Source organism: Pongo pygmaeus, chromosome 14, assembly GCF_028885625.2.
Source record: "Pongo pygmaeus isolate AG05252 chromosome 14, NHGRI_mPonPyg2-v2.0_pri, whole genome shotgun sequence".
Lineage (NCBI taxonomy): Eukaryota > Metazoa > Chordata > Mammalia > Primates > Hominidae > Pongo > Pongo pygmaeus.
The window spans coordinates 47673671-48206525 of record NC_072387.2 but is presented as its reverse complement, the minus strand read 5'-3'; the positions used below and the strand labels follow the sequence as shown (position 1 = coordinate 48206525).

The 532855-nt window shown below is 38.8% G+C and overlaps 1 protein-coding gene, 1 long non-coding RNA gene and 1 other non-coding gene across 3 annotated transcripts; all 3 read left to right on the top strand.

Moving 5' to 3' along the window:
• Positions 1 to 55230: 55230 nt before the first annotated feature.
• LHFPL6 (LHFPL tetraspan subfamily member 6) lies at positions 55231 to 312715 on the top strand. The gene is made up of 3 exons (XM_054445885.2): positions 55231 to 55790; positions 276452 to 276550; positions 311570 to 312715. The coding sequence occupies exons 1-3, from the start codon at positions 55406 to 55408 to the stop codon at positions 311686 to 311688; spliced, it is 603 nt and encodes a 200-aa protein (XP_054301860.1). The 5' UTR covers positions 55231 to 55405; the 3' UTR covers positions 311689 to 312715.
• Positions 208483 to 208584, top strand: LOC129012014 (small nucleolar RNA U13). Its single transcript, XR_008493522.1, has one exon. It is a non-coding gene; the product is annotated as a small nucleolar RNA U13 (small nucleolar RNA).
• A 58857-nt stretch (positions 312716 to 371572) lies between the features above and the next one.
• Positions 371573 to 374438, top strand: LOC134738054 (uncharacterized). The gene is made up of 2 exons (XR_010123547.1): positions 371573 to 371637; positions 373102 to 374438. It is a non-coding gene; the product is annotated as an uncharacterized LOC134738054 (long non-coding RNA).
• The last annotated feature ends 158417 nt before the right edge of the window (positions 374439 to 532855 follow it).

Below are 532855 nucleotides of genomic sequence, written 5' to 3'. Positions count from 1 at the left end.
GGAAAACAAACATCATTGGCTTTTTTTCTTTCTTTTCTCAGTTTTTAAAATTTGGATCAAAATAAAATCGCTGGGCTTCTGTGAGTTATTTGTCAGAAACACTATTTGGCTCTTGTCGTAAATTTTCCTTGTTTCATATATGTCTATGTACATAGTTATATTGTATATCAGACTTAAGGGAAAATTACCTATTACACAGGTCACATAAAGAAAACACTGACAAAAACCACTCATCTCTACTCTAATGAAGAAGAGAAGGCTCAACTATCCAAAAGAAAAAAATATACAAAAAGCAACAATATCTAGGTATGAATTCAACAAAAAATACAGAGAACCTAGATGAAGAAACTTTAAAGTGCTACTGGGAGAACATAAAACTTAAATAAATGAAAAAATATTGTTCTCTTCAACAGGAAGACTCAATATTGTAAGATGTCTTTTCTCTTTCACAGATAAATTTAAGTTCAGTGTAACCAAAATTAAAATATCAGAAGTTTACCTAAGGTGTACATATCCAAATGAATTTGTATATATACAAAGCAATAATATAATGTAGAGTTTGCAAATATGTACAATTAAAAGGAATGACAATGATAACATGCCAAGTCAGGAGCGGTCATGAAATACCACATATTGTATGACTTCTTTATGTGAAATCTCTCAAATAGGTAAATCAATAGAGATAGAAAGTAGATGAGTGGTTCTGGGAAGAGGAGTGTTGGGAAGAGGGAATGGGGAGTATCAGTTCATGGTACAGGTTAGTTTTTGGGGATGAAAATACTCTAAAGCTAAATTGTGGTGATGGTTGCACAACTCTGTAAATATACTAAAAACCGCCGAACTGTACACTTTAAATGAATGAATTGGATGGCATGCAAGTTTCATCTCAAAGCTGTTTTTTAGGCCAGGTGTGGTGGCTCACACCTGTATTCCCAGCACTTTGGGAGGCTTAGGCAGGGGGATCGCTTGAGTTCAGGAGTTAAAGACCAGCCTAGGCAACATAGCGAGACCCTGTCTCTACAAAAAAAAAAAAAAAAAAAAAAATACGAAAACTAGTCGAGTGTGGTGGCATGCCTGTGGTCCCAGCTACTTGGAAGGTTGAGGTGGGAGTATCACTTGAGCTCAAGCTTGCGGTGAGTCATAATCATGCCACTGCCCTCTACTCTAGCCTGGGTGACAGAGCAAGCCCTATCTTAAAATTGAAAGAAAAAAAATAAAGCTGTTTATTTTAAAAAGTAAATTGGAGGTAAATAGACAAAATGTTTAAGTAATAAAAAATACAAATTTATATTGGTTTTTAAAAACTTTATTGAGATATAATTTACAGGCCATAAACTTCACCTGTTGAAAGTATAAAATATGACAGCTTTTAGTTCATTTACAGAGTTGGCAAATATCACCATCATCTGATTTTAAGACATTTTCATTACTTTAAGAAGAAAACTGTACCCACTAGCACTCCCTATTTTCCCCTCTCTACCACCCTAGGAAACCACAAATCTGCTCTCTGTCTCTATAGATATGCCAGTTTGGACATTTCATATAAACAGAATTGTACAATATGTAACATTTCATGCCTGACTTCTTTCACTTAGCATAATTTTTCAAGGTTCATCTATTTTGTAGCTTGTATCAGTGTTTCATTCCCTATTATTGCCAAATAATAATCCATTATATGGATCTCCCATATTTTATTCATTCGTTTGTCAGATGGCCATTTAGGTAGTTTCAAATTTTTGGTTTTTATGAAAAATGCCTCTCTGAATTTTCATGTGAGAGTTTTTGTGTGGATATATGTTTTCACTTTCGTTAGGAAGATACCTAGGAGTAGATTGTTCTTATGGTTAACTCTATGTTTAATGTTTTGAGAAACTGTCAAATAGTTTTCCGAAGTGACTGCCCCATTTTTCATTCCCACCAGCACTGTATGAGGGGCTCCAGTATTCTTCACATCCTGACTAACACTTGTTATGGTCTGTCTTTTTTATCTTATCCATCCTACTCAGTGTGATATGATATCTCATTGAGATTTGGCTTTCCATTTCCTAGTGACTAGTGATATTGAGTTGTAAGAATTCTTTATATATTCTGGATACCAGTCCTAACAATTTATTGGAAAATATTTTTTCCTACTTTTGTTTGTCTTTTCACTTTCTCAGTGGCATCCTTTGAAGCACAATTGATCTTAATTTGATGAGATACAACTTATCAATTTCCTTTTTTATTATTTGTGCTTTTGGTGCTTTATTCAAGAAATTATTACCCAACCTAGATCACAAAAATTTATTCCTGTGTTTTCTTCTATTACATTGGCACAAAAGTAATTGCAGGTTTTGCCATTGAAAGTAGTGGCAAAAATCGCAATTACTTTTGCACAGGCCTAATACAATTTTATAGTTTCAGCACTTATATTAAAGCCTATCTTGTACCTTGAGCTAATTTTTGTGTATGGATGTTAGGTAGGGATCCAGTTTTATTGTCTTAAATGTGGATATTCTGTTGTCTCCCACACCATTTGCTGAAAAGACTATTCTTTCTCCCATGTGAGCTTTTCTATAGATTGAGAAAAAGCAGATGATAAAATCCAATATCCATTCATGATTAAAGAAACAAGCAAACTCTTAGCAATTTGAATAGAAGGTGATTTCCTTAATTGGATTGAGAGTATATACAAAAAAAAAAAAAAAACCCTATGACAAACATCACACCTAAGGAAATATTTAAAACTTTCTCTTTGACATCAAGAATAAGACAAAAACTATCTACTATCATTGCTATTCAATATTTCACTAGAAGCTCAAACCAGAATAATAAACTAAGAAAAAAGTCATAAAGATTAGAGAGAATTTTAAAAATTTACACTTTTTAATAGGTGATGCAGTGTGTTCCTAGATAATCCAGAAGGATCTATAGAAAAAGTGTTAGAATTAAAATAATAACCTATTTCACATATTGTTTTCCAAAACTCCAAAAAGGACAGGATCTTGGAATTCAACTAGCTTGCAAAAGAGGTTGTGTGACACTTTAGCACCTCATTGCAAAAATATGTTTTTACGTTGGTCAGGACTTACTTCATCAATTACCACTGCCTGTAAAGGTGATTAAAAATCTGAAATTAAAAAAGATATGGAGCCGGGTGCGGTGGCTTATGCCTGTAATCCCAGCTACTCAGGAGGCTGAGGTAGGAGAATCGCTTGAACCTGGGAGGCAGAGGCTGCAGTGAGCCAAGATTGCACCACTGCACTCCAGCCTGGATGGTAGAGCAAGACCCCTTCTTTAAAAAAAAAAAAAAAAAGAAGAAGAAGAAAAGAAAAAGATATAGAGGCTGGGCACAGTGGTTTATACCTGTAATCCCAGCACTTTGGGAGATAGAGGCAGGAGGATCGCTTGAGCCCAGGAATACGAGACTAGCCTGGGCAACATCAAGAGACCCCACTTCTACAGAAAATTTTAAAAATTAGCCAGTTGTGGTGGTGAATGTTTGTATCGCAGCTACTTGGGAGGCTGAAGTGGGAGGATCACTTGATCTCAGAAGGTTGAGGCTGCAGTGAGCTGTGATTGCACCACTGCACTCCAGCCTGGGTAACAGAGTGAGAATCTGTCACCAAAAAAAAGAAAAAAGAAAGGGAGGGCTGGAAGGGGGTGTGGAGACAAGAAAAGAAAGCAGGGGAGAAAAGAAGAAGGAAAGAAAGAAAATATTTGGGCTGGGCATGGTGGCTCACACCTCTTATCCTAGTACTTTTGGAGGCTGAGGCAGGCAGATAGCTTGAGCCAAGGAGTTTGAGACCAGCCTAGGCAAGAGGGAGAAACCCTGTCACTACGAAAATACAAAAATTTAGCCAAGCGTGGTATTGCACACACCTGTAGTCTCAGCTACTCAGGAGGTTGAGGTGGGAGAATTGCTTGAGCCTGGGAGGCGGAGGTTGCAGTGAGCCGAGATCATGCCACTGCACACCAGCCTGGTCGACAGAGTGAGACCTTACGTTTAAAAAAAAAAAAATGATTCCAATGTTATTTAAGTTATTCTAGGATTCAGGATTTCTTAACTTTGGCACCATTGACATTTGGGGCTGCATATTTTGTTGCTGTTGTTGAGAACTATTCTGTTCACTGTAGGATGTTTAGCAGCATTACTGGTCTCTATCTACTAAATGCCAGTAGCATCCTCCCCAGTTGGAACAATCAAAATGTCTTCAGACATTGCCAATGTCCCTGAGGGGCAAAATTGTCCAGGGTTGACAACCACTGTTCCAAGCCATAAGTATTTAGTTATCTGATATTGCTTAACATATTACCCCAAAACTAGTATATTAAAAAAAATCATAACTTCTGTGAGTCAGGAAATCAAGAGTGACTTGGCTAGGCGATCTAGGCTCAGGGTCTCTCATGAAGCTGCAATCAGATATTACCTAGGACTGCAGTCATCTGAAAGCTTAATTGGTGCTGGAGGATTCACTTCAAGGTGGCTCACTCACATGGCTGGCATATGCTACTCACTAAAATGAGGCTCAATTCGTCACTAAATGGTCCTTCCCACAGGGCTATCTGAGTGTCCTCATAACATGGCACTCTTCCTGCTAGACATTTACTATGGATATAATGCAAAAACTTGCCACAGTATATGAACAAAGATATTTATCATATGGTTTGTAATAGAGAGAAAAATAGAGACAGAGAGAGAAAGAAAGAGAAAGGAAGGAAGGAAGGGAGAAAGGCAGAAAGAGAGACAGAGGAAGAAATGAGGGAAGGAAGGAGAGACTAAGGGAGGGAGGAGGAAAGAGAGACAACCAGAGTGTCTATCAATAGAGGACTGAACAAATAAACTATGATGCACTCATTCATTCAGCAGAATACTATGCAAGTGTTATCTGCTATGAAGGAGATTTAAATGCTAACATGGAAAGAATCCCACAATATACTATGTGAAAAAGCAAGCTATATTATGTATGTATGTTGAGATCACTTACATGCATGAATTGGAGAGATACATATAAATTTAGATTTTTTTTCAGGATGGCATTCCAGTGGAAGGAAGGCTTCCATTTTCCATTTTGCACCTTTCTAAACTGATTGAAATTGTCTAGTCTTATTCATGTATTACTAAATATATTAACAGAGGTTATTAAGGTAGAGTAACCATGACCCACTTTTCATGTTTATTTCTAATTCTCTGAATTAACAATTGTAAAAAAGTAAATGATATATTCATGAATTAAAATAATATGTGGTAGCATGAAAACAGGGAAATTATTTTATGTTTTAAATGCTTACTTAAGTGTGTTTTTATGAGGCTAATTATAAATTGTTAAGAGCTTAAAATCAATATTTGTCAAGAGTTAAAATAAATTTTCAGGTGTGTCTCATCAGATACGTGTGTGTGTATGTATCCATATATTTTTGAAAATAACGTTTCTTAGTGAAAATGTGAAAGATAATTTTTTATAGTAAGCTCCATTAATTAGTAGAACATCAAAATAATTAAAAGATATGCTTTGACCTGAATATTTCAATTTAATGGGAGAACAAATACACACATGTAAAAGAGCAAAGGATTTAAAAGAAAATGACAGAAGAACCATACAATAGAGTGAAATGTGGAGATTCTTACCTTCTAAGAAATGGTTGAGGCCAGATGCGGTGGCTCACCCTTGTAACCCCAGCACTTTGGGAGGCCAAGGTGGGCAGATCACCTGAGGTCAAGAGTTCGAGACCAACATGATAAAACCCCGTCTCTAATAAAAATACAAAAATTAGCCAGATGTGGTGATGCGTGCCTGTAATCTCAGTCACTAGGGAGGCTGAGGCAGGAGAATTGCTTGAACCCGGGAGGCGGAGGTTGCAGTGAGCCGAGATTGCACCACTGCACTCCAGCCTGGGCAACAGAGCAAGACTCCATCTAAAAACAAACAAAAAAAAATAAAGAAAAAAAAGAAAAGGTTGAAAGGAGGGCCTCTCCAAGCTCCTATTCCTCTCCTTTAGATCAAGCTTGTCCAACCTGAGGCCCGCAGACTGCTTGGATATGGCCCAGCACAACTTTGAATTCTGCCCAACACAAATTTGTAAACTCGCTTAAAACATTATGGATTTTTTGCAATTTTTTTTTAGAGCTTCAGCTATCATTAGTGTTAGTGTATTTTATGTGTGGTCCAGGGAAGCCAAAAGATTGGACACCATTGCTTTAGACGGTTATTTAAGCTTTCTTGCCCTTTGGCTTCTGAAATAAGAGGAAGTCACTGTGTATTGGCTACTGTGGCTTCATCAAAATATAATATGGCATTTATTAAAGCTATGTCTAGTGAGTCATAGAATTTTCAGCCTTCTACATTTTTCATTGTGTTGATAATAGTAGCTCCCATTATTTAACAACTATGTTTATTGAAAATCAGGCTCTGTGCTAGAATTTATTATACATTATTTTTATCTTCACAGCTACCCTGCAACATAAGGATCATTACATTATCATGTAATTAGTACTCCTCTTGATGAGTAATCCAAGACTAAAGAAACCTTTCCAAGGATATATGGCTAACTCAGATAACACAGCCAGCTACCACCTAAGTTGGCATTTACCTAAAGGGTTCGGCCAGGCGTGGTGGCTAATGCTTGTTATCCCAGCATCTTGGGAGGCCAAGGTGGGCAGATCACTTGAGGTCAGGAGTTCGAGACCAGCCTGGCCAACTTAGCGAAACCCCATCTCTACTAAAAATACAAAAATTAGCTAGGCATCGTGGTGCACATCTGTATTCCCAGCTACTCCAGACGCTAAGGCAGGAGAATCTCTTCAACCCAAGAGGCAGAGGTCGCAGTGAGCCGAGATCATGCCACTGCACTCCAGCCTGAGCAACAGAGTGAGACTCTGTTTTTAAAAAATAATAGTAATAAATGAAAAATAAATAAAGGGTTGCATTACTGCTTTCTCAGTTTTGAGCTGTGTACACCTCTCCCTTGGAATGTAAGCAAAAATTTTTTGAATGTTTGAAGCTAAACATTCAAATGTGTTCTATGTTGGTGTTGCCTTGACCAGGTTCTTACTGCCTTCACAGTGACACCAGCATTATTTTTCTAAAACACAGATTTGATCCTATCACTTTTTTTGCTTTAAAAATCGTGATGGTTTGTGAAACAGGTATCCAGTGGGGATCTTTAAAAAAAAAAAAAAAAAGAAAGAAAGAAGAAAAGTAAAAAAGTAATAAAATGAAATAAAATAAAAACTGTGATGGTAGTTATCAAATAAATGAATGTTTTATTATGGTATACACAGGCATTCATAATCAGACCTCATCATCAGATTTCGTGTTATCACTCTGGCCTTATTTCTAGGCACTTGCTTCATGATTGCGACATTCTGGCCATACTCCACTTGCTAGGCTACAAATGCATCACAAACTTTCGTCTCCTTTTGTTGGCTCCTACAACCCACTTGTGTTAGTCCATTTGGGCTACTCTAACAAAATACGTAAACTGGAGAGCTTTTAAACATCAGAAATTTATTTTTCACAGTTGCAGAGGCTGGGAAGTCCAAGATCAAGGCACTGGCATATTAGGAGTCAGGTGAGGGCTTGCTTCCTTTTTCGTAAATGGCTCCTTCTCACTGTAATTTCACAGGTAGAAGGAAGTGGCTAGTGAGTTCTTTGAGGCCTCTTTTGCAAGGACATGAATTCCTGTCGTGAGAGCTCCACCCTCATGGCCTAATCACCTCTCAAAGGCCAAGCCTCCTAATTCTAACTTGGGAATTAGAATTTCAACTTATGAGTTTTGCAGGGACACAAACATTCAGATTTTAGCACCACTCTTTCAGGGAAACCTTCTCTTATGAAACTGGTGATATTCAATTTGTCCTTCAGGCCCCACTCAAACAATTCTTTGTACCTTCACGAAGCACCCTACCTCTCCTTGAGCAGAATTAATTGGTCCCTCATGCAAATTCCATATCATATCATTATTTTTAAAATTTATTTTTATATTTGTTGTTCCCCCACTAGACTCTAAGTACCTGTATGATGAGGACTATGTCACTCATCTTTGTCTATCCAGTTTCCAGCACAGCATCAGGCACAATATATGTCCCTTAGTAGGCTAAAGGCTTACTCAATGAAAAGGATTGAAATGAAGTTTTATGGCTTTGTAAGTTAGGGTTCTTAATTGCAATTGTTAGGAGCAGACTGAAGACGATTTAAATAGAAATGTATTTATTGAAAGAATAGTGGGTAGGTCTTAGAATCAACAAGAAGGAGGAAGAACTAAGCTTGTAAGAGAGGCAAAAACATAAGGAAACTAGGCACACATAACCATCATCAAAATCACTGCACGAAACAACTAAACATGGACCCATTGTGAGATGGACAGATTGCTCCACCCACACTGCAGTGTCTGAAAATGCTATAACAATGCCTGGGTTATGAAATAAGATGTATAGAAGCTGAATTATCTAATTTGGAAAATAACACACAACTGCCACATATATCTGAGCTATGTCACACCACCATCAGTGAAACTATACAATCAACCTTTTCATTCCAAGTCTCATACAACAATTCCTTGTTCTCAGGCAAAGTATATATATTTACACACATTTCCTATTCTCTTTCAGTCTCAACTTTCATCTGGCACACACATGTCCATGCATATACATAAATACATTGTCTAGTATTAAGGTATAAATATTCATGTACTTTCTAAAGCTGTGGTTGTGTCCTCTTTCCTTATATAGATTCATTCATTCTCTAAAAGCAAAATTCTAATTGTGTTCACTTGTCTGTTCTTGTAGTCCCAACCTGTTCGGTTGCCTTACTTATTCAGTACATACCACATTTAACCCCTCAATAGCAGGGTCTCCAATTTAAATATCACAGTTAGTAATTTCATTATTCAACTTCCATGCTGGCAGCTTTAACACACAAACTGTCTATTTTCCCTTCTTTCTAGTTGGCCTCCCCAGTCATTATTCTGCATAGGCCTGGCAGCCTTCTGCTTTTAATTGATTGCTATTGATTTTCTTTTCAGAATATACAAGCCCAGGGTCTCTTAGTGGAATTAAGCACCCACCTGTCAGAGAGAATCTGATTTCTGTTGAACTTTTTCTGCTTGCATTTCCCAGGTACACTATGCTGTGCCTTGCCTATCCTACGCCTCTGCCTGGAATGCCCTTCTTTTCTTCTTCCCTTGATTAGACTTATTCATTTAGGCTGCTCAGGAGATTCATCTCCTAAGTGCCTCCTATTCAGGCCAGGTGTCCCTTCCATGTGCTTTCAAATAATCCTAAAGATTGTTCTCTCACTGTACATTTCACAGTAAAAATAATTATCCATGTGTTTTTATTATTTTCACTAGTCTGTGAACTACTGAGGTCAGAAACCATGCCATTCATCTTTGAATACTGGGTCCTTTATGCAGTTCCTGAAATTCAGTAGGTGCTATAGTCTGAATGTTTGTGTTTTCTCAAAATGTGTACATTGAAATCCTGCCCCCAAGGTGATGGTATTGAAGTAGGACTTACCATTTGACCCAGCTATCTCATTACTGGGTATATACCCAAAAGATTATAAATCGTTCTACTATAAAGACACATGCACACATATGTTTATTGCAGCACTATTCACAATAGCAAAGTCTTGGAACCAATCCAAATGCCCATCAATGATAGACTAGATAAAGAAAATGTGGCACATATACACCATGGAATACTATGCAGCCATAAAAAAGAATGAGCTCATGTCCTTTGCAAGGACATGGATGAAGCTGGAAACCATCATCCTCAGCAAACTGACAGAGGAACAGAAAACCAAACACCATATGTTCTCACTCATAATTGGGAGTTGAACAATGAGAACACATGGACACAGGAAGGGGAACATCACACACCAAGGCCTGTCAGGGGATGGGGGGAAGGGGAGGGAGGGCATTAGGACAAATACCTAATGCATGTGGGGCTTAAAACCTAGATGATGGTTTGATAAGTGCAGCAAACCATCATGGCACATGTATACCTATGTAACAAACCTGCATGTTCAGCATATGTATCCCAGAACTTAAAGTAAAATTAAAGAAAAAAGAGGTAGGACTTCTGGGAGATGAGTAGATCATGAGGGTTTCACTCTTACAAAGGAGACCAAAGAGAGCTAGTACACCCTTTCTATCATGTGAGAACTCTCCAAGTAGTTACCACGTTTAGGAAAGAGGCCAGGCCCTCATCAGACACCAAATCTGCTGGCATCTTGGTTTTTGACTTCCCAGTCTCCAGAGCTATGAGAGATAAATATTTGTTGTTTACATGCCACTTAGTCTATGCTATTTTGTTATAGCAGCCAGACTTAATTAGCAAGGAAGAATTTAGTAAGTATTGTTGAATAAATTAAAAATTAATATAAATAAATGGATGGACCAACTTTATTTGAGTAAATCATGATCCAAATGGAAGCAAATATATTCTATTTTGTTGTTGTTATTATTTGAGCTGGAGTTTCACTCCAGTCTCCCAGGCTAGAGCATAGTGGTGCCATCATGGCTCACCACAGCCTCAGCTTACTGGACTCAGGTGATTCTCCCACGTCAGGCACCTGAGTAACTGAGACCACAGGTGCATGTCACTACGCCTGGCTAAATTTTGTGTTTTTGGTAGCGATAAGTTATCTGTGGTGTTGCCTTGCTTATTCAATATATATTTGATTAAAAATATAAGATTAAAAATATATGCCCAAGCTGGTCTCAAACTCCTAGGCTCAAGCTATTCGTCTGCCAAAATGCTGGGATTACAGGTGTGAGCCACTGCACCTGGTCTCTTCTATTTTAAACCAAGCTGAAAACATAGCATTTCAGGTACATTCTTAAACAGGCCTAAAAATTTTAATGGTTGAGATACAGTGAAAATAAAAATATTTTCAATGATTTTTTTTTGCTTATTAATGTTTCAAAAAACTTTTTGGCTCTCTAAATTTGTATCATTAATACTATAATGTGCACATAATATATGTATTATATATTTTATAGTCATATAATTTTTATATATCTATTCATATTTAAACTCTATGTATATGCTTTGTTGTTTTTAAAAGCCTTTGTTTAATACTTTGTGATACAGCAACTGAAAGTAGCTATTCTAGTTTCAAGTTGAACACTAACATGGCAAAAAACGGAGAAAGAAACCTCTCAACATTTCACAAAGGCACAATATATATTACTGTATACTACTTATGAGAAGGTTCACCATAAATAAAATTGCATCTATAGCCGTATTTCATTGTCACTTTTAGAATAGTATTTCTTGTCAGACCTCATCCGATTAGCACTGTTTTTGTCTTGTAATGTGGGTGTTGAATATCTTGTACTTGGAATCAAAGGAAGGTCAGCTGTACCATATTTTATTTGTAATTGTATCATGAGTATTCTTTTCTTTTTCTTTTTTTTTTTTTTTTTTGAGACAGAGTCTCACTCTGTCGCCCAGGCTGGAGTGCAATGGCGTGATCTCGGCCCACTGCAACCTCCGCCTCCCGGGCTCAAGCGATTCTTCTGCCTCAGCCTCCTGAGTAGCTAGGATTACAGGCGTGTGCCACTACACCCGGCTGATTTTTGTATTTTCAATAGAGACGGGGTTTCACCACGTTTGTCAGGCTGGTCTAGAAATCCCGACCTTGTGACCAGCCTGTCTCAGCCTCCCAAAGTGCTGGGATTACAGATGTGAGCCACCGCGCCTGACCATGAGTATTATTTTCAATCTGTGGCTTCTCTAAAGGAATCTCTTTAAATCTATCTGTAATTTTGTAAAGATGAATTTAGTTAAAATTAGATGACATAATCTATAATGCCAACTAACTGGGTCCCTCATAACCTGAAAACTCAATGAAAGGCAACAAATAGTGAAGCTTCCCCTCAACCTCTCAGCATTATGGAGCTTGCATGGGACCCTCAGGAAGCCTCCTCTACTGTACATGAAATGCGACATGTGACCTTGAAACATAGACAGTGAAGGCATTCAATCAATAGAGTACATTTCATACTGCTTTTTTTCACCTTTAAGATTAAAAATTAAAGCTCAACAGAAACTTTGACATCTTCTCACACCCCCATGCGTTCTCTTACCTACATCCTGGAGTTTATGCTCCACTTTGGAGGACATTAGTGCAGAGAATCAAATCCACACTGCTGTCTCTGGCTTCCAGATGCTCTATAACTTGACCTCAACCAACCCCAGCACGGCCTATATTTCACTCTCACTGCTGCCCTAATGTTTAGTTTCTACTATACTCCAAGAGTTTTAATCCTGTTTCTTAACATGCCCAGTGCTTGCCCTCCTCACCATGCTCATGCCTTCTTTTCTGCCTGCAATGTTCTGCCCCTGTTACCCCTGTATCACCACCTACCAGGTTTCTCCTTCATTAAACCTCCTTCCGTCTGGGGTATCATGTTTTTTAACCTCCTGAACAAAGATTCATAGAACTGAAATGTTCTCTTTGACATCTGAGGTAGAAATAATTATGCACATGTATTATGTCTTCTACGAGTAGATTATAAACACCTTAAGAAGGGGTACCAGGGGCTGGGCATGGTGGCTCATGCCTATAATCCCAGCACTTTGGGAGGCTGAGGTGGGCAGAATAGAATTCAAGAGATGGAGACCATCCTGACCAACATGGTGAAACCCCATCTCTACTAAAAATACAAAAATTAGCTGGGCATGGTGGCACACACCTATAGTCCCAGCTACTCAGGAGGCTGAGGCAGAAGAATCACTTGAACCCTGGAGGCAGAGGTTGCAGTGAGCTGAGATCGCATTACTGCACTCCAGCCTGGCGACAGAGCGAGACTCCATCTAAAAAAAATAATAATAAAATAAAATAAAAAAATAACGGGCACCAGGTCTCATTAATTTTTCTGTTCTCAACAATTACCCTGCAAACTTTTTGGCATATAGCAGATATCCATTTGGAAGCAGTATGATAAAATGAAAATATATGGTTTTCGAATGAGAGATACCTAATTCATGGACAAAAGATTAACATAATTGTGAAAACTTTGGAAAGGAAGAACTTTCTATCATTTAGAGCTGTCCAACAAGAGGGTGGTCATACATTTACTCTCACTAGATGAAGTGAAGCAAGGGCCAGCTGACAACCCCAGAGATGTTAAGGAAGAGACTTCTCCATTTGATGGCAGATCAAACTGAAGTTCCTTTCAACAGCAGGAATCTATGGTTTGGAGCAGAAAGAAATGCCACATTTCTAAAGGCTACTTCCAAGTAGAATGGTGTTATATTTTATAGTCACCTGTTATGTATGTCTCAATTATATTATATAATTGTAATATACCATCTCAGATGTTATTATTGACTAACATATGTACAAAATACCGTTTAAAAATGAAAAGTGATCTTAGATTTTCATAGGTTTTAGATTTTAATAGAGTTGGTCATCTTTTTGTATATGATCCAGCTCAGGAATGGATCATGGTTCAAGTTTATTTTAGAGGAGGTTGTCAAGCTGACAACAAGAAATATCAAACCAGACAGGTGTGGTGGCTCACCCACCTACTTGGGAGGCTTCCAGCTACTTGAGAGGCTGAGGTAGGAGGATCACTTGAGACCAGAGGTTGAGGCTGCAGTAAGCCTTGATCATGCCACTGCACTCCAGCCTGAGCGACAGAGTGAGACTCTGTCTTTAAAAAAAAAAAAAAAGATATTAAACCTATTAATTAAATGTAATATCATCCAGCTGTTACCAGAAGGAGGGCCTTGTGTATGAATTCTCCAGGAACTTGGTGTTTTGGACAAATAATTGGACAAAACACACAAACTAACAAAGGAATAAAACACAGGAACAGGAATGAAGCAGTGAAAGCAGGGATTTATTCAAACATGAAAGCATTCTACAGGGTGGGAAATCTTTATGGGAGGCAGAGGGACTGATGGTCTTTCCTTCTGTAACTGCTTCATGCTGATTGGGGCATAGTCCCTACCTATTGATGACCACAGAACTGTTGCCCTGCTCTGTCTAAAGGAGATGTTAGTGCCAGAGGTGTTTAAATCAGACCAATTCCATCTTGAGTAGGGGCTGGGTAAAATGAGGCTGAGACCTACTGGGCTGCATTCCCAGACATTAAGGCATTCTAAGTCACAGAATGAGATAGGAGGTTGGCACAAGATACAGGTCATAAAGTGTAGGGGATCGGTCAGGATGGTGGGAAAAATTGTAGAAAGATGCAAACCTTGGAAGGCCAGGAGGTTTTACAAAAGCTTCAGAAAAGGATTTGGCTGAAGGCAGCCAGATTCTCTTATCTGGGAGGCATAAATAATTCACAATGCAATAATATCTAATTATAGTGTTTAGCATACAATCAAGAAATAACCATAAAAATGGACAACCAGCAGCCCTTGGGGATGCTGTCCCTGTGGAGTAGCCATTTTTTATTCCTTTACTTTTTAAATACACTTGTTTTCACTTTATAGACTCGCTCTGAATTCTTTCTTGCATGAGATCCAAGAACCCTCCCTTGGGGTCTGCACTGGGACTCCTTCTCTGTAACAATAGGTGGCCTGAGCTTGTTTTGATTAGTTGTCCATCTTGGGCAGTTAGGGTGAGTATCATCTGAAATTTGACAGCTGATAAATGATTGGTTCCATATCAGACGAGGCAATTCAGAATACAAAGTCCTAAAAGTAGTGAAACAAAAATCATTACTAAAGGTCCTAATATAGGTAATATTATTGGTAATAGCCAATTTTAAAAAGGAGATAACAAATTCCTTAGCCAGCTGGGTCCAGCCCCAACTTGTTCTCTTAGCCTGTCAATGATTTGTAGGTTTTCTTTTAATTTATTTATATTTTCTTCTACCTGTACTACCTGTACTGATGTATTTACATAAAACAACAAGTTTCATTTAATAAAGCACAAGTTCCTCTGGCTTCTGGTGTAATTACATCTAAAGCTCGGCAGTTTTGCAAAGCTACCTCTACAAGCAAATGAAATGGTTTTTGCTGATTTTCAATGGCTGCTACTGTGGCTTTCCAAGACTCTTGTACCATTACAGTTAAGTTTAAAATACTTTGTTCTAGTGTGAGAATTCCAGCAAACCAAATCAGTCCTCTAAAAATAGAATTGCCTATGCCAGGCTTTTCTAGTATAAGGTCGTCAGTGCCACAGCCATGTTCTGTAGTGTTAACGAAAAGGATCAAACTCTGTAAAATTTTTTTTTTAACAGAGTTTTGCTCTTGTTGCCCAGGCTGGAGTGCAATGGTGTGATCTCGGCTCACTGCAACCTCCACCTCCCAGGTTCAAGCAATTCTCCTGCCTCAGCCTCCCAAGTAGCTGGGATTACAGGCATGCACCACCACGCCCGGATAATTTTTTTTGTATTTTTAGTAGAGATGGGTTTCTACATGTTGGTCAGGCTGGTCTCAAACTCCTGACCTCAGATGATCCACCTGCCTCAGCCTCCGAAAGTGCTGGGGTAACAGGTGTGAGCCACTGCGCCCAGCCCAAAATATTTTAAGAGATTTATTCTGAGCCAAAAATGAGTGACCATGGCCCATGACACAGCCCTCAGGAGGTCCTGAGACCATGTGCCCAAGGTGGTCAGGGTACAGTTTGGCTTTATATGTTTTAGGAGGCATGAGACGTTAATCAAACACATTTAAGAAATACATTGGTTTCATTCAGAAAGGTGGGACAACTCAAAGCAGGGGCTTCCAGTCTATAGGGAAATTTAAACATTTTCTGGTTGACAATTGGTTAAGTTTGTCTAAAGATCTGGGATCCATAGAAAGGAATGCTCAGGTTAAGATAAAGAATTGTGGAAACCGAGTTTTATTGTGCAGAGGAAGCTGTCAGATAGCAAACTTCAGAAAGAGCAGGTTGTAAAATGTTTCTTATGGGACTTAAAAGGGTGCCTGGCTCTTAGTTGATTATATCCTGGATCTGGAAAGGAAGGAAGGAAAACAAAGGGAAAAGGGATTCTCTATAGGTTGTGGATTTTTCCCACAAGAGACTTTGCAGGGCAATTTCAAGGAGTGTCAAGGAAATATATTTTGGGGTAAAACATTTTGATTTTCTTCCATGTTATGCCAGAGTCAGATTATGTCATGATATACGGGGTTAAATCAAACCCATCTGATGAAAATTTATGGTTTGTAGGGCATGAATCCCCAGAACCCTTAGACAGGAATTTGGGCAAGATAAAAATCAGAGCTTAGTCCTCAGTAGGTACAGATAACTGGTAAAATTGTGCAATAAAAGTTACATACTTTATTGAAGGGCTAGTTTTGCCATCTTCCACACCAAGTTTTTGTCCATTTAGTAATCATAAAAAATACTGGCAAACATTGTTTGTGACTGTGACTGTTAATATCCTGCCAGAACAAAAATACACACACACACACACACACACACACACACTTTTATGATGCATGAAATATTCAGCATTAGAGTCTCTTTTGAGAGATAATGTGGCAATTAACATTTTAATTAAAGCCAAAACTTCTGGAAGATGCTTCCGCCTACTTTTTTTAAATTTTTATTTTTTGAGACGAAGCCTTATTCTATAGCCCAGGCTGGAGTGCAGTGGTGCAATCTCGGCTCACTGCAACCTCTGCCTCCTGGGTTCAAGCAATTCTCCTGCCTCAGCCTCCCAAATAGCTGGGACTACAGGCACTACCACACCCGGCCCCTTATTTGTTATATCCTCTTATTCCAGTTTTGGAAACACAAAGGTATGTTACTGGATTAGGGATGGTGAGAGTGAAAAATAGCATAGAAACTAGAGGTTGCTTAAAAATATGCAAAGATACATGATGAAGAGGAGGTGGAACATAAGGCACAGAAATGCAAAGTCATCTCTCAGGCCAGCCTTTGTGCAGCACCACTCTTAGCTCCTGATGAGCCTCAGCCCTGGAAGCACATGGCCTGTCAGCAATCAGAACTGGCCTTTAGAGGATCGCTGGAGATAAAAATGCTCAGAAATAATTGCTCAGTGCCACAAAGTGAAACCAGCACTCAGGCAATAGTTTACTCAGCAAGGCAATTTACTTCTGCAGAAGGGTGCTGCTCATGTCAATCAGGATTGCAAGAGAACAGGGAACAAGGGAAAGCAGGGGGGTTTTATTCTTTAGGCAATCCCTACCTCTGTGTTACTCCCCCATGGGCTGGAGTGGGACCACACAATCTAAACTGACCCAATTGGCTACTTGTAAATATTTTTCTAAATATGGAAGGGAAAGGAGATGTGAGGTACAGTGGTGAAGCCTACGAGACCTGCAGTTTCAGGGAAATAATGGGTACCAGTGACTAAGGGAACAGATGTAAGTTATTTGACTAGAGCTGATGGGAAGTGGGTAGGCTGTTTACAGTAACTAGAGGCAAGGAGGTATGTAGAACAAGAAAGTTAGGTTTCAGAACAAAGAACAAGTAAGTTATCAGGCTAAACTTTTGAAGAGCAACTCAGAGAAATTCATTGTATCCTGCAGTATTCTAAACTCTGCCGCCTGTAGACACCTAAGGAACCTCACTTGGTATATGAAGGGGAGTTTACGTGCCTAACAACAAATCAAATTAAAAAAAAATTAGCTGGGCGTGGTGGTGGGCGCCTGTAGTCCCAGCTACTTGGGAGGCTGAGGCAGGAGAATGGTGTGAACCCGGGAGGCAGAGCTTGCAGTGAGCCGAGATGGTGCCACTGCACTCCAGCCTGGGTGACAGAATGAGACTCTGTCTCAAAAAAAAAAAAGAGTCTAAATTAATTCTCCACTTTAATCAATACCTCAATACCTTTATCTTATGCTTACCCACCATGTTTGCCCAACTCTCTTCACTGATTTAATTTTCCCCAGTATAGTGACAAGGAAAATTAACCCAGAAATCAGCAAAACACAGCATAAGCTCTTAAAAAGTGATTTTTTTTAAAGACAGTTTCTCTCTGTTGACCAGGCTGGAGTGCAGTGGCGTGATCTTGGCTCACTGCAAACTCTGCCTCCCAGGTGCTAGCAATTCTCCTGCCTCAGCCTCCCGAATAGCTGGGATTACAGGCTCAAGCCACCACGCCAGGCTAATTTTTGTATTTTTAGAGAGACGAGATTTTGCTATGTTGGCCAGTCTGGTCTTGAACTCCTGACCTCAAGTGATCTGCCCACCTCAGCCTCCCAAATTGCTGGGATTACAGGCCTGAGCCGCCACACCCAGCCTGATTTTTTAATCTCTGGCACAGATCCACTGAATCTCATTAGAGTGCAGAGGAGGAAGTTCAGGTTATAAAGGAGAAGGAGGAGGAGGGGGAAGAAAAAGGAAAAAAGAAAATAGTTTAAAAAGAAAAAAAAGTGTTCCTTATGTAATATTTTACTGCTGACCAATTTTGAAAGTCTCTAATCTAATGTTTTTAAAGTGTGATCTAGAAGGGATATTTTAATAAGTCCTCCAGATGATTTTGACACACACTAAAGTTTGCGTTCTGCTCTGGTATAGTGTATGTGGGTTTTTCGGTAAAGGAGTATCCAATTATGACAGACTCCTAAAAGAAGCTTTATCTCTACAATAACTTTGTTTACTCTGTCTCTCTTGGATTCTCACAAACCTACACAGATTACACATTTATAAAAATAAATGAAGAACAAAAAGTGGAATTTTGCATTCTGGTAATTGCATGCATACCTCATCTATTTTCCTAGTTAATAGTAAGATACCTTGAAGTTTAAGAATGCATGTTATTCATCTATACACTCCACAGCAACAATCTGTATAATGGTTTATGCATTTAATAAATACTTATTAATAGAAAAATTAAATTGTTCTCTTATAGGAAGCAGGTTTTGTGGTTGGAATGTGCAAAAGTATCCAGTTCAAGGTGGTGAATTTTAAATTACTTTTTAAAATTTGTGTAACATTTTCATCTAGTAATAAAAACATGACGTGTGTTAATATCTTAAACACGGAGGAAGTTAATGACTGCAATCAAGAGAAACAATTCAAATTAAATATCCTACCAATTTCCAATCAACAGCATAATTTTCCCATACTAAGGAAAATAATATTCTTAGGTCAGTCTCAGGTTCTTAAAACATATTGAGTAAATCATGGTTAATGATGATAATATTGATATTAGGGCTATAAGGCCTTTAGGTAAGAAATCACTGGAAAATTTTATGTCATTCCTGGCAACTTAAATTTATGCTGATCAGCAAATTAGAAAATATTTGCTAATTAACCAACTAGAAAAAGTACATGTTATTATCGAAATATGATAAATTTTGAAAATGCTAAGAAAGACCATAAAATCAAACATAAGACAGTTAAAAGTAATGTATTTCATGAGCACAGATTTATGGCTCAGTTAATCAATATTTGAATTAGATGTGGGTAGCTCAGTTGTTAAGCCATTTCTCTACAAACTGCAAATTAATATTAATGAGAAATTCAGTGGCATTCAGCAGCAGCATTCTGTCACTTGTTAGAGTAATCATTAATTTTAATTTTAAATATTAATGAAATATGATTTTTTTGTCAGCTTTAGGCAATAATTTCAAAGAAACAGCAAGACCTGAGTCAGGAGAGACCCTATCATAGGCAGTTTGAGAGCAAAGCTGTCAACAGTGACTGGTTAGCAAAATTTGAATCACTCTCTAGCAATTAGCAGATGATTGTGAATGATTACTTCCTTTATAATGAATAGCTGACCCCCAGGGTTATTTGGTTTGCAGTTTGTGACCAGTCTGTTTAAAGACCTGCCTGGTGGCAGAGATGGAGCGACTCATTCTGAACAAGTAATTCAATCTTAAGTCCAAGGAACAGAGCCATGAAAACAAGCCGGCACTTTGTACCAGGGGAGAGAAGAGCAGAACGAAAGGCTTGGGAAAGCAGTGACAATAGGTGAGCCCCCCCACCAACCTTTATGACATCCCAGGATCTTGATATGAGAGGCCTGATAAAAATTGGACAGCATGTAATTTAGCCTAGTCCTACTCTTTAGATCTGATAGAGTGAAAACAGGATATTCTAATCATCCTGAAGTAGAGAAAACTTTTCACCTTTCTCAAGGGGCAGGGGAGCAGCTCTTTAATCAAGATGAGAGGATTCCAAAGCCTAATTTACATGTCTCAGAACCTGGAGAACAAAAAGTAGCCAGATCTTGTCATCCTGGCAGTGCCCCTAAACCAGATCCTATCTCTTTCTGGGACCTCTGACCTAGAAAGCATATCAGCTGGATGGCAATATACAAGGAGAAAAGCTCTTTTTCTCTTGCATAAGTCCAGGATGGCTCCTCAGAATGCTGTGTCTAAAAACTATTCTTTATTTTTTAGAGTAAAGGATAAGCATCATTATTGCTGTTATTCATAATAAAAAGCTTATGAGTCACCTGCCTCTGACAGGAATTGACATCAAAATAAAAATTACTTAAATTACTTATAAAGTATATGTCTACATATTTGCCATGTCTGACATAAAGTTATGATAATGAAATTGAAATTTTCTTTCAAAGTCATTGAAATAATGTATCTCATTTCTATTCAACTTTAGGAAGTCTTTTTTTTTTTTTTTTTTTTTTTTAGAGACAGAGTCTCTCCCTGTCTGTCGCCCAGGCTAGAGTGCAGTGGTGCAATCTCGGCTCACTGGAACCTCTGCCTCTTGGGTTCTAGCAATTCTCCTGCCTCAGCCTCCCGAGTAGCTGGGATTACAGGTGCATGCTGCCATGCCCAGCTAATTTTTTGTATTTTAGTAGAGACAGGGTTTCACCATGTTGCCCGGGCTGGTCTCAAACTCCTGAGCTCAGGCAATCCACCCGCCTTGGCCTCCCAAAGTGCTGGGATTACAGGTGTGAGCCACCACACCCTACCTGGCAAAGTCTTTTTTGGTAATCTCTAATGATGCTAATATAATCTTTTTCTTAAATAAAAAAAATGAAATTGACATCTTTGATGTATTATAATTTTACATGTTCAGTGACCTTTATTTCTGAAGAAATAAATATCAATTTACAGGGTAACTTAAAAATAAAAAGCAAACTTAATTACTTGTTGAAATTATGATATCTTTCAAAAGGTAAGAAATAATTTAAATTAAGTATAATGAAAGAAAGTTAATTGCCAGTAACTTTTTATAAGCAATGACATTAGTTCTTCTCTCCTTCCTCTCCTTCCTCTCTCCTTCCTCTCTCCTTCCTTCCTTTCTTCCTTCCTTCCTTCCTTCCTTCCTGTCTTTCTTTCTATGGAGTCTTGCTTTGTTGCCCAGGCTGGAGTGCAGTGGTGCGATCTCGGCTCTCTGCAACCTCCGCCTCCCAGGTTCAAGCGATTCTCCTACCTCAGCTTCCCGAGTAGCTGGGACTACAGTTATGTGCCACCATGCTCAGCTAATTTTTTTGTATTTTTAGTAGAGATGGGGTTTCACCATGTTAGCCATGATGGTCTCGATCTCCTGTCCTCATGATCCACCCGCCTTGGCCTCCCAAAGTGTTGGGATTACAGGTGTGAGCCACCACGCCCTGCCAACATTCATAATTTCATAATGAGGTTTTCCCTGTCAGAAAGAGGAGCATAAAATATAGACATTGCACAGAAAAATAAATACATATTATTGAGCCTAATATTTCCATTTGTTCCCAGTAGGGTGCAAACAATATACCCTGACAATCAAAGCATTAGTTTTAATTCAAAGAAAGGACTATTTCCCAAAATGCCTCAGATAATATTTGATTTATCATTAGAAATGAACTACTCTCTACTATTTTAAAATGCTGTGCTTGTAATAGCTATGTACATGTTTATAACATTTTTGAATGTCCATACACTATATGGAACTTTGGTTATTCAATGAGTGTAAGAGCTACATTAAATGTATTTTTGGAATAGAACACTGTATAAATATTAAATTAACAAGTATGGGAATATTAATATAAGCATATTTTATACATTTATATGTAAATGCTAGTTTATATACGTAAATGATATAAATAAATGATTACATAAACATGAAGAAAAAAACCAGATTGTTCAAGGAATGGGAGAGATCATGTAGGGGAAGGTGAGATTCACAGAATAAAAGACTTCACTAAAACAAAAGCATGTGTTCTCATTTATGTAAAATTAAAAACGTGTGAGTAGAAAAATTAGACATAAAAAATAGTTCCAAGAAAGCATATTTTGGGAAGATAGAGGAATAGGAAGGATCAGGAATTAGTCTATACACCTAAACAATTGTACAGTGTTTGTCTGATGTAACTATTTTGAAACTCTGGAGTCTATTCAAGGCTTGCAAATTCCAGAGGAAGGCTTGGAAGGTAAATTGCAGTTAACTTTGGTAAATTTCAACTCTTCCTTCAGTAGTGATACCCATCCTTCAACCCAGCCCTGTGGCAGGCAGCTGTGAGGAGGAGTTTTGGAGCATCTTGTATGCACCCAGTGAGAGGCCAAGGTGGGCAATAAGGACTCTGTCCTCCAAATATCAGGGATTTGTGTTCTAATCGCTGATTGCTGTTTCTGATCATGGAAGTTCAGTATGGAGGGGGGATAGCCACTGTTGCATCCTCCCTTCATTGTTGCAAGCTTCACCCCCTCCAACTGAAGTGACTTCCAAGGGATTTAAGGGGCTGGTGCCCATTAACCTCCCTCCTCTATTTTTCTCTTCCCCCCCCCTCCACTTTTGGATGTGAGACCTTAAAAAACTGAAATTGCTTCAAAGAGAATAAAATACCTAGGAATCCAACTTACAAGGGATGTGAAGGACCTCTTCAAGGAGAACTACAAACCACTGCTCAATGAAATAAAAGAGGATACAAACAAATGGAAGAACATTCCATGCTCATGGGTAGGAAGAATCAATATCATGAAAATGGCCATACTGCCCAAAGTAATTTATAGATTCAATGCCATCCCCATCAAGCTACCAATGACTTTCTTCACAGAACTGGAAAAAACTACTTTAAAGTTCATATGGAACCAAAAAAGAGCCCGCATCGCCAAGTCAATCCTAAGCGAGAAATAGGAACACTTTTACACTGTTGGTGGGACTGTAAACTAGTTCAACCCTTGTGGAAGTCAGTGTGGCAATTCCTCAGGGATCTAGAACTAGAAATACCATTTGACCCAGCCATCCCATTACTGGGTATATACCCAAAGGACTATAAATCATGCTGCTATAAAGACACATGAACATGTATGTTTATTGTAGCACTATTCACAATAGCAAAGACTTGGAAGCAACCCAAATGTCCAACAATGATAGACTGGATTAAGAAAATGTGGCACATATACACCATGGAATACTATGCAGCCATTAAAAATGATGAGTTCATGTCCTTTGTAGGGACATGGATGAAACTGGAAATCATCATTCTCAGCAAATTATCGCAAGGACAAAAAACCAAACACCGCATATTCTCACTCATAGGTGGGAATTGAACAATAAGAACACATGGACACAGGAAGGGGAACATCACACTCTGGGGACTGTTGTGGGGTGGGGGGAGGGGGAGGGATAGCTTTAGGAGATATACCTAATGCTAAATGACAAGTTAATGGGTGCAGTACACCAACAGGGCACATGTATACATATGTAACTAACCTGCACATTGTGCACATGTACCCTAAAACTTAAAGTATAATAATAATAAAATAAAAAAAAAGAAAAAAAAACTGGAATATTCAAAGCAAAAAAGTTACGACACATGCCCAGGAAAAGACGCAGGCTCAAAAAAGACCTGAGTAGACTTTACATCTCAGGCTGATCCTTGGCATAGAGACAGCCTACAGCAATCAAAAACAAAACAAAGCAAAAACAAAAACAGCAAGCTCTGGGGAAGAAAGTAGAATATAATATTCAGGGTTGCCATGTTATTAGATTCAAATGTCCAGTTTTCAACTGAAAAACTCAAAAATATACAGAGAGACAGGTAAGTATGACTTATCCAAAGGGAAAAAAACCCAGCCAGAAACTGTCCCTGAAGAAGACAAGATGCCACATCTATCTTATCTTTAAAGCAACTATCTTAAAGATGGTCAGATAACTAAAAGATGGCATAAAGAAAGAAAATTGTGTATGAACAAAATGGAAATGTCAATAAAGAGATGGAAAGCTTAAAGGTAATTCAAAAAGAAATTTGAAAGCTGAAAAGTACAATGAATTAAATGAAAAGTTTGTTAGAAGTATTCAAAGCTTATTAGAAGTAGGCAGAAAAAAAAATCAGTGAACATGAAGATGGGACTATTGAAATGGTCAAATCTGAGGAACACAAAGAAAAAATACTGTTAAGGAAAGTGAAAAGAGACTAAGAAATCTCCATAGTACTATCAACAGTACCAGTGTGTGCATTATAGGAGTTTTAGAGAGAGTAAAAGAAAGATTATTTGAAAACAAATGGCAAAATACTTCCCAAATTTGATGAAAGATATGAATATAAGCATCCAAGAAGCTTAATGGATTCCAGGTAGGATGAACTCAAAGAGACCCACACCAAGGCACATAATAAGACTATTGAAAGACAAAGAACAGCAAGAGAAAAGCAAGTCATCACATAAATGGGATCCTCAATAAGATTAACAGCAGATTTCTTTATCAGAAACTTTGGAGTCCAGAAGGTAGTGAACTGATATATTCAAAATGCTAAAAGAAAAAAAAAAAATCTGTCAACCAAGAATTCTACATCCAGCAAAGCTATCCTTCAAAAGTGAGAAGGAAATTAAGACTTCCCTAGATAAACAAAAATTGAGGGAATTCACTACCACCTGACCAGCCCTGCAAGGGAGTCTTGCAGGTTAAAGTAATATGAAGAAATAAAAATCTCAGGAAAGAGAAATACATGGGCAATTATAAAAGGTAGTATTAGTGTAGCAACAGTTTGTACATCTACTTTTTGTTTTCTATGTGATCTAAGAGACTAATACATTTAAAAAAATTATTAGTCTAAAATTGTAACTTTGTACAATTTTACAACATTGTAACTTTGGTTTATAACTTCATATATTGTTTACTACACAATTCAAAAGACTAATGCATTAAGAAAACAATTATTTATTTATATTTTTGAGCACACCACATCCAAAGGTGTAATTTTGTGACATCAAAAAATAAAACAGATGGAGACAGAACTATAATTGAGCAGTTTTTATATATTATTGAAGTTAAATTGATATAAATTTAAATTATAGTGTTATAACCTCAGGATGTTAAATGTAATCCCCAGGGCAATCACAAAGAAAATAGTTATAGATATACTAAAAAGGAAATGAACAGGAAATTAAAATGCTTTACTACAAAAAATTAACTAAAAAGAGGCAGTGAAGCAGAGGACAAAAAGAGACAATGATGGGGGACAAAAAAAGCTATAAGGAATAAAGAAAACAAATAGTGGCCAGGTATGGGGCTCATGCCTGTAATCCTACCACTTTAGGAGGTAGAGGCAGGTGGATCGCTTGAGCCCAGGAGATTAAGACCAGCCTGGTCAACATGACAAAACTCTATTTCTATAAAAAATACAAAAATTAGCCAGGCATGGTGGTATGCACCTGTAGTTCCAGCTACTTTGGAGGCTGAGGTAGGAGTATCATTTAAGCTTAGAAGGTCAAGGCTGAAGTAAGCCATGACAACATCACTGAACTCCAGCCTCGGTGACAGAGTGAGACCCTGTCTCAAAAAAAAAGAAAAAAGAAAAAGGAAAAGAAAACAAATAGTAAAATTGTAGAGGTCATATTAGTAATTACTTTAAAAGTTAGTGAATTAAACTCACTGATCAAAAGACAGAGATTGGCAGAATGGATTTAAACACACACATACACACACACAAAATGATCTAACTTTATGCCATCTATAAGAGACTCCCTTTAGATCCAAAGGGGCAAATAAGTTAAAAGTGAAAGGGTGGAAAAAGATATTTCATGGATATAGAAACCCAAAGAGAGTAAAGATGGCTATTCTAATATCAGACAAAATAGATTAAAAAAAAGGATTGCAAGATACAAGGAAGGGCATTATATATTAATAAAAGTTTTAATACAATAAGAAGATATAACAATTATAAACCTTTACATACCTCATAACAGACCGTAAAAATATATAAAGCAAAAATTGATAGAATTGAAGGAAAAAATAGACATATCTTTTTTCCTGTTTTATTTTTTTAGATTTTTAAATTTTTTTTTATTTTTCATTATTATACTTTAAGTTCTATAACAATTATTGGAGACTTCAATATATCACTCTCAATAATAAATAGAAAGCTGGGCATGGTGGCTCACACCTGTAATCCCAGCACTTGGGGAGGCCAAGATGGGTGGATCACTTGAGGTCAGGAGTTGGCCTGACCAACATAGTGAAACCCCATCTCTACTAAAAGTACAAAATGAGTCAGACATGGTGGTGCACACCTGTAATCCCAGCTACTCAGGAGGCTGAGGCAGGAGAATTGCTTGAAACAGGGAGGCAAAGGTTGCAGTGAGCCAAGATCACCCCATTGCACTCCATCCTGGGCAACAAAAGTGAAACTTCATCTCAAAAATATAATAAATAATAATAATGATGAATAGAACGATGAGATAGAAGATAAGTAAGAAAATGAGGACTTAACACAATAAAACAAGCAGATCTAACAGACATATACAGGACAGTCTATTCAACAACAGAACACACATTCTTGTTAAGTGCACATGGGACATTTTAGACTACATGTTAAACTACAACTTAAGTCTCACTAGACTTTAAAACATGGATATCATACAAAGTATCTTCTTTGACCAAAACAGAATGAACTTAGAAATCAGAATAGACAACAGAAGAAACATTAGGAAATTCACAAATTCATGCAAGTTAAACAACACACTCTTAAAACACCAATGTATCAAAGAAGAAATCACAGGGAAATTAGAAAATTCTGAGAGATAAAAATGAAAGGACAGCGTACCAAAAAGTTATGGAATGTAGTGAAAGCAGTAGTAAGGAGGAAATTTATAGCCATAAACATTTACATTTTAAAAAACAGGAAAGATCTCAAATCAATACCTAATTTTACAATTTCAGAACTAGAAAAAGAACAAAGCTCAAAGATAACAGAAGGAAGGAAATAATGAAACTAAGAAACATGAGAGAATAGAAAAACAATAGAGAAAAATCAATGAAACCAAAAGTTGCTTCTTTGAAACGATCAACAAAATTGACAAACCATTTGCTGTATTGACTAAGGAAAAAGGAGAGAAGATTCAAATAACTAAAATCAGAAAGTTTAAGATATTACTACTGACTCTTCAGAAGTAAAAAGGACTATAAGAGAGCACTCTGAAAATTGTATGCCAAGGAATTAAATAACTTAAAAGAAGTAGACAATAAGCAATCCGGAAAGAAAATTAAAAAAAAAACTCCATTTACAATAGCATCAAAAAGAATAAAATACTTAGGAATTAACCAAGGAGGTGAAAGATTTGTATAACAAAAACTATAAAAATTGCTGAAATACATTAGATGCTAATAAAGGAAAACGCATTATTCAATTATTGAAAGGCTTAATATTAAGATGTCAATATTACCCAAAGTGATCTACAGATTCAATGCAAATCCCAATACATTTTTGCAGAAATAGAAAAATACTTCGTAAAATTCATATGAAATCTCAAGGGATCACAAATAGCCAAAACAATCTTAAAGAACAAAGTTGAAGGACTCATACATCTTGATTTCAAAACTTGTTACCAAGCTACATTCACGGCCAGGTATGGTGGCTCATGGCTGTAATCTCATCATTTTGGGAGGCTGAGGCAGGAGGATTGCTTGAAGTCAGGAGTTCAAGACCAACCTGAGAAACATAGCGAGAGCCCATCTCTATAATTAAAAAAAAAAAAGCTACAGTTATAAGAACAGTGTAGTCCTGCCATAAAGATAGACATTTAAATCAATAGAAACAAGTAACAAGCCTCCAAATAATTGCTTACATATATGGTCAAATGATTTTTGACAAGAGTGCTAAGATCTTTCAATGAGGAAAAGAAATCTTTTCAACAAATAGCGCTGGGAAAAGTAGGTATCCACATCAAAAGAATGAAGTTGTACCCTTGCCTAACACTATATACAAAAATTAACTCAAAATGGGTCAAAGTCCTAAACATAAGAACGAAAGTTATGAAACTCCTAAAAGAAAACATAAAGCAAAATCTTCATGATATTAGGTTTGGCAATAATTTCTTGGCTATGAAACCAAAGGCACTGGCAACCAAAGAAAAAAACGAGACCAATTGGGCTTCTGGAAAATGATAAACTTCCATTTATCAAAAGACAGTACCAACAAAATCAAAAGGTAACCTACTGAATGAGAGACTATATTTGCAAATCATGTATGTGTTAAGGGATTAACATATCCAGAATACATAAAGAACTTTTAAAACTCAACAACTAAAAAACTAATTATCCAATTTGTTAGGATTATGTGCCTTTTTGCCATTCATATAGGAATGGCAAAAAGGCACATAAAAGATGTTTAATATCACTAACCAGTAGGGAAACGCAAATCAAAACTACATTGAGATACCACCTCAGACACATTAGGATGACTATTATTAAAAAAAAGTATGCACACACAAAACCTAAAAAGAACAAATGTTGATGAGGAGGTACAGAAATTGAAACCCTTGTGCATTGTTGGTAAAATTATATAGCTGCAGTTGAAAACAGTATGATATAGTTCCTTAAAAAATTAAAAATAGAATTACCATATGATCCAGCAATTTCACTTCTGGGCATGTACCCAAAAGAATTGAAAGCAGAATCTTGAAGAAATATTTGTACACCCATGTTCATAGCACATTTATTTATTTATTTATTTATTTATTTATTTATTTATTTACTGAGACAGAGTCTAGCTCTATCGCCCAGGCTGGAGTGCAGCGGCACTGTGCCGGCTCACTGCAACCTCCGTTTCCTGGGTTCAAGCAATTCTCCTGCCTCAGCCTCCAGAGTAGCTGGGATTACAGGCGCCCACCACAATGCCCAGCTACTTTTTTTTTGTATTAATTTTTTTTTTGTATTTTTAGTAGAGCTGGGTGCGGTGGCTCACGCCTGTAATCCCAGCACTTTGGGAGGCCGAGGCAGGTGGATCACAAAGTCAGGAGTTCAAGACCAGCCTGGCCAACACAGTGAAACCCGTCTGTACTAAAAATACGTAGCACCTTTATTAACAATAGCTAAAACATGGAAGCAATCAAGTGTGCATGGACAGATGACTAGATATGCAAACTGTTGCAGATACATACAGTGAGATATTATTCAGCCTTAAAAATGAATGAAATTCTGACACATGCTACAACATAGGTGAATTTTGAGGACATTATGCTAAGTGAATTAAATCAAGCAGAAAAAGACAAATACTGTATGATTCTACTGATATGAGGTACCTAGAGTAGTAAAAATCATAGTAGGAAGTAGAATGGTGGCTTCCAGGGCTGGGGAAGATGGCAGAGTGGGAAGTTATTGTTTAACAGGTATAGAGTTTCTGTTTTGCAAGATGAAGGGTTCCAGAGACGGATACTGGAGGCAGATGTTGGTTTCCTCATAATCAGATTCAGTATGCAGTGTTGTTATGTATATCACTAAAGTTAATGCTATGTTCTTATTGCATCTTATCAGGTGGTGCAGAATTTCAATTTGTCCAATTACTAATGATATTCACTTTGATAATTTGATTAAGATAGTGTCTGCCAGGATTCTTCACTGTAAACTTATACTTTTCTCATTTTCTTTTCTTTCTTTCTTTCTTTCTTTCTTTCTTTCTTTCTTTCTTTCTTTCTTTCTTTCTTTCTTTCTTTCTTTCTTTCTTTCTTTCTTTCCTTCCTTCCTTCCTTCCTTCCTTCCTTCCTTCCTTTCTTTCTTTCTTTCTTTCTTTCTTTCTTTCTTTCTTTCAGACAAAGTCTTACTCTCACTCAGGCTGGAGTGCTGTGGCATGATCTTGGCTCACTGCAACCTCCGCCTCCTACATTCAAGCGATTCTCCTGCCTCAGCCTCCTGAGTAGCTGGGATTACAGGTGCACACCACCATGCCCAGCTAATTTTTATACTTTTAGTAGAGACAGTGTTTCACCATGTTTGCCAGGCTGGTCTCAAACTCCTAACCTGAGATGATCTACCTGCCCTGGCCTCCCAAAGTGCTGGGATTACAGGTGTGAGCCACCTTACCCAGCCTCATGTCTATTTAAGAAGTGTTTCGTGGGAAGGTAATTTGTAGCTTGGTGATATCCCATTTCACATCATGGTTTCTTATTGTATTCGATGAGTCATAACCCATTGCTATATTTATTTCTTTTAATGCTCAAATTGGACTGGACTTCATCAGTAGGAGGCCATCCAAATTGGCTTCTGTGCATTTTTGCTATGTTTCCATCTTTTTTTTGCTTATTGGCTTGCATTCTGTCATAATAAGATAGCCTGGCCTCATCTCATACTTTCCCTTTAAACAGGCCATAAACTTTCCAGTTTGCCTCAATTCACATCACTCTCTATTGCTCCCCCAAATTTCTCCCTGTCTCTATGACTTTGACTACTCTAGGTACCTCATATAATAAGTGGAATCAAATACTGAGGTCAAATGTCAGTTGCCATTTATCATCAAGCACCATTTCTCTCTCTCTCTCTTTCTCTCTCTCTCTCTGTGCGTGTGTGTGTGTGTGTGTGTGTTTGAGACAGGGTCTCACTCTCTCACCTAGGCTGGAGCACAGTGGTGCAGTCATGGCTCCCTGTAGCCTCAACCTCCTATGCCTCAGCAATTCCCCCTACATCAGCCTCCCAAGTAGCTGGGACCACAGGCATGCACCACCACACCTGGCAAATTTTTTGCTTTTTGTGGAGATGGGGTCTCACTATGTTGCCTAGGCTGGTCTTGATATCTGGAGCTCAAGCAACCCTCCTGCCTTGGCCCCGCCAAAGTGCTGGGATTACAGGCATGAGTCACCAAGCCTGGCTACCATTTCTCTTACAGTAGAAAAAAAGTCAGTTTTTATGAATCTTCCAAAAGTAGGAAAATAAATGATGGGGAAGGCCACTTGACTTTTCCTATACTTGGCCTCCTTTACCCATTCATGCTCCATATCTGGTCTCTGAAGGCATTGGAATTTGAGAGTTTTAACTTCAGTAATTTAATAATTACTGCCCAACCACCTTGAGTCATTTTGGCTAGAAGAAATATTTGAGTGTTCCATTTGAATAGAAAAACAGGTTCTAAGGAAAGGAGAGGTGGGACAGTCAGTCATTTTATATGTAGTAAAAATATAAATGTATAGTTCTAATATTTATGCCCCCTCCACCCCCAATATAAAAAAACAAAGGAAACAGTGAAAAGTGTTACTCAAATACAGAGGTTATAGGAGTATACTTTCAGTAGGCAGGGGAGAACCAAGGAAGAAGGACTCGTAAAGTAATTCTTCAACTGAGCCTTAAAGGATAAGGATTTTCCTCAGCAGAGAGAAGTTTATTACTTCATGATGAAGTCTGGGAATAAACATTAGAACTTTGATTTTATTCTTTCCCACTTCAATATTTTTCTAATAGCATTCATTACTGTTCTCTCAAAGTGAGAGGCCGGGATAATGTGGATCCAGTAAATCCAACAGTCTCATATTATAGAGTCAGTCATTCCTAGTAGAATCACTTCTATTAGAATTTTTTGAAAGCATCAAACCTTTATTTGTTATCTTGTTGGACATTTAGTTGTTTTCAATTTTGTTTGTACTAACAATTATGTATATTTTCTTTATATATGTTTATTTTTCTGAGGTCTATGGCTGGGAGTGGAATTGCTAGGGGAAATAATACACCCATCTTCAAGTTTACTAGCTATTGTAAAAACTATTATGCAAAGTACGGCACCAATTTATTCTAACTAAACAATTAAGAATCCTCATTGTACCACATTATCTCCAATGATTGATATTGTCAGGCTTTTTCATTTTTGAGAGTTTCATAGTTATAAAATGGTATTTCTTTGATATTATAACTAGTATTTCCTTAATTACTAATGAAATACCCATCTTGTCATGTCTACTGGCATTTGGTTTTCTACTTCTGGGAATTGCTTATTCTTTTGCCCATGAGGTTTTGTTTTGTTTTGTTTTCTTTATCTTTCTTTTAGTTTATTTGTACACATTATTTATGTATTCTGGATACAAATTCTTGTTGGTTCTATATCTTTTCTCAGCCTGTGGTCCGTATTTTTACCCTTTATGGTGAACAAAAAATGTTTATTTGAATTTAACATAGTTTCTCTCTAGAAATATAAGCTCTTGGACAGAAGGGCTTTTGGTCTCTTTTGTTCAATGATGTATCCTAAGTGCCTAGGGCAGTGTGTGATAAGTGTCAGATGTTCAAAAATATTTGTTGAATGAATGAATGGAAGGGTGATTACTCATCTCGTCTGTTACATGATGGCATTTTGATGGGAATTGTATTGAATTTGTAGATTGCTTTTAGCAGTATGGTCATTTTCACAATACTGATTCTACCCATCTGTGAGCATAGGATGTGTTTCCATTTGTTTGTGCCGTCTCTGATTTCTTTCAGCAGCGTTTTGCAGTTTTCATTGTAGAGATCTGTCACCTCCTTGGTTAGCTATATTCCTAAGTATTTCATTTTTCTGGCAGCTGTTGCAAAAGTGTTGAGTTCTTGATTTGATTCTCAGCTTGGTCATTGCTGGTGTGTAGCAGTGCTACTGATTTGTGTACATTGATTTTGCATCTTGAAACATTACTAAATTCATTTATCTGATCTAGGAACTTTTTGGAAGAGTCTTTAGGGTTTTCTAGGTATATGATGGTATCACCAGCCAACAGTGACAGTTTGACTTCCTCCTTACCAATTTGGATGTTCTGATTTATTTCTCTTGTCTGATTGCTCTGGCTAGGACTTCCAGTACAATGTTGAATAGCAGTGGTAAAAGTGAGCATCCTTGTCTTGTTCCAGTTCTCAGAGGGAATGCTTTCAACTTTTCCCCACTTAGTATAATGTTGGCTGTAGGTGTGTCATAGATCGCTTTTATTACCTTGAGGTATGTCTCTTCTATGCTGATTTTGCTGATCACAAAATGATGCTGGCTTTTGTCCAGTGCTTTTTCTGCATCTATTGAGATGATCATAAGATTTTTGTTTTCAATTCTGTTTATGTGGTGTATCACATTTGTGGTCTTCCATGTGTCAAACCATCCCTGCATCCCTGGAATGACACCCACCTGATGATGGTGTATTATCTTTTTATATGCTGTTGAATTCAGTTAACTAGTATTCTGTTGAGGATTTTTGCATCTGTGTTCATCTGGGATACTGGTCTGTAGTTTTCTTTTTGGTTATGTCCCTTCATGGTCTTGTTATTAGGGTGATATTGGCTTCATAGAATGATTTGCAGATGATTCCCTCTTTATCTTTTGGAATAGTTTCAGTAAGGTTGGTACCAATTTTTTGAATGCCTGATAGAACTCATCTGTGAATCCATCTGGTCCTGAAATTTTTTTTTTGTCCACAATTTTTAAATTACTGTTTTAGTCTTGCTACTTATTATTGGTCTGTTCAGACTTTCTATTTCTTCCTGATTTAATCAAGGAGGTTTGTGTATTTCCAGGAATTTATGCATCTCCTTTAGATTTTCTAGTTTGTGTAGATAAAGGTGTTTATAGTAACCTTGAATGATCTTTTGTTATTTCTGTGGTATCAGTTGTAATATCTCCCGTTTTATTCCTAATTGAGCTTACTTGTATCTTGTCTCTTCTTTTCTTGGTTAATATCACTAATAGTCTATCTTTTTTTAATCTTTTCAAAGAACCAGCTTTTTATTTCATTTATTTATTTATTTATTTATTTATTTATTTATTTGCTGTTTCAATTTCATTTAGTTCTGCTCTGATCTTTGTTATCTCTTTGCTTCTGCTGGGTTTGGGTTTGGTTTGTTCTTGTTTCTCTAGTTCCTTGAGGTGTGGCCTTAGAGTGTCTATGTGTGCACTTTCAGACTTTTTGAGGTGGGCATTTAATGCTATGAGCTTTCCTTTTAGCACCACTTTTGCTGTATCCCAGAGGTTTTAATAAGTTGTATCACTGTTATCATTCAATTCAAATAATTTTTTAATTTCAATCTTGAATTCATTGTTGACCCAAAGATCATTCAGGAGCAGATTATTTAATTTCCATGTATTTTATAGTTTTGAGGGTTCCTTTTGGAGTTAATTTCCAGTTTTTTTTCTACTGTGGTCTGAGAGGGTAGTTGGTATAATTTTGATTTTTAAAAAATTTATTGAAAGTTGTTTTGTGGCCTCTCATACAGTCTATCTTGGAGATTATTGCATGTGCTGATGAAAATAATGTATATTCTGCAGATGTTGGATAGAATGTTCTGTATATATCTGTTTAGTCCATTTGTTCTAGGGTACAGCTTAAGGCCATTGTTTTTTTGTTGACTTTCTGTCTTGATGACCTGTCTAGTGCTGTCAGTGGAGTACTGAAGTCCCCCACTATTATTATGTTGCTCTCTGTCTTGTTTCTTAGGTCTAGTAATAATAGTTTTATAAATTTGGAAACTCCAGTCTTAGGTGCATATATATTTAGGATTGTGATACTTTGCTTTCGGACTGATCTTTTTATCACTATATAATGTCCCTCTTTGTCTATTTTAACTGTTGTTGCTTTAAGGTGTGTTTTGTCTGATATAAGAGTAGCTACTCCTGATAATTTTTGGTTTCCATTGATATGAAATACCTTTTCTACCCCTTTACCTTATGTTTATGTGAGTCCTTATGCATTAGGTGAGTCTCTTGAAGACAACAGACACTTGGTTGGTGAAGTTTTATACATTCTGCCATTCTGTATCTCTAAGTGGGGGCATTTAAGCCATTTACATTCAATGTTAGTATTAAGATGTGAGGCACTCATTTATTCATTGTGTTAGTTTTTTTTTCATTGTGTTATTGTTTTATAGGCCTTGTGAGACTTATGCTTTAAAAAGGTTCTTCTATTTTGGTGTATTTTGAGGTTTTGTTTCAAGATTTAGAACTCCTTTTAGCATTTCTGGTAGTGCTGACTTGGTAGTGGTGAATTTTCTCAGCATTTGTTTGTCTGAAAAAGACTTTATCTCTCCTTCATTTATTAACCTTAGTTTTGCTGGATACAAAATTTGTGATTGGCAATTATTTTGTTTGAGGACCCCAATCCTTTCTGGCTTGTAGGGTTTCTGCTGAGAAATCTGCTGTTGACCTTACAGGTTTTCCTTTATAGGTTACCTGATGCTTTTGCCTCACAGTTCTTAAGATTCTTTGCTTAGTCTTGACTTTAGATAACCTGATGACTATGTACTTAGGTGATGATCTTTTTGCAATGAATTTCCCACGTGTTCTTTGTGCTTCTTGGATGTGGATGTCTAGATCTCTAGCAAGGCCAGGGAAGTTTTCTTCAATTATTAACTCAAATAAGTTTTTCCAAACTTTTGAATTTCTCTTCTTCAGGAATACCAATTATTCTTAGGTTTGGCTGCTTAAAATAATCCCAAATTTCTTGGAGGCTTTGTTCATTTCTTAAAATTCTTTTTTCTTTGTCTTTGTCTGATTTGGTTATTTTGAAAGTCTTGTCTTTGAGCACTGGAGTTTTTTCTTCTATTTGTTCTAGTCTATTGTTGACACTTTCCAGTGCAGTTTGTATTTCTCTAAGTGTGTCTTTCATTTCCAGAAGTTATGATTGTTCTTTCTTTATGATATCAATTTCTCTGAATAATTTTTCATCCATATCCTGTATTTTTAAAAAATTTCTTTAAGGCCGGGCATCATGGCTCACACTTGTAATCCTGGCACTTTGGGAGGCCGAGGCGGGTGGATCACAAGGTCAGGAGTTCAAGACCAGACTGGCCAACATGGTAAAACCCCGGCTCTACTAAAAATACAAAAAATTAGCCAGGCATGGTGGTGGGTGCCTGTAATACCAGCTACTCTGGAGGCTGAGGCAGGAGAATCACTTGAACCCAGAAGGCAGAGGTTGTGGTGAGCCAAGATCATGCCATTGCACTCCAGCCTGGGCAACAAGAGCAAAACTCTGTCAAAAAAAAAAATTATTTAAGTTAGTTTTCACCTTTCTCTGGTATCTCCTTAAGTAGCTTAATAATCAACCTGCTGAATTATTCATCTGGCAATTCAGAGATTTCTTCTTGGTTTGGATTCATTGCTGGGAAGCTAGTGTGGTGTTCTGGGGGTGTTCTAGAACCGTGTTTTCTCATATTACAAGAATTACTTTTCTGAGTCCTTCCCATTTGGGTAGACTATTTCAGTGAAAAAATCTGGAACTCAAGCGCTTCTGTTCAGATTCTTTTGTCCTGCAGGGTGATCCCTTGATATGGTACACTACCCCTTCCCCTAGGGATGGGGCTTCCTGAGAGCCAGACTGCAGTGATTGTTATTGCTCTTTTGGGTCTAGCCACCCAATGGGCTCCAGGCTGGTCCTGGAGAATTTCTGCAAAAAGTCCTGTGATGTGATCCATCTTCAGATCTCCCAGCTATAGATACTAGCACCAGCACCTGCTTTGGTGGAGGTGGCAGGGGAGTGAAGTAGACTGTGTGAGAGTCCTTGGTTGTAGATATGTTTAATGTGCTGGCTTTCTTGAATGCTGATTATGCTAGCAGAGAAGTTGTCATGTGGAGAGACTCAGGACCTCTGGTTAGCCAGGATGTTGCAGGCAATGGAATTAGCTTCTCCTTCCTTGGAGCAAGGTTATTCTGTCATGAGTTGCTGTGATATCCTGAGTTGGTTGGTCTCCAGCCAGGAGGTGGTGCTTTAAAGAGCACCAGCTGCCATAGTAGAAGGGGGACGTAAGCTTGCCCTAAGTTGGCCAGGATAAGTATTTGGGTTTCTCAGGCAATGGGCAGGGCCATAAAGCTCCCAAGGGTTTATGTCTCTTGTGATTGCCTACCAGGGTGGGTAGAGAAATGCCATCAGGTGGGGACAGGGTTAGGCGGGTCTGAGCTCAGACTATTTTTGGGTGGGTCTTGCTGCGGCCACTGTGGGGGTTGGGGGGTGATTCTCAGGCCAATGGAGTTATGTTCTAGAGGGAATTATGGCTGCCTCTGTCACCAGGGAAGTGGGGGAAAGCTGGTAGCAATAGGCCTCAACCAGCTCCCACACAGTTGGTGATGCTGGTCTCACTTTGGCTGTGCCCTGCTAACAGCTCTGAGTTTATCTCCAGGAAGCCTGAGTGCAGGACTCAGACCTTGCCCCAGGCTATAAGCTTCTCTGCTGAAAAAGCAAGCATGGCTTTCAGGCTTTGCCCCTCACCCCTCCCCATCTCCCCACACTGTCGGCTATGTCTTCTGCTCTTCTTTCCATTTACTACCCAGATTCTGCTCAAGACTTTGTGCACAGCCGAAATTATTACAAAGTTCAGTTGGAAGTTTATTTTACCGTGTGACCTCCTCCCAAATTCTGCTGGCTGCCTTCCCTGAGGGCCCCCGTGAGATACAGTCAAGGATGACTTCGCTGGGCTTGAGTTGGAGACTGGGAGTGCCTACAAGGCCCTTTTCACTACTGCTGCTGCTTTTATATTCATGTTAAATTTGTTTTGGCTCTAGGTAAGGTTAAATCCTTCTCCTACAATCTGGATTTTCAGGTTGCCCAGTGGGGATGTGTGTTTGGAGGCAGGTTTGCCCCTCCTCTCACATTTTGGGAACTCACAGTTTTTCACCTGTCTCATGGAATTTGCAGTGGCCTGCTACTTCTTTCAAAGGATCTGTGAATTGTTTTGGTTTCCCTGGTACTGTCCTGTGGTGGTTCTTGGAGCAAAAGTCCACAGTGTGAGTCTCCACATCTTCTGTCTGTCCAAATGGAAGCTGCATGTTAGCCCTGTCTCTGATCCTCCATCTTCCTCATCCCTCTTCTTTATTAGAATTTAAAGATAAGAAACTTGTTGTGAGGAGTAGAAAACATTTTGAAGATGGTGCCAAGTCCTGTGGGTGGGCTCTGGCTTTGCATTTAACTCCTTGTATGACTTTTAGCAGGATAAAACTTCTCTGAGTTTGTTTTTTCATCTCTAGATGGAAATAATCCCATCTGGACTGCCATTTGTGGAAGTTTACATGAGAAAAAAATACCTGAAAACACATTCTAATCTGTGTCATGTCCATCAATGTGAGGTGCAGGTGGGCATATTGGCTCATGCCTATAATCCAGCACTTTGGGAAGGCTGAGAAGGGAGAATCTCTTGAGGCCAGAAGTTTGAGACCTGGGCAACATAGTGAGGCCTAATCGCTATTAAAAAAAAAAAAGTGAAGTGTTATCCACAAGAATGTCCAGCACAGAGAGGGACATAGAGTAAGTTCTTAATATATTTTTTTTAAAAATTGTATCTTGGAATACTTGGAAATTTACGGAAAATTTGCAAAGATAATACGAAGAGTTCCCATATACCCCTCACTCAGTTTTAGTTTCCCCCAATGTTATCATTGTTATACAATGGTAAATTTGTCCAAAAAAAAAAAACCAACATTGATACAGAACTATTAACTAAATCCCATACTTTCACCAAACTGATATCCCAGTTTTTCTTCTAATGTCCTTTTTCAGCTCCAGGATCCCATGCAGAATACTATGCTGCATTTAATCCTCAGGTCTCTGTAGTCTCCTCTGCTCTGTAACAGTTTCTAAGTCATTCCTTGATTTTAATGATTTTGACAGTTTTGAGGAGTTCTGGTCAGGTATTTTGTAGGACAGCCCCCAATCTGGGTTGGTCTGTTGGAGTCATGGGATTTTGGAAGGAAAACCATGATGCTGAAGTGCCTTTTTTTCATATAATATCAGGTGTAGTTGGTGTCCATATGACATTATTGGCAATGCTCACCTGAGTCACTGGGTTAAGGTAGCATCTGCCAGCTTTCTCCACCGAAAAGTTACTATTTTTCCCTTTCCATACTCTAGTCTTTGCAAGTGAGTCATTCAGTCGAGTCTATCTTCAAGGGTTAGGGGGATAAATTCCACCTCTTTGGTGGAGTGGGAGATGGGGAAATATATACCTATATTATTTGGAATTCTTCTGTAAGGAAACAGTTTTTTTTTTTTTTTTGAGATAGAGTTTCACTTTTGTGGCCCAGGCTGGAGTGTAATGGCATGATCTTGGCTCACTGCAAACTCCGCCTCCCGGGTTCAAGTGATTCCCCTGCTTCAGCTTCCTGAGTAGCTGGGATTACAGGTGCCCACCACCACACCCAGCTAATTTTTGTATTTTTAGTAGAGACAGGGTTTCATCATGTTAGTCTGGTCTCGAACTCCTGACCTCAGGTGATCCACCCACCTCGGCCTCCCAAAGTGCTGGGATTATGGGCATGAGCCACCACGCCCGGCCAGGAAACAGTATATTTTAAACCATCGAATAACAGGAACAATACTGATTGATATGAGATTCAGTTTTTATTCTCTGCTTAGTTAACTTCTGGTAAGAAAGCTAAGATTAACCTTTCAGCCAACAGGCAGAGTGCAGGTGGGAGAATGAAGAGTCACTAAAGGCCTAGAAGACCCACAAATTGGAGAATAAGCCTCTTTATGCCTGAGAGTTGACTCTCATTCCAGCTACCCCATTGCCAAAGAGCAGAGCTTCCTAATATGGGAAACCATACTCCTGTAATAACAGCAGATGACGCTATTGAGTAACAGCCGTGTAGATTCTCCCTCACGGGGTCTTTGGCTAAATACTAAGCTCCTGCTGTAGACTGAAGAAGCAACATTCTATACCTATCATTTAAATTCTTCCCTGGAAGATATTTTAAAATTTAAATAACAAACATAATATTTATTCAGTTTCTGCAAACTGATCAAAGTAAACAGTGTGTGGGGGTTTCTATATCAATTCTAAAGTCTTATATAGACTATTTTAGTGGAAACATGCGTAAATATTCCATTTAATTTATTGTTTTGTCAGTAGGCTTTCTTAAACATCTGATACTTAGATGTATATCTATTCTTGCAATGATAAATATGGACAACAATATGAAGAATTAGAAGGTCACGGATATTTTTGAGACAGTATGTTTTGTATTCTAGCCACAAAACTCATTTTCAAAAATAATTGTTAATTAAAATTGATATAAATCAGTTAGGGCTATTGATTGCATGTATGAGTCAATGTTATTTAAGAAGGAGTTCCAGATTGTGCTAATGAACCCAAAGTACTCTATGGAACCCAAAGTGCTTTCACATCTTAAAGTTACTTAGTAGGATCATCTGGGCCTCACATTGTTGAGTCCAGTATTTTCTTTGTCTCTGCTAAGGTGGCTACTAAATTGGATTGTCAAGATAGGCTCAGAAATAGGGAGGCAGAAAGAAAACAAAGTTAGAGTTGGACTTGATTAGAGCAAGAAAAATCTCACTTTTGGAGGCTTTTCTCTCAGATTTCTTTCTTTTTTTTTTTTTTTTTTTTTTGAGACAGAGTCTTGCTCTTGTTGCCCAGGCTGGAGTGCAATCACGCGATCTCAGCTCACTGCAACCTCCACCTCCCAGGTTCAGGCGGTTCTCCTGCCTCAGCCTCCCAAGTAGCTGGGATTACAGGTGCCTGCCACCACGCCAAGCTAATTTTGTTTGTATTTCTAGTGGAGATGGGGTTTCACCATGTTGGCCAGGCTGGTCCTGAACTCCTGACCTCAGGTGATCCGTACACCTCGGCCTCCCAAAGTGCTGGGATTACAGGTGTGAGCCACCGTGACCAGCCCTCTCTCAGATTTCTTGAGCTCGGAGTAAACATATATTTCTATCACTTTTCCATTGTTTGATTTTCATTAAAATGTATCAAAGTATCAGACATCATGTCCATTGGGAAGTCTTTATTGGCCACCACTTTGTTCAAGATAGTAAGCTGATCAATACATCAAAATTAGGGTACTGTTTGATGTTTTTATTTCTACGAAAAACTTGGTCAGAATTTGTCTTTTCTTTGAAAAGAAACTGGAAAACATAATAGATTGCATGTTGAATAATCATGTTTTTAAAAGAAGGTTCATGTTAGTTTCATGTAACAATTCATCTTAAAAGGGTAAGTCAGACTTTTATTGTAAGTTTGAGTGTGTTGGATTATTTCTTGCTAACTGATCCTAGAATAATAAAAGAGAAAACTTATTATTGATACAATAATAGCCACCATTTATTGAGCAGTTGCTACATGTCAGGCATGGCTTTAAGTATTTGACATATATTATCTTATTCAGTCTTTACAATAACTCTATGGGCAGAGATTATTCTCTCTACCTTGCCATGAGCATATTGAGTTTTAGACACAGGCTAAGTGTATTAGTCCCTGTTCACACGGCTGATAAAGACATACCTGAGACTGGGCAATTTACAAAGAAAGAGGTTTAATTGGACTTATAGTTCCATGTGGCTGGGGAAGCCTCACAAACATGGCGGGAGACAAGGAGGAACAAGTCATGTCCTACATGGATGGCAGCAGGCAAAGAGAGAGCTTGTGCAGGTAAATTCTTGTTTTTAAAGCATCAGGTCTCATGAGACTCATTCACTATCACGAGAACAGCACAGGAAAGACCCACCCCCATAATTCAATCACCTCCCACCAGATTCTTCCTACAACACATGGGAATTGTGGGAGTTACAAATCAAGATGAGATTTGGATGGAGACACAGCCAAACCATATCACTAAGTAACTTACCTGAGATAAGAAAACCAGGGAGTGGCAATGCCCAAATCTGCCTCCTCTAAACTACACCTGGCCTTCCTCTCACAGGAGGTATTTCTATGGCTAAATCAAATTCAGATCAATCCTGTCTTGGTAGCAGCAAATCATTATGCTATTTCTGATGCCTCTACTTAAGTTTATTACATGTCAACACTTGAAGAAAATCTGAAAAAAGCACCTAGACAAAAAAAATCTTTTCTTTTTAATATTAAACAGAAAAAAGCAATTGGAATTATGTTCATTGTACTATGTTATGTTTAGGGTCTTGACCTTAGCATGCTCCTGGCAAACCAATTGTCCCCTATAATTCATCTTAAAAGATCTTGTCAGACATTTACTGTAGATTTGAATGTATTGAACTTGTTTTTAACTAAATAGCTTCTAAGATGGCAGAATAGAAATTATGAAGAACCTGGGTAGGGAAATAAATGATTTAAAACTGATGGTTTGGATTAATTTGGTACATTTGGATGCCTGACATCAGATTGTTCTATCCTTCTCCAGCACTGATTAGTATTGATTAGTACTGATTAGTGTAATGGAATTATTATTATGGCTTTAAAAAAATTAAAGAGTATTATTTTATCTAAGTAGTATATGAATAAGAAACGGGAGAAAAGTTAATCAGTGGCACAATGGTGCATTCATTCACCTACATCCCTGCTGTGGTTTGTTTAATCTTCAAAAAGTTTATCTCACATAGCTAACATACTACAGCAAGAAATTTTCTGATACCAGCCTGACTAGCTATTGGTAATTACTTTATCAGTCTCATTCCACAAACTATGTAGATCATTGCTATAGGCTGAATGTTTGTAACCCTCACAACATTCAAACATTGAGACCTAACTCCCAGTGTGATGGTATTCAGAGGCGGGGCCTTTGGGAGGTGGTCACGTCATGGACAGAGCCCTCATAATGGGATCAGTGCCCTTATAAAAGAGATCCCAGAGAGCTCCCTCGCCCCTTCTGCCATGTGAGGACACCACAAGAGAAGACAGCTGTCTATGAACCAGGAAGCTGGCCCTCACCAGACACTGAATCTGCCAGTGTCTTGATCTTGGACTTTCCAGCCTTTAGGACTGTAAGAAATATATTTCTGTGTTCAGAAGGCACCTGATTTGTGGTATTCTGTTATATTGTATTAAGTATTCTGTTACATATACATTCATGGTATTCTGTTATGGTATTCTGCCGTTAAAAGTAATGGCAAAAACTGCAATTACTTTTGCACCAACCTAACAGCAGCCCTAAGGAACTAAGACAACCATACAGCTTTGTTTGGAGCAGAGAACAGAAGGATGACCAGATTCCTCATTTTATATTGTTACTTGTCCAAAATCAAGCAACAATTTAACAGCTGCACCAAACTCAGAAGTGGGTGTTCCTGACTTCTACCTTAGTGTTTAGATGTGGCGTTGAGCTTCTTTTTGTCTCTCCCTCTTTTCTGTCTCTTTATATACAAAATTGCAAGTTAGGAGGCATCAATCAAACGCCGGATGTTTATTCTCGGTCTATTTAGCCAGACTCAAAGGCTTCTTTGAATCAAGGAAATCAGGCTTTTCCTCTCTTTGCTGCACCGTAATTCTTTGTTTGCTAAGTTATATCCAGGTTGAAATAAGACTTGCAATGTTTTCAGATCAAAAGCAGTGTAAGTACAAACTTGAAACTCTGAAGTAAATACCTTTACATAATTTCTGATTGAGAATCATGACCATGAAAGAAATAATAGCCACATATATGAAAACAAAGGCAAAGGAAGAAATACAATTAAGCGACAGGGAGCTTATAGCAAAGATAGAACGTGGGCTTCTCCTGACTTAATGCCACTTTCAATATACCTATACTAAGCCAAGCCTGTGCCCATGTTAATGTGTTAAGAGTAGAGACATTTGAGATACTAATCAATTAACAGAAAAGTCAGACAAAATTAAGCTGAAATCTAACATGTATCCCTACACCTAGAAGAGAAATTACTGGATTCAATCTCCTTTTTGCTGCATTTCTGCCACTAGGAGGCGCCTGGTATAAAGAAACAAGTACTTAACGGTCAGGAAAATTGCATTACAATCCAAGCACTATCAGTAATTCAGGCTCTACCAATTACTAATATGAATAAAGGAACTGATTCATGTCATCTAAGGCAAATGATCATATATGATGGTGAATAATTTTATTAGATAAAGACACTGTTGAGAGTAAATAGGTTATAATAGACGTGATATTTGAGCCATAATTAGCATGTTGAAGATCCAGTCTCAGAATTTGAACTCAGGTTTCTGACTCCCCATGTAGTGTTGCTTCCACTCCTGAAGGCAGTGCATTCTGATTATGATGGTCAGAAGCCCGTTCTGACTCTTCTTGGAAAGGGTAGATCTCTCTGAAGGCAGTTGAGCAGTATATTTTTATATGCTTTTTTTTAGACCAGTAGTTATGTGGGATTCTTATTTTAACATTTTGGCTCAACGTATCTCTTTAAGGCAATATAGAATTCATGCTAAATAGATGAAAATGTATTGTTCTTAAAGAGATTTCCTTTCTAATAATATACTTTAAATAAGATTATTTTTTGTTTTTAAAAAGCAGACTGACATTTGAGCTAGTTAATTTTTTAGAAAGGCACAAATCTAAATTTCCTTAGCAAGATAACTTTATTGTTTAACTGGAGCAAGGGGTGGGGCTCAGAAAAACTCTTATAGTGCCTTTGGTCATGATCACCCCCAGAGGGTGAACAGCAGGGAGACACAGGGTGAATGCTGCAATGCCAAACACCACAGAGAACAGAACAGAGACTTACCTTTCCAAGCGCAGCCTAAGAGAGAGGTGCTAAGGGGCTCAGAAAAAGTTAGGGGTGTAGGGGAAGTCATTGAAGGAGGGAGAGGGACTGGCCTGGCTGTACAAATTGGCAGTAGGCAGAATTCCCTGAGGAGATAGCAGCCTGTGTGAAATCCCCCATGGCAGGGGTTCTAGGATTAGGAAGCCCAGTATTCCATTTTGGGTGAATAGCTATGAAGAACCAAACTGCAATCCCCCTCCCCTGTCATCCTGTAAGCCTTTAGGAAAACCGCTACCTGGTATGGTCTTACTTGGGAGATAAAGAAGTCTGTTACCACTTGGGATTTACTAGGATAACTCTAGGATGAGACAGATGTGAGACCCACAGCTCAGAGAGAGGAGACCAGGGTTTCTCCAAGGAATATGCAGAAGTGCAGGGGCTTCACCGGATAGGGGTGTGAGCTACTACAGAGTGTTAAGTTGACCCAAAGTTAGGCCTTTGCGACATGTTAGGCTCAAAGTCAAGGTGGCATATGAAATTTTAGTCTTCTCTTTCCCTCTCCTATTCTTCCTTCCCTCTCTCCTTCTCTGTCTCCTTTCCCTCTCTCTCCCTCCTCTCCAACTCTGCTGTCTAACTGCTGATATGGTTGATGTTGTATGCTGCTCTTAACTCTACTCTTATTGTATCTTCTGCTTCTTGTCACCTCACCCTTGCTCTTTAGCTTTTTGTTACACAGACATAGATCTTTAAAAGGCAAAAGTAGCCAAATATAATAGCATCTCTTTTCATCCAGTCATTCACTCTAACTGGCAAATCAACCAAGTACAGTGTTTAAGATACAATCTTTGACAATTTAACTCAGTGCCAACTGCTAAAAATTAGTTCCCACTTTTCTTTTTTTTCTTTTTTTAAATTATTTTATTTTATTATCTTTTTTTAGGAGGAGGCTCACTCTATCACCCAGGTTGGAGTGCAGTGCAGTGGTGTGATCTTGGCTCACTGCAACCTCTGCCTTCTGGTTTCAAGCGATTCTCCTGCCTCAGCCTCCCGAGTAGCTGAGATTACAGGTGTGTACCACCACACCTGCCTAATTTTTTTTTTTTTTTTTTTTAGTAGAGATGGAGTTTCACCATGTTGGTCAGGCTGGTCTTGAACTCCTGACCTCAAGTGATCCACCTGCCTCGCAGTTCCCTCTTTTCCACATGACTCCATAGTACAGCCCTGGTGTAGCTGGCATATTGGTCAATAAACAGTAATATTTCACTGATATTTAAATGAATGGGCTAACATTCACTTTGTGTTAGTTCATCTTGGGGTCTCTGAAGGGGGCCAATAAATATTACTCCTCTTCCCCATCTGAAATCTGAGCTAACTGGGGGGAAAAGGTGGCAGATGGAGAACAAAATATCACGTTTCTTCCTGAAAACGGCTAACTTGGAGGCTATAGCTTAGTGAGGGGCAAACGGGTTTGCTAACTGAACCCCAGAGCTCAGCAGATTTGTCCACCTGCCCCAGTCTCAGCAGTGTGAGCAAGGAAGGCCTTCTGGGTAGCACACAGGCCCTCCTGCCCCACGTGGGAGATTTGCCCACAAGAGAAGAGCAGAGCAAACCAGGCACACATGCACGGGATGTTTCTTGCAGATTCTCTAATTGCCCCAGGGGCTCAGAGGAGGGGACAGAGCACAGGTGCATTGAGGGAAAATTCTCCCTGAGGAACACCAGAGACCTGGGGAAGAGGCATTTTCCCTCTACCATTTTACCAATGGCTACAATATGAAATTATTTACTTCAGGAAAATTAAATATAAGAGGGACTTATATTTAATTATATATATTTAATTAATTAAATATAAGAAGGACTTGCTAAGTCCCTCTTAGTATTATAATACCAATTAAGTGTTTTCAATTTTGATTTTCTACTGTATGGATCATTTTATTATGTTAAAATGTATAAAAGTATATTCATTTGGTCCTTGCAATGCATCTTATTTTAAGATTTTAAAATACTGTGGAAATAAATCTTTGTGAATTTTCTTAGAAGTTAAAACTGATTGGTGGCAAATATTACACATATTTTTTATCTATATACCCATAATATTCATCTTTCTACATATTATGGAAAAATAAAAACACAAACCAAAAAACATAGTCATAATGTTCAAAAAAACAGAGATGATTTTTGACCCTGGAAGAAAAAAGTAAATGCAGCAGAAGCATGACCCTGATTCAGTATTAAACATAATTATGTACTGCTTTAAAATGCAAACTGGGTCATGTAGCAAAAGTATATATATTACGTATTATGGACATTTTCAATTTTGATGGTTTAATGTGAAGTATTTGCTATGTTAAATCTGATTTAACACTTCACTTTTTTCTTATAAATAAGTTATTAATTTAATATTTGTATGCTACTTTAATTCATAAAAGAATAATACATAGAAACTCTATGGCACTTCATAGTCCAAAGTAATTTGCAAACTTTGAATAATGCAGACAGCAACACTGGGAGCAGGTCACAGACAGTATCTACCTCATTTCCACGAGAGCTGAATTCCGTGGGGAATTCAGTCATAAAAATCACTATGTTTAGAAATTGTATGTAACTAGACAAATACAGTTTCTATGGGGTGGGGGGTGTCTTGAGTCTATCAAACACATGAAAGAAAGTTCATCGAAAATGAAATGGGCAACTCCGATTTAATAGGATGTTGAGATAGCTATGGTAAATATATGCATACAAATATGAGAGTTAGCATTCTAAAAGCAATACACTATCTCACTCATAGACTACTGGAGATGGAGTCCAGGAAATCTGAGAGATCACTTGTCCCCTGAGATTTTTCCCCCATGTATATAGTGGACTCAATGCAGTAAAATATCACAGCAATCAATGCCCCTTTAAATTAGTCTTGAGAAGGGATTTGTGAAGGGAAAGGGCAATTTAGAAATGAAGGGAAGTGTAATCCCAGCACTTTGGGAGGCTGAGGCCGGCAGATCACGAGGTCAGGAGATTGAGACCATCCAGGCTAACACAGTGAAACTCCATCTCTACTAAAAATACAAAAAATTAGCCAGGCATGGTGGCGGGCGCCTGTAGTCCCACCTACTCGGGAGGCTGAGGCAGGAGAATGGTGTGAACCCTGGAGGCGGAGCTTGCAGTGAGCCGAGATTGCGCCACTGCACTCCAGCCTGGGCAACAGAGCAAGACTCCGTCTCAAAAAAAAAAAAAAAAAGAAAAGAAAAAAGGAATGAAGGGAGGAAGGAAATGGCAGAATGGAGGAACTTACCATGATCTCCAACTATGTTTTTTCAAACCTTGTTCACTGCATCTGTACTGAAAACTGTGTAGGTTTTCAGCTGGTGGAGCATTTCTTGGGATATCTCACAGCATGTGTGGAGGAACAAATCATGTATTTTTTCATCAACAAAGAAATGATGAGCTCCACATCCAGGAGAAGTTAAGGAAAAATCTCTCCTCCCTGCTCCTACTTAAAGCCTCTCTTTTGCTATCTACTGGTTCTCATTTGGACCTCCCACCTGTCTGCATCTCTCTCTTGCTGGTTTGTATTTAAGGGGAAACTTTTTGTATCAGGCTATTTTATAATGCTGAGAATTTCTATCTCTCTGAATTGCTCAAAGTTGAGACTTTAAGAAGAAACATTTTATAAGCCATTTTCATAGCTGTTCCTGTTTCTATTGCCACACTTTAAGGAGGGTCCATCTTCTGCAATACACACTGTGGACAATGAATGCCTCCATAGCCACTGTTTGCTTGAGAAATTCTCCCTCAACACTGTTACGTTCTTTCCTGGTTCTGTTTCATGTCCCCATACTCTGTGCCTTTGTTGTGGTGCTGGCCTCTTGAGTGTAACAGAAGAGTTGGTATGAGTAGTGTAGCAGGTAATAACAGTGACTTAACCAGGTAAGGATTCTTGATCTCACCCCAAGAGAAGTCCAAGCGGCCTAGTGCAGATAGGGAAGAAGTGGACTCTTTTCACCACTTCGCTCCATCATGGTTTGTGTGCTGGCTTTCCTCCTCATGCCTGTCGCTTCATGGCTGCACAATGAATGCTGGGCTGCAAAGTGCTATCACAACCGTTCTCTGGGCTGGAAGAAAGAAGAGGTGGAGGTGATGGTACCAGCACCCTTCAATGGCCAGAACTGTCACATGGTGTTTCTGGAATTCTAACCAGGTTTTTCCTCTGCTTTCACACCAACACAGTAACAGTCAACACAGAAGACTTCTGTGACCCCAAGGTACGGGATATTTCCTCACCAGCAAACAAGCAATCACCTCTGCAGCAGACACCAGCTGGGTGTCCTCCAGTTCAGTTCTGACAATATCTACCTGGAGATGGCATCAGATCCCATAGATTGAGGCCTTGGTCCCCAAGACTGCCCATCACCCCACAACAGTTACAAGTCTGGGCCTTCAGAACTTCTGACCAACTGGCTTCAAGTTGGGGTTTGCATGACCCCTTCTTTGGGTTCAATTAATTTCCTGGAGCAGCTCACAGAACCCAGGGAAACACTTATGTTTACCAGTTTATTATAAAAGGATATTACAAAGGAAACAGATGAAGAGATGCACAGGGCTAGGTATGGGGAAAAGGGTGTGGAGCTTCCATACCTTCTTGGGGCACACCATCCTCCAGGAACGTCCAGTCCTCTTGGTTTTGTTTTGTTTTGAGATGGAGTCTGGCTCTGTAGCCCAGACTGGAGTGCAGTGGTGCGATTTGGCTCACTGCAACCTCTGCCTCTTGGGTTCAAGTGATTCTCCGGCCTTAGCCTCCCGAGTAGCTGGGACTACAGGTACACACCACCACGCCCAGCTAAGTTTTGTATTTGTAGTGGAGACGGGGTTTCACCATGTTGGCCAGCCTGGTCTTGAACTCCTGACCTCAGGTGATCTGCCCACCTCGGCCTCCCAAAGTGTTGAGATGACAGGTGTGAGCCACCACGCCAGCCCTCTTGAGTTTTTTTTTTTCTTTTTTGAGACAGATTTTCGCTCTTGTTGCCCAGACTGGAGTGCAATGCTTGGTCTTGAACTCCCGACCTCAGGTGATCCACCCGCCTCGGCCTCCCAAAGTGCTGGGATTACAGGTGTGAGCCACCATGCCAAGCCTGCCCTCTTGGGTTTTTATGGAAGCTTCATGATGTCACCGTTCCTTTCCTCAGGATATGGGGTGGGTCCCTCTCAGGGGAGGGTCCTAAGACCCATAGTCAGAAAGGAGGGGGAAAGATTAGAGTCCTGCCTTGGGGCAGGTGAAAGGAGAGCAGAAGCAGGTTAGAGAGGTTCTGTTTCTTGAGGTCTGCTCCTGAGGCCTAACATATCCAACCCTGTTACAAAATACTGTAACAAGGGCTATGGGTATTGGGAGCTAGGAACTGTAGACAAAAATTAATATGTATCATAACACACACATCGCCCCTCAAATTGCAAGGGATGCTGGGACGTGGAGATTTTAGCTTTCACTGCTTTCGTAGGAGATAACAATGTAAAAGAAGTGAGTTGGAAATGATATCAGCCAAACTGTAGTGTTTGCCACAATTGTGGACAGACTAAATCCCTTTCCAATCTCTCTCCAGTAGTCAGAAGTGATTTATTTCATTATGTTCTCGATATTTCATTATCATGCTCCTTCCCTAATTTCACATAGCATACCATTTGTTTAAAAATTAAATACCCACTCTGTAGGCTGCATTAGAACAAGGATAGTAATCACAATGATATTGATTTGTTCATTAAATCCCACAATTACTGTTTGATTATTGAGTATCTGTCTACATTGCCAAGCACTGAGATACAATGTTCACTGATGTATATTTCCTCTCATTGAAAGTGTCTTATCTATACCATGCTTTATCAATTCGGAATGCTTTTAGCTACTAAAAGGAGAAAATTCAACTCATAGTGATTTAAACCATATTAAAAATCTATAATTTACTTTTTAAATAATTCAAATGGAGGTGAGAAGCTCTACAATGTTAGATCACTGGGATTATGTCACTCTGACCCCCCCACCTGGTTACAAGAAGGCTGCTAGAACTCTAAACACCTCATCCTTCAAGAATGTGCCCGAAGACAGTCATGATGGTGAGAGAGCTATTCTCTCACGTCTCCTCATTTTATCAGAGAATACAATCTTCCCCAGAGGCCTCCTTAGCAAACTCATTGGCTACAGCAGGATCAAGTGGCCATTACTTGCTTTAAGGGATGCCAGAAGAGTATCTGGTGAGAAGGGAGAGGGGATTGTGAATTAATACTGGGTAGCCAACCAAGAGTGTTGTCATAAACACTTTATAGCTTTCCATATACTGTCGCATTCATGATCTCATCTTGTGACTCAATGAGACTACTATCCAAACATACTGGAAACCCAAACCTGGAATAGGTGTTATAAGTGGCATCTGCTATGTGGGAACTTCTGGCTATGAACTAATTTAATGGTCCTTTAAAGGTACAAATTTAATTCAAAGGGGCTTAAATAAATTATAATGCATTTTGCTTACGAAGTGTGCATGGAAGAACGTAAGGAGTAATTCAGAAGATTTTATAGTTTAGTAAGATAATTAGAAAGAGAAATCAAGATATGTGGATTATAGCCTCAGCTTTGGGTAAGACACTGGAAGAATTTTGAGCCTCTGTTTTGTCAGCTGTAAAATTACATACTTGAACAAGATTAGATGATCTCTAAATTCCTTCTCAAAGATAAGAGGACCCATATAACCATGATGCTGGAAGTTGTGAGCTTAAAAAAAATTAAAATAATCTATTCCAATCTCTTTTTAACAATGAGATAACTTGGGCTTGGAAAGATCACCGTTTGTCTGAATTCACTTATTTAAGTTAGAAATTTGAGTCCCAGTATTATACTTTCACAAATAATCGATACTGCATCCAGACAGATTTTTAAAAATTTAGCCTCTTCTATCATTTTTTTTTCATTTTAGGCAGAATCTCTGTGATAGCATTTACTCTGCTTAATAGAGTGCAAATAATGAGATTTTTTTTAAAGTCATTTTTTAGCTGTAAATTCTTGGGCAAATTACTTCTTATCTTTGCGGTAAAATAATAATTGTTCCTTCTTCATAATTTTTCTTTTCTTTTTTGAGGACCGGATAAGTAATCTATTAAGAGACCTTAATGTACTAACACACAGCAAGAAGTCAATCTGTAGCAACCATGATTATCATTAATATCTCTCCAGCCAGCTCAAGTGCTTAAAACTTAAGAAAGTGTTTGAGAGCAATTTCCCCCGCAGGTGGTATGGAGGTGACTCTGATTCTCACTTTTATTATTTTGTCTTTTATGATCATATCTTCCACCATCATATTATGTAGGTATGAAGGCTCTGTGTAATAACTAAGGGTGTGGTACATAACTGGAAGTCAGACCAATCATTCTTATGCTGTCACTGACCTCAGTAACTGGTGATTTGTAAGAGAAGAGTTAAAACAACTTAAACTAAACAACAACACCAAAAACAAAAACACTTAAATTGGGGATTCTGAATATGGGATTCACGGATGGGCTTTAAGGGAATGGGAAACCACCTGATAGTTCATTCAAATGATTGACATTTTGGCCCAGGTAATTTTGGGGACTGTCCTGTGCACTGTATTTAGCAGAATCTCGGGTCTTTACCCACTAGATGCCAGTAATACTCCCCAGTCATGGGTTATGATAATCAAAATTATCTTCAGACCTTGCCAAATATCCCTTTCCTTCTTCAGAATCGCTGTGGTAAAGCTTTATATGTCTGTGCATTTTTTTTTTCTGGAAGGCTTATCAGTTTCATCATATTTTTTAAAAGACCTGTGACCTCAAAAGGCTTGGAACCAATCACTTAAGGTCTTTCAAAATAATAATAAAAGAACACATATCTCCAGCTGTCGTTGTGGGAAAAATGTACACCATCATGGCTAATTAAAATGGTGCAGTCTGAAAATCTGCTATGAAATATATACCTACCAATTTATTACTTTCCACTCCTCTAAAAAGACACCTCACAAAAACTATATCTGGGAAACTGTCTACTTCAAAAACTGCTGTTCCCAGATGGCATACTTCTTAAAATACTGTCTTCAGCAGAGACTCCCACAGTCATCTACTGAATCTAGCTCTAAACTTCTAAAGGGGTTAGTGCTAATGATAAGTGGAAAAAGTCCTCAAGTCCAGAGGGGAACTAAAAATCAGTTGTTTCTCAGAAAAGAAATCAAATGATGGAATAAATTGCAAAATTGATCAGGAGGCAGGATGGAGCAGAAGGGAGGGAGGAAGTGAAGGGAAAGGGAGGGAGGGAGGGAGAGAGAGACAGAGAAACAGCGAGAGAGAGAGAGAGAGAGAGAGAGAAAGAGAGAGGCCTTTGAAAGAGTGTATCTCTTGGGAGAGGCTCGCTAAAGGTCCGCCCCTGCCTTCTCCCTGGCTCGTCTGGAAAGGCAGCTGCCCCCATGCCATACATGAGCCTTGGGCTGTCTGCTGTGCTTTAATTCCCACGTCCACAACCGCCTCATTCACCGCCTTCCAAAGTGACCACTTCTCAAAAGCCTCCTCAAATCTCAGAGGGGCCACTTTACCCACTCTTTAAGGCCCTCCTTCCCGTCTACGGCTTCTTTTAACGGCGGCAGGAAAACTGGAGCATAAACCCGAACAGTAAACCCAGAAAAGCCCCAACAGGCAAAGTGTGTCATCTTCCGTGGCCCCTCGGGGTCACCCAGGAAGACAAGCAACTTTCTCCCATACTTCTCGGTCTGTCTGCCTTCCCCACTCTCAGCTTTGAATGAGACGCATGGAGACGGGGCGCGAGGGGGCTCGGGGCTAGGGGAGGAGCCGCGAAAGCTGCCCCCGGGGGTGGGCCTGGACCCGCGCGGACAGCGGGGCGTCCTCTACTCCCTTCCCGGCGCTCTAGGAACGTCCACGGTGCGTCCTGGGTCTGTCTGCGCGGAGTTCCCCAGGGCGCGAGGGGAGGGGACTGGAGAAAGAGGAGGGCCGGGCAGCGGGGGGAGGAGGCGGTGCGTGCCTCGCCTGCCAAAGGGAGATCCGCTCCTCTGCCTGCGATCCCTGGCGCCCGCGCGCGGCCACAGCGCTCCGCCAGAGCCGCCGCCGCGGACTCGCCGGGAGTGGGGGTCTCCGCTGGTGCCAGTCCGCTTCTGGAGACCCTCCGCCTCCTGCCAACGCCTGCTCTTCCAGGTCGGGCCCCGGGGCTCTGCGGCTGCTAGGGACAGAGGCAAAGAAGGGCAGGACGGTCTGGTTTCCCGTGGATGTTCCCGCTCGAGAAAGACAGCAAGTTGTGTGTGCGCCCGGGACGCGGGAGGGAAGGTAGCCGCCGCCCGCCAGCCATGTAAGTAAAGCACTCGGCTGCCCCGTGGGCGTGGGCTCCGCTGCTTTCTCCCGGGCTCCCTCTCTGCCCCGGAGCCGGAGTTGGGCTGCTCCCGGGCTCCGGACTTCCTGAGCTCGGCGGATCCGTCGGCTCTCCCTGCCAGCCGCGTCCGCTGTTGGCGTCCGCCTCCGGGGGGTGCTGCCTTCCCATCCTTATCCCCTCCCTTCGTCCAGAGCCGGCTGGAAAATGCCTCTTGCCCCCTTTTAGAATGGAGGGATCATTGTGTGTCTCCATGGGTGGAGTGGCTCGGTGAGGCAATGGCAGGGGGCTAAATATGGGCTTGTCTTGGCTAGGGCGCCTCACCGCAGTTGGAGATGGGGGCCCCCTGCCCCCAGGCCACCTCCTGCTGGTCTTCCCCAGCCTCGTGGCCCAGATAGATCAACTTCAGCCGATGACTGCAGTTGACAAGATTAGAAAAAAAGTAGTAGCCGGACCTCCCTTTTGAGTGATATCCAGAACTGAAAATGGGCGGTGGTTAGAGAAAAAACGGGTAGGGGCGAGGTGAAGAAAGGGGGAAATTTGCTATGGACCCTGAAAGCTGGAGTTAGGGGTCCTGGGGGTGGAACTCTAGGGTGGATGGGCTCTGTGCTTCTGTATTCATTTCTTTATAGAAAGTGTGAGAAATGGTTAAGGAACTCTTTTTGAAAGGCTGAGGTGGAAGTAAATGCCCCTGGAACCATTTGGATGACTGGGGTTTGATGTAGAATACTGGGAAGTATGGATTGCTGTTCAGATTAGACAATCATTCAGTGGGAGAAATGATTGCAATAAAACTGTTGGAATCAATGAATCAAAACTGCAGACCCAAAATAAGTCATACACAGGCATTCTTTTACACTAGAAGATGTTAAGACTAAAGAAATTCTGAAATGCTGCTGAATGAGTACAAAGAGTGTCTGGTAATAGTTCTATACTGTGTGTGCCTCCGCAGACCATAATGCTTGTTAAATTTATGGTACTCTGCAATTGTGAAAAATTATCCTAATTAGTTTGTTTGGCTCATGCAGAGAGTTAATGCACCCTTAAAGGGACACAGAAAAGTTGCAACAAACTATGAGCATGAACTTGCAAGCCAAAAAAGGAAATCATGGCATGGTTCATTTTATTTTAATTGTTTATTGCCAGTGAAAATGCTACATTACTTTTAACGTGAGTATATAATATATAGAATGAATTCATTGACCTGTCAAATAAAAATCAGGTGTTTCTTTAAGTAAATAGCTGTCAGAGTTAATTTGGAAACATTTATAGAAGGTAAAGACATGAAAAAGCTTTGAGCTGGTTTGACAAAAATCGAGTTATGGAGAAGCTTATAGAGAGAATTAGTTCTTCCCACTTTTAAAGTGTTGAGGCAAGTCTCAATGTTTATTAATTGAAAATTGTAGACTAGCTGAAACAGTGTTATCACTTCTTTTAATGCCTTTAATTTTTAATGTTTCCTGTTGTTTTACCAGGGACCATCATCTTTAGTACAGAGGATGGAAAGTTGATGCTCAGTAAGACTGAAGATCCATTCTGCATTACGGAACTGTGGATTGTCTGTGGGTCCCTGGTGATTTCACACCTTCATTCACTCCTGCGGTCCCTGAACACCTACTTGGGGTCCTCATTGCCCTATCTGGTGAAAGATGGCATCCAGCCTGACTTGTACTGGAGTAATCTGGGCTTTGCTGTCTTTTCTTTGTGCTGCCACCTCCTGCGTGGGGTTCTTCATGCCTTACTGGCTCTGGGGATCACAGCTGGGCAAGCCTGTGTCCTTCGGTACCTTCCGGAGGTGCTCATATCCTGTGCATGATGAGAGTCGGCAGATGATGGTGATGGTGGAGGAATGTGGGCGCTATGCCTCCTTCCAGGGCATCCCCAGTGCAGAATGGAGGATCTGCACCATAGTGACCGGCCTGGGTTGTGGCCTCCTCCTCCTGGTGGCGCTCACTGCCCTCATGGGTTGCTGTGTTTCCGACCTCATCTCCAGGACAGTGGGAAGAGTGGCTGGAGGAATTCAGTTTCTTGGGGGTAAGTGACTTGCTGAGCTTGAGTTGTTTACTGGAATCCCAAAGCAGTATTAAAAGTTGTTTCAGTTGTCTACTGAGATTATTATAAATGACACCTGGAATGCATAAGAGAAATAGATTTGGAATGGCTTTGATGATAGGTTGCCAAAGTCAAGATTATTGTCAGAATTGCTTTACAACTTCAAGAGTTCCTAATTTCTGTACGTATACATCACTGGCCTGCTAAGTGCCACCTATGTGAAACAGTAACATCTAGGTTGTTTGAGGTGTAGTAGGGGCGACAGTTTGGATTTTATAGCTTCTTGTTCTTTATGTTAAACAATAGACAATTAGATTATCTTTGTCTTCATGGAATCCTCGGGTCTTTAAAGGTAAAGATTTCACAGAAAAGTGGAAAAGGTTTTTGATTCAACATTGTTATCATGAACCTCTAATACACTTTGGTGGATGGAAAATTTACTCTTGCCCAATCTTAAACTCTATTTCTAAATAAATGTTAACTATTTTAAATGAGAGATCAGTTTTATATAACAACTATGAACTTAACTATTCTACAGAGATAGCTGTCCACTTAATTACCTTGTTAGGTCTTAACTTTCCTGGGTGCTCTTGCTGTGGAAAAAAAGAAAAGGGATATTTAGCAAATGATGTGTGCTTGTCCCAGATGGACTGGATAGTTTCACTAACGCCAGAAAAGGTTTGATTTTTACTTGGATTCCCTCCAGCAAGTATTGCTTCAATATCTTTGGTCATATGGTTTTAATTGTACTTTATGTATTTTCCACTGTGCTTTTCACCTCCATTCTTCAACCTAACTGGCTGAACTTGTCTGATTTATAGTCCACCCTGGTGAAATATGACAACCTCCATAGATAGTGCAGAGTGAAGGGAAATAGGAAGCCTGGAAAACTTATACAATGTATTTGGAACTTCATTACAAAGTAAAGGACCGTTACTCCCTCATTTGGTGTTTTCTTACATTCTTTTGTGAAGAATCCAGAAGAAGAAAAACGAATTAAAAATGAGTAGTTGTGAGATAGTCTCCCATATTAGAGAACCCCAATGGATTATTTCAGAGTATTTAATATAAAACTTTCAAGTAACATTTTAAGTAAAGTTTAATTCTTGTGCTGAAAATGCAAGTGGCAAAGTTTTGTGTTTTGAAATGAGATAGAAAGTTTTGTTTTGAAGTGAGATAGAATTGTCCATTCTTTCCTTACTGATGTAACTTTGTTCTCATTTGGTTTTTTTCCCATTGGTTTTGCACCTTAGTCCCTCCCGGGAGGCAGTGTGGGGGACCTACCTGTCATCTCTTTACAGCTTCAATGTTTAACACTGACAAAAGTCTTGCATGTGATATGTATATTTACACAGGTATGTACTTAAAAGTATTAGGAAACCTAAAGAAGTTGTCATTGAAAGTGGAAATGTAAATTCAGAGTTTGAAAACTTCCAAATTTTAAGAATAGATTTTAAAAATAGAATTAATGCCAAGAGTATTTAAAATTTTTTTCTGTAAGAATAAACTTGGTCTGCTGTTTGTGTTTCACTTGGCTCAGGAAAAATGCTTAGGCAGTTTCATTTTCTCCTCTTATGGTAAATATTACTTTCCATTTTTCCTTCATTTTAGGGCAGGGCCTGCTATTATTTCTGGCAGAACAGGAAAATGCTTACAAAGAGAAATCAGTTTTTATTGATTATCTTTAAACGTGTAATGAAGGAAGGCAACAGGAAGTGAATCTGAGACCCATGAGATTTATGGTTCCTTCCCTAAGCTATGTATAGATTTTTTTTGAATTATATAGAGCTAAATGTTCTACTTTACAGAATACCCAAGGGGAGAGACAATTGGGGAAATTATATATATTTTTGAAGAACCATGTTTTTTTCTTTGTGTGTACTTTTCATGAACTCTGGCTTGGTAAGAGTTACTGACATTAAGCTAAGAGTATAATTTGTTAGTAGCAGCTGGCCTGGTGCGGTGGCTCACGCCTGTAATCCCAGAACTTTGGGAGGCCGAGGCAGGCGGATCACGAGGTCAAGAGATCGAGACCATCCTGGCTAACACGGTGAAACCCGGTCTCCACTAAAAAATACAAAAAAATTAGCCGGGCATGGTGGCAGGCGCCTGTAGTCACCGCTACTTGGGAGGCTGAGGCAGGAGAATGGCGTGAACCCAGGAGGTAGAGCTTGTAGTGAGCCGAGATCGGGTCACTGCACCCCAGCCTGGGCGGCAGAGCGAGACTCCGTTTCAAAATAAATAAATAAATAAATAAAATAAATTAAAAAAGAAATAAAATTTGTTAGTAGCAGCTGATATTTTCTCATTTCTCAAAAATATTTCTTATACTGGCAAAAATAATTCTGTATGTAAAATCTAAGAGGGTTTTACAGAATCTCACCTCTTGAGGGCACAAGTAAAGATACCCATTACCAAAGATAACAGTAAATTTAGAATTAAAAAATAACTTGAAATATGGAAAAAGTTTTAAAGAATCTGCTGTTTATCACTGTTACTTAATGGAGACCAGATGACCAAAAAAAAAAAAAAAAGCTTCGAAAAGAATTCCCTAGGTAGCTTGTTCATTTCATAATTGTTTGGATTTTTATTCACAAAAACTTATGCAGTAAGTAATTTTATTTTAATAAATTTTTCCTATGATGAGTTGGGTTTCATAAAGACTCGGCAGAATGCCAAACCAGTGAGTTCTATCAATCTCATAGACTGCCATGCTTCAGAAATGTAATCAACATACAGGGAACTTTGCTATGAGGCAGATTCTCCTGCTAAAAATGATATGCCCAGGAGGGTTATGTTTAGCTAAAGTTAGGCTGCTCCAAAAACAACAGGAAGCAGGAGAATGGCAAAATACAGAGGCATCCTGCTTAACCCCGCCTGCTGTGTCTAGAGTTTGCACATATGGTATAACATCAGGCAGTAAAACCCCTGCAGTACTTTGGAACAAGTTAAAGGACAAAATGTCAAACTTAATTCTGAATCTTCTTGCTATGGTTGGTTAGAGGTTAAAATGTCAGCTGTCAACTGATAGAGCAATGTAAAATGGGGCTGCCATACATGGATATTTTCTACCTATAGTAGGAATACCTCAAGGAGTCAGTGACTATCACTTCCTGTGGTAATCTGTACAGAAACTTTAATTGCCACCATCTCCATTTCATATTATAAGGTATGTTTATGTCTAACTTTAAAGAACCAGTGTGGGTTGAGTTACCCTCAACTGAGTTTTTAAAAGGCATGTAGAAAGGCTGTGGGAAATACAATGTAAAATAAAAATGTTAACATGTATATAGTGTGGTAAGGATGCTAGGAGAAAATAGAGGCTTTAATGTTTTTGATTGGTGAATGTAAAATTGTGTGCTTTCAAATACCGTTTTAGTCATTAAGGACTTTAACAGAATTTAAAAAAATTAATATCAAACTTTTTGATGCACGTATTAGTAAGATTTACATGCCCTGCAAATGATACGCGTAAGAACTTTGTAAAGACATATTAAGTGTATTTGTAAGTTCTGTCAGGTGGTGCTTGCAAATGTCAGAATCTGAATGTGTACATTTCATCTTAAGAAACTGCTGGTGCAGTAATGAAGTACCAAAGAGAGTCTCATATTTATATTATTCCACGTTTAGTTTGATCGTTAGTCATATATACATATGAAATGCGTGTGGAATGCTAATCAGCAGTAAACCATTACCTTTCCTGCTTAGACACTGTTCTGTTCTAAGAAGCCGGAGATCATCTCAACTAATTGATAGTTAAGTGCTGCTGAAGACAGTAATGATGTCAGAATGTTTCTTTGAACATCCCTTGCTCTATGTTATGAAAGCATCATTGCCTTTTCAGAGTCTCCTTACTGTAGAGTTCCACCTGGGCCTGTCTTTCATGCCTTGAGGGAGACTGCTTGGGACTCTCCTTCCCTTGCTTTACTGTAAACCTGACCTGTCATATGATATGGCACGTTATGCTTTTCTTTATATCCAAGCTCTCTGCCAAGTGACAGATGAGTAATAAGCTAAATAATGAGTGTTGGCATATTAATGGGCATAGTGGCTTTCTGTGACAGTGTCTTAACTGAAAACAGTTGCTCTAATTTAAAGAAATGTAGAGACTTCTTAGGCCGCTTGGGGAAGCAGGCAGGGTTCTTTTTTTTTTTTTTTTTAAATTATGCCTTATAGATTACTATAGTAACTACTCTTGTTTTATTTGGCTCACTCTAACCTATGATAGAAGGTCCAGGTGAGTTGTCTTGAGTTTTAAGCCAGCAGTTTTTAAACTCTAGTATCATCAGAATCACCTGCGGGACCTTTTAAAACACGGATTGCAGAATTTCTGTCAGTAGATTTGGTGGAGTACCTGATAGTTTGCACGTCTAACACGTTTTCAGGTGATGCTGCTGCTGCTGCTGGTTCAGAGACGACACCTTGAAAACCATGTTCTAAGTTAACCATTTTCTATTTAAGAAGATGAGACTTCTGGTAGATGGCTTACTTTCAGAACTGAGTTAAAGTGTAGTTGTGTCATAATCTGCTATAAACCTCTCTAAACTTGAACTATAAAGGGGGTCTACTGCTGTAGTTTGGTATTGATTTAGCACATTCTTGTTCCATTTCTCTTAGTTCTTGTCACAACAAATTGTCTGGAATTCTCTCTCAATGCATATTATATATAGATACATACATATATATGTTATAATATATGCATTATATATAACATTTCCTTTTATTTATCATTTTTTTATACCAGACACAAGATTTTATATATGAAGTATTCAAAATAAGACCTTAATACAACTTCTGAAGTTTGCATGCAGTGGATTTTCAGTAAGAAATTGTTAATTGAAAGATACGAAGACCGTACTATAGATCACAGGGATGGTCCTGGACATCCCTTGGCCAACTCTCTACAGTCATGTACATCTTGGAAACACAGAACGACTAGGCCAGGAGGGCACCCTAGGAGCCAGTCGTTCTGAATTTCTCCCGCAAGGTAGAATGGCACTTGAATCAGCTTTAACTAATGAAAAGATCTCCTGGTCTTCAGCATCTTTGGGGAAGAAGATGATAAACTCTTGCTCAGTGGTCATACTTTCTAGGGCCACAGACCATGCCTTTCATTACAACCACGAACACTGATACTATACAGGAGCAAGCTTGAGATGGAGGCCTACATGGTGAAACAGTGGGAGTGGGGCTTTGCCAGCCAGGAAGGAGTGAAAGGGAGATGCATGCTGGGCGTGGTGGCTCACGCCTATAATCCCAGCACTTTGGGAGTCCAAGGCAGGCTGATCACCTGAGGCCAGGAACTGGAGACCAGCCTGCCCAACATGATGAAACCCTGGCTCCGCTAAAAATATGAAAATTAGTCAGATGTGGTGGCGTGTGCCTGTAGTTCCAGCTAATCTGGAGGCTGAGGCATGAGAATCGCTTGAACCCAGGAGGCTGAGGTTGCAGTGAGCCGAGATTGTGCCACTGCAGCCTGGGTGACAGAGCAAGACTCTGTCTCAAAAAAAAGGAAAGAAAGGAAGATACACTGCAGGCAGCTCACAGCACCAGTGACAGCATGCACTCTAAGCTCAGGATTTATTAAAAGCAAGGATGTTGAGGAATTAATAAATCTTTTATAATATAGAAAACACAAAATTTTATATGTTTGTATCTAATAATGTTTTTATTTTTATTTATTTATTTATTTTATTATACTTTAAGTTTTAGGGTACATGTGCACAACGTGCGGGTTTGTTACATATGTATACATGTGCCATGTTGCTGTGCTGCACCCATTAACTCGTCATTTACATTAGGTATATCTCCTAATACTATCCCTCCCCCCTCCCCCCACCACACAACAGGCCCCAGTGTGTGATGTTCCCCTTCCTGTATCCATGTGTTCTCATTGTTCAATTCCCACCTAAGAGTGAGAACATGCGGTGTTTGGTTTTTTGTCCTTGCGATAGTTTGCTGAGAATGATGGTTTCCAGCTTCATCCATGTCCCTACAAAGGACATGAACTCATCATTTTTTATGGCTGCATAGTATTCCATGGTGTATATGTGCCACATTTTCTTAATCCAGTCTATCATTGTTGGACATTTGGGTTGGTTCCAAGTCTTTGCTATTGTGAATAGTGCCACAATAAACACATGTGTGCATGTGTCTTTATAGCAGCATGTTTTATAATCCTTTGGGTATATACCCAGTAATGGGATGGCTGGGTCAAATGGTATTTCCAGTTCTAGATCCCTGAGAAATTGCCACACTGACTTCCACAATGGTTGAACTAGTTTACAGTCCCACCAACAGTGTAAAAGTGTTCCTATTTCTCCAAATCCTCTCCAGCACCTGTTGTTTCCTGACTTTTGAATGATTGCCATTCTAACTGGTGTGAGATGGTATCTCATTGTGGTTTTGATTTGCATTTCTCTGATGGCCAGTGATGATGAGCATTTTTTCATGTGTCTTTTGGCTGCATAAATGTCTTCTTTTGAGAAGTGTCTGTTCATATCCTTCGCCCACTTATTGATGGGGTTATTTGTTTTTTTCTTGTAAATTTGTTTGAGTTCATTGTAGATTCTGGATATTAGCCCTTTGTCAGATGAGTAGATTGCAAAAATTTTCTCCCATTCTGTAGGTTGCCTGTTCACTCTGATGGTAGTTTCTTTTGCTGTGCAGAAGCTCTTTAGTTTAATTAGATCCCATTTGTCAATTTTGGCTTTTGTTGCCCTTGCTTTTGGTGTTTTAGACATGAAGTCCTTGCCCATGCCTATGTCCTGAATGGTATTGGCTAGGTTTTCTTCCAGGGTTTTTATGGTTTTAGGTCTAATGTTTAAGTCTTTAATCCATCTTGAATTAATTTTTGAATAAGGTGTAAGGAAGGGATCCAGTTTCAGCTTTCTACATATGGCTAGCCAGTTTTCCCAGCACCATTTATTAAATAGGAAATCCTTTCCCCATTTCTTGTTTTTGTCAGGTTTGTCAAAGATCAGATGGTTGTAGATATGCGGCATTATTTCTGAGGGCTCTGTTCTGTTCCATTGATCTATATCTCTGTTTTGGTACCAGTACCATACTGTTTTGGTTACTGTAGCCTTGTAGTATAGTTTGAAGTCAGGTAGCATGATGCCTCCAGCTTTGTTCTTTTGGCTTAGGATTGACTTGGCAATGCGGGCTCTTTTTTGGTTCCATATGAACTTTAAAGTAGTTTTTTCCAATTCTGTGAAGAAAGTCATTTGGTAGCTTGATGGGGATGGCATTGAATCTATAAATTACCTTGGGCAGTATGGCCATTTTCATGATATTGATTCTTCCTACCCATGAGCATGGAATGTTCTTCCATTTGTTTGTATCTTCCTTTATTTCATTGAGCAGTGGTTTGTAGTTCTCCTTGAAGAGGTCCTTCATGTCCCTTGTAAGTTGGATTCCTAAGTATTTTATTCTCTTTGAAGCAATTGTGAATGGGAGTTCACTCATGATTTGGCTCTCTGTTTGTCTGTTATCGGTATATAAGAATGCTTGTGATTTTTGCACATTGATTTTGTATCCTGAGACTTTGTTGAAGTTGCCTATCAGCTTAAGGAGATTTTAGGGTGAGACGATGGGGTTTTCTAGATATACAATCATGTCATCTGCAAACAGGGACAATTTGACTTCCTCTTTTCCTAATTGAATACCCTTTATTTCCTTCTCCTGCCTAATTGCCCTGGCCAGAACTTCCAACACTATGTTGAATAGGAGTGGTAAGAGAGGGCATCCCTGTCTTGTGCCAGTTTTCAAAGGGAATGCTTCCAGTTTTTGCCCATTCAGTATGATATTGGCTGTGGGTTTGTCATAGATAGCTCTTATTATTTTGAGATACGTCCCATCAATACCTAATTTATTGAGAGTTTTTAGCATGAAAGTTTTTGAATTTTGTCAAAGGCCTTTTCTGCATCTATTGAGATAATCATATGGTTTTTGTCGTTGGTTCTGTTTATATGCTGGATTACATTTATTGATTTGTGTATGTTGAACCAGCCTTGCATCCCAGGGATGAAGCCCACTTGATCATGGTGGGTAAGCTTTTTGCTGTGCTGCTGGATTCAGTTTGCCAGTATTTTATTGAGGATTTTAGCATCGATGTTCATCAGGGATATTGGTCTAAAATTCTCTTTTTTTGTTGTGTCTCTGCCAGGCTTTGGTATCAGGATGATGCTGGCCTCATAAAATGAGTTAGGGAGGATTCCCTGTTTTTCTATTGATTGGAATAGTTTCAGAAGGTATGGTACTAGGTCTTCCTTGTACCTCTGGTAGAATTCGGCTGTGCATCCATCTGGTCCTGGGCTTTTTTTGGTTGGTAAGCTATTAATTATTGCCTCAATTTCAGAGCCTGTTATTTGTCTATTCAGGGATTCAACTTCTTCCTGGTTTAGTCTTGGGAGAGTGTATGTGTTGAGGAATTTATCCATTTCTTCTAGATTTTCTAGTTTATTTGCATAGAGGAGTTTATAGTATTCTCTGATGGTAGTTTGTATTTCTGTGGGATCGGTGGTGATATCTAACAATGTTTTTAAATGATGTTTCCAAATCCTCATGGTCACCAGTTTAGTTTTTTACATACATTTTTTTTTCTAAAAAACTTGTTTTCTAAACCTTAACGTGAGAAAGATTTTTATTGTTTTGATGCTTTCCTGTGAAGTTTCTAAGTTCTCCATATCAGAATTCAATGCAATATTCTTTTTTTTTTTTTGAGATGGAGTTTTGCTCTTGTCATCCAGGCTGGAGTGCATTGGTGTGATCTTGGCTCACTGCAACCTCTGCCTGCTGGGTTCAAGCGATTCTTCTGCCTTGGCCTCCCTAGTAGCTGGGATTACAGGCACCTGCCACCATGCCCGGCTAATTTTAGTATTTTCAGTAGAGATGGTGTTTCACCTTGTTGGCCAGCTGGTCTTGAACTCCTGACTTTAGGTGACCCGTCCGCCTCAGTCTCCGAAAGTGCTGGGATGACAGACGTCAGCCACTGCACCCAGCCTCAATACAATATTCTTTAGCTCTCTAGTAGGCTTAAAACTCACCAGAGAGCTTATCCCATGTAAAGAGTCCAAGGCCTAGCCCCAGAGAGACTGCTGGGAGGGTCTGGGTGGGGCCCAGGGAGCACTTTGAACAAACTCCCCATGTGTTCTAGACACAGATGGTCCACAGACCGTATTTGGAGAAACACAAACCAATTTTATTTGCCTAAAACCTCATATTGTACTAGTATTGGGATGCAGACTTACACCACTGTTAAGCTTAGAGTGAATCATCGTTACCTCTGTAGTGGTCATTTTGAGGGTGATGTGATTTGAGCTGCAGAACATCAGAATTGGTGTAGGAACAGATGCATTTATTGTTGGTTTTGCTTTTATATTGCTTGCTGACCTTAGGTGATGGTTAGCCTTGTATATACACTCATAAAAAAGAATGAAATATTTTCTATGCTATACTTAGATGAGGACCATATTTTGATGTATGACTCCAGCTACAAATTGCAAACCCCACCATCATTCCCAATGCTGTGTTTTTCCTCCTTCATCCTGCAACAATGTGATGTTGCTGCTACATGTTCTGTTAGAGTGGGCTCAGATCTAGTTTCTTTTTTGTCAAATTTATCAGTTTTTCCCTGTTTTGAGTTACTGTTTTTTACTTTTTAACTTTGTATTTTTGAAGTAAAAATAATAATCATAGTAAGTCTTAAAATAGTGGGATATAGAGTTTTCCATTATACTTGGACTTACTAGCAGCTGTGAAACACTTTTTCGCTAGAATTATTTATTTTTGATGTGGTTCAATTCTCCATTTACTTTAGGCAAAATCTTTCAAAAAGAGTTGTTTGATTTTTAACTTACTTCCCTTAGTTTCCACCAGCAAACACAGCCATAGCCAGATACCCCTGAGGCCATGGTCAGTATGGATTAGTTAGCCTCACTAACAGACTGAAATGCAAATTGTTGACCTGTCTTGTGAAAACAAATTGTTAGTCACAAAGGAAACCAACTGAGGAATGTAAATTCATAAACATTTCCGTAGAAAGAACTCAAAAACCACACTCAAGAGATCTTTACATCATTCTGTGTATCATATCATACTTACATATCAATGATACTTATATGATTCTATGTAAGTATCATGAGATGCATACAATTTGCACTCCACGCAAAGTCATCACTGTTATACACTCTGTATTTGAACTCTCCAGGTTGGCAAGGGTGTCTTATTGTGGGTGTTGGTTATAATCAGAAAGAATAAAAGTAGCAACTCAAAACTTTTATTCTTGGATGTCACAAGAGTTGATCTTGTTGCTCCCTTGAAGCATCAGCCTTAACTGAGTTCTGAGGAGCATTAATTCCTGGGTGTACCAATAGGTGCGACCAGGAAAAAGAAAAACAGTCTTAGGGACAAGTATGCTTGAGAAGCACTTGGTTTTGGAAAGTTAATAGATTCATTGCAGCAGAACTTCACAGAGCTTTTGGTGTGTTGATGCATATTGCCAATCTCCTAGATAAAATGGGGAGGAATATAGGATTCAATATTTTCCTAATTTATTTGGGTCCTGCACCCTGAAGGGAACCTTGATCTGTAGAACATATTCAGTTTTCATTTCACCTCAGTGAAGCAGGTGATTAATTTTTTTTTTTTAACAGATGAGAACACTGAATTTTAGAGCATGAAAACCAAAGTTATCCCATTAGTTACTGACTAGGCTATGAATACTATCACCATAATATTAAAAGTGTTGATTAAACTTCTACTTTATATTATATTTAGAAATCAGAATTTTTGTTCACCATGAATAAGTCTCAACAAAAGGGAATATTCTTATTGTCTCTTTGGCCCTCAGTTTATGATTCTGGTATGATAGAAATACTTGTAATATGATGTAGCAACTTTTTGTCAATATTCAAAAATTGTATTACATGTTAATATTAATAATGTAATGTGTAATAGAGAGGCCATTTGGGGAGAATGCCAAAATATCTGACCAAAGCAAGCATACTGTCTTTTAAAAATTATTTAACAGACGATCATGTGCTGGCTAAATTTTCTAGTGTAGACACCCATTGTTGGAAGCCTTTGTAATAATCCTTTATTAAGGTTAATGATAATGTTAATTCCAAAGGACATATTTCTTAAATAACAAAACCAAAGGCTTTGTGTCTTTCTTTAAAAATGAAGGATAATGTCCTACTTTATCAATCCGGATCAATAAAATGTAGAAACAAATGGAAGTTTTAGCTATATCATAATAAAAAAAAGTCCAGGAATTTCTCATAGATTTTTAAATGGTCATTTTTAGAGGCTCATGGGGTTGGATACAACATTGCTCAGTTCTGGTCATTAATATTGGTTAAGTTATTATTGGGGATCTAGTTTTTAAAAAATTTTCTTTATCTGGGCTGGGTGCGGTGACTCACATCTGTAATTAATCCCAGCACTTTGGGAGGCCGAGGTGGGCAGATCATGAGGTCAGGAGTTCGAGACCAGCCTGACCAACATGGTGAAACTCCATCTTTACTAAAAATACAAAAATTAGCCAGGTGTGGTGGCACGCGCCTGTAATCTCGGCTACTCAGGAGGCTGAGGCAGGAGAATCGCTTGAACCCGGGAGGCAGAGGTTGCAGTGAGCTGAGGTGGCGCCGCTGTACTCCAGCCTGGGCAACAGAGCAAGACTCTATCTCAAAAAAAAAAAAAAAAAATTATCTGGTAGATGTCATTCCAGTTAGTGATTTGCTGTTAGAATTCATGAAATTGAAATTGTAAGCTCCAGAGCTGACCTGCTTATCACTTCAGTAAATAATTACCCTCCATGGGTCTCAGATTTTTAATGATCAAATAGCACCAGGTATCTTGATGTACAAAGCATGTATAAAAATATTGTTGGATAAAAAAGAAAGTTTCATTTTATGGTTCTTTGTTTTTCTTATCTCTTCAAATAGGGTAGGAACTATGACTTATATTTTTATTCTAGCGCTGCAGTGACTAGAATAGTAAATGACACTTTATATATCCAATTAATACTTGATGTATTCTTTAGATTTAATTATTTATTAGCAACACTTGTATCTACAAGGTGTGACCTTATTCTTCTGTACCTCATGGGAATATTTCAAAGATAAAAGGAAGTAATGCTGCCAATGTGAAGAAATTTAAGCAATGTCCCCTTAGAACTGAGGTTCCTGCATAATGTTAGTTCTTTGGAAAAAGTATTTAGTCGTCATGTATGTTGAAATGATGGTGTGTCATACTACAGTTCCCTCTTCAAGCTCATTTTAAAAGCTCTGAATAATTCTGCAATAAACAAACCAGCTTAAGTTTATTTAACACTTTGTTTCACAAACTTATTTGCGAATGGCAGGGCCCTATTTACTTGTAATATGCATTAACATCTCTTTGAATTAATGGTCAACAGAACAAACTTTGGGAAATACCAAGTTAAAGTATGTTGTAAATCCAGGGGACTGGTGGTTAAGGGCATTTACTTATCGAGTGCCCACTGTATGTCAATTAATGTGCTACGTGTTGGGATAAAAATTGGGTTCCTGCTGTTGCTGAGCTCACGGTCTTATAGAGGAAACTAACATGCAAGGTATAATTACAGTCCAAGGACTCATGATATGTAACACACACACTTCTGTGTTTTACTCAGACGGTGATCAGCTGGTGAGGCTCACTCGGCAGCCACGTGAGGGGCTCAGCAGCCTCACACACTGTGTGCCACTCGCTTTCCATCCCGCCCTTTCCCTGCTTGGCTGTAAATCACAAGGACTACGTTTCCTGGAAGCCTTAGCATCTGGCACTTGGATATCCGGCCAGTGGGAGGCGCTTTTGGAAGACAGAAGGAGACTGGGAGAATCCAGGTTATTTCTCCTTCTCTTGTTTTTCCTTGTGCAGTTTCGTGGGCATGGTTCTCTCCTCCTAGAAAGCCCTGCCCTTCATGGTCCCAGCTCTCATCAGAAAATCACAACATGATCCTACCCTAGTTAGGAAGCCCAGAACTCTCATCACTAGTAATGCCATCTTCTGTCAATATCACTCCTATCTAATGGACAGCAATAGTTTTCTGTTGATGCTACTTTCTGGGTTGGCTCTTTAGCTCCTGTTTGGCCTTTTAGCTCTTCCGTCATCTGTAGAACCAATTTCTTGTACAAAATTCTCTGTGTTTGAAATATCTAGGATGGTTTTGGCTTCCCTGGATGGACCCTGGGTGAAACACAATACATAATTCAAATTCATCCTGCTGCCAAGGCAGTATGGAGGATTGTGTCTTGCTGTGAACTTATAGGATTTTTGATGACTAGACCAAAGTCACAGATGTTTAATCTAGGAATGTCCAGGGTCCACTGGAGTATGAACAAAATGCTGCAGGTGTGCAGGGCAGGAGTGACATTGAGTCTGGGAAGGCGTCATAGCAGAGGTGCTAGTTGACCTGGGTCTGGTGAGCAGACAGCCTCCTCAGCCTTCAGACAGGGGAACATCAAGTCCTCAAAGCCAACGAATCGTTAAGAGATCTGGTGGGAGTTCAGGGAATGGTAATGGATTTACTGCAAGGTATGAGGTGAGAGTGATGTGATAGGGACTAATGTGGAGAGGACAGATGGAGTCAGGTTATGAAGGCCCCAATTTATGTTCCAAGCTGAGGATTCTTTTTTTTTTTTCGAGATGGAGTTTCACTCTTGTTGCCCAGGCTGGAGTGAGGTGGTGCAATCTTGGCTCACTGCAACCTCTGCCACCTGGGTTCAAGCAATTCTTCTGCCACAGCCTCCTGAGTAGCTGGGATTACAGGCGCATGCCACCATGCCTGGCTAATTTTTATATTTTTAGGAGAGACAGGGTTTCGCTATGCTGGCCAGGCTGGTCTTGAACCCCTGACCTCAGGTGATCTACCCACCTTAGCCTCCCAAAGTGCTAGGATTACAGGCGTGAGCCACCGTGCCTGGCCCCAAGCTGAGGATTATGTACTTAACTAAATTGAAGCTTTTGAGTGGCTATGGGTGCAGCTGACTTAGGAACTATATAGTCTAGTAGCAGTGAGGAGCAGAGATTGGCTTGGGGAACACTAAAAGCAGGAAAGGCAGTTACAGGCCTGTTATAGCAATGTTGGCCAGCGATGGTGAGAATCTCAGTGAAGCTGTGGGAACAGAAAGAAAAGGATTTTGAAGAATTTTCTGGAGTCAAGCCCTGCTGTCACAATGAATATTTTTAGATGAATAGATGAATGAATGAATATCTCAGTAATTTTATATCTCTGTTTATATAAGTAGCCAGCATTTTCTTTTTTTCTTTCTAGTTCCTCAAAAGTTAATGAAAAGGGGGAAAGAAAATACATAAATTACAACTGTTTTGGCTTTCAGTGGGTTATTTTTTAAAGTAGTAAATATTGTCGTTACCATGGTATGTAGATGTGACTTATTATACAGCTTTACAATGTGCATATCTCTGATTTTAGAATCATTTGCACATTGGTGTGCATGTAAGCATGTGTTACTAACTGCCCAGCACACCTGGGGGCTTAAAAGGTGCATACTGATGACAATTAAAGCAGCTGACAGTGTCACTGAACTTCACTGCTTCACACAAAAAGACACTCTTTTTTTCTTCCTAAAAATGCAGGAAATGCTGTGTATGTGTATATATATACACACAATAATTAGATGTAAGAGTGATTTTATGCATCTCATTTTCATAAACAATTTGACGTTTTCTTTTTTTCCCCTCCACGTTTTAATGAATCTATTCTTATTTTATTAGTCTAGAGAGCTGATGGGAGTTCAGGGAATGGAAACAGATTTACTACAAGGTATGGGGTGAGGGTGCCCCATATATTTTTTGGAGAAAAATCTAGTAGATTTTAATCATAGCTAAAGTTAAAATATCCTAAATTTTATTAGGTTAAGCATCCTGCAATAGCCATTAATGGCTTCCTTTTTGCCCAAGAAGAATATCTCATAACACATGATACATAATACTATGAAAAGAAAAACTTTTGACAAATTGAATTTAATAGCTTATTTGAACAAAGAATGATTCTCTAATCAGGCAGCCCTCAGAACCAAAGGAGGCTCAGAGAGTCCCACTGGGCAAACAGGTGGGCAGGGAGCATTTATAGACAGAAATGGAAGTGAGGTACAGAAACAGCTTGATCAATAATTTGATATTTTAAATTATACCTATATTTTACTTATAAAGAAATAAATGAATGTTATTTATCAACCTGTTTACCATTGAAAATTGCTATCAGTCACCTGTAGTAAATTGATCTTTTAGTCTGGAGACCTAATAGATTGCCTTCACAGCTTATGTTAGTTGTGTTACAGCTATATATTAAAGTAAAGCAAATAAACTAGCTATCCCTTGATTGTTGTCTATGAGTTAATGCTCATGGTATGTCCCAAGAGCCAATTGCATTGAAGGCCATGACACACAAAACGTACTCTTGTCAATCTAGTATAATTTATAGTTCTCATATATTTGCCATATCACATTTTTGGGAAAAGCAATGTGCCTGTAAGCTGTAAAATGTTATGATTCTGTGATAAAATATAATCCTCATTGGATATTGTGCTCCTTAGCAAGACTCACTATGTATGAGGCATGGATTTCCTAGTTGTTTCTGTATATTCCCTCAAGCTCCAGAAGTTGTATTAAAGCACATACCTCTAATGCCATCTTATGATGAGATTATCCTGTTTGCCCTCTCAGTAATCTACTAATGCACCTTCCATATGGGTGTATTGGGGTGGTGTGGGGTGCAGTTGGGCACACACATAAAGCAGTGGACTCCTTACAGGACTATGTCATTTCAACATGTGTGTGGCTGGAAAGTGGAAACCTAGGTACATGGTCAGAGTCACCATAGACCTCTTGTTTTTGGCAAGATTTGGCTCCCCATAACAATCCAAGCTCCCTGTATTATTTCTTCTTCCTGTCTGTGTGTACACAGTTGCCTTGGGTAGAAGTATGAGGTTTTCGATGTTCTCTTCATGTCTAGAAGGGAACTACAATGGAGTCATTATTTTCTGCAGTTTGGTATATGTTGGAATGTTGTTTTTGTTGTTTTGCCCTTCTTACTTGGGTTTGCATTACCCAATCTAAAGGGAAAATTATAATCCTAGACATTAAGGCTGTTCCTTTCTAGACTCTATAGTCAGGTCTACGTAAGAATATTACTTACCATAACATTACTCTAAAGAAGAATATTAACTCTAGTCTTAAAGGAAGTTACCCTGGTACACACTAGATTTAAAAACATAAAGAAAAAAATTAATGTTTTTTTTTTTTTTTTTTGAGACAGTTTCACTGTTGTTGCCCAGGCTGGAGTACAATGGCGCTCTCAGCTCACCGCAACCTCTGCCTCCCGGGTTCAAGTGATTCTCCTGCCTCAGCCTCCCGAGTAGCTGGGATTACAGGCATGTGCCACCATGCCCGGCTAATTTTTGTATTTTTAGTAGAGACGGGGTTTCTCCATGTTCATCAGGCCACCTCAGGTGATCTGCCTGCCTTGGCCCTCCCAAAGTGCTGGGATTACAGGTGTGAGCCACCATGCCCGGCCATTGGTTCTCTGTTTTTATTCACTTATTCAACAAATGTATTTTAGGTGTCAGGCTCTGCTCTAGGCCCTGGAGATAGAGTGCTGCTCAGAAAAGTCTGGATCTTGCCTACTAAGAATCTAAATCTAGTAAGAGAGACAAACATTAATCAAATTCCCCCCAAAATGAAAGTAAAATTACAGACATGATAAACATTAGAAAGAGAAAATATATCACAGGCAGGCATGACCTAGATGGGTGCCAAGGAAGACCTTCCTAAGGAAGTCAGGCTGGAGTCGAGGCCTGACATGGAGGAGGAGGGGAGGGAGACTCTCAGAGAGGGAACAGCAGGGACAAGACGAGGCGCTTGGGTGTGAGGGAACAAGTTGCCTTCGAGGCATGCTAGACCGGAGGACATGAGGGAGGATGGGTCAGGTAAAGCTGGAGAGGGAGGCAGTGGTCAGAAGGACTTGCATTGAGGATTTGTTCAGGATATTTATGAGATTAAAAGCCAATGAAGAGGTGAAGAGGTATGAACCAGGAGGTGCTGTTTATCCCTGTACTTGCTTGCACGAGAAATTTGTTCATTTAGGCAAACCGTGGGAGAGTTAACTTGAGGGTTTGTTGGCTGGAAGGCACCTGGATTCACTTATGCTAGTCCTTGTGAGGTAGAGGTAACCATTATTGTAATTTGGAAAGAGAAAATGTCATTCTGGAATTTCTGTACGTATTGTTTGAACGTGTAAGTTAACACTGGTGTCTAGGTATTTGATTAGGAGGTACAACTGTTAGAATTTTGCACCTAGCCATATGTGGTAGCTCACACCTGTAATCCTAGCACTTTGGAAGGCTGAGGCCAGTGAATTGCTTGAGCCCGGGAGTTCAAGACCAGCCTGGGCAACATGGCAAAACCCTGTTTCTACAAAAAATACATAAAAATTATCCGGGCATGGTGGCATGCGTCTGTGGTCCCAGCTACTCAGGGGGCTGAGGTGGGAGGATCACTTGAGCCTGGGAGGCAGAGGTTGCAATGGGCTGAGATTGTGCACTGCACTCTAGCCTGGATGACAGAGCAGGACGCTGTCTTAAAAAAAAAAAGAATTTGGCATCCTGTACATTTTCTTCATAAAATATTGTATGCTTGTGATAACTTAATTTTTGCAATTAGGTGTATAATGTCTTTCTTCTCTGATTGTAACTCCCCAAGGTCAGAGGTCTGTTTTAATCACCACACTATTTCCAGAGCCTACCAAAGTGCCTGATAGAGATTGCAATAATAATTTGCTCTCTGCCTGAGACTTAATATAATATGGCCTCCTTGAAAAGCTGTTGTATATATACTTTTAACCCAGTTCAATTTTGCAGCTTTTGATCCAATTTCTACTTTGCAGAATGGCAGATGCTAGGCTTTGTGCTGAATAATGACTAAAATATGACGATGTCTGTCTTCAGGAGGCTCAAAATCTGGTGTGTGGAATTGTACAGGTGAATGATGCAGCTGCTAAGATGATTGCTATTTGGTTGATATCCTCAAGATCCTGTAAGATACACATATTGGGTAAGCTATGGAACAAGGTCATCGTCTGTCTGCCTTAGCCAAACTCAGCTGCAGACCCTGAATCCTTTCTCCTGAATTTTCAGTTTTGCCATTAAAATCACACCCCCACAAAAGGGCCAGGCAAGGGTACATTCAGATCTCTTGAATATTTTGCTACTGATCAAATTCCTACATTGTGAAATGCCTTCCCATTGGTTGGGGGTTAGCTGTGGTAGCCACATGATCATTAAATTTCCATCCTCTCCCCTGATTCTGCTTTATAGGATTGGCTCTGCATTGATTTCCTTAATGGCCTTACCCTCCAAATACCCCACTTTGATAAAAGTCTCACTGGACTACAATTCACATGGTTGGGTCTTGTTACCCTCTTCTTAGCGATTTGCAGAATGAGACCCTGGACTCTGGGACATGTAAGACAGAAAGAGAGTGAGATGAAAGATGGGATGAGAAATGCAGTCGATGTGACTTGGCAACTGATTGTCATGTGAGATTATGCATCAGTAGCAGCTCTCTCTTTTCAAGTCCATGTGCCTCGTAGAATGAGGCCGCTGCTTTTGGAGACTGATGTGTCTACAGGAGGCCTGATTTAGGAAGCAAGGGGATGAGTTGAGTTCTGGACAGCTTTTGGTTCAAGTTCTGCAGGGACTTTAAGGTGGACAGTTGGAAACACTGGGCATAGAGCTCATGAGAAACATCAGGGTAAAATACATAGATTTATGAAAACAGTGTTTTGAAAACCTTCACGTGAGTAGATACTACTTCATTTACTCTTAAAAACACATGGCTTTTGAATTTTGACATTTTCTTTTACATTTGACTGTACTGGTTGAAAGGCAAGCTCCTAGCTGTGTCTACTTTAATCATAATTTTAAGCCTCCCCTCAGATAGTGCCAGCTGCTTAACAGTTACTACGCCGGTGGACCAGGATGATGGAGAAGTTTGTATTTTATAGGAATAGCACTTTTTTTTGGTTTGTTTTTGGTCTGGAATAGATTGCAATAAAAATCAAAGTAGGAAAAAAATTATGATGTTCATTAACAAAAGATATCTTGGGGGAAAGCAGAATCTAGAAGTGACCATGTAGTTAAAAAAAAAAAAAGAGATAAGAAAGCTGAATATTTTAATTTCTTCTTCTTTTTTTTTTTTGTCTCATGCATAAAGATAGTATTCTATTTTGATCGCCTGGTGGAAGAAAGTCAGTTCATTTATCTCATCCACCCACTGGTGGCTATCCTGATTATAGCCTCCTGGTAGGAACCATTTAAAATTCAATTTGGCTGTCTGTGCCCTTGGTGCTCAGTAGGTTTCATTAAATTACACAGCAGTGAGCTCTTCTTCCCTGTGTGCCACCTTTTGATGTACATTTGACTTCAGTGTAATTTCAGACAATTGTACTTTGTGTGGAGTGGCTTTACCATAATAATCTTGCAGTCCAGATGGGGCAGATCTGGAAATCTGAATCTGATGGGATTCTAAGATGGTGGAAAATATTGGACCAGGAAAATATTTTCATTTCTCTATACTTTCCTTATTTAGCTTGTTAGGCTTGTAGGGTTTGGCAGATTGTTTCTGTAGCATTACTTACAGCATGAGATTAGAATAACATTTTCCCCCTATGTGGGATGCTTTAGGATTTTACATGCAGTCAGATTCCAGAAAAAACTGTTTCCTTGAGTCTGTAAGTAAAATGAAGTGTTAGTACTTTTTTCTTGTATTAGCAAGTCTTAAAGTACTGCCTTTATTTGTGTGTTCACATTACTCTATGACCATGTGTTGTCGTGCAAAGCAAATGAACAGAGGATCTGGACAGACAGGGTTAAATTCTGCCACTTATCAGTTTCCTGGTTCTGGACAAGTTACAGACTCTTGGCCTCAGGTCCTTTGTTTACAGGACGTAATAGTAATATTAGGTCTTAATAGTAATATTAACTCTTCGAATTTTTGTGAAGTTTAAAAACATGTAAGTTACGTAATATCAGCCGTGATAAAGTAGATTCCCAATAAATGGTTGCTATTACCAACAGCTGGTTACATAAATATTTATTGAATCCTGCTCTGTGCTAGGCAACATTCTAGATACTGGGGAAAATGTAATGAACAGAAGCAGACTAAGAAAGAACAGTAAAGAATTATAAAGAACTGTAAAGGAAGAACTACAAAGAAAGGACTTTGGTTCTATTTTCATCTACTTTTAGTTTTCTATTGCTTTCCCATTGCATTTCCTTAGCTAGCTGATTTTTGAACTTGTAATATTCTTATTGGTAGGTGACTTCTTATTCAGGACCTGGTAAATATACTGTGTTACTAGATATATTTGACCTCCACAGATCATAATTTGAGATGCCATGCAGATATCCTTATGCATGTTCTCAGTGTCTGGACAAGTTTTTTTTTTTTTTTTAACACCTGTCACCACATACTGGGTTTTCTTACTTCTGATTGCATTTTAAATATCATCTGTCCCTTCTGTGAGACCCCATCTTTAATTCCGCATCTCTCTTCCCATATGCTTTCATGTGTTTATAGTCTGATTACTACCTGTTCATAAATTTGTATTTTTATCTGTTTTGCATAACCACTGAGACCAATTAAAAGTACAATTAGTTCTTTAGAGTTCTAAGTCAACTAATGCCAGCTACTTTTAATATGGCACTTCATAATATACAAGAAATGTTTGTATACATTTTCTCATTTAATCTTAAGGTTCTGCTGCAGCTTTGTGCTTGAAACTGTAATAGGTACTATGGGAACAAAGAAGTAAATATACTACAGGGCTGTGACCCTGAGGAGTTTATAAATTCATTGCTTTGGTCACTAGACTCTTTTCCTCAGAAAGATGCCATTGTTATTCTACCAACAGCAAGCTTCAGTATCATGTTATATTGCTAGATCGTTATTCTATCTTCACAAAATGAAACTTGCCAGTGATATTTGCAGGTGTATGTTGAAGTGATATTTTCTAAGATTAGGGCTCAATTCAGGGGTTTCGAAGCTTTCATTTCTGATCCTCGGAGGAATTGAGCAAAATAAAAAGAAAATAATATCTTTGATGGTTGTATATAATTCTTTAAAAACTGTAACAAGTATATTATTAGAAAAAGATAAAAAAATTTTTGAAATTGATGTCAGAAATGGGACAGAAGAATGTGCTGTAAAACTGAATTATTTTGAAACTAGAAGCTGAATCTGGTAGAATGACAAGAAATTTCATTGTCTTGAATTTACTATAAGAGAGTTACTTAATGTAGTATGTACCTCTATGTCATGGAAGCATGCTGTTACAAGAGTCATGACCTGCTGGGTGACCATTTAAAAAGCCTTCTGGCATTAAATATTGTTCTCGTTTAGTGTCCTGGTGCACTATCACATTTGTTTCAAAATGGCTCAGAAGACTTGTTGTGGGTGGAGAGTATCTGTCCTTGGCCTGGGCTCCCTTCCTGCATGCCTGCCTCCCTCCTATGCACCCTCATGTTGCTGCCAGAGTAATCCTCTTGGGTGTGAGCATGGCCCTTTCATGCTCAAAATACCTTGGCTGCTCCCTGTAAGATAAAGACCTCCTACAGTGTTACCCCAGGCACTCCTGGACATATTACCATCCATTCACTCCCGTCTTGTTTATTCTACTTTAGCCACACTGAATCTTCTGATGTTTCTTCTGCACTCGCTACACAAGAGGTTACATAAGATTAGAACAACATGGTTGTGCCTTTGCTGAACACTGTTCCCTTCACCTTTCTCTCCTGTCTTCCCAGACCCCAAACCTATTTGCCTTTTAAGGCCTGGTTTGAATGTTGACTTATCCATGAAGTCTCCTCTGATTGCCCAGCTGGAGGGAATCCTCTCTTTCCTGAGCTCCTGGGAAACTTTATGAGCAATGTTTTTGATGGAGATTTGGGAGAGCACCATCTACCATAGATGATTGTCAGCTCCCCTGGCCCCCGACTGCGGCCTCTTAGCATAACCTGTACCTGTCACAATTTTTATATGCATTTGAATGATGACTTGTTGAAACGTATTCTGGAAACTTTTGAATTCAGGTGTTTACCTGAGCAAGATACTGATTTGGGGTTCATGACTTGCTTGCCCCGTGCCCTCTGTGTTGTGCTGTTAATTTCCTTCCTTCCTTTGGCTAAGTCACTTCTTGTGTCCATCACTCTCACACCTCATGGCACAATGCAGATTCTATGCAGTTTTCTGTCTTGGATGCCAATGACTGTACGCTTAAAATAAAATTCTGTTTAAATGTACATATCTCTGGTCAAGTTAGTTTCAAAAGACGATTTTCTTATATCTGTTCCTACTTTAGTTGCACTCATACAGACAGCACAGAAATGCCCAACAGTTGAACATGTTACTGTGAGGTAGTCCACGGCTGTTGCTTTATGCTGATTTAATCATTTCTGTCAGGGGTCTTTAGTAGGGTGCTTTTGTCCTATCACTCCATGATGATTGATTCACCCATTTACTTTAGACAACAACTAACTTGGTTGCTCTTTTCCTGAAAAGGAAAAGAGAAATTTCCAGTGATATGGGTTGAGACATGCTGCCCGTGTGTATTTTAAAGGTGGTGAATGAACTGAGAACACTTCTCTTCAATTCAGTCTTGGTTGATGGATAACGTGTCTTTTCTGGCAAGCTGCCAGGACATGCTTGTTTATGTGCTACCAGACATTTCTATTTTAAAATATTATCAAATGTCAGCATTAATATTGAGTTGTTGGGGCTGGGCTCATGGGATTACAGGCTTATGCTTGTAATCCCAGCACTTTGGGTGGCTGGGGTGGGCAGATTGCTAGAGGTCAGGAGTTTGAGACCAGCCTGGCCAACATGGTGAAACTCCGTCTCTACTAAAAAAAAATAGTACAAAAATTAGCTGGATATGGTGGCATGCACCTGTAGCTAGTCCCACCCTTGGGAGGCTGAAGCAGGAGAATCGCTTGAACCTGGGAGGCAGAGGTTGCAGCGAACCAAGATGGCGCCACTACATTCTAGCGTGGGCGACAGAGTGAGACTCTGTCTTAAAAAAAAAAAAAATTGAGTTGTTGGGAAGACACTCATAATCCACCAGTTAATGCAGATATTGTGTTTTTCATTAAGACCATCACACCAGACTGCCTCTCATAGATGATCCAAATACATCTAATGGGATAATAGCTCACTGGGGTGCTTAGAGCTTGATACTTAGAGACAAGTGGAGCTCTTGAGTGTGTGTGCACATTGAGTTTCATTCTTTTAACTTGTACTTGGAAGCACATATGCTCCTTTCTAAAATGCTAACCTTTCCAAATTTGAAAAACAGTTTCCTGAAATGCGTACAATTGGCTCTCAAGTACTTGCTACTTCAATTTTCCTTGGAGGAACACTGCTTTCTCACTCAGGGTGTAGCCTGGTGGAGAGAAGGGGCGGATGCTCTGGAAGACTAGGAGGAGCAGCAAAATCAGGCATATTTGTTCAATTTAGGAATACTGTAACCTTTTTAACTGCCCAGTGAAATTTTTGTTAAAGTTTTAAAGGTCACATTAGCACTTAAGTGTTTTTCTTAAGTGTTATCATTTTTCACTGTTTTGTTTTTTCTTTTCCTTTTTAACTCCATGAAGATAGTGAGTTTATCTGTCTTATTGGAGCGTTTTGCATCTTTAGCACACAGTGGATGTCAACAAATTAGGTCATTGGATGAATGAATGAATTAAACACATTCTATTGGTAAGAAGGTAAGGGTAATAGAATAATAATGTTCATGTAGCTAATGAACTGGTGATATAATTTGGGAGACTGAATGCAAAATGAAAATGCAGGGCTCCTTGTTCAAAAATTATTAAGAGCCCAAGCAACGTAATGAGACATTGTCTCTAGAAAAAAAATTTGTTTAAATTAGCTGGGCATGATGGTGCATGCCTGTAGTCCTAGCTACTCAGGAGGCCGAGTTGTGAGGATCACTTGAAACTAGGAAGTCGAGGCTGCAGTGAGCCATGATCACACCACTGCACTCTAGCCTGGGCAATGGAGTGAGACCCTGTCTCAAAAAAAATTATTAAGAATTTCAAGATGATGACAGCAGAGCAAGTGTGACCCTCTGGAGCTGCACGGGTCGGAAATCATGAAGCCACTCTTTTGTAATGCAGAAAAAAGCCAGAGATTTGAATTCCCATTTTTTATTTTTGCTTGTGAAGTAAGCATACTTTATTCTTTGTTTTCCAGTTAATAGTATGAAAGCTTTGCTTCTTTGCTTCCTAGTGAAATAGGGAGAACAGCTATTTAATACTAGTACCTGTCATACCACAAATTGGAACTAATGCTTAATTTACCATCTTTGATGTCAGCCTCCGCCAGTTTTCTTAGCACAAAATTTAAAGCAGTAAACTCTACCACCCTAAGCAATCTATTCTCATTCTTGGCCCCAGTATTTTTACTGACTTTAACTGTGCTGTACTAGTAAATCATTTTGGCCCAAATCTAGTCTGTATGAACTGTGTTAAAATGATTTTAAATTAGAGCAGTGAAAAGTGAGCTTATTTCCTCTACTTTTGGAGACATAGGAACAAGTCCCAAATAGAACTGCCAAAGAGCCACTTGGTCCCAGGAAGAGGTAAGCGAAACCTTCACATTTAAGAAATCCCCTGGGGTAGGTTTCATTTACAAGTGAAATTGAATTGCAATAAAGCAGAAGGAAGAGATGCCTCCTCTAGGGCTCCTTGCAAGGTACATAAACCTGAATAGAAAGTAAATGTTGGCCCCTCTGTGGTCTCCACACATTTGAAAGTAAACTGGTGATTTCTAATCAGACGTGTCAGCACAGATAATCCTTCAGCTGCTGAAAGTCAATCTGAAGATCAGGAGCAGGCTAGAGTCTGCATCCGGGCTGTCCTGTGGTTAGAAGTGAGACATAAGGAGAAACCGTGCACACCTGGGCAGAAGCGAACCGGACCCCACAGCGGAAGGAGCTCCCCACTCCACAGCTGTCCCCATGTCCTTCCCACTTCAGAATTTTGAACTTTTTTACTGGCAAATTGCTACCCCAGTTCTTTGCTGCTTCTTTTCCTTTAGTTGACTGCCTGATTCACAGCGTTATCACTTGTTACTAAAAGCTAGGGCTTTTAGAATTAAAAGGAAGCTAAAAATAAATCTGGCCACTTGGACTTCTTAATTTTGAAACACAGAGATGTCATAGTAAATTAGCAAGGCGTTGTGACTAAAATGATATCTTATGACTATTTGTGGATTTTCATGATACTAGTTTTTAATTTTAACACTAGTCTTTAATTTTAATATAGATGAAGAAATGCTAGTAGCCTGGAGGAAAATGCATTAAAAATCATTCCTTAACTGTGCGCTAAAGTCTGAAATACAAGTAAGGGTACAAATAGTTTCAGAAATGATTGTCCCGTGGGTATTAGCAGAATCACAAACCAGAATGTAACACATCATCTTTCAGTCTTTACGTCTGTGCTCTGCTATTCCCAGGAAAGGTAGTATAGCTCTGGTTACCCGTGTATGTGGTCATCATTGTGTTTTTCTTTGATGAGGTATCCTGTAACAAAGACAGAGAGGGACGGGCGGGGAACAGAATGGAAATTTCTTAGACCCACTTGTTTTTTTTGTTTGTTTGTTTTTGTTTTTTTCTTGAGATGGAGTTTACTCTGTCGCGAGGCCGAAGTGCAGTAGCGCTATCTTGGCTCACTGCAAACTCTGCCTCCCAGGTTCAAGTGATTCTCATGCCTCAGCCACCTGAGTAGCTGGGATTACAGGCGTGCATCACCACACCCAGCTAATTTTTGCATTTTTAGTAGAGACAAGGTTTCACCATGATGGCCAGACTGGTCTCTAACTCCTGACCTCAGGTAATCCACCCATCTCGGCCTCCCAAAGTGCTAAGATTATAGGTGTGAGCCACCACTCCTGGCCCCACCTGTTTTTTGTTGAAGGAACCACACTGCCTCATTCTTGCTTGTACACTTGTCTTGCACATCCAGCCTCTTGTACATCCATATCAATTTGCAGAAATCTCAGTATGTCATCATCCAGCTAACTATGGATGCAAGACCTCGCTCTGCAGTGCAGCTAGGAGAACAAGACTTTAACATGCAAAAATCATTGAATAATCAATTAATGAATAATCCAAATAATTATGAAATGTGACCTATTATTTACACACCATAGGTGGAACATGTTTATTTGTAATCTTTTTTTGTTTTGTTTTGAGACGGAGTCTTGCTCTGTCGCCCAGGCTGGAGTGCAGTGGCACGATCTTGGCTCACTGCAAGCTCTGCCTCTCGGGGTTCACGCCATTCTCCTGCCTCAGCCTCCCAAGTAGCTGGGACTACAGGCGCCTGCCACCACGTCTGGCTAATTTTTTGTATTTTTAGTAGAGATGGGGTTTCACCGTGTTAGCCAGGATGGTCTCGATCTCCTGACCTCGTGATCCGCTAGCCTCGGCCTCCCAAAGTGCTGGGATTACAGGAGTGAGCCACCACGCCCGGCCTTATTTGTAATCTTTACTGTATCTTTCTAAGATAGCGTGGGCCTTGTTTCACAGATGTGAAAGCCGAGGTTTAGAGAAGTCAGGAGTATGCAGCAGGCTACTGGCTGAGCTGGAATTCAAATATGGATCAGGTGCATCCAAAGCTATTCCTTCCCATTATAATATGCCCCTTCCCTATCTCACACACAGATGAATTATAGTGAAGCTATATCCTTTCTGTTGGGAGATACTTCATTTTTCTCTGGAATGATGAGAGAAGGTGCCTTGGACTCGTGTGTAAACCTGGTGACATATGGTTTGCAAAAATGATAAATAGAGGAAAAATATTTCAAAAATAATAAGCAGAGGAAAAATCTTTCAAGCTTCCTTTTTATATTTTATAATTATTTCCTATAAAGTTTCAAAATGATTAACTATTAGCCTACTCATAAATATTAATATTAGAAGGAATTTACTAGATGCAATATTATTTCTTTTTTTTTCTTTAGTAATTTTTCCTAGATGCAAGATTATTTCCAATCCCTTTTGTGTGGGGCAAAGTAGAGTAAAGATACACTGTAATTAAAAAACTTGTGACGTTAAACCAAAAGTATTTTGTAAAAAGTTATACCATGTAAAAGAAGGGCATTTAAAGTTCTAACCTTCAAGCTCAGAAAATTTTCTATTTACAACTGTGGCTGCTTTTCCTTAGATGCAGATATGCATTCATAAATTTTAATCTATTTTGATGATTATTGTTCTATTAAAATAGTTTTCTTTATTCTGTATTTTCATTAAGATCTTCCAAGTATTTTTCTGGTCCCAGAACAAACTCCATGTGAGCAGTTCTTTTTAAAAACATACATTAAAAAAAGATGCCTTCCTTTTGAAGGCTAAGACCTATTGATATATACTCAGTTAAATTGTACAATCTATTTCAGGAGTTAATTTGTTTCACCTAGTTTTTTTTTGCTTAGTAGAAATAGGAGTATTTAGGCAAGAGTGAATCTCTATTCCACATTTTCACCTATTTTGATAAGGGAAAATCTCTATCAAATGTGTTTTGTACCTAAAATACTGTTGTATCTGGAATCCTATACCATACATTTTTACAAATCTTCAAAACACAATAGAAGTTACGGCATTGGCTAGGTTAAAAAACAGTATGCGGTACATTTAGTTTCAATCCTGGTTGTTTCTTCTTTATGTGGAAATAAGCTAGGAAATTTGCCATCATCAGATATTAGATTGTGTATCTCACCTTTAACCTCAATAACATTATTCATTACTTTCCTATGAATTCTGATCCCCTTGCCCTCAGCCTGGTGACCCAAAGACTACTGACTGGCTGACTTGGAGGAGAAGCTAATGGTCATTGACTGGTATTTCACAAATCCGGAAATCCTTCCACTTAGGAGAAAGATGGCTTTTCCTACCAGTTTTTGATGGCTTGGGTATGCAAACTCAGAAGGTTAAGGTCTGGCTATTTGTGCAACAGCTGAGCCTTAAAGTGGAAGGTGATGATTAAAGGAAATAGAGGACCGGAGAGGCAGGCAGCAAGAGTGGAAGAGACACAGAACCGCCAACACATTTTAGTTATGAGCAGAAGGAAGATAGGTGGCTAAGCCTACTTTGTGTAGAAAATTGGACTGTGATGTGTTTTCCTTTTCAAAAGCCGCAACAATTAGGGATAAAGCTTTTACTTCTTAAAGAGAGGTTTTTGAGTAATAGGAGATGGATGTACTGTATAATACCCTTTATTGAGAATAGGACTGGAACCTCTGAATTATGGCTTTATACATATATTCATAGAAGGTCTATGTCTGGGCCCTGCATTTGTGTATGTGTATGTGTTTCTGGAAAGAAGTCTCAGACTGATTCTCACTGGGGACTGTCACACACACACACACACGCAGTTTAAAAAATATACTACTGCAGCTCTGAGCCATAGATGACTAACTCTTTAGATTGTTCTATCTTAAATGCTTTATTTTATATTAGATTGTATGCAATATTAGGTGTCTTTATTTTTATGAAAGCTTACTATGTTGCTATCTGATTGCTACTTATGTAGGACACAAATACAATTCTAGGAAATTCTTGTCCTGTGATACAGTATCCTTGGCCAGTTCATGTCCTTTGTCCCTGATTTAATTGTCACATTTACAACCTTGGACATATTGATGCAGGATTTTCCTCGGCCCCTTCACCAACTCACGGCAGGTGAGCCCCCTCTACTTGGCTTGTCACACTCAATCCCTTGCAGGAGGCAGCACATGGGCGAGCGAGTGTAGGATCTGGCCAGCCACTCTGGGTGCTGACACAGGAGCAAGCTCCATGCGGGGCCCGTGGCCAGACCAGGCATGTCACCTTGAGGGGAATGTGGTGGCGCCCCTGTGAGGGTGCCCATGACCCCAAAGCCCCAGAGAGAATGTTACAGTGCTCCTTAAATTCCACTGTCCATGGACAGTGGTGTGTTAGCAGCTCAGTTGGCCTCTTGCCTTGTTGTGTGGGGTGGCTGCCCTCCGCTGTCAAGGGCAAAGGGCTGGTGTGACAGCCTTTCTGGATACCCACAATCAGTGGGTCCCGAGCTCTTGTCTGGCATCCAGGAAGAATGAGGTCACACAGATAGTTGAAGGATGGTGAAGGTGGGTAGTTTTATTGAGTGATGAAAACAGTTCTCAGCTGGAGAGGGGATGAGAAGGGCAGGTCATCTTCCCTGATGTCAGGCTGTCACCTCCCTGAAGTCAGGCCATCTCCTCCTCAACTGACTGAGTCTGGGGTCTTTATAGGCAAAAGGTTAAGGCGAAGACACCACTCAAAGTTGGGTATGATGGTGTAGAAGACCAATTAGGAAAGGGTAGGGATATGCAAAATAGGTGAAGGGTGGGGATAATTCAGAGGAAAGCGCATCAAACAGGAAGACAAGTTCTCAATCTGGTCCGAGGATTTAACTTGTAGCTTGGCTTTCAGGCTTTAAACTGTCTTTGGCTTGGAGGTGGGGTTTCACCAGGGACCTGCCCTATCTGTCTAGGTGTTTGGCTGCCTCCTATTGTTATCAATATGTGGTTGCAAACATTTATTGAAATACAGCCTGATTTGTGGTTTGAGGCATCTTTCAACATTTCCTAAAAAGAATAAGCTTGCCTAAAATCTGAACTACATGAAGTGGTTAGTTTATTGCTGTTTTTTACACTTTCAATCTAGTAGTGGTTAGATTAATGGAAATTAAGGATTCTTGCTTACTGAATCTGACTGGATGGGGAGATAAAGAATGTTAACCATGGGTAAAAGAAATTACAGGGTTCTTCTTTGAACATACATCTTCAAGAAATACCCTCATTTGCTTTAGGCTTTTGCCTTAAATATTTAGGAGAAAAATACACACATGGCACGCCCATGCACACACACACATTCACTCACACACACTCACATGCACACACTGTTGCCCCATACTGACCGTTGATAGTGTTAATACTTAAAGTACAACTATTTTATATCTACCAGAGCTATAATCATGATTAAATCATTGTTGCTGCAAATGCTAATTGCATGGCAATCTTCTTACTTAGTTCTTTGATTATCATTCTATATATCATTCTAATACATACATTATATATATTGTATTATATAAGATCATTTTATTTTATATTATTATTCTATTCTATATTACTCTATTATTTTACTCCCACATCCTCTTTTCTTGCCATGTTTTTAATGAATCCTTCTGGATATTTAAAAATTACATAAATTAGCCAGGTGTGGTGGCTTATGCCTGTAATCTCAGCACTTTGGGACAGCAAGGCTGGAAGATGCTTGAGCCCAGGAGTTCGAGACCAGCCTGGCCAACATAGTGAGACCCTGTCTCTACAAAAGATGTGAAGATTTTAAAATTTAAAGTGATGGCTCACTTCTATAGTCCCGGCTATTCAGGAGGCTGAGACGAGAGATTGCCTGAATCCAGGAGTTCCAGGTTACAGTGACTATGATTGTGCCGCTGAACTCCAGCCTGGGTGACAGAGCAAGACTGTGTTTCTAAAAATAAATAAATTAATACAAGAAAATAAATTTAAAAAGAGTAAAGAAAGATTAAGCTTGAAAAGCTAACTTGGAGTCAGAACCTGCCCATATGATTTTTCCTTAGGCCATTGTTTCCCTTGTATATAGATATTTCATAGACTCTTAGAATTTTGAAGTGAAAAGTATGTAAGAATTCCCTTTTCTTCCACCATTCTAAATCATTCCTTCTGGACAGTCAGAGTCACCATGTGCTTGAACAGGTGCTTAAAGACTCCAGAAGTTGTTTCATCCATTTTACAACGTTTCAAATTGTTAGCACTTTCATAATTTTCCAAATGAGCTTGTGCCTCCCACTCATTTCTGCTAGTTCTAGTTGGGCACTCTGTATATGTAAGAAAGTGAAGATATTAATTTATTGATAGCACCCTTTAGTGATAATTTTTCAATAGTTTGAATACAGCTTGCTATCCTGTCATCCAAACTTGACTTTTCCATTTTAAGAATATTAATTCATCAAATGTCTTACAAAAATCAAGACACTTTATACCTGTAGCATTTTCTTGTCAAAACCAAAGTTGGTGTAAATTTAACACAGTTTATTCTTGGTGATATAGTGTTGCTTGCTGGTAATCTACTTTTTCTTGAGTAAGTTTTTTAGGACATCTGGTTAATAATGCCATTTGCAGTTTTTTCAGGTTCTCAACATAAAATTAGTGACCTGTATTTCCAAAAACTAACATTTTCTCCTTTTGAAAATGAGACCAATAGATTGATGGGTTCCAAGACCTGGCTATCCAGCCTATTTATGCTTGCTGAAGTCCTTGCCATCATTAATTGCTAATAGATCTCTTACATTTATGAACTCCAAAACCACTATGTTTTAACTATTCAAATAGGTTTGCAAAGACATTTGTGGATAAGCTCTGTATGGTTTAGAAACCAATCACAATTCTGATTTTGCAGTTTATATCCGTCCATCAATCCATCCATCCATCCATCCATCCATCCATCCATCCATCCATCCATCTGTCCATCCATCCATCCATCCATGTTCACTAAGCCTCTATTGTGTGCCAGAAACTGAGCTAAGGCCAAAGATACATTGATGAGCAGGGCTGACATGATCTCTGCCCTCATGGGTCTTATTCTGCTAGGATTTTCAATTTCCAAGCAGTAATGAAAACCAATATGGGAAATGGTTTTAAGCACCAATGAAAAGGGTTAACTGCTCAGGTTGGAGGATGGATGATTGAGAAGTGTGGGTGAAAGTTCAGTAGAAATCCCTCTGTGTTTGTCGAATCCTGAACTCTAGGGTTGAGGTCACTGGATATGATCAACTCAAATTCTGGTCTGCTGCTGGAAAGCAAAGCAAGAGTCCATCTCTGGAGGTAGCACTGGCCTCCACCTAAACTGGACAGTGTGAACATTAGAGGATGTAGGGGTGAAAGGAGCCAGAGCCTGGAGCTTCTGAGATGGGCAGGAAGGAGTTTTTGAGTTATGCATCATGCAGAGAAAAAGTGAAATATAAATACATATAAAAACAATTTCACAGTGCTTTCCAAGTTTAATTTCTAGAATGAAATATTCTGCTTACAGAATTGAGAGAAAGCTAATTGAGAAATATGACTTTTGGAAATGATTTTATTTGGGTTAGGTTTTTTCATTTATATAGGCAGATATATATGGTGTTTTGCTCTGTTTACATAGCTTTATACCTTTTTATATACTAAATTGAAATGGATAAATAGAAGCAATATTTTCAGAATTGAATAGGTCATTGTCCTGAATAAAATGAGCCACTGTGTTCCCTCAGGCACCATGCAAGCTCACCCAATATTCATATACCACATAAAAAAAGGGTGTTTTTCCTGCTTAAGTTTATATTCTTTATCATATTCTGTTTTTTTTCTGGATATTTCCACTTCATATTGTTCTCCTTCAACATTTTGTAAGAAGTAGTATTTCCTATTCTCTGCTGTTACAAAGACTATGAAAATACATGCAACTCATTTAAAGAAACAGGTAGATGTCTGGAAGTTTTCTCTACCTAACACTTTCACATGTACAATTTATGATGTTTGGTTTCTATGGTATTTAACATTGGCAAGAAAAAGTAACTCCCAATGAAGTAACTAAGACCACTTGTTCTAGTTCTTCCTGTAGTGGAAAGGGATAGAGAAGAGTGATACTAACAAAGTATTCTCATTACTCTAGAACAGAGATTGGCAAACATTTTTCTGTAAAGGGCCAGATGGTATATGCTTTTGGCTTCGTGGGCCATAGGGTCTCTGTTAAAACTGCTCAACTCCGTCTTTGGGGTGGGAAAGCAGCAACAGACACTTTGCAAATGAATGGGAATGGCTGTGTTCCAATAAAACTTTATTTACACAAATAGGCTGTGGGCAGGATTTAGCCTGTGTCCTGTAGTTTGCCCATCCCTGCTCTATAAAAAGAGTAGGAAACTATGCCCCAGGGCAAAATCCAGCCTGAAGCCTGTTTTTGTTTGGCCACAGAGCTAGGAATGGTTTATGTGTTTTCAAAGAGTTGTTAAAGGAGGAGAGGGAAGAGGAGAGGAAGGAAAGGTAGAAGAGGAGAGGAAGGGAGAGAAATAGGAAGAGGAAGAAGAAGAAGAAAACCTTATGTGGCCCACAAAGCCTAAAAGTTGACCATTTGGACCTCTATGGAAAAAGTCTGTTAGATCTCGCTCTGACAGATTGTTTACTTGTAACTTCCTTGATAATTTCAACTTATGGATTTGATTTTGTGCTCATTTTCTATTTTCCTATGCTTACAGTCTTCGTAATATGGAGCAAGTAAGTTTATTAGTCAGATAAAATACAGAATTTAAAATTTTGGTAATATACTGGCTATCAGAAAAAATACTGATTGTTTTCTATGTCACTTTATTCTTTTGAAATTTGAGATTTTATAAGAAATTTTGAAAAAGTATATTATTCTCTTGTCTTGAAAATGTTTTTAAGTGGGAATATAAGAAACAAGGATGTATTCCTGCTTAATTCTGTGCCTGAACTTTGGAGTCTTCTGATCTGTGTTTGGGACAGAGAATGCTCTATCTATGCTAAAACTTTTTCAATAATTGTAATGTTCTTTGATGTTAGTGAAAAACAAAAACAAAAATGAAAAAAACAAACAAACCCTGGCTAACATTTATTCAGTGCTTGACTATGTGAAAGGCACCATGCTAAATGCTTTTAACATTATTTTCTCACTATTCTAGGAGGCATGTGTGATTATAAACCTGATTTTAAGGCTGAAGAGATCAAGACCCAGAGAAATTAAGTATTATTATTTGTCCAGGATTAACAGCCAGATAGTGGTAGAAATGGGGTTTAACCTAGGTTTTAGACGAATTCCCCCAAGTAGAGGTCACTTTCAATTTTCCTACAATGTCCTTTAAAGGAAACTTTTTTTTTTTTTAGACAGGGTCTTGCTCGGTTGCCCAGGCTGGAATGCAGTGGTGCAATCTCAGCTTACTGCAGCCTGGACTTCCTGGGCTCAGGTGATCCTCCCACCTCAGCCTCCTGAGTACCTGGGACTACAGATTCACGACACCATGCCCAGCTAATTTTTTGTAGAGACCAGGTCTCCCTATGTTGCCTAGGCTCGTCTCAAACTCCTAGGCTCAAGTGATCCACCTGTCTCAGCCTCTCAAAGTGTTAGGATTACAGGTGAGAGCCACAGCGCCCAGCTGAACTCACCATTTATTACTTCATCAATCTCAGTAACCTTTTGCAAGTGATGCTACAATGGACAATGTATACTGAGTCATTCAGACATGGTTTCTGCTTTCTAAGGATTTATTAATATTTCAAAATGATGCTTGATGCCTAGCAAGTAGAAAAATCCAGTTGCCTTATTAGAACTTAACAAAAATTAATGAGTTAGAAAATTAGCAGTCATGTATTCCTCTGTTCTGTACAGCTAAATACAATTTCCAACTTCTTAATGAGGGGATGAGAGTTCTATATGAAGACTTCTACCTCCTTTTTCTTCTTGTTTTTTTCCAACAGGATAAAATCATGTGTTTGACATGTTGAACTTGAGAGGCACATACTTGCCATAATAAGTATGCACGGTTTTTCAAGTTCCTAAAAGTCCTTTCTTCATTTGTTTGAGTCTGTGTTTTAGATAGATCCTAGGGCATAATAATTTAAAAATCCAGTTAAACCATAAACAAAATGTCCTTACTGTTTTTCTGTTGATTTGGTCTCTTTTTATTTGGCAGCAAAGTTTCTTCCTGTTGTTATTTCCCATGTGACTCCCGTGAACTGGTGGGTCCTGGAATCCCCACGTACAGTGGGTTGGAACCCATTCTGCCTGGGAGCCCCAGTGTAGGTGGCTGAGGCAGTGAGTCAACAGCACTGGAATTTGCTTGCTTCAGAGTGATAATTCTCATGCAAATGTTCTCAGTTTTTCAAAAGAAGGGCTTGTCAGCTTCATACTTTCAAAGTGACTCTGCCAGGAATTTACAGTTTTACGAGATTATACGTAGAACGTTCTGTTATAATAATCAAATGCTTATTCAGAAATAACCCAATTAATGCAGACTGTACAACAAATTGCCACCATTTGCACCAAAATTCCATTCAAACTACAATTCCCTTCTCTACTGTTTCTTTGGTTCTTTCCTCCTCATTCAGCAGCTTGTTTTCTGCTGTCTGATAGTTATGCCAACATTCCATCTTATTTTAACAACTACACAAATATAAAAACCACAGCACCAAAATTGAAGTTGGAGCTTCATTTTGTACTATTTAAGAACTGTGTTGTCATATGTAATTTGCAGTAAACTTGAACACAAAATGAAATTTAAAAAACCTTTCTTTTTGCCTATAATGTTTAGAAATGATGTTCTCTTTGAACTGTACTGGATTTTTTTTTTTAAGAGTACCCTATCATTCTATGATGAAATATACTGTAATTCAACTGCTTTTTCTCTGTTTTATCTTTCTTGGCTTATTGTCCTCCTGGATATAAGATGATATAGATGGCAAGCTTATTTCAGGACAGTTTGTTTTTTATTCTAAGCAAATGGTAGTTTTTAAACAACAATGGTCATTTTGATCTTTGGAGATCGGTCTTCCATTCTTGAGCATTGGAATGTAGAAGAGATGTTTATGCCTTGGGATTGCCACTCATCCAGAGCCACTCCTCTGTGAGAATACAATCTTTGATTTGTTGCCCTTTATATTTACTTTACTTCTTATTGAATGATGCTCACTCTACAATAGCAAGATGTAATAAGTTATAGAGACAGAGTTTACAGAACCTTGCCCCATTAGCATTTTCAAATTTTGTCACATCAGAGTTAGTTTACTGCTCCAATTTTCAGAAGAACATAGCTCATTGGTAGAAGGTGGAAGTAGTGTTCTTAACCCTTTTACATAAAAGGCTACTTAAATAAGCAAACTTATTCTTCTAAGTCAGCTTTTCTATTTTCTTAAGTGCAAACTGACTTTATTTACTCATGGTTAGATGCTTCTGACTTACATATTTCCCAAAGGCAACCAAAATGGTATAATAGTGTAGTGCAATTTTATGGGAGTCTCTTTGGCACCATAGTAATTCTTTTTGATCTACAGTTCACCTCTGGGTATGGTGGCTACAGGTGGTGTATCACAAGCAGAGTCAAAGGCCATTTTTAGTGCTCTTGGGTTCTGTACTGCATGGGCCATTTTTTGAAGTTTAGAAATATGAAGATGCACATATTTGTTGTTCTGGCCCAGTATTGATATCATAAGCCAGATGGGTTTGAGATAGAGAGACACATACATATTTAATGTTCATTTTTTTTTCTTTATTGCCTCTATTGGAAGGACTCCAAAGAGGTCACCTCATTTAATCTTGGCAATAGATTTTACCATTTTTTAAATCAAATACTCCCCATTAAGCACTCTATATTTATAATTGTGTGTTAGGTGCTATATTCAGAGTGTACTAAACAGACTTTATTCCTGGCCTTGACAATTTGTCTGTGGATTTGGCCAAATCTGTGCTGTATTTCTTTTGAACAAAAAATAAAATGCTCCAGAGGAAAACAGCTCCCAATCTCCTGGATTTAATGACTCTCGATGGTGGGAAGCCTTCCAGTGCAATGATAATAGCAGTCCATGTTTACTGAGTGTTCACCATGGGCTCAACATGATACAGGGAGGCTTACACCATTTTTATCACCTTTGGGGGATATACAACAAGTGTCTATTCTCTTACATAACCGCCCTAAGGGATAGTGTCTATTAGCCTCATTTTACAGGGGAAAAAGCCGAGGCTCTGAGAAGAAAAAGAACATGCCATACCTCATTCTTAATTTTGTTTTCAATCCCCTAAGTTAGCTGGTACACTTTATGACCTGAAAGCATTAATATAATCTGTTACCCTGGCAGGAATAATAAAACACAGAGACATGACAATGGATTAATAAAGATCTGATGAGGAGCAAAAACCTCCCAATCACCCTAAGAAACGCTGCTCCCAGGGAAGTAGAAATTATGTTCTGAGTCCCATATTTCCACTTTGCCTGCCTGTTTTATTCTTATTAGCCAAGAAGGCATTAAAATATGCAACGATTCTGCTCTTGAGAATGCCTCTATACTGCTGACTTGTGAGCTTTTACCCTCTAAGGATATTTTCGCTCCCTTGTCTCATTATCTAACACCTATTTGATCTGTATAAGTCACTTATCAACCCACCAGACTCATGTATTCCAGTCACTTAGGAATATGCTTGCTTTTTTCCTGTGCACAAGATATATCTCTGTATTTTGTTTCTGTCATCTGCAGATTTAGTGACTTGGGGCAGCATGGACTGTCACAGAGGGGTTTTCTTATTTGATCCATTCTTCTACTTTTCTACTTTTATATGATCTATATAATTTAAAGTTCTTGGAATTCCAGCTCCCTTTTATTTTTAGTTTAATCCTGATTTTTATTTTTAATTTAATTAGCTCTAATTTTTTAAAAAAGACATTTTTAACATTGTTGCTTTGCTGGATAATTCAGAGATGCTGTGTGTGTGTGTGTGTGTGTGTGTGTGTGTGTGTGTGTTTAGTATTGCCCCATGACTTTTATGACTCATTTAATGAGGAATTTAAACAAATTACTATTACTCCTACTGCATTCATTATCAACTAGCAGGCATCAGCTTTCTGCATAAAATATTTTTTTTCTTTGAATACCCTCTATTTCCCCTCTGTGAGGAATTTATTCGCCCCTTGGTGCATTGAGACAGATTACGTTCATAATAGCCATTAATGATAATAGGAAGAGTGTGTAAATCTTTGAAGCATTGAAAACTGAATGGCGCTCTGGTGGGTCTTTTTCTGTATCTTACCTTACTAGATTTTGTTTTGCAGCAGGTGCTATTGGTTGGGTAAAGTGCCATTCCTCATGTTTTTCTCTTTATTCTATACACATAGTATATATACACACACACACACACACACACTCTCAGAACATGGTTCTTCTCACACTGGAAGAGGATTACTCTTTATTTGTTGGTATCTCCGTGAGGGCAGGAGCTGATTCGATTCACTTTCCTCTCCATGTTTAGTACTGCACACAATGCACCACTCATGCTGGGTAGATATTCCTATCTAGAGGAATGAAAGGGTACATTCACTTCATGAACATGAAAGCAGAGTGGCTGCTAATCCTGCCTGGGCAATATTCTTATGCTAAAATGCATATTGTAGGAGTTATTGCATAAATATTTATTCTTATTTATAATGCATGGGAAATAGTTTAGAGAAATGAAAAGAAAACAGAACTTGAAATTAGAAGATATGGCCCTCATCCTGCTAATTATTGACTATGTATGAGTTTTAGGAAGCTTTTTTAAAAGTCTCTAGCTTCAGTTTTCTCATCTATTACATAGAGGTAATAGTTTCTAACTCAGAGGATTATTGTGAGAATCAAGTGAAAGCCCATATTCACTTTGATTCAACAAACATTTACAGAGTAGTCACTCAGTGGTAGGCCCTGGGGTAAGTTCTGAGAATAAATAAGATGCCACTCCTGGCCTGGTGCCATGGTTCACACCTGTAATCCCCAGGACTTTGGGAGGCCTAGGTGGGAGGATCACTTACGGCCAAGAGTTCAAGACCAGCCTGGGCGTCATAGCAAGATCCTGTTTTTACCAAACAAACAAACGAAGCAGACGTGGTGGCTTGTGCCTATGATTCCAGCTACTTGGGAGGCTGAGGCAGGAGGATCACTTGAGCCCAGGAGTTTGAGGCTTCAAAATTGCACCACTGCACTCCAGCCTGGGTGACAGAACAAGACCCCGTCTCTTAAAAATATTCAGAACTAACCAAATGCCACTTCTCTCTTCCCAAAATTCAGACACTGAGAGAATTTCTCGTCAAAGTCCGAAGTGCACGTAAGTTGTGGGGATCTTATTAACAATGACAAATCTGATGCTGTAGGTTTGAAGACGACTCAAGATTCCCTGGAGACATCAATGCTGCTGGTCCATGGGCCACAGCTTGGATAGAAAGGGTTTAGGGAAAGGTTGACAAGTAATAATGCAGGGTGGGTGAGTACTGCTCTACTGGCATTCTAAAAGCAGAGTGAGACATAGAGAGGGGTATGGGGAGTGGGAAGGAGGCAGGCAAAGCCTCCTAGAAGTGAATGACTTGGGCCCTGAATAGGTGAGTCAATTTACCAAGCAGAAAAGTAGGAAAGGCCTTTGGTCAGAGGGAGCATCATGGATGTGGACCTGGGCTGGCTGCTGCATAGAGTGAAGAATGCAGAGGAAGGTGATGGGATGATGGCCAGAGAGGAGGCTGGAAAGCTCACCAGGGGCTGGTTGGTGAAGGGTCAGTCCTGTTTGCCATGGTAAGACCTAAGACTCCAGTCAGCAGGGAGTCTTGAGGCTTCGTAGAGGTCTAGTTATACTGGACATGACAAACTGCTTTGAAAATAGCCAATACTACATCATGTTAGAGAATTTGCATAACCCAGCCGGGAGCGGTGGCTCACGCCTGTAATCCTAGCACTTTGGGAGGCCGAGGCGGGCGGATCATGTGGTCAGGAGATAGAGACCATCCTGGCTAACACGATGAAACCCCGTCTCTACTAAAAATACAAAAAGAAATTAGCCGGGCGTGGGGGCGGGCGTCTGTAGTCCCAGCTACTAGGGAGGCTGAGGCAGGAGAATGGCATGGACCTGGGAGGCAGAGCTTGCAGTGAGCCGAGATTGCGCCACTGTACTCCAGCCTGGGCGACAGAGGGAGACGCCGTCTCAAAAAAAAAAAAAAAAAAAAAAAAAAAAAAAAAGAGAATTTGCATAACCCAAAGGAGATTGTGCTTGAACACTCCCAGGCAGTGAATAATCTGCAAAGGAATAAGAATGTAGTTGAGAGGCAGGTTTTTAGACTTCCACAGGCTTGGGAGACAAACAGAACAGAAATTGATTTCTGGTTCCCTGCTTTCTAGCTGTATAACCTCAAGAAAATTAATTAACTTTCTGACTCTTAGTTTTCTCACCCGTGGAAAGGATGCAATAAATCCTGTCTCACAAAAGAATTGTGAAGAGGAAGTCATTCATTTAATTCATTGAAGCACTACATTTTGGCAAAGCGTGCAGTTTGTTGATAACAGGAAGTATTTGTTAACTTATTATTAATGTTGATTTGGAGCTCCCATGAATTTTTGCCTAGGAAATGACCTGGTAGATCGGATAGTTACCATGTTAATAGATTGCCAAGTGCCTTTTCTCATGTGTGGGGTCCTGATGCCATCGTCAGCTGGAAGCTCAGTTGGTCTTGTGGGTGGCATGCAGCACCAGTTGTCTGATTCAGCAATGCTGTGAGAGAATTGAGAGGGTGTTCATTCAGTAAAGGGTGGGAAGGATTTTCTTAAATGTTTAAAAATAAAAAAGACAAAGAAATGTTTTCTCTTTAGGGGAGGGAAAATGGGGGACTGCCATAGTACTCCCCAAGGATTTAATTCAATAAAACACATTATTAATAATATAGTTGTGAAGATTTTCCTGACATAACCACATGTAGGTTAGGTGGCCTTCTCTGTGCTACAGCATGCAGTGGCCATTTGCAGCCTGGCACTCCTCACATTTAATATAATCAGTACTTTTGACGCTGTCTTCTGATTTGAGCTTCTTGAGGCAGACAGTTGTCTTTTTGTCTTTGATTTCCCACTGCCTGGAGCAGGGGCACATCATTGGCTTTCACTAAATGCTTTTATCTACACACTTATTCTCTGAGCTACGTTATCCTTGGTAGAAAGGAATGACACCGGAGGAGGTGGGGCTTACAGAGCTCCGTGTCATCACTCTGGGGATCTGCAGTGTCCTTGTTAATTAGTCAGTTCTGACTCTGTGCCCTACTTTGGATATTATTTTTGAGATCAAAGTGCCCCTCTTTAACCCTGTCTGCCTCCACATCATGCTTCCTGTTCATTAGGTCAGTCACATGAGAATGAACACCTTGTCTCCTCTGACCAGCTCCAATCCTTCGACACTAGCTGCTGCCTCTGAATCCCAGCCTAAAGAATGGAGCCTGTGGGCCTCTCCCATGTCTGCTGAATGTGGCCTTTGGGTGAGGACATCTCTATCTGTCCCTGGAGGAGAGGCACTGAGTCCTCCCTTGGCCTCAAACCTGGTATCTTCCCTGACTCTTGGCAGTCAGTGAGACTTCTACCAGCTGTCTGTTGTTGTCTCCTTGGATGTTGCCTTTGGTCTGAGAGACTGGGCTTATTTCAGTGCCTGTAAAAGAACCTCTCTCTCAGCACCTCTCCATCGGGGAGGCTCTAGCCCCTCCTACTCTGCTTTGTTCATTTAAACTTGAATGGGCCAAGACCAAAGGCGTGATTTCATGAAATGAACAAGAATTTCATTGAATGGAATTTTCTAACGATATTCATTTCCAGTAAGGATTTTAAAAAGGCCAACTTTGCTTAAATATATGCAAACAGAGTGGCATTTAAAGATTGGAAAGCATTATTTAAGAAAATGATAGATTTCCCTTCCTAAAATAGGGTATCCTGCCTGGTGCTGGGGAGAGAGTAGGCAGGTCAAGGGCTTCTCCTCTCTATAGCATTTCTGCTTCCCAAAGTCATTGTCCGATATCCCTGATTTTATTTTATATGCCAGCATACAACTTAAGCCAAAACTTGTGTCAGAACTACTTTAATGCATATATTTGTTGTGGCCTTTTAAAAATGATATCATCATCCTGTCATCTAGTAAGCAGAGGAAGTAAGTGACTTTGAAGCAAGTTCTATCGGTGAAAAAATATTTCATCATTATGAGAGAACATTGAATGATGAAAAATAAAGAAGCGCATTATACAGTTGAGAGGTAACTTCCAATTATGTGTTGTCAAAATGTCCTATTGAACTTTGCCGGGGATGGTGGAGAAAGGGTAATTAACACCTAATATTTATTTAGTAACTGCTATATTATAGGCATTGCATGTATGTTATCTCATTCAATCTTTATAACCTTATCTGTTCCCTACCACGAGGCAGGAATTATTCCTATTTTTCACGTAATGAATTGGAGGTTAGGTGACCTGTCCAAGGCCCCACAGCTCATCTACAAAGTCTGTTACTATTCTACACTCTGTAAGACTAGTGTAATATTTTAATATTCACAGTAGTACCTTGATTAACTGAACGGTGTGGTAGTGTGTTGGTCTGCTCTTGCATTACATTAAGAAATGCCTAAGGCTGGGTAGTTTATGAAGAGAGGTTTAATTGGCTCGTTGTTCTGCAGGCTGTATGAAAGCATGGTGCCAGCATCTGCTCAGCTTCTGGTGAGGGCCTCAGGAAGCTTCCAATCATGGCAGAAGACAAAGGGGGAGCAGGTGTGTCATGGCCAGAGCAGGAATGAGAGCAAAGGGGGAGCTCCAAGACTCTTAAACAACCACATCTTACATAAACTAACAGAGCAAGAACTCACTCAACATCAAGGGGTTGGTGCTAAGCCATTCATGAGGGATTCCAAGCACTCTGAGGAGCAACCACCTGCTAGAGAGATTACTATGACTAAAAGGGTACCAAGTGTTACTATCCAACACCTCCCATGAGGCCTCATCTCCAACACTGGGGATCACATCTCAACGTGAGATTTGGAGGGGTCAGATATTCAAACCATATCTTTCTGCATGTGGCCCCCACAAATCTCATGTCCTTCTCACGTTGTAAAACACAATCATCCTTTTTCGGTAGTAGATCTGCCACCGTATCTACTGCAGGTGGGACTGGAGGGTGGCAGCCCCCTTGCCACAGCTCCACTAGGCAGTGCCCTGGTGGGGACTGTGTATTGGGGTTCCAACCCCACATTTTCCCTCCACACTGCCCCAGTAGAGGCTGTGCAGCAGGCTTCTGCCTGGACACTCAGGCTTTCCCATACATCCTCTGAAATCCATACGGAAGCCGCCAAGCCTCCTTTGCTCTTGCATTCCATAGGCCTACAGGCTTAACACCACATGGCAGCCACCAAGGCTTATGGCTTGCCCCCTCTAAAGTGGTGTCCTGAGCCAGAATGTGGGGAGCAGTGTCCTGAGGCTGATCAGGGTGGTGGGGCCCAGGGCCTGGCCCCTGAAACTACTTTCTCCTTTTAGGTTTCTGGTTTATGATGGGAGTGGCTGCCTCAGAAATTTCTGAAATGCTTTCTAGGCCTTTTTCTTGTTGTCTTGGATAGTAACACTTGGCACCCTTTTAGTCATAGTAATCTCTCTAGCAGGTGGTTGCTCCTTAGTGTGCTTGGAATCCTTCTCGACCACAGGGCCAGGCTGCAAGTTTTCCAGACTTTTATGCTCTGCTCCTATTATTTATTTATGTAGGGACAGGATCTTGCCCTGTCACTCAGGCTGGACTGCAGTGGTGTGATCATGGCTCATTGCAGCTTCAACCTTCTAGGCTCAAGAGATCCTCCAGCCTCAGCCTCTTGAGTAGCTGGGACTACAGGGATGTGCCATCATGGCTGGCTGATTTTTATTTTTTTGTAGAGATGGAGTGTCACTATGTTGCCAGGTCTAGTCTCAAACTCCTGAGTTCAAGCAATCTTCCCACCTCGGGTTCCCAAATTGCTGGGTTTATAGCATGAGCCACCATGTCCAGTCACTGCTTTCTCTTTAAATATAAATTCCAATTTGAAGTCATTTCTTTGGTCCCATTATCTGATTATAAGCTGTTAGAAGCCACTAGGCCACTTCTTGAATGTCTTACTGCTTAGAAATTTCTTCTGCCAGATACCCTAGGTCATCACTCTTAAGTTCAAACTTCCACAGCTCCCTAGGGCATAAACACAGCGCAGCCAAGTTCTTCGCCAGGGTGTAACAGGGGTGACCATTACTCTAGTTCCCAATAACTTCCTTATTTCCATCTGAGATCTCAGTCTGGACTTCACTGTCCATATTTCTATCAGCATTTTGGTCATAACCATTTAACCAGTCTCTAAGAAGTTCCAAACTTTCCCTCATCTTCCTGTCTTCTTCTTTGACCTCCAAACTCTTCCAACCTCTGGCCATTACCAAGTTCCAAAGCTGCTTTCATATTTTCAGCACCCCACTCCTTAGGACCAATTTTCTGTGTTAGTCTGTTCTTGTATGGCTATAAAGAAATACCTGCAGCTGGGTAATTAATAAAGACATTTAATTGACTCACGATTCTGCTGGCTGTACAGGAAGCATGGCCCTGGCATCTGCTCAGCTTCTGGTGTGGGCTTCAGGAAGCTCCTAATCTTGGTGGAAGGCAAAGGGGGAGCAGGTGTGTCACATGGCAAGAGTGGGAGTGAGAGAGTGAAGGGGGAGGTCCCAGACTCTTTTAAACAACCAGATCTCATGTGAACTAATTGAGTGAGAACTCACCACCAAGGGGATGGTACTAAGCCATTCATGAGAGACCTGCCCCCATGATCCAGTACTTCCCACTAGGTCCCACCTCCAACATCTTCAACATGAGATTTGGAGGGGACAAATATCCAAACCATATCATTTATGGATGGAGTGTCCTTATTAATCGAAATTTCTTGTTGAAGGCCAAGAAAATATTTTTCAGTTTTGTTAAAAATCTTTCAAAATTATGTTGGTTTCTTTCGCTATCTTTATAAATGTGTTATATGCTATGCATAATTTAATACTTAAATTTTTGTTACTAAATATCTTGCCTTCACTTATGTTTATTATTGTGAACACCAGTTTCAATAAACTGATGCTTAATAAGCTCACTAAAGTTTAGTGCTAAGTTAGCCTCAGCCATTCATTTTACAGATGAGGAAATAGTGACCCAGAGAAATTGAGAGACTTTGCTCAGAGTCACCATGTTTGTTGTTAGAGGCACAGTGTGTGTGTGTGATTACAGAACTTTCATCTGAATGCTGTAATATGTGCCTAAAAGAAATGGCTATCGCATGAGTCCTGGTAGCACTTTATTTTCTTTCTTAATTTCATAGCAGAATGCAAAAAAAAAAAAAAGGGGGGGGGGAGCTCTGTTTTTCAAAGTTTTACTGTGTTCAGAAGCCACCTTTCACTTATTTGATTCTGTCCAATATGTCAGACAGACGAGGATGAGAATACAAAGGGATTGGAGCACTTCTGGGTCCTGATTCTAATTGAATTTAACATAGTCATATTTGTCAGTTTCTGAATAGGAGTGAAGTAGCTGATGCTGTATTGTAATATTGTTAGAATTTTGAAGGAGCCAAAAGCTTACTTGTCCTTGTTCGTAATCTTTTATTTTTGATCATGGAGCAAGAGTATTTATTTGCACCACATCTGGACTTGACTTTTGGCTAGAAAAGAAAATTTTTCTGAAGAGTTCCTCCCACTTCTAAGACCCCAGATCCACAACACATTGCATTTAGCCTATCAAGCATTGTACTGTTGTATGAGGGATGCAAAGGTTCATATGCCATGCTGTCAAAAATTTACAACCTTTAGTACTTGACTAAGTAGAGGTTAAACTTTAATGAAAACTTTACTGTAACAATGGAGGCATATTCAAGGTGTTCAGGGAAAAGGACAGATCTACCCAAGGCAGTAGATGGGGATGTGAGTGGCTGGGGGGTACACATGCCTACTGGAGAAGAAGGTCAGAAAGTTGTCAGTAGTTGAATCAGCTTGTTGGAAGTTCATTGGGTGGGGAGGAGGGGGAAGAAGACAACATTTGAAAACACGGAGATGTGAAAAAGTGATTCTGGTGTGATGTGACTGTAGAAGTATGCAGGGATGCAGGGGAAACAACTAGAAGGAAAAATTGGGATCAGATAATGAAACATCTTGAATTCCGTGCTCAACTGTTCAGAACATTCAGTAGGAAACTGGGGGTTATTAAAGTGTCTGACTTGCATTTATGGGATGATATGTCCTGACCTACATTTTAATAAAACAATGATTTTGATTTAGTCAGAAAATTATTCCTCTTTAGCGATTAAAGAGTATATTAAAGAGGCAAAAGAATGAGGAAAGGAGACCTTTCAGAAGACAAATGATGAAGACCTTTACTTGTGGTGTGAAAGAAAAAATGGAGACTAGTAGATAGCTTTGAGATCTACATCCGTGTAGAAGCTGCCAGATTAAGTGATTGATTATGGGAAGTACAGGAGAGGGAGAAGTCAAAGTAGATTGCTTAATCCAGAGTCTTAGGACAAGTAATGGTGATATTGGTAGCTGAGAAAACACAAGGAGAGTTAAAAAGAAAGTTATAGAATGAAATCCAAGGAGCAACTTTGAAAGGTAGATGAGCCTTTCATAAGGTATAACAAGCCACCTCAAAATTTCATAGCTTAAAACGACAACCATATATTAATTATGCCTGTGAGCTGATGGGTTGGCAGGGTGGTTCATCAGGTCTGGGCTGGCTTAGGTTAGTCTGACCTTTTTTTCACTGATTATCTGCCATCGGCAGGGAAATTGGCAGGTGGCTGGTTGGTTTGGGATGGCCTCAGCTGGAATGATGTTCCACTATCTGTTTCTGTTCATTCAGCAGGCTAGGTAAAGTTTGTTTTCATGACAGTGGGTCAGGATTCCAACGTGCATCTGGCCTTTTGTTATTTATTTTATTATTTTTTGAGACAAGGTCTTGCTCTGTCACCCAGGCTGTGGCGCAGTGGCGCAATCATGGCTCACCGCAGCCTCACACTCCTGGGCTCAAGTGCCACCTCAGCTTCCTGAGTAGCTGGGACTACAGGCACACACCAACATGCTGGCTAATTAAAAAAAATACTTTTTTTGTAGAGATGAAGTCTCACTATGTTGCTCAGGCTGGTCTTGAACTCCTGAGCTCAAGGGATCCTCATATCTTGGCCTCCCCAAGTATTGTGATAAGAGGTGTGAGCCTCCATGCCTGGCAGTGCCTGAAGTTTTGAAATTCAGTCTCAAGACTGACATAGTATCACTTCCACTGCATTTTTCTCTGGCCAAAGGAAGTTTCAAAGCCTGTCCAACTTCATGGGGTGAAGCTGCAAATTTACATTCCAGGGAGTTGGGTATAGGAAAGGTTGAAGAATGGGGTTTTTGCTGTAATTAGTCTACCACAGTGATTCATAATTATTAGATGATTATCAAAATAATTTCTAAATTATATTCCATTAATTGTATTTGTATGCTTTCCCGTGAAGACCAAAATGAATGATTTTCTAATATGAGCTTAAAAGTGTTGACATATTTCAATGTTCTCATTTTGTGGGATATTATTCTGGTTGCTCTTTGCAGGGTTCCTGACGTTTTACATTTTTAAGTTTAACTTCATTCAAAAGCATTAATAAAGTTTTTTCTTTTTTATTCAGAATTACCTCCAGAAGAATAATAAGTATACAACAAATCCTGCAAGTAAGGTATCCCAAAGCATCATCCTCATTCTTGGTCACCACCTCCAAAAAGGCACCCATTAAATTAAAAAACTGACTGAATATGTAACTGTGCTTTCATTGTCTTTGGGTGGAGACCTTCAATTCAGAAGCTTCATGGGCTGTTTTTTCACTGTTGCTGGTACATTGCAAGACGTTGCCCTTGGCAAGGTGTGCTTGGTCCCTACAGTTCTTCTCTATCATTCTTATTAATGATGTTTTGCTAGTCCCATGCAGAGCCTTTGAATAGCATTCCAAGAAAGGACCACCCACAGTGAAAATATTACGCCTATCCAGTGGTCTTGAATGTGTCCCTTATGAAGTGGAATCTTTATGTAAAATAGACACTTGGGAAGCAATTATTATTAATTATGGACCCTTTCATCAAAGCCTTTGATCCCTTGCATGCACCAGTACTCCCTCCTGCTGTTCATGACAGTGACAGTGTGTCACTGTCACTGTCCAACAATGGTTTTTGTGCCATTAAGAACAAAGAGACTTTTTGAAAAATAGTCAGTTTACCAACTGCTGTCACAATCGTAGTCTTTGAATATGGTTGTGTGTATTCTTCTCAGTTAATAGATTCTCCTTATATTAATGCTGACCCCTGCCTCTGTTACAGGCTTCAAGGGTATGTGTTTAAACTGACCTGTTGATACTGGGGTTAGATTATCCATGTATGCAATTTATTTTGAACCTTGTGATACATACAATTTCTGATCCATGAAGGGAATGCTATCTGGCACAGAGGGTACTGATTTGTTAGATTGTATGTTCTCATGATTATTTTCTGATGTTTGAAATAATTACCATTGTTTAATAAAAAAGCATAGGCCAGCAGTATATAGCTAATTCACTCATAATTAAGGAAGTTAGCCAAGATATTCTGAGTCATTATTCAGTCGCAACTTTTAGATACAGAGGGCTATTAATATGTTAGTAACTGAAAACCTAAAAATATAAAAATATTACTTTTTCCCTGTTATAAGCACATTCTTTCAAATGTCAAAACTTGACTTTGAAGAATTGAGTGAGGGATAGGCAGGGGTGAAAAAGAAGATGCCAGAAATAAAAACTAATTTTTTCCTTAGAAAAAAATTAAATATCTGAATAAGTGGAGAGAGATACTGTGTCCTTGCATGGAAGGAGTCAATATTGTTAAAATCGATTCTCCTCTAGTGGATTTATAGATTCAATGCATTCCCAGTCAGACCTCAGCTGGACTTTTTGTAGATGTTGACAAGTTGACTCAGAAACTTAAATGGGAAGGCAATGGAGCTAGGATAGTAAAAAGAGTTTTGAAAAAGAGGGACAAAGTTGGAAAACCATACTACCTGATTTCAAAATTGCTATGTTTTGCATGTGTTCTCCAAAAGTTCATGTGTTGGAAATTTAATCCCCAATGCAACAGTGTTGGGAGGTGGGGCCAAATAAGAGGTGATTGGGTCATGAGAGTACAGCCCTCAGGAATGGATTAATGCCATTACCACGGGAGTGGGTTAGTTAACTCAAGAGTGGGTTGTTATAAAGTGAGTCTGGCCCCTGGTGCTTTGCCCTGTCTCACACACTTCTGCCACCCACCAGTCCCCCATGGGATGATGCTTATCAGATGCCAGCACCATGCTCTTGGACTTGCCAGCCTCCAGAGCCATGAGCTGAATAGGCATCTGTTCTCTATAAATTACCCAGTCTGTGGCATTCTGCTAGAGCAACAGAAAATGGACTAAGACAAAGATTTATGGACTGTTGCATTAATCAGGGTCAGTTGCTATTGGCAAAAGAATAGACAAAGGATAGATCAATGGAACAGACTAGAAAGCACAGAACTAGCCCCATACGTATAAAAGAGAGCAAATGACAACATGTGGGTAAAAGGTCAGTGAATCTGGGTAAATGTTATTTAGAAATTCTTTATACTATTCTGATTCTTGCAAACTTTCTGTATTTCACAATTTTTCTGATTTAAAAAAATACAACTTTCCTAGTAGAAAAACCTAACATACTCTTTAAAAGCATTCAAGACTGAAATAATTAAATTTTGGAACGTTTCTCTTAATTAGGCACATGCTTTTTCAGAATGTAAAGCCCATTGTTAATAATAAGCATATGTAAACTGAATTTATCTTATTCATAAAGCCAAAATAAATGGATTCAGGTCTAGTTAATAGCTTTATAATTGTGACTGGAAATGCACATGTCTGCATTACCTCTTATATTTATTCAAAACAATTTAAAAAGTGGAATGGAACTACTTTAATGATAAAAAATGGAATGACATCATGTATTCAAAGGTATTATGATTGTGCACTAATACAGTATTGGTGGGGGAGGGTTGGTGAATAGTCTTATGACTCCAGTATACAAATTAAAAACCATAAAGCAAAACACAATTTTTCTGATGGAAAATGTGTATATAGATATTTAAAAGTCAAGTTCATTGAGGTATTATTTACTTGCAGTAAATTTAATCCTGTTTAGTTAGTAGTTGAGTTTTGACAAGCACGTACAAATGCGTAACCCCCAGCACAACCAAAATATAACATGGATCCATCACTCCCAGACAGTTCCCTCAAGCCCTTTCTAGTCAACCCTTCCACCTGCCCTGACAATCAGTGGCCTGTTTTCTGTGCCTATAGTTTTCCCTTTTCCAGAAAGCCATATAAATGCAATCATTCAATATGTAACTTTTTTATTAAAAAGAGCTTTATTGAGATAAAATTTATGTATCATACAATTTCACCTTTAAAATATATAATTCAATGGTTTTTGGTATATTCACAAAATTGTGTGGTTATTTTCACAATTTGAGAACATCTTCATCACTTCAGAAAGAAACTCAACACCCATTTATTGGCATTCTCATTTCCCCATTTTCTCCCAACGTCCCAGCCTCAGGAAGCCACTATTCTACTTTCTGTGTCTAATGTGGCCTTATGAGTCTGGCCTCTTTTACTCGGGATGATGCATTTGAGATTCATCCATGTTGTTGCGTATGACATTATTTTGTTTCCTTTTATTGCTGAGTAGTATACCATTGCATGGCTATATCACATTTTTGGTATCATATGTATCAGTTGAAGGACATTTGTTCTATTTTCTTTTCAGTTTATAGTGATAATGAATAAAGCTACCATAAACATTTTGTTTGAAAGATTTGGGTGAACATAAGTTTTCATTTCTCCTGGGTAAATGACTAGGATTAAGACTGCTGGGTTATATGGTCTATGTATGCTGAACTTTATAACCCAAACTGTGTTCCAAAGTGGCTGTACCATTTTTTGTTTCTACAAGCAGTATATGAGAATTCTAGTTGCTTGACATCCTTGCCAACATTTTGTATAGTCTGTCTTTTTAATTTTAGCAATTCTTATCTATATGATGGTATTTCATTGTGGTTTTTGTGTTGTATCTAGGAAATCATTATCTAACTCAGGGTCACAAAGATTTCTTGCATACTTTTTTCTAGAAGTTTAATTGATTTAGATTTTACATATTGGTCTATTTTTTGTATATGCTAGAAGTCAAAGTTGTTTTTTGTCTGTTTTGTTTTGTTTGCATATGGATGGACAATTGTTCCAACATTATTTGTTGTAAAAACTGTCCTTTCACCGCAGAACTGCCTTTGCACTTTGGTTGAAATCAGTTGAACATATATGTTATTTCAATTTGCATTTTCCTGATGGTCAGTGAACATTATTTCATATGCCCGTTTGCCATCCATCCATCTTCTTTGATGAAGCATCTCTTCAAAATCTTTTGATCATTTTGTAATAGGGTTGTTTTAATATGATTAAGTTCTGAGAGTTCCTTAAATATCCTGGATATGTTACTTGATAAGACATGCCTTTTGCAAATATTTTCTCAGTCTGTAACTTTTTTTTTCCATCTTTTTCTGAACAGTGTCTTTCAAAGAGCAGAAGTTTTGATTTTGATCAAGTCTAAGTTATCAATATTTACCTTTATGGATTATGCTTCCAAAGTGGCTCCTGCATTTCCATGACACAATCCCATCTTTTTATTCAAGTACTTCCTCATTTTCTAGAACAACAAGGTGTTCCAGGCCTCACTTTACGCTTTCGCTGCCTTACCCTGGAATCAGCCATTTCTATGGACAAACCCTGGTTTCTTTTACTGAGGCATGGTATTAAGGAGGGAGAATTTTGAAAAACTTTTTCTATCTCTTTTCTCCCTTAACATGCACCATAGACTTATGAGTCATTCTGCATTATGATTTTGGATGTGAGTTTGATTCTGAAGGTAGGTAATATGATTTTTTTCTAAAACCAAGAAATAATAAGGGAAAAAGCTCATCATCAGTAACTCTGAGTTGTTTGAAGACAGATCTCCATGTGTCCCATGCCTAGTCTACGGCAGGGCAGCTGCTGACCATCGGGAGATATGTTGTTGCCCAAATAGTGAGACTACAGCAGAAAAGGTCACTAATCTTTTCCACATTTTACAGACATCCAGGTGGTTCTTTAATTTGAATTAGAATCTATTGTTTTTAAAAGATTTTCTTTCACCTTGCCAGAAGTAACAACAACCACAAGGGGGCACAGTCTGTGATTCCTAAATTTGCCCACTGGTTTGCCTTTGGGGAGGAATGTCTGCTTTGAATTCCCAATGCATATTCTATTATTAAATCTTTGGAAGGAGGTAATTTCCCAGGTAATGTTTTCATAATATTCTGTTTAACTTAGTTTTATTACATATATGTATTCTTTTGGAAGCAGTCCTTTATAATACTTTGTGAACATCTCCTAGTCTTTCTTATCTTGCCATGGTAATTATTTTATCTTTGAGGTAGAACAGTGTGGTCCCACCGAGTTTTATGACCTTTAAATTTTGTTGATTTTCCAGGGAGTGGGATAAGGTACATAAATCCATTGTGTTTCTAAAAGAAAGTGACTTAAGTTTGCATCTAAGGTATAACATTACTTAGCATTTTTCACTTTGGGGCATTTCAGCTCCACTTAACTTATTGATTCTGATCATTTACATACATAATATATATCAGAATAACACTTCATTCCTTACAATATTATGAAAATTATTATAAGGAAAATCATTCCTTACAATATGAAAAAAAGGAATACATTTTTTAAAGAGCCTGGAAACATTAAGTATGGTCTTTGATTTGTAAAAAGTGTGTGATTTAAAATTGGCTGAGCCCTTCTGTCTGAGATTTAGCAGCATGCAGCACAGAAGCCTCAATTCTCAGGAGCTGGTTCAGATCAGACTTGCTGCAATATCTCACTGTTTTGCAAAATGTTCAGAATATAGTGTCTGCATTCTAATTTAGTTAATTTGAGAATAATAATCATGAATTTAAGACCAGTTCCTTGGAAAGACTCACTACACAGAAAATTACCTGGCTGCAGACCACAACCCTGATCTCAGCCAACAACGTAGTAAATCTTGTTACTGGTGGATTAAATGGTTCAGCAAATTGATTTTGATTTCTTTCTGTGACAAAGCCCCTTGCTAGGTATTGGGGATACAAGATGAATGGAGAAATGAGTGGGTGAAATGGACATAAGGGAACGGGCAACCAGAGACGAGGCAATGTGTCGGAAACCACTGAATGGGCTGTAACTCTATCTTGGGAGAAAGGTAAAAAAGGCTTGGGATTTTTTTCCCCATAAAATAAATACATAAATTATAATTAGAACTAGTAAAATTTAGCCAGGGCACTGGAGTGGGGAGAGTGGAATGTGGAAGGAAGGGAGCAGCAGGAGCTAAAGTTTGCAGATGGGAAATAGCAGAATTTGTGGAAGAAAATTCTGAGAGGCTTCATGCTATTAGGGCAGAAAATTGGAGGCAGGGGGTGGTTATTAGTGAAACCAGCATACTAGGAAGAGGCAGAGGCAGAGTCTGAAAGGACTTATAAGCCATATTAAGGATCTTTAGTCTTCAAAGCAATGGGAATTTGCTGAAGGGTGCTAAGCAGGGGAGTGACAGTGTCAGATTTGCAATTTAGGCGCAGCACTGGATTTGAGAGTGACATGACTGGAAGCAGAGAAATTTGGTAGGAGTCCTTTGTGGCAGTCAAAAAGCAGTGGACAAAGACATGGAATAGAGAAATTAGAGGTTGGGATGGAAAGAGGACAAAATAAAATAGACAGTACTTGGTGGTTGATTGGCTGCCATAAGTGAGGAATAGAGATGGGGTGGAGTCAAGGGTGACCCTGATTGCTGGTTCGCGTGTCTGGGTCTCTGGCTGTATCTGAATGGGAAGGTACAGATTAGTGCAGTTGTAAAACCCAGCGGGAGGGTTGTAAAACCCAGATGGCTAGTTTATCCTAAAGTTTCTGATTCACTAGGTCAGGTGGACCCAAGAATTTGCATTTCTAACAAGTTCTCAAGTGATGCAGATGTCAAAACTTGAGAACAACTGGATTATTGGTTCTCAAATTAAAATGTCTATTGGAATCTGCTAGAGTATTTATTTAAGAAAGTAGATTCTCATGCCCTAACACTAATTGAGTTCCAATTTGTAGGCATTGCCCAGGAATCTACATTTTTATAAAGGATCAGAAGTGATTTGTAATGCTGATGAGAACATAGGCCACATTTTAAGAAACATTTAGATTAAGGGTCGGTCTATCGCGTGAGTTAGGTGTGTATTACTAGCTAGGTCATCTGGCCCCAATTTTCATATATCTAATCTCATCATGAGATTTTATAGTCTAATAGCTATTATTTATTGGGGGCTTACCATGGGCTAGGCATTCTCTAACCATTTTACAATATGCAATTTTATTTAAAGCTTGCCAAACTTTACAAAAGAGATAGAGTTGGCCCTTCATATCCATAGGTTCCACATCTGTGGATTCAAACAACCTTGGATAGAAAATATTAGGGAAAAGAAAAACAATAAAATATAATAATACAGCAATAAAAATAATACAGTTTTAATTTAATTAATTCATTTGTTTGTTTGCAGAGAAGCAGTCTCACTATGTTGATAGGGCAGATCTCAAACTCCTGGCCTCAAGTGATCTTCCTGTCTCAGCCTTCCAAAGTGTTGGGATTACAGGTGTGAGCCACCTTGCCCAGCCTAAAAATACTACAAACTTTTAAAATACAGTATAATAACTATTTATGTAGCATTTACATTATATTAAATATTATAAGTAATCTAGATATGATTTAAAGTATACAAGAGGATGTATATAGGGTATATGCAAATACTATGCCATTTCATATCAAGGACTTGAACATCCCCAGATTTTGATATCTGCAAGGGTCCTGTAACCAATCCCCCATGGATGGGGAGGGATGACTGTACTACTATTATTATTTCCATTGTCAAGGTGATGAAACTGAGAGAGGTTAGTAACTTGCCCAAGATCCCAGAGCTAGTAAGTGGGTTCTTATTTATCTGTGATTACCTTCAGTGGCTTCAGAGCCACTTACTGTCTGTGTGGTGGACAGTGTTGAAGGGTATAAAAGTGACGCATTTTAGGAATGGACACAATATGGTATGGCTGGAGGGAGGTGGTGAGGGAGCCAATACCAACGAGGATTCCTTCCCTCTGCGCTTGTTCTGTTAGATTTCTGACCGTACCCTTGGTCACTTTTTTTTTTTTTTTTTTTAAACGGAGTCTCGCTCTGTCGCCCAGGCTGGAGTGCAGTGGTGTGATCTTGGCTCACTGCAAGCTCCGCCTCCCAGGTTCACACCATTCTCCTGCCTCAGCCTCCCGAGTAGCTGGGACTACAGGCGCCCGCCCCCATGCCCGGCTAATTTCTTTTTGTATTTTTAGTAGAGGCGGGGTTTCACCGTGTTAGCCAGGATGGTCTCGATCTCCTGACCTCATGATCTGCCTGCCTCAGCCTCCCAAAGTGCTGGGATTACAGGTATGAGCCACCGCACCTGGCCCCCTTGGTCACTTTTTATTCCTTTTTAGTAATCTTGGTTTGAAAATTAAGTTGGATGTTTGCCTATTTGTAGTAAGTTTGGTGTTATTTATTAAATAACCTTTATATAATTAATTCAATGAACAATGCAAAATTAGCCATGAAAGAATACTTGAAACTTTTTGTACTGTAACAGTTTTTGCCATCCAGTTCATTCCTTAGGACTTTTCCCATTGATAGTTCTATTTTAGTATGTCTACTTTTACCAGATTCTTGTAGGTTTCTTTGTCCTTTGCATGTGAATTATTAATGTTTCTTACTTTATAAGGAAAGAATCATTCCCATTCAATGTAGTCTGAGAGGGTTTCTGTTCATTTAAGTTGCATTACTTTTGTTGGCAATGATTATCTCATTGTCATCACCTACTGAGGAGAACAAGTGTACTCTCAGGATTGCCACTTGGAGCTCCTTGGGTTAAGGGAGAGCTTAGTGAAGAAAATGGTAGTTCTGTATCATTAGGAGGCTATCTTCTATTCATTAGCCTTTTGATTTTTGTTCCCCACTTTCACATTTTCTCAGTTCATATCTGTTGCCTGCAAATAGCTGAAATAGCATTGTATGAGCTAGAAAGGTGTCAAATGAGCTAATTTTCTGCTCATGTATTCAGAGAAGTTTCCAGAACTGCAAAAAATTATATAGTGGCAAAATGTACTAGCCAAAGCTGACTGCAAAATAAATTCTTCCTCAGTGAACGAGCCCAGACAATTTTCTTTCAAATTGTACTTGTTATCAATTTCCCCTTCTCTTTTTGCCAAAAGAGAGGTAATATCTTCATTCCATTCTTTAAGTTTTTAGACAAAACGAATGTTATTTTCCTTCATTTTCTTCTACTCTTCAATGATAATAGCTAAATAGTCTAGTTCCAACTGGAAATTATACCTCTCTTGCCCATTGAAATAAAAGTCTATGATATTTTTCCAACTAGTCAAAATATAAAAGAAAGGACACAGCAGAATTGCTAAAGAAGCTGTAGGTAAACTGTTTTCATAATCACAAGACTTTTTAGGAATCTTTTTGGACATTTTCCAGTTGTGTCTGAGACATGTCATCAAGATACTGTTTTGTCTGCTTTATGCAAATTGGCATTATGCAATTTTATAACTGAACAGGACCAGTTAACACCTTTATTTTAGGCTACAGTCATAGATTCCTGAGACCTGAGGAGCTTGTGACTTGGCATAGTTATGTCATAGTAAAGCTGGGACTGAAATTCACATCTCTTGACTCCCAATCCAGCACCATTTGTACTTATAATTTCTTGTAGATACTCTTTTCTCTGGGCTGAGAAGAGGAGTTTGGTAAAAATTTTTGTCTGCGGGGGCCAGATCCATTAGCCTTATGCAGGGAAAATGAGTGGCAGGTCAAAAGTAGGGACTATGACAAAGTAAAAGAAACTTCAGAAAGAAACTTCTCAGAAGACCCCAGGGAACATCCTTCATGCATTAATAAATGACTTAATTGGGTGCTTATTATGTGCCAGCACCATGACAGATGGTGGGATAAAAAGTTGGAGACTCACATGTGTTCCCTGCAAAAACCAAACACAAAGAATGTTGGTGGAAGGTTCTAGGTTTGAGAAAACAGATTCTGGACTAAGGTCTGCAAACTAGTGGGCAAGAACTGGCATGCTTTCCTTTGCTACACAGTAAATTCCTCCAAAATAGGAAAGAGTGAATGGCTAAAGAAAATGTGATATATACATACAGTGGAATATTTTTCAGCCTTAAAAAGAAATAAAATTCTGATAAGTGCTTCAACATGGATGCACCTTGAAAACATTAAATGAAATAAACCAGACACTGAAGGACAAATATCATATGGTTTCATTTATATGGGGTCCCTAGAATAGGTAAATTCATAGAGACAGAAAGGAGAATGGTGGTTACCAGGGGCTGGAGGAAGAGGGGAACAAGGAGTTCATGTTTAACTGGTACAGAGTTTCCATTTGGGAAGAAGAAAAAGTTCTGGAAATGGATAGTGGTGATGGTTGTACACCATCGTGGACATACTTAATGCCACTAAAATTTATACTTAAAATGGTTTAAATGGTAAATTTTATGTTATGTATATTTTGCCACATACACACAAAAACTTGGAGACACGTCCTGTTCATCATTATGACCCATGCGACTTAGCACATAACAGGCTCGACAAGTATTTGTTGAACTGAATTGAACCAAGTGCCAGAGGACAAGGAACTGAAGAGAAAGTTGATTAAATCATGTTGGGGGTTGCAGAGAATTGGGGATTTCAGCTTACTCAGGCAGGGTGGATTCCCACAATGGCAAAAAGATTCTCCCAGAGGTTTGGCATCCTGACAGTGGAGTGGCTTGTTAAACAGTCTTACAAAGTCAGGGGTGGAGCCTTCTTAGATGGTCTGGGCTGGTGGCAGGTGCAGAAGAGGCACAGTGGAGTGATGAGCCAAATGGTAAAGACATTCTTTGGTGTGTGTGTCTGTGTGTGCATCTGTGCTTATATTGTCATTGTCACTTGAATATTTCATTGTTACTAAATGGTGAAGCTGGCATTGTGCTACTTGAAACAACAGTAAGCATGTGGCCGTGTTTCCAATGTTTATTAATTTGGGTAATTTCTGTCACTAGTTCATTCTTTTATTTCTTCCACAATTTTTTTTCCACAGCTCAATACATTTTAATTATGCAAACACACACATAACTATTATTCAGGTGAAGATACAGAATATTGTCAGCATCCCAGGAGTCTCCCTAATCCTTCCTTCTATTCAGCCTCCCTCACATGACTTTGGTAACCTGTCCCATGCGTTTTTATTATTATTATTATTATTATTATTATTATTATTATGTTTTTGAGATAGAGTCTCCATCTGTCGCCCAGGCTGGAGTGCAGTGGTGCAATCTCGGCTCACTGCAAGCTCCGCCTCCCGGGTTCACGCCATTCTCCTGCCTCAACCTCCCGAGTAGCTGGGACTGCAGGTGCCCGCCACCATTCCCGGCTAATTTTTTTTGTATTTTTAGTGGAGACGGGGTTTCACTGTGTTAGCCAGGATGGTCTCCATCTCCTGATCTCGTGATCCACCCACCTTGGCCTCCCAAAGTGCTGGGATTACAGACGTGAGCCACCACACCCAGCCAACCTGTCCCATGAATTTTAAATGAGATTCTGCTATGTGTCAGGCAATGTTCTAGGCATTGGATCAGACACAAAAATAAATAAGGTGATCCCTGCTCTGTAGGAGATCATAGCTCAGAGATGGAATAGACACATAGACAAAGAATGGGCTAAATACTCCAACAGATGTGTGTTTAAGGCCAGTGAGAGTGAATAGAGACGATCCTCATGAGCTGGAGTAATTAGTAAAGTCTGTGCACTGGACTTTAGTTGGGTCCTGAAGGATAATAAGATTTAGAGGAGAGTTAGAGGACGAGGCCTCCAGGTAGGGAGTGAAGGCTAATGGCAAGAACAATCCCAGCAGCAGGTTATGGAGGGCGCCTGGCTGCACCATCAATGACATAATGTCGCACAGCTAGGGGAGGGCCTGTGGAGAGCTTTGAACACTAGGATGGGGCAATATGTCTGCAGAATTGAGTTTTGCTTATTTTTTTGCCTGAGTTTTTTCATAAAGAGCAAACATGGAGAAATGGACTTCATTGGTGTTCAAACTATGTCTTTAAAGCAACCCAAACCAAGCTCTTCTCCTTTGGGGTGTCCATGAGATCCATTTACTCAGTAGTGGCCCAGCTGGAGTGCAGAGATGGAGGATGTTTTCAGGAGCAATACTGGGCTTCCCAGAGGTGGCTTATGTTCCCATGCTGTGTACTCTGATGGTTATCATTAACAAAACACTGGCTACATTTCTGGAGAAATAAACCTTTACTAATCTTGTCAGGCTTACTTCTCTTGTATAGAAAGTATATGTCTAGTATAATTGTTTCTCGGTGACAGCGTACTTGTTAAGTATTAACTATTCTTGTTTCATTTTAAACTTCTCTTCAACACTGAAATGTACATTTTATAGTTTCCTCTTTGTTAACATGTGTTCTAAATGTTTGAGAGAAAAAATGTTTCTAAATGCATTTGTTTTTGCTCTTTGGTAAACTGTTCTTTATCCAAGTTAATAAAGAAAGTGGTATTACCAATTTAGCTAAACAGAGGTTTGGCAACTCAAAATACTTTGAAAAGAGTGTGTTTCTATTATTTTCTCACTAAAACAGTTGTTTCAACTCTTAGGGAAGTATTGTCCGATGGAAGCCTATTTTACAGAAGCATAAAACTATTTTATAATTATAATGTTAATTGTTAGCCCCCAAAACTTACATAGTGGGTTAAATACTTGTTATAGTAAGCAGGTTACAGATATTCCTAATATTCCGTCAGAAAATCCTTTCTGCTGTGTTAGAGGAGAGATAAATTTCCCCTTCTCTTGTCAAATTAGCATACATTTCATGGCACAAATTACTGTAGAAATACAGTAGTATATCTAGTAATATACATATTATGCCCTGAGGTGGTAAGATTCTTAAAAGCAGGTAAAAATAAATAATGTTTCTGTAAACAACTTTCTAACAAGACTTAAAATTAGAAATTTTTTCTTATATCATTTCTGGTCAATTTAAATTAAGAATCCTAAGTAATACATAAATAATTAGAAGACTCTAATATGCTATTTTTTCATGAATATCCTACTTTACTGCCTGGTTTGAACCATAAAGTATGTTATCATGAAAATTGTGGCTCTTTATATAGCTTTATATTCTATTTCAACTGCTTTTATGACCTTGAAACCTGGCAGGAGTTTCACCCCTCCACCCTTACCCTTCATTTCCAAAGAATTTATAGGCTATCTTAACACTGTGGGTTTTTTAAAAATTTGAATCATGATTTAGCTTTCTTTTTATTAATGGAGAATCTATATAACATGAATTTTCTCTCAGTCTTTACTTATCATCCATATGAAACTCTTTTAAGAACTAAGTCTATTTGGGTTTCATGATATGCCATATTCTATAAAAGTGTATTACATGCAGTTTTAATGGCAGAGCCCAAAACTGAATAGATGAAAGCTTTCTATTATAGATAAACTTTTAATAGGCAGTCTGAACCAAAGGGGCAACTTAATTAATCCTCTAAATATTTAATACTGACTTCTCTATTTCTAATGTCATCTTGAAGAGCAGTCTGGGTTTATGGGAATCATTCTTAAAGGATAGCTCATTTATGAGCATCCAGACAGACAAACACACATTTTAATTGAATCTGCACCTGCTTGGTAAGAGATACTGACCTCACCTATGCCTTATGCTGATTAATTGAGTTCATTTTCCCCAGTGGCACCTGTGTTTATTCTCCCAGTCACGTGCATGTGCAGCATATTGTTCAGGAAAATACTGATTTGCTGAATAGCCAGTATCCAGAGGACTTGAAAGAATGAGCTGGGTTCCAGTGGTAAAATGAGGTGAAGGGCCCAATCGTCCACTTATCCTCAAAAGCTGTTCAAGTGCTAATCAGCTCCAGGACCAGAGATCACTAGTGATTTGGTTCGTTGGATGAAAGAGGCTTTGAAGAGTTCCATTTCCTGCTGATATGGTTATTTCATTTTATAAGCATGTTGCTTTTTTTTTTTAAAAAAAATAAAATCTGCAAGTCACATGATAGAGAAAAGACTAGCTGTGCAAGAAAACACTTGGCAGATAATATGAAACCATATGTTCCTGCTTTTCTAAATGCAAAAGAAAAAGAACTAAAAGGCTAAGGTAATGCCATGCTGTTAACTGGGGCCAAGGACTATATTTGTCATAAGCCCAGCTTCTATTTTTTAATTGAAAGGGCTGATTAGGGGTGGCAAACTATGGCCTGTGAGTCCCTCTGTGTTTATAAATAAAGCATTACTGAAACACAGCCATGCACATTCATTTATGTATTGTCTATGGTTGCTTTCATGCCACAATGGTAAAGTTGAGTAATTGCAATGGAATCCATATGGCCCGTGAAGCCTAAAATATTTACTCTTACCCTAAAAAGTTTGCCATCTGGAGTAGATGAATAACTCCATGGTAGATGAATAAATCACATTTTATATAAAGATATTTTAGTGTAAATTGCAGGTATCCTTACATTTTACTTCTAATTTCTTTATTGAATATCTCAAAAATAATATTGCTGTATAACCAAATTGAAATTGTTATACTTAATAAAGTAATAGTTTTTCCTTAATGAAATTTGATACCAATTCATATAAAAATTTCTGAATTGCCTCCAAAATATTATTTACAACTGGTTTCTCCAAGTCAGGATGTAATTCAGGATTATTCCTTGCATTTGGTGTCTGTATCACCCAAGTCTCCTTTAATCAAGATATGTACCTTTCGTCATGACAGTGACTCCTGAAAAGGCTGTGCCATTTGTCCCGTAGAATATGTCTGAAATATATTTGATTGCTTTTGAGTGGTATCATCTAGTATGTTGCTCTCTGACCCAGATTTACTTAAACTGGAAGTTAGATCTCTATTGAATTCAGGTTAAACATGGTTGGCAAGAAATCGTGCAAAGGGATCCTAAAATCTGTATCAGATCTGAAGATTTGTGTCACTATTAGTAACATTAAATTTGATTATTAGCTTAGTCAACAAATTATTTTAAAGATAAGAAAAATAGGCTGGGCGTGGTGGCTCACGCCTGTAATCTCAGCACTTTGGGATGCCAAGGTGGGTAGATCACCTGAGGTCAGGAGTTCGAGACCAGCCTGGCCAACATGGTGAAACCCTGTCTCTACTAAAAATACAAAAATTAGCCAGCTGTGGTGGTGTGCACCTGTTGTCCCATCTACTTGGGAGACTGAGGCAGGAGAATCGCTTGAACCTGGGAGGCGGAGGTTGCAGTGAGCTGAGATCCTGCCACTGCACTCCAGCCTGGGTGACAGAGTAAGACTCCGTCTCAAAAAAAGAAAGAAAGAAAAATGGCATTCAGGGCATTCAGGGTACAAGAAGTAAAGAGCTAGAAGTTGAACTAGCCGCCTGACATTGATTTCTTGCTCCCTTTTTTGTTCCAGGATGCCCTCTAGACTGTGTGGTAACCTGATCTTGACTCTCCATTGCTTTCTCAGTGGTTCTGTGCCTGAAGTATATTCTTACTCCATGAAATTTTGTAGCGGCTTAGCAGAATGGGGGTAGGCCTATTTTCCTGATAATTGTGCTTTGTCTGGGTTCTGTGATTGTTGAGGGTTTTGTTTTTGTTTTATTTCTTTCCTTTTAAGTAGAGGAATATCAGTGAAAAGCAACAAAATGATTAAAGATGGTAAAGCTTGATAATGGGACATGAAAGAAATCTAAAGGACTTGTAATTATTGAGACTTAAATAGAGAACCCCACGCTGTAAGTTAACAAGTACATTTAGGTAATTATCACCATTAAAAAATTTGAATGCAGTTTTAAAGCCCTGAAATTTCCTAGTGTGGATGGCTGTAGTCTACTTCCCTGGCATGAAATATTCTGGACCTGTAAGAATAAATCTGCCAGAGGCAGACACATGCTGGGACCTGTGACCTTCTAAAATGGACTTCTGTTGTGTTAGTCTAAGTTTCCTCTTTTGCTTTATACCTATTATTTCCTTGGTTCATAAACTTGTGTTTTATAGCCCAGGTCTAGGTTTTGATGCATCGTCCCTAAAGCCACGTGGACTTGTGTGGTGTGTGTGCCGAGGACTGTGAACTTACAGCTGCCGGTGGCCCAACCGGTTCCATTATTTTCAGGCAGGAATGTGTTTAAGGCCTTTGCAAGAGGAGGGCTAGAGTGAAAGGCAGGAAGACACTGCAAACAGAGAACCATGAATGAACTTTAAAAATTCCCACAAGGCTTGAAGGGTTGCCATCAGTAGGAAGACAGTTAATCAAAATGACAGGGGCAGAGGAACAGGCCCCATGGAGGGAACATTCTCAACAGCTTCTTAATACCTCAGGGAAATGTCTGAGCTTCTTTTGGATATGGATGTATTAGAATAGGTACAGAGAGGAGACAGCTAGGGGTCAGGAGTTGAAAAATAACAAATCATGCTTCATCGTTTTAGGAAAAATGACTGCTTAAAAGGAAACTACCTATTACTTGCCCTTGAGGTCTTAAGTAGACAAGAGGTAAATCAGAACTGGATTAATTACTGATTCACTATTAAACTAGTTCAAGTAGAATTTTAACTGCATTCTGCTGGTTAGATGTGCAAGACATTCGGGTGAGGAGAGGGAAATACTGATGAAAGATAAAGGGGTAAGGATAGGAAAAGATAGGGAGAGCTGCTGGACTGGACAATAGTCTGAGACCTGTGGAAGGAGAGAAGGAAAGAAGAAAGTTGGGCAGGAAGAGCTCCAGACTTCAGTGTGGTTCTGAAAAGATCTCAGCCAGGCCACCGGGAGTCCCTGAGCAGGAGTTGCGCATTAGGAGAGCCATGAGTTGGGCAGGAAGGCTGAATCTAGTGACCTCACAGTGCTCAGTCATTGGCTGGGAGCACCTTGGAAGAGGCAAGGCTTTGGTATGAGTGCGGAGAGCCTGGAGATGTAGCAACTGATGCCCACTCTGTTAACTGCTCCCCTCTCGAAGGGAGATCTGAGTGGTACAACTCCGTGGCTGTCACACTTGGTCCTCAAAAGCAACTGGTATAACTCCTCCTTCTCTGCATTCTTGTTCTCCTACCTTCATAGCAATCCCTTGATGTGTAATTAAATTGAACAAGAGTGTTCGAATGTCAAAGAGTGGTGCCTTGCAATGTACATTTCTTTAAAATTTTAGAACTTGCTCTATAGGAAAAATATTTTGATACTGAAAGCTTACTACTTGCTGCTTGTGAACTTGGAGCTGTGACCTGGCAAACAGATCTTTTACCAACTAGATAATGAAAACACATTGAATATATAAAGTGAATGGGGTGAGGTTAGCGTGTCTCATTTTTCCTTTCCTATGTAGTGTCAAATAGAAAGCTGAAGCAGCTAATCAAATAGGCTTCGTGAGTGGTTGATTACATTTATTCTGATCTCTCCTTGCTTGAGTTATTTATTTAGAATGCTAACGGTCTCTGCCAGACCCCATGCTCATTTATGTCCTGAGCTTGATTGTTATTCACTATAATAACTAGGAACAGGTGATTATGACTCTCAAAAGAAGAGGTAAAATCACAGCAGAAGAATGATGTTTTTGTCTCTAACAAATCTTCAAGTTAATTTCTTATTTGCTTTAATTTAGCTATAAAATATAATAGCACACATGTCTATGTAGGTCAACTTCAACCAGGTAAAAAATGATAGCTGGTAAAACACAATGTGTACACTGTCCCTGAATTCATAGGACATCCTGGCTCAGTGCCTGAAATTCCTGTTTGGTGATATATGATGACCTTGATTTCCTGCAAAAATAGCCACTTTCTGTTCTTTTGAATTTTTATTTAAATTTCTTCCACCAAAAAATGCATTTTAATTTTTTTTACAATGCCAGCCACTAATCTTTAAAATTGTTATACTTAATAATGTAATAGTTATTCCTTCATGAAATTTGGAATAAGATAAGTGATCGCTGGGATCACCCAGCCACTCTGCTGTGGTGAGCTTGGAAAAAAGAGGAGACAGAGAAACAAGTTCTATAAAATGTTGTGTGTGATGATGTGGGTTATGTTAGTGTTATAGGCTGAATTGCCTCTCACAAAAACATATGTTAAAGTCCTACCTCCAGGTACCTGTGAATTTGACCTTGTTTAGATGTAATCAAGTTAAGATAAAGTCATTAGGGTGGGCCCTTCTCCAATATGTGATTGATGTCCTTATAAGAAGAAGGAAATTTGGACAGAGATACGCAGAGAAAATGCTGCATGAAAACAGAAGTAGAGATTGCAGTTATGCTGCCACAAATCAAGAAAGGCCTGGGGGTGTGAGAAGCTAGACAAGGAGCTAGACAAGGGTGTGAGAAGCCTCTAGAGGCTTGGCCGAGAGCATGGCCCTGCCAACATCCTGATTTCAGACTTCTAGCCTCCAAAGCAGTGAGGGAACAAAATTTTGTTGTTTTAAAACACCCAGTTTATGGTACTTTGTTATGGAAGCCCTAGGAAAATAAAATGGGTAGTGAGAGGGTGATGGTTGTACAGGTGGCAATGAGAAGAAAATGCTTATAATTATTAATTTCAATTTATGTAAATTGGTAATGCATAGATATGGTCCACAATTATAAAGGTATAAAAGGGTATATAGTAAAAGCATCTCTGTTACTACATTTTCCCCCATCTCCCCAGGTCTCCACTACTCTTAGCCATTTTCTTGAGTATCACTCAAAAAGTGTGCAATGCATTTATAAGCATTTAATAATTTCCACCTTCCTTTCCCATCTCTGCTTAATAAATAGCAATGTGCTATTTACACATTTTGGATCTTGACTTTTCACTTACAATATATTTTGAGATTTGGGAATGTTAACACTTACAGAGCTAGTATGTAATAGGGAAGATTTAAATTTGACCTATATATGAAGCCCAGTAATTGCCTTCTTCTAGTTTCCATTGTTAGTGTACCACACAATCATATATGGGATGCTTAACACCACTGCATTTTGAAAACTGCCATTGCTAGGTACTATGCAAAATGGCTTACATATTTTATTTAACCTGTCTTGGGTGAGGGCAGGAGGATTAACAAGAAAGCTTCAATTTCCTTTGCCTAAAGAACATAAAAAGAAATGTTTGCTATTGGAACAGGATCAAGTTCCATTTGTGCTGTAGGCTCCTAAAAAAAAAAAAGTGTAAATTTATATATGTAGTTCCAAATACTGCCAAATTGCCTCAAGGTTAGTTTCATGTTAAAAAACTTATCTCTTGTTTTTTACTTGTCATCACTGAAAAACATCATTTCTTTGGCGTTATAGATCTAATTTTTCTTTCTACAGAACTTATGCCAGGAAAGCAGAGTCTGTTTTTGATATTTCTGAACATTCCTAACTAGGATGGCAACAACAAGAGTACATATGTATTTTATACTGAGGATGTGAGCCAATCACATGTACAACCCAATGTTCTACCCTAAAATTACTATGACTGTCACCCCCCACCCACCATTCAAATATGGGTTCTTCACTGGAAACTTGACAGCTGGGAATTGGAAATGTGTGGAATGTTGTGTATGGTGGCAAAGGAGTTGGTAAGTATGTGTAGCATTATTGTCTTGCTTCAGACATGGAAATATGGAAGACCACGTGTCTTCCAATCTGCCATAGAAATAGGGTAGATGACTCCTTCTGAAAGCACACTAGAAGACTTCTGTTCTTGGCATGGACTCCAGTGGTGGGGAGGACTCTCTTCTGTTTCACTTGGTTATATATTTGCCAGAGATATGGTAGCAGAGATGAGTGGTTTTCCATCAGCATCCAAGCTAGGGAGTTTATATCAGCCTCCTTTGCAGCTAAGTGTAGTAGCTAACCAAGTTCGGGTCAATGAGATGTGGGTGAAAGCGATGTGGGGCACTTCCCGGCCATACCTTTAGAAGAAAGGTGTGAGTTCCTTTGCTGTTTCCTTTTCTCTATTCAGACATGCATGTGATGGTAGAAACAGGAGCTGCCATCTTGGATTAAAGAAGGAAGCCACATGTTGAATATAGCTGAGCCATCCTACCGCCCTGGAATATTCCTTGAGAGAGAAATAAACTATTGTCTCATTTAAGCCCTTGTATATTGGGGGTATTCTTTGTTTCAGCAGCTTAGATTGTGTCCTAACAAATATACCCACATAACCAGCTATGAGTAAGGACTTGGGCCACCCACATGTTTTAACTATCTTCTGGAATCAAATATTGAAGATACAAATGACTAGTTTTAGAGCAGCCTAGAGTCAAAGGTTGCAATGTATTCTCTTGTTTCCTTTATTTAAGTCTGTGCTTGAGAAATGTCTATGGCTTAAAACGGGACTGGTTAGTGTAAAGTTGGTGATAGCAGTATTTTCCAAAGTGCTTTTCAGAAAACATATATTAATGGGAATTCTTCCAAAAAAGGTGTGGGAGATGATTTAAAGACAGTATGTTTGAAAAATAACGGGTCATATAACTTTAACTAGTTTCTTCAGAGCCTCCAGTGGGAAACGAATACCCTAATCTTCCAGTGAGAGGATACAGCATGCAATGTGGTCCAATATAATTTGGCCATGAATCTCTTTCTTTGGAACACTTAGTAGTGTTTTGTGGAATCCTAGTGTTCTTCTAAACATAAGTTGGAATGACAGCATTATAGGGTTACAATTATATTGTATTTTACTAGTCTAGAAAACATTCTGTCTCTATTAAGGATGACTGTATCTCATCCATTTTGATTGATTCAAACTTTAACTCATAGAAGATACCATGTTTACTTTATTTTAAAGGTCTAAAGGAATACGGCATATTTGGTCCCATGGGATATATACATGGTACAAGTAAAAAGGACCGATATTTGTCTTTATGAAAATAAAATGATATAAATTTGAATGTATGAAATAACATTCTAATAGGGAACCATTTTTATCTGCTTTGTATTATTTGGACTATGGGTAGGATTTTACTGGAAAAAATGGTGATGCAGCCACAAAAATAAGTCGAAAAATAAGTCGAAAAGTTGGTGTTTGTCGAGAAGTGGTGGTTGTGAGATGGAAAACATCAGTTGGGGCTGTTTTGTGGAGGGCTGTGAATGTCCACTCAATTTGGTAGGCACTTGGGAACCACTGAGAGTTTTTGAGCAGGGGTTAGGGCAGGAGTAGGATTAGTGTTGTTCTTTAAGAAGAATATTCTGACAGCAGGACAAAACAGGGTTTAGGGTAGGTGAATGCTGGAGGGAGGCAGGATTATTAGGCAGGAGGCCACTAAGACCCAGGGAGAGGAACAAAGGGAAGATGATTCAGTGGTAATTTCCAGACTTTCTGTTTTACATTCCTGCTGTTGGCATTATATTTTGCATACAGCTGAAATATGGCTTTTGGAAACATAAACCAATAACAGAAAATGAAAAATTAGAAGCACATGAACTTATTTGAAAACACGAAAGCCAAACCTGTCTCGTGGCTGCTTTTGACACCCTGAAGTGCTTTTCAGGGTGTTAGCATATATCTTCTGACCTTTTCCCCCATGACTCTCCTTTCTTCAGCGTACTTGTGGCAGAAGGGTTGAGTTATGCAATTATGTTCTGTAATATGATATTTATCCAGCAAAAGGTATTTACTCTTTAGTTGAATTGTCTATGCTGTTAATGTGGTGGTCACACTTCTGTCAGGAGATTTTCACAGCATCTGGCCACACACATCTACTGTTCAGGGGCTGATGGGAAGCTGCGGATCTTAGAAGGAATCTACCTGAAGTCTGAGGAGCTTTTACGACCTAATGCTCAACCATTGGAATTCCCAGTTTAAATTTGGTACTTCTGTACCCTTTTATTTCCAAGCGTATAGGCTTTGGTGGCCCCAGAATAGTTTGGCTTGCATTGTCTGGAATCTCATGAGACCCCCAAAGTACCTTTTGTTAATTTAAAATAACCTCTTCCCTTTTATTTAGGCACACCCTAATTTTTTTATTGTCTTTAAAATTTTATGCGTCCAAAGGGAAACAAAATATAAGCATGGCTATCTACACGGACACCATGAGGCTCATTAATTCTTATCTGCATAAAAGCCATTTCCACCAGCACAGCCCATTTTTCTATTACAATGACATACAATATATTCAGAAAAGGATGTTTCCTAATAGTCATGTCACTAGGGTATGGTCTACATTTAGATTGCTTTTAATACTTACTCTTAAGTTCTGCCAAAAAACTTTTCTCATAGGAACGAATCATTGGAAAAAGCTGTAGTTTGTTTATTAGCTGTAATTCATGACCCTGGCATGAGTTAACTTGCAAATAATTACTGTGTGAAAAGTAGAGCCTGTTAAGTATACATTGCTTGTATTAGTGTAGACACCTCATGAATGTCACCTTTGTTACGATTCTTAACCGAATATCTCCCTTATCTGTAGCAAGCTGGAGGTAGTGATCTCGGTGGAGTTTCTGCTTGATTCTGTAACCAGCATTGTAGCTTTGACAGTGAACATCCTCTAGGGAATTTTTTTTTGTCCGTGATGTTATGTAGTTGGGAGTTTGGAATCTCATGGCTGATTTTAGGCCCTTTTCCATACGCTGCTTCCCCAGGTTCAGTCACGGATATGCAATATCATTCATTTGCCTTATCACAGGTGAAATAAGCAACCACAACACAATGCAAAAGAAAAAAAGTGATAATGTAAAAGAAATTTTGTACAAAGTGTCAAGAAGGAAAAGGTTTTATGAAAGACGTAGTTTTATTCTGAGGTTCATCCAAGGGTTATTTTATCCAATCCAAGTTTTTAGGACTTATGAGTTGTGCAGTTCCAGGGTGACGCTATTCATTTAGAATATAAAGAGGCTGGTGCCCTTTGAATTTGTGCAGTGTGATGACACTGATCTTGTTTACCTGCACTGGAAACTCTCCGGTAACAGAATGTCTCCTCATACCCAGTGGAATTAAGTTCAAGCCCTTAAATAGAGGTAGATATGGTGCTCCAGTTTGCCCCCGCTTATACCTCCAGGCACCTCTGTTCCTACTCCCCTCCGCACATTGTTTCAGTTCATGGAATGGGATCTGGGCATCTTGGATATCCCCATGTCTTTACATATGCTACTCTTTTCTTTTATTTTTTTTAATACTTTTTTTTTTTTTTAAACAAGGTCTCACTTTGTCGCCCAGGCTGGCTCGTCCCTGGGCTCAAGGGATCCTCTTTTTTAAGCCTCCTGAGTAGCTGGAATTACAGATGTGCACCACTGCACCCAGCTAGTTACTCTCTTCTTTAGTAATCCTTTTCCCACTTTATGTTCACTCAAAGAACCCTACACATTCATCCAATATTCAACAATTATTTACTGAGTACCTACTATGCACAGTGCATTGAACTAAGCACACAGTGCCCATTTATAGTCTTGGTTTGGATAAATTAATCATTGGATGAACTTCAGAATAAAATTTTCTCTTTCATAAAACCTTTTTCTTCTTGACACTTCGTGCAAAACTTCTTTTACATTATCACTTTTTTCTTTTGCATTGTGTTGTGGTTGATTACTTTATCCGTGTGTTTCCTCCTTTTGGATTATAAATGCAAGTCCAAAACCTTTTTATTTGCTTCCCAACAAACAGCTCAGTAAATTGGAAACAGCAAAAGTGCGAATAGAATAGACTTTGAAGCATCTCCTCCTACTAGTGGGCAAGTAAATTAATTTTTCTAAATCCCAGATTCCCCATTTGTGTTTTGGAGGTAAGAACATCCAATAAAATCAGCCCAACAAAGTTTATTCTTTGCTCTTACTGTGTCTGTAGACTTTAAATGAGAACATATTTGTATATTTGCAGTACAGTGTCTTACACACTAAGTATGAACCTAATAAGGTGTTCATCCATTAGTAGCCTTCTTTATAGCCCCTGCCTAGGACTTTGAACATAGTAGGAACTCATGAATATTTATTAAATAAATGCACACAAGATCTCTGTCATTAAATATATTTAGATAGGAATAAGGGAATTGGGCCAGGTGTGATGGCTCATGCCTGTAATCCCAGCACTTTTGGAGGCCGAGGTGGGTGGATCACCTGAGATCAGGAGTTCGAGACCAGCCTGGCCAACATGGAGAAACCCTGTCTCTACTAAAAATACAAAAATTAGCCAGGCATGGTGGCGGGTGCCTGTAATCCCAGCTACTCAAAAGACTGAAGCAGGAGAATCACTTGAACCTGGGAGGTGGAGGTTACAGTGAGCCAAGATCATGCCACTGTACTCCAGCCTGGGCAACAGAGTGGGACTTTGCCTCAAGAAGAAGGAAAAAAAAAGAAATAAGGGAATTGGCATGAATTTTGTACATTATTTTCTGGCAGTGGCATCTCTGCACAGTGGGTCCTGGGAAACAGTAAGCTTGCCCTCCAGCTGTCTTAAACAGAAGCTAACTTGCACTGCCTTAACCATCTTTCTATCTTTTGACAAGATAGAGTAATTCTTCGAAAATCAAGCCATATACATTTTTTTCCTTCAAAAGTGTCTAAGCAACAAAATAAATAAATGTATTATTCATTCTGGGTTGTGTTAATTTTTCCTGCCAGAGGGGAAAAATGAATTTACAGGGAATTCCTGGAAGAATATCTTGGGACCTAAAAATAAAAATCATGGTTTTATTTTAAGCTTGTCAACAGGGGTGACAAGTGCAAGAATTGTAGCCCAGATGTGCGGGAAGCAACTCATAAATTCTATTTTCCACTATGTTTTATCTTGCCTGCCACTTTCCCTAAAATGGAAATCATTTTTAGTATCATAGAGAGAGATGGGAAACGTGGAAGTTTATTTGTAAAAGTGGCACTATGGTGAGCAAGCATTCACAGGGACACTGGCCTATTTTAGCAGCTGGCCTCTGGGAGACAGGGATGCCCTACAGCTTGGCACTGGAGCTCTTTGGGATGCTGCTGAGCTTGTCATTGCTGTTCCTCTTTGGGGTCTCCAGGCTGCTTTTAAATTCTCTAGGAGGTGACCATGGGACCTTATTAGATGTGCTTTAATTTCTAAGTTGGCTTGTGCAAATACAGATATCTAGTTTTTTTCAGTCAGAGGGGAGAGGAAGGATAGAGTTGAGGAGTGGGCAGTAAGCATCCCCATTCAGAGGCAGATGCAGCCTGGTTTGGGGAGACGGTAGAGGACTAGAACATATTTGTGTGTATGGAGCTGGCCTGGGCGCTGAGATCCAGAGTGAGGAATGTGCCAGAGATTCCATCTGTTTGAGCTGGCATGATTCATAGTGTGAATCAGTAGATCTCTTTTCTTAGCAAAAACCAGCAAAAGTCAAAATGGTGAATTCCTTTCTTGTGGGGGTCATATGAAGTGGAAGGAGATGAGATTCTATATGATTTAGTACTAGTTCATGAGCTACCAAATCTAAAAACTAGGAGTCAGGTCAGATAAAATAGCATATTTCTAGCTTAAAGTTTTATGATCATGCATCTTATAGAAACATAGTTAACTTAGAAATTAAAGATTTAAGATTAAGTTAGAAATAGAAGTTGCTAGAAGTTCTCAAATGTATATACTTCTGACAACTTGGTTAAATCCCTGGCAGGTGCAGAAAAGTTTCTGTGATTAAAAAATAACAGAAGTATGAGAGTTTTTCCCTGTCCGGCCAATTTTGTAGTCTATTTGGGAAGGTTAAAAACAACTGTAAAAGCTAAGTAACAAGGAAACAAAAAAATGATGAGTGTATAACCAGAAGGAGCCCAGGTACTATAAAAGCTAAGTAACAAGGAAACAAAAAAATGATGAGTATATAACCAGAAGGAACCCTCAGTTTGATTCCCACATCAGGAAGTTCTTGGGTTCAGTACAAGGCTTGAAACCTGACATGGTCTATTCTGGCCACAGAACATTAAATGGTTTCTGCTCCTGGGAGTGCAGTGTCATCCCCTGGTATTGACCTCAACCACGTAGGTCCAAGTCTAGCAGCACATATCTGTCGTAGGAAAGAAAGAAGAAACAAACCCAGACGTGTTATCAGCTGCCCAAGGAGGTAAATTTAGGTTTCATTAGATAGTAGAATATACACTTTTTTTTTTTCCTGGACAATAGATGGAACCATGTTGTCGGTTGTTCAAAGATGGACAGGAGACAGAAATCTATCAACCTGAAGTCAGCTTCAACTGCAGCTATCTGTCTCTTCTCCTGAGGAATGTGCTAGTGGTCCACAGAGCTCACGTTGCTTATTACGTGATATTTCCTTGACGTTGGTTGAAGCATATCACCTTAGGCAATGCAGGAGGGCCAAAGGCCTCTTTCTCAGGGATGTATGTGAAAGTGTGGTGGGTTGGGGACCAGTTAAGGAAAAAAAGACATGAAGGAGAATGCAAGCATCTTACAGTCATCATTCAGTAAGAAATCTTTATGATTGGACAGAGGAAAACATAAATGCCTTTTAACCTAGAATGCAAATTTCTAGTGATTTTTACTTTTTTTAGTGTATTAGAAGTCACTGAGCAAGGTAAGTACAAGCACTTACAGAGACAGAGTCATAAAGGCTGCTCTCTAAAAGTAGAGGATGTGCAAAATCTGTAGTACCATTTGACAGATTTTTGAACTTGTTAATTATGTCATTTTGAAACTGGAATAAATATGTAATTCGAAGGTTGATTTTTCTGAACAAAAGTAAGTCAAGTCAAAGTTTTCTCAGAGTCTTTGATTCTTGAGGGTATTCAGAATCCAAGATTGATGTGCATTTCAACATTTCAGTTTCTGCCTAAGTGAAGCGTCACTTAAAGCCTTTGAAATTACAGATGTAAAATGAGGTTGCACGTGATGTCAGTAGCTATAATTCCTACTCTGGAGGTAGCTCGATGTGTCTGAAGGCTGAGTGAGCTGCGGCAGAATGAATGAATCTTTGACTTCACGAGATGCTGTTCTAGTCTGTAACCTTGTCGTGTGGAATCAGCCCATCTGATGCTGAACACTAACTTGAAATGGCTGGCTGAAGGCAGAGTAACACATCAGAGCACTAGACCGGTAGAAAGAACCTAGATTGCAAGTCCAGTGAATTCTCTGTGTCTTCATTTTGTTAGGTGTAGATTTACTTTTGTTATTGGTTGCAATTGCAATATGTTAAAATCGTGATTATGCGTTAACCCCAAGTAATTCTAAAACATTGGTATTTGTGTCATTTTTAGTGTAGCTTGATTTTTGTTTTCTTCTTTCTGGTACAAAAACTAGTTTCTCCCTCCAACCCCTGCCATGCATATCTGTATCATGTATATCTACATCTACATACCTGTCTACTATCAATACCTACTATTTACAAGGTAGTTCAGTTCGTTTCAGATCAACTAGAATTTATTGAGTACCCTGTATGCTAATCCCTGTACCAGGAGCTTGGGATATAACAGTGAATAAGTTTCTGGGGCTTATATCAGTCAATATAGGGTTACTGTCTATTGAACAAGATTATTTTTGGGTTTCTGTCTATTTGGGAATATGATAATGCATGTATTTATTCCTAACCAGTACACAATAATATTATGAAACAATGTTAGTAGGAGGAAGATGAGAGCCTTCATTTTAACTGGGAGGACTTGGTTCTGTCTAAGATGTTGCTTTTGTTATGAGTTAGTGCTTGTTAGATAACATTCTTTTTCTGTGACTCATTATTTCTTTTTGACCTTCTTATGTCCACTGAGTTTTAGGTTAAAAAAAAAAAAAAAAAAGGGAAAAATTATCTGTAACCTCAAGACTTTTTATGAGGGTTATGATTTTACTGTGTTTGATAATAAATGCCTTTTGCATGCACTGGCTTTCAGCATACAGTTATGAACATTTCCTAGTGGATCAACTTAAAAAAGGGAAAATCTCCTTGAATTCATGATATGACTTTTGGCCACATTTCTTTGGCTTGGCCATCCTTAGTATTTTTTTTTTATTGTCACTGTTCCTCAAGGTCAAAAAGAAGATGCAAGGCTATGCAGGCCCTTAAGTGACATTTACTGGTCACCCTCCATTTCCAGTGGCCTCATGCTATTTACATTAACCCTTTAGCAGTCGATCTTGAATTAGTGAGTGACATTACATTTATTACCACTCACATGAAATCTTAATATTATAATATAAATATAAATATAAATATTGATATATAATATAAATATAAATATATTAAATATAAATATTATATTATAATATAAAATAATATTAAATGCAGAGAGATTTATTGCCAAGTTAGATAATATCCTTCCAGTAATACGATATTATGACAAAAGATATTTTTATGAAAATTAGTTGTTTCATTATCTCTTCAGTATAAACTTTAAGTCAGAAGGAGAACTATGTCACAATGCTTTTCATTATTGAAGCCCGAGTGTTAAAAAAGGCGATAGACTTTCTCAGGCAGAGACCTCAGAAACAAAACCCATGATTGGAGTCTGTAATGAAAATGACTCTTAAAGAATCTGAGAGTTAGAAATAGGACTCAGATCTTAAAAATGTAAAAAACAAAACAAAAAAGCAGACCCCTCTAAGGGCTGCATCGAGATTGGAAAGAAAGCAATTGGCAGCACCTCTTGCCACCTTCTGCCCGTGGACTGTGTGTGTCTTCTCTGGTTCCTTTATACCGAACTCAAACGCCCTGAGCATTTACCATAGGTGGCCCTCAAATACATTTTTCTTTTTCTGCCAGACATGTTCTCTTCCATTTGTGTCAGATGAGCTTATTTTCTTGCCATTTTTTTCATCAGCAGCATGACAAAGTTGTCACTCCTGGCAGAAAATAGAATAATTCAGTAAGTTTTATTTCCTTTGCTGATTTTATACTCTCATCATCCCTATACCCCAGACTTGGTTAGAACCCTCAGTTATATGCAATTTTAGTGCAATTTTCTATTTCCTCATAACATTTAGCACAAAAGCAGTTAATTATTTCTGTACTTAGTTTTGTTAAAGTCCATTTCCCCTAGTGGCCTGTAAATTCTGTAGTAGCAGGAGGCCTATTTGTCTCATGTTCCCCTAAATCCACTGCTACGTAGTCGGTGTGGAGCAAAGCAATCAAGCATGGTTGATATTGGTGCCATTCTTTCAAAGTGCTTTTACCTAAAAGAAGACAGAGGTTTCATAAATGTCCGGATACCTCTTCCCTTTGCATAATATACCTCCTGCAGATCAAAAGATACCTGCAAAATATTACAGAGGGTTGAATCAAGACCTTGTTCCCTTCTCTTTCAGTGAGCCTTTGAGCCGTATGCTCATACCAGCTACAAATAGATCTAGTTCCTGTAAGTTGTGTGATAGAAATTGTAATTAATCTTGAAAGTTGTATAAATAAATGTGGTTTTTATGGACCCACTTAGAGACAGCTCCGTTTCCCTCATGCTTTTTTTTTTTCTAGGCTTTACCTGTGAGTGAGTCACTTCTTTCCTAAAAACAAAAACAAAACCCCCCAAACCCTGCTGATTAAACCATGCTTACACTGAGTGTAATCCAGTCTATAGGAAATCAGTATAGACTGGCTTTTTCTCAAAATACATACTAAATTGATATTTGTTGAATATTTACTTCTTGAGTGCAGTGGCATTCCTACGTCCCTTAGCCCCTTTCTTCTGTTTACGCTTCTATTTCATGATCTTTATCATCTGTGCTTTCTTTACCTCTGACCTATTTGTATTTTAACCATGCTGGCACTGGGCATTGCTTTTCATTATCTTTTATTTGTACTCTGCCATCTCTTCCTATTACTCCATAATACAAATCTTCGTTTTTTTTCTTTTTAATGTTAAGATAATGTTAACTTTCCTTTGAAGCTCGCCAGCTTATTTATGGAATCTTTCTTTACATCTTAATGTCTATGCGATTAACCTCTTTTCTGTCTTTCTTATCTTATCTATTCTAATACCAGCCTTGATTCTGGAACTTTTACTCACTTTTAAATCTTTTGTAAAATAAATGGGTATTGTATTGATATACCTAGTCAGAGAGCAGAGCAGTGATGGTAGTAGGCAATGATAAAATAGTAAATTCTGTACCTAAGATTTCTCAGGCTGTTACATCTCATTGCAAAGTTCTCTGGAACTGCCAGTGAAGAGTCCAGTTGGATCATTCTTCTTATGACCTGGGTCTTCATATCTGTTAGGCTTAAGCCTGCACTAACTTTTTTTTTTTTTCTTGAGACAGAGTCTCACTGTCGCCCAGGTTGGAGTGCAGTAGCGGGATCTCGGCTCACTGCAGGCTCCGCCGCCCGGGTTCACGCCATTCTCCTGCCTCAGCCTCCCGAGTAGCTGGGACTACAGGCGCCCGCCACCTCGCCTGGCTAATTTTTTGTATTTTTAGTAGAGATGGGGTTTCACCGTGTTAGCTAGGATGGTCTCGATCTCCTGACCTCATGATCCACCCACCTCGGCCTCCCAAAGTGCTGGGATTACAGGCGTGAGCCGCCGCGCCCGGCCTGCACTAACTTTTTAGTAGTCGTGGCACATTGTTGGTGTTTACTGAGTTTTCAGTAATCTAACCCTCCATAATAGGAATAATAATAAGAGTTAACAGAGACCACATACTTTCTGCATAACTGGCACATTACATGTATCAGTTGTAAAGCATAATATTATATAAAGGATGAAATAAAGGCCCAAAGTGGTTATGTAAATTGTCTAAGGTCATACAATTAGGAAGAGTTGAGGCAAGTGGTTCTTTTTTCCTACAAAGACTTATGAGTTGTATTTCCCTCATCTTACATTTGAATATTGCTGATTTCAGATACCTACTCATATGGTATTCCAACTATGTTAGTTTCAACCCATTCTTTAAGGTTGATTTACCAGCTATGAATCCATCTAATCATGTGCTCATTCTACTCATATTTCTACATTGTCCATAAGAATTTAATGCAACTGAAATCAAGAGTGAGACACTACATTAGATCCTGTGCAGATGACAAGAAGAACAAAACACTTTTTTTTGTGTGGTTTCTTTTTTGTGGTTGCCTGTCTGGGAGGGGGGAACAAACAAATATACAGGTCATTATGTATAAACCACGATGAATTTTCTCTCCAATATATACAGACCAAGGGAAATTTGAAATGGGAAGAAATAGATCTTGTTTGGGGAAATAGGAAGGCTATATCTTAATGGCAGTGTTCAAGCTGAACCTTAAAAGGGATGTGGAGGGCTGTGCAGGCCATGAGATTGTCAGCTGCATGCGTGGGACTGGTGCAGGCTGTGTGTGTGGAACAGTAAGTTATTGGCTATCACCACAGCATGAGTGCTTTGGAGACTGCAGTACACAATAATATTGGAGAGTTGGGTTTAAAACTTGGACTTGGCCATGCTAACAACAGTGTACTGGTTAGGAGCATGGACTCTGGAGCCAGACTACCCAAGTTTAAATCCTGCTGTGCCACTTACTAGCTGTGTAATCTTAGGTACCTTAGGTAATTTACTAAAACCTGTGCCTCAGTTTATCTGTCTTCAAAATGAAGTTAAAATATCAACTACCTCTTAAGGTTTTTGTGAGGGTTTACTGGATTAATATTTGTTAAGCACTTGCACAGTGCCTGGCACATGGTAAGTGCTAAGTGCTTGTTAAGGAGAAGATAGATTTTTATCTTTGGGAGAGGAAAGTGATGTGACAAAAGTTGGAAGTCAAAACAGTCATGGCAGTGGTAGTGCACATAGTGAATTAGTAAGAGGCTGTGTGTGTACTAGGGGTTTGGGGTGAGGCAAGGGTTGTAGTGAAAGCAATCGGGAAGCCAATGGAATGGGCAGGATGTAAAAGAGAATAGTGAGAGGGCCACTTTCATTCGGAATTCCATTAACTTTCACGTCACTAATTGGTTTTCCTTTTTGGCTGGTCACAAGCTCTATTTTTGCTTCCTTCTGCCTTTTGAAAAAAGTAATCTGCAAAGCAAGCCAATAGTCGAGAATCTTTCAGCTGCTGTGCAATAGGCATGGTAAGACATGTTGAAAATTTGGATAGATAATGACTCTTTATCATGACTACATTTTACTTCTGTAATCTGAGGAAAGCATATAATTCATTGCTTTCTCTGTAGGTGTGGTTAATAAACACACACACACACATACACACAACGACAACAACAACAACAAACCCAACCCATTGGATATCTTAGCAGTAGCCCTATTGCTGTGTAAAATTTTGTAACTGCTACTGACCAATCGATATAAACTTCATAATCAAGCCAGAAGTTCTCCAAATATGTTAGAGGAAATCTAATTCTAATCTTAAACCGCTAATCTCCCTTTCAGCACATGAAATGTACACGTAATGCACATACAGCAAATGATAGGTTAACAGTAGAACTTGGCTATATATAATAATTGCTATTTCAGGACACTCTGAAGTTCTGCTTGCTAAGATTCAATTCAAGATGAAAGATCACATAGGTATTGTAACATGCAACCCTGGATAGCGAGGTGGTTTAAAAATAGGTAGTCTACTTCAAACTTGGAAGAAGTATTGATTGAAGCTGTGAGGAATGGCCTTTGTCTCCATTTCTGATTTGTCGGAATGATCTGTCTTAAAGGCTGCAGGTACCTTATGCTGCCTCAGACCTATGAAGGTAGGACCTATGTTAAAAGAAAGGAAAATAATTGTTGTCCAAGTAGTCATAATTTTAGAATTATGTAGAATTTGACATGGACCTCTGTTTTCAGATCCTCCCTGGTCCCAGCATTTCCGGTTGCCTTCTTCCCAGAACTGAGGCTGTCCATGACCCATCAGTAGTCCCTTCCCAGTCTTGTAGTCATTCTCAACCTTGGTTGCACAATGAAATCACCTTGGGCAATGGAAAAATACCAACGTCCAGACCCACACCCGGAGATTCTGATCTAATTAGATGGGGAGGGGATCTAGGCATCAGCGATTCTAGTGTGCAGTCAGGGTTGAGAGTCTCTGCTCTAGAGACCACTTGTACCTCAGGCAGGAGAGATTTCAGGAGATTGAGGTGAGCTCTTCAGCTCAGCGATGCCATGATCACCTCTGGCCTTGACATGGCTCCACTATTTGATAGCTCATTTCTCTACCAGCGTCAAAGGCTCAAATCCCACTTTTGACCACAGTTCTGATAACAGGAGTCCTGCTTTCTTTTCCTGTGGCCAATTCCACAACCTGTTAATTTGCCCAGTTCATCACAGTCTGGAAGACTGGGACTCTTTTTTGTTTCTTACATATGGGGATTGAAGCTTTGCTTGATGAATTGCTATTAGAATGTCCTGTGCTAACTGAAAGTTCCATACAGCACTCTTCCTGAATACCTGCTTTCAGTATTCCTCCTCCTAGGACACACTCTTGTTTGGGTTGTTTGGGTTGGGTGTCCCTGATAGGAGGGCTGGTCAGAGCAATCACCGAGGGCCACATTCTCAGGGTAGCTTTATGCTGGTTGACTTGACCTGCTGCGTTTCTGGCTGGGTCCCGTTCTGTTTTTCCCAGTGTTCCAGTGTAGAGGCTGGGTGTGGTTCTTGATACAGGCCCTTCATGTCTACATCTGCCCTAACTGTAGGTCACCAAATCTTACACAGCCTTTTACATGACAAAAGGTGTTGATTCAGATGAACCGATTCTGAAGACCAGGCTGCTGGGCACTGGGCTCCCAGATGGAGGGTGGATCAGAACCTTCTGAGGATCCTGAAACATCCCACTTCCTACTGAGATCACTAATGTACAAGTCTAGGAAGCCTTTCTTGTGTGGACCAATCCTATGAATCCCTACATCTGGTGGCTCCGGTGGTTAGTGTGTGAACCAGGGGACTATATGTCTGCAAACAGTGGCTTGAGTGTTAAAGATTCCCTTTGGGTAGATTTAACCTCATTATTTTTCCCCCCTTTGTTAGTAATACCCAGAGTGTTTCATCTATTACCTCATTTATCTTCTAGAAATCTGGGGATTAGGATTTGCAGGTGCCCACTCTTTTACTGATATGCAAGGAGAAAGCATGGGGCTTACCTAAAGGTCAGAGAGAGAGAGAAAGAATAGATTATAACTTTTATTCTCGGCCTGGATTACATATTTCTTGTGTGTCATATTTAGCTTCACAATTTTAGCTGGCTTAAAAGAAAAAGAAAAAAATCTATTAGTGTTCAATAATTGAAGATTTTGTTTGTTGTTAAACCCAGGAAATTAGATCATTTCCCTGGTCTAATTGATCTGAAATAAATTGCAGACTGAGGGAGAGATGAAGAGGGAGACAAACTAATGCGTGGTAACTTTTTTAACACTCAGTGATCTGGGACGTTAATGTTGACCTGGTCAGCATCAGCATTATTTGAGGAAGATGTCCCTATGAGCTGCCTTGAAAAATTATGTTCAAAAGTCAAATTTAAGTCAACTAAGTGGATTTTTTATGGAATTTCTACTGTAAGCAAATTCCTCAAGTGTATTTATACAGGTTGTATCTCACTTACTTGGCTCTGATTTATTTTTATTTTTATTTTATTTTTTGAGACAGAGTTTTGCTCTTGTCACCCGGGCTGGAGTACAGTGGCCTGGTCTCGGCCCATTGCAGCCTCTACTTCCCGAGTTCAAGCAGTTCTTCTGCCTCAGCCTCCCGAGTAGCTGGGATTACAGGCGCCCACCACCACGCCCTGCTAATTTTTGTATTTTTAGTAGAGACGAGGTTTTGCCATGTTGGCCAGGCTGGTCTCAAACTCCTGACCTCAAGTGATCCACACCACCTCAGCCCCCCAAAGTTCTGGAATTACAGGTGTGAGCCGCTGTGCCCAGCCCTGGGCTCTGATTTTTGAAGCAGCTACTTTGCTTAATATCTGGCTTATTAACTCATTCTCACTTTGACGTGTTCCATCGTGGACTGGATGCTACCCATTAATTGTCCAACTTCAGGGAACATCAGCAGACACATGTGTTTGGGCCTCATCTCTGGAGTTTTTGATTGATTAAGTCATGGCAGGGGGATGGGGGGATAGGATTAGGGGCCTGAGTGTCTGCATTTTTCAGAAGCTTTCCAGGTGGTTCTAGTAGATGCAAAAGCTGAGAAATACTATTGTAGAAGGATACAAATACACAGGTGTGGCCTTTAGAGATGCTTCCAACCCTGAGTTTCCTTATAGGTTGATCCAGTGTGAAGTGTCAAAAAGTTTTGGAAAGATTTAGAAACTTACAAAAATATGAAGTTAACAAAGAAAAAAATATACATTATAGTAGAATTATTTACCAGTAAGAAGGTTCTACTGGGCTATTTCAAATAGAGTCTCTAGCACATTCTGCATATAAGTTGATTAAAAAATATAAGGTGTTAAAAAATACAAGATTGACATACAGTTTTTTGCAACACATCTAACTGGGGAAAGTAGCCAGGATGTCTCAGATCTCATATTTTGCCAGAAAAGAAGTTGTTTGAGACCTAAAGTGTTGGTACTTTAATATTTTGGGATCTGGGAAAACTAACTCTAAGTTTGCATTATTATTATTAATAGGGAGGTACCAGTACAGTTGAATTAGACAAACATTTAATGGGAGATTTATTGGATGAAGTGAAATTATGGAGGTCTTTGAAGTCTTTGAGTGTCGCTATTTGAAAGTGTTTAAACTTTATTCTGAAAGCAGGGGAAGCCATCAAAGCAGGGGGTGACCTGATGAGATTTTCACCTGAGAAAGATCACCCAGCGGGAATGGATGAATTAGAGGAAGGGAAGGGCAGTGTGGAGATTGGAATCCCAGTCAGTAGCTTATTTCAGCAGTCTGACCTGGAGAAGATGGTACAGGCCCACCCATAGCTGGGGGTGGGTGGAACAGAGAAGGTGGGAGTTGTGGAAATGATCTCCACATAATTTATCTTCTAAATCTGGACTACTGTGACAGTAAAGGGAAGTACAATTAATAGTAACACCAGGCTGGACACGGTGGCTCATGCCTATAATCCCAGTGCTTTGGGAGGTTGAGGCAAAAGGATCCTTGAGCCCAGGAGTTCAAGACCAGCCTTGGCAACATAGAGAAACCCTATCTCAATTTTTAAAAAATTATAGTAATAACCCCAGGACAAAAGGTGTACATGGATACTGTCTCAGACAAACAGGGACATATAATGGTGCTAAATGTGGGGAGAACAAGGACAACTTCTAGGGATTTTTCAAGGAGTTGAGGAAAGCGGGACAGAAATTTGTATCTGGAGCTCAGGAAAAATGGGCTGAAGACATGTATTTGGGATCTTCAGTATAGACAATAGTGATAAAGGATGATGCCTGGATTAATTACATTAATTTAAAAATTGGGATAAGAAGGAGAGAGCCAAGGATCCTGTACCTATTTGTAAAACCAGAGCAAAAAAGTATTGTTCATCTGATCCTCCTGAAAATCACGAATGTTTAGAACATGAACAGACAGGGTTTTTCTTTCTTTCTTTTCTCCCATACTATGAAAGTTCACTGGCTTAACATGTGGTGTCTTCATTTATCCTCTTTGTACTTCATTATTTCTTTTCTTTCCAATCAGCAAATTGCATTTTAAATAGTCTTGGGTACTCAGGAACTAATTATATAATTTAGAAGTTCTCATTACCCCCCTACAGTCCACAGTATTTTTCTTTCAAACCTTTAGAGATTTGGCAAGCCTTTCCCTTTAGTACCATGGTGGGTTTCTTTAAAGCAACTTCTAGAAAAGGTATTATTTTTGGGTCATGTAGGGAGATCAGAATTTTTGTTTAACCTCTTCTTCCAAAACTATGTAGCACATTCTGCTTCCAACGTGGAAGATTTAATCACCATCATGTGGCGTGCATTAAATTAATAGAATGCTACAGGAGCTGATTTAAGAGGCTTTGTATGATAAGTTGATCAGCTGCATTGGTACGACTCCCTTCTGTGTTGGCACTTTGGATGTTTGCTTTGTGTTTTGGCTATTGTCTTTGGGACTGTAAATTACTCAGGAAAGCTCATCAGAGTAAATTAAGTTCCACATCTAATTTTCATCAAGATTTTTATTTTATTCAACTTTACTGTTTGGCTAATTGAGGCTTACAGAGGCCAAGTGCCTTGGCCAAGGTTATCGAGCATGTTAATATCTTAGCTCAGACGAGTTTTCTTTCAGTCCCTGTTGATTCCTGCATTATATATTCATCAGTCTGGTAATTAACATCCAGTCATCCTTGTTGCTCTCCTTATGAACTGGCAGTGTTAAAGGGTCCTCCACACCAGTGGGATTTATGGGAAGTCTGCATGTCCATGCGTTATCTTTTATCTGAAAACGAGAAACATATAGAGATCAATTATGATAATCTCCTGCGTGGCAGATGCAGCTCTCGAGGGATTTGTTACCCCATGACAGCAAAATCAAGCCAGGGGCTGCTCCACTCACACTCGGATGCTTGAGCGGAGTGGAATGATAAGTCATAGACTGGTATTTGAAGCTGGCATGGTAGAAGGCAGGATGTCCTGCAAATAAATTACTTCATTTCAGGGGCGTGAAGCCTTTGCCAGGATAGAAATGTTTTGCATTCATTTCCTAGAGGCTACTGGAAGTGTGGCATAGCTGTTAGATTTTTGTTGCTTGAGGGCTTTGTCTGCCCAGATACAGAATGTGAAGCGTGCAGAAATCCAGCTAGGAGACTATTCCAGAAGGATCAGACAATAGGAACTCATAATTAGCCTCCACAGTCCTGAGTCTTATAGGATATGCTAGAATGCAAAATACTTTGAAAAATTCCTGGGTTGAAATTTAATTTAAATATATCAAGTTGAGTACTATGAATAAAGAGAAGGGTATACTGTAATTATATATAACTCTTGAGGTATGAATTCATCTGAAACTACATTCAAGCTATGTTTTTTTCTCCCTAGTGAAACTGTATTTCCATAGTAATTTTCTTTTTTAATGAAAACAAATAGTTTTTATTATTGGCCTCCTCTCTTAGTTAATAATGCTTTTTATTTTAAGCAATTCCTGTAATTTGTGTCTCTTTTCTTCTGTCTCTCATCATCACGCACACATCTGTATGGCAGGGAAGACAATGTTAATGTTAATATAAGGGCAATCAGCGAGCCAGTTAATCACCTACCCCAGCACAGATATCTGGGAGCTGCTTTGCTGTCGGGCAGAGATAAATTAGAAAGGGAGAATGATGATTTAAAACAATGCTTTAGATGATTATCAAACAAAGGCAAGCATTTAGTAAGCTGTTAAGCCAAAGAGAAATCCCCAGGAAGGAGAAAGGCGACAGCCTTTATCTAGCAATAAGGGCAAATGGTAAGAATAAAGTGTCAGCCCAGGCACACTTTATGTCAACTCAAGTGACTAAAGGCCAATTTGGTGCAGCGTGTTTGGATCATATGTTGTAAAATGTATGACCTTGTTTCCTGATGCTGATTTATAGCTTGGTGTGCTTCAAGCTTTATTTTCTTTCATGAAAAAATCCTCAACCTTTGATGGGAAAGTGGCAAACCTGAAGTAGCTGCAGAGGTCTGAAGGCGCATCGCTTCTTGAAGGCAGCGCAGCTCATCCCCGGCTTGGATTGCTTTGTGAATGGAACTAACAGGCAGGGACAGTGTCTTGTCAGAAATACCATAAAGTGTAAAATAGAGTCAGGTTCTTTGCCAGGTGAAGTGGGCAGAGCTGTTAGAGGTACAGCCACTCCACTTAAAGGGAATTCAGGTCTCATCAGGATCCAATGAATGATGCGTTCAACAGCAGTGGCTCGGATGGTCCTCAAAGGAATGTGTAGGGCTGATTTGGGAGTTATTTATTGAATTGATCTATTCCTGCAAATGCCTAGAAAACTCACATGTTCATCTTACACATTCTTGGAGCTTGTTTTCCAATATGTGGCATTACAGGGGGGATAGAGTCCCTGCCTTTAGCACTTCACTATTTTTCTTCTGGGTTTTGGCTGGCTGGAATTAAAGTTTCTACATCAATCATGTCCTTGGTTGGCTTCTTCCACTTTGAGAATATTAAACTCTTTCTTTTATATGTAAGTGCAGAAATGCATTCACGTTGAATTCAGTGTTTTGCTGCCCTTTCCCTGTGCCTGTTTTTGGAGCTCTGCTCAGGTTGGGGATGTAACCTTGCCTGCCTCTCATCCCCTGGCACTCAGTTAACTTTGGCTGGGTAATAATGCACTGCCCAGGTGGAGTTTGGGGCTCACACTTCTTCAGGGAATTTTGTGTTCATGGGTAGCATGGTGTTCCTGCCTAGATTATTGTGGTGCTCATTTGTGATTGGATCAGAATGATAAGCTGCTTTTCAGAGCAGGTACAGACGCAGTGCCGAGGGACCTGTGTTGATGCCAGAGCACTTTTCCTTTATTGGTGTAAACAGTGAGTACACTAATCCCTCATCATTAAGAGAACAGACTTCCAGTCATTGCACTGCTGAGCTCTGGATGTGGAGAGGGGTTGGGGCTTTCATTGTGTGCTTTCAGAAGAGACCCTTGGGCTTAGAGCTTTGTCACTTGTGAACCCGCCCTTCTCTGCTTGTTAATCCAATCATAACCAGGGAAATAAGAAGGAATTGTAAAATGCTGAAGCTCTAAGAGACTTTAGTCCCTTCCGATTATTTAGTTTACATATGAAGGGAGTGAACCCAGTTACTTTAGTTTGGCCAGTTTAAATGATCAGTAGCTGGGACTAAACCAGAACATGGGTCTCGTGATCCTCAGCTAAAACCTTCTTTGACTCCATCACTCAGGTTCTCCCTGAGATGAGCACAGTGACCAGGAGCAGGGATTAGGGATAATTGTTGGCTCTCCAGAGTCAAGTTGCTGAGTGGGCTGAGGATGGGCTCATCCGTTGTTTTGACTGGTTCTCAGAGTTAGAAGGGACTGAATTGTGTGTATTAGTTATCTCATAAAATATCCAGTACAGTAGGGATCACACTATACACACTAATAAATAGAAAGACATTATGTGAACTAATGAGGGTCATATACATGTTGTAGGGTCATAAAGGCCTGTGTTTGGATCTTGAAAAGATATATAACCTTGGACAATGAAACTTATCCTCTCTGAAGTGTAGCTTCCCAACTGTAAAAAGGAAATAATACCTACTTTATAGAATTATTGTGAGGAATAACTATGGTAACATAAAAGCTCCTGATACAGTAACTGGAACATAGTAGGTACTCAATAAAATGCAATTTACTTTTCTTATTTTGACATTTCTCCATGGCTTAGCTTAGTAAGCACCCTCTAGAATATGTAGACTTATTTCTTTACTCTCTGAACTTTCTATCTTTGTATAGTTTCAGCCTTCAAGATTTCCAGAGAATATTTTGGGAAAGAGATTCAAATAAAGAAGGCCACTGGAAGGCATAGGATAGGAAAAGAAGCCAAAAGTAAGACTGAATGTAGAAGATAATACAAACTTGGGAGTACAAGAGACGAAGGCTGAGAAAACTTTATCCTGATGATTAGAACAAAATAATTGTTTTAGGTCAGAATCTCATGTAATTTTATAAGAAGGGTCATGCCCTTCTTATTCAGTTAAGCAGCTCTTTTAACTGTTTTAAAAGAACAGCTAAAATGGTTCTTCTAACTAGTTATTTGATTTGCTGTAAAATGATCCCATGTAACTTAGGACAAAACCTCTCATAACAACTGTTTCCAATTAGTAAAATTTTAAGGTTATTTGCTATTATTCAGAAAATGCCCATTTGATGCTTCCAAAGGACAGGAAATGGGAGTTGGGAAAAGGTACAGATATACAGCTAGGAAATGGAGAGGATGTTCTTCTCTAATAACACCCAGGTCAGCGTGGTCATCAGTCATGACAGTGGCCAATAGCAGAGGAAGGAAAGGCAGACAGTGTCGTGCGTGACTGGGCACGTCTTCCAAGCCTGCCATTTCACCTCTCCAACAGCCAGGAATGGGCCTTAGCACAAAACTGGCAGAGAGAGAGAGTCTCTTAATAGATACTTATCTTGTCTTCTCCCAGATTCCATACATGCCAGGCCTGGTCAAGCTGTCCTATCTGCTTTTAGAATTGAAGAATTGTCTGAATACATGAATATTTTCCAAAACAACTACACAGAGGAACATTTTAAAAAGAGAACAGAAATGGCTAATCATTCTGTAACTGATGGAAGAGAAATTTGATCTGATTTCTTATATGTTTGACCTGTTTTGAAAATAAGGAAGGAAAGGCATTACTTGGTTTTTAGTCAAGGAAACATTTCACATAGAGCTGCAGAATGACGGTGAGATAAGAGAGAACAGGAAATCAGTCTTAAGCAGGAAGAAGAAGGTAAGGCTTGGGAAGCTGCTGAAACAGTAGGCACATGTTTAAGACTTGACATTATCTTTATACCTTAAAAGTGTTTAAATTTTTTAAAAAGTATTAAAAACCCATTTTAACCATCCATCCCACTTCAGAACCAGAAAACTCTAGGTGTTAATAGGTCATCTCATGGAGACTTGTGAACTGCCTGTCAGAAAAAGAAAATGTTTCAAGGCATTTATTGGGATGGGTAAGAAATATAACTTTCAGAAGGTGCTGGAATATCCTGAGTGGATGATAGGAAGTTACAATGGAGGGTGCCTATGTGAGGATTATTATCAAGAGCATTTCTCAAGGACAGCTCTGTACTTGTTTTTGCTCCACAAAGCAGATACCTAAAAACAACGCGTAATCTTCCTGTAGAGCACCAGGTACAGAAAAATACATAGCAGGTATCTTTTCAGGCTAATTCTTGATCGAGAGAAAAGTAGACTTTAAATTGGTGATTGATTCCAAAGAGAAAATTAGTGGCCTGAGGTTATTCGTTTTTCATAAAGCAAAACTTCTGTAATTGTTGAATAGTATATTCTAGAATATTCTTTGTTCATAAAATCAAGCTAGCTGGCCTGGAATGCTCAATTTTTACCCCTGACTTTAGTTGAATCCTTTGTTTACTGCTGTTACATATTCATCAGAGGTGGCGAATGTATCTCTTTTCTGTCTTTTTTTTTTTTAAGAATTTAAATCAATTGACAGGGGTTAGGAACAAAGAATGCTGTGATTGATTACTGATGTCAGCCAAAATGGGAGGAAATATGTTATTTTTGTGCCTTCTAGTTCATCCTCATTTGCACATTTTTAGCCAAAAATGATTGTATGTATAATATTGTATTACTTTAAGAAATAAATTTGACAGAATGTTAACATTTGAAAAATTGGAAAGTGGATACAGAAGTAGCCATTACATTAAATACCCATGACTTTTTTTTGTCCATTTGAAATACTGCGTAAGAAAATATTTTGGCTGGGTGCAGTGGCTCACGCCTGTAATCTCAACACTTTGGGAGGCCGAGGTGGACGGATCACCTGAGGTCAGGAGTTTGAGACCAGCCTGGCCAACATGGTGAAACTCCATCTCTACCAAAAATACAAAAATTAGCTGGGTGTGGTGGTGGGTACTTGTAATCCCACCTACTCGGGAGGCTGACGCAGGAGAATTGCTTGAACCTGGGAGATGGAGGTTGCAGTGAGCTGAGATCGTGCCACTGTACTCTAGCCTGGGCGATAAGAGCTAAATGCCCTCTCAAAAAAAAAAAAAAAAATTACAAATAACAGTAATTTAATTTCAGGTTTAAGTTGTATATTTCAAACTGTAGTTTTTCTCTTCAATTATTTTTTGTTTTATTTTGTTTTATTTAACTTTTTCACTCAGGAAGCAAAGTTGTCCACTTCTGTAAATTTCTGTAATATTTCCATTTAGCTAACTCTATGACTCCTGACTTTCTACCTGCTTTTCCATTGTGCATGTGTGTTTTCTCTTTCTAGAAACATGTGTTCTGATCTCTTGATTGACGTAAGGTTTGTTGAAGAACTGAGGTTATAGATCCAATGATTTCAGACTTATGTAAAACACTATAGTTTCTCAGGCATCTGCCATCCCCACCCTACAATGCTAGAGGTAAAACACCTGCAGCAGCTGGAGAAAATTGGTTCTGGACTTTCAGTTTCTAGTGACCTACCCCTGGGGAGAAACAAACAGCTCCCTTGGCAGTTACTACAGACATCGCCACCTCAGTTTGCCCCAGGGCAAAAGTTACACTTCTGGAAAACAGTGTCAGGTGAAAACGGGTTTTATAATTAAGGACAAAAAGTAAAGGAAACTTGATGAATCTTTCTATAAACCAATGCTGCTCAGAATATATAATTTGACAGATTTAACTCTACCTTCAATGGGTGGTGCTGCCATCTTTAATTAGTTTTTACTCAAGTGAAGTGCTTTGATTGTATAGGACTCCAGAGCAATTCATATTTATTGTTACACCTCATTGTTACCATCTGCAGAGCAGTCAGTAGCCATCAGCAGATGGGCAATTGAGTGGGATTCAGTCTTCCTGCAGGATTCTCTTTGAGCACCGTGAGTTTCTATCTTAGAGCCTATTCTATTTCTTGTAATCTGTAAATTGTTACTTTTATATCGTCGGGTTCATGCCAGTTGTAGTATTTTTATTGTATTTTTTTGAGACCAGGTCTCGCTCTGTCACCCAGGCTGGAGTGCAGAGGCACAATCATGGCTCACTGCAGCCTCATCCTCCCTGACTCAAGTGTTATTCCCACCTCGGCCTCCCAAGTAGCTGGGACTACAGGCACATGCCACCCTGCCTGGCTAATTTTTAAAATTTTTGTGCAGACGAGTTCTTGCTATATTGCTCAGGCTGGTCTCAAATTCCTGGACTCAAGGGATCCTCCTTCCTCAGCCTCCTACAGTGCTGGGATTACAGGCATGAGCCACCATGCTTGGCCCCATCTTTATTTTAAAGCCCCTTCTTTATTGATCATTTTGGCATTCCTAAAGAAAAAGCACTGATAATACTGGAATAGAAGAAAGCTTTAAAATAGCCCCAAAATTTTTTAAAATAAATATAAAATAGCAAAATAAAAAAATCAAATTTAAAAATAGGCATATACAAAAAAGAACTTCAGCGAATACCTTAAATCAACTTCAGCACATACTTTAATCCAGAGTTAATCTGAACCATATTATTTTCCTAAATCTTAAACCCCAACTATAAAACTTCTAGAAGAAAAGAGAAAAAGGAAATATTTATGACCTCGTGTTAGGCTAAGATTTCTTAGATATGACATTAAAGGTGTGATGGCTAAAAGAAAAAAAAATGAATGACTATTTGCAAATCACATACCTGATAAAGGATTTGTATCCAAATTATTTAAGAATATTCAAAACTTGATAATAAGAAAACAATGCAATTAAAAATGGGCAAAATGTTTGGACAAATATACGGAGGACAAATATATGGATGGCAAATACCCACATGAGAAGATGTTCACCATCATTTCATGGATGGCAAATAATCACATAAAAAGATGTTCACCATCATTTATCATTTAGGAAATGCAGATTAAAACCACTGTGAGATACTATTCAGCACTTACAAGAATGACTAAAGTTAAAAAGACTAACCATAGGAAGCATAAATGAGAATGTGGATCAACTGGGAGTTTCATACACTGCTGGTGGCAATGTAAAATGGTACAACCATTTTAGAAAACAATTTGGCAACTTCTTTAAAAAGTTAAATACATATATACTGTATTACCGGAGCCAGTCCATTCATAGGTATCTACTAAAGAGAAATGAGAGCATATATTCATATAAAGAGTTGTGTATGAGTTTTCATAGTTGCTATTTTTCTAGGAATGCTATTAACCCCAAACTGGAAACAATGAAGATGTCCATCAGTAGGTGAACCGATAAACAATATTGGGATATATCCATACACTGGAATATTATTTACCAATGAAAAGGAATGAATTTATAATACATGCAACAATGCGGATAAATCTCAAAATAATTATGCTGAGTGAAAGAAGCAAAACAAAAAGCATACATACTGTATGATTCCATTAATATAAAATTCTTGAAAATTCAAACATATCAATTGTGAAAGAAAGCAGATGGATAGTTTTCTAGGATGGGGAGTATAGGATGGAATCGGGGAGGAAGAAATTACAAAGTAATATGAGGAGATATGATCAGGTAATAGATATGCTTATTATCTTAATTGTGGTGATGGTTTTGCCATTGTATGTGCATCAAAATTTATCAATTATGTACCTCAGGTATGTTAATGTAATTATATGTAAATTATGGCCAGGGGCAGTGGCTCATGCCTATAATCCCAGCACTTTGGGAGGCCGAGGCGGGTGGATCACCTGAGGTCAGGAGTTCAAGACCAGCCTGGCCAACATGGTGAAACCCCACATTTACTAAAAATACAAAAATTAGCCAGGTGTGGTGGTGCGCACCTATAATCCCAGCTACTCGGGAGGCTGAGGCAGGAGAATCACTTGAACCTGGGAGCTGGAAATTGATTGCAGTGAGCTGAGATGGCGCCATTGCACTCTAGCCTGGGCGACAGAGCATGACTCTGCCTCAAAAAAACAAAAAAAGTAAATTACAACTTAATAACACTATTAAAAAGAAAAAGAGAAAAGAAAGGGGAGGGAAGGAAAAAAGAAAGAAGGAAAAGAGAAAGAAATGGGAGGGAGGGAGGGAAGGAAAGAAGGGAGGAAGGAAGGAAGGAAGGGAGGGAGGGAGGAAGGGAGGGAGGGAAAGGAGGCAAGATAAGGCCTGGACTTGAAATCAGAGACAAATCTTGGATCTATCATTTACTTGCTGTGTACCTGTGGATAAATTGTATAGCCTCTCTGAACTCAGTTTTTCTTTTCTGTAAAATGAAGTTAATAATATCTACCACATACTCAGATACTGTAGGTAAAACTATTTTTCTATATGCAGATTGCTCAAAAAATATTTGGCATTATTATGAATATTACTGATGGTATTTGACAAGCAGATACAAACTGCAGCAATTTCAATATTTGGCATTATTATGAATATTACTTATGGTATTTGACAAGCAGATACAAACTGCAGCAATTTCAATATTTGGCATTATTATGAATATTACTGATGGTATTTGACAAGCAGATACAAACTGCAGCAATTTGGGGCATTTCCCACATACTTTGGGGAGAAATATCTGCAGTCCTTTGAGATGGGAGGGGATGTTAAAGTGGATGTGACGTAGAGAGAAGCAAGAATGTTTATCTTTTTCTGTGAGAGGGAAAACAAAACCCCAAACTTGGTAGACCTCTGATGGCACAGGAAATGCACTGCAGCTTCCCTCCTGTCTGGGGTCTACAGGTCCTAGCATGCAATGGCCCAATTTCATGTGGGCCACACAGCACTGCTTGTAAGGACGTGTAGCTTCTGTTGGCTACCCATGATGGAGAGGAACTGAAGCAGAAATGGGCAATAAATTCTTAATGCATTGCACACATTACGCATCATGTTATTTTTAAACAAAAGGCATACCTTGCATTTTCCCAGTAAGCTAGAATGCATTTATGTTTACCAAAAGGTGGCCAACTATTGCTTGGATAACCCGAACAGCTTTTATAAGCACAAACGTGTTTATACAAACTTGTTTAGAAACATGCATGCACTGTTCAAAAAAATTTGCAGTTTTTCTTTCCATTAAACATCTCCTTCTTGGCTAGCTCAGAGTGTGGAAGTAAACTCAAAGCACTAAGCCATTTAAAATAGAAATCAGAATTTAATAAGGGAATGTCGTGTTTCATTTAAAAGCTTATCTTCACCTCCTTTTCTTGTGCTGTCAAGTGAAAGAAAAGCTAGCTTTATAATTACATAGCTGCCTCAGCTTTAGATTATATGTGAGATCTCACATTATTTTTCCACACCTTCCCCCCCACCTCCCAATCCCACCTCCTTCCTTGTCTGCCATTCAACCCTTTCCCACCCTGACTTGCTTTCTTATGCTTCTTAAGGAGCTGACAGAATGATGGAGCTCTGTTGATTAAGCTGCTGAGTGGCGGTGGCCCTTATTAATTTAGGGGTGACAAGCAAAAAATGAAATGAAATAAAATAAATGACTTTAGTGTGAAATGTTTCTCACTGTGGATCATCATCCTAGCCTGGCTGGATAGAAAATTAGGTGATTTTGGTTTCCACTGCTCAGAAGAGCGTGAAATCCAATGGAACTCAACTTTGACAAATGTTTACTATCTTCTCTGAGGTCCTTTCTCACAGCTGGTCTTCGTATTCATCACTGAACACCATTAGGATCCTCACCCCTTGTTAAGAACTTGGCCAAAGAATTAGCAGCAGGACCCACAGGTGCTCTTTCACATACATTTTTATGGTAGCCTCTTCTTGTTTTCCTAATCACATCTATTAACTGCACTGTTGAGCACAGAATATTACGTCCACAGAAGCCAGAGCTGAATATTGGAAATCATATTGTTCCCTAGAAACTGTTATTGTAAGGAAGTAATGTAAAAGATCATAGTGTAGAATAAAACCATATTATTATACTTGGGGCTGTTTTGTCTATAAAAAGAGATAGTTCTTGCTTGATCACCTGCATGACAAGGTGATCAGTCTTGAATGCAGGCTTTATCGGAGTTGAGTGGTTAGAGGTTAAAAGGAGAGATGTTCCACAGATCCTTTATAATAAATGATGAGGACTGAGAAATTATTGATAGCTCCTCTGTGGCAGTAAGATAATGCATCCTTGTTTAGAGGATAATATTTTTATTTGTAATATAGACAAAATGTCATTTAGAAAATGTATAAAAGTGGATATTACCCTTCACTCTATCACTAGAAATCTGTAGTGGGTACAGACCTAATGAAGTTTCTCAGCTTTAGAAGGAACCAAGAAAGTCAGTTATTCTCTGTCTCACCTGTGAATCCCTCCACAGCACCCCCAAACCTTGTTTGACACAGTCGCTGAGAAGGAACTCGCTACCTCACTGTTACTGGATAGTTATATCAGAAAATTCATCCTTCTTTTAGCCAAAATCAGCCTCTCAGGATTTGAACTAGTTGATTAAACTCTGCCTTCTGGAGCCTCTGAGGATAAATCAAATACGTTTCTGCCAGGAAGCCCTTCATGTGTTTTTTTTTTTAGACAGTTCTCATATCTCCACTGAAGTTCTCTTTTTCTCCACCAAGTAACATAATCCTCATTTCTTTCAGTAGTTTCTCACTCAACCTCCTCTGGGGTCTTGCACAATTCCTTATGCATAGGAGGCCTTCAGTGAATGTTTGAGTTGACAGATTCCTGACATCAATTATGTTCTGAGTTCCACTGAGATTTTACTGACAACTGTCTTCTACTCCGATTCCACTCTCTAGAATGTGGAAATAGCAGTGATTCTGAGGATGTTTTGATGCTGATAACATCTATACCTGATTGATGTTAAACCACTCTCTTGACCTCACGTTTCCTCCTGGAATGGTTGACTGGTCCTCCCTTCCTTTCTCTTTCTAGTTTGTATGAATTCCCAGAGAAGAATGTTTAAGAGAAAAAGGTGTGTTTGTGAAAATGAATCTAAAATGAAAGATCTAGGAAAGAAGCCTAAGCTTTGGGGGAACATACAAGTCCTTTCATCTTTCCTAGTCGATGGAAAAAACTAGAAATTGTAGTTGTAGTTAAATTAATTTTAATTCATTCATTTATGTAATGAGCCAGGTCATTTTTATTTATTTCAGGAAGCTCATGGACCTTGAAAATGACATTATACAATTTCTTCTGAGGTTTTGGCAGCATATATGACAGCAGGCAAAGATGTAGGATATGAATAAGATGTAGGATAAGAATATGCTTATTCCTGAGCATAACTACTAGAATTAGGAGTGTGGGGTTTCCTCCCCAGATTTGCGTGTGACAGCACTAACCTTCAGTACCTCAGAATGTGGCTGTATTTGCAGATAGTCTTTAAAAAGTTAATTAAGTTAAAATGAAGTCATTAGAGAGGGCCTTAATCCAACGTAACTGGTGTCCTTAGCAGAAGAGGAGAGTAGGATACAGACAAGTACAGCGGGAAGGACCATGTAGGATGAGCAAGAAGGGGACCACCTGCAATGCCAGCCAAGGAGAGAGGCCTCCGGAGAAACCAAACCTGCCAGCATCTTGATCTTGGATTCCGGCCTCCAGAACTGTGGGAAAAGAATGTTAGTTGTTTAAGCCACCCAGTGTGCGATACTTCATATGTGAGCTCTAGTAAACTAATACAGCAAGGAAATCTTCCAATTTAAATTCTGAAACATGAAGTCGAATTAAGATTAAAGAAAAGATTTAAGATCCCATAAGATATAACTACAAATATTTGGTCATTAATGATAATGTTGGATCTACTAATCTTATTCATCTGGATTTATTAATCTGAAATAATACCAGTCCTTCCCATTTAACAGTTTTGAAAGGAAAATTTATAAAACATTGTGATTAAGCTATATGCTTTAAAACATTATTCTGTGCTACGGATATATTAATATAATTTAAAACATGTTAGTGATCCTTCTGGTGACTCACTGATACCTTGCCTCACCACAGTCATATATTTGTTATTTAGGTTGGTGCAAAAGCAATTTTTGCCATTAAAAGTGATGGCACTATCAAAGCTAACATTTTTGCCAAAGGAATGATATGCCCAAACTTCTAATTTTACCATGTTATCATCTTTCTTATTTATACATGGTCTGCCAGCGTGTTTAGTTGTTAGACTCTTCAAGAACTTTTGGAGGAAGCTTTTTGTATTTGACTTGTCAAAAGGCACATTCTGGGAAATTGATCTGGGCCCTAAATAGGCATTCAGCAAGTTATTGGCAAAATATGTCTGCTTGTCAAACTGTGGGTGACCTACTAGTGAGTTGCAGCCAAGACTTAATAAAGTAAATTTGAATAGAATTGGATAGAGAATATCAGTGTACAGACATAGTAAGGTTAAGTATTGTGTAAAATTTCTTTTAATTATATTCATTAATTCAACAAATATTGAGCACCTACTGCATACCAAGCACTGTTCTAGGTGCTTGGGATACATCATTAGACTGACAAAGATCCTTGGCCTCATGGAGCTTTCTCTGTAGTGGGAAAGATAAATAATAATTAGCACAATAAGTAAATTGTGTGGGATGTTAGAAGCTGTGCTATGGCAAAAAGAAACAAAGTGGCAGGAGGGGATTGGGAGTTATGGTAGTGTGTGGGGGGATGGTTGCAATTTTAGGTATTAATAAAATGGTCAGGGTAGGCCTTATTGAGCTGCTGTTTGATCAGAGACAGGAGGCAAGAGAGTTGGCCATGTGGATATCTGGAAGAAAAGTGTTAGAGGCAGAGGGAACAGTCAGTGCAAAGGCACAAAGGTGGGAATTCCTAGAATGTCTGTAGAATGGCTGGGAGGCTAGTGCCTTTGTGAGGAATGAGTGAGGGAGCGATGTGTCCAGTGGTTGAGGGTGCCAGGTCAGGTAGCATTTATAAGTCACTGTAAGCATTCTGGCTGTTCGGAGTGCAGCTTGGAACCACCCAGAGTTCTGGGCATAGGACTCACATATGTATGGATTGTAATTGAAAATGCATTTATTGGCCAAGTGTGGTGGCTCGTGGCTGTAATCCCGGCACTTTGGGAGGCCAAGGTGGGAGGACTGCTTGAACCCAGTAGTTTGAGGCTGCCATAAGCTATGATTGCACCACTGCCCTCAAACCTGGGTGACAGAGCAAGACCTTGTCTCTAAAATAAATAAATAAGATACAACAATAATAAATAAAAATTTAAAAAAGAAAATGTGTTTATTACTCTGAAAAAGACTAGAAGAGACTGTCATGTTAAGGAATCTGTAAAAGTCCCATTAAATGGAGTTTCTGTGTTTAGTATGTTGGGAGTTCCACAAATGGTCTTTTAACTTTCGAAACTGGTTTACCAAACCTGAGGGAAAATAGAAACACTTGGGGCTTTTTAAAGATCCTGTGTTCCAGCTTCACCCTCACCCTGGACTTACTAGCTCAAAACGTATGTGTGTGTGTGTGTGTGTTTTAGAGACAAGGTCTTGCTCTGACTGGAGTGCAGTGGCTCGATCATGGCTTACTGGAGCCTCAACCTCCTGAGCTCAAGCGATCCACCCACCTCAGCCTCCTGAGTAGCTGGAACCACAGGCGTGCCACCACGCCTATTTTTTTATTTTTTTTTATTTTTTGTAGAGACGGAGTCTCACCATGTTTCCCAGGCTGGTCTCGAACTCCTGGGCTCAAGCAATCCTGCCGCATCAGCCTCTCAAAGTGCTGCGATTACAGGTGTGAGCCATTGTGCCTGGCCGAAATGTGTATTTTTAATATGCTGCTGAGATGACTCTTGTATGATCAGGAGGAGCATTTTCAAATCACTGATTATTTGAAAGATCTGAGTTCAGTTTCTGCCACTTCCTAGCAGTCAGGCATTGGCCAAGCTACTTAACCTCCAGCCTCAGAGCCATCCTGGCAAGGCCATTTTGAGGTGTTTGTGCACCATCTGTGACACACACAGCAAACGCTGTAAATGGGAGCCATGTAGGGCCTGGGGATTTTGTCCAGTGTGGCACTTCAGAATCAGAACAGTGATAAGGGATCCACAAGAGAGTGATTTACAAGAAAACAGAGTTCTGCCCGTGAACGATTAGTTGTACTGCAGACCTCCTGGGCCCTTGGCTCACTGTCCTGCGAGAGTCATGTGGCCTGGTGAAATCTGTGAGCCCAGGTCCCCTTTGATCTGGCTAATTATAGTGAAGCATGGAAAAAATGTTAATTGCTTGACTCTTGGCTCCTCTTTTTTTAAGCCTCATGCTTCTCTGCCCTGGTTCGCTCTGGGCCAGCCTCTTGTCAAGCTTTTGAACACATGGTTGATGTCTCTTTAGAAACTCCATGACCACACTAAGAGCAGGGGTTCCAGCCTGCCCTCTCCATGGGGTAAATGGAGAGAAAACATTTCACCTCATGAATCTTGTTTCTGTATACCTCACCCACCCCCAACCCCTCTTTTTTGTGAAATGCCACAAATAACCATCCTCAACAGTGTCAATAAAGTTGAGAATCCCATGGATAGAGCCTGGGGGAAGCCTCAATATGTTTTGTAGGAAAATTGTAAATAATTGTTAGGGGGAAAGGTAATGGAGCAAGTTTAAGCTCATTGTCTAATTTCTTTTAAAGCACAGACTCTCTAAACATTGAATTTTAATTGAATTAGGGAGGCAGAAGAAAAACATACATTCTATGATGTAAAAAAAAATTCTGGGCTGTTTAGAGAAAGATAATTTCAAACATTGTAGCGCAAAGTAATAGAATAAGATACGAGAAAGGATAGCGTGAGAGCTGGCACTATACTGAATGGTGTATCCACACGGGAGGTATTGTGGCAGAGTTCAAAGAACCCTGGACTGGGAATCAGAAGGCCTGCTTACTAGTCCAGCTTTAGACACTGACTTCCTGTTGCTAACAGCAAATATAACAACACCGGGAATAACAGAACTGATCGGGCACCTATGATGTGGGCTTCTGGATCTAGACCTCAAAGGTGCCCACACTCTTCTCAACAACTAAGATAGAGGACAGGATGAGACTCCAGGGCAGTGGTCCCCAAAGGAGAGCATCAACATCACTTGGGGATGTGTTAGAAATTCACGTTGTCATGCCCCACCCCAGACTTACTGAAGAACAAATTGTGGAGGTAGAGCCTAGCAATCTGTGTTTTCCTAAGTTTTCCAGGTGATTCTGATGCTCACTCAAGTCTGAAAATCACTGGTCTGAGAGACACAATCCAAATTTCTTGTCCAAGTTTAATTAATGTTTAATACTATGTAAAATATTGGGTTTGCTTTTGGTCAGAATACTTTATTTATTTTGAAATTAAAAGAGGTGTCAAATTTTTATACTTATCAGGAGGTATAGTATACATTTTAAAAGGTTTGAGAACATTTAATATACAATTCATGGGCCTTTTCTTAAGAAATTTATAATTTAAGTGAGGGAATGACATCCTTATTAATCTATCAGCAGGTGCATAATAAGGAGTACAGGAAATGAGCTAGTGCCGACGGAAGTAGAAAGAAGAATTGAGATGGGGGCCGGGCACGGTGGCTCATGCCTATAATGCCAGCACTTTGGGAGTCTGGGAGGTGGGAGGATCGCTTGAGCCCAGGAATTTGAGAGCAGCCTGGGCCACATAGAGAGACCTCGTCTCTACACAAAATAAAAAATTATCCAGGCATGGTAGCATGCACCTATTGTCCCTGACACAAAATAAAAAAATTAGCCAGGCATGGTGGCATGCACCTACAGTCCCAGCTACTTGGGAGGCTGAAGTGGAAGGATCACTTGAGCCCAGGAGGTCGAGGCTGCAGTGAGCTGTGATTACACCACCACTGCACTCCAGCCTGGGCAACAGAGCAAGACCCTGTCTCAAAATAAAACAAAACAAAAAAATAAACAAAAAACCCCAATAAAATAAAAAAAAGCAAAATGCAAAGGGCTTCTACCTGGAAAGTGAGATGATAAAGGGTTTGAAGAAACATACTGAGGCAGGACCTTGGGGGTCAAGACAGAGAGAAACTGGCTTATCTGGAGGTAAAAAGGACCCAACTGGTAAGAGAGAGGAGTTTGAAAAAAAGAAAAAAAAGAATAGACTCATTTGGATTTTGCAGGAAACTTTCTGGAATCCTGGACAAAACAGCACAACAGAAGGATTCTCAAGTAAGAGTGTCATGTCAACAATGTGTGTGATTGTGTCAGGCATGACCGTTTCAGCTGCAGGTGACAAAAACCCAATTAAAAGTAGTTGAGTCAAAAAAGAATTTATTGGCTCAAGTTACTGAAGACCAAAGATAGCCTGGCTTTCGGCCTGCTGGATCCAGGGGCTCCAGCAAAGTCACGATTTATGGGTCTCTTCTTACCATCTCCGTGCCAGCTCCTTTCTCAGGGAGGTGCCTTTCTACAGCACTAAGCTGACGGCCAGAAGCTCCAGGCCTACATCAAATTCTCAGAAACCCAGGTAGTGTCCTAGAATTGAGCCTCTGGTTTCAGACAGGCTAGACCAGGTTCACATCTCTCCTGAGAGGGTGGTGTATACGGCCGTCTACACCTGGACCTCATGGACTGAAAGTGAGCATGGGCTGGTTCCATTTTAAATAGGAATGTGGTTATCTGAAAAGAGGTGCTGAGGATGCCTGGGCTGCAGGTCTGTTCTCTCAAGGGATGGTGAAGGGAGGAGAGGACTGAGGAAGGAAGACCAGCAAGGAGGCTGCTGCTGTGATCCAGGTACAAACTAACGAAGGCCTGGCTTGGAGTCATTCCTGTAAAACCCAAGAGGACAAACTTTGACCATCACTGTAAACAAATAATCACTATGACTTCTAATAGGGTAATAAAAGAAAAACAGCTCATTGCCATGCCTTGAGTATAGAAAAGAGATTGGTTGGTGTTCTTAATAGTCATCATGAGGTTAAGAAGTTTGGGGAAAAGGCAGGCCGGGTGAGGTGGCACACGCCTGTAATCTTAGCACTTTGGGAGGCCTGGGCAGGTGGATCACCTGAGGTCAGGAGTTCAAGACCTGAGGTCAGGAGTTCAAGACCAGCCTTGTAAACATGGCAAGACCTCGTCTCCACAAAAATACAAAAAAATTTAGCTGGACATGGTAGTGCGCTCCTGTAATCCCAGCTGCTTTGGAGGCTGAGGCAAGAGAATCACTTGAACCTGGGAGGTGGAGGTTGCAGTGAGCCGAGATCGCGTCACTGTGCTCCAGCCTGGATGGCAGAGCAAGGCTTTGTCTCAAAAAAGAAAAGAAAAAGAAGTTTGGGGAAAAGGCAAAGCCTCGCAATATCACCATGGGAGGTTTTTGTAGTTGCTGGTGGGAGATCCAAGGTGCATAGTTCATCTCTGTGGACAGAGAGGTAGAACTATGGACTTCACTCCTGGCACCCTTTATCCTTGAATTATTAGCACAGAGAGCTGGCAGTGCCTTTTTGTTACCTTTGTTAAATAAGATATTTGGGGGCTTGTGTATCTCTTCCTAATGTAGCTGTACGCTTTGAGAGCTGGGCTGTGTTTTGGACTTCCCAACCACAGCTGCATACTTGAATTATTCAGACTTTCAGTCTCTACTGATCTTTTCTCCCTGATTTTAAACTTTGTATTAAATAAATCTCAACGAGAAAAAGGGGCCAATATGCCTTTTAGAATTGAAAAGGATCCTGATACCCTCTACTGTTCTATGTGTAGATAGAAAATGTGCAAATCATTTGAAGTACTTTAACAAATAGGATGTGATTAGCTTGTGTCAGCCAGGTTTAGCACAACTCTCTGCAGAGTAGGTGCTTGATAAATGCTCTTTACTTTAATGGAGAAGGTGACTAGGAAACAAAAAAGGTTTTCAGTTGATTCTGAGTTGGGCATAGGGTAAGTCCAATCTTGGGGGAAAGTCACTTGTTCTCTGGAGGTTTAATTAGAAACTGGACCACTTACCTTTTGTGGAGTGGCTTGGGAATAATCACCAGAAGCAGAGTAAAATACTTGGAAATTAAAGAGATACTAAAATGTTAAATATGCCATATGGTAATAAATTTTTAGAGCAAAATGGAAACGTTCGATGGTTTTTAATCTCATAACTGATAGGGACTCTAGGTGGGGTTAATTTATCCGAGTTCACTGCAGAGGCTTCAGTTGTAGCTAAGAAGAGCAAAGCTTTACAAGTGTGTACTAGCACTAAAATCAGTGTCTTCATTAGAGTATTAATCGTGTAGAAGTGGGAATTAAACTTGGCAACATGACAGAGAAGCTGACATTAGAGTTATTAAATTAAAAAGATTGCTACTGAAATCAACTCAGATAATGCTATTACTGTCATCTCTGGCACTCTCAACAGTATAAAGAGAGAAGAGAAAATAAACCCTAAGTTAAACAGCTGTGTGCTCCTCCCGCCATCTTTGGAATTGCTGTCATAAACCCAGAAGATTAAATGTGTAATCAAAGCAGAAAGGCTTATCAGTTATTGACTCCTGTACACATATTACCAGTTCATTAGTTCCAAATTAATTTTGCCCATATCCATACAAAATGAAAAGAGAAAAGTCTTACTGCTAGAGTGGAATAAATTATGCTAGTAAATGTTGGCCAAGCATTCTTAAAAATGCACACTTTGTTCTAAGGAGTGGCATCTTCTTCCAGGTGCCTTTGTAGCATGAGGGTAGCACTAGAGATGACACAACATTCCTACTGGGAATTTGGTAGTCCCTATAAATAGGAGCATTCTCTCTGCATTTCTCTCCCTTAATTATGGCAAAGTTATTAAATTTGAGCTCATGTATTGAGAATAAAATCAGCTCTTTCATGCGTCTCTCACCTTGACCTTTCCCTCATAGTATTCGAAGTCAATGCCAGTAACTACAGTGCTTGTGGCTTTGTGATAGCCGATTTTTTACTCACTTTTTCTAAGCATTACCATAAAACCTGACATCATGCCTTCAGTCTGCCTGTTGTGGAGATTGTAATAAGTGGGGGTTGGCTTAAAGCCCATTAGTAGATTTTGAGTGTGGTTTACTTGCTCAAGATGATGAGCAAAGTGATCTATCATTGAATCCATACTCCTTGCTGACGGTAATAGTTCAATTTTGTTTTTCTAGCTCCACAATTTACAGCCAGCAGTTAGATCTGGGATAGCCTTCTGCATTTTTGATTGCAGAGTGTTATGATTTTAGTACAGAGGTTTCATGGAGCCACCTGCAGCCTGCACATCAGAGATGTGGCCAATACTTTGGTCATCTCTCCTAGTGACTGAACTATACCCCTGGGTATCATGGAGAATGATGACAGCACTTCACTCCCAATTGGTCATTGGAAATGCCTCTGGCACCTGCCACCCCTGGATATCTGTGGTGGCCAGTAGAGCAAACATTCTCTAAAATGAGATGTAATTAGCCTTTTCACTAATAACAGATTTCCTGCCTTCCTGTGGTGACTATTTTTGGTCTAGCCATTCATGAAGCTGCATGCTCTTTTCTATAGCTCTCTACTGATGAATTATCCAGCCTGTTTTCTCCAGAAAGGATGTTTTTCTTTGACACTCAGACACCTGGTCCTCTGCATTTGGGAAGTATAAATGTCATTGCATGCCTTCATTTTTGAAGTAAGTGCTGGGTTTTGAAAGAGCCTTCTTTAGGGTCTTGTTATATCACATTTTATAAAACTGGTCTTATGGTCTCAAGGTGCTGTCATCTGGATGTTTGTGCCCCTCTCCATTAATATATAGAAATCCTACTCTGAAGGTGATGATATTTGGAGATGGGGCCTTTAAGAGGTGATTAAATCATGAGGGTTGAGCCCTTATGAGTGGAATTAGTTCCCTTATAAAAGAGGCCTCCAAGAGCTGCCTTACCCCTTCCACCATGGGAGAACACAAAAAGAAGACAGGCTCTCACCACATACCAAATCCACCTTCATGTTGGACTTTCCAGCCTCTGGAATTGTGCTAAATAAATTTCTGTTGTTTATAAGTTACTCGGGGTATGGTATTTTGTCACAGCAGCCCAGACAAAGATGCAAGGGATCAAGTTGGCTGAGCTGTCTTTTTTCTTCCTTCTTCTCTAATCTCCCTTTTCCATAGTTACCATTGACGGAATACCTGCCATGTGCCAGACCCTTTATATCCACTATTTTATTTTATCCATATTTCCCTTGACTCTAGACAAACTGAAACTCAGAGAGGTAAAATGACTGCCTTGGTCACCTAGCTGGCTAGCAGTTGAGCCAGATTTAAGCCCAGGCCCTTGAATTCCTGAAGCCTGAAGTCTTTCTACAACACTGCTGGTCCCAACCCTGGCCATGCAGCAGGATAATCTGGTGAATTACCAAAAAAAAAAAAAAAAAAAAAAGAAAAAAAGATTATTGAGTTACATCCCAAGCTTCTCATTTCTCATATCCCCAGCTTCAAAGTTGGTATCTTGCACTTAGTAGACATATTATAAATATTGATTTACTACAACAGTTTTGAGAGATAATAATACAATCTAGGAATCTATAATGTTTCAGTTATTACATGATCATATACTTACAAAAAAAAAAAAGCCTAGTATGGTTGTTGAAAGGAAAGATATCCAGATGGAGCAACTGAGTTGCTCCATGTAGTACCACAACTTATCTTTTCACTGCTAGCCTCTAAAATGGGCATGATTTCTTTTGATGCCTATAACTGAAATATTGTGAGCACTCAACGAATGATTTGAGAACTACAATGTACAATACAAATTAAAGGTATTATTATCATAAAATGAATTATAAGAGAAATTCCATACATGATTGACTAGACTCAACTGAATCCTATTAAGTGAAATCAACCGGTCAGCATGAGAAAGGCTGTAAATGGCAAATATAGCCTAATAAAGAGGTTTTGAAAGACCAGTACCCTGAAATCTGAATAGATTCATTAATTTGAGACATATTTTCATGTTAATAAAATGTGTTACAAGGTCTCAAAGCAATACATAGTGAATGTACTTGGAAAATAGACTTTTCCCTGTTTGGTTCACATCTGTTTTCCTAAGCCTGGAAGTTGATCAAGTTTGCTTGTTTTCCACTTGCTACCTTCTACCTACAGATATGAATGTGGTGAGCACGGAGAAAGTGAGATGGGAGAGTGGGGTGCAGTCATTTCATGTTCTAACTCAAGGCCTGAGGATGGCGTATGCAGTGGTGGGGCAGTATAGGCAGCTCACAGTCACACAGTTAAATGACTTGTCTTGCTGCAAGCTCATGTGGTCGGTAGTATAAGCAATCTGTTAATAAAAATGGAAAATTCTGAACTAATTAATTTGAAAAGGAATGCCCATAATCTCAGTCAGAGAAACATTTATTTTGGCATGGCACAATTCTGTTCTCTTGTGAGTATGTCAGTACGGTAAGTGTGGCACATTTGATTCCAATTAAATCTTAAATGACTACAGAGCTTAATTCCAATTACATACCCTAGTGAAGCTATAGTTTTGTGAGCTGTAGCTATAGAAAGGGGCTTCTGTGAATTATTTTCCTTTTACTTTGACATGATTAGGGTAATTTTGCACATTAGCTAGAAACTGTTTGCATAAAATAAGGATATAAACTCCAACCTGATTTTAGAAATAACATTCAGAGCAGAGTTTATGAGCATGGTGGGCTGTATGGGAGTGAGCAGGGTGGCCAGGAGTCAGGCTGTGTACCTAGTCAGGCTGCCAAGGTGGAATCCCATCTCTGATGCTCCTTAAGTGAGGGACCTCAGACCACTTACCTTCTGTATCCTTCAGTCTTCCCATTTATGAAATGGGGTTATTAACAAGTCCTTAATGATTATTTCCCTATCTACTACAGCAGAAATGAATGGTAAAAAATGCCGCAAACTGCTTAGCACAGTACCTTCCTTATGGGCAGCACTAAGAGCTGCGACTAGCAATAGTCCTGCAAATGTAATGATGGCATTTGAGGCCAGTGTGCTTTCACAGTGCTTCCTGCCTTTTCACAGGGGTAGTTGCTTCAGCACAATGGTTATGACTGTAAATGAACACCACCTGCCCAGGACATTTAAATGACATTATGGGGTACCCTTGGCAGATTCCCCTACATGAGGCCTGAGACTGACATGGAAATGTAATGTTTTTCTTTCTAGTGCGGAGCTGATGAGATTAACATTCTTTGACTGTGGTCTGAGGTTTAAAGCTAGGTCACCTTGCACCTTCTAAGAAGAGGGATGAAAACATGTAGTGTGCAAACTTCCTGTGAAGTGTTTCTTTGCTTAGAAATCATGCTTGTTTGCTTTTCTGTATAAAAATAGAGAGAAACTTGTCTCTTGGTGTCCTAAACAATAAGAGAGGAGGTCTTATGTATCACCATAAGCCCTGATGTCTTTCCTGAGGACATTGATGATAGGGTCAGAGCACCCTGTGTTCTTAACCAGGACACTTCACTAACAGAAAATTGTGTCTATTATAGAGCATTTCATATGTGGGAAGGCTGGGGTGGAAGCATATAAAATTACTTTACAGTTTTTTAGTCAAGGACAACCATTGCTAGTGTTTTGCCATTCCCAGGCTTTTGTTCTCTGTCTCTATGCACAGATTTTGGTTTTGTCTTAAAAAGCGGTGATTATCCTACCTGTGTAACTTGGTTCTGTGTGTTTTTGTTTTATAAGTATTTCCTATCTCATTTCAATTTTTTCATAAACAACTTTTACAAGTGTTATAAAATTCATGTGACATAGTTTATGATTCTTTTATTATTTGATGTTAAAGCCTTTTAGCAGTCTTACTGTATTACGAATAATGCTTTGGTGCCCATTGAGGATTCTTTTCTTTTTTTTTCTTTTCTTTTCTTTTTCCCTTTTTTTTTTTTTTTAGTAGAGATGGGGTTTCATCATGTTGGCCAGGCTGGTCTCAAACTCCTGACTTCAGGTGATCTGCCCACCTTGTCCTCCCAAAGTGCTGGGATTATAGGTGTGAGCCACTGTGCCTGGACTATTTTTTTATAATATGTTCCTAAAAGTGAGATCCTAGGTCAATGCTATAAGTATTTCAAGTTTCTTAATATAAATCACCAAATGGCATTCTAGAAGATTGGCATGAACCTAAATGACCAACAGTAGAGGTATGTTTATATAAATTAGGGCATATCCACATGATGGAACATTATACAGCTATTAAAATTGTTTTAGAAGAATATTGAGGCCGGGCGCAGTGGCTCACGCCTGTAATCCCAGCACTTTGGGAGGCCGAGGTGGGAGGATCACCTGAGGTCGGGAATTCAAGACAAGCCTGACCAGCATAGAGAAACTCCATCTCTACTAAAAATACAAAATTAGCTGGACGTGGTGGTACATGCCTATAATCCCAGCTACTCGGGAGGCTGAGGCAGGAAAATCACTTGAACCCGGGAGGCAGAGGTTGAAGTAAGCGGAGATTGCAGTGAGCTGAGATCATGTCATTGCACTCCAGCCTGGGTGACAGGAGTGAAACTCCATCTCAAAATAAATAAATAAATAAAAATAAAAAAGAATATTGACATTGCTTATAATATAAAAATTTACCTTTTTTTGGAAAAAACATGTATATTATACACACAGAAAAAAAGGCATAAAGGAAACACAATAACAGTGAATATCTTTGATTTAAAAACTGTAGGTAATTTTTATTTGCTCTTTTATTTGAATATATTCCAAAGTCTCTACAAGAAATATGTATTCCTTTTATAATCAGAAAATTGATATCTAAAAGCATTTAACTATAAGTGTATGTTGATGTTAAGGTTCCAGCATTCATATAAATTCTTTTGGCTGTTTTAATGCTCTTGAACAAAAATAACATTACCTATTTTACTAAGAAAGTGAATGCTAATCATTCAGCCTGTTTGGTTCATATGCTCTAGATTTTTTATTTTGGGGTCACTCAGGGAATGACATTATGGAGACAGCCCACAATTGCTATCTTCACCTACAAACAGATTTCCCAAATCAGTAGTTCTTTAATGGTGAGTTCTAGACTTCATATTCACAATGTACTCATTCATTAACTCATTCATTTATTCATTCACAGTTGTTCATTGAGTACTTATAGTGCTTGGCACTGTACTAGAGATAAAGAGATAGAAAGATGAATGAAAACTGTTCCCATCTGCCAGAAGGTCACAGCTTAATGTATTTTAAGAGGCACTTGGCTCTTGCCAAACATTTTGAGAAACTATCAAAAGTAATGTAAATTTCTGCCATCTCTTGTTTAAACATCTTTAATGTCATTTTGCCTGATTTTCTTGACTTCTTACCTGTACATATTTATTACTTGAGAACTGTATGTCCAATATAGTAGTAACTAACCACACGTAGCTATTTAAATTAAAATTAATCAAAGTTAAATAAAATTAAAAATTTACTTTCTCTGTTGAACTAGCCATACTTCAAGTGCTTAGTAGCTGCATGTGGCTGGTGGCTCACATTGCAGAAATTTGTATTGGACAGCCCTGCTTTAGAAGGAGAGATTAGTCTCCTTTCCCCTTGTCCCCACTCCATGTCCTTACCGAGTCCTTCCGAGGATTTAATTGTGGCTTCCCAAGTGAACTCCAGATATTTCCCTTGAATTTAATCTTGCACATCCTCATCAGAAAGATAATCTTGAAAGAACCATCATGAATTTGTGGCTTTCTAATTAAAAACTGTTGGTTTATCTCTTGGCTTCCAAATAAAATGTAGACTCTTGAGGCAGGCCTTCAGAGCCCTCTAAAACCTATTTTCCACCCTCTTTCAGGCCTTCTCTCTGCTGGTTCAGCTAGTTGCAACCATTCCCCATCTTTGAAGCTCCCTCCGCTCTTTCTTGCCTCTGAGTTATCCCTTACGTAAACAAGAAATGCTATTTTCCCTCATGGCCCAGACTAGGAATTACTTCAGATGTCACTTCTGCCATGAGTCCTTCTTTGATCCCCAATCATAAGTTACCCCTTCCTCCTCCTTGTAAATGGCTCCAAATTTGTAAACCTTATGTGGCATCATTGCTTCACATTTTGCCTTGTACTTCTTGCAAATACTTTTCTATACTATAAAGCCTTGGAGTAGTTTATATGTGCCATGGTAGACTCACAAATCTTTGTTGTCTAAACTTAGAGGCACTTTGCAGTCACTATCTTTATTTTAATTACACCATTTGAGTGCATTAAATAGCAGTGTGACCCTCATTCCAGTGGAGTTTGAGTTGGTCGTCTATTGCAGAGAGCTAATGTTTTGCCCACATGCTTGAAATAATTGGAAGTACTTGGATTTAATAGTGCTCTTTTCTACAGGACTTCCAGGAAAATCAGGGTTCATTAAATGGGAAGAGAATGACATTAACAATAGAAAAATTCCAAAGCCAAATAAGTAGCAATGAGTAAAGAAAAGCTGTGTCCTTAGCAGCTGTCCCCTCCAGCTTTACTTTTCAAATTAAATGAATAATTAAAGCTTCCTTTAGACTTTGTGATGTTATTGTTCTAATTGTGGTGTTACCAGTTCACATGTCACAGTGGCAATTTTGTGGCAGATTCTTAGCAGTACAGCTAATTACATGGCCACAGATTTAGCATTAGTGGCTACTGACTTACTGTAGCCCTATCTTTTTCCTAAAGACTCCAGCAAACCTGCATTCATTGTATCCAGCATGATTTTTTCCAGAGTGGAGATGGAGTTAACATAGAGACTGCTGCACCTGAGAGCGAGCCTACCAGTGGCTAAACCAGGACTGTTCCCTTTTGGGTGTCCTCTAAGGCTGATTTATCCATGCACCCACTTAGAAACTATGATTTTTATCTACCCTGCTTTGTTCCCCTATCAGGCTTTTAGAGACTTATCTCCCTCTTGGTTTGCACTTGTATTGTGGCTCTATTGTCTCTAAGAGAGAGATTCCTGCATAAGAAATTCCTGCAATTCCTGCACGTCTTGGAATTCTTGTGTTTCGGAATTCCATGTTTTGGAATCCAAGCAATTCCTGCATGTTTTGCACTCAGTGAAGAGGAAGAAGAGAAGCAGAAGTTCCGTATAGGATCTTCTTAATTCTGTGACTTTTCCTGTTTTGTTTATTTGTTTGTTTGTTTGCTTTTTAAATCTGTTATTACTTGTTGTCTCCAGGTTTCCAACTGTAGGCAAAAGAATAGCAGTTTGGATTTGATTTGAATTGGTGCTTGCTTTTAATTTCATCTGTTACCTTTTCTTGTTTATGGGGACTGTTAGTTTTGTGGATCTTTAAATAGAGGTCTAAACTTTACTCCAGCTCTTTAGAAATTGTGTAGTAAATCCAAAAGTTGTATAGTAGATTCAAATTCAAAAAGCCAGGCCAGGCACAGTGACTCACGTCTGTGACCCAGCACTTTGGGAGGCTGAGGTGGGTGGATCACTTGTGCTCAGGAGTTCGAGACCAGGCTGGGCAACATGGTGAAACCTCGTCTCTACTAAAAATACAAAAATTAGCCAGGCATGGTGGTGCGTGCCTGTAGTCCCAGCTATTTGGAAGGCTGAGGTGAGGATCGCTTGAGCCTGGGAGGTGGAAGTTGCAGTGAGCCGAGATCACGCCCCTGCACTCCAGCCTGGGTAACAGAGCGAGACCCTGTCCCCCACTTCCCTCCAAAGAAAAGCCACAGCATACTTCTGCATTCCTTTGATATACCTTTAACACAAACACGTGTATGAAAAGCCATGGAATCGTATTATTTTCTATATATTTTAAGATTAAGAAGGAGCTGAGAGATGATCAAGACTAACCCTTTTGTTGAAGCACTGGTGTAGACAACTGATAGACCTTGTCCAAGGACCCACTCCTGATCAGGAACAGTGCTGGGACTGGAACCCGGGCCCCCTGACTTCCAGGTTGGTGCTCCAGCAAAGAGATTCTTTCGCTCTAGAAACAGAAGAAAGTATCAGCTGTGCAAAACAATTCCTCAAGGTTCCTAGACCTCCCAGTACGGTCAGTATTTAGGTTCTCATACCATTGTTCAGTGACTTGCACACCAGTTTTAATGTGGACATCAAACACAACTACTTAATGAGATTCCACAAAACTATGTGTGTCAAAGAACATGTCAGGACTGAACATTTTGCTGGTAGATCTTATGTAAAAGAGGAGAGATGGGAGTCCTTAAATGATACTGCTCAGATTATGCGTGAGGTGGAGTAAAGCGGGAGAGCCAACAGATGAAGGAAAGGAGCCACATAAAGCAGACAGTTTTCTATTGGGGCATTTCTGTCTACACCCTCTGAATTCATGATGAAGGAGATAGAATCTAAAGCTGTATCTGCAAAGTCTCATGTGTTGAATCCAAGAGGTGGTTATTGATGTATTGATAACAATTGATTTTTGAAGTCTTATGCTATCTATGATAAATATCTAAAGATGTTTTAAATCTAATTAGCACCATTCATTGGGTGACCATAGAACTGAAGAGCTATGTACTTCACTTCGTGTTTTCAGGAAGGGGAGTCCTGGGCCTGGCCACTAGGTGCTGATTATAAAATACATTATAATGATTAATAATTATGTATTACATGATCCAATTAAACACAATTATAGCTTCATTTGGTAGTAAGAATTTCTTCACGTGGTGAGGAGAGTGTGTCTAATCAGAAAAGTCTGCCTTAGAAGTTGCATTTTTGATGGAAGAGAAGGATGTGATTCAGTGGAGAGTAAGGGAGGAGGCCCTTGTAAAGGACAGGACTGGAAAAGGAACAGACTGCTGGAGTAAAAGGGAGAGTCACCTCACTTCATAAGCTATCCGTTACCTGTTCTCAGAGCTCACATTTAAACTGTCAAGGCCTGACCTTTTGCTTAGATACTTTTATAATTCTTACTAAACTAGATGTCTTAGTCCATTTGGATTGCTGTAACAAAAATGTCTTAAACTGGGTGGCTTATAAACAACAAACATTTACTTCTGACAGTTCTGGAGGCTGGGAAGTCCCAGATCAAGGTGCCAGCAGATTCTGTGTCTAGTGAAGGTTAGTTCCTTGTAGATGGTGCCTTCTCGCTGTGCCCTTACATTCGGGTAATATGCTCCCTGGAGCCTCTTTTATAAGGGCATTAATGTCATTCATGAAGGTGGGGCCCTCATGGCCTAATCATCTCCCAAAGGCCCCACTTTTTAATACCATCTTATTGGGTGTTAAGTTTCAACATATAAATTTTGGGGGGACATCAACATTCGGACCATAGCACTAGATGCAATTTTTTAAATTAACTTTCTTGTTCCTCCCGGGGTAAATAGCAAAAGCAATTAGAGAACCACCATGCCCGGCTAATTTTATATTTTTGGTAGAGATAGGGTTTCTCCGTGTTGGTCAGGCTGCTCTGAAACTCCAGACCTCAGGTGCTCCACCCACCTCGGCCTCCCAAAGTGCTGGGATTACAGGCGTGAGCCACTGCACCTGGCCTAGAGAACATATTTCTTTTAATGTCACCTGAAGTCTTGTCCACAAAATAACCTGAATGCACTGTATCATGCAAAGTCTCTGACGTAATCCTATGGACCATATATAGTACATTAATGTGGGAATTTGCTAACTGTTGTCAAATGCTTTTACAGCATAAAACCACTTTCAAAGCTCGGTATGATTAATTCATAAGAACACTTCAGTGAGGTATATAGATGCTGAGCCTTATTATTTTTGTTGTCATTATCTTTCTTATTTCACAGTTGGCCACACTAAAATGCAGGAAGATTAACTGCTTTAGCCAAGGTCACTTAGGAATCCCTTGATGTGGCTAGAGCAGGACAGGAGAGCTGTAGGCTGAAGCACAACCCTTTGTCTATTAAAAAGGGAGAGTTTGCTCTTTTGTCTAATAAAAATCAAGCCGAAAAGGCACTATAAAATTTTGGGAATTGAAGAATCTCTTTTTTATCTCTATTTGTTTCTTGAATAATATTGGAGGGGTATATAATATTGCCCAAATTGACTGATAGTGCATTTATAATTTTTAACAATTTTTGGAAGAAATTCTTTCCAGAGTAGCTGATTTTGTCTGTTGGATGGTTTCCAAAAGATTTTTAAGATTATATGTGTAGTTTGTGAGAAACAGCTCACATTTCATGTATCAGTGAGTCAAATACATCTTTCTTCGGATAGAAAGGGTAAATTTACATTTCTTTGAGTTCAGTTTTGACCCTTGTGCAAGCTGTGGCTGCCTCAGAAGGTAGCAGCATTTGTGCTGAAGTCTCTGTTGTGTGCTGATTAAGTACCATTGAATGGATTAACAGGGATATGCAAACGATTTTTAGTAATTTTTCATAAGCAAAGACACAATTTCAATCCTTTCTTTAGAGCTACTCACTTGTTCTAAATTATTGAGGCAGAGTAATCCAGCAAGGAGCTACACTGTTTTTCTTTTGACATTAGATATCCTGATAGGTTAGCATTTTCCTTTATTCTAAAAAGAGGCTCAAAGTGACCTCTGCTTTTCAAGCTGGTGGGATTGAACTTCCCTTTGTAATGACAGGTTGCAATGCCTCTTCTACTGGTAAATCTGTCTTTAGAGTGGAACAAGACACCCTGACCCCAGTCATCATATTGGCGGTAATAGTAACCACTTGGGGTGATACAGTTTACACCCCTGTGTCTGCTCCCATTGGTGACCTATAAGTAACCACTATTTGCCTCAAATATTTCAGGTTTGTGGGGCTCCCTGGGATAGGTTTGTATGTATACCACCCATTTGTCAGTGCCAAGACAGGGTTGCAATACATTTTTTTAAATACTGTGTTAGCTGACCCAGCCTATACTGTTGGTAGCAAAAACATTACTATCTCTCCACACAGTAACTGCATTGCTGCAGCTAGCCATTCTGTGGAAATAAAAAAATGACATGAAAACAAACAAAAATCTCCTGATACAATGGAGAGTCACTAAGTACTCCACTGGAAATCAGTGATGTAGAAATATGGAAATTCCAGGTCTTGTCCCACTAGAAATTCCACTTCCACTCTCCAGTAGATGCTTACAGTCTCACTAAGAAAGAGAGTGAGACCTGCAAATGGTTCTATCAGATGTTGACAAAACTGTGTGGAGTGGGTTTGGGGTCAGCCAGTCTTAGGTTCGACCCTTACTGGCCCAGCAGACTTTGTGGCCCTGAGCAGGTTATTTACCCCTGAGCCTTGGATTCCTTCTCAGTAAAATGCGGATGATAATACTTATCTTGGAGGTTGCTGAAAGGATTGGAAACATTGTTTGCAAGGTGCTTTAGATAGTCTAGAACTTAGTAAAAGATCAGTTAATACCCATTACTATTGTTATTACTAACAATAATAATGGCACAAGTCAATGTGTGCTAAGTGCAAAATTGTTGGTACGAGTATAAATGTTATAGGAGGTCAAAGCAAATTAAATTTCTTTCACTACAATTTCTAGATTTGAAAAATTGGGCTCATTCATCATTTCCTTTAGTTCCACCCTGATTTCTTTTGTTCCCTGAAAATGTACTTATTTTCATAGCTGCCTTCATATTGGCTGGCTCTTGGTTATTCATAGTGGTGAAGCCAAGAAGCACATAAATAATTGAAATTCCAAGGTGGAACGCTGGGAAACCTTATTTTATTCTGTTTTCTTCTCTAGTCTTGCATTTACCAGAATTCTATCAGGGCTCTAGTAAGCAACAAACTGAACTGTCCTTTATCTTCCTTCTATTTCTTTCCCATTGACCCGTAGGGTTGCTAATGACTTGTGAAATGACTTAAAGATGGCTATCAGATAGGAGAAGAAAAGATTTCTCTTGAATCATATATGAATTAAATAGTTAATTGTACAATACTTTCAAAATGGCTGAACCCATTTCTCTGAATCTGAGATACAAGTAGAAGTTTCAGAAAGTATTAAAATGCCTCTAAGGCATTGTTTTGTTGGAAAATAGTGATGTTGATAATCCAGGCTAAGAGATACTCCCCAAAACATTTCTCCTTGTCTTTTGTATGCAGCATGATTTTTCCCGCTGATTTATCTCTCTTTATAGTTTGCTTAATCTGGTACTAAATGTAGTGGGTATTTCCTGAGTGGTCACTGACTCAGGGCAAAGTGAGCCTGAAATTTATAAAGCATTAGTAGAGACCTTTATAGAACTGAAACTAGGCCATAGAAAATCCACAGGATAAATGAGAATTTTCTATAGATGAAAACTGCTCTGTTCGGGCATTTGATTTCATCACTGTAAATAAAAAAAAAGTTTCTTCTGGCTATTCAAGGAAGGGGGGGAAAGTCCATCAGTCATTCTGAAGATTAGGAAGATGGTAGGCAGTCACCTACACAAATCTCTAGGGAACTCATCTGCCACACACAGGTTCGCGCCTCCTCATTTTGCACACATTTCGCACCTCCTCCTCGTTCATCCCCCTCCCCAAGTGAGAATCACTGCATATAAAAAAGATATTTCTCAGAGTGGTTTATTACAAATGTAGATGAAGTGAAAGCTTAAACCACCAAGTATTTAAAATTCTCACAACTGACTACAGCCTCCTGCATAGATGCTTGGTCCTTCTAGAGGGAGTTCACATTAGTGGAAAGGATTTCAAAAGAGAAAATAAATTATTCCTGTACACAAAGAAGGGTGGATAAAAAGAAAGGGAGAGGAGCAAAGGAAAGAGAGAGGGAAGGGCTGTCAATTTTCCATCAGTGGATGATTTTTCCCAGGAGAATTCACACTGTTTACAAATCAGGTTGATGTTTATTGAAAAAAAGAGTTTCTCTGTTCAGCCAGGGTTTCTCCTCTCATTAAATTTTCTAACAACAGCAGCAAACTAAAGAGACCTCAAGCATGACTCCAAAGTTGAGTCAAGCATGACATCTATCCACTGGAGCAGTGGATAGATGGTGGTGCCTACTCTGATGACTGCTAAGAGAGGAACACATTTTAGGGTGAAAGATCATGGGTATGGGGAATCAGAATTTCATTCTGGCCACATTTTGTTGGATATGAAGTGCTTTTGTAGGCAGTTGGCTCTGTAAATCTGAAACTGGGTGGAGAAGATAGGATTGGGGAAAAACTTGGGAATGATTGTCAACGTGAATGGCATTGAAAGCACAGATCTGGATGGAATCACATAGGAAGTGTAAATAGAGAGTATTTCAGAAGAGCCAATATTTATGTAGATGAGGTCAATTGTCCTCTTTCAACAGAATCTTTTTAAATTAAGAAAAATAACTTATTCAACTAAGAAGAAAAGTAATACTTGTAATCCTGATCAGTAATATCGTTCTCCTTATGTAATGCCAGGTTTTAAACCTTAAACATCTGGTCTCTTATATATGTTAAAAGCAATATGAGCTCAGTGAGACCAGGCCATTCCCTCCCCATGGAAGGAAGAGGGTGGCAGATAATCACAAGCAAGTGCTGGCTGAATATTTCAGCCTCTTCCTGTTGCTCAGTCAATAAGCTATTTACATTCATGGCCCCATCTTCTTCCTCTCTGCATTGATTTCGGTGCTTCTGTAAACTCCTGAATTGCATCCACTTGGCTTCTGAAACTAGTGAAGAAACTGCCTTAGTATTTCATCAAAAAATGATAGGAAAAGGAATCTATAGCAAAACACTGTATATTTCATGGTATCATTAGAATGCCTTTGCCTGAGGCAGAATTGGATGAAAAAGAGCAGGAAATGGTTTTGTAAAAAAAAAAAAAAAAATTGTAATGAGGAAGACAGAAGTTTGGAATATTCTAGGCCAATTGTTTTTGTATATATGACATTTTTATGTTAGACTTGAGATAGGGGGCAAAGAAAACTTCCATTTTCTGATTAAGCTCCAAAGTTACAATATTAGTACAGTTTCTCAAGTCCTTGCTCCAAGCACAAGCCTTAGAAAGAAATAGCCAAGGAGGGTATACATTTTGACAGCTAGAAAGCTGGAACAGAGCAGAGACTGTGCCACAAAAAATTTTCGTCTTTTTAATGTAAGTTCAAATAAATCACTTGTATAACATTACTAGTTTTAAAATGTCCACATATGTTTCCAGTGTGGTTTTAAGGTTTATTCAAAAAGTAGTGTTTTTAAAATTATGTTTATAATATATATTCACTATAGAAACTTTGGGAAATACAAAAAAGTATTGCAACAGTAAAATAAAATTTACCAACAATATCTGAGATCACTGTTAAAACTGGGAAGATAAAAGATGAAAGCTCCTTTATCCATCCTTTGCAATGTCTTCCATTTTGCCTGCATCTGTACTGTGTACTCTGCCTTACCTTGTGTTACAACAGTGAAGGGCAGCCCCTCCACTTGAGTCCTGTATCTAATTCCTTCTCTTTTAATCATCTTTTGTATCACCCACCTTTAATGAAACTCTACCTTCCCTTCCAACTATTCTTGCTTTGCTAGCTTTCATACAGTTGAGTTTTCTTATTTGCTGTCTGTGCTTCCCTCTTACTCTCTTCCTCCAATGGTATTCCTTCTCATCACTCTCCTAAAACTACCATTGTCTAAGTTACCTATGACCTCAGTTTCGCCAAATCCAGTAGTTAATTCACTGTCCACTTTACTATATCTCTCTGCAGCGTTTGACACAATTGATTATTTCTCCTTCCTGAACAATCTTTCTGTTCATCTTCTATGACATTATGCCAGTTTCTTGATAAATCACAAGCTGTTCTTATCTTCCTATGCTTGACCTGTTAATTTGGGTAAGATTGTTCTTAATTTTATTTATTTATTTTTTAAGATAGGGTCTTGCTCTGTAGCCCAGGCTGGAGTGCAGTGGCACGATCTTGGCTTACCACACCTCCACTCCTAAGTTCAAACTATTCTCCTGCCTCAGCCTCCTGAGTAGTGGGGATTACAGGCAGTGCCACCATGCCAGGCTAGTTTTTATATTTTCAATAGAGATGAGGTTTCGCCATGTTGGCCAGGCTGGTCTCAAACTTTTGACCTCAAATGATCTGCCTGCCTCAGCCTCCCAAAGTGCTGGGATTACAGGCATGAGCCACTGTGCCCGGTGGCTATTTATACTTTTTATATGATTCCATCCAGTGCTTTAAATGACATCCATATGACAATAATTCCCAACTTTTCCACCAGTCCTATCCTCTTTACCCAGCAGCTTCAGATTCTTATAGCCAGTTGCCTACTAAGCACTTTACATCCAACAAAACGTGGCCGGAATGAACTTTTGATTCCCCATATCCATGTTCTTTCGCCCTATAATCTGTTCCCTCTTAGCAGTCATCAGAGTAGGCACCATCATCTCTCTACTGCTCCAGCTCTCAACTTTCAATTCATGCTTGATGTCTCTTCTTCCCTCAAACTTCACTTCTACTCCATCAGCAAGTACTCAGATCATATCACACTCCTGTTGAAAATCTTGCAATGAATTTTTATTAAGTAAAATAAAATGTCAACTCATTACCCTGGCCTTGCATGATTGGATCATGCAAGTCCCTGTGGATGCATCCTGAATCAGTCTCCCACCCCCTTCCTTTTTGTGTTACAGTCCCAACGAGCTCATTGAATCTAGGAGGTCTTTGTCTTTGTCTTTGCTGTTATTTAAAGTCCTTTATGTCCTTACATCTTCATGTGCTGGCCTTCCTGTGTTATTTAGGCTCCATCCCAGATATCTTTGCTCAAAGAAGCAATCCCCTGATTGCACAGTGTCAAGAAGCCCCACTTCACAATGACTTTCCATTACATATGCCTATCGTATTTTCTTCACAGCACTTACTAGCATCTGAAAAGGTCTTGCTTCTTTAATTATTTGATCATTATATCTTATTAATTTAGAATGTAACCTCCAGGAAAGTGGCAACCTTGTCTGTTTTAATTACCACATTGTACTCAGGGAATATACGTGCTTCGTATGGGTCGAATGATTATTAAATAAATAGTTTGAAGTATTTTCCTCTAATCCTTGTTTACTGTGAACTAAGTCATTGTATTGAGTCACATATAGTATTTTATTGCCTGATGTTTTTTCAATTACCGTCATAAAATTAAACATTTTCCTGTGTTGTTAGACATTTTTAAACAATATTTTTTATTATAAAACTAATACAAGTTAATTGGCAAACTTTAAAAATACAGGGAGAAAAATAAGGGGGAAAACCAATCCATGATATTCATTAATAATTTGCCACAAATCCATCATCTGTAGACTTATAAATATATAACACATTAAGTTTGCATGCCAATAAATATAATTTTAGTAACTTGTGTTTTGTTCTTATGAATATATCATAATTCACTTAGTATCTTATGATCATTTAGTTAACTCCAGTTTTTCAATATTAAATACTGATGTAATATGTAACTTTTTTTTGACCTTAAAATGATTTCAAATTCTATAGATCAAAGATTTGTTCTTTCAATACTGTTAGTAAAAGACAAGCCTGCAGTCACTGTTGTGTCTGTGCCATGGTAAAAATTATGGTATAATAATGCCATAGTTGCCTGATTCTGCCTTGACTTACTACCTCCCTTTCTACACGAATTTTTCTTGAATAAAAAAGGGTGGCCTCTTAGACAAAGGAGTCCCCATGAGAGGGAGGGACATGAGCGGCCCACACAAAGATGTTACCATTATGGCATTTTCTCTAAGACCTATTCACAAGCTACCAATCAAGACACATGCTTTTGGGGTAACAGTAAATGGCCCATATCTCAGGGGGTTCTGCCTTGGTATCTCCTTCTTACAATATCAGAAGAGACCTTTTATCTCGGGACAACAGTAAACAAATGACAGGGCCAGTTGAGGAGGAATTTAGTAATAGATGCTCTCTATGAACTATACATATTTGTATTAACATATTCATATATAGATGCTTCTGTATCAAGATGCTAGTATAAAATTCAAATTCAACTTTCGTGTTTTGAGTAATAAGTGCTTTCATTTAAATATACATTAACACTTTTATCCAGGAGGTTAACAGTACCTCCCTCATAGTCCAGGTCTAGGTTCAGATTGTTTTCTTCTTGTTCTTTCCTAACACCTTTGTTTTTCTCAGAAAAGACCTTCTTCAAACTGGCACATGAAAGAATCTGTGCCAAAATATTAATGGGGGTTATTCATGCTTGTGGTGTTATAGGTGGTATGTTTTCCTGTATTTTTTTATATTTTCTAGTTTGTTGAATTGTTTGCAGAGTTTCCCACAATATGGAAAAATGCCAATTTTATAATGTGGATTGAAAAAAGAAGTTGCACTATGAAATAGTATGTAAACATGCTCAGACTCAGGTTGCTGGTTTCTTGGCTCTTCGGGGGTACACCTGGCTCTGGCAATTGTAAGTAGGAATATGGTCATGTCAGTTGTTGGAGATTGTCAATGTTGATCTGCCCTTAAACTATGTTTTCTGACTTGGCTACACAGAGTTTAGCTAATAGTTTGCTATTAGTATGCAGACTATACAAAAATGCTTGTATGTTTATATGTCTAGCTCCCTTTCTAGTCTGTGAGTTCTTTCAACTGTTATTTTACTCATTATTATATTTCCAACATTTAGCACAATGTCTGGCAACCCACAAAGACTCAAAAAATGTTTTTAGTGCTGATTTCCAAAAGAAAAATCTGATAAATATCTATTTAGCTATGATTTCTCTGACATTACTGCTGATGCTTTTCTATTCCCTATTCCTGTTTTATTCTTCTCTTTATTCCTGTCTCTGTGTTCTGTTTCACATTGGGATCTTGCAGCGATCCCAAGACCACTCTGGAAAGAACTGCAGGGCCTGCTTACATCATGGTGATGGAGCTCCTCTGTAGGAGGGGTTCAGAGACTGCCTCTGTGAATTTAGAAAAAGTACTTCTCAGCCAACTTCTGCCTAGAGTTTTCCCAGTACTCAAAAGGTGTTTTTGAAATTGTTTCTTCCTATCACTTACTCCAAAAAGGCATTTGTGCCATCTTGCTGTTACTCTGTTCATGACCATTATAGGTGGGATCCTCTCAAAACCTGGTGTATTAGTCAGAGTTCTCCAAAGAAAGAGAATTGTATATATACAGATAGACATAGGTTGATCTCTATCTATCTATCTATCTATCTATCTCTATCTATCTATCTATCTATCTATCTATCTATCTATCTATCTATCTATCTCCTATTGGTGCTTCATTATATATAATAAAGAAATCTCATTTTATATATATATTATATAGAGACATACAGATACATTATGGATAAAGAGATTCATTATAAGGAGTTGGCTCATGTGATTATGGAGGCTGAGAAGTCCTGTGATCTGCTGTCTGCAAGCTGGACACCCAGGAAAGCTGATGGTGTAATTTCAGTCCAATTCCTAAGGCCTGAGAACCAAGGGAATTGATCATGTAAATCCCAGGCAGTGACAGGAGAAGGCCAATATTCCAGCTCACGCAAATAGACCAAAAGCAAGAGGGCTGAATTACTTATTTCTCTGCTTTTTTGCTCTATCCAGGCTCTCATGGATTGGATGATGCCCATCCACCCTGAGAAAGGCCATCTACTTTATTTTACTGAGTTCACTGATTCAAATGCTAATCTCATCCAGAAACAGCTCCATAGATACACCCAGAAATAATGTTTTATCTGGGCACTTCCTGGGGCAGTCAAGTTGACACAAAAAATTAGCCATCACACCTAGATAATGGAGCTAGATTTAAGAGAGACACTATATCCATACAAAGTACATTTAATGTGCTATCAATATGCAAACTATATAGGAATGCTTGTGTGCTCATATGTCTAGCTTCCTTTCTAGTTTGTGAGTTCTTTCAACTGTTATTTTACTCATTATTATATTTCCAGTATTTAGCACAGTGCCTGGCAACCCACAGAGACTCAAAAAATGTTTATAGTGCTGCTTTCCAAAAGGAAAATCTGATAAATATCTATTTAGATATCACTTATCAGAGCTTCCATTAATCTCCAGGTAGAATGTGTTAACTCCTTGAAGGCAGTGATCCTAACTTCTTAGAATATTCCCTGCCGCCTCCTCTCTAGAGCAGTGCTGCACACAGTAAGTGCTCAGTAAACACTATTCAAGCTTTAGCTTGATTTTGTAAATGAGAGGACTGTCTTGATTTTGGAACATTTTCTTGATTTAATTCTTCTCAAAACTGGACATTGGTTTCCAGATGGATGCTGTTAAATTAGCAGTAACTTGGCTTGTAACCTCATATTTGTATCACATTCTTCTTGGATAAGTTTAACCATGATTGTCATTTGTGGAAATTGATATACAGATATTTCATACTCAGTCACACCATCATTATTTATTAGTTATCTGTTGACTCTATGCTATGCTTCTAGATGCTTGACATAAACCATAAGAACAGCTAAAACTAGAACCAAAAATTTACGTGGTATTTTATTCTCCCAAAAGTTACATTGTCTTCTCACTTGACTAGGGAGTAGATACAGGTTATTCATTGGCAAACAAAAGACATTATGTTTTATCTCCTTATCTAGGGAGAAGATACAGGTTATTCACTGGCAAACAAAAGGCATTATGTTTTATTGAAGGATGAAGGCTTGCATGCTCTAAAAGTGCCCCTTGGTTAACACATAGAACTCTCTTCTCCTCGACAGTATCTAAAGGCAGGCACTCAGGGGATTCAGTAACAGGGTCACGTTGCTCTTTACAGATATTCCTGGGACAAAGAATATGTTTGCAGATCAAGTTCTACTGAAAAAAGATTTCAGTGCTTAGCATGATATTCTATAATTCTTGTGGTAGAAATGCAAATAGAATTCTAAAAATACTTGTGAATAAGTCCCTGCTCCCAAGAAACTTACGCAGAGAGTCAGAAGCGCATAAAGTGCTATCAGCCAAAAAGGGTAGCTCTGACTGTCTATGCAGCAGTGGTTTGGGGAAAGGAGAGAACCCGACAAAGATGGAATAGTTAGAAAGGGCTTCAGAGTCACGAAGGAGAAGTCTGGGCATGAAGAGCATCATCAGCTCAGAAACGGAGGTTGCAGCAGAGGGACCTGGGGGAGGTAAAGTTTCTAGAGAAGGGGGAGGGTTGGATCTGTGGCACAGGGAGAAGACAAGGTTCAGAAATCACAGAATGAGTGCTAGGGAGTGAAAGACAATCAGTTTGAATTTATAAAATGTCAAAACCTCTGTTTTACTACCCATCTTCAATCCGTTACTATTTGCGAATATTGTCAACAGCTGATCAAACATTCGCTTTATGTAATCACACAAAGACCACGCAGAATATCCCCACTTTGCACTGGAGCAATGGGCCTCCCATTTAATGAGGCCTAAAAAACCCACATATTTTGTTAAACTGGGACACTGCTTTTAAGCTCGTGAGTCTGTCTGCCATCATCTTGAAGGGAGGAGGCTCCTCACAGGTTTTAGATTATTGAGTATATACATTCTTAAATAGTATTGCTGGTGTCCCTTTGTAAATATGGTTTACAGATTCTTCAGACCTGCAATAGTTTCTTTTTACCAGACTTATGTTCCAGAGATTTAGTAGTTGATATAAATTACATTGGAAGCTTGAGGAAATATAATAAGAATGCACTTTGCCCTTAATTCAGTTTTTATTAACATTTTTACTTACCTTCAGCAGAATCTCTTTAGGCTCAGCTACCTTGCCAAATTGTTACTAGATCTTTTTTTTTTTGAGACGGAGTCTCGCTGTGTCGCCTAGGCTGGAGTGCAGTGGCGCAATCTCAGCTCACTGCAAGCTCCGCCTCCCAGGTTCACGCCATTCTCCTGCCTCAGCCTCCCGAGTAGCTGGGACTACAGGTGCCCGCCACCACGCCTGGCTAATTTTTTGTATTTTTAGTAGAGATGGGGTTTCACCATGTTAGCCAGGATGGTCTCGATCTCCTGACCTCTTGATCCGCCTGTTACTAGATCTTTACTAAAAGAATTTATGCCAAGGACCAAATAATTCTTTGGCACATGGTATTTTATTTTAGGTGCCAGCCTTTATTCAAATAGTATCTGTGTAATTTAGTTTAGAGTTTAGTTTTCGTTTTAGAGTTCAAATTTTTATTTTCAATTTAATTAACATGTGCTGAAATAAAAATAGATGTTTTCAGGCTGGGCGCGGTTGCTCATGCCTGTAATCCCAGTGCTTTGGGAGGCCAAGGCAGGAGGATTGCTTGAGCCCAGGAGTTTGAGACCAGCCTGGGTAACATAGCGAGACACAGTCTCTATTAAAAATACAAATTAAAATTAAACAAATAGATGTTTTCATGCAAACTAAAAAGTGGGATATGTGTTTCCTTGGGTTAAGTACAATATTAATCATGTGTTTTTATAGAAATAGTAAATACTCAGTTTATGGAAAAGGTAATTAATTCTTTTAGTTCACCTGAAATAACAAAAAAAATTACTGCTAATATATAGTCAGGACACAGATATATGCACATACTCATTACCTACATTATTTTTTATTCCCTGCATTGTGGAGCTCTTTCCCTGAGTTGGCTGATCTTCTTGGGGATCGGGAGACACTCCGCCCTTCACTCCCAGCCACACTGCTGCACATCATTGTCTGTGCTTTCTCTATGGTGGGGAGGGATAGAGAATAGTGATCCTTAGACTTTTTACTGGAACTGATAACTGGTGTTTCTTTGGTTGTGCTGTGATCACAGCATCCTGTTACTGCTATTTCTCATGTACACTGGCATCTCCCAGCAGTGGTCTCTCCTGGGCCGCAGGGCTGTGATGACAAAACTGTCATGGTGCTAATGAGAATGTGGGTGCTGTCTGGGAAGCCCCCTTGTGTGTGGCTATGGGTGGTGTCTGCAGTATTTATGGGCCACCTGGCATCGTCTGTTACGAGATGTGCTGCTACCACAGCATCCCTGCAATTTTGGTGGGCATGTTAAATCACTGTATTCTGACGTTAGTGCCTGCATTAAAAACAACAAAAAGGTGTTTTTTATTTCTTCGTGGCTTCCTTCCTTCCAAAAAAAAAAAAAAAGATGGAGCAGTTAATCAAATGGAAAGAATTTGTTACCTCAATTTTTTGTTACTAACATCAAAAGTTATTAAGCACATCTGATCTTATTTCTCATTTGTTTTAAATACTTAAACTGATTAGGATCATGTACAAGCACCTACACGTGGCAAGCAAGGCCCTCATGATCAGACATCTGCCTGTATGTCTAAGATTGTCACCCTCCTGTTTCTCAATCTTTCTGTGCCTGTGCCTTCTGCCCTACTCCGGTGTCACAGATGGTTCTTCTGCCTGATGTGCCCCTCCCAGCCCCACTACTCAGTTCTGTCTGTCGGCTGTGTGGTTCTCTGAGGGTGGTCCTGGGACCACTTGAATCAAGATCAGATGGAAGCTTATTCAAAACACAGGCTTCTGGGTCACATCTGAGATACGCTGCTTATAATTCTCTGGGAAAGCAGCATTGGACTCTGGTTTAACAAGTTCAATCTAAAATGGGAAAACCACTGATCTACCAAACAAAATCCTTCTTTGAAGAATCAGTTCCACCACTGTTCACCTAGAAGGCCCCCCCCTTCTCCCCATGGGCTTTTAGGGTCTCTCCTCTCTCCTCCCCTTCCTGTTCTTCCAGCCTTGTGTGTTGTGTGAGATGCATCGCTGTCTGCGGTACTTGCCTGCCCCCACCATGGGTCCGTGAGCTCCCTGTGGCCTGGGACATCATCTGACAGCTCCACTTGTCCAGTACTTATCTCAAGGCCTTATTTAAAAAAGCAGAGTTTAATAGATGTTTATAATTTGTTCATTGCCAATTCAGAATTAGTGTGTCATGGCATTACATTAACCTAAGAGTATTTTTTATTTTTTTTATTTTTTATTTTTTTATTATTATTTTTTTTTCTTTTTTCTTTTTATTATTATTATTATTATTATTATTATACTTTAGGCTCTATGGTACATGTGCGCAACGTGCAGGTAAGTTACATATGTATACATGTGCCATGCTGGTGCGCTACAAAATGGGAGAAAATTTTCGCAACCTACTCATCTGACAAAGGGCTAATATCCAGAATCTACAATGAACTCCAACAAATTTACAAGAAAAAAACAAACAACCCCATCAAAAAGTGGGCGAAGGACATGAACAGACACTTCTCAAAAGAAGACATTTATGCAGCCAAAAAACACATGAAAAAATGCTCACCATCACTGGCCATCAGAGAAATGCAAATCAAAACCACAATGAGATACCATCTCACACCAGTTAGAATGGCAATCATTAAAAAGTCAGGAAACAACAGGTGCTGGAGAGGATGTGGAGAAATAGGAACACTTTTACACTGTTGGTGGGACTGTAAACTAGTTCAACCCTTGTGGAAGTCAGTGTGGCGATTCCTCAGGGATCTAGAACTAGAAATTCCATTCGACCTAAGAGTATTTTTAAATTAAAGTCATAATGACTTCATAGTTTGACTCTACAAGGGTAAGAAAAAAGGTGAGGAAACATTTTCTCCTTTTAAAAAAGAGATCCTGTTTAAACAGTTGAAGGGAAAAACAATATCACATTTTAAATTATGAACTAAAAGCCAAATATAAATGAAAGTAACTTGTTACCAATTTGTCATGCCAGGTTACCTCCCATGTGAAAAGTGAACATTGACTCAGATCAAAGAAAATGGAAAAATAAAAACATATGAAATTCTCTTCATGAAACTGAAAAATAATTTGTATTGTTATTTTAAACAAACCCATAAAATAGGAAAACTGTATTATTACAACAAGTAGACAATTGGTTCCTTTTCTTTCCAGAGTGATATTGTTTAAACATTTTTTATTACATTTTCACAGACCAGAAGCTACAGAATATTTAATACAGGGTCATAAAAAAGGCATACCCATAAAATATCTGTTAGCAGAGGCTTTGTGTCAGAATTCTTTTGGTGTTGCAATTGCAATTTTATTTAGGAAGATAAACCACCCAGCATTGGCCTTGAATCAATGACTGTATTGAATAGTTAGTTACCCTTTTCCCAAACTCTGTCCTAACGTATTGGGGACATTTTATGTAATTGGAAATTTACTTGATGGTCATTTATTTCTGGGAGCTTTTTCCTCCTCATTTCTCTTTTTGTTTCTCTAGAGGAGCAGAAAAAGAAATAAATTAGACTTAATGTGTCCTGTAGTCATACAAAAAGAATCCAAACAAGATTCTGTAGTAGCATTGATGGTTTTATTCAGTCTTAGAGTTGCTCTTTGCCAGCACTTCAAGTGGCACATCTAATTATAAACTTGCCTCTGTGAGACCCTGTCATTGGTAACGCAATTGGCCAAGGGTTACTTGTGGCAGATTCATGTAAAGTGACTCAGGTAGGACTTCTGTAGAAACCGAGGGGGACTGTTGTCAGTGTATCTGAAAGAAAGAAGATCTGAGTGTGCTCAATTATGTAAAACCTTATAATCTAACAGGATAAGTAAAATTGGACACATTTATATTGGAAGAAATTAAACTAAGTCTGAATAGCACTGTGGAGGAAAAAAAAATGCCACATCCTTCACCTGAACTACTGCCGGCTTTCACTCTTTCCCTCTGGAGTCCCTAAGGTACCCAGTGATTCCCTGCAAATTTTATAAAATATATCTCAGCATGGCGTATTGGACTAGTAAACACAAAATGTGTTTGTGTGTGTGATCTAGTATCTTCTGTCCTCATTCTGGAATAAATGGGCATTTCTCTGGAGAACTTTGGTTCTTAAAGCACACCTGTTCAAAGGAGTCAGGTGAGGCAGCATCAAAAGGTAGCTGGTGTAGATAGAGAGGACCTGGCCATCTTTAGAACTCTCACTTAAAAGGAGGCCTCCATGGAAACCTGTTTCCTACTCTGCATCTCCACCCTCCAACCCCAGCTTGCATAGCTATCACCTGGTGGTTTGAGGGTTCTGTGAGTGCTCCATTATCCGGAGACACACGCCCCACCTTTGCTTCAGCTGCCTGGTTTACTCTGTAATTGCCACTCACAGTGCAAAGTTATTATTGAAGGGCTCATACATTCAAGGGATTTCAGCTGCAGTTTTGGAAAGGACTATACTAGTGAAGGCCTGTTGTTAATAAAGAGGGGGGCTGGGCGTGGTGGCTCACGCCTGTAATCCCAGCCCTTTGGGAGGCCAAGGCGGGTGGACCACCTGAGGTCAGGAGTTCGAGACTAGCCTGGCCAACCTGGTGAAACCCCATATCTCTAACAAAAATGCAAAAATTAGCTGAGTGTGGTGTCAGGTGCCTGTAATCCCAGCTACTCGGGAGGCTGGGGCAGGAGAATCCCTTGAACCCAGGAGGCGGAGGTTCCAGTGAGCCGAGATCGGGTCATTGCACTCCAGCCTGGGCGACAGGGTGAGACTCTATCACACACACACAAAAATTAATTAAAATGATAAAATACAGAGGGGAAGAAACCTTTCAAATACATTAAGAGGGAAAGTCCCTGCTCTCACAGCTGAACCCGGGCATATTCCCCAGGAAATAAAACAAATAGAAGCTGTATGTTGTTCATCAGCCTTCAGAGCACAAGTCCTGTAACAATGAAGACACCAAGAGAATGAAGGATGCAGATTCACTTCTGTGGACCTCACTTGGTGGACTCATTATAGTTGTCTTCCTTGAAAACATCCAAGGAGAAGAGCCTTTTAGAGAGTGAATGGAAGTGCAACTTGTAAGGGTGCTAGTAAATGAGAAGGGGAAGGCATCCTGCATTGGATGGAAAGGAGTCAGTGATTTTTTACTTGTTACTGTCTGAGTCCTTTCTCCTGTGCAATGGCCGGGTAGTATATATTTGGGAAATGGTATGCACACTCAGCCACAATGAGAAGGTATGTTTCTAAACTACTACGTCTAGGACCAGAGAGGTGAGATGGAAAAAAATGAATGGAGCGCTAGAGGAGCTGAAAGTCTCAGGTTCTGGTCTCTGCTCTGTCACAATTTCCTGTGTAATTTTGGGAATACCTGTCTGGAGTATTTATTTCTTTCCTGTGATAACAGGTAGAAAAGAATAAATGCATTCCATGTATCCTATCCACACCATCTTCTGGAGACAGGATAAGAATCATTTGGTGATTAGTTGTTGAAAAAATGTTAGGGTGAGTTCCTTTTTCGTGAAAAGTAACTTTGGATTTTTCTAGGATAACAATAAATGGGAATGATTATCATGTTTACATGAGGTTAAAGCTTTTTCCTACAAGAATAAATTCAAATGCCATAAAAATGAATTCTAGTTCCTTGGTTAATTTCTCTACAAGGTTGAACATCCTGGTCTCTAATGATACACACGATACATGTGGTACAATACACCTGTATGTACCAATGGATAACATAAAGCCAGTTACAATTCAACTTAGCAACACAGCTATATGTATTCTTGGTAAATCAGTATGTGGGGGTTCAGAAATGAGACTGGGAGACAGAGAGGTATGCAGAGATTCCTTGAGGGATTGGGACCTAATGGCAACCACTTTTACAGAATGTCCTGTTTGGGCTGTGTGTGATTAAAGAAGCTGCCTGCCACAGCAAACGGATCACCCTCTTGTTTCTGCTCTCACTAGGCCTCTGCTTATCGTGGTACCTAAAACATTTTAGGAAATTAATTGATGAATATCTTCCAGGAGAAAATACTGAAGGTCTGAAATAAAGCAATGGCAGTGAGGATGGAAAGGAGGGGACAGACTTCAGTGATGTGCTCAGGGTGGAAAGGTGGAAATGATAGAAATTCATGCCTCCTTTGTCTGATGTAGTTTTCTCTCCTCCTCTGGCCAACGTTCCTGCATCCTTCAGTCTTTCTATATTCAGTGCAGGCATCTTTTCCTCCAACAAACCTTCCTCAGTCTGCTGGGATGCTGCATTAGCTAGCATCCAGCTTCTATTTCTACCGTAACTGCATGATGGTTGTTGATTTTCATGGCTGTCTCCCTGGCTGGTCTCTAAATCCTTTCAGACAAAACCCGTCTTCCTCAACTATGTAGTTCATGGTGCCTAGAAGAGAGATTTGTTCACTGTGGATGTCCACTGAATATTGATTGAGCAAATGCCTGTATATCTGAAGTGGAGAGAGGGAGAAGGGGGTAACCACGGTGATGATGGGCCGCTAATGGAAATGTTTAGTATTCTCCATAACATTAGATAAATTGAAAAGCATTATCTAAAACTTGAGTTACTATTAAACTTGTTTTGAAATCAGTGGGTTTTTTTCACTCAAATTCTTTTAAAAGTTAACTTCCAAATTCAGAAATTTGTTGGACCAAGAATCAGGCTTTTTTCTGTAGTTTTACATGTTTGTCTATGTTATTAACTATTTATTATAAATAACTAATCCATATATCATGGAACATTAATTTATGGGAGTACTCATTCCTTTGCTTAGTAAGTTAGAAGCAGTGTGCATAGATGAAATGCAATACATTACATCCCAAAATAAAATAATTTAAGTGATATAAAAGAAATCATCTTGACTTCTTAAATTTTTTTGTCTGTGTTTATAATTTAAAAAGTTCTCTTTTTAATTTAGCTCTTAGTAGCCAGTGTTTAATTATCGTATAAAAACTGGCATATAATAATGATTAGAAAGTTGACAATGTGAAAAAAAAAATGAACCAAGAATGAATTGCTAAATGTTATTAAAATAAAATTGAAGCTAATTTTGCTCTAAATTTGACAAGAGCTTTCTTAACAAATTAAACATATTAGATTTGGGTTTTTTTGCACTTCTTTGAACATATCCAGCACAAAATATTATATTTGATAGAGGAGAAATATATTTGATAGAGGAGAAATATTTTGATAGAGGAGAAATATTGAAATATTGAAGAAGAGTTCCTCTTGACCATTTAGTTTAGCAAAGGTTTTACCAAAAGAATTTTCCATTTTAGCTAGACTGTTTTGACTTTCTGTGGCTTATATATATACATATTAAGTGAGTGGAGAAATGAAATGGTTAGCTGGATTATTCAAGCCTCAAATGCTATTTCACTCTAAGTTCTGCAGATACATGTTGCTTCTTGCAGTACTTTCCTGATGTTCCTTCACATCTTCGTCTTTTCCGAGACGTAAGTAATTGCTGGTAATTTGAGCCCTCTTGTGCTTTGTCTGTGTCTCTAGTGTAGTAGAGATGCCATCTGAGTGTGATTGTACCTGTCTGCCTCTGGGACTACAACTGGTTGTAATAACCTTGTAGAAAGAGACAACATGTTGCATTTTCATTTTTTGTTTCCCCAGTGCCTTGTACCCAGCAGATGTTCAGCAAATGCTTTGGGAAATTACTCTAATTATCCTTTGATTTTATGTTTCACATTGTTGAGAAGCTCTATGTAGCTTACTTGGTCAATCAAAACCCACAAACATCTACTACAAGTTTATTCCATGAGCCTGTCTGGCCTTCTAAAGACAGAGCTTACTATATGCTCTTGATGACCTTTTTTTCTGATTTATTTTCAGTCCTGAGCACTAACCCATTTGCTTTCCCTCAAGGTGAGCAAGGAAACAGGGCTGTCGTAGGGAGGATTTGGGGGTCGTGCCCAGGTGTGGGCAGCCTGATGTAAAGCATCCTGGGAGCTGCCTGTATTCCACAGTGGATGTGAGTGTAATGCCATGAAGAAAGGTATCAGCTGCCTTGAAGGAGGAAAGGAACCAGGGCTATTTGAACTACACTGGTAAAGAGGGAAAGTGCGTGGTGGTGGGCGGTTTGCAGATGGCAGAGGAGAGGGCGGAGATAGAGCTATGAACTGAATGGCCACAAGAATCTCAATCTCAGAAGCATTTTGAACACGAAGTTGCTGGCAGCACACAGTGCCTGTGTTGCAGGGTTACCCATGTGTGAGAGGGGGTGGGGAGGAAAGGAAAATAACCTACTAGGAGGCCAGGAGGCAAAAGTAGAGTGACTTGAAGTACTTTCAGGGCAGCTCTACTGGCAAGAGAGTTAAGAAGTGTCTTGCTTTGGTAACTGGTGTCTTATAGTTAAAATCCTTGTGAATAGGATTATTTTTTCTCCTAAAACAGTTACTGCTATCCTAGGCCTTATACAGTTAGGCTAGCCTGAGGCATGCTAATTTAGTTAAAATATTTCTAGCATTAGAAACAATGCTTTGGAGTTTACTTGATACAGTGTTGCAATTCAAACCTGATACAGGTTTTTTTTTCTTTTTTTTATCATTATTATTATTATTATAGTTATCATCTTAATTTGATAGGCATAGGGGCAAAGGAGGAAGGCTTCCCCTCTGTTTTTTGAAGCTTCCCTGAAAATGATCTTACAATGGGCAGATTAATAGAAAAGGCATACAAACTTATTCAATGTGCACAGGGGAAAAATCACAGGAAAGTGATCACTCAATAACCCAATGGGGTCCAGATGCTTATTTACCCTTCTTCATAGGGAAAGGTGAGATGGGGAGAATATGGCAATTTCAAAAGTAGTAAATAATTTTTAGGGGGAGTGAATGAGCCAAATGTCCAGACAATGGTTAGTAAATAATTCTTTTTGTGCATTAAACAGACAATACTTTGGGACAAAGTTCACCTGGGCCCTAGGTGTGGTGTTTAATTTTTAGTCTCTTCCTCTATAATACGAATTTAATCTTCTCTGATTAATGAAATTTTAGGGAGAGGATCAAAGCTAATTGCATTTCTCATTGGTGGATCTAGTCTCCAGGTAGATAAGGGAACTTCAGAGAACAGCTTCATCCAGTGCTTTTGGAGAGAAAGAATCAGAGACAGGAGCAGGGTTGTTTAGAGAGACCTTGAGGCTGCTTCTTTAATTCAGCATGTCAGAGTGCCATATTTCAGGATATTGTTTGCTGAGCCCCAACACAGGCAAGAGGATTCCTTAACCCTGTGGACTTGTAGACACCTTTCAAAAATTATGAAAGATGAATGTTGAAAATAGTTGGGAGGAAATTCATTCATTCATTCACTCATTCAGCAAATGTGTATGAAATACTTTCCATATGTCAGGCATGGTACTAGAAACACAAATAAGACGTGGCACCCAAACTCAGGAGACTTAGGATTTAGAAGAAAGATGGGAATCATAGGTGAACAAAGGCAGTTAAGGGGAGCAGATGAATAAGGGCAGTTAAGGGGAACAGTAAGATGGAGACACAAAGGAGATGGAAAAGAATAAACTCAGGTTCTCTCTGTGAATTGGAATCATATTTGCTGTAGCTTCTTGTCTAATTTTATCAGAACTTGTCTGTTTTTCTGTTTGCGTGGCACACCCATGTGTTTTATCACTTTGTCACTAAGTAACAAAGATCAATTTATACAAAATAATGTAAGGCTTTATAGAACAAAGCAAATAGATGCATAATGATGGTGTAGAATTTCTATGTTTAGCTCTTATATATTTGACATATACTTACCTGAAGTTACTTAGAAAAACCCACATCAGAAAAACAAATGTAATTTATTCTGCAGTGTCATTTTATGGTAAATGCTTAGGAAATCTGGTTAGAAAAGTGTTTGCCGATGAAGTGCAAAGTCTTCTATATTAATATATCCTCATTTATTCCTTGTTGTATATGGGGATGAGAATGAAGAGCAAGGGCTTTAATTTCTTTTGTAAATGCTATAAAGTGAGAAGATATTTCAAATTACCTAGAGTCACATAATTTGTCATTGGCTGATTAATAGTTCAGACCTGGCCATCTGATTCTAAAGCCAGGGCCCCAAACTACTAATTGGATCTTTGTACTCTGTGACCTTTGTAAAGTCAAGACCTGTGTAGTAGCCATACTCTTAAGGTGCTTCAAATCTTCTATACAACATGACAAAGTTTCAATACAGAGACATATTCATCCCTGATTTTCTCGCAACATGCAGCAGTCTTTGCATTGCCCAGGGCATAATCAATATTTTTCAACTTGAATTCATGCTGATGTCAAGTGGAGGTGAATCTAAATTGGGAGATATTCCTCTTCCCCTCTTGGCTCATTGTGCCTTAGTGTTCCATTTTTCTCTACCTGGGAGTATCTAGAATTATGTGGCAATATTGAGAGAACCTTAGAAAAATCAATCAAACAAACAAACTCAGATCCAAACATTTAGGCTGAACGTTTTTAAGATTTACTAAATCATGTCTCCAAATCTCTTCTTCTAGTGAAAGATAGCTGAAGAATAGACCGAAGTGGCTGTTCTCCCATGAAGGGGAGCCCACTGTACTCCAAAGGCTGGCATTCAAGAAGGGAGTGATTTTCCAAGAGCGCAGGGCTCCAGGGAAGACCATGAACATTCTACCCAGTAGTGCCACACTTAGGATCCCAGTCACAGTATGGTGGAGGAAGCCGCCACCCATCCTCTCTAGTTCGGTCTTCTGAGTGGTGCAAGGAAATCTTCCAGACATACACCTTGCTAGATCATTGCTAGCTGCTGCTAGACTCTTTTGTGGTGAAAGGAACTCTCTCTCACCATGCAGCTGCCTCCTTTCTTTTTCTTCATGTTAATTCAAAGCCAGGATCCTTATAACGTGCTACCTCTGTTCTGCGAGGCCACCCTGAAATTCTACCCCTGTAAACCATGTGGGATGGACTTGAGACTTCTTTTTCCTGCAGATGAACATTTCAAATATTTTCAGACAAGATGATTAAGTCATTTTCCAGTTTGCCTTTTCCAGACAAGCAGCCCTAGTTACATAACATGCCCAACTCTGAATGCTTCCCCTTGGAATCGGGTGCCCGGCACTGCGGGTGGCAGTTTGGTGGGATATGATCTGAAGATGGTGGGAGTCTGATTTTTAAACCTAAAATTGCGTTAACTGAATAGTCGTAATTTGAAATGTCTGAATATATTGGAAAAGTAGTTCCTAAATTCGGGGAATGAGTTATTTGGAGGTCACAGAGACAGGCAAGAGCCTAGAATTTTTTAGCTCTAACTCCTATTCTGTCCAGGAGTCACCTTGCTGAATGTCTTGTTAATGATAGGTTGGCATACCACTAGCAGTCTCAGTCACTCTAGAAATTAGTATTGGTAAAGCCATTTTAACACTTCAAAAGAAAAGTGATTACAGAATATTATTATTTTAAGGCTACAATCGATAAGCTGGTGGGCATTTTCTCTTTGTGGTTTCTGATTTCTCTGAAATCCCATGAGAATAAAGAATCTCTCAGGTGATCAAGTCTTCAATTTTTTCTTTATTGCCATAGCAACTAAGTCTGTTTTTACTGCTCAAGTTAGTTAATCAATTGTGGTCTCTGATTTATGCTGTTTGACAGCTGCCATCCCTGAAGATTACTGGCTCTTTGTTCTTCTTTGGCTAATAAGTGCCCCTATTAGAAGACAGTATTCCCAGACATAATATACACTGAATTATCTGAAGGACTCCTTCAGTATGTGAGTCTGAGATTTCATTGCAGTATAATTAACTTGAATAACAGTTAAGGCCATGCTTTCCCCCGTTGTATGTTATTGATTAAGAAGTGAAACAAGTACACAATTCCCAGTTCTCTGGAATAGGTCATATACTTTATTTCTGTAGTAACCAAATATTCAAAATGCAAGTCAAGACATTAGGTCAGACAAAAAAAAAAAAAAAAGACTGTGCTTTTTCCCCCAATAGTTAAATTTATCTACATTGAGTTTTTCAAATCTTATAAAAATAAAAGTATATTTAGCTACACTGTTAGTTAATAGACTTCATGGAATAGAATAAAAGAACTGTGGATTTGAGCTTCTCTATATTTTTTGTAGTGGACTGGTATTAAATATGTTTTTTACATGTGTTCTCTCATAGAGAGTTAACTACTGTGGTTCATTCCAAATTCCATCTTAATTGTCTTTAGTAACTATTCATTTTATGGATTTATCTTCAGTTTCATTTGATTTCTTTCTCTGTTTAGCTGTTTTCACTTTGTTGGTCTAGGTCAAATGTGAAATGATTATCCTTTGCTGTTTTATATAGGATCTATTTCCATCAGCTCATCAATTTATTGATTTGTATCAAAATTATCATTGGAAAGATTTAATTGGCCCCCAAATATCACTTCTAGTATTATATAATCCACCCATCCTCATGGAGTTTCTATGCTGTACTGAAGACTTTTTTAATGCATCACTCTTTTGAGTCCTAATTCATGGACTGTTTAATTGCTGAGCTTATGAAAAAGAAATGTAAGTCACAGACCTACTTGAAAACTCACATTTTTGAGTACCTCCTTAGTTTACAGTACCCTCTGTGCCTTGCGTATTTTACTTATGTAGAATGTATGAGTTATGGCTCCAAATTTCAATTCTGGCATAGCCTTGTCAACAGCAACACAAGGGCTACCTCTGTATAATAAGGGCCTTCATTTCTAATCAGCATCAGTATATTAGGTTTGCTCAATTTGCATATCTAGAAACCTATAGTGAGGTGGGCAGGAATAGCAGACTGTCTGCGGTGTGTCATATTTGCAGTCTACAAATCAGGGCTTGTTAACTTGCGTGCAACCAATTATAGCATGAGTGTGCTGCAACATAATCCTCAGTAAATCAATTACTGCAAGAGAATTCCCCACTATAAAGAATGAAAACTATGAGGTTTCATACCTCCCTGCCCTTTTCTCTCCTAACTTGCCTAATTGAAAGTCTGTGGCTGAAATATTCAGACTTTTCTCATCCAACTGTAGAGCCTCTACACCTACAGTGGGACTCATGGACTGTCGGAGGCACCTACCTGGAGATTAAGGTACTATGACCTTCACCCCTACCTCAAATAAATCTTTGTATGCAAGATATGCGTTAATAGGAAAGTTTGAATAGATTATTTTATATTGGATATTCTTTTGTTATGCTGAATAGTTTTATAATCAATATTATTCTTCTAAGACTACCACTGATCAGTTTTTAATAATTATATAAAAACTAGTAGAATAAACACAATAAGATTTACTATAGATTTTGGCTGTACCTTTCTCCACCTCAGTTTTCACAGTGTATAAATTAACAATGAACAAAATGGTTTCATGATTGGGGAGAAGTTGTAGGGTTGATGCTAGGGGAAATTGAGTCATACAGCGTTGAAATAATTTGACCAGACTCATACCAAACATGTAAATGAAGGGAGGGCCATGAGCATTTGCTAGTTGATTCTGTACTGTTGCCATGGCCCAGAATCTTTCCAACCGTCTTTCAATCTGGGCTGGCAATAGCGATGAAGCCCATTTCCTGTCTCTGCCAGAGATCACCTTATGGGTGAGGTACAGGAAGACTACAGCCATGTGGTTCCCTCAGGATGCTGGTTTTTCTTGGGAGCTACTTTTCTTTCATGAACATGTTGATGGCACCCTCATTGGAGAACTGGAGAGCATGAGTTTGTATGATTACAGCCTGGTTTGACTAAGCCTTTTCCTTGAAGTTAACCATGCTAGCACCCCCAACCCCATACTGAAGAATGAATCCAAGCTTCTCAGGGGCAATTTTCACCTTGTTCCCACAAAACTTAAATTCCTGAGGCTTTTTGAGAGTCACAATAATATAGGAAAGGACATCACTGGAACTTGGAATCACGCAGACTTGAATTTGATTCTTGCCTCTGCCATCTACTGCTATGGACTTGCCTGGCTTTGTTTTCTTATCTGTAAAACAGAGACAGGAATGTCCACTGCCCACTTCACAGAGTGAGAGGGTAATGAATAGCACGTAGCCTGGTCTGTGGCATTTATTTGTTGCTTAATACAGGTTTGTGTACTTTCCTTAAAAGCCCTTGAATGATATATAACTTTATAGGGATAGGATAACAGAGTTTGGACATATTTGTAGAAGGAAATGACTTTAAACATCTTGACAATTATGTGAGTGAGAGATTATTTGCAGTTTGCTAACGTTTCCAAAAGCTGTGGTGTGTGAGATACAGTAACACACACATTTTTTTTTAAAAGGCAACCAAAGCAAAGGAATTTTAACTAACTGTAGTCTATCAAGGCAGCATGGTTTTGAAGGAGCAAGGCGTGGCTGTAACAATTATCGTGGTGACATTTTGATAAATAAATCCTTAGTGGGGAGTGTTTCTGAGGGTTGAGCTGCCTCTTCTTCTTCTAAGGGTGGTGTTAGCAGTGTCATCCCCAGCCTTTCTGAAGACAGACCTAATAAGAGAAAGGGAATTAGTTGCCAAGTGTCTGCTGTGTCCATAAAGAGTTAGAGAATTTGTAGTTCAGTGAGAGGAGACTGGAACCTGTTGGAGGCAGGAGACCCAGTATAGTGAGCCCCACCTCTGCTAAGCACTGCCCCAAGATGAGAGCTGACTTTGAAACATTCCCAGATGACAGACTCAGCCACAGGGCAATTTTTAAAAAGTGAATCCTAGTCTACTGTTCTGTCTTTGTTGTGAGAGATTTCTAACCCTAAAGAATTCAGGAATTAAAAAAAATAGTGATAGTTGATGACATGGCAAATGCCTGAAGTAGGCTCATATTTAGAGAAGAAGAAATTCCAGTGGGATGTACCAATGTATGCTGGGCTGAGACTGTTTAATGCAAATACTTCAGCAGCAGGTTTCTGGGTAGATTTTTATTTTGACTTTCCCAGCTGTCCCTTCACCTTCACCCTTTTTGGTTCCCTTCCCCAGGTATAACTAGTTAAAGGTCATGTTTTTTTTCCTTTTGGGCATAGACTAGCCTTAGCATCTCTGAATATAAATCATCTTTGATAATGTCTCAGCTGTCAGGAGAAACTTGCTTAAGGGGTGATGATTTGTGATGATGTTAAAGTTCTCCAGTTTGTCTGTGGACTATGGAACTAGATTCCTCCCCTACCTGCCCTTGTGAATGTAGTGCTAAACATTATACAGATAGTGCTTATACACTGCCGGTGGGAATGGAAATTAGTTCAGCCACTGTGGAAAGCAGTTTGGAGATTTCTCAAAGAACTTGAAACAGAATTACCATTTGACCCAGCAATCCCATTACTGCGTATATACCCAAAGGAATATAAATCATTCTACTAAAAAGACACATGCACACGTGTGTTCATCACAGTACTATTCACACTAGCAAAGACATGGAATCAACCTAAATGCCCATCAGTGGTACCCTAGATAAAGAAAATGTGGTACATATACACCACGGACTCCTATGCAGCCATAAAAATGACAAGATCATGTTCTTTGTAGCAACATGGATGGACCTGGAGGCCATCATCCTAAGTGAATTAATGCAAGAACAGAAAAACCAAATACTGCATGTTCTCCCCTCTAAGTGAGAGCTAAACATTGAGTAAACATGGACACAGAGAGGGGAACAATAGACACTTAGGCCTACTTGAGGGTGGAGGGTAGTAGGAGGGTGAGGATTGAAAAACTACCTATCAGGTATTATTCTTATCACCTGGGTCACAAAATAATCTGTATACCAAACTCCCATGACACGTAATTTACCCATGTAACAAACCTGCACATGCACCCCCTGAACCTAAAATAAAAGTTGGAAAGGAAAAAAAGAAAAAAACACGCACAGATGAAAGGACGTCTTGTTTTAAAGCACTGGCAGAAACACAGAGCAAGTCTTTTCTCCCTATTAGTATTTTCAAAGAGCAAATGAAATGTCTGCTTCAAGGGAGCTAGTTAACTCCTACATAGAGCATCTGTTAGGAGTTCAAGTCATTAAGGAGCATGACTCTCAAAATAGCCAACACTGTTTGCGTTTGTTTTGCCATCAAATACTGTTTATTAAGTATGCACACATGTTCTGGGTTCTGTACCAAGTAACTTGAAAGAACCCACTATTTCTCTTGAAGAAATCATAATTCAGAATTGCTAAGAAGGGGATGCTGTGAATCCTGGGCCAGCTGCTTGTTTGGGTTGTTTTCTGTTCTCTTATAAGCTTAGACCAATGCTCAGGTTGTGTCAAAAGCACCTTTAATAGTGCCACCATAATTAACCATTTCCACCTTGGTTCTTGTTGTGTTGCCTCTTGAGACTAAGGAAATGATTGGAGTTCTTATTGAGTAATTTGATCAGAGCTCTTTTAATTATCTTACTTTAGGTAATAAACCATTGTATTCTTGAACCTTAACTTGTATTAAGGTGGATGTGAGCTTTGCTCTTTCTTGAGCCTGTCATGTTTTATGGGTTGTATCAAGTAAACTCCTAAGCATCCTATGGTGTGAGCTTTTTGGTTGAAACACTTGCTAATTTGTAGAGATCAATTAGTCATAGCATGAGAAGAGAAATTTCTATAGATATTCGAGGCATTAATTAAATTTTGTAAAGTAAGTTAAGAAGGGGAGGGATTAAGATACAAAGACATATCTTTTTTTTTTTAAGAAAAGATCCTCTTATTCCACATTTTTTGTAATAATTGTGGAAATCTAGAAGAGTTGTAAGGTATGCTGATATGTCAACACCAGTTAGGATATTTTCAAACCTATTTTTAGTGATTTCTTACACATCAAAATCCCTGCTAAAATGAGGCACATTTTTCTGAAGATGTTTATGTTTTAGGTTGCTGGAGTTTTTGTTGTTGCCACAAATTATTATCCCTAAGTCCACATGATCATGTTTATAGCTTCAACTTTGCGGGACCCTCCGGCTGTCTTGTCAGGCTGAATTTTAAAATTCCAAACTGAATTGCAAAGACATGACATTAGGGAACGGGGAGATAAATAAGAGTGTATAACCAAGAAAAATGTTGTATCCCAAAGGTTTAAATTCCCATGGGAAAGAAAGTCTTGCTTTCAAGAACTAATATTGGAGGATAGAACGGTCAATAGTTGTTTCTCCTTAATGTTAAAGTATTGAAAATTACTGAAGAGTGAGCTACCTTCCAGCCAGCCCGGATCCTGAGCAGGGTGGAACCGCTTGTGGCTTTGTGTCCCTGGCAGCTGGCACAGTGATCAGCCTTCAGCATGTTCTCAGGGTTGTTGGAAGGGAGAAAAAGAAGGGAAGGAGGGAGAAAGGAAAAACCACGAAACAGAATTAAGGAAAGGAAGGAAAACAGGAAAGAGTAAGGGAGAAAGAAAAGGGAGTGAAATAAATGGAACTGGAAAACTGGTTTGTTAACACACAGACACACACACATATTAAGGAACTTGCCCGGCTGTTACTGACAGACCTGGAACCAGAACACAGGCAGGTCTTTATAATCTATCTCCCTCTTGTCCCTGTGCTTCATAGTGGGAAGTCATTTCATGGGCATTTTGAAAGCCTTGAAGAGAATTATTAAAATGTATAGATTAAAAGTCCTTGGAAGGGAAACCATGCCTTAAATTGAGGTATTTACATTTAAGAGAGCCAAGTAAGATTTTAAAAGGCTCCAGGAAGGATACAGTTCATAGAAGGAAAAAAAGTGTGTTGAAAACATCTAGAAAGTAATTCTTCAAGTTATTTCTTTGGTATTTCCTTACAATATTTTAATTTTACAACAAAATAATACATTGGCAGTCTCATGTCTCATGTTCCCATCCAAATGTGGACTTCCTAAGCCTCTTTTTTTTTTTTCTTTCCTCATTTGTAGTTACTTTTTCTCTGTCCACCCATTGTACCTGGTGTCTGACTCTGACTCTGCTTGCCTTTTTTTTTTTTTTTTTTTTTTTTAGGCAGGGTATTGCTGTATTGCCCAGGCTGGAGTGCAGTGGCACAATCACGGCTCACTGCAGCCTCTCACGGCCTCAGGTGATCCTCCCATCTCAGCCTCCTGAGTAGCTGCAACTACGCATGCAGGCCACCATGCCTGGCTCATTTTTTTGTATTTTTTGTAGAGAAGGAGTTTTGCCATGTAGCCCAGGCTGGTCTCGAACTTCTGACCTCAAGTGATCCACCCACCTCAGCCTCCCAAAGTGCTGGGATTACAGGCATGAGCCACTGTGCCCGGCTTGCTTGCTTTCATTGACCTCAACATTCTTTCTCACATCTCTTGTTTTCCTAGGTGTGTATGCATTTGTATTGCTCACTTCTTCCTCTGTTTTTCCCGTAACCTCTTTTCTTAGCCTGTACTTTTCTACTATTTTGCTTTGTTTTGTTTTGTTTTTTTGGTCAGCTATTCTTTCTCCTGGTTGGCATTCCTCTCTCATTTTCCTCTTTAGCTCTCTTTCTTCCATTCTTTACCCCTTCCATCCTTTTCTCTCCCCTTCTTCAAGGTTTACTAATGGCAAACTGTCATGGAAATCTGTTACAGGATGAAGCTATTTCTCCATTATGTAATTGAATGTACCCAGAATCAGCTGTTATTACTGTCTTACAGGTAATAACACTTTTCCCAAAAATATAATAAAAGCTCCTGGATGATATTCATAGTGGTGAAAGGTAGTTTCTTTGGGCTGGACTTGACATTTTAGGATCCGGATTTCTGATCTCTCTTTTCTCAAAATCTTAATTTCACTGTGTTACTCTGTGGCCATTTTCTATGTTCTTTTCTATATGAACATAACAGTGGATAAATAGGAACATTTATGTAATTTTTACTTTTATTTATTATTAAGGTATTATTTTATACAATACAATTCACCTATTTTAAGGGTGTGGCCTGAGGAATTTTGGCTATTCAGTTGTTTAGCCACTACCACTATCAAGACATACAACAGTTTCCTCATCTTGAAAAGTCACCAAGTCACCTTCTCCTTTTACCACATACCTGATTTTTGTCATTGTGGTTTTGCCTTTGTGCAAACAGGAATAGATTGCAGAGTCTTATGGTAAATGTACCTTTAATATTATAAGAAATTGCCATACTGCTTTCCCAAGTACCTGTACGATTTTGCATTTTTACTAGCAATGTATGAGAGATCTACTTGCTCCACATCCTTTCCAGCACTTAATATTGTGAGCCTTTCTGACTGTAGCCAATCTATTAGGTGTGTAGTGATATCTCATTGTGATTTCAATTCACATTTCCCTAATAACTAGTGATGCTGAACTTCTCTTCATGTACTTATTGCCTATTTGTATACCTTCTTTTTTGCAGTGTCTGTTCAAATCTTTTTCTCATTTTTAGATTGTCTTCTTAAATTGTAAGAGTTCTTTGTATATTGCAGATACAAGCTATTTGTTGGACATATGTATTGCAAAGATTTTCTCCTAGTATGTTGCTTGTATTTTTGTTTACTTAACTGTGTTTTTTCAAATATAAGATTTTTCATTTTGATAAATCCATTTTATCATTCTTTTATAATTTGTGCTTAAGAAATCTTTGTCTAATTTGGCCGAGCACTGTGGCCCATGTCTGTAATCCCAGCACTTTTGGAGACCGAGACTGGTGGATCACTTGAGGTCAAGAGTTCGAGACCAGCCTGGCCAGCATGGTGAAACCCCACCTCTACTAAAAATACAAAAAAAATTAGCCGGGCGTGGTGGCTCATGCCTGTAGTCCCAGCTACCTGGGAGGCTGAGGCAGGAGAAGGGCTTGAACCCGGGAGGTGGAGGTTGCAGTGAGCTGAGATCGCGCCATTGCACTCCAGCCTGGGCTAGAGAGCAAAACTCTGTCTCAAAAAAAAAAAAAAAAAAAAAAGAAATCTTTGTCTAATTCAATATCACAAACATTTTTCCTGTGTTTTCTTCTAACATTTTAGCTCTTATATTGAGATTCATAATTCATTTAAACTTAATTTTTGAATGCAGTCTGAGGTTCTTCTGTATTTTTCTATACAGATATCTAGCTGATCCATCACCATTTGTGGAAAAGTCTATCTCTTCTCTCATTCAATTTCCTTGGCATCTTTGTCAAAAATCTATTAGTATGGTGGATTACATTAATTGCCTTGCATTACTGGGATAAACCCCACTTTGTCATAATATATTGTCCTAATTTTATATTGTTGCATTCAATATATTAATATTTTGTAAAGAAGTTTTTTTTGTTTAATTTCCTTCAAGCCAGGAAATACATTGGTCTCTTGACTTTTCCCAATTTATCAAAAGTGAAAATCTGTATTTCTGCTATCTAATATTAGCCTTTTACAGATTTGGGAGTAAAGTCAAATCTTTGAATAGTTATTTTCTAAACAATCCTCTGAAATTTGGAAGAGCATATACATTTATCTCCAAAAGAGTCCATTTTCTGCCAGTCTGCAGATTATCCCCAGGAAGACGTGGCCCAGATTGGTTAATAGGCACTTTTAAGAAACTGACACTTGTCTAGATGTGAGTCCAAATAAGTTAGCAATGGCTTTTGCCCTCAGGAAGATTGTCTCCTTCTCTTGCTTGCTACTAGATTGTTTCTATTTCCTTGTTAACCACTCTGAGCAACACATTCCAGCTCTTATCACTTCCAGCCTCTGGCAGTCAAAACTCTAAGAGTCAATACATTCGTGTCCTGTTTAGATGACAATGATATGGATTTCAAGTAAATGTATGTGTTTCCATATTCGTAACATGGTTCATCCGAAATTTAATCAAATTTCTGATTTTTTTATTTGTTTCCTATGTGTTTTGTTCATTTAAACAACATAGGCTGTGTGACTTTAATGTGGTTAGAAAAAACAACTCCTCTTTCTCTGCTGTCTCACATGGTAATCTTATTTGCCTCTGATGGCTGGAGCAGATGAAGTAATCGCTTTGCAGCATTTGATAAATACATTACATTGACTGTGAGAAGCAACAAGAGACTCAAAAGCCTTGTTCCCTAGTGAAATAAAATCAGGTTATTGTCCTCATAAGGCATTTCTCCTCCTTAGGCTTCTGAGCAGGAGTCACTGGTGCTGTGCTAAGCATGTCTACTCTCTCTAGAACTAATGAAACTCTTGGCAGTTTAGAATAAAGGTCATTATTTTTGACAAAATGGAAGATGGGATTTGGTATTCAAATGATTTATGTATTTTTATGCTAAAAATATTGATGGCATGTGGAAATAAAGCCACACCTTTTCTCCTTTGATGGGAGCAGTGTGTATCTTTATATTCCATTATTTCAGAGCATGCTGTGAAATTTCAACTTTTTCACTCTCTGTGTTCTTCCATGACTAACCCAGTTTGCAGCTCAGGGTGAGGGGCTGCCGCTGGCCCGGCTGTAGCTGCTTTAGAGGGAGTGTTCTGCGTGCTCTGGGTGCCCAGAACATTTTGTTAAATGATTTAAACATGAAACAGCTGAAACCACTTGACTTGGTTTTTTTCGAAGGAGTTGGAGGCTTCTCAACAACAAAACTTTATTTCTCACAGTTCTGGAGATTGGGAAGCCCATGACCCATGTACAAACAGATTTAGTGTCTGGTGAGGACCCATTTTCTGATTGAAAGACAGTTTCTTCTCCCTATACCCTCACAGGGTGGAAGGGCACTTGACTTTTAGTGACAGAATCTCCAAAGTGAAAATAATAAAAGTAAAAAAGTGAGGGACACTCTACAATCTACAATAATATGGTAACATTTATTTTTCCAGATGAGTTTAAAATGTCAGCAATTATATGCATTGTGACCTACTGGATGAAAATATTGTATCTCCACTCCTTAAATGTATCAGTAGGAAGACAAAAACGATGAATATGTGTAATAATAAATTCATTCTATCCACAAAAGGCAGCTCTTTAAAGCACTAATGATAATTCAGTGGTGCTAAAATGGAATTACCGAAAGACCTAAGTACCAAAACCGAACCCAGCTCTTACCCAGGCATCCTTTATTACAACTCTTAAGGAAATGTTAGAGAGAAGAAATTGGAGTGTCACCAACTCAGAAGATTAAATGGTGTTGGATTGTATTTTAAAGTGTTAACTACAGGTTTTGATCATCTTGGTTACATTTTTCTGGATTATTAACCTGTCCTATAGAAATAGAATACTTTATAATGAGACAAATTAGAAGATTATACTGGTAGTTTGAGATCTAATATTCCTTAAATTCTCCATTTTTCTTGAGAATCAGAAATCAGCTCTTGATTATCCCCAGGGATGAAGGGAAACTGGGTTGGACCATCCAAAGCAATCAATAATTCTGAAATCAATTGCATTTGCCTAGGGGATGCAATAAAAGAACTCAATCAAAGTGTATCTTAGGAAGTCCATGTATACACTCAAAACCCCTGAGCCTGACCTTGACTTTGGCCTTATCCCATTGCTCTCAGGTGGCCAATGGGCTAGAACTGGATTGAAGAGAAAGTTAGATTCTTCTTTTCCTTAACCATATCACACACGACTTGCTTGTTGAATTCTTTCTCCAGTCATGATACACATTGCAGTAATTTGTCTGTCTTGTTCAACTCACACCCATGCTGTTGAGTTAAAGAACAAATGAATGGACTACCTGCTCAGGGAAGGCAAGGGACCCACTTCATATCAGGTAGTTTCATGAGTTAGAAGTAGAAACACTCCCTTACCAATAGCGTGGCCTGATTTTCACTTAGCTGCTGCTTCTATCAGTCTGGATTCCTTAGCTGGGGTACTAATACTTGCCTTGCCAATGTTGAATATTTTAATGAAATTTAAATGAGATAATCAATGTAAGTTTTTAAAAATCTCAACATTATAAAAACATAACACAAAGTATTTTATTTGCTTTTTGACATAAAGTGTTCTCTATTTTTAGGCAAAAGTACTGCATGAGTTAAATGCCCATCATGATATACTTCAAGGCTACTCACAATAGAAATACTACATAAGCCTAAAATTGATATAGCTTCATTTGTCCTCTTAATTTGCCTGATGCTACCTTTTATTTTATTTTATTTTTTTGCTCTAATGTAAATTCAATTAAATGTTGCTTATTTTATTTGAATAAACTAGGCTTATTTTTGGCCGTGACTGCCATGCCATCACTTAAATGTAGTTCTTCAAGTAGAGCCAGTGAAAATGTATTCTATTAGGTGGAAGAATGACCTGAACTCTCAGGGTAAGGCCAAAAAAAGAATGGCCTTCTGTGTTCTTCTGTCTGGTATATGCAGGTGAGTGAAGTCAGCAGGCTTCTCTCTATCCCAAGTGTTCATAAAAAGCTTTTGAAAGGTCAGGATTCCAGGGAGGCCTCTTTGTTCCTGGCATCTCAGTTTATTCCAGGCTGCCTCTGGCAAAAGTAGCAATCTCTATCACTATCTCTAGGGGAAGGAAACTGAGACAGATGGACAGAACCAGAGGATGGTACAGAACTATAGAGAACAGAGCCAGCTAAGCAAGAGGAGAGCATTATAAAGGGAAAAGGACTAGGATGCCCTATTTTTAAATGGAGTGGCTGTCCCAATAATACTATCAATGGATATGTCTGTTTTACACATCTAAATTTATGCATTGGCCATTATTCTTGCAGCTCTTCCTTTAGCTTGAATTACAGTCTTCAGCATCTTCATTGTGGTGTTTGAATGAGGCAGCAGAAGAGGAATGTGTGTGAGACGCCCAGTGTCTGGGTATCATCATAATGAGCCTAGCAGAGCCCCGCACAAAGTCCTCCTGTCACCCCACACTCCATGTGAGACAGCACTGGGATCTGTGAGGAAAGGGTGGAGCATCTCCCTACTGCTCCACTTTGCATTTTTAAGGCATTATCGTAACATAGGCAATTGTGGTTTTACATTTGCATTCACCAAAATGTATGACCCCCTCCTCCCTTTCTCTTCTTTAAGTTGAAGTCTGTATTTCTGAATTTGGTGATTTGTATCAAAACCTGGGCTAACTGGCTTAGTATGTAAGAGTTTCTCTTTGAAGGGCAAACATTTCAAATATTGAGTCCTCCTAGTACTCCATAATCTGGACTGGCTGAAGATTGTTTTTCAGTGCAATGTGCTGTGTTGATTTTCTTTTTCTGTGAAGCCTTGTCTGGATTAAACCTGTGTCCTGTGGATTGCTTCACTTCCCTCCGCAGCCCAGTGGGGAGTGGGACCAGCTGGTGTAATTCTGTTGACCTCATTTAAACTCTCTGTTATATACTCTTTTTTTTTTTAACCTTGATGTAGCTGTACATAACAAATTGTCCATAGAAAGTTTTTGTTCCTTTACAGTGTAGGGTTCCTCTTGAGGCTTGATGAAGATCATATTCATTCAGTTCATGGCCCTGGTCCAAAAATAGTTTTTAAGCTCATCTTATGCACGTGCATGCGCACACACACGCACACACACACATATTTCCTGTAGTTCTACACTTCTGCTTTCTATAGTTTTATTACTATGCTTAGGATTTTTCTCACAATATTTAACAGGAATTACTTGAATATATACTTGAATCTTTAGATCTTTAGGAATATTAGTAAAGGGTGTAACTTTAAATAATGCTTTAAAAAAGACCAGGAAAGGAGAATCTATTTGGCTCAACCTACTTTATGAGACTTATTAAAAAGAAAATATTAACAGTAGAGACATATGCTGATAGGACATGTAAGGAATTAAACTATCATTATAAGACCATGCTTTGTTATAAACAGCTTTTATGTACTTTCTAAACATACTACTTTAATCTTCTGAATAACATACATTTGAGTTCAAAACAAGCTCATTTAATAGCCTACAATAGTGCGAGTTTGATTTCGTGGCTTTTTGTGAAACAGTTTTCTTTCTTTGGCTAGGTTGTGTAATAGGTTGGCTACAGGCCAATTGTTTCTCAGAAAAGGTTAACAATGATTATAAACCTGATCTTCTGAAATCACAAAGCATATTCCCAGCTTGGAAATAAATTTACTTATAATAAAATCATACTGCCAATTGATGTTTTTCCTTTACCCATTGTTAATCACCCAGTATCTTAGTTGCTGCAGAATAAAACAAAAGTTCAGGTTTTCTTGTTTTTACCAGAAATATGAACAAACTTAATAGTACCTTCCATTGACTCTGTAAAGTATTTTTAATCACACATCTCCCCCTTTCTAAATAAATAAACAAACAAAATGGATCTCATGACTGGGAGAAAAACCTGACACGTTTCCATTTTAGCTTCAGTGCACATTTCCTGGGCAATCATAAGCCAGCAACTGGTGTTTACAATCCAGCTATCTTCCAGAGAGTAGAAATAAAATATTACCTAGTATTATTGTGAGTTAGAATAAAACTCTTCGTGGTAAATTTGTGGTAATTGAGGGTCCTAATATGTGACCTCTTAAATATCAAGTTTTGTTTTATTATTTTGACTTCTATTGTGACATTAATCACATTTTTCTTTCCAGTTCAGGGTCCCTACTGCTCAGTTACTGTATGTTTATAGTCTAATTTAATTTTATAATTCAGCTAAGTAAAATACTGTATGGGAAAATTATACATATCACAAAATGGCCCATAATAACATTAGCTGGAGCCATATGAAATGACTGATATTTGACTGTTCTTGACCTACAGAAACGGTATTCACTTAGTTCAGACCTACCAAAACCCCACTATTTAATGGTTCAAATCAAGAAGCCACCCACTTAGTACACCTGGGTGTACTAGCAGCACCCACTGAGTGTAGGCAAAATCAGCTTGAAGTTCTTAGAATCTAAGCATGGATAGATAGAGATAGACACAGATATCTCTTTATATAGCCATATCTAGGTAGATATCTCACACCCACACACCCACATACACATACATTATACATATTGTTTTAAGCCTTTTAAATGGATAGCTTTCTAAAATGAATTAGTACTTTTATAACTCATTAAACTGACTAAACCAGATAAAATAGGAACTTTCTGAATGAATCAGACATCAGAATGAACATCAACTCTTCTACTATGAATGCAGTACCATGACGCCAGCAGGACCTATTGAGTTATATTAGTTCTCACTGCAGTATCCCCAGACTATTGTGCTTTTTAAGCTTTTGTCAGTTTTGACAGATTTTCTATTTTGTCTACTATTGTATCTCTGCTCTCATAGAACCTATAACAAATACTAACCCAATTTATTTATGGCTTCTAACATTCTTTAGAAATTTAGACTCTTTAGAGATTTAGAAAACAGGTCGCCAAATTTGCAATATTTTTAGGTAAAGCGTAAAAGCAAATAATCTGTAAAATTGATGGTGTATGAGTTTCTCCTCCAAGACAGAGCAAAGAGTTTTATGGCTTGACTTTTGTGACTTGGCTAATTGATTCTCAGTTGTGTTCCAAATATATGAGATTGTCAGATGAGTATTTGTGGATAAAGGAGATGTTATAAGAAGCCAGGGAAGGTAAGTCTGATGCAGAGCTGTGGAAATTAGCAAGCTATTCAATCTTAGTTTGAAATTCCCCCCCCTTTTTTTTTTTGCTACTTTCAGAATCATTGAACTCTTAACCATTGACCTAGGATGGACTTGGCAACTGAGTCACAGATATTGTGACTTTAAATCTTCAGGTTAATAGCACTCAGTTTCCAGTGTGGGCTCCAGTGGTATCCACAATAATGAAATCTTAACTGCTTAGATGATTTGGCTCAGTCTGTATATCTTTCTTATGTTCTGTCCTGAAAACAAGTTCCATCATATAAATTAAAGGTAAGGCAGTCTGTTGTGTCAATTTAGGCTCATTTTAAATCCCAAACTTTAAACTGAATGTTAACTATTTCACAGTTACAATATTTTTCAAATGGCAAAATTATAAATCTACTTCTGTAAATAATATTGTGGGAAAATCACAACAATTGCAATGTTGGAAAATACTTTTCCTATCAATACTACATACTACTTTTTCATATTTTCTTATTTCATATCCATTCACACCCTTGACCAGGACAAATTAGGACATTTTTTATTATAACGCTAACCTTTTAGAACTGTATAAGTAAATATTACTTTATTAATTTGTCAGATTTAGAATTAGGTGTTAATTCTTTGGTTTACCATTTAAGCACATTTTACACATATGTGTTTAGTGCATATTCCAAGTAACTGTCGTGAAATGTAGTGAGGAATATCACTGGTCATTCAGAACAGAGGGTCAGTTTACAGTTGATGTGGACATCTGTATCTGTGAGTGCTGGAGGCCCATGCAGCGGAGATGGAGTGGAAAAGCTTCCCCCAACTTGTGAGGCCAGTAGCACCTCCCTTGCCCTATTAAAGCTGCAGACTAGCAATAAGTTTCCATTTGTGCATTGACATGGTTGAGGCAGTTTTAAAAGGTCTGACAGCATTGGGATTAGCTCCCCAGATCAGATGACTTCTAATGCATCTGCTCACATTGTTTTGCCAGCTTTCAATTGGCCAGGTTCCCCAGTAAGTTCCTTTCATTGCAAATCTAATCCCCTTTACAAAGTAGAATATTACTCTTAGTTTTGTCCTGAAATAAGCACATTAAGTAATTCATTATAGTCTTCCAGTAAATGCTTCCTGTTATAGACATTTTAAATATTTCCAAATGATCTTGTTGGATTAACATCAGTAAATTAAAAGTGTATTTCACCTGTCTGAATTTAGAGTTCTCTCATGAATGATGGTTTGGATAACCAAAAGTTCTGTTAAAAAGAATTATAGGCATGTGATTTCTGTTAATGAGTCTTTTCCATATTTAAATCTAGAACTACCACCAGACCTGATCATAGCAATTTTGTACATTAAGTTGTACATTGTCTACAGAAAATGAAAGTAGAGATACAGAAATGATGAATTTCTCTTGTGCCTAATGTCTGCTCTTTTCATAATTATATAATTTAGCCAATGTGCTAGATTCTTTAGATAACCTTATTCCTGCCTCTTTAAAGAATCCTTCTCTATTTTGCAAACTTCCCCACTTTCCTACCTGATGAATAAATGTGCAGTACAGACAAAGCTCCTGCATAGAAGCAGGTCGTGTTCCATAATGTATTTGTTTGGACCTCAGAATATTGTATTATGATATGTAGGATCTGAGGCCAATAGACAAGAGCATATTTAACACAAAATGTACCCTGAATAACAGTGCTATCAAACTGAGTCATCTTGAAGAACATTATTTCCATGAAAAGTGAGGCTTCCAAAAATTTAAATGCAAGCAACAAATCTGCTCTCACTGAAACTCTGTAGCTTTGAGATCTGTGCCTTCCCACCACCCCTGAGAACTGGGAGGAGACTCCCACAGTTCTGAATGTGTGATTGATTTGGCCTGGTGCCTGGCTACAATGAAGGAGATTAGGAGTTTGGGAAGAGGGTAGCACAAATATTCAGGGTCAAGGAATTAGAATGAAGATGGGAGGACTATGTGAAGGGTCTGGATGAGGAAAGAGGAATGGAAGAACATCCCCAGATGAATTCCCTCCTTTTTCCTTATAGTTTCTCCTTATCCTTCCTGTTTCTCACTTTCCAGACTTTTCAAAATTATCAGTAATTTATGAAGGGTAGAGAAAAGCAATGGCCCAAATACTATACTAGGTCGGGGATGGATCTCCCTCTTCTTGCATCCTTCCCTTTTCCTCTCTTGCTGTGTGAGAACTCAACCCTTGAGTGACCTTGGTGCCACTGAGAAGTGGATGAGTAAGGCTGAGCCCTGGGTGCAGAATATACTCCATGTGTTGTTGAAGAGGCGTTAAGTCCAGTAGCAACAAAAGGGAATTCCTCTTTCAGGCTCTCTGGGCTTGCAGATCTTATCAGTTAGATGTGTAGTATTACTGCTTTTTATTTAGGACACACAGGATCTTTCATGGAGTACTCTCCAACTCAAGAATTCCAGGTCTGATCTTACCTATGGGGTGGAGTTTAATGAATCTGATGAAAAATTGGCAGTTCAACCAGGATCCTCTTAAAGACTTGATTCCTAAGTTAGATATATCAATTTAAAAAAAAAGGTCGTGAAGTATAGGCATTATGAACAGCAAGAGAAAGTTTAAAAAAAGATTATAAAAATTTCCCTTATAATTTCATCTATTTGGGGATACTCAAGAGAGTCTGCACTGTACTAAATGGGCACACTCAAATTCAGTGCATATTGATCCTTTTGTGGTTCATAAGCGTGATGATTGGGTTTCACAGTAATGTGTGAGATGTGCCTTCTTCAGCCTTATTAGGATGTTGGCACATTACCCATCTGATATGAAAAAAAATCAGTGCATATTTAACTCTGTTTTCCTATACAAGGCCAACTTAGGTTTGTGGTTAGAAAGGATTTGGGCTCTAATTTGTTCATTTAATAGTCTGTGGCTAATTAACTGAGTTGGTTAGAATTCAGCTCTAGAGAGCTTAAGGTCAAGGGCTCAATCTCCCTGTGGACCAGTTTATCTTTTCTGTTTCTTGGTCATTGATTACACTCCTTATCCATATTCAGGTGACTTACAAAGTTATATTATTGATTATGAGGGATTGGATATGGACAAATTAAAGCAAAACCTTTACCGTAGCAAATTTATTGCATATGGTTGACAGGTCAAAATGGCATGCCACTTAGTATCGTGAAGTTTGCTATTGGACGGGACCTAAATGAAATACCGGCTTTGCCACTTAACTAGAGTACTTTGGGCAATATGGTTTACTTTCCTAAATCTTAGTTTCTCTAGCTACAGAATGAAGATTGTATCAGCCTCATAGGGAAGCTATGAGGATCACCGAGATCCTCAGATACAATGTTGGTTGTGGTACACAGTTGGGACATGATCTTTGTTTACACTGGCCCAGTTCTCTCAGGGTATACTGTCCCATGCTGAATGTCCTAGGGCCTCTGCTTACTCTGTGCTCTGCAGATGGTATCTGTTTAACTTCTACACCCACCATAGTTCATCAATAGCTGTCTCCAGCTGTACATCGGGAGAGCTTGAGAGCTTGGCCTATGAGGACAGTTTGTTCAATGATTCCTCTTATTTCATAGCACCTTTCAACTAAATGTTTCTGAGTGGTAGGAGTTACAGTGCACAGGAGAGGATGGGAGTCTCATAGATACATACACAAAAGATAAGTAGGCCTACTCTGTTGGAGGAGATTACATAGATGGGCTTCAGGCTGTATCTGAATCTTCGTATTTCTTCCACTTTATCAGGGCCTTCCAGTGAGTTATCATCCCAAAGTCTTTTTCAAGTTTGTGCTCCTAACTACCCTGCTCATTTCCTCATTTGTAAATTTGTTCATCTCCCAGGAGAGAGTTGAAAGTAATAGGTATCATAAAGAAGACTTGGCATACAAATTATAAATAAGATCAATAAAAATATGATGGAATGATGCTTTTTAATTCTTCTTCTAAGATTATTAGCTCTTTTTTGTGGAGAGAAAAATGCAAATGTGATGCTAATTATGAAGATCCATCTGTTATACTTAAAGTACCACAGGAAAAAAAGCCTAAATTTAAAGCTCTTCTGTAGTACTTTGCAACCTTTGAAGACTCATTTTGGAGAGGCTGTTTCCATTTCAAACAAACTTTGGTGTCCTCTAAGGTAGGATGTCTACTTGAAAGACTCTGAGTTGCTATTTGAAGAGGCCAGTTTATTCTGATGTACCACTGTTTTTTGTTTGTTTTATTCTGCTGTACCAAATATGTAGTTAATGGACAACTGAATAATTATTTGGAAAGAATTGTTAAATAAATTATGAAAAGCAAACATTAGATAACCACCAACCCGAGTACTTACTCAGCTCAGAATTTGTTTCTTTTAATACCCTTCCTGGGCAGGGATTCCAGAGTACTTTAATAAATGTCTATTGAAATCTGTTCTATACTAAGACTGAGCATTCTCCTGGTAATTTGGGTCAGGTCCAATTTAGGAGCTGGGTGAGAAATTCATCTGACCTCTCTCATTCTGTGTTTTTTAATTTGTAAAACTGGAAAAGTTATTTTCAATAAATCTTCACAAAGTCCTGAGTTAAAGAACCTAAGTATTGTTAAAGCCCCAAATTCATGTTCTTTCCATTGTGTGATGTGATGTCATATGGCATAGAGATAGAGATTTATAAGTTATCAAGGTAAAGGGACTGAGTCCATTTCATGCTGCTATAATAGAGTACCACAGAATGGGTAATTTATAAACAATAGAAGTTTACTGGGCTGTTCTGGAGGTTGGGAAGTTCAAGATCAAGGGGACGTGTCTGGTGAGGACCTTATTGCTGCATCGTAATAAGGCTGAAAGCATCACAGGATGACAATGTGCACAAGAGATAGCAAGAGAGGACTGAATTCACTCCTGCGATAATGACAAACTCACTCCTGAGGTAATGACATTAACTCAATTAATAAGGGCAGCCCTGCCCCTGTGGCTTTGCTGGGCTCAGTCCACCCAGCAGCTGTCACAAGTTAAAGTCTTGTGCCTGCAGTTTTTCCAGGCTGGAGTTGCACACTGGTGACCCTGTGGTTCATGGTCTCAGGGGCCACACCATTCCCATGGCTCCACTAGGCATTGCTCTAGCAGGGACTGTCTCCAGTGGCGCCACCCCTGTGACAAGTCTTTGCCTGGGCCCCTGACTGTCTGTAACATCCTTTGAAACCTAGATGGAGGCTGCCATGGCCCCACAACTCTTGCATTCTGTGTGCCTTCAGAATTAGCACCATATGGATGTTACCAAGATTTATAGCTTGTACCTTGCGGAGTGGCAGGTGAAGCCACACCTTAGCTCACTTGAACCATGGCCAGAGCAGCTGAGGGGTGCTGTACCAGAATTCCAGGAGTGGAGTCCCAAGGCAGTGTAGGGCAGTGAATGTTGAGGTCTTGTAGGTGCCTCTCTGGAAAACTTGCCCTTGAAGTTCTAGCTTGCCTTGGAGATCTCTGAAATGCCTTCAGGGTCATTGTCCTATAGTCTTGATGAGTAGAACCTGGCTTCCTTCTATCCATATGAATCTCTTTAGCAAACGTCTCTTGGCCGCACCCTTAGTATTCTCTGCTGAACAAACTTTTTTATTCTTTACATGGTCAGGCTGATATTTTTCCAAATCTTTCCATTCTGCTTTCCTTTTAATTATAAATTCCATTTTTATATCATTTCTCTCTTCCTTCATTTTACTATAAGTATCTAAAAGAAGCCATGCACAGCTTAAACACTTTGCTGCTTAGATATTTCTTCTGCCAGATATCCTAGTTCCTCACTCTTGAGTCCCCTCTTCCACAAAGTTCTAGGACATGGACATAATTCCATGAAGTTCTTTACAACTGTATAACTAGGATAAAGGATGGCCTTTATTCCACTTTCCAATGCTCCTTGACTTATGATGTGGTTACATCTTGATAAGCCCATTGTATGTAGAAAATACAATAAGTCAAAAATACATTTAACACATCAAACCTACTGAACATCATAGCTTAGGATAGCCTACCATAAACATGCTCAGAATGTTCACATTAGCCTATAGACAAAAGCCTATTGTATAATCTAGTATGGAATATCTCATGTAATTTATTGAATACTATATTGAAAGTGAAAAACAGAATGGTTGTATGGGTACTGAAAGAACTGTTTCTATTGAATGCATATTACTTTCACACCATCATAAAGTAAAAAAATTGTTTAAGTTGGGGACCATCTATATCTTGCTTCTCATGTCTGTCTGATACCATATCAGAATGGCCCTTACACTCTGTATTTCTACCAACATTCTGACCATGGCCAGTTAAGTAATCCCCAGGAAGATCTAGGTTCTCCCTACAGCTCTTGTCTTCTTCTGACCCCTCACCAGAATTGCCCTTACCACTCCATTCACAGCAATCCAGGCTTTTACTAGCCTGCTGCTCCAAATTTTTCCAGCCTCTATGCATTACCCAATTCTAAAGCTGCTTCCACTTTTCAGTTATTTGTTATAGCAACAACCCCATTCTCTGTACCAATTTTCTGCCTTAGTCTGTTTTGTGCTGCCATAACACAACACCAGAGATTTTGGAGTTTATAAAGAAATGAAATTTATTCTGCTCATGGTCTGGAGGCTGGGAATTCCAAGACTGAGGGACTGCATCTTGTGAGGGTCTTCTTGCTGTGTCATAACATGAGAGAAAGCAAGGAGGGCAAAAGAGTGCATATGAGAGACAGAGGAAGAAAAGGGGACACAACTCATCCTTTTCTCATGAACCAACTCCAGCAATAACTAACCAATGCCCGTGTTAATTAACTCATTCCCATAATAACATCATTAATGCATTTATGAGGGTAGAACTCTTGTAACCCAATCACTTCTTAAAGGTCCCACTTCTAGACACCGTTGCCTTGGGGATTCAGTTTCCAACACATGAACTTTGGAGGATGCATTGAAGCCAAGCAGGGACTAATGGAAGACACTAGATATTTTCAACTCTCTGGAAAAGGAGAGAATAAGAGAGAGAGAGAGAGAGAGAGAGAGAGAGAACAAGCTTCAGTTAGCTCAGGAACTGAGCCATGAGAGCCGGCTCTGATTGAGGACAGTAGTATTTGAAATGAGTCCCTGAGTTGTTCTCACCATAAAAGCGAGGGATGGAGTTTTAAGAAGGAGATTGTTCTCAGTATTGCCAAATGATACAGAGAAGTCCAAAAGAGGGAGAATAAAGACGAGGCAAAAATTCACAGTGCAAGAAAAAAAAAAAGAATAGAATTACAGAGCCCACAGAACCTCTGAGATCTTCATTAATACAATACACACCAGAAAACTAAGATCAAGAAAGATAGACACTTAGGCAGAGTTACATAGCTAATCAGCAATTGTTCCCAGATCGGTTCTGTCTCCAGATTCCCAGCCTATGCCTTCTTCTTTCATGCCTTCCCTTCCCTTTGTAGCTAGTCAGTGCCCATCAGACCCTTTAGCACTTTCCAAAGTTTTGATTATAGTGATATTTTAAATGTGAACATGAATCTCACCAGAAAGTTTCTCCATACATGGAAACTTATTTGAGGCAGTGTAAGTATTAAACATATTTTTCTTAAGGTTTGCTCAAGAGCTTCTTATACTGAAAAACTTACACATCATCTCTTAATGCTAAAAATATATACCCTGATAAGAAATAAAAAGAATTTGTGATATGACATTTATAACAATTTAACAGAATACTTATTGACATATTCAGATTTTTCAATTACGTAATTTTTTTTTTTTTTTAAAAACTCAGTTCTTTCCCATGATCATAGAAGACTATTTGATATGTAGAGACACCTAAAGAAGTTTTAGCCAGCTGTGGGCGGTGGCTCATGCCTGTAATCCCAACACTATGGGAGGCTGAGGCAGGCGGATCACTAGAGGTCAGGAGTTTGAGACCAGCCTAGCCAACGTGGTGAAACCTTGTCTCTACTAAAAATACAAAATTAGCCAGGCGTGGTGGTGCATGCCTGTAATCCCAGCTACTTGGGAGGCTGAGGCAGGAGAATCGCTTGAAGCCGGGAGGCGGAGGTTGCAATGAGCCGAGGCCGCACCATTGCACTCCAGTCCAGGCGACAAGAGTGAAACTCTGTCTCAAAAAAAAAAAAGTTTTAGCCCAGGTGCAGTGCAGTGGCTTACAGCTTTAATCCCAGCTCTTTGGGAAGCTGAGTCAGGCAGATTGCTTGAGCCCAGGAGTTCAAGACCAGCTGAGACACATGCTGAAATCCTATCTCTACCAAAAAATACAGTAATTAGCTGGGCATGGTGGCATGTGCCTGTAGTCCTAGCTACTTGGGAGGCTGAGGTGGGAGGATCACTTGAGCCCAGGAGGTCAAGGCTGCAGGGGGCCATAATCATGCCTCTGCACCCCAGCCTGGGTGACAAAGTAAGACCTTGTCTCAAAATAATAATAATAATAAAGTTTTTTTTTTCAGAAATTCTGAATTTAATTGATGAGAACATTGAAGCAATATATCGGGAAGGCGGTAGACTTTTTCCTCCATTTTCCTCCATGGTGGTCCTATAAATTGCTGCCCCAGCCATATTTTAAATCCCAATGGCTAGGGTAGTTTAGGTGTTTTGTTAGGTATTTTTGACTTCCTGATCAACTAATAGCCTAATAAACAATGCATTTAACAAGGCAGGGGCCAGGTACAGTGGCTCACACCTATAATACCAACACTTCGGGAGGGAGAGGCAAGAGGATCGTTTGACCCAGGAGCTTAAGACCAACCTGAGCAACAGCAACATAGAGAGAGCCTTTCTCCAAAAAAAAAAAAAAAAAAAAAAATTAGTTGGCATGGTGGCTCATGCCTGTGGTCCCAGCTACTTGGGAGACTTGTATTAGTCCATTTTCATGCTGCTGATAAAGACATACCTGAGACTGGTATTTTTCAAAATAAAGAGGTTTATTGGACTTACAGTTTCACATGGCTGGGAAGGCCTCACAATCATGGCAGAAGGTAAAAGGCACATCTAACATGGCGGTAGACAAGAGAGTTTGTGCAAAGAAACTCCCATTTTTAAAACCATCAGACCTCTTGAGACTCATTCACTATCATGAGAACAGCACAGGAAAGATCTGCCCCTGTAATTCAATCATCTCCCACCAGGTTCCTCCCACGACACATGGGAATCATGGAAGTTACAATTCAAGATGAGATTAGGGTGGGGGACTCAGCCAAACCATATCACGGCTGAAGCAGGAGAACTGCTTGAGCCCAGGAGGTCGAGGCTGCAGTGAGCCATGAGTGCACTACTGCACTTCAGCCTGAGTGACAGAGCAAGACCCTGTCTCAAAAATGACAGCAATAACAACAAAAACAAGGCACATATCAAGCTCCAAGAAAGGGCCTATCTGTGTAACTGGAGATTATAAAGTCAAAGAAAGGGCCTAAAGCCTGTTTTCTGTTTGTTTGAGTTGCATTTTAAAAAATTTTATATAAAGACCCGTGTCTCACTTTGTTGCCCAGGTGGGTCTTGAACTCTCAGTCTCAAGCAGTCCTCCCACCTTGGCCTCCCAGAGGGCTTAAATTACTGGCATAAGCTACCACACCTGACCTGCTCAGTTTTTTAAACAGAGTGTAAACCACACCAAAGCTCTGGGCTCTGAGCCAACCCAGAGTAAAACTATGGAGTTGACTAAATTTATCTTTAAATTTATACCCACCACCTTCACCCAGTCCTTATACTTAACTCTTCCTTAGGAGATGTGATGTGCAATGATTTGCACAATCTCTCCAGATAACTCTCTAAAATATCTTCTGCTCATCTGAGCTACAGTTGTGTGATCTCTCTCTCTCTGCCCTTTTAAACCGTGAGGAGACTTCTTCCTCTAATACATACTTCACCATTCAGGCTCCGTGTGTTAACTGATTAAACTTAAAAACAGTTACTTAATGAAGTTGCACTAGAGAAGACAGTAGCTACTGTTACTGTATTAGATCATTTTCACACTGCTGTAAAGAAACACCTAAGACTGGGTAATTTATAAAGAAAAGAGGTTTAGTTGATGCACAGTTCCACAGGCTGTACAGGAAGCATGGCAGCTTCTGCTTCTGCAGAGGCCTCAGGGAGCTTTTAATCATGGTGGAAGGCAAAGGGGAAGTGAGGGAGGCACTTCACATGCCAGAGAAGGAGGAAGAGAGAGAGTGGGGAGATGCTACGGACTTTAAAAGACCAGATCTCATGAGAACTCACTCACTATCATGAGAACAGCACCAACGGGGATGGTTTTAAACCATTCATGAGAAACTTCCCCCATGATTCAATCACCTCCCACCAGGCCCCATCTCCAACATTGGGATTTATAATTTGGCATGATATTTGGGCAGGGACAAAGATCCAAACCATATTATTATATCCCAGACCCCTCCAAATCTTATGTCCCCCTCACATTGCAAAATACAATCATGCCTTCCCAACAGTCCCCCAAAGTCTCAATTCATTCCAGCATTAACTCAAAAATCCAAACTCTAAAGTCTCATCTGAGACAAGGCTAGTCCGTTCCAACTATTAGCCTGTAAAATCAAAACAAGTTAGTTACTCCCAAGATACAATGAGGATATAGGCATTGGGTAAATACTCCTATTCTAAAAAGGAGAAATTTGGTCAAAAGAAGGGGGATACAGGCAAGTCCAGGACCCAGCAGGGCAATCATTACATCTTAAAGCTCCAAAATAATCTCCTTTGACTGCATGTCTCACATCCAGAGCACACTGGTGCAATGGGTGGGCTCCCAAAGCCTTGGGCCATTCCACCCCTGAGGCTTTGCAGGGTTCAGCCCCATTGGCTGCTCTCAAGGTTTGCCATTGAGTACTTGCAGCTTTTCCAGGCACATGGTGCAAGCTGTTGATACATCTAACATTCCGGGGTCTGGAGGATGGTGGCCGTCTTTTCACAGCTCCACTAGGCAGTGCCCCAGTGGGGACTCTGTGTGGGGGCTCCAGCCCCACATTTTGCCTCTGCACTGCCCTAGTAGAGGTTCTCCATGAGGGCTCCATCCCTGCAGCAGGCTTCTACCTGAACATTTAGGCTTTTCTGTACATCCTCTGAAATCTAGGTAGAAGCCCCCAAACCTCAACTGTTGTACTCTGCATACTTGCAGGTTTAATACCATATGGAAGTTGCCAAGGCTTAAGGCTTTCACCCTCGGAAACTGTGGCCTAAGCTTTGCCTGGGCCCCTTTGAACCACAGCTGGTGCTGAAACGGCTGGGATGCAGCAAGCAGGGTTCTGAGTCTGCAGAGGGCAGTGAGGCCCTGGGCCTAGCCCAACAAACCATTCTTCCCTCCTTGGCCTCTGGGCCTGTGATGGGAGGGGCTTCCTTGAAGGTCTCTGAAATGCCTTCAAGGCCTTTATCTCATTGTCTTGGATATTAGTACTTGGCTCCTCTTTACTTATGCAAATTTCTACAGCCTGGCTGAATTCCTCCCCTGAAAATGGGCTTTTCTTTTCTACCATATGGCCAAGATGCAAATTTTCCAAACTTTTATGCTCTGTTTCCCTTTTAAATATAAGTTCCAGTTTCAGTTCATTTATTTACTTATGTATATGACCATAGGTGGTTAGAAGCAACCAGGTCACATCTTGAATGCTTTGCTGCTTAGAAATTTCTTCCACTGGATACCCTAAATCATCAATCTCAAGTTCAACATTCCACAGATCCTTAGAACAGGGGCACAATGCAGCCAGGCTATGCTAAAGCATAGCAAAAGTGACCTTTACTCCAGTTTCCAATAAGTTCCTGTCCTGATTTCCTTCTGAGACCTCCTCAGCCTGGACTTCACTGTCTATATCACTATCAGAATTTTGGTCACAATAGTTTAATAAGTCTCTAGGAAATTCCAAACCTTGTTTCATCTTTCTGTCTCCTTTTGGGTCTCCCAAATGGTTCTAGCCTCTGCCTGTTTGCCAGTTCCACATTTTTAGGTATCTTTATAGCAATGTCCCTCTTCTTGGTACAAATTTTTATATTATTTAATCCTTTTTTTTTTTGAGATGGAGTCTCGCTCTGTCACCCAGGCTGGAGTGCAGTGGCGTGATCCCAGGTCACTGCAAGCTCTGCCTCCTGGGTTCACGCCATTCTCCTGCCTCAGCCTCCCGAGTAGCTGGGACTACAGGCACCTGCCACCACGCCCAGCTACTTTTTTGTATTTTTAGTAGAGATGGGGTTTCACAGTGTTAGCCAGGATGGTTTGATCTCCTGACCTTGTGATCCACCCGTCTCATCCTCCCAGAGTGCTGGGATTACAGGCGTGAGCCACCGTGCCTGGCCTATTTAATTCTTGCACTGCTATAAAGAAATACCTGAGACTCAATAATTTATTAAGAAAAAATATTTCATTCGTTCGTGGTTCTTCAGGTTGTGTAGAAAGCATAGAAGTTTCTGCTTCTAGGAAGTCCTCAGGGAGTTTTTAATCCTGGTGAAGGCAAATGAGGAGAAAGGCATTTCCCATAGCCAGAGCAAGAGGAAAAGAGGGAGTGGGGAGGTGCTATATACTTTTAAACAACCAGATCTCATGAGAACTCACTCACTATCATGAGTACAGCACCAAGGGCAATGGTGTTAAACCATTTATGAGAAACTGCCCCCATGATCCAATCACCTTCTACCAGGCCCCAACACCAACATTGGAGATTACAATTCGACATGATATTTGGGCAGGGGAGTCAGATCCAAACCATATTCATTACCCATTATAATGATGTCTAAGGAAAGCAGGATTAAATGGAGAGGTAAAATCTAGAATTACACTAATAACAACAGTACTAATAATATGATTATAAAAGCATAGCAGCTTACATGTTTTGAGCACTTACCATCTACCAGAATATGTAAGCCTTTTTATATTATAATAAGTCTGTAAAATTTCTCACCTTTGGAATGAGGAGAGGTCTAGGCAGGTTATAAAATATATTTGGGGATTTAGAGCTGTGGATTTCATCACAGGTCTGTTGAGTTCCAGTGGCTTAGCTACTGTGCGATCAGGTGGTTGAGTGGACCCAACATGTAGGTCACTCTTATGATCCACATACACCTCCCATTGTTGGGGCCATAGCTGTATTTAACAGCTATTGTTAGGCACACACTGGGATGTTGAAAAGTCACACTAACTCAGGAAACACAGTGATCAATGTGATATTGATGTGTAACCTGCAACAGGTGTGACCACACAAACCATAACATCGCTGTGCTTCACAATACATAATTTTAGAGAACAATGATTTAATATTTGTTGATAACCTGCAGATGAGGGGAAAAGTTGTTTTATAAGGTAGTATGGTTTATAAGTATTGGTAGGAACTAGAAGGTTAAAAACTCTTGACAGGGGACAGGGGATATGGAGAAGAAATATGTATATCAAGAATTGCCATCAGAGCAGGAAGAAAGGAAAGGATTGAATAAAAATGAATAGGGCAATGAAAAAGGAACTGATGTTTCTCTAGACTAAAGCTGTTGTCATGTATGATATAATTCAGTTATTCATTTGTTTGTTAATTTGTTACTTTTTATTTAAGCAAGCTATGCTCATTTAAAAAATTTTAACAGGACATCAAAAATAAAAATTATATTACTCATAATTTCACAACTTTACTGATATAGTTGACGTTGAAGTACATCTTTCTTCAGCTATTTTTCTCCGCATGTTATATTTTATTTTGGGATCTTTCTGCATGTACGCCTCTAGAATATTCAGTGGCTGCACAAAATTTTCTTATGTTATTGGTTTTCAAATGATTTGGCCTCAGGACCCCTTTACGTGCTTAACAATTGTTGAGGACTCCAAAGGATTCTGGTTTATACTATTGATATTTACCTTAGTGAAAATTAAAACTGAGAAAAGCTTAACATATTTATATATTTATTAATTTAAAAATAATATTAAACCTAATACATGTTAATATAAATAAATATATTTTCCGGAACAAAAGAATAGTTAAGAGTGACATTGTTTTCCAGTTTTTTGTGAACATCACTTCTTTAGTGACTGGTTTAATAGAAAATAGCTAAGTTCTCATATGTGTGCATACGACCTGTTTCAATAGGTTGTTTTGATTGAAAATATGAAGAAAATACAGGTTCATACAAATATGTAGTTATTAAAGTGGTATTTTAATAGCATTTTGAGATAATTTTGAATATTCTTCTTTTATGCCACACCAAAACTTGACAGGTAGTTGTTTCTAAAGGTTGGTGGAAATGTGGAATCCATGAGTTCTTCGTATTTCACTGTCTATGTATGCAGTATATACATATGTATTCATTAAATCCACCATCCTGTCTTGCATTTTCAATGGAGAATTTACCCATGCTAATTCTGTAACATTGTACATTAGTCATTTGGAAAATTACATTCGGAATTATATAGAACTTCTAAATGTTGATACATTTTACTTTATAACATATAAAATATCATATTTATTAATACCACTAATGACCTCATCTAAAGGTCTTTAAGTATTGAGAAGCTGCCAAGCATACTGTGACAGAAACAAATCTTCCAAAATTCTTATATTTGCTTGAAAGCTCAAATTTTACCATTGGCAACAAACAACTGACAATGTGAGTTCACTTTCCTCTTGGATAAAACGTTAGCCCAATGCTCAAGTCTGGACAACAATACTTTGTCATTTGTTGTTTCAAGTGAAATATTTTCATTAAAAAAAACGTTAATTTGGCTTGAAACCCAAAAACTCAATACACAAGTGCTATATCTCAAGATAGCCATCATCTTTCTATGTGCATATTTCTCATTTTGTCACAGAATATGAAAAAGATATGTGCTGAGGTTGATTTACTTCTTTATCAAGGATATTCTTAAGTAACATTGGCATTTTTTTATTGCAAGCATAGAGGTGAAGTCTACATGGCCAGGAGTAGTACAGTTTGGTGCTGCAACCTTGACTCATGGTAAGGTCCAGGCAATTTAACCCACCATTTCATTTGGGCCATCAGTGAGGATGTCAGCTTGGTGAAAATGGATAATAACATTGCAATGTTACTATGAAAGCAAGTTTAAAAACAATTTAACTTGGCACCAAAATGATTGACATATTTATAACAATTTGACTACTATATAATATGCAAAGGAAAAAATGAAATTGGAATCACTCATGTTGCAAATGCTTGATAGAGAAACAGCATCGGAGCGGAAAACATGGATTCTGGAGTTAGAATTCTGCTGCCTTCTTTGCATGCTTATTAGCTGTATGACTTTGGACATGTCATTTAATTTCCCATTCTTCATCTGTAAAATGTCAATAATATATTTTCTTACAAAGATGTTGTAAAGGCAAAACAAGACTATGTGGAAAGCGCCTGATATAGTACCCAACATGTAGTAAATCTTCCCTAACTAGAAGCTATTATATTTTTATTAATGAGAAAAGATCTCCCCATATCAAGGGCTGGGGCCAAGAGGTCTCTTATCTAGACCCATGCTGCCTCTGAGCATGCAAATCAAGGAATCCATTGGTAGATGTGGTTGCAAGAGGTGGGAAGAAAAATAGGAATCCAAAAGCCTGATACAAGAGTCTGTAAGAGTCATCAAAACAGAAAGAGGGTCACAGATAGCAGGCTCTTTGCTATCTTCTCCCAGAGAGCCAGGGAAACAGGAGCAGAAAATCGATGGGTTGAAGGGAGTAGGGGAAACAAATTTCATCCCAAAGGAGGCTCCTGGTGACTGCCGGATTATTCAGACTTCCTGGCTGAGAGAGCTGGTTTACAGGGCCAGGGTGGGATGGATAGGAATTCTTATACTTTTAGGCTGAATAAGAATTTTCTTGCCAACATGACAGCTTTGAGCAGCAATCAAGGGCTTCAAATTTCCACAACATCTGAGGTCACTCGATTTATACTTAACTTGCCAGTTTTGTTATTATTTCCAGTGTCATATTGGATTCTTGGTAATAATTGTTTATCACTGAATATCAGATTGACACTAATTCTTTCTCTGGGGTTTTCTGTACAGATCACTGACTTTGAACAGATGTACATGTCCAGATGTCTGCAACCTTGTCAGGAGTTTCCTCTGGCTTAACTGGTGCTTTTTGATATTTATTAAGCACTCCTCAACATGATGGATCATCAAAGGATTATGGGTATTACATGCCCTTTACTTTATATAAAGTGTATTAAAGATAGAATTGCACATGTGCATCTATCATATAAGTTATAAAGCTCTTGATCCCTGAAAAATGCCAGTCACTTCCAGTACTTAGCTTTGTTAGAATTTCTTTTGTTTTATTTTTTAGTTGATTGGTTGACTTGTTCGCTAGAGTTAAATATACATCACGGTGAAAGTTAGGTGCTATTTAGAAATAAAAGCATTACTCACCAAATTAGTTGTTTCTCAACAACTCACTGATAGATACTTAATTATCAGAGCCTTATAACAATTTAGAGGTAGAAGAGCTTAGCTGGCCAGCTTAGTTCTCCTACCTCTAAATTGGCATAAGGCTCCAATCTGTTGATTTTAGCATCAGAAGGCAAGATCTAGTGACTGGATAGCTTGAATGGATTTTTACGTATGTATTTCTTAGCCTCATAGGAGGATAACTTGAAAATAATTTATTTTCTGTTTTGGTATTTGTTTTCATATTAACAAGGTATGTATTCTATACTTCAGCCATAAAATTGGGGTATAACAAAAATGTTTAGTCATCAGTTCAGTGATAGATTCATTTACTGATTAATTAATTGATTCAGTGACCATGTATTGACTGCTTATTATGTGGCAGGCAGTGTTCTAGGTCCTACAGAAACAGCAATAAATAAAACTGATAAAAATATCTGAATTTGTGGGGCTTAAATTTTGGGAGTGGAGTGGGAGGAGGGAGAAACAATTTTTTTTAAGTAAATCATAAAGCACATTGAAAGATACTAAGTGCAAAGGAAGGAAAAACTCATACAGCCAGGAAAGGAAACAAGAACTGCCCGGGGATGGAGGTGGATTGCAATTTTAATGGGGCAGTTGAGGAAGACTTAATTGAGAGTGAGATTTGAACAAAGATGACATAGGAGAGAGGGTGGACCCTGCAGAGGAAGGGAGAGAGGTTGAACCCTGCAGAGGAGGGGAGCATTTCAGGCCAAGGGCTGAGCCCATGCAGAGGCATTGAGGGGAGACAGCAGGGATGGTAGCATGTGTAGAACGTGAGGTCAGAGACAGGAGTGAAGAGGGAGGGAATGGACAGAGGGGAAAGCCATTATAAAATCTGAGCACAGTGTAAAGTGATCTGCCTTATGTTTTAATAGAATCACTCTTGCCACTGGGTTAGAAAGACTGTATTGGGTATGTCTTAAATTATTTGTGCTGTTATAACAAAATACCACAGACTGGTAATTTTGAAATAAAAGAAACTCATTTCCTCACAGTTGGAGGCTGGGAAGTCCAAAATCAAGGCACTGGCGGTTAGGTGTCTGGTACAGACTCATTCATCTAGATGTCCTCACGTGGTGCAAGGGATAGAAGGGTAAAAGAGACCCAAGCTGGGTTCCTTCCAGCCCTTTTATAAGGCACTAATCTATTCATGAAGGTGGAGCCCCCCTTAATTTAATCATTTCTCAAAAGGCCCCACGTCTTAATACCACCACAATGGAGATTCGGTTTCAACACCTGCATTTTGGGAGACACATTCAGACCATAACAGCGGGCAGGGACAGACACAAAGAAAAAAAATGGGAGGGATTGCAGTTAAGCCAGGTGAGAGATAAGGGTGACTTGGGCCGGAGTGATAGCTGGGTGGTGAGAAATGGTTAAATATTTTTAAAATAGAACCAACAGGTTTGCTGACAAATTTGATGTGGAATATGAGAGGAAGCCCCCCCCCCCCCCTACAATTCTACAGGGCTTTTGGCTTATGTAATAAACAATGGGAGTTTGGAGTTTTCATCAACTTAGATGGAGAAGACAGTGTATGGGTAGTTTTTTAAGTGAGGGAGTGGTATTGATCAAGTATTCAGTTTCTGCTATGTTAAGTTTGAGATTTCCATTAGACATCAAAGTAATAAGAAAAGTTGGAAGGTTGAGAAGAACAATGGATATTTCAGTCTTGGGATTCAGACAAAAGGTATGTGCTGGAAGTATGAGTTTGTAGGTGTTGTGTTCAGAATTGGTTCCTTCCAGTGGGTTCTTGGTCTCGCTGACTTCAAGAATGAAGCCGTGGACCCTCGTGGTGAGTGTTACAGTTCTTAAAGATGGTGTGTCCGGAGTTTGTTCCTTCAGATGTTCAGATGTGTGGAGTTTCTTCCTTCTGGTAGGTTTGTAGTCTCGCTGACTTCAGGAATGAAGCCGCCGACCTTTGCAGTGAGTGTTACAGTTCTTAAAGATGGTGTGCCCGGAGTTTGTTCCTTCAGATGTTCAGATGTGTCCAGAGTTTCTTCCTTCTGGTGGGTTCGTGGTCTTGCTGACTTCAGGAGTGAAGCAGCAGACCTTCCCAGTGAGTGTTATAGCTCTTAAAGGTGGGGCGTCTGGAGTCGTTTGTTCCTCCCAGTGGGTTCGTGGTCTCACTGACTTCAGGAGTGAAGCTGCAGACCTTTGCAGTGAGTGTTACAGCTCATAAAGGTAGTGCGGACCCAAAGAGTGAGCAGCAGCAAGATTTATTGTGAAGGGCAAAAGAACAAAGCTTGAACAGCGTGGAAGGGGACCTGAGCTGGTTGCTGCTGCTGGCTCGGATAACCAGTTTTTCTTCCCTTATTTGACCCTGCCCACGTCCTGCTGATTGGTCCATTTTACAGAGTGCTGATTGGTCCGTTTTTACAGAGTGCTGATTGGTGCATTTACAAACCTTTAGCTAGACACAGAGCACTGATTGGTGCATTTTTACAGGGTGCTGATTGATGCATTTACAAACTTTAGCTAGATACAGAGTGCTGATTAGTGTGTTTGCAAACCTTTAGCTAGACAGAAAAGTTCTTCAAGTCCCCACTCAACCCAGGAAGTCTAGCTGGCTTCACCTCTCAGTGTCAGCATGTAAATGATGTCTCAGATTAGCTTTCCCAGAAAGCAGATACTAAGATGAAGATTTGCACTCAGACATGTATTGGCAAGGACTTTTGAGATTAATAACTGTGAGGAGTAAAGGAAGTAGGAATGGACAGAGGGAAAAGTTGGGCTGCAATAAGATCAGAAATAAATCCTTCCACCAATCTCATGGAGAGCTCTAGAGTTGGAAAAACCTTGCAGAATTGTCATAATTTATACCCCCTACATCAATCAGTTACTTGATGCCCAAGCTTGTGACCTTGAGTGAGTCAACTTTCTTCAGCTGATGGCAGGTGCTTGGTGAAGACGGGGAATAAGTTTTGAGAAATCAACCGTTAACATTCTCAGCAGTGGGGGTAATGAGTGGTTCAGTCCTAAAGGGCAGGCATTTGAGTGGTACACCCAGCATACACTGCAGTAGTATTTAAATCCACGAGAAGGATGAGATCACTGAAGAAATGAGTGTGCTTAGACAAGATGCCCAAAGGCCGAGCCCTGAGCCCTACGGCATTATTAAGTTATGAAGTTGAAGTAATAAGATGGAAAGAGCAAAGATCTCAGAGAAGGAATAGTTAGTGTTGCTGATTGATTGCAAGGAGGGTATGGTGCCCTACAAGCCAGGGAAAGAAATATGCTTTAAGGAGACAGTGATCACCTATGTCAAATGTTGCAGAGAGGTCGAGTTTAATGAAAATTGAGAATTTACCTTTGGATTTAGCAAGATAGAGGAAGTCAGTGGCCTTGACAAAGACTTGTTTCAATAGAATAGTAGGAATGAAAACCAGACTGAAACAGGTTCAAAGTAGAATGGGAGAAGAGGATTTGGAGACTGTGAGTGTATATAATTCTTTTTAGGAGTTTTTTTCATAAAGGGGATTAGAAAAAATAGTAGCAATAATCACATTAAATATAAATGATCAATATATTGATATTGAAAAATCAATATCAGTAATCACATTAAATACAAATACAGGCAAAGATTGTCAGATTGTATGAAAATGTAAGACCTAACTATATGTTGCCTATAAGAAATGCACTTTAAATTTAAAGGCACAAATAGGGTACAAATAGAAGGATGGAAAAAGATATACCATACTAACACTAATCAAGAGAAGGCTGGAATGGCTATATTAATAGCAGACAAAATAGATTGTTATCAGGAAGATTTCGTAAAGATAGATGGGTCAATTCATCAGGATACCTTATAATCCTGAATAGGTACCTATTTATAGAGCTTCAAAATACATGAGACAAAAATTAATAAAACTGCAAGGAAAAATAGAGAAATCCACAATTATAGTCAGAGATTTTGATATTCCTCTATTGGGAATTGATAGAACAATAGAAAAAAAAAACAGTAAGGATATGGACGACTTGAACAACACTGTCAACTTGATCTAATTGACATTTGCACAGTAATCTCCCAAATAACAGCAGAATACACATTTTTTCAAGTGCAAGAGGAACATATATGATAAAACAAGTCTCAGTAAATTTTAAAAGATTCAAGTCATGTTGTTTGACCATAATGGAATTAACTTAGAAGTAAGTATTATAAAGATATCTGAAAAGTACTGCATTATTTAGAAATGAAATAAGACATTTCTAAATAGCCCATGAGTCAAAGAAGCCAAAAGGGAAATTAGAAAGTATTTTGAATGGAATGAAAATAAAGAGAAATACATCAAAATTTGTGAGATGCTGCTAGAGCAATATTTAGAGGGAAATTCACTCTAAAAGAGTATTGCTCCATTAGAATAGAAGTGTCTCAAATCAACTTGCAGTTTAAAAACAAGAAAGAGAAATTCAAAGTAAAGGAAATAAATGTCACAATAGAAATCAATGAAATAGAAACAGGAAAAACAATAGAGAAAATTGATGAAACCAAAAGCTTGTTTGTTGAGAAGATTGATAAAAATAATAAAGCTCTATCCTGGTTGATGAAGAAAAAGAACAGTAGAAAAGATACAAATTATAAATATCAGGAATGAGGAAGGTGATATCACTAAAAATGCTATAGATTACAATGATAATAAGGGAAGATTATGAATCACTGCATACCAATACATTTGACAACTTAGATGAAGTGGAAAATTCCTTGAAAAACACAAACAACAAAAGGAAACAGAAAATATCAGTAATTCTATATCTATTTTAAAAATCAATTTGTAGTAAAATACCTTCTCTATAAGAAACTTCATGTCCAGTTGACTTTCCTGATGAATTCTATGAAACTTTTAAGAAAAAGTAATATTAATTCTACATCTCTTGCAGAAAATTGAATAGGAGAGAATACTTCTCAATTCATTTGATAAGGCCAGCATTATGTATGAGGCCAGACAAAGACATTCAAGAAATGAAGCTGTCTTAGTTCATTCTCATACTGCTAGAAAGAGATACCTGAGACTGGGTAATTTATAAAGAAAAGAACTTTAATTGGCTTATAGTTCCAATGAGCCAAGTAAACAGTTCCAAAGAGGCTGGACAGGAAGCACGATGCTAGCATCTGCTTTGCTTCTGAGGAGGCCTCAGGAAACTTACAATCATGGCTGAAGGTGAAGCGGGGAGCCAGCACTTCACATGGCTGGAGCAGGAGGAAGAGAGAGCGGGGAGGTGCTACACATTTTTAAACAACCAGTTCTCTTGATAACTCTATCAAGTTAACGAAGATGACGGTGCTAACCATTCATGAAGGACCCACTCCTGTGATCCAGTCATCTTCCACCAGGCCCTAGCTCCAACACTGGGGATTACAATTCAACATGAGATTTAGGTGGGGACATGGATCTGAAACATATCCGAAGCCTACAGATCAGTATCACTCATGAACCCCAGTGCCAAATTTCTTTATACTTTTTAGCAAATCATATCCAATAATGTGTAAAAAAATTTTTTTACATATTGATGATGAGGTAGAATGTATCCCAGTAATGCAGGGCTCATTTAACATTGAAAAAAAATCAATTTAAGTGACAGTATTTTTAGAAGTTTAAAAATTAAATCATCTGGTCATTTCAATAGATGCAATAAGAACATTTTACAAAATCCAACAGCTATAACTGATAAAAACCCTTAGCAAACTAGGAATAGATGGGAACTTCCACAGCTCAATAAAGGACACATATGAAAAACCTATAGTTAACATGATTTTTAATAGTGAAAGACTGAATGTTTTCTCCAATGATCAGGAACGAGGCCAGATGTCCTCTCTATCTTTCAGTAAACATTGAACTGGAGATTCTAACCACTGGAATAAAGCAAGAAAAAGAAAGAAGACAAACCCAGATTAGAAAGGCAAACTATTTTTATTCTCAGACACCATGTTCGTCCACATAGAAAACAAGAGGGACGCCTCCAAAGAAGCCTCTTGAACTAACAGATGAATTTAGCAAACTTCAGGATACAAAATCACTTTACACAAAAAGTATTTCTATTTTTATATATTATCAACAAGCACATATATGGCAAGCTGTTTTTTTTACAAAGATGCAAAGGCAATTAAGACAATTCAGTGGAGAAAGAATTTTTTTTAAACAAATAAAGCTAGAACAATTGGATGTTTAAATGCAACAAAATGAAAGTTGATCCATATCTCACAGCATATACAAAAATTAACCCAAAATTGGTCAATACCTAAATGTAAAACCTAAAACGATAAAAATGTATAAGCAAACATGGGAGAAAATCTTTGTGACCTTCAGTTAGTCAAGTATTTCTTAGATACGATACCAAATGCTCAATCAATAAAAGAACAAATGGATAAACTGGACATAATAAAATTAAAACTTATCTTCACTAAAATATTTCTAAGGGTAAGCAAACTGTTTTGTATACATACAATAGAATATTATTCAGCCATAAAAAAGATTGGAGTTTTAATATGTGGTGCACCATGAGTGAACCTTGAAAATATTATTCTAAGTGGAATAAGCCAGAAGCAAAAGGTTAAATACTGTATAATTCCACATACCTGAAATATTTAGAATAGGCAAATTTATAGAAAATAAAGTAAATTAGGCCAGGCGTGATGGCTCACGCCTTTAATCCCAGCACTTTGGAAGGCCGAGGTGGGTGGATCACCTGAGGTCAGGAGTTCGAGACCAGCCTGACCAACATGGAGAAACCCCATCTCTACTAAAAATACAAAATTAGCCGAGCGTGGTGGCACATGCCTGTAATCCCTGCTACTCGGGAGGCTGAGGCAGGAGAATCGCTTGAACCCGGGAGGTGGAGGTTGTAGTGAGCGGAGATGGTGCCATTGCACTCCAACCTGGGCAACAAGAGTGAAATTCCATCTCAAAAAAAAAAAAAAGAAAAAAAGAAAAGAAAGTAAATTAGAGCTTACCAGGAGCTGGAGGGAATGGAGAATAGGGAGTTATTGCTTGATGGTTACAGAATTTCTGTTTGGGGTGATGAAAAAGTTTTGGAAATAGTGGTAATGGTCACGTAATATTGCAAATCTATTTAATGCCATTCACTTGTACACATAAAAATAGTGAAAATGGCAAATTTTATGATATATATTTTTTACCACAATCTTAAAAAAGACTATTAACAGAATGAAAAGACAGTGGGCCATGGTGACTTAAACCTAGAATCCCAGCTACTCTGAACACAAAGGCTGAAGGATCACTTGAGGGCAGGAGTTTGAGACCAGCCTGGGCAACATAGTGAAACCGTGTCTCATTTTTTTTTAAAAAAGGAGAATGAAAAGACAGGTTACAGATAAGGAGAAAATATTAGCATATTGTATGTTGATAAAGGACTTGTGTCAGCATATATAAAGAACTCTCAAAACTTCATAATAAAATAATCCATTAGCAAAAATGGGAAAAAGATTTGGACACTTCATCAAAAACAATATATGGACAGCAAATAAGCATATAAGATGCTCCACGTCATTAGATATTAGGGAAATGCAAATCAAAAACCACAATACACTACCACTTCACACGTATTAGAACTGCTAAAATTAGAAAGGAAAACCATACAAAATATGGGCGAGGATGAACTGGAGTTCTCATAAACTGCTAATGCAGTTTGGCAGTGACTTCAAAAGTTAAACACTTAGCGTATGGCTCAACCATTCCACTCCTAGGTATTATCCCATAAGAAAAGGAAAGATATGTCCATATATACATAGACTTGTATACAAATGTTTATAGCAGCTTTGTTTGCAATAGTCAAGCACTGGAAAGAACACAGACATTATCAACAGGCGAATGGATAAGCAAATTGTGATATACCCATGCAATGGACTGTTACAATAAAGATGAATGAACTATTGATATATGCTCAATTAGGGTGACTCTCAAAATCATTATGCTGAGTGAAAGAAGCCAGATGAAGAGTACATATGTATTATTTCATTTATATTCTCTAAACTCTAGAGAATACAAACTAACCTGTAATGACTGAAAGCAATCCATAGTTGCCTGTGGATTGGAGGGAGAAGTGCTGGCAGGGGTGGAAGGGAGGGTTACAAATGGGAACATTTGGGGAGTGATAGATATGTTCATTATCTTCATTGTGGCCATGGCTTCCTGGGTATACACATGCCTAACCTTATCAGATTGTACCTTTCAAATATGTGGCATTTATTATATGTTGCTTGTACCTAACGAAAATGTCTAAAACAATTTAAGAGTACAAAATAAAACTGTAACTTTAGTACTCAAACAATGCTACGATTCTTTGCCCTATTACTTTGAAGACTTCTGGAAAATAGTCTAGAAATGTGCAGTGCCCTCTCTCTAATTTTCATATTAATATATTACAGAAACGAGATATGATAGCCACAGAGATTCCAGATCTCTGAAATTATGCCAGCACATTTTCCTCATTTGGAAAAATTGCAGTACCATTTTGTTCACTCTGTAACAATCCCTGTAATATTAAATTGGATGTTATCTTACTACCTGTTTATGTGACTGTGGACTGGCACATAAACAGGTGATAAATTTTTCTGTAGCTCCACTTTGCAATTTCCTTTACTCGGGTGCCCTTCTACTTCACATTCACACAATAGGGATGTTTCCTTCACAGCCCACATTATCATCCATACGAGGCTGAGCTCCTGGCGCAGTTGCTGACAGCTTTATTTAACAGCCTATTCATACCTACCTGGTGTTTCTCATTTTTCACAGTTTTCATTTATTTAAGTTTTCTTACAACTTTATTCCTTTATTGTGTGATTCCTTTATCCCTTTATTGTGTGATTCAGACCCTAAGATGGAAATCTACTTCTAATTTTCATTGACTTTCCAGATCTAAGGTCAAATTATTTTAAAAGCTCTTTTATTATTCAGTTTCACAGTATTTGGTTTACACTTTCATTTTAATGCATGAGCTACTTTAGGAAAAACGATAATTTTCTATAACTGTTTTGTATGTGCTCTTTAAAAATATATAATATGTGTTGTGTATCACATATAATATAAGTAATACATATGCTGGCTCATAGGAGTTCAATACAAAGCAGATTTTACCTTCTTCCTTCCCCTTGCCTTTACTGTAGCTCCTGCCACTCCCATCCCTCACCTGCTGTACTGTTGCAGTCTCTCAATTGGTTTTCCTGGGTCCAATTTCTCCTACTTCTAATCCAATTCTAACAGAGTGAGCATGTTAAAATATAATCATGTCACAGTACTGCAGAGGATCCTTCCCCAATTCCCTGTTGCTTTGATAAAAGCATCCAGACAGCTCCACATGACTTATGTGAGGTCCAGTGTGCCCTGGCACTACTTTATCTCACTTGCTCTGTTTCCTTTCTCATGCTTGATTCTTTCTACATTGAAATTCTTTCAGGTCTTTGTCACAGATATTGATTGCTATGCATGGGATCACTTTTCCTCACCTCACATGATTCTCATGTATCCTTTGTATGTCAGCTTTTGCATTATGTTCCCTCAGAAAAATTAGCCGGGCATGGTGGTAGGTGCCTGTAATCCCAGCTACTCAGGAAGGTGAGGCAGGAGAATCGCATGAACCTGAGAGACGGAGGTTGCAGTGAGCCAAGATTGTACCACTGCGCTCCAGCCTGGGCAACAAGAATGGCACTTCATCTCAAAAAATAAAAAAAAGAAGCCTTTCTTTCCCCAAGCTGCGTGTGATGCTTTGCCTTTGTGCATTGCGAAGCATCCTGTATGCCTCCTGTCCGATCCTTTAGATTTATTGCATTATGTAGTTGAAAAATATATGCTTCAAATACTCCTGAAGCAAGATTTAACTAAAGCCATTTGGCACATGGAAGTGTTGTTGATATTCAAACCAAGTAAATCTTTTTGTAATGTCTTAGATAATCTGAGTACTACAAGAGATTTGTTGAGAATTATACACATGTAGCATCCTTTCTTTGATTCTTGGTGATGTGGTTTGGCTATGTCCCCACCCAAATCTCGAATTGTAGTTCCCTGTAATCCCCACATGTCATGGGAGGGACCTGGTTGGAGCTATTATAATTTAAACAGGGGGCTGTTACCCTCATGCTGTTCTCGTGACAGTGAGTGAGTTCCCATGAGATCTGATGGTTTTTTAAGGGGCTTTTTTCCCTTTTGCTCTGCACTTTTCGTTGCTCCTGCCATGTGAAGAAGGACGTGTTTGCTTCCCCTTCTGCCATGATTGTAAGTTTCCTGAGGCCTCCCCAGTCCCATGGAACTGTGAGTTAATTAAACCTCTTACCTTTATATATTATCCAGTCTTAGGTATGTCTTTATTAGCAGCATGAGAATGGACTAATACACTTGTCTTCCTTACAAGCCACACAAATGAGGCTCCTAACCCAAAATAAACTGCTGAAGGAAGGGAATTGTCATGAGAACTTTCCAGATAAAAGAGTGTATTTTTATAAGGAATTTGTAGCTGTTGCCCATTGTGTTTTCTTCTTCTTCTTTTTTTTTTTTTTTTTTTTGAGATGGAGTTTCGCTCTTGTTGCCCAGGATGGAATGCAATGGCACCATCTCGGCTCACTGCAACCTCCACCTCCCAGATTCAAGCGATTCTCCTGTCTTAGCCTCCTGAGTAGCTGAGATTACAGGCATGTGCCACCATGCCTGGCTAATTTTTTGTGTTTTTAGTAGAGATGGGGTTTCACCATGTTGGTCAGGCTGGTCTCAAACTCCTGACCTCAGATGATCCGCCCGCCTCAGCCTCCCAAAGTGCTGGGATTACAGGCGTGAGCCACTGCTCCCGGCCTGTGTTTTCTTCTTGACGTTAACTGCACCAGCATAATTATTTTAGAATTCATTATACCTAACATTAGAACATACCATATAGGCTGCTGCCACTTACGTAGAAGATTATGATAGCAGCACAGCTTCTCTCATAACTTGTCATTTCCTAGTACTTGCTCCCAGGTTACTAACCTGTGATTAACAAATAAGGCTAGAACATTTGGATGTTTAAATGCAATACAATGAAATAACAGAATCTGCTAAAAAGGGCATGAGATATGATCATCTCCTGAAGACTTAATCATTAGTAATAATAATAATGGTAGCAACAATAAAAACCCCAAACCAATTGTTTATGATTGCCTCATTCTTTGTATTACTGGGCTAGCCAAGTATTAAGACAACTAGTCTACCTGACCATCCTCTATGAGTGTACAGATTCCTCACATTGGTTTTGTAGGTGTGCATTTCTCCAGGTAAGGAACAGAATTCAAATATGTCATATAAAAAGATTTTTTCATATAGCCAACTTCCAAATTATTACTGTGACAGTCTGAAACCATTTTTCAACCTTTTCCATCCTCTCCCCAATATCCTGTTATTGGACTGCTTTGGGGAAGTAGAAACAGATGACAGCTGTGAATTTCCAAAATAGTCCCCATTAATTTCTCCACTGTTTACCAGTGGGAATGAACTTGGAACCTTGAACTTGTCCACCCATTAATGTGGGATCTTGCCATTTGAATGTTCAATTGGAAATGATGATAATTTTTGTTATGAAACATCTGATTTCATACCTTGTAAACCAAAAAGTGGAACAGTAGACTGTCATCCACCCAGTGAAATCTCCTAAATGACAATGAGAATTTTTTTAATTTTTTTTTTATTATTTCAATATGCAGGATCAGTCATAACGCTGGAATCTATTTCATCACAGTATGTGTGTGTTTGGTGTGTTATGAACCTAAGACTTCAAGTTGTAGAGTTCAACATTTAGTAATATCTCTGAGAAATTTTTAAATTATTAGTTATATTTTATGAAAAGTTTAAAGCAAACATTTTTATCATTGAAGAATTTTAAACCAATAAGCAAATATGATACCTGAGCATCACTTTGGTGAATTTTGGAGTTTTACTTTCAATCTTTTGCCTTTTCTCCATGATGGGAAGGCTTTCTTTTAGGGGATATAACAGGAGAGTAAATGGGCATTCACACTTGTGATTTGGTTTTTTTGTTACTTGATAGACAGATATTGGATATTGCTACGACTAGGAATAAGAATGCCCTCCTGGCAAAACAGAAATGATAAAGCACAACTCCTTTTCAATTCTGTTACCAAACTATTTCCTAGTTTTGAGGGGGGAAGAAACACAGATTCAGAACTTAAAGATATGATATTGCTGTCTATAAGAACGGAACTATATGAAGGAAGTTCTTTCCAGGACATATAACTTCAGGACTTCTGGTACAAATTGAGAAACTTCTGGGCAAATACAATCTATAGAACTTATAACAGTTTTTATCTTGTTGCTTGCGGCAGTGTACCATGAGGGTCTTCTTTTCCTGTCTGTCACCAAATTCATATCCCTCAAATATCTCTTACAAGGAAGGAAAGTGAACATACAATTATTTACACTTTTCAAATAGCCTCTTGAAAGTTTTCTAACTTTTGACAAAGTACACCTTCTTCTTCCCTACTGAAAGTCTTGAGATATTAATTTCCCTACTCAAATGTCACAAACCCCACTTCCTTTAGTATCTACAAATCAGTTCTAGAAGGGAGTCTTGGGTTATACTCATGTATTTTAAAAATCTTGTCATTTTGATATGTTAAGGAAACCGGTGTGGTTGTTCCCAGTTTCTGGCTGGTAAGCACTCTCCTCTTTGCTTCTTTTAGAACAGTTCTTTTAAGTGCCTGTCTTACTATTTCTCCCCCATGATGCTGGCGACATTCATTGCTACTTATAGAAAGAAGACACAAAGGATGAATGATCCATTAACTAAACCTACCTAAAGAGGTTCAAATTGAGGTATGGATTACATGTTGATGGGCAAAGGTGTACTCTGTAAGTTTGGATTATATAGTAACCCAGACCTTAATCTTCAGACACTCCAAAGTCTTTGGAAAATAAGCCTTATTTCTGAGTGTGTGATGTGCCTCAATTAGGAAGAGAGCTGTGGGAGAAGAGTGGATACAGACTCCAGATAGCCTGATTTGAAGGAGGCTTGCCTGTTAGTGTAAAGGCCAGGGGCAGCTAAGCAGGTGCAAACACCACCGGTGATCCAGATCTTCTAGGAACACACAGGCTGTTAGACTGTGCATTTTCTATAAAAGTGCTTTGTACTTTGTTCACTTTATTGAAAATCATTATTCTCAACATTTTTACTTCTGTAAAAGAAATATGTATCTTATTAACAGTTGTAAAAAGTACTTGGATTTTTAAAAATATTTCTTAAAAAAATTTAGTCAGTCATAACCTATATTGGTGAGGTTTACCTTAGGGAAAGACTCTCAGGAAAAGATAGAAAAATAACTTATGAACTCTTTGAAAGCAGGAGACTATTATTGTTAAAAATCTATATGGGCCTAATATTTGTACAACTCGTAATGATTAAATTTTTTAAAAAAATTTCTTCATCTGTCCTTCATTTCTGAAATGATTAAAACCTTTAAAAAAATAAGATTTAGAAAGAATCGTGAACTTAAACTACTTTGCTCAGTTAGGAATATTACAGCTTTAGTAGAAGCTAAAACATTTTAATTCATTTCAGAAGACTAATTCAACTCTTATTTCACATATAATGAATGAGACATTTATTGGTTATAAAGCTTTTTACTTTTTGTTTCCTTGCTTATCCAAAGAAGAGGATGGGAATGCCAAATATGTTTTGAAACCATTTCATCCAAAGCTGGCTGGAAATGGTTCTCTTTTTCTTTGTTCAATGATAGGTGAAACACTTTGACTTTAGACCACTGTGATCACACTAGTGGCATCAGCTTAAACTTAGGGACTAGGGAGAGATGAAGGAATTGTAGTTGTATTTCACAAGAAGTCCAGAGTAGAGAAACAACTCATTATTATTTGCCATTTTTTTCACATCTAAAAGTGTTCTCTTTCATAAGCAAGATTGGGGTCAGGACAAAAGGGAGTGCAGCCTGTTCTGGGTTTTGTTGAAGCTGTCTCCAAAAGCTAAGTACATGGACTGGTACAGCCCACATTTGAAATGTAGACTGATTCACCTGCTTACTAATTGGGAAGCTAAATCCATGCGCTAACCATTTCTTAAAAAATAAATATTATAACATAAAATAAGGAAAACATTACTGAAACATTTAAGGAAGGTGAATCTGTGGAATCCATATTCTGATCATTGGGCAGCAATATTTATGTATCACTAAACATTACACCCACTTTCCACCTTTATCTCCCAGGCAGCTCAGGATGAATGGGATTCTTTACATGCTGTAAAGTCGGCAAGGCTGTTTGGTCACAGCAGAAATTTTATGTTAATGCCAAAGATTACTAGAGTAGAAGATAGGAAAGGCAAAGCTGTTTAATTTTGTCAAAGATAAGACAATATTGTGAGGTTTCTGTGACTGAATCAGATATTGTATTTTATAAATGAAGAAAATGCACAACCACTCTTGGGAGCTTCAAGGAATTCTGCTTTAATGAGGGGCCTTGCTGATCTTTATCATTTAAAGTGGATGATAATCTTTAGGGGCTGCACACATTCAAGCTGACATTCTCTTCCACCTTACTTTTAATATGCAGCTTTTACTTCCCCCAGCTGCTACTTGCATTGTTAGGAGATTTCTGGATAAAATGTACACAAGTCTGTTAAAAATAAGGGAGTAAGAGAAAAGGTAGACATGGCCAATTCCTTTTACTCAGATATTAGTTATATGGCATTCTGGAAAAAAAAAAAAAAAGACCAAAAAAACTTTACCCTCTAAAAAAAAATCTTATTTTAGGAATCAGAGCATACTTCTAGGCAATCATTTCATTTTGAATCTATTATAGTCCATTTGTTCTTTAAGTTCATTGAATATTTAAAAATTCCTGCAGCATTTTTTTCAAATCCCATGTAAAGAATTAGCAGCTAATTTGGCATACTACAGTATTCATAAGATAAAATACATAAGTAAGATTGACCATGGTCAAAAAGGACTTACTTGTTTATTTCATGCATTCATTTATTTTACCAGGACAGGGTGGGAGTGGGATGGTGGAGTGGGAAGAGTAGATGTGGGGTTTGTTTGGTTTTGTTTTAATTTGGGCTTATCTTAGAAGATGTGAAATGCCTTCTTTTGATGCAGATCTGTCTGTGGATTGGGTGCTAGGACACAAGACTAACCCTCTTTCTCTCCCCACATAATGCTCTAAATCTTGCAACAATACTGACTCAATGACTTCAAATCCCATGCTCCTTTCTTCCTTTCTTTCGCTTTCTAAACATGTTTGTGTTATGAATCATACTCAGACACAGGGCCCATTTGATGGCTGGGGCTGGGTCTCCTTGTCACCACCCCAGTAAATTGGAATGCAGCCCACAAAGTTGCCCCTGCCCCGGCCCAGGAGCTCCGCCTGGCTGGGTGAGTTCATTGATGTGCTGAATATCACAAAGACTTAATTCTGTGCTGAAAGGTTAAAAAGAAGCGGGGAGGGGAAAGAAGAGAGGAATAAAGATGAGGTCCGTGGAGAATGGTTAATTCAGCTAATGAATTTTTGCAGAATGGCTAACAAGGAAGAATTTTGCTTAGGGAAAATTGGTCATTGATGTGACTCCTTCCCTCCTTCTCTTTTCCTTTTTGAGCAGGTGGAAAGTTAGAGGAGCCGTTAGTTAAATGACAGAGGGAAATAGAGAGATATATTTTCAAAAGGCAAAACAAAAACTCCCACTTTGGCTTCCAATTCATGCTTTGAGGAATGTCAGCTTCTCATAGAGTTGCTCCGGCCGCCCCTGCCTCATTTAATATTATGCAGCTGGTGTGACCTAATTTAGCCTCTGGGGCACCCAAGTCAGAGCAGTTGAGGGCTTCACACAGATTCTTCTTCAATATGTCTGTTAAGCGACAGTGCCTTTGGGAAAAAGCTTGGGTAGTTAGTCTTTTCGGTAGAGTCCAGTCCTGTCCTGTTTCAGGAGGCATATGAAGAAGGCAGGATGATTCCAAAGAAGAAAAAAGACACTGGACACTGGTAAGAAGTGTAATAAAAGCAACTTGGCCTATCCCACCTTTGTTTCTTCCTGGAGTTAAGAGGAGTCTCCCTACACCTTCGGGCTCTTCTAAACTTGTAATAACCTAAATGTATCGGCAGGCTAGAAGAAATCTGCAGATGACATTTTAAAACAAAAACATGTTCACGTTTAAGAAGAAAACCCTTATGTGATTGTACAAGACATATTCATTATTCAAGCACCTGTGACAAATGTTCATATGCCTATGATAGACAAGAAGATAAAAATAGGTGCTGGGACTAGCAGAACTCAGGTTTTAACAACTTGAGGAGGAAAATTTGATTTGCATGCCATTTACAAATTATTTCTACCACCTCTGACATCAGAGTTATAAATGTTTAAAAAACTGCACAATGACTTTATAACTTTCCTGTATTTGATTTATGTTCACACAAACTGTAAAAGAGAGAAAGCTAGCACTTTCTCTTTTCTCTTGCAATTACATACTGCATTCACACATTAAGTACATGAAACTGATCCTACTGTTCTCCAGCTGCAGACTTTTGACTTTATTGCCCAAATATTCAGAAGTTGTATGGAAAAGGAGCTCAAGGTAGGGGAAGGGAAAAGACATTTTATTCTCTACCTTTTTGTCCTTTAAACTGTATGATCAAAAGTATCATTGTGTGGCACCACAGTTGGGGGAAATATAGAGTAAATGAACTAGAGAATGAATTGGCTTAATATAATGGAGTTTCATGCCTCCTCTTTTTTTTTTTTAACATATTAAGGTTCATTCATTCAACAAACATGTGCTAAGCATCTGTAATATGTCTGGCATTGTTCTCAACCCTTAGGATACATTAATGAACAAAACAGATAAAGATATCAACCCTCCTTGGGTTTATATTCTAGGGCTTGATCATTGAGTCAATAGAACCTGATTCAAATTGTTCAGATTATTTTTCCCCAAATAGTCTTACTACTCTTACTCTCATCAAAGACTTCAGTTCATATTAATTTTCTTTACCATTTCTGTTGCAATTTACATTTGCTCAGTACTCTAACTTCAGTTGTTACCCAAAGAGACTGCATAATCTCATTTCTTGGACATTTCTTTAATTCACATCCATTCTATCTGTCATTATACACTTGCTATGGACAGAGAAATAGGGGTGATGTCTGAAGGGCCTTTCTAGTCCTAATTCTGCAAATATCTAAGCATCAAATGTCTACTCAAGGTAGGTAAGTATTGTTTTCTTTCTTTCTTCGTAATGTATTGAACAAAGTTCAAGGAGGCAAACTGGCTGCAAATGAGAAAGTCTTGAAAAGAGTCAAGGTTTAGACTTCTCACTCTGAATTCAGCACTGAGGCTATGAAGCTTTGCTGCTTGTTGTATTTATTCTCCCATTCATTTCTGCATTCATTAGTCCTTCATCCAATATACCTTCGGTTACTGTAAAACTATGAGCCAGACACTGCCCCAGCTGCCAAGGGGAGCAAAGATATGCCAGAAAGCCACTGCCCCCTGGAGTTCAGTCTGGTGGGGCACCGGGATGCTTCTTTGCAAGCACAGTTCTTAATTTCAAGTCATGAAGGACTTAAGTGTTTCTTCAGCTTGCTTTTGTTTTTTTTTTCTCAGTATTCTTATGGCAAGCTGTCTTTGCCAGCAGAGGAATACACTATTAACATGTTGAATACAGACCTGAGTTCTTCCACATGTGCGTGTGCACACACATGCATATGCATACACATGCACAAAAATTTGTTTTTCCTCAACTTTGCTGAACTACTTTTCCTTCAGTTATCGGCTGAGGCAATATAGTAATATGCAAGCTTTCCAGAAATCCAACGGGATTCATGCCCAGCTGAGTTATTTCACTCTGCGCTCTGTGTCAGTTCCTGGAAATTAACAATAGAGCATTTCACTTTGGTCTTTGATCCCACCAGCTCAGTCATGGTATTTTTCCAGATGTTTCCGTCTTGGGTTGCTATTACAAAAAAGCACAGCACAAGTTAAACTAGGACAAGTTGGCCTGTCCTGGGGTCTGAGGAATGTGTTTTCCACCAAATAAACTGGTCATGTGCCACAGAAGGGTTAGAAAGGGAAACTCAGACTTTATAATCAGAGTGATCCTTTTCATTGTGTGTTTAAGAAAAAGTACCGTGCCCACCCCCAGTAATTTGACTCAAGACCCTGGAGCTTCTCAAAGACATTGATTTGGCCTGGTTCTAGTAAAAATGATTTATGTTTTGAAATAAGTTACCATGCTATTTTCTCTCAGGTTAATTTACTCAAGCCTGTATAATACTCTTAGTGGTCTAAATGCCAACAGGCATAGGAAAAAACCTCAGTTGCCAGTAATTATATCATTTAGGTGGTTGGGCAGAGATAAGACAAATAATTGGTGTTATCATGCCTTCTATCCAAGTTTTGTAAGCAAGAATTTCATAGCATGTTTTAACACAAATGGCAAAAGTATAAGCCCACAGCAGCTTGAAGCATTATATGTGAAATTTACTAAACTAGAAATAAGGAGAAGTGAAAACAGTACCCCAAGAAAGTCCCAGAAGACTGATAACACCAAATGCAGGGGTCCTTGCTCTACCTCAACTCCAGCCCAAATCCACCATGAAGACTCCCTCAATTGTCCTGAAACACATGCCCTGAAGCGTAATGTGGTATTATAAAAGAAATTTCCTGAAAAATGACAAGATAAGCTTCTAATGAACTGTGGCTAAAATCTGATACTGGAAAGAGGAAGATGGAAGATGGAATTAGGAAGATGTTATGTGAATGTTGACACATATTCTCACAGCTAATGCTTATTTTATTAAGCATTTCTCATTTGGTTTGTGCTACTACTAACACATAACATTATTTACTGAGCTTGATTTCCAAATAGGTAATACCTTTCTAAATGCTTTTATACCCTGTGATCTAGCAATTTCACTCCTCCATATAGTCCATACAAAAATGTATAGATATGTGAATGAAACGGCATATGAGAATGTTCCCAGAATTATTTTTTGGAGGAATCAAACACTGGAAATTGTCCAAATGCCTATGAACAGTAGAGTGGATAAATTGTGGTATATTCACATAATGAAATGCTATGCAGCAATGAAAATAAACCAATTCTAATTATACTCATCACTATGGATGACTCTTGTAAACATAAATTTGAGTCAAAGAAGCCATAGCAAAAGAGTCCATAATTTATGATTCCATTTATTTAAGTACAAAGAGAGGCAAAACCAATCTATTTTGTCAGGAGGTAGGATAACCCTTGGGAAGGGGTGGTGATTAAAAAGGAACAGAAGGAAGGCTACTGGGGTGCTGGTTGATTCTTTCTTTTTAATTTTTATAAAGGTTACATGGTGTATTCAGCTTATGAAAATTCTTTGAGCTCTGACCTTATATGTACACTTGTCAATATGCATGTTAGAGTTTAATACACTTGTGCAAATGCAAACATATGTTCACTTATTAAAGACAGCAACACAACAGAAAAATTCATTTAAAACATACTTAAAGAAAAAAAAAAAACTAGTCAGTTGTGATGACACATGCCTGTAGTCCCAGATACACAGGAGGTTGAGGCAGGAGGATCTCTTGAGCAGAGTAGTTGAGGCCAGCCTGGGCAACATAGTGAGACCCACCCCCTAGCCCCAATTCCTAAAAAAAAAAAAAAAAAAAAAATCCTGAGTAGTTTTGGGTTTGACGTTTAAATAAGAACATAATTTACGAATATTTTAATCTTATTTTCCTACTTTAAAGAGGAGGATATTTTCCTGAGTGCATATCAATGTGGATACATTTCGTAGTTATTATTTGACCACAGGCTCTGAAGAATTGGCATAAAATATTGCATAATACAAGTATGTTAAATTGGATTAAAATGAATAACAAATGCTATTTTTCCTTCATTAAATATTCCAGATTTCTTTGATTAGATATCATCTCTCCCTCTTTTGAAAGTCCACAATACGTTGTATTTCACTTAGTGATGCATATATTGTACCACTTCATATTATATCTAATTTTATAAACTCCTTGGGGTAGAGTTAGAGCTCCTTCATCTTTGAATCTACTGTGATATCTGCAGAAGGCAGGCGTAGTATAGTGAAGATGTTAAGAGAGTGCCTACTGGTGCTAGACATGGGTTCAGTTTCCCTTGCTGCCATTTACAATTTTTTTCTTTTTTTTTTTTTTGAGACGGGAGTATTGCTCTGTCGACCAGGCTGGAGTGCAATGGCGCAATCTCGGCTCACTGCAACCTCTGCCTCCTGGGTTCGAGCAATTCTTTGCCTCAGCCTCCCGAGTAGCTGGGATTACAGGTGCCCGCCACCACACCTGGCCAATTTTTTTAATTTTTAGTAGGGACAGGGTTTCACCATCTTGGCCAGGCTGGTCTTGAATTCCTGACCTCGTGATCCACCTGCCTTGGCCTCCCAAAGTGCTAGGATTACAGGCGTGAGCCACTGCACCTGGCCTACAATTTGTATAAATTTGGGGAAGTAGTCTCTCTGTACTTCAGTTTCTTCTTTATAAAATGGGAACAATTGTGGCATCTGCCTCTTAGTGTTGTGAAATTAATCAATCGCCAGAAAGCTCTGAGGACAGTTCCCGAAACATAGTTAGTGCTCAAGAATTGCTAGCTGCTATTTTTAGGCATAGTAGTATAATTAAGATTCCTGCTGTGATTCCTGAATGAGAAAAAGAAAAGAAAAAAAATTAGAAAGACATAGAAATAGTGGTCAGTCAAAAGTCATATGTAAAAATCTAAAATTGCTTGGGAAGATTTCTATCTGCTAATTCCCCAATACAATTTTTTTCTCAAATGTTCTTAAAGTGCACTGATCATTTATAGTTGAATATTTTCAAAGTGTTCTAAATCAGTCTGGTCACAAACAATTACTAGATTATTTCTTGTAAATATCGATAGTCTCCTGATTCAGTTAGGTAGGTGGGACCATGGTAACAAATAGACCCAAAAATGTATAACGGCTGAAACATAGTAAAAGTTTATTTCTAGCTCACATTACAGCCCAAGTAGATATTACTAGTCAGCTTCCATATGATGATTCCAGAACCCAGGTTCTATTGATAGGTATACCATCCCCTAAGTCTCTTCTAATACTTATGTCCCACTGACAGAAGTGAAAGAGAGTGTGGGAAGCTGCATCCGTCTACTTAAAAATCATGATGAGAAACAGCACACATCACTTACTCCCGTATTCCTTGGCTAGATTTCACTTAATGGCCACATCCCACTGAAGAGACACTGGGAAATACAGTTTAAGTATGTGCCTCAGAAGGAGAAATTGAATTTTGTAAATAGCTGGCAGTGCTTGTCATTATTTAGAGGTAGGCAAGGGCTATAGTTCTACTTCCCGACAATTCCATTGCAAATACAGAAGCATACTCATAACATTCCCACACAGATATGTCATAGCAACCAGGCCCCAGTAATCATAGTGCCTTTTCTGAAGCTCATGAAAGTCCCAGGTCTCTGTCCCTGTAGGTGCTTCAATCACAGCTGATATGAAAGGGTCCTCTTGAGATAAACACAACACTATTATAAGGGCAGGACTTGGTTAAGCTTAGAGAAGGAATAAGGCAACCAAAGTCCTGTGAATCATGCTTGGATATACCACTATTTTGGAATCAAGTTCAGCAACCATTTCAAAAAGCACCTCACTTCCAAAAAGTGGCTCACCTCCTTAGCTCCCTGGATTATTCTAGTGTTACACATAAAAGGGAAGAATGTCTTTAGATTCTATCCAAATCCACATATATTGAGCACGAATAATTTTACTAACAAAAACCCCCACCTCTTGTATCCGTTTTGCCAATTAGAAAAAATTCTCAGGTAGGTGTGGACATAAAAATAAGGAAAGCAGATCTGTAGCAGCCACCCTGGAGTGTGGCCTTTTGATGAAATATTAGCAACTACAGTTGACGTGCATATTCGTACATAGAGCAACTCACTGCCCCTCAGGAATAAACAGGTTACTCACGCATATATATCATACTACCCATGCAGACATGTATTTATTATAGGCAGCAAAATATTATAAAAGGTAAATTTAGCCTTTTATTTAAATATCCCTCTGACAGAGATCGTCACCAAGGAAGGCTCCCCTATAATAAACCACTTATTTATAATACAATGGTTTAACATGTAATAATTGCTTGAAATATGGAATGTTGTCTGTAAGCCAAGCAGCTGTACAATCAGGAAGTTGTTGTAGATTTCTCTTTTTCCCTGCAAAGTTTGATAGGGGACAATGACTTCTTGATTCAATAACCTCCGGAAAAGGAAGTAATGAAATGTTAACATTCTTCGAACAGTTGACTTTTGAAAATCATTGTGAAGACACTGTGGGCTGATTGATCATCTCAGTGGGGGTGTCCTCTGGGAAGTTTTGTACAAAATACTCCTAGATTGTGCAATAAGGAGCTGCATTTCTCCAGAACATGAGAAATATCTGTTGTGAATGTTATTCATACATTTTTTTGGATACTCAAAAATTCTTGTTTTTCGTGACTGTCTTTTGTTGGTTTTGTCATTGTTGGTGGGATGGGGAGAAAGAGGATCTGTTTCTCTGAAATGATGTTTACAGTATGTGTTTAGATCCTAGATGGAGAGTTCACTTCTAAGTTGTGTAATAACATTGTTTTCAAGTTTAGTGGTGGTGTTCCATGGGGATACTAGAGACCACCCTACTTGTGCTTGGGGGCTGCTATCTTCATTCATTGTGGTTTTCACCATGGCAATGGGAATAGAATTTTCAGCTCTCTGAGCTCTTCTGCATTCTTAAGTAAGCTTGCATAATACTGCTGAGGACAAAGCAGTTGCCTGCTGAAAGCCAAATGAATGCATAAATTTGGCCTCAAGATTTTTGAACTGTTGTGAAAGAGTTTTTGTGTCTTGGGTTTCTTTTTTTCTTTCAAATCACCACTAGCAAATTTTTTCTTCAGATGATATCTTTGTTATCCAAAATCTGATGTATAATGAAGATAGGTAGACAATTTTAACACATGATTTACAAATGAGTTTCAGAGTCTAGGTAAGTCTTTTAAGAGTTTTTATATTAAGTGAAAGCTCCCCTTTTAAACATTTGTGTGGGATTTTGTGCTGGGCATGATCCAACAAAAGATTATTGCTTCTGTAACAAAAATGATAAACTCTGTAGAACCTGGCTTAGAGATCTTGCCATATTGTTGAATAGCATTGAATGGTATTGAATTATTCTTTTTCTAGATGACTGAGCTAAAAGGAAGCTATTGTTACAGAACAATTTATTTTGGAATTGTTTCTTTTCCTTTTCTTTCTTCCTTTCCTTTCCTGTCTCACATTATATCTTCCCTAACCAAATGACATTTGTAATTACTGTTACCTGAAGACATTCTGGTAACATCTGGTATTTTACCCAAATAATTCAATGGTTATTTTAGGAAACATAAAAAGTAAGTACATATATTGAACTGTCATGTCAAAATTGTGTACTGTGGAAGGCAGCATTTGAATCAATAAGTACAGCTTGGCCCAGAGACATATAAGTCCCTGAAACCCTTCAGGGATGAGAACACTGTGACAACAAAGAATGCCTATCAATGGTGGTCATGCGTAGTATCTCAGTACATTTAAAATGTTTTTTGTTTTGTTTTTTGTTTTTGTTTTTGTTTTTTTTTGAGATGGAGTCTCACTCTGTTGCCCAGGCTGGAGTGCAGTGGCGCAATCCCAGCTCACTGCAACCTCTACCTCCCAGGATCAAGCGATTCTCCTGCCTCAGCCTCCTGAGTAGCTGGGATTACAGGCATGCATCACCGCACCTGGCTAATTCTTGTATTTTTAGTAGAGATGGGGTTTCACCATGTTGGCCAGGGTAGTCTAGAACTCCTGACCTCAAGTGATCCACCCGTCTCAGCCTCCCAAAGTGCCGGGATTACAGATGTGAGCCACTGTGTCTGGCAGTACATTTCAATTTGAGCTATGAAGCCTATAGATATCAGGTCTGATGACTCAGGGAATGTCTTAAAGGAAAAATTCATTTAGAAATATGAAACAAAAAGCATTTGGCCTGTAGATTTAGGTGATGTCAAAGTTACCTGCTTAACGCTACAAATTACTCATATCTTATAGTGCACTAAGCTACTTTCCCACTATTATGCACACATGGACCACTACTTTGATGATTGTGATGGCTCTTTACAAAACGTTCAGGTGGCTTTGGGTTGGAAAAAGCCAAAAAAGGAGTTTTTACTTCTTAGATGACCAATATAGTCAATTAAAGAATAATAATAACAACACAAACCTCTCATTCCTTCTATTACTATTAAAAATTTTGTTCTAAATTACATTTCTGGTCATGCTGCTGGAAGCTCCAAACTGGATCTGCTTTCTGTTTTGGATGTTGACAGGCAGGGTGTCATTGTGACAGAGGGCATCGGCTGTTTTTCATGGTCCGCTTATATTTGAACTTGACTTTTATTTTCAATGGCTCAAGCCATAGCAGTTCAAAGATAAGGAATAAGTGTTTGTTTTTTGTTTGGTACAAAATATATGAAAGCACTATAATGAAAATAGAATCGGCCCAAATTATGGGAGAATGCATTATTAAGTCATTTTAGTTTCCTGTAATAAGAACTGGGAAGTCTCTGGATATTTATAATTGTCTATATGTAAGCAGTAATCCTGGAAGATCTGTGTAACGATCAAATGAATTGCACTTAATTAAAGTGATTATACCAGGAACTTTCTAACATTGTTTTCAATTTGAGGATGAAAAGATATCTTCATTCCTATGGAATAATTCTCTGGCCTTCTGGTCTGATAATCTGGGGAAAGACTCCTGCCTGCATTAGGGCAGTTAAGTTTAGTATACAAGTTAGCCAAGATATCTCCATAAATCAAATAGCAATTTCAATTTATGTCTGACTTATTAATAAATTTACATTAAACTCAGCTATTTCTTAGCAAAATTGAGTAACTTCTTCAATAGTTTTTGACACTTTGGGGAATGCATATATGTTGTATTTACTTATTTTATTTCCACTGTATTTCAAAAGGGATTTGAGATAGCTGAGTATAAACATCCTGCTTTAGACCATGTCAGGTACAAAGATGAGTAAGTAGTCTCTGGCATCCGTTTTGGTTACCCTGTTATGCAGAAGGAAAGGGAAGCATTGAACACTGTGTCCCAGACAGCGTCTGCCACCTTCCATTCATTCTCAGAAGGAGAACTCTCCCCTGTTTCTTTCCAAGATCATCCACTACTGTTTATCTGACTCTAAAATTGTTTTTTATATATTTATTGATGGCTAATTAAATGAGTCAACTTTTATAACGTGGTTCTTGAAGAAAAAAGTTGATAGGTCATAAATTCATTGTTAATAATTATGTGCAAAGGTATATGTTCTGTGTACTTGTATATGAATGGCTCAGTAAATATTAAAGTGGAACAGCCTTTTAAAAAATATTTATTAGGTAGTAGAGCATCACTTTCATAGTTCATTACATTTAACTCCTATTTATGGCTCACATATTTTTTCCATTACAGGCAGATATCTTCTAAAGCATTTCTAAGTCATTTTCCTTAGCAAATAGCAAGTTTTGATGACATGACCCAATTCTTCTAGTTTTCAATTTCTAAGATGTTTGGCCCATGTCCCATTTGGCACTTACCTGGGAAGGATCAAGAATAGTTAGTGAAGATGTTTGTGGCTAAAAGTCTGGAAAATGGAAAACTTACTTGCTGCAGACAAATGCCTTAGCCTGCATCAAGGTGAACGTCAGACTGCAGTATGGCCAGAAGGTGGGGGTACTCAGAAGGGCTTGGTCTGGAAGAATCGGACTCTGCCCTGGGAGTTCTTTCTCTGGCAGAGCATCTATAAAAGGATTGGAGAGATTAGGAAAATCATTAATTACTTGGTCAGTACAGAATTTTTTTTAAATGGGGAGGGAACCCTTGGAATCCAATGGAGAAATTAATTATCTATGAAACTCAAATAAATACAAATTAATACAACTGAAGCAGTGAAGGATATTAGCTCAAAGCTTCATGTGGGTTGCAAAATTCTGCCAATAGAGGAAAATTAGATAAAGATACGGCTTTAATCTAGCCATGTGTGCTGCAAGACGAGGCATGGTCTGGAGACCCATGTTGGTCTAATGACTGTCAAACAGGGTTTCCTTGGTGTGTTGATGATGGTGGTGAGAAAAATTACCTTGGATCTCTTGCAATCTCAGAACTTACCTCTAGGCTAAAACCTGCAGTTGATACTCAGCCACTCCCAGTGGTTGAACATTTGCTTATCAGCATGACCACAGAATTGTTTCAGGTGATTCAGTTGTTTCTATAAGACTTAAAATTAAATGTACAGTGTTTAAGAAAATCACCCCATAATATTAAATGCTTTTGTATTAATAAATCTGGATGTATATGGCATTTTAATGTATGAATATTTTCACTGAACACTGTGATTACATTAAAATGGATAATTGACTATTTTATTCAGACTTGGGTTTTTAAGTTGAAATCTTAAGTTTTATCAAAAATATTGAACAACTTGAGATAACTTAGGATCCACCGTGTTTGTACTTTAATTTGTTATATTTACAAGAACTACTTATGTATGTGGTAGTATTTGTTTGTACTCAAACAATTGAGGCAATTAAGGAAATTAAAAAGCAAATTTATAAATGTAAGTTTAAAATGTTTAAGGAATTTGATTAAATACATGAGACCAGACATTGATCAAAGATTCCCTAAAAGCAATTGTTAATATTTCCTAAATTTCAAAAGAGAATTTTAAAATATTTTAAGTTGGATTTAGAAACTTTGAAAATATTTATTTTGAAAAAAATAAATTCTAGGTAATCTTAACTGTGCACAAAAAGCCATACATTGATACCATCCTGACACAATTCTTTCTCAAATGGTGTATTGTATTACGTAACAATTCACATCTAACACGTTATTACGGTCAAGCCCTGATTGGAAAAGAGTTATCAGCCACTTTCTGTGGCACAGGACTGAGTTGGACCAGGGAGCGAAACTGTACTGTGACTCCTTATTCATTTTCTCATTCATCCTGAACTCTGGTGAGCTCAGCTACAATACAGAATAATAAATTAATGTCAGTCACACCCATGAGGACTCTTTTAATGTTACCCATCGCAAAAATACCTTGGACAAATTCCATCCTTTGCTTTAATAGGATGAGTCCTGTGGTTACTCAGATTTCATTTGGAAAAAGAGCTGTCTCTGCCCTCGAGCAACTTGGACTAATCTTGTGTGTCCTTCATTAGTACTTTTACCACATGCCTGCTTTCACCCTGGAGCTCCCTAGAATTTATGCGTACTCTGTCTCTGATGTGGCCTGTGAACACTACCTTAATTTGCAGCACCTGCTTTTGTTATTGGGTAAAAGTGCCTGAGAGCTTCTTTTGGTCTGTTTGTTTGTATGACAGCTTTTTGAAATCAGCAAGAATGTTTCTTGTCTCCTGCCCCCAGTCTGGGTTTCTGCTCATAAGTTATCTGTTCATGCTGGATGTAGGAATGGTAGTTTGTGGAGACAGCCCAGAAGATGTTTATATCATCAAGGATTTGGGTGGAAGATAAAAATGTGAAGAGAGTAAATATTTTAGAGCGCATAAACCAATCTGTTTCTTTTAGCACAGCTCTTCGATTCATCAGGCTAATCATTTAAATATTATCCCAAATGCTTGATCAAAATTAAGATGATAGTTTTCAAAATGGAGCTCTTTCTTTCACATTTTATGAGTGAATCTGGTTTTCTGACTCAGATAAACAAAAGGCTGCTGACTTATGCAAATGTTTCATATAGCTCAGGAAGACTTGCTGGGTAACGAAATTCAAGGCTGAGACAGAAGGCAGAGTTGGGATGGATAGATAGCCTGTACTACGAGATTTATAAATTAGACGGTCCATGCTCAGTTTCACTCATTTAAGTCAAGGAGGACAGATGTCCACATATGTGTATTACTGTTTGTCACCTCACACTCAATTTTATTGGTCTTTGTTTTTGTATATTCTGCATTATCCAGCTCTCTTATGTTACATATGCATTAATTATGCTTGTCAAGAGATTACAAGTTTTTTCTCTGTCACTCCACAGTACCTGTTAGAAAACTGATCACACAGTACTCAAATATTTGGTTAGTTGGCTAGTTTTAATTTGGGGGATTAAGTATCCGTGAAAAGGTAAATATTGAATTTATTGACCATTCATTTTGCACAAATACATATTGTCCTCTCCCAGGTACTGTACCAGATGCTTAGATGCTGTGATGATAAAACAGTCTAGGTCTTGACTCTCATAGGGTACCATCTAGGAGGCATAGGGAGGATCAGAACAAAGATGGCATAGCTAAGGATAAAATAAGGAAAAGTACAGAAAGTTATGAGATGGAGCTCGTAAATGGCAGAGAAACCTAAATTAGCTGGAGTGATTGTTGAAGTCTTTGCTGGAAAAGTAACATTGAAACCAGTGGTTCCCAAACTTTGGTGCACAATGAAATCATCTAGGGAATCTTTAAAAACATTGCTTTTTAAAACTGAAGCTCCCACCTCCAGTTGTTATTATTTAATTTGTATAGGCTGTGGCCTGGGCATTGGGATTTTTGAAAGCTGTCTGGGTGATTCTAATATGTAGCAGAGTTTGAGAGCCAGTGATTTAGGCTGAGACCTGAAGAGTGAATCAGAATTGACCAGGTGAAGAATGTTGAGGGAATACAGTGTTCTTGAGTTGGAAGGCCTGTACACCCAAGGGACTGAAAGAAGGCTTGCTTGTTGGATCAGGGTGAAAAATGAGGCTGTTGACTACTGACTAGACCAGTTTGGTCATGAACACACTTAGATTGATTTTATTAGTTAGCAACTAAGAAGTTTAAAGTATTATAGGTGAGAGAAAGCCACTCCCTTATCACCTGGCTACTAGGTTATAAAACATGTAAATTTCAAACAGAATTCCATCACGTGCTTATTTAATAAGCAGCCATTAGCAAAGCAGGCTCACACACTGTGTTCCTTGAGCTCCACAAAGTCTCAGCTCTCTATACGTCCAGGTAAGCTGACCTTGCCTTGTACAAAGGTTTACTTGAGGCAAAAACAACAGCATTTATCAGGCATGATTCCAGGCCTTCTACTTGGCCTCATAAATCAGAAATTCTCCTAAACCAATGCTGGGCACATATCCAACTAGGTATCAAGCCACAGACACCATTTTTCTAAGAGGTACAGGATTCAAGCCTAAGGGATACATGATAACAGTCCTGGCTGGATTCTTACATGTTTATACAATGGTGGGGGTATGACTAACATATTTCTACCCATGCACATACTTTGAATATCTTAAACATCACCTAATGAAATTTCATTATTACATCTATCATGCTAATTAATGAAACACTACTTTCACCAATAAAAATCTAATGTTAATATTTATTGGCTATTGGCGAAGTTTCTGCTCTTGATTGATCTAGAGATAATAAAAGGGCTTGTAGTCGCTGCCTCTGGAGTGTGGCTCTTTCTGATTGAATGTTACTTTGTCACCCTAGTCTTGCCTCCTTTATAGCACGTTGCCTTGATGACTCCTGAACATGAAAGTGTAAACCAACTGGTATATGCACAATATCACATTGATTATACTGGAGTAATTTAAAGTAGATTACAGACTGTAACAGAAGAGTAATGGCCATCTCAGAGCCTGGAAAGATTGGAAAGGAGGCAATGATAAAATTCTTCTTGGATGAGAAAGCTGACACTAATTAACTTTCTTTCTTGCCTATTTATAGAACACAAGAGCTTATAGAGAGCAAGGAAATAAGTAGGAAATGGAGAGCTGCTTGGATGTTCCCTTTTATAAACAGGCAAATTGTCTAGCTCTGTGAATGACTTGAATTGCCACTTGACAAAAGCATTGCTTCTCCCATACCTCACACAATGTATTGATCCCTGTTTTTCCCTATTTCTCCATAGATGGGGGTCTAAATATTAATCACAAAACTCCTGATACAAATATTAAATTATCTTGTTATCTCCCTGGGTCACTGTGTATCCCGTTGAGGGAATTCCTTCGAGGACCCTTTGGTGCTTTTTCAGTAATTAGGTTCCATCTTTGATCAAGAGAAAATCAAAGCGAGGACTTGAGTACTGTGGGAGTCACAGCCCTAACCTCTAGCAGACTGTGAGAGCTACTTTCCCACAGCCAGTTCAAAAGACAAGGCAGGGATTTTAAAATCTGTATTTGATTTCTTTTTGATACTGCTAGATTACATAGATTAAGCTGCTGGCTACGCCTTTATGCCATTCTCAATAGCAGAGATATTTATGAAGCCTTCTTCATTTCCAGCTACTCTTCGGCTTTTGTTGCCAGAGGATTCATTTGCCTTCATAGCAGATCATTTTTAGGGTTGCTTTTCATGAGTCTGCATTTTCTAAGCTCTTTTATGTTACAGATGGAGCCTGTGATCCTGGTCTGTATTTGTGTTGTCAGTAGAAATATAGTTTGGACTACATATGCCATTTTAAATTTTCTTGGAGCTATATTTCTATATTTAAAAAAGCAAAAAGGGCCAGGCACAGTGGCTCATGCCTATAATCCTACCACTGTGGGAGTCCAGGACTGGAGGATCACTTCAGGCCAGGAGTTCAAGACCAGCTTGACCCACATAGCAAGATCCCTATCTCCACAAAAAATTGCAAAAATATTAGCCAGGCATAGTGGTGCGTGCCTATAGTCCCAGCTACTCGGTAGGCTGAGGTGGGAGGATTGCTTGGGCCCAGGAGTTCAAGGTTACAGTGGGCCATGATTGTGCCACTGCACTCCAGCCTGGGTGACAGAGCAAGACCCCAACTCAAAAAATAATAATAATAAAATATTAATTAATTTAAAAAAGCAAAAGAAACATGAATTAACTTATATTTTATAGAAATCAATTTATCAAAAATATTGTTATTCTAACCTGTAATCAGTTCAAAAATATTATGAGGTATTTTACATTCTTTTTTTCATATAGAGTCTTTGTAATTGGTGTGTATTTTATACTTTTCCAACACATTTCAAGTTGGACTAGCCACATTTCCATTGCTCAATAGCCACATGTGGTTAGTGGTTACCATATCGGACAGTATACGTCTGTCTAAGAGTACTAAGAAACCTGCTATCTAAATAACCCATTGTTCATTCTGTAAAGCACATGCCTGGATCATTCCCTATCTTCCTAGTGGTTGTCGTGACCAAGGCACCTATTGTTGAAACGACAGGGTTAAGGGCATTACTGGAGAGCAGCTAATTGGCTTTTTGAAATTCAAATATGTAAAAGTCTTGAGTCCCATGCCCTAGCCATTTTGGTTCATTGTTCACAGTGATATAAAAATGATAGAAGTAGACTAATTGCTTATGGTAGTGGAGTATTGGCAAGTCAGGAAAGGTGTGAGAATGATTAAGCGGTAGAACTCATGGTACTTTTGTGAAACCTGAATTTTAACAACTCAGAAGGAAAACACTGAGCATATGTATCTCCAAAAAGCTCATAAATACTCATGTTGCTTATCTTTCTGCTTCAGTGCCAGCCTAGTAATGACTACTGGAAAGAACAGACACAAATGGAGGATGCCTCCCTCTCCACACCTTATTGAATCTGACAGCATGAGACAGTGAGGTCATCATTTCCCACTGTTGACTCCAAGTCTCCTTCATCTGTATCATCATGAAACTGATGAATTTCCCCTCTTAAGAGGGAACAGTGAACTCTCAGTTTTAAAGGAGAGAGACAGAGAGGAAGGAACAAACTGTACTTGTTTTCTTCCTGCCTAGCCTCTACTTTCATTGTTATGTAACAGGTTCATGCAAATGACTTTGGTGTCTGTGTGCACATTTCTAAAAATTAAAAAAGACATTGTAAAATCACCACCCAAAGCCACGTGAAAGGATTTCAGGGGTTATGTAATTGTTGAACTTAGACTACTCAATGTGTCTACTATGGATATTTGTAGTTATGCTCAACATAGTCATGAGACTGGAATTTAATGTCACATAAGCTCTATCAAGGAATAGTTCAAATCACTTTTCTATGTGTTAATTATAGGATGGCTTGCTCTATGGTTGCAATTATAATTTTCTATAAAACTTCTTTGTTTATTTCTTTGGTGATTAAGCTTGAAAATAGTTGAAACTGGTACTTAGTAGTGAAAAGGAATGATAAAGGTTTAGAATAAACATAGTAGTTGATGCTAACAGGCATTTTGGTGCTGGGAAGATATAGAAGAGTATTACTAATATTTGCCATTCTTACAGTAGTCTGAAATGTCTGAAAACCATTCTGTCTAACACAGCACTGTCCAGTGGAACTGTCTGCAAATGATGAAAATGTCTCCCATCTGTGTTGACTAGTATGGAAGCCACCAGCCACATGTGGCTATTGAACAGGAAAATGTGGCTTGTATGGCTGTGAAACCAAACACCTGATTATTTTCTAGAAACTTAGATTTTGATTGAACTCACGTCAGTGTTTTTTCCAAGTTAGTATCAACAGCAAATACCAATTTGAAGTGAAGGTATGCTGAGGTGCACATTATTGCCACCCTTCATTTTAAATTTGGCTATTAATAATTTTCACCTTACTTAGGGCTGCTTTCTTGGATCAAATTTGGTTGTATGAATTTTCTTTTCTTTTTTGTTTTTGTTTTGAGACAGAGTTTCACTCTTGTTGCCCAGGCTGGAGTGCAACGGTGCGATCTTGGCTCACCGCAATCTCCACCTCCTGGGTTCGAGCAATTCTCCTGCCTCAGCCTCCTGAGTAGCTGGGATAACAGGCATGTGCCACCGGGTCTGGCTAACTTTGTGTTTTTAGTAGAGATGGGGTTTCTCCATATTGGTCAGGCTCGCCTCGAACTCCCAACCTCAGGTGATCCACCTGCCTCGGTCTCCCAAAGTGCTGGAATTACAGGCGTAAGCCACCGCACCTGGCCTGGTTTTATGAATTTTCTTATTTAACCCTGGCAGTCAAAGTTTTCTGATCTTGGATCCCCTTCAGCTCCTTTCAGGTGCCGATGATGCTAGAATTTATCTTACCCCAAATGTAAGAGGCAATATTAGTCATAACATTTTGGCTTCTCAGTGAATTTCTTTGCTTTCCACAGCGTGACCTTTATAGAAAGCTATCCTTTCAAGTCCCATGCTTCTCCCTCTTCCACCAAAAAGAGTTCATAATTCTTGTCCTGATTTGCCAATTCTGCTATCCTAAATTTCCAATTAAGATACACCTACATAAGTGTTGTGATAGGAGTTTAGAAAGAGCTTGTTCAACTCTTGCTTCCAAGTTTGTCTCTTTCCTACTTACCATTTTCCTCCTCTAATAAATGCTAATTAAAATACTTTTCTTGCTGGTTTAGAGCCTTCTGTTTTAATATTCTTCTGTGTAAAGAGGCTAAATTTAGTTTTCTCTGAATTCTTCAGACCATTTTAAACAGAAATGAATATGTAAAACCACTTTAGACTGTGGTGTCTGTGTTTTCTCAACAAGATAGCTGTAAGTACTATAGAAATACGGTTATATATTTTAATAGAAGCCAGCAGAATAAACCAGATTGACCCTATGCTCTTTTGGCTTATAAACATGTATGTTGAAACTTTGAAAGCCCCTTTTATGGTGTCTGGATAACCACAGGATTTTTAAAACTTGAATTCCTGCACTAATCAGTGGCACTAGGAAAGACTTGGAGTTGTAGGGTAGGTTGGCCACACTTGTGTCGAATGATTATAAAACGTACTCTGCTGTTCTAGAGCAGCAAACCCTAACTTTCTGGCACCAGGGACCTGTTTTGTGGAGACAATTTTTCCACGGACAGAAGGGTGTAGTGAGGATGGTTGGGGGATGAAATTGTTCCATCTCAGATCATTAGGCGTTAGATTCTCATAAGGAGTGCACAACATAGATCCTTTGCATGCACAGTTCACAGTAGGGTTTGTGCTCCTATGAGAATCTAATGCCACTGTTGATCTGACAGGATGCGGAGCTCAGGCAGTAATGCTCACTTACCCACTGCTCCCCAGCTGCTCTGCGGCCCTGTTCCTAACAGGCCAGGGACTGGTAGCGGTCTGTGGCCCAGAGGATGGGGACCCCTGTTTTAGAGGCTGGTGGCACTTGGTTAAATCCAATAAATTTACAATATCCAAGAAGGCAAACTAGTGCCAACAAAGCTTCCAAGGCTGGTAAAATGTACCACTTCTGCAGAGTCACCTCAAGTTTGGGCTAGTGAAGACTGAAGCAGCTTACCATTGCTCTGCCCTTTGCAGAAAGGCTTTACCCTTTAGGGAGTTGAGAAATACAGGTTTCTGGAAATACATCTTTCTTACTATTTGGTAAATTAAAGGAAGATCCTCTCAAGTCAGGTCCAGAGAACTCAATGCCAGAATGTTTAATAACTTTTTTCTTCAAAGAGCTCAAAGAAATTTACTGTTCTTTCTTAAATCTTCATATAACATCCAGGAAGTTCCTTAGGAGATTTTACAATTTTTTAAAATTTTGTTTTCATTGAGTTTATTCAGAAACTCAGTAGGAAAACAGGCAAAGAGAAGCAGCCCTGGTTGAAATGGAGTTTGCCTCCGAAGTCCTTCCTTCTTCCCTTTCCTTGATGATGTTGTCTCCATGTGTCTCAGCCGTGCAGTCCTCGGAGGATTGCCCACGGAACACACCCTGAAGACTGGCCAAAAGCGTCACTAAAGATGTGTGTGGTGAACAAAAGTTTGGCTGAGATGCTGCCTCCACCCTAAAACACTATTTATGTCATTCTAATGCTGTTCAGCAGAGTTACTGCTTCTGTCTCTGTCTACACAAATGCGCACACACACACACACACACACAAAGTCTGACTTTCCTAGATCTCAAAATAATTCATTAGTTACGGCTCTAAATAAATGGCAATTTCTGAATAGATTGGGCCTTTCTTAGTAACCCCCCTCCCCAACAAAAGGAAGACAACAGAAATTATTATCTTTCCGTGGCTACCAGAACAAGTTTCTTTCCGAAGAGCTTCTTTCCAAAGCTCCCAGAAATAGAGTTTATATGGAAATACAAACATCGGCTTCAGAATAACAACAGTCTGTGCATTTGGAGAGGAGAAACTCCACAATTCTAAAAACAAAAAGAGGAGAACAAGTGGCCAAACCCTGAGATGCCAGAGGAAAGAGGGATATATGACCTTACTTTACCTTCGTCATGGATGACTTACAAGGATTAATTAAGTAAAAGTCAGTAAATTTCTTCAAGCTCTTTGGAGAAAGAAGCTATTTAAATATAAATTATGATCATGCAGCTTGCATCTCACATGTCAGGCATGCATGGTTAACTGTGTCTGACGTGTAGGTTATGCTTCCTCCAGGTTATAGCAGTGAGGATCCCGGATCGACCTCCCTTCTTTGACACAGTGGTAAGACAGAGATTGATGGTGTTATGTGTGGCATCTGAGTCCAGGGCATCTGAGCCGTGATGCTGTGCTTGGAGAAACCAGAGCCTCTATCTATGTCTCTTCTTGGAGCCATTTTCTTAAGACTTTTGAGGATGGAGTGGGAAATAGAAGTTAGTAAACTAAGAAAATCTACTTTTTTTTTCAGTTCACTTTATTAACTTATTGCCTAATAGGGTAAAACAAATTAAATGAGAGAAGAATATATTTTTAACTAGGTGTTTTAGTTTCCTAGGGCTGGTATAAGGAAGGGCCACCAACCATGAGGCTTAAAACAACAGAAATCTATTCTTTCTCAGTTCTGAGGCTACAAGTCTGAAATAAAGGTGTTGGCAGGGCCATGCTCCCTCTGAAGGTTCTAGAGAAGAGTTTCTCCTTGCCTCTTCCTAGCTTCTGGTTCCCCTAGGCATTCCTTGACTTACAGCAGCATGACTCCAAACTCTGCCCCTGTGTGTGTGTATGTATGTGTGTGTGTGTCCTCACCTGACTGTCTTCCTGTCTTCTTTTTTTCTTTTTGAGACAGTGTCTTATTCTGTCACCCAGGCTAAAGTGCAGTGGCATGATCACAGTTTACTGCAGCCTTGACTTATCTGGCTCAAGTGATCCTCCCACCACCTCAGCCTCCCAAGTAGCTGGGACCACAGGCGCACACCACCATACTGGCTAATTTTTGTATTTTTTGTAGAGATGGTGTCTTGCCATGTTGCCCAGGCCGGTCTTGAACTCCTGGGCTCAAGCAATCCTCCTGCCTTGGCTTCCTAAAGTGCTGGGATTACAGGCATGAGCCACTACACCCAGCCTGGCTGTCTTCTTGTAAGGACACCAGTCACATTAGAGTAGGGACCTACCCTACTCCAATATGATCTCAGCTTACCTAATTACATCTGCAACAACCTTATTTCCAAATAAGTTCACATTCTGAGGTACTGGGGCTTAGGACCTCGACGTACCTCTTTTTTTGGAGATAGGGGGATGCAGTTTAGCCAATAACACCAGGTTAGAATAGTTTTCAAAATTATGGAGGAGCTGAACCTTGCCCTTATATAAAATATCAGGTGCAACCCCATCAGAAAGCAGGTAGAGCAGCCCCATCCTGGTAAGGGCAGCAGTGGAGGGCAACACCTCTGCTCTGCATCCCCCCAGCTCACCTCACCCCATCCCACCTGGGCACATGTTCTTTAGATACCACAGAGACACCCCCACACCCTGCAGAGCTTCAAGGGTCACAACAGAAAAAGCTGCAAAACTAGATGTTCCATTGGTTTCCTTTCTCAAGTAAAACCCTATGCCTTTATAGCAGGCAGCTTTAAGGCGCGCAAATTGTGAAAATAGTCTGTTTATAAGGCTTGTTGGAAAGCAATTGCATTTCCTTTGTTGGTTTTAACATAAAGGAAATAGAATCTATACTGAAAGCAAACTTCCTCCAGTGTCACCTTTGCATTGCCACCAGCAGCCATTCAGAGTTGGGTGAAAAGCCTACCACAGACTGAGGGCTGATTTTTCCCTTCTAAATGTTAACGTCCATGGAGAATGGTAGCATATAGCTCACCCTCTGGAACGTGACTTCCTCCTTTCATAAAGACTGGGAAAGTGGGAAATTCATTCTTGTAAAGACTGAAACAGAGGGAGTCACAGCCAGTCCTACCTGCTGAGCAGCACAGGGTCCACCCACAAAACCAATGACTCCACAGCAGAAACCCTGACTGAGGTCCACGGCTCCTCCCGCCCGGAGTGATGGAACTCTTGGGAATAGTTTGCCCAGGCTCCGGGGAGGAATGCAGACTTCCTTATCAGTCTTTGGGAGGCTGTGATCTCCCTGGCAAGGAGAAAGAATTATATTTTTTAGATAACTAGATCCTGGAAGAGGAGGCTCTGGGAAAGAGTACACAAAGCAGCCCAAGGGGAAAAGTCCTAATGATAACTCCATAAAAAGCGGCTTTAAATGGTCTCAGCTGATCCATATTTTTAGAAAATTGTTTTTACTCAGCCTGCCTGACTGTAATACTATTGCCAGAAACAGCAATGAAAGGGAGATAAACATGATGTTGTGATCTTTCTTTTTATGCCTCCCATGAAGCCCTGGGTAGTATAAATTGTGCTTGACAACCTTTGATTAGCAGCTGCTCATTCTGCTGAGAAAAGGAGGCATTTATCTGAGACACTGTTCTCCCTTCATAAATAAGCTAGGAATTTGCAGCTGATGATAGTTTCCCTGGAGGAAGCTGGTCTGATCCACCTCTTTCACACCTCTGGACCCTTCTGTTTGCAGTCCTGTGGGAAGGAGCAGTGGGGAGTCCATGGGGCAAATTGGGGAAGCCGGTGTCTCACGCTTAGGGTAGCTCTGGGTGACCTCAGAACCTTTTTGAATGTGATCTAGTCTGTGCCAGGCAGATCAAGTACTTTCTTCTTTTCTGTGTGACAGCGTGGTGCTGCAGAAAATGCTTTGGACCGAGCAACAAAAGATTTCATTCCATTTCTGATTCTTTTACTAACTGTGACTTTGAACATGCCACCTAATCTCTTTGAGCTGCAGCCTAGATTCATTCTTCTAAAACTGAGCTATCCATGTACTTAAAGGGAAATGGCTCCAGATATGTGAAGCCACGAGATAAACCCAAAATATCTTCTAAGAGCATCAATTTTACTCCATCATTTTGAGGAAAGCATTTTTATATGAGAAACAAGGCTACCCATGGAGTAGAATGGAGAACTTCACAATAATTTTTCAATAGGTACAAGGAAAACCTGTTTCAGAGAAGTACTGACTTAAGGTATGAGTTCACTACTCTTTGATTTTAGGAATATTTTCATGGCAAAGTTTGAGAAGCACTAGATTAGATCATCTTGAGGCTGCCTTTCAACTATTATATTTGAGGATTCAACCACAAACCTCTGTTATGGGCTGAACATTGCCCCCCCCCCCAAGTTCAAATGTTGAAGCCCTACTCCCCAGTACCTCAGAAAGTGACTATGCGGAAATAGGCCTTGAAGAAGTGATTAAGTTAAAACGAGGCCATTAAGGTGGATCCTAATCTAATCTGATTGGTGTCTTTATCACAAGAGGAAATGTGGGGCTTTGGGGCTCGGTGCAGTGGTTCACACCTGTAATCCCAACAATTTAGGAGGCTCAGGCAGGAGGATTGCTTGAGGCCAGGAGTTTGGGACCAGCCTGGGCAACATAGCAAGACCCCATCTCTACAACACATAAAAAACTAGCTGGGTGTGGTGGCGTATGCCTGTAGTCCCAGCTATTTGGGAGGCAAGGCCAGAGGATCGCTTTAGCCCAAGTAGTTCAAGGCTGCAGTGAGCTAGGATCAGGCCACTGTACTCCAGCCTGGATGACACAGGGAGACTCCATCTCTATGAAAGAAAAAAGGAAAGGAAATTTGGACTTACAAAGAGACATTAGGGATGTCTGCTTAGAGAGGAAAGACCGTGTGAGGATACCGTGAGAAATGGCTATTTGCAAGCCAAGAAGAGAGGCCCCACAAGAAACCAAACTGCCCACACCTTGATCTAGGCCTTCTAAGCCTCTAGAATGAGAATAAAGAAATATATCAATGAATAAATGAATGAATGAATGTTTGAGCCACCCAGTCTGTGGTGTTTTGTGATTGCAGTCTTAGCAAACATTACAGGTTCCTTTTGGCTACTACGTAAAGGCCAACTTCCGTGGCCCAGAATTAATGACCTTCTGCGAGGGTCATTGACCCCATCCTCACCATTTAGCCACCACTGTCCTCTACTCCCTGAATTCCTAACTTGTTCTGTTTTCATTTTGTTCCTCCCCATCTCCCGGCCTTTTCTCTTCACCTGAGATGACCACGTCTACTTCTCAGAATGCACTCATCCCCTAACAGCCTCCTTCCCCTCAGGTCCAGCCTAAAATGAACTGACTTATCTGGTATCTGTTGGTTTTGTTGCTAGCATGACACAAGTATAGCCTTGTCTTTGGGTTGTTTCTGCATTATTCTTCCTCTCAGATGCCAGAGTAAAAAGACCACTTCTTCCGTGTTTTGAATGTTTCCACAGTAAGAAGTCCCATGCTTGACACAGAGTCAAAGCCCACCAGCTCAGTGCATGAAACAGACATTAATCAGTATTGTTTTCTCTGCCAAATATATTTTAAAATATACAGTCATTCCTTATTGTCCTTGGGGGATTGGTTCCAGGACCTTTCTTAGATACCAAAATCTGCAGATGTTCAAGTCCCTCATGTAAAATGGCACCGTATTTGCATATAACCTATGTACATTTCCTGTATACATTAAATCATCTCCAGATTACTTGTAATACCTAATATAATATAAATGCAATGTAAGTAGTTGTTATAGTATATTGTTTAGGGAATAATAACAAGGAAAAGAAGTTTGCGTGTTCAGTGTGAACGTAAATTTTTTCAAAATATTTTTGATCCACAGCTAGTTGAATCCATGGATTCAGAACTCATGGATACAGAGGGCTGATTGTATCTTATAAATATATTTTACACATATATCTTTATTATATATTATATATAACTACATAAAAATACCTTAAAATATATCTCGTGCTTTGATTCCTGGGTATACAACTGGTATTCAGGTTTTTGTTTGTGGTAAATTCATATTGAGATGATTAAAACATCAGGCTGAAAATGAGTATTCCTGATTCTACCTTCTGCTAGTTCTGTAATGTGAAATGCAGCATTTACTCTTTTGTTTTGTTTTGTTTTGTTTTGTTTTGTTTTGTTTGAGACGGAGTTTAGCTCTTGTTGCCCAGGCTGGAGTGCAATGGGGCAATCTTGGCTCACTACAACCTCTGCCTCCCAGGTTCAAGCGATTCTCCTGCCTTAGCCTCCCAAGTAGCTGGGATTACAGGTGCCTGCCACCATACCCTGCTAATTTTGTATTTTTAGTAGAGACAGGGTTTCACCATGTTGCCCAGGCCGGTCTCGAACTCCTGACCTCAGGTGATTCACCTGCCTTGGCCTCCCAAAGTGCTGGGATTGCAGGCATGAGCCACCGCGCCCAGCCACTTTTACCGATTTTGGAGTATTTTTTATTTTTATTTTACTGTGCTGGTTATGATAATCTATTTGAAAAGATATGAGTCATTGTGACCGCTTGTGGTAGTATTTTAAATACTTCTTCCTTTTTAAAATACTTTATAATCATATTTCAAGATATGTTTTTATATCTTTTAATATTAAAAAACACTAAAGACAGATGTGGTGATTTAAATTGAGTCAAAGTGGAAAAAAAGTATTGAACTTACTGGAAACAGAATTCTCAAGTACTTTCAAAACTTGTTTGAGACTGATCAGTACCTCACAGATGGAAAAGTAAAAAGTTGCAGTTATCCTTGACATTTCAAGAGAGAAAGAAAACAGAAAGGAAAATCATGATAGCTGTCTTGAAAGAAATTGCTTCCATACTGCTGTCTGTCAGCGATTCCAGATGGCTTTACTGTTTTTTCAATGGAAGTGATGGTATTTTAAAAAGACCTGAGGAAAATAGATGAGGTTCTTCTTTCCTGATGTCCCAGAAAAAGGATGAAGGGGAAAATATTTTTAAAGAATTGTTTCTTTTAAGTGAGTTGGCCACCTGTACCACTGTATTGATGGTGCATATCGGCAGTCTTATGATACGTTCATATTCTCTAAATTTTTAGTGATGAAAAAGTTGCTATGTGAGCATAAATAGTGAAAACAATATATATCCTAAGCTGAGAAATTAGTAGAAGTTAGTAGAAATCTGTTATAAATGGCTTATATATTCTATTAAAAAGGAATGATTATATATAAGGTTTGATACACACATATGTATGTATATGTGTGTATGTTTTATACACACATACACACACACACACATAAATTCTTACAATCCTTACAACAGCTCTATGATATGGATTTTATTCCTTCTTTACTGATAAGGAAACATACTCAAGAGAAAGGCAAGAAAGTTGCCCATGATCACAACGCCAAAGGGGAACATAGCCACACTTTTAAGGCCACCCTTTTCATTACCATATAATATGGCAGTAGTGTTTGTGAAACTCACAGGGTGTTTGGTTTGCTGTGGCATCAAAATCAGTAGTAAGGACCTGGATTCAAGTCTATCCTCTAGTGTGTCAAGACAAAAATCTCTGCAGTTTCATGCTTTAATTTTCTTGTTTGCAAGCTAGGGATAAGTAGTATCTGTCATCAGAATATCTAGGACTTAAAGAAATGTGCTGTATCAAGGCATGATATGCTTATTTTCATTAGTACTTAGGCTTTTCAATTGACACTTTCTGCACTACTGTTTTTGGATTGGATTCTTATTTATTTATTTATTTATTTATTTATTTATTTTTGAGACAGAGTCTCGCTCTGTCTCCCAGGTTGGAGCACAGTGGCGCGATCTTGGCTCACTGCAACCTCCACCTCCCTGGTTCAAGCAATTCCCCTGCCTCAGCCTTCCCAGAACCTGGGATTACAGGTGCACGCCACCATGCCTGGCTAATTTTTTTGTATTTTTAGTATAGACGGGGTTTCACCATGTTGGCCAGACTGGTCTAGAACTCCTGACCTCAAGCAGTCCGCCCGTCTCGGCCTCCCAAAGTGCTGGGATTACAGGTGTGAGCCTCTGTGCCCAGCCTTGGGTTGGATTTTTTAAAAGTTTTTATTTGTATGGATTTAGGAGTACACGTACAGTTGTGTTCCATGGATATATGGCGTAGTGGAGAAGTCTGGTAGCCATCCCCTGAATAGTGCACATTGTACCTGACAGGTGGTATTTCATCTCTCACCTGCTTCCCACTCTTTATTACATCGTAAAAGCTTGTTTCCTTTGTTTTTTCTTTTTTAGTTTTAGAGACAGAGTCTCATTCTCTCTCCCAGGCTGGAGTGCAGTGGTGCAGTCATAGCTCACTGCAGCCTTGAACCCCTGGGCTTAAGCAATCCTCCTGCCTCAGCCACCTTAGTAGTTGGGACTACAGGCATGTACCACCATGCGTGGCTAATTTTTTTTCTTTTTTAAGAGAAGGAGTCTTACTGTGTTGCCCAGGCTGGTACTTTTCTTATTTATCTGTATGAGAGTCTTCAGTTGGCTCACTGTAGCAAGACAAACTACACAGAGTCTATATAAATTTGTAGAAAGTCCTTCTTTCACTGTCCAGTTCAACAAATGTAGATTTTACTACTTTTTAAAAATATGTCTGACATCCTACTTTACTGTTGGTGTGGGGCTCCTGATTTACTTAAGACCCTTTTAATATGTAAGAAGAGGAATTATTTCTTACCCAAACTTTTTAAAAAAAGTTAAGTAGAAATGAACGAAGGTAGTTGGGAGTCTGTTGGTGCTTGTGCTCTTGATGTGTTGGTTAAGGGCACTCATGGGGAGAGAGGTTTAACTCTTCCTCCTAAATATTGTTATGTTAGAACTGAAACAATTTCTGCAATAGAACTTACACAGGACAGAAGCTGAAGTGGAAGCCCCAGGGAACTCATCACTCCTTTGGAAGATTTCTCTACCTGAGCTCTGCACTGTCTTGGGTAATTTTATGATATTAATATATCAAAACTAAGGAGGGAGATATTTTCCCTCAAATAGTTTGCCTTCTCTGCGTGTGCTTCTCCTGAGTGATCTCCTATAGAACATCTTCTTTCATCATATGCAAACATAACATGCCACTGTCTGCCACACACCGGGCAATTGGTGTGCATTGCTCTGATGGTCACACCATCCCCAAGAGGTGCAGGTGGCTTTGTTCACACTGGCCCTGAGAGAAAGGCTAAGTTTCAAAACAAGTGACCTGCCTAGGCCACCACTCACCAGTGCAGAGCCTGGCTCCACACCAATCACTCTCTGGCTCCAAAGCTTATGGCCCTTCCTCTACAGCAGGCTCCTAATTCAGGACCCCATTTGATTTAAAACTTGGCCATGCCCCTTCTTTATACATTTTGGCCTTAGGTAATGATTAAAAAATAATGAATTACTATTTCTCACAGCCATATGAGAAGGTACATTCGCTGGGACCCTTCTCAACCCACAAGCTCACTCTTCCTTTCTTCCAAGGGAATTTGGTTACTCACACCCCACTAGTTCCCCACCCAGTCAGCCCCTGCCCTGAGGTCATGGGATCCAGTGTAGAAGCTGTGTATTAATTAGCATGACAAACAATGTAGTTCCTCATATGATCTGCACAGAGTCGGGCAACTTGGTTCCATCGTTGTCTCCATTCAGACAGGATGCAACCCCCAAATCTGCTCCAGTTTTTGCAGGAGATGGTGTATTGCAGGAGTCTCTTCTCCAGCTAACTCTGTCTATGCACGGCTTGGCTTTCAATCCCATCACAAATGCCCCTCATATCAACTCACCCAGAATCCCTGAGAGGATCGCACAATGAGTGCAATCGGTAGAAAAGATGTGATTCCCGATGGCCAGTGTAAATCGCTCTACAAGCCTGCTGGGAAGGAAACTGTGAGTTAGGGCTCTAACAGGAATCTAAGATCTGTACAGATGTCAGGGGAAGGCTTGGAGGTGGCCGAGGATGACATTCTACTTCATGATGCGAAGGTGTGTTGCCTGTGAGACTTCAAACACACGGTGTCATCTGCCCTGCAATTCCAGTGGAAGTTTTGCAAATCTCTCCCACAACACTGTGCATCCTAATGTAATGATGGTCTACTTTGTTTTCATAAAGTCACTGTTATAGAAATAAAAATAAATGTTCAAGGTGTTACCTCCCCCTTCTCATAATTTTCCCCCATTTTACAGGTAAGGAAAACTGAGTCCTAAAGAAGTGAAATGGTAGAATTAAGATGCCCTTAACTACTGGGATTAGAGAGGTGTTGCTTTCATTCAGATGTAATTTCCCAGAAAACTGTCACGTAGAAATTGCAAAATCTTCCCCAAATTTTCATTGTTTGAAACAACTTTATTTTTTTTCTCCCAATGATTGCCTAGGATCCCAGGAAGATAAAAAGTGAAGATAAAAACTTCAGTCACTCATGACTGAAGTTAGCTTGTGAATTTTTGCTCTGAGCTAAGGGACAAGTATTTTGGTGCATAACACATTGTACATGTCTTTTGTGTTTTCTGTCACATGAATTAAAAAAGAAGAATGAGAATGAAGGCACCATTTTGAAAAACATTTTAAGGAAACCCAAAGTATACTCTCTTCTGCAGGATGTTTTCAGCCAAGAAATAGCCTTATTGTGATTTGTTAAAATATTTTTGATAGGTTGTCAAATTATCATATTTCTGTTTTATATTTTAGTGTTTGAATAAGATATGCTTTCCTTGGCTAAGCTTCTGATAATAACCCATTTCTCATGTTTATACCTCCATGTGCTCTTTTTGGACAGAAGCTTTTTGTGTGCCAGCGCTCACAACTGGGGTTCTCACTCACCGGCCCCCAGGAAAGGGATTTGCAGGATTTCCAAGAGCCCATCCCTTGTCGTTAGTCACAGGCAGCAATGGGAGACTTCCCTGTGGCTAAAGCAGTGTCTGTCTTAGACAAATGGTGACTGGAAATCTGGCTTGATCTTCTACCCAATTCCTCCTTCCCATTTACGCACAGAGTTCATTGCGTGTGTGGCTATGGAAAGTAAGCCCAGATATGGGACAGTGAACACTTGGGGATTTGGGAGGCACTGGAGAAGAGGGGTTAGGAGCACTGGCTTAGGGCTCAACCTGGATGTTTGTCCCTGGATCTACCACTTGAGTAGATTTATGAGCATAGGCCTGCTTGTGCAAGCTTTGGTTTCCTTCACCTAGTAAACAGGGGCAATGATATATTCTTTTTTTTTTTTTTTTTTTTTTTTTGTTTCGTGAGACAGAGTCTTGCGCTGTCACCCAGGCTGGAGTGCAGTGGTATGATCTCAGCTCACTGCAACCTCCACCTCCCAGTTCAAGCAATTCTCCTGCCTCAGCCTCCTTAGTTACTGAGATTACAGGTGTGCACCACAATGCCCAGCTAATTTTTGTATTTTTAGTAGAGACGGAGTTTCACCATATTGTCCAGGCTGGTTTTGAACTCCTGACCTGGTGATCCACACACTTCAGTCTCCCAAAGTGCTGGGATTACAGGTATGAGCCACCGTGCCCAGCTGATATATTCTATGAGTCGATATCTGGACTTCAAAAACATGTCTGTACAAAAATACATTTTTCTGAGGATTTTAAAGTACTAAGTAAATATTAGTATATTTAATATTTAACAAATATTGTGAATGATTGAGCTGGATGCAAGTAAACATAGAGTGTCTGGCCTTCCAGGACATGTAATATTTACAAATAACTGCAATGTAAAATGGTCAGCCTCAAGTAAAGGGTAGAGAGTGCATCAAAATAGCAGTTCACAGGAGAGGCAAAACCTATAGCTCACTGCTGGGATGACCAGGGAAGGTAATGTGTTGAGGCTTCTAGACCTTAAGTGGTAGTATTTTCTGAGCATTAAGGTAAGCAGTGAGAGTGTCTCAGTCAGAGAGAAGGGATTTGACTTTCAGAGATGAAAAAGCTCAAAATGTATTCAAAGAACCAGTAGTAGGTACAGTAAGTCAGGGATCCCCAGTCAGAAATGCCTTTGAGTCTGGCCAGGGCACCCAGTCAGTTTAACAGGATGACCAGGACCTGGCTCCAGCGAGCCACTTGCAGGCTCTGTATTGACATATGTTTCTATTATTCAAGAGATACAAGAAATCTGGACTTAGAGATACTAAGTCCGACTTAGTAAAACATGATGGTGGTCAAATCCAACATGTCTCTGGTTGAACTCAGATTATGGGTGGTGAGTGTGTGACCGTGGAGCAGACTTATGTCCAAGCATTGAGATCATGATAGGTGGAAAAAGAGCCCTGGCCTGGGATCCAGGAGGCCCGGGATTAATCTGAGCTCTGTGTCCTTGGATAGGCTTCTTACGTCCTCTGTGCCTCAGTTTCCAGAAAGCACTTTGATAGGGGGTGTGGTTTACTAGAAAGCAACCAAGCCTTCTTTTTTTTTGTAGACTAAAGAATGTACTCCTTGGGTTTCCAGGGTCTGAAGAATTACACTGCTGACCCCTGCTCTTGTTCCTTCCCCACCACTGTATTTGTTTTATTGTTACATTTCTTGTTCTTACATTTTGTAAAGGGGCCATTATCTAGGGATGAAAATGGACAAAACTCGTGTACATCAATTAGCACATGGAGAATTTGAGATGGAAACATGCCAACCTCTTCCAAAGAGAAGTTCAGATAACAGACTGCAAGATTGAGCAGCTTTCATGAGAACAGTAAAGAAAACAATTTCCCTCGGTGCTTACCACAGAAAGGAAGATAAAGGAACTGGAGGATGGATAAAAGTATCCAAAAAACATAAAAGATGAATTGATGGGAAACACTGGTGTGACCACTCAAGGGGCCAAGGGTGGAAAAAGTCATTCCATTAAAAAAATAAAATAAACAGTGGAAAAAGAATGGAGCCATAGTCCTGGAAAAAAGTGCGATCACATTAAAAAAACTTTCAAGATTGGCCTGGAAAAATAAGGCTTTATGAGTTTAACATGACGACTCTATTCTTACCACCTGTGGAGAGTAATTGGCATTGGCTGACTAGAGGTTTGTTTTGCCTTCTTGGCAAGAGCTGAATTGTTATGTTAATAGTCCGCTGGCTAAGTGTTAAGTACTGTGTTTGAATAGAAAGAGTTTTGCAGAAGGGGAGATTCCCAGCCCCAGGTTCTTATTCTGACCACTGAGCTCTTTACAGACTTCAGACTTCACACGCTCAAATTCAAAGAAACAATTAGTATCATGGCTGATATTTCTAGCATTTTGTGAAATCGAAGAGTTTCTACTAGGAACTCTCCTGTAGGTGGTTTACAGCCAGACCGTGTATCCAGGCTCAGGTTTGGGCCCAAGGGCCCATTTGGAGCTAAAGAACCGACTTTCATCACAGCAGCATTGCCCACCTTTTCGTAATTATCTATGCCAGCTCTTTTCCATTCCCATTGGCTTCTCCTTAGAGGTCATTCCACTGACCTGGCTCTTAAAATATTTTAATTGTCCTTGAACAGGGTGAGCCCAAAAACCTCAGGGCACTCAGGATGAAATGGTGTAGTAGTCAATGCATTATTAAAATGAACTTTTTCAAATTTAAGAATTATCAAGTCATCTGTTGGATTATTGCTTTTTCTTTTTTAGGAGGCAGCATCTCTCTACAATCCTAAAACCTCTTTAAAAACAATCTTCCCCATGGCCTTTTGCCTCTAGATTGCTGATTGTAGCAAAGTGCTGGTAGAAACTAAAGACTGAGCTAATTTGCAGTAATTTGTGTGATTGACTTATGACCCCTTAAAAGTTGCAGATCTTTGGGGTTGCAGAAATAGATTGCTTCTTAATTGCAAATGAGCTTGTAGCTGCAAATGATCTCACACCTCTTCCTGCAACCTACCTTGGTTCCCGCCTTCCTCAGGTTGCTGACTTCTTCACAGCATCTTTCCTCACTTCCACTCGTATGCACAAATTTCCAAAAGGTGTGAAACTGACACCTTTTTTTTATATTGTCTTTTATGGCAGTGACAAAGGAATTTGGTTGAAATTAAGCCCATGTGGTAACCACAGGGTTTAGAAATCTAATAAAACCCATGTAAATAATATTAAAGCTTGTGAGCTGGAGATTCTAATTGAGCCATATACTCCCCAGAAGCAAATCAGGCAACTAGAGCTATTAAAATCTGTCAGGTCACTAAGATATCATTTGGGCAATTACTTCAAATTCCAGAAAATTTTCTGAGCTCCATTTCTGCATACAGTGTAATATCCAAGTGGTATCTAATTCAGGGATTTCTAAACTGTGCTTCCATCAAACATTGATTTCCACAACATGGGCTAAGATTTAACACTGCTGGAAATGAACAATGGCAAATTTCTTCCATTAAAAAGATGTTCTCACTTTTACATTTAATTGCCCCTACTTTACAAAATAGTACTTCAGTATAGACAACAAAATGCTAGTTGACTTCAGTCCTCCCCCAAAAGACAATTAGTTAACATTTGAAGTGTCCTCTTCAGAAATCTACATTTCAGGGGAGGTTACTTAGCCTGTTACATTTCCTAACCAGAAACCATACCACAGGCATGCTTAAAGGCAAAGCTTTAGAATATTACTATCTATACTTGCCCCAGAAGTTTAATAATTAGCATAAATTGTGTTTTGAGATAATTTTTGATTAAGGAAATGGATGATGTTCAAGAAATACGGTGGGGTATTAAGATCAGTATTGGCTTTTCTGCCCTTGTGTGAGTGGGCATGTACCAGTCAGAGTTTGACCAGTAAGAGAAACCACTCTAGATATTTCCAGCAGTAAGGGATGTAGCCCAGGGATTTAACGTTTTTTGTAGACCTACTAAGAGGTCTGAGAAAGTGAAGGTCAGAGAAGCTGTTTGGAAGAATTCAGGAAATCAGGAAGTGCTGGGATCAAAAGAAGCTACAGCTGATAATCCACCCTTAGTGGGTGATGAGGAGGGGGACGCCTGGAAATCACTCCCAAAATGTCACTGTCTACTGTCTGCACAAAGGCTTGCCCCTGGCTGCAGGTGTGAATGTGGAATACCAGTTTATCCCTTTTATCTTTTATATTCCACATGAGAGCTTCTTATTGACAGAGTATGACCCAGAACTCCCACTAGTTTATGAAATATAGTTTCCTGGCCTCTAGCCCTACCTAAAAGGAGGAACTTTAAAGAGCGGTGATGATTTTGATTCTTAACAAGCACCATCAGGCTTAAGGCCTGAGAACCTGACAAATCCAGCATTCTTTTAAAGTGTGTCTTATATCTAGCACAGCCATCCTCCAGTAGAACTATAGTTATGGAAATGGTCTAATTTACACTGTCCAATATGGTAGCCACTAGTGCCAGGTGGCTATTGAGCACTTGAAATGTAGTTGGTGCAACTGAGGGATTAAATTTTTGAGTTGTATTTAATCTTAAGTAACTTAACATTTAAACTTAAAGGGCTACTTGTGGCTATTGGCTACTGCATGGGGCAGTCCAGGTTTAGATCTCTCTATTTGGACCTGTGCTCACTCTCCACTTCCATTTAATGGAAAATATTGTGGCCTGGTCTGACCTAAAGTTTCCCTGAACTGTCTCATATTTGTCCATTGTGTGTTGAAAATTTCATGTGAGGTCCTTGTTACAATGACTATATGATGGAGTTGTGTTGGGCAGGGGGACAGATCACTGGATTTCACTGAGCTTACAGAATTGGTCTTCTGACTCTCTTTCATGCCAGCTTACTAATAAACATTTGTTGCATATTTGGCCAAATTTGGTCTGAAACTCCCTTTTACCATAACGTTTGGTGGTAGCAAGTTAGTGGGGAGGCCACTGAAATGTTTACCTACATATCCTAATAACTGTGATAGCCAATTAGGCTGATCATACGATTTGTAACATACATTTTTCTCCCAGAATGTTTCTCAAATTTTTGGAGTCTGCCCTTTCTTTCCTGCTAGCAAATATTAGCAGATGACAAAACAAGAGCTACATAAATATTAATATAAAAATTCAGATAAGCTAGTTGCCCTCCACTGAACAACTTTTTAAACATGTGAGCATATGTTCATGGTATGTTTTTAAAATTCATACATGTACCACAAATTTCCTGTGTATAAAATCGTTCCTAATTTATATGGTTGAATCTACATTTCGAAGTAATGTGGCTGGGCGTAGTGGCTCACACCTGTAATCCCAGCAGTTTGGGAGGGTGAGGCAGGCAGATCACGAGGTCAAGAGTTCAAGACCAGTGTGACCAACATGGTGAAACCCCGTCTCTACTAAAAATACAAAAATCAGCTGGGCATGGGGGCATGCACCTGTAATCCCAGCTACCCAGGAGGCTGAGGCAGGAGAATCGCTTGAACCCAGGAGTAAGCCAAGATCGCGCCACTGCACTCCAGCCCAGGAAACAGAGCAAGACTCCGTCTCAAAAAAACAAAACAAAACAAGCAAACAAACAAAAAACTAAGTAATGTAACCCACCCTAGGTTTGGCTGCTTGCTGGTAGAAAACCAGACAGAACACAAGAAACAAAGTTTGGTGGGAGGAAAAGCAGGTTTAATCGGAGAACCAGCAACCTGAGAAGATGGCATTCTAGTGTTCTAAATACCATCTTACATTTTAAAATTTACCATAGGACTTTTAAAGGGAAACTTGGTATAGGAGACATTCCGGAATAGTGCAGGGTACACAGTCTGTGTATCTTGTTCTTGTTAAATTGAACTAAACGTGGCCTAAGAAAACCTCCATACTTCCGTACGTAAGTCCTTGAGGATGAACCATAACCTAACTTAATAGGTGGACAAGTAGGTAGACTTAGTAGAAAACCTAATTTAAGAGTATGCTTCTGTAACAATAGCTGCATCTCAGCCAATCCCAGCAGCCATACTTCAACAACGCATATGCTGCTGACTGTTCAAACTGTGTTCAGATAAGTCAAACACCAAGCTGTAACCAATCCATCTGTTTCTGTACCTCACTTCTGTTTTCTGTATATCACTTTCTTTTTTTTTTTTCTGGTCTATAAATTAGCTCTGACCATAAGGTATCTCAGGAGACTCTGAATCTGCCATGATTCTGGAGGCTGTCTGACTTGTGAATTTTTTTTAACCTTTACTCAATTAAACTCTGTTAAATTTAATTTGTCTGAAGTTTTATTTTAACATTCTGATGGCCATCTTGGGTAATTGCCTGCCCAGAAGTCTGGTTGGCATTATCTTGACTTCGATGATGGTGGACGAATGGTGGACTCTTCCTAAGTGGGAGGATTCTGCCATGGGGCTCCAGCCTGGTTTGTTTCAAGAGCAAGAACACAATTAGATGAGCATGCATTGTTGGAGGGGAGTGTCTAGAGAAGGAAGGAATGAAGGGGTGAGAGGGGAGAGAAGGAAGAAAAAGAAAGTGGGTGATTTTTAAAACCGAGGTCCCTGGTTACAGTATCACAAAAACAGCCCAGAATTCCACAAAAGACCCTGACTGCCAAGTGTTCTGCCCCTTGGAGAGCCCCTGGCCTAAGTGTTCCATATGTAAGCTCCTTTCTATTTAGTGTCCCAAAGTGACTGGTGTAAGACTGGGCCAAACTAGGTGTTTTCATGACTTCATGGCACATAGTTTTTACTCATAATGAAAAGAACGTTAGCAAATAAAACTGTTTTTCATTTATTTATGAGGTAAAGAGGAAATTACTGATGGCTTAGAAGTTCTCAACCTTTTCTACACCACGGACAAGTTTCATGGAAGACAATTTTTCCATGGACTGAGTGGAGGAGGATGGTTTCAGGATGATTCAAGCACATTACATTTAGTGTGCACTTTATTTCTATTATTATTACACTGTGATTATATAATGAAATAATTATACAACTCACCATAATGTAGAATCAGTGAGAGCCCTGGGCCTACTTTCCTGCAACTAGACAGTCCCATCTGAGGGTGATGGGAGACAGTGACAGATCATCAGGCATTAGATTCTCATAAGGAGCATGCAACCTAGATCCCTTGCATGCATAGTTCACAATAGGGTTCATGCTCCTATAAGAATCTAATGCTAGGCCGGGCGCAGTGGTTCACACCTGTCATCCCAGGACTTTAGGAGGCTGAGGCAGGCAGATCACCTGTGGTCAGGAGTTCTAGATCAGCCTGGTCAACATGGTGAAACCCTATCTCTACTAAAAATACAAAAATTAGCTGGGTGCAGTGGCAGCCACCTGTAATCCCAGCTACTCAGGAGGCAGAGATGGGGAGGCAGAGGTTGCAATGAGCTGAGATTGCACCACTGCATTCCAGCTTGGATGACAGTGTGAGACTCTGTCTCAGAAAAAAAAAAAAAAAAAGAACTGTTGCCACCGCTGATCTGACAGGAGGCAGAGCTCATGTGGTAATGTGAGCAATGGGGAGTGGCTGTAAATACAGATGAAACTTTACTTGCTTGCCTGCTGCTCACCTCTGGCTCTGTGGCCCAGTTCCTAACAGACCATGGACCCATACTGGTTCATGGCTCGGGGGTTGGGGCCCCCTGGCTTAAATGTTACTATTTTTCATTTTTCTTATACTTAAATACTTTTTGTCCAGATGCCTTTCTGCATTTGTCATCCTTTAAAAAAAATTGTTCACAAGATCTTCTCAGAAAGTGGTGCTACCTATTAATTTAAGACCTGAGTATCACAGACATGATACCTCGTTGTTTATTAAACATTCATGGAATTCAGTTTGCATAAAGCTTGGCATCCTCATTAATAATTTCTTTACTTAATGGTGCCTAAAACTAGTTTGGAATTGTCTTTAGAATGCTGTACATTCTATCCTAAGGGAAAAATCCTAAGGAAATTGGCCACTAGGACGTTTGCCTCGTCAGCAAAAACTTGTATAACTGCTTTCTAGATTATTCTTCAGCTTCAACATAATTCATATTTATGCAGTTGCATGTAGGACATCCTGGGACTAGTGATTCATAGTTTCAATGATTCTTTCTAGCACTCCCACAAGTAGATGGCCCTCTGCCTTGCATATAGAAGGCCCTTCATGTCAACCAAGGGGCAGACTGGTGAAAGCATTACCAGGGTAGGAAATATATCAGGATGGGTGTGGGGGTGAGGGAGGCCTTTCGTTAGAGCTCCTCAGGGTAGTTGAGGACAGGGATGGAAAGTAGCTAGCTCTCCCTTAGTTACCTGTGAGGAAACAGATTATTTGTATGGATTACTACTGCTCAATTTATCCACCAGGGGTGACTGATGGGGGTAGGGAGGAAAAAGACAAAAGAAGGCCCGGAAGGGACTTGGTGCAGAAATATTGAAGATCTCCTCTCCTAGATACGTTCCAGGCCCTGCCATCCTCCTCCACGTTACCATATTAATGGATTTTCCTATTTAGGGGGCTCTCTCATTTAGCACCTGATAAGCCACTTCCCCGACATTAGACTACGTATCTGTTGGTCCTATGGGTTCAGCACATTTGTGGTACTCACAAATGTTGATAACACCTGTGATTGACACAACAAGATCTTACTTTCAGATTGGCCCACAGATTCAAATAGTGAGTGCTTAAATGTCATTTAGCTTCTTGTAAAACCATGTTAGGCTTTGATGCAAACTAAAGACTCACCAATTGAAAGCTGTCAGCTCAGAGAGTGCTGCCAAGATAACTTAATTTATATTAAGATAAAACCATCACTTTCTTCAGTTTAGTCATCAAAACTTTTGGTTTTAGCAGCAAGGGGTACTTAGATTATAATAAATGTCTGTCTTCCTGAGTCTTTCTGAGATGCGTGGATGCTCAGTGATTCTCCACATCGCCTAATAATGGGCAGTACAGTTCAGAGGTTTGATGAATGTGCTGAGGCCATTCATGAAACTCTTTATGTTCTTTCTGCCCCTAGTAAAATTTGACAACACTGAAACATTCTATTTTATTCTTAAATAGGAAACAAAAATCTAGTGAATAAGAAATCATAACCTATTAGGAACTTTTGCTTGCTCTTGAAATACTTGTTTGCATGGATTAATGGTGGAATTGGTTGGCTTTTTACAAGAATGATTTAAAAAGCTTCTGAATTCTATTTCCTAAACATGATTTGCAAGGCTTTTAATGCTTTAAAAGGCAAAGTTGGACCCAAACTGAGCTGTCAAGTTTTTTTTTTTTTCTTTTAAGCTGACTTGAAATTGTTGTTGGAGTCAAACTGACCTTAGATTGCTTAAAAGAGTTGTGGCTGGTGCTGTCTAAAAAGCAGATGCTATGGTCTTGTTATATTGCTAAATATTGATCCCACCACCTTTATCTAGTGATGCAGAGAAGCACTGGTAAAGCCCTCTTGTCTTCTCTCTTTGCAGGGTTGTTGATTGGTGCTGGCTGTGCCCTCTACCCCTTGGGCTGGGACAGTGAGGAAGTCCGGCAGACTTGTGGCTACACTTCCGGCCAGTTTGACCTGGGTAAGCTCTCTTCATGGATGGCACTCCTTTTAGAAAAAGAACCTTATCTGATGTTCCATAGAAGCAGAAAGTGGAAAGGGGACAGATGAGAAAAACCTACCTGGGTATTACAGCCAGTAGTCACGTGTAACAATAAAAATGTATCCATTTATTTAGTGAAGAGTTATTGATAATCTACTGTTTGCTCAGTACTATGATGAGTATTGTAGATACAAAGATAAGAAATGGCCCCTGCCCCGAACAGTTTATACTCATTGATTACTTCATTTTTCAAAATCACGTATTTTTTACCCATTGCATGGGCTAAAAATAATTCTGTAGAATTTGCAGTCTGAGAAGAGGCGACAACAAAATAGTCAAGGAAATGATAATACAAGCTAAGCAATTCAAAGCAATTTCATATCGTTGGTCTAATAAGGCCGCTTTGTGAAAGAGGTGAGAATGGAGTTCAGTCTTGAACAAAGTGCTACATACGGATTATCAGGATTAGGTGGAAGCACCTTGCAGGTGAGGAATACAGTGTAGCAAAGGCACAAGGGAAGAATGGGAAAAGCTCATCAGGAGACCACAGGGATTCCAGCAACAGGAAGAGTCAGGTGCTACTCTGATAAATGTGATGATTGGGTGAGAGTTTGCACATTGATAAAAGGCTCTTAACTCACAAATTTGTTTTTCTGCAGACTAATAAGAAAATTTCAGGTAGTTTTCACTTGTAACCATAGTGTAGTCTACTTACTTATGTTGCAATCTATAAAATATTTTGCAGAATACTCCATGGTTTGCATCATTTTAATTTGTAATAATTGGGTAATATTTCACTTGCTTGATAAACCTACATTTACTTAACCACTTTCGTATTTCTTTCTAGCTGGGCATTTAGTCTATTCCAGTATCTGTTGTTTTAAGACATGTTATGATGAGTAGTTTAATGAATATAAGTGCTTTTCCTACTGAATATTTTCTTAGAATCTTTTTCTAGAATTGGTATTACTAGATCAAAGAATATGAACCCATAAAACACTTATCATTGTATGGGAAAAGAAATGTATTTTCTCTTCTCCATTGCTAGATTCAAACCTAAGGCTCCTACAATAAAAGGCAGATTAACAAGAGAAAAGCATACAAATTCATTTAAAATAAAATTTTCATGACATAGGACCCTTCATAAAGAAATGAAGACTTGGAGAAGCAGGTAAACCTGTATACTTTTTATGCTAGGTTTAATGAAGAAGTGGGATTATTCTGGAGAAGTATGATTGGACAAAGAGGGTATGATCTAGTGGTAATGAACTGCAGAACTTAGCAAGACCTGTTTGTTCAGACTCTTCTCTGTGTCCTTGTATTGCCAGAGATAAGAATATTCCTTTCTTCTGGGTATAGTGAGAGCATCTCTCCAATGATGGCTTTATGATCTGCTTCAGAGGAAGGTCAGATAATCCTTTCTAGGTTTTATGATCTGCTTTAGGAGAGAAGGGCAGCAGGGGAAGGTGAGAGAGACTTTCCTGCTTCTGCTGCTTTCTCAAATGTCAAGGTGCTGCATTTTAGGGTAGCATGTCCTGAAGCCCATCATTGCCAAGTGATAGCAAATATATTTTCCCCTACTATATGAATGGAGAGACTGAGATTCTAATAATTAGTACATAGTCAGTTACTAACTTAGACATCTACTTTTTACATTAAATACTTTAAGAAGAAAAATTGTGAGGGAATTGGTCTAATGGCAGTATTACTATATTCCAAATATTAATTTTAAATTTTTATGTTAGAGCATATATGAAAAAAAATTCTGTTAGATTCTGAGAAAAAGGGACAGAAAAAAAGTATTAAAGGTCTGTGAATTTGAAAATGAAAAGATGAAGCAATTTTTATTTGACTTCATGGATGACAACCACCCTACTTCCGTCGAATATAATACTGGCTCTTCTGGTAGAGAAGACTGTTCTAAATACCACCTAATTTGCATGGATAAAACAAATAAGAGATTTCCTTTTACTTATTCTTCCCTCTTTGATGACAAGGCTTTCCTAAATCTGGTTTAGTTTGGGATTGCCATAAATGTAGACAAGGGGAAAAAATGCTGAAATGCTGGTGTGCAAAGCTGACTGCCAGCTTTTTTTTGGAAAGCAAACTGTGTCTAGGGGAGATATTTTAATACAGTGCTTGGCATTTTTCTTTCCCTGGTGTTTGAGGCATTCTTGGCTGTTCAACACAGGCCTCAACTTGATCATGATCCTGTGTATGCTGACCTGTTGTTATTGTGTATTGCTATATTAATTAGCAGATTATAATGAAGTTCAGGTCCTGTTATTGCAATTTTCATTACTGCCCCTCAGTATTTTGTATGTCCCCAGCATTGTGGAATAAAACTTTGAATGTCAAACTAAACGTTGAAAAATACTTGCCTCTTTACTAGTGGTAATTGTTTTTTAATGTTATTATACACTCTAAAACCATTCTGGCAATTTAAAAAACTATAAAGTTGTTTTCATTTCTGATCATGTGTTTCTAAATTTCCTTAGATTGGTTAATGAGAAAAAAAAAAAAACTGGCATCATCCATAGATAAAATGAGTTCTAGGTCCACTGCAGAAGATTTTGGGGTTTATCAAGGTCTGTTTCTCTAGGTTACTGTTATCTTTGTGGACTCTGTTACCTATTCTTTGAAAAGAAGACCTAAAGAGAAAGTGTGGCATAGAGATATCTCTAGGCCCATCCCACTTCACTTTCCCTTTTTTTTTTTTTTGAGACGAAGTCTCACTCTCTCGCCTAGGCTGGAGTGCAATGGAGAGATCTCAGCTCCCTGCAACCTCTGCCTCCCAGGTTAAGCGATTCTCGTGCCTCAGCCTCCTAAGTAGCTGGGATTATAGGCACCCGCCACCAGGCCCAGCTAATTTTTGTATTTTTAGTAGAGATGGGGTTTCACCATGTTGGCCAGGCTAGTCTCGAACCCCTGACCTCAAGTGATCCACCCACCTCAGCCTCCCAAAGTGCTGGGATTATGGGCATGAGCCACCCTGCCTGGCCCATCCCTCTTCACTCTCTATGCTTTCTACCTTTTAGAAATCATTACTGTTCCCCTGAACACTAATGAAAGTTGAGCTTCAGTGACCTAGTGAAGTCACAAATTACGAAGTTAAATAGGGAGGATACCTGGAACTGTAGCTGGTGAGCTGCAGCACAGGTCATGAGTGAGCATTCTTGGTTAAGATGGCTCCAGCAAACACACTGCTTGCCTCTGCCACACCTTGCCTCTCGGATTCTGAGAATTCAAGTTTGTTTCTGCCTCTTCTCAAGGGAGACAGCACGTAGACACATCTTCCTCCCAAGGGTTGTGAAATGTTAATGTTATTAAAGCTCATGCCCTTCTTATTGAGGAATACGTGTCTCTTTGTTGACATGCTGTTTTTGATATGTTGTTACTCTCTGATCTGGAGCATTCTGAAAGAAATAATTGCTTTTGTTCCTACATAGAAGATTATTTAAGTAGTGCATTTATCTCAATTAGTCAGCCAACAAATATTTATGGAGTGCTTATAATGAGCCAGCCCATGGGCTAGGTGCTGGGGATGTGGCATCAGCAATGAATAAAAAATGACACTATTCACTGCCCTCAGGGAACTTAAATTAGCAAGGGAGGCAGATGTTCAAAAAGATAATATAAATGTGAAGTATGTTAGAAAGGAAAAGTGTTGGGTGCTAGAATGGAAATTGTGGTTGACTTGCTGACATTATTCCACACTAGTTGGCGCATCTAAGCCAGAGGTTGGCAAAAACTTCTATAAAGGGTCAGATAATATCTTCAGCTTTGTGAGTTATATGGTCTCTATTGCAGCTACTTAACTCCACAGAAAAGATAGATGGCCCCAATAGAACTTTATTTTTATTTTTTTTATAATTTCAACTTTTATTTTAGATTCAGTGGGTACATGTGCAAGTTTATTACATGAGTGTATTGCTTGATACTGCGATTTTGGGTATGATCGATCTAATCACCCAGCTAATGAGCATAATGCCCAAGAGTTAGTTTTCAACCCTTGCCCCGCTCCGTCCCTCCCCTCATAGTAGTCCCCAGTGTCTATTGTTGGCCACATATGTGTCCATGAGTACTTAGTGTTTAGCTCCCACTTATTAATATAAATGAGAACATGCGATGTTTGGTTTTCTGTTTTTGTATTTACTCCTTAGGATAATGGCTTCCAGTTGTATCCACATTGCTGCAAAGGACATTATTTCATTCCTTTTTATGGCTGTGTAGTATTCCATGGTGTGGAATACTACATTTTCTTTATCTAATCCACCATTGATGGACGCCTAGGTTAATTCCATGTCCTTGCTATTGTGAAGAGTACTTTGATGAACATATGAGGTACATGAATCTTTTTGGTAGAATGATTTATTTTCTTTTGTATATATATCCAGTAATGGGATTGCTGGGTTGAATGGTAGTTCTTTTTTAAGTTCTTTGAGAAATCTCCAAACTGCTTTCCACAGTGGCTGAACTAATTTACATTCCCACCAGCAGTGTAGAAGCATTCATTTTTCTCCATAGCCTCGCCAGCATCTGTTGTTTTCTGACTTTTTAATAATAGCCATTCTGACTGGTGTGAAAGGGTATCTCTCATTGTGGTTTTCCATTTCTTTGATAATTAGTGATGTTGAACATTTTCTCATGTTTGTTAGCTGCTTGCCAATTACACTTTATTTACAAAAACAAGCAGTGGAGCCATAGTTTGACAATCCCTGATCTCAAGCAAAGAATACCTCTGGTGTGCCAGAAATGGTTACATTTCAGTTGTGCTCATTTATTGATCCCTGCAGCTCTCAGGGCAGCTGGTCAGGACCCAGGATAGTTGAAGACTCTGCACTGAGCAGCCCCATCCAATTACCCTAGTACACTGTATAAATACTACAATTTTCTTGTTGAGTGGCAGTGGGAAGGAAGGTGGCAAGCACTGTACCCCAGCCTTGGTCAGCCCACTGCTAACACTGGCATGGAATGGGAAGGCGTAGGCTCATTTGGACCAGTGAGTCTAGAGGCATCTTGGGGAAGAAGGGATCCTATGCCTAAGGGAGAGGCCACACATTCCTGGCTCACCCCCTCTGACAGCCCCCTCTGACCATGGGGACCTGCAGGAGTAAGCAGCCTGCAGAGGTAGAGGTGGACAGAGAAACCAGTCTGTGGAGCAGTCATCCCTGAAGCTGGCCTTCCCTAGGAACGTCCAGCCTCACTGACACACAGTAATTTGTTTCCATATTGGGTGATGTTTGAGGCCTATTTACTCTTGCAGCTGAAAGTAGCCGGACTTGTATTTAGTTGCTATCTCATATTTCAAGGGGACCAGACCTCACCTGGGAGCTTCCTCAGGGAGCATTATATAGGCGGAGCTCTCAGCCCTTGTAGGATTTAGGTAGGTAAAGGGTTTGAGTCTGCATGTGGTCTGGGGTGACATGGAGAGGTAGGTTGCAGAGAGGGCAGGAGGAAAAGTCAGGAAGGAGGCTACTTTATGGACTGCTTCCCTGTTTGGACAGGTTTTAATTCCAAGTATCAGCCATGGTACAAAATAGTACTTGAAGAGCCTCCCAAGGTCAGAACATTTAAACTGAGTTCAAAAATGTAAGTAATAGTTAGGCAAGAAGGATTTCATAAAAACCTCACATTTGTAGTTGTAGTATAATGTGTAGGAATCTGAAAGAACCTACTTTAAAAAATACCTCTTTTCCTTAGAAAGGAGAATTGGAGAGAATTTTTTTATATGCCTTAAAAACAATTTTATAATCCTACTGATTCTTTCTCAAGCATTTTTATATTTTATTATGTGCTGGGCTCTGAAGCAATCTTGCAAAAGTATTCACTTTCACAAATGAAAGTCTGTTACTCTGCTTACTTTTGGATCACACTAATTTATGAAGAAGCAAGGAGTAGGTGTGAATCCACACATTTTTTAAAACAGAGAAACAAGAATTCAGACAGGCTGCATAATTCTTTCATTTGCAGTTTAAACAAGTATCCAATGTGATTTAGGTGCAAGTGGTCAGTGAGCATACTTTGAAAAAAATTGTCCTTAGTTGTATAGAAAAGTATTTTTGTTTTGTACTTTGTCTTGCTTAACAAACATTCATTATGTTTTGTATAGACTAGGATGCTTTAGATTTAGGTTATGAAAGTCTGGCTCAAACAGACCAAACAAAGAAGACGTGTGAGAGCTCCTATTACAGCAAGGCAGGAGCTAAGGTCAGCTACAGACTTGATTGACTCAGGAGCTCAAAGATGTTTTCCAGGGCCCATGTTCAGGAAAACTGTCTGTAGATTGGCTGTAACCATCCGCCATCTGTAGGCTAGCTTTATTTTGACATTAGTTCTCCCCATGGTTGTAAGTGTGTTTGGCACTTGTGGCTCTGAACATCCTTGTTCATGCCAAAAGGAGAGGACAAGCTTCTCCCCAGGAATGGAGTCAGAGTCTCTCTCCTCACTCTAATTGGGCCAACTTTGTCATGTGTCCACTCAAAGGGATAATGGCTGCCAGGGAATGCCACGTGCTTCTTATGGTTCAGCTCAGATGCACTTAGAGTTTTATAAGATTTGATTTTACTGAGAAGTAGTGGGATTTGTAAGAGGAAGATGAGATAAAAAGGAGAAAAGGCGTTTTAGTCTTTTCTTTCTTTTGTCAGACTTCACTGTCTGTGGTCCTTCCATCAGTGTAGCCTGTGGTTGTGGACAGAGGGACAGTCGTGGCAGGTGTTAACAATGCTGATTTTATTTATTGCTTTTTGAGAGAATAAAACAGCATAAGTGATAAGAATACATAGTATCACAGCATCTGGCACATAATAAAAGCCCAGTAATGTTTGCAGTTGGACAGGAACATTTAAGTGCGTATTTGTTGATCAATCTTTATTCTTCCTTTTACATTCCACAACAGTAAGTTTGGGTTTACACATTAAGCATAAGGGCTTTATAATCAGGTTATCCAATTGATTTAATTCATGCCCCAGAGATATTCTCATCCACCAAAGACTTTTCTAATTATATCCTTGTGATCAAAAGTAGCATTTCAATTAATTTGTCTCGCTATTTTGCCAAGTAAATTTGAGTAATTATTGCTTTCATTTTACTATTTAATTTGATTAAGAAGCCATCATGGTTCCTGTTCTTGAAATTATGCTGCTGGCTTCTTAAGAGCAGTGCTGTAAACTGGAAACTCAGAGCCTCCCAGTGTTGATAAAGATGAGAGTCTGTTTCTTCCAATTTTCAATCAAAGGAAGAAATCTCTTCTACTCTAATCTGAACACTGACTGTCCCACATCTCTGTGGACACATATCCTTTAGCTCTTTGACTCTTGACTCATGCTGTCTCGCCTCTCAAATCTAATCATACTTGAGAAAAATCTGTTTGCAATTTCTGGCTAGGTCAGCTGGGTAAAAATGCAAACAAAAGTATAATTTTTTAAAAAAATTTTGAGCTCTTGGTGTTAGTGGATGCTTCTCAAGCAAGAGAACCTGCTATTGGTCTCTGTGACATTTAATATGGCTCGCTTCATTTTGGCCAGAAGTTAGAAGGCTCCTATGACTCCTGTGGACTTTTTGGGTTGCTTCATGCTCAGGCAGGCCAGGCAGCTCTGTGCAGTTTCTTCAGGCATCTGAGTTGTGTGCCAGAGCAGGGTTCTCCTGACTCAAGCAGCAAGCGTTTGCAGAGAGTGGCAGTTAAAGTTTCTGTCACTCAGCTCAGGAAGAGACTCCTAACACTTGATGCACTGATCATTGCTTAGAGTAAATGGATTATTCCATTATGAGATTGCTATTTGGGAGGTTGGTTAATAGTAAGGTATTGAACATGCATTGAAATGTAGGCAAATTTAAGGTCATTAATGCAGCAATGATGTCCTACCTCCCAAATGACTATTAACTGAATATTTTCTAAGCTTTTGACACTGAAATCCAAGTCACTGGAAGTCATTTAGAAGGTCCAGCATGAGCCTGGATTTCCTCACCCAGAGCTCTAGCACAGAATCACAGGAAAGCCAAGCAGCTGCTGTGAATTCAACAAAGACCCAAATTGCATAGGAACCCATGGGGGCGCTCAGGAACTTGGCTCCAAATGATGCAGGGAAACTTCTGCGGCCAAGGGAGCCCACCCTGGCCAGCGATGACGTGACTGAGCAAAGTGTTCAGGCACCCGCAAGGCAACAATAATAAGCTTTTCTGGTTACTCAGCCTTTCTTAGGGGCCTCTTCCCATCAGATGAAGAGTTTTCTGCCTTTACTCTGGAAGTAGGGAGAATGCCACATTTTTTTCAGGGACGTTCATTCAACCTGCCCATTCCAGTGGGTTCCACATTATCAAAATCAGAGCAGGAACATCTCTACTTTATAACTTAGTAAACACCTCTTGTTCTGCTTTGGGAAAAAGGACCCCACTCTGTACAATCATAGATTCAATTTGATCTGCTTCCCTAAACACAGCTTTGCAGATCCCAGATGAACCTGTGGGATAAGATTTTTCAACTTCGGTGCCTAGCTTGGTGTTTGGTGTTCAATAGATTCACTTACTTCCTCAGCAAATATTTATTAAGCACATTCTGGGCAACAAACGTGGTGCCACAAACAAAATTGTGAATAAGATAGACATGATTCTTACTGGCATGCCATATATCTGCCATCTATTGAATGGTTAAAAAATTGGGAGGGAGAATGAGAGGAAAGGAAAGGGGGAAGGAAGGAAGGAAGGAAGGAAGGAAGGAAGGAAGGAAGGAAGGAAGGAAGGAAGGAAGGAAGGAAGGAAGGAAGGAAGGAAGGAAGGAAGGAAGGAAGGAAGGAAGGAAGGAAGGAAGGAAGGAAGGAAGGAAGGAAGGAAGGAAGGAAGGAAGGAAGGAAGGAAGGAAGGAAGGAAGGAAGGAAGGAAGGAAGGAAGGAAGGAAGGAAGGAAGGAAGGAAGGAAGGAAGGAAGGAAGGAAGGAAGGAAACCTACTATGAATTTTTGATCACAGAAGCAGCAGCTGCCATCATGTTTCTGTATATATTTGGCCACTGATATCCTACCAAACCTACTATGAATTTTTCATCACAGAAACAGCAGCTACCATCATGTTTCTGTATATATTTGGCCACTGATATCCTACCAAGAATCATGGCATCACTCTTTAAGGGACTAATGGCCTACCCACCTCCCAGAAAAAAGTTAAAAAACCAAGTCGGGGTAATCGTTTAAAGAACCAGATACCCTGATAGGTGGAAAAAAAAATTGCTCTACATTCTTTTTTTCTCAAGTCTGTGTGGCTTGGTTATTTCAGTGTGGATCATTCCTACTGTTTTATTTATGACTTTGTAAAGCTTCATCCAGTGACTTGCAGAGATTTATAGCAGGGAAATTCAAGCAATTGCGGGAAAAAGGAAATCTCTTAGAAAATCTGTGGGAAATAAGATTTCTTGAGATACGGTTACAAAACTATTGGGGAGAATATGCTAGTCTCTCTTTTAAAGATTCTTCTTTTTTTTTTTTTTCAATGTTGTCCTTTTATTAGTTTAAAAAAAAAAATGATGTACCTGAGTTTGCCTTTTCAGATGTAAAGTACTTAAGGACATTTAGGAAATTGAGCTGTTTCATTCTAATTATTTTTTGTATTATGTGTTCTCAACCATTATATTCTTTCCCATCATTTCAGCCAGAATATATAAAATATAAAACAGAAAGAAGCCGCTTTTTATCATTAGTGGCTCTGTTGTCAAATAGTCACTCCTGAGAGCTGTGGACATTTATAGAATGCTGTTGCCCTTGTACTAAGAAATCGAGACTGAAATAATTTTTTTGTTCTTTCTGGTTTTGTTGTTGCGTTGCAATTGTTTTATGTCACAGTTATTGATTATTCATTGCAGTCATTAATGATACCTGTCTCTTTTTATTCTCTCACTTCTAATTTGTGTCCTTTCTAAAGATCATAAATCATTTTAAAATCATACTATGAAGGAACAATCTTCAGTCCTTTTTTCTGAGGATTTTGTATCTTTTTTGATGTTGTTGTTGTTGTTGTTGAGACGGAGTCTCACTCTGTTGCCAGGCTGGAGTGCAGTGGCTTGATCTTGGCTCACTGCAACCTCTGCCTTTCAGGTTCAAGAGATTCTCCTGCCTCAGCCTCCCGAGTTGCTGGGACTACAGGTGTGCGCCACCAGACCCAGCTAATTTTTGTATATTTAGTAAAGACAGGGTTTCATCATGGTGGCCAAGATGGTCTTGATCTCTTGACCTCGTTATCTGCCCGCCTCAACCTCCCAAAGTGCTGAGGTTACAGGCGTGAGCCACCATGCCCAGCCTGTATTTTTTTTTTCCTCTGTCGCCCACTGCAACCTTTGCCTCCTGGGCTCAAATGATTCTCCTGCCTCGCCTTCCCAAATAGTTGGGATTACAGGTATGCACAACAATGCCCGGCTAATTTTTGTAATTCTTAGTAGAGACAGGGTTTCACCATGATGGCCAGGCTGGTCTCGAACTCCTGGCCTCAAGTGAGTGACCACCCGCCTCGGCTTCCCAAAGTGCTGGGGTTACAGGCATGAGCCACCATGCCCGGCTGGATTTTATATCTTTGAAGCATTGATGTTTATATGTTCTGGCTAGTAGTTTTTAACTTCCTGATTTGGGGTCATGTTTTGGATAGGTGGAGATGTTATTAATACTTAATTGATATCTGGCTAAGTAAGCTACTTTGGGTTAGCAACTGGATGTTTTGATGACACTGGTAGAAGAGTTAAATGTTATGGTAACCTTTGATCTTCAGACTGATTTTAACTTAAGGTCTCCAGACCGTTTAAGTGGCTCATAGTCCATCAATAGGCTTCAGAGAAATTGAGAATCTACTGAAATGCTTTGCAATTTTCATAGGCTTTTGGACATGTGCTTTTTTCTGGAGAGAATATTCATAGCTTTTGTTATTATTCAAATGGATTCCTGACACCTGAAGACTTAGAACCTATAGTAAACAACATTCGGAAGTCTTACATGGGAAAGCTTAGAGATCTGAACTCTAGACCTCACCTCCCAACAATCCTCAAATTCCCCCAGAAAGCTAGAACACAGTTGAACCCCTTTGACTTGATTTCATTATCTAAGAAAGTATTTGTTAAGGGATATTATACAGAAATGCACCTCTGCTTACAAGAAGCATTATGCAAATAAATACTCCCATACAACAGTTCCTTTTTATTTTTATTTTTAAAGACATTTTTGTCTTTTTTATTATTTCAATTTTTATTTTAGATTCAGGGGATACATGTTCAGGATTGTTACATGGATATATTGTGTAACACTGAGGTTTGGGGTACAAATGATACCATCATCCAGGTAGGGAACATAGTACCCCATATGTAGTTTTTCAGTCCTTACCCCTCCTTTTTGCCTCACTCTAGTGATCCCCTGTGTCTGTTGTTCCCATGTTTATATCCATGCCATGCACCAGTTCTAATTCCAAATCACATCTGTGAAAATCATTGTTCAGCCTTCCTAGTGAATTGAATATGCTTCCACTTAAGATCTTAGCCAGTTTCATTAGTGCCGCTGTTGGAGATGGTTCTTCACAGATCTCTTGTGTGTTAGCACAACTTGTCAGCACAGACACTCTATTCTGAACTATCATTTCAAAGATGTTTGTGTAGTAAACAGTCTTGGAAGTAGAGCAGAGGACAGGTGTGTTTAGTGTCCATTATAATAAAAATAATGCCTTTCTCTGGGGTAAATAAAGATTGGGCAGATTTTATTGCAGTCCTTTATAAAAGATTCATGTTCCCTTAGTTTGGGTTCCTCAACTGTGACACAAACCCACTATGTTTGCTGCATTCATCTGGGCTGTTTTGCATCAGCCCCTGTGAGGAGAGGGCAACAAAGGGAGTGGACATAAACATGAAGCTCACGCTGCCTGCTGTGCTGTGAGTAATACAGTCCTTTATCTCTGATCCAGGAGTCTCCTCTCTTTTGCCAGCATCCACAAAATTGTGATAGTATAACTTGTTACATTGCAAATAGAGTAAAATATCAAACCCTTCACAGTTCTTAAGACTACTGTTACAATGCCTATAGTTCCTTGAAAAATACTTCATCATAGACAGTGATATATGCGTATTATTTAAGGGAAACCACAACTCAAGTGCATATTCCAGACTGGATACTCATGGGTGCTAGTACAAGTGGTTCTGTTATTCATATCTTCACTAACACTGGAAGCTTTACTAATTAGCACAGCAATAATCAAAATGGACTTTTATTGGTAGAATTAGATCTTATTAAATAGCATGATGAATATTAAAAATGGACTTTCATTGGTAAAATTAAAAATACTCAAGATTGTGGATTGGTAGAATCCACATAAATGGTTAGAGACACTCCCTATTTTTGCTTACAAGGATTTAAGCGTCCATCCAGTCATAGTGTTATCACTCTAAGTCTGAGTGATATTCAAAATATTTAATAATCAATATGTCATAGGCTATGAAAAATGTGAGCTAAAACAAGTACTGGCCACATGCAGAGGCTCCCATGGGGCCCTCCTTTGCCAGGCATTAGCTCTTTGGTTTCTGGGATGTGAGGCAAGGATTCCCTAGGGTTTTCAAGGGAAGAAAGGGTTTTGGAAGAACTTGGGGCAGTGGCTGTTTACCTACAGACAGAGGTACATATTTTAGTATTTTGATACCCAGTACAGCCTTACTGATGCATTCCATCTGTGCCCTCACTATTCTTAGGAATGGTATCCATGGCTTGATCATCCCTAAAGTGTTCAGTTTCTAGTCTCTGGTTTGGCAGATTTCTGGTTGTTTGTTGCCAAAGGGAACAGAATCCTGCCATGGAACCTTGCTGCATCTTCCCTAGTGGTTTATTCAAGAAGTTGGTCGTCCAAATACCTAAAAAGAGAGCTAGGACTTAACTAGCTCCCAGGTCAGTTTGATATTTTGTGCCTGCTTTTTGATGGCTATTTGTTGAATAAGTGTCTGTATGTGTAGGAGGATTTGTTCTGAGACTTGCTTTCATTATAAATTGGAAATGAGATTGTGGAAGAGTATCTTACCATGTCTCACACTTTTTCAACAGATTGTAATTTACCAAAAAGAGTCTCAAGGCTATGCTTGCCCAAATTGAATGAGGTTCATTCCCAAGAGCTACCGTACAAGCAAAAAGGGATCATCAAGGAAAACCTTTTAGATTGAGGGCAGCTAACAAACATCAAAGCAGTGCTTGCTGCAGTTCCGTTCCGGTTCTGTAGGTATGTAACTGGATACCTAGAGAGTATATTCAGAGACTGCTTGGTGGCCAATGGAAGTATGACAGGTACAGACAGGGAGGGCAGATAAATAACATCACGAGGAAATGCAGCACCTCTTCACATGCGTTTTATAGGAAAATGGCTGCAGCCGTAGTTCACATGGAGGAGGAGTAATTAGAGACAGACTGGTTCTTTTCACACTCTCTTCTGAGCAGTCCATAAGTCAGAGGAGCTGGATTTCAGGTATTTCCAGCCTTCATAAATAGCAGCTACAGACAGAAACTGAAGGATAATCTTTATCACCATACACTAAATAAAGACCGATTGGTTGTCTTAGCCACCCCCACTTGGAGATCAGATTCTGTGTCAGTTCACAGTGTGAACACAAAGGCCACCACTATACATTGAGCCAACATGTTTGCTTTATCATCTTAACAGTACATTATCTCTACGGAAGCTTTTAGGATGGATTCAGTGCTAAAAAGCAAAGATTGATAACAGCTGTGCTAGCAGATACTCAGCTGACCAGACAAGACAAAAGGTAAACCATTTTTTGTGTGAAAGTGGCACAAATGTGTATGTTAAGAAAACTATATTGGGTCGGGGGGTTGAAGGGTGCAGCAAACCACCATAGCACATGTATACCTGTGCAACAAATCTGCACGTTCTACACGTGTATCCCACAACTTAAAGTTAATAAAAAAAAAAAAAAAGAAAGAAAGAAAAAAAGAAAAGAAAAGAAAGAAAACTATCCACCAGGCCACAGAACAGAGGTCCATTTGACTGGTGTGATCATAAGAATTCAGAAGCCGTTCCACTCGTCCTGCTGAAATGTGGTTATGTTTCTGGAGGAGCCAGGGTATTTCTGTTTCTTTTGCCATTTCTCCGCATTGGGGGAATGCTAAATAGGCAGAGCATCTGCCACCCTTTCCATGGCATGTGCTTCCTACTGCCATGATTTCAGGATGGGGTGACACAAGGCCTTGACTCAGTGGAATTTAGGAGGAAGGACCCTGGATGGATCTGGTGGAAGGAAAAATAATTAGTTTTGGGTGATATGAAAGGGAAACCCCACAGGACTCTATATAAGAGGGGAAGTGCAGAGAGTTTGCTCCTGTGCAGCCATACCCAGCAACATCACCTGGACATCTAGTTCTCAGATCTTCCAGGGCCGGTTTCTCTGATTGGCCCATCTCTACTCTCTTCCCTGCCGCGTAACCCTGCCCCTTTTGTTTTAGATCGATCTCGTTTCCACAAGTAGTTTACTTATATTGACATGAAGTACAGTCACGCACTACATAATGATGTTTCAGTCAATGATGGATCGCATGTGTGATGGTGGACCCACCAGATTAGGATGGAGCTACGTAATGGAGTAGGCTATACCATGTAGGTTTGTGTAAGTATACTCTATGATGTTTGCACAATGACAAAATCACCTAATAATGCATTAGCAGAGTGTATCTCCATTGTTAAGCAATATGTGTCCCAATGTATATATATATCCCAGCGGCCTGGTTTATTGATGAAAAAGTTGTTTTTTTCCCACAACTTTATAGCTTTTTGTTCTGGGGATGTGAAATTAAAAGGGCAGGCAGGTAATTATGTGGTATAAGTACCCAGAGTCAGGACTGCATTTTTGGATAAGAATAACCCAGCATCACCGTCCTGCTTTAGACTGGGAGCCAGGAAATTATAAATTATAAACAAAGAATAGGACTCAGCTACTGAAGAGAACACATTCAAGAGACATGGGAAAGCCCTGTCGGTGTCTTCGGCAGCAGTGTTCTCATTGGGAAAGTACAGAGAATGGCTTACATCAGGGGTTGGCAAACTATGGGCCAAATCTAGTCTGCATGTTTTTGTAAATAAAATTTTATGGGAACACTGCCATGCTCATGTGTTTATTTGGTGACCGTGGTTGTTTTTGAACTACAATATTTACTATCTGGCTTCTTTCAGAATAAGGTTGCCAACCTATGACCTAAATGATCCTTCTCCTAGGTCCCTCTGTCTCTAGAATCTGTGATGCTGTGATGCTCTGGGTGGCAGAAGTGACAAGGATAAAGTCAAAAGGATGCAGAAACAGAGGGGTGATACACTGGCTTTTGACAAGGCTTGAATTTAAAAGAGGCTCTGTCCTGTTCAGGTCTAATCCCTTTCCTCTAATCCCTGCCTCCCATCCCTTCTGCCTTCCTGTCTTGCCAGGAGCACTCACAGCTGGAGCTGCCTGGGGATGACTTTGATTGCACAAATAGTCTTTCTCTTTGGAAGACAGGCTTTGCTTGTATAAAATCCTTCAAATGTATCAGCTGGAAAAACCCCTTTTTTCAGTGGGAAATATTGTTCCCCACATCGAATATATAACCACTTTACCTTGCCAAGCTGGGGAAATTTTGTGGAGGAAAATGGGCTCTGTGCCCCGATGTGTGTCCCTCGTCCTCTGGGCTGCTCCTGCTGGAGAAGATGGATGACACTGTGTTCCTTCCCCGCTGGACACAGGTCCTGCACACTTATCCATCTCCTGAATTGTCTCACAGGAACATTGTATGATTCGTGCTGGGGTGTCATCTTTATTTAACTGATTCAGTTTGTAGGTTGTTTGCTCAGTTGGGTATGGTTGGCAGGAATGGGATGAAGTTTTGTGTTAGATGGGATGTGGCCAGAGGGCAGGAACCAACTGAGCTGCCTCACCGTGTGCTGTGCTTAACAGAGCTACATGGAGTGTAAGAAGGTCATTGAGTATTTTCATGAGGAAAATTACAGAATAAAAATGGCCATTATGCAGGTGTCTCATTTTGCATATCATATGGTCAATATGTTTATTGATTTCTTGCTCCTTAAACTTACAAAAGTCCCCACTGATTTTGTATATACTTATACATACACATACACCCATTGTATTAGTCCGTTCTCACACTGCTATAAAGAACTACCTGAGACTGGGTAATTTATAAAGAAAAAAGGTTTAATTGGTGCACAGTTCCACAGGCTGTGGAGGAAGCATGGCAGGGGAGGCCTCAGGAAACTTACAGTCATGGCAGAAGGCAAAGGGGAACCAGGCACGTCTTACCTGGCCAGAACAGGAGGAGGAGAGAAAAAGCGGGCGGTGTTACACTCTTTTAAACAACCAGATCTCGTGACAACTCACTCACTATCATAAGAACAGCAAGGACGAAGCCCACCTCCGTGATCCAGTCACCTCCCACCGGGGGCCCTCCTCCAACACTGGGGATTATGGTTTGACATGAGATTTGAGCAGGGACAAAAATCCAAACCATGTCACATAGATATTTTCAAATTCTTGTTTATATTTGTGTAATTTTGATTTTGGAGTAATTTTAGATATATAGAAAAGCTACAGAATAATACAAAGAAGTCCTATATTCCTTTCACCTGGATTCCCTTAATGTTTGATTTCGTCACACTGGCTTTATCAATCCCTGCCTTCCTCCTGCCCTTTTCCCTCCTTTTGAGACATGCTGCCCTCCCAACTGTAGATACCTAAGTGAGTAATTCCTAACAATAACATTCTCTTATCTGGCAATACAATTACCAAATTAGGAAATTAACATTGATAAAATGCTGTTATCTAATCTACAGACCTTATACTGATATATTTTACATACAGAATTATTAATAAAAGAAATGGAACTCATTTCCTTGTGCTGGGTATTGTTTGTCATGGACTTTCTTTATGCTTACGGTGTGCGACTTGCAAAATATAACAAATGAAAAGCATATTTAAAATCTTAAGAGGCTCAAGGGCCAGGCGCGGTGGCTCATGCCTGTAATCCCAGCACTTTGGAAGGCCGAGGCGGGTGGATCACAAGGTCAAGAGATCGAGACCATCCTGGCCAACATGGTGAAACCCCATCTCTACTAAAAATACAAAAATTAGCCGGGTGTCATGGCATGTGCCTGTAGTCCCAGCTACTTGGGAGACTGAGGCAGGAGAATCACATGAACCTGGGAGGTGGAGGTTGCAGTGAGCCAAGATCACACCACTGCACTCCAGCCTTGTGACAGAGTGAGACTCCATCTCAAAATAAAAAAATAAAAAATAAAAATCTTCAGAGGCTCAAAATTTGAAAGGAAAAAAGTTGCTTTCTTCACTAACTTCATTCTGATGTTAGAAATTGTTAAGATTTCAGAAAAGCATTAATAGTGACAGCATTAGTAATAATAATGATGGCTAGCAATGTCTTCCATCCTCTGCTGTATAATTTGGGCTCAGCACTGCTGACCCTTGTGTCAAGTCTAGCTACTGGTCAGTGTGTCCTGCCCTTTCACCGATTTGAGCAGCTGTGCAAGTATGAGATCTCAGATAGGTATCTTCTGGTAAATTCTTGTGTTGTTGATGGCCAGCACCATTTCTTTGGGGGACAATAACTGGTACTAATAAATGGTCACAAACCTGTTATTTTCTTTTGCCCACAGTCTCTTACCTTGAAAGTGGAGCTAAAACATTTGTGGGGGCGGGCAAGAGAGACCCAACAGAGCAAATGAAAACTATGGCTCTTCAGCAAAATTTTTGTGGGAATCCAGAAGGGAAACTTACACCATTGAATATAAAAGAATGCATTTGTAATTCAGAAAGGTTTTTTTTTTTTTTTTTTTCTTTTGTCCCCTTACAATCTGAGGCCCATATAACGTGCTGCTATTTGAGCTTAGTGTTTGAACAGCTGGTCATTGCCTCTAATGCATGTCTCTGTAGAGCTCTTTCCTTACTCCTCCTACTCCAGCTACAGAATGGATTAACCTACACTGGATAAAATTGACAAGGCTGATATATATTTTCCCATCAAAATTCACCCCTAACATATTTCCTTAGACATAGTGCTGTTCTGTTATGAGCTCTTTGCAGATACACATTTTATCTTTTCTAGAGCATAAATCTCTGCCCCCTTTGACATGCATGGTTATGGAGAGCGCTTAATGCCATAGCTTGAGTGTGTCAGTTCTTACTGATGAACACATCTACATTTTATCTTCTGGTTAGCTCTGTGGGAAAAGTAGGGCAAACAAAAAAGATGAAGGGAGTCTTTTAAAAAATGTCTTGGCCGGGCACGGTGGCTCATGCCTGTATCCCAGCACTTTGGGAGGCTGAGGCAGGCGGATCACAAGGTCAGAAGATCGAGACCATCCTGGCTAACACAGTGAAACCCCGTCTCTACTAAAAATACAAAAAATTAGCCGGGTGTGGTGGCGGGTGCCTGTAATCCCAGCTACTCTGGAGGCTGAGGCAGGAGATTGGTGTGAACCCGGGAGGCAGAGCTTGCAGTGAGCCGAGATCGTACCACTGCACTCCAACCTGGGCGACAGAGCGAGACTCTGCCTCAAAAAAAAAAAAAAAATGAAACAAAATCCTATCTCCTCTTTTTGTTGAAGTGGCTCCAATACTCTAAGCTAGAACATCATACATCGAGGCACACTGTGTGCTTTGGGGAAAGGTGTCATCCAACTTTTTTTTTTCTTTTTTTAAAATTATTATTATTATACTTTAAGTTTTAGGGTACATGTGCACAATGTGCAGGTTAGTTACATATGTATACATGTGCCATGCTGGTGTGCTGCACCCATTAACTCGCCATTTAGCATTAGGTATATCTCCTAATGCTATCCCTCCCCCCTCCCCCCACCCCACAACAGTCCCCAGAGTGTGATGTTCCCCTTCCTGTGTCCATGTGTTTTCATTGTTCAATTCCCATCTATGAGTGAGAACATGCGGTGTTTGGTTTTTTGTCCTTGCGATAGTTTACTGAGAATGATGATTTCCAATTTCATCCATGTCCCTACAAAAGACATGAACTCATCATTTTTTATGGCTGCATAGTATTCCATGGTGTATATGTGCCACATTTTCTTAATCCAGTCTATCATTGTTGGACATTTGGGTTGGTTCCAAGTCTTTGCTATTGTGAATAGTGCTGCAATAAACATACGCGTGCATGTGTCTTTATAGCAGCATGATTTATAGTCCTTTGGGTATATACCCAGTAATGGGATGGCTGGGTCAAATGGCATTTCTGGTTCTAGATCCCTGAGGAATTGCATCCAACTTTTAAGAGAGTCCAGATCCTACCATTCAGTCCTCTAAATCTGATAATAAATAACAGAACAGGTCAAAAGAGCCTTGTATGTTAGAGTCACATTAGAGAGCAGAGCTGCAGGGTTTTTTTCTTTTTCAATGTTTATTTTAGATTCTGGGGATACATGTGCAGGTTTGTTACAGAGGTATATTGTGTGATGCAGAGGTTTGGAGTATGATTGAATCTGTCACTGAAGAAGTGAGCATAGCACCCAACAGGTAGATTTTCAACCTTTGTCCTACCTCCTTCTCCTTGTATTCCCCAATATCTGTTGTTCCCATATGTACATGTTTATCCAGTATTTTGCCCCCATTTATAAATGAGAACATGTGGTATTGCTTTTCTGTTTCTGCATTAATTTGCTTAGGAAAATGGCCTTTATGTTGATTTTTTTTATGGCCACGTAGTATTCCATGGGGTATTTGTATATTTTCTTTACCCAATCCACCATGGATGGGCACGTGCCTTTGCTATTGTGAATAGCGCTGCAGTGATCAATACAGGTGCATGTGTCTTCTTGGTAGAACAATTTATTTTGGGCATATACCTAGCAGTGAGATTGTTGAATTGAATGGTACTTCAACTCTTAGTTCTTTGAGAAATCCCTAGACTGCTCTCTACAGTGCCTGAACTAATTTACATTCCCACCAGCAGGGTATAATTTCCCTTTTCTTCACAGTCCTGCCAACACCTATGTTTTTAGGTGTTTTGTTTTGTTTTGGAGACAGAGTCTCGCTCTGTTACCAAGGCTGGAGTGCCATGGTGTGATCTCGGCTCACTGAAACCTCCGCCTCCCGGGTTCAAGTGATTCTCCTGCCTCAGCCTCCCGAGTAGCTGGGATTACAGGCGCCTGCCCTGCTAATTTTGTATTTTTAGTAGAGACAGGGTTTCCCCATGTTGGCCAGGCTGTTCTTGAACTCCTGACCTTGTGATCCACCCGCCTCAGTCTCCCAAAGTGCTAGGATTACAGGCGCGAGCCACCGCGCCCAGCCTGTTTTTTCACTTTTTAACAAAAGCCATTCTGACTGGTGTGAGATGGTATCTTGTGGTTTTGACTTGAATTTTCTGATGATTAGTGATGATGAGCATTTTTTCTTTCACATGTTTATTGGCCGCTTGTATATCTTCTCGTGAGAAGTTTCTGTTCATGTCCTTTGCCCACTTATTAATGTGGTTATTTGGTTTTTCCTTGATGAATTGTTTAAGTTTCTTACAGATTCTGGATATTAGGCCTTCGTCAGATGCATAGTTTGTGAATATTTTCTCCCATTCTGTAGGTTGTCTGTTTACTCCATTGATCATTTCTCTTGTTATGCAAAACCTCTTTAGTTTAATAAGGTCCCACTTGTTTTTTTTTTTAATTACAATTGTTTTTGAGGACTTAGCCACAAATTCTTTACCCACACCTATGTTAAAAGGGTGTTCACTAGGTTTTCATCTATACTTTTTATAGTTTGAGGTCTTACATCTAAATCTTTAATCTCTCGAGTAATTTTTGCATATGCTCTAAGGAAGGTGTCCACTTTTATTCCTCTGCATATGGATAGCCAGTTATACCAGCACCATTTATCCAATAGGGAATCGTTTCCCCTTTGCTTACTTTTGTTTACTTTGCCAAAGATCAGATGGTTGTAGGTGTGCAGTTTTATTTCTAGGTTCTCTATTCTGTTCCATTGGTCTATGTGTCTGTTTTTGTACCAGTACCATGCTGTTTTGGTTTTTGTAAATTTGTTGTATAGCTGAAGTCAGGTAATGTGATGCCTCCAGCTTTATTCCTTTTTGCTTAGGATTGCTTTGGTTATTCGGGCTCTTTTTTGGTTCCATACGAATTTTAGAATTTTTTTTCTAATTCTGTGAACAACGATGTTAGTAGTTGATAGGTTGCTTTGAGCAGTATCTACCAGCCTACAAAGTTGGTAGATTGCTTTGAGCAGCATGGTTATTTTAATGATAATGGTATTAATTGTTGGTAGCTTTTTAAGTTTCTGATTTCTTCCAATTTATGAGCATGGAATGTTTTTCCATTTGTTTGTGTCATCGATGATTTCTTTCAACAGTATTTTGTAGTTCTTTTTGTAGAAATCTTTCACTTCTTGGTTACATGTATTCCTAGGTATTTTATCTTTTTGTGGCTATTGTAAATGAGATCGCATTCTTGACTTGGCTCTCAACTTGAATATGATTGGTGTATAAAAATGCTACTGATTTTTGTGCATTGATTTTGTATCCTGAACCTTTACTGAAGTAATTGAAGAGTACCAGGAAGCTTTTGACAGAATCTTAAGGGTTTTCTAGGTATAGAATCATATCACCAGCAAAGAGAGATAGTTTGACTTATACTTTTTTTATTTGGATGCCATTTGTTACTTTCTCTTGCCTGGTTGCTCTGGCTAGGGAGCCCAGTACTAGGTTGAATAGGAGTGGTGAAAGTTGGCATCTTTGTCTTGTTCCAGTTCTCAAGGGGAATGCTTCCAGGTTTTGCCCATTGAGTATGATGTTGGCTGTGGGTTTGTCATAGACGGCTCTTTTTATTTTGAGGTATGTTCCTTTGATGCCTAGTTTGTTGAGGGTTTTATCATGCATTAGAATTGGTACAAAACTCTTCTTTGAATGTCTGGTAGAATTTGACTGTACATCCATTTGGTACGAGGCTTTTTTGATTGGTAGCTTTTTACTTTTTTTATTTTGTTTTATTTTATTTATTTTTTGTTTGAGACAGGCTGTGGCTCTGTTGCCCAGGCTGGAGTGCAGTGGCACCATCTCGGCTCACTGCTACCTCCACCTCCCAGGTTCAAGCCATCCTCTCACCTCAGCCTCCCTAGTAGTTGGGACTATAGGTTCATGCAACCACACCCAGCTACTTTTTATATTTTTTAATAGAGATGGGGTTTCACCATGTTGCCCAAGGTGGTCTCGAACTTCTGAGCTCAAGTGATCTGCCAGCCTTGGCCTTCCAAAGTGCTGGAATTACAGGTGCAAGCTACCATGCCCAGCCTGATTGGTAGCTTTTTAAGTTTCTGATTCAATTTCAGAACTCATTATTGGTCTGTTCAGGGTTCAATTTCTTCCTTGTTTAATCTTGAGAAGTTGTATGTTTCCAGGAATTTACCTATTTCCTCTAGATTATTGACTTTGTGTGCATAGAGATGTTCAAAATAGTTTGTGAGAGTCTTTCGTATTTCTGTGGGATTGGTTATAATAATGTCATCTTTGTCAATTCTGATTGTGCTGTTTTGGATCCTCTCGCTTTTTCTTTGTTAATCTAGCTAGCAGTCTATCTATCATGTGTATCCTTCCAAAGAACCAAGTTTTGGTTTGATTGATCTTTTGTATGAATTTTTACATCTCCATTTTGTTTAGTTCTGCTGTGATTTATTTGTTTTCTTATGTTTGCTTTGGTGTTAGTTTTTTCTTGTTTTTCTGGTCCCACAGATGTGATGTTAGATTATTAACTTGAGATCTTTCTAACTTCTTGATGTAGGCATTTTGCACTATAAAGTGTCCTCTCAACACTTCTTTTGCTGCATCTCAGATATTTTGATACGTTGTGTCTCTGTTTTCATTGATTTAAAAGGATTTTTTAAATTTCTGCCTTAATTTCATTGTTTATGCAAAAGTTATTCAGGAGTAAGTTAATTTTCATGTAATTATGTGGTTTTGAGAGATCTTCATGGTATCAATTTCTATTTTTATTTCAGTGTGGTCAGAGAATGTGCTTGGTATGATTTTACTTTTTAAAAATTTATTGAGACATGCTTTATCGCTGAACATGTGGTCAATCTTAGCGTATATTCCTTGCACAGATGAAAATAATGTGCATTAAGTGGATTATTCTGTAGGTGTCTGTTAGGTCTAATTGGTCATGTTGAGTTTAAATCCAGAATTTCTTTTTTGGTTTTCTGCCTTAATGATCTGCCTAACACTGTCAGTGGGATCTTGAAACCCCCCACTATTTTTGTGCAGCTGTCTAAATCTTTTCATGGGTTTAGAAGTGCTTCTTCTATGAATCTAGGTGCTCTAATGTGGATGTTTATACACTTAGGATAGTTAAGTCTTCTTGTTGAATTGAACCCTTTATCATTATGTAATGCCCTTCTTTGTCCTTGTTCACTGTGGTTGGTTCGAAGTCCATTTTATTCGGTATAAGAATAGCAACCCCTGCTCTTTTTTGTTTTCCATTTGCACAATACATCTTTCTTCCTCCCTTTACTTTGAGCCCATGGTTGTTATTACATGTGAGATGGGTCTCTTGAAGACAGCAGATGGCTGGGTCTTATTTGTTTTACCCAACTTGCCACTCTGTACCTTCTAAGTGGGGCATTTGTACCATTTACATTCAAGGTTTATATTGATATGGGAGGTTTTGATCATGTTATCATGTTGTTAGCTGGTTGTTTTATACTTGATTGTGTGATTATTTTATAGGATATGTGTGCTAGGTACTTAAGTGTGTTTTAGTGGTATCAGGTACTACTCTTTCATTTCCATGTTTAGAGGAAGGACATCTGGTAAGGCTGGTCTGATGGTAATGAATTTCTTTAGCATTTGCTTCACTAAGAAGGATTTTATTTCTCCTTTGCTTGTGAAGCTTAGTTTGGCTAGAATGAAATTCTTGGTTGGAATTTGTTTCCTTTAAGGTTACTGAAAATAGGCCCCTAATCTCTCCTGGCTTGTAAGTTTTCTGCTAAGAAATCTGCTGTTAGCCTGATGAGGCTCCTTTTGTAAGTGACCTGACCCTTTTATGTAATGGCCTTTAAGATTTTTTTCTTTCATGTCAACCTTGGAGAGTCTGATCACTATGCATCTAGTATGGTACCTTGCTGGGGTTCTTAGAATTTTTTGAATTTGAACGTCAACCTCCCTACTGAGATTGTGGAAATTTTCATAGACTATATCCTCAACTGTGTTTTCCAAATTGCTTACTCTCTCTCCTTCTTTCTCAGAAATGCCAATGAGTCGTAGGTTTGGCCTCTTTCCATAGTCCCATATTTCTCAAAGGTTTTGTTCATTCTTTTTCATCCTTTTTCTTTATTTTTGCCTGAATGAGTTGATTCATCAGACTGGTCTTTGAGCTCTGATTCTTTCCTCAGCTTGGTCTATTCTGTTATTAATGCTTCCAACTGTATTATGAAATTCGTTCAGTGAATTTTTCAATTTCACAAGTTCAGTTTCGTTCTTTCTTAAAATGGCCGTGTCTTCTTTCAACTCTTGGATTATTTTACTGGTTTCCTTGGGTTGGATTTTAACTTTCTGCTGAATCTTGTTGAACTTCTTTCCCATCCATATTCTGAATTCTATGTCTGTTATTTGAGCCATTTCAATCTGGTTAGCAGCCATTTCCAGAGAGCTAATACAGTCATTTGGAAGTAAGGAGACCCTCTGACTTTCTGAATTGCCAGAGTTCTTGCCTGATTATTTTTCATCTGAGAGGGCTGGTGTTCTTTTATCTTTTTGAAATTGCTGTTGCTTGGGTGGGGCTTTTTGTTTTTTATATTCTTTATTTATCTGAGGGTTTGACTGTGGTGTATGTCATGTGTAGTCAATTGGCTTCTTCTGGGTGCTTTCAGAGGCCCAAGGCTCTGTGCAGGATCTTTATTTGTGGCTAGATTCCTGCGCTTCACCAGTGATGTGTGGTGAAAGAATTTTTGTTTGGTGTTGTAATTCAGGCTGCAATCCAGTGGATGGTGCATACATGTAAGGGCTGGCAGATAGGTTCTTACTCAGTGGCACAATTCTTTCATATTTCAGTGCATTCACAGCAGCAGTGGAGAGCTGCAGTTCTTGAGAGGAAATACTGGTCCCTCCCCCTGCAGTGCTGCTCTGGTGACTTAGGAGGCATCAAGATGGCCTCCTGGGATATTTTGAAAATAGACTCAATGCATGGGATTTGGGAGATTCTACCATTACACACACCTTCTCACTACCTATTCTTTTGGGGAATACTGTGCAGGGAGCACTATTCCTATTATATGCATGTGTGCAGCACCGCATCCCCAGGGCACATCCATTAGGAAGCCCACAGAATGCAAAATAAATAGACGCCTTGGAGTTGTGTACAGGACAGCTCTGACAATCAATATGAGTTTATACTTTCTGTAATAAACAGACATAAATAAACAAGTAGTTTTTTTGTTTGTTTGTTTGTTTTTTGCTCTGTTGCCCAGGCTGGAGTTCAGTGGCACGATCTCGGCTCACCGCAACCTCCGCCTCCCGGATTCAAGAGATTCTGCCGCCTCAGCCTCCCTAGTAGCTGGGACTACAGGCGCATGCCACCATGCCCAGCTAATTTTTTTTCTTTTTTTAGTAGAGACTGGGTTTCACCATGTTAGCCAGGATGGTCTTGATCTCCTGACCTCGTGATCCGCCCGCCTCGGCCTCTCAAAGTGCTGGGATTACAGGCATGAGCCACCGTGCCTGGCTGCAAAGTAGCTTTTAAAAAGCACCACACCCCACAAACATTCTTCTCTCAGCCATTTTACTTCTACATTTTCTGCCCACCAACCAAGTTTGGGTGGTCTTCTCTTTACAGGCACATGACAAATCATTTTTACTACTTGTCTCATTAAAAGTTTATTTAGGATCAGGCATGGTGGCTCATGCCTGTAATCTCAGCACTTTGGGAGGCTGGTGGATTATCTGAGGTCAGGAGTTCAAGACCAGCCAGGCCAACATGGTGAAACCCCGTCATCTCTACTAAAAATACAAATATTAGCTGGGCATGGTGGCACACACCTGTAATCCCAGCTACTTGGGAGGCTGAGGCAGGAGAATACCTTGAACCCGGGAGGAAGCAGAGGTTGCAGAAAGTGCCATTGCACTCCAGCCTGGGAGACAGAGTGAGACTCTGTCTCAAAAAAAAAATATATATATATGCATATATATGTGTGTGTGTGTGTGTATATATAAATGTTTTCCCTCTTTCCATTGATCCTTCAACCTTCCTGCCTTCATTATTAATACAGCAACAAGGATACAATCTAATATGCCTGCTTCTTTTTTACCCAAACTTTACATTTAAATATTAACATGTTAAAATTTTCAAAATATCACAGATAAAAGATATTCTGCCTGGATAAATGAAGTCAGTCAGCTTATCATATCCTGACTTAGGCACTATGGCTACAAGGCATTATGGGTGCTCAGCAGTGACCTTGTGGGGAAAGAGAAGTAAATGGGGATCCCATGGAGCTCAAGTTCAAGAAAAGGCACTGTAAACATGGAGGTTTTGTGATAAATGGCATGCAGTCAGAGGGCAGGAACTGCCTGAGTTACAGTGTCCTGTGCTGTGCTTTCCAGAGCAATACAGTACACAGTGGAGGGTGCTACCATGGAGTCTCTGGGTGAAAGTTAGGATGGTGTGGTGGCACCAGCCAAACTTCTGAGGGTTCATAGGCAGACAGCAGCTCTGGAGTGGAACTAAAGTGTACCCAGGAGCTGAAGCCCTTAATCAGCTAGGGCTCATACAGAGTCAAGGTAGGGTCAAAACATTCAGTCTGGAACCATTTCTAGAGGCAGTTTCTCCTGCAGGTAGCATTAGTTATCTGTTCCTCAAGCAAGCTTGTTTTAGACATCACATTTCCACATCCTTAAAGAAGATGCATTGCCAAAGGTGCCAAGTGTGGTTTCATTGGCTCAGGAATTGGGGCTGTCAAGTCTTTGCAAGGTGCAGACCTTTAGCAATTGAAACCATGCTATTGAACATGGGCATTGTCAAAGAAAAACTTTGGCTGAATTAAATTTAAAGGAGTTTAATTGAGCAATGAACAATTCGCAAATCAGGCAGTCCCCCTGTATCACAACAGATTCAGAGAGACTAGAGGGGTGCCTCATGGTCAGTACAAATTTACAGACAAAAAAGGAACATAACATACAAAAATCAGAAATGAGGTACAGAAACAACTGGATTGGGTACAGTTTGGTGTTTGCTTTATTTGAATATAGTTTGAACACTCAGCAGTATATGAGTGGTTGAACTATGGCTGCTGGGACTGGCGAAGACTCAGCAATTATTACGGGTGCATACTCCTAAGTTAGGTTTTCAATCTTGTCTGCCTATTAAGCTAGGTTATAGTTCATTCACAAGGACTCAAATATAGAAGTACAGAGTTATTCCCAGGCCATATTTAGTTCACTTTAACAGCATGTAGTCTTCTAAGAAGACTGGCAAATTGAAGGGGTAAGGTAAAATATGTTTTATTTTTTTTCTCGGGCATATAAGTGCCAAGACAAGTACTATTTAACAAGTGAGAAAAACGCATTTGATTAAGATCTTTTTTATACATTATCTGAGCACAGGAAAAAACTCTGGAATCAGTTTGACCCAAGTTCCAAGTTCAAGCTTTGTTATTTATTTGAGATAATGGGTAAGTTACTTATCCTTCAGTTTCTGCATCTTCAAAGTGAGAATAATGTTGGAAAGTGTAAACAGATCAAGGATCCTAGACAAAAATGATTAAAGGAGAGACCCCTTTGTAACTTGTAGCCCTTCACTTGCTGTCTATATATGACAGCTGTTATATGACTATTAATTTTGTATTTCTATTCTTAGCACAAGTATAATGTCTGATATCCATTCATGCCACAAATGTGTATCGGTTGTTGCAATCTGGTCATCGTACTGAGTGCCCAAATAGAACATTGAAATAAGCAGACAGTCACACTTGGTAGGCTCCAAAATGTTAATTGAACAAATTAATGAAAAGGCAGAGGTTAAACTCCAGTGTCCTTAAAAGATGAAAAGATCACCAGAATTCCATTGTTATATGTCATAAGACTGGATTCTTTGTACCTCTCTTTCTGTCTCTATCATTTCCAAAAGCTATACTAAAAACTAATTTGAGCCACCCTAAGAAGTCAGCAATATCCCTCCCTACCCCTATCTCTACTTTGGGGCTGCCCTGGAATTCCGCCACAGTCGTTTTCTGTTGACTTGGCAGGTGGCTATGGTATGCTGCTTTCTGTCCCATTAACCTCTATTTTATCTGTCAAGAATAGTATTCCCCATTGTTGAAAGCAGTAATTTGCCAACCAAGCAAACTTGGAGTCCTGTTTGATGGAGCATTAAGGAGAGCAAAAGGGAAAGTTTAAACAGATTTCCTTCTCTAATTTCCTGAAAGGATCACAGACAAAACTTGCCCTCTGGAAAAATGCTTTCTGTTTGCATTATAATAACAAGCATTTATTGCCACGACAGGGGTAGAGAGAGGCTATGGAAGAATGGCCCTGTATTTCCTGGTTTTATTTAGTTTCATTACTGCTCATGAAAAGTATGCAGAAACACTTTTTTTCTATGACTGTAAAACATGGTGCTAATTTCTTGTTATTGAGCACATAGGTTTTAACAATAGGATCATGCTCAGAGAGAAAAATCTATTTTTCCTTTTCCTTTGGAGAAGTTCAAAGTGACAAGCCTGTGCCTGGTAAACCCTTAATCTCTCACAGAATTCTGGATGTTTTGCTTTCACATTTATAGTTTTATGAAAAAAAAATCCCGTTGTATCTGGTTTATTTCATTGAACTGAATTTCTACAAAACTTGTGTAATATACAAGGAATGTTTCAGAATAATACAGCTGATGTGAGTGATATGAACTGGAAAGTAAGCTTCATGAGAGCAAAGACTGTCTGTATTGTTCCCTGCTGCATTTCCAGCTCCTATAACATAGCAAAACAGGTAGCAGGAGCTTAAGATTTATTTGTGACTGTTAAACACCTCATATTCCTATCCAACAATACAAATGACAATTTCAAAGAGGGAATTTTCAGGCTTCAAGCTCTCGAACTCTAGAGGTGGTCATACCCAAACCCATCCCTTGCTTTACACCCAGAATGGGATCTGTCTCTTACTTGAGCAATACTTTAGCAAGACCCAAATCTGTCTGCATTTCTCCATTACATTTCCCATCCCCTCACTCCAAGCATACTGTTCCCTGGCCCCCCGCATTCACGCTTGGCTCACTCCTGAACATCTGCAGGTCTTGGCTTAGATCTCACTTCTAATTTAAGGCTCTCTTTCACTGACCTGACCGCACTACATAGATCACTTGCAATATGCTGCCTTCACATCCTGGATTTTTTCTTCAAAGCACATATCACAATTATCAGTATAGAAATGTCTCAGTATTGCTTAATGCTTATTTCCTTGACTAGAAAATAAGCTTCTTAATAGCAGGAATTATATCTATATTATTCCCAACAAAGCTCCCAGTACCCAGTGATTCATTCATAGTTGGAGCTGGCACTCACTGAATGTTTGTTGAATCAATGAATAAATTGAGAGAGGGAGCGAGGAAAGGAAAAAGGAAGGGAAGAAGAAAATCAAGAATCAGGGTCGGATGACAGTGTTTTTTCAGATTTGCTTAAATTCTATTGACACACCTTACTCTAACTAGACTGATCTTGACCATTTTTCCTCAAAAGACATGTATGCATATGTACTTTTGTATATTTTTTGAGGCTAGTTTGATTGGCTGGCTGTATCTCAATATAATTTGTAATACTAGAACAAATTCATATTAAATCACTTTTTGATTTAATAATTATTTTAAAAATTACTTAGTAAATGAAAAAGCCTTCATGTCTTAAATGAAGGACTCTTTTCCTCTTAAATCACATTGAACATTAACAGCTCATTTTGGACCTTAACCAGTTGTTGAATTTTAATCCCAAATTTTGTAAATCATACACACAAACTTGCATATATGTCTGATTGGTGGCTGTATTTTCTTATATCCTCAAACATTTTCTGCTATTATGGTACACTCTTTAAAGATCTTTGCTTAATTTTCTGCCAGTTTTCATCTGATAGACATTTAGCCTGATGCGTTAACTACCTGTTTTATGACATGAACAAGAATGGATCCAGATAACAATGACTAGAAATTACAATCACACCAGAGCAAGACAAGGATTTGCCCTAGGAAGAGGGTAGTGTGGGGAGAGTGGGAGAGAGCTGGTGCTGAAAACTCTGCTCTGCCTCTTTCATGGGATAGCAGGGCTTGGGTAGGTGGGTGGGGTGGCTTAGCTTCTGACAATGGTAGAAGCTTACAGATCCCTTGACAAAGAAAAGCAAGAAAGTCTTTGTTCATTCACTCCTTAGATCTGGTTCCCCAGAGTGGATCCTGAGATGAGGATTTGAGTTCAAGTGATTGAGGAAATGTGCCAAGGAAAAAACAGTGGGGAAGTGGAAAAGCAAGGTAGGGAAGGGGTAAACACCCAGCAGGGTGCAGTTTGTCATGAGGGTTCAGCCTCAGCCTGAACTCACAGTGCTGGGAACATTCATTATCATTACACTGCAGACTTTGTTCCACCTGGAGGGAAGAAAGCGAGGTGTGCACACTCCAGTACAAGTCCATTGCTGGCTGTGGGTCACAGCAGGGGGCACTTCAGCTGTCAGAGAGCTGGGACAGAGTAATGCCAGTCACTCATGGGTCCTCTGAAGAGCATTGCAAATATAAGCTGTTAGGAGCAAAACACAAACAGAAGCTGGAGATTGAGAGTCCAGAACCAGCAAAGGGCCACAGAGGAACTGGCTGGAGAATCTACAGCATTGGCTGTAGCTCCCCTGCCACTTATGAGACCCTGAAGCTTAAACTTCTGCTATTTTATTGACTTCTCTGCCAAAAACAAAAGCAAAACCAATATTATCCTCTCTCTCATCGTCCTCTGATAGCCAACCCTTTACTAGCTTCTTTTTCCATCTTTGTTTAATAAATGTGTCTACTGTCACATATACTGTTTTCAAATAATTAGCCTCAGCAACTTTTTCTTAAGTGCCAAATAATTAATAAAGAATTATATACTCTACTTTTCATGTTAGGTCATGGAACGAACTATGTATAGGTCAATACATTATTAATAATGAACAATTGATTGTATTCTGTATTATGAGCCCAGTGCTAAACAGATGGACCACAAATTTTGCCGACTCTTTGAAATGTTCTAAACTATTGGCCATCTCTTCTCTACCTATTAATTCTCCCTCCTAGATGTATTTAATCCAGCTAAAGAATGATTCAAAATGGAGATTATTCCCAAGACTCACAACCACATTAGTTCATGGTTGTCAGCAAATCTGACCTGTGAAGGAGGACTCGGTTACCCATGAAAAATGCTTATTCTATCTGTATTAATGGAGGTCATTGTGCCAGTGAGACCTACTCAGAGGTGGAGAGGTGATCTTTCAGAATCTGTTACCCCGTTAAATTTAACACACTCTCTAGATGAGGCCGGAAATACATACTTGGTTTGGGAAGTTCTCTCCAAAATTTCAGTGCCAAAACAGGACAAGAGTTACTCTTAAAATAAAATGCTAGACATACTGTTTTTCAGGTATTAGCTGCCTGCCTGGTTTGCTTCCTTTCTGCTTTTCTTTTACCTTGCCTTTCATTCAACAATTATTTATTGAGTGCTTACCATAGGCCTGGCATTTCCACGATCTGGAAGTAGAATTTCTGGGTGGAAGGAATTGTAAGTGTGAAGCTCTCCTGTCAGCAACAAGGCTGATGTGCTCCAGAAAAAGTGGTCAGTGTGGCCAGAGACAAGACACAGGAGAGAGTGGTCATGAAGTCTGAGAGGTCAGCAGACATTTAAGCCCTCATAGACTACAGGAAGGACATCGATTTTTGAGAATTCATTAAAGGGGCTTTTTTTTTTTTTTTTTTTTTTTTTTTTGAGACAGAGTTTTATTCTGCCATCCAGGCTGGAGTGCAGTGGTGCAATCTTGGCCCACTACAACCTCCGCCTCCCGGGTTCAAGTGATTCTTATGTGTGGGCCACTTGCACTAATTTGCTCTGTGTGCTTGATGTCTGTGTGCTTAGGTAATGGCCTAAGAACTTTTAAGATGTGGAGGCTCTTGATCAAATTCGCCCGGCTAATTTTTGGATTTTTAGTAGAGATGGAGTTTCACCATGTCGGCAAGGCCGGTCTTGAACTCCTGACCTCAAGTGATCCAGCCGCCTTGGCCTCCCAAAGTGCTGGGTCATTACAGGGTTTTAAGTAAGAGCGTGGCTTGATCTGATTGATTTTTAAAAAGACAGCTACCTACCTTATTGTTGGTGATGATATAAGTAGAAGCAGAGAGACAAGAAAGCAATGACAGCAGATGAGACTGCCTGGGGGATGATCGGGCCTTTGAGAAGGGGCAGGACACAGGATAGATATGGGGGAGAGTGGCAGAGGACTTGCTACTTATTAAGGAGAAGTCCTGGAGCAGGTTATTAAACTTTCCTTGGCCTCAGTCTTCCCGTCTGAAAGATGAGAATGATACTCATGTATCTACCACATTGTGTTCCTATGAGAATTAAAGCATTAATATCTACTCCATGTAAAGCTCCATGACAATTTTGAGAAAATGGTAATCAATACACATTTGCTATTTTTTAATTATTCATTGGATGTGGAAAGGGAGAAATCAAGGATGACACCTAGGTTGAGGACTGAACAACATAGCTTGATGTCTGTGTGCTTAGGTAATGGCCTAAGAACTTTTAAGATGTGGAGGCTTTTGATCAAATTTTGCTGCTGTTGACTCATGGTGACCACAAGCCAATAACTCCCTTAGCTCTGTCTTGCCTTGCCTTTTTATCCGCCCATGGGGCACATGCTAACTACTTCTCCAGTAAATGTCCAGTGAAGATCCAAAGTTTAATTGCGCATTATACCTAACAGTCTTGGAAATTTTCAGCAGGGAAGTTATTAATTTTTCAGAAATGAACAAGGTAAAAGTGGCTGTGTTCCGCGGTGAGCAGGTCTATGCAAACCCCACCCAATAGGCTGAGAGGCTGAGAAAAGAGGTGAGGAAAGAGGCTGACAAGTCCAGTTTCTCAGAAAGAAATATTTAATAGGGACTTACAAACAGAAGCCATGCCTCTGGCAGCTGTGAGATGGTGGATCTTTGCACCTGCCCTCCAGAAAGCAGCCTTTACATAGCAAGCTTTTAGGGTACAGACAAGTGCAGCTGGTCACATCTCACACTTTCTTGCCAAAACTTGTGACCTCTAGGGAGATGAGATAAACGTCTTTATGAAAGGTTATCTATGCCATAGGCATTGTTTCTTTATGGGAGGTTATCTACGCTGTGGGAACACCTCGGTATGCAGGAGTCAAACACTGGTCGTCATTGAGGTTTCGCCTCAAGATGGTGTCATTCTTGCCAAGCAACAGGCTGTTTTCCTGCAGACTGACTTGTGAAAAGAAGGGATGTGATTTTCTTTTCTTTTCTTTTTTTTTTTTTTTTTTGAGACGGAGTCTCGCTCCCTGACCCAGGCTGGAGTGCACTGGTGTGATCTCAGCTCACTGCAACCTCCACCTTCCGAGTTCAAGTGATTCTCCTGCTTCAGCCTCCTGAGTAGTTGGGATTACAGGCAGCCACCACCATGCCTGGCTAATATTTGTATTTTTAGTAGAGATGGGGTTTTGCCATGTTGGTCAGGCTGGTTTCAAACTCCTGACTGCAGGTGATCTTCCTGCCTTGGTCTCCCAAAGTGCTGGGATTACAGTCATGAGCCACTGCGCCCGGCCCTGTGATTTTCAATCTATGTCTTTTATGTTCAGTGACTGTGAAATCCAAATGTCTTGGTGTTTATGTTTGTATCTAATGTAATGCAAAACAAGAACCAAAAGGAGGAACATGGTTGCTGTTGGAGCGTCATGTGATAAGATGGTAAGACCAGCTGAAAAATGAATTAGAATTGAAGCAGAAAGTACAGTGTCCAGTATAAGATATAGAGGCCTTCTTTGCTATGCACACAAAAAGAATAACCTGGATGTCATTAAGAAAAAGCTAAAGAATGCAGAAATCCATTCCATTAACCCATCTGGGGACACCGACCTATTCTTGGGATCTAGAACCTAGATTTGAGTCCTGGCTCACTTTATTCCAAATTATAAGCATATGACTATGGGTAAGTCACCAACTTCTTTAAATGCTGAGAAGCTTTTTTGTCAACCATGTTGAGCTAGTATTCCACCTTATAATGTTGATAAAATAATTGACAAAGATAATATAGATAAATAAATCTACTTATATATTTTTAATATTTTGGGTTTCTTATGACTATTAAGACTAATCCAACTCTGAGAAATCAGGAACCACTTGGATGCTTGTCATTATATTTTCATTTAAATGACACTTTATCTTCAAGATGACTGTTGATCCCAGAAGAATCTGGGAATTTTTGTTTTCTGATTCAGACAGTAGAGAGTAAGTCACTTGACGATTCCACATAAATGGCAGTATTCACCTTAGCATTAGCCATTATCCTTCAAATGGGTTGCCTCCTCAAAGTGGCCCTTTTGCAGAAGGATTGCATCAACATTTATATTTTTTCCCTAAAGTACTTTGTTACGCAGGTGAGCTTGGGTGATGTAAGTTACAATTAACTCCGTCATCTCCTATCCTGGTTGCTGCCATTCTTCTCTTTTTTGACCAGGGTGTGGATATTGGTGGAGGAGAATAGACTTCTCTTAGCCAGTGTGAGAGGTACACATTGAGATCCTTCTGAAATACATCCAGCCATTCTTGCTTTCTTCACTGTCAAGATAACTTTCAGCACATTATTATTCCGTTTAAGCGAAGATACCATATTCCTAAAGGGTGTTTCAGAACCCACACACTGGAAGCAATAAGAAAGCCTGCTGCAAAATCATCCTCATCTGTGACTTTCTTCTTTCCCCTTCCTCTGTCCCTAGGGAAGTGTGAAATCGGCTGGGCCTACTACTGCACGGGAGCAGGTGCCACTGCCGCCATGCTGCTGTGCACATGGCTGGCTTGTTTTTCAGGCAAGAAACAGAAGCACTACCCATACTGAGATGGAGCCACCAACAGCCGACAGAGGAGAAGACGGGCCAAAGGGGCTTGGAGAGGTCAAAACATCCACCTACCTTCAAAAGGTGGAATAGTAATTCTAATCCAATACAATGCTAATAAAATGAAACCCGATAAAATCAGGAACATGATATAGGAAGGAAGGATTATAGGAGATTTGTAGGGGGGGGTGGGGAAAGGGGAGTATAGAATGATGGAGAAAAATGGACCAAAGGCTAAAAATATTGCAGGGCATTGGGTGTTTCTATTCCACAGAGTATTGTTAATGTACAACACACACATACACAACAAATCTATATATACAAACAAGGGTTTGGGTTTTAGTTTTGTTTTGTTTTTTAAGGTGAGGACTCAGAAAATCAAAAGGGCTAGTAGAAACAGTGTTATGTTGGGAAGCAGGGTACCCCCAAAGATGTTCCCTGTAGGTCACGGCACTCCTGAAAGCACACAAGCACATACAGACATACTCATCCCCACACACGCCCATGCACAAACATGTGGATTATCGCACAGACTGTATGGGAGGTTTAGTGGTGCATTTCTCCTTTGTTTTCTTTTTAATATACATTTAAAATACAGTATTATCACTTTATAAAACATACATTAAGCCTAATAAATGGACCAATAAGCCAAACTATCAGTATTTTGTATATCCTGCATAAACTCTAATTTAGTTCCTCAACATATTTTCAGTGTTTATGCAGACCTTTAGAGTTAAGCCTTTGTATTTCCATGTTATTCAACAATATGCAATATTTCTCTGAGTAGCTTCTGCTATGATATTCTTATGAAGAAAAGGGGCAACTTTCTGTCCACTGTAGGAGAGAATTCAGCCGAAGATATGAGAGTAATGAGAGACATTTTCCAGTCGTTGGATCGTGTTTTCTTTTGTTCATTATTGTACTGTGCTGTACCACATTTATTTCTATATTCATTTTGTAAAAAATTTAAAAGTGCTATTTTGTTTGTATTTGAAAATCTCTGTGAATAAATTCTCTCTTTGATCAATAGCTAGATGAGTCATGGAGTGTTAATTCAGTCATCAGATTTGCTTCTTTAATTTTTCCAATGTAGCTCTTCAACTACTACAGTCCTGTAAAATTTCCTTTTCTCTTTTAAGGCCTCTCATTAATTCACTCACTAATCAACCAGGCACTGTTCTAGGCACAAGTGTATTAAAGATGAGTAAGACAGTTTCTGCTTTCAACGTGAATTCCTTGCAACCAGAATTCTAACTAACTTCCTGCATATTACATTTCAATCATAACCAAATTCTGAGGAGAGAAGAACTTCAGGTCTGTTTTGTATTAAGTTTGAGAATGTGGGTGGTATTCAGATGTGATTTAGGGCAACAAGAGCTAGATTGTGGTTCAGGAGGTGACTGGACTGACAGTCTCCAGCATGGTGACACGACTGTTACAGTTGCCGGTGACTTGCTTTTCCTCCATATTCTACAAAGTGCTGGGTTTCTTCTGTACTTCTGTGTCAGGGAAAATTTTATATCACTGCCCTTCAGGGATGTTGGCCATTTTAAAAAGCTTGTCTCAACAGCCCTGTCCCTCCAGCAGAAAGTCTTCACTAAAGAGAAAGGTTTGGATCCTCACATGGCCCCTTAACAGAACTAGCTCTTTCAGGGCTAGGTGTGATGGCTGACACCTGTAATCCCAGCCGAGGTGGGGAAATCACATGAGGCCAGAAGTTCAAGACCAGCCTGGTCAACATGGCAAAACTCCATCTCTACTAAAAATACCAAAAAAAAAAAAAAATTAGCTGGGCATAATCATGCACTCCTGTAATCCCAACTACTCAGGTTGAGGCGCAAGAATCGCTTGAACCCAGGAGGTGGAGGTTGCAGTAAGCCGAGATTGCAACACTGCACTCCAGCCTAGGCAACAGAGTGAGATCCTGTCCCCACCAAAAAAATAAATAACAAATAACAAAAACTAGCTCCTTCAGGAGCAAAGATTGCATTCTGAATATTGGATCCAGCCTTTTGTTTAGTAAGCCTGAGATATTGTAACAAATCCTTAAGAATTCAGTTTCAATTAGCTTCTAAATTCATTGTACTTTTCAGATTTGGAAATTGAACATTCTGGCTATTTATACGTGTAACTATATTTTCTATGCTATCTATACACATTTATCAGTTTAATTTGAATAGCTGACTATTCCACTTGCTTCTGGTACTTTTAATCATTCCAGGATGGGAATCCATGCTGCTCTGGAAGAACAATACAGGATCTGACCAATAAAATTCTGCACTCTGAGGCTTTGTTGGTGTGGAGAAAGTCATTCCACTCTCAGATGCTTAATTCATAATGTGCTGAATGTGATTTGATTGTGTCTCATTGTCTGCTGAGCAGGGGCTTCTCCACTCTGTGGTTTCCTGCAGAGAAGAAAAGATTGCACTTTGCTTCCTCAATTAGCCCATTATTTTCATGTATAGCTGGTGCTTTTCAAATTTCTTTTAACTGCACCTTCCTGTCAGAGTAGTGTTGTGACTTCTTAGCTCCCATTATCAAGTTGGAGTTCTCTAGGGAATTCATTAAGGTCTAGTTCCTTGGACAGATTTAATGATGACATTGTCATTTTTATGTAGTTCATGTGATTTTAGGCATTAGTAAGCCTCACTGGAATAAAAGATCAGCCACTCTACATGGTAAAGTCAAATGACAAACTCTTATATGACAATGGCAAATTCTGGCTAGTCATATAATTTTTTTTTTTTTGCTCAAGATGTCCCAGCATTTTAATAGGAACATCTAAGTTATTAAGAATTACATATACTGCTTTTGAAATGTAAATCACAATTCATAAGCTAATAACAATAACAAAGTCAGTGAAAAGTATATATTCACAGGATTCTTACTGATGTACACATGAGAAGCAATAAAAAGCTCAATTTTCACAACCTTAAAAGCTTTCATTGCTTGCACATGCCTGTGCAGTAAGTGGGGAGTTTACCTTGTTTTTAGGAAAAGGAAATGACATGCAAAGAAGTGAACTGATGAAATTTAATTGACTCTAGTCATTGAACACCTGCTACTTGGTAGGTAGTCTACTAGACATAAAACACTAAATAAAATACAGCCCATGCTCTCAAGTCAGTCATAAGCTCACGGAAAAAAATAACAGGAGCATCAGTGATTATCAAATCATATGTCAACTAATTCTCAAAGGCAGAGAGGAAGTTCCTCCCAGGTAAAGAATTCTGCACAGACAAATTAAAAAGGTATAAAAAAGATGAAAGATGATATATCACAATGTCCTGCTCTTCAAAAATCATCATTAAGAAAATAAAAAGATGTGTCAATGACTAGAAAAAGTTATATATCTGATAAAGAACTTGTATTCTGAGTACATACATGACTCTCTCAAATGAATAATAAAAAGGACAACCCATTTTTAAAGGGTAAAAACATGAATGGGGTATTTCCCAAAAGACGATATACCAGTGGCCGATTACATTGAAAAGATGTTCAACATCATTAGTTGAGAAGAAAATGAAACTTTGAGAACCACAATGAAATGTTGCTTAACATACACTAGAATAACTAAAACAAAATGTTGACAACACCAAATGTTGCTGAGTATGTGGACACATGGCTGGAAAAGCAATAGGTACATTTTTATTAAGTGAACCATAGTAATTCTCTTCCTAGGTATTTGTGCCAAAAAAACAAAACAAAACTATGTTCACAAAAAGATTGCATAAGAATGTTCATTTCAATTTTGTTTCATAATAATCCTAAACTGGGAGAAACTCAAATGTTCACCAGCACATACATGAATTGTGATATATTTAGACAGTGGACTACTACTCAGCAATAAAAGGAATGAACACATGGTATACACATCAACTTGGATGAATCCCACAGACATTCTGTTGAGCAAAAGAAGCACAGAGGAAAACTAATACATGGTCATGGAAATTAGAATAATGGTTACCCTCTTATGTGGGTGGGGGAATTGACTGGTGAGGACGAAACGGGACTTTCTGGGATGATGGAAATGTTCTACATATTGATGGGAGTGGTGTCCACATGGATGTATACACTTGCCAAAAATCCATTGATTACATGCATTTAAAGACTGCACTTTATTGTGTTCTAATGGCACCTTAATCAAAGAGAAAAGCATGGAGGGCCTTAAAGGTTAATAGAACTGTGGGTCATCTCACATGGCAGCAGTTGGGGTGCATTTGGGCAGGTGGAAGATGAGGTGGGAGAAGGGCAGGCAGTGCTTTGGGTACCATGCTAAAAGGACCAAAATTTAAAATGGATATTGGAGGCAGTGGGAGGATCTGACATAGGGGAAGATGTGGCATGAACAACTTATGTTTCTTAACTAGATCCCTGGAGGAAGTATTGTGAGACACTGGGTGGCAGAAGTGGGGCAGAAATTGTTACAATGTAATCATTCCACCAACAGAAAGCAGAGCATCTACTATGGTCTAAGCGATTGGGAAAAGGAAGTGAACAAATAGGGGGATGTCAAGGTGTGAAATGACAGGGCCAAACTGGGCCAAATTAATAGAGATGGAGAGGCTGGGAAACTATTAGAGAGAACAGGATAAACTCAATAGGTCCTTGGAATAGAGAGAGAGGGAAGGAAGAGAGTTGGGTAGATGAGGGTGCCACAGATAGAGACAAGATATGAAAAAAGAACATATTCTACAGTGCATACATACATCAAAACATCACATTTTACACAGTAAGTATCTACAATTTTTGTCAATTAAAAAATAACAAAAATAAAGGAATAGATCATCAACCTAAATAAAATTCTATACCCAAGAAAAATCCTTCAAAAACAAAAACAAACTTCAAATAAAAATAAAGGCCTTTTAAGACGCACATAAAAATTGGTGTAATTAAGGACTTGGTATGTGTAAATTACCTGTGAGATATCCAGACATAGATGCTTAGCAGGTAGTTGAAAATTAAGGGCTGAGGCTCAGGAGAAATTTTAGGTATATAATCATGCATTGCTTAATGATGGAGATATATTCCAAGAAATGCGTTGTTAGGCAATTTTGTCATTGTGGAAACATCATAGAGTGTACTTACACAAACCTAGATAGTGCAGCCTTCTCTACACCTAGGCTATATGGTATGACCTGTTGCTCCCAGGCTTTAAACCTGTACAGCGTGTTACTGTACTGAATACTGTAGGTGACTGTAACACAATAACAAGTATCTGTGCATCTAAACATATCTAACATAGAAAGGAACAGTGAAAATATGGTATAAAAAATTAAAAATGGGCCAGGCGCGGTGGCTCACACCTGTAATCCCAGCACTTTGGGAGGCCGAGGCGGGCAGATCACGAGGTCAGGAGATCAAGACCATCCTGGCCAACTTGGTGAAACCCCGTCTCTACTAAAAGTACAAAAATTAGCTGGGCATGGTGGCACGTGCCTGTAGTCCCAGCTACTCGGGAGGCTGAGGCAGGAGAATCATTTGAACCTGGGAGGCAGAGGTTGCAGTGACCCAAGATCATGCTGCTGCACTCCAGCCTGGCAACAGAGCGAGACTCCGTCTCAAAAATAAAATAAATTAAAATAAAATAATTAAAAATGGTGCACCCATATAGGGCACTTACCATGAATGAACCTTACAGGACTGGAAGTTGCTCTGGGTGAATCAGTGAGTGAGTGGTAAGTGAATGTGAAGGCCTGGGATATTACCATACACTAGTGTAGACTTTATAAACACTGTACATTTAGGCTATTATAAATTAATAAAAATATTTTTATTTCTTCAACAAGAAATTAACTTTAGCTTACTGTAACTTTTTTTACTTTATAAACTTTTTAACTTTAAACTTTCTGACACTTTTGAAATGACACTTAGCTTAAGCTAAGTTTGTTTAAAAACTGTGCAGCTGTACAGAAATACTTCCTTCTTTATATTCTTATTCTGTAGCTTTTTTCTATTGAAGTTTTTTTGTTTTGTTTTGTTTTTTTACTTGTTAATCTTTTAAAAGAACTAAAACACACACACACACATTAGCCTAGCTTGCACGTGGTGAGGATCATCAATATCACTGTCTTCTACCTCCACATCTTGTCCCACTGAAAGGTCTTCAGGAGCATTAACATCCATGGAGCGGTCATCTCCTATGATAACAATGCCTTCTTCTGGATACCACCTGAAGCAGTTGCTTGAGGCTGTTTTACAGTTAACTTTTTCTTTAAGAAGTAGAAGGACTATATTCTAAAATAGCAATAAAAAGTAGAGTATAGTAAATACATATACCGGAAACAGTCATTTATCATCATCAAGTATTATGTACCGTACATAATTGTGCTATACCTTTTTTGTTTTTTGTCTTTTTGCTTTATTATTATCTTTAACACACAATCATACATGTTTATGGTGTGCAGAGTAATATTTCAGTAGATGTACACAATGTATGACGATAAAATCTAGATAATTATCATATTCATCACCTCAAACATGTATCATTTATTTGTGTTGGGAGCATTCAAAAATCTGCTCTTCCAGCTATTTGAAAATATACAATGAAATGTTAATGATAGTCACCCTAGAGTGCTACCATATCTGCTATACTTTTATATAACTGGCAATGCAGTAGATTTGTTTACCCCAGCATCACCACAAACACATGAATAATGAATTGCACTATGATGTTACAATGTCTATGACATCACTAAGTGATAGGAATTTTTTAGCTCCATTATAATCTTATGCGAACCACTGTTGTATGTGTGATCTATTGTTGACTGAAATGTCTTTTTACAGCATATGACCACATAGATAATGGATATAAGTGATATTGGTGAATATGAAGACAACAGGAAGGAATTAATGCAGGAGAAGAAATCTTAGAGAACAACATCATTGAAAGAATAGACCATTAAAAGGATCTTTGTTGAAGGAGCAATCAGAGATGTCAGAGGAAATTTTTTAAAAGGTGTTGTCATAGACACCAATGGAAGGGAAGAGAATTTCAAGAGGAAGAAAGTTCTAAGAATGTTTATGGAAAATGTTTCCAGGGAGCCAAGTTGCACTTATTTGATTTGGTAACTAGAAGGTTAATAATGCCCTCAGGAAAGAGTGGTTTTAGTAGAGTGGTAGGGTGTTAATGAAATTAGTAAGGGTAAAAGAGTAAATAAGGGGTAAAGATGAGCAGAGAATTATAGAGTAATCTTTCAAGAACCTTAGCTGTGAAGGGAAGGAAAAAGATGGAATTCATTCTGCATTTTTGTTAATAGCAAAAATAGCCTCTGAGTAAAAACCATTTTTGCAATCCTTGGTGACCAGAGTGAATTTGTCAGATCAGCAAATGTTCGTACACCCTTCTTTGATTCTTATAAAATGGAGTGGGTAACCCCAGACAGCCTTCATGGAGATAAGACCACTAGTTACCAGGTTCCAGCAAGCCCACAGGACCGAGAAGAAACTGTCTTCACCTCAACAGCAATTGTTGAGGAAACTGAATTGGACTATTTCTCCACTGCAAGGCAAGATGATACCATGAACTGGATCACTGCACTAATAGGTCGATGAGAAAATAACTGACTTTTTCCTGGAGAAGTACATCTCTTGTAAAATGTGAAAAATATTCTTATAATCCAGATCATCTTTAGTTCTGTATTTTCAGTGCCTATCCTAGTTTCATGTAGTCAAGTGGTGGTTAAAGTAAATATTTACATGTGAAAATAAATTTTTAGCATAGTCAAAAACGAGATTATTTTTAATATGAACAGGAGCAAGGAGAGAGCTTAGTGTTGTGAGGCCATCTGTGACCACATAAGCTTAATTACTTCCACGAGCAATTGAATCTGGAAATCCTTCTGCTCATATATGCTTCCTCAACAACTTTCAGAATTGCCACTTCTCTGGGAAATGGGGAGGAAGGTTGTTTGTCCTATTCAGAAGCTTATGCTGTACCTTCTATATATGATTGCCTGAGATGTTTAGGTTGGCTCACCTAGAACTCTGTTATATGGCTTCTGATATCCTTGTATTTTTCTTTTAGTTATTTACTTCTTTACAAGTGTTTACTTATCACATTTTATGCATCAAATACTGTGATAGAATCTACCACTGACATATTTTGCCTTTTACTATGGCCCTTAAATGTTTCTACTCATCTAAATTCTTTAAAACAAATACTCTTTGTTACAATTATTTAAGCATATTATAGATCATAATGCCAATAATAATTTTTTAAAATAAATGTTTAACTTATAGCACAACAGAAATAGCCTTCATTAGGAGGGACATTTTTGTAAAAGGCTGTTTTTCTGTACTTAATGAATTTTTATTTGCTTGACATGAGTTATTAAGTCATTAGTTTTCAACCCACTTTACTGACAAACAGCAGGTCTTTAAGGAAACCTTGAGATTAAGGATACAGCTAAGCTAGGGAGATGGATAGTTCAGGGCTAGTTATCAGCAATGAACTTAGTCTGCTGTTTGGCTGAAAGTTTGTGAATACACCAGTGATTAAAAACTTTAGAGTCCCAGTGCCCAAGTTTGAATCTTGATCTTGATTCCATCATGCCCTAGTTGTGTAAACTTGGCCACGTTTCTTTTTCTTTTCTTTCTTTTTTTTTATTTTTTATTTTTCTTGAGACAGAGTCTTGCTCTGTCAACCAGGCTGCAGTGCAGTGGCGTGATCTCTGCTCACCGCAACCTCCACCTCCCAGGTTCAAGCGATTCTCCTGCCTCAGCCTCCCGAGTAGCTGGGATTACAGGTGTGTGCAACCATGCCCGGCTAAGTTTTGTATTTTTAGTAGACACGAGGTTTCACCATGTTGGCCAGGATGGTCTCGGACTCCTGAACTCAGGTGATCCACCCACCTCGGCCTCCCAAAGTGCTGGGATTACAGGCGTGAGCCACTGTGCCCAGGCTGGGCACATTTCTTAACCTTAGTTTGTTCATTTGTAAAATCTGAACAATAATTTTTCTTAATAAAGTTTTATGAGGATGAAACAAGATAATCCATGGAGAACGCTTTGTAGTTGTCAGTACATGGTAAGCACTCAACTTAATACATGTTAACTTTTGTTAACATCATTAACTTTTTGGTTCCTTTCACTCTAGGGCCCAGAATTTTGACTAATGGTCGAGGAAGGCTTACACATTCTATGTATACATCTGTAACAACCAAGAGGGGTAAAAGAACTCCAGACTTTTTTTTTTCTTTTATACTTTAAGTTCTGGGATACATGTGCAGCACGTGCAGGTTTCTTACATAGGTATGCATGTGCCATGGTGATTTGCTGCACCCATCAACCTGTCATCTAGGTTTTTTTTGTTTTTGTTTTTGTTTTGAGACGGAGTCTTGCTCTGTCACCCAGGCTGGAATGCAGTGGCGTGATCTCGGCTCACTGCAACCTCCACTTCCCAGGTTCAAGCGATGTTCCTGCCTCAGCCACCCGAGTAGCTGGGACTACAGGTGCCCACCACCACGTCCAGCTAATTTTTGTATTTATAGTAGAGACAGGGTTTCACCATATTGGCCAGGCTGGACTCAAACTCCTGACCCTGTGATCCACCCGCCTCGGCCTCCCAAAGTGCTGGGATTACAAGCATGAGCCACTGCACCAGGCCTGTGATCTAGGATTTAAGCCCTGCATGCATTAGGTATTTGTGCTAATACTCTCCTTCCCCTTGCCCTAACTCCCCTGACAGGCCCTGGTGTGTGATGTTCCCCTCCTTGTGTCCATGGGTTCTCATTGTTCAACTCCCATAATGAGTGAGAACATGCGGTGTTTGGTTTTCCTGTGTTAGTTTGCTGAGAATGATGTTTCCGGCTTCATCCATGTCCCTGCAAAGGACATGAGCTCATTCTTTTTTATGGCTGCATAATATTTCATGGTATATATGTGCCACATTTTCTTTATCCAGTCTATCATTGATGGACACTTGGGTTGGTTCCAAGTCTTTGCTGTTGTAAATAGTGCTGCAATAAACGTACGTGTGCATGTGTCTTTATAGTAGAATGATTTCTAATCCTTCGGGTATATACTCAGTAATGGGATTGCTGGGTCAAATGATATTTCTGATTCTAGATCCTTGAGGAATCGCTGCACTGTCTTCCACAATGGTTGAACTAATTTACACGCCCACCAACAGTGTAAAAGCCTTCCTATTTCTCCATATCCTCTCCAGCATCTCTTGTTTCCCAACTTTTTAATGATCACCATTCTAACTGGCATGAGGTGGTATCTCATTGTGGTTTTGATTTGCATTTCTCTAATGACCAGTGATGATGAGCTTTCTTTCATATGTTTGTTGGCTGCATAAATGTTGTATTTTGAGAAGTGTCTGTTCATATCCTTTGCCCACTTTTTGATGGGGTTGTTTGTTCTTTTCTTGTAAATGTGTTTAAGTTCCTTGTAGATTCTGGATATAAGACCTTTGTAAGATGGGTAGATTACAAAAATTTTCTCCCATTCTGTAGGCTGCCTGTTCACTCTGATGATAGTTTCTTTTGCTGTGCAGAAGCTCTTTAGTTTAATTAGATCCCATTTGTCAATTTTGGCTTTCGTTGCCATTGCTTTTGTTGTTTTAGTCATGAAGTCCTTGCCCATGCCTATGTCCTGAATGGTATTGCCTAGGTTTTCTTCTAGGGTTTTCATGGTTTTAGGTTTTATATTTAAGTATTTAATCCATCTTAAGTTAATTTTTGTATAACGTATAAAGAAGGGGTCTAGTTTCAGTTTTCTGCATATGGCTAGCCAGTTTTCCCAGCACCATTCATTAAATAGGGAATCCTTTCCCCATTGCTTGTTTTGTCAGGTTTTTCAAAGATCAGATGCTTGTAGATGTGTGGTGTTATTTCTGAGGCCTCTGTTCTGTTCCATTGGTCTATATATCTGTTTTGGTACCAGTACCATGCTGTTTTTGTTATTGTAGCCTTGTAGTATAGTTTGAAGTCAGGTAGTGTGATGCCTCCAGCTTTGTACTTTTTGCTTAGGGTTGTCTTGACTATACAGGCTCTTTTTTGGTTCCATACAAAATTTAAAGTAGTTTTTTCCAGTTCTGAGAAGAAAGTCAATGGTAGCTTGATGGGGATAGCATTGAATCTATAAATTACTTTGGGCAGAATGGCCATTTTCATGATATTGATTCTTCCTATCCATGAGCATGGAATTTTTTTCCATTTGTTTGTGTCCTCCCTTATTTCCTTGAGCAGTGGTTTGTAGTTCTTGAAGTCCTTCACATCCCTTGTAAGTTGTATTCCTAGGTATTTTATTCTCTTTGTAGCAATTGTGAATGGGAGTTCACTCATGTTTTGGCTCTCTGTCTATTATTGTTGTATAGGAATGCTTGTGATTTTTGCACATTGAATTTGTATCCTGAGAATTTGCTGAAGTTGCTTGTCAGCTTAAGGAGATTTTGGGCTGAGATGATGGGGTTTTCTAACTATACAATCATGTCATCTGCAAACCGAGACAATTTGACTTTCTCTCTTCCTGTTTGAATACGCTTTATTTATTTCTCTTGCCTGATTGCCCTAGGCAGAACTTCCAATACTATGTTGAATAGGAGTGGTGAGAGAGGGCATCTTTGTCTTGCGCTGGTTTTCAAAGGGAATACTTCCAGTTTTTGCCCATTCAGTATGATATTGGCTATGGGTTTGTCATAAACAGCTCTTATTATTTTGAGATATGTTCTTATTATTTTGAGAATAAACGGAACATATCTAGTTTATTGAGTGTTTTTAGCATGAAGGGGTGTTGAGTTTTATTGAAGGCCTTTTCTGCATCTATTGAGATAATCATGTGGTTTTTGTCATTGGTTCTGTGTATGTGAAGGATTACGTTTATTTGTTTGTGTATGTTGAACAAGCCTTGCATTCCTGTGATGAAGCCAACTTGATCGTGTTGGATAAACTTTTTGATGTGCTGCTGGATTTGGTTTGCCAGTATTTCATTGAAGATTTTTGCATCAATGTTCATCAGGAATATTGGCCTGAAATTTTCTTTTTTGTTATGTCTCTGCTAGGTTTTGGTATCAGGATGATGCTGGCCTCATAAAATGAGTTAGGGAGGATTCCCTCTTTTTCTATTGTTCAGAATAGTTTCAGAAGGAATGATACCAGCTCTTCTTTGTACCTCTAGTAGAATTCAGCTGAGAATCTGTCCAGTCCTGGGCTTTTTTTAGTTGGTAGGGTATTAATTACTACCTCAATTTCAGAACTTGTCTATTCAGGGATTCGACTTCTTCCTGGTTTAGTCTTGGGAGGGCGTATGTGTCCAGGAATTTATTCATTTCTTCTAGATTTTCTAGTTTATTTGTGTAGAGGTGTTTACAGTATTCCCTGATAGTAGTTTGTATTTCTGTGGGATCAGTGGTGATATCCCCTTTATCAGTTTTTATTGTGTCTATTTGATTCTTCTCTCTTTTCTTCTTTATTAGTCTGGCTAGCGGTCTATCTATTTTGTTAATCTTTTCAAAAAACCAGCTCCTGGATTCATTGATTTTTTGAAGGGTTTTTTTGTGTCTCTATCTCCTTCAGTTCTGCTCTGATCTTAGTATTTCTTGTCTTCTGCTAGCTTTTGAATATGTTTGCTCTTGCTTCTCTAGAAGAACTCCAGACTTTATAAAGTATCTAAAAATATTTGTTATAAATACTAAATCAATACTTGACGATAAAAGCTAGACACAAAATACAATTTCTGATCCCTGTCTTTAATTCATCTGAAGATCTGTTGATCATCCTTTTCCATGGAAGCTAAGGGAATAGTTCCTGCTGGTTTAGTTTATCTTCTTTGTGATCCACATGGCTTTGTCCTGTGAGGTCTGATATGCTTTAGAATGTCTTCTTCCAAAACACAGATCTCTAGTCCTAAGTCTTTATTAGTGTATTTCTCTGCAATGTTTTGCTTTCCTCCAATGGCCCAGAAACATGTGGCTGCGATTTTGCTGCTGCAGCTCACTGAGATTTCAAGCTGAGCTTTCTGAACCTTTATCTGTGTTCTTTCTGGCACCTGCCTCCTCCCTGTTCTACTCCTTTTCATGATGAGAAGGGAATTTTAAACTATTTTGTCAAGAAGAATAATTTTGGTTTGCACATGTGCCAAGTAATTATGGACAAGGTTTCCATTGAGGCATTTTCAACAATAGTGGAAGTCTGGAAGCAACTCAAATGACCATCGATTGGAAATTCCTTAAATAGATTATGGTACATCCATATGTAGAATATGATACAGTCATGTAAAAGGCTTTTCTGTACTGATATGGAAAACACCTCAGTGCCTATTAAGAGAGAAATGCAAGATGTGGAAGAGTTTATACAGTATGCCAATGCTTCTGATAACATTTTAAAAGACTATACATGTATTTGCTTTCTGCTAATAGCATGTTTCTGGAAAGATAAATAAGAAACAGATGATAATGGTTGCCTCTGGATAAGAGATAGGATGAGAGGGAGACTTATTTTATGTGCCCTTTGTATTGTTGAACTTGTGACTATTATTAGCTACTTGAAAATAATACAGAGATAAGGTATAATATATGAAATATATATAACCCAGACTTAAGATGATAGATATGCTTATCCTTCAAAATATTTAGTAAATAAGCCCTTCAATTTCACAGCCTATCAGAGTTCAAGGCCAGTCCCCAAATTTCTGCAAATTCCTGGGGTGGGGAGTGCTATTTTCAAAGGCTGTCTCAACCACTGCATTCTTATATATCCATATCCTGCCTTCGTTCCTTATCACTTTGACCCCAACATGAAACTTAGCTTTGTATAGAGCACCCTTGACATAAGTAACTACAGATTAGAAAAAAGACTCCATCTTACATTTCAAAAGGCACTCTACCAACTGGGAGCAGATGTTTTGCCTGATCAATGAGGACCGCATCCAACCACATAAGGACACAACCAAGCATGCTCCTCCACCATCAGTCCTCATTAGAGGACCCTGTGGCCATAAAAAGCAGGATTTCAGCAGCTTCAAATAGCCATGTTAACAGACACCATCTTGCTGTCTTGTGACAAACACCTACCATCTGCTCCTGAAGACTCCGCCCATATCAAAGGCTCTTTCTTACAAGACCAAGGGACCTTTAGGGCCAGATCAGGATATTCTTTTTGTTCACATCATTCTTCCTGGACTAGTTTGTTTTCTATCCCCTTTCTCTTGATGTTAAATGTTATTTTGTTTGTTGTGGCATGTTTAATTTATATAATTTTGTATAGATGAAGTATACTATTATGTATGGTTTACAATATTGACTGACTTGTGAGATGGCTTGCGCTTGTGTGCCTGTGGCTCTGATTACCTAGTGAACAGGAAGTACTAAGGAGAATTGCCTCCTTGGGAACTCTGTGGAGCGCATGGCTTTCATGATTGAAATAGCATCAACAGAAGTCTGACATTGTGGAAAAACACAAACATACGTGGACCTGCTTATCTCTGACCTTACGTCGCTCATGATAAGCTTCTTCTCTGGTTTCAAACAAAACAAAACAAAGAAATGAAAAACTCAGTTACGATGCAGCATCATGAACAACTGTAAATGGAACAGTAGGCAAACTTCCTTCAGTTGCCCTTCCATTGTGATGTTTTAGTAACCCCACCAGCCTGGCATCTCTCCATCGGGCTGCCTCCTCTGTCCTCTTTTCATATTTAAAAAAGCAAAACAAAGGAACTTCATCTGCTGCATAGACATTCTGTGATGTTATTTCACAGCGTAAGTATGCCATTGAGCCTACTTCAGTGCAGTCTATCTCAGTTGGCTTATCGATGCATTTTCCCAAATAAAGCCAACTTATCTGAAAATAAATTTTGCTATCAGTTCTTAAAATTATGTAAAACGACACATATTTGCTGGAGTTACAACACCAAAATCATTACTGATGTATGTATGTTGCTCCGATATTCACCCTCTAGATGTTGGCATTCTTCAGGGCCTTTTCCCTTCCTTCTACATCATTATCTACCTACCTAGACCATCTCATGGCCTCCCATGGCTTTAGTTATCTCTGCTTACTAAAGCCTCCCACAAGTACTTCTTCAACCCCAGACCTCTTGTATCCAGCTACATATGAGTAATATCTTCATTTAGCAAACTCACAAATCTATCAAACCCAATCTGTCCAAAGCCAAATTTGTAATCTTTCTCCCAAACCAGCTGTGTCTCCGGTGTTCCTTGTCTCTGTATATTGCACCACCATGTACCAAGTTGCTTATGCTAGAAAACCGACATTCTTGCTTCTGCCCTCTCCCTCATCCACATCAAATCCATCCCTTCAGTAGATCCACTTTCCTCCATCTCCACCATTGCTATCTTAATCCAGTTATTGTCAACTAACCTGAGCCAACTTGGCCAATCAATCTCATTTTCAGGTTCATGTTGACAGTATTACTAGCTTAAGACATATGGAGATTGATGAGAACTCTAGTATCTTCCTCCACAAGCTTGCCGCCAGATGGGATGTTACAATGAAAGCAAGTCTCAGACCAGATGCTGCCACATGGCATTTGCAAGTAAGCACAGAAACTGTCATATAGTCCGTTCCATTTGTTTGTACTTTGGCAGTTTGCAAAGTACCCAGCATGAGAAGTTCCATTGAGCAGTTGCAATAGTCTAGCAACGGGATGCAGCTCACCTTCTTATGGATCAGAATTCTCTGTGAAGTGGTGGGACATGGAACCAAGTGGTCCTAGGCCTAGGGTACCACTCCTAAATTCAGAGGCCACTGGGCTTGGCCAGATTCTCAGAACACTGTTCATGCAAATGTAGTGGCTGTATAATTCACCAGCATCAATTCATTTATTTTAAATGCTACTCATTGCAGTAATGAAATATTCTATCTAGCATTCCTTATACCAATTAACAAATGCTCTGGTGAAGATGTACCAGTGATATTTGAAGTCATTTGTTGTAACTGTCCTGTCTGATGAGGATATATTAAATGTTAAGTAATCTCCTCCAGGGTAGAGATTAAAAAGAATTTACATATATTTGTATGTAATTACATATATAATATTATATGTAATTATACTCAAAAGGTATATTTTTGGGTACACGTACCTACATATATACATATATATATATACACACACGTATATATATGTGGGTATGTGTAGAATATTATAAATACATATGTTTATAGTATATTATATACATATAGACATGTATATATATAAGCATATTTGGGTATGTGTAGAATATACATATACGTATATATTCATATATGTATATACATATACATATATATGTATAGAATATACATATATACACACATGGGTATGTGTAGACAGACACATATATGTACATTTATATATCACATTTTAAAATTTCATTAAGGACAATATATTCCTTATCTGCAGACTCCTAATTCGTCATCCTGCATCCTGGCTTTCTGTTCTCTAAACCTGTGTTTCACAGTAGTGAAATAATCAATTTTAAAAATCATAAATCTCATTCCTCTGCCTCAGTGATTCTCAATTCTCTTTTTCTGACTGGTCTGTATGTATCTTACCACCCTGTCTCATGACACTCTCCTCCTTATCTATTGGGCCTGATTACATCATTGTCCTCCTTGTTCCTTCAACTTGCCAAGACATCTTGTGTCTTGTAGCATTTGCACTTCTGTCCTCCCTTGCATAGAACATCATTCTTCGCCTCTCTTGGCCTATGTAATCCTCTGCATAAGTGAGGTTACAGCTTAAGCCCATTCTTCAAGGAAACATTGCTGACTCCTCCCCAGTTCAGAGGAAGTGAGCTTCCTGGTAGACCCACCTAGGACAAAGTTGCAATTAATTAATTACAGAATTGTCTGTTTTCTCACTTGAGTATTGTCACTACAGGGCCAAGTTTCATGTCTCTCTTACTCACTTAGCACTGCCTTTGTCTGGGTGTTTAATAAATATTTACTGCATGACTGAGTGAATGTAATGGCTATATTGTATCTGAGGAATTTCAGCCACATGCTTACGTTGTGTGTCCTGTTGCAACATGGGTTTGTTGGTAGTTATGTCTGGGAATATCAATTGGTGTTGGTGTTGACTTTTTAATGATATTCTCTGGAAAATGATATGACACATCAATTCCTCAAACTACATATACAGAGAATACATACATCTGATGTCCTGTGAAATTTAAATCTTAAATCCTTCTTATCTGCTGGCTCCTAGCAGTCTTTCAGAAGAAAAAACAACATTTAGGACAAGAATGAATACAAACAATTGCATATCATGTCTGGAAGGAGTTTCTTCATCACTTTTTCTCAGGCCCTTCTTAGGAAAGCAAAGCAGGGGTCAAAGGTGACCACAGGAAGACCTTTAAAATGGGACTCAAAGGAATTTTCCCAGCAAACTAGGTTGAAAACTGTGCCAAGAATTAACTCCATATGGGGAAATCTTACAAAGTGCAAAATCCATTTGTCTGCTTTGCTCTAGTAAACACAAATTAGAAGTCTATTTGTTTGTATTGCGAAGATTGAGCTTCTTTTATGGTATTGTTCCATAACGTCTTGGAGGCAATACAAGAGATAATTTATGCATTGAAAGATTGTCAATAATCTCTCAGGCATTAAAATGATCATATATTGTCTCCCAACTTGTGTGGTTTATTTACAAAGCAGATGCTTGGGCCTAATAGAGATTATTATTCAGGAGACAAGGTGTAGGGCCCAGTATTCAGCACTTAAAAAATAAGTTAAGACATTAAAAGATAGAGAAAGCCATCGGGAAAATAGACCAAATACATATTAATCCTCTTCGTTCATAGAGACCTGGGTCACTCTTTTTATCTACTGTGGAAAATTCCATCCTATGACATCCTCTCCATGGGAGAGATCGGTGATGCTGGAGGGTATTTGTGGATCTCCTGCTGAGGAAATGGGACATCTTGAGTTGTAAGTGGAAGTGAATACCGTTACAGGTGAGGGAATAAAAAACAGGTAGCTTTTCGCTCCTCCAAGCAGTGGACTGCATTGTTTTCTCAGTACAATTTACTAGCATAGATGTGCCTTCCTTACTTCTTTATTTTAGAAAAAAAATCTGAATTTCTTTAACAAATAAGTGATGGGTAATAATTAAAATGGCATTCTCTAACACATTTACTAGATAAATGTACTTAACAATATTCTGACTCAAAATTTCTTAGGAACACACCCTCTTTCCAAAGAAAGATCCACTTGTAAATGTACTTTCAAATGAAAAGAACAAAATTTTGCTCACTTGGCCATTCTTGAACAGAGCTGCTATTTGAAACACATGACCCATATATTTTGGAACGAAGTCAGGATTTAGAAATGTGATAAGTTTTTTTGACTTTTTGGTAGAAATCAAGGCTGAGGAGAAGAATGTGAATAGTGACCAGGAGTGGATAGCTTTGAGCTGCCAAATAGGTCTTTATCAATTATCTTTTGGAACCTGGCAGGAGAGAATTCAGATCTCTTAGCTGTCAGACTCCCTAGGACCTCATTTTCTTTGGAGGATTAAGACTTCTCAGAAGAGCAGAACTTTCCAGAGAAATGGGGAGGAGGCTACTAAGAGTCTTTTACAATATAGTTGAATCTGGAGTCTTAGATTGGAACTGAAAAGGAAATTGAAAAATTCCAAAAATTTGACCAAAAACCATTGAGCGGATGCATTTTCAGGAAGAAAAGGCATGTGTGCCTGCACGTGTGTCTGTGTGCCTGCATGTGTGTGCATATGTGTGTACCTGCATGTATGTGGGTGCCTGCTTGTGTGTGCTTGCATGTGTGTGCATGCATGTGTGTGTGCATGTATGTGTGTGTGCATGTGTCTGTGTGCCTGAATGTGTGTGTGCAAGTGTGTGTGCATGCATGTGTGTGTGCCTGCATATGGGTGTGTGCATACATGTGTGTGCCTGCATGTGTGTGTGCCTTCATATGCACTTGCAAACCTGTGTGTGCATGCATGTGTGTGTGTCTGCATGTGTGTGCATCTGTGTGTGTATGCATGTGTGTACATGAGTTTGCATGCATGTGTGCCTGCATGTGTGTGCATGCCTGTGTGTGGGCATGTATGTGTGCAGGCCTGTGTGCCTGCATGTGTGTGCGTCCATGCGTGTGTGGATGCATGTGTGTGCATGCGTGTGTGTGTGCCTGGCCTGCATGTGTGTGTACATGCATGTGTGCACGTGTGCATGCATGTGTGTGCGCAAGTATATGTGTGCACCCACACATGCATAAGTGTAGTGATGGGCATAGGCAGTATAAGGTTAATAAGAGTCAGTATTTTTCAATATTTCCATATTTTCCTCAGCTTTGACATCCAACAGTGACAGAAAGGAATGACAGAAAACGTTCAATTATAAATAGCTGACTCTTGCAAGGGTGGCAATAAAATATATAATAGAATTCTGAGCCAGGCTTCAGAGACCAGAATGGGTGGTGGGAATAGTACGTATAGATTTGATTAATTTGGATAATAGCCCTGTGTGGACGGAGTGAGGGGTGTCTAGTAATTCCCTCTGGGCTATTTGAAATCTTCATTCTCTCTATAATTGATTTTTCTAGAGGCAAAAGTTAAGCCAGACAAATAGGAGAATAAAATTCTGATTTTATTACAACAGTTTGAGTCACAAAGGCAAAATGATTATATAGAGTTCTGAGTGTCTGACATGGGACATTTGTTCTTTCTTCCTAAGCATATGCCAGCTGTTGCCAACGTGTTTTTTCTTCCACGGTTCTGGAGGTGACACCAGAAGAGGCAGGGTATAAGCAAGTTTCTCCAGAACATTCATCTTTGACCTGGCAGGATTCCCACTTGCTCACTCTCAGGGTCCTGGACAAGATTGCTTTGTCCTTTCTTGCTTCATGATTTTGCCTCTTTGGTTCCTTTTTGGATTAAGTCATTCTTTTATTGTTGTTTTCTTTTAAACTCTAGCTATGCTTGGAGTTTAAAGCCATAGAACAGTAACAGTATATGTCAATGTAAAACAGGCTGGATTGGAGACCCATTCCTGCCACTTACTAGCTGGGCAAGTGTTGAAATCATGAAAACTTTGTTTCTCCACCTTTAACTGGAGGTGAAAAGAGTACTTAATGGGAAACTCACAACATAGTACCTAGCAAATAGTGAGTGTTCAATAAATGTATTATTTTTTCACTGTTAATATTTTCACATTTTGAAGTGACTAGTGCTCTGTTACGACTTAAGGTTCTTGTAGAACCACCTTTTTTACATAAAGTGAAGTCTGCATCTGACTCCGAATTAGAAATTTGCTTCTTCATCTTCTCCAGATTTCTCTGGCAATAAGCTTCCTTGGAGAACATTTTAAAGTCTATGAAGTGGTTTCTAATTGTATTATCACACACACTGAAGACATATTTTGTCAGATCATTATGCAATGAAGGACACTGCACAGCTATTCTGTGGACTGATATTTTTAATAACAGCTCACAACACTCATCACACTGGATATGGTGTTTACTTTAAATTACATTTCCCAGTTGGGGATGGAACCCTTCAGGCTTATGTGTGTCCAATCAGGCTCTGGAGGAGGAGATCTGTCAACAGGGGGAGTAATGAAGGGACACTACTGTGAACACGATTCACTGTGCAGGCATTAGAGAACTAAGCCTTTCATTACTTTGGGAGATAGTATATATGAAAAGCTACGAGTGTTGTTACACTGCCTGAAGTATTCACAGATGTGAAGAAGAAATATTCAGCACAAAGCAAAGGACCCCAGAGCTGGTGTCCAAGATGAGTTCTTTGTTGTTTCCTGAGCTCGGGATCTTAGAAATTTCTCTAGAGCCCAATCTTCCCCTCCTCTGCCTCTGCAAGTTGTCAGTAGTCATTCTCAGACACTGGGGGCTGCTTGGGGACATGATTAGGCTCTCAAGGAGCCATTCCCATGAGCTTTTGCTAAAAGTGTCAGGTTGCTGAAGCAGACATTTCCAGGCACTTGATTTCATTTTTCTGCCTCTGGCAAGTGGTTTTGAGCTATTCAGTTAGTAAAGAAAATGGTTGGACTGTTTGGGAAGATACAGCACATAAGAAAACATTGTTTTGACCTAGTTAAGCAAGTGAATAGATTGTTGTATTTTAATGATTGGGGCTATCATTTTTTAAGGAAAACTGTAATTGTTAATTATAAATGCTTATTAAAAAAAGTATTAGGAGTAACATAGCTTTATGAAACATTTTATATACAATTTCCTTCCTTCTCTCCCTCCTTCTTCCTTTCCTCCTTCTCTCTTCCTTTCTTTCCTTCCTTTTTTCTGTTCTTCCCTTCCTCCTTCCTTCTCTCCCTTCTGCCCTTTATCTTCTCCTCCTTCTCTCCTTTTCTTCCTTCTTTCTTCCATTTTATTTGTAAGTGAGAAAAGCTGTGCTGTATGTGAGAGGCTACACTACAAGCAAAAGGTCTTTGCCCTTAAGAAGCAGTCTAAAGAGAGACAGACATATTAATAAATAGAGCTACAATTACAGAAGTGTGTGCAGGGTCCTGTGAGGAACATAGTAGAAAGTGGTCATTTTATTTGGAAAGTTTGGGAATGCTATCTAAAGGAGCTGTCACTTGAGCTTTATTTCTGTTAAAGAAAAAGCAACTGAATTGAGCACTTTTCAGACTTTATTACAATCATGTACACACACACACACACACACACACACACACACACACACACACACACAGAACCAGTAAAGAAATAGACTCCTCTAGAATCTTAGAATAGGATTTTAGGCAGAAGAAGAAAAAAAGTTGTTACTGAAACCCAGGACTGAATGCTTAGCCACTATACTTAACAAATTGCCTCAGTCTTTGTAAAGTTCTGCTCTTTAGGACCCAACTTTGGGGCAGTTAAGTCCATAAATATTCATTGCTGTAGTATTTTTCTTGTTGTTGTTGTCATGTTTTTTGGGGGGAAAATTGTTAGACTTGTAAAGATTTGGTACAGATTTTGGTTAACTTACTGTTGGTAACATATATAGTAGGTATTACTTGCAAATTCTTTCTCAGTCAGAAGAAATGGATATTCATCAAATTCTTTCTTAGTAATAAAATATGGATAGATATCTCAGCAGGGTGGTAAAAGAGGGTACTCCAGGAAACAGGGAAAGCATCAGCAAAGGAATAGTCAGTTCTGATGGAGAAATGGAAATGGTTCATTATGGCGGGAGAGTGGGCCCAGAGGGAATGAGGCTATGAGTGGTGCAAGGGCCAAATCTACCACTTAACTCCTGATGGCAGGCATGTTTATGAACACAGCCAGGATTGCTTAACTGGTGAGTTGCTTAACTCCTGATCCCTTTTGTTTCTTTCTTCTCTTTGGGCACTTCCACTATATTTATGTTTATGCATGTAATGATGTCCTACATTTCAGTAAGGCTGTTTATTTAATTTTTTCCCTCTCTTCTAAGTACGTAATTTCTACTGATCTTTCTTCAAGTTTGCTGATTCTTTCTTCTGCCAACTCACATATACTGTTCAGCCTCTCAAGTGAATTTTTCATTTTGCTTTTTGTGTTTTTGAGCTGCAGATTTTTCATGTGGTTCTTTTTTTAAAATAGTAATTACTACCTGCCTTAGACCAGGTTCTTCAGAAAAGTAGAACCAATAGGATATGTATAGGTATATAGAAAGATTTATTATGAGGGATTGGCACACATGATTATGGAGGCTGAGAAGTCTCACGATCTACCCTGTGCAAGATGAAGAACTTGGAAAGCTTGTGGTGTAGTTCCAGTCCAAACCTGAGGCCTGAGAACTGGGTAGGGGCTGGTGGTATAAGTCTCAGTCCTGGTCCAAAGATCTGGGAGCCCAGCTGATATCTGAAAGCAGGAGAAGATGGATTTCCCAAATTTAGCAGAGAGAACAAATTTATCCTTTCTCTAGCTCCTTGTTCTATTCAGGCCCTCAGTGGATTGGATATTGCCCACTCATGTGGTGAGCATGATCTTTACTCACTCTACTGATTCAAATGCTAACCTCTCCCAGAAGACCACACCCAGAAATAGTGTTTTGCCAGCTATCTGGGTATCAGCCCAGTGAAAGTAACACATACAATTCAGCATCATATTATCTCTATTAATATTCTCTATATGATGAATTATTATTGTTATGTCTTCCTTTGATTCTTTAAATGTGATTTCATTTATTTATTAGAACATTTTGATAATAGCTGCTTTGAAATCTTTGTGTGCTAATTCCAAACTGGCTCCTTTTGAAGGCAGTGATTTTTACCTGCCTTTTTTTTTTCTCTCGTGAATAGGTTATACTTTCCTGTTTCTTTGCATGTCTCCGAATTTTTATTAGAAATTGAGCATCTTAGATAACATATTATTATAGCCACTTTGAATGTTATTCCCCTTCCCATTTCTGAGAACTTAGTATTTTTTCTTTTAGTTTGGTTATTTATTTATCAGGTGGGGCTGGACTAATTCTGTGGAGTCAATTTACCCCACACTGTGCAGCCTCCAATGTCTTGCTCAGATATTTTTTCCAGGACCTTTTGTCTTGGCTTCCTGGGGGTTCCATATGGGTTTGCATAAATAAGATATTGGTGGAAGATTATGATTAAGCTCGTATCCAGTTATATTCTCATCCTGTTTTCACAAATTACTTATGTGTGTGGCTTGCAGATTACCCTCACATTTTGGGGAGTTTACCATTTTGCCCATGTTCATCCAGGGGCTAGAAGCTTGGAGATATTCTCTCCAGTCCCTCCTTACAGGACATGGTGTTGGACATGTGGACAGACTTCCAGTCCCCCAGGGATGATAATGGTTTCATTTTTAAGCCAAGGCTTCTAGGTCATACCCCTGGGTCAGAGTAGCTTATTTTTAGCCAGTATTTGGTCAGAAGTTGTGCTTAAGCCCTTTGATCCAGTAAGACTAAAAGAATCTTTGCAGGTAGATTGGTGCATGGCTTGGGAACCCTTCTGAGGCTGCCCCACATCCTGCTTCAATTGTTTCTGAGAGGGTGCAGCATAGAGCATGCGCACAGCCTTCTAGATGCCCAAGGATAACATTGATCATGGAAGCACTCTTCTTGGCTGACTTCTTCACTCTTTCTCTCTGTTATTTTTTGGCTGTTCTGCCCTTTTGCTCTTCGCCACTAGAATCTTGGAACTACCAGCCCCCTCTTCATTACTTGTCACCACTACTGCCATTGTTTTTGACAATATCTGCTCCATGCTCTGTTCCAAAGTTGTTCGCCTCAGGCAGAGCTGTGGAGTTCTCTGTTCTTACAACCTGTTCCTTCCCCTGGGAGAGCCTCAGAGCCATTATACCAGAGCTAGGGATAATATCCCACTTCTCCCAGAATGGCACCCACTCTAAAGCAGGGCTAGTGGATGGTTGCCTTTTACTTTCTTGGCTGCTTCACTGGTGTGGAACCTCCTCCCTATGAGCAAGCTGTAGTAGAGACAGTCAGTGCTCTCAGCTTGCTGCACCCGGGCCAGAGCTCTCACCCTGTGAATGTGAGCTGGGTGGGAGAAGGGATCCCCATTTCCATTGGCCATGCCTGCTCAAAACAGTGCTTCCACAATATGAGACTGTGGAGAATGAGAGATGTTAGTGGCCTATCCCTTCCAGGGTGAAATTATAGTCCTAGAGTAGAAGCTGGGGAGAGCAGGAGATCCCAGATTTTCACCTGTGCCCACCTGGAGTAGTTCTTCCACCTCATGGAGCTGGAGTTGGGATGGGGTGATGGGAGCAGCCATCACTCAAATGCCAGAGACTCACACTGTTTGCATTAAGATTTAGTAAAACTTGACTAAATCTTTTTCCATTTGCTGCATACTCCTATGAAAATATCTGAAGATGTAAAGTGGTTTTTTTGTTTGTTTTCTTTTTCTATACTTTCACCAGTTAAATGCTTGCTTTGCTGGGAAAAGCATTCACCTAGATCCTCACATTGCCATTCATTCCCCATGTCCCTTCTCCTATTAGGCCATTTATAAAGTTTTGAAATTTGGGGCTGTGTTAATTGCCACCCAGCAAGCAGGCTGTCAGTTTTGCAAAAGTGTCAAAGAAATGCCATTGTTATTGTTAATGGAAATGATTTTAAAATGATAAATCTGTATCAGTTAAATGGATAACGCCTTACCAAGTTATTATATTGAGCGTGATGGTGATAACATCAGCTACAAGTCGGACTCAGCATCTGGTATTTTTTTTTTTTTTTCTGCAACGGAGTCTTGCTCTGTCACCCAGGCTGGAGTGCAGTGGCATGATCTTAGCTCACTGCAACCTCCACCTCCCGGGTTCAAGTGATTCTCCTGCCTCAGCCTCCTAAGTAGCTGGGATTACAGGCATGCGCCACCACACCTGGCTAATTTTTGTATTTTCAGTAGAGACGGGGTTTCACCATGTTGGTCATGCTGGTCTTGAATTCCTGACCTCATGATCCGCCTGCCTCGGCCTCCCAAAGTGCTGGGATTACAGGCGTGAGCCACTGCGCAGTCTGTTATGTTTCTTTTCAGAATTCTTTTTTTTTGCTAAATTAGAAATTTCTAAGTAAAAAAGAATGCAAGTGGTTGCTGGCTCTGTTGACTAGATTTCAGGGGGAGGCAAGAGCTCAGAATTTCTGGGGAGATTTCCCTCTGAAGATGACTTCTGGCACTTTGTCAGGTGTAAAGCCAGCAGGATTAGGAGGGTTTCAGCATGGGATAAAGCAGCTTATGGTTTCCTAATCTACTCTCTTATTACATTCTACTCTGGAAAATAATTTTTTCCCATTTTTATTGCATCATGTGGAGGTGGTTTAAAAATGTAACTGACTAATATGAAGTCTACTAATTCTCTGGTTGAGTGAAGAACTTCAGACTTTTTGGAGAAAGGAAAACTCTCAGCAATTAGTCTATCATATTTTGACTTTCTTATAAAATCCTGATATTACAGCGTCAGCAGTAGCATCTTGGAATTTCACCTCTAAAGTGACAGCTTTAGGCTATCTAGAGTTCATGTTCTATTGTTGAGCTATGACACATGAGCAAGTTTCATTGAATCATAGAAATGGTTTTTGGCAGCCTTGTAAGTGTCAGGGTGAGCTGATTTTGTAATAACTTTAACTTCAATAGCTGAGGTGAGCATCTTCTTGATGGTCAGAAAACTTCAGAGTGGAAAAGCAGATATATATTCCAATTTATTTGCAGAATAAGCTGAAAATGAATGTATTCTGTTGGCTCAATTTGACTGCATCACAATTGTTCCTCTCACCATACCACTGAATTAAGATGAGGAGTCATTTGTTGACTGCTAACTGTTGCCCACGAGTAGAGTGCTCACTGGATGGTGGTGTCAGAGACCCTTCCTTATAGAGCCCTTAGCTCAAGCTTTGTCAGTACTGAAATCAACACATTGTTTTTCAGTCTACACCACCATAAAATAATCTTTAACTTTAAAAAGTTCTTTTTTCAAAAACATGGTTTCAGTGCCAAATAGGTCAAAGCGTCCTCCAGTCCATCAATTCCATCCACACAGTACACAGGTGCCAAGAGCTGACTCATACAGCACAACACTGCAGTTCACTTCTGATGCTAACTACCCAGAGTTAGTGCAGACTGCACGGGTTCAGGACAGATCCCCAACAGGACTGTGCTTATGTCAGATGCTAGCTGTTAAGTTTGGGAATCCTCAGGCCTCCTGCACTTCTGACCAACTGGCTACAAATTTGGGAGTTCCCACAACCCCCTCAAGTTTGATAATTGGCTAGAAAAACTCACAAAACTCGGGAAAATGCCATACTTACAATTACAATTTATCATAAAGAATACAAATTAGGACCAGCCAAAAGAAAAGGTGTAGTGGACAAGATCTGGGATAGTCCTGAATGTGGGGTTTCTCTGTTCTCTTCCCATGGAATTAGGCTGCATAACCCTCCAAGCATGTAAACGTGTTCACCAATTGGCAAACTCAACTGAGCTTCAGTGTTTAAAAGAAAATGTTACTGGGGTTTCATTATATGGGCATGATTGACTGAATCATTAGTCAAGTGACTGAACTTAATCTCTAGCCCTCCAGCCCTTCCCAGGAGGTAGGTCTGATATCACATGACTGCTCAAAGCCCCAGCCCTCTCATGGCAGAGTTGGCCTTTCCAGCATGGCTAGCCTCCATTCTGAAACTATCTAAAGGTCCATTATAAATTGCCTTGTTAGCATAACCTCATAAGGGGCATGCTATGAATAGCAAAGGTACTCCTATTACTCAGAAAATTCCAAGTGTTTAGAAGCTCCATCCCAGGAACCTAGGACAAAGATCAGACAAATTCATATACAACACGCAACTTCATCCAGCAGTGTGTGTATTCGTCATTGCCTTCCTGCTGGTATGCCGTTTATAATTTGTAGTCTTCATGGGTCCACTTGATAAAAAGCCTTTGCCAATATCTTATTAAGCTATTTCTTTGAGCCCAAGATGATTATCATTTAAAAACACAGAGGAAATCTTCTTGATACTGGTCTAGGCAAAGATTTTTTTTTAATATGACCTCAAAAGCGCCAACAACAAAAATAAAAATAAACTAATGGGATTGCATTAAGCTAAAGAACTTAATGCACAGCAAAGGAAATAACCAACAAAGTGAAGAGACAACCTATGGAATGGAAGGAAATGAACCATATATCTAGTAAGGGATTAATATGTAAAATATAATATAAGAAACACAACTCAATAGCGAGAAAACAAATTACCTGATTAAAAAATGGGCAAAGGACCCGAACAGACATTTTTCAAAATAAGACATACAATCGCCCAACAGCTTTATGAAAAAATACAACATCACTAATCATCAAGGAAGTGCGAATTAGTGAGATGTCATCTCATACCTGTTGGGCTGCCTATAATCAAAGCAAAAAATAAAAAAATGTTGGTGAGGATATGGAGAAAAGAGAACCCTTGTACATCGTTGGTGGGAATGTCAATTAGTACAGTCACAAAACAGTAGGGAAGTTCCTCAAAAAATTAAAAATAGAACTATGATCCAGCAATTCTATTTTGGGTGTATATTTAAAGGAAATGAAATCAGTGTGGTGAAGTACCTGCACTTCCACATTCACTGCAACACTATTTACAATAGCCAAGATCTGGAATCAATCTAAGTGTTCATTAACAGATGATTGGATTAAGAAGATGAGATATATATATCACCAGATATATACCTGATAAAATACTATTCAGCCTTAAAAACAGGGTAAATCCTGTAATTTGCAATGACATGGATGAGCGTGGAGGACATTATGCTATATAAAATAAGCCAGACAAATACTGTATGATCTCACTTATATGTGGAATCTAAAAAAGTCAACCTCACAGAAGAAGAGAGTAGAATGGTAAATACCAGCACCTAGCGGGGCAGGGGTTGAGGGTGATGTCGGTCAAAGAATACAAAATTTCAGTTACATAGAAGGAATAAGTTGAAGAGTTCTATTGTATGACATGGTGACTATAGTTAATAACAATGTGCTGTATACTGAAAAATTGCTAAGATAATAGTTCTTTTTCTCATTACAAAAAAGTACACAAGGTAAAACATATGTAAATTAGTTTGATTTTGTCATTGCATAATGTGCACATATAGCAAAACATGCTTTACATAATAAATATATATATAATTTTTGTCAACCAAAAAAGGAAAATATCTTTAAATAATTGTTTCATTCCTCCTTTCATATTACTTTGAATTCAATAAACTATTGTGCTGAAAATAAATTTTAAAAAATCATTTGTACCTGTGTATGCCCAAAAATGCGACTCCAAGATTGGCTTCTCTGAATTTGGACTCTTCTTTAATAATTGCTAATACTTATTGAGTGTTTATTGTTTCCCAGGCATTCATCTCAGCACTTTACATGCATTTTACCCTCATAACAACTCTGTAAGATCAGACACTTAATAGTACCACTGAACTCAAAAGGTAAGTGGGGCAAAGATACATTATATCCAAAGTAACTTAAAGTGACAAAACTGGTAAGGGACAGAGCTCAGATATACACATAGGATGTTCAGTTTCAAAGCCTGTGCCCTAACCTATCAGACCATGCCACTTGTAGCAACAAAAGCATCAGTTTTGCACTGAAAAGTTCTGGAGAAACTCAGTTGGTTCACCATAAAAGCAACTGTTCTTTGTTTGAAAAATGATGCAAAAACATCAATGATTGTAATGCCCTAATATGACATTTAAAAAAAAAACGCATCAAGGATTCAGGTCAATCCAATAAAATCAAATTTTCCAATATTTGTCATTCATTGGATTCTTGTGAAAAACTTCACTTGTAAATTCACTATCCTAACACGGGCAGAGACAAACTCTTTATTTACATTGGAGACCTCTTCACTATTTATTATGAAGTTAGTCTAAGTTACATGACTGTTTCTATTTTCATGACTATTTTTACACCTTAATAAAGGATTTTTTTTTTTTTTTTTGAGATGGAGTCTTGTTCTTTTGCCCAGGCTGGAGTGCAGTGGTGCGATCTTGGCTCACTTCAGTCTCCACCTCCTGGGTTCAAGCAATTCTCCTGCCTCAGTCTCCCGAGTAGCTGAGACTACAGGCATGCACCACCACACTTGGCTAATTTTTGAATTTTTAGTATAGACGGGGTTTCGCCATGTTGGCCAGGCTGGTCTTGAACTCCTGACCCTGGGTGATCCACCCGCCTGGGCCTCCCAAAGTGCTGGGATTACAGGTGTGAGCCACTGTGCCCGGCCAATAAAGGACTTTTGAGTCACTGACACATTAAAATAATTATAATTGTAGCAATAAAACTTCAAGTTTAAGAACATTGAGAAAACGATTAAATGATGTAAAAATACATTAATCAATAAATCATCTCCTGTCTGTGAAATGGGGTAGTAACCTAAGTGGACTGTGTGAGTCCTCCACAGTACTAATCTATGTAAAGTGCCTGAGTGAATGGAACAGAACCCCAGAGACACACGGAGCTGAAATCTTCATTGCTGGTGGGCAGGTACTGACAGGCCTGCTGGAACGCTTTGATTAGACTCCTTCATTCTTGCTGTAATCATTTCTTATTCTGTAAAAAGTTATGTTTCTCTTGTGGCAGGGATTTTTACTTTGCTTTTTGCAGCTACCAGGAGGTGAAATGTCAGTCTGCCTAGTCCGATGAGGAAGACTGAAGTTTTTGCGTAGAGATCTCATTAACGGAGAACAGACAGGATATAACATCAAGAGCAAAAGTGCAAAGTAATGAGAGAGTACTGTGTACCTTTTCCTGTTTTTGTTGTACACGACACTGATACAACCTATTTTATTTATACTCATTTATTGTCCTAAAACTTGGCACGTCTTTGAAAAGTGATGAAGTCTTCCTTATTCACATATTTTATAAACCTTTCCCACAATTATGAAAGGAGGTAGAAGAGACATTTAAATTAATTTGGTCGCTATTCTTTATTACTTTTAATTTCTCCTAAAACTCAGTAAGCTGACTTTGAATGGACCTTAGTGAAAAATATTTTTTAATTAAAAAAATTCACATCCAGAACTTTTGTGCTCAGCTACCTTGATCCTAGCAGTTCTGATAGCTGCAAGTTCTTATTCAGAAATTCAGCCCTACAGATCCCCCAGGGCTACAAGACAACAAGCAAAAACAAACTTCAGCTGTTGGAACTGTGTAAAGAAGCCCATTCCAAGGGCTTCTCATAGATTTTCTAAATATATTTAGTTAATGCACAAACATACACACCACACACACACACACAAACACACACCCCTACTCCTTTGAACTAAAAACATTTAGAGCCAGCAGTTCACTTATTTCTAAAATGTAAACCTCCTTTTGAATTTGTTTTTGGTCTGGCTCATGATAAGATACGCTGTGTAATTAACTGAGTGATTTGCTTTAAGATTTGGGTGGGGTTCAGGTGCTGCACAGCAAAGGTTGGGATTTTTATGCAGCCCTCACATGGCCTGGAGCTCTTGGCAGCAATTTGTCTTTGGCCTCTGACTTGCCCCTCTTCCCTATAAGCTACTTTGTTTTCTATGAGCGTTTCTGCTTCTTTCTTGCCTCCTTCCTGGGTGTCTGCAGATATTTCTCCATCTCAGAGAACCAAAGCCCCACCTTCATTTATTCAGCATTCTCCACTTCCCATCACTCGCACAGGATTAGAGATATCAACTCCAGGCCACCACCTACCACCTGTATTAACTTAAACAAATTACTTAACCTCTCTCCTCCTTCATTTTTTTGTCTGTAAAATGGGAATAATGCTATTCCTCACATATTATAGTTGATTAAATGAGGTAATAAGTGTAAACTCGCAGCACAAAGTTTAGTACAAATTAATGGCTAGTAGCTTTTATTTACAGTACCCAGAAAAGCAAGAGGCCCATTTTTTTTATTACTATTATACTTTAAGTTTTAGGGTACATGTGCACAATGTGCAGGTTAGTTACATATGTATACATGTGCCATGCTGGTGTGCTGCACCCATTAACTCGCCATTTAGCATTAGGTATATCTCCTAATGCTATCCCTCCCCACTCCCCTCACCCCACAACAGTCCCCAGAGTGTGATGTTCCCCTTCCTGTGTGCATGTGTTCTCATTGTTCAATTCCCATCTATGAGTGAGAACATGCGGTGTTTGGTTTTTTGTCCTTGCAATAGTTTACTGAGAATGATGATTTCCAATTTCATCCATGTCCCTACGAAGGACATGAACTCATCATTTTTTATGGCTGCATAGTATTCCATGGTGTATATGTGCCACATTTTCTTAATCCAGTCTATCATTGTTGGACATTTAGGTTGGTTCCAAGTCTTTGCTATTGTGAATAGTGCCACAATAAACATACATGTGCATGTGTCTTTATAGCAGCATGATTTATAGTCCTTTGGGTATATACCCAGTAATGGGATGGCTGGGTCAAATGGTATTTCTAGTTCTAGATCCCTGAGGAATCACCACACTGACTTCCACAATGGTTGAACTAGTTTACAGCCCCACCAACAGTGTATAAGTGTTCCTATTTCTCCACATCCTCTCCAGCACCTGTTGTTTCCTGACTTTTTAATGATTGCCATTCTAACTGGTGTGAGATGGTATCTCATTGTGGTTTTGATTTGCATTTCTCTGATGGCCAGTGATGATGAGCATTTTTTCATGTGTCTTTTGGCTGCATAAATGTCTTCTTTTGAGAAGTGTCTCTTCATATCCTTTGTCCACTTTTTGACGGGGTTGTTTTTTTCTTGTAAATTTGTTTGAGTTCATTGTAGATTCTGGATATTAGCCCTTTGTCAGATGAGTAGGTTGCGAAAATTTTCTCCCATTTTGTAGGTTGCCTGTTCACTCTGACGGTAGTTTTTTTTTGCTGTGCAGAAGCTCTTTAGTTTAATTAGATCTCATTTGTCAATTTTGGCTTTTGTTGCCCTTGCTTTTGGTGTTTTAGACATGAAGTCCTTGCCCATGCCTATGTCCTGAATGGTAATGCCTAGGTTTTCTTCTAGGGTTTTTATGGTTTTAGGTCTAACATTTAAGTCTTTAGTGTGGCCCATTTTTTTTTTTTTAAGTATATGAAGATGTCTCCTGATGCTGCTTAACAAGACAGATGTCAGCAAGCCCTCCTCGGTCATTTGCAGGGCTTGGGGACAAGACTACAAACGTGCACCCACTCCTGCTATCTTTCCTCCTTCCACGGAGTCCCTCATTGCAAGGAGCCTCATTCGTACAAGTGTGTGATATCCTAGTCTGCACATTGAAGTTGTGTCCAAGCCCACCCCCTTCCTGTTCTGCAGACAGCTGCTCCTTGGCTACACCTTAGGTCTAAAGAGGGCCCTCCAGAGGACACACCCAGGGCAGAGCCTCTTGTGGACCTGGCCACGGCTTGAGCCCTTGCATGGGGAACCCATGATCTCAGGTCCTTGGAGTGTGGTATAGAAGAGGAGAGTGGCCTGGACTTAGTACCTTGGAATTCTTTTTCATGGAGAGTCACGGCAAGTGGGTAGCCAGAGCAGAGTCCATAGGACGGACCTTGAATGTCTGGTGCTAATCATGTTTGCTGGTAGAAAGAACCAAGCTTTGGAGAGGGAGGCTTCTCCATGTTCTGTCGCTCTAGCCAGCCCGAGGCCCTTGTGTCCTGTTCAGTCACCATGATGCCAAACCTGTGTGTGTAGGAACCTCCTCCTCTCACAGAGGCCCTGACAGCTACCAGGAAGCCAAATGACGTCCTTTTTGGACCAACCCCAAGGAACGCAAATTCCTGCAGAGCTCAGTGCTTGATACTATAGTGACTGTGCCCCCTTTCCTCGGCTCCCTCACCAGCTGCAGCACAGCCTGTTCTCCTCCTCCCCTTTTCTGTGGTTTCTTTTCCTTGACATTTGCTGGGTGGACATAGAAGGAATACTGGGAGGAACTCAAATACCAGGGATCTGAGAAGAATCTTAGGTACAGTTGGACAGAAAGGGATGTGTTTGCTGTTAGTAACATCAACTCTAGAAATCCCAGTGAGGAAATCCTTAAGGCCTCCACTGTCCCACTTCCTGCAGAATTGAGTTTATAACCCATCAGCTCCTTTACAATGTATGATTATGTCTACATTAGCAACTCTCCTTTTATTGCTGAAACTTGCAGCACCTGTATGTTCTGCATATTGCTGCAAAGAATTTGGGCTGAAGTGTTAACAACTTTAGCTCTTTAAGAAATAGTTTGGTAAGAAAAACAGTTATGAAGAATAATTCAATAGCCAAATACACAACAAAGATGAAGCATATGTGGTAGATAGTAAATCTTCCCCAGCAAAGGAAATCAATGGCTTCAAGTACAAGTTGTCATTTGGAATTTGAGATCTGAACAGCAATACCATCCCTGGAGTACAAAGTATTGAGTGCTAGAAATAGAAGCTTTGCTTCCCTGTCTCCTGAGCAGAAATATTTTGCTCTGCTGTCCCCAATAATCCCCAGATTCCATGTGCATGGCCTAACTGACTGACATAGTCAATGGCTTCAGAAACAGGTGAGTCTGGTCAAGAATTCTTATGTACAAGGCTATGTACAGAACAAGAGAAGGGACCTCTTTCAGTGCTTTTGTGTTTTGTTTTTTGTTTTTTTTCTAAAAAAAAAAAAAAAAAGGCAAATCTGACTGACATTCCAACTAGTGGGCCATAAACATGAGTTTCTTATGATATTAACAGGGATTTCTATGGATTGAATGTTTGTGTCCACCCCTCTCAAATTTATGTGTTGAAATTGAATCTGTAATGTAATAGTATTTGGAGATGGGGTCTTCCGGAAATGATTGGTTTATGAGGGTGGAGCCCTCATGAAGGGAATTAATGCCCCTATAAAAGGGAGCCCAGAGAGTTCTCTCACTCTCTTTTCATCATGTGAGTCAATGGTCTGCAACCTGTAAGAAAACCCTAACCAGAACCCGACTATGCTGGCACCCTGATCTTGGACTTCCAGCCTCCAGAATTAGGAGAAATCAATTTCTGTTTGTGAGCCACCCAGATTATGTTACTTTGTGGTAACAGTCTGAACCAAGAGGCATGATATAAACAGTGCTCTGCAGTTTAAAAGTTTGAGAAATGTTAAACTAAAAATTAATCTAAGAATGTTTGTTTCAACTGCAGGATATCTCAGAGCATTTATTGCACTCGAGTGCTGTATTATTTGAAATGAGACTGTAAAATATGTTTTCTCAAAATAGAATGTACTGTAGAAATTACTCATATAGGTCACTTTTTATGCCTTTGCCTTTTTTCCTATCTCCTTTCCAGATAAATATTTTAAATATCTAAGTTTAGAAATGATATTTAAGACATGATAACTTAAAATGTTCCATGGGGGTGGACAAGTTGATTCATAAGTGTTGAATTCTAATATCACCCAAATCGTCCATCTAAGGGGGAAAACAAGAAGACATTCTGCCAAGTTTCTCATGGAAAATCAGATGTAGGGGAGCAATTTCTGGCATGGAATATTCCTTGGCATCTGTGTGGTTTAGGTACAACTTAACTTCACAGTCCCGGCAGGGACCACCAGGAGTTGAAATCTCCAGGCCTCATAGTAAGTCTGCCCCTGACAGCACTCCTTCAATTCTCAGGATCTCCTCTAAGAGACAAGGGGCTGAAATATGGGGGAAATGGCAGTAAAGCATTTAGGAAAACATTCTCATTCTTCCACAGTACTTATATTATTTATCCTTTTTCTTTTCTTTTCCTTTCTTCATTTAGTTCCACAGATGAACCAGTGGCCCCAGAAGCATCAACTAACTTTGTGACATTTGGAGGTTGTTTGCTTTCCTTAATTCAATTGACTTTCAGCCTTAGTGAGGTAGTGGGTTTGACTCAAGGGAGAGGAAGCACTGAGAAATAAGCTTTACACTTAAACAAAGATGCTGGGAGCTTCCATGTGCATTTCCTTACATTTAAAAGATGGAAACTATTTTTGGACACATCGTTTAGCTGTAAGGAGAGCATTATCATGAAATCTATAAACATGGTGATCATAGTTTCCAAATCTCAAATTGGGACACATTCCCTGGCTAAAGGATTGTTATTTTTTCCGTGAGGTGACTTACTCTTTATGAGGTGTACATTAATCTCATTTAGTTAGTCAGTAATGGAAATGCCTTGATTAGAGAAAATAGAATTTCATAAAATCATAAGTGTACCAGAAAATCTAACATAGTGCTCAATGTATGTGATTCAGTTCACACAATGTTTAGCTTGCAAAATCATCCCTAAGAATATTTTTGGTGCCTTTTGTACTGTTTTGAAGGATGAATTCTTTGTATTTCTCTTGTGAACCAAGGCTTAGTCTGCTCTACCACATTTTTTAAAGGAGGCTTTTATCACTCAATTTGCATCAGTGAGTGAAGCTGCAAGATATTTTTCCTCTTTTGGAACTGCATTTTTCCACCCTGAGATATTACACATAAGGCTCTAGAGTGTGACTATGCCTCAGGGTCATGGGACTTTCATTGTCAACCCAATCATTCCAAAACTCAAATCTCTGAGTTTCCTGTGTTATTTAATAACATTTTCAATTAGGCTGCATCTATCAAGGTCTGGTTTGTGTTTAGGTAAATAGGTGAGCATAAATGCACACTTCCTGTCTAGGACGGACGGGAGAGTGTACGCCACGGAATATTCCCTATCAGGTCCCCATATTTGGGTAAGAGTTGGCTTGGAGTTGAAACACAATAGGGTAGTTGGACCTGAAGAAATATAAGAAAGTTGGCAAAGCAGATCTGTGGGTCACTTCACTCTCCCTCTTCCCCTGGATTCACCTTATCCAGAGTAAAACCTGGGCTATAAATCCCTAAAAATTGTACCACCACAAGAAATTTTCTTTTTCCTTGCTTTTACAATGACTATGAGCTCATTTCTTTAAGCCTTTCCATTTTTACTCTGCTAAGGGAAGGTGCTCAGTCTGACAATTTGGGAATTTGAGTTTCTACTATACTTCTTCCTAAACTCATAACAGAATGCTTATCAGAGAATTTCAGCAGGACCAAATTTATCCAAAACATTCTCTTACTGGGAAAGACCGGAGACTCTGATGTCTTATCCAGTGGAGTGCTGGTAAATGTTTAACAATATGGCCACCATGATTGATTTAGTCTCCAGTGTGTCATCACTGGAGAAAAAGTTGGGAAGAGATGGGCATAATTAGCTCTTGCATGCCCAGTAGGAACTGGCTTCAGCATCACTGAGTTTGTGCCCCTAGGACATTGGTCTCCAAATTTTAGTATGAATCACTATTACTGTTATTAAAAGTAGAGAAGTTGATTCAGAATCTCTGGGGCCGAGGCCAGAGCATTTAGCAAGTTTTCCCAGGTGATCCTGATCCAGTAGTTTGAGTTCTTGTTCCCATGTTTATTCCCATACAAGGCCAATCTTGAATATACAGCATTGCCATTCCAGATCAAGAACTCTAAATACTTTTTTATACCATGAAATTCACTAGGCTATAATTAAAATAGACTAAATTTACTAAGACATAATTAAAATGGATTCTAATGTTCAAGCGGAATGATCACAGTATTCACTTTTATATAATAGTCTATATTCAGTTCATTACTTTTCATTATCCTGAATGTAAAATGTGCTATGGAAAGTCAAATTCCATATATTTTAGGAATTAGACGAAATCTTTATGGAGCACATAGCTCATCTTAGAGTTGTAAGAAATATTTGTATCCGATTTTTTTTTGTAAAAAAAAACAAGATTCACAGGACAGCCTTCTTTGCTTCCCATCAATTTTCTTCCAATAGGTTTGTGCCAAATGTGTTGTGAACTTAATGATTTGTTTATTACAATAAAATTTGATAAATATATACTAATTTCCTCTGAAAAAATATTTGTGTGATTTTTAAAAGGCTTTGTGCAATTAGTTTATTCTTCTTCAGTGTTGAATGTGTTTCATTGGAGATGATTTTACTGCTTTAGACCTAATCTTTTCCCAAGATCTGCATTCACTCCACAAATACCTACCAAGACATACTCCATATTCAAAGGAGTTTACAATCTAACTGGAGTTTTAAGGATTCCTTCCATTAACAATTGGAGAAGAATACGGGAGGTATTTGACATTATGGCTGGTATCGATTGCTGTATGCGTTTTCCAGGTTGTTTGGTGGGAGAGACAAACGTAAATACTCACCAGAGTGTGACAGTGACTAAAATTTCCCTGATGATTCAGGGCAGCTTCACAAAGGAGGTGAGGTGAGCTGAGACCTAAGGATAATTAGGAGTTGGGGAGGTTGAAGAACAGGGGGCTTTTCAGGAAGAGGAATGACACCAGGCACCTGGCTGAAGAAGAGAGATTTTCAAATTGCTCATTTGAATAGCAAATATTCGCCTCTGTACACAGAACTGTGCTTGGCACCTGGGGGAAGGAGAGGGAATAGCACAGCCTCTTAACTCAAGGTATTTATATGCCACTTGGATGCCTCTAAGACTTGCATATATTAGAGAAGGAGAGGGGCGATAGCATAGCCGGATACCGTGGAGCACTACAGATAGTAAGTAATGTGGGATATTGTCAAAAGGTGAGATAGGTGTGGGCTGAAGTGTTTAGGGAAGACTTTCTCGGCTGAAGGTGTTCAGGCAAGCAAGAGAAGTGGCATTTAAACAGACAGAGGCAGGAGAGGGGGTTTCAATGGAGACAGAAAGAAAATCCCTGTGACCAGAACAGAAAGTGCTGCTGACTAGTGTGGAGGCTGAGAGGATGGCGCAGCGGAAAGCGCATACTCAGAGTCCCACCTCACCTCGGGGCTGGACAGAGACTTGTGAGGGAAAGGAAAAACCCTGTCTTTTCAGATCCTCTATTTCTCTAACTATAGAATGGGTAGAGTAAAATTTAACTCACAATCTTGTGAAGATCAGATGAGGCAATTTATGTGAAAGCATTTTATAAACGGCAATGTGTTATAATTATGGGTCATTATTAATGGATGTGATTCATTCTTCTTGAAAAGTGGTTCCTTTCTAAGAAGCCAGGACTTCACGCCTGTGTATTTAGGCTCTCATGAATGGCGTCCTTTGGCTTGAGGATATATATTGCATGGCAAATGTAGATATGCCACTGAGAAGAACAACCTCAGAGCCAAAACATCTTTTTATTAAATAAAAGTTTATTTAATAAAATATATAAAGAAATATGTCAAGAAATGTTGATTTTTTAAATTTTATTAATTTTTTTTATTATACTTTATGTTCTGGGATACATGTGCAGAACGTCCAGGTTTGTTACATAGGTAGGTATACACGTGCCATGGTGTTTTCCTACACCCATTAATACGTTATCTACATTAGGTATTTGTCCTAATGCTATCCCTCCCCTAGTCCCCCACCCCCCAACAGGCCCCGGTGTGTGATGTTCCCCTCCCTGTGTCCATGTGTTCTTATTGTTCAGCTCCCACTTATGAGTGAAAACATGCGGTGTTTGGTTTTCTGTTCTTGTGTTAGTTTGTTGAGAATGATGGTTTCCAGCTTCATTCACGTCCCTGCAAAGGACATGAATTCATCCTTTTTTATGGCTGCATAATATTCCATGGTGTATAGGTGCCACATTTTCTTTATCCAGTCTATCACTGATAGGCATTTGGGTTGGTCCAAGTCTTTGCTATTGTGAACAGTGCTGCAGTAAACATACCTGTGCATGTGTCTTTATAGTAGAATGATTTATAATCCTTTGGGTATATACCCAGTAATGGGATTGCTGGGTCAAATGGTATTTCTGGTTCTAGATCCTTGAGGAATCGCCACACTGTCTTCCATGATAGTTGAATGAGAAATGTTGATTTTATTTCCAGTTGATTTTATTATATTTTAAATGATAAACTTAACAAATTTAATGGCTTAAATTGTGAAATAACAATATTAATTACTTGTTAATATTGTAGTATGTTTGATTGTGTGTGTATTTTCTTCAGTGGGTCACACTCCCAAAAGAAAAAATATACATAGAAAGACAAACTTGCTTTATTTAAACAAAAATTGTTAGTTGCTAATCTGATTAATGGATGTTCTTTTAGGAAGCATTGTTTTGAAATGGAAACAGTGCCACTGATCTTAAAGTATCCCTTTAAAGAGCTGGTTTGCCCATCAAGTAAAATACTAGTGGTTAAAATAAATGAGCTTGATTCTAGCCTAGTGTACTACAAGGATTCTATGGCCATTCTCCCATCTAGTCTCCAAGATATGTCCATTAAAGTGACACAAATACAATAAACACTATTAAAAAGCTCTTTCTTTTGTATATGAGAGTGACATTTTAAAAAGAAAATCATAAATTTTATAAAGACAGTTTTCTATTTGCACAAAAAGAGAATTTCTAAAATAGATTTCAGTTATTTTCCTCATTTACACTATTATACTCTTTCTCACACAAAAACTTCAATATTTGACCCTCCCTCCCACTCCAATTCTGAAGTTTTCACTGTTTGCAAGGGGCCACAGAAAGTGAAGCTGTAAGCTTGTTCCACAGAGCTCTGCCTCAGCTATGCTCTGGGGCCCTTGTATCTATTTTGGATCTAGCATCTGTGCAGCACATGAGGGCCAATTGCACTTCACTTTTTCAATTTAGTTTCATTGCATTTCTTGGTAGAACTACCCACTTGGATCTGGCAAATGACACATTACACAATTCCTCAGCATCATGGGCTCACCCCCACCTCCCAACACATCTGCAATACACATAGATTAAAAAATGTAAATACAAATTATATTTCTATATTTGAGGAAAGAAACAGGTTAGTAGATGGCTATCACTTTCCATTTCAAATAGCTCAAAATACTTCTCAAATATAGCTATCATCCTTCATATTTTTAGCAACACTGTACTTATTTCCCTCAGAAGAAGAAAGTGCCTTTTTTTGGTTATTTAATAGGTGTAATTAGAATGGTGGCTTAGCTAATCTGATACATTCTACAAAATGAAAATGAGGGCATTGAAAATTCCAGCCATTTTGGTTGTTCGAATGAATAAGTTGTGTTAAAATACTGTCAAAACAATGTGAAGAAAAGTGGAAAATTAGTGTAATTAATTTTTATGCAATTCTCCCTCTCTTTTTTTTTTTTTTTTTGAGACAGAGTCTCACTCTGTCACCCAGGCTGGAGTGCAGTGGCAGACTCTCAGCTCACTGCAACCTCCGTCTCCTGGGTTCAAGCAATTCTCCTGCCTCAGCCTCTGGAGTAGTTGGGACCACAGACGTGTGCCACCATGCCTGGGTAATTTTCATATTTTCAGTAGAGGTGGGGCTTTGCCACACTGGCCAGGCTGGTCTTGAACTCCTGACCTCAGGTGATCCGCCCGCCTCAGCCTCCCAAAGTGCTGGGATTACAGGCATGAGCCACCACGCTAGCCCTTATTTTTATGCCATCCTAAACCCACCACTTCTTTGGTTGAATCAAATTCCTGTTGCTTTGGTGGTTTGTTTCAGTAAAATTCACTTCTCTATGGCCTCAGGAACTGTCATCCTCCTATTTGAGTTCAGAGCTACTGCTGGTGATAATCTTGGTGTGTATATTTGTTTCTGCTTTTCTCTTGGAGGGTGGGAGGAAGTGAAGCCAGCTTGCCTCTACACTCTGCCATTTTGAAACTGGGAGTCCCTGATTTTAGTCTAATGTCATGGTAGATTAAGGATGGCTGTAAATTCTCTGTGACTCCTGCCATTGAGAGTTAGAGTCTGGCCTCAGAGACTTGCTTGATCAATGGAGTGTGGTGGTGGAAGTGACACTATGGGACTCACAAGGCTAGGCCACAACAAGTCTTAGCGCTGCTGCCTTTTCTCCTTGGAACACTCTCTGGAGCCGTGAGCTGCTCTAAAATAAGCCTATTTGCCTTGAGACTGCCATGCTTGAGAGGCTTCATGTCAGTACTCTGGTTGATAGTCCTAGTGGAGCCCAGCCTTTTTTTTTTTTTTTCCTGGTAGAGATGGGGTTTTATCATGTTGCCCAAACTAGTCTCAAACTCCTGAGCACAAGTGATCCACCACCTAGGCCTCCCAAAGTGCTGGGATTACAGGCATAAGCCACTGCACCTGGCCTGTGCTCAGCCTTTCTGGACAACCTATCAAGTCACAGTAGAGTCTAATTCTCTGGAAACCTCCAGACCAGTCCATTCAGTTGACACCACATGGAACACTAGACTCACTCAGAGGATCCCTGCCTGAATCCCTTAACCATAAAATTGTGCTATAATAAAATGGGGGTTGTTTTAAGACTGATAAATAATCAAACACATAGAAAGGATGTCCTTTGAGATAGTTGAATTCTTGTCCATTGGTGTTTTTACTTTGCCCTGTAAAAGGCATTACAAATAACATCTCTTTCTAATTCTCACAATGATCTTGTACTATGTATATTATTATCCTCACATTACAGATGAGAAAATAGGCACCAAGAGAATAAGCGACTTGGCTAAGTATATAAAACATGGTCAATACAGGATGGAAACCCGAGGCTGTTCAGCTTGAAAGCCTATGCTATTGTCTGAGCGAGAATCTTAATTATTGCTGATGTAATCACATAGCTAAGAAACAAAAGTTTCTCTGGATTTTCAGGCCGTGATTCCATGAGTCTCAATCAGGGGTCAGAAAACATTTTCTTTCAAAGCTAGACAGTAAATACTTTAGGCTGCAGACCATATGGTTTCCATGGTGACTACTGCACTTGCTTCTTATGGTGTAAAAGTAGCCATAGACAACATGCAAGCAGATGATAGTGGGTACGTTCCAAAAAATTTTATTTACAAAATTAGTCAGTGGGCTAGATTTGGCTCCCAGGCCATAGTTAGCTGACCCCCGATTTACAGATCTGAGGTGATCATATTTGGGTCTTTTTGAGTTTTTGGAAAAGAATTTCGTATCCCAATGAACTGTTGATGATACTTTCTTAAGATCCAAATTTTAAACCAAAGCTCAAGGTTTTATACATTTGTAAGACTCAGCAGAATATGTGTAAGTCAATGGAATGTGTAAATCAATGTAGACAGTAGCAAAAAAATGTAGATTTAGAAACGTCATTTTTGAGGTTCTTTCTGATCTACTAAGTTACAAATCCTAGAAGAGGATTGATATGCATACAAATAAACTAGAAGAGAATGTGGAATGTTCTCCAGATGGGCGTTACATATAAGAGTATCTTTAGTCAGTTGTTATTTTCTTTAACCTTTTGGAGTTGTAAAGTGATGTTCTTGATAGTGATGACACAGTGTTTTCTGAAACATTTTGTACACTATTTATGGAACTTATTCTACCTTCTGTGTCCTTCATGGTCTCTGTCGGCTGAGTTACTGGCTTTTCGACAGCTGCACATCTATGTTATGTGCCGGGTCAGAACAGAATACTCCCATCTAACAGAGATTGTGTTGGCAATTGTGGGCAGCTGATGACGATTGGAGCTGGAACTTTGTTCTTTAAAGGGAGTTATTAAGGTCTTGGAAGTCAGAGAGGGCCAAGATTTTAATTACCTTTTTCCTTCTGAAAGATATCTCTACAATCATCTTTTAGTGTTACCTGAGCCACCCTAAGTTATTTCAGTCTGTGCTGCTCTTTAATTTTTTTCTTTCTTAGTATCTTGGACCCATTTATTTTATAAAGTATGAAGTGGCTTAAGGGCCGGGAATGTTTCTTCTTCTTTGTATTTTCTTCCTATTGTTTGACATATAGTTGTGTTTAATACATTTTTGAAACTGCTTGGCCATTGTCTTTAAGTTTTCTTATGTCAAATACACACACACACACACACACATATGAACATGTACATATGAAGACTTTTAATATTGACTCTTTAGCTATCCAAGAATGCTATGAGCACAATATGTAATATTATCATCACTAGCTCCTGTTGCTATAACATTTCTTTTACAATTTGATTTTGTGAATTAGCTGCCCACAAAATTTCCAATGACTTTGAATTTATCTATTCACTTAGAAGAGGTAATGTATACATATGGTGCACAATTTTAAAAATTACAGAATAATATATAGTGGTGAAAATTAGGTTTTCTCCCCATCTTGTTCTATAACCTTGGTTTCTCATCACTGTACCCACTTTATTGAGCATCATGGTATAGGCACACTGTGCCTACACCAGACAAGCACATATCCTATCTCCCCTTTAATTTGCACACACATTAGAATATTGCACATGCTTTTCTATATCTTGATTTTTTTCATTCGTTATTATATTTTGGAAATTATCCATTTTAGTAGGTATAGACATGACTTCTAAAATTTCCTGTTAGTATTTTACTGTGTACTGTAGTTGACTTATTGATGTACATTTATGTACATTTTGCTATTGCAAGCAGTGCTATAATAAATAGCCTTTGACATGTCTTTGTACTCATGTGAGACACTATATGTAGAATAAATTCCAAGAAATAAAACTGTTGAGTCAAAGCAATATAAATTTTGAATTTTATTAGGTATTTTCAAGTTAACCGCTATAAATTTGCACCAATGTACACCCCAAGCAACAGTGCACTAGAGTTGTTGCCCATTTCTTCCACATGGAATGTTTCATCAAACTTTGATCTTTGTTCATTTGACAAGCGAGAAAATATTCTCTCCATAGAGTTTTAAGCTGCAGATTTCTGAGTACTACACGGTCAAGACCCTTGCTTGATTTTTATTTTTTTAATTTAATCATTTTTTTTTAATTGAGTCAAAGTCTTGCTCTGTCGCCCAGGCTGGAGTAGAGTGGCATGATCTCTGCTCACTACAACCTCTGTTGCCCGGATTCAAGTGATTCTCATGCCTCAGCCTCCCGAGTATTTCGGACTATAGGTGTGCACCACCACGCCTGGCTAATTTTTTTGTATTTTTAATAGAGACAGGGTTTCACCATGTTGGCCAGGCTGGTCTGGAAATCCTGACCTCAGGTGATCCACCTGCCTCAGCCTCCCAAAGTTCTGGGATTACAGGCGTGAGCCACCGTGCCCGGCCAAGATCTTTGCTTGATTTTTAATACAATTATTAAATCTTTCTCTTCTTGCTTTATATTTTTTTGGATATTAAGAAAATTAAAACTTTGTTAGATATATGTTTTGAATGTTTTTCTCAATTTTTGTCTTTTTAATGTCGTCAAAGTTGTGAATCTTCTTTGGCTTAGGAGTCTTTCCCTTGCCAATATTATGTGAAAAAATTCGCCCATGTTTTCTTCCAATGCTTTTGTAATTTCTTCTGTTTTTAATTTTAATATTAGATTTATCTGGAAATTTTGGAGTGAAAGATGAACTTTTTTTTTCCAAAATGTTATCAAGTTATCAAAACTTCATTTACTGAAGATTCTATCTTTTCCCACACTTACATCTAATGCCTCCTTTAACATACTATAAATTCAAGTATATAGTTTTTTTGTACATTTCTAGTATCCATTTTTTTCTTCCTTTAGACTGTCTTTTTCTACATACCACATTATTTAAATTGTTTTTGTTTTAAAATGTTTTAACATCCAGTCTTCATTTTTTTTTCTAGAATTATTCTAGTTATACATGGATGTTTATTTTTACGTGAATTTTAAAATAAGTTTAGTTAAAATTTTTTGCCTATCTTTTTTTGTGTGTGGTGACAGTTGATAGTGGGATGAAAATTTATAGATTAATTTATACAGAATTGATATTCTTATAATTATTAAGTCTTCTTACTTAAGAACACAGTATCCTTTACATTATATTCAAGTCTTCTTTGAAGTATTTAATTTTTTTCTCACAGGTCTAACTCATAACTTTGTTTATTCCTATTGCTTATTTGTTTGTTTGTTTGTGGTTACTTTGTAAGTAGGTTATTTTCTTCCTTTTTTTTCCTAGTTGGTGGTTATTTCTATTTAGTAAGGCTATTTATTTTTATATATTCATTTTGAACCCAGCCACTTTATAGAAATCTCTTATTGTTTACATATTATTAAGTTTATATTCTTGAGTTCTTTTAAATCTAAAAAATAATTTTGAACTTAAATAAAATTTTTTATCTTATTGTTTGTCAAAGTTCACAAAATTTCAATTAGATAGGAAGAATAAGTTCAAGAGATGTATTGTACATCATGATGGCTATACTTAATAACAATATATTGTCTACTTAAAAATTCCTCAGAGAATAGGTTTTAGTGTTTTCACTACACACAAAAAATGATGGATATGAAGGGTAATACATATGTTAAATAGCTTGATTTAGTCATTTCACAATGTATACATACCTCAAAACATCATATTGTACATCACAAATATATATATTTTTACTTAACTAAAAAATAAATTTAAAATTTTATCTCTTAATTTTTTATATTCCTTATCTGTTAACTCATTTTTAAAAAAGTTAAGTAAGAGTGTTGATAAATAATAGTCATGCTTGGTTTGCTTCTGACCTCAATAAGAATGCTTCTAGCACTTTTAGCATCAAGTATGAGGCTAGCTTGAAACTTATAAGGAAGTGTTCAAATGTACAGATTTAAATACGTATTTATTTAAATACAGAAAGTTCTCAGGCTAGGTATATGTATATATATACACACACACCACACACATGTATTTACTTAAGAAAATTTTAAACATTTTCAGGTGAATTTGTATGTATACACAGGAAATGTGTATAAGAAAATGTTTAAATGTGTTCAGATAATTTCTTTTCTTTGCATTCCTCTTTGTCCTCAGAAAACATGAGTTTCTTCAGCTTTTCGCCTCATGTATCTCATCTTTTAGTCTCTGTAGCAGGTTCATTGACTATGACTAGAAATTGAATCATATGGGCCCCAGAGTTCTTCCTAATTGCATTTTAGGATTACAGAATTCTCTGATGTATTGAATTAGCCTCTAGGCCACAATATTTTTCCTCTACAATGCATTTCCAGAAGTTTAATTGGATTTTGTGAGCTCCACCTAGTTTATGAAACGCCTATAGAAGAAAGATTGCAAAACACAAATATAATGAGACTCAAGGTTGATGAATGATTGCTGACTTGCCTGTGATGGTTACTTTTATGTGTCAACTTGGTTGGGCCACAGTGCCCAGATAAGTGGTCAAACATTATTCTGGGTGTCTTTGTGAGGGTGTTTTTGGATGAGATTTACATTTAAATTGGTGGATGTTGAGTAAAGCAGATTGCCTTCCCTAATGTGAGCGGGCCTCATCAAATCAGATGAAAGCCCGAATAAAACAAAAGAGTGCTCCTGAGCAAGAGGGAACTCTGCAGCACTTGGCCTTCAGGCTTGAAATGCAGCCCTAGCTCTTCCTGGGGCTTCAGCCTTCTGGCCTATTCTGCAGATTTTGGACTTGCCGGCCTCCATGGTCATGTGAGCAAATTCCTTAATGTAAATTTCTCCCTATATACACATGTATATATCCTGTTCTGTTTTTCAGGAGAAACCTAATATATTGCCTTTCTGCAAGATTGTCACAGGGAACAAGAAATGACTTTCTACGTTGTTTTGCTTCTTTTAGAACAAGTTCTGAGGAGAGAGATTTACTTTCAGTAGCTAGAGCGAGTTGGGGACAATGAGACCAGGCCCCCTCCCATACTCTGGACATTCCAGATTATGCTAAGAATGAAAGTGGAAATACCAGAAAAAAACATGTGATGATCTGGGCCTGTGGAATTTCTGGTCTGGCTGGAGTTCTGGGAGATTTACAAATTTTGCAGTAAATCTCATACTTGGACTTTCTGAGTGCTTTATTTGTTTTAAACTCACACACATCCACACACTGCAGCTAGACTTAGATCCACTGCTGGTTTGTTTTCCTGTTTCAATCACTTCCGTAGTTGTCAAAACCAGTTCCCTGGAGCCCATGTTTTCTCTTTTCTTCTTTGGCAAAAAGTAAGATAAATTTGATCAGTTACATGTTTTTGTACAAACTGTGCTATCTTCCTGAAGTAATTATTTCTCCTTTTTTCCTGTATTAGTCTGTTCTCACACTACTATAAAGATACTACCTGAGCTTCAGTAATTTATAAACAAAAGAGGTTTAATTGACTCACAGTTCCACATGGCTGGAGAGGCCTCAGGAAAGTTACAATCAGGGCAAAAGGCAAAGAGGAAGCAAGACACATCTTACATGGAAGCAGGGGGGAGAGAGAGAGAGAGAGAGAGAGAGAGACAGCAAAGGGCAAAGTGCCACTTTTAAAATCATCAGATCCTGTGAGAACTATCACAAGAACAGCATGGGGGAAACTGTCCTCATGATCCAATTACCTCCTGCCAGGTTGCTCCCTCAACATGTGGGAATTACAATTTGGATGAGATTTGGGTGGTGGCGCAGAGTAAAACCAAGTAATTCTGCCCCAGCCCCTCCCAAATCTCACGTCCTTCTCACATTTCAAAATGCAATCATGCCTTCTCAACAGTGCCCTAGAGTCTTAACTCATTTCAGCATTAACTCAAAGTCCACAGTCCAAAGTCTCATCTGAGTGACAAGGCAGTTGCTTCCACCTATGAGCCTGTAAAATCAAAAACAATTTGGTTACTTCCAAGATACAATGGGGGTACAGGCATTTGGTAAATGTTCCCATTCTAAATGGGAGAAATTGGCCAAAACAAAGGGGTCACAGGCCCCATGCAAATCTGAAACCCAGAGGGGCAGTCATTAAATCTTAAAGCTCTGAAATGATCTCCTCTGACTCCATGTCTCACATCCAGGGCATGCTGATGCAAGGGTGGGCTCCCAAGGCCTTTGGCAGCTCCACCCCTGTGGCTTTGCAGGGTACAGCTCCTGTGGCTGCTTTCATGGGCTGGCATTGAGTGCCTGTGGCTTTTCCAGGTGCACAGTGCAAGCTGTAGGTGGATCTACCATTCTGGGGACTGGAGGTTGGTGGACTTCTTCTCACAGCTCCACTAGGGAGTGCCCCACTGGGGACTCTGTGTGGGGGCTCCAACCCCATATTTCCCCTCTACATTGTCCAAGTAGAGGTTCTCCATGAGGGCTGTGTCCCTGCAGCAGACTTCTGCCTGAACATCCAGGCATTTCCATACATTCTCTGAAATCTAGGTGGAGGCTCCCAAAGCTCAAATCTTGTCTTCTGCATACCAGCAGGCCCAACACCACATGGAAGCCCCAAGGCTTGGGGCTTGCACCCACTGAAGCAGTGGCCTAAGCTGTACCTTGGCCCCTTTTAGCCACCACTGGAGCTGGAGCAGCTGGGACACAAGGCACCAAGTCCAGAGGTTGCACAGAGCAGCAGGGCTCTGGGCCCAGCCCATGAAACCATTTTCCCCTACTAGGCCTCTGGGCCTGTGATGGGAGGGGCTGCCTCTGAAGATCTCTGTCATGCTCTGGGGACATTTTTTCCATTGTCTTGGCAAGTTAACATTCAGCTCCTCATTACCTATGCAGATTTCTGCAGGTAGCTTGAATTTCTCCTCAGAAAATAGGTTTTTGTTTTCTACTGCATGGTCAGGCTATAAAGTTTCCAAACTTTTATGCTCTGCTTCCCTTTTAAAAATAAGTTCCAATTTCAAATCATCTCTCTCAGATTCAAACCTCCACAGATCTCTAGGGCAGGGGCAAACTACTGCCAGTCTCTTTGCTAAAGCATAACAAGAGTGACCTTTGCTCCAGTTCCTAAGAAGTTTCTCATCTCCATCTGAGACCACCTCAACCTGGACTTCATTGTCCATATCACAATCAACATTTTGGTCAAAACCATTCAACAAATATTTAGGAAGCTCCAAACTTTCCCAGATTTTCCTGTTTGTTTTTTTTTTTTTTTCTGAGCCTTCCAAACTGTTCCAACCTCTGCCCATTACCCAGTTCCAAAGTTGCTTCCACAGTTTTAGGTTATCTTTATAGCAGCATCCCACTATCCTTGTACCAATTTTCTGTTTTCATGCTGCTATAAAGATACTACCTGAGAATGGGTAATTTATAAACAAAAGAGGTTTAATTGACTCACAGTTCCACATATCTGGGAAGGCCTCAGGAAACTTACAATCGTGGTGGAAAGTGAAATGAAAGCAAGGCACATCTTACATAGCAGCAGGAGGTGGGGGTGGGAGAGTGCCAGACACTTATCAAACAACCAGATCTTTTGAGAACTCACTCACTGTTATGAGAATAGCATGAGAGAAACTGTCCCCAAGATTCAATCACCTCCTACCTTGTTCCTCCCTCAACTCATGGGGATTACAATTCAGATTACAATTGGAGATGAGATTTGGGTGGGGACACAACCAATCCATATCAGGGAGCTTCACAGTAAATTGGAAAAATATCCCTGCATTCTTAGTGGTAATAAATGGAGTATGTTTGCTTTTCGTTCACCAAAAAGTAAAGATCAATGGCAGTGGCTTGCTGCCACTCTCCATGGCTATGAAACACAGATATTGTGGAGGTTTGAAAGTAGGCTGTGGTGGGCAGAATAACAAGCTTCCAAAGATGTCCATGCCCTAATCCCTGGGACCATTGAATATGTTCCCATAGTTGGAAAACGACTTTGCATGTGAGGTAAAGCTTGTGATTGCTTGGGCCCTTAGAAGGAGGAAGAAGGAAGTGGCAGTCAGAGAGATACGCTAATGGAAGAGAAGGCAGAAGAGGCATGGCAGCCTGAGGAGGACTTGACCTGCACCTGTGGGCTTTGATGATGGAGGAAAGGGACCATGAGCCTTGGAATATGGGCAGGCCTGGTGTCTGAGAATGCCCTGGTCCACAGTCCACAGCCAACAAGAAAATGTGGACGTGGGTCATAGCCCTGCCTTAATTTTGGCACTGTGAGGCTCTACACAGATGCCCAGTTGAGCCCTGCAGTTCTGGGACTTCTGCCTACAGAAACTGCGATGATAAATTAGTTTTGTTTTAAGCCACTAAACTGTGGTGATTTATTATGGCACCAAAGCAAATGACTACAGAGGATGTCACAGAGGTGGTTCACTTACCTGGCACCCAATCCACATCGGCATGTTTCAACTCATGCACAGATACCTGGTGCAATCCTTTGATGATGGGTTATAGGACTTATTTCAACTTCAAAGTAGGGATTGGGAATCAAAACAGCATATGCCCATCCCCAAAAACAGTTGTTTGGGGTCACTTTGATTAGAAGGGAGCAGTATAACTGTAGGCTTGTGGGACATCAATGACTCTTTGACGCAGGACAGTTGAGAAGTCTTTCATCATCCTTTTAGGTCTGACATTACTTTCTCTGTGTTCAGCCATTCAGCCACTCAACAAACATATTGAGAGCTGTCAAGCATTGCCTGGCACTCGTACGTATCTTGTTATAATTGTAATGATTTATTTTCATGCTAGTTTCCATCTCCAACTCCTACTACATTACTGGCACATAGTGGAACTTCATAATTGGCTATAAACAAATGGACTCCAGTAATTAATTTGTCCTAATTAATTATTTTGACCCAAAGTAAAATACTGTCATGTCCTTCTTCCCTAAACTATTGTACAAAAGCCTTTCCACTTCTTCTAATTCCGTTATGGCCTCTTACTCTAAAATAAGAGAAACATATTCAAGTTATTAGACTGGCAAATCATAATTTAAATTTCCCTTGGTTTTCATTTGTGTCATCTCTCTATTATTGTGACGATAGCCCTGTAATCCTTGTTTGTGTGATTCAACATAAAATATTCAGAGAGTATCACAAAGAAGGCTGCCTCTACTCTTATTTATTAATATAGGCCTAGGCATGCAATTTAAAACTTGCATGTTCATGTTTCAGCTGTTCTGTCAATAGATTTTTTAAAAATTGTACATTCCTAGGGGAAAGAATAAGTCACAGTTGCCCATCTCTCATGACATGCATGTGTTGCTATTTTAAATCCTAATAAATTTGTCACTTCTGGACAATGCTGTGCTATCTTGACCTTGCTCAGTCAGGCTTGTTGGTGAAAAGCAAATCATTTGAAAAGGCTGTGCCAATTCATTAGTTGTTGCATTTTCTATTTTCTTTTTGCTACATCAACTCTGAATATTTGATCATTTTTGTAATGAAACACCTTAACATTTTCTTGACTTTCCAATTCTTACTACTTTCATTAGCCCTGGAGTTCTTAAACAAACTATCATACTCCTCCCAGAAGTTACGGTTTCAACATGCTCCTTGTACTGAATTTTACAGTAAGCACAAGTTGGAAGCACATTTCCAAAGAATATTCTTTTGTTAATTTTTTGAACACAGGGCTTGAGAAAATACCTGATGCTTGAGACACATGTTAAAAACAAATTTTGCATAAGCCTATATTTAGATGGCTGGTTACTTCTCATCCAAAGAGGTCTTTTACAGGAGAAAGATTTAAAATTTACAATTTTTTCGTGCAGTTTTCTCTGAACATTTGGATGGGCATCCAAAGGAGCATTGGGCAATTTCTTTTAAAGACTTTAAAACAAAAATGGCATTGAGAAATCCTCTGTGTTGAACAGTGAAAGTGTACACATGCAATTTTCAGCCTTTACAAAACTCACTTTCACGGAAAGAGAGAGAAATCAAGTACTATAATGAAATCAAGTTTATCATAAAACAAAGGCTACTTCTACTCTTACAGATGACAGTATACTTCTACATTTGCCCCACTGTGTGTTCACTCTTCTGGAGTCATCCACTATTATGTCAATTATGGCCCACTAGTTATGCAACCATTGCATTCCTATTATCTCGATCCACACAAGAACTTGGGAAAAGATGAAAAGGGATCATGATGAAAAAGTATTTGCAGTCTTCTGATGAAAGGCTACAAACCATTATTTCCCACTTACGTCTTTCTAGCCCCCTGGGCTTCAATGGAAACCCAGATAATAATAATAATTATTATTGTTATTATTATTTTAACTTTTAGGCTCATGGGTACATGTACAAGTTTATTATACAAGTAAATTATGTGTCATGGGATGTTGGTGTACAGATTATTTTGTCACCCAGTAATAAGCATAGTAACATAGTTTTTTGATCCTCTCTTTCCTCCCAGCTTCCACCCTCAAGTAGGCCCTGGTGTCTATGGTTCCTTTCTTAGTGTTCTTATGTACTCAGTGTTTAGCTCCCACTTAAAAGTGAGGACATGAAATATTTGGTTTTCTGATTCTACTTTAGTTTTCTTAGGATAATGGCCTCCAGCTCCATCCATGTTACTGCAAAGGACATGATCTCCCTTTTTTGTGGCTGTGTAGTATTCCATGGTGTATATGTACCACATTTTCTTTATCCAGTCTACCATTGTTGGACATTTAGCTTGATTCCATGTCTTTGCTATTGTGAATAATCATGTGATGAACATACATGTGCATGTGTCTTTTTGGTAGAATGATTTACATTCTTTCAGGTATATGCCTAGTAATGGGATTTCTGGGTCAAATCGTAATCACGATTATTTTTTCTCATCTGATGAAAAAGGTGTTTTGTAGGATGAGCCAGGTAGCTTGTGACAGAAGTGTGGAGTCCCCAAATGGGCACCAAGGAAGAGTCAAATACATTCAATTGACTGCACCCTTAGAGCTTTGAAAATTGCTCCATGGCTGCCTGACCTACCAGCGAAACATCTATTTTAGAATACCAGATAGATTGCACATAAAAACATCTTCCTTTGTTCTTCAAGTCTATGAGGTCTTCCTCATTTATTCTTTTCCAGAAAGCCAGTTCTTCTGCCTTTTAATTTATTGGATCACTCTGCATCATTTCCTTCCATTGCAGGAGAACTTTCAGAGGCGAATCCATAAAAGAACAGATCCCTTTGGTATTGGATTCTGTGGAAATTTTACTTTTACTGTTAACTTTTTTTCCCCACAAAGTGATAAAGAGCACTTTGAAATGTTTTTATAAAGGCAGACCCCAACACATTTTTTTTTCTAGTTCAAACCATTTAAGGTGGAGAAACCTATTACACATATATACAAGAAACACATAATTTGCACATTAGTATTATGTTAGTGTTTCTCAATCTTTTTGAGTTTTTGGATGGCATGCCTCAATAATATGTGAAGTTAGGCCAGAATAGTTGTGGCACTACAAAGAAACTTCTCACTGAATGTCTGTTCTCTTTGACTACACTTTTTTCCTCCATCCAAGGATGTCTTAACTCATTAAATAAATGGGATTTTTTTTTTTTGAAAAAACAAAACCCCAAACAAACCAACTGGTAAGTAAATTAATATGATTTCATCCAGAGAATCTTAGTAGAACTTTTGCTATAAATAACCACATGGGGCATCTGCATAAATGTGGGGTTAGTCAACCAACTTCTTGCAAGCCATGTAGAGGATAGGCTTTCAATCTGTCTGGAAGAAAACAGAATTGAGTGTTCTCAACCAGAGGCATTGTGTTGGTGACAATTTGTGAAGTGTAAAGTTTTCTGAAAACACAATGTCTCACTGAAACCCTAATGGGTGTGTTGCTCAAGGTACACTGCAAGTTAATATGCCAAGACACCAGGTTGCAGTAGAGAAAGAGGTTTAATTGTAGGGCTGCCCAACGAGGAGACAGGAGGAAACCTCAAATAAATCTGTCTCCCCGAGGAGTCTGGAGGTAGCGTTTTTAAGGGTTTTGGAGTGGGCTGAAGGGTGAAGACCATTGAGTGGTAGAAGAGCGTAGGGTGAAGTGATGGGACAGGGAGACAAGAAGCTGTATTCTCATGCTGATTCTGTTCCTCTGTGGGGGTCTTCCAACTGGTTTGTGTCAACTGTTTTGCTGTAATTTGCGATCTGAAAAACATCTTAAGCAATTCTTAAACAAAAGCCTTATGATTCTAAAGTCCAAAATCTCATCTATAGGAACAATGGGGATGCAAATGGTGAATATCTAGTGCAATGTGACTTCCAGTTAGAAGGAAGTGGATCAAAGTGCAGCCTGATTAATGCTAAATTATAACTTTATTTCTGTCCAGAATGCTTGTTAACCCTGTGAGGATTGCTTCATCGTCATTGGCTCATCATTTCAAACTTGGTCATTTGAAAGACTACTGGAATTATTTAAGGTGCATTTCTCACCAACACAATTGGCAATTATTCAGAGATAAATATCTGATAAAAAAGAATCAATTATTTTGGGAGGGCAATACTTATTACATTATGCAACCAAATGATCTGTTTCTATACCAGCATGTTGCTGACTTTTAGATGATATATTATGGGAAAACTTTGTAATTGGAGTTGACGGTTAATTTCTCCAAAGTCATGTCTTGGTGGAAGAAAATAAATTGTTTATAACTGTCCAGTAAAATGAACCCGAACAACAAAGCTATTTTACAACATGGCTCAAAATTTAAGAAACCTCTTCTTTGTTTTTTAAACCTTTATTTTAGGTTTAGGGATACATGTGCAGGTTTGTTATTTAGGTAAACTCATGTCATAGGGGTTTGTTCTACAGATTATTTCTCCACCCAGGTACTAAGCCTAGTACTCAATGGTTATTTTTTTTTGGATCATCTTCTTTCTCCTACCCTCTACCCTCAAGTAGGCCCCGGTGACTGTTGTTCTTCTCTTTGGGTCCATGAGTTGTAATCATTTAGCTTCCACTCATAAACGAGAATGTGCAGTATTTGATTTTCTGTTCCTGCATTAGTTTGCTAAGGATAATGGCCTCCAGCTCCATCCATGCTTCTTCAAAATACATGCTATCATTCTTTTTTATGGGTGTATAGTATTCTATGGTGTATATATACCACATTTTCTTTGTCCAGTCTACCATTGATAGATATTTAGGTTGACTCCGTCTTTGCTATTATGAATAGTGCTCCAATGAACATACATAGGCATGTGTTTTTATGATAAAACAGTTTATATCCCTTTGAGTATGTACCCAGTAATAAGATTGCTGGGTCAAATGGTACTTTAAATTTGAGCTCTTTGAGGAAATGCCACATGGCTTTCCACAGTGGTTGAACTAATTTACACTCCTACTGAGAATGAATGAGTTCCGTTTTCTCTGCAACCTTGCCAGCATCTGTTATTTTTTGACTTTTTAATAGTAGCCATTCTGGCCAGTGTGAGATGATATCTCAATGTGGTTTTGACTTACATTTCTCTATTTATCAGTGATATTGAGCTTTTTTTCATAAGCTTGTTGGATGCATGTATGTCTTCTTTTGAAAAGTCTTGTTCATGTCCTGTGCTCACTTTTTAATGGGGTTGTTTGTTTTTTTCTTGTAAATATGTTTAAGTTCAGTATAGATGCTGGACATTAGACACTGATGTGGTTAGGCTTTTTCTCCCCATCCAAATCTAATCTTGAATTGTAATCCCCGTAACTCCCATAATACCCCCATGTCAAGAAAGAGACCTGGTGGAGGTAATTGAATCATGGGGGCAGCTTACCCCTTGCTTTTCTCATGATAGTGAGTTCTCATGAGATCTGATGTTTTTTTAAGGTGCTCTTCCCCCCCTTCACTCAGCACTTCTCCTTCCTGCTGCCTTGTGAAGAAGATGCCTTGCTTCCTCTTTGCCTTCCACCACCATTGTAAGTTTCCTGAGGCCTTCCCAGCCATGCTGAACTGTGAGTCAATTAAACCTCTTTCCTTTATAAATTACCCATCTCGGGCAGTTCTTTATAACAGATGCAGAGTTTGCAAATATTTTCTCCCATTCTGCAGGTTGTCTGTTTACTCTGTCGATACTCGCTTTTGCTGTGCAGAAGCACTTGAATTTAATTAGATCCCTTTGTGGATTTTTTGCTTTTGTTATGACTGCTTTTGGCATCTTCATCTTGAAATCTTTGCCCATTCCTATGTTCAGAATTGTATTGCCTAGGTCATCTTCCAGAGTTTTTGTAGTTTTGGGTTTTACACTTAAGTCTTTAATCCATCTTGAGTTGATTTTTGTACATGGTATAAGGAAGTGGTCCAGTTTTATCTTCATCTTCATCTTCTGAATATGGCTAGCCAGTTATCCCAGCATCATTTATGGACTAGGAAATTCTTTCCTCATTGCTTTTGTCAGCTTTGTCAAAAATCAGATGGTTGTAGGTGTGTGGCCTTATTTCTGGGTTCTCTATTCTGGTCTTTTGGTCTGGGTGTGTGTTTTTATATCAGTACAATGCTGTTTTGATTACTGTAGCCCCATAGTACAGTTTGAAATCAGGTAATGTTATGCCTCCAGCTTTGTAATTTTTGCTTAGTATTGGCTTGGCTATTTAAGTTCTTTTTAATTCTATGTGAATTCTAAAATAGTTTTTTTCTAGTTCTGTGAAGAATTCCATTGGCAATTTGATAGGAATAGCATTGAATCTGTAAATTACTTTGGGTAGTATGGCCATTTTAACAATATCGATTCTTCCTATCCATGAGCATGGAATGTTTTTCCATTTGTTTGTGTCATCTCTGATTTATCTGAGCAGTGTTTTTAAATTCTCATTGTAGAAATCTTTCAATTCCCTTGTTAGCTGTATTCCTAAGTATTTTATTCTTTCTGTGGCTATTGTAAATGGGATTGCCTTCCTGATTTGGCTCTTAGCTTGGCTACAGTTGGTGTATAGGAATGTTAGTGATTTTTATGCATCCATTTTGTATCCTGAAACTTTGCTGAAGTTTTATACCAAGTGAAAGAGCTTTTGGGCAAAGACTATGGGGTTTTCTGGACACAGAATCAGGTTACTGCAAACAGAGAGTTTGACTCTCGTTTCTTATTGGGATGCCCTTTATTTATTTCTGTTGCCTGATTGCTCTGGCCAGGACTTCCAACATTACGTTGAATAGGTGTGGGGAGAGAGGGCACTCTTGTCTTATGCTGGTTTTCAAGGGGAATGCTTCCAGTTTTTTCCCATTCAGTACAATATTGGCTGTCAGTTTGCATAGATGGCTCTTATTATGAGGTATATTACTTCAATACCTAATTTATTGAGAGTTTCCAACATGAAGGATGTTTAATTTTATCAAAAGCTTTTTCTGCATATATTGAGATAGTATTTTATGTCTTTAGTTCTGTTTAAGAGATGAATCATGTTTATTGATTTGTGACTGTTGAACCAACCTTGCATTCCAGAGATTAAGCCTTTTTTGATCATGGTGGATCAGCTTTTTGATGTGCTGCTGGATTTGGTTTGCTAGTATTTTGTTTCTTGAGGATTTTTGCATTGACGTTCATCAAGGGTATTGGCCTGAAGTTTTCTCTTTTTGCTGTTTCTCTGCCAGGTTTTGGCATCAGGATGATACTGGCCCTAAAATGAGCTGGGGAGAATTCCCTTCTCAATTTTTTTAGAATAGTTCCAGTAGGAATGTTACCAGCTCTTCTTTGTACATCTGGTAGAATTTGGCTGAGAATTCATTTGGTCTTGGGCTTTGTTTAGTTGGTAGGCTCTTTACTACTGATTTAATTTCAGTGTTATTGGTGTGTTCAGGGATTCAGTTTCTTCCTGGTTCAGTCTTAGGAGGGTGTATGTGTCCAGAAATTCATCTGTTTCTTTTCGATTTTCTAGTTTGTGTGCATAGAGCTATTCACAGTAGTCTCTGATGGTTATTTGTATTTCTGTGGGGACAATGGCAACATTCCCTTTGTCGTTTCTAATTGTATTTATTTGGATCTTCTTCAGGTGTTTCTCACGTTCATTTGGTCAAGTATGGAGTTTAGTTCCTGAATATATTTGTTAATTTTTTGCTTTGATGATCTTTCCAGTACTGTCAGTGTGGTGCTGAAGTCTCCTGCTATTATTGTGTGGAAGTCTAAGTCTCTTTGAAGGTCTCTAAAAACTTGCTTTATGAATCTGGGTGCTCCTATGTTGGGTGCATATATATTTAGGATAGTTATGTCTGCTTGTTGAATTAAACACTTTACCATTATGTAATATCCTTCTTTGCTTTCTTTTTTTTCATCTATCTTGGTTTAAAGTCTTTTTTTGTCTGAAATTAGAATTGCAACTCCTGCTTTTTTATGTTTTCCACTAGTTTTGTAGATTTTAAGAAACAGCTTCTAAATGTCCATAGCATATAGCTGAGGACATCTGCCAACAGTGTGACACAGGTACACAGGGAATTCCTGTCTCCTGGTATCTTTTTTTTTTTTTTTTTTTGAGATGGAGTCTCGCTCTGTCACCCAGGCTGGAGTGTAGTGGCATGATCTCGGCTCACTGCAAACTCCACCTCCCAGATGCGCACCATTCTCCTGCCTCAGCCTCCAGAGTAGCTGCAACTATAGGTGCCCGCCACCACGCCTGGCTAATTTTTTATATTTTTAGTAGAGACGGGGTTTCACTGTGTTAGCCAGGATGGTCTCGATCTCCTGACCTCATGGTCCACCTCCCTCAGCCTCCCAAAGTGCTGGGATTACAGGCATGAGCCACCGCGCCTGGCGTCTCCTGGTATCTTTGGATCAGCTGAGACATATCTACTTCTGATCATGTAGGGAACAGTTTATATTTATACTCTACCTGAAGATTCAAGGTTTAGATATAAATTTGGCAAGAAGAAGAATGCAAATGTTTATTGGGAAGGAACTCTATTAAAAGCACTTATAACATTAAAATATTTTAACTACTATGATTCATCAATAGGTTACTCAAATAATTCTTCAAGATATCGGAAGTTTAAAATTGGAGAGCCAACCCAAATTCAACTAGGCTAGGCTGTTACACTATTGTCAGTTATTCATTCAGCCATTAACTCATTCATCTATTCATTCATTTATTTTATACACACACACACACACACACACACACACACACATATATATTTAAGACAGAGCATCACTTTATTGCCCAGGCTGGAGTGTAGTGGTACAATCTTGGCTCACTGTAACCTCCACCTCCCGGGTTCAAGTGATTCTCCTGCCTCAGCCTGAGTAGCTGGGATTACAGGGGCTCACCTCCATACCTGGCTACTTTTTGTATTTTTAGTAGAGACGGGATTTTGCCATGTTGGCCAGGCTCCAACCTCAAGTGACCTGTCCACCTCAGCCTCCCTAGGTGCTGGAATTACAGGTGTGAGCCACTGTGCCTGACCATAATAAATATTTACTGATGGCCTACTAGGGCACTCCAGACCCGTTACGTACATTATATCTAATCCTGTTATCATAGCTGAGAAGTAGGGATTATTATGTCCATTTTACAAGAGAAAAGAGATTTAGAGAAATTAGATTTCCCAAAGCTACATGGTTAAGCATGTGATAGAACCATCATGTGAAATGAAGTTTTGCTTTAAAATTCTGAGGTTTCCCCTTTACCTCACTCTACCTCCTTACCAATATACTTGGTGCACATATAAAACATTTTCTCAAACCATGCTCCCTGAAACATAAACTGTTAGCAACTGTTACAAAAAAGGGGTTCCATACTCAAACAAGTGCTCAATATGACGGTAGATTGTGCTCCTATTCTCAATTATCCACTCCCCACTTCCTTATAAGAGAATTATGCATCCCTGAGGATTGTCATGTGAAGCATAGTGCCTCCTGCGGGAGAGGGAGAGAGACCTCCCTTGCCCCATCACCTTTGAGTTTGGCATGTGACATTCCAGTGGAACGTGAATGCCCAGGCAGAAACTCTAAGATGCCTTGGGACATTTCTACCATTCCTTTTGCTCTTATATCTGGCACGTTCTATAACACGGCTATTTTTTTCAGCCTGAGACCTGGAATGAGAAGACGTGGATCAGAGCCGTGATGACCAGCAGCTGGTAACATGTGTTGTGAGTAAGAAACAGAGCTTTGTTGTGTTATAAGCTGCTGAAATTGAGAGGTTGTTTGTTATGGGGCAATATTAACTCACGTAAAAATGCTGCATAGTATATCTCTCTCTCAGATATCCATAAGGAAACTGAGCATATTTTAGGTTCGGAGAAGTCTTACATTAAAAAAAAAACTAAAAAAAAACATAGTGGATTAAACAGTCATATATTTACATCTATTCTTTCATGAACTAGTGTTAAATGTCAGTTAAAAGGATTTTAAACAAAGAAGGCATAGTACAAAGAAGACCGGAAATAAATGAAGTGCAGATAAGAGATGGCTTCAAAATCTTGGAAGCTGGCTAGGTGCAATGGCTCACATATGTAATTCCAGCACTTTGGGAGTCCAAGGTAAGACGATCACTTGAGGCTAAGAGTTTGAGACCAGCCTAGGCAATGTAGCAAGACCCCATCTATAAAAAATAAAAATATTAACAGGACGTAGTGGGACACACCTGTAGTCCAAGCTGCTCAGGAGTCTGAAGTGGGAGGATTTCTTAAGCCCAAGAGTTTGAGGCTACAGTGAGCTATGATCACATTATTGCCCCCTGGCCTGGGCAATAGAGCAAGGCCCTGTCTCAAGAAAACAATTTTTATCGGAAGCTGCAAATCAGAAGAATGTATATCTAAAATTTCTAGACCAAAGAAAGAAATCTAAGCAAACAGTGGGGAGAAGTCTGAAACACATCAAATTGAACCCTCAGTCTCCCAAAGATTCAAAACTGAAGGCACAAGATACATCTGAAGCCAGGGGTATGGTTAAATCTGCAAGTAGTAAGTAGGTTTGAAAGCTTAAAATAAGTTGCAATTAGAGCCCGTGTGTCCTCCTCCTTTACCCCATGCAGCAGAATGACTGTCTTTCCCCCACTGTGTCAGAAGATGGGTGTTTTAGTCACTGGGAAAATGGAGCCAGAGGGATCTGGTATTGAAAGCATTAGGAGAAAGAGAAGGTAAAACAAAAATGAAAGGATTCAGTGAAAGTTGAGACTGATGACTGAGGTCCACCTCCACACCCTCTTTCACATTTAGCTGCCAGGATACTGACAGCCAGGCCTGTACTCCCCAAGCAGGAGATGGGGGTATTCATTTCTGGGGATGCTGACAAGACCACGAGAAACACCTAGAGACAGAGTTTGGGATACTCCAAGGAAATGGCCACCATATCACTTGAGAGTACAGCCCAGTGGACAAGTCCTCTGTCCACCAATGAAACTATGCTCATGAAATGAGAATATACATCGGGAATCAGGATGACAACCCCATAGTACTGATAGGAGCTAGAGAACAGTGAAGCAATGCCTTCAAAATTCTGGGGTAAAATATTTTTCCACTTAGAGTTTTATAGCCAGAAAAACTATTAATCAGATGCGAGGTTAGAATGAAGACACTAGTAGACATTTAAGGTCTCAACATATTTTCACCTAGGCTTGTTCAGGAGACCCTTGAAACATCTGCTCCAGCAAAATAAACGGAGTAAAACAAGAAACAGAGAGAGTTCTAAGCTCCAGGAATCAGAGAAGCAAAGAAGATTGTGTTGATGACAAGAACGTCCCACGGCTACAGCTGTTCCAGAGAGCAGCAGAACTGCTTGGCACAAGAGGACGGAGGGCTCCAAGGGGTACGCCTTCAAGAAGAAAGCTACACAGTTAGAATATTTAATGTTTGAACTAATTCAAAGGAGAGTTTCAGTTATGTTAGAGAGTTGGGTAGTAAATTATTAACTGATGTAGAAAACTAAGCAAACATAAAATGTCATTTATAATTCCAGTTGATATAATAAATTTTAAATAAAGGAAAGGTAGTACTTGTGGCTCAACTGTGAATAATAGTTGTGTAGCCACAGTAAGATAAACTGCTTATATTTATTTAAACCCAAACCACAATATAAGTATACTGAGTGAAATGAAGAGTGGGACACACCAAAAGCGGATATAATGTCTTAGTTCATTCGTGTTGCTATAAAGGAATACTTGAGGGTGGGTAATTTATTAAGACAAGAGGTTTATTTGGCTCATGGTTCTCCAGGCTGTACAAGCAGCATGGAACCAGCATCTGCTTGGCTTCTGGTGAGGTCTCAGGAAGCTTCTACTGGTGGTGGAAAGAGGAGGGGGGCTGTGTATGCAGAGATCACATGAAGAGAGAAGAAGTAAGATAGAAAGTGGGGAGGTCCCACGCTCTTTTTAGCAATCATCTCTTGCAGGAACTAAAAGAGTGAGAACTTACTCATTGTCAAGAAGACAGTACCAAGCCATTCATGAGGGATCCATTCCCACAACCCAAACACCTTCAAACAGACCCCACCTCCAACATTGGGGATTAAATTTCAACATGAAGTTTGTGGGACAAACATCCAAAGTATAGCAATATCCTGTTTCACAGACAGCAATAGGTGATATCTAAAACTAAAGGATCAAGAAATAGGAGATAGGCGTGTGTCATATAGATTGCATATGGTAAGTAGCAAAAGAGACAGAAAAAGAGTTTAAAGTATCTGATGTATTAGTTGGAAAAACAAAGAACAAAACTACAGCACAACAATGTGAAGTTTCAGAATTCAGGGAACAAAAAGAAATTCCTAAAAGCTTCCAGACAGATTAAAAAATAGTAGATGACAAATCTCCTACAAAGGGGATTGGGTGTGGGGAAGAATGGGATGAAGAGCCTTTTAAATGTAAGCCTGTAGTAGTACCTAATTTTAAAAATTATGTTCTTTTGTTACTTGATAACAAATAAATCTTCAATTTAAAGGCGGAAAAAAAAAACCCACTGTTAACTAAATGTATCCACTTATTTGACCACAGATCACTTTTTTCCTGGCTCTTGAGGGACAAATGATCTATGAATTTCCTTTTTAGAAAAACTGCTCTGACAGGGAGAAAACAACAAAAAAACTTTGCAAAGGATTACATGTAAAACTATGTCCTTGAACTATTTACATATATGCTTAGTGGAAAAGGAAGTCTTGATAAAGAAAGAACCCAAGTGCACTATCCATGAAGGACTTACAGTTCCTCCTCTTTCCCCTGCTTTCGGTCAGATGAGCAACTTTCTGTGAATTTCACTAGGGGGAATGGGAAGGTCTTTGTAAAACCCTATCTTGCTCTAGCATATCAACAGCTGGTCTTTGGTGATAGTATTCTAGATACACATGCCATGATCATTCATCAAGCATACTGCCAAATTACATTCCTTTGCTTTGGAATTTCTTTGCCTTTGGAGTTTTCCAATGCTTTGTGAAGACTCTGGCTTCTAAAATTCTGAGACATACCACATTTCAGTGAGTGTTATGGGATTACTGAGGGGGTGAAATAAACCTGACATTACAAGTATATCTGACTACTGCCACTCTTTCTTTGTTTGCTATATAATACTTTCTGGAAGCTCCACTGCACTGCTGCCCCATATTGAACTTACTCTCAACTTGGACCTAAAGGGTTTAAGAACTCTTTTCGCACATGCTGCTGTTAAGCCCAATCTCCTCAGTTTTATCTTTGGATTCAAGTTCTTGACTTTATCTGTCATAAATGAAGTATGGCTTGAGAGATCCTTTTGAAACCTGTTCTGTCATTCAAAACATATTTCACCTCTAGTAGCTTCATGTCACCCACCTATCTTATAAGCACTCTTCTATATATTTCTTCAAGTGATTGCTTGCAAGGGTGAATCAGTTGGATCCAAGGAAATTGATCAGCACATTTAGCAAGCACTGATTAATCAGTTTTAATTAGCCAAACTGTAATTTCATAATGCCCAAATTTCTCCAGCCTGTCCAATGGATATTATGTCAGATGGCTTAAATTCCAGAATCATTGTATCTATCACTGTCTGTTTGGTGGGCTTAGTTATCCTTTCACAAAAAGAAAATGTAAATAATTTCACATGATGTTTTGAATGAACATCTTCTGGCTTGATAATCACCATTTCTTCTGAAGATTGCCTCACAAACCATTCTAAGACATTGATTTTAGAAGTTTCTCCAAGATTTCTGTCCAGAGGAAAATAATCTTTCTTTTTTTAATGAAAAATCAAAACCATATATTGGCCTATGCTTTTAGCACTTCTCTCTCCATAGTTCTTGAAAGATCATTGACAATGTTTCATGCATCTTTTAAAAAGTGATCTCAGTATTCTGAGACATAATTTGCCCAGATCACATGATTTTTTGCTCATCTTGGGCTTCAATTCCTTCTCTTCATTTTTTTCTGAGGACTGTTCTCATATATCCTTCATATCAAATCAGAATCAAGTTTGGAGAGCATTCTCAACTGCAAATGTACAGGGTGTTGTAAGGATAATAAACTCAACGAGAGTAGAAATCTACCTTTAAACCCAAATAGATTGATAATTACATTAAATTTACATTGACTAGAGACTGCTTCTATAAAAAACAAAGATGGCCATGCAAATTTAAAAAAATCCAGTTATTTCCTGCTTACAATCTGACATCAAAAACATAAGGTTACAGAAATACTGATGGTAAAAGTATACAAACAATAAACCATGCAAATACTAACTGAGAAAAAGCTAGTGTATTAATAACAAGCAAATAGTCTTTGTGGAGAAGTCATTCTTGAAGAAAAAGAAAGATGTTTTATGATCAACCACCAGGAAGATATAACAATCCTAAATATGTATCCATATAATATATAACCTCAAAATATGTAAAGCAAAATTGCACACTTTAAAGGAATAAGTAGATAAATCACATATTAATGTGTATTAGGCTGTTTTTTCATTGTTATAAAGAAATACCTGAGACTGGATAATTTATGAAGAAAGAGGTTTAATTGGCTCACAGTTCTGCAGGCTGTACAAGAAGCATGTGCCAACACCTGCTTGGCTTCTGGTGAGGGCTCCAGGAGGCTTACAATCATGGTGGAAAGTGACGAGGGTAGAGTGAAGGGGGGCAGCACGTCACATGGCAAGAGTGGGGGTAAAAGAGCGAGAAGAGAAGGCCAGTCTCTTTAAAACAATCAGCCCTCATGTGAACGAACTCATCACCAAGGGGAGGTGCTAAGTCATTCATGAAGGATTGGCCCCCATCCAATCTCGGGCCATTGGCCCCACCTCCAACTTTGGGAATGGCATTTCACCATGAGATCTGGAGGGGACAAACACTTAAACCATATCACACAGTGAGACAATTTAATACAACTGTATCAGTAACTAATAAACAGGGAGTTTTTGACAAAATTATGGTAAGAATACAGAAGATACCAACAATTCAGTTGACAAACTCGACCAAATGGAAACCTTTAAAAGAGTGCACTCATGATTTTTAAATAAACGGTATTTTCAGACACCTGTGTAACATTTACAAAACATATGGCAGGCCATAAAGTTAATCATACCAAATTTAAGAGAATTTAATAATAAAGAGTGTGTTCCATTTTCTCTAATCACAGTGCAATTAAGATAACAACCAATAGCATAAAGCTAATTGGAATATTTCCATATGTTTGGAAATCAGTATTATACTTCTAAATAACCCATGGGTCAAGGAAGAATGGAAATTAGAAAATATTTTAACTGAATTGTAATGAAAAATACTTAACTCGTCTGGGATATAATGATCGTTGTGCTTAGAAGGAAATTTATTACCTTAAATGCATATGTTAGAAAAAAAGGAAGTCTAAAAATCGATGACCTAAGCATATAAATGAAGAAGTTTGTAAAAGAACAAAAGTTAAGTCTAAAGAAAGTAGAAGGAAAGAAAAATAGAAGAATACAGAGGATCAACAAAGTTTGTCATTTGACATACGTAATACAGGTGATAAACTCATAGTGGAATTTTTCTAGAAAAATGGAAAAAAGTACAAATAACTAGTATCAGTAATGAAAAAATATATTTTATAAACTCAAAAATTATAACATCTTGTGAACAAATGCATTCCCAAAAGTTTGAAAATTTAGATAAAATGTGAATTCCTGGAAAACATAGCTTATCAAAGTAAACACAAGAATTAATAGAATATCTGAAATCTGCATAAATCTGTACCTATTAAAGAAGTTGAATCCATCATTTAGAATTTCCTGCAAAGAAAACTCTAGTCACATTTGGCTTCATGTGTGAATCATTTCAAACATTTAAAGAAGAAATTTCACCAATTTTATACAATGTTCTGCAGAGATAAGAAAAAGAATATATTCCAACTTGTTTTATGAGGCTAGCATAATTTTGATTCTAAAACTTGGAATGAACAATAATTAAAAGTTAGCTTTGTTTATTAACATAGATGCAAAAATTCTACATAAAATATTAACAAAATGAATCCAGCCATATATGAAAGGGGCTTATATCCAAAATGCATAAAACCTTTTACAGATCTGTAACAGACAGACAACCCAATAGCAAAATGGGCATGAAAATTGTACAGATATTTCACAAAAGGAATATTTGAACGGCTAATGTGTGAAGGGATGTGCAACCTCATTAGTAATCAGGGAACTGAACATTAACGATATAATGAGATATCACAATATATCCACCAAAAAGGCTATATAGTAACTAAGACTTAGTGTAGGACATGATGTGGAGCCACAGGCAGCCTTTGCTCTGCTGATGAGAGTGTAAATTGGTAACTTCTATGGAATTAGCCACTGAGCATAAACATATGCATGTTCTATGGCCCAGCATTTCTACCCCATGTCTGTATATGCTCAACAGAAACACATGCAGATATGTACCCAAAGACGTGTACAGAAATGTTTATAGCAGCGTGTTTTATAAAAGCCAAAAAATGAAAAACAAGCCAAATATCTATCAAAAGACAAAGCAGTACATAGTGTTTTATTCAAATAATAGAATACTATAGAGTAGAATAGGGTAAATTAATGCTATATGCAACAACATGGAAGACTCTCATAAACATATTATTGGATGACTAAAACCAGAGACTATATATATACATATATGTATACACACACACACACACACACGCCATGAATTCATTTATATAAAATTCAAAATTCGGCAAATCGATAGTGTCAGAAGTCCAGATAGCAATTACCTTTGGGAAGAAGGAAAGGGAGGGTGGTGTTTGGGAAAAGGGACAGAAAGAAGACTTCTGGGGTGCTGATAATTTTCAATTTCTTGCCCTGTGTGGTAGCTACACAGTTAGGTCTATTTTTCATAATTCATGAACTGTTCAGCTATGATTTATATGTTTCTGTATGCATTATATGCTTATAAACATTTTTCTATTACAAAACTTAAAGATATTATGCAATTAACACTCAACTGATTTTCAAAAATTAAAAAAAAATTGACTAACCCATTATTGGTGAGAATGTAGAACAATAATACTCATTCACTGCTGGTGGGAATGTTAATTGGTACGAGCGTGTACCAGTTGGAAACAGGTTGGCATTAACTAATAAGACTGAAAAATCATGCTATGATCTAGGAAATCCACTCTAAGTACATACCTGAAGAATATCATGTGAATATGCACTAAAATACCTGTAGCATTATTTCAAAACTGAAAACCATATATATCAACATAATATATAAATTATGATACATCTATAAAATTTATATAAAATGTACACAAGTAAACTATAGCTACAAACATCAACATGGATGAATTGTACACATGATGCTAAGTTAAAAAGACAAGACACAAAGTCACACATGCAGTATGATCTCACGAGTTTGGAAACATGCAAAACTAAACTCTTGCTTGATGAATGCCATTTGCACATGGTAAAACTATAAAGAAAGAGATGATATTGTCACAAAATTTAGAAGAGTGGTTACATTTTAGGGAGTGGGGCAGGTAGTGAGTATAATTTGCAAGGCTATAGGGACTTAGGTTCATGGGGGTAGTGCCCAGGTTCTTTCTCATGACCTCCGTGGTTTTTCATGAACTTTTACCCTACGTGTATTTGTTAATCTAAAATACATGCTATATCTATCTTTCCATCTATACGTAATATTTTAAAGTAAGAAAATGCTACAATACTTTCTGAAGAATGTATTATTGAGAGTTACTTTTCCATAATAATTATTTTTATTATGAAATCATGTTTTTATTCCTGAAGTCAGTTGTCACAATATCTTAGTCATAGAGCATTCAGACTATTCAGACCTTACTCATATGAAATCATTTATTAGGATATATCTATTCATTTGATTCTGATATTGAAAAAAACAGATCAAAGGTTATAAACCCAAATAGTTCTCAGAGTCCAGGAACTAACACAAATGAGTTAAGAGGGCCTGTTACAGGACAAGACTGCTAAGCTTTTATGGCAAACGTATTTAATAACTACTTAAAATATTGCAGAGTCAATAAAACACCCAAATAAAACATACCCTTGAGCCAAAGAGAAGAGAGGCAAATAATTTTGATCCTTTCAAAGAATGTAGCATCTGCCAGGCTATTTTGCATAATCCAGTTTAATTCTGGGTTCTCTATTTGTTGTATAGTTATCACCATATATTTACATTTCTGAAAATGTAGCTTTATTTGCTCAAAAATTTACCAGAAACTTTATTTAAGCTATCATGATCTTTCCTTATGTTCCCCGCAAAAATGAAGGACAAAGGTAGTACAGATTGATAAAAAAAATGCCCAAACTAGATTGTAGAGAGTTAACTCAATAAATGACCATCAGGTTTGTCATTGCTCAGAATGTCCCCTAAAGTTCTATGACTTGGATTGGTCCTATTAAGTCTGAACTTTTCTCAATTATGTCTATCCAATTGAACTTATGATTTACAAGACAAAAGAAGAGTTTTCTGGATGTTGCTCTAACTGCTCACACTCTTTGTTCATTTCTACCACAGAAAGTAGTCTTTTCTAGGTTGTATTTATTGGACCAATGTGGACAAATGATCACATGGCGGACCCGAAATAGGCCCAAAGCACAGACTGCCTTTTACAGCACTATCAAGCTGATCAACTGTGAAGGCACCCTTAGCAGAGACATTTGCAATTGACATTTTAATTTTTTTATCTCGTGTAACTGCTGAAGTAGAGTTACTAGAAACTAGTGTGATTTAAGGGGAGTTTCTTGCTCTACAAAAGTTATTTAGACAAAAGTACGTAATATTGGGTACATGGGGCTGCCATAATCCAATGATGCTATTTTGTTCTGGAAGCATGACTTATCACTTTGGTGGGGTGCTATCCCGGAATAGCTCTGAAGCTTTAAAAAACTCTCTCTGAATGCCTATTTTTAAAAAAATCTTTTATTTTATGTCTTCTTTTTTAATTTAAAACTTCTGTCTAACACAACAAATCAGTACTACAGAAGTGGCCCTACAGTTTACCCCAGCAATTTATTCATATTTGATGTAATTTTAAAATCTTCTTTTTAAAAGATATGTCTTGCCCTTCTCCCCAAATTAGGAGAGGCCACATCTTCTCTTCGATGGTTTGTAAGGACTGTATTCTAAAGGGGGAGAACAGAAGGATAACACATAGGCAGGAAAACAAATCTTCGTTTCTCTAGTTTTTCTCTTTTTTTGCCAATATGACTGTCTTTCGGCAGGCTGCTGGCCAGCTTCTAGAACCACCAGGTCATTGCTTCTCCCTTGATTTGACCTTGTCTAGAGCCATCATACTAATCCAGAATTGTTTCCTTTCATTGTGCAACCTTGGCTTGAACTACACTCACCTTAAAACACTGCTGTCCACATTAGGAGCATTTACTTAATGTCGGTATACCTGATTCAATTGGTGCCTAGGGATTCTATTCACAGGCTGTTGTGGGTGCTGCTGCTAATCCATAAGTCAGCTGTCTCTGGAGGACTGCCCCTGGATGTTGCAGCCTTCTTGTTAGGCGGTGCTTGGATGGTGTGCTCTCCCCAGTATCACTCCTGGGTGGCTGAGAGCCAATGACTGTCTGGGGTCGGGGGATAAAAAAGACCCACTCAAACCACTAATGGGATGAACTCTGAAGTGCAGTTTAAACTCTACTTGTCCACCATTACATTGAGATAAGCACAGATTCCATCTGAGGCCACTGTCTTGCCCCTTCCCCATTCTGCTTCTCTCCCTACTCTGCAGTTTTCTCCTGAGAACACTGTCAAGGGCTGTGAAGGGTAGGTTTGCCCTAGTTGCAAGCTAAGTTCGCCTGCCACAGTTTTATCAATGCTGGAAGAAGACAGGAGACTCCTGTGTCAGAAACAAAGAACAATTTTGTACACATAGCAATAGCAGTAGCCAGAGTATCATTATTTTGGCATAGGTTCCCCAAGTTCTTATTTTCAAACAGGACCAGATGACAACCGCACGTGCGGTTGCATTACAAACACCCTGAGCTTCAGGATTCTGAATCTTTTATAACAGGAAGTAAGAAAACCAGCACTTTGTTGTGAAAGGATTTACTCTCTTTGTCTTCCAAAGCTGTTCACTATACAAACACTTCGTAAAAGGTAGTCCAGAGCATTGGTAACCAATGCCTCTGCTCCCAGGACATGGAGAAACATGAGAGGCCCATAGAGAACTGTCACTCAGCAATTCTCTCATTTCTACAACCTCCTGGTTTCTAGAAGAATTTCCCAGTATGTATGCCAAAGTTCTAACAAGTCAACTAATTTCTTCCCTTAGTGGTTGTGAATTTTTTTCCTTTCACACTTTAGTGTAGGGGTGCATCTTTATAACTGTTTTCTGTAGAGTGTTGGAAATTTCTGCTGCCCATTTTTATACTAGTTGTTGACAGTGGGGTGGACTTGAGGCTGACGGCTAAATTGCTGAGGAAGTCTCACCATGCAGAGGAAAATTAGCAACAACCAAGGTGCCATCTGGCAGCTGTCTTTTAACCTACTTCCCAGGATTTGACCTGCAACCACCTTCCTCATTTTCATTACCAGGCATTAAATTGAGGACTACTCTTTGCCTGGCTGGCCATACAACTTGGTCAAGATACTCACTACAGATTCCCCTGAACGTATTTCACATTCTGTTAATTGGTTCAAGAAGCCTTCATTCTTCCCCTTTCAGAAATCACGTCTTTAGCAGCACCCCATCCTTATTGCTAAAGCGGTCAGGACTTTAAAGGTCTGAGATTGGTTTTTACTTGCAAGCTAATAAGTTAACCTGCCACAGTTTCATGGATGATAGAAGAAGAAAGGAGACTCTTGTGTCAGAGACAAAGAACAGTTTATGGCAAGTGGCATTATCCACAGGGTGATGCAAAGAGAGCCGGATGACACTTGGATACACGATAGGCTGCATTACAAAAGAGAAAACTTGAGTTTAGGGAATCTCAATCTTTTATATTGAGAATTAAGCAAACTTGCCTAACCTTTGTCTTGGAAGGAAATGCTATCTTTACTGTACTAAACAATAAACACACCTACCTTTTGTTATAGATGAAGACAGTGTCTCTAGCTTCCATGGCTCTACTATATAAATACGTTGAAAAAAATAATTCAGAATAAATGCAGCCAGTGTCTCTATTTATAACATACACAGAAATAGGAGAGACCAGTGAAAAAGTATCTCCCCATAAGCATTCCTTTAATAAATCAATTTCATATGAACTTTGTCTTTAGCTTTGCTTTTTTGGAACTCAAGACAGGGAAAATAAAAATGAGGAGTTGGAAGGCCAAGTTTGAAAACCACAATAATAATAATTATTATTGGATTATATTGTGTAATTTTGTACATTATTATTTAAAGTTGAATAACAATGAGAAGGCATTTTTGTGGCCACATGCGTTTGGCTCTCTTTCGTAGTACTGTAGTTAATAAATTCTAATGATTAAGAGAAGATGGGTGTTTGCCAAGGGAACAATGTCAGTAGAAACATTTCCAAATGGGAGTGGGCAGATTGAATGTTTAATTCAGCTAGCTGTGCAAACTACATCATTAGCACAAATTACCTTAAAGGCCTCCCTAGATATTTCTTTCTGGTCCAATTCACTGGGCTTTTTTCTTTCCTTCCCTTCCTTCTTTCCTCTCTCTTGCTTTCTTTCTTTTTCTCTTTTACATTTTTCCCTCCCTCCCTCCATCCTACCCTCTCTTCTTCTATTTTCTCTTTTGTTTTTTCTCTCTCTTTCTTTTTTCTTTCTTCTCTTTCTCTCTTTCCCTCCCTTCCTTCCTTCCTTTCTCCCTTCCTCCCTCCCTTCCTTCCTTTCTCCCTCCCTCCCTCCCTTCCTTCCCTCCCTCCTTTCTTCCTTTCCATCCTTTATTTCATCACTAAGGCTCACAGACCATTTCTTGCTTACAACATTATTATTTTTCTGTCAAAATAGTCTGCATAACTTGGAAAATGGAGAATGTTGAGTTCTATGATGTGTACAAGGAAATGAAGTACACACGAGTCTTCATAGATATATACGAAGGCCACAGAGATATGTATGTGTCTGCATGTTTAATAGAAGTATACATTATACACGCACATTGAAAGTAAGCTCCATGTTCCATCTGGATTTTTAATGCAGACTTTCCACAGTTGAATGTAAGCAATTACTGTCTTAGAAGTTTAAACGAATCCCACCTGTCACAAGACTCTATTAATCAGTACCATGGCTGTCATTGCCCCCTTGGCATCCGTAAATAGAATGTGCAACATGGTCAGCACAGAAGATCATAATTGGTCATTAACTCTTTTATTTCACAGAAAAGTAAGTACATGCTACAAATCAGTAACTATCCAAATGACTTAAAAATAACTACCTTTCCAAGACTTCAATGTAGGAACAAGAGAAAAGAAAAAGAAAAATATTTGGGGACATAAGCCAGCAGCCTTCCATCTTTTCACATCAATCTTATAAAAGAGATATTATTATCTATATAATACAGAAAAGGGGAAGGGAGTCTCAGAAAAGTTAGTTTCCTTGTCAAAGATCCCAACACCCGGGAAGTGGCAGAATGGAATGTAAACCTGGGTCTGACCCCCTCTCATTTTTCTTACCAACCAACCAACCACATTGACTTAAGCTGGGAATAATTACTCCACCTCAACAGACTGAACCTGACTTCTGTATCTATCCAAGAGATTCACAACCCTAAGCCAGGACACTTAAAAAATGCCTTTGCCTCACCCAAGACCCACTGAATTCCCCTTCTGGAGAAGGGAGATAGGCTGCCACCAATAAAAGTTCTGCGATTGATTCTAATGTGCTTTTAAGTTTGAGAACCTTCAGTCTCACTCAATACACTCCTTTTCAGGGCCCGTTAGTTGTACCACACCACTTCAAACTCAAAATATATGATCCAGTTATCAGACACACCATCTCCCAAACCTTCCTTTTTTATCTCAGTTTCACCAAGAGACTATCATTCTTTCGGGCTTCATCGAGCCTCCAAATTTAAAGGTTTTCTTTTTTCCCCCAGGACTTTTAAGAAGAAGCCTTTAAGCTGGGCTGGGTGGTACCCACCTGTAGTCCCAGCTATCCCTGAGGCTGAGGCTGAGGTGGGAGGATTGCTTGAGGCCAGGAGTTGGAGGCAGCAGTGTTCTATGATTACCCCTGAGAATAGCCACTGCACTCCAGCCTGGGCAAAACAGAGATCCCGTCTCTAAAAAAAATTTTCTTGATTTAAAAAACCCAAGAAGTCATTCTTAATTACTTGCATAGCTGTACTGACGGGAAGGTAATTCTTCTCTTAGCAGCTTAAGTTTGTTTCGCAAGTGATTACTGCTTCTGGTGCTCTGCAAAGAAGAACTGATGTGTTCACTTCTGGGATGAGAACAGAAAAGGAGATAGGGCATTGATTATATACGTGTTATGTTTCCATGACTGACATTCATTTACTCTGGAAAGAATTTTTTCTCTTTTTGACATTTTAATGACTCTCCAGCAAAAATTCTTTAAAACAATGCCTTAACATTAATATAATCCTAAGTAGACTCAAAGAATAGTTTATATGCCTGAACATAATATAATCCTGATAAGATAATTTTCCCAAGGATAACTTTTTGGCCAAGTTGAATATATGCATTTTTACAATGCTTGATGTGTTAATTTGTGGTACACATGTTAATTATACATAAAATAATGTTTAATTAACATGTACAGCCATGCATTGCTTAGCAATGGGGACATATTTGGAGAAATGTGTTGTTAGGTGATTTTGTTGTGGTGCAAACATTACAGAGTGTACTTACATGAACCTAAATAGTATAGCCTGCTATACACCTAGGCTATATGATACAGCCTATTGCTTCTAGACTACAAACTATATGGCATGTTACTATACTGAATACTGCAGCAATTGTAATATAATGGCATCTATGTATCAAAACATAGAAATAAACATAGAAGGGGTATGGTAAAAATGTAACTTTATAATGTTACGGGACCACCAGCATGAATGTAGTATATCATTGACAGAAATGTTGTTATGCAGTTCACGTCCGTATTATAAGCACATAGAATATTGCATAATATATATCACAGTGTTGTTTAATTTAGAAATATTGCTTTTTTATTCTTATGTTTTCTGAAAAAATTTATTTGCACCCTTTACATATACTTTTTATAACAATCTGTCATTACTAAACACATTTTAGTATCATCAAACACATTTTTCTCGAGTATTTCATCTTTACTTTCATGTAATATTTTGTGAAACAGAATTCACATATGATACTATTATGGATGGAAAATTATAGCCTGAGCTATAAGTATCCATTTATATTTTTATTCATTTATTTAACAAGTATTGACGAGTATGTACTGTGAGCTGGGGACAGAAGTAAGTCTTCTTCTTATGGTGAAGACAGTAATAACCTTTTGAAATAAAAGCGTTTTTAAAATAATTTCAACTTTTATTTTAGATTCAGGGGGTACATGTACAAGGTTATTACATGGGTATATTGTGTGATACTGAAGTTTGAGGTACAAATGATCTTATCACCAAAGTAGTGAGTATAGTACCCAATAGGTAGAGTTTTTCAGCCCTTGTTCCTTGTCCCTCTCCCCACTCTAGTAGTACCCAGTATCTATTGTTGTCCATGAGTACCCAATGTTTAGCTCCTACTTACAAGTGAGAACACATGGTATTTGGTTTTCTGTTCCTGCATTAATTCACTTAGGATGGCCACCTCCAGCTGCATCCATGTTGCTGCAAAGGACGACTTTGCTCTTTATTATGACTATAGTATTCCATGGTATATATGTACTTACATTTCCTTTATTCAGTCTGTCATTGATAGGCACCTATATTGATTCCATGTCTTTGCTATTGTGAATTGTGATGAACATATGAGTGCATGTGTCTTTTCTGTAGAATGATTTATTTTATTTGGGTCTATGCCCAGTAATGGGATTGCTGAGTTAAATAGTAGTTCTGTTTTTAGTTCTGTGAGAAATCTCTAAACTGCTTTCCACAATGACCAAACTAATTTCCATTCCCACCAACAGAGTACAAGCATTCCCTTTTCTCAATAAACTCACCACCATCTGTTGTTTTTTGACTTTTTAATAATAGCCATTCTGACTGTTGTGAGATAGCATCTCATTGTGGTTTTGACTTGCATTGGAATGTAAGTTCTGATGAAGTTATTCTACTGAAGAAAGACATGTGAAAAATATTTATCAGATACATTCCATGAAATGCTATAAAGTCAAATAAAAGAGCAGAGGATGGAGACTGGTGGTGGGGAGTGCGATTCTTCCTTAGGGTATAAGGGAATGCCTCTTTGAGGGTTGCCTTAACTGCATCCTTTATTTTCTGTATTCTGATGCTTTCATCTCTGGGACCTGGCTGACCCTGGAGGGACTACCTCTCTCAGGGATAGCCAAGTCTTAGAGACAGTAAACAACTCATGGATGTGCTTTTCAAATCCAAACCAAAGAATCCAGATCCCAGACCCTAACCCCCTCCTTTATCGTTTGTCATATTCTAGTCCACTATCCATCTGCTCTCATCACCCCAGGGCCAGACACCAGATAACTAGGGACAACCCCACTGAAATTATTCAAACTAGTCCATCCTAAACCTGCTTCCCTTCCCCTGGACACTGTAATAGAAGCTCTTGCCCACAGCTGTCCCCACAACCCTCTGCCTCCTGATTGGTCCTAGTGTTTCCCCGCCGGGTCCACCATGGTGGGTCATGCTCCTGTTCTTGGCAACTGTGAGTAAAAAACTGTCCTTTCAGTGGAATTTACCTCCTGGTCTATTGCCCTTACAATACCTCAACATTTGTATTAATACACTGTATTTTAACACAGAGGGGGTGACATTGAAGGAGAGACTTGAATGAAGTAAGGAGACTAAGGATATGTGGAGAACGAACATTGCAGTCAGAGAACTGCATGTGCTCGTGGGCAAGTTTGAGGAGCAGCAGGTTGGCCCTGTGGTCAGAGCTGAGTGGGCAAAGAGAGAACACTACAGATCCATCAGGAAGGAGGCTGCAGCAGTGGTTAACGTGAGAACAGGTGCCGAGTTTCATTTGAAACTGCCAGTGATTAGACTGTCAATGGGGAGAGGCAAAATCTAGATAATCACTTTTCCAGATAATGAATAACTATTGTCAAAGGCATAAACTAGGGCCAGACATAGGAGCAGACAGTTCACATCTCCTACAAGGTAGCTCTCAACTCCTGTGAATGACAGAAGAGAAATTCTGTTTCTATATCGTGCTCTCTGACTATAATGGATTATTGTGTTTGTGAAAGAAGCACTATGTTACCTCAAACCAGAGCACTTTCAAAATGACCTGCTGGATCATCCCCACACCTGAGATCTTATTTTGCATTTTGGCTAAATGAAGCTTCTTTTCCTCTGAGTTTTCCTAAAATAGAAAAAAATTGAGGACAAAGGCATTACTAATGAAGTAGGTCATAACAGAGTTGTCTTTAGCCAGGACTTATGCATGTATGATTAAATGCAATATTTATTATGTATGTGGGGGTGGGAAAAATATTTAGTATGCAAGTGGTGGGCACACATTAATTAGAAACACTTTCTTGCATATCTTATTACTATGCTGGGAATGAGAGATGCTCAGAAGTATGAAATGGTGTTCACCTTAAAGAGTAGACGTCAAGGCAAACACAGATAAAACCCTTGTAATTACAATATTTAATAATAAGCCAAATTTTGTGGTATAGATGACAGCTTTTCTCTGAATTCAAAGGAAAGAGAAGAAGCGTTGGCATGATAAACGAAAAGATTGATTTTCATTTTAATGTTGAACTTAAAGAAAGCATGTGATTTCAACAGAAGGATGGTAGAGAGACTGCATGAAGGGAGCAAACTGTGAAAGAAGAGAATGTAGAGTGTTTGGGGACAGTAAAATGTTAGCTTGGTTAGAAAGAGGAAAGCATGGAAAAATATATAATTGTTCGAGATCTTGAAAATACGGCAAACAAGCATTTAGTGATAATTGGAGGAAATGGTGTATCATTTGTCATTTTGAACAAAGAAGGGACATCATGTGAATAACTTTTAGGAAAGATTTTTCTGTCTGAATTAAGCTGAATAGTTCAAAGGTAAAACAGCTAGAATTAAGGACAATAGATATGAGGTATATTAGTTTCCTAGAGGTGCCATAGCAAAGTACCACAAACTAGGTGGCTTGAAACGACACGAATTTATTGTCTCATAGTTCTAGAGGCTAGAGGTCTGAAGTCAAGATATCGACTTGATTGCTTCCTCCTGGAGGCACTGAGGGAGAGTCTGTTCCATGCCTCTCTTCAAGCTCCGGCAGTTGCTGGCACTCCTTGGTGTTCCTTGGCTTGTAGATGAAGCACTCCAGTCTCTGCCTTTGTGGTCACATTGTGCTCTCTCCCTATTTATATTTGCATCTAAATTTCCCTCTTCTTTTAAGGACATCGTTCATTGGATTAGGACCCACCCTAATCTGCTATGACTTCATTCCAACTTGATTACATGTGCAAAGGTCCTATTTCCAAATAAGGTCCTATTCACAGGTACCACAGATTAGGGCTTAAACAAATCTTTTTAGAAGACACAAACCCACAACATGAGGATTAGGTAGTAATGTAAGTGCTATGGACTGAATTGTGTCACCCCCAGATTCATATATTGAAGCCCTAATCCCCAGTGTGGTGATATTTGGACATGGGGCCTTTGCGAGGTGATGAGGTTTAGACAAGGTCAGGAGAGTGGGGCCTGATCATGATGAGGTTAGTGCCCTTATACGAAGAAATGCTACAGAGCTTACTTCCTCTCTCTCTGTCTCTGCCATGTGAGGACACAGCGGGAAGGCTGCAAAAAAGGAGCCCTGACTAGGGAACCAAATCAGCCAGCAGCTTGATCTTGGACTTCCCACCCTCCAGAACTGTGAGAAATAAATTCCTATTGTTTAAGACACTCGGTTGGTTGTCTTTTACTATGGCAGCCTGAGGTGACTAATACAGCAGGTATGAGGTGATTTATGTATTCAGTAGTTCTCAGTGAACTGCCATGTGCTAAGCACTATGCTACATATTGGATGCCATAGACCAGGGTGTTGTGATTGATTCATTAATGCATTTATGCATCTATGTATGTGTGTGTATACTTATCCACTACTTTATTCCCAAAAGAACTTAGGCATCTATATGATTATAAAAGGGGGAATAGAAAATCAAGTAAAAATGTGATAATTTGGAAAGATAAGAATTAGAAAATAATGTGTAACTCCAGAGTAACAAATTTGAAAAATACAGAATAGAAAACTTCTTGACAAAATATAAAATGCCTAAATTAAATTAACACATAAAAAACATGATTAAATCAATTACCATAGAAGAGAATGAAAAAATGATTGAAGAACTACTTCCATTATGATGATGTCAGAACCAGATGGGCTCAAGGCTGAATTTTATCTAACCATTAAAATAACAAATGATTCTATCATTTGTTAAAACCATTTTCAACTTCAGAAAAAGATGGAAAACTAAGTATTCCTTTCATAAGTCCAGCTTAAGTTGAATATCAAATTTTATAACGATAATATACAAAAGAAAGCTATAAACAATTATTTGTATTAAATGTAGATTAAAAAATTATAAATAAAATGCCAGCAAATAAAATCAACAGTATAGCAAAAGATTAATATACTATGACCAAGTGGAGTCATATTCCAAGAATGCAAGTCTTATTTTATTTTTATTATTGGGAAATCTGTCAACCTAGCTCAATTCATTTAAATTAAAGGAGAAAGTATATGATTACATGAATAGATGCTGAAAATGTATTTAATGGTCTGCAACAGGTATTCTTAATGTAAAAATTCTAAGTTATATAAGAATAGATAAACACTATTTATGAAAGAAAAACAAATATTACTCTGAATGGTAAGACACTAAAATTGGAAGCTAAAGATGCCTGCTTTAAACAATGAAGCAACAATGCTTTAGGGCTATGTGGTAGACTGACTTCTAATATAGTCTCCAATAATCTCTATCTCCTGGAATTCACACCCTTGGGCAATTCCCTTCTCTTGAGTCTGGGCTAGTCCTAGAGATTTGCTTTGAATTTTATTAAATATATGGCAAAAATGATGGGCTACCACTTCCAAGATTGGGTTACAAAAGATAGTGACTTCTGTCTTGCTAGCACTCTTGCTCTCTTTGACTCTTCTTGCTTGCTTGCTCTATTGAAGTCCTCTAGGCCAGGAGTCCCCAACTCCCAGGCCATGGACCAGTACTTGTTTGTGTCCTGCTAGGAACCAGGCCACATAGCAGGAGGTGAGAAGCGGGAGAGGCAGTGAAACTTCATCTGTATTTACAGCTGCTCCCCATCACTCGCATTGCCACCTAAGCTCCGCCTCCTGTCAGATCAGCAGTGGCATTAGATTCTCGTAGGATCATGAACCCTATTGTGAACTGCACATGTGAGAGATCTAGGTTGTTTGCTCCTTATGAGAATCTAATGCCTGATGATCTGTCATTGTGTCTCATCACCCCCAGAAAGGACCATCTCATTGCAGGAAAACAAGCTCAGGGCTCCTACTGATTCCATATTATGGTGAGTTGTGTAATCATTTCATTGTGTATTACAATGTAATAATAGTAGAAATAAAGTGCACAATTAATGTAACATGCTTAAATCATCCCAAAACCATGCCCCACAATCCCGGTCCATGGAAAAATCGTCTTCCATGAAACCAGTCCCTGGTGCCAAAAAGGTCAGAGAGTGCTGCTCTAGGCAACAGCCAGGGAGGAACAAATAACCTACGGAGATCTGTTTCTTTCCAGCAACAACTTGAGTGAGCTTGAAAGTAGGTCCTTCCTGGCTGGGCACGGTGGCTCATGCCTGTAATCCCAGCACTTTGGGAGGCCGAGGCCTGAGGATCACAAGGTCAGGAGATCCAGACTATCCTGGCTAACACGGTGAAACCCCGTCTCTAAAAACACAAAAAAATTAGCCGGGCGTGGTGGCGGGTGCCTGTAGTCCCAGCTACTCGGGATGCTGAGGCAGGAGAAGGGCATGAATCTGGGAGGCGGAGCTTGCAGTGAGCCGAGATCGCAGCACTGCACTTCAGCCTGGGTGACAGAGCGAGACTCCGTCTCAAAAGAAAAAAAAAAAAAAAAAAGAAAGTAGGTCCTTCCTCACTTGAGCCTTGAGATGGCAGTAGCCCAGGCCAACACCATGATTGCAGCCTGTGACAATTCACGAAGCTGGTGACCCAGTTAAAGTGTGCCTGAGTTTCTGACCAACTGAAACCGGGAAATAACGGTTGTTTCTTGCAAGAAAATCAAGGAACATACATTTGCTACCCATGAATAGCAGAAGCATTATTAACAAAATGAAGAAAATATTTTAGAAAAGGAAAAATTAGAACGATTAGAAGGATACACACATTGAAAGGTTGATAAGTTTGATCATCTTAGGAAGAGCTGTAATGGCACATGGGAACAGCAGTGATGACCTTTGCCCCTATATAGTATTGTATTATATTGTTTTACTTGTTGCAAGTAGCATGAATTACCACTGGAATTTGAGAAAAAATGAAATATATACAATTTCTAAATAAACACAGTATTAAAATAGCTTGGTGGGGGCACTTTTTTCCCTAGTATTTGCTGTTTTCTTGCTGTGAAGGAAGCTGATATAATTTCTAGACTCTCCCTGCCCCTTTGCTCACCCCAAGGCAAGATGAAAGGTAGGATTAGAAGATGTACTAATTGATCGACTTGGGGAGACTGACTTTGCAGACATTGCCCAATTCAGCTCCTCTTCCCCTTGGAAATAAAATGCCATCAGGGAGCAGGCATTCTGCTCCATTTCTTCCAGGACAGGATTTCTCCCTGCAGGATTGGCACTGGCTGGGCAAGGAACTGTGCCCACTTCTGGAGTTCATCTGGCAAGCCCATTTGACTCTATCTCTAAGCTACCTCTATGTTGATCTTCCATCTGCCTTACTATTTGTTTTATTTCTCAATTTACTCAGAGTTGGGGCAGAAAAGAGAAATGTAATTTGTTGATATTCTTTAAAAAGCAACAGTTTTAGTTGCGGAAAAAGATTTAGAATACAAAAACAAAAGTGGTTTGTAGTGTATATAAATTTTATCTAAACACACTGTAAACAAATATGAACTCTAGTCAGTTGGAGGAACAATGGTTTTATTGAGGAAATGGCCTCAAGATGGGAACAAAAATATCCTGAAGGATGGTTGGTCCCTTTCCCATGGGGGATTGAGAGTTAAGCCCAAGGGGTCAAGAGATCAAAAAGAGAATTGTTACGAGGGATCTTTCTTCAACTACTTTTGATGTTTCCTTTCTATGCTGGGAACACAGTTAAATGACTCTGACTCTGTCCTAGATTGTGGGACAAAATATGCTCACTCCTGGTCTCTGTCTGCCATTTACTCATTTCACCCCAAGGTGGCAGTGGTGTGGTGATTTGTTCTATTGGTTAATTATGGACAATTACATTGAGCATACATAGCCCAGTTTTGCCCTTCTCTTGAAAGCAAGCCATTTACAGGAAACATGCATTCTGCTCTGCTCCTCCTGGGACACGCTCTGCCCATGAAGGGTGAAAGGGCAAAAGATCTGCCTCAGTGCTCTTTTGATTGGGTGGGTAAGTGTTTCTAATTAGTGGGTTCAGCCAGCAGCTATATCCGGCTCTCCCACTAAACTATGATCTCCCAATTTCGCTTCCAGTTATAAAGATGAAATTTTGATTTCCCATCTGCCTTACTTTTTATTACTTAATTTGTTCAGAAGAGGATATGCAGGAAAAATCTCCCCTCAAAGATGCCGATGTGATTCTATGTGACCTTTTTCATTCTAAAGAGTTTTTTGAAAGTGGGAGTTTCTGTGTTATTCTCAGACACTTGGATGGATTGATAATGTTCCCAGTGTTTTCCCACACTCTAGGACAGAGTCAGTGACTGATGTTCCCCCTTTGCTTATAGGCTAAATTGTAGCTAGGGAGGACCCAACTTTTATAACATAATATATTTAACTTATTAAGTATTCTGCTCAATGCCAGGTCCAACTTAATGTTCGTGAAAAAAAAATCCTTAATGTGGATAAGGATATTCACCATATTATGTGTGACTCAATGAGTTTATATGAATTACAAAAGGTTACAAAGATAGTCAATACCAATCAACCAAGCCTAGTTCTGGTTCTAACTTCAGGAATCTTTTTGCCATATGATGCAGTTGATTTGAAAAATCCATTAACTCTGCTGCTTGATGAGGAGTCAGAAAAATAGTGAGCTCTGAATAGACATGACGTCCAATGGCATTTGTGTTTAAAGTATAAAATAAAATTTAAGGGAATATAGGAATTGTGATATTACCTAAAGCAGTATAGGATCCGTGGGGTCCTCCTGTTGGAGTCCAATCTCACTTTGTCTGGTTCTGAGGCAAATGAGCATCATTATCTTCCCAGCAATATTTTAGAGTTAGCAACTGCTACATCATTTTTAAATGAGAAAATACTCTGATCTTTCCTGAACTGTTCTTCTTTCCAGAATCAGAGAGGAAACTGCAGCTTTTAGAAGCTCCTCACACAATTTCTGGTTTGTAGTATCTTGAAAGTTCAGTATTGATGGTTGGCCTTTGCATCTTTTAAATTTTTTTTTTCTCTTTTTCCCATCTTCATCTTTTGTCTGTTACAGCTGATAATGAGTACGGATCATCAAAGAAACCTACTAAAACCCAGTTTCTTCCCTGCAAGCCTGGCCCTAGCAAATATTAATGGAAATAGATTTCTCTTCATCTGGGGGCTGCTTCCTCGGATTGGCCTTCATGTTTCTTTCCATTCCCATCCCATCATCAGGAAATCAGCATCTTAACTGTGGAGGATAATGTCTCCTAGGGTGTTAGTGAGAGAGGAGGGCCCAAAGGCCTTTGTCAGATGGTATTTACACATTTTAGACTGGAGCTTTTCTATGTAGTCATAGTTAATGTAACAGTACAGATGTCTGCCCAGTAAACTTTCTGGATAAGATCAGTTTTCCCAGGCAGGGCTATTCACAGTTCTCATATCATAGTGTGAAGGGAGCTTTTGTATTTCCCTTGTAGGACTAAGCCTGCTCCCAGGAAATAGGTAAAATAAAACAAGGTAAAAATGAAATGTGCTATCTCACGGACCCCAAATAAGTGGTAATTTCACTTTAGCACTCTGTAGGTGAAATTGTATAGTGTTGTGACACATAAAGTCCTTATCATTCAAAGCCCTAAATTTAGAAGGTGATAAAAGTCTTCTGTCCTCTTGGTTTCTTTAGCTTTCTATTATTAAACCTTGAATCAGCCAAAGGTGAATAAAGAAACCTCTTGTGTCAGGAATTGATATCTTCATTTGAGATGATGTAGTCATCCATTTTTATAAATTATTATTAATGAAACATAAACCAATAATATATTATCATCCCAGCATATTTTAATCACATTTCTTACTATTTTATTAATAATTAAATAGGTAGTATTTTAACTAAAATATAACTAAATATTATCATCTGTGGTAATCAACTTTCACTAAGAGAGGAGGCCAGACACTTCGGTGGTTTTAAATCCTTTTTTTAAATTTCAACATCTTGTCATTGTCAAGAAGTTTCTACTGACCCCTCCCTTCTCCCAAGTGCACGTCACTGAGCCTGCACTTGCATTAAGCCATTCCCTTCAGATCAGGTGCTCCCAGCAAAGCGTGGACAGAAAGTCACACATTCCAAGGTGCATAGCTCCAAATATATGGATATATTCTTAGATGAAGTCAGAATCCTTGAGACAGTCTGTTTCAAAGGGTAAATGTGGATGGTTTTGCAAAGATACATATAGTTTTACCCTCACTGGCTAGCTGAAATAAGTCCCTTGTGAAAAAGAGCAAATACCAATCAATTTCATCAACTCAGTATATGTTACATAGAATCAGCCCAGAAAACTGTTTTATACAACATCCAATGCAGGCAATGAATGAAAAAAAGTGCATTTCTAACAGAGTTCCATTGACATATATACATTCATCTAATACATATTCATGACTGGCACTTTACTGCAATAAGTTTCAATTAATATTAACAATACTAAGGGAAGCAGAAGATTTTAACAAAGTCCTCTCCAGATGCCTTGATAAACAATAGCAATATGTAGAAATCTGGTGATTCATATTTTCTAAGAAGTTTAAAATGTATCTTAAATAGAAAATATTTTCAGAATCTGAGGTAACCACTTCATCTCTGCTAGTACTTTTCTCAGTATTATAGAGTTTTAAGAGTTTTCTCTTTAATGTCTGCTGGAAGGTGGCATTCAGCTAAGAATTAAGTTCTGAAATGAATGTGTCTTTCCTTAATTAGGAATTTCAATCAAATACCAAGAATTGACATCTTGAAGCTAAGGATTGTAGACGAAAAGAGTCAAACTCTGTATAATATTTGAAGAGATTTATTCTGAGCCAAATGTGAGTGACCATGGCCCACGACACAGCCCTCAGGAGGTCCTGAGAACATGTGCCCAAGGTGGCTGGGGTGCAGCTTGGTTTTATACATTTTAGGGAGGCATGAGACATCAATCAAATACATTTAAGAAATACATTGGTTTGCTTCAGAAAGGCGGGACAACTCAAAGCAGGGGCTTCCAGGCTATAGGGAAATTTAAACATTTTCTGTTTGATAATTGGTTGAGTTTATCTGAAGACCTGGGATTAATGGAAAGGAATGTTCGGGTTAAGATAAAGGATTGTGGAGACCAAGTTTTATTGTGCGGAGGAATCTCTCAGATAGCAGACTTTAGAGACAGAGAGAGCATGTTGTAAAATATTTCTTATTCGATCTAAAATGGTGGCTGGCTCTTATTTGATTATCTCATGGATCTGCAAAGAAAGGAAGGAAGGAAAACAAAGGGGAAAGTGGATTCTCTATAGGATGTGGATTTTTTTCCCACAAGAGACTTTGAAGGGCAATTTCAAGGAATGTCAAGGAAATATATTTTGGGTTTGAATATTTTTTCCTTGTCTAGTAATGTTATGCCAGAGTCAGATTGAAAAGTAAGTCATGATACATACGGTCAAATAAAGCCCATGTCATGAGAATTTATGGTTTGTAGGGCATGACTCCCTAGACCCCTTAGGTAGGAATTTGGGCCAGATAAAAAAATCAGAGCTTAGTCTTCAGGATTATCAAAATTACAAGCTTGGAGGTAATTAGCCTCCACTTTTTGGAATCTCTCTAAATAGAAGTTTATCAAAAAGTGCTCTAATTTTAAAGCTTAAAGAAAAATTACACTGGTAATTACTCAACAGTTGTAAACCATTCTGTAAAGATTACAGTTCTTCCATGTAACACATTTTAAAGGCAGTTGACAAATAGGTTGCAGTTGAGATTACTATTCTGAATAGTAAGCCCAGAGTTTCAAAGCCCTTACCCAGTAAAGAGTGCATTCTAAAATGCCTCCCAGTCATCCCAGAAAGTTGACTGGGGGAGGTCCCTGGGTTAATAAGACATCCAGGTTCTTTTTTATTTTTTTGAGGGGGAGTCTTGCTGTGTCACCCAGGCTGGAGTGCAATGGCATGATGTCTGGTCACTGCAACTTCTGCCTCCCGGGTTCAAGCGATTCTTCTGCCTCAGACTCCTGAGTAGCTGAAATTACAGGTGCATGCCACCACACCTGGCTAATTTGTAATATTTTTAGTAGAGATGGGGTTTTACCATGTTGGCCAGGCTGGTCTCGAACTCCTGACCTCAGGTGATCCACCCACCTAGGCTTCCCAAAGTGCTGGGATTACAGGTGTGAGCCACTGTGTCCGACCAAGAAATCCAGGTTCTTACACAGATTCAGTTAAGAACTTTCTGATTATTTATTAGCTTATTTATGTGACTGTTGTCTTCACTAGACAACACATTCTTTGAAGAGCGGGGAATTCCTTCTGTGCTGTCATAGCACAAGCATTTTGGTAATAACTGGTAAAAAGAAAAAACTCTGTTTTTCTATACTTTCTCAAACATCTGACACCCAGTATGTGGTTTTATTTCCACACCAATCAATTCCACAAGTCTTGGTGACCCTGACTGGATGTCCTAGTGTTTAACTCAATTCTAACTCTAACTGCCCAGAGTTAGCCCAGACTTCACAGGTTAAGGGCTCAGTGCCACAAGACTGCCCCCCACTTTAGATGTCAGTTGCAAGTAGCGAGTCCCCACGTTGCCACAAACTTCTGTCTGACATGGCGACAAATCAGAGGTTCCCACAACCTCCTCCTCATATTTGATAATTTGCCAGAATAATTCACAGAATCCAAGGAAAGTTTACATACCATTACTCACTTATTAAACAGGAAATTTTAAAGAACACAAATGAACAGCCAGATGAAGAGATACACAGGGTGAGGCCCAAAAGGGTCCAGGAGCTTCTGTCCCTGTGGAATTTGGGGGTGTCACCCTCTTCACAAATAGACGCATTCTAATTCATCAACCTTGAAGCTCTCTGAACCTCTTTGGTTAGCATTTTTATGGAGGATCTATCACATAGGCATGATTGATTAAATCATTGGCCATTGGTGATCAGCTCAGCCTTCAACACCTCTCCCTCCCCCCAGGGTTCAGGGGATGTCACTGAAATTTCCAACCCCTTAATCATGGTTGATTCCCCTGGCAACCACCCCCTCCTCACTGCCTCATGCTTAGGGGCTTTCCAGATGTTGCCTGATGAACAGAACCTCAGATGTGGTTGAAAGGAGCTTGTTAGAACAACAGAGGCTGTTCCTTTCACCTTTATCTCCCCAGAGCTGTTTCAGAAATTGGAGGCAAAAAAAACTCCAAAACAAAACAAATAATACAGTAAAAGATATTCGTATCACTCTTATCACTTAGGAAGTTACAAGGGTTTTAGGAGTTCAGGCCAGGAGCTGGGGACCAAGACCAAAATACATACAAACGTGTCTATTTTTTCTTCTTTATTATCATGTTATTTTTAAAATTAATTTTATTTCATATATATGAGGGCTATAACATGTTATGGGAGACATATAGATAGTAAAGTGGTTACTATAGTGAAGCAGATTAACATATTATCTCCTATAGTTACTTTTGTGTGTATGGCAAGAACACACAAAACAGCTAAAATCTATTTAACAAAATGACAAGAACAGCTAAAATTTACTTATTTAACAAAAGTCCCAGCAATCTCTCTTCTGCATATATGCCCAAAGGAGATAAAATCACCACCTTGTAAAGATACCTGCACTCCTATGTTCCTTGCAGCATTATTCACAATCGCCAAAATGTGGAAATAACCTAAATGTCCATTGATGGAAGAATGAATAAAGAAAATGTCACGTACATTACACACAACTTAATATTATGCAGCTTTTAAAAAGAAAGAGAGCTTCCCATTTGCACAATGTGGGTGGACCTGGAGGATATTATGCTAAAAGAAATAAGCCAGACAGAGAAAGAAAAACATTGCATGATCTCACTTATAGGTGAAATATATTTCTTATATCACAATATCATACTTGACAAAGAGTACACACTAAATAATATTTTGAATAAATGAGTGACGATTTAAAAACCTCTTGGGAGACCAGTTTTCTTATTTATAAAATAAAGATGTGTAATTAGATGTTCTGTAAAGTACCTTTGAGCTCAAAGAAACTTCTAAAATATCACAATTTCCTTTTTGAAAACATTCAATTAATTTCTCTGATTATTTATGTTAACTTAGTGAAAATTATTTTTTAGAAGATATTTGGCTGGCATGGAAGCTAAGAACCCCATATCCTCGGAAAGGAGATTGCAATGGAGAGACTCTGTATGTGGTAGCCGGATCTGAACACAAGCTCTCAGCCTGTCCAACAGCCCTTCACTGACCACCAGATTCCACTGGTAACTTTACTCATTATAGTGTAGAAGGAGGTGTTACTGGGGCTCCTCCCTGCTTCAGGAGATACCAAGGCATCACAGGATAGATATCAAGATATCAAAGTCAGAATACAACAGGCCTCCACCATATATATTCAGATACCCAAAGCAAATGGTTTTAAGACCCCTTTCCACAACTCAACTCTTGGCTGCCTCAGCCAGACCAGAGATAGAAGTCCCAGGGAGAACTTTCAGACGAGACTCGTAGAGAGACTTCTTTGAAGAAAGCTAAAGCCTTTCTGTGCTGTGCAATGGGTGCTGTGGTTCAGCTCCAAGCCTAGGGAGGAGAGTTTTAGGAAAGCCACTTGGAGAGCTTTGAAATGTGTTCTCCTCAGTAGCAACCTCAGGAGGCCCAATTCTTGCCTGAGAAAACTAAAGCTGACTGCGGACTGATTGAGATTCACTGCACCCTTGAGTGTGAGAGAGCACTGCCTGGTCAGGGGACAGACCCTTGGGAGCAGGGAAGAGATAATGTGGGATAAATGTGGAGCTTGTTCCTGGAGCTATGAGGAGACTTTGGGAAGGGTTAGGGAGTGACAAAAATAAATCTGTGTTTTGACCTCAATGCATGAGTCGTGGCTTGTACAACACTGTAGTTACATCACGGTTACTGCAGGTTTGCTGGTTTTCTGGTGCTCCCCTGAATTGGATGTGTTGTATTTGAAATTTTCCAAGATTGCATGTTGTTTCTCAGTAGAAGAGGAGGCCTTGAATGAGAGCCGCCTGTTTGGGATATTGCATTACCAGTGAGCAGTAGTGGGATCTGATCTGCTAAATCATGAGAAAAGCTTCAGGGGATCACATGTTGTTTAGCAGGACCTGCCTCTGGTCTTTTGTGGACACCGTGATACACGGCCTAGATCCCACTTCAAGGACTTGTTCCTCCACCTGTTGGGCATGCTGTCAGCTGACAGGCTTCCCCTGTTAGGCTTTTCTGGGATTGCCTCAGTTGGCTGCAGACAACTCCCTCACTCAAGGTCAAATCTCTTTTCCAGGTGGTCTGCATCCAATGACTGACCAAGGCAGAGGGATAAACATTGGCTATTTTGACTCAACTCAAAAGTAACTCTGATGGGCTATCTGACCTTCATAGCTTCCAGTGAGGTCATCTGAAGCTCATTTGGCCTGCATTACAACTCACTTCTCCCTCTGCCTGCCTCTTTACCCACCTTCCACAGGTGTGGCTACTAAGGGCTCTCCCTAAGAAACATCATGCTCACTAAGTTCTCAGGAAGCCTTCCCTGCAACAGAAGCCCTCTAATTGCACCTCGTGAGTAGTTTCTATCCTTGAAATACCACTTGGTTTCAAATTTGCAAGTACACATATGCACAGTGCTGTAAAGGTATGAGCTTAGAACAACTAAAGCAATGCATGTTTGCATAGAAATGTGTACATTTAATTTGCAACATTATAATTTGTGAAATATGTCATTTGTAAAATTTAAATCATAAGGTACAATTCCCTGAGGCTTCTTCACAATGAACATTGAGCCCATGGTGATATCGCCAGTCTTCTTGCCCTAGAGACAGCCACATATGCTTATGCAGAAATCAGTTTCCTGAACATTTCCATGTAGTCTGTCCTAAACAGAAGTTTCTGTTTAGTTAAAAAAAATAGAGCATTAATAATTTTATCACTCTCTAAAGAGTAAAGCAAGAGTGACAAAACAAGAGCTACAAATTCTGTAGATTTTCCAGGAAGAGTTGATCAAGCAATGCAATCCCAGGCTTTCAACTCCACTTCATTTTGAAACAGTGTGTGCACACGTTCATTTCAGAGATACAGTCAAATCTTCTACTTAATGAGTCTTTAAAATGAACTGTGCTCTTGGCTTAGCCCATACATATTTATTATTAACTCATTATAAAATTATATTTTCCATTATGTCACAAGGCTGCACATAAGGCACTGCCTTTCCACTTGGCCCCATTAAAAACTTGATAAACACATTTATTAAAACTGGTAGGGGTGAATTGTTCTTTACAGTAATTTGTTCTGATGCCAGTTCTGTTTCAAATCATTGCTTCTTTAGGGCAGAGAGTGATTGTAAACCTCTGCATTTGCTCACAGGAATGTTTAAAACATGGCCTTCCTTGCATGCAGCACACGACTTAATACCACTTAATTGAATTCAACAAAACTGGTTCAATGGCACATTATTTAGCAAACGTACCTGTTTTGAGAAGTAATTTTGTTATAAACTTCCTTCACCATGACTTTATTATTGCCTATGCACTGGGAAGTCGAGGTTGATGGAGAGCAAACTTATTTGTACATCCTCTGCTACTAATTTCACTATCATTACAAGCACATGCCAAGCCCAAGCAAAGAAATTCTGAATTAGCTTCTGGTTCCAGCATTTCTATTCATACCATGGAGGAGTACTCAAACAAGTGGCAAAAAGAAGGCCCCAAGCAGGCCCCAATTCCTTGTCTCTTAGAGAATCTTTGAGTTAGCGATGTTTTTATTCTCATTCCTGGCCCAGTACAACTTCAAGTGGGCACGTAGGCTCACACATGTCTACAGGCACACACACACATGATTTTCATGTATTCTGAGAGGCTGCAGTAATGTGCAGAGTTCTGCATTCCTATGAGGGTATTTTGTCTTTGTACAATTTGTGGCTGTCTGACTTTACATGTTTATGTGTGTGATTGTTTCACTAATGTCTAGTCTTCTCCTGGACTTCACTTCCCTTGAGCGAAGGCATTATTAGTTTCCCCATGCACCTAGCACAATGCCCAGCACGCAGTAGACTTTAGTAAATGTTGTGGCCTAGCCCTGGACTTTAGAGTCCTCTATGCAGGCACAGTTGAGATTTTTCCATTTCTTTTTTCTGTTTGAAAAATGCTTGGAGTGCCTTTACAAGATTCATCATTCAAGAATGGAGCTGCCAGAGTTGCGACATTAAATAAAGTTTTTGGTGACATTGCCTTGACACTTAAATTGTTGAGTGAGTCCTAAGAGGTACTAAAGACATAAACCAGGTAGACGATATCCAAGAAAAGTGGAAAGTCATACTTTTATACTTGTGCAGGACACACACACATGTGCGCGTGCACACACACACATACTTTATACATATCATGGAAGCCGTTGTTATCTTCTGCAGAGTTCCTGGATTTCCATGGAGAAAGGAAGATCAGTTCCATCTCCCACTCCTAGGTACCTAAAAAGAGAGAGCTGCCTAAATCTAGACTGCAGTTTTGGCTAGAAGGAATTTGAGCCAGGAAAAGCCAGGAATGATAGGCAGGAACTGTAGATTCATTAAACGTGTTTTAGCATCCAAAAGACCTAGCGGCAGAAATCAATAGTTTAGAATATAAAATTGAGAAAAAAAGCAAAGGCATTAGGGTAACAGAGATGAAAAAACAGCAGTAAGAGGGAATCAGCACAAGGAAAATGCCCCTTGAGGTGCGTTTCCTTGGGTACGTGCTGCCCAGGACAGATCCCATCTTAGATTACAAAGGGGTTAGATGTCACGGGCAGAGACAGTCAAACACCTTGGCTGTCAGCCCAATAGTTTAGTCTTTGTATGGGAAGCAGTCTGCGCAACTTCTGAACACTTATTTATTGACACTCCTTTACTGTCATCTTTTAAAATAGTGATAATGAATTGTGAAATTTAATGCTATGCTTAATAGGATGTCATGGGATATTTTGACTGAGTAAATTGGGCTCTTTAGTTCTCTAACTCTTTAATAACCAGAAAATCTTCAAACTTCTACCTGATTCAAATACATTGGTCAATGCCATTTAAACTATCAAAGTGGTAATGTTCTGGCCACCAGGTGATGAAAAGTCTCATTGATTTGCATTCAAAGTTAGTGAGTGGCTTAGAACCTATGAGGCTCAGACTACACACGTCCTCTGATGGAGGAGTGCTATTCAGTATCCTGTGTTCCATCAGAGATCTACTTATAGTTCCCTGCGGAGAACATGCCCTTTTATGTTCTGTTATTTTGTACAGTGTTTCTTCCAGTGGGAACCCCTTTGTTCTTTTCCATGCCTATGTAAATTCTACTCAATCCAGAGTTTAGAGCTGAAGCAGGAGGTGCATAATTAGTCAAACAGATAAATAATATCACATCTTGTACTTCATTTATTGATGTGTAGTAGTCAGCCTCTAGGAAAGCCCCAGTGATCCCTGCCTCCCAGTATTCCTGCTTTTGTTTAATCATGTAATCTCCTCCTATTGAATGTAGGCTGGACTTAGTGGCATGCTTTTAATAAAAAGAATAAAGCAGAAATCGTGGTATGCACATAACTCAGAGATTAAATCATAAAACAGTGTGCTCTCTTTCTCCTCTCATAACTTTCTCTTGGCAAAGCCAGCTGCCTCGTCACAAATAACCCTATGGAGAGGCCCACGTGGTTAGGAACTGAAGCCTTGGTCAACAGCTGCATAAGTGAATTTGGAAGTGCTTCCTCCAGCCCCAGTCAATCTTCAGATAACTGCAGCCCCAAGAAACCCTGGGGCTTCATGAGACAACCTGAACCGGAACAACCCAGATAAGCTGTCCCTGGATTTTTGACCCATAGAAATGATGAGATCATAAATGTTTGTGTTTTCATATGCTAAACTTTGGGGTAATTTGTTCACAGAAATAGATAACTAATACATCACGTACCCTATACTTACCGAGTTCCTACTGTGTGCTAAGGGATGTCAGGGAATACACCGTGACAATCAAAACCAGGCAAGTACTTTATCCTCATGAAAAAAAAAAACCTATTATTAAGTTTTAAATATCCAATTTATTAATATGAACCTGAATGCAGAAACAAGGCTTTCTGGAGCCAAGAATATTATTATTATTTACTTATGGCATATAATTTTAGGGTTCCCTTGTGCCTCAATTCTTATATCTAGTGTGACAAAATGACAGCCAAATGCATAAAGGGGATTGTAGGTGAGGAAACCTGAAAGAAAATAATCCTAATTTTTATTATAGGAGAGGCAGCTGTTTCCCCTCTCCTTAAAGTCTCTTTGGTGAGGATCCTGGGTTCTCACTCTAATTTTATGGAATGAAAATAAATGTCCCCAGGGGAAAAATAAGCTCAGATGTCTCCATAATCCTGAGTCTTACCCTCCATTGAAATGTATATTTCTACCTTCTATTGCTTGCTTTTAGTGGAGGTCCCAAGTTTTTTCCCCAGGAGCCTCTAACTTTGCAGCTCCATAACTATAACATCTTCATCATAACATTAATCAGAAAATAAAAATTCTGAATTAAGTTGAATGTTTTACAATAATGGAAATGGTAAAATTAGGAATGAAAGAGAAATTAACAATCCTGTGCATGTGACATTAAAAAATATCAGCTATCTGGACTCAATCTAACTAAAGATGTGTAAGGTATGCAAGATATGGAAAGCTACAAAATATTACTGAGAAAAAAATCAATAAAGTAGTAACAAATGCAGGGAATATATACCATAATCAGTGATGGACGGTCTCAATATTGTTAGGTGTCTATTCTTCCCAAATTGATTTATAGATTTAAGGCAATGCCAAGGAAAATACCAACAGGCTCTTTTGTAGAAATTGACAAGCTCATTCTCAAATTTTCGTAGCCTAACAAGGGATCCAGAATAGCCAATGCAATATTTTAAAAAATGAAACAAACTTCAAAATCAGGAGTTATTATAAATCTACCTGCTGCAAATTATATAATTTATTATTGACTCTAAATTAACACCTGTGATACTGGGTTAAGGATAAATAAATAGACTAGCGTAACAGAGAGAAGCCTCCATACGTGAATATACAAGCGCCTGATTTATTACTAATGCTTTATTGTAATTCAGTGGGGAAAATCACAATATCTTTAATAAAAGGTGCTGAATCAACAGGATGTCCATGTAGAAAGAAATACATACTGACACCACCTCACACCATACACAAAACTTAATTCAACATGGGTCATAATAAGAGGTAAATGAATCAAGCTTCTGGAAGACAACAAAGAAGAACATCCTCATGAATTTGGAGCACACAAGCATTTCCTAAATAGAACACAAAAAAGCATTAATCATAAAAGAAAATATAGGAAAATTAGATTTTATTCACATTAAGAACTTCTGTTTGTTGAAGAACATTAAGAGAATGGATCCACTAAGACAATGGACAGACAAGCTGTAAACTGGGAGGAGGTTTTTGGAACACATATATCTCTCAAAGGACTCTTATCCTGAAATATAGACTCTACAAATCAGTCAGAGAAAGAAAGACAACCCATCCTATGCACAACCTATCGCTATTGTAAGGTTTAGAGGAGACAAGGCTCATAAACAGTACTTTAAAATTTTTGCAAATAGTTAATACTATCATTATTGCCACTCAAAGGACTAAGAGCTGTTGGCCCAACAGTTTAGACTCTGTATGGGAAGCCCTCTGCACAACTTCAGAGCACTTATTAATTGATGCTCTTTTGCTGTTGTTTTTTAAAAGAGGAATGATAAATTCTGAAATTTAATGCGGTGCTTAATAGGATGGCTTGGGATGTTTTGACTGAATAAGTTGGGCTTTTTTGTTCTTTAACTTTTCAATAACCATAAACTCTTTAAACTTGTACCTGATTCAAATACATTGGTCAATGCCATTTAAACTGTTGAAGTGGTAATGTTCTGGCTATCAGGTGATGAAAAGTCTCATTGATTTGCATTCAAAGGTGGTGAGGCACTTAGAACCTATGAGGCTCAGACTACTCATGTCCTCTGATGGTGGGCACAGACATTGTGACACATCTTCATCTGTTCTTTGGTACAGTTGTAATTTGCAAGTCTGATGATGTCATGATTTCAGAATGTAATACATCATTAAAATTTTTTACTGAGTTGGGAAATTATGAGCTAGAGAAATCCTTGGTCCTGCTGACTCAAACTGGAATAGAAAGACCGTAAGCATTGGAGGAGCCGTAGAGTATGCATGGCATGGATCTCCCATGAATATCAATTTTACTCTGTTATGTAGAAGGAAAATGGCAAATAATTTAATGATGCTAGTTTAATAGTAACCAATTTGAAACATTTTTATATTAAAAATATTGATATATACTATGAAGAGTATATAAACTGCACAAATTTTCAAACAAAACCTAAGAATTCCCAGACTTTATCCACTTGCTGAGGTTCCCTTAGGCAACAAGTCCTAGGACCCTGGGAATAAATGTTCATGTTCGTCTTAGGGAGTGAGGTTTGTGAAGCTCTTATAGTCCATGTAAACTAACCCTCTTATTTTACAGTTGACGATTCTGAGGTCCAAATAGGCAAAGTTAGTGGCAGAGCCAGGGCCACAGCCTAGGAGTTCTGCCACCCCATCTTGAAGGTTTTCTGTTTTGTTTCCAGAATATGACTGGTGATGTTGCATGAACCATTGACAATATGCCTGAAGTTGAAGCTGTGTTCAGTGGTTTACCAAGACCTCTTAGAAAAAGACCTTGAAAGACTCTCATGTGTTTTTTGTTTCATTTTTTTTTCGTTGCCAAGTTGACCTGAATTCATAGATGGATTAGTCTCCACCAATTACATGACAGATATTTAGTAATTAGCCCGTAGAGTTAAATAGTGTTCTACCAAACTCACTCAAATGGAACACAAATGCTCTGATTGAGATTCCAGTTTTCACAAGCAGTGTGCCTAAGGCCGAGCTAGAGGGTAAAGGACAACACTGTGATGTATTTGCAGTGACAACCCCTCACTATCTTGGCTTAAAAATAGCCCTGAAGAGAAGTGGCCATTAATGATCCAACATTCATTCATGCAGGGACACATGGTTCTACTCTAATCAGAGTTATAATTTTTGGAGCATTTCTAAGGCACTGTTGTTTTTTTTTTTAAATTTTCCTTTTAAAGTTACAGAAATGGGGAAAGCAGGGATATATCAAATCTCTGCCAATCAGAATGAAATATTTTATCTAATTTCATATAATTAAATATTTTATGAGAATGTTAGTATTTTCCAAGTTTTTCTCTGAGAATAATGGGAAGAATTTGAGTGGATAAACAACTTTTAAAAAGTGCAAATCCGGGCTCTTTGGATTTTGCCAAATGCTCTGTGGTGATGGAAATGATCTGTCATCCGCTGCCTTGGAGGTCTGGAAAGTTCCTGGAGCCATCGAGAAGCTGCAGACATCATGCACTCGGCACGGGGGTGATCTGCTTCCTTTTCCTCTGCCATGCGCGTTTATGTCATACGACGTTTGATTTTGGTTTTCAGGGCCGTGTGTGTGCATGTTGCATTCAGCGCGTATCCTTCCTCTTGCCAGCCATGAGACTCCGTAGTTTCTATTCCTGCTTGTCTGAAACAATCACCCCGACCCCCATTTCATTTTCTTACTTGAAAAAAATATATAAGTAACTGGTGATTTTTTTCTGACACCGCATATGGCACCAGAAGAAATATACATATATTTTTTGGATAAAATTTTTGTGATAGAACAGTTTTAGATTGACAGAAAAATTAAAGATATAGTACAGAGAGCTCCCGTAAACACCACGGTTTCCCCTATTAACCATACTGTATTAATATGGTACATGTGTCACAATTAGTGAGCCAATATTAATAGATTATTATTAACTAAACTCCATACTTTATTCAGATTTTCTTAATTTTTAACTAATGTCCTTTTTCTGTTCCAGGAAACATCTAGGATGCCACATCACAGTTAGTAATCATGTCTCCTTAAGTTCTTTTTGGCTGTGACAGTTTGTCAGACTTTCCTTAAAAGTTTTGAGGAGTACTAGTTATGTATTTTGTAGAATGCCCCTCAAGTGGTATTTGTCTAATGTGTTTCTCCTGATTAAACAGGCTGTAAATTTTGGGGAAGAAGACCACAAAAGAAAAGTGCCATCCACGCCATCCACGTTACATCCTATCAAGGGTATGTGCAGTCAACGTGACTGATGTAATAATGTTAACCTCGATCGCTTGACTGAGGTAGAGTTTGTGGAGCTTCTCTCTTTTTTTTTTTTTTTGAGACGGGATCTCACCGTGGCCCACGTTGAAGTGCAGTGGGGCAGTCACAGCTCACTGCTGCCTTGATCTCCTGGACTCAAGCGATCCTCCCACCTCAGCTGCCTGAGTAGCTGGGATTACAGGCACGCACCAACACAGGCTAATTTTTCTTTTTTCTTTTCTTTCTTTTCTTTTTTTTTTTTTTTGAAAGAGATGGAGTCTCACTTTATCGCCCATGCTGGTCTTGAACTCCTAGGCGCAAGCAATCCTCCCATCTTGGCCTTCCAAAGTGCTGAAATTAAAGGCAAGAGCCACTGCGTCTGGCCTGGAGTTTCTCAACCGTTCAGTTGTTTGTTCTCCTTTCCAGAGTGTACTCCTGTGAAGAAAGTCACTATGTGTAATGCACACTTAAGGAGAAGGAAAGCAATTACATATATTATTTGGAATTATTCTATATGAGAGATGTGTCTCTTCTTTGCCACATATTTCTTTATTCAATCATTTATTTACACCAGTATGGATTCATGGACATTTATTTTAGAGTTTGAGTTATAATCCAATAATACTTTATTTTGTTGGTCAAATTATTCTAGCTTTGGCCTTTGGGACATCCTTTAGTTGGCTCTTGTGTCCTTGTGTTATACTCCGATTAGCGTGTGGCTTTTTGTCTGGTTGGTTTTTTGTTTGTTTTAGCTTTTCTGTCATTACAAGATGCTCTAGGATCATCTTATGTATTTCCTGCCCAGATCCTAGACATTTCTTCAAAGAACCCTGGTTTCTTTTATTACAGAATGGCATTAGAAACAAAGATCTGTGTGGTAGGTTTGTTTGTTGATATTGGGGTATGGCTGCTTCTAGGCCCTGTGTATACTAACCTGTGCCTATGTGTGTGTGTGTGTGTATATATATATGTAGACACACATATCTGTAAATATTTCCATATCTATATTAAGCTAAACGTGAGTTCATTCTAATGTCTCAGTCCTAAGCCATCACCAGAGATCATTCTAGCCATTTCCCCTTGTGTACCTATAACTTCACACTGCAACAGTGAGAAACATGGCTCCCACCATCTGCCATCCATTTGATTAATTGTTAATTTTCAGTAAACATGTACAGTATATCACAATTATTGGCCACTCTCCCTTCAGTGAAGTTGTTCCAAACATTTGCAATAAAGTTAGACTATTTTAGCACATTCTGTGTTCCATCCTGGGATTTCTGGCCCCCTAAATAATTTTTTAAAACGTTTTCATACATTAAAATTTGTTGTCTTGGTGCAAAATTCTATGGGTGTTTACAAATACATAATGTCATATATCCACCATTATAGTATTATACAAGATAATTTCACCACCTCAAACACCCTGTACTTGACCCATTCAGCCCTCCTTCCTTCTCTGACAATCACTGACCATTTTACTATTTCTATAGTTTAGCCTTTTCCAGAATGTTATATATTTGGAATCATATAGTATGCAGCCTTTTCAGATGGGATTCTTTCACTTGGTAATATGCATTTAAGGTTCATCTGTATATGTTTGTGGTTTGGTAGTTCATATATTTGTTGCTGAATAATATTACATTGTATGGATGTACCAGTTTGTCCACTCATCTATTGAAGAATTTGTTTCTTCCAGGTCTTGGCAATTATTAATAAAGCTGCTATAAACATTTTTGTTTAGTTTTGTGTACATGCAAGATTGTGTAGACATAAGTTTTCAAATCAGTTGGATAAATACCTAAGAATATGATTGCTGGATCATATGGTAAGACTATGTTTAGCTCTATTGTAAAGCCAAACTCTCTTTCAAAGTGGCTGTACTGTTTGCATTCTCACCAATAATGATTGAGAGTTACTGTTGCTCTGCAACCTTGCCAGCAATTGGTATTGTCAAACTTTTGGACGTTAGCCATTCTAATAGGTGTTTAGTGGCATTTTATTGTTTATTACATACTTTTTTTTTCACTCAGATAATAAAGTCTATTAGTTGTTTTGAAAGTCTTGGGGGCCTGTTAGCCACTTCTCATCACTAAGTATGCTGTATTCATAATGTAGGAATTGAGGTTAATTTTCTAGATCATACAAAATATTCAATTACTGTGCTTGCAATCGAGTTATTTTATAAGTGGAATGGTTAGTTTCTTATATTTTTTCCTGGGAGCAGAAGGGCTGCTGTAAACATTTTATATCCAAAGTAAAATTTATTGGCACCTTTTTTTCCATTACACTCCATGCACTTTACACCTATTCACTCTTTAGTCACCTTACTTCACAAGGTAGGAAGGATAGGATAGTGCAACCCATTTAACAGATGAGTCAATTCAGGCCTAGATACAGTGGGTGATAAATAAAATAATCATTTGGTAGCCACTGGTAGAAACACCTCATAGGTAGGGACTGTCTTTTCTTTTTTGTTTATTCCTAACCTCAATCTAGTAGAGAAGTATTTGGAAATTTTGACTAATTAGACTTGTAAGAATACCGGGGTTTTCAGATTTCCTGACCAGAACTCTATGCATTACCACTGGCCACTGATTCAGTTTACCTCTCTGAATTATGCCTGAATTATTCCTAAGTTTACAGAATAAGCCTTGATCATTGACCCCAAGTAGCTTTTCAGACCTAGCGGTGTGGGCAGTAGTGCTGGTGGTAAAGGCAGACCCCAGAAGGTCAGCTCTATTTCAAAATGGGGATGGAAGCTGTAGGTCAGCTTGGTGTGGGGCTGGTTTGGGGGATCCTTTCACACCTGATTGTCCTGTTCTTTGCATGGACACCTGCATGGGGATGCCTAATGTGTTTCCCAGGAAGATGGGAATAGCTATATTTTACTCTCGCACATGGACTCACATGTGTGAGCTCCATATTTGCACAAAAAACTTGCCCTTTGTCTTCATGCACTGCATTTACATGCTTTTGGTAATGTCTCACACTAGAAAATAAACTTACATTTCCTACTTTACTATTGCATAGTCACAATGTGTGGCTAATTTACAGCTGTGTTAGGAACTTCTTCAGAAACACACAATTTCATATTCAAAATGTACAGGGTGAAAAGAAGAGATAAGAATAAGATGAAAAGACTCAGAAGATGAAAGCTGTAAATGAAGACAGGTAAAAGTGGCTTAATTCATCTTTTATTCTGCAGCACACTAGGGGAACACAAAACTCAGTTTCAAAGCTATGTCATACATGCTATTATATGTGTATAGAGAAAACTGACACCCATCCACTTGACTATGTCTAAAATTAATTACTTCTGGGGAAGAAATTGTGTATGATAGCTATTGCCCTAGAACCTCTCAGTACTTTATTCCAAATTTTATCAATGCTGTAATTAATGATGATGAAACCATAACTAGCTAAATATTTTCCTTACCGTTTTACCCAGGATCCTTGAGTGAGGACTTAAGCTGGTTATGTGCTGTGAAATCAGGCATGTACAGGCAGGTCTGTGCCAACCAGCTGAAAGATTGACAGGGGCTCCCATTATGTGAGGACAAATGAGTCTCATGGGAGAGGCAGTGATTGGATTCATTGATGAGTTGTCCACAGGGTTAAGGTTTTCAAGTAAAAAGAGTACAAGGGGCTGCCATTTAACTTCTCAGGCAGCAAACTTTTATGGAAGCAAAATTCACCCTCAGGGGAGCAAGAGGTCATTGTCCTCACCAGGTCCAGGAAACCAGAATGTGAATGAGGCATGTGGATTTAAATGAAGTAACACATGGAGCCCAGCACCCATGGAAGGTTCACCAAAGTCCTGGAGAAAAAAGTTTGAATAAACTGAGTCGAATGAACAGGCTACACTTCACGTGGTAGTCCCGTTGCCGAGATGGAAGGAAAAGGTTTTGAACACTGGTGAGATTCAGCATATTTCCAAGTCTGTGCAGTAAAAGATGGCAGAAAGATTGATTAAGACAAAATCAACACCAATGACATAATGAAAAACTGTTGGATGCAGAGCCAGGCCCAGAAGATGTACATTACAAAGCGCTCAGCCCTGGTACACATCAGGGCAGAGGGGAGGCAAGTGCCCTTAAAAGGAGGAGAAGAGGTAAATAGTAAAGTTTACCCAGTGGCACCCGTGACTCATTCTGGGGACCCCTATAAAGACTGGGACCTGGGATGCTGAAGTTTCAGTGATTTCACCAATAGAGGGATATAAACCAAAGGCTACTTGTTGGGGTCCATATTCCATTAGCAACCTGTCTTCAGGAGCCTCCTATTTGACTTTTTAGGTGCTGCAGATTACAAATGTGCATGAGATACAACCTTTGCTCACAAGGCAGTCACATCTGCAAGAGAGAGAGAATGAGAGACACACACACACACACAGAGAGAGAGAGAGAGAGAGAGACATAAATAGAGAGAAATAAATCAGTAATGACATCATAGTGCCCTGTGAGCTAGATTAAATTTATGCATGGAGCAGGGTGCCTGATTAGAAACGAGGGAGATTCGAGAGTCTTTGAAGAGCTAATATCTCAGCTGAGTTTTAAAGGACCAGGAGAGGAAGTATATTCTAAGCAGTTATTCATTGATTTTTTTCAACAAATATTTGTTGAGCTCCTGTGGTGTGCAAGGCCCTGTGTTAGGGATTGGGATATCGTGGTAAGCCAGACAAACATCATTATCAGAGATGCACAGAAGGAAAACCAAAGAGAGCAGTGCCTGCTAAAGAAACCATGAGCGATTTAGCAGTTCTGAGACATAGGTGTTTACAGAGAGTAAAAGGAGATGATGTTGGGAAGGTTGGCAAAGGCCAGGTCACTGTGGGCCAAGAATATTATAACATGCCAAGGATTGATGTTCTCCTCCTCCTGGTGCCCACTACTGGTTATGCTGATTTACTGGAAGTGGAGTAAATAAGAAGGTGTGAAGGCAGTCAGTAACTTTTAAAGCACTATATACTTTTAAGGAATTATCATCATGTGATCACATGATCCTGACATCACAGTTAAGAAGAGGTCAATTTTATCTCTGTATGAATTAAACCTGTTTGACAGAATTGGCAGTCCAAATAATTTTAGTTTTGCCAGAATCAACAGGCCAACCATATTTAACGCCAGCAATCAATGTAAATCATAAAAAGGCAAAGTCGGGCAGCTTGTCCTGCAATGACTGCTCTAAATATCTTCTCTCCTGGGCTCTGAGAAAGGAAATTTGAATGTCTTCTCAATTCAGACGTGCACTCTGCGGCATGTGAGATTTTAGATTCCTCCATAGAAGTACAGATTTGCTCACACAAATGGCCTCAATAGTCCCACCTGTAATCCATTCAAATGCATTTTTTAAAACAGGACACAATAAATGTGCTTTGTTGTCTATTTTGATTTTGAGAGTGCTAAGAATGCTCTTCGGACTTACGTATTTTATTTTTGTTGTATCCTAGCCTTCACTTACGCTGGAGATGGTAGCTGCTGTGTGCTTTGAATATGCTCCTTAAGGAAATGAAGGAGGCTTTAATAGAATAAAGCCATTTTCTATCTCACGGTTGTGGGAATTATCTTCTCCTACACTTCTCAAAAGTACAGGGGAAATTTTCTCTCATTGGACAAATGTCATTACTACATCTGGAAAAGCCTTAACTAACTTTCCACCAAAGATTTCCTAATTACAATGCACAGCTGTAACATTATAAACAAGTGGATGCCAGACATTGCCCAGCTCCTGCATCTACTTTGAAACATTTTTTAAGGCCGGGCACGGTGGCTCACACAAGTAATCCCAGCACTTTGAGAGGCCGAGGTGAGCAGATTATCTGAGGTCAGAAGTTCGAGACTAGCCTGGCCAACATGGTGAAACCGCATCTCTACTAAAAATACAAAATTATCTGGGCGTGGTCATGCATGCCTGTAATCCCAGCTACTGGGTAGGCTGAGGCAGGAGAATCACTTGAACCTGGGAGGCGGAGGTTGCAGTGAGCCGAGATGGTGCCATTGCACTCCAGCCCAGGCAACAAGAGCGAAACTCCATCTCAAATTAAAACAAAAATAATAAACATTTTTAAAATGCAAGCAGCTGTTATTTCTCATCCTTAGACCAAGTATCAGTAACACAAGGACAAGGTTACTTGTTAACCCTGCACTCCTTCTATTTTGCCTGGAAAAAATCCTGGTTGGCTATCTCCTTTGACAAATCATTAAATAACATTAGAGCCTGAAATGATTCCATTTCCAGAAATGACATAAAGTACATTAATAATGGGTCTTTAGAATATATTTCACTTTTGGCCAAGGATTCAAATGAATTAACCAAATAATGCTTAAAATTCACTGGCATTTCAAAATTCTGCTTGTTTCACACGTGAATTCCAATCACCATTTACATATTCATTCGGTTTAAATTTTGTGATATTATTCATTGAATTTAAATTCTGTGATGCTAATTGTTGAAATATGGGATCTGTTCTTTTAGTAAAGGTAACGTCAGATCAGAGTCTGATTCTTCAAAGAACTGAGTGAGTGCAAGTTAGATTTGCAGCAAGCCACCTAGATTCACTCCCAGTGAATCTTCTAATAAACTATATTAAAATTTAAAAAAATTATTCTAAAGAGACATCAGATGACCTGAGTAGAACAAAGGTGCCTGATTTAGGATTCATTATTGGCAAGAGAATGTTCTAACTAATAAAAGAGAACATTACTGTAGTTACTACTTAAGGGTCTTCAAGTCTACCATAGGATATATCCTGAGAGCTTGATGCCAGTGTAAACAATAATAAAATGAGCAATTAAATAAGTAAATAAATGACAGTGTTATCATCTGAAATTATTTATAAATGTGTTGCTGATGAAACTGGGAGTTTCTGAAATCATCAATTGCAATAAAGGATGTGTCGAGGGGTGAGGCTGATGTCTGTCTGCATGGACAATAAAAAAATAAAATGTCATAGGAAGGAATTTTTGTTATTTATCCATCTCCAGTGAAGAGATATGCTATATGGAAGATTTGACATTTGAGTCACTAAAAAAGTGAATAAGTGATATTTTCTTGGATTTTGCAATAGTTGAGGTAAATTATAAGATTACAAGATTCTCTTTACTCTTTCCCCTGCTTAGATACTACAACATGTTGAATTGTTCTTTGTAGTAGAATTGGAGGAGAGCTAAATGGGGGATGGAGATAGGAAGGAATGGGGGCAGAAAGGAAGAGGTAGAGAAAGGAAGCCTGAATTCAGGTTTAATTAGGAATATATTTATCAAAACTCATCCAACAGTATGCCAAAGACGTGTGCATTTCACTCTCTACAAATTTTACCTTTATAATACAAAAACTCCCGTCTTTAAAATAAATAACCCCAATTATGAATGAATACGTTTATATTTAGATTTATGTCTATAAGACACATGAATTTGCATAAATCCCTTGGAATTTAGTTTCTCCTAGAGAAATGAATAAAGTTAAGTTTCTGAACGTGCAAAGCTGAGAGTGTGACCATGGTCTATGATTATTCTAACTTCATCTACTCGACCAGCTCACTCCCAGTTTCAGTCTCCTAAATTACAAATTTGTCTCATGGTAAGAGGGATATGTATTGTGACTTCATATTTACATCATGCTTATCCCTTGCATACAGACAAGGGTGTAATAGATGAATTGAGTACTGATTGGTAGCCTTGTGCTATCCATTCTACCTACAAATTTTATTAAACTACTTAATTGCTCACCCATAGCATGATTTCTTTTATGACAGGTCTAATGCTGTACAGACTCCAGGGTAATTTGCATGTACTTCAGATTTATCACATAATCATGTAAACCACTTAGGAGCTAAATTTACTTATCTTATATGCATTCTAGGGGGAATAAAGCAGATCACCTCTGCATGGTGTTTCAAAAGCAGAATGTTCACAAAAACAACATCTGAAATGAACAGGAATAGAAATATATCCCATGGAGTAGCAGTTTCCAAAAGGTGTTCCCTGAAATACTAGTACCATGGGTGTTAAAAGTTGTTGATGACTAAAGGGTCCCATGGTCAAATATGTATGTGTTAATGCGGAGTCAAACAAAATTAAACTGATTTCTTTACTGTGAGAAATATCGGTTTTTCATATGCTAATAATTTATGAATCTCTTAGAAGAAGCTATACTATACAGCAACCTCATCTGACCTTGAAAGTGGGTGCACTGTGGAAGGTAGTGCTCTGTTGAATACATTGGAAACATCACTACAGAGAGCAGCATGGTACCTCTAGGAGAAATCCTGGCAGCCATCTGAGTATCTGATAACACCTTGAGACTGACTAGATAACAAAATTAGGTGTAGGTATAATTTAGCCCTAAAGGTAGAGGCAGGAAATAAGTAAACAGTAATATATTTGAGCTGTTGTCATTAGAGCATATTTAATGTGTTATCAGGAGATATCATGGAGCTGTATAAGAGAATCCATTTTCAGTGGATCTAAGCCTAAAATATCCTTCAAAATAGGTTTGAAAACCTTCTTGCAGCTCCACCTTGCAACAAATTCTGATCTTAGTAGAAAGGGCAATGGTTCCATCCTCAGGTGGCATAGGGAGCCAGTATTCTACAGAGCATGCTAGAGAGAAGAAATGGCAATTCATGAAGACTCAGTGAACAGTGTCTACTTGGAACATCTGCAATATAAAGAACAGGCAATTCCTGAAATGAATGATAAGACCTCTGATCAAGAAGCAGGTGTCTCCAAACAGATGATTCAGGGGACAAAGAGAATGGGGTACCCAGGGGGCCATACCAGAGACTATTGTCTCTTGGTCACTTAAGGGTTATCACCAGATTTATTACAAATAAGGAGGTGGAAATTGGTTTCATAATCCTTTATATATCCTTTTGCATTTCATGCATATAGTAATCTTGTTGAGTACTATGTGTTAGGTATTATTTCATCAAAATTTCACAATAAGTCTATACAAGTTGTGGAGGATTTGCTGGCAAAATGGCCAAATAGGAACAGCTCTGGTCTGCAGCTGCCAGCAAGGTCAACACAGAAGGTGGGTGATTTCTGCATTTCCAGCTGAGCCTCCACTGGTGATACCCAGGCAAACAGGGTCTGGAGTGGACCTCCAGCAAACTCCAGCAGACCTGCAGCAGAGGGGCCTGTTAGAAGGAAAACTAACAAACAGAAAGGGATAGCATCAATATTAACAAAAAGGACATCCACTCAGAGACCTCATCGAAGGTCACCAACATCAAAGACCGAAGGTAGATAAATCCACAAAGATGGAGAGAAACCAGCACAAAAAGGCTGAAAATTCCAAAAACCAGAACGCCTCTTCTCCTCCAAAGGATCACAACTCCTCACCAGCAAGAGAACAAAACTGGACGGAGAATGAGTTTGACAAATTGACAGAAGTGGGCTTCAGAAGGTGGGTAATAACAAACTCCTCCCAGCTAAAGAAGTATATTCTAACCCAATGCGAGGACGCTAAGACCTTGACAAAAGGTTAGATGAACTGCTAATTAGAATAGCCAGTTTAGAGAAGAACATAAATGACCTGGTGATGCTGAAAAACACAGCATGAGAAGTTCGTGAAGCACACACAAGTATCAATAGCCTAATTGATCAAGTGGAAGAAAGGATATCAGAGATTGAAGATCAACTTAATGAAATAAAGCAACAAGACAAGATTAGAGAAAAAAGAATGAAAAGGAATGAACAAAGCCTCCAAGAAATATGGGACTATGTGAAAAGACCAAATCTACATTTGACTGGTGTACCTGAAAGTGACGGGGAGAATGGAACCAAATTGGAAAAAAACTCTTCAGGATATTATCCAGGAGAACTTCCCCAACCTAGCAAGACAGGCCAACATTCAAATTCAGAAAATACAGAAAACACCACAAAGATACTCCTTGAAAAGAACAACCCAAAGACATATAATCATCAGATTCACCAAGGTTGAAATAAAGGAATAAATGTTAAGGGCAGCCAGAGAGAAATGTCGGGTTACCTACAAAGGGAAGCCCATCAGACTAACAGCAGATCTCTCGGCAGAAACCCTACAAGCCAGAAGAGAGTGGGGGCCAATATTCAACATTCTTGAAGAAAAGAATTTCCAACCCAGAATTTCATATCCAGCTAAACTAAGTTTTATAAGTGAAGGAGAAATAAAATCCTTTACAGACAAGCAAATGCTGAGAGATTTTGTCACCACCAGGCCTGCCTTACAAGAGCTCCTGAAGGAAGCACTAAACATGGAAAGGAACAACCAATAACTGCCACTGCAAAAACATACCAAATTGTAAAGAACATTGACACTATGAAGAAACTAGATCAACTAATGGGTAAAATAACCAGCTAGCATCATAATGACAGGATCAAATTCACACATAACAATATTAACCTTAAATGTAAATGGGCTAAATGCCCCCAATTAAAAGACACAGACTGGCAAATTGGATAAAGAGTCAAGACCCATTGGTGTGGTATATTCAGTAGACCCATCTCATGTGCAGACATACAGATAGGCTCAAAATAGAGGGATGAAGGAAGATTTACCATGCAAATGGAAAGAAAAAAAAAACCAGGGGTTGCAATCCTAGTCTCTGATAAAACAGACTTTAAACCAACAAAGATCAAAAGAGACAAAGAAGGCCATCACATAATGGTAAAGGGATCAATTCAACAAGAAGAGCTAACCATCCTAAATATATATGCACCCAATACAGGAGCACCCAGATTCATAAAGCAAGTCCTGAGTGACCTACAAAGAGACTTAGACTCCCACACAATCATAGTGGGATACTTTAACACCCCACTGTCAATATTAGAAAGATCAATGAGATAGAAAATTAACAAGGATATTCAGGACTTGAACTCAGCCCTGGACCAAGCAGACCTAGTAGACATCTATGGAACTCTCCACCCCAAATCAATAGAATATACATTCTTCTCAGTACCTCATCACACTTATTCTAAAATTAACCACATAATTGGAAGTAAAACGCTGTTCAGCAAATGCAAAAGAATGGAAATTATAACAAACAGTCTCTCAGACCACAGTGCAATCTAATTAGAAGTCAGGATAAAGAAATTCACTCAAAAACTTCACAACTACATGGAAACTGAACGACCTGCTACTGAATGACTACTGGGTACATAATGAAATGAAGGCAGAAATAAAGATGTTCTTTGAAACCAATGAGAACAAAGACACAATGTACCAGAATCTCTGGGACACATTTAAAGCAGTGTTTAGAGGGAAATTTATAGCATCAAATACCCACTAGAGAAAGCGGGAAAGATCTAAAATCAACACCCTAACATCACAATTAAAAGACCTAGATAAGCAAGAGCAAACAAATTCAAAAGCTAGCAGAAGGCAAGAAATAACTACGATCAGAGCAGAACTGAAGGAGATAGAGACACAAGAAACCCTTCAAAAAATCAATGAATACAGGAGCTGTTTTTCTGAAAAGATCAACAAAATAGATAGAACACTAGCCAGACTAATGAAGAAAAGAGAGATGAATCAAATAGACAGAATAAAAAATGATAAAGGGGATATCACCACTGATCCCACAGAAATTCAAACTACCATCAGAGAATACTATAAACACCTCTATGCAAATAAACTAGAAAATCTAGAAAAAATGGATAAATTCCTGGACACATACACCCTCCCAAGACTAAACCAGGAAGAAGTTGAATCCCTGAATAGACCAATAACAAGTTCTGAAATTGAGGCAGTAATTAATCGCCTACCAACCAATAAAAGCCCAGGACCAGATGGATTCACAGCCGAATTCTACCAGAGGCACAAAGAGTAGCTGGTACCATTCCTTCTGAAACTATTCCAAACAATAGAAAAAGAGGGAATCCTCCCTAACTCATTTTATGAGGCCAGCATCATCTTGATACTAAAACTTGGCAGGCACAACAACAACAACAGAAATAAAATTTCAGGCCAATATACCTGATTAAAATCGATGCAAAAATCCTCAATAAAAACTGGCAAATCGAATCCAGCAGCACATCAAAAAGCTAATCCACCACAATCAAGTTGGCATCATTCCTGGGATGCAAGGCTGGTCCAACATATGCAAATCAATAAACGTAATCCATCACATAAACAGAACCAATGACAAAAACCACATGATTATCTCAATAGATGCAGAAAAGGTCTTTCACAAAATTCAACACCCCTTCATGCTAAAAACTCTTAATAAACTAGTTATTGATGGAACGTATCTCAAATAATAAGAGCTATTTATGACAAACCCAAAGCCTATATCATTCTGAATGGGCAAAAACAGGAAGCATTCCATTCGGAAACTGGCACAAGACAAGGATGCCCTCTCTCACCACTCCTATTCAACATAGTATTGGAAGTTCTGGCCAGGGCAATCAGGCAAGAGAAAGAAATAAAGCATATTCAAATAGGAAGAGAGGAAGTCAAATTGTCTCTGTTTGCAGATGACATGATTGTATACTTAGAAAACCCCATCGTCTCAGCCCCAAATCTCCTTGAGCTGATAAGCAACTTCAGCAAAGTCTCAGGATACAAAATCAGTGTGCAAAAATCACAAGCGTTCCTATACACCAATAACAGACAAACAGAGAACCAAATCATGAGCGAACTCCCATTCACAACTGCTACAAAGAAAATAAAATACCTAGGAATACAACTTACAAGGTACGTGAAGGCCGTCTTCAAGGAAAAGTACAAACCACTGCTCAAGGAAGTAAGAGAGGACACAAATAAATGGAAAAACATCCCATGCTCATGGGTAGGAAGAATCAGTGTCGTGAAAATGGCCATACTGGCAAAAGTAATTTATAGATTCTATGCTATCCTCTTCAAGCTCCCATTGACTTTCTTCACAGAATTGGAAAAACCTGCTTTAAATTTCCTATGGAACCAAAAAGAGTTCACATAGCCAAGACAATCCTAAGCAAAAAGAACAAAGCTGGAGGCATCACACTACCTGGCTTCAAACTATACTACAAAACTACAGTAACCAAAACAGGATGGTACTGGTACCAAAACAGATATTTAGTAGAATAGAGGCCTCAGAAATAATGCCACACATCTATAACCATCTGATATTAGACAAACCTGACAAAAACAAGCAATGGAGAAAGGATTCCCTTATTAATAAATGGTTTTGGGAAAACTGGCTAGCCATATATAGAAAACTGAAACTGGACCCCTTCTTTACACCTTATACAAAGATTAACTCAAGATGGATTAAAGCCTTAAACATAAGACCTAAAAGCATAAAAATTCTAGAAGAAAACCTAGGCAATACCATTCAGGACACAGGCATGGGCAAATTCTTCATGACTAAAACACCAAAAGCAATGACAAAAGCCAAAATTGACAAATGGGATCTAATTAAACTAAAGAGCTTCTGCACAGCAAAAGAAACTATCATCAGAGTGAACAGGCAACTTACAGGATGGGAGAAAATTTTTGCAATCCATCCATCTGACAAAGGGCTAATATCCAGAATCACAAAGAACTTAAATATATCTACAAGAAAAAAACAACCTCATCAAAAAGTGGCTGGAGGATATGAACAGACACTTCTGAAAAAAAGACATTCATGCAGCCAACAGACATATGAAAGAACGTTCATCATCACTGGTCATTAGAGAAATGCAAATCAAAACCACAATGAGATACCATCTCATGCCAGTTAGAATGGCGATCATTAAAAAGTCAGGAAACAACAGATGCTAGGGAGGATATGGAGAAATAGGAATGCTTTTACACTGTTGGTGGGAGTGTAAATTAATTCAACCATTGTGGAAGACAGTGTGGCGATTTTTCAAGGATCTAGAACCAGAAATACCATTTGACCCAGCAATCTCATTACTGGGTATATACCCAAAGGATTATAAATCATTCTACTATAAAGACACATGCACACGTATGTTTATTGTGGCACTATTCACAATAGCAAAGACTTGGAACCAACACAAATGTCCATCAGTGATAGACTGGATAAAGAAAACGTGGCACGTATACACCATGGAATACTATGCAGCCATAAAAAAGGATGAGTTCATGTCCTTTGCAGGGACATGGATGAAGCTGGAAACCGTCATTCTCAGAAAACTATCACAAAGACAGGAAACCAAACACCAGATGTTCTCACTTATAAGTGGGAGTTGAACAACGAGAACACATGGACACAGGGATGGGAACATCACACACCAGGGCCTGTTGCGGGGTGGGGGGCTAGGGGAGGGATAGCATTAGGAGAAATACCTAATGTAGACAATGGGTTGATGGGTGCAGCAAACCACCATGGCACATGTATGCCTATGTAACAAAAATGCACATTCTGTACCTGTACCCCAGAACTTACAGTATAATGAAAAAAAAAAAGTCTATACGAGTCACTAAAGAGGAAACGGAGGCAAAGGTTGGTAATGCGATGTGTCCCTGGTGCATGCTAAGCTGCACACCAAGCTCCAGTGCCAGAGCCTGTTCTCTTATCCACAGTGAGCCATGTGGCCTCATATAATCCACAGTGGAGATTCCTTATTCTTCCACTCATTAGCAACCAACCCTTTCTCAGCTTTTCTAATTCTCAAGTACACCTCCAGGTATCATGCCCAAGAACCTGGACTGTTGCCATCTTCCTAACTATTCAGGTAAAAAGAACCACATTTTGTCTTAATGGGATTAATTCTATCTGGATATACTGAGGGTAATGTGATGCTAAGTTTGTCCAGAACAGTCCTGATTTATGCATTTTAAAGAATGATTCCCTATTTTACCCTCAAAATTATCCTGTGAGAATTATCCTGGGTTAGATCATAAATTATACAGTCACACTAGATAAGTAATTTCACATAAAAAATTATTATTTGCCAAGAAATGCAAATAATATAACTTTGAGTGGAAAATAGAATATTCTATAGGGAAAAAATAAGGCAAGAAGAGACCAATTCAGGCCTCTGATTTGAGTCCACTAGGCAAATGTGAATGGTTAAAATATGGACAGTCAAAGAAAGAGTACCCATATTTACCAGATATACTATCAGGTAATCTTTGCCTTTTGATCAAAACGCACAAATATTCCATCTCGATATAATGTGTGATACACTTTCAGACATACCAGATCATTTTAAAGGGATCATTTTGTAACATCAGTTTTCTGGTTCAATTTATGTGTACTATCTTACGTTTATTAGAATTAGCCTTTATGAAGGAGTATAAAATAGAACAAACAATTCAAAATGTAAAAAAATGACTAAAGAAAATTCTGGCTTGTTATCACTTATGGAAAGTATACATTGAAAACTACATTTCTATTATTTAGTTTTTGTACTTTTATTTAATAGTAGTTATATGCTTTCCTTTTTGTTCTAAGTTCAAGATCCTTTAGATAGCCTGCAGGCCACCCTGTGGTTTAGCTCCTCTTAATCTCTCTAGGCTCAGCTTGCTCCATGTTGCTGCTCATTCTCTGAGCTCTGGCCCCACTCATATTTTCTGTATCTCCAACCCACCATGCTCCTTCTCACTACAGAGCATTTAGTCAAAAGTGTTCCCTCTCTGTCTGACTTAGTTCCTACTCAAATTTTCCACTATATATTCTCCATGAACCATTGTGGTAGGTCGGATTATTGTTCAGAAATATACCCCTCCACATTTCCAAGGGAGGAATATAGCTCCCCATCCATTGATGTTGGACTTAGTATTGACTTCCCTCGGCCAGTGTCATGAAAGCGTATATAACATAGAAGAACTTTGGAAAGTGCTTGCACAATTAGTTTTGTCTTCTTTTGCCTCTTCCCTTGCCATGAGAAGAGCACTCCTAGGCTGCCTACTGGTTCCAAGAGGAAGATAAAAAGCATGAGAGCAGAGCCACCGCAACAAAGCCCTTCCTCAATGAGCAAACCCCAGCTGACCTACAGAACTAAAGAAATGGCTATTATTCCTTGGTGCTGAGAATTTGTATTTTGTTATTTGCTATTAGCAATAATTGATACCACCATATATTTCTCTTTTGCAGTATTTGCAAAAGCTGTAATTTTAGATTTAGTTGGGTTATTATGTGATTAAAAATATCTTTTCACCACTAGAACCTACATGTGGTAACCAAGAAGGTGCTGCATCACCAGCACCCAGCACAGAATCTGACATAGAGCAGGCACCCAATAAATACTTTTTAAAAACATAAATAAAGGATCTCTCCAAAAGCTGACAGATGAATAACAGAAGAAAGAAAACAGGAAGATTAAATTTTCTAATTTGTATTGGTCAAATAGTAACCAAAGAGAGTTTTGTGATCATTTTCAGAAAGGCTTTCTGGGAATTGTCATTTGGATTTTCCTGTCACCTGCATGCCAAAATCAAGAACGAAAGCTTGAAACAATTGCATGTGTTTACAACATAAATCAGTGCTACTGATGAAAAAAAAAAGTCTACTAGCAAATTAAGCAAGGGAGAGACTGATTTTCTCTTACATTAATCACTAACACAAATCTATTTCTTCTTCCTACATTTCTCTTTCTTCTAACCCCAAGAGGGAAGAGTAGAAAGAAAAGGAAGAATGTGTTTCACAAGAGTCTGGTTAAACACAACACCAGGCAGGCTAAATGTGATTAATGAGGAAAAACTGCTAAGGACCAGCGCTGCGTTTGTGAAGACAATAAGAAAATGGTTTTTAGGGCAAAATTATTCAACACTGCAATTGCATATCACACAATGGCAATTCTTTCCAGTAATTTGCTTAAAAGAAGATGCTTCTAAGATTCTGCGATATAGTAAGAAATACATATTTGGTCTTTCCCATGGCTCCTGGCACACAGTTCCTAAAACTTTTGGAATTTCTGGATTAGTAAGAGTGTCTTTTGTATGATAATGAGATGACTGGTGGTTGGGTCCCCTAGGTGGCTTCATGTTATGAGCTGCTGGCCAGAAAGACTAAGGCAAGATTAGGGGGTTTCAACTTTCAGTCCCATCCCTGACCTCCAGGCAGGAGAGATGGGCTGGATATTGAGTTGATCACCAAAAGACAATGATTTAATCCATCATGCCTACATAATGAAATATCTGTAAAACTCCTAAGTCATGGGGTTTGAAGAGCCTCTGGGTTGGTAAACACATTGAGGTGTTGGGAGCCTGGTATTCTTGGAGAGAGCATGAACGCTCTGAGCCCCTTTCAAACCTTGCCCTATGCATCTCTTCCATTTGGCTGCTTCTGAGTTATAATCTTTACAATGAATTGGTAAGTGTAAGTAAAGTGTTTTCTTGAGTTCTGTGGACTGTTCCAGCAAATTATCAATCCTGAAAAGGGAGTCATAGGAACCTCCGATTTATAGCCAGTTGGTCACAAGCACAGGTGATAATCTGAGACTTGCAACTGGTGTCTGACATGTGAGAGGGGGCAGTCTTGTGGGACTGAGCCATTAACCTGTGAGGACTGTGTTGACTCCCGGTAGTTAGTGACAGAATTGAATTGCTGGACACCCACTTGGTGCTGGAGAGTTGGAGAATTGATTGGCATAGTAAAAAAAATCTCCATACATTTGGTGTCAGAAGCATTGTAAGTAAAAACAGTTTAGGTGCTATAGAATGTTTCCTCAAATAAAGACCCAAATCCTGATTTTGGTCTCTCTCAATTTAAGCTTATTAAAAAGCCTTATGTAAATTGATTTCTCATGGGAATCTATAGATGGTATTAATTACAACTCATGCCCTACCTGCTGTGCATACTGCTGTAAGCTCCATGTGTCATGACGTCTAACTCCTTGTACCATGCTCTCAGTATCTCTTATGAGTCACAGGTAATGTTGAAAGTTCCAGGGCAAAGTCACCAGCAAACTAGAGGTGCACACAAAATTCAGGTCTCTGGATGTACTCTTCTTGGCTATGGAACATGTGTAATGAATGCAGCATTTGCAAACATTTCTCAGAGGGAGCAGAGAAGTAAGTGGAGGTGTGACAACTTTATGGACAGGACCGGAGTATTAGACCACATGCCTCCTTCTTTCATTCCTCATTTGCTAATTTATTCCACAATATGTTTTGAGGGCCTACTATGTACCACGTACTGTCCTGGGCACTAAGGATAGAAAGATACTACAGTCCTCGTGGAGAAGACAGAAAAAAAGAAAAGAAATGTTCATATACTGGCAAGGGCCAGATAAGGCATGAGGCAGATAAGGCAGGATGCTGAGGGATCATACTGGAGATGAAACTGTGTCAGTTTAAGAGTGGTCACGGAATGCTTCCTGGGTGAGGAGACATTTAACCTGACACTTGAAAGATGACTGGCACTTATCTCAAGTGATCAAGTGGTAATGAAGGCTACTCTAGGCATTGAGGTCTAAGGTGCAAGGCGTGGCTGTGGTGTTGTGAGGTTGTAGCACAGGTTGGGGTTGGGATGAGGAAAGGGGAATACAAGATGATAATGGAGTGATTAGCAGAGGCCAGTGCATGTGAGGCCAGTGCATGCAGGCTGCCTAGGGAGTTTGCAATTTAACCTTTGGGAAATGGGAGCCACAAAGGATCTTAAATAGGGATTGACATGATTATGAAAGTTAAGAATCAGCAGTATGTTGCCCTTCCTGGGTTTTTCTGATGTGTCTTAAAGCTCTGAACGTATAGAGTTAGTTGAATGACTACCTTGAAATGGGTCCCTCTGCTCATAAAAGACCAGGCATGATTATGAATTGCTCAGCAAAAATATATAATGCCATTCAAAGGCCACCTCCAAACACACAACTCCCTCATATAGCAGGTTTGTTGAAGAGCTAGAAAAACAATGGGAGCAATAATAAATACTTACACAAAATGATGGCATAAAAAAGAACTCTGAAATAGAATTCAGGAAAGTCACATATGCACTCCAGCTCAGCCCTAAACCAAAATTTCTTTTTGCTGCACTTTTCTTATCTGTAAAATGAGGGAAGTTGGCTAAGAGATAAAAATTTACAGGAACATTAAAAGGCATGGATATTTTGAAATGTACGCAGTGCTTACTTTGTTTTTACTAATCTTTGGAAATCAAAAAAGTCATTTTTATTACTTTAGAAATGTAAAAATGAATTATATATAAGTTGTTTTGCCTTTAAAATAAGATTGACTTCTTAGGATATGAAGCATTAGAAAAAGTTCAAACCTCTGGAGAAAACTTTCCTCTGAAATATCAGAAAACTCATTAAAAAAAGTATTGAAGTGGAAAAAAATGCATCTATCATAACTTTAATTAAATTAGATGATCACTAGTTGCTTTGAAACTCTAAAATTTAAATCTTTTTTCATGGACTAGAGATATCATAGAATTTTAACCTTTTAAAAGTGTTTTCACGTATATTATATAATTTAACCTTTAATCATCATTCTTGGCAAATTATTATTTTGAACTTTGAACTGAAAGAACTACAGCCCACACTGCCCAAATAAACAAATGCTTTAATTTCTCCCCACATCAGAACATTTCTCAACTTTGTACCAATATTTAATCCATTTTTTTTAAAATGTTGTCTTCTTCCAAAATTAAATAACAATTTAAAATACTTCCCCAGGAGACTAGAAGTAATCATTCATACAGAATGAGCAAAGGTAGAGAAAATCCTGACAGATTTCTTCACATACTAGTGCCATTAGCCAAGGGGAGTAATGAGTTCTCTGTGGTATCTTCAGTAGAGATCTTAGAAAGAAAACAAGTCAAGATCACATATTCGGGAACATTTGAGAAAAGGTGCTAGGAGTAGTGTTCTTGAACTTGCTGGGGAGATTCCCTCAGAAAACGGTGTGATAGACAGAATAACAGTCCCCACAGAGATCTACCATCTGTCATATGTTATGTTATACAACAAGAGTGAATTAAGGTTGCAATGAAGTTGTTTGCTAACCAGCTGACCTTGAAATAGGGAGATTATTCTAGATAATCTGGGTGAGTTTGATTCAGTCAGTTGAATGAATTTATAAGCAAAGTTGAGATTTCCCTGAGAAAGAAGCAATTCTGCCAGTGGACAGCAGCTCCTCCAGGCCTGAGATTTGCAGCCTGCCCTTGCCACCTGCCTGCAGATTTCAGACTGTCTAGCTCTCCCCTACAACTGCACAAGCCAATTCCTTGCAATAAATCTCTTGATATATAAGACCTAATGGTTTTGCTTCTCTGGATAAACCCTGAATAATACAAGGGATTAGGTAGTCACTTGGTAACAACACATTGACTGTTTTTCAATAAGAGTATCCTTGTGTTATAAACCAGAATAATAAAAACTCAATTTGAAACCCTGTATAACAAATGATCCTAATATTGAGTGTCTCTAAGACCATAAGCTGTTTTCTCTGAGCATAACTGCTGAAGATGTCCAGTCCATTATATTTCTCCTGCTGAGTAGCACATGCAAATAAAAAGTTCCTGCAGATTAAAGAAATTCTTTTTTAAGAAACAAAATAAACTTGAAATAAAATCATCTGCTGTCAGTGTTAGAAGCTGGCATTTAGGGAAAATATGTATGTATCTGTGATGGTTAATACTGAGTGTCAACTTGATTGGATTGAAGGATACAAAGTATTGATCCTGGGTGTGTCTTTGAGGGTGTTGCCAAAGGGGATTAACATTTGAGTCAGTGGGCTGGGAAAGGTAGACTCGTTGTTAATCTGGGTGGGCACAATCTTATCAGCTGCCAGCACGGCTAGAATATAAGGAGGCAGAAAATTTTGAAAAGAGAGACCTGGCCTAACTTCCCAGGCTACATCTTTCTCCCAGGCTGGATGCTTCCTGCCCTCACACATAGAACTCCCAAGTTCTTAAGTTTTGGAACTCAGACTGGCTCTCCTTGGTCCTCAGCCTGCAGATGGCCTATTGTGGGACCTTGTGATCATATGAGTTAATACTTAATGAACTCTGCTATATATATATATATTCCATTAGTTCTGTCCCTCTTGAGAACCCTGACTAATACAGTATCTAAACATGTAGCCCTCATTACTCATATACTGGTGCCATTAGCCAAGGGGAGTAGAGATCTCTGTGGTACATGTTTATATGCAGCAAGGCTGGGCTGGATGCTATCATGTGCATGTGTACAGTGTAGACATGCTAAAATCTATGTGTGTGGATTATTATTTGTGAGTGAGCTCAGATTTAAGGTTTGCAGAGCACATCTAGGACCAGCACTATAGACCAGGAGAAATGGTGAGTTTCTGTTTCATCCTCACTGTTTCTTCCCTGTGGGAGTACAATCTTTTCTCTCTATTTCTGGTGAAGTTCAAGCAATCACACTGTGTATCATGAGCGCCGGCAGGTCTGTAGATCACACGGAAGTTTGATCAAGGAAAAAGATTGCTCTCTGGAGGTAAACCTTATAATCCAGGCTGCTGGCTGCTTCGAGATTTGAGATAAATTGACTTGCTGATTAGGACTTAGCAGCTATCAGTCACTCTGACATCCTTGGAGTAATGAGGAGAGAAAACTACTTCTCTAAGGAAAATAATGTTTTCATATTTCATCCCTAGTCCAAGTTTGCTGAATTGGGCTAAGAGGGTACTTTCACAGGTGGTCTCCCAGGAGAGGGGTGCTGATGGAAGATCATTGCATAAAGGACTATAATGGACTTGCTTCAGAAATTTATTATAGATCATCTCTGGGATGGGTAGCAGTCTGAAGTTCTGAGGTTGGGGAAAGCTAGTTTTGCAAGAGGTTAGCAGGACTCACAAATGCTATATCTACCTAAGCAACAAATAGGGAAAATCTTTGTTTATGCCAATGGGCTGGTTTCCAACAGTTTCTACTTAAGTTGAGATGTCACTATATTGTAATAATGAGGAAATTGCATAGTGGGGGTAGACTCTTGCTCTTCACAGCCCCTTCTGCATTGCTTGAATTATAGAATAATTTGATCTCTGGTTTGGTGCTGTGAAATGTGTATGGATTGCTGTTTGTGAAAATCTTTAAATGGGACTGATTTGTATTCATCAAAATGTATAATGTACAGCTTAAATTCACCTATGTAAACTGCTTACTATAATGAGAGGGAAGGATTTTAGTGAAAAATTTTAGTTGTAATTTGGAGCTGAGATGGTTTCTAGGAGAAAATTACAGAACATGTTCTATCAAGAAACAGGGAGCCGAGAATCCTGAGAAGATGGTAAAGAGGGTCTGTAGAAAGATAAGAATTAAAGGACCCCCAACATGGCCAGAGGTCTGGGAGGGAGGACTGCCAGTCCAGGCAACAAGGCAACAAAATGGACCACTTCACTCTTCATGATGTTGCCTGGTGGAGTGTATAACATTCAGAGCAATCCACCCCAAGCTGAGGCCACAGCATGGTCCCTTTTCTGCCTCACAACTCTTTAAGATGACCCCTGAAGTCCTCTTACCACCCAGAGCCCAGAAAACTGCTTGGTGTGCCCCCTCACTCATAAAGAAGGCTGGCTGGGGTTTGGAGATGGAGGGTTCCCATTCCTCCATCAGGGCTGAGAGGCAAGAGCTAGCAGGGAATTTGAAAGCCCCTCCCCTTTTTAGCTTCATTTTGTTCTCTGTATAGAGGTGAAAAAAGAGCAAAACAATAATTAAAAAGAAAAAAAGAGTGAAAGGAAACCATGGGCGACAGACAGCCAACAGCATTTTCATTCTGCTCATCTGTTCCTATATTGGGGACTGTATTGGTCAGGATTTTCCAGAGAAACAGAACTAAAAGGGTGTGTGTGTGTGTGTGTGTGTGTGTGTGTGTGTGTAGAGGGAATTAACTTATTTTAGGGAATTGGCTCATGTGGTTTTTGTGAATGGCAAGTCTCAAAAATGTAAGGCAAACCAACGGGCTGGAAATTTCAGCAAGAGTTGATTTGCAGTCTTAAGTCTGAAGACCCTCTGGAGGGAGAATTCCCTTCTCCTTCATGGGCCTTAGTTTTTTCTTAAAGGCTTCAACTGATTGGATGAGACTTACCCGGTGGAGAGTAATCTGCTTTACTCAAAGTCTACTATTTAAATGTTAATCACATCTAAAGAAGAATGACTTCACAGCAACATCTAGACGCTGTTGGACCAGACAACCGGGCACCATAGCCTAGCCAATTTGATGCATAACATTAACTATGGCAAGAACAAAATGTCTCTAGGAAAAAAATTAAATTAGAATGTTAAAAATGAATTGGGGGTTTTAAAATGCAAATCGTAAGTATTTGCAGGATGGAGGAAACAATTTTAGTCTGATAAGTAGATAATGCATGTTCTAGTACCATTTTAGTAACCCTCTGGCTGTGTGACTTCATGCAGGTCCTTGACATTCTAAGCATTATCTCTGCCCCCACCCTGCAAAATGAGTAGACTGGACTATATGTGTCAGTTTGTTTTTTTTTAAAAAAATTGAATCAACAAAACCATAATGAATCTGTAAGATAGGATCACCTGGGTCTATGTTAGATATCACAACTTCCCTGGAGATCTACATTATGGAGACAGTTCTGTGAATTTCGTTGGACCTTTGAACAACACGAGTCTTGTTCTGAACTGCTTGGGTCCACTTATATGTGGATTTTTTTTCGATAAATAAATTGGAAAATGTTTTGGAGATTTGTAACAATTTGAAAAAACTTGAAGACAAACCAGGTAGCCTAGAAATGTCAAAAAAAATTAAGTTAAGTATGTCACAGATGCATAAAATATGCAGATACTAGGCTGGGTGCTGTGGCTCATGCCTATAAGCCCAGCACTTTGGGAGGCCAAGGCAGAGAATGGTTTGAGCCCAGGAGTTCAAGACCAGCCTGGGCAACATGGTGAGACCCTATCTCTACAAAAAATGCAAAAATTAGCCGAGCATGGTGACATACACCTATAGTCCTAGCTACTTGGGAGGCCAAGGTAGGAAGATCACCTGAGATGGGGAGGTTGAAGCTGCAGCTGGGGAGGTAGAAAATGCAAATATGAGTCTATTTTATCATCTCCTACCATAAAATAAACACAAATCTTATACAAAAAGCTAAAATTTATCAAAATTTACACACACCCTTATAGACTGTACAGGGCTCTATTCACAGTCAAGAGAAATGTAAACATGAAGAAGTAGAATTAAATGAAAATGGCACAAAATTAACTGTAGTCCATGTTGTACTACTAAGAATTTTATGGCTACCTCCTGTTGCTATTGCAGTGAGCTCAAGTGTTGTAAGTGATGTGCACATGTGGTCCTAGCTACTTGGGAGGAGGATCACTTGAACCCAGGAGGGCAAGGCTGCAGTGAGCAATGTTTATACCACTGCACCCTAGCCTGGGTGACAGAGCAAGACTCTGTCACCAAAACCAAAACCAAAACAAAACCAAGAACAAACAAACAAAAGTGATCTTTTGTGGCTCTCACATATTTTTCATATTTTACACCTTGAGTGACAACATGGGACCTATACAAAGTTATGCTTGCAGTGCTCCAAAGAAGCAGAGAAAAGTCATGACATTACAAGAAAAAGTTTAATTGCTTGATACATATTGTAGATTGATCTGCAACTGTAGTTGCCACCATTTCAGATAGATGATTCATTCATCTTGTCGTCAACATAAACTTATGGTATCAATAAATACAGTACAATACTGTAAACATATGTTCTTTTCTTTAAGATTTTAATAATTTTTTTCTCTTGCTTATTTTATAATAAGAACACAGCATGTGACACATGTAACATACACAATATGTATTTTTTTTTTTTTCGAGATGGAGTCTTGCTGTTGCCCAGGCTGGAGTGCATTTGCGCAATCTCAGCTCACAAAGTGTATTAATTGACAATTTATGTTACAGGTAAGGCTTCCAGTAAGCAGTAAGCTATTAGTAGTTATTTGGGGAGTCAAAAGGTAAACTCAGATTTTGATTGTGCAGGGGTTTGTGCCTCTAACCCCCATGTTGTTCAAGCGTCAACTGTATTACAAAGATTAAAGATTTTGAAAAGTAGCAGCAACCGTTTCACAGCTAGTTCTGATTTTTCTCTCAGCATTCCATTTTCCTTCCAGTGTAAGGCAGCTTGCATTGCAAGACCTTTCTACATGAAGAGCTGGAGGCTAGGATTTAAAATATTGATTTTTGCTAAGTATAGCTCTTGCTTGAATGTGATGGGTTCTTTGGTTAATGTCTAATTAATGGCAAAGCACAGCTATATGGTTTAATGAAAAATATCTTTAAAATAATAAAAATGTAAGTGACTTCCTGATCTTCAGATGTTGCTCTCAGAAATGAAAGCTATTTTATATCAATTTAAAACCACAGCAAAAGGTACTTAAATAGACATTTTTAATATACTGCATCAACAATGTATTATATTATATTTCAATATATTAAATATATTTTCCAAAAGAATCATTGACATTAGATGATCACCATTCTAGACACTTCTCTATGCATATATTCAGAGAGGATAGAGGCATAGATTCTTTTTTATTAAGCACTTAGTGTATCCCAGCCACTATTCTGAGCCCTGAGGACACAGATGATCAAGACTAAGTTCCTTCCTTCATGAAGTTTATCCTGGAGCGGGAGATAGACGAAAGTACAATTTTTTAAATTAGGTAATTTCAGATAGGAAAAGTGATCTGAAGAAAATGCAAATGGATACAAGAATAGAGTTATGGTAGGAAAAATTTTTTATTCATCACCAAAAGCTTCTCTGTGGGATCCCTTTCTCTTTAAAATTTTTTATTTTACTTTAAGTTCTGGAATAGATGTGCACAATGTGCAGGTTTGTTACACAGGTATACATGTGCCATGGTGGTTTGCTGCACCCATCAACCCATCATTTAGGTTTTAAGCCCTGCATGCATTAGGTATTTGTCCTAATGCTCTCCCTCCTCTCGCCCCCTACTCCCCAACAGGCCCCAGTGTGTGATGTTCCCCTCCCTGTGTCCGTGACACATGCACACGCATGTTTATTGCGGCACTATTTACAATAGTAAAGACTGGGATCCTTTTCTTTTGGGCAAATACCTGAGTGAAGTAAGAGAGGGATCCATGAGAACGCATAGAGGGAGAGCATTCCAGGCAGGAGGAGGAGCACGTGGGAGGGCTCTGCCGTGGGAATGAGCTTGGGCTATTTGAGGCACCTCACATGTTCCTCTCTGCCTGGACAGCACTACTTTCCCCCACCCCAGGGTGTTCCTACTCTTTTTTTAACACTAGCATTGGACAGATTGTTACAGTATCACAAATTCATTTTAAAATGCTTCAGTTTATCAAAATGATATTATGTATGTGCCAGTTAGTTTATGCTTCTACTGTGGAATGGGGAGCTAACACGTCACCCAAACGCCCAGGCTAAGGGTGGTCAGTAGCTCTTCCTCCCTGGGGAAGCTACTACAAGCCTGCTGTGGGCTATCTTAATCCATAAGTGATACTACTTTACCACGATGAGTGTCAAGAAAAGCTAGTGACTTATTACCATGATGACTGTTAGAAATGAGCTCTCACTGACAAAATTAACAGTATTAATTATAAGTGGATTCGCTAAAAGAGTTGAGCTCCACTCTCTGCACTAGCCTGAACAGGCTCTAAGTAAACAGCACATTTGTAATCTGTATTCTTAGGCATGGTACCCTTGGTACTTTCCAGTGGCCTTCTATCCAGCATTGGTTTAGGATGTGTTTTGACTGAATGGTACAGAGAAAAAGCAATGGAATCCTGCTCTAGGAAGATTTTCCTGTCTTCCTGGAATGAAACTTTCAGAACTTCACCGACTTACAGGATACTTGTATGTATGTTTGTATCTGTGTTGCTCTTGAGTGTTGTGTCTAATAAATTGTGGTTGAATTTGTTCTGAGGCTTTCTGAGCTGGTAGCAAGGGTGAGGGAGGGTGGCTAACACTTCCCATCTCAGACTTTTTGGGTAGCTACATATATCTACCAAAAAGTACCTAAGAGTTGTACGTGACTAAACTGACGTGGTTCAGTTTGCAACAAACACTTAACTCAGGTTTTAACTGCCTCGAAAAAGTGCTCCCCAGCACCTCTTTACATTTCTGTCTGTGTCTTGGATGCTCCATTTCTGTGTTCTTATAATCCCTATGGGTGTTTCTATCAATACAATGATCAGTTTTTCCACTCTATTGTGAGTTTGTTGAGGACAGGTACTATTCATGATTTATCTTTGTATCCTCAGCACAGAGGACTATAAATATTATTGAAAGAGACACTATTTATCAGCTTTATACTATGTGCCAGGTACTGTAATGTGCTCTGGAGATAAAATAAACACATGGACATAATTGCTGTTCTCCTGGAACCACAGTCTAGTGACAAGAACAAAATCCAAAATTTGCTCAACATTTTTAAAATTAATAAAGTGCTAGGAAGCAGATATGCAGATTGCCAAGAGCATATATAACAAGAGGGTGACTGAATCAAGGAATAAAAAAGAAAATTTCCTTGTAAAACATAAACTAAAGTATAGTTATTTATCATGATGTTTACTATCTAAGACTTTTAGTTTCTGGAAAAATAGGCTAAGATACTGAACATCTTGTTGAAAATACGAGATAAATATCTCAGGAGCCTTACCTTTTTAGTCATTCAAGTGTATCCCCTTCTTAATCCCTCAACGAAAAGAAGTTTACAAAGTGACTAATTCAGGCCATGCATACATGAAGCCAAAACAAACAGACACGAAATGCTTCTAACCAGGTGTCTGGCATCATGGAAAGGGATTCCATCCATCAAATACATGTTTAGTCTGAAAATGCCAGGGAACTGATTTGAGTAGGACATAAGTTGACTTTTCTACGGCAAAGTTACTGATGGATGAGGAGACAGAATAAAGGAATGTCATAATTGGAAGGGGTTTCAAGAATATGAATGACTTGGCCAGCTTTGAACTTGTACTTTTCTGAGACACCAAAGAAGGCCTTGGATTTCCTGATTAGGCTTCCCATCCTGTAGTTACCACTCAATATCACATTGGCAGTCATAGTCATTAGGTGGAGGAGGTACAATACAGCTGAGGGTGTAAGGAAGAAAAACACAAATGAAGGGGTCTTGGAAATGGTTACTGCCATCTTGGGCAAATGATCAAAGCTGTAGCTGCACTGATCTATGATCACGGAACTAAAAATAATTTTTTCTTTATCTGTTTTAGAAAACAGTTCTACCAAGTTTTCTGTAATGAGAATATCATAGTGATAATAGCTAATATTTATTAAGATTACATAGTGGACCAAAATTATGCTATTCATTTAATCATCAAAACAGGCATATAGGCCAGGCATGGTGCCTCATGCCTGTATCCTATAATTTGGGAGGCCAAGGCAGGAGTTGTTTTCAACTTTAATTTTAATTTCATAGGTACATGTGCAGGATGTGCAGGTTTGTTACTTAGGTAAATGTGTGCCATGGTGGTTTGCTGCACAGATCATCCTATCATCTAAATAGTAAGCCCAGCATCCATTAGCTATTCTTTCTGATGCTCTCCCTCCCCCGGCCCCTTCGACAGGGTCCAGTGTGTGTCGTTCCCTGCCATGTGTCCATGTGTTTTCATCATTCACTACCACTTATAAGTGAGAACATGCAGTGTTTGGTTTCCTGTTGCTGTGTCAGTGTGCTGAGGATAATGGCTTCCAACTCCATCCATGTCCCTGCAAAGGCCATGATCTCATGCCTTTTATGGCTGCATAGTGTTCCACGATGTATATGAACCACATTTTCTTTATCCAGTCTATCATTGATGGGTATTTAGGTTGATTCTACATCTTTGCTATTGTGAATAGTGCTATAGTGAACATATAGAATGATTTATATTACTTTGGGTATATACCCAGTAATAGGATTGCTGAGTCAGATGGTATTTCTGCCTCTAGGTCATTGAGGGATTGCCACACTGTCTTCCACAATGGTTGAACTAATTACACTTCCATCAACAGTGTAAAAGCACTCCTTTTTCTCTGCAACCTTGCCAGCATCTGTTGTTTTTTGACTTTTTTAATAATAGTCATTCTGACTGGCATAAGATGGTATTTCATTGTGATTTAAATTTGCATTTTTCTAATGATCAGTGATGTTGAGTTTTCTTCATATGTTTGTTGGCCGCATGTGTGTTTTCTTTTGAGAACTGTCTTTTCAACCACTTTTTAAGTTGTTTTTTTCTGTAAATTTGTTTAAGTTCCTTGTACACTCTCGATATTAGACCTTTGTCAGATGGACAGATTGCAAAAATTTTCCGCATTCTGTAGGTTGTCTATTGACTCTGATGATAGTTTTTTTTTTTTTTTGCTGTACAGAAGCTGTTTAGTTTAATTAGATCCTATTTGTCAATTTTTGCTTTTGTTGTGATTGCTTTTGGCATTTTTGTCATGAAATCTTTGCCTGTGCCTATGTTCTGAATGATATTGCCTAGATTTTCTTCTAGGGATTTTATAGTTTGCGGTTTTACATTTAAATTTTAATCCATCATGAGTTAATTTTTGTATATGGTGAAAGGAAGGGCTCCAATTTCAATTTTCCGCATATGACTAGCCAGTTCTCTGGGCACCACTTATTAAATAGGGAATCCTTTCCCCATTGCTTGTTTTTGTCAGGTTTGTCAAAGATCAGATGGTTGTAGGTGTGGTCTTGTTTTTGAATTCTCTATTCTGTTCCATTGGTCTATGTGTCTGTTCTTGTACCAGTACCATGCTGTTTTGGTTACTGTAGGCTTGTGGTATAGTTTGAAGTTGGGTAGCATGATGCCTTCAGCTTTGTTCTTTTGTCTTAGGATTGTCTTGGTTATTCAGGCTCTGTTTTGGTTCCATATGAATTTTAAAATAGGGTTTTTTTTCTAATTATGTGAATAATGTCAATGGTAGTTTAATGGTAATGGCATTGAATCTATAAATTACTTTGGGCCGTATGGCCATTTTCACAATACTGATTTTTCCTATCCATGAGCATGGAATGTTTTTCCATTTGTTTGTATCCTCTCTGATTTCTTTGAGCAGTGGTTTGTAGTTGTCTTTGAAGAGGTCCTTCACTTTCCTTGTTAGCTATATTCCTTGATATTTTATTCTTTGTAGCAATTGTGAATGGGAGTTCATTCATGATTTGGCTCTCTGTTTGCCTGTTGTTGATGTATAGGAATGCTAGCAATTTTTGCACATTGATTTTATATTCTGCAACCTTGCTGCAGTTGCTTATCAGCTTAAGAAGCTTTTGGGCTGAGAAAATGGAGCTTTCTAGATATAAGATCATGTCATCTGCAAACAGAGATAATTTGACTTCCTATTTGAATACGCTTTATTTCTTTCTTTTGCTGATTGCCCTGGCCAGAATTTCCAAAACTATGTTGAATAGGAGTGGTGAGAGAAGGCATCCTTGTCTAGTGCCAGTTTTCAAGGGAATGCTTCCAGCTTTTGCCCATTTAGTATATTGGCTGTGGGTTTGTCATATATGGCTCTTACATATTTTGAGGTATGTCCCTTCAATACCTAGTTTATGGAGAGTCTTTAACATGCAGGAATGTTGAATTTTATCAAAGGCCTTTTCTGTATCTATTGAGATAATCATGTGGTTTTTGTCCTTAGCTCTGTTTAAGTAATAAATCACATTGATTGATTTTTTGTCTTTAGTTCTGTTTAAGTAATGAATCACATTTATTGATCACACTGAGGTTGTGTTGAACCAACCTTGCATCCCAGGTATGAAACCAACTTGATTGAGGTGAATAAGCTTTTTGATGTGCTGCTGGATTTCGTTTGCCAGTATTTTATTGAGGATTTTGCATCTATGTACATCAAAGATATTGGTTTGAAGTTTTCTTTTTTTGTTGTACCTCGGTCAGGTTTTGGTATCAGGATGATGCCGGCTTCATAGAACGAGTTAGGCAGGAGTGCCTCCTTTTTAATTTTTTGGAATAGTTTCAGTATCAATGATACCAGCCCTACTTTGTCACCTCTTGTAGAATTCAGCTGAAAATCTGTCCTAGGACACCACTTCTTAAGAAAAAAAAAAAAAAAGAAAAGAAAAGAAAAGAAAAACTAGCCAGGCATGGTCATTAATACCTGTCGTCTCAGCTACTTGGGACGCCTAGGTGAGAGGATTGCTTGAGGCCAGACTGGGCAACATTGTGAGACCTCATTTCTACAAAAAAAAAAAAAAAAAAAAAAAGCCAGGCATATTTGTGTGCACCTTTGGTCCCAGCTACTCAGGAGGCTGATGTAGGAGGATTGCTAGAGCTCATAAGTTTGAGGCTGCAGTGAGCTGTGATTACACCACTGCATTCCAGCACAGGTGACAGAGGGAGCCCATGTCTCTCTCTCTCTATGTAAATGTAAATATATTTACATATTTTATATATGTAATATATAAATATATAAATATATGTATATAAATAATAAATAAAATATAAATATAAATATATTTACATATATAAAATATGTATAAATAAAATTTAAAAGTTATATAAAATAAAATGATGTTATTATCCTAATTTAATAGATGAATCTTGGTTAAAGCTGAGAAAAAAGAAAGCCCCAAGCTGTATAATTCTTGAATAATAGAACTCGGAGCTGAATCCATTTCTGTAGTTAAGCTTAAGTCACAACCACTATATACTGTTCTAAAAAATCAAAGTAACTTAGTTTAAAAAATACTTTGCAGTATAAGTTTTGACAAAACTTACTTTAAGCAAAAGCATTTATGACATAAGTTTGTTCTCATTCAGTTTCAGTTATGGAAACCCTTGGAGCTGTCCAAATTTATTTGTTTAATCTCTTAAAGACAGAAGGGTTGTATGGTCCCCAAAATGTAGGAAAAATGTACAATGTAGGAGAAAATGTAAAATCTCATCTGGCTCAAAATTCTTTATCATGCTGATAGAAAACACATATGCATCTTAGGAGCCTATCAAATTCAAAGGTCTTTAGATTTTGACAGAAAATACCTATACATTTCTTCAGAACCAAGGACATGTAAAATTGAATCAAGTAATCTGAGTAAGAGTCACTGAGTTGACTGAGAATAGCTACTGTGAGCAACAAAACTAATACCCTTTCGAGATCTGAAGCCATGACATGATAACTACAAAAGGCAGCTCCATAAACTTTCCCAGTCTAAAAAGACCTATGTATTGTATCTTTACTCAGTTCACAAAATAATTTTACCAGCAGCACAGAAACCTCCCATATCCCTTTCCAATCACTTCTCCATCATTATTAGTTTTGTCTGTTTTCATACTTTATGTAAATAGCATCTGATATGGTTTGGCTTTGTCCCCACCCAAATCTCATCTTGAACTGTAGTCCCATAATTCCCATGGTTGTGGGAGGGACCTGGTGGGAGATAATTGAATCATGAGGGTGGTTTCCCCCATACTGTTCTCATAGTAGTGAATAAGTCTCATGAGATCTGATGGTTTTATAAGGGGAAACCCTTTTCATTTGGTTTTTATTCTCTCTTGTCTGCCACCATGTAAGACGTGCCTTTTGCCTTCCACCATGATTGTGAGGCCTCCTCAGCCATGTGGAACTGTGAGTCCATTAAAACTATTTTTCATTATAAATCACCTAGTCTCAGGTATGTCTTCATCAGCAGCATGAAAATAGACTAATATAGCATCGTACAGTATACTACTTGGAGAATAGCATCTTTCAATCAAACTTACATTTGTAAGATTTGTCCATGTGGTGGGTGACTATTTATTTTTTTTGCTGAATTCCAAAATTTATCTATCTATTCTATGGTTGAGGACATTGGAGTGGTATTGGCCTGAGCATTCCAGCACTTGTATCTCAGTGAGTTTATATACACATTTCTATTGACTATATATTACAGTAGTGGACTTACCAAGTCATGGAATGTGCATGCAGTCATCTTTAATAGAAACTACCAAACACATCTGCAAGGTCATTGTACCAATATACAATTCTATTAGCAGTATGTGAGAGTTCCAGTTACTCTACAAAGATTTTTGATACTTTCCATCTTTCTCATTTTAACTATGCTGGTGAGTGTGTTGTGGCACCTTGTTGCATTTTATGTACCTGTTTCTGAAGTCTACAGTCAGGAGCATTTTTTATTAATCATTTGGATATACTTTTTTAAGAGATGGAGGTCTCACGATGTTACCCAGGCTGGAGCGCAGTGGCTACTCACAAGCAGGATCTTAGTACATGATGGCCTCCAGCTCCTGGACTCATGCTATCCCACCTCAGCTTCCTGAGTAGCTGAGACTACAGGCACACACCACCATGCCCAGCTTCAATATCCTTTTATGTAAGGTAGCTGCTCAAGTCTTTTGCCCATTTTAACATTTTATACCTTTTGACTTTTTCTTACTGATTATCTTCTATGTATTCTGGGGTATATTCTGTATATATTCTTTTGTTGGATATATGTATTGCAAAATATACTTTCCCACACTGTAGATTCCATTCTTTATTCACTATTACATTTTTTTATAAGTGCAAATTCTTAGTTTTAATGTTTTTCAATTCATCAATTTTTTTCATATTCTGTTCAGTGTGTTTTGTTCTGTATCCTGTTTAAGAAATCTTTGCTTACTCCAAATTTGACAAGATACCTTAACTAGTTTTGCAAATGTTTTAAATTATAAAACAAAAGCTCTTCATTATAGAACATGTGTATGACTTAGAAAAGTCCAAAGAAGAAATAGAAAAGTCCAAGGAAGAAAATAAAAATCAATAGCTCTCACCACCAGAAAGGCAGTCACCATTATCCTTTTTTTTTTTTTTTTTTTTTTTTTTTTTTTTTTTTGAGACGGAGTTTTGCTCTTGTTATCCAGGCTGAAGTGCAATGGCATAATCTCTGTTCACTGCACCCTCTACCTTCTGGGTTCAAGTGATTCTTCCTGTCTCAGCCTCCCAAGTAGCTGGGATTACAGGCATCTGCCACCATGCCCAGCTAATTTTTTGTATTTTTAGTAGAGACAGGGTTTTTCCATGTTGGCCAGGCTGGTCTCGAACTCTTGATCTCAGATAGTCCACCCTCCTTGGCCTCCCAGAGTGCTGGAATTACAGGCATGAGCCACTGTGCCCAGCCAATTATCGTTTTAGTTTTAGTCTTTTGTGTGTGTGTGTGTGTGTATGTGTGTGTAACATAATGGGACCATGTACATATTCACTTTCGTATCAAGCTCTTTTTTTTAACCATTCACCTATATTATTTAAAACTCTTCAAAGGCCACTTTTTTTAGTGATTATATATTCTGTTAAGATTACAGAACATATAAAGAGGGCATTATAAATACTGTATATATGATGTGTAATTCTTTATTATTCTAAATTGTGAGATGAATATTTATGTACATATATTTTGAACTATGCCTACCAAATATCTATTAAAAATTAATAAATCTGAGATCCAAATATTTGGTTCCTTGATGTCTATTGTAAAATGCCTTTGGAAAAGTTTTATCAATTTGCCAGTCCATCAGTGTTTAATGAGAGTACCCAATTCATTGTGCTCTCATCAGCATAATGAAATACACAGCAAAACGGTATAACCAGACCTGTGAAAATTTGATGCCAAAAATGAAAATATTTTAATTTACATTTCTTTGATTTTAAAAGGTTGTATATTTTTCAAATGCTTATTGACCATCTGTATTTCTTATTTTCTAACTTATGTCTCTATGCTTTCTTCATTAACTTTTTAGAATTACAATTTGGTTTTTAGGATTCCAACTAATATATAACAACATACATTTCCTTGTATATAGATTTATAAGTTTAGATACACAAGAAATATGAGAAGCTATTGAAATTACAGGAGTGGCTAAGGAGATTTTCAACCTTATATGAAATATTTTAATTGTCTATGTATTTAATTAAAAATTGATTGTTCAAAAGAATATTCTAGTTCATTGTATGACTTCAGCTGCTGGTTTGGCTTCTGTAAGATGTGAATGGCTCTTTGTTCTTTAGTAGCAGTAACCGCAGAGTTCAGCAACCTTCCCCCCCCATCTGACTAAAACATTGTAGCTCAAGGTGGTCTGCTAGGTTTCATCTCATGAGCCATCTCCAGCTGATTTTTCATGCCTATCTGTAGAAGAGCATTGACTATAATTTTGGAACTGATTTATCAGTGTTGATTGTCATGGAGATGGGGGTTGGGAGAGCAGAGGGACAGCATAAATGCCAACCAGTGACCATTTCTGCTTTAGATACTTAAACTTTATAATTGTGTTACACTATTTTAAATGATCCCAGGGCCAGGGAGAGGAGGTTGATAGTTTAGCACCTAAGACTAATTTTTAAATAAGAAACCTATTTTATACTGTCAGAAACAAAACTGGAAATATTTGCAAGTATATTAAGCTATTAAATGATATGTGTATGTAATAATCAGTTGATTTAAGTATAAAGCAGTCTGCGTTGTCTAGTTTTGAGATACTCTCCCTTAGTAAGTCAGTCTGTCCCTGAAACCCAGGATGTCATTATTTTCTTATGTGGTGACAGTTGCTAAATTGTTTCTGTCAGTTAATGTGTGTGTCATTAGCTGAGCTATTTCACAAGGTTATTCTTTCTAAGATGAAGAGGGCATATTTTACCTAGGGATATTCATTTTAAGGACTTCAAGGCTATGGTCTCTACTAAACCATGTAGGTAACAAGGAGACATCTGAAGACACAGGACCCAAGCCCCGATAATTTGGAGTTGCTTTTGAACTTCTTTATGCATCTTAAAATGCCACCAGGGGACACTGACTTTGAAGAGTCAGCTAAGTGGTGAACAATAATCTTTGAAGTCCTAAAAGGGCAGGTAGAAGAGGATAAGACACAGCAGATGATTTAGCAGAAAGGGCAAATTGTCCCAGGCTTTAACGGGAACAAATGCTGTCTGGCCAGTTTTGAATAATTATTACTAAGACCACCCCAGACTCCAGAGCTCTGCTATATTAATTCTTGATTTCAGTCCCTGTTGCGACTGTTGACTGGCCAAACTTTACCCTAGGCTCTCAGCTACATCATCAAAATCATCGTCATCCAAATCATAGTTGTAATTTCATTGAGCACGTCATAAGAGCTCAAAAATCTGAGGTGCTATAATCGTTATTCCTAAGTTTCAGGCTCTGTGCTAATCAATTTAAATGTATCATATCATTTATTAACATGGTCCCCTCCAACTTCACAGATGATGGAACTGAGCTCATTGATGTGAGGTGACCTGTTGAATGTCATGCGGCTGCAAATCATGAGGCTGGCATCTGAGCTCGGTTCTGAGTGCAGGGACCATACGCTCTGTCTATATGTTACACTCTCCAACTGCACCCTGCCACCCACTCCTGATGAGCCCCTCCATCTGCGTGACCATGTGCCCTGCTGTGGTAGGCAGAATAACAAACACCCACAGGTACCCACGTCCTAATCCCCAGAACCTGTGAATATGTTATGTTACATGGCAACAGGGAATTCAGGTGGCAGGTGGAAATAAGCTTGCGAACCAGTTGACCGTGAGATAGGGGCATTATCCTGGGTTATCAGGGTGGGTCCAGGGTGATCACAGGAAGAAGGAGGCAGAGGACAGAGTCAGAAATTGTATGATGACAGAAGCAGTGATTTTATGTGAGAAAGACTCAACTTGCCATTGCTGGCTTTGAAGAATGAGGGAGGGAGCCACGAGCCAAGAAATGCCAGCAAATTCTAGAAACTGGAAAAGGTAAGAAAACAGATTCTCTCTGGGAGGGTTAATTTTGTGTGTCAACATGATTGAGGCCATGAGGTGCACAGATTAAATATTATTTCCAGGCATGTCTGTGAGGGTGTTTCCAGGTGAGACTAGCATTTATGTAAATCGGTGGACTCAGTAAAGTAGATGGCCCTCCTCAGTGTGAGTGGCCCTCATCCAATCCTTTGAGGGCCTGAGTAGAACAAAAATCAGAGGAAGGAAGGATTTGCTGGCTCTGCTCTGCTGCTTGAGCAGACATGCAGTCTTCCTCCGCCCTTGGAATGAGATTTACAACATTGGCACCCTGGCTCTCAGGTCTCTGCACTTGGTCTGGAATCACATCATTGGCTTTCCTGGGTTTCCAGCTTGCAGACAGCAGATTGTGAGACTCTTCAGCCTCCATACTTGTGTGAGCCAATTTTTCACTACATATATATTTCCTCTTGGTTCTGTTTTTCTGGAAAACCTTGACTAATACACTCTACTACAGCATCCAAAAAAGAAATGTAGCCTTTTTGATACCTTGATTTTAACATAATGAGACTCATTTTGATATCTGACCTCCAGAACTGAAAGATAATAAATTTGTAGTGCTTAAGCAACTAAGCTTGTGGCAATTTGCTATAGCAGTCATAGAAACATATTACACCTGCTATGACAGAAGGAAGACCTGAGTTAGTAGTGGCCCTGGACCAAACCAGGGAACACTGGCAATAACAGCCAAGCAAGACCCTCTGCAAACAAAGCATGCAGCCAAACACGGGTGTAAAACCAGAGATCAGTTATTTCCTCTCATATGCCAAGCACTGTGGGGCAGGAGGTGGAGAAACATGTTACAAGTACAAAACTAAGCAGGAACATGGCAAGGGGTGAGACAGCCTGGTACATAGGACATCTGCCATGTCAAATAATAACTGCCATTTTGTCTAAATTATAAAAATGTTGAATGATTTCTTACACTTAACTGACTTCTAAATATTTATTCTATTGACTCAGAATTAAATAAGTTTTGACAATTAGATAAAGGCATAGTGTTGTTCATTGGTTTGCCATTATTACTAATTCATTCATCATCAAAAACAATCTAAACTAAATGTTATCTAATTCCAATTATATTCCAGGACTTTCAAAATTTATAAGGAGGGATGAGGATGCATATTCAGATATGCAGTGATGAGACCACTCTGTATGAATTTGGGTTTTCAAGACTAGGTCATCATAGAGACTTAAGTGTGAATTCTCATTTCGCTCCTTAATATTTAAATGAGCCAAGATGAATTACTTCTCCTCGATGACGCTCCATTACTTTTGGCTATAAAATAAAAATAACAGTATCTACCCTAGAGAATTGTTGTAAAGATTAAATTGGACAGAGTGTGTGTGTGTGTGTGTGTGTGTGTGTGTGTGTATTTGAAGCACAGATGATTGTATTATATAAAATGGAGATACTAAAATCTACTTTGCAATGTTGTTAAAAAAATTAGAGTTATTGTCTTAGAAATGCCTGACATTAGAAAAAAGAGCCCTTGTACACTGTTGGTGGGAATATAAACTAGTACAGCCATGACGGAAAACAGTGTGAAGGTTTCTTGGAAAATTAAAAATAGAGCTATCATAAGATCCAGAAATCCAACTGTTAAATATATGTATCCAAAAGAAATGAAATCAGTGTGTTAAGGAGCTAATCTCCACTTCCATGTTCATTGAAGCATTTTTCACAATAGCCAAGATACAGAATCAACATAGGTGTCCATTAGCAGATAAATGGATTAAGAAAATGTGGTGTATATATACACAATGGAATACTATTCACCCTTTAAAAAGAAGAAAATCCTGTCATTTGTGACAACATAGATGAGACCGGAGGACAATATGTTAAGTGACATAAAACAGGCACAGAAAGACAAATACTGCCTGATCTCACCTTTATGTGGAATCTAAACAAGTTGAGCCCATAGAAACAGAAAGTAAAATGGCAGTTACCAGAGGCTGGGGGAGGAGGGAATTGGGGAGATGTTGGTCAAAGGACATAAAATTTCAGTTAGACAGGAGGAATAAGTTTGAGAGATCTATTGTACATCATGGTGGCTACAGGTAATAACAATACATTGACTACCTGAAAATTGCTAAGAGAGTAGAGTTTAAGTATTTTCACCACAAAGAAAGATAAGCATGTGAGATAATGCCTATGTTAGTTAGCTTGATTTAGCCATTCCACAACACATAAATACATGAAAACATCATATTTTGCACCATAAAATTATAAAATTTTTACTCGTCAATTAAAAAAAAGAAATTCGAAAGAGGAAATGCTTGACATTATACCTTGCATATAACTGAGTCTCAACAGGTAGTTATCACCACTAGGCCACCGCCACTTTCATTACTATCCAACTCTGGTGGTCACCGAGGGGCAAAGAGAGTCATAAGGAAAACTCTAACCCCACCCTTGTGCGGTTAGAGTTTTTGAGAAAGGAGTTGAAGATTCGGGTTTTTTCTACTCCTTCAAGATCTTGTTTGTGTCCTGATTTTGGTGTATAAAATTGGATTGAATTTACTTTCTGTTTGAAAGATGGTCTTGACCTTGGAGGACTGAAGTTTTAGGAGAAGCAAAGCAAACATAAAGCTGGTTGCTTAAGCTTGGTTTTTAGAAAAAATAAAGGGAGATCTTTGGGTTCACCAGGATTGGAAACAGAAATAGTACATTTTCATAATGACTTTCCTTCCTAAGCAATGTACCTGAGATGTGATGCTCAAACAGGTTATAGTGACTCCTGGGCTATTGGCCTTATGATTCAAAGGTAGTTTTCACAAAGAAGCAATTAACTAAACACTAGCTATATATGCTTTTCCAATCATACAAAATATAACTTTTAAAACCACAGCATAGCAATAAATTAGAGTTGACAAAACTATTTAAGGGGATAAAAAATTTTAGATGAAGATAAGTAGTAATCTTAATCTAAAAGAACTTTCTCTGATCTGATTTTGAGTAAAACAAGTCTCTCCATCCCAACACTTGATTTGGGGAGAATAGTCTCTCTCACTGAGGCCTTGATGCAGTTCCATCACCCCTTTTTCTGTTGCAGGATTTAATCAAGATTCTTGGTTACTAGCGGGTTTCCTTGGTTTGAAGACTAGTGCAGTGTAATTACAGTCTCTATTCCACACGATTTGTCTGAAGAGAGAAGTTATCAGCATAGACAGTTTCCTTTCATCCTGAAGAAGTTATATTAATCACCAGCAGGCTTTCTGCTATTGTTTGCTAATCCATCACTTGCATCTATATAAAATTTATCTTTTTACTAAAAGTGCTAAAAGAAATCCCAGTTTATACTCAAACCTGTTTTTAATATTTTTTAAAGTTTCTTTATGTGACATATTTCATTTCTTTATACCTGCCTTGTTCCACAGAGGACTTAAGCTGATGCGTTTCTATGGTTCTCCTATTATTTCTCTGACTATTCTTTCTCAATTTTTTTCAATGCTGATGTTTCCCAAAATTGAATTTCTTCTCTGTGCTCAAGGAGCTCACAGCTGCTGGGCAAGACGTGTGGCAGTGTCATACTGACACCATATTAGGATGAACACAAGATGATGCAGACAGAGAGTGAACGCAGAGTGAACAGCAATGAGCACCGCCTGGAGGGGTCTGAGAGGGCTTCACAAGGACCTAACACTTGAGTTGGGTCTTGAAATTGGAGTGAGAGTTTGGTGGACAAGGGTTTCAGGAAAGGCACTCCAGGTCGAAGAAGAACACAAACAAGGCTCTGCATCCAGTAAGGGTCAGATGAGTGGAGAAACATTTTGAGGCTGGGGAGTTAGGACAGTGACAATGAATGATGAGACAAAACAGGAAACAAGAAGAGCCAGATTTTTTTTTTCTTTAGACAGAGTCTCGCTCTGTCGCTCAGGCTGGAGTGCAATGGTGTGATCTCGGCTCACTGCAACCTCCGCCTCCTGGGTTCAAGCAATTCTCCTGTCTCAGCCTTCTGAGTAACTGGGCCTACAGGCACATGCCACCATGCCTGGCTCATTTTTCCTATTTTAGTAGAGACAGGGTTTCTCCATGTTGGTTAGGCTGGTCTCGAACTCCTGACCTCAGGTGACCAGCACACCTCGGCCTCCCAAAGTGGTGGGATTACAGGCGTGAGCCACCACACCTGGCCAGGAAGAGCTAGATTTTAAAGGACTCTATATTATCTGATAAATTTTTGGATTTTAATCCTGCAAATATTTTGAGGAAATGAAAATGTAATATGGGACCCAGTTGAACCTAAGAGATAACAAGGTATGCGAAGCCCTTGATGGAAGTCCTCTTAAGACGTACTTGATTTGATTAAAATTAATGGGAGCTAAGGAAACTTCTGAGAAAAGATCTCAAATAATGACAACCATTGGGTTCTAGACATCTATAGGAATGCCTAACACACTGGAGGCAACCAATGGAAGCTAACCACAGAAGGTGCAGGGATGCCTGATAGAGAATCCACCCCAAGAGAAGGAAGATTTGGTTCTATGAGTCCAACTAGTAACAGAATGAGAGAATGGGAGAGAAGTGGTTTTAGGTACATGATAAATGTATCCCTCACCTGGCCACCCTAAAGGGGTGCACAGGCCCTCTAGAGGTAGTAGAGTACAAACACTGTGTGAAAAGCCAAAAAAATGTTAAAATATCAGAAAACAAGCATAGGACCCTATGACAGAGCCTAACATTCATCACAGGAATTCACTTGCCAATACATATCACAGCAAAGAAATGTATGAGTAATTCCGAGCCAATGATGGCAGACCAGGCATTATGGGTGGTGGCCCAAGTGGAATGATGAGACAGTGCCTAGACAGTGGTCTGGGAGCAGGTGTGCCTGGGGCAACAGAGGTATGTTGGTTGTGAAAAGTCTGGTGTTGTGGGCAGTAGCCCAAAAGATGAACCACATGATGCATATGTGTAATGTAACATTTCCAGGCACTCACGGAAAACAAGAAGAGAAAGAGCCTTTTTTAAGCTTGCAATATTTGGGTGTATATTATTAATGCAACTTCACTAGCTCAATGGATTGCTAAGGTTACAGGTAGACTATACCTCTTTATAAGAAGGGGAGTGACATGCTGTGGTTTACATTTTAGAAGTGTCATTCCAGGAGGTGGAATAAAAGATGCTTCAGAGAGGACAGGAATAGTAGAAAATTAATTAGAATATTTATAGTATGTCCACATTGAAGATAATAAGGGATTGATCAAAGGCAGCAAAAGTTAAAAGAAAAGGAATGGAGTTTGAGAGAGATTTTGGAAGTAGGATTCATTGGAGTTGGTGACACAGGAGAGGAGGGAAGAGAGAGAAGTTAAAGAACTACCCAAATGGCTGGAAATCCATTATCTGGTGACAGGGAATTCAGGAGAGGCAGCAGATTTCCAGGGAGACCTTGTCTTTCAAGAGAATGTGAGCTGTGAATGGGTAGGGACATCAGGCCACATTTGAAGAGACCAGAGCCTGGCACTGCTGACTTCAGCACTGACCCCATTCTCTCCATTGCCTTAATGGCTTAAGGGTACAGAGAGTACTTAAGCATTTTGGGATCTCTTTCAACATGGAACATTGAGACATTCTCTTAACAACTTCTTGTTTTGTTTTTTTCATCTTTGATATAATAATAATGTTCTTGGATGAAAATTTGTGAGCTAATGCTTACCAATCCCTTTGAGAACTTTGACGGAAGGCTCAGTATAAATGACTTTATGAAGTATTCATGAATACTTCCAGCTTGCATGTTTAGTCTGAAAAGATAAAAAAGGACTACCTTTCTTTGAAAAGATATCTTCTTCATATGATTGTTTTTTACTGATTGACAGGTAAGAAAATTGTGAGAGGAGGAAGAAAGGAAGCAAGAGGGAATGAATAACACTGGAAATGCTACTAGGATAAGTATTTCTTCAGGCGTGGGCTTCAGAAATCTAGGGATTAAAATCATGCAAAGACATCATCTGGGCTTGTTCCAGGGAGGCAGGATTCCATTCCTCACCATCAACATAATCCATGGTTTCTGTGGGCTCTTGCCCATGGAGGCGAGGATCAGGCCCAAGCTTTGAGAACATATAGAGGCTGACAATGCTCCGACAGGGACAGAATACTGGGTAGTAACCAGAGCCCACAGCTAACTCTCAGGATGCAGAAATGGACAGCCTTGGGCCCCTGAAAGTGACAGGCAACAGGGCTGCCTGGTGCTGAGCACTTTTAAAAATAAGAAGTGGCTCAATTAATCGATAAAAAATAGTACACATAAGCCATGAAAACAGGGACCCACAGGCCAAAGACTGGACCATCTACACAAGCTGCTTAAACTTGTAATGGAGCTGAGAAGGTCATACCCCCAAAATATGGTGTTTTGACATGTTAAACTGAAGAAGAAACAACAAGGTCTCTGTCACCTCCCTACTTCTTGCCTCTCAATCCTCTCTCTCCTAAAGTGCAGCATAAAGTTGTTCCCTGAAGTTCCCTCATTTGCCTGAAGTCCAGACCCATCAAAGATGAAAACAATGACCTCGGTTCCTTCCCTGAGTTTTCATTAACTAAACTACTCTTACAGGTAGAAAGACTAAAGTCTGTTAACACACCCAGACAAACTTTTGTCACAAACCATTGTCTGCTCAATGGGCCCAACAGATTTTGTCCCAGATCATTGTATGTTTTTTAAGCCCATTGAATTGCCCTAAATGTTACTTACTACCATGAGGAAATAATTCACAATTTCTCATTTCCATTTTCTCTAAGGAGAAGGGTATAGAAGCATCTGTACCCCATTGTGTGATGGGGTAATCACTGTGGTTCACCCTGTGGATGTTAATAAATTTGTGTGTCTTTTCTACAATTAATCTCCTTTTTGTCAGTTGATTTTCAGCAAACCTTCAGAGGGTGAAGGGGACATTTTCCCTTGGCCCTACACCTGCGTGTTGTTTGAACTTCATTTCTCCATTATTGTTCATTTTAATAGGAGAAACAGAGAATGGGGCCTGAGTTTTGTCCTTCTTTTTGATCTGCTTGTGCATTTCTCCCTTCAGTTATTTTTGGTCTTTGTCTAACATTCCGACCTCTCAGACTTTGTTTAAAGGCAGTCTTCTGTGTTGATCTCGCTGGGAGCTGCAGACTGAAACTGGCAGAGACACAACAAAACAAGAAAATTTCAGGCCAATATCCCTGATGAACATTGATGTGAAAACCCTCAATAAAATGCTGGCAAACCGAATCCAGCAGCACATCAAAAAGCTTATCCACCACAATCAAGTTGGCTTCCTCCTTGGGATGCAAGGCTGGTTCAACATATGCAAATCAATAAACATAATCCATCACATAAACAGAATCAATGACAAAAACCACATGATTATCTCAATAGATGCAGAAAAGGCCTTTGATAAAATTCAATAACCCTTCATGCTAAAAACTCTCAATAAACTAGGTTTATTGATGGAACATATCTCAAAATAATAAGAGCTATTTATGACAAACCCACAGCCAATATCATACTGAATGGGCACAAGCTGGAAGCATTCCCTTTGAAAACTGGCACAAGACAAGGATGCCCTCTCTCACCACTCCTATTCAACATAGTATTGGAAGTTCTGGCCAGGGAAATCAGGCAAGAGAAAGAAATAAAGCATATTCAGATAGGAAGAGAGGAAGTCAAACTGTCTCTGTTTGCAGATGACATGATTGTATATTTAGAAAACTCCATCATCTCAGCCAAAAATCTCTTTGAGCTGATAAGCAACTTCAGCAAAGTCTCAGGATACAAAATCAATGTGCAAAAATCACAAGCATTCCTATACACCAATAACAGACAAACAGAGAGCCAAATCATGAGTGAAGTCCCATTCACAATTGCTTCAAAGAGAATAAAATACGTAGGAATACAACTTACAAGGGATATGAAGGACCTCTTCAAGGAGAACTACAAACCACTGCTCAAGGAAATAAGAGAGGATACAAACAAATGAAAAAAACATTCCATGCTCATGAATAGGAAGAATCAATATCGTGAAAATGGCCATACTGGCGAAAGTAATTTATAGATTCAATGCTATCCCCATCAAGCTACCATTGACTTTCTTCACAGAATTAGAAAATACTACTTTAAATTTCATATGGAGCCAAAAACAAGCCCATATACCCAGGACAATCCTAAGCAAAAAGAAGAAAGCTGGAAGCATCACACTACTTGACTTCAAACTACACTACTAGGCTACAGTAACCAAAACAGCATGGTACTGGTACCAAGACAGATATATAGACCAATGGAACAGAACAGAGCCCTCAGAAATAACGCCACACATCTACAACCATTTGATCTTTGACAAACCTGACAAAAACAAGCAATGGGGAAAGGATTCCCTATTTAATAAATGGTGTTGGGAAAACTGGCTAGCTGTATGCAGAAAACTGAAATTGGACCCCTTCCTTATGCCTTATACAAAAATTTACTCAATCCCTAGATTTCTGAAGCCCACGCCTGAAGTAAAAATACTTTATTGTATTTTTATACAATAAAGTAATACTCAATCCAGACCAATTTTAAGTCTGGATTACAGACTTAAATGTGAGACCTAAAACCATAAAAACCCTAGAAGAAAATCTAGGCAATACCATTCAGGACATAGGCATGGGCAAGGACTTCATGACTAAAACAACAAAAGCAATTGCAACAGAAGCCAAAATTGACAAATGGGATCTAATTAAACTAAACAGTTTCTGCACAGCAAAAGAAACTATCTTCAGCGTGAACAGGCAACCTACAGAATGGGAGAAAATTTTTGCAATCTATCCATCTGACAAAGGGCTAATATCTAGAATCTACAAACAACTTAAACAAATTTACAAGAAAAAAACAAACAACCCCATCAAAAAGTGGGAGAAAGATATGAACAGAAGCTTTTCAAAAGACGACATTTATGTGGCCAACAAACATGAAAAAAAGCTCATCATCACTGGTCATTAGAGAAATGCAAATCAAAACCACAATGAGATACCATCTCATGCCAGTTAGAATGGTGATCATTAAAACGTCAGGAAACAACAGATGCTGGAGAGGATGTGGAGAAATAGGAACACTTTTACACTGTTGGTGGGAGTGTAAATTAGTTCAACCATTGTGGAAGACAGTGTGGCGATTCCTTAAGGATCTAGAACCAGAAATACTATTTGACCCAGCAATTCCATTACTGGGTATATACTCAAAGGATTATAAATTATTCTACCATAAAGACACATGCAGACGTATGTTTATTGCAGCACTGTTCACAATAGCAAAGACTTGGAACCAACCCAAATGCCCATCAATGACAGACTGAATAAGGAAAATGTGGCACATATACATATACACCATGCAATACTATGCAGCCATAAAAAAGGATGAGCTCATGTCCTTTGCAGGGACATGGATGAAGCTGGAAACCATCATTCCCAGCAAACTAATACAGGAACAGAAAAGCAAACACCACATGTCTCACTCATAAGTGGGAGTTGAACAATGAGAACACATGGACACAGGGAGGGGAACATCACAAACCAGGGCCTGTCAGGGGGTGGGAGGCTAGGGGAGGGGTGGCATTAGGAGAAATACCTAATGTAGATGACCAGTTGATGGGTGCAGCAAACCACCGTGGCATGTGTATACCTATGTAACAAACCTGGATGTTCTGCACATGTATCCCAGAACTCAAAGTATAATAATAATTAATAATAATAATAATAATAAAAGAACTTAAAAAAAGCAGTCTTCTGTCATACAATGTTAGCACTAAGGAGACTCCTAAAAGACCTACCTTTTCATTTTAGACAGAAGGAAATTGAGGCCCACCAGAGGTGCTGTGGTGCTCTCTGAAGTTGCCCAGCTAATTAGTGTGAGAGGTAATCTATCAGCAGCCTCTCCTCTGCGCATGGTGCCCATTTCTCAGTTGCACACAGAACTTCATCTTTTATCCAGACCTGCTGTGCCATGAGTTTGCAAATAGTGGCCTACCTTACCAGCCCAAAGTGAGTCGTCATCAGCAGGGGACTGACAACCACAAGCTCAAAGTAAAAGTCTAATGAGACACCCTGAGCACTCCAAGAAGGTACAGAGAAGACACAAAGAAACAGGTAATCAGAAAGCAAAAAGGAGTCACCAAGCAATGACTCTTGTTTGGTGTGTCGGTAAGACCCGTGGGGAAGGAGAGGATGCAGGGAGTGATGTCAGCCCTCACAGTGCAGCTCAGGGAACAGCTCCGGGACAGGAGCAAGGGTACACATTCAGGTAGGATGCTCTTGTTGTTCTTCCCAGGAAGTTTCGTATTTCTTGATTCTGTTTATGTGCCCCTTCGACTTACAGATGTTTACTCTTCTCTTCAAGAAGCTATGTTTGTATTTTATAGAAAGTTGATTGCAATTAGATGAATGTGTTCCAAGTAATAAAGCTCCAAAATAGTCACAGAGCCTGTGATGCCAACTGCCTGACTCCCCATTGCTTCTGTAACACTTCTCATTGCTTACAAGTCAGGAATTTGATCTTTTGTTTTAAGTAGTAAAAACGTTACTGATAAGATTTGCTTCTATTTGGGGGTCATAGACACTGCTTTCCAGGACTGTAGAAATTGGCTGGCATTTTAATTATTTTATTTATTTAAAAATTTATACAAAAATTAGCTGGGTATGGTGGCATGTGCCTTTGGTCCCAGATTCTTGGGAGACTGAGATGGGAGAATTGCTTGAGCCCAGGAGTTCAAAGCTGCAGTGAACTGTGATCATGCCACTGCACTCCAGCTCTGGGTGACAGAGTAAAATCCTTTCTTAGAAAAAAAAATTTTTTTTTTCTGCTGTTGCCCATCCAGGGTGTAGCCATCCAGCAGTAACATGCAATTTGTAAATTTAATCCTGGCTTCAGCAATGGAATCACCATTGAGTGGTTGGAATTTGAGAGGTAGCATAAACTGCCATGTTGACAATCGCTTTAGAGAGAAAGTGAACTTGTGAACAATCATCTTTCTGGTCCCATGTCTACACTGATTAAGCTTCCAAAAGTTTGCAGGCAGGTCAGTCAAAACAGTTAGAGATGAACCTCTAAGATTCTCCTATCAGGGGTAAAATGGTATCACCTAGCAGTCCTAGAGTGTAATGATACAATAAAGTAAGAACATAAGCACTCACCAATTTATTCCTGGTTTACCCCATCTGGGTAGATGCCTGGAGTTCCAGTCCTATATAAATCTACAAAGTTTTCTGAATCCCTATGGCAATACTAAAGTATTCCTCATACTCTTGGTGTTCAGTGGTCCTGATGTTCCAAATGGAGTTGATTGAAGCATTGCTATTACCGCCGTGAGTGCCAACATTGATGCCTGTGGGACTCTCCTGTTTCTAGTTGCTTCTGTCCATTCCAACAATTCCAGAAGTGGTATCAAAGGAGAAAACCACTAGGACTAAACTCTGGGTTGTCACAAGTTTTCTTAGTTTCCATGAGAAATTTTAGTGAGTAGTAGAGACTACTCTCAGTTATGCGTCCTCTCATTTAGGCTTCTGTCATCTTCCCTAATGAATCAGGCTGTTCCTCTCTCTGCAGCTGGCCTTCAGGAATACTTTCAGAAGTTTTCACCTCGACCAATCTCATACCCCCCAAGTCTCTCTCCCATCTCTTTTCCATCTAAGTTCCTTCGCCATCTGGTAGATTGAAGGCTAGGGGAGAGGGCATGGAAAAATAGATAGGAGGATGGTTCTTGATTTTTGCTCGTTTGTTTGTTTTTGAGATGGAGTCTCGCTCTGTCGCCAGGCTGGAGCTCGGCGGTGCAATCATGGCTCAGTGCAACCTCCACTTCCCAGGTTCAAGCAATTCTCCTGCCTCAGCCTCCCGAGTAGCTGGGATTACAGGTGTGCGGCACTATGCCCAGCTAATTTTTGTATTTTTAGTAGAGACAGCATTTCACCATGTTGGCCAGAATGGTCTCGATCTCTTGACCTCATGATCCACGTGCCTTGGCCTCCCAAAGTGCTGGGATTACAGGTGTGAGCCACCGTGCCCAGCCAGTTCTTGTTTTTAAAAGAGCTATGGCCTCTTAATCTGAAGCTGACAGTTGACTTCTTGGTGCTCACTCATTTCTTTCCTCCCAATTTCTGTTTCTTGTTTAAACATACCCTGGTGGGATAACTCAGCCAGCCCTTCAGATATGATAGAATCTTCTGAATGGGATAAAGATACATTATCTAGAGCCATGTGCTGAGATTCATGTTTTGCCTCCTTGAGGCTTTGACATCACTAAAAGGATCCTGAGTTTTGAGTGGTGTCCTCAATGGGATTCTCAGGGAATCAGACTGAGTTGAAGATCGGATTGCTGGAGTTATTGGGGGTGCTCTTGGGAATATTTCTAAGAAAGTAAGGTGGCAAGATAGGGAAGAATGCAAGGGGAAAACTGCAAGGTGGTTGCAACAGAGACTACAGCCAATTCCATGGGGAATTCTGGAGCTGGGATGGTCTTTCAGATTTGTCCAGAATTGAGGCAAGGAGGTCAGACTTTTGTGTAACTGAATCTACCAGTCATTGCATGTGGACTGCCAATCATACCCCCAGAAAGGACCTTGGGCAAGGCAGCTGCCTTCACTGGAGGGCAATTCCCAAAGAGGAAGTCTCTAGTTAATACTCCTGGCCACTGGGGGAATAATTGCCTTGATCAAGAAGGTGGGACTTGTATGGCCCACTCCTGCATCCACTCCAAGTGGCAAGCATTTTTTGTTGAGTTTTCTTTTTTTCTCCCCCACTCTGGCCATACTGAAGACTTTGGTACTATGTAATGCTTGAAACCCAGGGACAGATATAAAGATATAACAAAAAAATTTCTTATTTTTAATTAAAGAGAATTGCTTCTATAGTTTTGTCACTGTCATTTTGTTTAACTTTTCTTTGTATTTATTTGTCATTACAACATAACACTGTAATGTTACCAGAAGAATAGTGATGCTTTTATTATATATTTTTTTCCACAAATACCAGAAGGGCAAGTTTTTGCCTTTTCATTCCATGACTCCTTTCAGCCCATATCTGATGAGTAAAGCAGGCAAGGTGATGCAAATATGTAATCACATGATCTATTGCCAGCAGTGCATTGCCCGGAGTCATTGACAGATAAAACCTGTTGGCCGGGCATGGTTGCTTATGCCTGTAATCCCAGCACTTTGGGAGGCCAAGGCAGGCAGATCATGAGGTCAGGAGATCGAGGCCGTCTTGGCCAACATGGTGAAACCCCGTCTCTACTAAAATACAAAAAATTAGCCAGGCAAGTTGGCACGTGCTTGTAATCCCAGCTACTTGGGAGGCTGAGGCAGGGGAATCGCTTGAACCCGGGAGGCGGAGGTTGCGGTGAGCTGAGATTGCACCACTGCACTCCAGCCTGGCGACAGAGCAAGACTCCTTCTCAAAAATTAAAAAAAAAACAAAAACCTGTTAGCTGCACCCAAATGCCCCCTCCACAAGGTGTGTCCAACTGGTACTGTAACATTTACTAGCTCAACAAATCCTTTTTAAAATTCTAGTTGGAGCTTTACCTCCTATAAAATAATCATCCCCCTATTTGATAATTCTCACTCAATATTCCCCACACCCTACTTATATCTCTTTATTTTTCATATTTTTAATTAAGGACAATTTTAAGTGTGGTTTTGTTACTGTCATTTTAATTTTTCTTTAATGTATTTGTTATTAAAACACTATAACACTACCAGAATAATAATATTCCTTTTATATAATTTTTCCTACAAAAATCAGGCAAAATATTAAAAGCTCTAATTATAATTAAATGATTTGACTTCTCCCATTCAGATGTACTTGTGCATGATTCAAATTGGAAACCAAGTCAAATGAAGAGAAAAAGGCATAGAAGCACCTGTGTTTCTGAGGTAGATCTGGGAGGTTAAGTGTCATTCTGGAGCTAACAGTTTTGGAGTTGGGTCCTTGCTTCCTAGATTGTGGCTGAGACATGATGGTCTTGTGGTCATCAGTTGCTCTTGCAACTTCCTGACTCCCACCCTCCCTGATGGTGCTAGAGGTAGTGCTTATCCCAGAGGAACAGCTCTGTAGTATTATTCTTGGAATTAATCCTCCATACTCAGCCTTTAAGGGTTTTGTAAGCATCTAATTCCTTTAATTAAATTTCTTTAGATTTGTTCACTAAGGCTAAATCCTGATACATAAAAACCAGTAATTATTCGAAAATTTGCATCCACTTCTTTAGAAGCATTGAGAAGCTATTTTTTGACTGCCAATTTTGTCCTAATATGTGTTGTTTCATTGTCCTAAATGTTACGATTCCCCTGTGGAGTGGTCCCAACCTTTCTGCCTACCCAGAGATTTTGTCACTTCCCACTGAGGACAGGATCTGTTGTGAAGTGCCAGACCTTTTCCAAGTCAGTTCTTTTATCCTCCTTAGTCTTATCTTTCTCTTGGCTCTTTGAATTTAAAGAATGCCCAGAAGGCGTGAAACAGAACCTAGGTAATCGCTCAGGAGCCCTAATCTCTAGGCGTGCAAACTCTTTCTCGCAGATATAACTTGGCCTTCCCTGACAAACCCAATTTTTCACCCTTGAGTCTGAGGTCAGCTGCATGTGGCAGTGGCTGTGATCTACAAATGAGGAGTTATTTCCTGCTGTATCCCCTAGTGATCACAGTTCCCATAACATTAGCAGTTACCATCCCTACTTGCTGACAAACCAACATGAGAAAGTCTATTTGCTTCCTGTCCTCCCAAGCTTTTTTGCAAGCCTGGCATAGCTCCAACGTCAGCCAGAAAAGACTAGCTAGGGATCTTACTTGTGTATTCTTATTCTCCCATTGTTTTGACCTTTAACCTGTCCATATCAAAAAGAAGAGCCTTCTTATCTTAAGACTCCTGCTTCTAAGTCATTTTCCTCCTCTGGTCCATAAGTTGGGTCAAACCCTTCGGAAGAGTCCACTTGTCCTGGTGAATCAGCTTTCAAAACTTGCATCTTCCTGGCTGCCTCTGTAGCTAACCTCTGTAGCAGGTTCCCTTTTTCCTGGTCCCCTGGCTTTTCAACCTCCCCGCCCCCATCTAGTGATAGCTCCTTGCATTCTACAGGTAGGAGCACCCCCATAACACCACTGTCAAGTTTCTTGAAGGTTATAAAATAGTTCCCTCTCTCCAAAACTTGAAAATGGATAAATCAAATTTATACCGACCTGGATTTAGTGTCCTTGTAAGAAATTTCATAGTATGAGATCATGCCAGGCATGTCCCTCTCAGCCCTAGTGTGTCTTCATAGAGACCAGTTTAAGCACATTGCTCACTCTGCCGTGTCTATAACAGACCCATTCCTCATAGCCATGGTCAAGTGTGAACAGCAATCAAAGGGTGCAGCAGGCTGCCAAGGTTGCTCCAAATACAGGTCAGTTTTTATGGGGCACCCGGACAGTAGTTTTTGCCTTTTCCAGCATATAATTCTTTCCAGCAGTGCTGATGTGTTTAGCAGGTAAGACAATGTGGATGTGTGACTTTGTGATTTGTTGCTGTACTAAAGGCCAGAGTCAGTAAAAAATTGAATGAGTCAGCAGTAACCAACAGCCCTCTACACAAGGTCTGACTGACCTGTACAGTTTCTCCCAGGAAGTGATGACATAATTCCACTTATTTCTATAGACAGCCCTTGAATATCTTTCCCTCTTTCTGTCAATGATCTTACAAAATGAGGCCACCAGATTTCAGGGGTGCTGGAATAAATTTTTAACACATATATTTATTTTTAGCCAACTGTTTTAAACTTCCTTTTACAGAACTTTTATAAAGTACATATATATACAATATTATATATATATTATCACACATCACTTAATGAAAAGGGTACATTTTGAGAAATGCATCATTAGGTGATTTTGTCGTTATGTGAACATCATAGAGTATACTTACACTCTGTGATGTATACCTACACACTAGATGGTGCAGCCTACTAAACACCTAGTGTTAAACACCATTGCTCCTAGGCTACAAAACTGTACAGCATTTTACTGTACTGAATACTGTAGGCAATTATTACACAATGGTAAATATTTGTGTCTCTAAACATATCTAAACATAGAAAAGGTACAGTAAAAATACAGTATTATAATCTTTTGGGGCCACTGTCTTACAGTGGTTCTTCATTGATTGAAATGTTATTATGTGGCACATCACTGTTTATCTAAACATAGAAAAGGTGTAGTGAAGACACAGTGTAAAATATTTAAAATGGTAAACCTATATTGGATACTTATAATGAACGAGCTTGCAGGATTGGTAGTTGCTCTGGGGTGAGTCAGTGAGTGAGTGGTGAAGGCCTAGAACATTACTGTTCACTACTAAAGACTTTATAAACCCTGTATACTTAGGCTACATGAAATTTATAAAAATATTTTTTCTTCAATAATAAATTAAACTTAGCTTACTGTAACTTTTTTACTTTATAAACTTTTAATTTTTTTTTTTTACCTTTTTTTTGAGACAGAGTCTCACTCTGTCGCCCAGGCGGGAGTGCAGTGGCTCGATCTTGGCTCATTGCAAGCTCCACCTCCCCGGTTCACACTGTTCTCCTGCCTCAGCCTCCTGAGTAGCTGGGACTGCAAGCACCCGCCACCATGCCCGGCTAATTTTTTTTGTATTTTTTAAGTAGAGACTGGGTTTCACCGTGTTAGCCAGGATGGTCTCTATCTCCTGACCTCGTGATCCGCCCACCTCGGCCTCCCAAAGTGCTGGGATTACAGGCGTGAAACACTGCACCTGGCCTTACTTTTTTACTCTTTTGTAATAGCAGGTCAAAACACGAATACATTGTACACCTGTACAAAAATATTTTTAACATCCTTATTCTAGGAGTTTTCTATTCTTTTTTTACTTTGTAAACTTGTGTGTGAAAAACTAAGACACAAACACACACATTAGCCTAGGCCTACACAGGGTCAGGATCGTCAATATCACTGTCTTCCACCTCCACATCTTGTCCCACTGGAAGGTCTGCAGGGGCAATTACATGCATGGAGCTGTCATCTCCTATTATGATAACAATGCCTTCTTCTGGATACCTCCTGCAGGACCTGCCTGAGGCTGTGTTAGAGTTAACTTCTTAAAATACATAAAATTAGAAGGAGTACACTCTAAAATAATGATAAACAATCTAATAGATACATAAACCAGTAACACAGTTGTTTATTATCAAGTATTATGTACTGTACATAATTGTGTGTGCTATACTCTTATGTGACTGGCAGTGCACTAGGCTTGTTTACACCAGCACCACCACAAACATGTGAGTTGTGTGTTATACTACAATGTTATGATGGCTATGGCATCCTTAGGCAATAAGTTTTTCTACTCCACTGAAATCATATAGGATCACCATCACATGTGCTGTCTGTTGTTGTCCAAAATATTATTGGCTGTGTATATATATGTGTGTGTATATGCAACATGTATGTGTATATATTATATAATATATATGTATAGCAGTACATGTATGTTGTCTATTAATATACATATATTAAGTTGTATGAGCTCAGTTTTTTTTTAAACTGTTAGTGCTGTGTGATCAAAACCTGAAAAAAAATACTGCTATAATCAATCAACTCAACATATAGTACTGTACTAATTTCTAAATATTTGGATCATCAGAATTGATGACATAATAATAATGTTCCTTCTACCTATTGTTTGAAAAAAATAGAATATTATGAATTCAGTAATTGTTGAAAATGGCAATGTATTTTATCACTGTGGCCTATGAACATTGGAAAAATAATAGTGCATATCTATGTGCAAAATACATACTTTGCCTATGTTACATTTGTAGATTTTTTGCAATTAATTTATGAACTCCCCAGGGAGTTCAACAACAGCATAGCAACAGTTGAGAAGTATGTTTCTTTCTGTGTGCCTTATAAGGTCTTAGGTTCCCAGCCTTAAATATATCTGGCAACTTATTTGTCTAAAAAGGAGGAGATTAACTGTCTAAAGTGAGGTGTGAAGAATGGTAAGACTGAATCCCACTAGAGAGCACATATATATTTCAGAAAGTTCTCTTTAGTAAACGATTCCTTAACCAGGGAATACCTCTATGGCTTAGCAGAGTTACTCCCCTCTCAGGAAGTGAGCAGTGCACTATAAATGGCTCAAGTGTGGGACAGTAAAGTCTATTGAGGTTTTTACAGGATGAGGAAGTGTCTTTTAAATACCATACACTGAAAATATTACTTGCATTAGCTTTGTGCTGCTTTTCTTTTATAAATATTAGCACTGATCTCTGTAATTTAACTTTTAAATTGAAGATATGTGACATCTATAATTAGGGTCATGTCCTTCCTAAAGAGGGTGCTTTAGTTGGTGCTAAGAAAACTACGTCATCCTCAGAGTACTCCAGAGGCAATGATGAACCAGAATGAAGCTGACAACCAAAAGTTTTCATTTCATTTCCTTAGTCAAAATAAGAAATGAAAATGAACACACAAATGAATCATGAGACCTTTCTGATAGTGATGATTTGAAAGTGAATACCTGTGTGGCTCACTAGTAATATACGAGGAAAAGAAATAGTTATATTTAAATTTTTTATCATCATGATTGGTTTTCTGTTTTTCCTGAAGCTACTGGATTTTGCTTTTGTAACACAGTGTGCACTAAGGAGTTGGTGCATTCTTTGTGGCCAAAGCAGGTCACTTAGTCTTCTTTTGTCACCTCCTTCTTCAGAATCTAGTTTAAGATACTGTCAAAAGGAAAATGTTTACTGTAAATGAGTCACCCTTTGCTGAAATCATTTTGGCAAATACAACCCTAACAGAAATAAATTCACTGTAATTGTTTCATATCCTCGAGCTTCCCTAAATACCCATCTGGCTCTTGTGCTCTAGGTGAGGGCACAGAGCGGGTAAAGAAAGCTTGTTTGCACCATGCAGCATTCAAAGGCTCTATTTCTTCTGCCTGGAAATCCCTCCCACCCCTGTCCATCTCCAACTAAAATCTACTACCACTTAAAACGTTTGCTTAAATGACATTTCCTTGGGGCCTTCTGATCTATTTAAATTAGGCTGTCTTGTTATAATCCCTCATTGCATACTATATTTTCCCTTCATGTTGCAATTTGTTATAATTTTCCTATATATTGTGGCAATTTATACCATGCTTATTTGTATTATTATTTGTTTCATGTAATATACACAAGACAGGGTTTGCATCTATCATGTCCCCACGTGTATCTCAGAATGTTCTGTGGCTCATTAGATGAAGCTCAAGATATGTTTATTAAATAGACTTTTTTCTACATAATTTTAATATCTTCTATCTTAAGGCATTAGAATTTAGGTAGATAAGAACACGCTTGGTAGCTTTTTCATAACGTCACTCACTGTTATTCTCAAAGAGAAACTAAACACTCTCAATTACTTCTAGGTATTGGGATTGTTGACATACCTCTTTCAAGAACAAAGTAATTTTGTAAATGATGGTTTGATTTGCTGAATAAGGTACCAAATCAACCATTTATTTTCAGGGTTGTGACTCATAAATCAAAATTTCCACTTAAAGTGTTAATATACATGAAGAAAAATGGGGGTTCTCATTCTTGGCTTGGGAAAGAAAACACTTTGGTATTGAATGCCTTAAGATTTGCAATTAACAATGCAATGAAAAGCAAGGCTCAAGTGGTTGCAGTATACTAGTAGTCTTTTCCCCAAGATTCTTTTAAGAAATAATGAGAGTCCAAAAGTTGTTTTCAATATTGTTTAAAAAGAAAGAAGCATCATACATTCCCCCTCAGTAAGATTTCACAGAATAACTGAAATGTCTTATTCCTTTGATTTTGATTGGAATTCAATTAATCAAACATGATCGTGCATGGTGATCAGTTAATTTTTAAGGCTAAGAGCAAATATTACATCAAATTAATAAAAAATAGAAGTCTTTTTTTTACTTTATAAATATGATTTGTTTGCTAGACAGCATCTTTCAAATACCTAAGGGCTAATTAAAAACATATTCTAAAAGTCATCCCTGGTGGTAAACAGTTTAGGAACTTCCGTATCCAACAGTTTCAAGGAGAGGGATGAATGTCTTCTTTGCTGAATAACATGACAATTTTCTTGCTGGAGAGCAGCATAAATTAGGAAATAATGAAAATCAGCACTTACAGTTGGCCTATTAAAAAGCCTTAATTAGTGATGGTTCCTGGGAGGTCCTAAGGGTATGACATATGTTCTATGGAAATATAAATTAAGAAATTCCAGGCAACCCAGGAAATTAATCATTTTCCTTAATTCCCAGCAAATGGTCTTGACTCCCACTTTACAGAAAAATGAGGTATCATTAAATGGGAATTTCATTAGCTTCCCTGCACCATATCTGGCTTGCATTTACCTGGAGGGGATGTAGTGCCCCCTCCTTTGTCTAAGACTGATGCCTCCTCTGTTCTTTGAACTCTATTCCCTCAACCATCTTAGGACTATAATATTGAAGGACTATCCTTTTCTTTGTTCTGATCTTCAGTCTTCATTTTTTATCTCTTGCATGATCTGAGATCTATCCCTCACTGGCTCTATCCCATCAGCGCTTAAATAGTCAAATGTCCCAGATCTTAAAAATCAAACAAATAAAAATGTCTCTCAACACACAATACCTTCCAGGCATTGCTATTTCCCTCCTTCTTTCTATGGAAATAATTGCCTGTACTTTCCACCTTCACTTCAGTGGTATTCACCACCCCTCAACACACCTGCAGGCTGGACTCAGCGCTCGCCATTCCACAGGAACAATTCTTGCCAAAGTCACCAGCAAAATTCTTGGTAGTGAATTTAGTGTACATCTCTCTGTCTTTATCTTACTTGGCCTCTAGGCAGCCTCTGAAAACACTAATGAGTCTTTTCTTTATTCATTTATTCAGCAAATATATCTTGATTACCTTCTAAGAGACAAACACTGATTTGTGTGCTGAGAATACAGTAGGGGAGAAAAATAAGTCTTGAAGCATTTCCTTCTGTTGGCTTTAGTTACATGAACTTCCTTGATTTGCTTCAATTCTTCTGACCTCCCATTTTTAAATGGTTTATTGATAGCTCTTTCTCTTCTTGTCTTGCAAATATACTATTTTTCATCTATGTTAGGCCCAGTTTCTATCCACTGCACCATCTGTGTACAGTTATTCCTAATATGAGTTTGAAAATCCACATCCATCTCCTGAGCTTCTGCTCCACGTATCAAGCTTCTCTTTAAATTGTCCTCCAGTAGTCCTATAGGATGCTCCAATTCAACATGTGCCAAACTAGATGCTGATCCTTCTCTGGGAGTGACCCCACCATTCCTTCAATTGCCTACACCAGAATCTTGGTCATTACCTGTGATTCCTCCCTTACTTCATTCTCAACCGATTCTACCTCCTCTACAGTTTTCCAGTAGTTGCCCTCCCATTTTTCCCTCACTTCCACAGTCCACTTTAGGGCCATCATCATTTCTTACCTGCCTTCTCATAAGTCTCTAACTTCAGTCTTGACTCTTCTAATCCTATATCTTTCAGCCTAATGTGTCTTTCTAAAATGATATATCTGATCATTTGCTTCTTCCTTAATACCTTTCAGTGGATATCAGGTTGTTTTCTTTCTTTTTTTTGAGATGGGGTTTTGCTCTTTTTTCCCAGGCTGGAGTGCAGTGGTACGATCTCGGCTCACTGCAACCTTGGCCACCCAGGTTCAAGCAATTCTCCTACCTCAGCCTCCTGAGTAGCCAGGATTACAGGAACACACCACCATGCCCAGCTAATTTTTTGCATTCTTAATAGAGACAGGATTTCACCATGTTGGCCAGGCTGATCTCAAACTCCTGATCTCAGGTGATCCACCTGCCTTGGTCTTCCAAAGCACTGGGATTACAGGCGTGAGCCACCACACCCAGCCCCAGGTTGTTTTCAGTACTACACTCACACTCCTTGGTATGACTTGGCATGGCTCTTTGATAATGTGGCACTTACCTTTCCCTCCAGCCCAATCAACTATCATCCCCTTTGTCAAAGCACTACATGCACTCCAGCCATAATCATCTTCATTTTCTCTAGGTCTGGTTCTTCATAGGTACTGTTTTCTTTGACAAAAATATTGGTTGTAGCTGATGCATGTATATAAATAAATATATATATGAATATTGCTAATTTTCATAAAGTAATTTCCTATTTGGCAACCTTAATAAACATTCTTAAAACAAATTCAAGGCAATTTGGGAAATTTGAATACAGACTGATTATTACATATTGTTTAAAAATAATTGGTTTTCTTTTTCCAGATTTGATGATGGTGTCAAGGTTATGCTTGAGGGAAAAATCCTTATTAGTTAGCAGTAGAATTTGTTTTAAAAACTCACACAAAAGAAGGATGAGGATGAGAAAGTGAAGAAGGATAAGGACAAGAAAGAAAGTAGTATGTAGAATGGATAGATGAAACAATATGGAAAACCTATCAGTGTTGAGTCTGGGTGATGAGCTTGTGGGATTCATTATACCACTTTTATTTTTGTTTAAAATTAATAACAGCAAGTCTATAGGAAAGGGAAAATTCTCTCAGATGATTTTTTTTAAATCCTGCTCTACCATGCTTTTTATCAAACTTAGGAAAAATAAAACAAAGGCAATAAAGATATGTAAAAAAGACATATCTGGAACACAGACAAAGATATAACTATTATTATCCGGGAAAAGTAAAGGCAAAAGTGTTACTAGAGTTAAAGAAAGACACTACTAATGATAAAAGGAACAATCTGCCAAAATAGAGTTCTCATGAAATTGTATACATAAAGCAAAATCACACAGAAGAGAAATTGATATATCTATAGTTGTGTAGGAAGATTTAAACATATTTCTCTCAGAAATTAAGATCAAGTAGGATCATTTAGTAAGGGCACAGGAGATTCAATCAATTCAAGTCCCAAACTTAATCTAATGTTGCCTGTAAGTTATGGAACTACTAAATAGAGAATATATGTCCCTTTCAAACACCCATGAAAAGTTTTGAAAATGACTGTTTTAAGCTCTTAAGAATCCAGGTTGTAACCTATAGCCCATGTCCTTTGGCTACAATGCAATTAGATTCATTATCAGTCAATAAAAGATGGGAAAGAGTAAATCACAGTGGAAACTATGAATTTCTTTCTCTTTTTCTCTTTCTCTTTCTTTTTTTTCCTTTTCTTTGAGACAGGGTCTTGCTCTGTCACCCAGCCTGGAGAGTGGTGATTCAAACACAGCTCACTGTAGGCTTAACCTCTTAGGATCAAACGATCCACCTTCCTCAGCCTCTCAAGTAGCTGAGACTACAGGGGCATGCCACCATGCCCAGCTGATTTTTTGTAGAGACAGGGTCTCACTTTGTTGCCCAGGCTGGTCTTAAACTCCTGGCTCAACCTCCCAAAGTGCTGGGATTACAGGCATGAGCCACAGCCATGAATTTCTTAAAAATAATTTCCAAAGAAAGTTTTTTAAACTGGTAGGATATAGATAAGCAGTACTTAAGAGAAAATTTATAGCTTTGAAGGTATGTTTATAAACATTTTAAAAAGCAAGCAAAATTAAACATAAGCCCGTTAAATATTCAACTCTAGAAGCTACAGCAGGAACAATGGAGTAAACACAAAGGAGAACAAAGAAAATAATAAAGATAGAACTAAAAAGCAATGAGTAAAATAATATTTAGAGTTAACCTACAATACAGGCCAGGCACCATGGCTTATGCCTGTAATCCCAGCACTTTCGGAAGCAGAGGCCGAGGCAGGTGGATCAGGAGTTGAGGTCAGGAGTTCAAGACCAGCCTGGCCAACTTGGTGAAACCCTGTCTCTATTAAAAATACAAAAATTAGCTAAGCATGGTGACACATGCCTGTAGTCCCAGCTACTTGAGAGGCTGAGGCAGGAGAATTGCTTGAACCCGGGAGGTGGAGGTTGCAGTGGGTCGAGATTGTGCCAATGCTCTCTAGCCTGGGTGACAGAGTGAGACCCTGTCTCAAAAAATAAATAAAAACTAAATTAAAAAAATAGAGTTAACCTGCCATACAAACGCTCAAAGAGACTAATTAAAAAGTTAGTAAATCTCTAAAAACACGTATTAAGAAAAAGAGAGAAGGCCCTCGTATGAATGTAAAGAAATGAAATGCAAGAAAATGAAAGACATTATTAGTCAAGCTAAGGTAGTTTGTGCTGCAGTAAAATCAATACAAAGACTTCAGTAGCTTAACATAACAAAAGCTGATTTACGTTCACAAAAATATATGCAGGTGGCTTTCCAGGGTTCTTCCTGAGGTGGCTGAGCATTCTACGTTGCTTTGCTCTTCTGACATTTGCTTCCATGATCACCCTGTAGGAGACAGTGATACACCCACTATGAACTACCCACTGGCAAATGGAGACAATACACCACTCCTTCTCACACAGCACAGGAAAAACAAAGTCAGCCAGCCAGGCTTGATGTCCAGGGGGTAGGAGGAAATATCATAACTCTGAAAGCCCACTGAGATGAAGAGAATGAGAAATATGGACAAACATTAATAATGCCTACCCAAATTATAACTAATTTTATGACAATGAAGATAAACATTTACATGAAATGCAAACTCTGAGAAAAACATAAATTATTAAAATTGACTTAAAAAGTAATAAAGGACCTAAATATAGCCAAAATTATTAGAGATACTGAATCAGTAGTCAAGAATTTTCTCCCACTGAAAAATACTATGCCCAATCTTCAAGAAACAGATAATGCTTCTTTTATATAATTAAGAACATTTTTAAAAAGAGTAAAAGCTACCTGCCTTCTCTTATGAGGCTACTATAACTTTGATAAGATACCAGATAAAGACATTATCAGAAAGGAAAACTGAAGATTAATATTATCAATGAACATAAATGTAAAAATCCTTAACATAGTACTGGTATAACCAGTACATGAAACAAGCAGGAATCATAGGATGTGATCATAAAATAACTTTACTTTTTTCCCCTCTATTCCTTTAAAGTGTATTTGGAGAGATGGATTGCTTAACATTCCCTAGATAAAAACTCAGGCAATCTGATGATTTTTTCTGATTATTCCTTGGTAATTAAAAACCCTAAATCAAACATAATCTCAACTCAGAAATTTGGATATTGTCTCAACTCAGAAATTTGGATATTAAGTCTTGTATTAAAACTCAAACTTTAAGGATAAATCTGGCCCAGCGCCATGCCTCATGCCTGTAATCCCAGCCCTTTGGGAGGCCGAGGTCAGTGGATCACTTGAGGTGTTGGAGACCAGCCTGGGCAACATGGCAAACGCTGTCTTGACTGAAAATATAAAAATTATCTGGGGTGGGGTGGTGGGTGCCTGTAGTCACAGCTACTCTGGAGGCTGAGGCAGGAAAATCGCTTGAACCCATGAGACGGAGGTTGCAGTGAACCGAGATCGTGCCATTGCACTCCAGCCTGGCGACAGAGCGAGACTCCGTCTCAAAAAAAAAGGAACCAAAGGTTTGGGAGGGGAGACAGAATTGGCTCATTCTTTTTCTTATTCATTTTCTTCCATACCTACATAATTAAATAGCTCATCTGAGGTTGAGAAAGTAGGGTGAGAAGAAGAGATAAGGAGAACCCTAGCATTCTTTTTTATGCATGTCACTGTTGTAACCTGGCCATGTGCTCTCTGGACGTAAGGGATGTTTAAAGCTAACGCTTTGTCTTGTGAGGTTTTCGTGTGTGTGTGTGTGTGTGTTCAGTAGTGCCTTCCCTTTACCTATTGCTAGAGACGTCTTGTCTGCAGTTTTCTTGGTGCAGATAGACACGTCTCTATTTCAGCTTTTCACTTACTCCTTTTGTAGCCCTAGGAATCTTGTCATACCTTAAGCTTTTTTTCTGCTTCAGGTGTGCCCTTCAGGTGGTCCTGTTTTGCATCACTTAAGGTAATCCCACATCAACTCTCTCCTGCATACAACAGGGCTCACCCTGACTGACTCTTGCAGGAAGGCTGATCCTGGATGCCTCAGCTGTCAGCAGCAAGCCAGCCCATCTTTAGTCCCTTAGATTTTTTTAGGTGGGAATGAGACATTAGCCTACTCTGTCCTGCTGACTTCGGGTGATACATAGCAAACACTCAGAGTACTCCTGTTGATCATCCTTTTACTAGGTTTAAGGAAAGAAGTAGACAAACTGTTTCAAATAGTTCCTTGGTTTGAATTAGAAAAGTAATTCTTCCCCTAGCTGAAGATCTTCTAGCCTCAGCACATATAGCCAAAATTGAAAAACGGGACCTAATTAAAGAGCTTCTGCACAGCAAAAGAAACAATCATCAGAGTGAACAGGCAAACTACAAAATGGGAGAAAATTTTTGCAATCTATCCATCTGACAAACAGCTAATATACAGAATCTACAAAGAACTTAAACAAATTTATAAGAAAACAAACAAACAATCTCATCAAAAAGTGGGTGAAGGATATGAACAGACACTTCTCAAAAGAAGACATTTATGTGGCCAACAAACACACGAAAAAAAGCTCAGCAACACTGGTCATTAGAGAAATGCAAATCAAAACCACAATGAGATACCATCTCATACCAGTTAGAATGGTGATCATTAAAAAGTCAGGAAACAACAGATGCTGGAGAGGATGTGGAGAAATAGGAATGCTTTTACACTGTTAGTGGGAGTGTAAATTAGTTCCACCATTATGAAAGACAGTGTGGCGATTCCTCAAGGATCTAGAACTAGAAACACCAGTTGACCCAGCGATCCCATTACTAGGTATATATCCAAAGGATTATAAATTATTCTACTATAAAGACACATGCACACGTATGTTTATTGCAGCATTATTTACAATAGCAAAGACTTGGAACCAACCCAAATGTCCACCAATGATAGATTGGATAAATAAAATGTTGGCTGGGTGCGGTGGCTCACGCCTATAATCCCAGCACTTTGGGAGGCCAAGGTGGGCAGATCACGAGGTCAGGAGATCGAGACCATACTAACTAACACTGTGAAACTCCGTCTCTACTAAAAATACAAAAAATTAGCGGGGCGTGGTGGCAGGCGCCTGTAGTTCCAGCTACTCGGGAGGCTGAGGCAGGAGAATGGCGTGAACCTGGGAGGCGGAGCTTGCAGTGAGCCAAGATTGTGCCACTGCACTCCAGCCTGGGAGATGGAGCGAGACTCCATCTCAAAAAAAAAAAAAAATAAAATAGAAAACGTGTCACATATACACCATGGAATACTATGTGGCCATAAAACAGGATGAGTTCATGTCCTTTGCAGGGACATGGATGAAGTTGGAAACCATCATTCTCAGCAAACTAACACAAGAACAGAAAAGCAAATACCACATGTTCTCACTCATAAGTGGGAGTTGAACAATGAAAACACATGGACACAGGGAGGCGAACATCACACACCGGGGCCTGTCAGGGGGTAGGGAACAAGGAGAGGGAGAGCATTAGGAAAAATACCTCATGTAGATGATGGGTTGATGGGTGCAGCAAACTACCATGGCACGTGTATACCTATGTAACAAACCTGGATGTTCTGCACATGTATCCCAGAACTTAAATAGAAGAAAAAAAAAAGAAAAAGAAACCTAAAAAAAATTAAAAATTCCTAGAAACCTAGGATTGAAGGAAATTTCATAAATTTCACTTATTTGATAAAGTATATTTTTCCCAAATGTACAGTAAACAGAAATTTTAACGATGAAACCATAAAAAGATTCCCATTAAAGTAAGAAAAAAGACAAATATGTCTACTGTCATTCCTGCCATTCAATATATAGGTTTTTCTAGTCAGCGCAATAATACCAGAAAACACAGAAGCTATAGAATGCTGCAAAGGGGAAGAAAAAATTGACATTTTTTTTTTCCTGACAAGATGATTGTAAATTCTCTTGGATCATCTATATGTACAAACTATCAAAACTAATGATTTAATCAAGGCCAGTTGATATATGATCAACATAAAAATTAACAGCCTTATAAACAAGCAGTAAACAGTAAGAAAATGTAATACGGAATAATTAAAAAACAAATCTAAAAATGAATCTAATACTAAAACTACAAACCCTTTATGGGGAAAATTATAAGACATTATTGAAGCGCATAAAAGTAGTTCTAAATAAGTAGAAAAATATACCATTTTCACAAAGACTCAGTATCATACAGATAAGTCTCCTTAGCTTAATTGACAAAATAAATGTCATTCCAATAGAAATTCCAAATGTGCTTTCCATGAAATAAAGCAGATATTCTAAGATATGTATGGAAGAAAAAAAGTCAGATAATAACCAAGATAAGTATTTAAAAGCAAAATAGGGAAGGGAGACAGTCCTTACCAGATGTCAAAAATTTATTAATATAGAGATGTATATTATAATTAAGACAATGCACCATCATCTAACAATAGACAAACAGAAAATTAGGACAGAATAATGAGTCCAGAAATAGACCCAAACATATCTAGTTCCTTAAGGTAGAATTGAGAAGACAATCTGAGCAAAATAAAATAATAAGCTGTTCAATAAATGCTGTTGGTATAATTCAAGTTCCATGTGGGGAAATAAGATAAAATTAGGACCTAACTAATATGATACAGAAAAATAAACTCTAAATGTATTGAAGACCAAAATATTTTTAAAAAGAAAATTACAAGTCATTGGAAGATAATAACTTTAAGATTCTGGAATAGGAAAGATTCTTAAACAAATCAGGTTGCAAAACAAAGCAAAACAAAACAAAAAGGGAAAACATTAATAGGGGAATTAATAAGAATTAATAAACACTGGAGTAGAGATCCAAATATGGAAAAAGAGTGAACACAAAATTATTTCACTTTAAATACTTAGGTTAAAAAAAACAAATTTCCCTGTGAACATTTCTCCCTCGAGAAAAGTCTGGATATCAAAAAGGCGTTTCTCTAAAGAAATATCTACTCATCTAAGAAATGTTAATATGTTAAAAGAATTCTAATAATTTAGGCCAACATCCACCAACGAATGCTGGTTTCTATCTGCTCACAAAATAGTTATAATTAATTATCCCAACAATTTTTTATTTTTTTAAGATCTAAAAGGATGCCAAGTATGGGAAAGACTAAAGGCACTGATGAAAATGTGTTTTCTGTTAAATAGGTTATGGAAGAAAACCAAAAATACTGAAGTAACAAACATTCCCAACAGAAACAGTAGAGGGACTCCCATTTCCCAGTAATTCCACTGGAATAAGTCCAGTAAGATTTGTCAGAGGTTTAACCCCTTCTCATCCTAAAATAAATAACAAAGACATAGCAAAATGTTGTCATGTTCTAATTAATTTAGAAAAAAGAACTCTTTAAAACTGGATTCAACTAGTGTTAAATTCTGAAGCCAAATCGCATGCAACTAAATCAGAGATTTGCACATGATGGCTAGAGGGCCAATTCAGCCTGCACCTATTCTTTTTTTCTTATGACCCATGATCTAAGAATGACTTTTAAATTTTTAAATGGTTTCATTTAAAATGGTTACATAAGTACTTTCGTAATGTCTTTGATTGTGATGCTTGGCCAGCAAAGCTTAAAATATTTATGACTTGGCCCTTTGCAGGAAAAGTTTTCCAACCCCTGAAGTAAATGATCATAAGACTGGGAAAATAAGAAAAACAAGCAAGCCTCCAGAGCAGAGGATATGTTTCCAGATGTAATTGGAATATAATTATGATGTTGTTTAGCCACTACTATTTAAGCCATTTGCACTCATTTTTCTGTAATAATGAGGAAGCATGTCCTGCATTTTATCACTTATCTCTATAGTGACTTAAAAAAATCAATCCCATGCATTTGTAGATGGGAGGCATGGGCACACAGATTTACTTTGTGATGCCGTCTTGCTTGTACGATCACTGGTATTGACTGTGGTTAAGGTTATTGTAAGATAGATAAATCAAATGCACGGCCTCGAGGTGCATACCTGTGAGTTACTGAAGATGGTAGGTTCTGGATCTAAAAGGACCATCTGTTGAATGTGATAAAGCTGAGTGTGATGATTAGCCCAGGTGGAAAGCAAAGATGATAGGTCTTCTTGGAGATCACAATGCCTTTCTAAATGAGCTATCAAAAAAGGCAAAACTTCACCACGCAAGATTCTTCAGCAAATAAAACTTGAAGTTTCCAGGGCCAAAATTCCTTCCTGAATCCTCTGCATGGGATGTGGCTGCACGTGCATTTCTATATGCAATGGTTGCCTCTAAATGAGTGGGTTGGCATCTGAATGAATGTGGATGGTTAGTTCCACCGAGTAAGTTATGGTTGCAATTGACTCTCTTTGGCGTGATTCACTCTTGTGTAACAACTGAGGTCTGAAAACAAAATCACCATGCTAACTGTGCTGATTTTTCTCTCACTTTCTCTCACTTATGCGCTTAATAATCTCGTGAGTTAATATTATTTTTTCCATTGCAGATAGGCAAGCTGAAACTTAGAGCAGTTATGCAACTTGACCAAGGTCATGTCTCTAGTGTTCCGTCAATTTCATATTCCATTCCCAAATACTGTTTGGCACTGAATTTTGGACAGTGTGATTTTTTTTTCTATTGTTGGTTTGTTTGGTAGTTCTTTTTATTTACTTTTATTTTTAACATCTTTATTGTGGTATAAACTGCACATATTTAGAGTGTTAAGTTTGACGTATTTTTCATGTATTTTGACATAAGCATATACCTGTGAAGCCACCACCCCACAGTAAAAATAATGAACATATCCATCACCCCCAAAAGCCTCCTCATGCCCCTTTGTGATCTTTTAATCTCTTTCTTCTCCCCTTCCCCACCCCTCACTTCTCCGCAGAGGGCAGACATTTTTATTCATCACTAAATCCAGGCACCTAGCATGTAGCCATTCAAAAACCATTTATTAAATGAAAGAGTGTGCTCTCAGCCTGAGTGACTCCGGTGACACATAACAAGATGCTGAACAGAGAAACCCACGTCCGAGTTCTTGGCCCATCTCTGCCACCATCCATGGAACTTTGTTAAAGAATGGGTAGGCTTTGTGATATTTAAAGATACTTCCAGCTTCATCACTCCATCATTCTAGGAAACTCATACCATGAAGCAGCCCCTGCCAGTGTGGAAACTCTAAAATCTTAGAATTGTTTTTTCTTTTAGGATACTAATTTTGTATTTTATCTACTAGTGGCTTGAGGACTCTTTTTCCTTCGAGAAACTTCCTTTGCTGAATACCAGGCATGTTTAAGTACTTTAATACTTAAACAACTCTAGCAGCTGGGTATTATTATCTTCATTTTACAGATAAGGAAACTGAAGCAAGACTTTAGAAATTTGCCTGAAGCAGTAAGTAATTGAACTGGATGAAGCGTAAGAAGTTTGACTTCAGAGTCCATGTTCTTTCTTCTATAATTTATTGTATTTTACATTTAATTTTCTTTCCGAATAGGTATTACATTTACATACTTAAAGAAGCAAACAATATAAAGTTATATACTGAGATATACTGAGAATCTTATCCTCACACTCTTCTCTCCTCCCTATTAAAAAAAATTTTATTAGATTTTAAAATTTATATTTCCAAGATTTCTTTATGCAAATACGAATATTTTTGTTTCTCTTTATTTCTGCCACAAAGGCAGCATTTTAGATATACTGTTCAATTTGTTTTAAAAAAGAGTCATAGTTTTAAATATTCACTATTCAGTGTTTATTTGAAAGAATATAAAATCAGTAAACAGAAAAGAATGTCAGCATAAACACATATCTACTTCACCTAGATTTTCCAGTTTTTAACATTTTGCTACCTTTACCTTTCTCTGTCTAGTCATCCTTTTTGTTGTTTTACTGAAACATTTGAAAGTAAGTTGCAAATATGACACATTTTTCCTAAATATATCAGTGTGTAACTTCTAAGCAAGCAGAATACCTTTTTATACCTTGCAAAGTTAATATTGATTCAATAACTTCTAATAAAAATCCTTATTCAGGTTTCCCCAATCGTGCCACAAATGTCCTCTATGTTTTTTCTGATTCAGGAAATCACAAACCGCATTTAGTTTTATGTCTCTTTAGTAGCCTTTTACCTGGAAAAATTTACCACAACTTTTCTTGTCTTTCCTGATATTATACTAGATGTTTGGTGGAACATCTCATATGCTATTTGTCTGATGGTTTTCTCATTTTACATTTAGGACAGATATTTTGGTAAGACTACTACATAGGTGATGTTATGTCCTTCCCATGCAGCACATCAGGAGATCCTGAACCAGTTTTTTCCTTTATTGATCTCCTTACATTTGATTACTTGGTTGAGGTTGTTCACCAAATTTCTCCATTGTAAAGGTCACCTTTCCCTTTTTAACTTTTCCCTTAAGACTCTATGATTATCCTGTTTCCCATGGCCCGGACTTTCATCTAATAATTCTTACTATTCTTTGATGATTCTTGTCTGAATTAATTATCGCATTGAGGTGGGAAAAGAGTAGTTTTTGAATTCTGTCATTCCTTCTACAATTATTAGCTAAAATTCTTACTAACAAGAGCTGCCTTCCATATACACACTATTAAATTTAGTAACATTTCGGTCCCATGGATGTTTTTAACTCATATATTGTAGTCCATTACTGTCATTATTCTTTCTGATGCTCAAACTTTGATGTTTTAAATTTGACCTGGTCCTATATTCAGTTCACCTATTTCCATTAGTCTTTGAATACGGTCTTACTTTTTTTGGCACAAATAGATGTTCCATTCTCACCTTGTATTTTACCTAAACATTATGCTTTTTCCTCGTAAAATATATTCTGGAGATTTCTCAAATCACTTTACTAAGCACATACTCATTTTTTGACAGATGCCTAGTATTTTATTCTATGGATTTTTTATTAAATCTGTTCCCTTGCTGAACTTGAAGTTATTTCCAAACAACCTTGCACACATGTCTTTTTATTCCTATGTATTGGTAGACTAGATTGCTGAAAGCAAAATTGCTTAGTCGACAAAATATGTACTTAATTGTTGTTAGGTGTTGCCAGATTCCCCCATATGTATTGTACCATCTTGTACTTCCACTAACAATGCAAGAGAGTCATCTTTTTCCCTCAGCTCCACAGTGTATAGATTCATACTTTTGGATTTTGCCAATTTCACAGGTAATAAAAGATTTGTCAGTCTAGTTTTAATTGGAATTTTGCTTTTTATAAAAGAGGAGCATTTTTTTTTGTATTTAAGAATCATCTGCATTTTTTGGTAAACCATCTATTTATACATTATGCTTATTATTCTGTTGAGTTACTGGGTTTTTTTCATCTCAATTTGTGGGACTGGTTTATATAAGGAAGATTAGCCACTTGTCTGTAGTATAAATCGCAAAGAAATGGTCCCTATTTACCCTTTGTGTTTTTTCCTTTGATTACAGTTTTTTCCTTTGTCTTGCAAAAGTTTTTGATTTTTATTTAGTCAAATTTTGTATCTCCTTTTGTATGGTCTCTGCATTTTGCATCAAATTTGTAGGTCCAAAGTTATAAAGAAATTAACTTAGATTTTCTTTCAGTTCTCTTATGGTCTCATTTCCCTTCTTATACATTTGATGAATTTGGAGTTTTTCTTGGTTTGTAAGGTGAGGTATATATTCATTTTTGTCTTTTTCCAAATGGATAACTTCCTATCCCGAGATTATTTATTACAAATTCCATATTTATCCTACTTGAGATGTCATGTTCATCACATACTGAATTTTGGTATATTTTGAGATTTAGCTAAGAACCTTCTATTCTGTTCCATTGGTCTATTTATTCATGTGCTAATGACATAATGCTTTACTTAATGAGTATTTATAATATATTTTAATATCTATGTAAGCCTGTGCTCTGTTACTACTCTCGGATTTTAGAGGGATTTTTTTTTCTGGTCTTCCTTGCTTATTTAATTTTCCAAGTAAACTTGGGATCAGTTTTCCTGACTTCAGAAAAAGTCTTAGTATTTTCATTAAGATAGTATGAATTAGTGATTATAAATTAATTTAGGGCAACTTAGCGTTGAATTCTGATATTGGATCTACTTATCCAAGAATATGGTATATCTTTCTATTTAGATACATCTTTCCATTTAGACATCCACCTGGAGGGTTTTAAGTTTTGATCACCAAATTTTGCACATTTTTATTAAGTTTATGTCAGGTATTTTGTCTCTTTTATTTGCTATTGAGAATGAGAAAGAAAGTGTATAAGATTAACCTGGAATATCTAATTACAGCAGAAAGAAAAAAATTAATAATCAAAGCTTTCTGAGGACATATAAAAAGGTATTGGATCCAATGGAAAGGGCTCCTGCTGGCTAAAGCTGAAGCAATTTGAGTAGCCAAAAGAATAATAATCAAAGTGGATTGAAACACAGTCAAACATGTTAAAATCCATAAGTTAATAATAACACTTAAAAATAGTGACTCTTTGAAGTTGCCAGATCAAGTCATTATGCTGATAATTGATGAGAAAAGTAATAAAATACATAGCTTGCTTTCCTGTGTGAACTCCATTTCAGGACAATTCATTGATAAGGGAAAGTCCTTTTTTAAAATAGGACAGTTACAAATGAAAAAGCAGGTGGGCCTGGTGGCTCATGCCTGTAATCCCAGCACTTTGGGAGGCCGAGGTGGGCGGATCATGAGGTCAAGAGATCGAGACCATCCTGGCTAACATGGTGAAACCTCATCTCTACTAAAAATACGAAAAATTAGCTGGGCGTGGTGGCACACACCTGTACCCCAGCTACTCGGGAGGCTGAGGCAGGAGAATTGGTTGAACCCAGGAGGCAGAGGTTGCAGTGAGCTGAGATTGCGCCACTGCACTCCAGCCTGGGTGACAGAGTGAGACTCCATCTCAAAAAATCAGACAAACAAAAAAAGAAAAACTAACGCTAGAATCAGAATATCATCATTTTGCAATCCTTAATGAAATAATGGACTTAGATAACAATCATGAAATGGTGACTAAAACCATTAGATAAGAAGCTAATGAAGAACTTTATAACTGATGGATCAGTCTGACAATACATGAACTCTGTCACAAAGTGAGATAGACATTGTGTGACTCTCAATGTGATGCAATAGGAAGTACACAGAGCCAACTATTGGTAAAATATTTAGTTGCTGCTTCACAGGAAATCCAGGGTTAGAGGAACATGCCAAAAGACACTAAGGCAAAATCCAGAACAGGGGAATATGCTATCAGACAAATGACCCCATTTCTTCAACAAATAAATGACAAGAGAAAAAAAGAAAGAAGGGCACTTTCGCAGATTAAAAGAAACATAGGAGAAATATCAACCAAATGCAATGTGTGGACCTTGTTTAGATCCTGGTTCAAATAAACCAAATGAAGAAAAAAAAACTAAGCAATGGCGGTCATTAGGTGATGTTAAGGAATTTGTTACTTTCAAGTGTGATTGTGGCTGGGTTTGGCTATAAAATATTCCAGTGGTATGGGACAATGAGGGGAAAAAATGAAGGAAGAATGACTCTGAACATTAAGTACATTCAGAGTGCATTATACTATTCTCTCTACTTTTGTGGATGTTGGAAATTTTCCATAACAACAATTTTATAAAACAACAAATTAGAAAAAAATATGAATGCAGTGCTCTAACAAATAATTGATTGAATCATGTGGATTTAGGGATACTAAGTTCTTGGGTTATAGAATGTTGGTTTTAACTGTGGTCACCAAAGAATTACATGTGAATTCAGGTTATAAGGAATCAAGACCCATGGGCACGCTTAGGAAACCCATCTTTGATAATGTAGTGGGTTGACTGGAGGTCCTTCAAAAGAGGTGTCCTCCCAAACCTGTGAATGTGACATTTGGAAAATGCGTCCTTGCAGATGTAATTAAGATCTGGAGATGAGATCACTGTGGATTAGATTGGGCCTAAATCCAAAAACAAATGCTATTACAAGAGGAGAGAAGGGGAGAAAACAAAGAGGAAAAAGTGACATAAAGACAGAGGCAGAGATTAAAATTATACGTCCTTAAGCCAAGGAATGCCAAGGATTGCCAGCAACCCCCACAAACCAGGAAGGGGCATGGGATAGATTTTCTCTCATCATCTCCAGAAAGAACCAACCTTGCCAACACCTTCATTTTAGACTTCTGGCCTTTAGAACTGTGAGAAAATAAATTTTGAGTGTTTCAAGCAGCCTAGTTTATAGTAAATTGTTATGGCAGCCTTAAGAAATAAATACAGGTGAGAAGAATGAAAAGGATGTACAGAAAGAGGCAGAGATGAGAGATAAGACAGATTCAAAGACAGAGATGAGAGAAGAACTTACTGAGGGCCTGACAGCATCCCTCTTCTCATGGAACCAAGCTGTACTTAAATTCCATTATTTCTTGCAAGGATAGAAATCAAACTTTCTAGTGGCAAATTTCTGGAATCCAGCCTTCTCATATTTTTGAAAACAGGTATAATATTGACCCATCTCTCTAGTCTTCTGGGAAGATAGTCATTTTCCTGATTCCTCAAATATATCCTAGATAATATTGTTAAGTGAATTCATCTTCATTCAATTCTGCAAGCCTAAATCTATGGATTTAAAAACTAGGTTGTTAATACTAAAGTATGCAAATATGTTTAGTGTCATTAATGATTCCAAAGTTAAAATTTTGATCAATTTGTGGGCCAATTAACTTTACATTGCCTTAAGACTTTATGCAGCCTGCATCTTAAATCTAAACTATACCTTTGATCATTGGTGGGATCAAGAGAGTGTGGTTGAATGAGTACATATGCATTTACTTTGAAGAAAAAATATCTGTGGAGGATACTGTGGATTTGCTTCCTCTGCATCATTCCAGGGCCCTTCTAGTGCAATTTCCTCTACTTCAGAATAATAAACCTAAAAGCTACATCTCCAGGCTTCCTTGCAGCTAGGCTTTAGTTTCTGCCAATTAGATGCATTTATGGGAGATTTGGAAAGCAGAAATAATGTAAAAGACTAGGTTTTGGAATACTTCTACCATTTTAGTTGGCAGCACAACCCTGGCAATAGGCTGTATTCTGAAGTAGATTTTAGTTACCAGCTTTATAGGGATAGAGACTGGGTGGCAACCTCCTTTTTTAAAAGAAATATATCTGACAGATATGGTATGACTTCACTGTAGTGATATCAGCTTCCTGGTGCCTAGATTGCTGCTAGTGAGGTGCATTCCTGAAGTTCCAGTGCTTTCTAAATTTCCCACCTTCCTGATTGAGGCAGAGGTAGCAACTCCACTGGTGAGCCAGTTCAGTGGTGATTTTCTGGAAGTTATTCCTGGAGTCCCATTCTAGAACTCACTTTTGCATTCATCCAATACTTTTATAAATGCCTATTTTCCAGTTTTAAATCTCTTTCATTTTAAATACCACAGAAGCTTCAGCTTTATCAACTTGAACACCAACTGGTATAAGTCAAGGTTCAGGTCCTGACTCAGTTGTACAATATTCTTCTACTAACACATGCTTATTACTGTCAGTTCCTACTATGGGGGAAAGGGCAAGTTTAAAAAGATTGCATTTGCCACCTCATTTTATGTTTTGAAATGCTCCTGGAAGGGAATATAAGAAATGTGAATAGGCCAGGTGCGGTGGCTCACGCCTGTAATCCCAACACTTTGGGAGGTGAGGCAGGAGGATCAACTGAGGTCAGGAGTTCGAGGCCAGCCTGGCCAACATGGTGAAACCCCGTCTCTACTGAAAATCAAAAATTAGCTGGGAGTGATGGCAGGCACCTGTGATCCCAGCTACTCAGGAGGCTGAGGCAGGAAAATCTCTTGAACCAGGAGGTGGAGGTTGCAGTGAGCCGAGATCGCACCATTGTACTCCAGCCTGGGCGACAAAAGTGAAACTCTGTCCCAAAAAACAAACAAACAAACCCAAAGAAACGTGAATAGTAGTGATCTTTGTGCAATGAAATGATGGTGCTTTGTGTGCTTGTTTTAACAAATGTAGCAGATGCTGTTGTTTCACTGTTTATACCTGATTGGCCCACCTGGGATCACCTGTGGTTTCAATAAACAGTTTCATAACACACCTACAGCTTCCTACCTCATGCCTCTAATGTGGGAATATGCTTGGCTTGAATGTGGTGGGTCAGAACTGCTGGAAAGATGATGTTCTATGAGTGATGGTAGGTGGGTAAAGACCCCACATTTCTTGTCCCTCTGGATTGATTCTGGGGCTTGATACCATCTCTGTGAGAGTCCTCAGTGAGATTAAGTCCAGTTACCCACATGAGAAACTGACTCATGAACGCACTCCTTATTGGCTTCCCTCCCTCCCCTGGCTTTCTTCCCCCACTCCCTCAGGATCACCCCACTTCCTAAGATCACATCCCAAAAAAATAACTTTGGATCCCTCGCCGGCCTTCTTCCCCTACTCCCTCAGGATCACTCTCACTTCCTAAAATCACATCCCAAATAAACAATTTTCATCTCAATTCTTGCATCGGGGTCAGCTTTGGGGGATTCAAATTAAGAAACAATGAACATGTATTACTCTTAAGATTAGGGGGAAAAGTTATTTTAAAATCCTGTTACAAGGGGTTGTCCATATGTCAAAGTACCAAATACGTGTTAAAGAGGATATTTATATTTGGTTTCTGATTCGGATTGAAGGTAGAAATCTTTATTTCTTATTATCATGGGATCATATTTAAAGTATTAACGTGGAGATTTTTTTGCATGTCTCTGAGTTCACTGAATATTATTTTATTCCTCCAAAATCGGTTTCAGTCATTCACAGCAAAGTCAGAAAAGAGGCCCCAAAGCAAGGCAAAAACAGTTAAACAAAATGAACAAGCAAACAGCTATCTGAACTAAAAGAAATAAATATTTGGTTGTATACTTGGATAGTGATGTTTTTCCACACCAAGAAGCTAAATGACTTTCACAGTGTCCAGGAGAAATAAGTGTGGAAGATGGGGAGCCTGTGTGCATGAGCAGCATGTGAGAGGGCAAGAGGGCACAGGGGGCTGGAAGTCTCCCTCACTAGCAGGACCACGGGGCAGGTGCAATCTAGTACAGTACCCTGGGTCTTACTGGCCATTTATGACCACTGAGCTTCAAGAGTTAACACTTTGCCCATCAATTGCCTCCTTGGAAGTTAGCCTCAACTGAGCTCTGGAAGCTTGTCCAGCTCACCGTCTGACCCATTCATGTGGGCCATCTCTGTCAGATATGCCAACATGCTTACATACTCCACCTTCTCAAACAAGGTGGAGAGTTTGGGACACCTTGATGTGAAGGGTAAATTTTGCCTTTTAGCAAAGTGCAACCCTATAAAATTGCCTTGAAATTGCCTACTGAGCTGGGAAAATGATGAAAGCATTCCCCCTATTACATGATGACTGCTATTACTAATAGTAATTGTTGCTTATTTCAGTGCTTATGATCTATGCTTTATAATTAATTTCACAGCAACCCTTTGAAGTAGATATATTCTTTCTCTCATTTTACAGATGAGGAAATGGAGATGTGGAAAGAATAAGTAATACAGGGATTGTACCATTAGTGAATGCAGAACTAGACTTCTGACACCAATGTCTGACTGAACGTTTAACAAATATAGTATATATAGCACAAATTCTTACTACTGTTGTATTACAAACACAAGAAATGGAAGAGGCACATTTAAAACTGGGCAAAAAATGTTAAAAATAGTTGTCATGTTGTTGGATTAAGAACAATTAATCGCCTCCCACTGTCCACTAAAATATGACATTACTTATCATTCTGATGTTATTTTTACTGTCTCTGATATATAGGTAGAGTCTTGGGCTTTAGATCAGGAGCACTAGTTTTTCATTTTAGTGTTATAGAAAGAATGGTCTTGGTTTGGACCATTTCTTGCTTATGATATCGCCAGTACCATTAGGACATACTCATTTGGTATCATTCCTTTTTCCCATTACAAATTTTATCACGGTAATATGGCACAATGCTAGAATTTTAATGGTTCATATATTCCGTGAAACATGATGGTAATAAACTAATGCTTTGACCTCAGCTTTTTAAGTGTTGATGCATTGTCTATTTCCAGCTTACCTAGCTCTTGCCTTTCCTCATACTACATGAATGGGGATGAGCTGGAATGGACAGTCACTCAAAGCAGGAAATATTTACCAAGTGGAATACAACTGTTTATCAACCTATTAAAAGTGCATAGCTGCTCATGTTCCATTTTGAAAAACACAAATCACCATTTCTCCTGACAGAGAATACAAGGAGAATGCAAAACAGAAAAACACGAATCAGCTCTTATTACAGGGATTAAAACAAGAACAGAAAGTGACACATTTATCATCCGTTCTTGAGGCAATGGCTGATCTGAGAGCTGGAAGCACTGCAAATGCAACTTTCTTTTTCCTGCAGTTGGCTGCATATATGTTAACAAAGTGAAAATTATTAAAAGTTGAATCAAAGGCAAATTCTACATCAAAGAACAGCCTCATTATTTATTTAAGACTCATACCATAACTCAGGTACAACCCAGAAATAGGATCATATCCTTTATGGAGCTAGCCAAGAAATATCCTGACTAAAAGGAATAGTTGGATCATACGTTTCGTGGTTTCATAGCCTATCACTGGGCTGTTTATCACAGACAAGACTCTTAAAAACAAAAACCATAATTATTCTTGCTACAATTTTCCAAGACAAAGTGCTATGTTCTTCTGGTAGCAATTATGTGTCTGTCATTTTTCTACAAATTGGTGATATCAAGATGAAAAAGCTCTACCCCAAGATGTTGTTGAAGTTCAGAAGAAAGCCTATGGGAAAGTAGAGGTTGCTGGCAGAGGAAAGTGAGTTGAATTATCTTGGAGGATTTAAAGTGTTTTATTGGTGGAACATGGCTCACACCTGTAATCCCAACACTTTGGGAGGCCGAGGTGAAAGGATTGCTTAAGGCCAGAAGTTCAAGACCAGCCTGGGCAACACAGTGACCCTATCTCTACCAAAAATTAAAACATAAATTAGCTGGGCGTGGTGGCACACACCTGTGGTCTCAGCTACTTGGGAGGCTGAGGTGGGGGGATTGCTTGAGCCCAGAAGTTTGGTGCTGCAGGGAGCCATGATCATCCAACTGCACTCTAGCCTGGGTGGCAGAGAGAGAGGCTCTGTCTCTAAAATAAATAAATAAATAAATAAATAAGTGCTTTATTGTTTGACCCTCATTTTGTAAATCCAGAAACTCAGTTTTCAAACCCCAGAATTAAGCAAGCTCAATTGATTTAATCATACATGCATACTTCATGGAGGTGTATAAGTATATTATATACAAGGAGAATGCTAATTCATTAATGTATTAATTTATAAAGAGAGATACTGCTACACACTAAAGAGAGATACTGCTACACACTGAATCCAGGTTTAACTAATGGGATAGCCTGATAATGCATCCACCCTTAGAGCAGGGAAATTCTTTCTAGAGACTATATCGGGCAAGTCCGTAGAGAAGGCCACCCCATTCTTTTCCCTTATGAATTCTTAACTATTCCTCTTTTGTCTGTATTTCTATGCTTTATTGGTAACCATCTCGCTTCTCTTGACATAAGCCTTCTTTAGATTTGTTACTACTGTATATACTATAATAGATGTTCCCTGCTTCTTCTTACTTTATTATTTTTACTTTTAGTTCCAGTGAAAATTTTGTATTTAGAATACATTTGCAAATACGTAATCGATGGTTTCTGGTTGCTATTATAAAACATTTTTCCCAGAGATAGTGTGAAAAAAGTGGCCTACTGTAAAACAGTTTTGGGAAATGCTGCATACTATATGCCACTATTAATGATTCATAGTGCACTTCCACATATTAAAGAATCTGAGAAACTATGCTTTAAATACATATATTAAGTTTGTTAACCTGATGTTTCCCCAATTTTCTGTCCAGGGAAGTCCTTCATCTTGTAACATCTGTTAACATCTCATAGAAAACACTGATCTAATCACATGTGCTGTGTGATTCTTTGATCACTTAATTTCAAACCAGATTTCTGAAAATGATCTGGATTATTGATGTGTCTCCTATACAAATAGATCCTTCTACAATAATTTAGGAACCAACAGTGCTGATAAATCCATAAGCATTTTCCCAAACTCCAAATCCATATACACAACATCAGAATATTATTAATCACCATATCTTATTTCCTCCCTAAACATTTCTTTAGTTTGGTTCCCCTTCTTCACCCTGCAGCCACACTTCTTTTGAGATGCTCATTGCTTTGCAAAATGATTCACTCCTTCATCTGACTCTCCTCAAATTTGTTTACATTACCAGAGTGATCCTTTAAATTATTCTTTTTCCATTAACAAAGAACTTTAAAAGTAATTTATGATCATTTTGGATAATTTGGGAAGTACAGAAATAGGTACAGGAGACACTAAAAATAAGGCATTAATTCCAGCATGTAAAGAAAAACCATAGTTAAAGTTTTATTAACTCTCAGTATGTTTCCTTTTATTGGGCTGGGCAAAGATTTTATAGAGAAGATCTCAAAAGCACAGGCAACTGAAGAGAAAATAAACAACTAGAATTTTATCAAACAAAAGTGTCTGCACAGCAAAGGAAACAATTAACATATTGCAGAGACAACCTGCAGACTGGAAGAAAATATTTGCAAGCTATTCATATGACAAGGGATTGATATCCATACTATACAAGGAACTCAAACAACTCAACAGTAAAATAAATAAATAAATAAATAAATAAGAAAGAAAAAAATTAAAATAGGCAAATTAGTTGAATGGACATCTCTCCAAAGAAGACATACAAATGGCCAACAGGAATAGGAAAAAATGCTCAACATCACTAATCATCAGGGAAATGTAAATCAAAACCACAATGAGATATCATGTCACCCCAGTCAGAATGGCTGTAGACAAAAGGACAAAAAATTAAAAATGCTGGTGAAGATGTGCAAAAAGGGGAACTCTCATACACTCTTGATATGAATGAAAAGTAGTCCAGCCATTATTGAAAATAGTATGGAGGTTCCTCAGAAAACTAAAAATACAATTACCATATGATCCAGCTAGCCTACTACTGGGTATATATCCAAAGGAAAGGAAATCAGAATATTGAAGAGATATCTGCACTCCCACGTTTATTGCAGCACTAGTCAAAATAGCCAAGATATGGAACCAACCTAAGTGTCTATCAACAGATGAATGGAAAAAGAAAATGTACTCTCTCTATATGCCATGGAATACTATTGATATTCAGCCATAAAGAAGAAGATAATCCTGTTATTTATGGCAACGTGGATGAATTCGGAGGATGTAATGTTAAATGAAATAAGCCAGGCACAAAAAAACAAAAAACAAAAAAAACTGTGTGGTCTCACTGATATGTAGCTAAAAACATTGATCTCATAGTAGAGAGTAAAATAAGAGTCACTAGAGGGTGGGAATGGTAGAAGAAAGGGAGGGCAGCCAGAAGTTGGTTAAGGAATACAAAATTATAGCTAGAGAGGAGGAATAAGTTCTAGTGTTCTATACCACTGTAGGGTGACAATTATTAGCAATAATTTATTGTATATTTTTAAATAGCTAGAAGAGTGGATTTTGAATGTTCCTCACACAAAACATAATAAATTTTACAGGTGGTGGATATCATTACACATCATATGCACATATCAAAATATCACTTCGTACTCCATAAATATGCACAATTAATATGTGTCAATTAAAAAGAATAATAAAAGCAAAAAGCGTGTCCTTTGCCTACTACTGGAATGCTAGTACTTTTCCTAACTGATTTTAAGACCACTTATTTATAAAGAATATTAATCCATGTATTTTATTTGTTACAAATATTACTCTTAGCTTTTACCTGCTTATATTGTCTTTTTCTTCCCCTTTGGTTAACTCTTTCATAGGAAGATAATATGAAAATGTAATCATGTCACTTTCTTAGGAATAAACCTTCAGTGGCTTCCCAAGTGACTCAGCATGGCTTTGCCTTCCTTTCCAAGTGCCTAGTTAGACCTGCACATGTATCGTGCTCTAGCCTTTTGCAGCTACATGTAATTCTCCTAAAGAGGCCTGCCCTGCTCAGACTGCTTCCTCTTACCAAAATGTCCATTTTGCCCCCTACAACTGGAAAACCATCATTCATCCTTTGAGACTCAGTCCAAATTGAATTTCCCCATTCTCTTTCCACAGCATCTTCTGCTTCCTCTATCATCGAAGTTATGACACTGTAATAACTATTTATTTACTGTTCTTTTTCACTGATCTAAAAAAGCACGGAGTTTTCTTATATCGATATTCAGAATCAGTACAATATGTGACGTATAGTAGACTTCAATAAGCGACTGCAGAATGAATGAATGAATGAACTACTAGAGGTATCCAGAAGAAAATGTGATTAATTCTGCCCAGGAGAAATAAAGAAAGGTTTTACAAGAGAGAGAGTGGTATTTGTAGAAGCTATGGAAGGATAAGTAGAAATGTGTTAAAAAATAAAAGAGCAAAGAAAAATTATTTCAAACACAGTCATTAGTCAGAATTTACTATGTAATTTTACACTAAATTGGGAGCATGTGGTAGAAGATTATCTTCGGGTAAATATTTCTAATGCAGATATTTGGGGCCATGGTGCCATTCAATGATGGGAATAATTTTTTAAAGGGCAGACAACAAAAATTACCACCCTCCACAAAAAAATGGAAAACATATTCATACAGGTTAGAGGGTCTCAAGGAATTCACAGGAGGTAGGTTGAAAAGATGAAAGCCTTGACAGCTTGACAGAGTGATCTGACCAAGTTTCTCTCTAATCCTCTTAAACAAGCACATGTGGCCTTTCAAGGAAGTAGTTTACTATGGACATCAAAGGAAATTTCTCCTTGAAGCAAGAGGAGATGAAGAATCAAGCAAGATTGGAAACTGGCCCAAGATAAATATTTTAAGGCAATATGAAAATATTTGGGACATTTGGGGCAGGATAAAAAGGAATTAATCGGTTGTTGCTGAACTCTTGAAAAGTCAGTAAAGATATTAAAGGAAATCTTCTGGAGGAGCTGATTCTAAAGTGATATGATAAACGACTCTTGAGCATGCTCAGAGAGCAGCAGTGCATTACCAGGGCAGGAGACTGAATAATTTACAACAATGATTACATATATATGTGCGTGAGCATTCATTAGCTGGCAGAAAATAAAACGCATTTGTTTGATCTCTGTTTGATTTAGCTTCAGGGGGTTCCATGATCTGGGATGAATTGATCATGTAAATAATGTATAACCACTGACTACCTCCTTTCACCCAGTCGTAAACATTTCTAAGCTTCCTGTTTTCACGATTTCATCCCCATCCTCTCTAACCCAGAGATATCGTCCCTGTCGCAGGCATTGTGGTGCATCACCCAGGTCCTCTCTACAGGACCCATTCTGGAGTTTGTTCACCCAGCTGCTAGGAGTGTTGGTTTCTGATGGCTAGTCCTGTGCCATTCTCTGGGGGCTGCCCTCTGGGAGATGCCTCACTCGAGATCATGCCCCTTGCCATGTAGATATAAGGATCAAAGGCCAAGCTTTCTCTTCTGAATTTAGAACAATTCTCATTAGCCATCTCAGCTGCAGAGAACTTCATGTTATTAACTAAGATTTAATTTGAGTATGTATCACAGGTCAGCTTCTATCTCTACACAATTTTTATTCCATCATTTTCTTAAGTGTCTTGTTTCTGAGTGTGATTGCCAATAAACTTTCTGTACACAAATTTTCTTCTCAGACGAAGCTCATCTCCAGGGACCCTGTGTCAAAAGGTGGTCAAGTGGTCCTTGGAAACAGAATTTAAAGTGGGATTTTGGAGCTGTGTCATTCTCTGCCCAGATGACAATGAGGATCCTTTTTCTGGCAGTAGGTGGAGTCCTTATGTCCCTTGGCATGCAACATGCTATAGCTGTGCGCTGTCCTGCCTGTACATAGGCACAGTCACCCTGGTCTGGAATGGCAATGCTGTTTCAGGACAAGAATCTTTGAGTGAGTTTTTTGAAATGTTGCCTTCCAGCGAGTTCCAAATCAGCGTGGTAGACTGCCAGCCTGTTCATGATGAAGCCACAATGAGCCAGACCATGGTCTTTGTTGTGATCTGTGGATCAGTGAAGTTTCAGGGGGAACAAACAATGGGACTTCAACCAGAACTTCATCCTGACCGCCCAGGCCTCACCCAGCAACACAGTGTGGAAGATCACAAGTGACTGCTTCCGCTTCCAGGACTGGGCCAGCTAGTGGGGGTGGCAGAGGTCTCTTTGCTTCATTCAGCCCTAGCTCTGTAGAGAAATGCAAACCTTGACTCTCAAGGATGTGAGGAACACAAGTTCATTTCTGTTGTTGTGGAGACACTGCAGACTCCACTGTGCTGAGGTTGAACTCTTATTTTTTGTTGCTCAAGTTCTAGGAGTCTCTTTCCTGAATATATACTTGTTTGTCATAGTTTCCTTTTCAAAGTAGTAAACTTTTCTATTTTTCTAAAAAAAAAAAAAAAAAAAAAAAAAAAAAAAAAAGGTTTTCACTAGTGAAGAACTGGGAAGGGATACAAGTGGAAAAGAAGGTGCTAGCTGGTACAATATCTCAAGCATTCAAAAGATACTAGGAAAATAGTAATGATAAAGCCTGCAGAACTGGGTGGCAGTTACTAAGGGCTACTGAGGTGCTGAAGAAAAATGATGGGAAGTTGAGAGTGATTGTCCTAGCTATCTATTGCTCTGTAACAAACCAACTCAATACTTAGTAGCAACCAAAACATTAATTTTGTTCGTAAATCAGCTGCAGGTGGGGTGGCCTAAATGCTAGAATCTGGAATCATGCAAAGTCTCGCTCCCTCACATGTCTGGCAGTTGATGCTAGCTCTCAGCTAGAACACCTACTCATGGCCCTCTCACATGACTGCTTCAATTTATCACACCTCAGTAGCTGAATTTTTAGGGGGAAAAGTCCCGAGAGGGGAAAGAGTGACGTGGAAGCTGCATTGCCTTTTATGAATTTGCCTCTGAGATCATGCAGCATTTACTACCAGCATTATATTTGTTAGGAGTAAGCCACAACAGCTGGCTGAGACATCAAAATCTGCTGATATGTTTAAACCCATCAGAATGATTAATCACTAATTTAAGGTAAGTTGTAAAAGTCAGAGGGCCCCCTTTATCACATTTTAAAAGACTCTCATCTTCTCTATAGCTAGAGGACGGAACAAAGCTGATGATCAGCCTCAGGACTCCAGAGAATATTAAATGATCAACCTCAGCAAGTCTGCTATGTTAAGGTCAGAGCCTTAATTAGGAAGGAAGAGGAGGGTGGAATTTGGGTTGAACATCTGGGTCCATGCACTCAGCAACTTTGAAACCCCAGGTCATTCTCTGCACTCTGGGCCTGCAGAAGTGGCCCACTCCTTCCTTTAAATGCTAGCACCAACCTTTTCGATGACAGTGCAAGTGCTGAACCTCCTAAGGGAGGGAAAGGACTATACCCTGAAGAAGCACAGACCATAGGAGCTGGGAGAGTAAGATGGGACTGGGTCCAGGGAGTGCTGATCAAGTCATGTAATGGAGTACTCTTCTGGGGAACAGAATGTAACACCATGGCAGAGATCTCATGAGACAATGCTCATATGCCAGTAGGCTGGCTCTGGAAAGCCTAGGACAAATGATGGTCCACAGAGTATAAAGTAGAAATACTGGCCTGTGTTGTGACTCATGCCTGTAATCCCAGCACTTTGGGAGGCAGAGGCGGGTGGATCACCTGAGGTCAGGAGTTAAAGACCAGCCTGGCCAACATGGTGAAACCCTGTCTCTACTAAAAATACAAAAATTAGCCAGGCATGGTGGTGCGCACCTATAATCCCAGCTAATCGGGAGGCTGAGGCAGGAGAATTGCTTGAACCTGGGAGGCAGAGGTTGCAGTGAGCCGAAATTGCGCCACTGCACTCCAGCCATGGCAACAAGAACAAAACTGTCTCACCAAAAAAAAAAAAAAAAAAGTAAAAACACCAGATGGTTGTGGCAAACAGTGGTGTAAGGAATCAAAATACTCAGGGAAGTGGGCGTATTAGAAAAAAAAAAATGCTAACATGCTATATAGAAGTTAAAAGCCCACAAGTTGACTATATGTACAATGGCAGGACCCAGAAGAAACAAGTCTTGCTGAGAAGCTCAGTGGTATCTGTATTCTCTAGGCCAGGGTGACGATAGGTGATGCTGTCACAGAACTCTGTCCATGATAGCGGCAAGGACAATAGAATATTGAAATAATTGAGGCAAGTTGGAGGTGCTGAATAGCCAAAAGCAAGTGAATAAAATGATCATTAGAAGTGCCAAGGTCAAGTGGCAAATAGGGGAGCCTTCCCTACAGAGCGCTGGTTGATAATACATGTAATCCCTCGGAACAAGGTAGATAGACAACCAGCAAGTGTACTGTTCCATCTGTATAACCAACAGAAATCAATGAGAAAGATTAGGAAGCTGAGGCAGATGTCTCAATAAAATGTTATGATCCCTGTTCAGTTTCTGGACCTGAGCCAGAGCCAGAGAGTATAAGTATGGCAACACTGACCCCTAGATTATTTACTACAATAACTGCCTCTCTTTCAACTCATATCTATGGCTACATATGTAGGTCCCCTAAGGACAGCTGACAGAAAAGGAAAGAGTCTTAAGAAGGGGTTGGCTTGGTATCTGGGTGCAAGCCCAAAATAAACCGCTGCTCTCATATAGCCCCGCTCCCAGATGGCATTGAAAGACACAGATGAAGGGAAATCATTCCAGTTATCAGAGATATGGGCAGTGTTCCTGGTCACCTACTTTGTCAGGAAAGAGAAGTGCTCTGCTATAAAAGTATCTGGATTCTGACTGTGTATGAATGGCTTCGGTGAATGGCTTGGTGAATGGCAAAGGCTTGTTGGTCGGGAGTCTAGAAGGAGAAGCACAGGTAGAATGAGGGCTGGGAAGAGGCATGTAGGCGTACCTGTGGGAGTGGTTGCAAGGTGTAAAGACCTTGTCTTGCATTCTAACACCCACCTGGGAGCATTCCCCATGGAAGAGACACCAAACAACCAAGTAGAATAACTCAGTTAGTTGGTGTCCGCTGGTTTCTGTCATCAGCCGTCCTATTCTGGCACGAGTGCATGTGTTGAGTACCCATGATGTCAGAGAAGAAGGCTACCAAAAGCATAGACTCCTACACATAATGTTGATCTAAATTTCTGTCACTCTGAACATCCAAACTGCCAGCAACATAGATCAACACTGACCCTGATAGAGAAGTATCCCTAGAACGAATAAATCAATCATTTGGCAAATTGACTACTTTTGACCTCTTCCATCCTGGAAGGGGCATGGATTTATTTTGGCTGGAATAGTAACAGGTATGAGTTTACCTTTCCTTCACTCTGGGTCCCAATCAGCACCAAACCTGAAGACTCACAGAGTGTCTGATCTGCTGACATGGGATAATACAGGGCATCACTTCGGTCCAAGAGACCCACTTTTCACCAAAAGGGATGCAGCTGTGGGCACATGGAACCCGCTGATCCTATCATAGACTGCACCACTCAGGAACTGCAAAGTGGATACAATGATGGAATGACCTTGTAAAGATGAAGCTAAAGCACCAATCTGAAGATGACACCCTGCAAGGACAGAGGGCCAGCTTTGATGAAGCTGAGTATACACTAAATTAAAAGAACATTATATGGTGCTGTGTCTTCAATAGGTAGAGTGTATGGACCAGGATCCAAGGAGGCTGAAGTAGCAGTGGCCTTGCTTACCAATATGACCACTTTGGAACTTTATGCTTCCATCTTCCAGTAGGGCAAGGAAAAATAGATTTGCTCCCAGGGGTATGTCTTGGTACATTCCCATCTAATCTTAATAGTAAATGGGCACATTAAGTAGTCAGTCTGAGATGGGCATGGTGGCTGGGAGTTCAAATCCCTCAAGGATGTGGGTCCCAGTTACCCCATAAGGAAAGCCACCCAGACCAGTATAGCTGCGAGCCAACAGTGAGATAACCTAGAATGGCTAGTAATAAAAAGAGATGATGAGAATCAGTCATAACCTTGAAGCCAACTAGAATGTGAGTGTCTGTAGCTCATCCCACTAACCTTCTTATTGTGGGCTTACCCAGGAAATGAGACCAATCAGAATCTAGGATTCTGAGCTCTAGAGCAGCTGGTCCCAGATGGGGTGAACTTACTATAAGGAACAAGTGGTGCCAGGGGTAGACACTCTGCTGTGTTGGTCAGATTGTCCCTTTCAGACTAATGCAATAGTTTTCCCAGCTGCCAGGAGGGTTGACTCTTGATACTTCATAGCTGGCTGCCTCTCTGGGTACTCTCTTGACCAAAGAGAGTACCTTACCCAAGTTTACACCCCTTCCCAGGGAAGTCCGCATCGCATAAATGGTAGCTGCAGGGTAGAAAGGCCTTGCCCTTTTGTCTCAATTCGGAAGAACACTGAAGGACCATCCAAGCTCCAGAGGTCCCCAGCGAATTACCTGAGACCTCTGTTAAAGATGCATCACGTCACCATTCTATTTCTTCCTCTGGCCAGTCCTGCTTCCTTCACTTCCTTACCAGTGTTATTACTAAGCACACTCCCTAATGAAACTCCTGCACATAAATCTCCATCTTAGAGCCTATTCCCAGAGAACCTGCCTTACACAACTCTAAACTTCTTCATCCTTTAGTCAGAGTGAAACACTAGAGAGAAATATACTAACTCATTGTGTTATTTGCCTGTTCTAGGGTGGTTCTGGTTTAGTTCTGTGTGACATTTCCAGCTCCCTCTTTGCCTGTTTTGGACCCAAGGCACATAGGAGTCTCCCTATCTTCATCTCCATATCTAACCGGGTCCTCCCTCCTTCATATTTCATATCATTTTTGTTTTATTCACATTTTTATTGAAGTATAAACATTAGTGCAGAAGGTGCACTAATAAAAATATACGTAGAGATTTGTACACGTGTCTCTTTCTATAATCACTATGCAGATCAAGATACAGAATGCTTCCAGCATCCCATACGTTTCTGTCATACACTTTCCAATTCTATAGTCATCTTCCACCCCCACGGAGATAACCACTGCTCTGAATTGTATCATCATTGATGAGTTTTAATGCTTCTTGAGCTTCAAATGAATGTAATCATATAGTATGAAGTCTTTTGTGATGGCTTTTTTCATTGAACATAGTTTCAGTGAGATTAATTTATGTTGTGTATTTCAGTAGTTTTTTTTTTAACCACAGTGTAGTTTTCCACTGTATGAATGAGCTACTATTTACTAATTCTCATGTTGATGGATATTTGGGTTATTTCCAGTCTGGGGCTATTGTGTATAAAACTGCTATGAACATTTTCATGCACACACTTTTGTGGACATAGATATTTATCTTGGGTGTATATATACTTGTGTGAATTGCCAGATCATAAGACAAGCATATATTAGCTTTAGCAGAAATTGTCAAACAATTTTCCACAGTGCTTGTGCTATTTGGCATTGCAACTAGCAATGTATGTGAGTTCCTGTTGCATATATTCCCACTCACACTTGGTATTGTTAGATTTTTAGGTTTTTGCCATTCTGATGTTTGTGCAGAGATAATTTATTCCAGTTTTATTTTGCATTCTCCTAATGACTAAGAGGGTGTGCATGTTTTCATTTGCTTTGCCATTTGGATTTTCTCTTTTGAAGCTATCTTTTATCCATTTTTGTCACCCACTATTGTTCCCTGCAATTCCATATTCTGTTTTGGAAAGAATGGTTTTAAATAATAATGAGAAGAATTGAGAATAGGCAGACTTTATCTCGATTTAAGAATGAATTTTACAATGATTAGAACTACCAACAATGAATAGGCTGACTTGGGAAGCTATAGAGGGAATGAAATATCCGATGGATAGAAGAGAAATATGACTATTTAGGCATTATAATTCCATGACATACAAAGATTCTATCAGGGAAGTGACATCAGCAAGATGGCCAAATAAAAGCACCTAACACTTGCCCCCTAAGAAACACAAACAGAACAACAAATAAACAACTACATTTTTAAGTACACAAAAATCAGTTTGTTTCTTGTGTGTAAGCAATAAGCAGAAAATATAATAGAAAACAACCCAATTCCCCCATAGCAGCAAAATAATTTTTAAACCCTTAAGGAATAACTGCATGAAAAAAATTACAAATTCATACTGAGTAACATTAAAAATACCTTGGTTTAATGTAGAAACATACCATGTTCTTTTAAAAAATTTTGTGGGTACACAGTGGTATATATATTTATGGGGAACATGAGATGTTTTGATACAGGCATACAATGTGTACTAATAATATCATGAAGAATGGGGTATCCATCCTCTCAAGCATTTATCCTTTGAGTTACAAACAATCCAATTATACTCTTTAGTTATTTTAAAATGTACAATTAAGTTATTGTTAACTACAGTCACTGCAGAAAGGGAGAAAGTGTTTTCAGACTATTCACCTAACAAGAGATTAATACTTAGAATATACAAGGAACTCAGTAGCAAAAAATAAAAATAATCTGATTTTTTAAATGGGCAAGTGAGCTGAATAGACATCTTTCAAAAGAAGACATACAAATGGCTAACAGGTATATAAGAAATAAGCAACATCATTAATTATCAAGCTTTCAGGGTTTTCTAATATATAAGATTATATCGTTTGCAAATTGGGACAATGTTTGCATGTAATATAAATCAAAACCACAATAAGATATTATCTCTCCCTAGTTAGAATGACCATTATCAAAAAGAAAAAATAACAAATTCTGGCAAGGATGCAGAGAAAGGGGAACTCTTATACCCTGTCCATTGGAATGTGGATTAGTATAGCAATTATGGAAAACAGTATGAAGGTTCCTCAAAAATCTGAAAATAGAGCTACCATACAATCCAGCAATGCTACTATTGGGTATATATCCAAAGGAAAGGCAGTCAGTACATCAAAGAGATATCTGCACTCCCATGTTTACTGCAATACTATTTCACAATATCCAAGATATGGAATCAACCTCAGTGTCCACCAACAGATGAATGGATAAAGAAAAGTAGTATATATACTCGATGGAATACTATTCAGCCATAAAAAATAATAAAATCCTATCATTTGTGGAAACATGAATGAGCTTGGAAGACATAATGTTAAGTGAAACAAGCCAGGCACAGAAAGATAAATACTGCATATTCTCACTCATATGTGGAAACCAAAATTATTGATCTCATATAGGTAGAGAATAGAACAGTGGTTACTAGAGGCTGGGAAGGAGAGGGGAAGGAGAGGGGAAGGAGAGGGGAAGGAGAGGGGAAGGAGAGGGGAAGGAGAGGGGAAGGAGAGGGGAAGGAGAGGGGAAGGAGAGGGGAAGGAGAGGGGAAGGAGAGGGGAAGGAGAGGGGAAGGAGAGGGGAAGGAGAGGGGAAGGAGAGGGGAAGGAGAGGGGAGGGGGAGGGGAGAATAGCCAAAGGTCGGTTCACGGATACTAAAGTAAAGCTAGATAAGTGGAACCTGTTCTGTGACATTAGCGGTGATGACTATAATTAACAACAATTTATTGTATGCTTTCCAGTGGCAAAAAAGTAGATTTTGAATATTCCCAACACAAAGAAATTGTAAGTGTTTTATGTGATAGATAACACTAATTACCCTGATCTGATCATTATATATTGTATACATGTATTGAAATATCACACTATACCCCATAAATATGTACAATTATTATGTGTCAATTAAAAATTATAAAACAAAGAGTTTTAAGGAAAGAGTCTATCAATAGTCGGGGCCCAAAATTTTATAATTTGACTTATAGTTACTGTATGGGTTTGAATGTGTAAGTTTCCCATGAGTTGACTATATTTCTATTTTCTCTGTTGCTTAGAACATCTTAAATGCCTATCCATCTCCCACTCTACCCCCTTTTTTCTACATTCTCTTGGAAAAAAACAACTTGTATTTGGGTACTCCAAACCCACTCATCCCACTATGAAAAAACAATCACAAACATGTTAAGTCATCCAATTTATTAGTGAGAGAGCCAGGTCTAGAGTCCATATTTCCTGCCTCCCAGCCCATGTACCAAATTATTGGGATGGGAATGAATATGTGTCCATGTGTGCATAAAAGTTTACATGTGTAAATGTGTATGTGAGTTTGGTTTATGTTGTGGAAATGGTCTTGTCCCACTTTATTCACTAATATGGATGTCCAGGAAAAGGAGAAGCAATGGACCTGGCTAAATTAGCAAACTGTAGAAAATGCTCACAATAAGAGTTGGGGAAATAAATGAATAATACGTTTGCATAGTAACCACTTACATATCATCAAATCTATAGAAGAGCCAAAGACAATCTGTGGAATTAGTTATTTAATTCTTAATATACCCAGCATAAATCTCGACAATCTTACCTCAGGTATATTAAGAAAATAAATATTCATTTTATATTTTTTTCTTTCTTTTTTTTTTTTTTTCCTTTGAGAGGGAGTTTCACTCTTGTTGCCCAGACTGGAGTGCAATGGTGCGATCTCGGCTCACCACAACCTCTGCCTCCCAAGTTCAAATGGTTCTCCTGCCTCAGCCTCCTGAGTAGCTGGGATTACAGGCATGTGCCATCACGCCAGCTAATTTTGCATTTTTAGTAGAAATGGAGTTTCTCCACATTGGTCAGGCTGATCTCGAACTCCCAACCTCAGGTGATCCACCTGCCTTGGCCTCCCAAAGTGCTGAGATTACAGGCATGAGTCACCGAGCCCGGCCCCATTTTATACTTTTTCAAATCCGAGATATGTCTGGCTTAAAATATTCCCAGAGTTGACTCTGAGACCATACATTATGCTGATCAATATATTCCTATATATTTCTGTGTCTTTGAGACCACATTGGTTATAGAAGTGAAGGATCTCAGGGTCATAATCAGAAAAGTGCTTAGCTGGAGCTCCTAAGCTGTTTCTTTGGTGGTCTCACAGCACAAGTTCACCAATGGCTGCTTGTGCTTACATGCCTCTACCTCACCTCCATGCTAAGAAATGTGCCACAGTCTCTTCATTTTCTCTGAGAATCTGAGGCCCAAATATTGTGCAAGAAAGCCATTTGATCTCTTGGCTTTCCTGGAAGGTATTTTTTTCTCTTCAAGTTTAGAAATCTGGATCCAGCTCCATTCAGAAAGCTCTTCAGGATAACAGTGCTTTATGCTATATTAAAAGGTCTGTTTTCCCAGTGCTGAACTTGTGTTCCCAAATTAGGAGCATCCTGTGACTTCCTCTGAGCTCGTTGCCAGCGCACCCTCTGCAAGTGGGCAGAGGACAGCTCCTTCCTTCCTTCCCTCACTTTCTTCATTCCTTCCTTCCTACCTCTCTTTCTCCTTCCTTTTCTTTCTCTTTCTTTCTTTTCTTTTCTTTCCTTCCTCCCTTTCTCTCCCTCTCTCCTCTGTCTCTTTCTTCTTTCTTTTTCTTTCTTTCTTCTGCCTCTTTTGTCTGGATTCCTTTCACAGTTTATGCCAGAGCCTTTCACGCACATTAAATTCTCAATGTCCATAGAGTGAGATGGAAAAATACATTTCCAGAAAAATTTTCTTATCACCCTAGACTGCCAATGTACTACCTCAGGGAAGTTAGAAAGTTAAAGAAAGCAGCTTAAAATCATCACCTCATAATTCTCAAGCTACTGTCTATGGGTAAAATCACTAAAGAGGTATCAAATACAAGTACCGGCTAGAGAAGCGTTTTCCAAACAATGCATTAAAATATCTTCTTTAACATTTACAGTTCTACAAGAACCTTAGAGGGACTTCCTGGAACTTCTAGAGTGGAGCATCATATTCTGCTGCACCTTCATTATACACACTTTTGCCTTCCTGTCAGCTGCTATTGTCTATTTCTGCTTAGAAGAGCAGTGAGCTGCTTCTCTCCAATGTTGGCAAAGCAGGGCAAAATCAAGTCTGCTGCTGTGGGCAGGTCTGGCAGCACTGGTGTGCCCTCCTAACCTAATTCATGTTTACCTCCCAGTAGTCTCTTGAAATTTTGAGAGCTGACAGAACCCAAGGTACAGTTCCAAAATCTGTGTTCCAAATCCAATTTGAAATTTAACAAGTGTTGGCCTTGTCTTCTTCACAGGAAAAAAAAAAAAAAAAAAAAAAAAGGAATAAGAAACCCTTAACTATTTACAGTTTCCTTGTTGCTCTTCAGGGGAAAATTTAGAATGAAGACAGATTTGTAAGCCTGTTTCTAAAAGCAGGCAGATTTAAATGGCTTCTGGCATAAATTTTTAAAAAGCAAGTAAAAGATTTGATTGTTTCTTTTTAAATGGTCCAATTTATATCCAAGAAACACTTCTACTTTAAAACTACTCGTCTTCCTGTGCTTTTTATACATCTTACACCCTGTCCTACCAGAGAAATGAGCGCTGTATTTCTAAAGTACGTATCAAATGAGATAAAAACACCCCATGCTAAAAGGAGTGTTTAACTTTTTTGCCTTGCCTGGCTCTGCCCTCCCGCCACCCACACACTTCATTGTTCACAAGAAAAAAATCCTGTAATTAGATAGACGTGGCTTGCACATGACAGTAATAACCAACATTGAACCTTGGCCATATGCCAGGTACTTTACATGGACTATTCATTTAATTGGTGGGGTAAGTATTGTTATTTCCAGGTGATGGAGAAAGTTGATGCAGAGCGGTTAGATCACTTGCCTGGCATAGCCAGCTGGGAAAGAGGGAAGCTGGCATTCACACCCAGACAACCTGATTCTAAAAGCTGTACAGCTACCCCCTTAGCTGTCCTTCCTCTTACCATCCAGTGTCAGTTCACGGAAAGTGCTTCATGATGCAACTCAGAGCAAAGATAGGGCAAATCTCTCTTAGTGTAATTAGTCCCTAGTATCCCATATTGGTAGGCAGAAGAAAAGGTCGCAGTTACACTATAGACTCAATGTGAATTTTTCATGCACACTAGATAAAGTTTTTGGAAGGAAATCCACCTGCACTGTAGTGAGATATGTTTGACTTTGGATATTGTAGGAAAGGAACAGTTGCAGCCCAGAGAGAAAGCCTTTTCCTTGCAGCCCCATAGGCTTGTTACCCTCCACAGGACTAAAACATATTCTGCCATTTTTTTTCCCAAAAGCAGAAAGGTACATCTAGCCAGAAACCACTCATAACTTTGTATGGAGTTGCAGTAATTGGATGGAGGAGAAACATAACTGAAATCTAACACACTAGGTGGCAAATTTGTTAAATGCAGAAGAGATTGCTGGAATCAGACTCTGATTAAGGTTAGGGGGCAGTGCAGAGATGGAAATATTAGGGACACAGCAGGGAGAAAAGGTTAAAGGAAGAATGCTTTGGCAAGATAAGGAAAGCAGAGAGTAAGGAATGAGAGGCCCAGGGGAGAGGACAGGAAGAAAAGCTGGAGACCATCCACACCGCACTCTTGGCAAAAAGCCTAGACAGTAACACTGTAATGGTACTGCAAGAAAACTAGTAACTAGATTAGGAATGCAAAACCCATATCCTCTCTACTAGTACTTAGAACTCACCCCCACTCCCAACTCCTTCAATAAAGAGCTGTTAAACCTTCCCAAACGTAGGGAAAGTCATGTGAGAAGCTGTCCTCAACACTTCAACCCTAAGAGGGCATCTATAAATACACAACATGGGATGCAAAAACGTAGGGGCTCCACATGGCTGATAGCCATTATTTCCAATGCCAGACCACCACATCTACTGTCTAGCTAACCTTTAATTTTTGTGATTATAAAATTTAAGACACATTCCAAAGAGTGAATAAATTCATATGTATATATTAAAAATAGCAGTAAAATGAATATTTGTGTAATCTGTGGCCAACTTAAAAAAGAAAATAACTAGCACTTTGGATGCTATTTTTGTGGCCTTTCTGAATTCCTTCCCTCTCCCTCCCCATTCAACTACTATTTTAAATTTTAGTTAAACATTGTGTTGTTCTTCTTGGTAGTTAATTTCCCTTCAATAATATATTGCTGAGTTTTATATAAACAGAACATACAGTAGTTTTCTTCTGAAATTATTGTGTTCAATATTATGTTTTTGAAGGTCATGCATGATAATATGTATAGCTGTAGTTTGTTATTTTCTATTACGTAAGTATAAAAATGTGTTTCTTCTACTATTGATGAATATTTAGATATTTCTAGTTTGCTGTCACATACAATATCACTATCTACTTACTAGGTCTTGTCCTCATAAGCAAGAGTTTCTTTATTTTATAGCCCTAGGAATGAAATGTCTAACCCAGAGCACACGTATTTGTTGAACATACGAGCCAACACTAAACTGTTTCCCAATATTTACTTCAATTGATATTAGTACCACCAGCATATAAGAAACCTCTGTCTTTAAATACTTAAAAAAAACTTAGGTTTGTCAGACTTTAGTTTTTGCCAATCTGTTGGATACAAATTTGTATCTAACTGCTTTTTAAAATTTCTACTCTCCTCATTATACAAAACATTGAGGATATTTTCATATGTAAAAGCTTTTGGTGTTTCTGTGAAATTCCTGCTAATATGTTTACTCATTTCACTATTCATAAGAATTTGCTGTGTATTTCAAACAATAATCCTTTGTTGATTATACATGAGGCAAATATCTTCTTTTAGTTTGTGGCTTGTTTTAAAATGTTTGATAATGTCATTTGATAAACAGCAATCCTTAATTTTAATGTAGTTCAATTTATCCTTCTTTTTCTTTTTATTTTTTGAGACAGAGTTTTGCTCTTGTCACCCAGACTGGAGTGCCTGGCATGATCTCAGTTCATGGCAACCTCTGCCTCCTGGGTTCAAGCAATTCTCCTGCCTCAGCCTCACGAATAGCTGGGATTACAGGCACCCGCCACCATGCCCAGCAAATTTTTTGGTATTTTTAGTAGAGATGGGGTTTCACCATGTTGGCCAGGCTGGTCTTGAACTCCAGACCTCAGGTGATCCACCCGCCTTGGCTTCCCAAAGTGCTGGGATTACAAGCGTAAGCCACCGCACCCAGCCTATCCTTCTTTCTATTTTGAGCCTTTTAAAAGAATTCCTTTCTTCTCCAAAGTTAGAAAAATGTATTTATGTATTGTCTTCTAATAATTTTATAGTTTTACTTTTCATATTTAAGTATTTAATATACCTGGGATTGATTTATTTTTGTGTTTGGTAATAATTCAATTCTATTTTTTCCATATGGAAAACCAATTGTTCAGCACAAATTATTTGCTAGCCTGTTGTAGCGATAAATACCACATATTCACAAAATTCTGTTCTTCTCTTCAACCTGTGCACATGAATGCTCAAATCAGCTACCTTCCTCAGCCTTTCTTGAAGCTTCAATTGACCATATAACTACATTGTAGAAGGGATAAATACCACTCCCACACTTAAGCTGTAAGACAGTGGTGTCTTCTTGATATTTTATTTCCCTTGCCTGCCCACTGAAATTTGAATGCAGGCAATGACCCAGACTTGGCCATGCAGATGGCAATAAATTTCAGAAGGACTTGCATTTCATAAATGAAAAAGCAAAAGTTAGCATCAACATTTATACTGGGACTGCTAATTAAGAGAAAAATAAACTTCTTTTCTATTTAAATTACTGTATTGTGGAAGCTCTTTGCGACTGCTGCCTAGCCTTGCTGTAACATAAGAACTGCTACCAGAAGCGGGGTGCTACCCTGACAAAAGCCCAAAATATGTCATTGGCTTGGTGGACAGTCAACAAATGCTGAGAAAACAGGCTGAAAAGGTAGTAATCCTGTGATGTAATATTGAAATATTTAACAAAATCATGCCGTATGATGAGATGAAGGGCAGACCATGTGCCAAAAAAGCCTAGTTGTTTATAAAATGCAGTTAGAAAAAGTAAGAATGTTAATATGTATTTGTAGTTGTGTATTGCCTTTAGCAGGTATAGATGAGATAATAGATAAGAAATCTATAAGCTTTGGAAGAATCAGCAGTTTATAAGGAAAGAGGGAATGAAATAAGGACTGTCCAGAAACAAAGACTCAGCAGTCACTGCAAACATCTATTATAGACATAAATTGTTGTTTGGAGCCTTTTCCAAAGTCTTCCTTTTAAATCAAAGGGATACAGGTCTGTTTGGAAAATATTAAGCTAAGATGCTTGCATTGTTGTAGATGGCTCAAGATAGCTGCCATTAAAAAAGGAGCAAGGTACAAGATCAATCAAGGAATCAAAAAAAATAAGGTATAAGAATTATGTCCAGAAAAGAGTCAGCACATGAAACTGAGTGGGAGCAAATATCCCAGAAGCCTAAGTTTCTAAGAGAATGATATTATCAAACAAACTATAGACCTATCCTATAAAAGCCCTTGATTATTCATTCCCCAAGAAGGGCCTCTAAATACCCATTTCAGATACGGACTAGAGAATAGTTGGCCAGGATGAATCTGTCAGACAGCAAAGTCACAGACCATGTAGAACAAAAAAATGAGGGAATAATTCTCTAAGCGGGGACAACTCTATGGCAGAGAAGACAGTACTTGTGATTCTTGCTTTCCAGGATGTGTCATTGCTATGGACTAATGAAAGCTGTGTGTTTCTCACTCTTCCATTTTCTAAATGAGAGTCTCCATGTAGTTATCATTTTCTGCTCCAACACGGCATACTGTTTGCATATTCACGCTGGATGGGGAGCAAACGGCTTTGAGTATATAGAGCATTGAACCCAGGAGAAGTCACATCTGGACCTTATGAAGAGGAAAACAGATGAGCAAGTGTTCTGGATTGCCATTGAAATGGATGGCATAATAGAATGAGACTTTCAGTTGCCTCCCTTGTAGAGAATGACCACGTTCAGTGAAAGAATACCCGAGGGAGGAGGAAAGGGCTGATTCTGGCTTCATATTTCACAAATAAGTTAATTTTTAACAATATATGTTGTTGAGATAAATTTCCAATATATCCTGTTAATTCATGTGTTTAGTTGTGGTAGTCATTTGTCATTATTTGTTGCTGAACAGCATCTAACATACCTGCCCTTTACTTTAATTTGGGCACTGAGGATGCAGAGAGGCAAAGGTCATGGAGAATTCTCTCTGATGGAGGTGACAGCTGATGTAAATAAAGTTTTCAGAGGTGAAGTGGCAGAAGTACTCATAATGGTGTTCACTGGCTGATGGCTAATTTTCAAGGCCAAAAACATTGGTAATACAAGCTGCATGAGCTAGTGATAAGCTCAGATGTGTGATCTGGGGACATTTCTTGTGTGGCTGAGTAGCTGCAAGCATCATTCTTCAGCTTTATTGTTACTCTGTGAACTATCCAGTGTGTCTTTTTAATAAATTTCATTTGTGCTTGAATAAACCAGAGTAGATCTCTTTTGCTTCTGACAAAAAAAAAAAAATCTAACATGGCTAATAAAAAATTACTTTATGCCATAAGCCACTTTTTCTGTTTGGTATTTCCTTGTTCTATTCTTTGCAAAAGCTCAAGTACAACGAATTCAGTGAGGGAAATAAAATAGTTAGAAAAGTGACTAGCAAAAATTGCCATTTCCATTCTTGCTATCTACCCATTTTGGGCAGAAGCCTGGCTTCTTTATTTCTGAACCACTCGGTGTTTTATCTATCCTATTTTCTTGCAAGCTCCTTAATTCTGTCATATCTCTGTTTATATTGTGTTCTCAATAGGACCCAATTTGGAGGGCTTCATGAGGCTTGCTCATCCTCACACTGATATATTCAGATTTCCTCTCTTTCCAGTGCATCTTCAGGCTTCTGATAAGCATCATCATCATGTGCTTAACATTCATTCATTCAACAAAATCACTTTGTGAGTTCTATGGCAATAACATTGGTAAATGTGGGAACAGCTAGGGAAAATATTTTGAGGTGACAGATTGATGGAAGCTTTGCAAATAGATTCAGAAATTCTGTCTCAGACATATTACTCATGAAATTATATTTTTAAAGCACTTCAATACAGCTTTACTTCAATGTAAGCCTTAAAGGAAACAGGCAAACAGAATATAGCATGGAGTGAAGATTTTCACTGAAAGCCTTTCATGATCAATTTAATAGATGCAACAAATACACCCCAAACTGAGGTGGTTTTGAGATAAATCGAATCACTTTAGTTCATGATTTAAAGCAGCTGTCAGCAAGGCTTGAGTTAATCAGTTTTACTATTCAGAATATTGCTTAATATGATCAACTATCTATTGAACAGATACTGTGTGATAAGTACTGCAATATGCTACCAGTAGGACGCGAAGGCAGCATGAAGTACATGAAGGCTTCCCAGAAAAAGTAAAAATAAAAATAAAGAGGAAGGCAAAGATGGGTGTGAAGGGGGATGCAGGGAGACTTTAATGCCTTTACTCACAAAAACATATTTGGTATGCCTTTCAGACCTCCTTTTCAAAGGAGGGAGAATCAAATTTGTATGTATGTGTATATATGTATGTGTGTGTATATCTATGCCTATATATTTACATCTATGCCTACAGCTATATTTTGAGAAAGTGAGAGGTAGGGGGAAACAGGCAAAGTTTTCAGAAATTAACCACATTAATGGCAAGGCCATGTATGAGTCAGGGTTTTAGTTAAATAATAGAAACTAAGTTAATTCGGTATAAACAGAAAAGTGACATATTGAAAGGACATTTAGTAGCTTACAGAATTACTGGGTGGTCGTGTGAACCAGGCTTAGATGAAGGCTGTGCAGCCAGAAGTTCTCCTGCAGCACTGACCTGGCACTGCTGTTCCAGAAGATCCACCTTACTGTAATCAACATTGCTGCTATACAGAGGATTTTCTACAGCCCCAGAGTTTTGTATGAGAAATACCTGACTCAAATTCCAGGGTGCATCTGACCAGCACATGCTTATGCCCTCACTGCAAGGGAGACTGGGAAAGTGAGCTACTGGTATCTGATATTTCAATGACCACTACAGTAAAATCTCCATTTGTTTCCTGTGGTTGCTGTAAAAAATTTACCACAAACTTGGTGGCATAAAGCAACAGAAATTTACTCTTGCATAGTTCTGGAGCCCAAAAGACCAAAGTCATGGTGTTGGCAGGGCCACACTCCCCACTTTCTAGTTTCTTGCCTCTTCTAGCCCTGGTGGCTGCAGGCATTCCTTAGCTTGTAGCCACATCACTCCAGTCTCCACCTCCATCTTTATATTGCTTTTTCCATGTGTATTTGTCAAATCTCCCTCTGGCCTTTCTGTAATAGCATGTGATGGCAGATAGAACTCACCTTAATAATTCAGGCTAGCCACCTCATCTTAAGATCCTTAATTTAGTTATGTTTGCAAAAATATGCCCCAAAAGGTAGCATTCACAGGGCCTGATATCTTTGAGATTCAGATGCAACAAATTATCCTTTACATTAGAAGGAATATTTAGATGTACACCTTCACTAAGGCAGCAAGCCCCTGAATTTTTTTTTCAGGTTTGTTTCCTACAGGTTTGATATGCAAATGTCTTACAAATATGTCTTTAAAAGTTGCTACCTCTGGCTCACTATCTCCAATCAGAAAACAGGTAAAGAATTCCTAAACTATAATGAGGCTCATATGTTGTCCACCGAAAAGAATGGTTAGTGTCTAGTACAACTAGTATACAACAAGATTTATAATGTAAGATCTTGTAGACTTTTGTTAGAAGTACACCATAGATTTTGTGCAACTAAATCGTTCTTGGAAAATAACAAGGTCACCAACTGAGTAGCCAAGCTCTTCAGTTTCTCTCGCTCTTCTCATCTCCCTAATATTTCCAGTCTAAGCTTAAATGCAAGTGAACTGTATTATAAGTATGTAAGACTTTAAAGAGAAATTGATAACTTCTAGTATATCCTTCTCAAAGATGAAAGCAAGCATAGAAGGCCTAACTACGATATAATATTTAAAGATGGTTTCATGAATGGGGAACTCAGTAAATTTTCCCAAAATGTATCTTATAAACCACATTTGGCACACAAGTGCCTGTGTGTGTTGGCTAAATAAGGTTCCATTTGGATTCATCTTCTGCTTCCTCCTTGGCTACAGGCAGAGCCTGTAGAAATCACCACAAGTTCTGCCATCCCAGTCCTATAAAGAGTATACCTTTCTCCAAGTAGAATAAATCCAAGTATAGATCAAAGCGTGACCATAAGCCAAGCAGATAGCAGGTGGTGCAATATAATATTAAGACACATCACATGCAGCTTGCAGGGAATCAGATCAGAATAGGAGTGTCCTATTACACGAACTAAAGAGTCTGACTAAGCTGGAGAGATAAAAGATCCCAAATTCTCAAAAGCCAGGATGGAGATTCTAAAGCCCAAGTTGCTTATAGACATATTTTTTCCATTTAAAATTTTACTTTTTAATAGGCAACACAATATAACAAAGAGCTCATGGGTATGTGGCTGCCCAGCCAAAGCCTATGACTCACAGGCTCCCTTGCAGTAGAGATGTGACTAAGTTCTGGTCAGTGCAATGTGCTTAGTAGTGATATGTGTGACTTCCAGTTTGTGCACTTAAAAAGGAGATCCCGTCGGGCGCAGTGGCTCACGACTGTAATCCCAGCACTTTGGGACGCCGAGGCAGGCGGATCACCTGAGGTCAGGAGTTCGAGATCAGACTGACCAACATGGTAAAACCCCATCTCTACTAAAAATACAAAAAGTTAGCCAGGCATGGTGGTGGGCACCTGTGATCCCAGATACTCAGGAGGCTGAGGCAGGAGAATTGCTTAAACCTGGGAGGCAGAGGTTGCAGTGAGCTAAGATCCCACCACTGCACTCCAGCCTGGGCAACAAGAGTGAAACTCCATCTCAAAAAAAAAAAAAAAAAAGATTTTCCCCCACCTTTCCCTTTTACATCCTAGTCATTAGACGTATTTTACTGATTGTGACAGTTGTGCTAGAATACATGCCTGCAACAACATATGCTTAGTCTTCTGTATTGTTGTCAATAACTCCCTTTCCTGGTCAGCTGGTACTGATGATGGATACACGCACTCTCAACCCAGCATAGCCCCTAGCTGGTTCTGACCAAACTGGTCTGTGTATCAGAAGGCACCATACCACTGAGGTTCAGACTGAGTTCCAAATATGATGTCTTCCTTTTTTTTCCTGTGGTACAGGTACGATGTCTTCTTGATCTTTTAAATCTCCAGTGCCTAGCAGAGAGCCTGGAGCCCTGGCTGGTCTTTGATTGACAGGGTCTAGATTATGACCTGCAAACCTTTGCTAGGGAAGCTTAAAAAAATAGAGTATCTGCCTGTAATCCCAGCACTTTGGGAGGCCGAGACAGGAGGATCACAAGGTCAAGAGATCAAGACCATCCTGGACAACATGGTGAAACCCTGTCTCTACTAAAAATACAAAAATTAGCCGGGTGTGGTGGTGCGCACCTGTAGTCCCAGCTACTCAGGAGGCTGAGGTTGCAGTGAGCTGAGATCACACCACTACACTCCAGCCTGGCAAAAGAGCAAGACTCCGTCTTTAAAAAAAAAAAAAAAAAAAAAAAAATCTGGCTTCCATGTGTCCTTCAAATCACAATGTGGGGGATCTTTAAAATATGGAAAGAATGTTTGAATTTTCTGGATAATAAAGAAAGAATGAATAATCAGCATTACAGAGATGGAATATGTAAGCCATCTACTCTGTGACTGGACTAAGAGGTGATCAATAGATATTTAAATGAAGAAATGGATGCTTAAATGAAGAAAAGAGGAATGAGCTTTGGCTTGGATCCTTATTAGTACTAAAAATTTTCCATGGGGCTGACAGCCTTCTCCAAACCCTAGGTTATGTGACTGAAGCCCTGCTAACTACCGTACCCCTTGCCAGCCCCTTTTCTCAGAATATGGACACTCTTCCTTTGATCACTATGTCTGGCTAGGGACCTGTTCTAACTCCAACTATGCAGAACTGCAATGTTGCCTCCTGCCTGACTTCAAGTAACTCACTGCTTAAAGACCCCTGAGACAGCCAAATCCCGCCTCCGTGCTTCACCTTGCCCCCATGGGCTTCTGGCCACTCCACTCAAGGGCCAGCTCTACGACTCTGCTTCTGAGTCAGAACCTGTAGCATTTGATCCAACTTCTTTTCGTTCTCCACTTGCCTGTTCTGTTAGAGTCCTGGTATGACTTGAAACCCAGCCCCTAGTAATTCTGATGGCGATAAGTTACCTTAAAATTGAATTTCTGGCAACTTAGAGCATGTAATTATATTAACTGTGAGTGAAGTTATAGTCACATCAGAATCACATTTGTTGACTACTAGGTAACTTGGATTCAGTAGGTCTATGGTGGTGCTAGGGAATCTGTGTTTTTAAGAAGCACCACAGGTAGACTCTCTGATGCACACCCCAAGTTGAAACTCATTGTTTTAGAGCTATGTGAGTTCTATGGACTAGGAATCACTGAAGTAAAGGAGGTGATTTGGACCAAGAAGTCAAGAACCTAGGTTTCAGACCAGCTAACCATCTGACCTTAAGCTTAATCATTTGAAGAAACCAGTGGTTTTCTATGAAGTAAAAGCAATAGGATTGCAATCATTGAATCCCTCCCTTCCAATTTGGAAATTATCAGATACATGACAAAATGCTGAGTTTTTCAAATGTATCAGGATCCTTGCTAAGGCAAGGGAAAACACAACTTTAAGGTCCAACAGAGATGAGTGTGAATTCTGCGTTATTTATTACCTATGAAACCATGACCAAATTACAAACTCTGAGACCCAGTGTCCTTATTTGAAAAATAAGGTCAATATTGGCTGCCTCTTATGTTTCTTATAAAATTAAAAGCAACAAAAATCGGGTTAAAAATTATATTTACTCCTTGGAGTTGATGTGAGGATTAAATGAGTTAATACATGTAAAGCAGTTAGAATTGTGCACATACAAAAAAACGTGTGTTGTTATTTTATTATTATGATAAGACTCTTCACAATGTCTGGCACATATTAAATACTCATAGGTATCACTTCCTTTCTTTTTGCCTACCGTCTGGATATTTAATCTGCCAGAATACTTTAAGCAGAAAACTCCTAAACTCAACAAAGGTGTTAAATTGGTTTTAACTGGCTGAGTGATTTTGAACTCTTCTTTTATCTCTTCCAGTTTATTTAAATGACTTATTTCTTCTCCCTGTTGCCAATCCTCTTGACTGTGGTAGGGAGCACGATGAACCTCACGCCCCATTTAGTACATCAAGCTTATTCACTGAGTACTGTTCACCTGCTATTTTACAAGCTAGGTGCTCTCTGCTGTTTTCATGGGTAGAATAATCAGGCTGCCTGTGGGAAATGGCAGTTGTGAAAGACCGATAAGTATAATATATGGTCTGAAATCATATCAGCTGCTGCCAAATTAAGAGTGAAACCACAAAAACATTTCTCTAAGCACAAGCAAAACATGTTACAGTCTCAACAATGGTGTTGGTAATTAACCCATGGAGAGTTACTAATGGCCAATGACTCATTGATTTGAGCAGATGCAATTACCTCTAGGAATGTGCTATGCTGATCCTCAGAGTGTATGAATGGATTTTCACAATCATTTCCTGGAAGGCTGATGACATGCTACTTCAGCAAAAATGAGACTAAACCTGGATACAGTTGACAGATGTTAAATGTAATCTTGACATGGGAAGTACATCTAGTTCTAGTCCGACACCCTCATTTTAGTTTAATGTAATTGTAAATACAGTGGGGAGATGTGCATGTTTGTTACATGGGTATATTGAGTACTGGTGGGGATTGGGCTTCTAGTGTTTCTATTACCTAAATAGCAAACATTGTACATGACAGGTTATTTTTCAACCCTAATTCCCCTCCCAGCCTCTCTGCTTTTGGAATCCCCAGTGTCTATTATTTCCATCTTTATTTATGTTTACCCATTGTTTATCTTCCACTTACATGTGAAAAAATGCAGTATTTGACTTTCTGTTTCTGAGTCAGTTCTCTTAGGATAATGGCCTCCAGCTCCATCCATGTGGCTGCAAAGGACATGATTTCATTATTTTTTATGGCTGTGTAGTATTCCATGGTGTATATATATCATATTTGCTTTATCCAGTCAACTGTGGATGGTTCCATGACTAAGTGGTAGTTATCCAGTCAACTGTTGATGGTTCCAACCTAAGTTGGTTCCATGACTTTGCTATTGTGAATAGTGCTGTGATGAACATGCAAGCACAGGCAATATTCTCACTTTAAAAAAGATGAGGAGACTGAGGCCCAGAGGGGCTGAGTCTAAATATTTTATTTGCATAAGGTAGATAATCCAAACTATAGAGCTAACTTTAATGCGACATCTAAAATTGGAGTATTTGGTGACTGAATTTCTACATACATTTACCAACAACTTTGTATGTGACCAAAAAATTTTGAAAATATCAGAATTTATTTAGGTTCAATGATCAGAATGCTTGAAAACTGGATGACCCAGAAAATCTAAAGTCTTTATAATGATTGCTAAAGACTATACATGTCTTACACCTACTGAAAGCTGAGTGTTAAGAGAGTGGATTCTGGATTCAGCCTGCTTGGATCCAGTTAGTGATTCTGCCTCTTCCCAACTGTGTGCCTTTCAGCGCATTGCTTTTTCTGTCTGTGCCTTAATGTCCACATTTGTATAATGGATAATAGTTGGTAGCTACCTTGAACAGTCAACATTAAATAAATTAATATAAAGCATTTAGAAGGGTGTCTATACATAATAAGCACTATAAAATATTAGCATTCTTATATTTTAAACCCTCACAGTAATATTAACTGAGAGACTCATTTTCAGTTTTAAAACATTCAACAGCTATGTGCTGGTGGAAGAAAATTCAGGGAAGGAGGCTACATAAGCAGATCCTGGTGATAGGGCTTTGCATTTATAGTCCATAGTTTGGAAATAATTGTGGTCCTGTGGTGATCTTTTTATGATTTTATTATTCTATGATTTTATTCTTATCTTTCATGGTTTTATTTTTATCTGTTTCTTTGGAAAATTCATTTCTAAGTCAATTTTACTTCAACTTGTTCTTAATAAGTCAAAATTTCTTATTAAGGTCATAGTAGAGGTCTTCATTAAAACATATGCTAATGAGAAAAAGATTCTCATCATTTGGTCTGAAGAATCTCTGTTCTAATGTGCCCAACTGCCTTGAGTCTGTTTCTGTCTTATGCACAGGCCCTAACCCCACCCACCCAGTCTGAATGCCCCACTTTGCTCTTCCCATAGTCCATGTGCATTCTAACCATATCTTTTCTTCTGTAAGGAAACTATTATTTTAAGAATGTTAAGTAGATTTGGAATGATCTATTTGATAATAACTCAACAACATATGATCATATTAAGACCTTTACCAAGCTCTGGGCTAGATTGTGGAACCCCCCCTAACCCATCCCAATACCCACAAGGTATAATTCAAAATAAAAAGAATATTACATCATAAAACTGGTGTAATGAAGTCCAATAAATTATTTTTTTTCCCGTGATGACTACTTTGGTGGTGTTTTGAAATATCCTGTAGAAAGATTTTACATGAAACTTTTCTCATTTTTGATACTCATGTCTTCTGGGAAACCCTTAGTTAAATTTACCTTTATAGGCCTAAAACCCCTTAACATTTACCAGACTGGCAATAGATTTTGCCTTCTTGTGGGAAATGTGAGATTAACAAACGGAGACTGTTGTCTACTGTGCTGAAATAAATCATACAATGAATTTCTATGAAAAACAAATTTCTCTTTATTATGAAAGAAAATGAATAATCTGTCTGTTTGGGGCTTCTAAAAGTTGTTAGGCACTGAGCAAGGTTGACTTTGGAGACCAAGTCACGAAGCATGACCTCGACCTTTTGCCCTTCCTTATTATTATTTTTTGTCCCAGTTCAGACCAGATGGTACCTGAGACAGCAGACTTCTTGGCTAAGGTAAAAGACCCCTTGACCATTACATCCTTAATGTGGAATGTTAATATTCCCTTCCCAAAACGAAACACTGCCTATGACCAATCAAATTGCTGTAACTATGCACTAACCTTGCATGGAAAATGTTGAGACCCTATTCAGTTTCTCCAGCTTTTGCCTATATTAACAGCCCTCAAAGCGTCTCCTCTTCAGTGCACTGACCCCGTCTTTTTGCAGTCTGTGTCCTTACCAGTGGTTTTTCTCAAACTTTGTGCTTGATTAAACTCCATATTTAATCATATTGCCTGAATCCTAATTTAAGGTTGACAAATTAGCGATTATGAAAGGGACCTTCCCAGTCATTTCACCAGCAGCCAGATCCTTGATACCAGCACAACTGATGTATCTTCCACCCTCACCAGAGTTAACAGGAATCCCTGGTAAGGTGCCTCACCTTGGTTGAGGATTCAGACTTTATTCAAGCTGTACCTTCCTAACTCAGTGGGGTTGGAATTGAAGTTCTGTTGCAAGGTAGAAGATTTATTTGTTATCCTCTAGAAGATTCTAATAGCAGATTTCTAGCTTTCACTTTCTGTGAAGTTAAGATTTGTCTTGAATTATTCCTTAGAGTTTTTACAACCTTTCTGTCGTTCAAAATTTTGGTACAGAGACAGTTTCCCTTTGAAAAGATGTGGTGAAAGAAAGTGAATCTTTGTGGCCTGTGGGAAAAGTTTATAGTCTTAAAACTGGCCAGGTTCTGAAGCTTGGTTCAATTGACGAATTCAAACTATCTGTGAATAACCAAAAGTATAACAGGCTCTCTGTGAGGACAAAATAAGTCCCAAAGATAAGAGACACCATTTCTCGCTGCCAGTTGGTACCTTAGGTGGTTTAGTTCTAGTGGGAGTGTCAGAGTTAATCACTCATGATGAGTAATAGTCTCATATGAAACCCCTTAAGAAGAACATAAAGGTAGCCTCACTTAATTCAGCTGGCACATATAAAGGATTGATCAACTAGCGTGGAAAGTGCCAAAGTTTCTTGGGATTACCGAGACGCTTAAGAGGGAAGAAGTGACTCAAGGGTGACACCTTGAGGAGCCATCCCCACAAGCAGCACACTTGACTCAAAAGTATTTTGGTCATGCATGAAGGAAAGCACTAAATTATGGGCAACTGAGCATCTAAAATGAACTCTTCCTTCTTAACGAGGACCCACCATTAGAAACATCAGCTAGATTTGTGTTTAACACCTATAGTGCATTTTCATGCAAATATTTAGAAAATTGATCATACATAACTCCTGATGACCCCAGATTACAATGGCCAAAATGCACTACCTTTAAAATGCCTAAATTAGTTAACTTGTATGCTCAATTAGAAAAAGCTGGCTCTGAAGTAGAACAATTGTGAAAATTGTTTTCAATGGTATTTGGAAACTTCCAAAAGGGGTTCTGATAAAGTCCTTTCTCTTCAGGAAGGAAACAAAAAAAGACTATCTAAAACAATTCCTGTATTTGAAAAGACTGCTAAAATTTCTCCTCCTTCTTCTCTTTATGCTTCATGGTCTGGACTCCCTTGCCCATTTCTACCTTCTGTTCCTCCCTCCTTCTCCGACACCTGCTGTTTTGGCTCCATTTTGTGAACAGCCGGTGTCTGGTGAAGGATAACCTGCTTTGGTTTATTAACCATGGTCAAAGGTACAACTAAAATAAATAATTAAAAAATTCCCAACCCTCACAAGGACTCTATTAGTTTTGCCAGCTAATTTGAACTGAATATTCAAGCTCATGATCCTGGTTTTTCTGATTTATATTAATTAACTCACATGTTAGTAACAGAAAGCAAAGCTAAAGATTGGATAGCTAAGGAAAATTGGAGAAACTCCTTTGAAGACTTTCTGAAATTTTCAGAAATGAATTGTGAACATGCCCATGATACTGCTAAATCTTTACCTGATGCTATCTCTTTAGTCTTTCAAAAATAGTTAGCTAGAATAAAACAATGTCAACAAAATCCAAATGAGTTCGTAATGTCATATTTTGGGAGATTTAAAAAAATATATTTAAACAACATTCAGGATTATCTGAAGTGAGTTATGCTAATCATTAAAATGACTCTCCTGAATTCCAATTTCATAAATGGGTTAGATGAGAAATTAGCATTAATAGAAATAAGACAATGCTGTAGTTGGGCTATTTCTCAAACACAATTTGTTTAATCTTGGCAATCATTTGTCTTGTACCTTAACTAAGGAAGAAAGAGGAAAGAGTCCAAACAAAAGAGTAAGGCTAATAAGTTTCTGAGTTTACAGGAAACAACTATATATCCAGTCTGGGTCTCTAAAATGTCCCTATAAACCTCAAAATGAACCCAACTCTCTTTGCAATTATTGCAAAAAGTCAGACCACTTTTTTTAAAAGTTGTGGATTTTCGCATCGATGATCAGGGATATTGGCCTGAAATTTTCTTTTTTTGTTGTGTCTCTGCCAGATTTTGGTGTCATGATGATGCTGGCCTCATAAAATGAGTTAGGGAGGAGTCTCCCTTTTTCTATTGTTCGAAATAGTTTCAGAAGAAATGGTGCCAGCTCCTCTTTGCACCTCTGGTAGAATTCGGCTGCGAATCAGTCTGGTCCTGGGCTTTTTTTGGTTGTTAGGCTATTACCACCTCAATTTCAGAACTTGTTATTGGTCTATTTGGGAATTTGACTTCTTCCTAGTTTAGTCTTGGGAGGATGTATATGTCCAGGAATTTATCCATTTCTTCTAGATTTTCTAGTTTATTTGCATAGAGGTGTTTATAGTATTCCCTGATGGTAGTATCAGTGGTGATATCCCCCTTTATCATTTTTTATTGTGTCTATTTGATTCTTCTCTCTTTTCTTCTTTATTAGTCTGGCTAGCAGTCTATTTTGTTAATCTTTTCAAAAAACTAGCTCCTGGATTCCCTGATTTTTTGAAGGGTTTTTTTGTGTCTCCATCTCCTTCAGTTCTGCTCTCATCTTAGTATTTCTTGTCTTCTGCTAGCTTTTGAATTTGTTTGCTCTTGCTTCTCTAGAAGAACTCCAGACTTTATAAAACATCTAAAAATATTTGTTATAAATACTATATCAATACTTGACAATAAAAGCTAGACACAAAATACAGTTTCTGGATCCCTGTCTGAAATTCTTCTGAAGATCTGCTGATCACCCTTTTCCATGGAAGCTAAGGGAATGGTTCTTGCTGGTTTAGTTTGTGTTCTGTGATCCACATGGCTTTGTCCTGTGAGGTCTGATATGCTTTAGAATGTCTTCTTCCAAAACACAGATCTCTAGTCCTAAGTCTTTATCAGCGTGTATCTCTGCAATGTTTTGCTTTCCTCCAATGGCCCTGAAACATGTGGCTGTGATTTTGCTGCTGCAGTTCACTGAGATTTCAAGCTGAGCTTTCTGAACCTTTGTCTGTGTTCTCCCTGACACCTGCCTCCTCCCTGTTCTGCCCCTTTTCATGATGAGAAGGGAATTTTAAACTATTTTTGTCAAGAAGAATAATTTTGGTTTGCATGTGCGCTAAGTAATTATGGACAAGGTTTTCGTTGAGGCATTTTCAACAATAGCAGAAGTCTAGAAGCAACTTAAATGACCATCAAATGGGAATTCCTTAAATAGATTATGGTACATCCATATGTAGAAAATGATACAGCCATGTAAAAGGAAGCTTTTCTGTACTGATATGGAAAGCACTTCAGTCTCTATTAAGAGAGAAAAGCAAGGTATGGAAGAGTTTATACAGTGTGCCAACATTTCTGATAACATTTTAACCAGCTCCTGGATTCGTTGATTTTTGAAGGGTTTTTCGTGTCTCTGTCTCCTTCAGTGCTGCTCATATATTAGTTATTTCTCATCTTTTGCTAGCTTTTGAATTTGTTTGCTTTTGCTTCTCTAGTTCTTTTAATTGTGATGTTAGCGTGTCAATTTTAGAACTGTCTCGCTTTCTCCTGTGGGCACTTATTGCTATAAATTTCCCTCTAAACACTGCTTTAGCTGTGTCCCAGAGATTCTGGTACATTGTGTCTGTGTTCTCATTGGTTTCAAAGAACTTACTTATTTCTGCCTTCATTTGGTTATTTACCCAGTAGTCATTCAGGAGCAGGTTGTTCATTTCCATGTAGTTGTGTGGTTTTGGGTGAGTTTCTGAATCCTGAGTTTTAATTTGATTGCACTGTGGCCTGAGAGACTGTTAGGATTTCCATTCTTTTGCATTTGCTGAGGAGTGTTTTACTTCCAATTATGTGGTAAATTTTAAAATAAGTGCGATATGATGCTGAGAAGAATGTATATTCTGTTGATTTGGGGTGGAGAGTTCTGTAGTCTATTAGGTCCACTTGGTCCAGAACTGATTTCAAGTCCTGAATATCCTTATTAATTTTCTATCTCATTGATCTATCTCATTTCTATCTCGTTGATCTGTCTAATATTGACAATGGGATGTTAAAGTCTCCCACTATTATTGTGTGGGAGTCTAAGTCTCTTTGTAGGTCTCTAAGAACTTGCTTTATGAATCTGGGTGCTCCTGTATTGGGTGCAAATCAAAACCATAATGAGATACCATCTCACGCCAGTTAGAGTGGTGATCATTAGAAAGTCAGGAAACAACAGATACTGGAGAGGATGTGGAGAAATAGGAATGCTTTTACACTGTTGATGGGAGTGTAAAATAATTCATCCATTGTGAAAGTCAGTATGGCAATTCCTCAAGGATCCAGGACCAGAAATACCATTTGACCCAGCAATCCCATTACTGGGTATATGCCCAAATGATTATAAATCATTCTATAAAGACACATGCACATGTATGTTTATTGCAGCACTATTCACAATAGCAAAGACTTGGAACCAACCCAAATGTCCGTCAATGATAGACTGGATAAAGAAAATGTGGCACATATACACCATGGAATACTATGCAGCCATAAAAAAGGATCAGTTCATGTCCTTTGCAGGGACGTGGATGAAGCTGGAAACCATCATTATCTGCAAACACACACAGAAACAGAAAACTAGACTCCTCATCTTCTCACTCATAAGTGGGAGTTAAACAATGAACACATGGACACAGGGAGGGGAATATCACCTACCAGGGCCTGTCGGGGGGTGGGGGGCTAGGGGAGGGATAGCATTAGGAGAAATACCTAATGTAGATGACGGGTTGGTGGGTGCAGCAAACCACCATGGCACGCATATACCTATGTAACAAACCTGCACATTCTGCACATGTATCCCAGAACTTAAAGCATAATAATAAAAAGATTGTAGAAAAGACGGAAGGAACAGCAACAGACAAAGGAAAAAGAAAAAGAATAGGGATTCTCTGAGCAACTTAAAGAGAACTTTTATTTCCTTCTTACTAACACTTGGAAAATAGAAATTGTTTTGAGTGGAGAACACACACAAGTTCTTGTTGATATGTTATCTGTAATAAATCCCACCTTATTACTGGGTTCCATTCCTTAAACAAACAATTCAAAAGGCAGTTGTCACTAATACTCCTGTATCAGCACATAAGTCAGCCTTTGGCTTTTCAACTAGGTCCCCTACAAAGGGCTTATGTTTTCCACTTGGTTCCATCAGCCACCATTCATCTCATAGGGAGAGACTTTTTAGAATTATACAATAACATCTTATTTTCCCCAAAAATGGTATATATTTAGAACTAGAAGACACAGAACATTTTAAAACATTAGATAAAGAAAATTTTAAACCATTAGATACAGAAAATTTAAAACTTGACCCTTCTAATTTATAAATTGCCCTTCACATTGCCAGGGAGGATACTGAATTATTGAGTCATGAAGAATTACAGAAACTGCTAAAAGCAGTGCCTGATCAATTATAGTCATAATTCTCCAGCAATATTGGAAAACTTATCTTGGCTGCCCCACTTAAAATTTAAATAGACCCATCAAAGCCTCTTCTGAACCTTAAGCCATACCCTCTAGGATCTGAGGCCTTTGGAAGGAATAAGACCTATAATTTCAGATTATATAAAAAGAGGCTTGATTATTTCCTATATGAGTTCATGTAACACTCCAATTCTCTCCATGAGAAAGCCAGACTATAGAGGATGGAGATTTGTACAGAATCTAAGAGCAATTAATAATATAGTCATTCATTGACGTCCAGTAGTGCCAAAACCTCATACGTTGTTGACTGTAGTCCCAACTGACAGTGAATTATTTGCTGTGATAGATTTATGTGATGATTTCTTTAGCATTCCTGATTATAAGAACAGCCAGTTCCACTTCACCTTCACTTCAGAAGACAGACAATATTCATGGATGGTTATGCTTCAGGGATATACTGAGAGTCCAACTCATTTCTCATAAATATTAAAAGCAGATCTCTTGAATGTTGACTTTTCAAAAAAAATCCACTTTAATATGTGGATTATTTACTTTTATGTTCAGAAGATAAGCAAACCTCTATAAGAGATTCACTTGTTACAACAATTGCCTTAAAAAAAACACAAAATTTCCAAAAAAAACTTTAGTTTTGTCAAAAAACAAGTGAAATATTTAGGTCACCTAATATGAAAGAAAGGTGTTTTCATTAGTCTGAGTAGAGAAAAAGGGATATTGGCCTTTCATACCCTCAAAACTACCAAACAACTAAGAAGATTTCTGGGGCTTTAAAATCTCAGCCTTTATACACTCTTTTAAAACGAGACAAGCCAGACTCTCTGGAATGGACAGAGGAAGATCAGTTAACATTAGAAGCAATTAAAAGGGATCTTATAGATGTCATGGCCTTAGGAAATTCAAATTATAATATTCTCTTTGCACTTTTTGTATGTGAAATTAGGGACATGACCTAGGCATTCTGATCCTAAAACATGGGGGTCAAAATAGACCTGTAGGATATTATAGTCAGCAATTGGATATGGTGGTTGGAGGACTACCTTACATAAGACTGATAACAGAGACCACCGTGCTGGTAAAAGCAACTGAAGAAATAATTCTAGCATCTCCCCTCATTGTCTTTGTTCTACATTTTTTGGAAGCACTTCTAAATTTATACCATACTCGGTATTATTCAGTGAGCAGGCTGGCCTCTTCTGAAGTCCTACTTCTATTTGTACCTCATAATACAGTCTCTAAATGCCATAATCTAAATGCTGTTATTCTTCTGCCTGAAATTTATCATGCGAATTATGCTATAGTGTCCTATAGTGCTGAAGAAATAGAAAGTGCTTATCTTCCAAAAGCAACATCAGTTCTACAAGCAGGATTGATAGCATTAATTAGAGCTTGTCAATTGGTAAAAGGAATAACTGCTAATATTCATACAGACAGTCGATACGCCTTGGAGTAGCTCATGACTTTGGAATGTTATGGAAACAAACAGGATTCCCAACCTCTTCTGGCCAGTCCATTATAAATGGACACTTTATCTTGCAATTATTAGAAGCCATATTATTACCAAAATCACTAGCAATTATTAAAATCCCAGGTAATTCCAAATCAGATACACCAGAAAACAAAAGACATCAGCTAGCTCATAAAGGTAGCAAAGAGGGCTGCTCTCAATATATCCAGGCAAGAAAAGCAATCCATATTAACTTTTAAAGAAGCCCATCAATCCAGAGCTCCAAAAACAGAATAGGAACATTAGAAAACAAAGGGGAAACATACTCCCCCCCCATGGATGAAATATATTATGGGCCAAATGACTTGCGTATAATTCCTACTAAATTACAGTAATCATTTTTAACATATGTGCATGATTTAACTGACGGGAGCCTTTATACAGTGGTTGCATGGGTAAAACAGTATTATTGGAAACCTTCTCTGACTATAGCTTATAAGGCATATAGTTGCGCCATATCTGCCCAAAATATAATCCAGGGAAATCTACAGTGTTCTCAAGGACGTTTTGCTTTACCTGAAGTCCCCTTTGAAGTGTGGTCATTGTATTTTATTCAGCTATACCCATCACAAGAATACAAATACGTTCTAGTGATAGTTTGTACATTTTCTCATTGGGTAGAAGCATTTCTGTGCAGAAGAGCAATGGGTTTAGTATTAAGTAAAATTCTCCTGGAAAAAAAATTACTCTGATTTGGGGAGCCGCTTTAGAACTTCACAGTAACAGAGGTACTCATTTCACTGGACACATTATCCAATCAATACGTAATATTTGGCCAATTTTTCAACGTTTCCAGGGTGCAAATCCAGGTTAGAAGAATGCACGAACAGAATAATCAAAACTCAATTGCAAACTTAATCAAGGCTTTTAAAATTCCTTGGCTAAAATTTCATTCATTGGTTTTGCTTAACCTAAGACCCATCCCTTTTAGTAGACATTGGTTTTCTCCAATTGAGAAAACAGGTGGACTTACAAAACTATCCCTGGGAAATTATGAATTCATAATGCTAAAAGGAGATATATTCTATTACCGTAATGGCCTTATGAAACAACTAAGTAAAAAAATACAATTTGGCAAAAGATTATTTTTATTGTGAATACCCCCCAAAAAAAGAACCTTAAACCCATGGTCTTCCGCCAAAATATTTTGTCTACTGGAAATGACATCTTCTAAAGAATTCCCTTCAATAGAAGTGGAAAGGTTCCTATCAGGTACTTCTTACTAACCTTTTGCTACAAAGTTTGAAAGCATAGACTCATGGATCCACATGTCTCATTTAAAGAAGGTTGAGCCTCATGAATGGACTGGAAGGTGGTCTTTGACTTACGTTGATGCCAGGCTAAGAAAAAAAAGATATCTGAGGTAGACAACACTCCGAAGATGCCAGACCAGGCCTGTATCTAAATGAACACTTACACTTATCTACTAGCAACCATTATCATCATTGCTTCAGAAATTTCATTAATTGTTATTATTTTATGTGACATAGGAAGCTGCCCATTCTAGTCTGTTGAGATAATTATTGTTTTAGTGCTTAGCAGGGGTAGTTCAACTAGAAAAGAATTAATTTTATTTTTTTCTTTGTGGTTATTCCTTTGTCTTGATGCATGGAATGGCATGATAACACTTTGATTAAACTTTCCCAAATTGTTGCCACTGGAGAAAACTGAACTGTTGGATTGGCCGTATGATTCCTGGATCTATTCATGACCAATATATGTCATTAGCAAAATTTGTCACTAATTTTCCAGATACATCTAATGCCATTACATATTTCAGATACATCTAATGCCATTACAAAAAAAAAACAAATGCATTGCTGAAAAAACGAATCCCTCCTCTGCCAACATCTCTTTCTGCTTTTTTGTGTGCTTTTTTTTTTTTTTTTTTGGAGATGGAGTCTTGCTCTGTGGGCCAGGCTGGAGTGCAGTGGCACGAATCTCGGCTCACTGCAACCTCTGCCTCCTGGGTTCAGTCAATTCCCCTGCCTCAGATTCCCAAGTAGCTGGGACTACAGGCACCCGCTACCATACCTGGCTAATTTTTTATGTAATTTTTGGTGGAGATGGGGTTTCACCATGTTAGCCAGGATGGTCTCAATCTCCTGACCTAGTGATCTGCCCGCCTCGGCCTCCCAAAGTGCTGGGATTACAGGCATAAGCCACAGCACCCGGCCCTAACATCTCTCTTTCATTTCACATTATACAAGTGGGTTATGGCAAATCATGCAAAAAACAAAATTTCTGATTTGATCTGGTGCTCTCTACCCTTCCTGTTAATGAGGCCATTAATGAACATACCCCCAGAGGAATTACTTGTGTTCCCCCAGGTTATGTGTTTGTATGTGGTATTGGGACTGATTTGCCTACCCAATGCTGGGCACATCATTGCCTCAATAGTTGGTAAATAGAGGGTATATGTTTGTTAGGTCATTTTGTAACTCCCATATCCTTACATAGAAATACAGATGAACTCCCTTTCTCCCTCCATTCCGAGCTAACAGGACTATGTTAGCAGGATATGATGATATCTCAGAGCAAAGCATTTTGGGACTAATCCCAAATACTAGAGTTTATATTAAACATCTGAGTCCAAACCTATCAACCACTATTGGTCAGATAGCTGAAGACACTGCAAAAAGCACTGCAACTCAACAAAAACCTTCGGATTCCTTAGCCCAGGTGGTACTAAATAACAGAATTGCCTCTATTTATTGGCTGAAAAAAGGAGGAGTCTGGAGTAGCAACACAGCACTTCACGTACTTATATCAACACCTCTGGGAGAAGTGGAGACTCGATTAGAAAGAAAAACTTAAAAGTCTAAAGAGTTACAAGACTTAAGAAAAACTGATCCTCTAAATGATATGTTTAGTTGGTTACCCTTGGGGCTAAGTTCTCTATTTCATCCTGTTCTTCGAGTAGTTATTATCATAATCATAAGCACAATTGCATTTTCCTAGTTATCAAATTACTCATGATTTGTATTTCAGCTTGCCTATGATCAATGACTAAAACTAGAAGAATGATTGCTCAGAAAATTGTATTTAGTTAAAAATATGGTCATGTGACCTGAACCAGACCAAGTTACTTTCCTCCTGTTGCCTTATAATTCCACCTTACACATTTCCATCTTACAAATTAAACATTTCCCTCCTCCACTGGACATGACTCTATAGGAATGAGCCTTCCTAGGGATGCAGGATTTAACCACTTCTCTAACAAAATGATTTTTCTGCAATGTTTCTTCAAAAGGTCTTGAAGAAAAGGGGGAAATATGAAGGAAAGTGGATTTTCTGTCTATTTGGGGCTTCTGAATGTTGTTAGGCCCTAAGCGAGGTTGACTTTGAAGACCAAGTCATGGAGCATGACCTCTTAGTTACTGACCTTTTGTTATAGATTAACTTCTTTCCTTATTTTCTTGTTTCTGTCTCAGACCAGATTGTATCTGAGATAAAAGACATCTTGGCTGAGGTAAAAAGACCCCTTGACTATTACATCCTTAACGTGGAATGTTAAATACACCTTTCCCAAAAAAGGAACACTGCTTATAAGCAATCTTATTGCTGTTACTATGCACTAACTTTGAATGGAAAATATTTAAATCCTGTGCCTTAATCCCCTTCTTCTATAAGGACGTGAGTCATATCGGATTAGAATTCTAATGACCTCGCTTTAACTTAATCACCTTTTAAAAAATTATTTCTCCAAATGCAGTCACATTCTGAGGTACTGAGTCTGGGCTTCAGCATTTGAATTTTAGGGGGACAAAATTCAGCCGATAATAATGCCTAATGCCATGTCCATTGCTGATATTCCTGCTGAGAAATGGTCCCTAAAAAAGAGAAGCTGTGGCCAGGCGTGGTGGCTCACACCTATAATCCTAGCACTTTGGGAGGCCAAGGTGGGTGGATCACTTGAGGTCAGAAGTTCAAGACCAGCCTAGCCAACATAGTGAAACCCCATATCTACTAAAAAATACAAAAATTAGCTTGTGTAGCACATGCCTGTAGTCCCAGCTACTCGGGAGGCTAAGGCAAGAGAATCACTTGAACCCAGGAGGCAGAGGTTGCAGTGAGCGGAAATCATGCCACTGCACTCCAGCCTGGGCACCCAGAGCAAGATTCTGCAAAAAAAAAAAAAAAAAAAAAAGAGAGAGAGAAGCTACAAAGAGGGCTGAAAGTCTCCCAGCAGAAGAGGCCCAACATTGAGCTCAGGGGACTCTGTGTTGGGTTGTTACATTGGGTGAATCCTGCTAAATGAGGTGGAATTTGCCTGAAAATTCCAAATCTCACTCCATACTTCTCAAAAGGAGCTCAGGTATTTGGTGCAATAATAGATTATATTTTCGTGTGAATTACTTTCCAAATTTATCCCAGGGCCTTGAGCACTGGAGGGTGTGTCTGTGAGTCCAATAGGCAAAATGGTACCTAATAAGCCATTCTATCATCTCGGGACTATGAGGACAATATAAAGTTATCTGCTGAGCAATGAGCCATGTCCAGGAACTATTGGTCAGTGGTAATGGTCATAGGGTTTGGCCTCTGTGCTAATAGATGCAAAGCTTCCCTGCATACAGTACTCTGGTGACAACTGATTTATGGTGTCCACAAAGAAGCTTCTCTAATTAGTACCAGAAGCATCCTGCAGTATCCTGAATGCTCTGGAAGAGGCCTGCTATGTAAAACTGTCCCCTGAAATGATGGCATTGTCCTCTGTTTGTGGTGTCATTAACAAGTTAAAATAAAACTCTTTTGACAGGTATTTTTGTTTCATGACTAAGAGTTGATAGCTTTGTGAATTGCAGTATGTTTTTATGAGAACACATAACTCACTGGGATATGTGCTGTAGAGCTACTTCTTCCATGAGGCATGGACTGAGGAGGTCAGACAGAGTCATAGACATAAACACCCCTGCTTGTCTAAAGCCCCTCTGTAGTTGAAATGCTCCACATGAAGCTGGAGACAAACTTCTCCTGGCTGCCATATGCTTTCAGCCCTCTCTACTGGCAGCTGAGAAGTAATGGCAGAAGAAGCACACATTGAAAGCAAGACAATCTATTATAACCTCCTGTCCTAGCTCTTGAAAGAGTGAATAGCTAATAAAATGATCAAAGGTGCTTTTGATATGACTTATTCTGGCTTACATGGCTGACTCCTTTTACAACTGCTGAGATGATTCAAAGGCTGATCTCTCTTCGAGGTTCTGCAGAGAGGCTCTCTTCAGAGGGAAATAGAATCTGAAAACTTTCTCAAATGCATTCCAAGTTTAAAAAACAAACAAGGTTTGGAAAAAAATACTGAGTAGGAAAAAAATGAATTGCCTTAAAAAGTCATTTTCTCCTAAAATTAGCTTGCAAATTACCCTAATTATTCATGAGATGATGGCTGAAAAAGACTAATTTTCAAAAAGGCATAACTTAGAAACCCATTCTTCTCTTTTACCTATATTTATGCTAATTGAAGAGGTTATTGATTATAGACAAAGTAACTTCAATTACTTCTAGAGAATAATTTCTCAGGTTCATAAAACTAACATTTTAATTTTTCGATTAATAATATATAACTTAAGATGCATTTAGAATCTAGGCAAGCCAACATACTGATTGGTTTATCAACAACAATTCTAAGTGGTGCTGTAGAATTATGAATAAAATTGAATTGAGCTTCAGCATGTAGACATAGCAGTTGAAAACTGTAACAATCTCTGATCCACACTACATTAGAGTAGGGAGTGGCTGGTACCTTGCCTCAGTAGTTCATGAACAATGCTGGGGAGGAGGGTGCCTAGAGTTGGCCAGAATATCTGGCATGAGTGACCCCACGGGTGGAAGGCAATAGTCAACCATATCAACTTTTGCTCTACCTTTGTAACCTTAAGGAAGGTAATTTATTCTATCCCTTTCCTTGACAATATTTTTCCCATCTTTTATGGTCCTTTCTATATACAGGACAATGAAAGTAATGAGGGAGATATAGACAGCGTTTCTCACATTTATCTCTGGTGTAATCTTTCTCCTGACTTTCAGACCCTTTTTCTAAGGCCTCTGAGGCAATTCTACAGAAGAATCACAGGAATTCTAAAACCTGCATCTTCAGACTGAATTCATGATCTTCTCTCTCCTGTAATTCACTCTTATTTTTTAATTAACTTAATAGCTCAATTAGATACCACTGAATCATCCTGATTCTCTCTTCTCTCTCTCTTCCTGGATCCAGTCACTGCATTTTTCTTAAATTCTTCCTCCTCTCTCATACCTACCTGTCGCTGACTTGGTTAAAGTCCTTAGTATTTATTTTGTTCATTTGTTGAGTTTTGTGGGGGCTAGGCACTAATATTAATGAACTCACACCTTTGTTTTATAAATTCTCAGCATCTACAAATGTGGCAGAAACTGTACTAAGCAATGACAATATAGATCTGAAAGATACTAGCCTAACCTTATAGATCTGGCTAAAAAGAAATATTCAAATAAATGGAAAAAAAGGTGTTCTGTCTATTAAGTCTAATTGGTAGAAGACAAGCAGTGGGGGTGCAGAATAAGGAAATATTTGAAAATATTTACGCCAGGGTTTACGTTTATGTTAGGATTTTGAAGGATGAGTAGAAGTTAGCTTGGTAAAGAAGTAAAAAAGATATTCCAAGCAAAGGGGATGGTATGTACAAGGCACAGGCACAGAAAAAAATCACAGCAAGTTTATACAACTGTGAGCAGTTTTGCAGAGCTGAAGGATAAGGAAATAAAGTGGTAGGAATATTGTAAAAAACATTGAAAAATTTTTAGAATGTGGGATGGTCTTAAAATATGTCAGTGAATTTTTTCACAATCCTCCAAAGGTGGTTCCTAATTCCCCAACCCTTGAATGTGAACCAAACTTAATGACTCACTTCTAATGAACAGAATGTGGCACAAAGTGATGCTATGTGACTTCTGAGGCTAGGTCATAAAAAGGTTGGCTTCGGCATGGCTCTTTCTCTCCTGGATTGCTCGCTGCAGAGAAAGCCAGCACCATGCTGTGAGAACACTCAAGCAGGCTAAGAGAGGAGACCATGTGGGTGAGGAACAAAGGCCTCCTTCAATAGCCAGCATCAAGTCGCCAGCTACAAGAGGGAACCACCTTGGAGGCGGATTTTCCAGCTCCATTCAAGCCGTTAGATGACTGCAGCCCCATGTGACAGCTTCATTGCAATCTTGTAAAAGACCTTTAGCCAGAAATACCCAGCTAAGCAATGCCCAAAGTCCTCACGCATAAAAACAATGAGATTAGTAAATGTTTCTTATTGTGTTAAGCAACTAAGTTTTGGGATTCTTTTGTGTGTAACAAGTTGTCTTGGATAACCAAGACAAAACAAGAGTGATGTGATTAGACATGTTTCATGAAACTTTTGTGGCATTATGAACTATAGGGAAATTATTGGAGTGGAGGTAGAATGAAGGCAGTTAAATAAGTTAGGTCTGTCACATGAATTAGGTAGGGATGTGACATGGACCTGAACTAAGGCCTTGGCTTGAGGATTAAAGAGTGAAAAACGTTTGAGAGATTTAGGGAGGAAAAAGCATCAAAATTTAATGAATGATCATCTGTGAGGGATGAGAGAATAGAAAGCACAGAAGATGGGGAGATCATTTATTAACGGGGAATAAAGAAGGAGAAGCAAATCAGGTGAGGAAATACGCTTAGTTTTTAGTTTTGAATGTACTGAGTTTGATGTGCCTGTGGAAAATCAAAATGATGTCTTAGTAGAGGTGTGTTTGTGTGTGTGTATATGCATGTGTGTGTGTGTGGATACAAAAACAATCTCTACCCTAGGAAAGAGAAAATGGGCTGAAAATAAATCAAAGGAGAGTGGAGAGTGTAATATAAGGTGGCAAATGGTAGAACATTAGATCACTTCAACATTTAACGATAGAAAAGGATACAGGGAGCAGGGGTGTGAAAGATTCCAACAACAACAAAAATTTAAGTGGAGAGAAAGCATAAAAACCCAAAGGAGAGAGAATCCAAAGAAAAGGTGGACAGTGAGCCAATTGAGATAAAGACTAATAGTTGTCTACTCTACTGAGCAACCAGGAAGTTACTGGTAAATTTGACCATGGCAGATTCAATAGGACTGATGGTGATAGAAGCCAGACTGAAGTGAGTTGGAAAATGACCAGATGGGAAAATGCAGAGGCATTGAATGCAGCCTGTGTGCTCCAGAAGTTCACTGAACGGGAGCAGGGGGAACCTCCCAAACACTCCCTCTGCCTTTGTTTTGCCTTCTCTATTTCTGTTCCACGTTGCTACAAGTGTGATCTTGTCAACATCCAAATCTGCAAAGGCTCCTGATTAAATATGGTAAACCAGCCCATATAATTATCTCCCTTCCTTCACAAGATTTCACTTAAATAAATGTAGAGAAAAACATTTAAGTACAAACCAAAATAACCAGAGACATAGCGGGTGAGAAATATCAACAAATTTTTGGAAGAAGGAAAGGCAAAGTAGGAGTGGAAAGAACTTAGAAGAAAGCTCAAGTGCTGTAGGAGACTGGAATTGTCTGATTTGCTCCTATAGGGCCTCTGAGATTCCCAGAACTTAAGATGAGGCAGAGCAGGTAGTAAGTACTGAGCTAAACACATATGGATTGATTAAAAGGCTGTATACGCACTGGCTAGACTTCCAGATATGTTGCAGTTTATTCTCTGTATAAACAGATCAGTGAGTTCCCAAAAGAAAATGCCTTCAGTACCACAAAATTAAGAAAATATTTTGAAAACTGATTAAGCCCTCCGCTATTTCTGCAAACAGCCATTTTCCATCATGAGATGAGAAAGTCAAACATGCAGTGGAAAGACAATATGCAGGGTCATCAAACAATTTGAAGGAAAATATTCAAACCACCTCCAAGATCAACCCTTGTTTTATCTCTGTCCATTATTTGAATTAGTGTATAAATGCAATTTTTACTGAATTTTTGTTAAATATAGGAAATACAGATTTATTTTTCATTTTTGTGGGTAGTTTCAGAATAAAGTTTTACTCCAAACTTTCTTCCTACTTACCCCCAAATGTTGATCACCTTTTAAGTTCTCTTCATGTGGACTTTTCCTGATACCAATGATTGTGGATAAAAATGACCTCCTAGCTGTATTAACCTAAATCTCACTACAGTACAGTTATTTTTCACATGCTTGTGATTTCGGACAGGCAGAAATTACCCCTTAGCTAGGAATGTGACTTTCTCAGTCTTGCATCTCTAGAATCTAGTACAGTGCTTAGCACTTTAAATGCTTATTAAAAGAAACAGAAAGGAGGGAGGAATGCATCTTATTTAGCTATCAGATTAGTTATTATACCATTACCTCCCTGCTATGGAACGACCATCCTACCCTTTCAACAGTCTTTGCATTGGTGGCCATGGGGCTAAAACCGTGCTCAGGACCCAGTTGCAGTGGTGGAGGGGCCTTCAAGTGACTTCATCGCTGGGAGACCTCATCTCTCCAAGACCTTGTCCTTAGAAATATAATCCACCTGTTTTCTTCCCTCAACCAGAGTCCACACCTGGAATAGTCACTGGATAAGTCAATGCTCCACTTTTCCCTTTCATCAGGATGGCATCCCATATGTGCAAGGGAAGAAGTGAGTAGGAGCAAGGTTAGGAGTAAGGAAGTGATGGAGGAAGTAGATATTGCTTCCAAGAGGTGTGTTCAGGAGTCCTAAGAACCACATCGCCAGGGAGGGACCTGGATTGCAGAGGGAGTTGTGTTTTTAGTCTCCACAATGAGAACTGGTGTATTGTTTACCTTTTAAGTGAGGCTATAATTTAGAGTTCATTTTTAGAGTGTTATCAGTGCAGAATTCAGCCCTCACATTGTAGCAATTATAATCAGAGTATATACTTATAACTGCCTAGTAATTTCTGTAAAATAACATTATTCTACTGATAGAACATTCTGGATCTAAGCTCAGAAAATGTCACACTGAAAAAGACCTTTACTTGTACCACTTTTGAAAACGCTTATTGATTCCCCACAAACTTGTGTGCCTTTGACCCAGGAGCCTATTTTAAATATCTTCTAATTCCTGATAACACACCAGTTCCTCTGCTTGTGGCTGATTACAGCATGCTCATTATAGAAGGCTGCTAA

Coding starts and splice junctions, on each gene's coding strand:
- LHFPL6 (XM_054445885.2), top strand. CDS start 55,406: ATGGCATCCAGCCTGACTTGTACTGGAGTAATCTGGGCTTTGCTGTCT. Junction 55,791..276,451: donor AGGAATTCAGTTTCTTGGGG/GTAAGTGACTTG, acceptor CTCTCTTTGCAG/GGTTGTTGATTGGTGCTGGC. Junction 276,551..311,569: donor TTCCGGCCAGTTTGACCTGG/GTAAGCTCTCTT, acceptor CTCTGTCCCTAG/GGAAGTGTGAAATCGGCTGG.